A 427391-nucleotide genomic window follows, 5' to 3' on the forward strand; every position below is an offset into this window, starting at 1 on the left:
GTCAAGTGGGTCATACTTGGCCAAATAAGACGATTCTGATAAACGTAGTGTACTTGTCTTTGAATGTTTTACAGTGACAGATGACGTTCAAAGTTGTAGTTGTATCTCTTATCTTTGAGTGGCAAACCTTGCATGTTGCTATTCTCTTTTTTTCCCATTGTCTAAGTCAAGTCTAATGAATACCAGTCAATTTGAGTCTTTCAGGAGTTTTAGCAAGCACATCCCTAAAATTGGAAACTCAAGTCAAGTCACGGGACTGGAGTCCCCCACCTCGAGAGTTTTTCAGGGACGTCCTGACAACCAAAATCTCCTACTATGCTTCTGTAGTGTGATCCGGTTATTGATCTTACATTGATTCAGCAATAAGAGTACAAATGAATCAACAAAGGATTTTGGTTGAACTTTCCACACTCGCCCCGAGCCCGTTGGCAGGAAACCATATGATGCCATAAGATTGTGCGATTGTGTGTGAGTGCGTGTTTGTGTCTGAAAAAGAGGAGGGGGTTCAAGCGAAACTAATGAGAATGACAGCTGTTTTTCGAGTCAGCCCCGCCCACAAAGCCAAAGTAAGCCAATCCAGAGATCCGCCGGCGACAATCCTCTCGTGAAACATCAGTTGCGTTTCCTCTGGAAAGGCGCCGCATCTGAAACGACTCTTTGCAGCTCTGCAAAGACTGCCAGCAAAGTCATGTTCACTAAAGAGAGCGGAGAAATGCTGGAGACCGGGGAAGATGCTCAACCATTTGATGCAGCGCAAGTCCACATTGGTACCAAAACTAAAGTTGACAGTTTCTGCATCCGAATCGATAGATCCTCAGTTTCCCCTCTCTGCGGGTTAAGTGTCGGAGTGGCATCGTCAACAGCGCACTATTCTTCCATTCTCGTATCAATAACATAACCCGGTCAGCACACTTGCATCCACGCGACAGCAACTGACTGCGCCCCTCCCTCACCCTTCATCCGCCTCCATCCTCGTCCACACTCACGTCACCTCATGTCAAGACGACTGTAATTCGATCCTCTTCGGCCTCCCTTACAAGTCCTTCAATGAGCTTCAACTTGTCTGGAAGTGCGCTGCACACATCAACACCAGAGTGATAGACTACGACATGTTCTGACTTAGCGCAACGCCATAGGCTCAGAACTTTTACTGTCCTAAATCTCGGTCCCACTTTGCTTCTGTGTTTGCACTTACTAATTTCCTCACTTACCAGGTCTATACCAACTTGTGTTATTTGAACCGCATGACTATGCATGCAACAATGATGCCCCGTACGTAACAAAAAAAGGCATAAATGCCTTCATTAAACAACCATCACTTAATCTGAGGACACCTGCAGACCACACGAATGGAACAAATCAAAAATCGTACAGTTCAACTTCAACAAACCATTCCTCAATGATTTGTATCAAGTTCTACATAGTAAGATGTACAATGAATGTCTCTGCATATACTGACTACGAAACTATTAGATAGTTTTGAAAAGAATGTATTACGTATGTATGCCGGGGGCCAGACTGTCGTGTTTAGGCCACTTTTAAACAACTGCCTTTTCCAGCCATAGTTGAAGTCATATCAGATTAAACCATCAATTACCTGGACTGTGTTTCACTACAGGAACTATTCCATCTGCGTTCCATTTGGTCAACACCAAATGAGAGGCAGGCCAAGTAAAGGGCATACTTCGACGCACTTGGAATTACTGGAAGAGCCAAAAGAGCTTGAGAGAATGTAAGATGCGACTTCCTCATGGAAACTCTTTTCTGTTTTCTGTACATGTTACTCTGAGTTTCGACTGCCAAGGATGTGATTTCTGAACATGCAGTTTCTTTTTCTCAGCTGCTGAAGTCATCTTATTCCCACCCCCATCTTCCCCCAACGCAACAAGACATCAGAGGCCCATAAAATAGAGACAATAACAAAACACAACTTGGGGGAGAAAAAGACATGAATAGTCAGTTGGAATGTACAACGCAAATAAAATCTGGGTCATACCTTTGTCACTAATCCTGTGGCTAGCCAACGTGTACATACATTGTAATTGTAATTGGTGTAAAGTGTGTTCCCTTCCAACGAGGGAACGCGGTAATCCGGCAATCATGTTGCGCACCTCTGCTTTGCACTAATGAGATGAGATGATGATCAGCACAGTCTCTTTCCGTTGTGTGATTTGGGTGCCGAGTCCCTACAGATTAGTCGGTAGAATGCATGCCCTTTCGGGTTTAAGTCTGGAGATTGACTTGGCCCTTCCACTTCTTTCCCCTAGTGAACCCCTTTGTTGTTTTGGGCATTATCTTGCTGGGTGATAAATAATTTCCCAATCAGTTTGGTTGACATTTTCTTAGATTGAACGGAAACAAATGTTTCTGTTGACTTCTGAACTCATTTTTTTGCTGGCACCTTACGTTAAATCTTCAGTGCAGAATAAGCAGCCCTTCCCAGGGGAATCCATTCAAGCCCACAGCATGGCATGACCTTCACTGAGTTACACAGATGAGCTTGTATGTTGGGGCTCATGAGCAGATCCTTTTTCTGTCTCAAAGCGTTAAGGTTCAACTTTGTCTCATCGGTCCATAAAACGTTTGTGTTCGACTTGTCGAGTCTCGTGCCTGCGCTTCTCAGCAATTTCCAGCCTGACCTTCCTGTTCGTCTCTCTGCTACCAAGTGGTTTGCATCTTCTGGTGTTGCCTGTGTACTTTGTTGACGTCTCTGGGGGAAGATTGTCTTCATCCCATCGGAAGCAGCAAATTCATATGATTGTCGCTCAAGGCGATCCACTTCCTGTTGGTGTCTTTGGGTGAGAGTCCGATCTTCCTCGTCTCCTTTAAATACAACTCAGAGGAGTGACATCGCCTTCTCCTACTCACAAACACATTTTCGTCAACTCCCACAAAGCGACATTTTCATCCAGTTGGCCCCTGTTTTCTTGGCCCCTTTCCCATTCCTACTCAAAGCAACGCTACAAGCTTTATAATCATGACGGATGCTCGAACAGATAGTGTTGGGAAGTTAAGAGAACAAGTCCCAGCATACTTTCTATTCACAGCAACAAATAGGAATGCTGGGTGACAAATGGTAAAGCATACACAGAACACTGCAGTCATCATTCACAGACTTGGGAAGCTCCTGCAAGTCAGCAACAAACCACCAGTGGAATGGATTTCCTCAGCAATGGGGGAGGAAGAAATGGGAAATAAGCAATAGAGTCAATTGATCCATTTGGTGTCAAACTAATGGTGCAATGAGGTATTCCATTTTAATTACGATTGCAAAGCTTTAGCACTGCACTGCATCACATTGAGAGTTGTGTCCTGAATTTTGCCCCACCGAAAGTCAAAAATCCCTGAATAAGGTAACCGCAATTACTGGATTCCCGGCGCATGTATTCCTGTAGTTTGGGCTGGTGAGTGTATGAAAAGTAGATGCCCGCCTTGGTAACACATCCAGTCAATTTTTGTCTTCCAAATATTGCATATGGCACAACCCGACAATAACGGTATAATGCTTTTACTAATGCACATCCACATGTAGGTTTGGCTTGTCATGGTAGAGCGGAAATGATTTTCACCTTGTGGAAAATGTGAGGAGGACTGAGGCCACAGAGCATGAGTCATTGGCCAGCTATCTTTGAGGGGGGATGGGAGTCTTGCCTTGGCGAGCTGGACTTGTTTACTTTTCAGACAGAGGAGTTGGGAGGCACAAGAAGGGAAGAAAGCATGGGTAGAAACCAAAGTGAGAAAAGTTACACCGTGTCACCCTGGAGGGCTTCGGGACAGCAACACAATGACAGTGAAGGTTTAAGCACACGCACTGAAATCTTGACTTGCCTTCACTGCATGCGGAAGCCCTCAATGTCGAGACTGAGTTCTCAAGTTGAACACATTAACACCGTCCTCATGTTGGGATCAATTGTCACCGTACGAAAAGCATTTTATATATCAAGCTAGATGTTTGTGATACTTTGTGTCCTAAAACAATCACAGAATGACAGCTTCCAATATCCTGGTGAGGCATCGAGCTGGTCCAGGCCAGAAGCCAGAATGTTCCTACTCAATCTAAAGTTTGATTGATGATAGCCTGACTTTCCTCCCCATTTTTCTGAAACAGACTTTCCTCAGGAATCTAAGATGAATGATCCCCCACTTGTTGGAACATAACCTCAGTTCACTTGAAAAGAAGGAGCCGTTCCAACCTGCTTGCCTGCCTGTTATTTTTGCTATATTCGCTTGTTGCTCTAATACTAGAGTGGCTCACACCACCAGAGACAAATTCCCTGGATGATGCCCTTGGTTTATGATGCTGCTGACCTATGCCATTTCGAGGCTACAAAAGCACGCTGGGAAGTCATTTGTGCAACAGCGTAATAATACGTCGACATGCAGCACAAGTCGCCTACAATCAACTACTTAATGTTTTTGATTGTTTTCAATGTATGGCTTAGGAGTGTTTTTTTATACCAATTTCTATTGTAATTAAGTGTTGTTACAAAGTTAGCTTAGACTACAACGCATTACAAGTTACGTATAAATTCAGCTAGCATGACCACCGCGTGTACACAAGCCCATCATAAACTGAGGACCTCATGCACAATCCATCCCCAGACTTTGCTTAGCTTTTTAACACTTGCATTTGATAATCTTAGCAGCAATATCTTAAACCTAGGCCATAGCAAAACCTCTCATGCAGTGCACGCAAATTTCGGTTCTCACTAACTTGAATTCAACCCCTTTTCGTAATTACTACAACAGCTTCTGCAGCGAGAGACTCTTTCACAACACTGGTTCAATTAGTTGAAAATGGCGGCGTAGCAAATGCACAACTCATCCGAGCTCTTTTCACCACAAACTTGGAAGCAATTTTGCAAACGGAGGCAGAAAAAGTCCAGGCCTCATGGAGCTTTAGTAATAATGGTGTCTCATCTTACAATGTATTCTGGATGAGGTCAGCCCAAATCTGTAGTTTTTGCTAATGTAAATACCGTATGTGGATGTCATGTTAACGCTCGAGTTAACTTGAGGATAATATATTGCAAAAAAAACACATTGAATTTACTCAAGTGACTCAAAGTGTGTCTCGCAAGAAAATTGAGTACTCCAGTGATGTCGCATTTTTATTGGTTGCTTCTTGCGTTCTTGGTTTCCCCATCCAAGGATGGGCCGCAGGGGGCGTGGAGGTTGGGGGTGGGATCATGACCGTTATATTCCAGTCGACTCTGCAGATGGGCAGACTTCCCCGGTGTGTCTGATGAGGGCAGGGAAGCGGCTGGGGGGGGATGGGTGGACTTTTCCTGCAGCCCTAACTGGAATGTGTAATTCATCACTCGTTGAGGTCTATCTGCCAAAAAAGTAAATATGTATAATTCTCAAAGGGAAGGTTGTTAAAATCTGCAAGGCGCATTGCTCAATGCAAAAATACAAAGCAGCTTCTGTACAAAAAAATACTCAGCATAATTACGCTTCATCATTGGCAGAGACTCCAAAAGAAACTGGAAACGTCTGCTGAGCTTGTTGATGACAAAGGATATCGAGCAGTTTGACAATAATCTCCTCCACCCCCACCCTTAACAAGAGAAGACAAAAACGCTTGCAGACCACAGGCCTGTTCAGACAACCATTAAGGTCTGAAACCTACCCTGGTAAAAAAGCTGAGTGATGGGGAAGCAAACCTGACCTCAGGCAGGTAACGTTACAAATAGCTGATAGATGACTAATGACAGCTGCTCAGCGAGGTATTCATTTAATTCTGCTGGCTCGGAGTTGCTACAGGTAAGAAGTGTGAGCAGCGCCTGCAGTGACGTGTGTCTACGGCTTATCTTTTTCTTTCATTGGTGTGACACTGGCAACGTGTGAGGCTTCCTTGACATTAATTCATGGAGCTTCAGCTTTCGTGCGCGGACTTGTTAGCTGCTAAGGGAAAAAAGCTAAGTGAGTTGCCCCATAGAGTGAAGAATGACATTATCTTGTTAGGTTACAATGGATGGATTTCAACCATAGTTTTCTTGTGCATATAACCTGAAAAAGAAGGATCAGATAGTGCGCTGGGATGGCCGCTCAAGAGCGCCTCGTTGTTGGCTGTGAGTGTGCAAGTGACTGAGTGAAAGAAGTTTTGTTTTTTTTTTAGGTCAAGGGCTTCACACCGCAATGGCTGTTTGAGAGCGCCCCGTTGTTGTGCGGCGGAAAAACCCGCCTTCGGATATAATCCAAGCAGCAAATAATTTCATGTGGTCTCTTTATATTGATTTTCACATACGGGATCACGGTATAGATAGATACATACACAACAGTTGCACTAATACATATACTATTTTGTCTTTGTGCCTGTAGTTCATCAAAAGTAATTAAAAACAAATGCCGTAAAATTATATCCCTCGAAATCTGCTACAGTGGCTATTTACCTTCAAGTTGGCCTTGGTGCGCACCAAATGTACTCGGACGCTCAAGTCAAACAATGACCTCATTGCTTAGATGCGCTCACCACATCAGACTGGGAAGGCAGAGTCATTATGGTTGTTTCCTGTAGATGCAACTGGCCTGGAATCCCCCAGTCTGGTGAGATTGAATCGCTTTAACCCTTAAAACTGCTGAGTCACACCCTCCCTCAAGTGGTGGCCAGGGGGGCAAAAAAGGTTCCGAGGGCAAAACCTCACATCTGGGATTAGTGTAGGATGTGCGCCGAATGCAGCGGATCTCCACACGCCGGTAATTCAACACCTTGTTTGGATTTGTTCAGGCGGAGCAGATCAATGATTGTGTTCTGTGTTCTGCGCCTTGCACAAGCACAAACTCATCTGGACAGGGGAAGCTTTGACACTGTTTACATTGGTCCTCGCTTGCAGATGCTCAACTTTTCCCTTCGTACAATTGCGTCCAGTTTCGTTTCCTCACGTTTCTGGTGGAATGACACGCCCGTTCAGGATCACAACTTAGTCACGTTTACGTTGTGCAACTGTTCCTTTAAGAAGTTAACGTCAGTCGAGTTTGGATTTTCATCATTTGAACACTGTGGTCTCCAGCCTGCCAACGTCTCTTCAAAATGTCTGCTTTGGCTTCAGCCTGCACCCTTTTCCAGCACAGGCATGTTTACTTTCAACATATTATTCGGTTCGAATGGTTGCGCTCTGAAATCTGGAGGAACAAATGCAAAAGCTACACCTAAATCATTTCTAATGGAATGAGTTTAAATCAAATTTCACTGGTGAAATCCTCTTTCCTTTATTTGACTAATGATACTTCAACTTGGAGCAATCCATCATCTGAACAAAAGCATTCTGTTACAACGTATAGAGGCCCGTATAGCCTCTCCATACTTCCCCGTTTCGAACGCTGCGAGTTGCAACTGGCCCCGACCAATTGATGGACACGTTTGCCTGATAAAATTGCAGCAGATCAACAGAAAGGACATTCTGTGACATGCCAACCGGTCGTATATAAACACCAGGACTTTTTCTCTCCTGGGGCTCAAGGGGGGCTTGAGCGATACACATGCAGGCTGAGAAAATAATTCAAGAAATAAACATCATTTTGTCAATCAATTCAGATGCTGGAAGGGCTTAACTAGGGCTACTCAGATTTCTGATGAGGCTATAGCCCACCCTAGCCCTGGTTTAGCGCCATCCCTGATACATACTGTGTACATATAGAAGCTGCGGGATGCTCAGGTTATTGTGAGCAGTTGCGTTGTCCTGATGAAGTGGCCACGAATTGTCCTGTCCCAAAGCTTACCTCTTCTCGCGCACTGAACAAAGCTAACACCACAGAGTCTCTTTGTAGACGTTAGTTGATCATCTAGCCCAGGGGTGTCGGACTACGGTCCTCGAGGGCCGCTGTCCTGCCTGTTTTCCATCTGTCCCCGCTGCAACACACCTGTTTCAAATGATCAGTTCATCAGCAAGTTCTGCAGGAGCCTGATCCCGATCCCGATCGTTTGAATCAGGTATGCTGGACGAGGAAACCTCTAAGACATGCAGGAGGGCGGCCCCCGAGGACTAGAGTTTGACACCCCTGAATTCTAGCACATTTGTTTCCCCCTTTGGCTGTTCGAGTCACAATGGAACAGTTCCCCCCGCCACAGAGCCCTAATGGAAGAGTCCCATCGGTTGAATCTTTCTTTATTAACCAAAACGTAGCCGACGAACATACAAATAAACTCTGGCAGATTTGCATTTTCACTGGGGAAATGTTCCTTCCCAGCCCTGAATGAAAGCTGATTTAAGAGAATATCAAAGCAGACGACGCCTTCCTAGTTAAGCACATCGAAAAGCTCAGCAGCCAAACGTTTCCAGAGTATGTGAGAGTGTTTGGTGCGGGCCAGTGTTGAATGTTTGGCTCGGTTAGAACATTTTCACGAGAAACAGCTGCTGGCTGGGAACAAAGCACATAAAGTGTCTTCGGGGTGCCATCTTATCAAACCAACTCGCTGAGAACCACACGAAATTAAACAACTCCATAAAGTCAAAGCTGTAGGAAAGAAAGTCAGAACGGTGACATGCACGGTCTCCATTGTATAAGCTTGCTTGACGCAACATTGCTGTGCAATGCAACGCAACGTAATTGACCATTTTCCACAGAAAGCACACAGTGCATAAATGACATGTATCAATGAGGAGGGACAAAAAATACGACAAGTTTTTCTTTGTGAATGTCAAAAGTCATCAGAAAAAGAAATACTCAAGTAAAGTACAGATACCTGAAGAATGCACAAAAGTACAGTGATGATAAATGAAGTCACTGTACTCAAGTAACAACAGGAAGGAAGTCTATCGGAGGTTGTTTTAAGAGGAACAGCACATGCTCCAATTACTCAAATGTGCAGTCAGGGGCCTTTTTTGCCAGCTAAAGAAGAATTGTTCTTGTTCAAGAAAATTGGCAATGGAGGTGCACTCCTCTTGTTCACGTTTGAAGAAACAATAACGGGAAAACGTTCCTCCCATCTGGATGGCGATCCAGCTGTGGAGTGTTTGCTTGGCTTTTTTTGAACAATAACACTTGTTTTCCACATCGTTTGCTTGGCTTTTTTTTTTTAACAATAACACTTGTTTTCCACATCAGTGGACATGTCAGGCAGTTTGCTTGGATTTTTTTTTCTTTTTTTTTAATTAAAATGTGTCCTTTCCCCAGAATCTTTCCAGGAATTTTGTTGAGATTCTTTGCAAGATTGAGGAACAGAATTGCTGATTCGATGGACCAGTTTTAAATAAATAAATGTATAGTTGAAGTTAGGGTGGCCTCTAGTGGGCATTTCATTTGTCTGTGTAATGTGTATTTTTTTCTCTCTCTGTTTCCTGAAACCTCCAGTATGTTCTTTTCTCAGAAACAGCAATAATGTTCCTGGGTCAGTTTGACCCAGAGCCTGTGTAATCATCCAAAAGCGTCAGAAGTGACAACAATCTCCATTGTTAATACAATTGCTAACCCTTTCATTACTACTTTTTTTACATGACATTTGAAAAGGTGCCAATTTGGCTTAAATTTAAGTGTAATTGGTCTGCTTCTAGATTGCTCCAACAATTATCAACACTTTGGAGTGAAATGTGATTTCATTTCTCGCTATATATAATATACATATATCTCCCAAATAAAGCAATGTCCTTACTAAGGATTTCGTTGCAACTCTTTTCATTGTTTTTTTCTGTTTCAAAGTGGGTTAATTTGACCCACAATATACATGTAACTGGAGGGTAGAAATGTATAAATATTTTCTTGACAACAATCATTTGCGCTAAAATAATAATGCCATTCCTAATCATGTGTTATCTAAATCATTTATTGTAGCGCTTGCCTAACCCTCTCGATTGTCAGGAACAGCAATCATGTTCCTGGGTCAGTTTGACCCAAGACATGATTTTCGAAAAGTGTCAAAAATGGGAAAATTCCCCACAACATTGTTTCTTATTTTTTCCATTCATAACTTTCATTTTCATCACAAGATTCCTCTTCTGTTCCGGGTCAGATTGACACATCACATCTGAAGCTAACGGATTTGTATCGAAGCAATATTTTTGAATCACAAATGAACCAAAACATAAATTACAGAAAATATTCAACAAAGCAAGAGAAGCTTCACACCAACATTTTTTTAAGCTTAACATGGCTCAAACTGACCCACAAAACAGCAAGAGACTACAGTGAACAATTGGAACTTGGAAAGAAAATGATGAACTGATAGACATTAAGAAGCCCACGTTAGGCAATGACCAGCACAAATTTGCCAGCTAAATACACACCTGAGCAATCAGACAACGAGGCCCACCTGGAAAAGCTGTGTAGCAAAAAGCTGATTGGTGGAAACACCAGGAGGCGGCCCAATGTGGGAAGTCTGTGAAAACAAGACACGGCTGGAACTGCTATTGAGTCACATGAAGTCAGAGAATAAAACAGAGGAAGCGAAAAACAACGGAAAAGGTCTTGAACAACAGGAGAAAAAATGTAGAATTTAATAGAAAAGATGCCTTTCAATTTACTCATGTAAATTATGAATCAACATAGATTAACACTGGCGAGCGCCACAGTACACAGATCTGAACATGAATTGATGAGCTGCTTACTGATGAAGCGCCGCCTACATGAGTGAAAATAGCTTTGTTCTTTGTCAACACACTTCGCATTGACTTGTGAGAGTAACTCATTTGGGGCCCCCCCATGCCGCCAGCACTGATGCAAGCATCCGTGCCATCGGGGTTTGAAATTGAAGTTCAGAGTCCATACTTTGAATTCCAGAGGTCAAACTTCAATTTCTGACTTAGAATTGATATTTCTATGCTTGCCCAATAGACCGCAACTTATCTAAATTTGAATTTGATTTGAAATACCGATTTTTTTTATTTATTTGAAGGTACTGATTGTTTTACCCTGAATATTTGGATGGTAGGGGAAAAAAATCTACATTCAGAAATAAAAAACTCAAACTCAGATGGCACAAACATAGGCTACTTTGATAAACATCCAACACGGAGACAGTGAGCATGAAATAAGCACTCGGTGATGTTTATTACGGTGCCTTAGTCGTTATTATGAAATCTGGCAGGACAATTTGCTTTAAAAGTGAAAGAAGCTAAACTGACATGGCACACATAGGCTACTGTACTACATTACGCGGTGCTGTCGTGTACTTCCATGCATGTTGTCCATGCAGCACTTGAGCAGGTTGTCCTCCTCAGTCACGTGGTCACGAGGAGAATCTTTTTTTTTTTTGCAAAGCCATCCAAAAAAAAAAAAAGAAAAAAAGAAAAAAGCGTGTCCACGAGGGTGATTTTTCGGACCTGGACCGCTCCATCCTTAAATTTGCGTTTTCCTCTGGATTGCCCAGCAACCATTCCAGGTATGAAGGCAAATGCATGTTGTTGTTTTTGGGCTTGTGTGCACGCTGGAGTGTGAAGACAATGCTGAGTCGCGCTTTTTTTGCTTTTCTTTTTTTTTTCAAAGCATGCACAGGGGGCGAATGGTGAAAAATCCAAGCAATGTTTTTGCAGAGTGACAGATGCATGATTTCAATTAATAGCGAGATCGTCCTTTCGGGTCGATCTTTTATGTGTCTTGCTGACAATGAAGAAGCACGATCACGCGTCGCATTGTACGGCGGCGTCGGCGGCAGCCCGAAAGGCGGTGACGTTCTGGTTTTCATACATTGACCACATCGGGAAAAGCATCGGCTGGTGGGTGGAGGTGGTGGAGATCGAGTGAGTGTTTGCGATGCAAGTTGAAGCGCGAGCTGGGTTGCCTGGAAGGTCACATACTGTAGTCATGACTCGGCAGGAATGAGGATGCTGCGGGAGTGATGCTGCAAGGCAGGAAGGATGCTGGTGTGCAGAAACTTCCAGAAGGAATACACACGGTGACGACACTTGTCCTTGTGGGATGTTGATATGTTTTTACATCCAAATATATACACGGAAGGATGTTTAACATCAATCCGTCCCTCACATAACGAAGGGGGGAACAAAATTGCAATGCGTGTTCTGTTCTGTGGCCCATTCGTTAAATAGTGTCCGCGTTTTTATTGGATTACTTAAATTTATTCGAAAGCGTCATTTCTACACCGTAATACCAACATACAGTATATGCATATGAGATGCAGGTTGTTCAGCTAGGTGTCACCATCTTCACATTCTACGGCACCTTGTTTTCACTGTATTTTATTACCGTTTGTTCAATAAAGCGATTGAAAAAGCACCAGTGGCTGTTTCCATCCAAACCATTCCGGATTCAATTTCATTCTATCTAGCGGTGGTAGGCTATATTCAATTAGCTAACCATGTTTACTCTACCGTCGACGTGCAGTTGTGTAACTTAAGACGGTTGTGCTTTGCAATTGACACTTTGGCTTATATTGTTAAGTGTGAAATGCTCCAAACTTGGGATATTCTCTGTCTTTATGGTGAATAAGCCACGATGTAAGGACAGTAATGAAATCAGCGATACACCGTACACCGAAAAAAGTGAACTGCCATTTAGCAAGGCCCCGGTTGTCATGGTAACAAAAGATGTGCTCTTCATTTGCGTGAGAACTGTTTTAATTTGTGAAAACAAAAAATGACATCATGCAGTATCTCTCTGGTACATGCAGCCAGCAACGGCGCAATTATGTCGAAAGCTGAGAATCAAGCCATACCGGGTATGAAAATACCTCCAATAAACTTCAGCATTCATAAATGGGACAACTTATGGGACTAAATTGTCACGTGTACAAACATTGCCATCTGAAATGCTTTGTGTGTTGGCACTGTTGTGCAGTCAGGTGCCTGTAAATGTCTCACAGGGAGAAAAAAAAAAAAGGGACCGCTGCGTTTTCTGTGATAGTGGGGAAAACAGCAGCTCCAAATAAAAGTGGGTCACCAGGGATGCCTGCGCTTTCTCTGTCCCCCCATCTTTGAGATGCTTGGTTTCAACTCCTGTTTTGCTTGCCTTGGGCACGCTTTGAATTCTGTCATGTCCTATTTGCTGCTCCTTGCGTCCCGTGCTCAAGGTGGAGCGCTGTCTTCACACGCCACACACAGATCAAATAACTCCTCTTCAATTTATGCAACATCTCAGCACATCTTATAGCCCATCGAATATTCATCATATCATGTCACGCATTTTAAATGTCTTTTTGTCCTTGTGTGTAACTATGTGAAGCACATTGAGTTACCTTGTGTATGGAATAGGCTACATACTGTAAATAAAGTGGCCTTGCCTTGCTGTTGGCCTTTAAATATGGGACAATATTATTAGTATATTCCTATGTTCACTGCTTGAAGGTGTTCTCAAGTCCCAGCATGCAATAACTATTACGCCACGCCCACCCTATCCATTTACCTAAAAAAACGAGTTTCGTTTTTTACCCGCCTTTTATTTGTAAGATAGTATGTCACCCAATTTCAACATTTTCAAAATTAAATAATTTGAAATATTGTCATTGCCGCGACCCTTGTGAGGATAAAAGCGATATCGATAATGGATGGATATTGTCATTGTTATTTATTTGTAAACACTGTCTACAAATTGAAAGCCAACAGACACATGCGGGTTACTGTATTTACCATGCACGTACGTATTTCGTTCCAATACGCATCTTAGATGTTATTTTCATGTCTTGTAACAAATCTGCTAGCTTATTCGAATCTATCTACTACTAACTAACCTATCTACTTATATTGAAGGTGAGTTTTTCCCCCCTCCGATTTGGGATTTTGCCTTTCATCAGCCGTCCATTTTGGATGCAGTCACAAATAATCATACTTCCCACTTGGCGCTACTTGTCGAGCTATTAACTGGACTGAAACATGCCTTTGCATCTGTCTTGCGAGAATGAGGCAACTCGTCCCTTTGCCGTGCAGGTGATGCCAGCCCAAAGGCTTCCTGGGTGGCCGGCTGTGAAAGAGAAGGGCTGAACGCCGCTCTCCTCCCCGAGGTTCCCGTGGCTCTCCGGCCCGGCCCGGCCCCCTCTTCCCTGCCCTTCAACTGCAGCGCTTCCATCCTGCTCCCCTTGACCCCTGCAGCAGTAGCTGACTTCATCCAGAGCCCAGCGCCCTTGTCACAAACAATTCCAACCCCCTGGCTGAGGGCCAAATCCGATGGCAACAGGCGGTCATGCTCCTGAGATTGATGTTTTGATCAGCCTGCATCAGGTAAGATTCAAGTTGAAAGTTCTCATCAAATGTATTGGCTCACGTTCTTTGCCACTCGCAAATTGGAATTCGGTTTTATTTTGCACTTTATCATTGTGAGGCCCGACACGTCACCCAAATACCCAAACTACAACGTGTAATTTCTGTCGCGGTTGGGAGTGAATGTTGAGAAGCGGAAGCTGGACTAAAAAGATTGAATTGAACGTTTAATTGAAATGATAGAGGGACATTTGAAAGAATATTTACAAGTTTGACCGGGTTGAATCTTGAGATTTGTCGGAAGAAGGAAGCACGATGAGGCACTTGTTGTTGTCAGCTTTTTCTCCACACTTCCCTGAGTTCAATTAAAAAGTTTGACTTGTGAAACGCGAGCAGCTGAATGTGAATACAAGTTTGTAGCTGTTACTCGGTTGTGATCTCATCATTATGCACAGCGAAGCGCAAACGTTCAGCAGACGTGACAAGAGGCCATCGTGATTTGTGAACAGTGAATGGTCACAAATGAAGGAAATCGTGCACTACCTTGTGCAGAAACTCACATTCCCCTGTCGGACCACAAAAGCCGTGTGTAGCATCATGACACACACACACTGGCACGTGTACACACGCACGCTGATAATGTCAATTCGGGGACACGTGAATGGCTTTTCTTCTCCAGCTACAGCAACTGAGACTCGTGGGTGTTTTAGTTGCAAGAGTCGAGCCATCTGCCACGGAAACAAAGACACAATGGTTCCCGAAACCTGTGCCTTTGACCCTATTAAAAAAAGGGACAACTGTATATTATGAGTTGAGCAACTTGCAGAATCACTAAAAGCAGAATATTGAAATGTCGGCCCTTCATTTTCCATAAATCCGAGTGACTTGCTGTGGGACAAATCGGAGGTCACAACATGAAAAGAGGCACTGAATGAATGAACTTTTCAGTCAATATTGATTGCAACCACACAAATCACTCAATCGAGGCGTTATCGACACATTATTTCCGATTTCCCAAACAGCAAGCAGCCTCAAATGAATCAATCAATCAATCAACTAATCAGTCAGATTTTGTTTATATCGCACTTTTCATACATTACCATTGCAACGCAAAAGCACGTCAGCCATTATTATGGCCATGCGAAAATTCAAAAGCATGACATGGGTGAAGCAGGCTGGTGGCGGCGCCACGGCCAGGCGGGCATGCATGGCTACCGATCGTGTTTTTTGACGATGTGACTGCTGACGAAAGCGGCAGGTTGAATTCTCAAGTGGCAATCTGATTCTCTGCTCATGTTCAGCCAAAAGCTTCAGAAGAGCTCACCGGATTCTTCACAGTGCAGATGGACAGTGACCCAGAAGCCAACTGCGAAAGCAACCAGGCAAAGAAGCACAATGTTACACAACGGCCGAGCCAATCACCTGACTTGGAAGTTGATTGAGCATGCCTTTCACTTGCTGAAAACAAAACTGAAGGAAAAATGCCCAAACACCAATGAGCACGAAGTGAAGACAGCGGCGGTCGAGGCCCGGAGGGGCCTCTGCACCCAAAAATGTTGAGAACCCCTGGAGCCAAAACATTGGAAACTGGGCTTTCACAGCCCACCTTCCTTTTTTTTGTTGTTTTCGGCTCTTGATGCCTGGCTCGGCCTGGCTCACGTAGTTCACTGCATCCTGTCCCTTCATCCCACCGGTCATTAGGATCCAATGGAGCCCCAAGCCAAGAAATATGAGAGCACGCATCATTAGGCGGCCGACTCAGCACGCCGCCACCAATCACAAGGCCGGGACCCGCTGCCTCCGAGCCACTTGACCTATCGGACGCAGCAAAGCTTTCTGTCAAGACTCGCCGCTCCCACCAGCCGTCGCTGTCTCCGGGGGCTGGCGTGGCGTGGAGTGCATTAGTCATTTGCGGCTTGCCTCTTTCTTGTAGTGATGTCATGTTTTCATGCTCCCAAATTACTGCTTGTTCTGCTGTGTTGTGTTGGAAATATTCATTGATGTTTCCGCTGTTCAAAGCTGAGGGGGTGTGGTAGCGTTCTATGCTGCTAAGCCACTTGAAAGTCTAGAAATGGAGTAATGCCCACAACTCAAATAATCCACAAGTACACTGACTGCTGTTCACCCTAACAGCTTTTTTTGTGTTCTTGCTCAAGTGCCTTACAATGCCACCAGATGGCGCCAAAGTCCAGGCTAAATAACAAAGGGGCACGGTTGATACCGGGAATTAAAACAGTATGTACTGTATGTACAGTACAGTATGTTCGGGTGATGCATCTGTTGAAAGAAAAGATTTGTATGTCGGGAGAAGAGCTAAATTTAATCTGGGTTGTTCCGGAGAGTCTTAATCATACTAAGTATTTGCATATCTAGGGTGTTTTTTTTTTTAAAGAATATGATGAAAACGGCTTTGAAATCATAGTTTGTCACACATTTACAGTTTAAACTGTTAATGTATGAAATAATGTATCGATCATTACATAATCTAGCTCTAGATTTATTTGTGATGAAACTGTCAGAAGGAAGCGGATGGCTTCATCTTTCAAAAATGATTTCGCAGTAGGTGGCGCTATTGCACTAAATGTTGATTTGATTTTTCTTTTCCAGGTGAGGGAGGATGAAGACAATGAGGAAGGATCATTGGCTGTCAACCAGAAAGAAGGGGGGGAGGAGGAGGAGGACGAGGAGGACTGGGAGAAAGCGCTTTCTGTCAAGTACTTTGCTGACATCCTCAGTGAGTCTGCATCCACCAGTGCAGACTGGATGGGCCCAAACTACACAGAAAAAGATTTTGAGTGTAGGTACACATCGCTGTGTGCGAAATGCCTTGTGTTCCATTCCACCCTGTCTTCTGCATTTGACATTTGAGTTTGTGTTTTTCCGGGCACAGCCGGGATATTCTTCAGCACGCCCGCAACCTTACTTATGATATAGAAAATGGAGAAATGGATATATCTCTCTTTGGTCTGTTTGGATCACTGACAGGCTTGAGAATGACTTATCCAGATGAGCCTAATTCAAGGGAAAAGTACTTCGACACCCTGTTAAGTGAACTCACACACGCCTGCCTAAATACATGAGACAGCTTTGAAGATATTGGATGAAAATGTGATGGACGCGATAATGTGATCCAGTCCTCAGTGAAGGCAATCTAGGGCTCTATTTCCGCCGACGGCGCAGCGCACCGCTTAATTGCACGGAGGCAGGTTGGAGATTTTGCAGACAAGCACAGGCCAGCGCATCTGAAAGAGGGAGGAATGAGCCGCTGTGGGAGTGGACGCAGCTGACTTGAGTTGCGGCCAATCAAAGCAAACCTCATCCCTGGCAGGATGATTTATAAATAGGACCTGATAACCAACAACAAGACTCGATTCATTTCCTTTTGACTCTTCATTCAGAACACAAAGTATTTAAATATGGCTGCCAATAACCATACAATTGTCCTGTTTGTCATTTGTTTGAATCCAGATCACAGGCACACAATTCATCACATCCATCACCCCCTCTCCACCCGCTTGCCCGTAACGCAGTGCTTCCGCAAGAGGGTGCACGGAGCCGAGCGCAGGCGCAAAAAGAAACGCAAGAAAAGGAAGACGTCCCTGCCGCCCTCTGACGTGACGCCCACCATCCACGAGGTAGACGAGGAGGAGGCCGAGTGTGAAACGGAGAGGCAGGAGGCGGCTGCCGTGGCTGCCCTGTTGCCCAGCAGCGAAGCGCAGGTAATATAAGATTGAAAAGCCAGCGGGAGATTTGAAATGAAGATGGAAACAAATGCAAGGTTACAGACGGCTTTGGTCCGTAAGCTGACAGAAAAGCAGCAAACATGCAGTTCACACTTTTCCAAAGTAAAAGCAGGTGTTTGCAAAGCTCTTGTTTTGTTTCAACCCAAAAAATCAGTCTTACTTCCCGATGCTGAAGCCAGAAAACTTGAACATGAATCGACAGAAGCTTGTTTACTGTCCGTGATTGAATTTGGTGGTGGGTTTGATTTGCCCTCTGCAGCCCTCTCACCTCCATCTTCTCCTTGCTCTCAGTTTAGTTTGGAGAGTCAAGAGCACTTGGAGGAAGCTCTTCCAATCGCCACCGTCCACACAGAAAATGAAGAGCAGCGGCGGGCCCGGAAACGCACGCTCCCTCTCAACGGGGATCTGCGCTCGGGACAATGCGACGTCATCGAACGCCGTGAGGAGGAGGAAAAGGAATCTTGCAACAGGTCGGCTCTCGTGCTAGTTTGCTCGGCGCTAACTCATTCCCTGTCGGCCCGGTCCAAGTGGATCTTTGATGTGTATAGAATGCCAACAACGAGTCATTGCGATTTCTGGAGGGAATGACTGTGAATGCCGAAAACAGAATCAAAATTCTGCAAACAATACAGCTCTGAAAGAAAAAAGAAAAAATCAAGAGACCACAGCAAAGCAAAATTGTCCGTCTTCCTGATTTTGTCAGGTCTTGGAATTTGTTTGAGTAAAACAAATATTTTTGTTTTATTTTATGAGCTACTGACCACATAACTGCCCAATACGGCGTTACATTGCAAACTAGCAAAAAATAAGTGCTACCGTTGTGCTTTTAGCGTGCATATGACAAAGCTGACTGATCGGCTTTTCTCCCAAAGTGTCTTCTTCTCAATACAGCGTGTGTATTTTGTCAGCATCAGCCCAGGACGCGTGTCCGCCGCCGCCGCCGCGACTCCGAGCTGGTTCTGCCGGAGACCCGCCCACCATCGCGTGGCAGGCGCCCAGCGGTGCAACTATGACCTGAGGGAGCGGATTTGCATCGGCAGCATGACGGCAGTGGAGACTGCCGTCTATCAACAAGTGCCGACCGATGAAGCTGAAGCCCAGATGTTGGCCAGCGTCGACTTGGATGACATGAAAAGTGAGTGAGGTGCGGCGGAGGCCCGTTTGTTTTGGATCATCCAATGCAGTGTTGCCCAACCTTCATTTAGCGTGGCACATATTTGGCACAAATGGACTTAGCTACTCAGCGTGGGCCTTTTGAGTTGAACATAAAGCTGTTATTCTGTTGTATGAATGACGACAGATTAGCGCAGGTTAGTTGGACCTTCTGCCATATTGTGGAAGAGCGTTTCGTGGGTTTGCTCTGACTGTTATACATAACATAAGTTATAATAATTCAATGGTGAAATGAGCAACTTGTGGTTCGTGGCTAACTACTTGCAAATACTGACATTCACATAAACAAACACTCCCCTCCAAAACAGTGTGAGAGAAGGATTCCTTATTATCGCCGTAGAACGAAAACATTACAGCTACACCACAACCTTGAATATTGTCAGAATTTGATCGACAATAGCTTTTAGGCATACCTCTGTCACATACAAACAAACTACAACCACAATATGACAACAATAATGCTACACGTAGTAAAAACTTTGCTGTAGATGATTCAAACCTTCCAATTCAGAGCGCATTTTACTGGTTTCTACTCGGTCCGAGATAAAATGACATCTGCTGCTCGCATTCAAACAAAGTGAATTGTTGGGTAATATTTTCACTTCAGAAAAAATGAAATGTACTAAACAATAGTCCTCATAACGCTGTTGCAGTAAAATAAGGCAGTGATCTCTAGTGGCGTCCGCTGATAGTGTAGTGGTACACACGCCTGAGTTGTGTGCGGGCAGCGTGGGATCGATTCCCGCTCAGTGACAGTGTCTATGTGTGCCCTGCGACTGGCTGGCGACCAGTTCGGGGTGTAGTCTGCCTTCGCCCATTGACGGCTGGGATAGGCTCCAGCAACTCCCCGCGACCCTGTATAGGATAAGCGGTTTGGAAGATGACATGACATGACATCTCTAGTGGCCACATTGGGCATTGCATTTCTTTCTTTCTTTATTTATTTTTTACAGTATGTGTTTTGTTTTGCTCTATTATTACTTTAATTGCTTATTCCATTTTATTTTTTTTTACTTGACAATATTTAATACAGTTCAAAAAGAAAAATAATATATTCCTTAAATCTCTAGAATAAACACACACAAAACCAGTCAGTGACTTTGAGACACTCACTCATCTGATGATGTTTGAATACAAACAAAGAATTGCAGTTTGTATTAAAACATTGGTGAATAGCAAATTGAGAATGGGTGGGGGTTCGCTGCACAGTAAATCTAAAATAACGTATTAATAATTGGCGAAATTGATTGAAAAAAATCCCGTCGACACAATGTGGAATTAATCCAGCACTAAACCGCAAAACAAGTTCGATGAGAAAGCAAGAGAGCGTGAGAAAGTATAAAGACACATTGACGATGCACAGAAAAACACAGAAAACATATGATAGCAGAAGGGAAAGTGTTAGTGGTGTACGAAGTAAAGGGGCGGTCATTAACTCAGCCTGCAGTCGATTCCCCTTCACCGGCGACCCTGCCTCTGGCCTTTCCTGCTTTACCAGACTGGAGTAATCATTGACTGTGTAGTAACACAAAACAGGGCCACTAAAATCACAGCTGCCGGCTAGTGATGCTTCATGGTGACAGGCCGTGCACGCTGCTGCAACCCCTGCTTTGGTTTCTTTGGAGAATTAAAGGCCGTCGGCCCAAACAGTCAGATCGAAAGTTCACAACGTCCACAACGCAACGTCCACACGTGAAGCAATAAACGAACGACCTACAAGCAATAATAACCTTTGTGAATGCTTTAGTAGTGAAAAGAAATTGCTACAAATTGTTGGGACTCCCTTTGTGGACCTTTTTGTCTCATGGTTGGCAAAAGGCTGAAGGATGGATCGCTCCACAAAACATGAGCAATCAAGAAGGATTCATTGAAACAAACCTGCACACAAATGTGAAGTGCAAAGCAATTAAATCCAGAGAACAAAAAACGACGACTGTTGTTTCCGACCCTACCATTGGGACAAATCCTCTCTGAACACACTTCAGACTGAAGGATTATCTTATGGGACAATCTTATCAGACAAGCTAGTTTGACTTGTCCAAATCAGGGCTCATGAAGAGACGGGGACAGCATTGAAGTCAGGCAAATTCATGGTTACATCATCTGTGACGACAAAATCGTAGCGGGGGCGTCAATGTCCCATGTTTTCGCTATCCGTGACAGGGCTCGGTCTCTCTCCCCCTCGAATAGCGGGAGTTTACTGTACTCTAACAATGAAAACATCCCATCATCTACTCCGATTCCCTCGGGATCGATCGTTTTTGGCACAGCTTCAAAATCAATAGCCTGTGGACCAAACCCAAAACAAGAGTGGCACTGCAATTCAGTTCTCGCAAAGAAGACCACGCCTTTTCCGCCCTTTGCCGCGGTGGCCAAAGTAAACCTTGCCAGTGTTGCTTGCACTCTTCTGACCGTGGCGCCAGAGAGGTGCCTTCCGGCTCCTGGATTTGACTTTGCTTTGGTTTGACGGTGCAACCGATGTGGACTCGTGACTTGTGTAAAGGGTTCCAGGCAACGCACTGCAGTTGAGAAAAGTTGGCAGCCCCTGGATGAGCAGTGAGCCTACCTGGAGAGAGGAGGTCAGGAGGAGGTACCAGCCGTGGAGATGACGGATCTTGACGGGCAAGACAACCAGGCCGACGAGAAGCACCATGAGGCCGAGCGTCAGTGCAGCGTCCAGAAAGGCTCGGGCACCCCGAGTCAGCGCCAGAACGAGCACCACGGCTCGCTGTCCAACGTGGAAGGCTTTGAAGACTTTGAGGAGTTTGTTTTCGATTTTGACGACTATGACTTGCTCGAGTCGATCCACACTCAACTGGGCTCCCCAGTGGATTCCATCCGTAAGTAGTTTAGAGAACTTTTGACAACGGACAATGTTGGTTCACAACATAATATTTTTGGCAAGACTATATTTCTATCCGCATAATCAACGGATGCGAGTTTCCACTGATTCTACATAATGCTATGGGGCAGATGTGGTAGAGGCCCTCGTTTGTACATGATATCGAGTGCATTGACAAGCTGCTCCACTGCCGATGCCGTTTCCTGTGTTACCATTGATCTGATGGCATCCATTTGGCTTTGGGCTCAGCTACAACTGGAGCGGAAAGACATTTCATTGACAGTCACTGTGTCCACTTCTGCTATTTTCGTCCACATTTTTGTTTTAAATCAGGGGTGCCCAAATACGGTCCTCGACAGGCCCTACGCAGCCTGTTTTAGATGTCTCCCTCCTCCGTCACACCTGAGTCAAATGATCAGGATCGTTATCCGGCTTCTCAGAGCTTGCGTATGAGCTCATCATTTGAATCAGGTGTGTTGGAGGAGCTTCTTGGTTAAAATGGTTCTAAGGAGACCAGCACATATTTTCCTTGAGAACAGTCACAAGGACTTTTTCAGCTAATGTCAACAACAGCATATAACAGCAAAAACATGCCATGAGAATTGGATTTCATCGAGAGGGAGGGACAGAATTCATAACTCTCTTGTCATTCTTGCCATCCATTTTCTGAACTGCTTTCACTCACCGAAGTCGCGGGTGACCTTGTTAGCAGTGGACTTGTAGTGTTGTTTATCATGCTGCTGTCCAGCCCTTGAACACCCTCTCAGTACGCCAAGTAAGGGGGGATACTGGTCCAATGCACAAGTCCAATTCCAGTCGTTGCCGTTGCTATGGGGAATTTAGAGGGTGTCAGGCAGGGTGCCACTCAAGCTAGAACCGCTTTTTTTAAATGACATGTTTTAAGTTTTAAAAAATGATATTGATGAGCTATGGCAAATGCTTTGCTGAGCTGGGAGAAGCGTCACTGTCTAAGATAGTCTGGAATTGATTATTTGTCCAAATGATGGGCCACCTCGACCCATGAAAAAGACTGCCGCTGTTGGATTATTTATTGTTAATAATATGTGATTTGAATGAAAAAGACATTGTTGAGCACAAAAGACCAGGACGGCCAAGACCTGTTGGAACAATAATAAATAATGTGTTCCTGCTGATTTATTTTACAATTCTCCATGAAAACCCAAGTTTATCAGTTGCTGTGAACATTTCAAGAACGACTATAATTCAAGACGCTCTATCCATGGTAGCCAACTGTACCCTTATATTGGTTTAGATGGTATTAATCTCGTTTACTTTCAACTGAGACATGTCATGCAATCAGATGTTTTAGGTTTTAGAATTTGGCGGCAATGTGATCTGCTCTACATTTAATCATCCAAAAGTATAACAATATAAACACAATACAAATATGCAGTAATACATAGAAGAAACATATGCAGTACCATAATAACTACTATGATCAGTAACACAATGTATACTGGGGTCTTGGTTTAGCCACAACAGATATTGTATCAATACTGTCCGAGCAATGAGTTCAAGTCACGCTAATTACCAATCCATTATTTTTTAAATTCCATTTCAAATAAGCCTGTTAGCAAGATGGTATCTGCTGAAAAGCTCTCGGTTTCCTGCAGGTCACAGATTTGAAGACAACCCCGGCGTGAGACGCCATTTAGTGAAGAAGTCGTCCCGAATTCAGGTTGGCCGTAGCAGCAGCAGTTCCACGCCACTGTCCAGCCTGAAGAAGAAGAAACGAGCGTCGGACAAGAAGACTCATGAGGTGTGTGGAACACTCACTGTCAGTTTTTTGTGTGCAGGTAGTTAAGGCAAGTACAGAGACTGATACTGATATTACGGACAGTACGACTTGACTTAAGACTTGCTTCACCTAAGTCATAATTTGACTCAGCTTGCTTGCAAACTGGGGACTAGACTTGACATGTGTCAGACTTGCACTGTACATACTGTGTGTGATCAACACCCACGTCTGATGTCCAGCCATGTCATTTGTATTCATGACATGTCTGCTTTGCTTCACCTCCAGTTGTTTGTGGAGCTCAATGAGTTGATTGTGGAGAAGGACCATGAAATGCGTTGGAAGGAGCGCGCCCGCTGGATCAAGTTCGAGGAGGATGTCGAGGAGGAGACGGACCGCTGGGGAAAACCTCACGTGGCTTCGCTGTCTTTCCGCAGCCTACTGGAGCTTCGCCGGACTATCACGCATGGTAAAGAGACTCTCCCAGCATATGCCAAAACAACAGCTCACTGAAGAATGTGTAGAATCTATAAGGATTAGATGAAAAAAATACAAGTAAAGAAATTCACTGGCAGCATGGTTGACAAGTACAGTTGTTGGCACATCTGCCTCAGACTTCTGAGTTTGAAAGTTCCAGTGTGGGCTCCTTCATTTGTGGAGTTTGCATGTTTTCCCCATGCTTGTGTGGTCGCATGTTAGGTTCAATGAAGACTAACCTGTCTGTAGGTATGAATGTAGAGGTGTACCAGTAAATCGATTCATCGACATGTAATCGATGAAATAAATAAATCTGCAACAATATGTGTATATGACCTGGAAGTGACTAATGACTTAACTGCTGCGTTAGCGTAGGTTAGCGATAGACTGCGGTGCATTCCGCCTTCAACACTGCCTACACTGGACTGCAACTCGTAATCTGAGACGCCCGGTGTGTCATATCTGATGCTGATCTTTCCAAGGTGCAATCCTTCTGGACCTGGAGCAAAACTCTCTTCCGGGAATCGCCCATTTGGTAGTGGAGACGATGATCATCTCTGATCAGATTAGAGCTGAAGACAGATCCTGCGTTCTGAGGGCTCTGCTGCTCAAACACAGGTCGGTAACCAAGCTGATTCGTCCTTGGATTCTATTCGCACAGTATTTTGATTGTGTTTGGACACAATTGACAAAAGTATGAGGTATAGCCTCCAAGAGTGAAGACGGTTGTTGAAGCCCCCTAGGAACTGTTTGACACAGTTCTTAAACTGTAAAATAATCATAATAATACAAATTTTCAGACTATATTTTCTCTAAAATGGACAGTGCACCTTATAATCAGGTGCGCCTCCTGTAGTGATGTTGAATTGAAGTTGAATAAAGTTTGACGTATTTGCTGTACTGGTTTGTTTCCCTTAATGCGCAGTAATGCACCTTATAACTCTGTGTGTGCGCCTTATAGTCCAAACAATACGGTAAAATGTCAATCCCTATTTATCGACTCTGAATTAGGGTTAGCCTACCCTACCCTGACCACCAAGGGTCATTTATTAATTAATTAACTCCTCACCAACATCCTCTCACGTGGGATCCCGAGTTTTCAAAATAAAACACTGAATTGATTGCATGAGTGCTTTGTTGAAAAACGCACCCCCAGGTTAGACGGTCATATATCACGAACAATAACACATCATCTCAGTCACATTAAGTACAGTAGATGCTCATTTGTTCAAGTGATGTGAACAGACTTGAGATTGAAAAAGGCAGAATGGATTGTAAACTTGTTACGGAAGAGCTTCCAAGTACGAGGTGTCTGAAATAGCCCCTAAAATGGATGCTTATTGTCAAGTGTGTTGGTCTTGGCTATGTCAATGACACATTGAACAACTTTCCATGATAAAGAATCAGTGCGTAGTGAGAGGAAGACAACGGGCCATGTGAATCTCTGAACTTTAGGGATCATAATTCACAATCATAACTCCCACCCACAGTGTTCATGTGCGTTCTTACAGCCTTGGCCAGAAGCGATCTCAGACTTCTTAATCTCAAATTTAAATCTGGATGGTGGGGGAAACTTTTTTTTTTTAACTTTCAATGTACTTTCCTCAGTCCCTTCAATGGCAGGAATGTGGCTACATGTTAACATATGTAAGATGACATATGAGAAGATCCAAGCTCCCCTCTTCCTTATTCTTTTGGTTTTGGTGTTAGAAAAAGGCTGACACAGGGAACCCACAGTGGGAATTTCCAGAATGTTAGCTTTAACAACACTTGGCTCATCATCTGAACTTTCCTGTGGTTGACAAGACTGCAGATGTTGAAGCCGTACTGTGCTTATGCCCGGCTTGAAAGCCAACACCATTATCGATGATGCTTGGTGGAAGGCAGCCCTGGCCTTGCGATACTTTACACACAAAAACGTACCTTTCAAGCCGGTAGACATGCAAGCACATAATCAGCGCTTGATTCCTCATCTATTTTGTTTTAATTCAGGTGTTTAGTCATATGGCTACAAGACTAATAAGTCAAGTTAAAGGAAAATAACACTGTGTATATAAAATAGTGTAATGACATTAAAGAAAAAAACATTAGTCCTCTCCACCTTGTCTAGTCTACTCATTTCTAGTTAAATGGTGGAAGGTTTTATTTGGAATTGCAAGACAATGTCTTTCAATGTCAAATTTTAACTTGTCGACTGCCGCTGTTTTCTTTGTATTTGAAATGTCCCCATAAAAAACTAACATTTATTTCAAGGAATCCTTGTAATAATTCATCATTATTAATTAAAGCTACCTTGAATTTGTTGAAGATTGGTGGGTGGTGCTCTCATTGATGTTTTCACCCACTCGCGACCATTCTTCATAAGCATGTTTTGCATATACTCATTCTTCTACCTGAAAATGGAAAGCTGAGCGATTTTGAAATGTGTCATACCTTAAAACCGTTAACCGATGCCTACGAGCGAGTCCATTTTTTGGGGGGGGGGTCACCCGCTATACACATGTGATTTAGAGCCAAGCATTGGACACTCCCATCCAATGCTCACAATGACTTTAATGATTTCATGACTTGTGAGCTAAAATGACCCCCCTAAAAGACATTCATTGACAAATACAAATCAGTTCCCGGCAAAGATAATGACATCATTGCGACACCGTGCTTTTCTGTCTTCGGTGACAATATTTTCTCATTTGATTGAGTTCAAATGCGTTGCGTAATGGCATAACTGTCCATGCTTTGGTGTTGCATAAATTATGTTCCAGTGGCAGTCATTATGGGACAAGGGTGAGGGTTAAAAACAATAAAATAAAAAAATTTAAAAAAAACCTGCTCTTAAAACTAACTCAATTTAAAAAAACTAAAGTCAAAATGAAATAAAAAGTAACTATCATGAAAAAAATCCCAAACTATTAATATCCCTGATTCTGACTTAGACGGTCAGCCAGTGAGCTGGCTCGAATGGGCATAAAAAGGTAAATTCCCTTTGAAATTCTACATTCCTGTTCAAAGTGGTTGCTGGATGGTCTCATGTCGTTGTTTGGACATGACAGGTTGTCTAATCCATTTGTTATGCACTGTACATAAGAATGTGGCTCTAATGTAAGCTATGTGACAGTCCCTTGCTCTCCAAAAGGCTCTCCTGCCTATTGACTTCGACTTATAATGACATGCCGGTAAAGCTGCCCTAAAAAAAAAAAAAACCCGCGGTGGTAATTGATTAGACGTATAGATTTGAAGGATTACGTAATGAAAATACATTAGCCACATGGATGCTGTCAAAAGGAATTAGCGGGACAAAAACAACTCATGCCTGTCCAAATACAATAGCTGAGTCAATGGGAAAACAGAATATGTCACTTGTATCGTACAAAACGCATGGATTTCGCTTGCCAACTCAGCCGGCGTCTGTTTCCTTGATACGTACACTGAGAGGCTCATTAATAAACATGTTTTGGAGAATTGCCTTGCCCAAATTTGGCTGCGGGCAACGGACGACTGCACGCGCACACACAAAGCAACACAACTAATGCGACTCGAATGAGGCCACCCAGCCAAAATTCCAACTGGGCCATCGTGCGGTCATTGTCAGCCTTTCCACGTAAATTCCCGGCATATCACTGGCAGCTTCCACAGGGAAACCAAGCCTCCGTCATTACGGTCATTATGAGACTGACATCAGATTTACAACGTGGAAAGAAACACATCGCGATGCTGTTAGCGTTTGGCTCGTCGCGCGCTCGGGCCACTTGAAAGATTCATCAGGAACGGCTTGTGCGCAATTCTCTTTTACGGTTCCACCTCCTTTAGTCAAGAGCTTGTTTTGTCCAAGTCTGGTACCATCACACCGGACCATGTGGTCCTCATGAGTGGGGGGGTGATGTCAACATTGGACTTGGTGGACAGCAATGAATTTGAGATGACATTAGAAGGGAGTGAAACTTTGTTCTAACTTGCGGTTCACTATTCACAAATAATGCTATTTGTAATTTTAATTTTTTTCTTGCTGTGGAACTTATCGCCAAATTTTTTTCCACCTCAGCATTTCGTAGTTTCTGTGCTCTGAAATGCCCTGAGATACCATCAAAGGGCTGTCTGAAAAGGAATTGGTGTCAAGGAAATGCGCTGAGGTGATACATCTCACTGAGTTGTCAGTAGAAGTTTGAAAGCATCTTTGTACACTTCTAGTTCATTTGGGGGAAATCTAACAGTCTGTACATTTTTAACATAGGCACCAATAAATCCCACAGTTAACTCTAATCAAATTGACATACGCATTGTTTTTTTTTGACTACAGTCATCCAAGTGACATGAAACATCGTTTTCACCGACACCAATCATCGAGCAGTCTTCACGGCAGTTTCAATCACAACCATGTCCAGGACACCAGCCTGCCCCTTGTAGCCGAGGAAATGGAAGAGCACCAAGATGGCAAAGGACCCGTGTATGACCCCAAACAAGACGTCTTTGTCAGTCTCTTTGTAAGTTGCCTTCGCTTAGTGGATCTTTCCCAAATAGTCCCAATAGAAGCCTGTAGACCATCCCTCCCGTTATGTTTGTTGCCCAGCTCAGTTTTACAACAATGTCCACAGGTCAATTTGACCAGAGGCATGTTTAATCCTCTAAAACTGTCCGAAGCTAAACAAAAAAAAATCTAATAATAAATATTCACTGTAGATCTTTTTATTAAGTAAAATTGTGCTTTCACGTGGCTGTTTGTGAAAAATTCATGTTAAAACATTTTTTAATGTATTTGGAAAAAATGTAATGCAATAATTTTACCATATATATATATATATATATATATATATATATATATATATATATATATATATATATATATATACATATAGGTATAACTAGTTTATTGTGTTTGGAACTTCACATTATACTCATTGGCCTTTTCTTCTTCAGAAATCTATTTCAAATTTCCAAATTCAAATGTTCTTTTGGGGCCTGTTTTTTTTGTGGGGGGTCACCCTGTATATACACACTGTATAAATTGCTTCATGAATACATGTGCATACTGTAGTAGCAACATACAGTATAATTATACATTATGTAGGTATGCGCTATTTTGGATGTTCGTATATAATAGGCTCACAGACCCCTGTTTGAGAAAAGGGAGGTGTCGAAAGGCTATAAAAAAGTTTAAATATTGCAGCACATATCACATCATCCACATGCAGTTGTCTTTTTTTTGGTCTTACGGGAATCCCGCAACATATTTGACTCAGCTCCGATCAATGGTAATCTTTAATCGGAGCGTTCTAACTGCCTTCAAGCCCCTCTGAGAGGCATGAATGTCACATCGAAATGCTTGACGAGGTCACAAGTTGTGGAGGTGTTCCCTGAAGGAGTCAAACAGCCCGCTTGACCACATGCCATGAATTATTTTCTGAGTCAACACACTGGTACTTCGTTTGAAGACTTTGTGATGCATTGACTGCAAATTTGTCATGTTCGTGATGATGGAAAATGTTGGCATTTGTCATGATTTGTTTTAAATTCAATGGAAGGCAGGGTGGGGGATTCAATAAGCAATATCGCAGGGAGGCTGCATATGGCGCTGTTGGCTCGATAAAAAAAATATAATTGGTCCCAAGCCGCATGGTGTTGTCACAGAACGTTGCTCCGAACATCATGTGGCTAATCTGTGTTACTGTTCTTCCTCCAAGAAATCTCTCCACCCCGTATCTCCCGAGAGCCATCCGGCGGCCGCCAGGTCTTTGAAACTCCTCGCCAAGATACCAAGAGATGCTGAAGCTGTCATTGTTTTAGTTGGTGAGCGTTTGGACAAAATATCACTTCATTTGCTTTTGGCCTCTCATATACTGTAGCATCAAAATGATTCAAGTGCATCATTAAAGGAATGCTGTCATTTTACAGTCTGCGTCAATTTAGAATATTCAGGCCAGCTTTGCCGCATTCTGTCGAGCATTCATTTTGTGTCACGGCAGGCTGCGTTGAATTCCTGGAGCAGCCGGCCATGGCCTTCGTACGGCTGAATGAGGCCGTGCTTCTGGAGTCGGTGTTAGAGATCCCGGTTCCCGTTCGCTTTATTTTCGTCTTGCTTGGTCCCAGTCAGTCCAACGTGGACTACCACGAGATTGGACGCTCCTTCTCAACGCTCATGTCTGACAAGGTGCGAAACATTCCACGGTTCTCACCGTTTGAAAAGACATTCACGCAAACCACTATCAGGGATCTCATTTTCCCAAGGTTAAAGAAAGATGGTATTTTAGAGAGATGAAACACTGAAAATATAGAATATTTCATGTACTTTTGTCTCTGAACGTTCTTCTGTTGTGATATTGTGAATTGCAGAACTTCCACGAAGTGGCTTATTTCGCCGACAACAGACAGGATCTTCTCAACGGTATCAACGAATTCCTAGACTGCAGCATTGTCATTCCGCCCTCTGACGTGGAGGGCAAAGACTTGCTGAAGACGGTAGCCGACTTCCAGAAGCAGATGCTGCGCAAGCGGAAGGAAAGGGAGCTGAAGAAGCACCACTCGTCGTTCGGCATGGAGCAGAACAACAAAGGTAATCAATCCGTCATCTCATCACTAAGTAAGACAAAGTTACGGGAAAAACTGCCACATGCTCCATCCAGATATGATTCAAGAGGAGGAGGAGGACGGCGACCAAGAGATTGACCCATTGAAGCGCTCAGGCATTCCTTTCGGAGGACTGATCCATGATATTCGGCGCCGCTACCCCAACTACGTCAGCGACTTGAAAGATGCCGTGGACATGCAATGCGTCGCTGCTGTGATCTTCATTTACTTTGCTGCGCTGTCACCCACCATAACTTTTGGAGGGTTACTAGGTGAGGCACCTTTACAACACACTGAAAAGCGTCACTTGACACTCCTGTTACCGTGCTGGTCAAATTAAACCGTAGACGTGGTTGAAAGTATTTCTTTCGGATAAAACTTCCAATGTTGGGATGAAATTACGCAATGCAAGTGTTGAAGTCTTAACTTCCAAATCTCACGCTAGTAGTTTTTCACACAAGTGTTTGTTTTTCGTCGGGCAAGTCATGCCACTATCTCAAATCAAGGCACGAGTCTCCAAAACAATGAGTGGCCCTTAGTAGAGCTCAGACTGAAAATTCGCGTTCCCTATTCGATTGTCCAAAATCAACTCAAATAGGTTACAAATTGTACTTTTGCTGAAAAACTGGTCATAGTCCGAAAAAAAAAGAAAAATGCAATTTAATCATCACGGTAAAGGGAGTGAAGTGCAGCTATATATCGTTTTATATACACCACATGTTGTCCAGCGTTCTTTAACCATGCCTCATATTCACATTTTGAAAACATATCCGAATGTGCACTGACAGGCTAATACGCGGCTGTGTCAACCCACAGAAAGATTTCCCTTTTTAGTTTACAATAACTTCCTTTAACCTCCAACATCTCTTGTTGTACCCTGACCGACAGCAGAACCCAGGATGCTTTTACGCTTTTTGTAAAGTTTTAAATCCATCTGTGTTCTGTCATACCAACTAGCAAGCACTATGCTAACATAAGAGGGTTCGTCTCTCTGTTCTATCATCCAAGTTCGCAAAGTCACTTCATGCTTGCACAACCCCAGTGCTTAGTAAACTAGTTAACCACAAGATACAAACCATGTTTACCAGGTTGACTGGCGTTTCTGACACTTTTGGAAAATTCAACATGTCATAATTGCTGTTCTTGAGAAACAAACTTGGTGGGAGTTTAACAGGTGTTATGCCTCTTTTATGTCTTCACGTGCAGGGGAGAAAACAGAGGGCATGATGGGGGTGACTGAGCTGATTGTTTCCACTGCGACACTTGGAGTTATATTCTCACTACTGGCTGGTCAGCCTCTTCTCATCATCGGATTCTCGGGTCCCTTACTGGTTTTCGAGGAAGCGTTCTACAAGGTAGCAGACGATCACCATCAACACATCATACGCTAAGCTGTATGAACCTCGTCATGGAGGTGAAGAGATCTTTTCCAAAATAGGATGAAAGCCAAGTCAGCTGTGTTAGGAATTGCTAGACGAGGCCCCCAGGGGGACTGCCCTGCAGTTGCGGCAGTGGAAAATACCCACAGAGGAATTCCCACAACCTGGTTCATGTCATGGGGGTGTCCCTAATATATAACCCGTGGGGGTTGCCTGACTTCCTGATCCATTGGAGACGGAAGTACAACCCAGTTGCTCCTACTCGACTTAAGTTTTTGTACTTCCTATTTGTTGGATTACTCAAAGACAAGACGACTATCCATCCATCCATTATCTGTACCGTTTCTCCTCACAAGGGTCGCGGGGCGTGCTGGAGCCTATCCCAGCTGTCTTTGGGCAGTAGGCGGGGGACACCCTGAACTGGTTGCCAGCCAATCGCAGGGCACACAGAGACAAACATCCGCACTCACAATCACACCTAGGGGCAATTTAGAGTATCCAATCAACTTACCATGCATGTTTTTGGAATGTGGGAGGAAACCGTAGTGCCCGGAGAAAACCCACGCAGGCACGGGGAGAACATGCAAACTCCACACAGGGAGGCCGGAGCCGGGATCGAACCCACGACCTCTGAACTGTGAGGCGGACGTGCTAACCAGTCGACCACCGTGCCGCCACAAGACGACTAGTGCATTGGAATTCTATTTGTATATCTGCAGACATTACAAAAAACAGGTCGTGGGAAATCCTCTGTGGGTATATTTTCCCCTGACGAGGCTGCAGGGCACTCCCTTGGGAGCCTCGTTTATGACAATCGTGACAAGAAAGACTGGTTTGGTTCCAGTGAGCACATAATTGCCAACTGTGTTGTCGCTCAGTTCTGTCAGGTCTACGATTTTGAGTACCTGACGGGTCGAGTGTGGATCGGTTTCTGGCTCGTCTTCATTGTCCTGCTGATTGTGGCGGCGGAGGGCAGCTTCCTTGTTCGCTTCATCTCACCCTTTACTCAAGAGATCTTTGCTTTCCTGATCTCCCTCATCTTCATTTACGAGACCTTCTCGAAGCTTTTCAAGGTCAATATGGAGATGCTGTTTTCAGAAAGAGGTTTTTGGCTGTGTTTGTCACGTGAATGTTTTGGGGAAAGCATTTTTTGGTTGGTTTTACAGGTGTTTCAAGAACATCCGTTGATGGCATGGTACCCCGGGGACGCCACCCCTCCGTCGGAGCGTCATGACGTCCAGAACCAACCCAACACTGCTCTGCTGTCTCTCGTCCTCATGATGGGCACTTTCTTTGTGGCTTTCTTCCTCAGAAAGTTCAGAAACAGTCGATTTTTAGGTGGCAAGGTAACCGTTCAGATCCACCTCGGATGCTTAAACCACGTGTCGTGTTCGTTCTTCAGTAACAGCCATTTATGTAGATTTAGCCAAGCAGAGGAAGTTGAATCCATACAACCTTTTGAAAAATAGATATTTGATTGTTTTCTGCTATCTTTAAAATGGGTCGATTGGAGCCCCAACCTAACGGGAGAATTAATTAACCCCGCTCTGCTGAAGCTCTCGCGGTGATGTTTTGCTCACTCATTGGTAAGACCGTTGAGTGACATCGACTGTATACTCTCGCGAATAAAAGATGACTTTCTTCTTTTATCCCCCCCACAGGCAAGAAGAATCATCGGGGACTTTGGTATTCCCATTTCAATTTTAGTTTCTGTGTTGGTGGATTACTCCATCACCGACACTTACACACAGGTGAATGGATCTCGAATGCTGGATTTACACTCAAGTGCTCAATTAATTTGATTCTTTTTTTTCCAGCATGTACGCATATGTATGGATACATTTACAAGTTACACATATCCCAAGACCGTGTTTACAGTGATAAAACACTCACACAAAGAACCTGCATGCAAAGAGACCCAAATTGTACACTGCAATGGTCGCCAATCAATCACAGGGCACAAATAGAGACAGGCAACCATTCACACTTGCTATCATTCTTGCATTGTCAAATACGTATGAAGAAATCTGATTGTGATTCCGTGTGCGCTTCCATCACACATCTCTGAATTGTGCCCCTTGAGAACAAAAAAAAACAAAACGAACTGTGTCACTTTAGCCACGCAGTGTAAATGCATCCTAAGTTGCCTTTGTCGCTTGAACATTGGAGGCATTCCTTAATCCCTTTTGTTGTGTTTTGTTTCCGTTCAGAAACTCAATGTGCCATCCGGCTTTTCAGTCACGTCCCCCGACAAGAGAGGCTGGTTCATAAGTCCCTTTGGTGACAAGCAGCCCTTTCCCACCTGGATGATGGGAGCGTCCATTGTACCCGCCCTTCTTGTGTTTATTCTCATTTTTATGGAAACGCAGATCACCTCGTAAGTGCAGATTTTCCCTCTTTGTGTCTTTTCTCTGGGATCATTTTTCAGCTATTTGTTAAAAGCTTTGTGCGTTTTCACAATTTATGTCCCGATCCACTGCACATATATACACGTACATACGTATAGAGACATGAGGATGAGTTTGTCTTATTTCCGCTCCCTCTTCCTTGACTCTCACAGCCTGATAGTCAGCAAGAAGGAGCGCCGGCTGGTGAAAGGCTCGGGGTTCCACCTGGACTTGCTGCTCATCGTCATCCTGGGCGCCTTCTGCCCGCTCTTCGGCCTGCCGTGGCTGACGGCGGCCACGGTCCGCTCGGTCACTCACGTCAACGCCCTGACTGTCATGAGCAAAGCCACGGCGCCTGGAGAGAAGCCCATGATCCAGGAAGTGAAAGAGCAGAGGCTGACGGGGCTGCTTGTCGCCGTGCTTGTCGGTAAGACGCCGGTGGACATGCTAAATACAGTACACCCCAGAAAACATGGAGTAAATAGGACGTATGGAATGGAACGGACACGTACCGATAACAGCTATCCTATGGGTCTGATACTGTCCTTATTTCAATGTTGTGAAGGATACAGAAATCAGTTACTGGTACTTGTGGCCGTTAGCATGGCTAACAGAGCCTCTTGAGCCTCTCATATGCCCCACTAGGACGCAATGTCTCATGAAGGTTTATATGAATGCTGAGAGTGCATTATTAGTGCGCTGCTACCAAAATGCAGACTTGAGTCATGAATTGATGCCATATGTTGTCTGCGATTCAAATTGGATTCCGACCGGCCCGATCAGGTATGTCCATCGTGATGACCGATGTGCTGCGCCTCATCCCTCTGGCCGTGCTGTTTGGCATCTTCTTGTACATGGGGGTCACCTCTTTGACGGGGATCCAGTTGTACGAACGCATCACGCTCATGGTCACGCCGGCCAAGCACCACCCCGACCACATTTACGTCACCAAGGTACGTAAGGTACACCGGGAGGGAGGTCACGTAAGTGTTGAGTCAATGCTGAGTCACATCATGTATTAGCACGTTAGCCACTTAGCACTCAGAATCTCCACGTTGCTGTAGTAGCACATTCACAATCACGTTATTTTTTTAATGGTCCCAAACCAGTCTCTGTTTAGTCTGTTGCTTTAAATGCATAACTGACATGAAGCTTACTTTGTGTTTGGCCAGCTATCACTGAGCTAATCTGCGAAGCTGATCCAGTTTAGCTGTTTTTCTTATTAATAGCCAAGTAATTTGACAAATCGATTAATGGTTTTGAGACCTTGTCTAACTTAATATTGTCCAAATGGTCAGAATTTCAGCCTCTCAACAGTAAATATTCAGAACTGTTTGTAGTCCTCCATGAAATCAGATTGATGATCTTCGTGCTGAATCAAAATAAGGCGTTTGCAAACATGCGCTTTTGCTTTACAAAACAAATATCCACATTTTGGCCGACTGTCTGAAATGTGACCAGTCCATAAACCGAATCATAATGAATTTGTTTGAGCATTTACTGCACTGTTCATTTGGAATAATGTCCTGTTTTTGAGAAGAAATTATTTACAATGTTTTCTTTTTCAAATTAATCGAAATAATCATTGACAGATTAATCGATCTACATACAAAATAAACTTTCTTTTGAAAACAAAACAAACGGCTCACGGAAAAGCTGATTTTTAAATGTGTATTTAACTATATAATGTCTATTTTTAGACGATTCGAGTCAAGTGATGTGACCCGAGTCCTTCGCCTCTAACGAGCGCACACACACTTGTTATAGTCACACATGCGGACAAGAGCAAGAATATCTGCACTACATGCTCTCACTCTTGTCCTCTGTCATTAGCGGTCGACCGGCAGAACACAATCCAGCCGTGTGTGTCTGCAGCCAAAAGCCAACGCGGGTCCATCCTGCGAGGTCGTGTTGCTTGGCTAACTGCACAAATGACAGTCTTTAGTGTTTGGGATGTTACGGATTCCAGCACTGACGCGGATGCCCAGAAGCCTGAGTAATGACACAGTCACATGTACAAGCTCGGGGCTTCCCCTACTTCCCGTCCTGACATTGATTTGCACAAGCTGATCCAAGTTCATCGAAATGATTTATTTCATAAGATGGTTCTCAAACGGGGGTCCCTGGACTCACAGGGGTCTGTGAGCCGCGGCTCTGCGGTCTGAAGGGGAATGCAGGCATACTGGGATTGGAATATCTCAAAGGTTAATGATGTCACGTAAGGAAAAACATATTAGCGTTACAAAGTCACATTTCTGCTTGATTTGTTTGGTCTCACAAAAAATAGGTTTCTCCAGTTTCTGGGAGAAACGGTGGAAATTTTTTTTTCAAGACCTCCCTATGTCCTACTGCTGATTACTAAACAACAGAAAAGGAAAGAGTCAAACTTTTTTCCTGGTGTAGTAGTGTCTATTCTTTCGTTTGGTGAATATTTTTCAATTTCCACTGACTCACAATGCTTTGAAAGCGGCTGGCAGTGAAAGGGTTAAGGAAACTGTGGCAACGCTAGTAAGCGCTATAGAAAATGGACAGCCGGGGAGCAGTCCTTGTCCACAAGATGGAGCCAAAAAGATGAGCCATCCTGCTGAGCTTGTTTTCAAGTGGAGCTTCCAAGTGTTTAACGCGTTTCTACTGACGCGCTGTGTCGGCAGGTGAAGACATGGCGCATGAACATGTTCACCCTCATCCAGCTGGGCTGCATTGTGGCACTGTGGGTCGTCAAGTCCACCGCCGCCTCGCTGGCATTCCCCTTCGTGCTCATCATGACAGTGCCGTTGCGCCGCGTCATCCTCTCCAGGATTTTTGAGGAACGGGAGCTCCAGGCGGTAGGTGCTGCGGCGGGGGCTTTCCACTAACGCGCTAGGCTCTTCCCCCGCTGGAACCTTTGCCAACTGGAGTCAATCGGATGGACGTGACCCCGTTTGCCTTTGTGTCCAATACTCACACCTCGAAAGCAAATGCAAATATTGAGCTTCAAATTCCTTCATGACTAATGTAAATGTCTCATGTTTCTACCTGGAAAAGGTCCCATTTTGGGCTGTGTCATGTTTTTGTGGTTAGACACTCAAACCCACCAAGATGGTCTAACTTTTTTTTGGGGGGGGGGAGAATACATTTCTCTCTCAACTTGAGATTTTAAAGAATATTCAGCTCAACAAAGTAAATGCTGTATTGCATGCAAAAAAACACATATGGTTTTCTTCACTGCAGTACATGTTTCCGTGTTAACCCAAACCACTATTTAGTGCATGTACTAAATTTCACATCTATGTGGAACTGCCATAAACTCCAAGGCTAGTGTTACACTGCAGATTCAAGGGTTCAGTTTTTATTGACTTATTATCAAGCCCTGACTCAAATAGCTAAAAATGCAACTGATGCACGCCCTCAAAGGGATATTTGTACAGTAAGCTTATGAATTGTTCACATCCCCAAACCATTTAAAACTGAACTCACGATCAACGTTACTCTTAATGACTTAAAGATTATTTGAGTCGATTCAAAATACTTCCTTGGCACCAATTACTACTTTCCCATTAGACAAGGCTTTGGCGCCATCTTATGGCATATTTTGGCATTTTAGCAAGACCACAAAACATGTGAAAAGGTTAGGATAGATTGCACAAAAAGAAAAAAAAACGTGAAGCGGATTTTTCACTTTTCACGATTTTGTTCATCCACCAAACCGAAGTACACAATACCGAATCAATTGTATTGAAGCTTTATTTTTCCTGGGCTGACTTGTTCCCCCCATAGGCTTAAATGTGGGCAACTTCAGCATTATTGAGGTTTTTTTTTTTTACTGCTAGAATCATCACTAATTCACTGTAACATTTTTAGACAGATTTAATGAGCTATTTTTGTAAACATTTGGAAAAGCCCAGATTCTAATATGAAGACATCTGATTCACTTTTTTGTTTGTGTTGCTCTTTATTGTACAAAATAAGACTGAAAAAAACACAAATTGGTCACCTGAACCATCCAAGCTAAATTAGGCTGTCTCTATCTTCACAGCTGGATTGCGATGAAGACTCGCCCAACTTTGATGAAGATGGACGGGATGAGTACAACGAGATTCACATGCTCGTTTGAAGTTGAATGAGCCAAAAAGCTCCTGCTCCTTCTCCTTCTCCTGCTTTTTCTTCTTCATGCTCTTGACCTCTTGAGAGTTGACAGGACAAGAGTTATAAAGCAAAAAAAAAAAAAAAAAAAACATTAGCAAAGGTGTTACATCAAGAGATTGATAGCATATATATCTTTTTTTTTCCTCAAGTTTAAAAAAAAAAACCAAAAACTGAAAGTAACAAAAATGTGTACAGAAAATGTCTGGGCCTTGCATAGGCGGCACGGTTTTAACTTCCCCGACATTGTGTGCGAGTCCCTAACCTGAAGTCATGACAAGAAAATGACTCAGTCTATCCCTTTAATTACTTGGCAGGCTTTGGGCATTTGTGCAATGTTAATGGTCACCTCTTAGACAAACAGTAAGAGGTTGGTGGATGAATGTCAGGAAGTCTTTGAAAAATGTCGTCTGTATACTTTAATGAATAGGCGAACTTTTTGCCCCCCAAAGCAAAAAGGATGTTGCAGGAAATAAGCCAAATGATATTTAATGCACAGAGTAGCTTCCTTTGGACAGTTGCCATTTCCTCTAAAATGCAACAATGTGCAAAAAAGGCCTTTGATAAACTTGTGATCGGATGTTCACTTACACTCTGGGTTGGAATCCATTCAGCATTTTGTCTCAAAAGTTTGACATTTTCATGTCTTTCGGCTCATAGCTGCACTTGTCGTTTTTTTCTTTCTAATTTACACCGTTTTTCTATTGTCTCGTAGCCTATGCTGAGACAGCCATGTATGATGTCATATTCTCAAAAAGGTACTGGTGATTTAAAACATGAGCCCATAATGGTAAAGACAATCAAAAGATAAAGGCAGACATGTCCTGGAAGTCCAATGTAAATGTAGTCTGAACAACAAGATTTCTTCAACTCGTATGGAAAAACATTCAGAATGATGACTGTAGTTTTGTTGATACAACCCATTGGCTTGGACACCATCGCGAATGGTGGCGGCCCACTCAAAGGCACCTTTTTGTCTTAATGCATTCATAATAATGGTAAAGGCATGCATTTGTCCTGACAAATTGAGAAATTCATACAGACCTCTGAAATAATCTATTTTACTGACTGCTATTGTGTGAATGCAAATGGTTGCCACACCCTGGCAATTCAGAGCACAGATTGCTCTGGCGTATTGCAACAACATAATGAAGCTTCCTCAAGTGGCATTAACGTAAGGACTTGGGTGACGCAGGAGGACCATTTGTAAAAGAATTGCAAAAAAAGGAACTCAGAAGACAGTCGGTCCATTTGTGTTAGTCTTCACAAAACAGTCAAATTGCGTAATAGGAGAAAATCCCTATCCCAAATATGTAATTAACATCTTCAGAAGACATGTTGAAAATCATGACATTTTGGGGGGATACATAACGGTCAAGACATTCAGGCTTAAAAAAAAAAAAGAAAAAATATTCCAAAAGACTTTTTTTTCTTAGAAACAACGATTACCTTTTGGATGTTAACAACTGCCAATAATTCAGATACTTATATCAGTATAATTGATTAAATTTCAAAATTCCATGGCGCATGTCTTTCCCATGAGCATATGATATGAAAATGACCTGTACCGTACATTTTAGCTTTGCCATGCTAGTAGCTTGATAACGGTGGATTGTCACCGAGCTCCCAATTCATGGACGGAAAAATCTCTATGAGGGTGGCTATTTGTTAATTAGCTAGTATTATTATAATCACAAAGCACAATGATTTGATTGGATTTGCACTTCATCACCAAGCTGCCGCGTTCCACTTTTTTCATTTATGTATTGGATCATGTGGTGCATGCAGTGGGCACAACACAAACCCTCCCTTCCACCCGACTACTTGGACACGAGAAATTCAAAAGCCAAGTTTCCATGTAGTGTTCTCGGTGTAGGTTATACGATTGTTCCAGCCTAGAAAACGGGTTCAAATTCCCCGAATCAAAAAGACAGTTGTTGAGTGCAGGTAAACTTCCCTTTGTACAGACTTGAAGCACTTTGAGTGTCAACGTGTCGCTGCCAACCAAACACGCTCCATGGCTCAGATGTAAACACCCATTGAAGCCAAACGTTCCTTGGGTATAAGTGCCCCACACAAAAGGCCGCACACAAATAAGTCACTCCTATTTTTATCTCCTTTCTTTTGTCAACCTATTTATATTTTTTACATTTATGCAAAAGCTGTTGATTAGTCATGTTTAAACTTAGTCTGCAAATAAGGTGGTGTTGGCCCAGAGTTAAAGGACATTGTGTAATTTGCTTCACCCCGTAAAAGAAGAAGAAAAAAAAAAGACATTCTTCATTCTGGGTCTTTCATCTTCGCAACAAGATTTCCAGTACACATTTCACATATGTCATGAATAATATAAGAAAACACGTCAGCTGAAAAAGCCGAGAAACTAAGCAAACACACGTGTAGCCGACACGCCAGGGAGCAGTTGAGTGTTGGCAGGGTGCATGAATGATGTATTGTATAGTATGACTGGGAATTCGAATGTAGCATCTGTGTTCAGTCGTTCACTTTTCAGCCCCCGCCGGCTTTTTCGAGCTCGCTATAAAAATCCAGTTAGCCGAGCCACCAAACTTGAAAGCAACGACACTTTGCTTCAGATTCATATTTAAAGCCATTCAAGTTCTTCGTTAACAATGGCTCGACTTGAATGTCTGCTGAGAGTCCAAATCGCCAAAGTGAAGCGTTACGCCCTGTTCCAAATTATTATGCAAATCAAGTTGAATCAACATTTGTGTTTTTTTCTTGGCATATGTTTTTATTCACTCTGCAAAAGGGAGAAGTCCTGTCGGACAAATCCATGGTATTAAGAGTGCAGCTCTTGAAAATCCACTGATAAGCACTGAGCAGCGCTTGAAGCTGCTGCTGTCTCTGGAGTCCCGAAATCCTCGGAAGGCTTGCAGTCATGCAAAAAGATGTATTCCGGCCACCACCAACACATTTCTCCAGGAGAAAGACAAGGACATGAACATTCTTTCTAAACTCTGTTCTTGATGCTGCGAAACTTTAGTTGGCGCGGACGGACGGAGTTGGGGTTGCTTGGTGGATGGTCACCAAGTCCCAGCAAGGTTGCCACGTCAGCTGGCGGGTGGCCAGGTGATGTTTTGCCCTTGGATAATGGCCCATCAGATGGCAGACTGGCGGTGTCAATGTGGCCACCAGCATATACCAGGATATACTTAAGCATTTGGAACACGTGTTTGGATTTTGATTTATTCTTCCAAGTCCTTTTTTAAAGGCACTTGAGGACATTTGGAGAGCTGGGAAGGACAGATCAGGTTGCGATGGCTTTTGGTGTGATGTGCTTTTTTGACAAAGAAACGCATGCATTTGTAAGCGTTGACGTGTGGTTAAGAGATAACCAGTTCCTATTTTCTCGGACTAACCAGATAGTTTTGTAGCTGCAGGAATACAATCAGCTGAAGTGACCCAAAACCACGCCCCGCCCTCCCCCAAGTGCTTCAAAGTGAAGAGTCGATCTTTACAGTGGGTCTTTTTATGAAACAGCGTATTCAAATGTTTGCTGGCTTCAAGAATCGCTACGTGCGTTTACACGAGCCCGCCCGGCCTACATAACGAGCCATACAAGAATTCTCTCAGGGTAAAGTGACCTTTGAACTGTAAATTCCCAACCTTTAGTTAGCCGAGACATGTTTGTTCAAAAAGTAAGATATGGCTTACAGACTGGCGTTTTGTGTTGAACAACGCATGCGAGTTCAAGTGGAGATGATGAATTGTATGTTGAATGATTTTGATTTTTGATTTGACACCTCCCTTCACTTTCATCAGCCCAAAATGTGAAGCATTTAGCTGGCTTTTAGTTTTGCGGCTCCATGCTCAATCCCATTTTCACCGTTTTATTTTACACAGGCTTTGCTGTTAAGGTTTTGGACTCTTTTGCCCAAACTGGAATGGCACAACACATTCATCATCGTTGCTCCCTGTTGTTATTTGAATGCAAATGTTTGAGTGCGAGCACATGCTGGTCCACACATGATTGCCGTTTAGCAAAGTTCACCAACAACACAGACAACCCCAAATTGTACATTTGTACCAAAACATGACTCATGTTTGACATGTTGACACAGTGTCTTGCTTGGCCAATTTGTGTCGGGACAGGTTGCGCACAGTCGCATGGTGGCACATTTCTGGCCACAAAATGCCTGCCCGGAATGGCTGGAATCGGGTCTGATGTGGGCAGCGAGAGGGAAGCAAACACTACAATTTCAGACCAAAACACCCAACAATGAACTAAATGCACCACTACTGCTACTATGACGACTACTGCACGCTCCACAAGTGGTGCCTTGTAAAGTACAAGGCGACATGTGATGTCTTTTGTTCACAATTTTGAACCATTCCCAGGTGTCTTCGTAAAAGCTCTCTGACATTCTTCAGTCAAATTACAAAATGACGGAATAGCATTGTGCGAATTATAGCACGTTCTGTTTCCGGGCGACGGATTTGTCTCTCTTGTTTGCCTTTTATTCCCATGACAACAGGGCGGAGCTATGGTGTCATGACAAAGCCAGACAATTAGCAACTTTTTCTGACCACTCTAGCGCCTTTTTTTTTTAAGTGTCAGCAAACAAACCTATCAACACTTTGTAGCTTTCTAGCTATTTAACCCGCCATACAGTGAGCACCCACAAAGTTAGTATTCCATGTTCACTCGCAGAGGCAGCAGCGGCTGTTGACTTATGTTTATTTGTTCCCTCGACTATGACTGTGCGGTAGCCTATTGCATTTTTCCCATGCACATTTAGCAACTTTTTGAATGTGCATAGTTCCCCCCTTTAAAGCAAGAAATTCAGACCCATTTTTCTGCTTCTGATGGCCATCCAACAATGACATCATTTCCAAAATGGCTGACAGGAAGAGGACAGGCTTACATGATGAAATGGGTTTTTTTTCCACAATTCAGGACTGTCTTTTCATGTGTTTTCAGCACACATGAAGCAATGGATTTTGAATGAATTCACTTTTCAGGCTCTTCAAGACATTTTCATCGATGCTCACGTCCAGTTGAATTCCAATTTAGGGATCGGGTCTTCGCCCGAAAGTTGAAAAGAGTCTGTTCCACATGTCCACGTGCTCTTGTTATGACAATTAAGCGACTATAGCCACAGCCAACGTGTAAAGCACATGTTGCCCACTATTTACACAAGGACAGATGAGGAATTGCGGCTATTATTTAAGATAATAAAATGTGTGGTGGCGCTAATCTTCTCCTGTCTGCTTGTTAGCTGTTGAAACATGCAGGTTGAAAAGGGAAATAGTTGTGTTTGGTTTCTTTTAACCCTCGACAATTTCGGCCCTGTCAACAGTCTTTGTTCGGCACATTTTGTCACCTCCATTCGTGCGGACCACCCACACTCGCTTCTTTTATTTCAAAAGTCTTTAATTCAACATGACGGTTGGGAACAAAGATACCTTCTGAGTCCGAGTACTACAAGCACATCGATAGAGGTTAAACATTTTGTGTCTCAGTAATAATCTCACAAATGAACAGAACCATGGTGATTCTAGAGATACATTATATTTGTATTCTTGACTATATCTTTCCCTACTATGATCCCTTGTAAATAAACTCATATGCTGTACTTCTTTTATGATAGATCTGTATATTCTGAACTTTTGAAAGCGGATTTTATTGGTGTGTAACAACCCCCGGGATCATCACGGGATCTCCAATGATTTCACTTCATGTTTCTGTTCGTTTCGAGGGCTTGCTGAATGTTTGTTTAATCTCGACAGCGAGTTCAGATGTCTTGTCGTGCAGCAAAAACAACACGAGGGCAAAAACAACACGAGGGCAATGAGGCCATTCCGTTGGTGTATTGTTGTGTAAGTTTGGCTTTGTCTGTCCGCAAGATGAGAGAAATACTTGACTTTGGTCTATTCGGACCGCTCCCTTTCCCAACTTCTTATTTACTGCAACAGACGGATTCTAAGAATTTGGAGTGTACGCAGGACAATGGCATCATGTTCTCTTTATAGCGAGCCGTGTCGATATGGAGCAACGTGCTGGAAAAAAAAAATCATCTTTCAATGTTTCGATAGCTCAGTTGGCCCTGATATCTTCACCATGAAGTCATTGCCCGTCCACCGTGGGATGTACTTGCCACACTCACCGCCAGCAGGTGAAAATCCCGTCTAAAAATCTCAAATACTCCCCTCATGCGCGCTACTATGATGACAACTTCTATTTAAACACATTGTAAAGGTATTTCAACACGCCAAAAAATAGATGGTTAACAGAAAAATCAATTGGACGGGATTGCTGTACAAATATGACAATGTGAATTTATCCTCGTAGATATTGCCATTTTGAAAAGTATTCATGATATTATGGTTGTGCAGTGGTACTGCATAGGTTCAATTTCCAGCCGGTGCCCCGACGCACACAGTTCAGCACTTCGGCATTTGGATCCGGTTGAAACAGGTTCATAGTTTTGTTGCTATTGACAAAAAAAAAAAAAAAAGAAGACCTTCACCTGACTGTAAAGCATTATTTTTGTCGGGAATAAATGTATTTCAAACATACAAATCAAATTGTTTTTTTCATTGCGTTTCAGTCACTTCATTGCAGGAAGGTCAATCATTGTGCAGGTTTTCTTTTAATCAACTCAGCGTCAATAAATCAGACGTCCGAAGAGTTCAGACTTCACAGCAAAAGTATTGGGGCAAGAAACACAAACATCCACAAGTCAAACTAGAAAAGCAAAAAAACACTTCTAGGCATCTTCTAAGTCCTGGATGGTCTCAAGGCTTTGGCAGATTATCACGTTTGGCTTTTCATTACAGCGACTATAAAAAGTTCTGCCAAATTGAAAAGTATAGTTATTACGCCGATGTACAGAATGACACACCCAGCAATGAGGCAACGCTTGACATCCGTCTAAAAAAAGACAAACCTGGCCCAGGAATAAATAGCCTGGATGTTACCCTCGAAGAAATGTCAAAAGCGTCACGCGTGGCTGCTTGATGTATGGTACAGCTTGGAAAAACAAAACAAAACGCACACAAATTCACTATTGTGTTGCTTCTGAGACGCCTCCGTTCTCACAAGGTCTGATGCCACCTCTTGTCATTTGACTCAGTTGGCCAAAACAACAGACGCTGGAGATGCCGTGCTTTTGACAGTTGATTTACGTGTCCGGAATGTAAACAAATCCTTTCATGAGGACGCTATATGTTCAGCAATAACAATGTGGGTGGTACGCTATTCATGTGCAAATGAGGCGGCATTGTGTTGGTGTCAAGGCAGCATCTTGTCATCGTACGATCAACTATTCATGCCCATCCGCGGCGCATACATCCCAGACGACCTTTTCCACCGCACGGCTAGACGGGGCTCTCGATAAATAGAAGCGCCAGATGCCCTGGATCGTGCTTCTCCTCAGCCGTAATGTGGGGCTCAACAATTTGCAATATAAATGGGGCATCATTTCTTAAAAGTGCACACAGTGGAGCCCAGCTGGTCGCGGGCCGGACTGCAAATAGCAAAAATCTGTGAATAATTGAAGTTTATTCAAAATCAAAAGCACTTTTATATGACAAATGCATCAAGTGGACACACAGCAATTTGACTTGGCAATCAGTGCTTAAAAACATAAAACAAGTCAAAACTGGACCAAACAGACCATTTATGCACATTAGCTGCAACAAATATGTTTGTGCTTGTTATTGGAAAGGTCCTACAAAAGGAAATACATCAACAAGAAGTGATTTTTAAATAATTACAATTGAAAGGAGCAAGGGCTTTGAGTTAAAGGTATAATAGTATTGGGATTTTTTTAAACCCCCAAATTCTTGAATAAGCACGGATATGCCCCCAATGAGCTTTTTCTAATAGTAACTAAATATTAAGTTTTGCACCTGTTTTGCCAATTGGCTTTCCTGCATTTTACAACAAGAAGATACACAACAAGAAATAATAGTTTACAGAACTGTCACTTGTATTGCCTCCCCCCCAATATAAATTCAGAAGTTTAAACAGCTCAGCAGATTGTTTTAGAGCAAACAACTCGTTTGGTTCGTTGTGCTAACCACAATTGTTGCCATGGATGTCACTAATTTAGATTTTAAAGTCGATCCAAATTAAATTCACGTTTTACACCAGTTGTGTTTTTTACAGTTGAACATGATGGCAACATGCAGAACTTAAAACTGACACTTCAACATCAACGTGAACACACGACTAAATGACGAAGCATACACATTGTATGACTGTAAGATATCTTGGCATCACATCTACGTTTTCCATGTGGCCAAGTTGGCGCACAGAAACGGCATCAGGAACGTGGCAAAGATAACCGGTGCGATTAGAATGATGAGAGTGTCGAGCGGCGGGTCCTGGACACGTCCACAGGAAACAAAGTACTTCTGGTGGACTTCCCGGAAGAGGTCGTCCACGAGAGATCCCCGACTCCGACACAAAGACACATCGGCCCAGTGATCCACACAGCGCTTCAGATCGTAGTAGATGCTACAGAAGAAAAGAATGTTTCATGACTCAAATCCAAAGCTGTGAACTGCATTTGTTCCAAACAACAAACATCTTGAAAAGTCACCAATTAGAATGACATTATAGGAAATGCATTTGCAAAAAAAAAATATATATATATATATATATATGTTTTTTTTTTTTAACTATGACAGAAGCCAAAACATCCGAGCTCGGCCGAGGCAGTCTGTTTTTAACTGTATAGTTTTGATTTGTCAAATCCCCTGGGTGGAGACGCGTGCGTAAGATGACTTGAATGCCGTAAATTTCACCAGAGGTTACCACTACATGATATTTAGTGAGGTCAACATCCACAAGAGGAAAGTGAGCCACACTGCTGGAAGTCTGATCAACAAGATGGCTTTCTTTTGATGACCAACACTCTGCCCTAACATACAATTTGAGGCTGAGCCCCAAATGATATCATTTGAAAAATATAGATAATTACATTAGAAACTGAAAAAAACAAAGAGTTGCAGGGGATGGTGGGGGGTTCTATGATGGGCGTTCTGGTGATGGTTCTCCACACACCAATGCGATCGGGAAATACTGTAAGTACTCAGCATTTATTGATTGATTGATTGATGTAACACAATGACTATCCTGGAGCCACATTCCAAATGTGTGTAGCTTAACAAAGAATAAAACGTGCAGATCCTGAAGACACTTCTTCATCTCACCTTGACCCGATAACATTTTCCATCAAAGTTAAGGAACGGTAGTACAAAGCTTCGGAGATTTAATACTCCAAAGAGGCCCGTCAACCAGTTGGAGGGACGCGAGTCGACTAGCCGAGTACCGTTGCGGTGCCCTTGAAAGATCCGTATGAGGATTTCCAATGAACGATTTCCAATGAATGATTTCCAACGGCGTTACCGTTTTACAGCTGGCCATGTGCATCCTTGCTGGTAGCCGCTTGTCTCCATACTCTTGTTAAAAGCTGACCAGCAGATGTGGACCTTGCTGGCAAACATGTGCTTGTCACATGGGTGGATAATTGTCCCCGATGACCCTGGAGAATGCAGACACGCGCAACTTTGGCAAAACATCCAAATAACAGAAAAAAATGAGGAATTTGATTGGGAATGAAAAGCGATGTAACTTTTTAGTTCACGTTGCCTTGCCTGTCCAAAGGAAGACAAACGCCAGCGTGCAGGAAATCAATGTCCTCTGTTGGAAGAAGCAAACATACGCTGAAATATTTGATGCTTTGCATAGTTAAACATGAACAATATATACAAGAGTACATACACTGTGTTCTAGTATATTAGCCTTTCTTATTTTCTGAAACAATGTGATTTCCAGTGATCATCCACAGTGCTATCACTTTATAGAATTCTCGATTTTCTTGAACAAATCCACCACATTTCAAAGATTACCCCAAATACAGTGTTCCAAACTACTATTATTTCAAAATGTTATGTTTTTATTTTCAGAGGTGGGCATTCCATCAGACGGACCGCCCCATCATTCTGTCACTGACAGACGCCCGTTTTGCTAACACTTGACACTTGACGAGTGACGGGACACCTTATAAAAATCACAGACTGACAAATGACGGAAGTGGCTTTTCATTCGTCAGTGGAATCGTCACTAAACGGCTCAGTCAGCGATGGTCCTTCAAGTCCGTCACTGACAGGCTGAGTTTTTTTCTTTTTTTGGAGGGGGGGGGACTGACGGACGACCGACTTCTGAAGGACTCACAGACGGACTGACTGACAGACTGACAATTACAATTCTGTTCGTCACGAAAAATGACAGACTGACAAATGACGGACTGGCAAAATTTAGTCACATGCCCACCTCTGTTTGATTCTCCTTTTCTGTGGAGAGAATCCAGAGAGGTTTTGCAAAATAGCTTTGCTTCAAGGATCAGTTTGACACCATCAAACACCCTACAAGGGCACCATAATTCCAGTCTAAAAGAAATCAATTGGCCAGACATTTATTCACATATTTGGAAGCTCACTGCAAATGTTTCTCCTTGTGAGATTGGCTAAAGGTAACCGAAGTACAGGTTTTCGCAAGACTGCAAGAGACACCAGCAGCTTCAAATACTTTGCTCATCCGGAACTTTTGAACAGCTGCTTTCTTGTTGCGATGCATTTGCCTGAAAGAAAGGTTGCTTCATAAAATTTTATCTGGACAAACCCATTTGATATCAGAGTCGCGTGCACATATTTTTTAACGGTATGATTTTATTCCCGCTGCTTTTCCCAGACATTGGACTCTTCTGCGCTTGTTATCAGCATAAAGATCCTTCTTTTCCCCAAACTAAGTATAAAAACTATGACTTGCTTAATAATGTGGAACAACCTTCTTAAGTAATATTCCTTTAACTAGGCCCACCTGGGAAGCTAATTCATAACGTGCCTGCGATTGAAATCAGCAATCTAAACAGACACATTTACTGGGAAGCAGACAGTGAAACCATATGTTAGTGGTGAAAAGAGTTTTGTTTTGTTTTTTAAAAAAAAAGCTCTTTGGTCAGGAGCTTGTAGATTACGTTCTGACTACAGTAGTGAAAGTGCAGCCAGATACAAAAAAATACTAAAAAACGCTTCAAATTGGGTCAAAGACAAAGGACAAAAGGAGAAATAATAATTCAAGTCCTTTACCTAAAGTATCTGTTAAATGAAGACTTAAATAGATTTATTTCTAAATACATTATACAAGTTTGAGGAAATAGTGCAAAGATGGAGAACTCAATTTGTGAAGAGATGACATGAAAATGTTTTTCACCATTTTCGTTTTTCTTTTTGGATGTGCATAAAACGGTGCTCAGATACACGCTTGCCCATCGGTGGTTACCGGTGCAGTTGCAAGAAGAGGTACAACAATTCATTCATTTTTGATCATCAATAAATTATTTGGACTCTTCAAATTGTCCAACTTACCTGATTTCAGCCTTTGAGCAGTAAATATTCTCTGATTTCTGTGGCTCTCCATGAAAGCTTTGTGTTTAACATAAAACATTTGCAAACTTCTGCTTTTACTTTAGAAAATGAGCAACATTTGCTCTTATTGTCTGACATGTAACAGACCAAAACAGCAACTGAATCAATTCATAGGGGCCAAAATAGCCAGTCATTCTTAAAATAATGGTTATTTGCAGCCGTAGTATCAATAAGCTGTAAGTGAGGTCATTGAACCTGAAGCAGCCTCAGACGTGGATATCGAAGTAGTAGCCCTTCCCTTTGTTTGGATCCGAAACCAACAAGTAGCTCTCAGTTTCAAAATGTCTAGAGGGTGCGATGTCACTCTGTCGCATGTGATATTGCTTCATTGTTGCACGCAAAATGTTTTTTTTTTATTCATCAATGGAATAATTGGTTGTAAAAACATGGTAACGTTACATGTCAGTTGTGATTTGTCTAAACCAAGAGCTAGCTAGCCTTGGCTCAGGATTTAATGGTTTAAAACAACGTGTTCCGGAAGCTTTGCTAATGTTGTGAGCTGACTAACCGAAAATGCAAATGAAGCCACGGGTGGGGAATATGTGTCGTCTACGAATCGGTTGCGTCATCTTCATCAATGCCGCATGGTTCAGTTCATCTGTGTTGTTGCGCTCCCCAGTTTGTAAGTGGCCGAGATCTTGGTCAGTCAAGATGTCAAACGCGGTTGACTTGATATCCTGATCTTAATTTGACATTGGAAAAATACTCAGGTAGGCTAAAGCGGAAGAGAATGGAAGAGAAGTTGACCTACCATTTATGGTTGTTGTTTTAGCTGGTAGATGCAATGTACAGTGTTGATGCTCGATTCAGGAAGAGCAACAGATGGCCAAGGCGGTCACAGGCTCTGCACTCTTCTGCTCTTATCACTGCAACTCGGAGCTCATTTAATTACGCAACAGCAATGGACAGCCTGCTTCCTTTCCCAGACCAGGCCCGACTGTTCCCATGCTACCCAAAGTCATGTTCCATATGCAGCCCCTCTACATGACCCCGATCCCCACCCCCACCCAAGAGACACTTGAACCCAGAGGCCTCAGTGTCAACAAGCCAACACGATCCCAGCTCGTGAATTGAATTATTTTGAGGGTTCAGGCCTATTTACATTTTCTTTCCCATAGGGCACAAATTTAGCTGCTTAGGCCCAGCTCTTAGCACGCTGGCATCACCCTTCTGAGGTTTGGGCTTTGAATCTTGGCGTCTGGGTACTCCAACTTCCAAAATCAAGTCTTACTCTTGCTGTCCACGCCGTGGAAAAAGGGAGCACATTTGAGCGGCGTTTGATTTGCCGTGACTTTAACGGCTCATGTGAAAGGTTGTTCTTTCTGCAGGCCAGTTGAAACATCTCACTCATCGCGGCATCGGATGGTTCCGCCTCAGCAGAGTGTGTACGTTTCCAAGGTTGTTTGGCTATTGCCCGTTCTTTCGGGGGGTCGCCGAGCAACGCGGAGCCACAATATCACCATAATGCATTTATGAGTGGAGAATTTTTTGCAGAGTGGTCATAAGAAAACATTTCCATCGCCATCAAATGAAAGGCTAAGTCGAGGCAACAGTGCAAATAGAACAGCGTTAAGTGACGCATCGGTACAGTCTCATGGTCATGGAAAACACTTCCACGGACTGGGAACAAGACAACTCTGTGTAAGAATTTTAAAGCAGGCAAGAGTTGTGGGTTCAAATCCAAAGCCTTTTTTAGGGATCGTTGACTCCACCAATTACAACGCCACCACAGTTTGTGTATTTTTGACTTTTACTTTGTCATAACACAGCCAAAAGTAAAATTATGCAGGCTGAGCATAGGTGGGTCTGATAGACATGACTTCATTGTCCACACCAGCTCGACTGAAAATGTGAATTATGCAATAGTGCTGACACCACATTGAAGGTTGCACTTACACTACTTGGAAAGTGTTGGACATTGCTTAATGACAAGTGCCTGTACATATACATATACATATATACATATGTATATATACGTATACATACATATATATATATATATATATATATATACACGTACATATACATACATATATATAGCCGTACATACACATATATATATATATATGCATACGTATATATACATATATATATAGCCGTACATACACATATATATATATATATATGCATACGTACGTATACATATATATATATATATATACATATATATGTGTGTGGGGGGGGAGTGGTGTCATTTTCATACTTCCAATGTAGCAATTTCTTTTGTGATTTCACATGTGTAAATGTCTGTCATGCTGGGACAGCCACAGTAGAAGTCCTATTTTCAAAAAAGTTCTTGATGATAGTCATAAAGGTAATTCTTATTGACAGAGCAGCAAATGGTGGTGTGCCACAACAATACACTTCTGACATGAAAACAGGTACGTCCTAGCGTGTGGCTTAGCGTGAGGCAATTCCACATCTCGTCTCTTACCTGCGTGGCGGCGTTTGCGAACTGTGCTCTGGAGCGTCCAAAGTATCACGACATTCACCAGTGTATAAATCAAGTTGTAAATTAGCCTTAGTGTGTTTCTGAGCTCAAAGCCACCGCTTAAGAATCCCGTCCTCAAAGACATAACTCTCGCATGATCACACAAATCATCAACTACCAGATAGATGAGCCCGATAAAAGGACCGGAGGCGGGAGTGTTGTAGGATAGTGATGCCGTCAAAAAAGATTGCTTTGGAAAATACTTCTTACCATCAGGGGAGCTCACTTACTCTTATAAGACAGTCGGGCAATTGATCTCCTTAGTCGGGAAGACACAAAATCATAACAAAAACAGCTTGATTATCTTTCAGTGTGTGGATGGCCAAAATACTATTTCATGCATGACGATAAACCTTTGGAGGATCCTGTATTGGGTCTCGAAAGACCGCAAAAGCTGAAAATACCTGCTTGTGTCTCATAGGTGATTTTTAACAGCTGTTATCTTTGTTTGACACACTTGCCTGACAGAAATTAGACATTTTTCCAACTCGTAGCCTCTGCTAGGGGCTGCCAAAAACTGCACGCCAAAATTACCAGACATTCCCATAGCTTCTTTCCCCTCGCCTGGAGCATAATAAACAGTCGACTCGACGGTTCATTGTGACACTTTGGCATTTTTGCACTTGTTGTATTATGATTAATACATTCATCGTTGGAGCACTGACACTTTGCCATCATTTTCCACGGCTCTATTGTGCCAATAAATGATTCTGATTCTCAGAGAGAAGAAGAAACAAACTCCAAGAAGAAAGCCTCACGTCAGAACTTTTGTATCACTATCGGGAAGTCAGGAAGTCAACACTTTCTTGTCCCAACCCTAAGAAAAACCACAGCGTAATCACTTTGTTTTTCCACACTCTTCTGGTAGAGCACATCAATCTCTGGGAAAACAATATTTAATGTACTGCTGCTACAATGGTACAAAAGTAGTACTTGTTGTTGTTGTTGTTAAAATACCCTAGGAGGTTGGTGGTTTTCTCTTGTATAATTTGATGAAGAAATGCTAGGTTGGCTTTAGGTCATTATTACATTCTCAAATATCACTGAATATTGTCAAGGCAAGGCCAGTTTATGACAATGCACAGGGCAAAACCATCTGGAAAACTCAAACCTGACCCACTAAAACTGCTGCAGTTGTAATTGGGTGGAGGCTCTATGTCTTTCATAACAGGAGTATGAAGGACCTATGCACGATGTGCAACAGGAAGTTGGCCATTTTGTTTTGAAGCCGCCATTTTGGGTGAATTCTTTGACAAACTGCTACTTGGAAATCCACCCAAGTGATCCCCGATCGGAGGAGAGTATCCGACACAGGAAAGACTTAAGCGCAAAACTGTTTTCGCGTATAGAATCTAATGTCGGCATGGCATCAAAGTCTCTCACTTTTGTAGTGCACTTGTCTAGATGATGAAACATGGAACACAAAATAGGCAGGCCCATCATTCCAGCACACCAACTTCATTAGCTAATTGCTCTTACATTAGCTACTGCATCATTCTTCAACTTGCTTCTACTCTTTGTTCCTACTTCTTCTGCTTTCTGCACATTATTAATTAAACAGTTTCAATTACACTTTGCATGTCATCATACTATGTGCTGAATTGGACGTGTCTAGCCTGTTCTCCACCTATAAAGTTAATGTCCATTTAGCCAGGCATCTGGTTCTCATAGAAGCTTGGGTAAATCTTGAGTTCATTTATTGGCTTGTGAGAAAAAGAGAGCTTTGCGTCCTTAAACGCCCCTAGTATTACACGTTGACGAGCCCAGATGTGAGAAGTTACATTGTGTGTGGTGAAAGATACTCGTTGGCATAAGTCGACGGTATGATCGATATGGCACCATTTTATGTTGTTTATATGTTTTATTATCCGGTGTCAAACAGACACGGGCTTAACAGTCCACATTTTGTACTTGATTATTTACAGACCTTGTACAAATTGTCCTATACCATTTTTTAGATGGATGTCTTAATAACTTGTACCGGATTGCTGTACAGCCACAATCATAGGGAACTGAAGTGGAGTGGTGGGAAGTAACAAAATAGAAAATCTTCATTACTTTACTAGATTTTATCTGTACGTTATTTGAGTACTTACATTGTTGGACAGTGTTTTACTTTTACTTCCTACATGAGGAAACACCCATACTTTCAAATCTGTACTTTGGGTTGGGTTTAATTGTAACCCTAACCCCAACCTCAATATTTTGTCTTTGGATGACCGGTGAAGTACATTATGGTTAAATTCTTCATTGATTGAGATCTTAAGGATTTATAAGGCAAAAAAAAAAAAAAAAACAGGACAGCAGCAACATGGATGAACGGTAAACATGAAAGACAAACCGATTCAGAGAAGCAGGCTATTTCCCCTCCATGGCCTGATTTAAGAGAAGTGTTGGACATTGTTGGGTCCAGGAATGATTTGTGGAGGCGAATGCGTTGTCTCTTGTGCCAGCCTAAAAATCACCAGCTTCAGGCATTCAGAAACCATCTGTCTCATCTGGAAAAACACAGACAAGTGAGGTGTACCTTTTCCAAAGTTATCTTAAGATCATTTTGCATTTTTTGATACTCTGTTCACAACATTTGCAGAGCTTTGGGAACACGATTGTTTTGATAGCTTAAAAGTCAAGCGAATGCTAGCTAGCTAGCAACAACATGTGACATGTGACATGTTGTCTTCTTCTCAGTATGATCACTAAATGTAAGTTAATACAAGAGTGCAATTATATCTTTGTTTTACACAAATATCTGCGGCCAATTGTTGTACTGCTACGTTCAGAAGGAACTCATGTGCCACCTTTTATGAGTGTAACGGCCACAGAATGCATCTACACAAGCGTTGAGATGGCGCCACTCTAGGTTAAAATGACTGTTTATTCTGTGGACTTACTCGACCACATGATATTTGTTTGTCATATCCCACATCTATGCGTCCAATCTTATGCACCCACAATGCGCATGTCAATCGGAGAGGGAAAAACAACAGCAAAGTCGGGACCTCGGCTAACCCCCACAGCTGGCATCGGCCGTGGCGCTTACTGTAACTGTGGTGATTTACGCTCGCCAGTGCTGAAAACAATCCTGTGCAACTTGCGTGAAAAACGCTACGAAATGAGAGCTGAATATCAGTTGAGAGAAAGTGCGGTTTGTCCTCGGTTCACTTTATTTGATTTGGCTTGCCCAGTGAGTAACTGCTGATATAATGTACAATTTGAGGTTGCTGTCTGTTGTAAATGCCTACACGCTATTCACCTCAAAACTGTACTGGACTGTAAGCCGTGTATTCTCAGGTTTATGCCGTGGTTTTCCTTTTTAAAGCAGAATTGCGTGAGAAAACACGATTCTTCAGAACGGCGTGCTTTGAGTTTACGCTGTACAATTCTAAGTAAATTTCAGCGCACTGTGCTGCCAGTGTAATCACTGTGGTATCGTTCACCTCTACCCCGTTTGCTCCAAGCTATCAAGCCATCAAACCATTCCATTATTTTTTGCCGCAAGCTTTTTCCTATACTTAAGCGTGATTTATTAGGATCCTCGCATGAAGCGAAGGCCATCTTGGAATTGCTTTTTGGAAAGTCTTAACATGCTAGAAAACTCGTACGTGCATATTCCGCTGAAAAGCCTCTTTGACGCCAGTTCAATCGATCGACCTGAAATTCGGAGGACATAACAGGACACAGGTTTCCCCCATAAAGGTATGTAATGTGGGCGGAGCATGGTATCAAAGTCGCTCACTCAGTAGCAAACTTTGGAAGGTTGAAAATTATTTGCCAACCTGACACATTTCACCGATAGACACAGAATTTGGCATACATGTCTATTAGAACAGGACACACAAAAAAATTCCCAAGGACTCATGCCAGAATTTGAAGACGAATTTTAGGGCTCGTTCTTTGACAAACTCATACTCGAGCATCCACCCACGAAATAAGCCCAAGTCAGAAGTAGATATCCGCTAAAGTGTCGTTTATTTTGCAAACCGTATCTAATGTGGGCAGAGCAAGTCTCACACAGAAGCAAACTTTGGAAAATGAAAAGAAAAATGAGCCGCACTGACTCTAGATTCAGAATGTGGTCGGGATATTTCTCACAAAGAAAGAAATTCAACATCTACAAAATAATTAATATCTCAGCCCCTGTAGCAGACAGAAATATAATTCCAAAAGAATTTTAGAGCTTAGACACTTGGCTTTCACACAGACTCGAGTTTATTCATCTTTACTGTTTCAATCGAAGAGATTAAAATAAAGCGTCAGTGCAAGAGATGCACTACATCTAATTTAAAAAAATCCAGTGGTAATTACCATCCTCTTTTCTGTTACAAAGACGTCGATACTGTCATTATCTACAAACATATATCTTAACCATATATCACGTTCGACTGGTTGAAAGTCCGCAAGCGCGTTGTCTATATATAGACGACTGCCATTATCCATTTCAGAGCCTCCGCGATCAACGGCGTCCGCCATTACTGATCGAAAAAATTCCAGATATCCTCCGACAACTCGCGACACCGTCACATGTCTATTCTGATGCATTTCATTGGTTAGAGAACGAGAATTAAATAATAAATGGAAAATGACGTATACGCTCTCCCGGCTTCAAGGGTAGAAAGGCGCAACAGCGCTCCTGGCTCGAGTGGTAGGAACGCAGTTATGCGCTCCCGTCCTTAACGGATTAAGGAGCCATGCAGGAAATTGAAAAGGAAGTTGGCCATTTGGGTTTGAAGCTACCATTTTTTGGTAAATCAGTTGCATTTTCAGTCCCCAGTTAGAAGCAGTTGTGCTGGATGGATGGGCTTCACTCCCCCTTAAAGACATGTGATTTGCAGCTGGCTATCTATTCTGTTATTTTTCAGAATCCCATATTACCCCGAGTACTGTCGTGGGAAAGTATATTTTTCCTTTATTGCCAATCACTCAATCTTTCCGTGTCTATTGTTCCTTTTCTGCTGTCATATTGTCAGCATGAGACAGGCATTGCCCTTCAGGTCATCCCCTGCTCAGACTTGCTTCATTCACCATCTCTGTACTACAAATGTATGGGGATGTGTCGTCAATAGGCAACGTTGACTTTTCAGTCCGGATGGGTGCACGTTTGTGCTTGCAATTCTGGGAATACTCTCCCTGAGGAGTGGAGAGCAAAGTCCTCCTCCTTTTTCATTCAAACAGTAATTAAAAACAAAAGCAAAACAAGCTGTGCAATTTGTTCACAACATAAAGCCTGAGGGATTTATTGTACTTCAAATGGTGGCTTCTAATGACAAATGATTCCGCTCACTGAATGTTCAATTTCGTGGTTGTTGGTTTTGTTTTTGTTTCTTTTTCTTTTTTGGGGGGAGGTGGGGGTGATTCCTTCTTTATAACCCGGATATTAAAACAGGCCAAATTAAACCAGAGCAAGTGAGCATGAAAGAGAATGATAATGTCTTAAACCTTGCAAAGAGGCGATGGAAGAATTCAGGAAAAACTGGTAAATACTGTCGTAAATACCTTCAATTATTGGTCAGTGACGTATGACGCTATGTTGATGTAAGCACGCAATTACGAAACACGTCTAACATCCACGAGCATTATTTTGTAAATATTGTTGAACTGTTTGAGAATCGTCACTCCATACAGCTCAAGACTTGTTTCTAATCTCTAGCCCCGGAAGCATGTTAGCTAGCGAGCTAGCATCTCCCGTCACGGAGTGGAAAGCCCTGTGGTGACCCAGTGGGATATATTCTAGCCACCAGAGGCTTAAAGTGTTTATCTTTTTCCCGCTCAAAATGCAAGGATGTGTAAGCAGAAGCAAAACGCTAGCCACAGCAGCATCCATTTTTGTGCGAAGTCTTCCCAGAGAGCAGAGACGATGGCTTGATTTTTTTCACGATTCGAAAGCCTCATTTTATATACTTGTCATTTTCTAATCATTCAACCTTGGCCGGGTTGTTGACAACACTCTGTGGGGTATCAATTTTTCAAGGCATGTTTATTTTCACTACACAGGGACTTTTGGAAAGTCTGAAAACTGAGTACGGCCAGTTTGGAGAGTAAATGCTGTATTTGTATGGGGTCAAAACACAACAAAACATTTTGCCCAATTTGATTCTTGAGAAAAGAAACAGTGGCCATATTCTCTGCACTGTGTCACACTACCTCCTTTAAGTAACACGGTTTGAGATGAGATGGGGGTTTAGAATGTATGAGGACTAGATTCTTTCACTGTCGAGTGTTTGAGTCAAAGGGCTGAAACGCACGACAAAAGCCATTTAGTGTTGGTTAGCGGGCCGCGTGTGTCTTTTTCTCCTGTCCTAATTACCTCAACGCCAGGGACAAATTGGAATTTGACACCTCCTTGGCAAAAATAATTACATCTAATTAGGGGAGAATGAACTGCCTGTGATTTGTTGAGACAACAATTTGGTGCAAAGGCAACTTCCACTTCCTCAACACCTGCAAGCAGCCACTTGCACCCGAGTAGACACACGAGCGTGCTTCAGTTAACATTTGGGATGTCATAGCTCAGCGGTTGCTTGTCCCTCTTAGGCATGTTCAATTTACAACCTAAGAGGATTGCCTCTGTTTTTGCAGGCCTAATTACAGACATACACACACACTAACTCAGACATACACGCACATACCACATAGCCGGCGGCAAATAGCTTAGGTTGCATTGTCAGCATCAAATGTCTTCATCATTAGACCAATTTCAACTGATTTACAATGTTTGGTCTCAGATTTTATGTTAAATTTATGTTACAAAGACAAAACACCAATCGGAGTGACATAGCACCTGTCCTCCAGCGTGACACAGCCAAACGGCTGCCGTCGGGCAGACTTCCGGCTGTGTCAAGAGGACGGAGGCGATACCAAGGGACGGAGCTGCTGTCTGCTCTTTTTTAATTTCATTTTTTCCAAGGAGGAAGAGACTCCAATGGCAAGACATTGCTGGGAATAAAACAGAGTACAAATACATACGGCACTCGCATAGGGATAGACGATTATTGGCTGTTTCCGATAATCGGTATTTTGACGAATATCGGATTTTTTAAAAATCTGTTGACGGATGAGAGAGCCACTTAAAAATGTGATGACTTTAGATAACGCTTCATTTAACTTTTTAGTTAACGTTGTAAGACAGCGGTCTTCAATCCTATTCCTCGAGACCTGATTAAAATGATTAGCAACAACGATCCGACACTGAAGAAGCCAGGGAACTCACTACAAGCAAAGTGACGAGACAACGAGACACATCTGGACAAGAAATGAGGGGCTGGAGAGGGCTGATTGGTTGACACAAGGAACAGGACTGACATGAACAAGTGGAAATGAAAACCTAACAAATTTACAAGTCATGAAGACAAGAGATGCACAAAAACAAGACATAGGAGCAAACCAAACAAAAATCTAACCAAAACAATGCAAACATTAACAAAAAAACAAAAAAAAACACAAATCAGGACACTTTTGTACATTTGTGAATCTCGACTTGTTTACTTTCATTTCACGCTGAATTAAACCTCACATCAGTAGTTGTAATTCGATGCAATGCATTCACATCCAAATTAGCTTTCATATGAGAGTACAAGTACAAGTTACCCCTTCCTACTCCCCATGAACATATAAACTTTACTGAATTAAGATAAGTACTGACCCTTTATTTTGATTTTTTTGATTTTTGATTCCTTTGTGTTTTTCATGTCGTTTATATGTTCAATAAAATCAATAAAAAAATGAAATAAAATAAATCAACAACAAGTACAGCATTCCTACAGATACAGCTTTAGCACTTTAAATAGCAGCTTTGAGAGACTCTCACGACAGCCTTTTTACCTCAGCAATAGTTACTTGTGCCAGTCAGTCATCATCAGACGGTGTTTTTGCACGATGGCCTCGCCGCACTAAATAATGAAAGAGAAAGAGTACTGCTAATAAAATATATTGTTGTGGAGATGTTACATCGTTGCCAAGTTGTTTGGATTAATATTGCCGACCTCGCATTCTTGCTCTTGAAATAACACGCCTGTGCCAGTGTGATGTTTTTCCTCGAACTCATGATGATGATGATGATGATGATGATGAAGAGGAGGAGGAGGATGATGATGCGCCGGTGGTGCTGGCGCAACCCTGGGGCAGTAGCTTTGTCCGACCTGAGAAGTTCTTCATTAGTTTTTGTGTTGAGAAATCTGTGGCATGTTTTGACGTGTAAAATCCAGGCACACTTGAGATCCAACTGGTTTGCCATGAGCTAGACGTGTTTCAAACCGGTCTTGCAATTTTTAAATGTACTGGAGAGAGGTGCTCAGAAGAGCTCCCCGCTTCCATTTATACGTTACATAATTATCTATGGAGCATTTTAATGTGTCTGTTGCCTAGTTACTTTCTTCAAATGTCATGAAATTCCAGATCGATGGTTGATCTTCAATTTGGTCACATGTGGAAACTGTTTCACTCAAAGAAAATGATTTCAAAGCCGAAATAATCCATCGAAGGGCAAAAACTGCTGGAGACTAAAAAACCTTATGCCATGATCAATGGTAGTAACTGGCATGTGTGAAGTGTGCAATTGCACAGGTCGCTATGTCAACCCCCCACCATCCCCCCCAAATGCTCTATGTATAATGACACGACCGAAACATATGTAGATATTTGGAAAGTATTGTAAATACAGTCATCCCCATTCCATCCAAAGTAACTCACAAAGGTCTCACAATATAGATCACTAATCACCATGGCCAAAGATGTACATTATACAATGAACTGACAGCCGTCATGTTCTGCAAGCGTAAAAAGCAGGATTGAAGTGGATTTCACGTTAAATTTTCAAAAAAGTAGACTGAGCTCAAATATTTCCTGTTTTCCTTCTTTTTCTTTCAAAATTGACACCACATCAAACAAAATACAGTGCTACCATCTTGGGGTCCACTGTGAAATGACACCAAAAGAAGAACAAAATGAAGTTACAAACTGTACCAAAAAAATCTGCCAAATAGCAGGACCGTAAAGCCAAAACTGACGATGGAGGGGCGAGTACCGTAACTAGAGCTGCACACTCACAATACGGCAAGTAAGGAGGGACACGCTTGGAAAGACAATTCCAGCATACATGGCAATCTCAATCATTGCCATTAGTTTGGGCAAATTGCTCCCCCTGGTGGATTTGCCCCCTGGACTGCTCTTGGAATTGCTCTCAGATTACTGTCTCTGTGATCAACATTTCATTTTTACACCTCATTATACCGCTGCCATTTATTCCTTTGACTGAGAGAAGTTTGTGTTTGCAGACAGACATCCTATTCGTTATTTGCACATTTTTATGTACAAATAAAAGCAATCAAACTTGTTTTGTTTGTTTGTTGTTTGGCATCGTCACTGCGTCCCAGATTTTCCGTCCCGCAATATTTAATCGCACCACGTGGTCCCAGTCGGTCGGAGTCAGCCAACTGGCGTCGAGGGACGAAGCCCAGCTCTGTTTGTTTCATGAACTTCCAAGCACTTTTAATTTTGGTTGTTCTTAGGTTTATATTGTATGCGCTTTAAGTTTTATTGGCCTTAGTCTGATCCAGTTCACAGCATGTACATACAAAACCCTAGGAACAGACATCCATTTAGACATTGTGTCTTATGACAAAGTACGTAACTTACATTCTGTATATACTGTACTTATAAATAGATACTTCTAATTCATGGCAAAAAGGGGGAGGACCGTGGTTGAGTCCACACTGCAATTAGCAATAATGACAAGGAGGAAGTCGACGGGGGGTTCATTGAGGGGTTTCACAGAGATAGCTGGATACAGACAGCAGTCACTTTTTGCAACTTGTCATTCATTTCAAGTAATGGATCTTGATAATATCGTCCATTCTCATTCCCACATTATATTTGTTATAATTAATGAAGCAATTTCAAAATGAAACAAGTACAAATGTAGTTTTTGGAAAAAAATAGAAAATAAGTGGACTTATTTTCACATTGTGTTCCAAAATCCGCTGACAATCGCCGCAGGCACGTTGCCCACGTATGTTCCAAAAGCACTCATGCTGGCAACGTCTGACCCACTGTACAGTTTGTGCTTCCAGGCAACAAATATTTTGTCTTGCCTCACCTGTACAACGCAACGTGTCAAAAGAGAGTGAGGGAGCAATTAATGCAAGCGCACAGGCAGATTTATGTGATAGCAGGCAATCATATCACAACCTGTAAATGGCCTAAAGCTAAGGTAGGGAGGGCTAATTATTTTATTAAGTTTGTTTTATTGGTGCTCTGGTCCCCTTATTAAGGTGTGGACTTTAAAAAAAAAAAAAGACAATCTATTACAAATGATCTTATGAACCCTCAAGGCACACTGAAAAAAATGATGGTTGAATGTACTCAATTTCATTTCGTGCAACCACTTGATAAAATGAATTTGAGTAAATTCAGCAAAAAACAACTGGCTAATAGTATGCAGAAAATTGTCTCCACAACACATTTGGGTTGGGTTGTTCCCTCCAAACAGCAATCAGCAAGATTAGTGTCTGTGCAAAAAAAATGCATCAAAGATTGTAAACACCCTTGTGTTACGTTCGTATATAATTTAGCTTTGTTTGTTTTTGTTGAGCAGACGGGCTTGGAAGCGAGGATCCCATCACCAAGGCACCTCCTTTATATGCTTTCTTTTGGCAAGAGTCTGCGAAGAAACAACATCTACACCAGCGCAAAACCAAGATGAAGACAAGCTCAGCGTTTAAGGTCAGCATGAAATCGATTCATCGTGATCAAATGCGTCTCTGAGCATTCAAACTATGAGGACAGGCAAAGTGTTGACTTCATTGTGGTGATTTGTCTTTGGATGGAATGTTGTTTGCGATTAAAGCACATTTTAATGTGTCCGGGATCAGATGTTTAATACGTCCGGGATCAGACACTCACGCATGAAGAAAACGTTTTGTAGTGTAAACCCAAAACGTCTTCCAGAACTCTAAATCTTATTCGAGAAATACAAGACCAAAAGATAAATGAAATAGATCAAAAGGATGACACGAGTGAAATAATTACAACGCCCGATGCGATACAGCAAAAGAACCGTGATCCTCTATATGCTTTTGTGGCTTCGCACACACAGTCTCCTGTTGTTTGTTGCCAGGGTTACGTTGCAAACAACCCCCAAAATAGATGAAATCCACATCGTCCGGGAACCTCGTGTATGCAAATGTGGTCTAATTTAACTAAGTGGATTCTAATGGCCCGGTCCCCACTTCATCTGTTAGTTTTTTGGTTTTTTTTTTTACGCATATTAACCAAATGAAAGCAGTGAAAATAGCTTGAAAACAAAAACATTGCCGCTCAAGTGTTGCAAAACGACTTCCGTTTAATCGTTCGCAGAAGCTGCGTGGCGTGATTGTCGTCTTTATTCTTTTTTTACGTCGGGATGTTTTGTTTTTTTTCTCCATCAATTTCTCAAAAGACAACAACCACCGATGTGAAGACTTGTTGGAGGTTGGGGCAGCTTGGCTGGGCTGCTCGAGTGATAGCGGGTTTCGTGGCCAGCGTGACCGTTTCCAAGTATTCTTGAGCAAGATATTGACAGTTGTAACCACACACTGTCAAAGGGAATAGGCTCGCCATCTGGAATTGGGTCTGTCTGCTATATATTTACAACCTTGAAACCCAGTCCGACAACAGAGCCGCGCGACTACACTGTAAAACTGCGGTCGCGGACGTCATTCATTTTTTGGGCCCTGACAAAATGTGTCGGCGTGATGCGGCAAAACTGGAGCGGGACAGGAAATACCGTGGAGACAGTTGCAAGCCCAAGTGAGGGAGTTAGCCTGCTTAGTGGGGAAAACCGCATCCCGTCGACGCATCACTCTGTCTGTACCATTTTATTTATTTTTTATACGATGTGATTTGCCGGTCGGAGGGAAGTGAGTGTAAAGGCTTGCGGTGAGTTGAAACAAATATTAGTGAGCCCAGTTATTCATGGAAAAGATGGGAAATTCAGTAGTTGAACTATGGGGGTGGGGGTGGGGGAGTCTCTGTTTGGTTTTTGTTGCGTTTACTATGAAAACGTTCCTTACTTATCTAACATTTTGTGAAGTTCACGTCAAGTCCCTGTAGAATATTGTCACCTAGTATGTATTTTGCCTCAACATGATCAAGATCTTAGCAGTTTCGGTCAGCGCTTGTGTTCAGGTGAAAATTCGATGTATTTTAGGGGTCTTGAACATGACCTAGAAAATTGTTGGGGTTTTTTTTAACTCCCTTGGACACCACTCTCAAAATGCCACGTCTCTCTTCATGACAGGACGCATGAAAACGTCTCACGGCCCCATGCCCGAAGCTAAACAGGAAGTGGAGACTTTTGTGTTGAAACAGCCATTGGTGGCAAAATCCCAAATGATTTGATTCCAGCTTGATGAGCTGCAGTGCACACTATGTGCAAAGACTGCAAGCAAAGAGTAGTAAGATGAGCAAAAGCCATCTGCTCCCCTCCGCCTCCCTCTCATCCTGAGCCAAGTGATCTAAGACTCCATCTCTTTGAACCCGCCTGACACAAGTTGTATGCTGCAAGTATGTGTCTCTATACGCGCATGTGTAGGTCTGGCCTGTATAGGCGCATGTGTCATACGCATGTCTGCTCAGTTTTTGATGAATATGCAGGTGCCAAGTCGATCCGTCTCCACGCAAAAAACGCACACCTTTGATATTAGCGGCTTCTTACAAGTCTTAATCGGAGGGAATATGCTGACATTGGATAATATAATGCCCTCAGTTTTTCTTGGTGTTAAGTCATGAATGTGTCAGGAATAAATACGACATAATTGTTTTAATAACACGGCTGTTTCACTTTGTTTGTTGTTCTGTGCAAAAAGCTAAACAGCAATTATAGCCAAAGTAGAGAATGCGATTTTTGCACAATCTGACGCCGAACTGCAATGTTGCGCAATTCATTACATTTGAAAAAAAGTCAAATGTGAGAGCGAAAAGATCCTCACTTAAATGATAGAGGGGTTTTTTTCCCAATATATCCTTTCCAATATATCCTATCCAATATATCAACGGATCGGCAAAGTGATCTCAGAGGACAACGGAGGTGCCTTGCGGGTCCTTTATGAGCTCAAATTTCCAAACTGCGATCAGCACGGACTCTACAACCGTAAACAGGTGAGCTGTGGACAGAACGGCGCTCAACTGACAGCAAACACAATGACGTGACAAAAGCCGAAAGAAAGCAGGCATGTTATATACAAGCAAACTGGCGACACCACGGGGAACACCTGGACAAGCTACGAGTGGCCGAGGGAGCTGATTGGTCGACACAAGGGACGGGACTGCCCAGAACAGGTGAACACAAACGCCTAACGAGACAGGCAAGACATGAAAAAAGGGACACGGGGACTACACGAAATGACAACCAATCAAAACCGAATGAACAAAAACACACATCAAGACATGAAGAACTTTTAGCGCAGCGCTTCTGGTGGCGAGTTTGCCTGCACAAGTGAACAAAGATGATTTGGAGCCCCATCATGTCCGTGAATCAACAGCACCGTCATCGTGCCGCAACAGGTATTGGCTAATGCTCCCAAAGCACTGGCAGTCTACTCGCTTGCGTGTTGCCACTCACTTCCTCGTTGACGCACAAGCTGACGCCTTTTCCGCATGCTGTTTTCATCGTACAACTCTCAAATGTTTCCAATCCGGGCGCTTTAGCCAAGGCGGCAGGCGCCCCGTGCCGCGGCAGCGCACACACAATGGATGGCTTGCTCGATGGCGCACTGCGTTACGTAAGTGCAGTGCGAAAAAGCCCCGCGTCAGTTTGGGGGCCGCAAATAGATTCCGGCTCTCCCTCTCTTCCCCTGGCACGGAAACAACTCAGTAGAGGGAAACCGAGGCCATCCTACCACCGTCTTTCCCTTTCTCTTGTCAAGACAATGAGACGCGCACTGAAGCGGTGCGTCGGGAGACGTCACCGCGCATGCGGCAAGCGCTTCGAAGGTTACAAGGCACTGCGAACCGTTTGGCGAACTTCCTGGGAAGGCTTTTGTGCTGAGCGGGGGCTGGCGTTGGAATTTCGGCTCGTCCGCCCAAATGTGACAGAGAAGGACAAACGGGGTCACCTAACGAGTGTTTTCTCGCGAGGATCGCGGAGCAGAACCGAAGATTTGAAGAGATGCCAGCGTTTGCTAAAGCGGGGCTCTCAAGCACTCGGCCAATTTTCGTCAGCGGTCCAAACAACGGCATTGTTTGCGCCGTTCCCAGGGAAGAACACTGTACCTCCTCAACACTCACTCGGCTCCCCTTTGGACTCGTCCTTCCTGTTCGCGGGGTAATTACTGTAACTGTCACTTTTTTGTTCTTTCTCATCGAAGGAAGAAAATGGAAAGTCTTTTCTCCGCCCCTTCATTCTTTTTGTCGTCCTCTTCCCGACCACCCGCCGTGCGCGGCGTAAACTGTGTCCACTTCAATCACGACCTGCTTTCTGAGTAGATGTCAGCTCAGCTGGGGACGCACGGGGGGTGCGGGGGCTTGGGGCCTGGACGGTTAGTTGGGGTAAATAGCGAGTGCGGGCAAATGTCTTCTGTCATGCGCATGTGTGTCAGTCGAGGCACTCTAAAAAACGGTTGGGTTAAAAATGAGACAATTTGAGATCAAAAATGGACCGATCCACAAATTGGGTCAATTCGACGCAACTTTGTGGGTTGTCTTGCGCAGAAACAACCCCAAAAATGGAGCTGTGTTGTACAAAACAAAGCAAGAAGGTGGCTCAAATTGACCCAATGTGTAGATGGGTCCATTTTTGACCCAAAATGGTGTTATTTTTAACCCAAGTGTTTTCAGTGTGTGGCTTTAAGCCGGGGGCATGACCTACAGATGGCTTGTTATTGGGTGAGGCCGGCTCCACCCAATCCGATTGGCCGGCCGGCCGGCCCTCCGCCCGACACCAGAGCGATGCGCACTCAAAGGCGCACGCCCACTCCTCAAGCCGCCATACGCGCTGCTCAATTAACACACACCCCAATGTCCCACTGCGTGGCTTTACCCCTCCCTGTCTTTTGGGTCTTTTTTCTCCTGACTTGTCCAACGTGTCTGAAATATGTTTTCCTTTTCTCCATGCCCTAGTGTAATATCTCCACGAACGGCCAGCGGGGCGAGTGTTGGTGTGTTAACCCATTAACCGGGGTGGAAATTCCGGCCACGCCTAAAGTCAGGGGGGATCCCAACTGTAAGCAGCTTCAGCAAGAATTCCAAGCGACACCCATAGCAACAGCCCTCCGCTAATAAAGTGCACATTAAGCCTCTTTTCCACTGCACGGTACCTACTCAGGTCCACGCAGCTCTACTCGGTATTGATTCCTTTTCACTGGCAAAAAAAGATGGTACAGTGCTGCCTACGATTTTTACCTGTGGTGAGGATTCCAGTGATTGCATCTCGGACTGGAGTCCCCACTTTGATGGCTTGTTACTTGACCAAAGTAAAACTTGGGCGTTAAAGACTCGGGATTTGACTTGACATGAAGATTGAGGTGTATAACAGGTTGATCGATGAAATGCTGATTATTGAACTTGAGATGCGAAGTGTTGTTCGATGAAGTGAGACGTGGACGCAGCCTTCAGGTGAAACCTCATCAAATGCATCTTGATGTGTGGAAAACATCAGGGCAGACAGTGTGTTGCCTTAATTGACCAAGGTGGAGTTGCTGGCAGGAAATTCCAAACAATGAGCTGAAAGACATTCAAAGGTCCTGCACTGTGGGAAACTGCAAGGCCGGAAGGTTTTTTTTTTTTCTTCGATTTTATCCTCGGTGACCTACTTCACAAATTCTTTTATACACTCCTATGGTCAAATTGTTGATTTTCTTCAGAGGTATTTTTGGTCACAATCCACAGACATTCATGACAGCGGCAGAAGCAATTACACTGGAGAACCCCATTTTTCTTGAGTTAGGTCTGGTGGCTATTTTTAACAAATTTTGGGGTCCAAATGTGATCTCAGTTTTTGAGCTATAGCATCCCCATTTTTTATTTTTTTTTTACATGAAATAAATGTGTATGTATATAAATAAAACACTAAGACGGAATAGTTACAATCTTTGGAAACTCTAAAAACCAGCATAAAAGGAAATAAAACTTACAACAGTATAGGTTAAGAGCAGAGCCAGCACTAATCCTCTTAATTTCTACTAGGCTAGTTTTCTGTTTGCAAATGTTGATGGAACTGACCTATTGGGAGCTGCACACACCTCTCACCGCACTGTTTCCATTGTGAGTGCACAAACACGTTGACACGTAGCTGGAGATGAGCCCAATCGTACTAAACTGGCAAGTCTTACTACAGCTCATCAGTGGATTTTTGCTTATTTGGTAAGCTGTGGAGAAAAAATAATTGACGTGCTAGAAAAAAACTGACTGACTCTGACATTTGGATTCAGCATGCCAATTTTTGTTTCAATCCAAATAAAAATCTTACGCAACAGATTTTATTTTGAAATTGTTCCCCTGTGTTATTAGTGTTTTTTCAGCGGAGATGATTTGGAGCCTCATCATGTCCGTGATTTGTAATCATTTCTGCTGCTGTGTTATTTGAAACTGATCACACAAGAAAACAAAAGAACCGTTTCATTGACCCATTTTGCTTTTTTTTTTTTTCTGCTATTAAACATGAGAATTCACAACTGCGATTTCAGTGTTTGTATTAAATGTGCACCCGGGGCTTTGTTTACTTGCAGTAGTCATTAGTTTTCCTGACTGTGTGTGTGTGTGTATGGGGGGGGGGGGGGGGGGTGCGCGCGTGTGTGCCTGTGTGCGTATTCACTAACGAAGTGGTGACATGACGGGTAATTACTTGTCGAATGGGGAGACCGGAGGTTGACAAGTGAGATTACGAATTACAAAAGATGATTTGGAATAAACAATACCGTTGACTCCACGTTTCCAAGACAATACACACACACTCAAGCCAGGGTAAACATCTTATTTGATGATCGAAAACCACTTTTTTTATTGGGGATGGGGGACGACTGTATTCCCACACTCGGTAAATGTGAAAATACCTTAACGGTGAAAACATTTGGAGGACCTTTCGACCATCATTGCTTGAAAATGCTCAACGGGCTCATGTCGCCATTCTCACACGAGAAACGGACAAAAGACAGAGCTCGAATTTAGTCAATAATTAGGGCTGCTCTTACAGGCTCATATTATGACTTCTGCTCGTAGAAATCCAGACCTGTACTTGTGCATTTAGTTTCTTTAATCCACAGACGGGCTTCGCTGTCCAAAAGTCTAGAAGAACAAAAGGTAAGATGAGCATACTTGGTCGCTCAGCAAGGTTTCCCACGCGGTGGCGTGTGACTGGGTTTGCTGATGTGTCCGCTACATGCGCCTCATACACGGATCTGCACACTAACGTATATGGTGTAGCGTATGAAGTGTGGCTGTGGACGAGGCTGCCTGTCACGGAGGCGGTTTGGAGGCGGAGTCCTGTCTACCTGCCTCGCGCTTCATCTGCAGTCCAACGCAATCCAAAAATGCATTAGCTTGAATATGGAAAATCTGAACGCAAATAACAAGGGTCTGAAAACATCATAAATAGGAATAGATATTTACATGTGAAGACAGACAGCGCAGTACCAACATTTTACAAACAGATGGTGCTGTTTCTTTGCATTATTTCTGTTTTTTGTTGTTGTTGGGTTTTTTTAGGGATTGCGCAACCTGAGGTGAGGCTGCCGCAGGTCCCACCCTATGTAGAAAATATGAAAATTCTGCAATTTTGGTGATGAAATCATAGATATTATTTGAAAAAGAAAATCAATACGAAGCTCAGACCAGGGAACTAAAATGGATTTTTTTTTTTTCCTAATTATTTGCTTTTTATTATTACTCTTCACAAGCAGGTGAGTGTCTGCCTCCCTTGCTTGGTGCATTGTGTGTTGGTGCACTCATCTTTAACCCGTCATTCCTGAATCACTGAAATGTAACAGAAATGATGTGCGTGAACTTTGGCCATGCATGGATTGTGCTGTGAGCAGGAATGCTCGCTCAGATATTAACCAGGGAGGTCATATTAGAATCTGCTGCCAAGCTTTTCACGAAATTGCTTACTGAGACAATTTGGGAGCTTCTCAAAGCACAAGGTAAATGATTGTTTGAGCAAAACATAGCCACAGTCACTTTGCACCCAAGAGTGAAAAAATGTGAGTCGTCGACCGCCTCTAGGAGCGCTGCCTGGCAAGACGTTTTGCTGTCCTTCGCTGCATTTCAGCGGCACCGGTTTGAAAAGCCGACAACTCCCTTTCTTATCCACCACAATATCAGAATTGCCGCTGCTGACCAACAGTGGCGATGGCCTCCAGAGTGGATTGGTCCTGAAATGGGTCGGGGGGGGGAGGAACAAAGAATCGGCCGTAAACACAAACAAACATGTCCTACCCGACGTCCTGTTTTGTATACGAGTGGAGCGGCTTCCCCAGACAGCAAGAAGTGTTTTCCAAAGTCACAGCGCTCTCGCCTGGGACGCACTCGCTCAACATTGGCTCACCACCGGGACATTCTGGGGCTCTTTGCTTTTGCGACATCACATGCGATCAAGCGAGGGGGCTTCAGCGTACAAACGAAAATCTGCGAATGTAACGCCATTGTCGGGGTAATGGACACGTTGCATGCGCGGCGATTGAACGGAGGGATGGATCCCTTCGACATGCTTGCCCTCATTAATGTCATAAAAGGCCTTGTGTGCTTTGAAGTCAGCGACCAGTTGCTTTGGAGGGAAATAGTAATTGTTCACACAAATCAAATCTTCAACATGTTCCCTCCACCCTGAAGTCAAAGACGCTGCCCTCCCCTCCCTACCCCACAAACACACACACCCGCACACCACCAGGAGCCTTGATCTGCTCACTATACCAAAATGGGGGGGACGGCCATCCTTTAATGACCCCCACCCCAATCACTCACATCTGGGGTTGCTCAAAGTTCTTCACGTCCCCCTGAGGACTGCAATTTTTGTGGCCCTCAAATGTGTCGCATTCAGAAGTCCACGCGGTGGAAAAGGTGAGCAGACACCTGCATGGAAACATGAAAAATAAGCAGCCATGAACAGCCACGCTCTCCCCCTTGACAAAAATGTTTTCGCACATCTGCCCCCCCTTCCCGTCAACGAATATGTTTTTGGGGCATGTTTGCCGCCATCTAAACCGATCAACGAATATTCCCGGCCAAATTTAGGTCCCGGTACGTCCCTGCTCAGCAGTAATATTAGTTGCTCTTTGCAGAGTATTATAAGATCTGTCTACATATGTTGCTCCATTGTTAGCATTAGAATTAAGCTAGCGGACTAAGTAAGACGTGTCCATGTCCATTTATTGTTGTATGTTTCGCTTGACGGTAAACTTGAACTGGTGCTGCCAATAAGGAGCTTGGATTCTTCTTTTTTTAAATCAACCAAAAGAAAGCCTTTATCTCAAAAAGTGGAGTTGTGCGTATCTCAAGGCACCACTGTACTCTCATAAAAAATCTGTGCAGTATATATAAACCACAAGGTCTCCTGTCTACCGTTTGCATTTTAGGTGTGTCTGTGTGGTGCATGTTCGGGGGTCTTTGGAATCCTGTCGTGGCCCCCCCTTGAAGTTGAAGCGCGCGTTAAATGACTTCCTTGTTCCTGTGCAATCTTTTTTGACTACATGGTGTTGCAAAGCATGCAGGTGAGTTGGCCCCAGGCGAGGCTTCCCAAAGTCACATCCTGCATGCTGTATGATATCCTTGTGGGCAAGCCCTGAGGTCTCAGACTCAAGTCTAAGAGGTTTATCAGCTCTAGCCTGGGAGATTAGACACCGCTTACTGCAGGGATAAAACGCTGCATTTCAAGACAATCTCAGGCTGCTTATTAGCCTTCTTGGAACCGAGCTTTATCATTATTTTCCCAACAATATATTACAAGAATGAAGTGCATTTTCAAATGCACTTGTTACAATAGGACTCGCTTCCCTTGTTGAGCGCTGACGTTAATATCATATTACGGCTTTGCCTTGTAAAACTACGACTTAATTCTCGTAAGATTACTTTTTATCCAAACAAAACTCGTCTTTGTTCTTTGTAGGGATTGTGACTCTTTTTCTTCAACTCTTCTCTCATAACCTTTTTTCAGTACATGTGGGATTTCTTTTTTGTTCTTGGACTGCGCCATGTAACGAGGGTGCAGCTTTCTCATCATCCTTGCACGCCACTTTAATTTCCTCCATGAGTCAACACCAGAAAGAGAAAGAGAAAAAAAAATCTCACCCCAGTGCGTAAATGAATACATAACTTTATTTAAATAAATGCTTTGCCATAACAAAAAAAGACAAAGGTTACAAGAGTACATATAAATTACAAGTTGAATAAATATTACACAGTGATATTCGCTTGAATAATTTGAGTTTTATTCTTATTTGTCATTCCAAATACGTACTGATCATGTCGATCCCCCCCCCCCCCCCCCCCCTCCGTCCTCGGTCCCTTTCAGAACACCAAATTGATGATAACCAATTGTACTGTGTCATTACATCCAGAATGTGTTATGTATTCAGAAAAAAAAAACGGTCATTACTGTACTACCCAAGTATGAAATGTGAGTTAAAAACCAAATCAGGAGACGCATGGGAAAGGTGAGGAAGTCACCACTGACAACCAGTTGTGGATAAACAGCAAATCTCACGCAGCTCAACCTGCAACCTCAACTCGTTCAATCGGGCGACATCAGCGCATTGTACACGACGTCAACTCTTTAAAACAAATGTTGTAATCCAACACTGGCCGCAGTAGTTCATTCTCCAGATTTCTTTGCCTCCTGTCATGCTGTTTTACTAACTTGTATCTAATGAAATGCAGTCGGAGACCCCGCGCGGGGGCAAAGTGGCTAGGCCCTGAATATGTCCGCTGTACAAGGTGATCACTCTTCCTATGTCGCTGCCTCCGGAAAAATACAAATAAAACTCAGCCCCACAACCACTGGAGCTTCATTCTCATCTCTGTGAAAGACGCCAAGAGAACACCTGTTGCTGGGCATGATTTCTGTTCGAGTCTTTCTGCTGTGGCTGAGGTCCCGGGCGTGGGCTTGCACAGCCCCTGTCAACAAATGTTACCCAAAATAAAACTCGAAGAGGTGAGCACGACATTAAGTGTTTTTTTTTTTTTTTTTTCGTTTGTTTTGTTTTGTTTTTTTGCTTTTGTTTTTCTTCTGACTTCATGACACCTCCCCGTTGGATCTCGATCAATAGTGGCTACTTGAAATACCGGTAAGTGGAAGCTGCTTTCAGGATTATTTTTTTGGAGGTGGCAGTGGGGGATCGGGTGCTGGGAGAGGGGCAGTGCCTGGACATATCACATATTCACAACTGGAAGCCTTTTGCAATGTACCATTGTTTTTTTTGTTGCTGTTTTTTTCATTTTATCCCCCGTTTGAAGCCGAGGGGGAAGTATTGCTTGACTTCCAAACAAATATCCTCTGGAGACCCGTCTCTCGGGCAATAATATACATCGGCATTCACAACAACAACATCAACAACAACAAAGAAGCTTACATGAATCTTAGCTTATCACTTGTGAAACAATGAGGAAAAACGGCAGTTGAAGTGCCTGTATGTCGCACTTCCAATCGAACCGGACAAAGGGAATTGTTCCCCTCGTTTAACCAGCACCGACCCCTTGACCCCGTGTCAAGTGTCCGTCCTTGCGAGGGGCTGTCGGAAAATGTGAACGTCGCCTGTGTGATGTCCTTGTCGCTGTTGCGTCACTATTTAAATGTATTTGCATAAAGGAAGGCACTGAGGGGGACGCATTCACAGACGGAGAGCAACTCTAGGGACATGACCATTGCCGTCGCAGGCCGTGGTTTTTCCGAGCCTCGAAAAAAAAACCACATTCAATGACTAGATTTCAAAGCATTACACCGGAGGGGGAAAAGGGAACGTGGCTCGGAAAAAGAGTGGGTGATCTGTTCTTCACTGAAGGCAAATAAAAGAAAGCACAAACAAAACAACACCTCACACACACTAAAGAATCACGAGGAACCGCCGGTCCTGACTTTGTACATTTGATTTTGCACTCGACTCAAAAAGTCAAAAGTGAGTCACGTCAGGTGAAAAGCATTTTTTTTTCTCCCTTGCCTTTTATTTCACCGGGTAAGTCAGCACCCCCGCTTGGCAGCGTCTTTTCAAAATAGGCACAGTTGGCATATCAGGCTAGCTACATGGTCAAAGAGCCACTTGTCCACCTGTAACGATCGGCATCCTTTTTCCGTCGCCAAACGCTCCACGTCAAACATGAATTTGCAACAGAGAGCCGTCTCCGAGCAGTACTTGTGACAAAAGAAAAAAAAAACAAACAAAACAAGAGAAATCAAATGACATTCGTTTTTTTTTTTGTTTTTTTTTCGGTCATAGAATAGTCTCACTCCATTATACAGCAAAGTAGGCTAATACACTCTGTAAACATCCACGCGTTCAAGCACACTTGATTTTGTGAATTTCCGCGTCAAAGAAGTTTGCTCCGATTTGTTGAAGTGCTCTGACAGAAGCGAACTGCTGCGGCGCGCCTCCCTGTCTTGTGTTTCAATCACGCCGATTGACAGTCCTGATGGATCCGTCAATTGCCCTCACTTTATTTGTCTCATGTACGCAGCCTCTGACATGACACGGGATATACTCTGGTTGTTGTTGTTGTTTTTTTTTTTTTTTTCAATTGTGGCCACTATATACATCTAATTGTGTGCAAATAAATGCTCATTTGTACTCACAAAATACTAAATTGTGGCCACAAAATACAAATTGATGGGTTTTTATATCATCCCCATGAACAACTTTGGGTATTTGGCTTAGCAAATGCAGCACACCTGTTGCTAATGTTTATGTCGTGGCCACAAATGAGCACAGGTGTGCAAAAGTGTTGCCACAATTTAAAAAAAACAAATATTTCCCCCATGACATGTGTGTGGCTCTGTATTTTTGCATGCAATTTGTGAATACATCTGCTGCACTGTCCCGACCCCCTGAAAGCCAGCAACCCACCCCCTCCCAGTTATAAAAATATATCCATTATGTGCATGTATTTCCGTGAATGGTCAGCCAGTGAACGTGGCTTGTACAAGGGGTCCCGTGAGCTGCACTCAAGGGATATTTTGGGACTCGAGCCCCCCCCCCCCACCCCCCCCACCCCGCCTCATTTGGAGATGAGTGTTTGGTCAACAACAGACAAGAAAAAAAATATACAGGTGTTCTGTTCATTTTGAACATTGTGTCTTTCAAAACAAATCTCAACCCTCCTGTTATGTCACGGGTCAAATTGACCCATGTCAAATTCCGGTATGAAACATCTGCCGCTTGGCTTAATAAATGGAATCAATCTGATAACATTTCACATATATGCAATTCAATGATTGGAAACGGAGGTCTTGTTTTTATCATTTCACATGCACCGGGTCAAACTGACCCAGAAACATTGTTGCTGTTCCTGAGAATGGAACGTAACACGAGGGTTAATAACGCTTGAGGTGAGACGGGAGCATACGCGTGGCATTCAGAGAGGAAATGCGGGCCGTGCGTCTTTTGCCAAGTTGGGGTTTGGGATTTGGGGTTGGGGGCCGAGGCAGGGGGTGACGTTTGATTGCGGTCCATGTATTATTTTTGTCTTTTACTCATTGTTGTTATTGGTGCTCTCCAGGTCTTTACACTGAATGTCCCCACCGCTGTAATCTGTGCCGGGGAGTTGAACGCCGTACTTGTCCACACACCAGCAGATGCCTCGCTTGCGGCCACGGGACGGCTTGCACTGTGGGCCGAGAAGAAGCATTTTTTATTTGACAAACCGTCGCATGGGTTGCATGCAAAACAAGTTGCGCCCATACACCTGCATTGGACTGGTCTGCGCTTGCCAACAGCTAATATATTTTGTAATGCATGCATTACGGTGTCAGCAGGAAAGGTATATGAAGTTGAAACCAGAAAAGTATATGAATGTTTCGCAACCTATCGCCACGTGAAGCTGCAGTGAGCGCCTTTGGAGAGGAAGACCTTATGATGCCCATAAAAATCCAAAATGCACTGCCGATTGTATTGATATTTTCCAAAGTTCGCATACGAGCGCCAAGCTGACACCGGCATTCTAAAGACGTCATTTGCATTATCTATGCATATTACCTTGTTCAAATATGTGCAAATAACACCAGAGCATCCGGACACAGTGAAGCATTTCAGCATCTGTGTGTGATTTGTCAATTAAATGCTCTCTGGTTGCTCCATTTGTACCTGTTGGTGCCACACAAAAAGCACCAATCCATTCGGCCCTCAGTTCTTATATTGTCACAGATCTTCACCAATATTCTTTGAGTCTTGAAAGATGAGTCAAAACGTCTTAAAGTGGCTGGCAAGTCTTTGAGTTAAATGGAAATGGATAATTTCCTGTGGCACATGAATGTGTTTGGGAATCGCCGAAATAGCAAATAGCTAAAGAACAAGGTCGAGTAAGGGTGTCGGCCGTTATAAGTAACGATATAAAACTCGACGAAAGCTCACCTGTTTGCGCTTGAAGAATCCTTTTCTGTCACAGTTGGGAAGGTACAAAGAGAGAGCCATGACTCGAGACGTGTCTTTCATTCCCTGAATGATGCCGTCCAGTTTTCTCCGGCAGGGTCCCTTTCAAGATGACACGGCTAATATTTACAAACTCCCATGATTTCTTTGCTTTCGAGCAGACTTGTGTGGTACTCACAAATTCCGGTTCGTGTTTGTCCACGGGCAGCGGCGAGTAGTCCATGGCGGAGCCCATGGAGCGCTGCTTGCCCAGTTTCCTCTTCAGCTCTTTTCGCATGGCGTGGACTTTTTTACTGTTGACAATGTTTTTGGTCAGGAGCGGAACTTTAGCCGGCTGCAGCTCTTCTGTAATCTCTGTGGCCATGGTGTCCTCGTGCTCCCGAGACTCACGGTCTACAAGCAGACGGCCGACAAAAAAATATGCGTTACAAATATCAGATCTTTTGATCCAAGTCAAGCCTGTCATTCATACAGGAGGTAGATTGAGCCCTCCTGCAAAATACAGTGAAAACACGCGAGTAAATGATGCCCCCGTAAAATACGTACGGGTCATTATCATATACTTTGATCAGGACATCAATTGTGTTGATAATAGTATTTGAAATTGTGGCAGTTCTGATTCAAAGGGTAACAAATATTTCAGAGAAAAAAAAATGTTTTCAAGAAATATGTTTCACAATTTAGATGCCAACATGTCCGAAATGTATGTTTCTGTTGTTATTTGTTATTAGTATCAAAACGACTCTGTTGACTGGCAATTTGATTACTCAAAACATTGATTAGGGAAGTTGGGACACAAAGGCAACAGCAGGTGTTCTTTCTCTTGTGTTTGTGGAGACACACGAGCTCAATCAACAGCTGATGAACTACAGCTGACACAAGTGTTCCACAAGAAACATTTCTCCCAGAAATCTGCTGTCAAACACACCCGTTCTCATGCTACAAGATAAACATCCGTTCAAACAGCTCAGGAGGTAGACACCTCTTGTTCCCTCGAGTCACAAGTGAAAGTATGTTGTGCAAAGAAACGGCGTGATTGATGCTGTAGTAGGCACTCAGCATTTCAAAAAAGAGTTTTGGTAACCCTTATGTTATGTTGTGGGTGAAATTGACCCATCAGAAAGTAAAAGTTAGCATGAAATAAGTATGACACGGCACATGAAATCAGATAAACATTGAGTGAAGTAGTAATGGTCTTAATGATCTCTATGTATAACCAAGCACTGTTTGTTTTGGATTATTTTCCCTCCTGACACTTTTGCGTCAAGGGTCAATTTGAACCATGATTGCGAGTCCTGATAAACGAAAGCAATTGGAGGCTTGAGAGACTGTGTGGCTTTTCACCTTTGCCAATTTCAAAGAGGGTATTCACTTAAAAATGTTTATCATCATCGCGCATGCACTTTGCGGTGGTGTAGAGCTCCCCTGCATCCTCCAGCGCCATGTCAAATATTTTTACTAGCGTGCGGTTAAATGAGGGACCAAAATATTGGACTCAGCTCTCCGTGCGCAAATGACACCGGCGTTAATAAGCATTCATGTCTGACAGTCAGTCAAAAAGGGATTACCTTTGGTAAATTTGATTCAGCTCATACTGGATGGCCAATTTGCAGAGCATACTTGCATACTTGACAGTATATTGCAGAAAATGTCTCCATCGGATAGTCCTTTATCCTTAACCTAGCGCCCCCCCCCAACCCTCCCCGTCCCCGATCTTTAGGGCTCAGCTTCTATAAGCCAGGAGCAGGAGCAGAAGTGCTCTGAGACCACAAAAAGACGCCCTCAGCCCCCCTTGTCTTAGTTGCACCACAAGTTGGTTATTGTGGGGACTTTGCCAGAGCTCGACTTGCCGGAGCAACGATGCCAGTGGATGACCCTGGTTATATTTATCTGACAAGGAAACCCGCTGTGGTGCAAAAGGCCAGACGCACTGAACCGGACAGGAATGCTGGCTGCAGGCGGACGGCCAACTGCTGTCGAATTACAACTTCGCCAGATTTGTTTAGGGGGCGAGGGAGTGAGACAATAGGGTGGTCAAGTCTGACTAACCAAGTTGCCCACCGGTTACTACAGACTGTGGTTACGACGGAGAAAGGCAACAGGGACACGAGTCACGACGAAGTGATGTTCAAAGAGCCTGACGCAGCTTGAGTGTCTGGAGTCTCTGGCAGCGGAGGGGAGGGGTGCGGTGTGTGTGTGTGTGTGTGTTGGGGGTACAAGGTGATTACTGGAATTGGGTCTTTGGCTTCTGCACAGCCATCTCTTTGAAATTAATCTCGCAACTCATGACTTGGCAGGCCTCGGGTTTGTGTTTGGATGTGTCCTTGTGTCTCCCTCCCAGACGACGGAGCTATTACTTGCTAAATATAAATATGTCAAGCAAACATTCCCGTAAGCACCGCCCCCAGACTGCTCTTGAAAACCTTGATTTACTTTATTTCTCGTTGAATCCTTTCACACGCATTTGCTTGTGGCATATATCAAAAGTACCATCTGGCTAATTCAACACCCAGTTTGACAGTCTGTCTTGAACCAGTGTGGCAGAATCACAATGATTTACCATGCAGTGCCCGGTTGACGGGTTTCCCCGTAGCCGTCTTTGTAAAAAGGCTAGCTTCAAGGGTCCGTCTTCAAACGCGGCCAAGTGAGCTGAGTCATGTGCTTCCCTGACCGATTACTCGAGCTCAAAGCCATGCTGCCGTCTCCCCCTCCCATTTGAGTTCAAGATTTCATTAGGACACCAGTAGCTAAAGAAGGCCGCACCTGATACGTCTCTGTTTAAAAATTAACACCTGCACATAGTTATGCTTCATAAATAACCCACGTTTTCTGCCCGACAATCGTTTCTTTTTCCAGGTCAACCAGTATTATCCAAAAAACTAAACAAAAAAAGACTTTTAGATGGCCACAAAACAATAGATTGTCCCACCTTTTATTGGAATTCCCAGAATGACAAGGTGTCCGGCCTTTGATAGAGCCAGCCTCGGCTCGGCATCTGAAATTACATCTTTTTCAAGATGCAAGTGAGTAGGCTGCCGTTTAATCTCAACCTTGGGTAGGATACGATAATTATAGGGATAAATGAGCCGGAGGGCCCGTGTCATATAAGGCGTGACGTTAGTAAACCATCCATCAGCCTCAGACGGCCTGTTGAATATTTCAAGATAAAGCCTGATACAGCTGCAGTTTGAGGTGACGGTGTGAACGAACCCGTTTTCCGTGTCTCTGAGATGTGCAAGTACAACCCGATGCCGTGTTAGTGGAAATTCTCATTCGCACAGGATGTTACAGTCTCAGGGCATTAAATCGATGGGAGCTAAAACAACCTGGATAGTCTCCATGCGATCGATTCAGTGCCCTGAGATCCTGATGATTAAACCAACTTGGGCCAGTTAGGCTTTCCTCGGTCGCAGCGTTGGTACTGCAGCTGCACCATGTTGAACCTAGTTCAATTTGTGATCAAATAAAAGGGGGCGATAAAATTTTATACCTGCTCCAACATTTGTGACACAGGAATGGCAGTGTTTCAGGGTCATTTTGACCCGGGGCCTGTTTACTCATTCGCAAGTTTCTGACATGTCAAAAAGCATCTCAGCAAATATTTTGTGATTTCAATTTGCATTAGTGGGATCCAATAAAGAGTGTCAAAACCTCTTAATACATTTTAGCGACAGTGATGGAAATGGCTGCAATTCAAGTAAATCGGGGAATAATTACAACATAATATCTATCATTGGCTTTGAGCGAGGTCTAAATGGCTTGTGTTGAGTCAAATGACTGTTGTTTCAGTGCTTTGAATGGTCTCAAGTAAGCAGGAAAGAACTCTTCATCTGGTATTGTGCAGAGAAATGTTGACTGCAATCCAAAGGTTTCCTGCTTTGTTTTCTGAATGCAACAAGAACAATGAAATGCTCAGAAATTGCTGAACAGAAAATATACAGAGGATGTGAGTTATTCCACGAAGGACAAACTGCTTTGTGGAACAAAAGGCTTTTGACCTTTTTACAGCTGCAAGTTAATGCTCCATGTCCATGTTGCATTTAGTCATGTCAGAAGGACATTATCAGAGGAATGCGAATTGCCCTTCTGCTGCACGTTCCAAATTTTGGTCTGAGGTCTGATCCCACATCTAAGTTTGGCTTCCTAATGAGCTACATTGACGGACAAAACCTCTTCTTGGGTTAGCCGTCACCGCAAGACAATTACTGGGTGCAACCAGGCAATGCGATATCACATGTGATACCACAGCACACGTTAAGGACCTTTTCTTGGCCATATCGATATAGCATTTGAATATGGATAAAAGATGTCAATTTCAAATCTTAAAACAATCTTTCCGCACTTCCCTACTCAGACTTTTAAGATTTCCATAAGAAAAAGAACGACACGAAGACATTTGCTCCAAAACAGAACAGGCATATGAGCTTCATCTGCCTAAGATATCAATTTCCATATCAACCGGGGATTCATTTCACAAATTTCCTCGTTTGAGGTCATCAGGAGGTGCCGAAGACTTTGCCCAAAATGGCTGCTCAAACCATCAGGCCGGACTTCCTCAATTTTGTTCTTCCTCACCATTTGTTGATGCTCGGTGACTAACAATGTGTCGGACGAACAACAACACATCTCTTAGGACAGCTCCATCTTTGTTGGGTATTTGGCGGCACAATGGAGCTGCCCTATTTTGCAGGAAAAAACGTCAGTTGCAGGTTTTAATCACCCTTTCAACACTTTGAAAAAATAAGTCAAAACAGTAGAAGGAAATACTGTTTGGGTCTCACATTGAGATACCAAAATCCTGTTCCAAAGACATCCTGTACAACATGTTCCAAATAAGTTCTGAGCGGTGTTCTCCGTTGGAAGATGGAGCGACTTTGAACAGAGCAAATCCTGCCACTTATGTTTACCGACAACTTGTGCGTGTCGAGGAGACAATTTGTTAACCGGTGACAGCGCCGGCAGTGTAGTGTGTCATCGTGATGACAACGTAACTCAATATTCAATATCACCGTCAAACGCTTATGTACTGTATATGGCTTTGGCATGACATTTTCCATGACTTGTACTTTTTTTTTTTTTTTTTTTTTTTTTACACGGCAGGCCATGCGCTCCAACTTGAACCCGAGGACCTTTTGAAGTAACTCTAGTACCTGCGAGGGATCTGCAGCAGCACACTACGCGTGTGCTGCTCTGTCTTGGGTGCTCAAAGTGAGACGGACGGAAAGCCACTTTGAGTCTTTCCACTTGGACGAGTCCGTCATGTCGCTGTCAGGCAGAAGGCTCCGCACGATGCCGAAATTGGCTTTCTGCTCATCTATTGTGACTGTCCGGCAAGAAGAAAAGCGATTCAACTGTATATTGAATATTCGATTGAATATTCTCCGGCAAATATGTAAGGTCCTAACTTGCAAGTGACTTTAAATAATAGAAGACGGACGGTTTCCCCGGTTTGAGGCAGGGTAAAACGGTAAACTGGACCGGTCGCCACCGAGTCAACGGCGGGGAATCGGTTTCTAGTTTCGATGTATTTCTTTTTATCTGCGAGTCAAGTATGCCGCATTTGGAAGCACTCCCAAATCATCTTTTGTTTCTTGGCAAAGCGCGATGGGCTGGAGCTAAAGTTCCTTTCAGAGGCTTGAAGGATAAAGTCGCCTGCTGCCACTAAGTCATATTTGTTGGCAAGCTTTCCGCTGGGGGCCAAATCACTCCTAGGGGGGCTATTGGAGGGAATCAAGCAATTCTCACGACTCCCAAAACCAGAGAAGTCTTTGGGGCACAAGTCTGAGAGCAAAGCACTAATTAATGCTCTGCTGGGTCATGACTGACCCCGATCGCCGCGCTGGAGATTGCTTACACAAAGTAATACAAGAAGACTGAGTGGAAATTTCGGATTATTTTCGCCCATTGTTGGGCCCGTCCATTTGGAACCTGCTGCTGTCATGCCCTCCTGTCTGCTGGGATAGCGGAGCCACAGCTGCAACCCCACACAGCATGAAACTAGACGCACGTCTTGCCAGTTCCCACCCACCGCCCTCTTTAACGCTCCTGTTATCTTGTGGGTCAAATTGACCGCCCACTACCTACCCCCCACAAAAAATGCTAATGCTATAGAGTGTATTGCTGCCTATTTGTGGTTCGCTGATCACAAACTCAGCAAAATGCCACAAGATGGTACCGAGGCCCCGCCTAATAGGAAAGTAGTAACTGGTCTCAAGGAAGTATGTATTTTGACTGAGAGACTAACACCTTTGTGTATTGGGGAAAAGCTACGTTTATTTAGCCTGGGTCCCCATTTTGGTCAAAAGAGACAGACGAAGATTTTCTCCGCTTATGGATGACGGTTTTGTTTTTGTTTCGTTTTTGTTTGTGTAGGATGTGTATTTGCTTGTATTTTTGCTTTTGTTTTACTCTGATCCCTACAGCCAGCTCAACATTACAATGGAGAATATGCTTTCAAATAACTTAACTGGATAGAGAAAGGTTAGATAAGAAATAAAATCAACATTTTGCCCAAAGTCAGCTAGGATAGTCTCCAGCATCTCCAAAAACTCAACAAAATACGCAGTAGAGAAAATGGATGGACGGATGTGGACCGAATATGTCAATAAAGGCCTACATTAAAATGAAATGTAAGAGTAACGGCTAGTCAAAAAGTGAGTCATTGTTTTTTGGGGGGACACCCATGTACAGTTTGGAAAGCAGCCCAAGTGAATAAATGCATATTTTATGGGGACAGTTGTACTTGGCAACTCCTTGGTGGAAGTTTGAGGTTACGACATGACGTCGACATTGCGCTGTGGGAATTTGGAGACACCACGGAGGCGTATGAATTGCTTTGCAAATGGAACGGCAACAAGCAACGCACTCACAGACGCACAAAACCAAATCGCAAGGCCATGATCCTTCCAATCGATACTGCTAAGTGCGCTCGCTCGTGTTTACAGAAGGACAAAGATGCAAACAATAAAGAAATGACGGCAGCACGTCCTTGAAGACGAGTCCGGAATCAATAAAGCCCGCAAGGGGGCTGCTGGCCAAAAAGCTTTGTGGTTCCCAACTATTTATCTCCTCGCTGACAAGTGGCGAACCCGTTTGGAGTGCCCGAGCCGCTGCGACTCTGGAGAAATGCCTTCGCATGATTTAAAGCCGGCGGCTCAACTTGCCTCTCTGCCTTTGTCTGACACTCTGTCTGTCCCACTTCGTGGTAATCTGATGCCAAGGCTATATGGCGCTGACTTCTCAATGCACTTAGACACCACTCCAAGTGTGATGAAAAGCATTCCCAGCTGGATGGGTGGTTGGGGTTTTTTTCGGGTTTTTCTAACAGCTTTTATGTCACCAGGTGAGGGTGGGAAATCTGGCAAGTTTGATAATATATACGATCAATACTGTTGACTCATTCCCAACCGTGCACGTTTCTATTCATCAAGTGAAGCGCAAGCGTTTACTGCCACCATTGTAAATATTTATCAGGTACGATTTTCCGAAGCCTGTCGGTGGACTTCAGCTTGGCAAACCACTGCAATGACTGAAAGATACACGTAGATGGCAGCATTGAATCGCTTTGGATTGGACATCAGCAAAGCTTTTGAGTTGAAGATCAAGATTAGGGGCTCAGTCACGGCTTGTCATGTAAATTATGAGCAGGCGAAACGCCAACACGTTGGAAGCGGGACAAGTTGTGGCCCCTGACGCTCCAATAGAACACGTCTACAGGACTGCAGCTAATGAGTATTTCAAAATGGATTTATCTGTTGTTATTTATTCAATAAATTGAATCAGTTGGAAAAAAAAATGGACATCTCTTCCTTCAAAAAAGGACATTCTTTCAAACGGACGGTGCAGAAAATATAAGAATGGATGAATGATGATTTAGTTACTGGTTCGGTCCGCGTGTGTTGCCATACTTTCATAAGACAAATGGTTAAGATCCAACACGACTGAAAGTGCCATGAAAAGCGTCCCCACTGCATGGCCGGCGGTGCAACCATTAATGAAACGACAACTAATTGCAAATCAAATGAATCAACAACTATTTTGATACTTTGACTTGAAAACATCTTGGCGACGTCCGCTTTGAAAAAGGGCCGGCAGTCGGTGAGTTGCGCTCATAAGAACCCGACTCACCCTGACGTGCACGTTGAAGGCTTTTCGAACAGCCTTTCTCTTTCTGTCAGTCAAACAAGTGAAGCCGAGAGCTGTCAATCAAGCAGCCCCATTGCCGTTGAGATTTCGGCGAACAACCTGCAGAAAGCCGGTTTGAAATCAAATTAAGGCGCTAAATTAATCAGGTGGCACCTGCCATCTGTCAAAGGGCTACTTTTTTTTTTGTTTGTTTGTTTTTTTTCATCATTTTTCATCTCTTTCTCAGGAACAGCAATAATGTTCCCAGGTCAGTTTGCCCCTGGGTATGTAAAATGATGAAATTGTGTCATATATTGAGAAAAAATAAACAAAATCCAATTGCATCTCATTATTACCACTAAGAAGAGACTTTTTTTTTTAATGCATCCAGCTCCCTTTTTAGATCCTGATACCATGTGAGGTCTTAAGATAGGATCAAATAAGATAAAAATTAATGGGTCAATTTGACCCATTTAATTATCCAAGACTCTCAGAAACCCCCCCAAAAGTCACTTGAAGCCTCATGATTGCTAACCATTTTAACAGGCAACCTTCCAGTAGCTTTAAAATTGGTGACCTTCTGGTCTTGATAAAGGATCAAATGGAGGAAACGTTCCTGGGTCAGTCTGACCCGGGCATGTTTTTGGTATCCAAAAGTGTCAAATGTGAACAAAATGAAGACATCACATCATCACGAACAATTCCATTGACATGAACCATTTTCACAGTATATGATGATGACACATTCATTTCTTCTTCAACATGGGTCAGTTTGACCCGGGCAATGTTTAGTTAAAAGAAAAAAAGGGGAAAAAAATCCAATTTGACAAATGCTACACTGCTAACCACTGTGATATTCCACCCGACTATCTTTATTTGCACTTGAAACCAATTTGGGGTCTTGCCGGAGGATGTCACATTGGAAAAACGCCAATAAACATTGCTTATGATTCATTATCAAGTCCATTGCTAGCCACTTTTGCAAGGAAAAATGTGCCATTTTCTTCTTTTTGAATTCAGCAACATCTGGGTTCTTAATAGTGAAAATGCCAATAAACACAATTTGTATCTCATGATTCACTCCGTGACTAATCATTTTAGGATGCATCGGGCTACTTTGTTTTTCAATTTGACGACCATCTGGGGTCTTGTTAGTGGAGAAAATTGGATAAATACTGCCGAGTCAATTAAAAATGCCAATAAACACAGTTTGTATCTCATGGTTGACTCTGTTACGAATCATTTTAGAATGCGTCCAGCTATTTTGCTGTTCTACTTGACGACCATCTGGGGTCTTGAGAGACGATTGGATCAAGGTTCCGGCTCAATTTGACATGCGGCAGGTTGAATTGGAAAGATGCCAGTATGTCGCCATGAACGCATTTCAAATATGCAAATGTGGACCCATTTGTGTTGATGGCACACTGATGGTATTTGATTGACGTTCGAATGGGTCGTTTTGACCCAGGGCAGATTTAATTGGGAAAATGCCATTAAACATACTTCGCATGTCATTAATAACTCCATTACTAACAGCGTAATTGCACACAAGTGACCATTTCCATTGCAAGTTATTTGTATTTAACTTGGTCAATGTGAGCCTGCGGGGCAGGTGTACGAAAAAACCGCCAGTAAACATCATTACATTGCTTTGTATTTCTTGAACTTGGACTTGGGTCAGTTTGACCCGCGGCACCAGCACAGGAGTGTTCGACCGGCTTTACATCGCCCCCCGCGGCGCGCGCGCCATATGCATCGAGGTAAGAAGACATCATCGCGATGCCAAAAGCGCACCGACGCACGCGCCCTGCATGGCCTCGGCGGGTGCGTGCGCGCGCGTTTCTTACCTACGGGCGGGTGCGCGGGTTTGTATCCCTTCTCGTTGCTGCACGCTCCGCGGCCGTGGAGGAGGGCGTGCAGGGGCTTCTCCTCGCCGCTGCGGGGCAGGCAGCGCAGGCCCTGCGCGCACGTCCCCGTGTACACGCCGCACGGCTGGCCCTCGCTCAGCGCGCACGTGAGGCAGCAGCCGCAGCCGGGCTCCTTGACCAGCTGGCAGCCGCTCGGGATCGGCGGGCACATGGACCTCGCCTTGTCGTCGCACGGCTCGCACGGCACGTACGAGCCCCAGCAGCAGCCGCCGCGCAGTCCCCACAGGAGCGTCGCCAAGAGGAACAAAGTCCCAAACATTGTTGTCGTCTCGCCTGCAGTTATCGCGTCAAAAACGGCGCCGCGGAGGAGGAGGTGGAGGGAAGGAGGAGGAGGTGGAGGAGGAGGGGGGAAAAGTGGACCGCTCTAATGAAGCACAATGCCTCAATCAGATAATCCAGACTTAAAAGATAAAGCCAAGAGTCTTTATCCAAGGAGTGTTGCTATCTCATTCAAAACAAAAGCAAAAAGCACGTTAATTAGAAGATTGGACAAGTTGGCGCTCTCTCGCCCCGAACCCTCAAAATGAGAGTCCTCTGCAAGAAGACCAAAAAAAAAAAAAAAACCCAAAAAACTCTTTGCATTAGAGGGGGGCGAAAAAGGGCCAAGTCCAAACACTCCCCTGCAATTAGCACTACTTTCTCCAGCTGACGACCCAGAGCAGACTGATCAACTTGGGAGCTGCTTTGGCTTTTTAAAAACAGCCCGAGCCCAAACCCCGAACTATGAATACGCTCAACAGCAGCCGGGGAAGGGAGGCGCACTTGTTCCAACGCTTGGAGCCACGCCAAAACTTCGCTCGCTCTCTCTCTCTCTCTCTCTCTCTCTCTCTCTCTCTCTCTCTCTCTCTCTCTCTCTCTCTCTCTCTCTCTCTCTCTCTCTCTCTCTCTCTCTCTCTCTCTCTCTCTCTCTCTCTCTCTCTCTCTCTCTCTCTCTCTCTCTTCCTCCCCCACCGCTGAGCTCATGCTGAGGTGCAAGACAGGAAGAGTCAAAGTATAGCAAACTGAGCGTTGCAACATTCTGATGACATAAGTAAATGTCAGTGTGAACGGATTCCAACTTTTTACCCTCCCGTTTCCTTGACCAACAGCAAAAGTGCCAATGCCGCTGCATGTATCATCCCCAAAATCTAAAGTGGATCAATAAAAAACGTTTGTAATTCTTATGAAGCAACAAAGTTATGGAATGTTTTACATTTACATGTACATGTATTATTATGTCTTTCTGTAGTTAATTATGTTGAATTGATAGATCTAAATTGTTCTAAGATCTGGTCCACGTACGGAAGGCATTAAGTTCAGCCTGGGTTGTTAGAAGGGAGTCGTCATCACTTTTGTTTTTGCTCTGTCACGTGGCTACAGTGTCAAAGAAGTATGTTGAAGTGGTACTTTTAATGGGGCAATACTGAGGTCCAAATGGCCACTTCAAACCAAACATTTCCAATTTCCACTCCCACTCCAGGCAGGCGTCCAAGATTCTTTTTCGTATGTCCTTTTATAAGGGATATGTCCACCAAATCGCTGAAACTAGTAACGGGACTAATGTTCCAGGGGGCGCTACTGAGAGATTTTTATGGTTGGTTCCTGGCCGTAATTGCTGCCCACGGTCCCAGTATGTGCCCCAAGGGATACACAAAACCTGGATGTGGATTGCATTTGTTTTCGCAATGTCAAGTGTTGTGTCCATAAGTCACCCGCACCTGTTGCTTCCATCGGATCCCATTTGTGTTACAAAAGTGGCCTCATTTCTCCTCCTGTACAAACACATGCACGCGCGCGCGCGCACACATGCTTACAGAATCCCAGATACACGCACACACGTTTGGAGGAGAGAGGTTGCGTGTGTGTATGTGCGTGTTGGAGGGCAGCGATTTCATTTTTTATTTTTGTAATTTTTTTTTTGCAAGCAAGTTCGTGCGCAAGACTTGTGCTGACAACGCGGGCCGCATCCACAATACTGAAAGTCGGGGCTGATTGTTTCAGCGTGCGCACATGTCATCCAGCGGCCTGCCAAGCTCAAGGCTGTTCTTTCCATCTCCGCGCGCTTTCTGGGACGCAGCGAATGTATCACTTGTCCTTCGTAGATCACACACGCACGCCGTGATAAACGGCCGCCTTCACGTTGCAAAAACTTGCCATGAATACTGTTCAGTCTTCAAGACATGTCAGCTTGCATTGAGCGCGCGGATGTGTGCGTGTGCGTGCGCGTGCGCGCGCGTGTGTGTGTGTGTGCGCTGGGGGGCCGTTCCCGTCTCTTGGTTTACTTGGTGTGTCCACTAGAAGGCACTGTTCGCAATGCTAAACGATGGAGCCTCACGTGTTGGAGCTATAGTGTCCAGCTGTATGGCAGGCTGAGCGTCAAGTGTACACAGTGTGGGTATTGGATCGTACCCCCACGAATCCAAAAATAGACGCTGGAGTGTTTGTTTTTAGCAAGGGCCTTTTTTTCTCCAGAGAGGCTCAGTTGATTCCCCCCAAAAAGTCGTGCTGCTACTGAGCGTTTGTAAGAACTCGTATGTTGACTTTCAATTCATCAGGCCATTTTACTTTTTCATGCATTTTCTTTCATCCTGTCTTTTGCATCTACAAGAGGGGGGGGGGGGGCTAAAGTATATTGTATATTAATTGCATATTCAAAAATTAGATATGTAATTTTTCTGAACGCAAACTCTAATATAGATTCATTTCAAAGATTGCTGGTAAAAGCGTTTTTTGAGCCCCGTGGTTCTAGATTTTAATATAGTTTAATAGCGCTCATGATCTTTGTCATGAATACGTACGTAGAATTATAGTTTAACGCCACTCAAAGAAATACCAGGGCTCCTCAGTTTACAACGCTCTCGACGTGCGTCTTTTTTGAGGTTATAAATGGCGAGCAATGAAATAACGTGTGCAACACCGTAGGGGTACTCGTCACAAGGGAGGCCCTGCAGTTAGCGCTCCGTATAACGATCAGGTGATAGCGATTCTACATTTGAAGAAATAACTTGAACCTTTAAAATGTTATCACGGTTTATCGTTGAACTGTAACCTTGAGATGAAACGGTAAGAAAAATCCATATAAGTCCTTACGACATGCAATGTTTCCAATTTACGTACGATGCACGATGTACTAATCAGCGCAAACTCCCCATCATGCGTAAACATTTTCTTTTGATAGTTTTATATTCATGGCCAAAAGTGTTGGTCCTACACATTAATGTTAATGATGACTTTCCTATTTTGTGATACGAAGTAAACATTTGAGTTGTGTCGGCGTTTGGGAACATAATGTAACTCCGTCATAACCTGAAGACCCCGTGTGGAGAATTCGTGACACGCTGGGAGCGGTTGCTTTGGGGCACGCGCCGGACGTCAGTTGTCAGTCAGCAATAGAACGTAGTGTACGAAGCTAATTTGACGTCAAGCCGCTTCCTGCGTCACGTCGCCGTGGTTGCCCCCAAATGTTCTGTCGTAACCCTTCTGTTAGATTTGTTTCTCAGAAGCAAATGTTTCTCATGTTCTCATGTTCTTGGGTCATTTTGAGTCATTGTCCAAAAGTCTGCGGAACGGAAAAAAAGAATCCCAATGAACACTGATTAAACCTCCATCACTCAATTTTCTATCACTTGAAACGTACTGCTGTAAATTACAATGGGTCACTTTGACCTGCGGTGTATCAGGAGAGTTAGGTAGACTGTACACTAAATTCAGTCCTGCATACTCAGGGAAAGCGGAATGTGTTGTTTGAGACCAAATTTGCTCCGATGAGTAAAAAAGACCAATGACAAACGATACAAGGCAAGGTCCACATAAAGACAATACAAGCTAACAATCTCATGTCAGCCTCGCTCAAACTTTGCTGCGTCATTTCTTTCATTCGCTCATTGTTTGCACAGCACTTGGACAAATTCCAAAGATCTGGCACATGCATTATTTGACTTGAAGAAAGTCCAAACATTTCATGGTAGATTATGGTCCAGTCTCCGGAGAGAGATTGTATGCATTCTATTTGGCAAGTAAAACTCAAAAGCTGGTTCTGTGGACTCATTGACTGACCCTGCAATTTTCCAAATTCACTCAACTCCAAAACTGGACATCTCAAGCGCCAAAGTCTTGACAGAACACAGAAATGCCTGCCTGGCTCTCACTCGGAGCGAGACGGTGCCAGAAAGCAGTCGTTAAAACAATTGAGCTGGATCTCAGGTATTAGTTTGTGTTTCCAGTCATTTGATCGTTTGGGTTATTGTTCTTGCGGCTCCAACCCGACACAAGTCGAGGTCAGTCCTCCAAGATGACATGAAACCACAAGCTTGAGGGGGCAAAGTCCAACCTTTCGGACTTCAGGTGATGACAGTTGGGTCCCCGCGCCAGTTCAATTAGCTTCGATGTTGTGGCAGGATTCGTTTCCCCTCATGATTGCAATGCAGATGCAAACGATTCGAAATGAAATGATTTTGCTCTTGCTGGGTCTTCGGACCCCCACGTCCTCATGCAATCATTTTCACCACATGAAAAAAAAACATTCGGCATAGCTATACTGGGAAACGCATAGCTCAAGATGTGCCAACCTAAGAAGCCATCTACGAGAGTATTTCTCACTCGGAAATAGAACCTGATATGATGTCATGTAAGTCGCTCCTCTTAGCAGCACAATGAATACACGTTGACGTGCATCACGTCAGCTTTCTGCAACCAAACAAACACATCTGTGCATTGACCCCCAAAGACATCTTAAGAGAGAAACACAAGGTTCTGTTTTCATGTATGTCCATTTTTATGTACACGACAGCAACGTGTGATACACAGACACTCTTTGCCCACATAAACAATCTCGTTCACAGCAGCGTCCGGCAAGGTGTTGTTATTGTGTTGCGTTCATCCGCTGAGAAACACCGCCGTGCTCCAGAAAGCTTGTTTTGCGCTCAACATTGGGTGCGAAGCAACACGGACAACTTGAATACTTGACAAGAAGCATCTCAGGAAATGTGCTGAAAATCAGAGTTTGCGTTTACACTATTTTAACACGCTAGACCAAGAAGTACGCCGCATGTTGATTTATTTTTCACATCCGTAATAAATACGGATTAATGGCTGAAAGTGTTATGTTGGGAAGCCACGTTTCTTCTGCAAACCACTGCAAAGCCTACAATCATCTTAATTCCTTTGGCTTTCTGGGTTGCTTTAAGGTTGTACTATTGTACAAATCCAGCTTGACGTTTTTGCCAAGAATAAAAAAATATTGACTTTCGGACAATACGCTGAAATCTTAATCAAGTGTATCACATATCCGCAAAAGATATGAGTCATGGAAAGCTCCCATATAAAAACACTGATATCAGTGTCAGCCTTGGAACTTGCAAAGTCTGTTTCGACTGACAAGCTGTTATAAAATTCATTTTGAGGAGGATTTTGCGGGTAGTTCCAGCAGTATACGCAGTGACTCACAGGAAACCTTTCCAAAGTCACTTTTGATAATGACAACTACGCAATACAAATGCAATTGGATGTCTCTCTGGGATGAAAAGGAGTACATCATTCACCTGCTTTTTACGTTTATTGTATTGCGGTGTCCCCAAGTTGACAGTGTTGCTATAGTGGCACTGTCAACAACATGGCCCAACTCTCTGGAGATTGCGAGCTGCGGGTTTCAATTACCATCAAACTGCCTGGATGTGACCAAGAGAGGACCTGCACGATCTTGTAATACGAGACTTATCTGAGCGCTGGGATGGAAACGCTGCAGATTGAGATAAGATGGCTGTTAAACTCAAAACTGTACACACGTGGTAGTCTTTTTATAGTCTATTAATGTATGGTTGGCCTAAAGCGTTTCCAAAACAAAGCACATTTAAACACGTGCACGAAGCCATGCAGAGACGTTGGAGGGAGGAGAGCTTGCGAGAGCAGCGGAATGGTTTTGCTTTGTGGCCTGGTCCTTGGCCAAACATTTACACACTTACTTACAATAGCGAACCCTGGCTTTTGTTAAATAGTGATGTATTTGTGGTTTGTCCTGCCTGCAGACTTTTATTTTTTACAGCATCGAGGCCGCATATCTCTTGACCCCCAACTTTTACTTATGAACTGAGTCAGAAAAGATCATATCTTCTATCTTTTTTCCAAGGAAAAAAAAAGGATATGGGGTATCTACAATTAAACGGTGAGCAAAAATGATACGAGGAATAATGATAAATCCACAAAACAAACCCTTATAGATGGATGGATGGATGGATGGATGGATGGATGGATGGATGGATGGATGGATGGATGGATGGATGGATGGATGGATGGATGGATGGATGGATGGATAGATAGATAGATAGATAGATAGATAGATAGATAGATAGATAGATAGATAGATAGATAGATAGATAGATAGATAGGTACATTTATGTCCTGTTTTTTCATTTTTCGTATTTTTCCATGAATGGTGAAATTTGGTGGATATGTCCATTGCAGCAGCACACACAAAAATGACTCAAGATCCAATGTCCAAGACTGAGTAGAAAGTCAGCCATTTTAGTTTGAAGTCCCTCATTAGTGCACTCTGGGAAGTGAGAAAATCAGCCCCGCATAGCAGTTTTTTTGGGCATGGCTATTATGACGGGTCACACACAACAGTGTCAAGGGACACATGTATGAAATTGAAACGCAAGCCCTTCATTTTTGGGTTCAAGCAGCCATCTTGGGGTGATTTCCAGCACTCCTACTTGGGAATTTGTCCAAATGAGCCCCAATCTAAAGCGAGCAAAATTTCAAATTTGCCCCCACTATCTTAGGCACGCATGAAGATTTTGCCATTTCCCAACCAAGGCCAACAAACGCCAGACTATCTTATCCTTTAGCCTGTAAAATGAGGCCTTCAAAATAAAAGCGTACGATAAAAATAGCGCTGTTCACACAGCCAAAACACAGCTTATCGGAGCACACCACACCTGGTAAATGTAAGATTTGTCTCTTCATGCGTTGGGCTGTGACAGTTAAAAAAAAAATCCTGAAAAAAAAAATCCTTATGTGAGTAGTAGGCCTAACGTGGTTGGAGCATGTCATCAAAGTTTGCTGATCATTTCAAGGATTTGTCATGAAAAAGGGGTCGTGAGGTCATTGCTGCTAACAGCTTTTAATTTTGAACTTTTCTTGACTTGTGGTTGTAAATGGGGAGAGCAGCCTTAGCATTTGAGTCTGTTCTTCGTTTAGTCACGTACCGCAACGTTGGACTTTATACGAGTCTGATGTGATGTCAAAATGACCACGTCAACCGGAGGTCATCACCAATCACTCACTCCACTGCAAGTGTGGCTTATTTTGGGGTTTACTTGCATTCCCATCCTCTCCTGCTTTGTGTTTTTATTGGCACCAATGTACCCAGAGAGAGCAAGAGAAGCAAAGCTATAAACATGCACCATAAAACATTCATTTATACCAAATACATTTGAGCATATATTCTGTAATTTACCATATGGCAATGAGCAGGTCCTTCCTTTTTTTTTTTTCTTCCTAAATTACCGGTTGCATCCCATCAACCACAGTGGTGATTTTGCTGCAATATATTAAGGTTTTTCCTCTAAAAACCACTGCCAACTATAATGATGGGACATGTTTCGTAAAAACCTGCAGGCTTTCAGCTGAGTGCTATTTTATGGTAGCCCAAATGTAAAAGAAAAAAAACATTTGGCTAAGCTGTAAATCAGAAACGACTCCCCGTTTGTTGGTGCGTGCATGGGTATTTAGCAAACTGCAGACATAAAACTGCGCCTCTGAATGCGAGTCCCTCTCGCTCTTTGATTAGAGAGTGGGTTTGAATTTTGATTTGGTCAAGGCTCTGGTCGTGACTGTAATGTGACAGGGAATCCAGAACGGAGGACAGCGAAGCTTTTGCAGGCTATGTAATTATATAGTAAATTATTCAGTGGCTCCAAAGCATAACATGAAGGCATTCATTTTCAAAACCAGCTTACAAGGAAGCCGCAAGCAGTCAAGAGTCAGAGGAGACCTTTAACATTTGCTGGACTTGTGCACCTGAAAATGGTGCATTTGTTTTATGTCTTTATTAAGACGTCACATAAATATAAGCTATACGGACAATTCAAAGATCACATTGAACCAATTATTGGAGAGCGAAGGAAAGTGAGATACGCGAGTCTGATGTGTTTGGCTCTGACCTTGGATCTGCCTAGGCAGATCCAATGAATGTGTTTGTGTGGGGAGATCAGAGCCAATGAATCTTGAAAGCTTAATACAATGCACAACTGACCTTCGCCGAGTTCAGCATTCGTCTTGGTGAAAAAACATTTCTTTCCATACTCATAATAATTAACTCGCTATGAACCCGTATTGGGTTTGCGCAACCCATGGGTCGGAACTCCTTGCAGTCAAAAGCTGTCGGGTCATAAATTTTGCAAGCTCGGCATTCCGGGTCATCCAGTACAAAAGATTATTTTTTCATATTCAACTTATTGACTCAGCACAAGTACAAGTTTTGGAAATCTCTTTTCACATACACACATTTTACACCAACTAAACTAAACAGAGAGAAGTATATATGGTGTGTTTAAATCGAGCACATAACTTTGCCCAAAAGTCCGCAAACTTGAAGATAACATATAATGGAGGGACAGGTTAGCACATCCGCCTCACAGTTCAGAGGTCGTGGGTTCGATCCCGGTCTCCCTGTGTGGAGTTTGCATATTCTCCCCGTGCCTGCGTGGGTTTTCTCCGGGTACTCCGGTTTCCTCCCACATTCCAAAAACATGCATGGTAAGTTGATTGGACTCTCTAAATTGCCCATAGGTGTGATTGTGAGTGCGAATGTTTGTTTGTCTCTGTGTGCCCTGCGATTGGCTGGCAACCAATTCAGGGTGTCCCCCGCCTACTGCCGGACGACAGCCGGAATAGGCTCCCTCATGCCCCGCGACCCTTGTGAGGATAAGCGGTATCAATATTGGATGGCTATAATGGGGAAGGCCAGAGACAGTCAATGTCACTGTGCAACGCATCCTTACAAGTACAGATTCAAAACTTTTACTCAAGTAAAATTTTAAAAGTGCAGTCTCTGAAGGTCAAAAGTGAAAGCTAAAAATGCATTTTACATGTATTTATTTATAAACAATGTCCATTTTGATAAGTTGCTACAACAACAACAACAACAACAACCACAACAACAAATGACTCTAGTTTCCCTCTTCTAGTGACTTGCATCTTGCTCATACTGAGAAAATGCAGTGAGTAAAAGTAAAAAGTTGTCCGAAAAAGGAATACCCAGGTAAAGTACAGATGAAAGTAGTAAAAGTATTTGTGCCTGCCAACACTGATGACACGATGGACATGAAAATCCAAGATGAGCAGGAAGTCTCCATCTTATTTGCATTTGCAATGATGCCATCAGGCACGTTGTCGGCGTGCTGGGCCGAAGCCACACCAGCTTGTTATTCGTGGAGAATCGCAGTTGCCGCAGGGTGTGACAGGGGAGGGGTCGGCCTTGATTTGTAGCAGGGAGGCTAAGAAAGAGGGTCAAAACTGTCAACATGTGTGCCTGCTCCAAACATGTGCCTGCTGACCCTTGCATTGTATCACACTGCACTCAATTAAAAGGTTAAGCCTTATGCAACCTGGTGCCTTTAGCCTAATGTGACATTTGACCTCACGAGGACACTTGCTCCATCTTAATCTCTAACAAAGGGGCCCATTCTGAGCTGGGCAACCTGGAGAACATCTGGTTCTTCAGTGCACACCGACCATCATGAGTGTGCTGACCATCACATCCGTCGTATTTATTGATGTGTGATTTATTCACACTCGGGTCCATCAGATCAGGGCTTCTCAAAATTCGCTCACGGGAGAAATTTGTCCAAAGACCCCTTCATGATGCTCACGGAAATTACACATAAAGCCTAAACCATTTTCTCTGGCCAAAAATTAAGTCATCTAGACTTATGGCTAATTTAGTTGTGCTGTGATTAGCCAAACGTCATTCATAAGGAAGAGCGTGATGGACTATGGTTATGGGTATGGCATGTCTGCCTCACAGTTGTGAGGTTCTGGGTTGGAATATCAGCTCCGACTTTCCTTATGGAGGGTTTTCCTGGGTACTCCAACTTCCTCCCACAATCCTAAAAATTGTTAGACTCAGTGAAGACTGAACTGTCCATTGGTGTAAATGGGTGTTTGTCCTTATGTGCCCTGTGATTGAGTGAGGACCAGTCCAGTGAGACTTCGTCTTCTCTTGCCAAACGTCAGATCCAAGCACACCGTGACCAGAGGACAAGCAGTTGAAAAGGTTTGGATGGGCAGTCATTCAGAAACCTCAGTGTTTCTTTGCTTTGACACAAATGATCCTTGATTTACTGACCTCAAACACTGCCAATATTTCGGGGTACTACATCAAATTGATATGAGTCTTGCACTGACATACTGTAAAAGCAATGATGAAAAATGAAGAGCAGATGAGACAGAGGGCAGCAGGGAAAAGTACAGTAAAACTGAGGCTAATTGTAATTGTTCAACAACATGCCCAAAGATTCACTGATAAAATAGATACAATAAATTAGCGACAAACATGTCTCCCTAAACCTACTTAGTAGTGCTCCATGCAAAGTTACAAAAAAATGAACCCCCGACAGTTCCACCCATTAACACAAAATTGGGTGCGCATGTCTCTCATCAAAGGATGCATAAAAAAGTCTGACGGACCAATGCCCGAAAGTGAACAGGAAGTCTGCCATTTTTGGTGAATCCTTGTGGAGTGCCGTCTGGAAGTTTAGAAAAGAATCAGACCCAGCTACCAGTTTGACCCATCAACACAAAATCTGGCGGAGATGTCTATTATAAGAGGATACGCACCCCCCCGCCCAGTGCTACATTAGCCATGTAAAAATGTTTTGTGAGGACCTATTCATCACTGGTATATAGGCACTGTGCGGTGGAAAATGGACAGGCTGAAGTTAAAATAGATAGTGTGTTTTCATTCTTTACGGTGTGTTTACTCAAGTGTTTCTCCATCTTGTGATCTCTAACTAACCTTGAAACTGAACACGGTCGCCAGATTCACGTCCATATGATTCCGATGTTCTCGTTGCAAAAACACAAATCCTAGATTATATTTTAATATGTTTCCTGGAATTGGCATAGAGTAAGTGAGCTAAAGCAGCACAGCGAAATTAAAGAAGTCACATATCTGCCAAACCATTCTGCATTATTTAAAGCTCATGTATATTCAAGAAAACGAGAGCACCCAGAGAACATAGACCTCCATGAAGGCTACCTCATTCACAGAGGTACAGTACATCTCATAGATACAATATGGGATAGAGCACAGGATAAAATTCCTGCCAAATATGCAATCTGTAATTTGGGTTTGAAAGTACAGTTTCTTCTTCTCACTGAATTAATATTTAGTTGATCTGAGATATTCTTCACATCTGTGTTGTCAACCAGACCTGTGAACTGATATTCCACCACAGGATAATTGAACCACCTTCCAAAATTCTATCTTAGCTGTTCTTGGGACTGCGCTCTTCTAGCCAGAGATCTCGGATGTTGTTCCTGGAATCTGTTGGTGCCATTTACGCACTTTAGGGGGGTCATAGCCGAGAGCCCTCCAATGACCACCATCGTCATTCTGGAGGACCTACCCAAACTGAGCACCCATCACATCTTGAGCTAAGTCCACTGTACAGGAATGAGTCCACTAGGGAGAGAAGACTGTTTACTTTCATCCTATGAAAAAGTTTCAACTTTGATGTTACTTTCTTTATATAACGAATTAGACTTTTTTGTATGTCAGTAAAACTTCAATCAAAACTGACATGCGTAACAGCCAGTCAGAGTGGGTACATTTTGGGGGCACATCCCATTGGTATTTGCCCAGATCCTTCCTTGGTTTTTATTTCCTCATGTGGCTGTCCTGAACATCGAAATGATGCCTTCTGATACTTCAACCCCCCTTTTATGAACATCCTGCCGCCCTTATCGCTGAGTTGATGTCTCGTTCAGTGTCCAGCTGGCCAATAGATTGATGACGAATGCGCATCAACAGAAACATTATAGAAAGGCCATGGCATCTTTGCTGTGCCTCATAAGTCTCCTGTGACAGTGGATTCCACTTACAAGTAGCAGTTCAGAAGTTTTGAAACCTTCACAAACATCGTTTGCATGTAGCCCCGCTCACCAGGGTTGCTTATATTGCTACATTTCAACAGTTCTTTATGGATTTGACCATTACGGATTGAAAAGCCTTTTTGCTGCACCCAAGTCAATCCAGATATGGTTAAATATTTGAAAAATAGAAAGTAACTTGACATAATGGCACATGTTATTGTCCGGTGCTGCTGCAGCAGCAGTACCATGCACATTTTGTGCCATGCGCATCCCGTTGCGCATGCAGGTCAAAGCGCACGTTTCTCGTGGCAAGCTTTGACACCTCAGGCACTTCAAAGTTGGCTAGCCCAAGTAAGATGTGACGGGCCACTGACAAAGTGCTGACTTGATCATTTCTCTCTCCCTTCATCGTTCAAGACAATTGCCATTTTTTTCCCCTCTATGAATTCCATTGTTGTGCTTTTAGTGTGCCACAAAAGCCATTAGTGGTTTCTGGATTTCTTTGCAGAAGTTTTGTGGTTCATTCAGTGGTAGCTGATCAACTGTAACATCTGCCTACCCCAAAATAACTGAAACCACAACAAAACACACGCATTTTAAAATGCCTTCGATCTACTATGTCGCTGACTTTCGTTCAGTGTGGTGGTAACCTAATTTCACAAACAATTTGCAGCACAGAATGTCAGCAACATAATCCGGCTAATAAAGCAAAGCAAACTTTGTCCTGTCCAAAATCATTCCATCGTCATTGTTTTTTCGCATTGACAAATTCAGATTCTCTGTGGGAAACCAACTGCCCAAAAATTACGGCGTAGGACAAAGAAAGTACTGTACATACACTAAGCATGTCCAGAGTCCAATATTGCATGTTTATAAGCACTTCGATGAAAGCCAGGATGACATAATAGGCATGCTGGTATCCCAGATGAAAGCCAGGATGACATAATAGGCATGCTGGTATCCCATGCCTGCTAATAAGCACATTTTTGGGGCTATGGGCATCTCTCGGCTAAAACGTTCCATGTGTTGTGAGGTTCACAGGGCAATTCATCAAGCGTAATGATGCATGGGCACTCTGAGGTAATGTCACACTGATGCTAATCTTCTCTGCCATAATCAGCATGCATCAAAAGGGAATGACATGCTAAATTATTGCCTCATGAATAATCTGGTTGAGATCATCTTGATAAACAACAATTTCAGAATGCTTAGGCGAGTCCCTTCCTGGCACTCCCTTGCACGTTTCGTTGTAACAAAACCATTTGTTGGGAGTCTCTCAACATTTTTACTGGGTCATTTCTGGATGATGTGATGAAACCCATAAAAGAATTTTACGAGAAAGATCCGAATTTCATTTGTAAGAAACGCGAGTCACAGTGGGGCTCGCTGATCATGCCTGCTGTTTTTCAACAACATGCCACGTCGTTCACATTGATCCAATTACACGCATTCACACCTGGGAGTCACGCAGTAAAACTGCTGTGCACAGCAATTTCAGTGCAGCATCTGGAGGTTAATGACCCCTCAACAAAACTTCCCAGCAGGTTCTTATAAAATGGTTATTGTGCACTTACTTTGCTGTGCCTGCACTCTGAGCTCTAATTTCTTTCCAGGTAGTTGGAGTGCCAAGACACATCATCATACCCAACGTGAACAGAAATCAAGGACAAGAACTCATTGATAAGGTTTCTCAACGTCAACACGGCACGCGCAAGGTGAACGTATATAATGACGATCCAAGCAATTTCTCAAGCTTAAAAAGTCACAGGCTGAGCAAGGTAACTCAGATAGTCCTCAATAGCCTCCTTCTGAGCCCTATTCCCAGATTTACCTCAATTAAACGGATATTTAAGTTCTGGGCCTCTCTCAAGGTCTCTTTTCAATCCAACATACCAGTAATATCCCAACGGAGAGGAATCCCGAGGCTTAGCAACTCAAGTGGCACAGAAACCTCAAATGTCTTCATGTATGAGGTTCAACGTAATAAACTATTTTTGTTGGGGGGAAAAAAAAGATGGTTGCATTTCTTTTGTGTTATGCAGCCAACTGGTAAATCAAGTATTTTATTTCGATGTATTGTTCCAAAAATTGGAAAGGTTCATACCACACCGACAACAATCGCAGAAACTTTAGACACTTCAAACAACTGTTTTACTTTCCTACTAACTACTTAAGTAGACCAAGAAGGAAATTCTGTTAGTCCCTGAGACAGGAAATCATAACTCATTGAACAGTAAAATACCATGCACGCACATGCGCACACACACAACACACACAAGACATAGAACCATGTGCAACAGGATCCTTAAGGACATTCACTAATGGGGGGTAAACTTCTCCCGAATGAACCCCCTTCGCATTTGGGGATAACAACCCCCTTTTGAGGCTGTACAAGTGCTGCAAGCATATATAGCATGTCTGGCCTAATTGGTTGGTCGTGGAACTTGAGCTGACCAGATTTTGGTCCTCCAGCCAATTCCACTGCCCGGGGTCATAGGTAAAATACGATTAAAATTACAGCAACTGTGTCACTGATCAAAACTGAAATCCTGCAAAATATTTTCAAATAGAATAGAATAGAATAGAAAGCCTTTACTTTCACGATACGGTGCAGATACAATGGAATGGTACTTAAGCCATGCATAGAGATGTGAGCATGGGCTAAAAATAAATAAGGGCTACTGAACATGTTGTGATCCATTTCCTTTTTGACAGCTTTTGGAGATAACTAAATAAATTTCTATGATGAGTCATGCTTTGAAGCGGCTTTTCTAACGTGCTAAAACATGCTCTGATGCAATCTTTCCACCAGGTTATAAGATATAGGGACAAGATTGTGAGGGTAAAGCCACCAAGGCCAAAATATTCTGCCCTCTTGCTTTTCATTCGGGTAAAGGACGTGGGGAAGTTGAGAAGGGATGGGGACGACGGTTGAAAAGATGAGGTAATGGTCATGCAACTGAGCAGTGAGTGGAGACGGAGTCAGTAGTCTCAAGGGAACTATAAAAGTAGCCAGGAAGCACAAGCATCTCTCTATCCACTAGTTGGCATTTTTTGTCTGAAGCGGGCCTCAAACTGGCTCCAAAGTTGCCAGATGAGCTCCTCTTGCCCGTTCTCGCTCATGTTCGATATTCTAGGACTGTTTTGTCATAGCAAATTCATCAGACCACTGTCGTAAAGAGACCATCGAACATCATAAAGTGCTTTGAGTTGGACTCTTTTCAGTCCTTCACTCTGTTTTCCAGGTTCATAGACTTCCGTCCATCCTTTCTCTGGGATTCCTAGCCTTTTCCTTGTCCAAGACTATTAGGGGCCATCATATATGACAGTAGGATACAATCAAAGCAGTGGCACTTCTTGTGTTTATCTTACCAATGACAAACCTCAATATGTTTGGGTGAATACTTGAAGGTGTGATATAACGATGCCCTGTTTTGCAAGGCAATCAACAATGGGTGTTGCAGAGCCGGTTTCTGATGCCTCATACAGGTATGTGTGGTCACCAAGAGCTGTTTCAGTCTAATCATTGCTTCTTTGGTGGGACCAAACAACATTCAAGATGGAGGAGGAAGCACAGACGTTCCGAAGAACAAAGTAAATCGTTCTGTACATCTAAGTAATGCATGTTAGAAAAAAAACTTACATCTACTCAGGTTCGACAGTACTATTTGTCTTCATTAGGTTTGCAGGTCATTGGAACATCTCCCAGCTGACTTTTAGTGATGGAAGCGGAGTACGCACCCTTCATCCGACTCGTAATCAGCCCGATTATCGGATGCGTGTACCTGGCTTGATATGTGTCATTGTATTTGCCATGTTTCACGCTACTGCTCATGTATCAATTTCACAGCTGCATCTGACCTAGGATGGTTTTTATTTCTTCGATATGGTTACTCACAAGATGTATGCATTAAATTTGAAGGCTCAGTTGGAACCGATGTAGCAGAGATGGTGTCAAGAAGTCAGGGCGACCAAGATGTGAATATTGTAAACAGTATGACGTCCTTTAGCACTTGTGGCTGCACCTCCATTATAACGGACCCTGAGCTCAATGTCAGCTTTTGTTGAAATTAGCTGCCAAGGCCTGAATTCTTTGCACCCAAACAACACTTATAAGGGCAAGAGAAAGTCACAGTGATTTATCGGTTTACAGTGTGGAGATGTGCGTCAAAAAGGCCTGTTTGACATTTATATTCGCCTCACAACAAATGACATTCGGGTCATTAAGGCGTCTCTGCTATTTTTTTTCTCTCTTCCGAAGCTGCAACACAAAAGATTAATGTTCTCAAATAGAGAAGACCAGACCGAGGCATCTGACCACAACCCACACAAAGAATTTGAAATGCCAGAACAATGCAGGCAGGTTTTTGTGTCGGACTGACGGTGTGGCAATGCGGAACCAACTGGCAGGAATTAACATGCTTTCACCAAGGATGGAGTTGAAGGTCAAAAGGCTTTGGGACAGCAGGGGAGAAACGGAGTCCGTCATTGTGATTGTAAGTGACTGCTGTGAACTACAGACCCTGACAGTTCACAACGGTCCAAAGGCTGTCACGTATTTGACTTGAGGGTCATCTTTTTCGTACTAAGACAAGTAGAAGTCTGTTTTGTATGTAGCCGCGATGGCAATTTAGCGCTGCTGTTGTGTTTATTTTCCTTATCAGCTATGTTCATGGCCTTATGCTCGACATTCAATCAGCCCAAAATATAATAACACTATGTTAATTCTTTTTTTTTAATTATTCATTTAAAAAGAAGTTGAACCTGAAGTTCCGCCATGTCTTTCGCTCGCACTGGTTCTTTTTTTTGTTTCAAACCTTATTGACTCAAACAACAAACAATATAACACTCGCTCTGCTTCTGCTAGCTTCCGGGAATAACAGAAACGCGTATACTGACGTCATGTCACAGACATGCGTGGAAAAGACTGCTTGTTCCAAAATGTCAGAATAAGTGTTTACATGCGCACGATCGGATTAACAATCGACATAAACCACCTCGCTTGTTTGGAATAAAATCTTGAAAATGAAATGGATTTGATCGGGTCAGAATATTCCGAATGGGATGTGTACATGAAGCATTGTTGTTTTGATCAGGCGTTTAATCCGAATAAATGTGTCCATATAAACGTAGCCAGTGTCACCACAATGAGGTTTGTTTTACACCTCATGAATCAAGTGACACAATTCTGGCCTCTTCCAATTGTGGGTACATCTCCGAATTGTATCGGTAATCTGCCAATTCGAGTGCAATCAGCGTAAACACACAGTGCGGTTGTCCCAATCAATGAGAGCTTAAGTAGTGACTTGGCTCAACTCGATTTGGTGCTTTTTTTGCCACAGTAACCTGGAACTGACTTGAAACTTACTTGCGCCCGGCTCTGTCAATTGACCGGGAGGGTTCAAACCGACTTGGGCAACTGCATATTGTCGTGTTGATGCTATTTTTTTTTTCAATCTAATCTTTCCGTTTTGTTTTCCTGTGTCTCTTTAAGCAAAGCCTGCGTTTGTCCGCCTCGCCAGTTGCCAGGACCACACCTACTGTGGATCTTCAATCAACATCTGCCAGCAATCAAGCCATCACTCAGCCGTTTATGTACCTGGAACTCAGCACCAGCAGCGTGCCTTATTGTTGTAGCAACCGCGCTGGTAGCTAATGTCTCAAGCCACAGCTCAGCTGTTTGAGACTGTCTCTGTGTGTTTTTCCCTTACGCATCTAAGCTGTGTTTTCATCTGCTCAAGATCATCATCACCAGATGCCTGTCTGCCTTCCACCGCCTTGTAGATGTCATCACTGTAGCATACCTTCGCAATTCACTTGCTTCTCCTCGACCTTTTTTTCCATCACAAACCTCTTGTTTCAACAGTCTTTGTATGTATATATGCATGCCTTGCATTAGGGTGTCCCCTTCTACTTCAACATTCCACTTAGCCCCGCTGATATGTTGCATGTGAAAGTTAAAGAAATGCAATTTCAAAAACATTTCAATGTCACTTTTCGAGATGAAGCTGCTTGAAGTGAATTAGAATAATTGTACATAAGTTGTCCCATATTTACTCTTATAAGTATTGTAAGGCATTTGTTCAGCATGTTCAAGAAGTGTAATGGTTAACTAGAGCAGGTGGACCCAAATGAAAAATGTGCATATTTAATCTTTGGTGTTCATTTCTCAGGATCAGCAACAATCGTTTCTAGGTCAGTTTTGTCCCAGGCGCCCTGGAAGTTAAGCTAAGCAAAAGTGTCAGAAACGAAAACAAAAATCCCAACAGGCTTTTGTGCCTCATTATTAACTCCGTTAGTGACTGTTTGCAGTACGTCGATTGCAACAACATATAACTCACACTGGACATTTTGACACTTTTAGATAATGAGACATCCCCTGGGGCAAAGAGACTCAGGACCATTATTTTTCTCAGTTACAGTATCTCAAGCTCAATTATTTTTCACCCATTTTTCAAAAGTACAATAAAAATCCTTCCTAATCCTTCAGTCTAGTTTTTTTGATATGAAACTTGCCCTTGGCGTACTACACATAAGCATCAATAAACCACAAACTGTTAGTAATGGTGTTAATAATGAGTTAAGACAAAGTTCATTGGCATTTCTTTCATTCCATGCACTTTTGGATGACTTGACATAGCCCGGGTCAAATTGACGCAGGAACATTTTTGCTGTTGCTGAGAAAGTCACATCAGAGGAGGGTTAAGATCAAATATGCGCCTCTTCATTCGTCACTCGGGAGCTCCACGTCCACACTCCGCATCAGTTCTTGTGTGTTCTGAAAGTCCCGCTTCCATCGTGAATTGACTGCCCATATCTGAGCAAGGATAACGCCAGTGCTGCTTCTCAGAGCTTGATTTGTAGTCTCCTTGTCTACGAGTCTTTCTCTGACAGATGAAGGCCAAGAGTAAGTTGTACCGTGAGCTCCTATGGACGCTATTGTTTCACATAGATTGCTGAAATATTTTCCAAAGACGAGTCCAAATGCTTGAGCTTGTGCTACTTGAGTCGCACCTGCAACGTGCACTTTTTTTTTTTAATCCGACATACAAAGTATTTTCCAAGTTATAGATTCAAGTGTCCATCTTGGAGCAGCCAGATATGAAAAAAAGACCTTGGAAGTTTGAAGGCATCAATTCCTCACATGAACCTTTTATCGAATATGTCAGATGTTTGATGAAAAATTATACGGGGCAGGGGAGGTCATTAAATTTTAGTGCAAACATATGAGGGAACTCGTGCACTCATCATTTCTCCGCAAGGCTGCCGTTCTACCGAGAAATCGTTCATACTATGATTTGTTTAAAGTATCTGAATGTGTGTCATTTCTTGAGCCAAGCGCCAGATAGCAATGCAGTTTGTCCTATGAAACTAAACGGGAAAAAAACGAGACAATGTGACCAGCCCAAAAGAAAGCATCCAAAACACACTGGTAATGGGCTGTAGAGTTGCTGTTATTTCAGTAACTTACAACAAATGTTCTAATTTGAATAGGCCGTTGTCTTTGAAAGTGAATACTTTTACCGTTTGGCTTTGACATGATCGTTTTTCGGACCGTTGCTTGAAAACATCAGATCTTCCTGGTCTTACAAAGAATTCCTTGTAAAGTTTCACATGCTTGTTCAACAAACTGTTAAATCCACAGTGTCACAGCTGCTGCAGATTTATTTGCTCTTCCCCAAAGTTTGTCAACAATGTTCCTTTCACAGGCCTTGAGTTGTCGTTGTCACAAAGATGCGTCAGGCGAGCTAATATCACCCCTAACGACCACTTTTTTTTTGAATCCGCAGAGCTATTTGAGGTCCATGGAAACATGTTCCCTCCGATGTAATCCTTGAGCAAACATCCGAGGAGCATGGCCCACTTGATTCAAACAACCATGACGCTGCAGACGAATCAGATAAGACGGACCGATTAGGCACTTTGCTGCTGCGTTCCAGCACGTTTCAGAACCACCTGCAGCTCGTGAGCGTCCGATTAGCTCACCTCTCAACCCCCGGTGCTGATTATGCACTTTCTCTCGTCCCCATATACATGAAATGTGTTTGAGATAATCAGCCATTTCATTTTGGAAGAGGTGCAAGCAATATAAAGCAAACACAAGAGAACAATTTTGACATACACGGAAACTCGCAAATACTCATCATAAGGATTAAAATGATGTCGGGCCACGCTTTGCAGCGAGAACAGCTTTGACTCCTTTGGGAAGGCTTTCCACAAGGTTTCGGAGTATGTTTATGGGAAATTTGTTTTCTTCCAGAAACGCATTTGTGAGGTCACACACACATGATGTTGGATGAGAAGGCCTTGCTCTCAGTCACCGCTGAAATTCATCCCAAAGGTGTTGAGGTCTGGCCTCTGTTCATCTGCACCGCACTCTCCCCTCCACGTATAAATGGACCTGGCTGCGTCCTGCTGGAACAGGGAGAGGCCATCTCTATTATGTATGAGTGTCCACAATCTCGGCTTTAATTCTATCAGTGAGAGTATGGCAAAGTGTACGGTACTATTGTTTTAAGTAGGTGTGGTAACTGAACTGGATCCATCGGAAGATACGATATATTGCAGCCAGTGGTAGTGTCTGCTTGCATTAGGGGAGTAACCGGTTTCGAGTTTCATACATTCAGCACGAAGAGTTGAAAAGGGATACCTGAAGACAAATCTGAACACTACGTTAGTAAGTGATTTCACTTGGTAAACAGTGCCTGCATAAGCTAACGTGGATAATAATATTCAGGTTTTCCTGGTCTGCAAAGTCAAGCAGTCGTTTGCCTGATATAATATCACATTTCATACTGTATAATTATATACGTGACCAACCCTGTGCGCTTGGGTGTTTGCCGACTGCTCCCTCGATCTACGCACAAAGACAGATATATACTTTTCTCTTCAAACCTGACACTTGGTCTTCCCTTCCCCCCATTTTGACACTCTGCAGTTCCTGAAAGTGCTGCACATCAGTCCTGTGGCTTGGGTTTGAAATCCATTTGATGCATTTAGCAAATGTAAGTGAACTTGCTTTGGCCTGTAGTATTGAGCGCTCTGTATTTGGCTGCAATGGCAAACAATACGTCCAAATTCAGAAAACACATTGGCTTGATTTACACTGCATGAGTCAAGAGATTCCGATTGGCTCATCGTCATGGCTGTGTGAAGAAAAAAACAAAACAAAACATGGAATCGGATATCTTCAGGTCGGAATCGGGCCTCTCCCGAATGTGAATACAAAGCCGATGCATATTTGATATCTGCCGATGCAAGTGCAGCCTAAACCAACGGGTTGGATATACCCCGTTAAGTGATCGTTGACTTATACATACCGTCATCACTTCAAACAAGTCAAGTCAAATTCATTCCTTGGGTCCTTAATCACACATGAAAAGTGTAAAAAAAAAGAAAAAAAAAAAGCAATAGAACAGATAATTAAATATGGTCTACATATTGTCTTTAGAGGCACACTGACAGATTTAGGCGCGTATTCACCAATGGTGGCAAGAGATGATGTCGATTGTGCCAGCGTTATTTCTAAATTCCCTGTGTTCTTCATTAATATGCTGCTCCAATCTGCTCGCCAGTCCAGACGGGAATGCCCTTGCAAAGGAAAATGTGAGAAGTGGCACACTGTGTTCCAGACTGATAGTGTTTGGAGACTGTGTGTACTCCTGGCACAGCTCTGCCTTGTCCAGTGGTGGCACAATACCGCATACACCATCAACCGACCAACACCCCCCCCCCCCCCAACCCCAAGCGTGATGTCATCCTCAAAATAATCCGTGACTGGGGTGTTGAGCAGCCCCTTCGGCCCATCCTCCTTTTGTGCCCTACAATAAGACGAGAACAGAAGCCAAATGAAAAGAAATTGAAGGATCATTATCCAGACACGATGAGTTTAAACCTACGCTTGCTCTTGTTTGATGAGCAATGCGCCAAGCTGCATGCGTCACGCTTTCAAAAAGAAAAAAAAAAATCGATGTTATTTACTGGTCATTTTGCCGCAGAATATAACACGTTCAAGACTCGGTGATGGATTTTTTTTCCCCCAGAATACTTGTTTTAAACCGTGCATGCAATTAGAATGTGCAGACTGATCCAGTATTTAAGATTTCTCGCCTACCGTCATGTATGATGATGGAATCATCCCCAAAGTTTTGTGTGAGACAGAATTTGGATCGGATTACGATTTATTGCGCCTCAGTGGCGTTTGACATTCAAGGTTCCCTAATGCACTCCATTCTATACCCCACTTCAGGTGATTTGTTGGTGACCCGCACGTTTTCGCGCAGTCAGCAATATGAGAGGACCTGGCTTCTTGAAATGGAATAACAGAGGATTTAGTGCACAAGCGGTGTGGAATTTCAACATGACAGTGCTCCGAAGTACAAAAGAGCTTGTGAATATGTTTACGATCACCTCGGAGGCAAGTCCACTCACATTCTCAGAAGGAGAAATGTTTGCAGTGCACCCAGACATAAATGAAGACTTATTTTCAATCATTTTTCTTCACCAATGAATGTTGCGCTACTTTGGAAAGAGGTCCGGGTGGTTGGTGGATGGCCACCTGATAGATTGCGCTGTGATGATTTAGGCTGCAACGGAGGTAGCCCCCTTAGTGTGCGTGAAGGCATTCAAAGACCCTCTCACTGTTTCTCACTGTCCATTTCCTGCCATTTTCTAATTAAGAAGAGCCGTGCCTTTTGCACTCAAATAATTGGCATACTTTCCAACACACCATTTCATGTTGTCAAAATACAATTGATGGGGAGAAAAACTTACGGTGTGACCCCCATAATTCCCTGATCTCAACCCTATTGAGGTCCTGTGAAAAAGCAAAGCCAACAATGTCTTGCAAATTTGACACGTCACAAAGAAAAATGTTGTAAAGAACCATGACGAATCACATCATGTTTACATCCATCCGTGCAGGTCACGTGTAAAACACATTCAATGCAGTAACACGACGGCATCCTGAACCGCGGTAGACTTGAGATCAAAGAGGGTGTTAAGAGGCAGTGTAACTTGATTGGTTAATAGCTTTATTTGGTTGTCTTTCCATGGGGCCTGTGTATTGACAGATGCCAGCCCTTAACAACCTGTTATAGCGTAACAATTCTGGGAACTGTATTTTGCAAACAAATACAGCTCTCAATGTGGCGGTTTTGTATAATCAAATCCAAATGATTATAGAATTTCAGATTGTGACTTATATGTGCTCTGCGTAACTCACGCTTAACTACTCGGGTGAAGCAAATTGGCATCTGTCTCATAATCGGAACGCAGTCCAACAATCAATGAGAATAAATACATAAAAGCAACCCTTGAGATCAACTTTCTAATGTGAAGTACAAACATACCTGAGGTATTTACATTAACATTGGATTTCTGCCCATGCATTGGGTGTTTTTTTTTTTTTAGTCCTGGCATCTACTTATAGAATCTCTGCACTGATGCTTCAATCTGTGTGCGTGCGTAAAGCCATACATAAGGCACATAAATTAAAGATTATGCAAAAAGTCTTGTTCAACCAAAGCGGCTACGCTTTGGTTGAACTTGTGATTAATTGCACAGCTTCAGTGGACTGCGGTGAAGGCATGCCACTTTAATTTTGCAGCTGCTTGCTTTCAGCGTATGATACACACAGTCAAACTGGCCTTCTGACCGCATACCAGAGTGCCTAAAATAGGCTTGGGATTTTTTTTTTAGCACGCAAAGCAGTAAGATGACTTATTAATAATGTGTTCTCTGGCTCAGAGGTTGATTGTTTTTTTTTCTTTTTTAATTTTCCCTTAATAATTAGCCTGTATAAAAATAGTGGGGCCTTGGGAATGACTGACCCTAAACACCCCTCCAAAAAAAAAATCAAGAGGGAAATTACATAACCAATTCTGCTGCTATTTTGAGTTTTAGAGAATGATGACATAAGTATTTGGTTAATTTACATAATCCCACCCCCACACCAAGTTTACCTATCCATGACATGGAAGCTAGGCTTGGTGAAGATCGGCCGGACTACACCGTCTGAAACACCGTCACGACAAAGCTAAAAGGAAAGCAGAACTACACTGACATTTATTTTCTGGATGCACGGATGAACTCATTCGCTGCTCTTTCCTTTTGTGACATCTCAAACTATAAAACAACGTAAGACAGTAAAAGTGCTTTTCGGATATACAACTAAGAATCACTAAGCGAGTGTCGCTGGCTTTGTTGAATGCCGTTGAACGCTTTTTTTGCATGCCATTTGCCATTGCCTCATCTGAAATGAACCGAAATTCCCGATGCAGACCACGCTCCTGGATAGATTCGACTTTCTTCCGCATCCAGCAGAAAAGGCTCCACGGCCATGTCTCAATTATGTAACTGACTAGATATATTCTTCTGATAGTTCATGCTAGTACATAGTAAGCGAGCATGAAAGATCAACAGAACAGTGAAAGTTCCCCCAGGCCTTTTTGGCAGTAAACGGTTGCCTCCCACTTGACGAATGGAAACGCCCACGGTGCTCATTGAGTTCATTCCTTGTTGGCAAACGGTGTTTGCATTTGATAAACTGCACATATTTGGTTGTTGGGCAAAGTCGCCGATGCAGTGGAAATGCGGGCTGCACGGGTTTCATACACATATTCACACAGTCGCTGTCATTTGGCAGCTTGTTGATAAAGTGCTGACTTATACATCTCAAGCACTTTGTGAGTCCGTCCTCTTGAAAAAGTAACACGACAGTAAACGATTGCAATTGTTGTTGTTTTTTTCTCTCGTACATGTAAACGAAGTGATGGAAGGAAGCCGACCAAGCGCAAGACGGAGCACTTTTGCTGAGTCCGTATCTGCACTACGTCTTCCACATGTCGGATGTTCGGGCAACACACGTTTAATCCCCAACAGACTCGACCACGGCAGCTTGTGGAGAGCAGATGCACATGTCAGTTTGGATGCACTTTGAGAGCAGCCAGATACGGAGGAGCATCTCAAGCCATGACAGTAGCCCCGTGGTAATACGTTCACGTTATCTGACACGTCATCCATCAAAACTGGGACTTTCCTTCCTCCTAACTGTTCGTATATTTGACCAAAAACAAGATGCCAACTCTGATCAAAACATACAAATCTCACACAGACATCTTCATGTGACTCATTAAAGGTGAGCCGGACGGGGCGTTTGGGGATCAAACCTCCATACGGTTTTCATAGTCAGCTGCTGGACTTTCTCAGAGTTTGTTTGACTTGCTGGATAATTCAAAGTGATCTGGCAAGGCGGGGAGCCGCTGCAGGCCGTCAGGATGCTGGACGGCCGCCAAACATCTCCGGCCGCCACACGGCAGCGGCTCCGTGACGCGGACGGACGGCCGGCCTGCGCCGCACTCCAAAAGGTGCACAGTCATGGAAAGCCCGCTCGGCCCGCTTCCCCTTCCCGTCCTGGCTTTTTGGCGCAGTACAACCGGCTCCTTGCATGAAGTCACACAAACATCCCCACCTGGATTCAATCATTCCACGCTCATTTGTGCCACTTCAGGCTCTCACAGAGGAAACTTGAAGTAAGCCTCAACCCATGTGCATACGTATTACGGCAGCTGAATCGCCTTTTTGGGGTGGGGAGGTGATGGGGGGGGGGGTCACATGCACGAAAACCCAATTTTGTCAGCAGCTTGTATATTTCATCAAATATTTGATACACAGTATTACCAGTGCGCTGCGGCCAAATGATTTGAAATCCAGCAGGCAAGTACATCACAACAGCCTGCTTGAGAATCACTGAGATGCACATTTAGTCAACCATTTTGGTGCCATTTGGTGCCAAGTGCCATTTTTCTGGGATTTTGGCCCATTCCAAGCATCACACCTGGACTAATTCCTCCAAAGTAATTCACCGGATCGCGACTAGATATAAATTGTCCGTACTCGACAAATGGACTGAATTGCACAAGGTTAGATTTTTGATTTTTTTTTTTTTTTCATGCAAGTTTCATTCGAGTCTGATCATTTTCCATGAGCCACTTGACTTTGAAAACTCGGCTCAAGTAGGCTCAAGTTCAAGCCAACGGAAGTACAGTACATGGTCGATTCTATCAGAACTCATTAGCATAATAACATCATGCGAATTGCACGCGGGGCAACGTTTGTTGTGGCTTGAAGTCATGTCACATCAAATCACTTGATGAGTCAGGAGGAGCAGCAATGAGTCAGACATCCAGCCTTGCTTTTCAGATGCATTTGGAAAAAGAGGTTTACATTGTGGTTTTTCTTAAAGTCAAATATGTGGAGGTCCGTTTTGGGTCTTTTTCAGGGATGCCGCATACGAAAAAATGTCAACTGTTGAAAGCTCTTGTCTTGCCTTCATTTGGAATCAAAATGAAGTTGAATTTGTCATGAGCTGTGTTTGTTGCTTCGATTTGTATCTGCTTTTATATGATGTTCTATCATGTTTTCTTGTGGTTCATGTCTTGTCCTGTTCCTTTGTTGTCCAGCCGTGCTGGTCAAACTGGTCCCTTGCATCTTCCGATCAGCTCACTCGTCCACTTGTGTCCCGTCCGTTGGCTTGTATTTACTTTGCTGTGTTGTCAGTTTTGGTTTGCTACTTTGCGTCTTGCATTTTTGGACTTGTGTTGGTTTAGTGTTACTGATTCCGCATGTTTTGTTTTGTTTTTTTTGGGGGGTGGGGGTTTGTTTTTGAGTCCATCCTGCATTCCTACCTAGTCTCCCATTTGGATCGTCAAGCCTGCTATACGCTGACAGAATTACCAGAATGCCACACCCACACCCTTTTATTTAGTTGGAATATTTCGTCAGAAGAAATTTGTCCCAATTCTTTTTCCCTAAAAAGCAAATTGGAACATTAAAACGTGTTTTAGGTTGAATGTTACAAGAATTTTTTTTCATCAATTTTGCTTCGTCGGTGATCCCACAAAGCTGAGATTTGTGTCCGCTTTCTCAAACTATGTTTAACTTCTTAGAATATGTTGACCTCCCTCATATCAAATCAGTCTTGGCATGTTTCATAGACACAAGGTTAACCCCCCGCCCCCCTGCCCCCACCCTTGCTTCCACCTTTTCTAGTTGCCCTCAGCGCAAAACATTTGGCCATCCCTTATCTGTTCGTTTGCAGTGATGAAGTCTCTGGCTGACGGTTCCACGATGTTGTTGATTTTGCAAAAACGTCCACAAGGGTGGCGCTCTTTCCGTGACACTGACTGTATCCGCCCCGTTGCGTTGGGAGGCGAGAGGTGAAGGAATTGATTTCACGGTATCATCTCGTGTGACGCTGACGAGCATTCGGAGCTGAACACGTGTGAAGAGGGGGCCTTTCCGGCCGCAGCCGACATCAGAGAAGTGAACCACAAATTCATCGAGTAGGATGTGCAGGGGCCAGCGGTGTTCTTTGCAAGAGCAGCCTTCTTCTCCTCTCCTCTCCTCTCTTCTCTTCTCTTCTCTTCTCTTGTTGCCACTTTGCTCTTCCCCTGTGGAGCGCGCTGCCATTCAGAGTTGGACGCAGACGCGTAAATGAGGTTCCCACTGACATTTGCAAAGTATCAGGGTGTGCCGAATGCTCGTGGCATGCCAAGTGAGTCTGAAGCCGTGGCTGAACTTTTGAACCTGTCACCTTGCCTTTCTTCCCCACAACTGCATGTGAACTTTGCCTGCCTTTGTGTTATGAGCTGAAGATGGACTTTGTGTGAACTTTCTTGTCGTTCCCGTTCCCCATTTGGACGCAGGCACAAATACTTTCCTCAACACATGACGCGCGACAAACTCCAGCAGGAATTCATTATTTGTTTTAACCCTCCTGTTACCTTCGCATTTGCTCACATGTTTTGGCCCGGGGGCCACTTGGACTCTGGCAAATTAAGCCTCCTGAAAATGATTGCAAGTAGAAATTGGATCCAAAGTTTTAATGTCACGTTTTGTTTCTTTGCGGATGACCTCAACAGTCCTACATTCAGGTACTAATGTTTTATATGCCGTGGTGGGAAGTAGCAAATCCTTAGTTACTGAACTCAAGTAGATTTTTCAGCTATCTGTACTCGACTGTTTTTGTTTTCTGACAACTTTGCAATTTTACTCCCTCAATTTGAAAACGCATCTGTACTTTCTAGTCCTTGCTTCGTCCAAATGGGCTTGTTAGCTTTTTCGACCTCCGCGGTTTAAATAGCGAGAGTTGAGGTCAACCGCAGTTCAGGGTTTTGATTGATTGAGTGAGATGTTGGGGACTTATAATGTGCAAAAAGGGACAGCAGTGTTACGGACAAACATGAACCAGGGAACAAATCTTTTTTTTTTTTTTACCGAACCACAAAAACATGGTGTGATTGTCTCGGAAGAAGTGGATTGCCACAAAGAAAGGAGGCAGGCGAGAGTGTGGAGAGATAGATAGATATTCGATATCACTGTGGTCAACTGCAAACTGTAATCAGAAGCAGACTTATTTGTCCCTAAACATATTTTTGACACAAATTTCAAGAATCTCTTTACTTTTTCGCCTTGAAATGAAATGTGTTCCATTCCCGATGCATGCTTGGATGTTGTGTAAAATCTCGCCGAACACCTGGATTCTCATCTTGCGGGCTGGAAAAATCCTTGGGCGAGCGTCCGTAACGCGGCTCTCTGTCGCTTGGCCGTGCTTCCCAGCTTGCTTCCATCGGACTGGAAAGTCTTTTTCAGCTGCTGGAAAGTGAGACGGACGCTGCCCGCCGAGCCTAAATAAATACTCGCGTCTCAAATGTCTTTGCGTGCGGCGCTCTGCCCGAGGATGGTTCAATTAAGCGTCAGGCCCTATCCGATTCTACTCTCTTCTACACGGTGGTTGCAATTTTTCAACAGTGGATGTAAAAAGTCTAGCCGGCCATGTTTACATGTCCCGTTTTGGTGATATAAGACCAGATCAAGTTAAATTAGCTCAAAACTTTTTTTCAGCATTGGTGTGACATAGATCCTGTATAACTCGGTTTGGGGAAAAAAGGAAAAGCTTCTAGAGAAGGACATTAAGATTAAGCCACTGAGATCATGTGGATGTAAAAGTGTCCACACACCTCTTATAACTGGGGACGTGGCTGATCACTTTACACTTTTTTAAATGGGAGTCACAGCACACCTTCTAGTCGGCGTTTCCTGACATTTTTTGGGAGTCAAAACTTCAGAGAGCTTCCACAGCATCAGAGGGATCTCATTGTTCAAAGGTAGCAGTCAGAAAAAGCATATACTCAGCATATATGGTCAGTGACTGGCAAAAGTATTCCTACTCTGAACGCGTCCATATTTTGTCACCTAACAAGCACAAACGACAATGCCTTTGATTCGGATGTCACAAAGTGGAAGGACAATGACACATGCTTTTCAAATTGTTTTACAAATACGAATCTGAAATGCATGCTTTGCCCAAGCTCCCAGGCTGAGTGTGTGACTGTGATATTCCGGAATCAAATCCGGAGCAAGCAATTGAGAAGTCACCTAATTAGCATATGGAGTGCAGCTGTGTGTGCTCCAGCTGTTGGGAGAATTGTTTGGGAACAAACAGCCAGTGAAAATGGCTTCATGCTTTGTGCCTATAGGGTCACTCACATTTGCTAAGTCAATTGTAAACAATACAAAGAGTGAAATTTGATGACCGCGGACTTGGCGGGCGGGGGGATTGTATTGTACAAATGGCAGCCAATTGAAAAAGTAAATGAGGTTGACTGAAGTGATGATACGGGACTCCCCGTTGCCAGAGCTCAAACAAGATGTCCAACTTTTTGAGGGGATTTCCTGGCAAGCAATCTCTACTGCATTGCTTTGCCACTGCGTTCATGTCAATATGTTGAGATCGCGCTTGACGAGGCGTGACGAATCCCGTTTAGCTTTAAGCGCAACAGAAGACTACGCTCGTACTCATGGGGATGACTCGAAAAAGCTGCCAGCTCAAATGATCCTCTCTCTGCAGGAGAATATGGACACAGCGCCCGGTGACTGGCAAGCCAAAACCTCCATCCCACCAATCTATGGTTAACCATAAACCAATTATCTTATTTGCTGGCGACAGGAGTGGTCCCAGAAATGAGGATCGGGTTTTCCATCGCGCCACCTCACAAGTTGGTCTCCAGTGAGTGACTGGGATTAAGTTCCCAGTCCCCAAAAGTTGCAGCCACGAGTGACTGAGATGCTTGGATTTTGGACAGATGGGATTACTGGGTGGGGTCAGCGGAAGCAGGATCTGCTCAGTCTGGTACTGCTGTGGCCATCTGGAAAAGTGCAATCCAAGCCCTGATGATGAGGTGAAGAAAAGTGCTTTACCCTCTGGACCTTCAGCACCAAGCAGTGATTTGTGCCATGCAAAGAAAAAAAACAAAAAAACACTCACTTAGAGGAGCGTCTCTTTCCAGCCTTTCTTTAACAGCTGTCCTGTGATTCGTTCGCCATTTTTGTGGGCCTGCAGCCTGCTTCCTCTCAGAGGTGCCTCTGATTGGCTTGTTCACATTGCGCAAGAACGACAAATTCTACGCAGCCCCAGCATGTATTCGTACGTACAGAGTGTATTCAATGTCACTGTTATGTTGCATTTCAAACCGAGCTGTTTACAAGTGTAAGTCAAATATTTACATTTTTAACTTGAATGCCACTGGAACGTCACCAAAACCACGTAAACCCCGTCCGAAAAATCCTCCCGTCAAAATGAGCTCAAAACTGAAAATATCAAATCAAATATAACAACTCCTTGATATTGGTTTCTAGGATTTTCCAATAATCAAATCTGCTTTTCATGAGACAAAAATTTATATGAGTCATTGAATAAATGGAGCCGGTCAGACGAACTCTTTGGCATTTTGGGTGTGCTAAAGAACTGGAGGGGTTGAAGTGATTTTAGGACTACGGCATAGTGTCCTTCACATACGCTTGCAACAAACAAACAGCCTCCCTATAATTTTGGTTCAAACACAAACAGATGATGGGTCTTTAGGAAAATGGTGTAAGCTGATTTCATTATCATGGCGACTCGATCCGCTGAAAAAAGGCCCGCAGAAACATTCTAAAGCTTCAAAGTATCATTCTCTCTCATTATATGTAGTCATTTTTCTTTTTCCCACTGTCGTGAACTGCGCAGGAAGTTAACAGAAACCAAATTGCCAATCACGGCCAAGAGCGGAAGTACGTCACAGACCCGCTGCACGTAGTCCCTAAGACAGAGAGCCGGGGAACAACATGCCCGAGGCCAGTTCCGAACGCTGGACTATGAGACGGGCACACTAACCGCTACGCCGACGACTTACAGTCAGATTGGAACCGTAACCCTCCGACCCCAAAACCCCACAAGGCCCCAAAATGCCAAGCAATAAAAACACCTCGTATTCAGTCACTTAAAATATATGACCTCAGATACAAGAAACCTATAGCAGTCCAATCAGTTTATAGCTAATCACATGGGAAGTGTGTGTGTGTGTATGTGTGTGTGTGTGTGTGTTGTTCAGAACAAAACGAAGCGTACTTGTTTTGGCTTGATGCAAAGTACTTGAAGGCTTTTTCATGGTTGGAAACACGGGAGGAGTCCAATATCCTCCATTCAACTGCTGGAGTCCATCAGTGGCGCAACCCGTTGCGCTTGTCGTCAGCTGTTTGGAGGCCATAATGTGAGACTTGTGCGCCTTCCTTTGTGCGCTTGCACAGAGAGGCTCCTGTTGATGACTTATTTTGGAAAGGAGAAGAACAGGCCTCTCTGCTTTTGGGACAAGATGGCGAGTGACAGAGCCTGGCTGGCCGCCGCTGGAGTGTGTGCAAAAGGGAGCCCGATAACATGTATCACATACTTTACGACATACTGCTGGTGACTAAATGAGAACGGGTCATGTGTTGGCAAAGGCGCTAGAGAGGCTTCCTGTTCCGCGCTGCTACTGTGGAAGACGCATGTTGCTGCATTTGCTGCCACACCGCTACATTCGGGTTGTCTTTTGTTACTCCCGTCCTGTCCTGTCCTGTTCTCTTCTATTTGCTATTACTCACAGGGTGTAGCATTTGTGTAACATTCTCTACATTGTTCCTTTGCTGCTCCATTCTGTTTTTTCGCTGTCCTGTTCCCTTTCAAATCCAGCCAACCAGGTCAAAGTTTCGGTTTCTGACACGTTCCGTATAGCCCGTGTACATGCACGAGTGGACAGAGTTACTCCCGTATTCGTGGTAGCTGTGATCAATTGGAATATCAGGCGACCTACGGTACGGAAATTGTCATGACGTAAATAGCCGTCATTTCTGCTTCGATCATCAAATAAATCGATCACTCTTTGGACATTCAGGGACCTTGTAAATACTCTCAGATATCTGTAGTCTTCCATAAAAGCAGACTGATAATCTTTGTATTGCATCATTTGATGAAAACATCTACTTTTACTTTGGAAAACAACGTTTTTGTCCATTTGCTGACAATTTACAGACCAAATCAGGACCTGAATCATAATCAGTTTCGTTTTGTGCATTTTCTGCACTGTCAATTTGAGATAATGTCTCAAATTGTCTCAAAACTCATCGATTAATCAAATCAATCATCAACTGAATCATCGCTTATTAAGGTGAATATTAGTCGTAGCCCCAGTACTGGCACATATAACCTTTTGGTGAAAAAAACACATTGTGTTGATTTTCCACTTGAAGAAAACATTTGCGTACAGATAACCTCCTGCCGATCACTGAGGTGCAAGAAACCTGCAATGACAAAGTGTAGCATTTCAACCACTGCATGTACCAGAAAATCACTTGGAGTTTTGCTCCTGAATTCCAATAAGTTCATCTTCCAGGACTTGCTGGTGTGACTCGTATTCATTTGAATAGGAAGGAAGCAGATTGTTGTCTGGTTCTATCGGGCTCTGCTAAAGTCATTGACAGTAGACAGATGCAAGATCCATTTCGGCAAATCGCATTTGGAACGCGAGTCCAGAAGTTCACCAGTTATCAATGCAAACAGCCAACGAGGTCTTTGCATGTCTTAGCATTTCCTGCTCCGGGCGGCCTGGCTTGCCTCTACGGTCGTGACTAAGCAAATGTGTTTCTTTCAGAGCGTGCTAGGTGATCCGTGCAACATGTCTTTCCAAATGACATTTCCACTCGCGGGCATATTGTGAAGCCATCGACTTTCCTACTGTTGACAAAAGCGAAGTGACTCCCGTGCGAGGAGTTAAAATGCAAACGAGAGCCGATGGCCGTTAATATCGTCAGCGAAGGGGAAAAAGTTAGTGTGGAGTTTAATCATGGGTTACGCTTTTTACATCCATTTGATTTCCCCACTCTTCACGTCTGTTTATAAAATTGCCAAATAAGTCCGCTCCACCCAACGTTATTTTCCAGTGATTTAAACATCTCTGACTTGCCTCCTAATCATATCCCCTATATCCTTCTGCCCAAATGGTGCAAGAGGAGATGTGTTGCGCATATGTCTTCTCTGAGCTCACATCCATCCACCAGTGCACTTAGGCAGGCAAGTGTTTCCATAGGGAGAAAGTCATATGAATCAACAGCAACAATGGGGGAGCCACGTGCAAGAAATTGATCCTGCTGACTCAAGGTCCCCCATAAACAACAAATCAAGCACATTCTGATCATTTTACATACACAAGAAGGCATTGAATAAACAGCAATGTGTCTCCGTCATCCCTGCAAGACAACATTCGCATACACAAATGAATCAGGTTACCGACACGGTGTTGTTCAGTCGACCCACTTTTTACCACTTGAAGATCTTTTAAAGTCCAGATTTTCTAGTCAACTTTAAATCGCCGTCTCTCTGTGTGACGTCATTGACAACACTGGAGACTAATTTGCCGCTGTGGACAAAGGAAGGTAAAAATGATTCTTTTGTTCACTTCATTGCATGACTTTGTCACCATGATGACTTGAAAACTGGTATAGTTAACATGATCAGCAATAAACAAGCCGCGACCAGGGCATGCTGTTACTTCTGATTTTATTTTTCCCCACGCTCTTCTTTCTGCGACATGCGTGTATTGTATTGTATTGGCACATGACTAAGACGCCCCAAGAAACCATGGCAGAAGACTATCTGAAAGGAAGATGCATTTATGGGCGTAGCTAATAGCTAGTTAAATGCATGTCAACCTTTGCGCTAGATAACTGCTGATGCAAAATGAACTCTCTTAGAGTGGCGGAGGGGGGATTCATGCCGGATGCCCAATTGCATCACTGGGTGCTGTTTCAGCCACATAAAACATCTCTCTCTCTCTCTCTCTCTTTCTCTCTCTCTCTCTCTCTCTCTCTCTCTCTCTCTCTCTATATATATATATATATATATATATATATATATATATATATATATATATATATGGAAAATTGAAATGAAAGAAAAGTTTAATGCTAGGCTATATCTTCACAATTCAGTAATGTGTACCGGTAGTTGTCAGTCTCTTCGCGCGTTTTCAGCCATTATCTTCAAAGATGTCGAATGTATTTCGAAACAAATCTCCGAATTCACTTCACAGACCGTTTAAATTAAGCGCCAATGTTTGATCGCTAGAGGCGTATACGTGCCAGCGGAATTTGGATTCTAATCAAATGGTTTTAGTGTGGTCATCCATCTTTTAATTGGTTAAACATGATCATATTAAGGAGCCTACATGCGCTTTTAAACTTAGGTTTCACTCAATTTATTGCTATAGCTGGTTTTTTTTCTTTCGTGTAAAAGTTCTGACTGGTACATCCAATTGGTAAGTGTAAGTCAGCCATGAGACTTTGAAGGTCTGAAGGATTTATAAAGGATCAGAAATGTCCGGTTCCAAGTTGGCAAGTCAAGTATGGTGAAGCCTGTCAGGTAGTGAGAATGCTTCCCAAAAAACTTCAGCCCTAAAAGAAATGAAAAAAATGAGACCAATGAAGAGAAAGGATCAAATGGGATTACTGTGAAGTCTTCCATCAGAGCAACTGGGATCAGTCGGTGCAGAGAGTTTTTCACTTGGCTATCATGAAAGCATTGTGATGATTCTAAATGACAGAGGCGCATATTTTACAGAAATTGGCAGCTGAAAAGTGTATTCACTGAAATATGGTCCCAGGGAAAGACTCGCATTTGGTATCACTAGCCAACCGTGGCTCTTTAACTCGGTGGTCTGTCATCAATCAGAAGAAATATTCATACGCACGATGTCCTGTTACGATGAGAGTCAAACACCTGTTTTAAAGTATCGTATTTTTTAGACTATAAGGTGCACTTCAAATCCTTTCGTTTTCTCAAAAATCGACAGTGCACCTTAAGATCAGTTGTGCTTTATGTATGAAGGTCCATTTGAAGTTGAGTACAGTTTGACTCATTTGCTGTTCTGTACTTTGTTTTTTCCTTTAATGTGCAGTAATGCGCCTTATAACCCGATGCACTTTGAAACCCAGCCCCCTATACTGTATATGGACATTTCAAAAAATAGACCTGTTGATTGAGACTGCACCTTATAGTCCGGAAAAAAATACGGTACGTCCTTTTTGTTGGAAACGTCTGATGGTCCCGGCTGACTTTGGGTGGGGGCGGAGAATACCCTGGAACGGTTGCCGGCTAATCGCAGAACAACTAATTGATTGTGAAAATAGTTGTAGACTAATTTGACAATCGATCAATCATTTAGATACATTATTAAACGTGTTCAAATCCTTGGAATTTGAGCCTCGCAACAGTACCTATGCTCCAATTTCTGTAGTCCTCCATGAAAGCAGACTGATGATCAAAATAAGACATTTGCAAACATCTACTTTACTTTCAAAAACAGTGGTCAGCATGTTTGGCCATGTTCTGACATGTTATTTATCAAAGTAAGCACCAATCATCAGCATAACTGAAAATAAATAATCGACAGAAGAATTAATTATTAGAACAACACACCTGAGTCAAATTGAGATGTTTCTGTCATTATCTGTTTTTACCTGTGTGCCTCTTTGATTTTCCAGCACAGATGAAGGTGCACACATTTAGGTGGAGCAAATGTTGACAGGTGACAGAAAGTCGAGCCCATTTTTCAGCCTTTGAAGGCCGATAAGGCATTGCGACGCGTGGCCACACATAAAGATGTTTTGAACTTTGATTGACGACCGGCCTGAAGCGTTTTCTATTACATACGGCTACACACAGCATGCCTTCCACCTCACTTGGACTGTCAAGCTACAGTTTGGTTCTTTATTACTTTAGAAAGAGAACCCACCTCAAGCTTGCGACTACCCGGTCTGACATTTACAGTTGATGTGCCTTTTTCGTGTGAAATGTGATGCTATCTTTGCAGAAATGTTGTGTTTCCATAACAAATCATAAAGACAGAAATTACTCGCAGAGTCTCTGAGCCTGTGATGAAACCATTTCAAACGTCTTTTTTTTTTCTCTTTCGATTCACTGGATGTAACATTTTGGCCTTGAATTAAAGTTGCTGTATTGGCCAGGTAAACCTAATTACTGAAAAGTCAATGTCGTAAATTGTACAAACAACGGCAATTGTCAAACAAGGACAGATGTAGCCGGAATTAATCAGATACTTCACTTGGATTTCTTCGAGGTCAGCTGTCTTTTTCGTCGTCGGAACCAGGCGTTTGCAAACATTTTAGTGCTTATTTTCTGTAAATGTTGCCATGTTCATACCGACTGTTTTTTTTCACCTTCTGTCAAAATGAAAGGACTTCCTGGTAAGTGAAGACTTTGGAAGAAGCTTCCAGGAAAATGAAGTTTGCGTGATGCAGCACTTAGAAGTTGAGAGCTTGTTTGTTGTGATGCTTCTTGATCCCCGATTCGTACAAATATCATTCAGTAAACAAATAAACGAATGGAAAAGACAAACTCGTAGCACCTACGCTGATTTCTGTGATCTTGACAGGGACAGTTGAACTTGAGTTCACCTAATATTGTTGCCATGACCGTTTCAGCAGGTACTAACTACATTTATGGATGGCAGCGCTTTGTGATTACCAGGGGAGCAGAGAGCGACTAGGTAGGACAGTTATTTTCAGACCCATAAAGTCTGGAATAATCCAGCAGCCTGTGGGCCTCCCGGACTCCAGCGAAAAAACAAAAACAGACTCTAGTCTTAAAAAGAGTGGAAGGCTGGAACTCTCATTAGAGACAGCCATCCAAAGAGAAGAAAGCTTGTCCACAAATAAGGCACGTGTGCACCTTAAAAAGGGACACTTTGTGGAAAAGGGACTTTTTAGCTGCTCGTCTACAAATACCCGTCAAGTGTGAAAATGTACTGGACAACCAAGTGGGTTGTCTTCATATAAATTCATCAATATTGGTAAAGACATACCCCACAGAATTTCATTCAGAAAGTCAATGAATATTTCAATTATTGGCAGTTGTTATCCATCAAAATGTAATCATGTTCTAAAATAATATTTTTCACACTTTTAATGCCAAAATGTCTTTACGTGTCCCACATGATATTTCGTAGTTCGCAATGACATTTTGTGATTTTTTTGCTGAAAAATGAATGAAAAATCAAACTATTATAACCCTGCTTGAGAGTTCCTGTTTTAGTTCTTTTACAAATGGTCCTTTTTGTGTCACACAAGCAGTCTCTGTCACTGGAGGAAGCCTCATTATATAGGTGCAATACACCAGAGGGATCTGTGGTTTAAAGTGCCCGCATGGGGCAGCCATTTTGAATTCACATTGTCCCATTTATGCCCACCGGCTGCCTAATGGGTGTAAATGTGTCCCTACGGCATTACAATGACGGCCGAACGTCGACATGAGATCATATGAATTGGTGAAAAAAACGTATCAGTGCCTTCACCTTCTTTACCTTTGAGGAGCATTTCCACACCCTGATGGGACTTAAGAGCTGAAGCACCGATCACAAAAAATACAGTCATCGCAATAATGGGCCATAAGTTATCGATTTTTTGGGCGGAGTATTTGATGCACCATGCTTGGCAACCTGGTCAACTCTCAATGTGCGCCGTCTCCTAACAATTTCGTTATGAGCACGCTATTCTGATGAAGTTGCTTGCATTGGATTTAAAAGTGAATGCAAAAACACACGCTCCTTCAAAGTTGCCTGGAGATGAGCAGCACACACCCACTCAAAGACACGTTCATTTCACAATTCAAGTGTGACATTTTCAAAATAGATCTCAATAGAATTCAAATGTCTCGTGAAAATGCCATGATCCAGAAATGGGGGCCACCCTCAGTGTGACATTTTCAAAATAGATCTCTATGGAATTTAATGAAAACGCCACGGTCCAGAAATGGGGGCCACCCTCAGACTTCACGGAATCACGCCTCTTTGGTTACACATGGTGGGTGTGCCAGAAGTCTGGAAAGGAGAATCGCCGTGCCTTGAAAGTGCACAAAAAAGGCACGTCAGGAAGTGGCGAAAGGGCAAACGGGAGAATATGCCCCTAATTGACAACCATGTGAAGTGCTGCCTCCACGAGTGAAAATGTTCTCATGTTTAAAGAGTTCATCATTTTTTTTCCACACTCTGGGCTCCAGTTCTGCAAATAGAAGTCATGGACCTCATTCAACCCCTTAACGAAAGCCATTTGTTCCACTGTGGCCTTATTTTGAATGACACTGGACGGCCCCCTTAAAACAGCCTAAGTTCCTGGAGTTAATCATGGATTTGCAAGTGTGCAGTAGTGTCTGCATGCGTAGCCTTCTGGGTGGGATCACGAATATAATAATTAAACAGACCTGCTCGCATGTGTAATGGCTTTCACAAAATGCCAAGTACAAACAGCCATAAACCGATTGCTGTTTCCCAAACACGCTTTGAAGATTACACGGAATACATGTTCACACCCTTGCCACATACAACACAAGTGTAAACGCTTGGCTAGCCAAGACGTGTGTGCGCTCCATGAAGTTTACAAAAAAATGAAAGAGCAGAGGCAGTTTGCCGGGCTGGGAGAAGTCTGATGGGCGTCAAAGGAATTGCGCATGACGTTGATTCGGGTGTGCTCGGTGACTGGCCTTTTGCCGCCCACACTGGGAAACTGCTGAAATCACAAAGACAAATCTCCAGTTAATTCAGTCATCGGACGGGAGCAGGAAGTGACTGCGTGGACGGGATGTTGACATTACTAAACATTTGTTTCTCTAACCTTGTGAATTTACTTACACATGTTCCTCATCCCTCACTTATTTTGCGGCAATGACGTCTTGGGCCAGCGATCTAATGGTGTGTTCCACTGCTGGGCACCTCCAGCATAAATATACTCTGCTGTACTTCACATCCGGTGATGTCAGTAACGCGTTACTCTAACGAGCCCACTTTTTGGGGGGTAACCAGCATTCTAATGCCATCGCGTATTGTGATGATAGTGCGTAGCAAGGATGAGAAATAGGCACTCTAGCTTTGCTTGAGAAGTTTACTTCAAACTAGGCAATAGCAGACAATCACCACTAGATTAATTTTGATTAGACAATAAAGCAAGTGAATGAAACACACACTTTTCCTAACTAAATGCAGACAGTGAACAACTGTACATTATGGAACACATCATAAAATGCAACTATTTATAACGTAAGGCACGCTGAGATGCCGTCAACTTCGGCCTCCCGTCTCGGGGCAAGATGTCACGTATGTGCCAAGTCATGATTTCAGTACGTGGACAACTCGCATGTACTTTACATAACAAGCTGCCAGTGAAATAAACAACAATAGAGGAAGGAGAGAGATTTGCAAGCTAACAAAAAACAGCCACTCATTTGAGATGGCGTTGGCTAGAGTTACAAATATTAAGGTTGCTTGAACATTCTGTGCGGTCGACAAAGAGTTATCTAGCTTCAAAAACACAACATCAAATATGAAGAGACATTAGTCACGGCACGGTAGGTTGAAGCTTCCAGAAAAAGTCCCCACCGGGTTGTGCTAACAACCAGTTCACTCTTCGTAAAACACGTTTAAAGGAAGTTAATCAATTGGTTATATTTATAAACAATGCACATCATAAATGTTAAGTTGCCTCGTTACTTTATGAACGTTTAAATATGTCAGGTCAAAAGTGACTGTCTTGACTGTATGTTTTATAAAATAAAAAGAATTGATTCAAGGGAAGTTTTATTTGTTAAGTAATCAATTTATGTTAAGTGAAGTCAAAAAGTCTGTCTCTATCAAACAAAATCTGTATACTTAACAATGGCTGTAAGAAATGCTCTCCCAGTAAAATATTGGCAAACTCAATTTTGCCATTTTGGCAGTGTATGCTGAATGGAACTAATAAAAGAGCTTGTCATCTAACTTAGTTACTTTCAAAACCAAGTAAGCAGTCAAATAACTAACTTACATTTCACGGTAACTGTGACAACACAACGATGACGATCAGTGCAAATGCTTCTAGTTGTCGTTGGCCATGTCTTGCGTTTATCCGCCAGTCATGACCTTAAAGATATTTTGAGATGGATTGAGATTTTTTTCTTTTCTTTTTTTTTTTCAAACGAATTAATTAGGCATCCACTTGTCACAAAATAATGTTTTAAGAGGGTGGTTCTGTCTGAAGCGAATGGGCCATTACTCACCCCGCCCCCATATTATGGAGCCAATTCCGAGAATGACTTTCATTACCATGACAACCGGGGGAGACGACAGGATGTTGCAACAAGGCGAGCTAGCTACTTGTTCTGTAACAGCCCAGAGTCTGAAGAGAAATGCGAGTCCCCGTAAAGTCAAAGGAAATCATCTTAAGTGTTTTCTCTGGTGCAGGCAGCACTTCATCAGCAAGCAGCTGAATTACACACAGATTTATTGTGTGGTTGGCCAAGGATCAATACAGAGCAAAACATCCCCGTCTTTATATTGTCACGAGCCTTGCTCAAGGGAACGGCAGCTTCACTCTAAGGAACTGCTCAGTCAGCATCACAATATTATCCGTTTTAAAAGCCACTGTGGGAAATGTCTTTGGCATGGAGCCGTGGCTAACTGGTTCACACTTGGATCAAGAAAGCAGCCCAGGCTCTGGTCCAGAAGTTTGAAGTCCAGGCAGTCAAGACTTTTCTCAAAGAAAAAGCCACGACAGCTGACAATGTGAGATTTGTTTGCATCTGGAAATGCAATTTCCTCTCGCGCCTGGTGCACGACTTCAGGGTCATCTCTACTTCCTTGAATGCCGCCATTCTGTCCGTATTGGAATTGTGGCATTTGGTGCATTTGGAGTCCAGCGCTGCCCTCACTAGGCAAGATAATCCCATTCGAGGATAGCTTCTACCAAAGACAAAAACAACGTCAGTGCAGCATCCTGGTCAAGAGAAGATTGTGTTATTGTTCACAAATCTGTAGAAATGTATGTTAGTGAGCACTTTGGCTGCCCACAATAAAAAGCCACTCTAAAATAACACAGATTTGTTAACACTAATTAAGAGAAGTAGAATTTTGTGTACAATACAGTAGATAAAGCCTGATCTTTGGGTTAGACTACACCGCCGTGCATACATTAGGTTGTGGCAAAACAAAAAGTCCTTGCGGAACCTCGCACATTGCACGACATTCGTTCAGTTGTGTCGCTGAGTATGCGGCGGGCCAAACTGTCAGACAAGTGCAAGTCCTAAGCTTAATCGTAATGTTGAACGCAAGTCCCAAATTAGGGTAGCAACAAACAAGCAAGTCTAGTTGAGCCACCAGATTTCAAGCAAGTCGATTCAAGTCATTACTAGGATGAAGCAAGTCAAATCATAAAATCCGCTTGCCGCCTTGAGCTCAGTTTCAGGATGTGTGACAGTTGGCTGTACTAACACATTCTCAATCGCATAGTTTTGAGCGTGTTGCATCCTAATTGCAATGAGTATTGACAGTGCGTTGGTTTGCACGTTGACTGATTCAAGCAGGCAAGTCATCTCCACTTCCAGTAGGTGTGTTGCGTTTTGAAGGAGTTGATTGTACAATGAGGCAGCAGCAGCACGAAGACTGAGCACAAATGGCTATGCAAAATTTCCAGACTGTGATTACACTTTTAATCTTGAGCACGCTCGGTTTACAGGTTGTATTTTGATATAGAGCCTTCAATATTTATGTTTCAAATCCAATATTTTTTGCCACACAATCACAGCAATTTCCAAACAACAGCTGTGTTGTGATCTTACCTTTATTCCAAGGGTGGAGCAGTTTGATCAACTGTTTCAGGGTGATTCATGGGTTATGATACTGCTTTTCCATTGTTCGTGCTGTTTTTGATACTCTTATTTTTGTTTTCATAACAAGTAATAAGGTCATCCCTCCATAACGTGCTGGGTGGAGGAAACGTGTCCAGGCCAAAACGTCCATCCCATCATCTTGTGCCTCTAGTAAGAAGCCTATTTTATTTTTTATTTTTTTTTGTATGAATTACAGATCAGATATGAGAGCGTTTAACCCTTTAGAGAGCTACAATCAACCGGGGATTTCTTGCATTTCCATAATGTAATGTGTGCGTTGTAAAGTGACAGCTGCTTAATTTCTAACAAGTTATCATTTGAAAGTTGGCATGATCAGTACTGATGGTTTATGGTTTTGAGTTTCAGCAGCAAATTACATACAGTATTTTTAACGTTAACGTGTTTTGAAAAATGAAAGTTGCTAAAAGTCATTTTTTGATGGGACATTTCTTGTGTTTGGCTCAAGTACAATGCCCTTGTGCAACGAAAATGTTGGCAGATTAAAATAGTGAGGACCCGTGAGAGGTAATGACTGAATTTAAATTTTAAGAAAAAAAAATAACTTACTCAGATTTTTTTTTCACTTTCTGTGAAGGTTTTGCTAATCAAAGGCACCCTGGGTCGGACTGATCCCCAAACCATTTGTTGTTACCAGAATGTGAGGGGAGGATTAAGGTAGCTCAGGATGTAAGAAATTGCTTCAATGTTTGAAGCAAATCAGTTATCATTTTTCATTTCAGCTAAAAAATCCCACATCACATAAAAAAATGTCCACAGTCAACTTTGATCTGCCATGCTAATGTGAAGATGAAAAAAGAGCATGAACAGCATGAACTACGTCTACTCATTATGGCCCCAATCCAAAACAAACACTCTTCCTCTTGACGTGCAGATCACTACTTTCAACAAAATCTCATTGCCCTATATCGTAATGCTTGCAAGTTTGTAGCAGGGCTTGCTGAATTGTTGTTCCTTTAATAATTTGGCTCAATTGAAATAGAGAAGAAGAAGGTGGGTTGTTTGGGATCACAGAGACAATTGCTCAAGTTTTTTGGGTTCAGCCAAGTTCATGAAAACGACGTGCGCTGGCATTCCAGATTCCCAACTGACTGTCCTCTCTGTGCTTTGCCACACAGGAAATCTTCGGGCCTGTGTGTCACCTGTGCAGTCGCGCACGGCTTCAACTCACCTCCAGCGTTTCATTACCATGTTATGTGTCAATGACATGACAAATATGAAATGGTAAAATGAAGTCAAACGAAAGTGCGCGGCTAACATGCATTTGCTCTTAAACCAGGCAGGTAGGGGCATGCATTTTTCATCTGTTGCAGCCTCCAAGACTCCGTTGTCAGTTCCAAAATAATAATCCAGAACAAACACGGGCCGCATGACAAAAGCCTGCAGCTCGATAGACCAAGGTGTCAGTATGCAGACACTTCAGAGCCAGTTTAACTACAAACGAACGACCCTACCCCATCAAAAGATTTAGCTCAAGGTGAGTGTCTATTTCAGCTGAGCAATTTGCTCTCTCAACCCCACCTCTTCAGTCTCTCTTCAGCACAAACTTGGCTGTCGCGATAGTGGTTCATGAGCCCCAAGTGGAAACCAAAACAAAACTAGCAAGGCAAGCAGAGGATGATAGCCTGACGTCTAAGAACCACTGTGACTGTTGATCACTTCAAGTCAAGTTTATTTATATAGCTCTTAATCATAACAGAGTCTCAAAGGGCTTCACAGGCCCACAGTTGATAAAAATCAACGACATCCCTTGGTCTAGACCTCCCACATCCAGGCAATGAAAAGCGCAGAGAAAACCCATTTATGGGTGGAAAAAAAGAAGAGCTAACAGATGGAGGAATCCTTCTCCAGGTTGACCAAGCTGCAATGCAGTGGGTGACATTTATCACGTTGGCTTTTTTTGCCTAGGATACCTGCTTCCGATTGGGGGCTGAATCGAGCGAATTTCCAAATAGAAATCCATCAAAGTACAAGCCCTGGAATTGGCTCAGAATGGCCACTTCATTTCAAAATGGCTGCCTACCAGTCAATTTGGGGGATGGTTTCCTGTCCTGTTGATGGACTAATCGACCCAATGTCATGTGGTTCGATGAAACTAATGTGGTGGGGCTAATGTTTTCAACTTTCCACAGGCCGCCACCAACTGATGTTTCTAGCATTGAAGCGTTGTGGAGCCCTAAAGTACAAAATGCATTTGCACCAGGATATACACGCTCGTATAAAAATGTTAACTTTCCAGGCATGGTTTACCTATCCCGTTACCTAACCTTAACCCTAACCCACACCAATGGTTAACACTCATATTCCTATGCAGTAAACCTGACAGTGGCACATTCATTGACTTTAACATGTGGCTGTAACTCATTATTTCTACTTTGGCTCACACTAGGCATGTTCCACAGTGGGTGGCATTTTTTGTTTTGTTTTTTCATTCTTGGCCATATTTAGAGCATGCCTTGTGTATTTGAGCTTGTTGTCATTGAAATGCAATTTTTAGATTATCTTTGAAGAAATTAAAACAATTTTCTTTAATTTGGCAATTACATGCCCCCAAAATGGAATCCCACTTAATCATATACCTTAATTGAGTGCCCCGGGGTATGTTTTGGATTCCTTTGTCATGACACAGGAATAGTTTTCCAGAAGAATATCTACTTTAGCGCTCATTACATTTCCACTGTCATTATCATCATTATAATCTGCTAATGATCAGGTCGTACGAGTGTGTCTCCTCACACACATGCAGACACACCTATCAAGACGTACCGTATTCCCCTGAGGCAATCTGTGGAAACATGCCACAGACTATCTTGACCTCATCAGCAGAGGTTTTTCTCCCTTCTGTTGGGGCTTGTATCATACAAAGTCCCAAAGAAAGATGGTTCAAACATGACCTCATCAAACGGAACAAAAGCAAGAGTGGGGGTGGAGGAGCGCTAGATGGTGGGGAGGAGCGCAGTTGCCTTGAGAGAGAACCTGAGCTCGGGTGGGCTGAGCTGCAGCTAAGGTTTTAGGGATTACAATTGGGGAGGTGCACATAGTCGGTTTAATTTGGAGTGAAACTCAGGTAGAAAGAGAGGTCAGTCACAGGAAAACAATGCAAGTAACGGACTTACTGTAATAGTCACTACAGTAATAGAAAGACTAGCTTTGAAACCATTAACAATGCGGTTGCAAATGTGTTAGTACAGCTAACTAGCACAAGTAAAGATACTGAGAGCAGAGTAGCTAATGTGTGAATATACAGTATGTTGTGACTGAGCAATATTGTATGGACTTGACTGTGCTTGCTAGAAATTTAGTGGGGACTCGACTTGACTTGTTTGATTTTCGCCAGAGTAACCTGGGACTTGCGTGAAATTTGTAGGTTAACATTTGGGACTTACTTATCACTTGCACATATGCTCCCACCTCTGCACAGTAGCCTACTGTTGTTGTCATAGTAAAAACTACTTGTTGTACTTTTACATAAATCCATCAGTTGATATTTAATTTGTGGGGGTCAACTACTTTTAGGCCCTAGAACTGAAAAAGTATATGGTGTAATAATGGTCCTAATACTATTTCAGCGCCCTTGAGCTTGCTTACACCGATGCGCTTACTAAGACATCGGAAGGAATGAGAAAGTGACACCAAAGAAAACATTCCATGACAGGGACCTGCTCATGCTCAGCCCGATGTCCACGGCATTCCCAGTCAGATGGAGGTTATATGAGCGTATTAGCGTCCTACTGACACGGGAAGGGAACTTGATACAAGAAAATGTCTGTGGAAGTATCATGAGAGAGGGTGAACATTTATGGTAAGCACGCTGCTGCCCGAGATGAGTCAATGAGATGTTCATCCTGTAGATTATTAGCAAAAGAGATGGACAGCCACTGTCTCATCAGAGCGGAGTGATCATCAAAACATGTTCAACGTGTTTTAAGAACTTTGAGAAACACACTTAATGGTCCAACACAGATTTATTTCCGCTAATTTAACTCTGATTTGTTGTGATTTGAAAAGAATATGCCATTAGGGAATAATTTCACTCCTTTGCAAAGGTCTATCCACTGGATGACCAGAGACTCCGAGGTACCTTTTGAAAGACGCCCTTGAGACCTGAGACTAACTGTCCCTTCATCCTCTCCCTCTCATCTTGGGTGTTCACTTGAGGTATGAAGATGCTCTTTCACTCCTGCAAGCACAGGGCATAAAGAGTCTACCGTCTGCTAGCTGGCACCATCCCATCAACCTGGTCCCCTTCCCAAAGCAACACCTTCATTGGGTGGTACTGGACACCCACAGCATGAAGTCCAACTCATGCGTCTAATGTGTGTGACATCGACCACCACTTCCTTTTCTTTCAGTGACAGTAGTTCCGCTTCATCCAGCTTCTTGACATCCGCAAGATTAATCATTCCTTTAGGTTTGTTGTCTGCTCATCCCTATCAGAGGTGGCTCATCAGTTTCCACTTCCATGCCCATGGCTCGAGCACAATGTACCTTGCAAAGTGCTGACGTCAATGGTCAACGAGTAGGAGCCTTGCATTTTTTTCTCTCAATGTGCCGGTTCCATCTTGGGGTAATGGGAGACGATGTCACTTGAAGTGCACTATGGTGCTAAGTTCTTCTGTCTACTCTGTATTTTGTTACTGGTTGTCATTCCAGAAAATTCCACATCACAAGGATAGATTGTTGAAAATGGTAGCACGGTACTCAGTCCTTTTATGACAGTTTTGAAGGCTTCATTGCCACATTTGTGAGCCAGTCACCACATATTACGCAGAGCAGGCTTGGTGCATGTCAACTACCTTTAGTGATGAACCTGTATTTTAAGTAGCACTCTCATGATCTGTCTGTCTTGTTTGGTTTTTTTTAGTTTCATGTTTTTTTCTCAGTGTTCCCGTGTCTGTCTCGTTATGATTATTGTGTCCACCTGTGCTCCTTCCACTCCCTAGTGTTAATCAGCTCCCTCCTACCTTTCGTGTCTTGTCCAGGTGTTTCTTGTTGTCTCGTGAGTATGTCTGTATTTAGTTCACAGGTTTCCTTTCAGTTATAGTCGGGTCATTGACACTGTCATATTCTTTTGTTCCTCCTAGTGTTGTGTTTTGTTTCCTGGTGTTTCTTGGTTACTTTGAGTTTCGGATTTATTAAGACTGGTTTATGCAGTTTTTTTGTTGACAAATATTTTTAGATATTAAGTACGCACTGCTTCCCCTGCCTCCCTGCATTTAGATCCTCTAATACATACCCATGACAAGGACTGGGATATTGTCTCTTAAATGTAGCTCTTTTTTTCTTGGTAGTCATTGACTCTCATTCTGTCTTTGCCTTTTTGCTCAGTCTTTGCATGTAGCGCAGTACTGAATGGCCCATGGACCAGTACCAGTCGAGTGGCACCAACAAGCTTAGTAGGGAGTACATCCACCTGAGCACAGTATGAGAATGGCTGGCAGCAATTCTCAGTGCCATTTATCTCTCTCTGTATAGTTTAGCCATTTCAGTCCAAAGAGTATTCACACCAGGTGTGTGCGTTTTTGTTGTATTAACCTATTAAAGCCTAAAGCGCCTGGCTCAACAGCTATCCAAAACCTAAGGTCATCTTTGGAAGTTTTCCCAGAAATTCAACACCTACAAAATAATTCATATCTCAGTCCTTGTAGCGGAAACACAATTCCAAAAGAATTTGAGAGCTTAGACATGTGGCTTTCACACAGGCCAGAGTTTATTTGTCTTTACTGTTTGTGTCACTGTGTCTATTCTGTTACAAAGCAGTTGATATTGTCATTTTCTACAAACATATATCACGTTCTACTGGTTCAAAGTCAATAAGTGTGTCGTCTATATCACTGCCGTTACTCGTTTCAGAGCTCCGGCGGTTGACGGCGTCCACCATTATGACTCGAAAGAATTCCGGAACATTCTCTGCGGTCTCACGACACCGTCACGTGTATACTCGGATGCATTTCATTGGTTAAGAGACCGAGAATTTGGATTACCTGTACATAAAAGAAAATGACGTATACGCTCTCCCGGCTTTAAGGGTAGAAATGCGGTTATGTGCTCTCGGCCTTAATGGGTTAAGTGCTCCTGTGGTGATTGCAAGAGACATACAGGTACCTGTATACCAGCACAATGTCATGAAATCCAATATCCAGAAACACACCCAAATTTATAGATGTTAGCAAAATAGGGGAGATTTTTTGACCCAACATCAAGAACTCTGTGGGATACTTTTCCTTCACTGATGACCTAAGAGCACAGAGATGAATGGTGTTAATATGGGAGCACCCTAATTTTGACAGAAGAATCCCTACAGGCTTCTGATCAGGACATGCCAGGTTTCGATATGGACGTTCCATCCCCACCCAGGTCTCCATAGAGATTGAGATGACAAATAAAAATAACTTTGCTGCTGTGTTTGCACAGAGGCGGGTTCGCCTGAGTCTCATGTCAGTCTCTCCATCACATAAGAGGTGGATTTGTTGTATTGTTTTGATCTGGAATTTTGCTGTTTAATTCCCGTGTACCCGCATTTGATCACCTTTTATTTCAGCTTCTAATTGCAGAATCCCCCTCATGTTTATAGAGGACAAAAAAAAAAGCTTTGCTCATAAAGAATGCTGGTGAATTTTACAACTCTCATACTATTATCATTAACAGGAGCTGTGTGGTGAAAGCTCTGGGATCATCTATGAAAACCATTGGCAAAATTGTGAAATTAACCATGAGGGGAAAACAAAACATGTAAAACAAGTGCAGCCGATCACACTTGATTTAAAGGCTCAGTTCAACCTTTGATGTCAGTCTTAGGGAAAACCTAACCTTTTACCCTGCGCATTTTTTGTTTGTATGCTTAAATCAGACTTGCTAATTAAAACTCTCCCTATGTTGTCCATCAGATATCATTTTACACCTTAGTAATGCAAGATTCTTTATTCACAATTGCCCATCGTTTGTCTGCAACGCACCAAGTCATACAATGTAGAACGGGCTTCAAGAAACTATCCGAGCACAAATGTGGAATTTCCTAATCAGAAGTATGGCTCTGAGGATAATTTGTTGTTCCTCTAAGGCCACTGAAAACATTCACAAGAATCAACACACTTCAACTACTGATGTTTCATCCCCATCAACACATCCATGGCGATAGATTACTCTTCAGAGCGCTAACAGCTGCCAGTTATGTTCAAGTTGAGCACACTGGCTCAGATGTCACAAAAATGCGCTGGGAGTATGGCAAGTAGGGACATGATAATCTGAAGATTAGTCACAAATTTCTAGTACCACTTGTTAGGACTTTATGGCATAATACAATATGTGAAGATCATTACAGCGGCAATATGAAGAACGGTGCTACTCAGAAAATAAAAGGGCCGTCTACTTATTCAAACCTCACAGGCGATTGTTGTCATTAAGCATTGTAGTTGAGAAGCAGTTTAGGGTGGTTGGTAAATGGCCATCTCGCTAATGAACCCCTTGCTTTGGGAGGAGCGAAATTGAGTTTTGTCATGCTCCATATAGTTTAATTAAGATCCTCAATTAATAATGTGTGGAAGCTCAAAATGATGTGCCTGACCAGTTTGAGTGCAGAGAGGAAGAAAATGGCAGAAATTTAACCTTGAACTGGAATCTCCAATTGCCCATGACTATGTTCATTGTTTCCCTGGCAGTGAAAATATTCCATGGCCTTGTTGTTTTGTATACAAAATACATTCATATATTGTATCACATCCACTGCAAGACCAACCAAACCAATAATAAAGCAGCCCATGCTGTCGGCTGCCATAAACTCCAATATTCTGCAACCAGGACCATCCATCGATATGGAAATACTCTTGCTTGTATTTGCTTATGAAAATGCTTAGCAAAATTTGCATCAAAGCTGTGCCTCTTTGGCATAGCCAGGAGAATCAATGAATAACATGAAGTACCTTAAAATAACAAAGGTTCTTCTAACAGGAAAAGAATTTATGTATCGTGAAGACATATACAAGTTGATTTAAAGCCCGAGCCCCAGCCACCGTCATAGATTAAGAGGAGAGCTACAGAACAAGAAATTAGTTTCTAGATTGTGAAGAGGTTTTGCAGAATTTAAAGAGCTTTACTTCTCCTAGCATACAATACACTATTTGTGATTTCACACTCTGTTTTCTCATCAGATGATGGACGGCAAGCACTTCAGTGTTGTGCCTCAAATGTTCCACCTTCCCCCTCCCGGAGTCCAAATCATGGCCCCGGTGCAGAACCCCCTTGGGCGCAGAGGTTCCCATTTTGGGGTAGTAAGGGTGAGGACATTGCCACAACCTTTGGGAGCACCTGCAGTTCTCGGCCGAGTTGGTACCCTAACCCTCGCTGCCGGGGGCCATTTGAGGGCAGTTTGAAGGAGTTGGGCGTGGTGCCAACCACGTTTTACAAAAGGAACTGGCACAATATCAAGGCAAAAAAAAAGGAAGCATACAAGGGAACAGCCCTTGTGTAGAGAATAGGTCCCCCTTTTTGGGGTTTGGTAACCAATTATAACAGTTGAGGGTTGTCCCAGGTCAAGCAATGATAAAACGAACGACGAGCCTTTAACACTTGTGGCCAACAGACACAAACAGTCACCCCCAGGGGTTCAGTAACTGCTTTTAACTCAGCAGACCATGAAATCATATTCCAGACTGAGCAGGGGGGAAAAAAGAGCACAGACAGACATCTCTGGGCATGTTTGAGAGCCACTGAAGATGGTCCTATGCATTCTTAATCATTTGAATAATGCACAAATCCAAACACTATTTGTGATTATCAGAAATACTGCTGCCATTGATTTGATGAGGAAGAAATTCTGAGAAATGTTTCTCAGTTATTACTTTTTCGTATCATTCCTTACTTTCCTAACAAAACATACTGGAATGTACACTTGTGCCAGGATTTACCACCGTTTCGCTGCTTCTTCATCTTAACCATATATTATTTATCCTGCTGTGACGTTATGTCTATAAAAAGGTACAATAACGGTTGGAGAGACTTGGCACTTCATGAAGAGTTTCCATAACAGTATATTTCAGAACATTTGTACATAATACATGAGTGTTACATATTCACGAAATATGTCCTCTGCATTTAACCCATCACCATAGGGAAGCACATAGTGGAACACATGATCGTAGAGACAGGAAAAAAAGTAAACTCAGTTTAGGCTTGACACTCCTGTTGATTTTTGTTTCTCAAGAATAACACTTATGGTGTTTTCAATCATGCCAACATGTCACAAATTCCCAATTAAACATTGTTTGTGTCTCATTATCGACTCGACAACTGTATTTTTCGGACTATAAGGTGCATCGTGTTATAAGGCGCAGTCTCAAGGAACAGGTCTATTTTTTTTTTTTTTTTTTAAATTCCCATGTATAGGATGCACTGGGTTATGAGGCGCATTACAGCACAACAATTGAGTAAAGCAAATAAGGCAAACTTTATTCAACTTCCATACATTAGGCGCTGCTGAGAATAAAGCGCAATGTTGATTTTTGAGAAAATCTAAAGATTTTAAGTGCGCCTTATTGTCCGAGAAATACGTTATATCGAATAATTCATTTCCATTGTAAATGCTGATTGAACTTCAACTGCACGCCTCGCACCAAAAACCTACTCTTAACTTTTCAAATGGATCGATTTGACCTGCAACATGACAGAGGGGCTAAGAACTTGTCATAACTCCTAAATAGAAACTTACTAACAACACATGTAAGGAAATTCACAAACATTGGTGATTCAGGACTCATTGTTTGTTCACCTGCCATCATCTATGTACATAAATGAGGGTGGAAGAAGTGTTCCTGAATTGTTCGACAGAAAATAAATATTTTTATAGGTGACACGCATTATCTAGCCTTTCTTCTGCCAACTACATGAGTCAGTGTTCCTTGCAGCCATAAACACCAATCTGTTTTGCTGACACAAACTATGGACTACTTTTGGGTTTGCTCTGTTTGACAATGGACAGAGCAACATAGCGTGAGTGCATAAACATAGGCTGGGCTGCATTACATTTGGTATTGCATTTAAAAACAGGACAGGACTCATCCTCATATTTGGATTGGAACTTGATGATTGGTGCGGCAGTCAGGGCTGTAATTAATTTTAGTATGCTATAATATACATGCTGCATACATCTCAGATACAGCAAAATGACAGACCCTGCACTTGTGTTTAAAGAGGGTGCATAGAGAATTGATTTTTTTTTCATTGTTTGTATACAAATGCAATGTAATGCGGCTAAGTGTGACATTAAACAACCAAGTAAATCTTTTATTAGCTGCCTACTTCCAAAAAAAGTGTCTGTGAGCAAGCCATTCTTGGTTTCATCCCATCGTGATGTGGCAGCGGTGGGTAATTTACATAATGGCCGCCCCACTTTGGCTTTCTTGCTTTTACAGTATGACTTATCGGTCAGGGTGAAGTTCCACCACTTTCAAGCCACAGCCTGACTACGCCATTTGAAAAATGATCATGTCAAAGCCAATAGGCAAGCGGAGCTGCATTGACTTCTGTTGGATCCACAGATTAGTTTTAGCTAACAGCCCTGGCATCTGATGCCTGGCAGGGTGAAGTTGTTGACACGGTGTGTATTTGGTGTCTGCTGCTTGCTCTTAGTTTAATTATGCGGCTTGGTGAGGAAGTGCTGACGCCACAAAGGAAAATACAGTCCCAACAATTTAACTCTGATTCAGAGCATCTGAGACTGGTGTGCTTGTGCTTGACCACTGATTCAAGATTAGCTTCTATGTTAACATTACGGAATGAATCATGGGGGAACTTTGAGGTACCACTATCCATCCATCCATTTTCTATAATTCTTGTCCTCATTAGCGTGGCAGGTGAGATTTAACCTATCCCAACCGGCCTAAGGGAGGAGAGGATCTAGAGTCTTAGCATGTTTTTGGAATGTGGGAGGATGCCGGAGTTTCTGGATACAAGCACAGGGAGAACAGCAGAAGATTCTCATACAGTCATGTCAAGTTTTCATTTTAAACAAGCCAGGCAGTCGGGGCCATAATTTGACTTCTCATTTTCTGGATTCTGTTTCTGTGGCGTTTTCGGGCTGTGATTAAGACAATCCTTGAACCCAGGTCACAGGCGGCGTGAACATTTTCTCTCGGTCTCCTGACAAATGCAGAACAAGATGAAAGATTGTCACTTAGCGGCCGCAGGAAACAGAGCCAATGTCAGAAGAGTATGAGCGCCAAAAGTCACTTTGAGAGTGACCAATTATCCGCACACAATTTCCATTTAGCAACTTGGTCTGCAATGCTTCAGCTGTATAATCATTGGCTCCGCAGACAAGATCCCCCAATGGTCTCACCATCAGGTTGTTGAAGGATTAATATACATGGCATCCAAGTCAAACAGAATACAAACTGGGAATGCCTCGCTCTGAAGCTTTTTCCAGTACGTCACTGTGATTTCTGTCTGGGGACTTTCAAAGCAGAGTTAAAAAAAAAAAAAAAAAAAGGCTGGCAATTTCATTTTGAATTATTTCAACTCTGACTTGTACCAAATTTCCATGTCCTTACTCAGCATTTGTCATCAGCAGAGAACAGCATGTATGTGATGGAGTGACCAAGGATCGATGTGGCACATTACAACTTGCTGAATATAACACATCCCAGGTTATCGTCAGATCATCCACCGAACCCTAAGTAAGATATCGCTGTGAGGAGTTTTCATTGAAATGACATTGAGATGACAAATTATAGGATGACGATATTGCCATTATGTCACATGAGACGTTGTGGTCATATGTTATTCGTTTGAGAATTTCTTTATTTTGAAATTGAACGAGACATCTCTGTCTATTAGGTGTAATGGAAAAAGACATCATGTATTTGATCTCTGCTAATATTTAAACATGCATGGCAGAATTTGCTCTTTTGGATTCATGCATTATTTTTAGCTTCCAAGGACATAGCCGTTCCCAACTTTTAACATGCAATATTGTGTTCCATCTTGTCCAGCGTGCAATTTTATTGGATCATTTGTTCTTGTTAACGTGGGCGTGAAGGTGTGCCGCCAAAAGCTAAATATAGAACTCGGTGGTTATTGGCTGGCACAAGAGTCTGTTATGAGAAAAGTCCTACACAGCACTGCCAAAAAGAGAATGCCTCTGGCCTGTGGCAGTGAGCCAATGAGCTATCCCACCAGGCCAAAGAGGTTATGTGATTGTTACTGATCTTACTTAGATTTTCCGTCTCTGTCAAGCAGTGGTTTGCGTGCCATAAGTGTTGCACACAACGTTTAAGCGTGATGCGATGGAATTAGTAGTGCAATGCTCAATTTCCCACCCTCACCCTAATCCCTGATTATTATTCATTTTTAATTAAAATTAAAATTAAAAAATACATGAAAACTCTCAGGCGGCACGGTGGTCGACTGGTTAGCACGTCCGCCTCACAGTTCAGAGGTCGTGGGTTCGATCCCGGCTCTGGCCTCCCTGTGTGGAGTTTGCATGTTCTCCCCGTGCCTGCGTGGGTTTTCTCCGGGAACTCCGGTTTCCTCCCACATTCCAAAAACATGCATGGTAAGTTGATTGGACACTCTAAATTGCCCCTAGGTATGATTGTGAGTGCGGATGTTTGTTTCTGTGTGCCCTGCGATTGGCTGGCAACCAATTCGGGGTGTCCCCCGCCCACTGCCCGAAGACAGCTGGGATAGGCTCCAGCATGCCCCGCGACCCTTGTGAGGATAAGCGGTATAGATAATGGATGGATGGATGGATGAAAACTCTCAGAGTCCACATGACTCTTGCTATTTGTTACTGTCTCGGCTGATTGGATGGCGATGGAATGAAACATTACATTTTCAGATCAGCAACTCTGGGCCAGAACCTTTAACCTGATATATCCAAACTTTCAATGCATCCTTTCAGTCGTTGATATAAATTCAAATCAGTTGAAGAATTGTTTTGCCTTTGTCAACTGAAGTGCACTATGCACATTATGGATTGATTGCTCTTTGTTTCTTTGATCTGATTGGTTAGTCTTAAGGGTTTATGTTGGTCAAACAACATAGTGCAGCAATTTAAATGCTTTCTATCAAAATATTGCTCATATTTGTCTGACCCAAACCTCACAAACAAGCGTATGATGAGATGCATCAAAAGTAGAGCTTGATGGTTTATTTTCTTACTACTATAGAGCAAACACCATCTCTAAAATTGCATGGACAGTCAACCAAAATCATGGCCGTTAGCTCCCCTGAGGTATGGCTACGTGGTGCCAGTGTTACAGAAAGAAGACAGAAAACAGACAACTGTGAAGGATGCCATCGAACAGAAGAAAGAGACCTATTGGGATTGGCTGGAGCAAGACATTTTGAAAAGTATCAGTAGTTTCTAAAACAGAAACCTGGGTGTGGTACAAGTTCAATGAGGCCATAGAAAATACTGTAACTGCCGGGCAACTACAAACAGGTAAGGACAAACTGTCAGGTATCGCCGGAAAGGGAAGTAACATTTGCCTCTAGAGTGACAGTATATAGTAAAAATACTGTTGAACTTGAGATGACTCAGACTGCCAGGTCATTTTTTTATATGGTCCAACCCTTCTTGTCAGTTGAATCTATTACAGCTTTCACCCTTCTGGGAAGATTTGTAATGATTGTGTCCATTGGTCCAGAAGAACATTTGTGAGGGCAGACAATGATGTTGGGATAGATGGCCTGGTTTGCTGGGGTTGAGGTAAGGGCACTAGGGCAGTGAAGTTACGCAGCATACGGTGCCAACCTTTAGCTGACCTAAACCCCACTGACTGATGCGTGTGTGCTACTTGATGAGTGTGTGCCCCACTCCCTGGCATTATAATGATGTCCTTTTATGCAGCCAGCACGGAATGGATTCCCACTCAGTGACTGCAGGTTGTCTGTCTATGTGCTCTGTGATTGACTGGTCACCAATTCAGGGTGTAGTCTGCCTTTCCCCAACAGTTTACTGGGACAAGCTCCAGCTACCACCGGCCTAAATAGGAGAAGCGACGTAGAAAATGGATTGATGGAGGTGTGTCCCAAGTCAGAGTCTCAAAGAGCTTCACAAGCCCACTGTTCATGGAGATCAATGATGGTCTAAACCCTGACCTAGCAAAACCCACATGAAGCCCATTTGGGGAAAGGGAAGTAACCTTCAGAATGAGTCACTGATTGAGGGGTTCCCATTCAATGATGACCAGACTGCAATGGATGCTGAGTGGGGAAACATTAATCACATGCTATGATGAATAATTGCTATAACATAAACGGCAGAGTCCATTTGATGAAATGAAGCACCGCGGGTCGATCTAAGTGGTTCTCCGGAGGTCCTGTCCGAGTAAGTCGATGCAGAATCCTCCACAGCAACAGCAATTGCCTCACTAAGCTCATCGCCACCGGGGTAGCCAAACTGGAGTGGGGTGTAGAGAAGAGAAAATGCAGTTACACAGGCCAAAATCCAGATGTCAGTGGGTGAGGAAGGGCGAGAGACCAAACGTGAGAGGGTAGATATTAGTATTAAATTGAGATTTAAACCTATCAACAGCTCTAATTTCCGTGGGTAGGATGTTGCAGAGTACTGAAGCCCCAGTAGAGAATTCTCTCGAGCCTGCTGACCTCTTTAAAGCTCTCGGAGTCACCAAAAGACCAGCATGTTGCAAACATGAGCCTCGGGATGGAGCCATGAAAATGGAAGCCTTTTGAATGCTGACGAGCATGATAAGACACTCCAACAATGGGCCAAGAGCAAGACAAACTCAATATTTACTAATGTCTCCTTGGTGTCTCTCTCTTGTATCTATCTGGTATGTGCCCATAGCAGACAGATGAATGCATGCATGACATGGAATAATAAGCAGGGATGAAGTGAACATCATTCATCAACCACAAGTATTTCTATTAGTGTCCTCCAGTGGTGGTGCACCCAGCCGAAAGCAGTCGAAGCGTGGAGACATGCCACTTATTGTTTGGTCTGTCTTGCAGTGGGCTTCGAGGAATGCAACGTGCCTGGGGGCATGGCAGGGATTTGTCTGACACTTTTCAAGTGAAACGATCTCGGCTTTACCGTTCGGGTGCTGGCGTAGAGCCGCAACTGTCAAGACTGACTGCACCATCCCGCAAGATCACAGATCCTAACCCTCCTGTCATGTCATTGATCAGAAACAGCAATAATATCACTGGGTCACTTTGATTGAACTTTGTAATTGGTCAGGAAAGTAAAAATCTCAAACTTGGCTTGCACCTGATTTTCAACTCAACTTGCAGATATACAAAATTAGCAATCATACTGTATCTAGTCTGATATTCAAAGGTTTCATACCTAAAAACTACTTTTATTTTAATACAATAGGTCATAAAATAAAATGCATTTTCAATCTTCAAATATATACTGTATATATTTACCCATCCATCCATTATCTCCCGCTTATACAGGGTCTTTTTGCGGAGGCAGCAACTTCAGCAAGGAAGCCCAGGCTTCGCTTCATCTATTTATATATTTATATTTTGTGTATTTATGTTATATATATATATATTTATATTTTGTATATTTATGTTATATATATATATATATATATATATATTTATAGTTTGTATATTTATGTTATATATATATATATATATAGTTCAACTCCAAAATGCATATTATTGTTGGTGCACAGCAGATTGACAGTCACTTGAGCCGCATGCCTCAGTCAACATGTCACTTTTGAAAAAGAAATTAGAAATGTACAATCATTGAAATTCCTTCTGTAGACATACGGCTGCGTCAAATAAATGACAGCTAATGACAGACTGCACAACGGCGTGAAAAGCTTTTGCCTCAGGTCGTCCATTTTACAGGGCACAAAGTCGATATGGCGGGAAGGTTATTGTATCGATGATGGACGTGTCTCGTGCTAAGCCACCGGCAACCTTGGGGTTCATTTTCATTCTTTAGTTGTTACATTGTGGTTGCCACTCTAAAAAGTCTGCTGAGGTGAGGGTTAACAAAGCAGAATATGAGTTTTAGCAAGTTTGGGAAATGGAAATATTACATATTCAGAGGTGTCAAATCCAGGTCCAGAAAGTAAAAACCCTTCTACTCAACCGGCAGGTAAATGAGCTCTTGAGTGGAAGGACCTGTCGCTAAAGCCAAACTGTGGCAGGGTTTTTACTAGATTGGGCACCTCTGCACATGTTTTAATTGTATCATTGAATGTTTACTTTCATCTTAGTCCCTGTCAATCAGGGGTCGCCACAGCGAGCAATTCATTTTATTTCGCACGTTTTTTCATAATCAAAAGATCCAGGTTCAAACCTCTCTGTAGATCTTGCATGATTTCCTCGTGCTTAGGGGGATTTTTGCCAGCTCTTCCAACTTCCTTCCACGTCCCCCAAAACGTGCTTCTTGGTTGACTGTAGACCGTCATTAGCCTATAGTTGTAAATGGTTGTGTGTCGATATGTGCCCTGTGAATGACTTGCGACGCTTACCGAAGGTCAGCTGAGATACAGGATCCAGTTACCCGGAGGGATGCGTGGATGTACCGTACTTGACATAAGAGTACCTACGTAGGAACAAAGCTCACGGGACATAATAATCCTGAAAAGATATACTGCATACAGTTTAGTTGCATATCGGGACTTGCAATGTATGGTAGATCCATAAGTAGGAGATATTGAGGAAAAAAAAGCAGACCCAAATAACTACATGGCTCTAGTTCCAATGTGCCTTGGGCTGTTACTTGGCTCAGTCTGCATTGTTAAAGTTGTCAGTCAGCAGCTCAAAGCGACGTGCCAAGAGGCAGATGCGAGGCCTCCAGTAAAGATGGATGTGTTCTTGGCATGTGTCCCAAGAGCAGTTTCAACCTGTGCATTCCTACTCCAAAACGGTGCTGTGTTACCTCCACACGATGCGTTTGCAATATTCTCGACCATATCGAAAAACGGAGAATCGGCGCTTTGCTGAAATAAATGACAACGATTTTAACATTCGTTTTCCAAACTGAGCCTGTCTTTGAGATGTTTTCAGATGGGCGCATGACTTTATTGGCAGATTACATACAAACACAATTACAAATGAACACAGCATCAGTTCCAAGATCAAGACAAATTACAGTGAAGCAAGTACAAAAAATGGCTTCGTTCTGCTTGTCAGGGGCACTAAGATTTACGATTCTAGCTCATTTCAGATGTGAATAACAGGACAATGAACACAAATACAATTGCATTGATAAAAAAGAATTGGTCTGCAACATACATTGCCTTGAGATTCATGAGTTTAGTGCCCTTGCTTACGTTTACGTAAGCTCTTGCCTCCAAAGTTTCAGAGAGGCGCATCTAGGACCTCTTAGCTTGATTCTATGTGACATCATTTTAGGAGCAGCTTGGTTACTCAAGCTTTATGACTTGCGAGATGAGTCCTAAGCGTAAGAGGAGTCCACTCATACTTGTGTGACATCATGTGAAATATGTTTGCTATTAAAGCTTTATGACCTGGAGATGATGTCTGTAAATGTTATTTACATCGCTTCCTCGTCTACGAGTTGGCTCAGGTTACCTGTCAGATATTCGGGAGGAGCTTTGGAAGCTATTTTACATTCTTTTGATGATTTGGATGTTTGATTTCAGTAATAGCCCCGTGGTTAGCACATCTGCCTCACCTCCGAGGTTCAGGATTCGAATCTCGGCTCCAGCCTTGTTTTCTCTGGCTTTTGGAATGGCTGTTTTACATTTGATGATCATTCATGGCACAAAAGGGGTTTTCATATAAATCAACTCATAATTCTGATTTTACTGCGCATTTTCAACACCTTCCGACTTGGACAAATTTGGGTAACATCATTGCCGTAGGAATATTTGTGGTAAACCGGGCAACCCAGGACCCCTTGTGTACCGGAGGTGAGAGTAAGTCACAAACGCGCAAGTCATTGTCTGAAGTCTAAACCTTCAAGTTTAAAGCAAGTCCTGAGCTGATGTGGCAATTTGATGCAAAGCGCTGAAGTTGGAAATGACAAAATCACACAACAGTTCCCATGCTTGGGAAGTTTCATTGCAGTTGTATTAACGCTGCTAAAACGGTTCAGAAAAGGAAGTGAGACAAAATAAAAAAAGCTCTTTCAAAAAATCCAAAGTAAAAATGCACACAACTTTGGGAAAAACTTCTGAATCAGCATTTTCAAACAAATTCCAAGTCCTAAACTCTGTGACTTCAGTTGGACTTGAAGCAAGTCATGTGAAGTCCCCAAGCTCTCCTCTGCTGTATAGTCATTGAGAACATTGCTTTAAATACTTTTTAGTGTACTATGAATGCCATACTTTACAAAAATACACGGTCTATATTTGCGCAGTACGACAATCTCCCAATTGTTTTGACAGGCACCATCTCGACCCAAGAACTTTTCAATAGCCATCCCTGAGCTATGAAAGCAACCTGTCAATGCCTGTCTAATATTGACAGCACTTGGCTGCCTCTCTTTTTGTCTTGCTTGTGAAACGCAAAAGAATGCTGCAGGTGCTGTGTGACAAGTGCGACAAATTGTCAGTGTTTTCTTCCAAGCTACAAATCTCCCCGCTACTCACTCTTACTGAGTACAGGTATGCATGTGACTGTCTGCTGGTCTGTGGATGCGCGACACAGTGACACCTTCTCACTATGTTTACTATTGGGCAGGCTCACTGGCATAGTTGGGTCTCGCCAAGTTTGCATGAACAGGATGCCACAATGAGGAGTCGTCAGCTCATTTTTATTACATATATATATATATATATATATATCACTATTTTTCATTTAGGTAACAATTGTTACTTGTTTTAGTTTGTAAGTATGTGCAATTCCTTCAACTTCAAGGTTTGTGCACCGACACACGCAACTATGGAGTCTTATGTGGACAGATGTGTACCTTTCCAAGCCAATCAATTGAATTTATCACAGGAAGTAAGCTGTTGGAACATCTCGAGGCTGATGGCTGGAAACAGGATGTACCTTTACCTAAATTTGAGTTTGATTGCAAAGGCTGCAAACACTTCTTAGTTTATTTTTTGACTCATTCTCTGCCATGGACGTTCTTATTTGTCCAGTGGATTCCAACTGTTTACTGCCACCAACATAAATATTTGTCAAGTACTCTATGTCTTTCTTAATGGGTAAGCGTGGGAGAGGGTCTCGCGTAATGACTAACAGGTCCCTGTAGATGGAGGCGTTGCATCTCTTTGGATTTGAGATCAGACTGTGAACGTTGATTTGTCACGTTAATTTTGAAGGAGAGAAATGACAACAAGTTGAAAGTCAAACAAGTTTAGGTACCTCACACTGGAACAAGAGGCTGTGGCGTGCACGTATGGTATAAACAGACTATGTCATCCTAAGGTAGCAAAAAGTGCTTGTCGCAGTTGTGAAAAAAAGATGACAGTTGATGGAGTGAAGAGAAAACTCCATGTAAAAGAGCCACTGACGTTCAACTCAAGCCATACACTGAGGCGGCAATCTAAAAGCGAAGTCATTATGAGGTGTTTGGTAGAATTTCAAAGAAAACTGATATTTTATCCGTTTTGGAATAGGATTGCAATGCAACAAAATGTGAAAAAATGGTTCAATGCTTTTTGGATTGAGTGTATTCTTCAAGGGCCTGCCCTCAACCTAATCAATCCTGCTTTTCACACTTTCTCCGCCACTGCGTATTTCTTCGAAAGCTTTTCTCTTCCACTTCCTAAGTGAGCTAAGAATAATCTTGCACGACTGGCGGCAAATAATGTTTTTGTGGGATGGCCTATTTTTGACGAGTGTTCACTTGAGTCAGTAATATGAGACAAGACCTTGATGGGTTTGAAGGGAGGGATGAAGTTACATTGATCTTGATAATGACTGATGACCTCTTCATGCGCAATTTGGTATCGCGTTGCACTGTTGCAGCTCGCCTTAACTTGTCATGCGTTTAATTGTGTTAAATGGCAATGTCAGGCTTATGGCAACGCAAGTTTCACATGACACCGACTGCAGCACGTAAAACAATACTGGCGTTGACTTGAAGATTAGGAGGCGGTTTCGCAGTGTATTTGTGTATCACTTGAGTTGAAGAACACAATGTATTCCTTGTATGCAATGCCGCAAAAAGACATTCGGCACAGGGAGTAACGGGAATCGTTAGTCGGGCTCAGTCTTTACTTTAAGGAGACTAATACAACAGTTCATATTTCAGCGCACCTTTCTCCCTGGTTTTTTTTTTGGTGGGGGGGCATACGGCAACCCTTGGCTTTGGGTGCTAGAAGGGATTGTGGGGAGTCCTGTCTAATGCAAGTATATGACTGAGAACCCCGCCCCATATACAATTGGGCCAATGGCAAGTACAGATTTCGTTACCAAGTCAACTGATAGGAGGCAAGCAAGTGGCTTTTATTGCTTGAAAATGGCTCTGAATCTTCTGGCTTTGCTTCTTTTTCCAAAATGGAGAGATAACAAAAGATTAAACCATATATATATTTTTGCAGTTGTATGATTTGTTCAAAAAGTGTGTGAAGTGAGTGATCATGCATCCATTTTCAGGCCACCAGCCAGTCTCAGTCATTGAGAGCAAAGAAATCCGTCCATTTTCTGCACCGTTTATCCTCATTCGAGTCACGAGTGAGCTGGAGGCAATCCCAGCCGACCTTGGCCAAGAGGCGGGGTGTACCCAGGACTGGTCGCTGACCAATCGCAGGACAAATATTGTGACCGAAGGACTGCTGAAAGTATTCAGTGAACTTCCCGTGCACGGTTTTGGAATGTGGGAGGAAGTACCAGGACAAAACCGAATATGCAAACTGCTTACAGGAAGACTGGAGCCTGAATTGGAAGCCCCAAACTCAGAACTGTGAGGCAGATGAAACTAAAGTCAACTGTAATGAAAGCTGTCCTTCAAACATGGCGCAACTAATTAACAATATCTAAGGATAAAAGACACATGCGTCCATCCAGCCATTTTCTATTACGTTTTTCTTTTTTCTGTTCTGCTGTTACAATGCAGGTCAAATCAAGTTGTTTCACGGGTTAAAAAGTCTCCTTCTTTCTCGTGTGAGGCAGAGTACAACCTGGAGTGATCGCAAGCCAATCGCAGCGATGAATAACCGCAAAAATGAAACCAACACCAAGAAAAGTTTGTGGTGTCTCAAAAACAGACAGATGGCTCTGAGAAGAATTTGTAATATCAGAGTAAAACCAATTGAAAAGAGAGGGGAAAAAATGACTGCTCGGGAATCATAGATATGGTATTGAGCCTGGGCTGGACAGAGACTCCACTCTGTGTTGAATAGGACTATTGTTACCAGAAGGCCGACGCGACGCGACACAGGCCATTTCTTTAGAGAATGAGCAAGGGCATGGGGGAGTAGACGGTGGCTTCCCCCTTCTCTCTCCTGTCAAAGAGCTCCATTCTCTCTCCGCAGGCCTACCTGTACGGGGAGGACGACAGCGATATGGGTGCCGTGCTCTCCAAAACAAACAGGTAGTTCCACCGCAGTAGCAGGAAGACAGATGAGTGAAATGACGCTTGGAACTTTAGCGACTCTGGTGTCATTTGCCACATTTCTCCAGTTACTTGGAAATCATCAACAGTTCAATGTGTCCCACTATCGCCATATACGCCTTTCTTTGCAACATAAGCGCACAAGGTTGCAGCCCACATTTTTTCTACTTTGCTCCAGGCCCAGGTGGTGAACTACAAGGATGGATATGCACGACATGGTTTAAGCCAGCCAATTCTGATTTTGTTCTCCCAAATGGCTGAGTTTGGATATGTCTCAAGGCATTGAAAGCAGAATGAAACACACTGAATTCAATTAGCCTCGCATCCATTTCCGGCCTCGGTCGAATGGGAAATCTGCCAGTGTGATTGCAATGGGAACTGGGGAGACCGGACATCCGGATTCATCCTGACACGTCCACTTTTTTTTTACTTAAAATCAGAGTACAAGCAGGAATTTGAAAAATTTCTGCCATCTCAATCTGCATTTTTTTTAAATTAATACGTTAAGGTAAGACCATTGAAAAATAAGTAAACAACCACATGCACCATTTCAATCAATCATGGTAAAAGTTATTTTTCTGTTGGATTAACCCAATGATTTGGTTTTCTTTGCCACCCAGGAAACGGACATCCTGCCAGTGGATAAGGATGGGGACTGGAGCTCCCAGCTGCGTTTACTTTTCCTTGCCACCACATTAAAAGCAGTCAATTTAACTACTTCTAGTGAGCGCTTTGCTAGCACAAATCAATAGCTAAAGATTCCCCTTACTGAATCATGACTTTAGCAGTCTCATACAAAAGTGCAAAAAAAAAGAAAATGCTGAGATGAAATCAAAGACTAGGAAAGTATAAATCTGCCTCTGACTCCTCAAGTCTCCACATTCTCAATCTATTGGACCACCCAGTGTTGCTACTCCAGCCTTCCAATTTTCTAATGTAAAGAACATTGGTTTTGCGATGTTCTGATCCGGATTGGCAAAAGCAGCCCGAGATGAAGTGTTTTCTGTGTGATACTGCCAAAAATGAAATGAGGAAATGAAATGAGCAAAACCAGACTAGGTACTAGTCAAATGCAATACATTCAAAACTGTTATTCTATCAACAATTCTGATCTTTTTAGGACATGTGAGTCAATGAATTTCACTTGTACGGACCACCCCCAATCTTCAAGATACTCCATTTTTTTTTTTTTTTTTTACGATGTCACCTTGAGTACGTGTCTGTTGAAGTATTCGGAAAAGAAGGTGAATGGTTCATGGTCACTCGGACCATGCAACAACAGGAACGCGGTGTTCTGCACTTTGCTCAAGGGTTCTTCGAGTTGGCTGCGAGGGAGCAAAGTCAGAACATTCAGGTTAAGAGATGAGCACTCTCCCAGCTAAAACAAGCCGCTCCCAGGAATTCCGCTCCAAAGTTGATCTATAAAAAACATCTGTGTACGAACACAGGTAGAATGGAGGATTCATGTGGCCTCTTGTTCGGAGAATTGCAGTGTTCCTTTACATCTGTCAGCCTTCGCCAATGCGTCATAGTCAAGCCAATAGACTAAATACATTACTCCTTTGCATATGTGAAGTTTCTGTTGCCGTGATAGCAAGAACATTGCCAGATAAAGAGCGCACACTTGGAAATTATTACTTGTACTTGCACTCAGGATTTTGGAATTAGAAAGTCTCTTGCTATGCTCTGACTGTGATCCTACATCTTTGCTTACCTCAAGATGTCCCAACAGTTACGTTTCATATTCCTCCCGTCTCGTCGCCGAAAAAATGTGTCAATCAGGATTTCCCCTGAAATGAGGGTAGGAACAAAATTATGGCATTCTACATCCCAAGGCCCGAGTCCCCACGGAGCGCCTGGCGGGAGGACAGGCGGGGGGAGCGTTTTCGGATTCTCTCCAGGCGATTCCGCATGCACAATTTGTCTTTAGCAGGAGGGTTGGCACGGCCCTCGGCTTCAAGATGTCATGACCAGAGCAACTTAGCACGCAGCAGAAGTGCTTATTGCGTATTGTGTACTCATTCCTGACACAGGGGAGCCTGGCGTGACTCACATCCCGGTGATCGGGCCCAAGCTTTTTCTCACCCCGGCAGTTTGTAAGAGATCTGGTGAATTTCCATGAACCTCGGCGTGAACTCGACCACTTCACCATGAGAGACTCCTCATTTTGGGAGGCAGTTGGATAAACACCGGGGGAAAAAGACGGGAAAATGGAAAACAGGGTTGGCACCTCCAGCAGGTTTATTTGAGGCCGTGACAGTGAGCTCTTGAAAAAGGGATGGCGTCTGAGGCCCGGGTCCACAGATGGGCGGAGGGGAGACAAAAGGGGTCGTGACAAGTAGACATGGAATTTCTAAGCCCCTTCGCTCCTTCTTTGCAGTCTGAGAGAGAAAGGAAGGAAAAATCGGATTATTGTACTCCCCGGATCCTGAAAATTCACTGGGGCACGGTGACGACAGTGCCTGGGAACAATTTGGCCAGCCATTATCTCTATCTGTTGAGGATGAGAACTGCCTGCCACGCTCCGGGTCCGATGTTCCTTCATAAGGATGAAAAGAGTCTTTGGCGAGTGCTTAGCCGCTCGCCTGCAATTTGCATTTTCACGTTCGGATTGAACGGCGAAAGAGAAGAGAGAAGCTATTTTCAACTTGGATGGCATATATATTTGCCTTCTACACATCCTTGTCTTTAAAAGCAAAACATTCAAGAATGTGCTCACTAAAGTGCAGTGGAATGACTTGAACGATGACTTGGAACTTGCTTGAAACTTGAAGGTTGACGAGTTTTACTCATGCAATACACAAATGTGACGTACTGCCACCGCTGCAACGTGGCTTTTATCAGCTGATGTTCCCGGACAACTTCTGAAGGAGGCGGCAGTGAACGTCGAAACTAGTAAAGGTCAAAACATACCCGATCTGTCTTAAAAAAACAAAATCATTGCGTATCCAAGAAGACACGAAGAACGTCATGAACCAGATAGTTTGTTGTCTTTGATTTTCTTTTGCTTTGTTTTACTTTTCTCTTAGCAGCCAGGTCAGTATTTCAAAGGGGAATCGGTTCTCAATTGCTTTACCAGAACAAATAAGGATTAAATGAAAAAATTAGTCAACAGGTGCAAGTCTATCCTTGAATTTCTGTAAGCAAACTGTGGAGGTAAGTATCATTTTTGTACAAGCCAGTCCCTTTTCTTTGTCAATGTAATTATTTGGATGCCTGAAAATACGATGCCTCATTTTCGTGGGTCAATTTTCAGGATTTTAAAAAATTATTATTACTCATGTCAATTTCAAGGTAATTTACTCACCATTGCATGGTGCCAACAATATAGCAGACATGTACTTGTTGGATCAAGTCCATGCAGCGTAATTTGTGCTGCAGCATTTCTGCCAAAGTGGAGATGCTGAAGACACAGCGTGTGCTTGGTTTTGTGTGTGTGCCTGTATGTGTGCCTGTGTGTGTGTGTGTGTGGGGGGGGGTGCGTGTGCGTGTGTGTGCGTGTGTGTGTTATTTTGGTTTAGGTTTTGTTTCACTTTAGCTCAACTTGGTCCATTGTTCAAAACTTTAGCCTCATACTTCCTCAAATGTTTCCTCGAATTTGACAGCAGTTTATTGCTTCATTTTGTCGACGTGATGGCAAAATATTAATTAACGTTGTTATGCATTCAAATGCATTGACATTATCCAACATTTTCATTGTTTTTGTAAAGGGAAGAACAACTTTTAAGATGACCACATTATTTGTGCTTTTTTATTTTTATTTTTATTTAGTACTAGTTTGTGCACAATGTGACTTCAATATTCAAATCAGCCAATTGGGTGGCAATGTCGTGAGCTGCATGGCTTGATTTAAAGACAGAAAGAAAGGCAGAATGTCATAAAATGTTGATGGACTGATCCCAAGGCAGACACAGAAAACACTTTGGAAACAGCCATAACATGAAACATAGTATGAACACGCATAAAGATTTTACACCTTCGACCAACTAGTCTTGAACTAGAGCGGGCCTGGGAGGTCCCGAAAGTTCTATTTCGGTGAAAATGACGAATGGAATTTTCATCCCAAGCACACGTGATGCCAAACTATCCCATCGAGAGTCGCTACACGCAATGGCATTTATAGTCCAATTCAACTTCCTTTCTCAGGATGGGGCTAGGTGCCTCTGTTGCCCTTGGATGGCCCGTCTTCAAGTCCAACTTGGCAGAGAGAGGACGACGCTTTGATGGTCTGAAAGCCAGCTTGACTCGCTCCATAAATCCGGAATGGAAAGCTTTGAAAACAAGCAACACTTCCAATAGCCAGGTAGTGTGCAGACGTCCCGGCAGACAGCAGCGCATGTGTGAGATATCAAATGATAAGCGCTGTCAAACAAAAACACTGATTTGCACATAAAAAGAGCAAAGCTTTGAATGATTTCCTGATTTCGGCTTTTGTGGGTCCTGTGTTATCGACGCCAGTGCAGTTCAAGTTGCTGACAGGTTGTAATTAAGAGCTTACAAATGTCCATCAATCAATCCATGGACAACAGTGTCCAACTCCACCCATAGACAAGCATTTACACCAGACGTGGAGAAAGTATGGCCCGGCAACCACCGGGGGCGGAGCCACATGGCACTCCCCTGGCCACCCCCGCGCCTTGGGGGTGAAATAACATAGCTATGATTTTTTTCTGCCATTTTTACATGGATGCAGTATTCTCTTGATACGCTGCCACATGTTGCATATTTTAAGTGTACACAATTGTTTTGAATGCAAACGGAAAGAATCGGACTTAAGTAAAGAACGTTTGATTCTTACGTCAGTATCAATCAAAATCATTATTTACACAAGCACAGCAAGCAAACAACGAGGCCGACAAGTCCTTGTTAATCATAAAAAGGCATATATTGATCTTGCCCATACACTCCTAATGCAAGCAGGAACAAGCTTGAGTAAAAAGCAACATTTAGATTGGTGAAGAATTAAGAGATTTTTGTTTCATCGTGCTTTTTCGATATGATTGGAATGAATGAGCCACTAATCGCTGTACGAAAAATGGTGTCCGCCGACGGTGACAATTGATCACTCTGATTAGCTGTTAACTAGAGAATTCGTGCATCGAAAAAGATGGAATGCCGAAATGGGCGAAGATAACGGCATTATCTAGTAAATTAAGTTCAGCAAAACGTTGCTTTGAGACTTTTTCTTACATGATGGGCATTGTTAAGGATATGTGTTTTTTTTCTTTTTCATGAAACCCTCACTTTGGATAGTATGATAAAGAATAATGCACACACACACACACACACACATGCATGGCCACTCCTCCACTGAGGTGTTGTTTCACCCGGGACACCCGACAGAAAAAGTTCTGGCTACGCCTCTGGCAGCCACACGGGGCCCGCTCTGTTTTTTAATTTGTTTGCCGCATATACAGCATGGAAACATGTTGTTCCTTTCCAAACTGAACATGGTTAAACACAGCTGATATATATTTCCAATCCTGTATGTTGTTGACTTTGAAAACATACAATAAGAGCAACTTGCCGCCATGTGCTGTCTCAGTGTATGCGCAACATCAGGATAATTTACCACCGATGACGTGTCTGCTTGATGGAACCCATGTGGACAGTCAGAATTTTTTTTTTTCAATTTGCTTCAAGTGGGGCCCCTCATGGCAGCTTTGGACGGGGGCCCGTCGTCGACTTCGACGGCGGCACAGCAGCAAATCAACAAAAGCACCGCTTTCAAATCGTTATTGAACGGAGACGTCGGCGACATCTGCCTTTGTTCAAACCGTGCCGCAGACCTTGACTGGTGACGTTATGGATTTTCAGTGCCGACTATTTACTGCCATAGCTCATAAAATTGCAACATCATCAGTGAGGACGGCTCTCGGGCGCTGCAAATCGAAGTCACTCATTGTGTTGCCCACAGTCGCGGTGCAATTCAACAGTGTCCGATTAGGTTACGGGTCAAATCGACCCATTAACATGGCATCATGTTTAGTGTGAGAAATATATATTTCCAGCCGTCCATCAATTTTCTGTATGGCTTGTCCTCATCAGGCTCACGGGTAAGGTGGAGCCAATCCCCGCACACCTTGGGCGTTAGGTGGCGTACGCACTGGACAATGGCACAGCACCTGTAGACAAACATTCACAATCACACCCATGGACAATTTCAAGCAGTAATTCCCAACCAAGAGATCATCAGGCCGGCTGTGGAAAATTAGCCAATTACACTATTGGTCTAAAAATTATTTCATTTCCACAAGTAATGTAGCTTTGGTCATCATTCTGCGCCAGTGACGTATAGGACTGTATTTTGGTAGACGGGCGTAAAAACTGCTGCCTCTTCATTTTCGTTGGAAATTTGGCAAACCAAGCTGCGCCTCGCTGAGCGTTCCAGTGAACCAAGGGCATTTTATATCACATGTCGCACCAGACAATTTGCTGACAAAAAGTAGACTACACTTTAGACCAGCCAATAGCAGGTCTAAATTATGGCACAGGTGGTGTAACACGTTTTTGGTGGATTTAATCCAGATTCAGGCAGACAGACTTTTTCAGAATGGAGAATAATCGTAAACTGGCAAGCTGACGGTGAGTGAATGCCCACCTGCCTTGTTTGGATGCCCCCCGCATGCCACCGCCATGGAGCCTAGCTCTATGAAAGGTGATGCACTGAATATCGATTCAAATTCTTCGTAAAAAGGGTTAATCCTGAGATATGAATTTGGTTTCAGAAACCTTTGGATGATTCAACATTCACCAGGTCAATTTGACCCAGGAAAATCTTGCTGATTCTGAGAAATGAGCTTTGTGATGACCTGAGAGGATTCAGACCAAACTTGAGCTGTGTTTGTGTGTGTGTGTGTGTGTGTGTGTGTGTGTGTGTGTGTCTCACAGGAAAAAAATGAAAAAGAAACAAAAACTCCAATATCTTGGTTTGAATATTTTGCAGTTGAGAGGAAGTTGCTTCCCTGTAGTCCAGGCTGCCTGTCCAAGCCTCAAATGTCTGAGCTTCACCATGTTGAGTTTCACTCAACGCGTCTGACAGTTGTTTAGAAAACATTGAAAATGATATTGAGTGATGCCTCATGGCAGATTGTGTGAGTCTTGCCCCTTTCATTGGACTCCCATCCATCCTGCGGTCCTTTCGCTTTGCTTTCTGGAAGCGGCACCGTGGGAGCTCTGCGCTGGATGGACGACAGAGGCAATCCCACGGGGAACATTTGGCACAATCAATCTTGTTATTAATTCATCATAATATTTTCTCTGGTCAGCGCAGATGGAAGCGCCTGCTCGGGGCTGCAGCATCCATGATCAAATGACGGTTAGCGGATTAACCGGTATGGGAATGCAAACTGTGCACGTGTTCACATTTTGCTCGCAGGAAACTGACTGTTAGGCCAACATTTCTGAGGAGCTGACTCATGGAATCTGTTCCTTTTTTTTTCCATTGTGGCTAAAGTTGTCATGATGTTTATATTGTTTGATACTTAGTTTCTACAAGCTCACAACAAAAGTCCAAGACCCGAGAGAGAACTCGGGCAAAGACGTTGTTGAAGTATTTGGCCGGGATTTTGGGAGCTGTTACAGAGCTGTAATCAAATAATTTTATTGAGTTTATTTAATCGTTTTCAATTGGTGAAATTCATCAGTAAATGACTTAATGCTGACAAGTTGCTCTTGGCCAAAGACACTCCCCGGGGAATGGAGAATTCCAAACGATCTCTTCATTGTCCTCTAAGCGACATGACTGACCTCAATTTAACATCAACAAGCCATTCCCCCCCCCCCAAAAGTCTAAAATATCGTTCCCAATCTCTCAGCCTGGAAATGATAACAGTCCTTTCATGCCAGACCTCTGAAATTGTTTGAGTGCGCTTTGTTTTCCTGGTCTGTTCTCCTATTTGCACTCAAACACTTTTGAGATGCACTGGCTCATTGCTCTTGTGCTGTCCTGTCCTCTTTGCTACTTCTCGCATCGCTTACTCGCAGGATGTAATCCACATACAGATCAAATGCAGCATTGCAGTGTAATGTTATGTGTGTGATATTTTGTTGTTTTGCCTTACTGCTGAAAACGACAGGTTAAAAAGAAGAGGCGGTTCTCATGTCAACAGCTTTCGTGACCAGCTATCTGTTCAGCAAACCGCCTCGGGTGACTTTTTGATCGGCAGAAAGCTCCAGTGTGCGGCAAACAAATGTTCGCCTCTCCGTGTCCGTGACAAAGTTGACTCCCACGGGATTCCCGAAAAAAATATGTCAGCCTCGTGTCCAGACTGCAGATGATTCACCTTTGCACCAAGCTACCACTGTCTTATTATATCCCGTCCTAACGAGGCCAGCGCCCATAAAGGATTGATTGGATTTTCACTCACGCAGGCAGCACTTCATGACTAAGATGCCAAATGGCACTTTGTTGTGATATATTGGCGCATGTGGAGGATGCGGCAGTTATCCGACGCTTTGTGTTGTGGGCCGCTATGACATTGTGGTGCTTCCGTCAAGTCCAGTTTGGAAATGACAAATTTTGGCCAGCCTATCTGCCAAGTCAATAGCAGAGAAACTGTGTGGGGGCGATTGTAAATTATGTCCATTGAAGAATGACATCACATATCACTAAATTCAGAACAGCTCGCTCAGAGACACATTTGTGGAAAAAGATAAAACATTTGCTTGGTTGCTTCATTTCACACTTGATGGGTGGGCGGGCAAGCCGGATGCCCAATGATTTGTATACAGCACATTTAAAACGCGCTCGCCATAAAATGTCAAAATGCCCCCCTTGAGATTTAGTTGATATTTTTATTTTTTAACACAACCATTGCACACATTATGAGCGACCTCAGCTGGAAGAAAGACGGAGGTGACAACACTAACCACAGAGCAGTTACGCTTTCTTTACCAAGCAAAAATAAATACAGTGCACATTTACAACCCTGTGGATTCTTGTTGAGGTTGCAGTGAACTCTGATGCCTCTCTGGCAAAAGACATTGAAGGAATCATCGCAAAGTTTGCATGCAGAGCAGGTGTTCAGTTATATGGTATTTTATTACTTCGGGGAATAATGCGTTATTGCAAAAAAGACCCGCACAGAATGTCTTCATTTGCATTCCTGTCACTATTTCTCACTTCCTATGATCTCCACTCCCACCCTTAAAATAGCCTGTGAATCATTCTGTGGCAACCACATCATGTTTAAACTTTGCCTTCTTCCTGACTGGAATATTGTACCTTACTTCACACCAAGCGCTCAAAAATGTTCCGATAAATTCAACAAGAGAAACCAAAACGCTGGCTTTTAGCGGATTTGAGTGGAACGTGTTGAAGTGTGGCTCGTGTTCTGTTTTTTCAAGGCTAAAAATAAACCGATGCCGTTCATACCTACCGGAGAAAGGTGGAACAGCGTTGCTTGTGGTTTCCATTATGAGTGTGGGCGTTTCTGAAATAAGACAAGACATAGAGTAGGTCGTTGCGTAATAAGTATGCTATTTCTTCGACAGCGGTTTTTGATTAGAATTCGAAGAATAAGATGAGTGGACACGGGGGGATCGAAGATACCCATCCACCCTCTGATTGACGCAAAGCCATTACAGGCCAAATCGCCGGGTGTCCTGACACTTTTGTCCCTAATGTGTATTTCGTTTCATTGTCGATAATGTTGCACATTTTGTCCCATATCTACTATCTACTTATATGTGTGTTTGGCGTTTTCCACATCCTTATGGCAGAGCTGATTATTGCTATTAATTTTTATATATAATTTATCTGTGCTTGGATTTTTTTTCTTTCTTTTCAGAAAGGGTCAGCGACACATATCACATTTGGAATCTCAGCAAAATCACCCACCCACTGAACTAGGAAGTTTTTTGATTTTTTTTATGCTAACTGCTGTTCCTTCACCTCATTCACTGCCCTGGATGTTTATTTTCGTAAAGAATATGCCCTATTCGTTGAGGTTCTCACAGCTTGTCTGTTAAATTTTGGTTTGTAAACCACTGTGACGATGAACAGATCCCTGTAGATGGCGGTGTTGCATCGCTTTGGACGTGAGATTAGCACAGCATACGGCGAGGGTGTGTGAATATCAGTTGGTCACCTCGAATAGGATGACGGGAAATGCCAACAGGTTAGAAGAATTACAGGTATAGTTTAGTATATGTACGGTATGAACAGAGTATGTGGCGTGTGTGCAGTTCCAGCATGAGAAAAGATGACGCAGTTCATGGGGTGAATGGCCAAGGCCATGTAAAAAAAGCGATTCTGTTACCGCCTCTCCAAGCGTGGCCTCGTGGCCGAAAACTTGAGAGACATGGCCTTTAATTCAACCAGCCAAGCCGTGTACCGGGGTATTCTCGCGTGGTATCTTTTACCTTCATGCAGCGCTTTTACTGTATGTTGGCCAACACAATGTTTGTTTCACTTAAAGCAAACTCAGTGTGACAGTGTTGATTGGAAAGCAGCCTTGAAAAGAGAGGAATCTAATGCTTGCCTGTGCTTGAAAGGCTGTAAAAGTTGAATCATTTGCATGGTTTTTGCGGTGGCAGTCAACACTTTCGACAAGCCGACAACTGCAGGGAACGGAAAATACCCTTGCATTTTAAATTTTAAAACTGCAGCATGAATAACCTCGAGTTATGTGGCTAATTGTCATCTCACGCATGTACTGGCGAGGTTTTTGATTTGACAAATTGGACCGTTTAGCACATGAAACGATTGCCGAAGTAAAATGGTGTCGTTTGCAAGTTTGATCCTAAAATATATATCATTAGATGAATAGCTTGTAGCCTGGGGTCGTTTCGTCCTTATCCATGTAAATGACGAATATAATCATTCATTACCCCTAAAAAGAAGAAAACACTGTATTTACAGTAAATTGAAAATGAAATGATTGCTCTTCAACGGCTGAAAAACTAATGAAAGTACTTAGCAACATATATTTAATAGATAGCTAGGCCTTGCCTTCTTTTTTGTCTCGACTGCAGAAGCGATCCAAAGATACAAATAAGATGTGTGTGAGAGCTTGTAAGAATGCCTCAGTGACAGTTATACGGAAGGTAGTATGTGAAAGTTGTTTCAGACCTTGCTAAAGCCCTGACAACAAAAACTGAGGCTTTCCAAGACTTTCCTTAGATCTGGCATCTGTACATTTCTAAAGCTCATTCCGCAAAAATGTATGTTAAGTTTATTAAAGACCCTAAATTGTTCATAAGTGTGAATGTGAATGCTTGTCTGCGTGTTATTTCTCTAAAGAGCTCAACAAAGGCAGCAAACTTGCCCTCTTGCCATCCTCCAAGCCTGCCTCGGTCGGTGCCAGGCGGTGAGCTGCGCCATCCCCAGGAGTGCTCCAGATGATCTCTTGGGGGCCTGGCATCCTGCCCGCTTCCCCACAGTGGCTTTAAGGACTCTGCGCTGCCTGGTACTCTTGCCATCCTCCAGGCCATTCCCAATGACTCATTTGGGCCAGCGGATAGCCCAGACATGTACCCCAGCTGTCCCCCAGAGTTGTCTTGTCAAGCCATTTGGGTCTGGCATCGCAACCATGCCCTGGAGAGTTCTTTCCTGTCTGCCCAGCAGTCTGGGTGCCTACCAAGACCCTTTTTGTTGGACCTCTCTGTGTCTCAGCCAGTCGACTCTTTCCCAAGCCGCCTGTGATTGGTTCAGCTAAGGATTGCTTTGTTTTTAGTTTGAGCGTATTTAGTTACTTCTTGTCTTTTCAGCCTTTGACACATCTGTCTTGTATGTTGTCATTTCAGTGCCTGTTCTTACTACCGTACCGCGGGCCTGATTCGCACACCCTTTTGCTGACGCCCATTTTGCTGACGAATGACAGAACACCTTTATAAAATGACGGAATGACGTAAGGGGGTGTAATCGTCACTTGCCGCATCCGTCAGTGATGGACTGACGTATTTTGGAGGACCAACTGACGGACCAATGGACTTCTGACGGACTGACGATTACAATTAAGTTCATCACAAAAAATGACGGACAGACGAATGACGGATGGGTACCTTGGCCACTGACGGATGACGTTTGACGGAACAGCAAAATTTAGTCAAATGTCCTCCTCTGCCCTTTTGTATAAATGTATTGTTGAATCAGGCCCAGAGCTGCACAGAAAACTACATTCCGGTAATGGAACATTAACGCAGTTTGACACTGGCAGTGATGTTAAATGTGACTTTTTAGAAACTTATTTTTTAGTCACTACTATAAAGGTCAACCTTGGGCTGATTGCTCAGTTGTATGAGCCTTGAGCCACGCTTGTATCATTTGCGTATTGGAATTGAAACGGAGGGTTGCGAAATGAGAAAGAAACAGAAATTTAAAGGAGGAAGATGGTAAATGTTCTTTCTTCCTTCCTTTCTTGCCACAAAAATCAACCCAACAACTTGCAAAATGTCTTGCCGGTAGATCTAACTAAAAGTTGTACGATTACATGGTATGAAAGACAGATTTGCAGATTTGCAGTGATGTTGCATGTAGTCATGTTTGTATGTGTGCTCTCTTGTTCGCTAATATGCATACCCAAATTCCATTCAAACCATGAACTACATAGACGGACGGGGGTGTAACTCTGTACAACAGCTCTAAAGTTCAAAGACCGTTTCCTCTAAACGACAGTTTTTCCTCCACCCTTAATGCCTGCCTCTTCTTTTTTTTTCACATCCCCTTCCTTTTGAAATCACCCAGCCTCCACTCCAGTTCTCCAACTCAAACAAATCTGCACAGATAGTTGGCGCTTGCCCTGTAACCGGAGCACAGAACACTGGTTGACTTGCGAGAGAAAAACACTTGTATTGCCTTGTGGCTTTTGATGTCATGCTTTTGAGCATGCATGTTTTACAGGGGTCCCCAAAAAGGAGCATGCATTCAAGACAACGCATGAAGCAAGTACAGGGCTCACTTATGAAGTATCTGAATGTGGCGTCTCGTCTTTTAGACAATGAAATGATACTTATGGGTTGCTGCTAAGCCTAAAGCCATCGCAACAGGTGTCGGCTCCTTGTGACGCTGCGTCAAAACGTTTCTGGGCCTGAGGTGGGGCACCAGTTTGTATGCTATTTAGGGCAATAGGCTTTCGACTTCATCTTCAACTCAATATTATTTGATGTGTAGTCCACCTTTCCCCCAAGAGTTTTCGGATTAAGTGAAACAGGATAAGAAGTACAGAGTGAAGAGAGTATGCACGTGCCATTATTACCTTTGACTACAGATTTCAAAGCCAGTTAGTCATCCGTTTGTTGGCAGTTGTGACAAAAACAGCACCATGTTTATGAACTGCGCTCTTGTTAGAAATGCAGCCTCCATTGCTCTTGAAATTGTCGCTTTGCTGTGGAGTTTGAATACCAACACGCTTCTTGCCGGGGTGCCCACAACGCCTTCAGGCCAAACATTACGTTGAGTGAGTGCAGAACTATCTCGCGTGACACTGGGACAGGGTGGTGAACAAAGAAAAGGGGCACACCCATGTGGGGATTCCAGCCATGTCGGTGAAAAAAGTGGAGTGATATTTAACATTGGAAAAATCCAGAGTGTAATTTGTCAAAGCTGACACCATATATAGGCCTCATCTAATACGGTGAAACCATTAATCGCCTGAAAAAACAGAGCAACTCCCTTTAACAATCCAATTCTTTCCTGAATCTAGCGTTGCCCCAAATCGGGCTTGAGTGACGTGGGTGGGAAGAGAGTCATGTTCTCCTCTTCAGCGGGAAGCTTGCTCACCGCAAAAGGGATCAAACCGTTTGTTTCTCTTGATCCATCAATGGCGTTATCCACCGGGATTGGATATCAGTCGACCGACAGCTCGGACTCGGTTGACCTGGCCCGTGCTTGTGTTATTGCTCCATCTGATGAGTAAGGCTCAAAAAATGTCAAATGTAAGCTGACCTCTTGGGGGCTATTCTGACCTTGACTGTCTGTGCCAAAGTTGGGTTTCCGTGTTCGGGCGAGTATGACGTTTAATTCATTGGGACATACAAACAAACGAAACAAGTCGATCTCTATCTTCCCTTGTAATGCAGATGCCTCGTCCTTTGCCAGGACTATTACAGCAGAGACCATGTTCTCACAGAGCGAACGCGAACATGTGTTCATGACGCACCGCTGTAAGAAGCCTTTCAAAGCTATGCCAAAATCAATTTCCATTAAAGGTCCGTGTGGAATCGTATCCGACCATCCCATGGAGATGAGTTCAGTGTATTTTGGAGAGGAAACCACGAAACATCCATTTGTATATCCCACAACAGTACACATTGGGTCGAAGGTCAGGAGGCTGGCGGCGGGACGAAATGGCTCAAGAAACGCAGGAAACTAAGCTAAGAAGTGATCAACTGAGACAAAGGGCAATTCCCACCATAAAGGTGGAAATCAGTCGAAACATGAGTAACGACAAAATAAACAAAGACACAAAGCAGTCCACTGAAACTCAACAGCCAACCCTTCTTTTATGACATCAATTTCGATCCAGGCGCTAACAAGCTCACTATGAGATTTCAAGAGGTACGGAATGTGCTCAGAACTTGACCTTTGAACACTATAAAGTAAACAGCTAACACTTGTTCTGAAGTTCAATGGAAAAGTTGGACATTGGACAACAGCTCGGGGATCTCAGTGGAAGCCTGAGAGTGGGCGATGGCTCGCTTTCCTTTTTACTTTGCTCATCTACATTTTCTCCCCACAGTGAGCTTGGAAGCATGTCAGCTTGTCTCAACTCTTTCTGACGAGGTCACTTGGCAATTTGGCGGAACAAAACAGCAAAGGCCTTCGTATGCTCAGTGTATGAGCAACTTCCACTCATCAAGCAGCAATGAATGGGCCCTCGCACTCCATTTTTCTTGACCAATCCCTGAAATGATGACAAACTTTGCAGCTATGAGTAGATGACCGCAGCAAAAATAAATAAAGATAGAAATAAAAACAGCTAGACAATTCATCCGAGCCCATCAGTCTATTTTTTTTCTCAAACCTTACAGGTGAGAAATGTTTCCATGGACTCAGTCCCTCATTATTCCAATGCCATTTAAGCATAACTATCGTGTTAACCTCCAAATGCCATCGGAATTTCAAAGGTTGCCCACATCGTTAACTTATGATAACAAATTCATATTTTTTGTCTTTCTTGTCATGACAGCATTTCATGCCAATCACTGAAACCGGTGATGGGAGGGCAATTTTTTTTCAAACTTTCCCGGGTGTTACTGAGTGAAATTAACCCCCAAGGTTAATTTCCAAGAGCACACAGAGGTAACATTTATTTAGTTTTCGGGCATGCCATCATTCTAAAAAAAAAGAGGTTAATTTGTTAGAGTGATAATAATCAGTCAGTTGTGCTCCAACTATAAGGAGTCAAGTATACGGAGACTTAAAGTTACCTGCAGTCATGCACTGAGGCTGCTGCTTGGAGTCACAAGGTGGCACAGTGCCAGACAAGTGTTTGTGTCCACATGGGTGCCATCCTTCGAGGCACTACCACTTTTAGCTTGACGTATCGACTCGACAAGTCAGAGAACCACATAATAGAAGCTCTGGTTAGCACAATGAAAAGTTGTTATGGATTTACCTCTTCGACTAGATGCAGTAGTTTGCGTACATTTGAATACGAACGGTTTGGTATTAGCTTAGATTTTGTTTTCTCTTTATGTACTTGTTATTTCTTGTTAGGAATGGGCTTGTGTCTACAATAACGAATTACTGTATAATACACCCGATTCCAAGAGGGCCTTGGCACTGCCGGCTGCTCGAGTCCTAATAATGCCCAGATAGTACGGTTGCATTCTCTCTTTTTTTGTTCCGTTTGCTGTCCTGCTTTGTTTCTTATCGAGACGTTTAAAAACAAAAGGTCTTGTTGACAGTCAGTCAGAATTCAGTCAGTCCAATGGGTGGTGAATGTTGTCCTGGAGGTTAACGCAAAGAATTGTGGGAACAGCAAGCAGGAGCGCGACGCTCCATCATGCTTTGAATGTGACTAAACCACATGAGGCTGGGAAGTTGCCCGCGTTATCGGCTGCCATAAGCGTTGTCACGACCATGAAGGGAAAGAGTTTGTTTTCCAGTGTGGAAAAAGAACAGCACAAGCCATGTCTCAGATGTTACAAAGAAGGACGTACGGCATGGAAATCAATGCTGGAGGAAACGAGGAAGTTCACACTTTTAAATGGCACTATAGTATGTCTTCTGAAAAACTTTCCCCATATTAACTTTGTATTGTTTGAAAAAAATGCTCATAAGAACTAAATTTAGAGGAACACAAGTGCAATTTTTTTCTTACACAATTAGAGACTGGCAGATCGTAACATCGTAACACCATGGCGATAAACACGACAGGGAAAAAAAAAAGCGCCTGGCTGAATCTTGAGAAATCCGCAAAAATGGTGTGGATTACCTCAAGTTAGTGTTATGTTCCGGATAATTGAATTTCAAAGACTCTCTTTGCCTTCTCATTTGGCCTATACTCTGAGTTAAATTATCTTCCCCAACCTCACATACTGTATAATGCCAATGAATGCACAAGCAGAACCAAACCAGGCCAGCTTTCTGAGGCAGTCGACATGGAGTTCCCTTGTTACTGACTCTCCTTTCAAATGTCTTTCAAGAGAGTAGCACATTTTAGGACAAATAAATATGAAAAATGAAAAGGGGAGTGACTAGGGACACAATTAACACTGAACACCAACCCAAGATTCCTAAACTCTAAACACAAATCAGGCCTGCTCTCTGAGAAGATAGAAATGATTTTTTTTTTTCTTTTCATAATAACATCCTTTGAAACATCTATCTTTGCGGAGTAGATCAAACTTCAGAACAAAGAAATATGAACAGTAGCCAGAACCACAAAAGTTTAACCCTACCGCTAACCCTAACCCTCTAAGAAGGTAGACATGGACTTCCAATGTGCCTTTAATATCTGTTCAATCATCTGTTTTTCAAGAACAGACTTGAGTTTCACTAAAGAGAATATGGACACGGCACCACGTTCCAATTCTTTTTCATTTCATTTTAAACATCTGCCTTTCAGGGGTTTCAGAACAAAGAACTAAGCCTAAACCTCAAGCCAAATCCGGCCTGCTTTCTAAGTAGCTAGACATGGAATTGCACTGTTTATTGATTGCCTTTCAAACATCTGTCTTTCATGAAAAGATTGAGTTTCAGAATAAAGAAAATTGAGTAGGCGAGAAAGGAGTATTCAGAAATGTAATTGAGCCTAACCCATCCATCCATCCATCCATCCATCCATTTTCTCTACCGCTTATCCTCACTGCGTCGCCAATCGCACAATTGTAACTCAAATCAGCCAACGTTCGGAGAAGGTCAACATGGATCCTTGAAAAGAAATCTAATTAGATTGGAGACAAATATGAACAGGGTGGACGAGCATCAGCCATATACATGATTAACCCTTAGCCCTAACCGCTAACACTACACTAACCCTAACCCTTGAAACTGTGCCGTTTGAAAGTGCAGACAAACTCGTGGTTGCAGAAAATGGTTTTCACTCTTTTGTTCAGATAGTGCAGAAGGATTTTCCAGCAGATTTGTTTTGGCTGTTACGCTATCCTTGCTGTGTTTTGATACACCGGCTCAAGCTGTGCGCTGCCCCGATGGTTCTTGAACTTCACACAGTTGTCTTCATTGGGTTTTCCCACGATGCCTGTTTTCTATAAACCCGCTGCCCACGCTTTCCTACTGCTGCACTTTCATATGTTTTATTATGACATGTTTCAGAGACAAGCCCATCCTTCCTTTTTCAGCCCTGGTCGATACGTCATGTGTTTTCATTTTACTTTTGCTTCCTGCTCCATCTTTTTGGGAGTCTCTTTATCTCTCTTTCTAGGGCGTCTTTGTCAGTTGCCGCCTGGGGTGAGCACAAAATCACACAGGTTATGCCAGGCTTCTTCTGGGAGTGGGGGGACAAGAGGATGAGTCACTCTGTTTTCCATATGGGATGATGTCATCCTCCCATGTTGTTGAAAAGTTACCTGATTCGAGGCATTCATCCGTGGCCAACTACGGGGGAAAAAAACGCACACAGTGTGAGTGGTGGCGGGGAGGCATCTTAAAAATTGCATAGCTGTAGTCTAGCCTCATTGCCATCTTCTCTGCCATGTCTCGCTCATCCTTTTCTTCTCCTTGACATAAACGGCCTTGCTTTGTTCACTCAATGTCCGCAGTATATGCTCCGAGGCCAAATGATATGATTTAGGTGTTTGAAAGGCTGTGAATATTGCACGAGTATGTGAGGGAGGGAAAACACACACACACAAAAAAGATATTAAGCTGTAAATATACTGTCATGGACGGCTCCCGTGATGCATGCGAGTTTGCGTTTTGGTGGAAAAGGAAGAACAGCAGGCAGAAAAGAGCCTGTCCCATTGGGGTGTTACGTTATATCCAAGCGGGAGGATTTCAAGAGGTAGGCGGCGGATTTATCTCCACGAGTAGCCCCATTCCAGGGTCAACGGTCAGCTCGCATACCTGGCTTATATATGGGCCACGCATGAGTTCCTCGACGGCAGCTGTGTTTACGTTCAGATAGGGCCGATGCAGGAATAACAGGACAAAGTCTTGCCACCGTGCCCTCCTCGTCACTTTGGCTTTCATCTCACCCCCATGCTGACTGTTCCAGAGCAACGCTGGTTTCAAAGTTTGAACCCTGCATGCGCCTTCAAGGGTTAAACATGGAGGTGATGAAAGGGAGCATCACCCCTCCGGTCTCCAGACTCTTTGCCTCCTTTTCTTTGAAACACCTGCAGTGGGGAGGTGCATCACTCGCTCGGATCTTTTGATTCGAAATTTCACGGGATTGAAGTGGTGCAGAGATGAACCGATAGCTCGGCAGATAAATAAACAGCGAGGCCGGTCGGAGTAGCAAACACCGTCAGGCACGCGGGCGTGCGTGGGATATGTCATCGCTTATGCTGTCATACTTCCTGCACCTTCTGTAAACGAGCATTTTTGTGCAATGAGAAGATGCTGGTTTCTTTGGGGTTGGTCGTTGTGCACATTCTCCCCGTCGCCGCTTCAGTGGCTTCTCTTTGCATACGTTGACTGCCTCGACTAGCTCATGAATTGCTTTCCACGTTATTAGCGTGTGGCGTAAGAAAGCAGACTAGACACATAGTCATTTGAATTTTTGTCAAAGTGTCAATGTGCATTGAGCTGTGTATTTCCAAGAAATATTCAGCCAGATGGCAGATTAACTTGTGAAAAGCTCTTTTATATTTCGCTGAACAAAATACGTTTCACTCAGCATATGTGTCTGGTTTATGTAAGATGATTGACTGTGATAACGTACATGTGTCCTATAGCTGTGTTATGTCTTGCGCACACAAACGCCACTGTGAAAAACAGGCCGTTGAAGCAAAACTTTAATATGAATCACTTTCAGTTATTTCTTAGCAAAACAATCTTCACGGGAGAAAAAAGGAATCGCTGTTGTCGCTTCTAAGTGGCTACCGGCTTCATCAACGAATCCATTTGCAGGCATGAAAGAAAACGCTGCTCGCTGGATCAGCGTGTTGAAGTTCTTTGCATTGAGGAATCGTAAACTTTCTGACATGAAGAAATTCAAAGCTAGGCTACGATGTCCGGTACCAGTTTTGCGTTTGGAACACTTCAATATGTATTCATTGTGCTTGTGAGAGAAGCTACGACCGAGAAGGGGTTGTTGCCAACCCGTGCCGAGTCTCTCAAGTGGGACAACCGTACACCACTGCGCAGCAGCAAAAGAAACCTGTTGAGAAAGGCAACAGAAGAAAAGGCCGCTATGCCTGGATGGACAGATGTGTGTACAGATGGTAATGCTCTTTGATTTTGCTTTACAAGCAAGAGAACAATTTCCCCCTTGGAAAACGTTAAAGCGCAGCCATTGAGGGAAGAGTGATGAATATCCTCATAACCGCGCTGCATTTCAGAGCCCAGCAAAAGGAAGTGCAATCAAACCAAGATGGCTGAAAAAGCCGACCTGAGGTGAGAGCGCGGCCATTAGTCGGAGAGCCAAAAAAAGTATCATTAAAAACATTCACAATGTTACGTCAACAACTTGAAAGCACAGGTCTGTGGAGTTTATTACGCACTGCGAGCAAAAGGCTTAGTGAGAGGTCACCAGGAAAGCACGCAGCCTTAAAATCACTTTCAAACAAGATGAGTTGGGAAAGGGGAGAAAAACAGAAAATGGCAGAAGCAATTAGCCTCTTTGGGCCACTCCAGTTCAAGAGTTTTGTATTTCCAGTTCACCCAGGAACTAAGTTTTCTCTTGGCTTCACTGGCAGGATGTTCTGTGACGGCAGACGGCGGATTAGTGGTTAGCACGTCTGCCTTGCCATTCTGAGTTTCGGCCTTCGAATCTTGTCTCCGGTCTTCCTGTGTGGATTATGCATGTTCTCCGCGTTCTCCAGGTCCTCTTGCTTCCTTCCGCATTCTGAAAACATGCAAGTTGGATTCACTGACGACTAAATTGTCCATAGGTGACAATGTAAGTTTGTCTATTTGTGTGCTGCATTATGTGTCTGACCAGTCCAGCGCGTAGCCTTACCTTACTGGCCTCTTCCGATTCTAGTATTTGCTTAGGAACTTACTTTTCTTCTGAGCGAGATTATGTACTTGGAGAAAAGCTTGTTCAAATTCACAAAGTTCTGAGGAAAGGTGCTTCAATGCAACCTTTTGCCCACTTCTAGCGTAAGTTCTTCCTGACCAACTTTTGCAAAAGGATTTTTCCTTTATATGGCAGCAATAGATCAAGCAACAGGCCACTGGCGATGTTTGCGACTACGGGAACACGCTCGAGAGTGCAAAAGCATAAACAAAGGAAACGCTAATGGGAAAGAAAAGACAAATAAGTTAATGTTCGATTTCAATATTAGACTACAGTGCCATCTACATTATGATAGTTATTTTCATGATCCATAATTTACTCCCTAAGAAAATCAAATGCCGATTTCACATTTATGAAAGACTCCTGGGTTCAGGTAATTTACACATCAACAAAACTAAGCCTCGCAAGTGATTCTCACTTTTGACGCCAACCCGATTGAATAATTTATTTTTTTTTAACTTGCAATGATCAAAGGATTCTTTATTCTTTGAATTTTGACTCAGCATTGTTTTAGTATTTTATTGTGTTGACTGTTTTTATGTTGTTTATTCAGTGTTTCAACTCTGGTTTTGGTATGGCTGATTTTGACTTAAAGCACAGAATTTTGTATCCAGCTGTGTTTTTTTTCTAAAGATATCCATAAATAAAGTTCACTTCGGACAAGAGTCGTTTCATGCGAGGGACCCATGTCAGCGATACCTGGAGGCACGCAATGATGTCAATGAGGAAAAGTGGAGTTCAATTCATTTTAAACCGTGCTCTTCTTTTCTATGTTTGAAAGGGAGCACCTTTTCACCTCACTTTGACCTGTTAAGGGAAGGTTAACAGATACGAATTGGCGAAGAGGCCCCAGCTCATCCATTACCAAACACGCGAAAGAAAATGGATGGAGAGATGTGATGGGACAGCAAGCAAAAAAGGGACGACATCATGCTTCTTTCGTTATATATACACTTTTCATGACTTTGGGGTGGTGTCCCGTGAGATTTTTCAGATGTAAAATACAGTATGTGCATGGGCTCAATACAGGTGCTTGTAAAAGGTTATTCCACATGCTGCTTAAGGATTTGTCAGAGTGAAATTTAGACCGGTTGAAAAGTCCAAAAGTGACTGACTGAATTCTCTTGCCTATTTGATCTTGACGTCACAGCGGCCTACACTTTCCTTTCCTACCGTCCTGCTTGTGTTTCCTCCTCTCCCTTTCCCGAGGCCAAAGCAGCCCGTCCCCAGACCCCCTCCGCCAAAATGCATTTGACTTTTGCAGCTGTTGCTAATCATGCAGGTGTCATGTTGGGTTACAAGCACAGCTGTTGGGAAGGCCTTTGCGTGTCCTGCTGTGGAAAGGAAGATGGACTCGTCAAAGGGAAAATGTGATAATCACACCATTTTTTTTCCCCCCAGCCATTCTTAAACAAACATACAGCCAGAACTTCTCTCAACTGAGTTTTCATCCGCACCACCATCACTTCTACACTGATCATCACTTATATAATTGATCTACTGTAAATGACTGCAGCATATAAGACCTCCAATCTTTCTACTTGTGCCACATCGCTGGATCTTATTAGCTATGAGTGTAGCTGTAATAACCTAGCCAGTCCTCTGCCAGCCTTTCATTTGTCTAGGTGTGTACAACATTGTCACATCTTTTCGAAGGACACCTTGTAGCAGTAGTTCCCAGGAGTACATTGTTCTTAAAAGTCAGAAAAAACTTCTGACACTAGGCAGCAGGTTTTGCTTCAGAATGCCTTGCCGGTCTTAGCAGTTACAAGACACACCGTGCCGGATGTAAAAAAGTAGCCCCAGGACAGAACCGAGCCTCCGCAAGAAATAAAGCAGAAAAGATCCTTACACTAGCTTGTAAAACAACCTTTTGCAAAAGACGAATGAGAGTCTGTTTTATGTTCTGGGGCTGCTTCGTTACAACTGGCACAAGGTGTCTTCAACCATCACCAGCATCAGAAATCGGATTGAAAATCGTTCAGTCCGATGGCAGTAGATTTTGTAGGTGGTCCTTTTCAAACACAGAATGGTTTGGATATTTCTCTGTGGTATTTTGGCCACGATGCTTTGAACAAATAATGTGCACTTGTGTAACAAACACAATGTCTCTGACAGCAGGACACCACTGCTACCCAAGAGATTCGACATTTTCCTTCAAAACCAACGAAATGCCGTGGCCCCATCCTCACAGTGTTCAGCACTTATGACGCCCCAGAAATATTTACATTGTGAGTCTATTAAGCTCTTGAAATAAATACCACAGTCGCAAGTAATTTCTTCAAAGTGTGGGTGGACCTGGTTAGAATTACTGTCATGGGCATTGCTGAGCAAAATTCCAAGTACAGTATTTGATATTAAAAGTAAACCTTGAAATTGGTGGGAAAAGCCAAGATGCCATTAACGCGGCCTCATGTAACGACATCTGACATATTTCAAGTTTTTAATAGTATGAAGGAAAATCATTTCACATTTGATGCAGCTGACGGCGCAAGAGCAAGAAGGGGCAATACTGACTTGCCACCACACCCTTTTGGCTGATGTTGACAGAGTGTGTGGAGTGTCTGCACTTTGGGTGTGTCTTTCTTATTCTCGTCTATTGATCAGTTGTGTTTTCCCAGACCCATTCATAGTCGAATTAGAAGCAGCTGCTCGAGCTAACTGCTCTGTCGGATGTGCTTAGAGGATATATTCCGGGAGGTGTCCGTGTTTAGTTACCCAGCAAGTCCAAGAGCCCATCATCTTGTCCAATGGCAGTGAATTTTCTTGACTTGATGATTCATTTTATGGCCCAGGTCATCTTCAGGTTCATAAATCACCATTTTCCAGGAAAATAAGAACAAGTCGCTCCTTCAGCTGCTGGTTTGTTGCCCTCCTGGTGTACTGGCCTGTCTGCTGGTATCTCCTCTGCGCCCTTGACACCGTCTGACACTCCCACAGGGGGCGATGGAAATATCAGGATCTAGCTAGGAATCAACCGGTTTTTGGTCTGTGGCTCCCACCTGCAAGACCATTCCGTAGCAGGATTGGCCTGATGACACGAGCAGGTACTCATGTGTGCTCGTATGGCACAACACGATTTGCCCTTTTTGCCTGTTTCCTAGCTTGGCACCGAACCAGCTTCTGCTGGCACTTTGTTGCATTCTGAGCGGAAATCGTGTGTTGCCATCATGCCACAAACAGAAGGACGGCATTGACTTGTGGCGCTATTGTCCAAAATTTAGCAGGCTTAAGAAAACACACAGCTTCCCTCCCGCTGTCAGGGCAGCACAATATTGCAAAACTGGAGCCCAACATATGCAGTACAGCAATCTCCCCCAAGCGCCTGTAAACTGAATTATAAATGTCTTCTTAATTTGACACACCACAGAGAAAAGTATTGTTATCAACTCGTCCAAATTTGAAGGATGATAAGAAGTATTCGCCAAGTATATTAAAATGAGGCGTTAAAATCGTGGGGCAAAAAACGTCTCCGCTTTCAAACGCTCTGGCCTGTGGTCCACCATATGCGCTGAAGCCACGCCCGCTCAACTGTCACCCCTTCTTCTTCTAGCGTCTATCCCACTGTGGGATCAATAAAGGCATTCTTATTCTTATTCTTATTCTTATATAGTATATCTGTATATGTATCTACAAATCTCCCACCATTTTTTTCCAGATGCTCTGAAGCAGCCTCACCAGTGCAAAGAAACAACGAGGCGCTCTAAAGCCGCCACACCAGTGCGAAGCAACAAGACGCTCTAAAGCCGCCTCGCCAGTGCGTATTAGTGCATGTTGACTGTCACATTGAATTTTTTTTAAATTGTTTTTATTCCACTCTTCGGCCTTCTCTCCGTGACGTGCATGCATTCACGGCGGACAACAAGGAACTCTAAAACGGCTACGCCAACAAAGTATATGAAGACAAGGTGCATTTTGGAGGTGTAAGCATAGCTAGCTAGCTAAATGCATGTCACAATTGTGCTGGATAAATAATCGCTGATGGGAATGAAAGTGCTCAAGTTCTTATAAAGTGGGGGAGGGGCAAGTCATGCCGGTTGGAGGTGCCTCACTGGGCCTTGTTTTATCAACGCCCCAAAACCTTGCAAAACTCAAATGGTCAAACACAAGTTAACACTGCAATCTATCTTCATAATTCAGTGCTACATATTTCGCAGTCTTTGCACTTTTGCAGCAATTGTCTTTAACTCTTTTGTTTGTTGTCTCTAACGAGACCTAACAGGATATTTCAAGAAACAAAACTCCTTATCGTCTTTTCCTTGTTCAGGATGTTTTCATGACAATGGCATTCTCCAGATCACTCAGACACGCCGGGTTGTATTTTTCCCTCGTGGAGGGACAACTTCATCACCTAGCTGCCAAGCTACACCTGTTACTTGTCACACTTGATTTGCGGGCAGGCATTCAAAACTATTTGTATACAAACAATTTCAATAATCCATTTTCCCATTTCGTCACCTCCTTTGTGACTTCAACTTGAACCATTTTAGGAAGCCCTCGGACCTCAGCGGCCAGATCGTGAGCGTTCCCACACTCGGGATGTCCTGAACTTTGATTGTAGAGGAAATAGGGGATGATCATCAGCGGAGGTGTGGAGGAAGAGCATCACTCTATCATAATCGAAGACAGAATGATCATCTTTTTTGTGTTACACGTGTTGATGGTTCACTGGTTTTGATCACATGTCCGTCCATTCTTGTTGTGATTATTTCGTGATTGCCTTAAGTGGCCCGAACCCCGCTTACTCACTCCCCGAAATCCTGTTTCACATCTTTGTTAGCGAGGATTGCGTTCACAGGCTGATGTTCGTTTCTTGCCGTGGGACTGCGCGTGAGCAACACCGAGACAAAAACTGGCACGGCCGTCAACTTTGTCCAGATGTCAAGGCAAATTTACAGTTCAAGTTTGGAGCGAAAATGCTTTTCTGCCTAGGCGCAGTAAGAGGGTTGCATTTGTCTGTATGGGGAATAACATTTTGTTTGACTTTGCGGCGTGAGCTTGGACTCTTTTTTATTATTGACCTCGTGTCACGCTTTCTAGATTCTGTCGTGCTTGCGGGCCGCCTATCCGTGTTCCATAGCGATCCTTTTCATTAAACTGTGTGCTTTTGGAACTATCATTGGCTTCTGAGTCTTGCCTTTGGGCCACACGGCTTGGCTGCTAACATTTTTGAGCCAACCTGCCGGTAATTTGAGCACACAAAGCTGTAAGACCACATTTATTTCGTTCCAATTCATACATCTTCCATTTTGAAGATGTATTTCTGAAGAATGGATCACTCGTGGTTGATTTTGTGTTTGGTTTCAAATTTAGCTTCATGTTTTCCTTGTGTTCGTTTGGCTGTGTCTGTCTCGCTACTTTATCGGGCCCACCTGTGCTTGTCATCCCGCCCGGTCCCTTGTGTTCGCCAATCAGCTCCCTTTGACCCTTTGTGTCTTGTCCAGGTGCGCCTCGTTGTCCCGTCAATTTGTCTGTGTTTAGTTCCCTGCTTTCTTTCAGTCCTGGACGGCCTTTATAGCTTGACTATTCTTTGGCCGTGTCGCACTTGTCTCTATCTAAAGTGTTTGTTAGTTGTCTTGGTGTGTGTTTTTGTTTCCAGGTGTTTCTTTGTTACTTTGACTTTTGATTTTGAGGACTATGTTGGTTTTATTTTCAAGTCTTGAAACAGAACGCTTGGTTTTGTTTTCGGTACTAAATGGCTTTGTTCAGCACACCTCGCTTCTCCTGCCTCCCTGCTTTCGGGTCCTCAACCACGCAAAACGTGACAATAACTTCCAGAATCACTCCTTTCGAACATTCAACAACACCGACAAATGTCACTTGAAACCTTGTCGAAATGATCACATTTAATGGTCATTTATCTGATTTTGAATATTAATTTTGAAATTCTTGCAACTTGTTCTTCTTTTGTACTACTTGGGGAAATGGCCTTTTGCAGTAACTTCCAGATTTCTTATCACTAAGAATCTGCTGACTGGGGGGAAACCAAAGATTGTTTATCTTTCCTGGTTTCTTAGGGAGTGACCGATTTGAATATTTGAGCGTTAGGATGCTGTGTGGCTTTGCGAGAGGCGGACTGTGGCGTGACAGATGCCAAGCTTCAATCACACTGAGAGCAAAGTCATAAAGTATCGTTCATGCGGTGTCGAAGGGTTCTTTTGTCGAGTTCCATTGTGAAACATTGTGCTTTTATAGCTTGACTATTCTTTGCCTGTAGCGAACATTTTCCAAAGACATAATTTATATCATGTTTTTTTTTCCTAAATCCAGTTTGTGGATCTTGTGTTTGGATTAAGGGTGAGATGAACTCGAGGAAGGAGAGGTCACATCCCAGTACAGTAAACGCCCGACATTGTTTTTTTTAATTGCCGCTACCAACAGTGTCAACCATAAATATACCAAAAAGTGAGCTCATTTCAAATTCATCCTACAAAATGATCTTTGCAAATAAATGGCTTTCTGATTATTTTGAAAAATGCAACTTCTGCTAACAACCCAGGTTAAACTTAGTCTTACCCCTATTGAACTTGTTCATTTGTATCGAACAACAAACACTACTGCAGCTTTTTTTTTTTCCTTTGATAATCGATCTTGTGCTAGTTTTGTTTTTAGTATGTTCAATCAAGACAAAAAAAAAAAAACTTTACTGTCTGGTCCCTAGAGATCAGGACATGAACACAACTGTCATTTTTTGGGCTGTGAACACCAGCATTATGGATTTGAAATGAATGAATGGGCCTCCCACCTTTTTAAAGCGACTAAACATATAATAGCACAAATCACACTTTGACTTTTGAATCTTTGATTGTGCACCCTTTGCAGTCAGTGAGAGTCGGGAGAGTGGAACGTCTCAACAACATGATCCATCCCTGGTGAGGCTCTGCCAGGCCTCTGCTGCGGCTGTCTTCAGTTCCTGCTTGCCGTCCCTTGGGGCATCTTCCCTTCATTTTGTCTTCAGCAAATGAAATGCATGCTCAATGGGCTTCAGGTCAGGTGACTGACTTGGCCATTGGGTCACTGTCCATCTGCACTGTGAAGTGCCTTCCGCTCAATGAGATCTGAAGATTTGGCTGAAAATGAGCAGATAATCCCATTGCCTGAAAGCCTTCAAAATTCATCCTGCTGCCTTTGTCAGCAGTCACATCGTCACTAATTCCAAGCGGAGCCGAGCGGGGAACCATTTTGTCCAAGGTTGTCATTCGCACGAGAAAAAAAAAAAACTCACATTTTTACTGGATGACTCTCGTGTGAATGTGCCCTCGAGCTCGGTATCAGTCAAAGTAATGATCCCAGGTAGTCATTTTTGTTCTGCGCCTCGTGTGTCATTATCTAGCAAAAGTTCCTCAACAATTACATGTTAAAGTTATTCCGACGAATTATTTATACAAGCAATTTTCCTTTCGAGGGAGGACAGGTTGTTTGATGTCTCAATTAGGTACTGTGTTTTGATAAGGTGGGGCTCAACTAAAGTTCTTTCAAAATGAGAATATTCTTCCTGCATATGATGCTGAGTGCTCTCTAAATTGACAACCTGGCCACCAAGGGGTGTAACCGTTTGCCTTCTTTTTCTGCGCTATTGCTCGCACGCCCGTTGCTGCTTTCGAGACTCCCGTTACAATAGCAGGCGACGCCTTCACTAAATGCCGGAAAGCGTTGCGACTTGGCTTCATTAGCCAAGCCAAGTAAGCGTATGATATGGCTCAGTGTGTGAACATAGGAAGTCAATTCTTTCATGAAGGGCGCACGCTGCTGTCTTCACATCCTATAAAGGGGAGACCCGGATCAATGGAGCTGATTGTTGGATGGAGGTAACATGATCTGCAGGCTCTTTGAAAAGATTGGCCAAAGCCTGCCTGATTGACGGTGTTCAAACCTCAGGAGAAAATGTTTGGGATTTGGACGGTCAAAACATCCCTCTGTGATTATAGACAAAAGGAGAACGAGAGACGGGAAAAGAAGGGGGGCGCATATACTGTGCAGAATAGCATGAGTAAGTGATGGCTTGCCCTAGAAAGAAAACCACTTCAACACAATAGTGATGTCTTGAGGGATTGCTATTCCATTATAGACCTTTGCTTTTAGTTATTATCCGAGGCCGGGGTGGCCTGACCGCAGGCCGTAGCCCAAAGCTGGTTTATGCCATTTGTTGTGTGGGGCATTTTGGTTGCTTCAACGCAAAAAATTGAGCACTTGAAAGCTTCACCAATATTATGGAATCAAAACAAAGTGTGTGTGCGTGCGTGCGTGCGTGCGCGCGTGTGTGTGTGTACACTAATATATATATATATATATATATATATATATATATATATATATATATATATATATATGTGTGTGTGTATATATATATATATATATATATATATATATATATATATGTATATATATGTGTGTGTATATATATAAATATATATGTATATATATGTATATGTGTGTGTGTGTATATATATATATATATATATATATATATATATATATATATATATATATATATATATATATGTGATCTGAATTCAGAGTCACAGCCAAACAGTCGCTAAAGAATGAAAAATAGATGCGGAACCCCTGCGCACTGTTTAACATGACTGATTTTTTTTTTTTTTTTTTTTTTTCAGTGGCTGGGCGTGCGGCTGGCGTAAAGAGAAAGTCAACCCAAACATTTTTTTTTTTTTCAAGAATTTGTTCTATGCAGGCCCGCTACTTGAAACAAGGCAATATGATTAATATGAAAAATATGAGTTAAGCAGCAAAATCCAGCCATTTTTAGCCATCTCACGGGGCGGCCATTTTGTCACTTCTGTCGACTGAAAATGACATCACAACTGCTCAGGTAACGGCCAATCACAACTCACCTCTTTTCTGAAGCTGAGCTATGATTGGTCGTTATCTGAGCCCTGCGATGTCATTTTCAGTCGGCAGAAGTGACAAAATGGCCGCCCCCGGGGATGGCTAAAAACGGGTGGGTTTTGTTGCTTAACTCGTATTCCACAAACACAATATTCATCAGAATGCTGTGTTTCAACTAGTGGGCCTATATAGAAAATGTTCTTAAAAAAAAAAGGTTTGAGTTGACTTCCGCTTGAAATGAACTTGTTGCTAGCTGACGGTCACTCTGTAGCGCACAAAGTTCCGCCAAGGTCGAACACCTGCGCCATGTCAAAGGTGTCATTTCCACCACGTGCTTTCATCCTTGCTGTTGCGCGGAACCACCCGCCGACTCTTGCTCCTCTTCCTGCTCCTCCACTAAAACGAACCTTTTGTTCTCCATCTAGTCCGTGTGAGCAATGCAAAGGGCAGAGCAGGTGTCATTTTCCACCAGCTCTCATGTTGCGATAGGTTTCCGCTTGTGGGCGTGTTGCTCTTTCGAAGGTGAGCTTTGGTCAGCTGCATTTTCTTGCTTCATTGTTTAGCATTTGAGAGTGAGGGTGCCCAGTCATCCCGCAAGTGTGAAATAACACAACCCAGTTCATCTTTTGTGAGCTGGCCGTTTCACTATTTGCCTGAATCGCACACTGATTGTCAAGTGCAATTTGACTTCTTGGTGATGATGAAGTGCTGCGTGCGCCGATAGAAATTTGCTTCAACTTGGCTTTTTTTTTTTTTTTTTTTTTTTCAAACCTGGGCCACTTGAGAACGAGGTGCCCGCCCAGTCGTCACAATTGAGCTCTGCGCCCGTGGTAGTCGCCTGGTACTGCGTTTACAGTCCCTCTTACAGTTGCTGCGCTCCCAGCTAATCACATTCACTTGAAAAAAGTAAGTAAAATGAAAGTCAGTAAAGAAAAACGTAGGTGTTGTCATACAAAATAAAAGCTTTACCCCTAATAGATACTCGGCACTCTTCTTCCGTTGAGTAAAAATGTCACTGCATTTAAAAAACCTCTTCATTTGAGCCCTCCCTCAAATAGATGACATCCTTGACACCTTTAAATGTTGCTGTGCCTCAACAAAGCCGCTTCACTTCAATAAATCAGCACCACACCTCGAGTACGCGCCTCCGTGTAAACACCGAGGTTCGGTTGTCATTAGGTGGCTTACCACTAACAAATGCTTTACCCCAAACTAGCTATTTTGGGTGGGAAAGGCCATATTTCTCCAAAGAGAGCAATAGAAAAAAAAGATAGAAAAACTGCCTTTGCCTGCAAAACTAAATGCCACACAGCAAGTAAATACCGACATGACACTCCTTGGGTCAGCTTGTAAATACTATGAATAATAAATGCCTTACCCCAGCATACAGGGGGCGTGGCATTGAACAGTGGCTGAGTTGCATGAGGCAGGAAGCAGCCTGATTTCAGCGTGTCTTCACATCAACAACGGAAAGTCGTTCTTCGTCCTTGGCGTATTTTGACATCATGAAGGGATTTATCAGGAAAACTGTGATCTGGAATCAAATAAGGAGGGTGTTTGAAAGCATGCTATGTCTCCCATGCTGAAGCGCCAGCACATAAAAGGAAGGCAATGGAACGGTTGACCGTCGAACATACATCATTCACGCGTCTGTTTTAACAAGAAGAACGATTTTGGAAAACATTGTGAGCGCTGTAACATAAAGTTGGATCAACGTATGCATGTCTGTAGTATGTCTCCGCCGAGTACGAGACCTTGACAAGACAAAGCTTGCCAATGACATTCTTGCACGTCAGTTCCACCCACACACGCCGGCATACAAATCGGCAAGACAAATAATCCATGTCGGGCTATCGTAACAGCGCCGCTTCAATGGCTGTTTCAAATGTATTTTCAAGGTTCTCTTCTTCCGTCCTTTGAGTTCTATCACCGGCAAGACCATCTTTCATCCTTCATTTGTTTTCACTCCCACCCTCAGCATTCCCACCTCACTTTCCCATTCGCCGTTCCAATTCATTAAACATTGTTGGCATGGCCACAACTGGCTTTTCCATGACTGTCGCATTCATTACAGCAGTCCTTCTTTCCCTGGACCCAACGTCGGTAGACTTTCGGGCTTGACACTTGTTATCTGGGATGGATGGCCAGTCATGGCAAGTGCCACACAGACAGCAGTTGCGCATAAAAGGGGACGGAAGGGCGCGCTGAATTTGAACGCACACGCAGAGTTTTATGGAGCAGTCCCTCATCAAACGGGTGGACGCAAAGACTTCAGGCCTTTGTAAAAACACACGGAAGCACATAAGGGTGCCTGCCGCTCAATCGGAGTTTACTCCAATCTGGATTTACGGCCGGAAAGGACCAAATCCAGTCCACCGCTGGCTTTTCCGTACCGAAAATGAATCACTCTGTGAAACGATCATTTCAGTTATTAATCATTGCTAGCCTAGCGGCATTGTAATAAAACATGAAAAACGAGAGCGGGCTGTTATAAACTGCTGAAGCCGTCACTGGAGGCACAGTGATTCCTAATGCACATAACGATGGAAATTATCACCAGGTTTATTGACTGCCCTGGACGCTTCCATACATCAGATTGGAATCCAACCATCAAGACTCACACATTAAAATTGACGTGGGAAGTATAATGTCATCAAAAGTGAAGTATAACCATACGCCGATGACTATGATACACCCTGTACGTACGCTCTAAGAAACTGAAACTGATTTGCGTAAAGCCCCGTTTCCCTCCGCGTCCTTCCTGCAGCAGATATGAATGCTGCTAGCATTAGGACCATTGTTGTCATTGTTGCTTGCCTCTTTTTTGGAAAAACACACAGCGAGAAAAACATACAGCGAGAAAGCCCCTAAATTGGCAACACCGCATACAAGTCAGAGCTCTTGCTCGCTGCCTCGCTTGTACCAATGTCCACGTGTGCGAATGAAATACAAGCACAAGAAAATAAAAGAAGCGCACATTTGACTCTTTTTTGACTTCAAGGTCTCTTTGAGGGTCAGTTAAAGTCTGTGGGTGCCCCCCGAGCCCCACTTTGCCTAGATCTGCAGTATTGTTCGAGTCTTGAAAGATGAGTCAGAAGGTTTTCTAAAATGTCTGTCAAGATGAGCAACTGCGCTTTCAAAATCCAATCTCAATCACATTCACACCTAAGGACAATTTTGGAGTCTTCGACGAATCAAGTTCTTGGAATGCGGGAAGAAGAACCCTTCGCACGGACGAGATCCGAACCCCAACGTGCTGACTGCTCGCCCACCGTGATTTTTACTTCTGGTGTAGAAAGTCGGCGACAAGGAAAATAATTTAAAGTGAGATCAGATGTGCAGAAGCAAGTTGGTCTCTTTTACTATTTCCTGTCAGCACCTCGCCAGCCGAATTCTGGCCCAGCCGGAGAGTCCGGAGAGACTCGTTGTAACTGCGACAAAGGAAAGTTCCAATAATCGAGCCTAGAAATCACGATGGAAGGAACTCATTTGTCTTGTCAAGTTATGTCCGATGGAAAAGACATTTAACATGCGCGATTAAAACACAACTTAGACGTTTGTCGGGCTCTATTAATTAATTTTTAAAAGTTGGGTCACCTGCTCAGCAATATCAGTATGGAGCGAAATGCCGAACCCTTACAGTGATCCAACTAAAGCCCCTGTCCCACTGAGAAGCAAACAATTTGCGCTTTTGTGTTTTCGAAGGCAGCGAATGTTGTGTTCACGTCAGAGTTTCGTTCAATGTCGCTAATGTTCGCAAAACGTTGGCCAAGCAGCAGTTTTAGTGTTTTTTCTTGTCGCGGGGAAATTTTGAACATTGCGACGAGCGTTCGCCTCTCAGTGGCATAGGGGCCCAAGCTGGTCGCACCCTGCACTCTTGACTAAAGCGAATCCCCTAAATCAGCAGTATAGTCCAACCAGTCCATATTTGGCTGGTTGTTCTCTTCTCATTCCTTTCTTGCGCGGTGGCAAAACGAGGGGTGAGGCAGAGAAATCGGGATCCACCAAAATATGTTTTTGACTCCAGACTGAAAGTCTGGCATTGAAAGCAGTGCAGTTAAAACTGGAAGTTGACAAAGTTCTGCGGGCCGGCAGCTACTCCATATCGCTGCGAATTTCTTCATGCTGGCGAACAGCCAATTGGATGGCGTTACGCGGTCGACCACCTTCCCGTGAATGCCGCGCAGCGCGCTTGCCAGTTCCGTTTGCGTAAATGCGTACGTGAATCGGTGACTGCAAAAGATGTTGGAAATGCTCTGCAAACTGCTGTCGTTTCTGATCCGCGCTATTCTCAAGTGTTTACGTAGCCTATCTTACAGAAGCGGAATATTGCGCAGAGTTGCCGCACGCGTGGCCTTTTCCCAGCTGGCTTGGGCGTCCGTGTTTTGCTTTGTTTTATTTTGGGTGTGCTGCTCATGAGACAAGATTGCCAGTGGCTGTGGACAACTCCTGGCTTGTATTTAAGCGGCCCGTAAATAGATTTTCTCCAAACACAACTCCAGGATTGCCAATTGTGTTTGTGTGTGTTCGATTTCATCCGAGCGTATTTATTTGGTGCCCTGGCCTGGCCTGGCCTGGCCTGGCCTGGCCATGAAAGTTGTGCTTTTGTCGTGTCGTGTAATTGCGTGACTCGGTCGCAGGTGTTTTTGCAAAATGTCAAGAAAGCATGTTTGAAATCTTACCAAGAATAGCGCAAGCTCGAAATAGCCACTGGGTGTGACCAATTTCCTCTGCTGGCTCACAGGATGCAAGCACACATGAACTAATGAATTAAGAGTTGAGTGGAAATCATGAAGACTTCCAGAAAATGGCAGCAATTTTGCAATAATTGCCATCGGCCTGTGAGGTCTCCCGCTGCAAAGTTGTTTGGAAATGTTGCGAGAGCAGGTGCGGCGGCGGCGGCGGATGCTGATTTTCCTCTTCAATCAAACTTTCTCTTCCGACGGAATAACAGTAAAAGCACACACCAAGTTCTCTGATGTGCCTTCCCATTTAGTCATTTTTTTTTGGGGGGGGGGGGGGGGGGGGCAAGGTTGGTTGCACGGCCTGCCAAGGTTTTTTGTGCACAAAGGTTCAGTGAGCACAGCAGCTTTTTACAAGTACATGTTGGCAGTGAAATAGGTTTAGGAACGGACGTTCTTTTTCCATTTTTATTACGAAGCCTTAAGGTAGCAGACTTGGATGTTACGTTGGTTTTAATCCATTTTAGGGGTGTTTGAGCTCCCCCAAAAATAAGCTACAAACATATGCGCATGGATGTGACATACACTACAGTAGTTTGAGCATTGACACAGTAACCATCCATAGTTTTCCAAAACGTTCACTCCTTTTCTAGACAAGAGGCCAAACCATTACCGTGCCAATTCGCTAAGTTCTTTGGTAAGTTTTTTAAACTTGCGCTTCCCCTGTATTGAATTGTATCGTAAAAACAAACTGCCATCACTTAAAAGGTTTTTCTCCAATATTCACCAAAATATGCAGAAAATATTGAGGGAATAATAAGAAATAGGCTTGTGGGTATTTGGCTTCTTTATGTATTCACTTATTTTTATGCTTGCCTTGATTGATTTGATTTTTGTTGCGGATGGATTTGTGAATGAAATAGTATTTCTGTTACTTAATTTGTCAATGTTGTTTAACATGGCACATGGCAGTCTATCATTATGACTTTGGAGTGTACGATTTCACCTGGCTTCCTTTCAAGTTGTTTTGCAAACATCGTGGACGACGGCGTTTGCTGACGATTCTTGTCAGCAGCCAAAAGCCACAAAAGGCTTCAGCATGTTTTGGATGTTGAGTCACGCCGATATTGCCACCACGCGTTTGCCCTCCGGGCGTGAAGCGCTAGCCGTGCTGCTAGCGCTAGCAGCACAAGAAGGGCTATCCCCGCTAACCCTAGTTGGAAAACCTACTTTGTAACCCTAACTGTAGTTTTAAACCCTACTTTCAAAACCCGGCCACTTGATTGCGATGTCGAAAAATGCTGTCGTCGAAGCCCCTCCCGTCTCCGCTGTGCGCGAATGAACGAATGGCTAGAACGCCGACAATGAAGAAAAAATGAACGTTGACAGTGAGGGCCGACAATTTAAGTTAAGGTGGAAATTGGACTATACTTTAAAAGCTCAGTCAACATTTATTTTCAACAATTTTCCATGTTTCAAATTAACTGTATTGGTGAATATGCTATATATATTTTTACATATTTATTTCCCTGTTATTGAATTAAAAAGTTCAGAGAACATTTAATTGCCAGGTGTTATTCATGTTTGAAATGCAATTTGCACTGGTGAATACGATTACTTATATCCCAGTTTTAAAATCTAAACGTTGAGGGAACATTTAATTGCTTAACATATAATGATGTCATGTTTCAAATGGACCAAAAGACATGTTTAAGAATCTTGAAATTGAAATAAAAAAGTCAAAAACGAAAGGCAGACTGGTTTGCTAAAATGTGCTTGGATTTATTGGTGTTCCACGTGAAAAAGAATGTCAGGCTAAATGGCCGGCCCCCCACGTTTTCGCCCTCTTTGTAAAAAGTTAGGACACAGCTGCCCTAAATCGAAACCCTAACCCTAGTTTAAAACCCTAGTTTGAAACCCTACACTAACACCCTAACCCTAGTTAGAACCCTACCTTAATTTAGTAATCATAGTATAAAATCCTAATTTGGAATACTTCCCAAATGTAAAACTGTAATTTGAACCATTAACCCTAGTTTGAAACCCTACTTTAAAACATTAACCTTAGTATATGAACCTAATTGAACACCCTAATTTAAAACTCTCACTCTAGTTTGAAACCCAACTTCCAAAACCTAACCCTAGTTTTAAACCTTCATTTGAAACCCTAACTCGTGCTTGAACATTAGAAACCTAATTTAAAACCCTAATTTGAAACCCCAACCCTAGATTTAAAACCCTCATTTGGAAGGATGAAAGGAGACACTTTGATTGGCCATGATTAGTTGGCTGTGATCACTCCCGAGTTGCAGTCGTTGCGCCGGTTTTGTCGTAGTTTTCCCAGCCGCTTGTGCACTTGTTCGAGCGGGCCAAGAGCGAGCTGACTTGCGAGCACAAAGCAAAGAATGCGCCATTCCTAGAACGGCGCCAAGGGATCACAATTCACAGAGAAAGCTCGGCGGAGTGTTGCTTGTCATAAATCGCACAGTTGTTTGCTAGCCCACTAACCCCCCCCCCGCCCCCGCCTGAGCCCCCCCCCCCCCCCCCCCTCCCCCGGTCGTTAGGAGCGCGTTGGAACATGGCGTCATTATCAGCTTTCATCTAGCATGAGTTCATTCTTCATTGACACCGGCCAGCGGACCAAATATGGTGGTAAAAATGCAACCCAAAAAAAGGAAAAACTGCTCTTGGCAAGCCTGCACAATTCATTTAAAAGTGTTTTGAATGTGTTTATAAATGTGTCAGTGGTGGCAACCGTGCGTGCGAGAACAATCGTTAGCATTTAGCCTGAATACAAAACGACTTTTTGCTGACAGGGCTGGCCTCCATTTACAAACCCGCATCTGTTTTTTTGGGGTTTTTTCTTTGGGGGGGGGGGGGGGCGTGTTTAATACAGCCCACCAAGCACTGACATCTAATCGTGCAACCTTTGTGCATGAATGAGCCTTTTATTAGCCGGCCGGTCCAAGTCGGGTTCAGACTCATCGCAAGGTGTTCGGCGGACATTTGAAATGTTGTTCATTGATCTCAAATAATTGGTTCATTGATTTATTAGAAAGAATCAAACGAAAAGCATCCGCTCGCCCTAGCTTAGTCTCGTAAATGCGCTGGATTCGAAAATAGGATTCAAAATCAATTTCATATACACAATTGTCCAATATTTGTTAAATCATTCTAAGTAAAGTAAGTATAAATAACAAAAGTACAAGTTGGATGCAGCATTCTCATTTTATTATTTTAATGAACGGTTTTACCACAGAACATATACGGAAGTGTGAAATTGCTTTCAATTTTGACTGGCCAATCCTTATTTGCAAGTGCGTTCAAACGTATTTAAATACGTTCGACAGGTGTCCACACGCCCAAGTCAATAGAGTTATGGGAACATGTGCGCAAGGAAAATCATGTTTTGCAGACAAAAACTGAACCCTACAAAATATGAACGATTATGCAACTACTTTCGAACGTACTTGCAAATATGTTGAAAAGGTCAAAAAGCTTTACTCCACATTAGCAACTCCACGCTACCGTAATAATATAAGTCTCATGGTTTTATTTATTCATTTATTCAAACAAATGACTTGACACAAACACCAAGCGAATGGTTCTGCATGCGCGAGTCAATTATGGGGAAAAAAATGCATTTCGCCTTCAAGTACGTTCGAACATACTTGCCAGTCAAAAATGTGTAGTTTACTCCATATTGGCAGCTCCCTACTTCCATAATAATATGATGCCTCATATTTTAACGTTTGCTTTTCTTTTTTTTTTTGCTTTCCCATTTTCCAAACCAAATATGGCCCTTGCACACAAACACAAGGTGTGCTGGTACGAACGCTTCTGCTTGTCCATCTGTTTGTTCAAACACAAATCCACACACGTCTTAAATATTTACACGCGGACGTGTTTGTGTACAAAACAGCGCTAAAATCCCTGAGGGGGAGTCATCATCCCATATTTTTGGTACGTTCCCATGAAAGCGCTTCCAAAGTGATGCTCCCAAATTTGTTTTGTGGCTCCTGTCAAGCTAATGAGGTGAGCGAGCGAGCGAAGGCGCTTTTGGTGCAGGCGGAGGTCAGCCAAGAGCCAGCGCGCTCGCTCGGCGCTGGCCTGTTGCGCTCGGGAGGCGGCGACCCGCCGCATGACTGCAACTGTGGTCACGGCACAGGCCCCAGGAAGTGCTTGGCACACACTGTCTCCATCGGACACACACGCGCACACTCGCAGCCTGGCAAGAGTAACACTCGTGTCCTGTTCACGTCGAAAGCGTCGGAACAAATCGGAGGGCTTCGAAAGCGTCCGCACGTCCCGATTTCGAGAAGGTCCCCATCCCAAAAGGCGGCCGCGAGGGCGGACTGCCGCCGCCGCCGCCGCCGCCGCCGCCGCCGCCGCCGCCGCCGCCACCTGTCAAAAGTCGACTCACTTGGTGTTTTCCAGCGTGCATCAGTATGAGCAATTCTTTTCATAACGGGTGTGTCGATTCGGACACACACGCAGCGCCACGTGTTTGGGTCACACACACACGGATTGAAATCCAAAGCTTTGAGGGCTTCAATCCCAGCAGGCCTGATGGTTTGGACATGTGTTCATGTGCTTTGCTTTGTCATGTGAGTGAAAGCGGACGTGACAAATTGAGACGATTCAAAAGTGAATTTCAATGCGCAGTTAGTCAAATGTTAATCCTGTCCTCAATTTTGGCTGCCGCCATTAAATGAACCTGATTGTCGGCGATATTTACAATTAAAGGAGGGCTCGGCTGCATGTCTATCGCTTGCCTTTTCTCAAGCAATCGTCAGCCAACCACCAGGGGGCGCACGGATGGTCGAGGCTTCATTAAACTGCCTGACAAACAACGGAGCTACGAGCATATTCTCATTTGTTGTAAAACGACGAGGCACTCACCTGAAAGTATCATTTTCGACTGAAAGCTGTTGACACATTGTTTGCTGAAAATTGAGCAGTACAAGCGTGCGTTTTCCCAATCAGGATGATTCAGTGGGATTAATGATCGTGATTATAAAATGAATAACCGTGATACTCATTTGGTGGCGCAGCCCTCAATACAGCAATTCGCTACTCACAAATTCACTTTGTTCTATTTATTGTATTGTTTGTAAAGTGCTTTGTTACAGCTCTAGCTGTTATGAAATGCGCTATATAAAATGAAATACAATTGTGCTGTTTTCTCTCTTTTTCTCTCTTACACCACCAGATGGCAACAAAGCCCTGGCAGATAGGAAACTAGTAATTGGTGGCAAGGAAGTACAGTCCCTCTTCAAAATACACCAAAGATAAAGAATAAAGAACGGTGCACAGCCACTTGTCACGCTTGGTTTTTATTTTTGTTACCATGACGATGGGGGGGTGGCGAGGGCATTGCAATCATTTACAGCTGCTGTACTGACTATAAATGTTTTTAAAAAAGGCAGAGAGAGAGAAAGTTGAGCAAAAAATCTAGATTGTTTTTGGTGACGTTATTGAAGATTTCTGGAGGCTCAGAGTCTGTTGGGGGTGGTTTTGTCTTGTTACCGTGACGACCTGGGGTGGTGCTCGGGCATTGCAAACAAGCAACGGCGACTGCCGTTGCCAACATCTAGCAACTATTTCCAAAAACCGACAAGCGACAAATCTTTTTTTTTTTTTTTGTACTACATGATGAGACTGACTGAGACTCTTGGAAGTCAAGCAGTTGCGTCCCCCTGACCAGCTGGAAGCTAGCGGCTCCTCGGTGTTGCCACTGTTTTCCAGCCACCCCCTGGGAGATTCGGGTTGCCTCAATTTGTGATTAGCATCACTCCTTTGGCATTTTTGGGCAAGCGCAGCACCTGAAATTGACAGCACCTGCCCCGACCGACACTCAACACCTCGGCCCGGCCTGCAGATTTGCAGGCCCCAGCTGAAAACGAGTCGCCACACCTGCCGCTGGAGCTTGCAGCTGCGGCCCGTGACACACAAAGTCCACAGAAATGGCCAAAGGGTCAAAGGTCGTCACCTCTGCGCCACTTCTCAGCAGCGTAGCCTCTCCCCCCCCACCCGTCGGTTTTAAACCCCCTCAGGGTAGTGTGACAGCACCCGTGTCACAAGTGTGCACGTCAAGCCGCTCGTGTCCACACAGCTGGGGGTGATTTAACGCAGGGGGTCAAGGTCAGGCAGCAGATGGGCTTTTCCGTGACCCTTCCGCGCCCCCACCGGGAGGCTTGATTAGCTTTTTTTTTTTTTTTTTTGCTGGCTCAGACCTCGGGAACTCGAACCAGAGCTTAACCAGCTACAACTCAAGTCACACGTACGCAAGCTGTGATTTTCCAACGTTTGACGTTTTATTTCTGTGATGTTTCAGTCGCGCGAAGTTGGACGGACAGCTCAAACACATTGCGGCCCATTTCCGAGCCCAGCTCAAGTCTAGACGTGCGCATGAGTGGGGTTTTCTTTCTTTTGGCGTTTTCGGAGACGGACGCAGGTACAAAGGGGCGTCTGCGCCATTGTGGGAGTGAGCACAGAAGCGGCTTGTTTCGTAGCCAATGGAAGCGGCATACATTCCTCACATTGCCTTTCAATTCAGCGCAGTCGACATTGCAGAAGATCAGAGCGCACAAACTACGTTTAGAAGAAGCTGCAAGCAGACCTCCGCGGGTGGATGATCACAAATTTCCACTCTGAAGTGAAGTCAAGGCAGCACTAGGGGGGTGTCTTAGAAAAACACTAAAGACCATGATAATAATGCATTCAATGAATGGATCGTTCACAAAATGGGCGTCCGTCCGTCTGTCCGTCCTTGGGACACAATGCCCAGCTCTGAGTTTGGCGCGTCTTTTGTGACACGACCTTGGTCTCGGCCGTTGGTTGAACAGGTCTGACTTTCTCATTAGATTCTGTGAGCAACTGCTTTTGGGATTGGGTGTTGGGTGGAAAATTATGACGTCCTCGTTTTATTTTGCTAGCTTTCTGTTTTTGGTGTCATTAATCGACACTGACTGGACACTGATGACAAACTACTACCGGCACCAAAAGAAAGAGATGGACTACGGTCCTGCACTGGCAAAGGGTTATCAGTCCTTCACGATGCTCCCCAACCGGCCCCCCACCCTCCAATCCAATCCCCCCATGCCCCCTTTGCGACCGGCTTAACGCTGCACTTTTTCCAAAGCAGGTGTCTGGGGGTTGCTGAGTGAGCCAAACCTGATTTTTGGGGGCTTGCTCTAGAATGTCAACGGAATCCCTGCGACTCGGGCTTCTTGACCTGCAATCAAAGGCCCCTGGCTTTGAGAGAGTGTGGGGGGGGGGGATTGCGGGGGTCCGAGTGAGCACATGTAACTCATCCACCTGCACACTGACAGGCAGACGGGCCGTGTCACAACAATCCCAAACAGCCCTGCGCCCTTGCGTAACCTTTGCCAACCCCCCAACCCACTCCAGGTGACCCCCGAAGAGCCATCTGCAGCCATCTGTTACGGGGGCTTTGGGATGCGTTGATTGGCTGGGGGAGGGGGTGCCGGGGTCAAGAGTGGGGTAGGGGGCTCGGGGATTGCTAATAGGCACCGAGGAGCTTTTGATGGAATTTGCTTCAAAGGCAGCGACGGCTCATTTGTTAAGCCCGCCGCTTAGCTCGGTGCTGTACGTTTGGCGCGCGCGCTCTTCACGGACACGTCCCATTCGTTTCCTCACCGCGCTAGTGTCGCCTATTTGCACCTGCGACGCCCTTTTGCTTTCAAGCAAGGTTTTGGCCGAAATCCAGGCCTCGTATGTGTTGCCGACTGAGCGGATCAAAAAGAAAATCCGCCCTTGACACCAGTTGCGCCGATCAAAACAAACAAACAAAAAAAAGAAGTCTCAAGCTGGAATTCAGCAGGAAATCTGCCGTTGGGGTTTGAAGTAGTGATTTTGGGCAAATTCCAGGGCTGGTTCTCTGACATTCTCCTTGGACGGACCTAACGCCTTCATGATCTTTGCGTCCGTAGGTCGACGGGCCGCGGCCTCCATTTAGCCTGGCGAGCGCCACCGTGGCATAAACAATGAGTCACATGATACGCCATCGCTCATCAGAGCACAAAAACATCGCAATGGAAATAACGCGGGCACGGATGTATGTTATTAGGTTTTGTACGCACAAATGCTGACTGGGCCTTTTGCTCGGCTCTTGGGAAAAGACTTTGGCGGTTGCCAATGTATGAATGACATCTCTGTTAGAGCATTCAAAGCCACTTGAGTGTTGTTGATTTTAGCCAGGAGCAGAGGCAAGAAAACGTGCCTGACATTTACTGGCACAAATCCCACCACTGAACGTTTGTCTCCTTTTTAATTGGACATTCCTGCAAATGGACCTACGGGGCCGTGTACTTGATCCACTTTATCTTTTCATTTGCACTCTGTCTGAATAATGTCTTGGAGAAAGAATAGACGTCTTCTTCTGTGGTCCTACTGCATGCTCAGTAGGTCATTGTGAGTTTAATGATCACTCTTTGGTAAACGATGAAAACGATGCCATGTGTTGTTCCACTGTGTTCGAATATCAAATATCTGTTGGAAAATTGTGATCCCGTTAGCCTCGATGCTAACATGCTAGCAAGTCTCAATGCAGCGGTAGTAGCGTCAACCTAAATTGCGAGCAGCATCAAACTTATTTGGGAAGAATTGTTCAGTATTTGTTGAAGTTCTGCCTTTTTACAATGACTTGTGTGCTTTGGCTATTGGCAGGAGGTCTGGGTTCCTGCCCCCCATCAAGTCAGGGAAACTAGATTCTATGCTGCATATTGGCTTTTGTGTGTAATTTTATGATTTTTTTTCTTTTTTTTATTCACAATTTCCAAACCAGGTGTCTCAAAATTACTCCGTTTCTAGGAAACGAGTCTGCGTCAAGCAAATCTTAAAAGTATGGCTTTCGTCACCGTGACGGTCGGGGGCGGAGCTTGGGGCGTTGCAACAAAGCAAATGACTCGTTTGGCAAAAAATTAACTAGCAAGATTTTTTTTTTTTGTGTGTGTGTTGTTGGCTTCTGAAGACATGCATGGATTAGCTAACGGCATCATTTGGCTGCACGCCAGGTGTTTAGCCCAGCGACGTGAGTGACGCCAGCAAGTGATGGGAGACAAACGATGTCTCAATCATCTTTACTTTTTCTCGGCTCCGTGTTTATGTCAGTGACAGGTATTGGCTCTGAAGTCTTGCTTGAGTGTCACACTTAACGTGCGTCGCCTCTCAAATTCTGCACATGCAAGTGCATCAAAGTTTTCAACTACTCATTAAACCATTGACTCTCTGTCGCCGTCCGTTCATACCAGTAACGATACGCAATTGCATCAATTCATACATAGCTCAGAAATACCATCTGTTCTGCTGCCTGCCATGGTGTGACTGCAAAATGGCTGACACTTCAGATCACAGATCGCAACAATAGAAGGAGGTCCCCACCGGTGGCATTAGTGGAAAAGACACCTTCGGTGACACAGACAGACCTTTCATAAAAGCAGCAAAAAACAATCGACTCCTAAATCAGTAAATTGCACTTGTGTAAGTTTCCATGGGGAAGGCATATTACGCATTAGGAGAAAAATACTTCCCTGTATATCCAAAAATGAAATCCACATCTTCAGGAAACTTGTTGCAAACCATGTACTCAAAAAGTTGGGTTGAAATAACACAATTTGGGCTAAAGAAAAAATTGACCGATCCACTATTTGGGTCAATTTGACCCACTTCCTTGCATTGTTTTGTACAAAACAGTCCAATTTCAAGGTTGTTTTTTCTTTCTAAGCTACCCATTTGGGGCTTGTTTTCAATAACAACCCAGAAAGTTTGGTCAAATTGACCCAAGTAGTCGATAGATCCATTTTTGACCCAAAAATGTGTTATTTTCAACCCAACTGTTTTTAGTACCGTAAAGACACATTTGGCATTCAAAAGTGTGAAAAACATTGAGAACTTTTTTACTTCTGGACAAATTTACCTTGTGAATGATAACTGCCAATAATTCATATCGGTCAAATGAATTGGGTGTTCAGAAAGAAATGTTTTTTGCACTATCTTGTGGCATTTTAAGGCATTACAGAAAGGGCACCAAAAAGGCAAATAGGTGGGATTCCCTTTCAAAAATAAATAAATAAATACATTTTTTACAAAAAACCCATGCGTGTATGTTGTCTCTGCTATGCGCGTATATTGTCTCTGCGGAAGACAAGGTTTGCAAACACAGGAAACCAGCATAAAATAACGCCGTTGAGACAAAAACAGAATAGAGTTGAACTGGCCAGGTCGTCCACGGTCCAAGAGGACAAGGTCAGATGTTGAGCGCGTTCGGAGAAAAGTGTCGAAATGACAGCCACAAAGCAGGCCAAACACGAGGGGGGCACATCAGAAACCAGAAGCACACGCAGATTAAAGGGATTACCCCCTTGTCACGCACCCTTGGCGCCCCAAAATAGACCATCTAATCCCCCCACCGCCCTTCCCAGCACACATCGTCATCAGGACCCCTGTGGAGAACAAGGTTTCAAATTACAACTCGGTGAGGGGCTCGGAAACTGTGCGCGCTCGCACGCGCGTGGCATTTATCCCTGTCAACTTCTTTTTGTCCCGCGAGTGTCTCGGCAACCGCATTGTGAGGAAAATACAAACGATGACTCCATCTTGCAAGACTTGAGAATGAGAGGTCCAAATGTCTCCGGTCAAATCAAGGGTTTAGCCAATTTTGGCACGGAGGCTTTGTGTATCTGAAAGGGAAACACTGACACCATGTGGGGAAAATGTGGTATTGCATATAAAGGCATTTTTACCTTTCTGTTGGTCGAATTCCATTTTCAAAAGTTGCATCATGTGTTTCATCTCAAACGGCGGAAAATAATCACAGATATAGCATGTGAATGATGGCTAACTTTGGGGAAACATTTTCAGAAGTTACAGCTGGCACAGATGGTCAAAATGTTGGGCCTATTACGCCTCACTAAGCAATCCGCGGAGAAGTAATTTGTAATCTAACGTGGTAATTTTTTGCAGCCAGTTCATTTGTATGAAAGCAGTCAGTATTGTGTTAGACATTTTCAAAGGTCGTCATCTGGGGTCGGCTGCAGGAAAAGCACGAAAGGATCCCCCTGGGCTCCGGGGACCAAAGAAAATCGACACGGTGGGCTTGAAGCACTTTATTGAGCCAACGACACCAAATGACAGCCGATCGTATCGAATTAGCCGAATTGGACCGAATCAAGTGCAAGAGCTTGCACAAGCCTGACCAGACTTTGCAAACCCGCTTCTCAAGGGAGGTCTGGCCAAGGAAACAAAAAACAACAACAACAATACAGCAAAGATACCAAGAGGATTTTTTTAAAAACGCCATACTATACATTAGGGCTGCTCGATTAAGCGATTTTGAACCGTAACCGAATTTTCTGGATAAAACGATGTTAAAAACGTTCAAATCGGCACGTTCGATTTTGTTACTTTTGGTGTATCTAAGTGTAGCCCATTTGTACTTTCTGTATTGTGTTCTGAATGTGCGTTCTCTTCGTATTTGTACTTTCGGTTACTCTTCTCTTCGTACTAAGATCTCTGTTTTCCGGTGGTTACTTCCGTGTTTGTCATGTGGTCACGTGAGTACTAGCGCGTTCAATCCAATTGCTGAAATGCGGAAGCGATTGTCCGCCGGCCGAGGAGAAAGTGACGCATGTGCGGGATTGTTTGCTGCAAGAGACGACCGACTATCTGAGCCGACTACCGAGTGATTGAGGAAGTGAAGTGGAGCTTATGCTCAACTGACGAAATTGGCCAGGTCGATGGTGAGCTGGGAGCCCAGGATTGAAATTTAGAAATTGCCTGGAATAGAACTGAACCATTCTGAATCATCCCTGCTCTGGTCGTGCTGGTAGGAGGCTGCATTTTAGCCAGCCGATCCCCTTCATTGAACTTAAATTGACTGGCATTTTGAGTTCAAAAAAAGAAAAATTAAGTTTAAATAAAAGACATTCAAAATACTTCATTTTTCATTATGTTTTATTTTACAAAGAAATCGTAATCGTAAAATCGGGTTTGAGAGAAAATTATCGGGATTTTCTTATCAGGCAAAATCGAACGGCCCTACTATACATGCTCGTTTTTTTCCCCAAAACACCTTACTATACATGGTCGGGGTTTTTTTCACACAAAAGTTTTTATAAAAAAAAAACACCTTATACACGGTCGTTTTTACGACCATATGGCCATGTATAGTAAGAGATTTTTTGTTAAAAAAATGACCATGTATAGTAAGGCGTTTTTTGTGGGAAAAAAAAGAAAAAAACGACCAATTATACTAAGAAAAAAAACGACCATGGAGTTTTTTTTTGTTTTTTTTTTAAAGCGACCAAGGCGTATTTTGTAAAAAAAAAAAATTAAAAAAAAAAAAAAAAACGACCGTGTATAGTGAGACGTATTTTGGAAAAAAAACAACAACAGTTTTCTTTACCCTCTCTGAAGTTCATACAATACAATGATCAGATCTGGGCAGCTTTTCCATACTCGCGAATGCTCTCACCCAAGACGGGGGAGGGCAGAAAAGCGGCACGGTCTAACATGCAGCCCTCACATTTATGCCGTCTTCAAAATCTAAACATAATGTGGGTTGGTCTCGTCCCCGGCTGGCCCTGCCTATGGGGCTGATCTTCACCAGCAGGTCCCGTGCTCGGATCAGGGCACTCAGACTTTGAACTGATTATGCGATGTGTAATTCACAATTTGGTTTTTGGTTAACCTGTTGGCTAATATAAAGCCATTCTTATAGATTCAGATCCCTCAATACATTCAGTTTAATAGTATCTCAATTCATGTCTTGTGATAAAAGAGATCATAAGATATTACGAAATATGCAAGGTCTGAACACTTCATTGTTTTTTAAAATGTGATTTTCATTGTGGGACAGCAATTTCAACCAATTCGGTAGAATGGCTCATATATAATATATATAACATATCACTTCAGTATGTGATGAATATTATTTTACTTTTAGGGAAATCCCACATTCATAAGGCAAAATTTGAGAATTCTTCTCCGCTCCTGACTGTTTTTCTCTTCATGTACTGTCCCTCGTTATGAACAAGAAAAGTCTACATATGTTGACACATTTACTGAAACCTTTGCTTGTTGCCCCTGACCAAATTGAGAACGTGTTTTAGAGTTGATTCTTTGTGAAGTTAAAAAGAAAAAAACTCATTTATGTGTCTTTACGTCATGTATATTAGGTATTTGTATAATATGCCCATCCATCCATCCATCCATTATTTATATTGCTTGTCCTCACAAGGGTCGCGGGGCCTATCCCAGCTGTCATCGGGCAGTGGGCAGGGGACACCCCGAACTGGTCGCCAGCCAATCGCAGGGCGCACAGAGACGAACGAACACACACACACACACACACTCACAATCACACCGTGCATGTTTTTGGAATGTGGGAGGAAACCGTAGAAGAATCCCACGCAGGCACACTCCACACAGGAAGGCCGGTGCCGGGATCGAACCCACGACCTCCGAACTGTGAGGAGGACGTGCTAACCAGTCGATCACCGTGCCGCCCTGTATAATATGCAATTTAAAAAAAATAAAAAAGAATAAAAACCTTGCGCTCATGACGTCGCCAGGAGACTGCGGCTTTGCTCGTTTTCCAGCTAGCCTTTTATCACCCTCCCGTGGGTCGCAGGTGTGCCGGAGACTGTTCTTCTTTCCGTGACTTTGTACTACATACAGTGTATTCCACATGATCAACCCCACGTCTGACATTTCAGGGCTGCCAAAAAGCAGCAGCTGAGGTGGAAGGATGAGTTCAACCTTTGTAAAATTGTCTCTCTCTGCTTTTGGTGGCGTTTTGTTTTTCAGGGGGATTGCAAAACGATGCATGCATGGGAAAACTGGGAATTTTGAAAAGTTGAAAAATAGTCCCGTCATATTCATTTCATCAATGAGACAAAAACACTTCTCATTTGAGCTGCTTTTTTTAATTATTCCCCATGTGAAATAGTAAAAGCCATACATACAATACAATATGGACAACGTTCTCTTTACACAGTGACACGTTCTCGCAGTCCAACGATTGAACGGGGGGAACCGGGGGAGGGGGCGTCATACTTTACGTCCAATCCACTCCGCTTTGCTCAACATGCACTTGTTGTACATTTCTCCTTAAAGTCGTCGTAACGCCTCGCATGCAGCCACTTGTTCATACAGACCTTGTAGAAAAATGTATTTTCAAGTGCGAGATCTCTCTTTTCATGGTCTCGAGTGCTTAATTTGGCGCAGGCCTTAAAGCGAACGCACAACGAATCGGTATCTCACTGCCAGATACAAAGAAAACACACCAGTGTATTTTTTTTTTGTCCCGTTTTTTCTTTTTAGGTACAGCTCGTTATTCCAGCTCAAGATGGATTTGCGAGCACACAGGCCTTGTTGTTTTTGTAATGATGCCTGTCTGCCACAAGAGGGCAACCACCGACTGGACCACTGTTTGTTGCCCGCTCTTGATTGAGCCAAGGCACGATTTCGTGTCTGGAAAAAGATCATGGCACGCCTCCAAATGGACACAAGTGTTTAAAAAAAAAAATAATAAAAAAGTTTGATTGCTAGGAGAATTTGCTTACCCGTTTTGAATTGTGGGCCTGATTGATTGAACGCAATGTCGTTTGAAACGTCACTGACGGACGTTCTGCCATCGGGTTGATCAATTTCATTCTTCCGCCTGTCGTGACACGTCAGTGCCACAGATAGATGAAGAAAAAAAAAAGACATTACGGGTCGGAAATAAATGATTTTGGACCGACGAATCGACATGTCACACCAAGGTGTCGCTTGGGAGACGTCACGAGACCAACCAGACGGTTTGTGATGCTGATTTTGTCATACGCTGCATCAACTTCAAAAGTGGACGCATCATTTCCACTGCAGCTAATTAAGTGCTCGACTTGGACAATAAGGATCATGCTGGCATTTCTTTACAATAACTCAATGTTGGGCTCATACAATCATGTCAAACGGGATTATTTGATGCGGAAAATAAGAGTATTAAAAATAAATCACTGATACACTCACTTTATTGTTGTGTGTATATGTGTGTGTATATATATATGTATATGTATATATATAAGTGTATATATATATATATATATATATATATATGTATATATATATATGTATACATATATGTGTATATATATATATATATATATATATATATATATATATATATATATATATATATATATATATATATATATATATATATATATATAATCCTGTTCATTTCAGTCATCTTTTTACATATTCATGTAAGTGGGCGCCGAGCAACAAAGCAAAAAATAAATATTGTCACTCTTAAGTATTTTTATATATTCATCTGTATATATATATATATATATTTGTATAGCTTAGGGTGTGAATGTATAGTTTTTGCCAGCTGGTGCAGCGCTATAAAGAGATTTCAAGCAAAACAAAAGATATACGCAACAACAGTGTCATGGCACAGTGCTTTTCTCTAAAGCCCCTTACACACATACAACATACCGGTACTTTCTTTTTTTTTGCTTACCCTTGCGTATGATAAAAATAATCAAACATGAGCTGTACATTTTTGCTTGATTTTGAGCTTTCAGTGACAAGGGCAGCACTTCACACAAATGTGCCTTTTGGCTGTACGACTACACTAAACAAGTCTCAACACAAGTCATCGGAACTTTGCACATCCCTTTCTGATATTTAGGAAATCCTGAAATGCTTTGTTTTTCCTAGTTTTTGTTTTTGTTGTTGTTTTTTTTTAAACAAAAAAAAAATGTTTTATAAAAAGACCAGAAGTCTTCGAAAAACAGTCCTGCCCATGAAGACAAAATATTTACATACAGCACATAAAAAAAAAGAAAGGAAAAGAAAACCCAGTAACATTGTTTTTTTCACAAGCTGTCAATGGTGTCATTGACCGACAATATCAGTACATACAGAATGAAACAATCCAGCAGCCACATTCGTCTTTTGACTAAAGAATACTTCCAATCTTCCCACCTGTCGCGCAAGCCCTGACCACTTTAAAAAAACAAACAAAAAAAAAACAGTCTTTGGTTGAGCACTCAAAAGTTACGATTTTCAATCGGCCAAGGTCACACACAACACTTGACTTTTTTCTTCTGGCATCCAGACGTGACACGACAGGAGAACATTGTGGCAACGTCCAAAAGGCTCATTTGTGGCTTGACCATCATTCCAGTCAACCACTTGCACGTGTGAAGCTGAGCAAATGTGGCGCACCTTCCTGAGACATCGCAAAATGTGCCCTTTCTAATTTGGTTCTCGTCAGAATGAAATACTCAGCGGCCAACGGCAAAATGAAATCCTCCTCTGCCCGTCCATTGTCTTTCGTCCGGCCACAAAAGAGCATTTTGTGCACACGTCATACAGTCATATCCTGCACATTTGCTGTGCCCAAATCAAACATTCGCCTATTTGCGTTTTTTGTTTTTAAACTTTCTTCAGCTACTCATGTTCTTTTGAAATGCCCCAAGTTGCCACTAGATGTTCCCAAAGCCCAGGCCAATAGAAAAGAAGTAGCCAAGAAAATATTTGGAAGTGACGAATCACTTGAGAAAAAAGCTTTGCATGTTCGGGAGGAGTTAAGTTTAGCCTGGGTTGTTATGGAAAGTCTTTAGCGCATTTCTGGTGAATTTTTTTCCTCCAAAATGGCATTTTCTGTACATTTATGTTTGAGGTTGTAACAAGAATTTTGAATGGAATTAAAGATCATCGCTCGTGGTCTACTTCCAGGTTAAACATATAATTCAACTACTGATTACCAAATTAATTGACAACTATTCTGAAAATGGATTTATCATTAATTCACCTTGTTTCAGTTTGGATAAAATAATGTATATATTTCACAACACACTGCCATTTTTTTAATCCGATTATTTGATGGAATGACCTAAAAATATAGGATAGCTGCAGCTGTTTTACACTGAAAAACATTCTTTTTGAATCATCTGGATCATTCCAGGTTCATTTTTCGAAGTAGACTATACATCTACTTAAAAAACGACTGCGGTTCCTGATGATTTTAGCACTTGATGACATAAAATTGAGGAACAACCCACCCCGACATTTTTTTTTTCAGTGTATGCCACAATTCCTTCTTTTCCCGCCCACGTGACGTCTGGGTTGAAACAAAGTGTAAACATTTTGCATTCACGCCAACCAAACGTTTTTCCCTTCCAGGGAGAGAGCCAAGGCCCCTCCCGTCCCGTCGTCGCGTCCAGCTCCGCCCCCTTCCGCACATCCGCAGGTCCACTCGGGAGTCCGTCCGAAAAGAAAAGCGCAAGCGTGATGCAGGCGCGGCACAGCCACAAAAATGCGCTTTGACGCCAAGAAGCAACACAAAGTGTCCACCAGGAGAAGAAGTGTGTGCCCGTGTGTCGGTCAAAGGAGGCAAAGAAGTAAGCAAAGGCGTTTTGGGTGTTTGGGAAAAAAAAAACAAAAAGCAAAGAAGTGCCGAGGGTAGCTTGAAGACGCTCATGGCTTTTGCAAAGTCACCATCCTGGTGACAAAGTTGACGATGGCGCCGGCGGGCTGCTCGGGGTCCATCTCGGCGAAGAGGTGGCTCACGTTGTCCGTGGTGCTTCCCTGTTTGCGCGCCACAAAACCAAACAACCTGCAAACACACGGCGTTAATTGCCACTGACACGCTGTTTGGGCCACTGACAACAAATCTGCCACCACTTACTTGGCTGCGCCCCCCTCGGGCTTCTTCCACCTGCAAAGATTGCAATCAAACGTTAGCAACTTGTGGAGGACATTTGGCGAAAGAAAAACGGCACCACTCGCACGCACGCACGCACGCTCACTGACTATGAGGGAATGTGTGGCAAAAGCAAGATTTTCGGCAAAAGAAACATGCCAGGGTGCCTAAAGGGGTCCAAAGGCTAGGGGCTAGTTTCTAGGGGACGATTTTATGCCACTATATAAAAAGATGCAAAATCATTCTCATACAAGACAATGCAAAAAAAATAAAATATATATATATATAAGGGGAAGGGGTGCATGAAAAGTTTGAAGCATCAGAAAACATAAAGGGAAAAGGGATTTTAGATCATTTGTTTTTCAACATTGTGCCCCCACTCCCTGTGAAAAACACCCATTTTTTTTTTTATGTTCACGTTAACGTCTGTAACGCGGAAAGCCCATTCACGCAAAAATAAGAAACATGAAACAAAAAGACACACAGGAAGTGTTCTTCACAGGACGGCGACGTTATGATCCATTGGCCTTTGGGAAAGTATCCATCCCGCGACTGGAATTAGGATGTGGACTCACTTTCTGTCCTGAGGGTCAATATCGCAGAAGGTGACCGTGCTGCAGGGGTAGTGGCGTCGGAAGAAAAGCCTAAAAACAAACAAGTGCGGCGTCAGTTACGGGGGAAAAAAAACAGCCGACTTCCACTTTGGACGCTCCTGCGAGGTTGTTTTGTTCGTGGGTCAGTGTCACCAACTGAATGTTTCGTAATCCAAAAATGCAATGAAAAATACAAGAAGACCCCCCGCTGTGCCCCCCCCCCCGCAAAGTCTGAAAAAAGGACTGAAGGAAAAGTGCGGCGAGCGTACTTCCTCTGGTTGTCGGTCAGCGTGATGCCTTGCGAGGACACCTTGAAGTGCACGACGGTGGCCGGCGACGGACAATCGGCGGCGGCCAGAGTCTCGGAAATGGCCTTGGCGATGGCCTGGGGGCCCGTCAGCGACTCCATGTCCACCGAGTTGACGTAGAGCACGTTGCACGCTGCGAGTCAAAAGGACAGCGGCGAGTGAGTCAGCGAGCATGTGAGCGAGCGACTAAACAGCCGTTGCGGCCACTTTCGCTTTTCGGGTCATGCGTGTGCATGCGTCGTGTGACGGAGCCCAGGTCGCCAGGCTTTTTTTTTTTTCTCAAGATGCACATCCATTCAAATCATTCCACAAAAGAGTGAGACAACAGCGGCTCTCAAACCTATATATATATATATATATATATATATATATATATATATATATATATATGCCTGGTCAAAGCCTAATGACGGGTACTCAAAGAGTGAATACTCATACTGGTATCGGTCTGAAAACAAGTGGGGTCGAACATCCCTCGCCAAAAGTTTGAGAACCCCTGTTATGCAAGCCTTGTTAAGAGACAAGATGAAAAGTCAACTAGGAAGCACTTGATGTCATTTGCACACCCAAAATGTACAAAGCGCAGACATGTAGGATGCGCATTCCGGGTGGAGGTGCACGAAAGGTGCACCGGGTTTTACCGTGGGACTCGGCCGGGGCCCTCTGCACTGGGATAACAAAGACGTCGGCATGTCAGAGCCATTGCGAGAAGCAACGATTAGCACAGACTGTACGCGGCGGCGGCGGCGGCGGCCGGTGTCTGCCATGTACCTGCTCCTTGTTTCAGGCGCTCGGCCAGCGGATTGCTCCTCACAACTTGGGGCTCTTCCTCCACAAGATCTGCAGGGCAGAAGCCAATGATTAGGAGGTTATTCGACCTTGGTCATCAGTACAAACAAAAACACGAGGAATTGGAGGTGCGAGCAGTGACGAAGGGGCCAAATGTTGACGCCAAGCCCCCCTCGCGTGACGACAAGGGCCGCCTCGCCGACTCGCAGCCCAAATCCGGTTGCCTCATGGTGGGCGCGAACCATGGAAGGATTCCCGAACTGGGAGCGCTTCGCTCCGACCGTTCGCAAAGTCCCAGCGTTGTTCGCAAAGCAGTTTTGGTGGGACCAAGCTTCCTCCTCCGACGAGAGAAAAGTTTCCCTTTTGAGTTCAAAGTGGCTGACCTTAGGTCGGCAGAATCCTGATTGCACCTTCCACCTAAATGTGGTGGACGCCGGGAGCAGACATTAATTGCCATGACGACAGTCCTTCTTCTTCTGCTTCTGGCGGTTGGCATATACTTTTTGGTGAATGAGCGCCACCTTGGCAATCATGTATGACCACTACTTCTTCTTCTCGACTTGTTCCATTTCTTTTTCGACTGTCTTTTGGCAGTTGGCAAATGCTTGCGGTAGAAAGGAGGAAAGTCAACGCGATTAAGGAACGGGCATACGAGCTCTAATTTCTCTCGACGCAAGTTGCACCCGGGTCGGAACAAAAAAGTGTGTGAAAAATGCGCGACTGTATCGACGCTCGAGCGTCCCTCGCCAACCTGTGGTGGGGATGAGCAGCTTGCAGGGCAGGGCCAGCGGCGTGATGGCGTGCTGGTAGACCAACGCCGACAGACAGCCTGGAAGCAGACGCACCCAAAAAGTGTCTCGCTCGTCTTTACGCGGGGAAATCTGGAATCCCGCTCGCGACACTCTTGCGTGTCTTTGAGCAGCGGGCATGTTCTGGAGGCAAGTGTCCACTCACCAAAGTAGGGCTCATTGGGGCAACCCTTGAGTTTGACTCCTTTGGGGCTGCTCTCAATCAGGAAGTGGCGCACCAGCTCATTGGCCAGGTCGCCTGCAAGGACCAAGAGCGACGTGAGCAACAAACGGGATCGGCGTCAACAAATCGCGGCGTCGACAAATCGCGGCGCCGACAAACCGCGTCTCCGCTCGTTGCCCACCTTTCTTGTTTGGAGGCGCCGAGGGCGGGGGGGAGGCCACCTTCATGGCCAGGCCGTAAGCCCCCTTGAAGGAGTGGCTATCGCGGATAACGAAGGCCCCGGGTTGGCGTTCTCTCAGCACGCCGATCGCTGCAAGGCAGTTTGGCACGCTTCCGTTGATTGATTTCTGTTTTTTGTGCGGTTTTTTTTCTACTCCTCGCTTTGGACGTGGCGTAGCTGACCTTGCTCTCTGGATATGTCGGGCTTGTACCAGAACTTGGACGTATCTTGGACAAACTTGACATTCAGCCTGCTCTCGGGACCGCCGTCTGCAAATACACGTGACAGGCGACAATGCAAACATCGAAATTTAAGGGGGAGTCACACTGCAAAAATCAGCTATCATCGAACCTAGACTTCGAAAAAGTCTTTCTGATCTTGTTCTGGGAATAATCTGCTCTGCAAGAGCAGAATTTGTAACATTATTAATGTTGTTTTAAGATTATTTGTCCTTTACGTCTTCATTTTTAGATCACATAATTAGTTCATTTACATGCAAAATAACATAAATTAGTGTCTCCGTTTGATGCTATAGTTGATGTTTTCAGAGAAGTTTTAGCTGGAAAAACCTGTTTCAAGAACCTCCTAGTAACTACAAAGTGGTGTACCAATACCAACACACTTCATTCAATCCCACTTTTTGTTGCACTCCAGAGTGGCACGGTAGTTGACTGGTTAGCACAGCGCCAGGTTGTGCCTTCCAATCTGGCCCCGGCCTTCCTGTGTGGGCTTTGCATGTTCTCCGTGTACCCGCGTGGCTTTTCTCCGGGTACTCTCAAAGCAAGTATTTATTTCTTATATTTAGACAGTTAATTTTTGCAGCGCGTCCCTCGTATCGAGCCATCCCGACTGAGGAGAAGAACGCACAACGGCAACGAGCTTAACGGCTCTGACAATATCTGTCCGCTGCAAGGCAGAGAATGAGGCTCCTTACCGGGCATGTTGAAGCGCGAGAAGTCCGAGAGGGTGTGGAAGTAGCCGGGATTGCTTCCCGCGCTCACCGGTGACATGATCTTTCCGTTCAAGGAGCCGTACGAGGGCGCTCCGTTGGGTCTGTCGCCGCTGGACATGCGCCTCTTTTCCGGAAGCTGCGGTTGAAAAGCAGGCGCGGCGCTTCCCTGTCGGAAGCCCGCAGCCGTCGTTCCCGCATCCTGGTAGATGGCGGGGGAGACGGGGAAGGTGGGGGTGGCTGCTCCCTGGTAGCCCGAGGAACTGCTCTGCCTGGACAGGTTGCCGTGGCGCTCGTCCGGCGTGCTGTAGCCGCTGCGCGCGGGCTGTCGCTCCAAACTGGGGCTCCTTTGAGACACCTGCGACGGATGACGGCCCAACACGGGACTGCCGTGCGATCGGGAATCGGACGGATGTCCGTCGAGCGCGGGACCGCTCGGCGCGGCTCGTTGCCTGCTCAGGATCGGGCTTCGTTGAGACGTCGAGGCCTGCCGGAAGAGCGCTTGACCACTCGCGCTTCCCTGAGACTGACGGCGCCCAAGGACGGGACTGCCGCCGAACCCCGGTCCGCCGCTCTCAAAGCCATTAACTGCTGAGACTTTGTGAGTCGGGACGTAACTTTCCTGATAAGCGCCGGGGTTCTTGTCCGGCGAGGTCAGGACGCAAGCCCGCTGCTGCGAGCGGGGACTTCCGGGGCCCGCCGCAGCCCGGGGGGCTTCCGCGCAGGCGGCTCGGCCGGAATCGGAGGCGGCGTGGCTCCTCGCTTGGGTGTCGGGACCAAGACCGGACAGTGTTGGCGTCGCAATGCCGAGGTAGGTTGCGGAAACGGAATCGAGGTGGGAGGAATTGGGGGAGGCGGACGCTTGGGATGAGGGCGTCGGAGTGGAGTATGCGCCGGCTGCCGCCTGCGTGTGCAAACTGGAATCAGTAGTGGCTTGGGACGGAGTGCTCAAGTTGCTCTCTGCTAAGGCCCCGTCGCTGGAAGACAATCCAAAGAGGGCTGCTTAGTCATCAGACAGACACAAAGACGGCGGACATATCCTTGGACGGAAAAGGCCCGCGCACGTCCAGCACTCACCCCTGCGGGCTGCGGATGGGGCTGCTACTGGACAGTGGCCAGTCGAGGGCGTGCGAAAGGGGACTGGGACTCCTCTGCGCCTCTCCCGCCGCGTCCCCTTGAGGACTGAGGCTTCGGGGTGTGGCGGGCTGCTCTCCGCCCGTCACGGCTGACCTCGCGACCGACTCCACGTAACTTCGGGCTGCTGAATGTGACAGAAAGGGCTTCATGAGAAACGGCGGCTTTGCTCATTGACTTTTTGGGATTGTCGAAAAGGATGCAATGTCCAAATGTCATTGTGGCTACTGGTCAAAAGGCGTGAATGATATTTGGCGGGGGTACGGTGATCACTTTAGCGTCCCATCTCCCACGCTTACCTTCTTCGTCCTGAATGCGCGCATCATCTGAGAGGCATCGGTGGGAATAATTCAGAGAAAGAGAAAATTGTAAGGACGGAGCACACAAAGCCAAGCCAGGGAGTTGGAATTGGTCATGACTTGAAGTTTTGGTATGCGGCTTGGATGGTAACATACTCAAAGAACATTTGAGGAGCGTGTCGGGGCCAATTGCCTGACATAATCTTATTTCATAACGTACTTCATTACTGCAACATGCTTGACCTTTTCAATAGGGATAGATTGATGAGCGGTCGGGCCGATTATCGGCAGCGATATTTGGCTTTTTGATGGAATATCGGCATCGCCTTTTTAAAAAAATCTGATGGCCGATAATAAATCAATTTAAAACTGTTGAAATCAAAACAAATATATGAGGAAGTTCAACGTCGAGCTTGAGCGGGGTACTGATCAACTCAGAGACAGTGGACAGAGAAGAGTGAAGGTTTCGAGCACTTGAAGGATTGAAGCTTGCTCACCAGTGTCAATGTTGCTAGGAATGTTTGTACAATTGAGGTGTTTCTTTTTAAAACAAAGAAAAAACAAACTTGTTGCAACAACCTGAGCCGGTTTGATTGAGCTGGAGATCGGCCGGGTTGTGGGGTTTCAATCCCAACGCTGACAGCGGCGTCTTGGCCAGACCCGGAGGTGAGCGACCTGAAAACGAAGGAAAACAAATCAGGTGTAAGCGGCAGACGCCACCTTCAGGGGATGCGAGCACTCCGCACAAAGTCTCCACTGACAGGAGCAAATGTCTAAAATCGAGCAGTATGAAGTTGACACGGACTCTGTGTAATCTTGATTTCATAATCGGAGCAGGTAAAGAGCAGACACAGTGGCAACATGTGACTTGGACCGGAGACGTTTCCGCAGGCTTGTGCTCATGCTTCGTGCAAAACGTGCACCAGCTGAGCTCAAAGTCAACACAACAAGACATTCGGATAAATATTGCGTTTGTGGAACAAGAGTTAATCCGCCCGTTTTGAGCCATCTCAGGGTGCGGCCATTTTGTCACTTCTGTCGACTGAAAATGACATCACCGTCGCTCAGGGCCCAATCACAGCTCACCTGTTTTCTAAAGCTGCGTCATGATTGGTTGTTTGCTGAGCCCAGAGCAGTTGTGATGTCATTTTCAGTGCACAGAAGTGACAAAATGGCCGCCACCTGGGCAATATTAATCGGAATGCCGTGTTTCAACTCGTGGTCCTGCGTGGAACACATTCTTGAAAATAATATGTTTGGGTTGACTTGCTCTTTAGCTGTGTGCGCAGCAGCCAAATTGGATTTGTGGACTCTGCTTAAATGAATTGAGCAAAACATCTGCTGTCACATGCGCTACTTCCTTTTGCTGTGCTATTTCCAGCAAAACTGTTTACAGTGAACTCACGACACCAGTTAAGTCCATTTGGTGTTGCCGAAGCAAATGGAGGCGAGTGGTGCTAAACGGTGACACCACATCACATGAGACAATCCTTGTTTTGCCACAAACACATTTGCATTACACAACCACAAATCTTGACAATCTTAGGAGCATTTCAAGAAAAAAGGGTTCATTGAATGCTGCTGTTGACTGCTCCAAGTAAAGCTAGATAAAAAAAACCAAACAACAATCAAATCAACGATTAGCGCCGTCTAGTACTGTGGCTTTTTCTGACACTGGGTGAAGGACTTGCATGGCTGAGCTCCACAGTGGCAGCCAGGGGGCAGACTTACACAGGTTGAAGTACGGCGTCTGCGGCGAGGTGGGGAAGGCGGGGCTTAGGGGCAGCGCCTCACCACCAGCCGCGGCGCTCGGCCTGGCGGGCCCAGCCTCCATCTCCTCAAAGGCTTCCCGGTAGCTGTGCATGTGTCTCTGAGGAGCCAAACAATGAGGCAAAAAAGAATACAAGCCATCAAGCACTGAGACAGGTTTTTCATCGCTAATCCTCAAATGATCCTCAAACCTCCACATTCGATGATGGGCCAAAAGAAGCTTTGCGCTTTGCTGTCTTCCATCTGCCTAGTTAAGTATGTCAACTCACGAGAAGGGTTCACTTGGACAAATGTGCCCGATTCGGCTTTGAGACGCCCACTTGGTGGTTGGGAAACGCCGGTCCAGGATACCCGCTTCCATCGGAGCTCATTTGGACCAATTCCCATGCGGAGGTTTGCCCAAAAGTTGTCAAAAGTCGCACAATTGCGTAACTCAGAAAACACATCCCCTCTCACCGGGATATGTGTGCGTGCAAAAATTTGCCGGGCGTTTTGGAGCATGTTGAGGCCACCGCAAAAGCGATTCATTTGGCAGGCTAACATGATTAAGTCGAGGCACGGTGATTCCAAGAAGGCCTTGGACACGCTTGGTGCTCAGGCCTTGAACATCCGTAAAGCGCCAAAGTCATTGGTGCGAACAAATACCTCCTTAGGCCGTCCGCCGGGGTTCATGGCGATGGCGTTGACGAACTCGGGAGAAACGCAACGGACGGGGGAACGAAGCGGCACGTCGGGGGAGGACGCGTCTTCTGGGCCGTCGCTCGCCACCCGCCGGCGGGGAAGGACCGCCGGCTCCTCCGGAGACGTGGCACGGGAGCGGACGCCTGTGAGGGAAAGCGAGTTAAGTCAAATTCAGCAATGGCCTCATGAATGCGGCGAGGCTCGTTAGTTCTTGGGAATGCTCACTGCTTTCTAGCGCACAATTGTGGCAGGCGTTGCTTCAGTCAAGAGACCAACACACACGCTTGGAGTCAAGTAAATCCGTCACATTTTAGGTGAGCAGCAGATAGCTTTAGGGAAGACTTGGTTTGGTGGGAGGCGAATCGCAGGGCACCTACAGACCCCCCAAGCCCACTCACCTTGACAACTAAGGACAATTTAGAGTGGTCAATGAACCTACTACGCACTTCATATTGTAATAAGTAGCCAGAGTAAAAGCCACACATGCACGGGGTGAACATGCCAACTACTCATCGGAAGCGCAGAACTGCCGGGCAGACATACGAACCACTCGCACACCGTGCCGCTGTTAGAGAGTTAGCGTCATTGACAAACTGCGTCGCAGTAAAGTTTAACGTCACGTTTCTTTGGTTGGCACGCCAAAAATGTCGGTGGGTCAAAAGAAACCAATCAAGCGTTTTCTTTTTGCCAATGTGCGAAAGTCAATGAGTTACATTTTATAAGTTGTGTGTGCATGTCACAAATTCAATATAATGGAAATGAGTGTGCAACATTTTCAATAAATGTGTATGATATAATTTTGACACGCCCCTTTTGGCCCCTTGTGCCACGGGTGAGTAATTTTTTTTGTAGAACTTTAAAAATGTTTTGCAGGTATGAATATGAATGACTATGAAAAAAAATCCTCCTTGTAAATATTGTGGGTCACATTAACCCATTTTAAAGTTGAAAAAATGTTAGTCGTATTTATAAAGGACTGCTTGGCTTCAGTGTAATATATCCAGTGCTTGTTGTAAGAGGATTTTTGTCCTTTCTGGCACGTTTGGACGTTTCAACGTCGCCTGTGTCAAAGTGACCCTGGACCATTATTGCCGTTCCTGAGAAACCAACATAAGAGGAGGCTTAAACGAGGTGTTAGACTTGGGAGACAAAAACATTTCCACCCAAATAAAAGACACTTAAATGCAGATGGACGGACTAAAACTTGCAGGAAGACTCCAGAGAGTTGTCACAACGGGATAAGAGAACAAACCCGAAAGCGAGTGAGAAGAATACGAGGAAATTGCGGAGGCGACCCTTTGGGCGTGTGCTGAGTATTCTGGGTAAACACAGGGATGGAAGGTAACAGACAATGAAAAAGAAATGCTGATGAGGTCCTCAGATTGGCACACGAATGAGAAAATCTGCAAACTGAACCAGCTGCTGATTTCAGATTGCGCTGAACGGTCATCATTTGGCTTGGCTTATGACTGGAAGTCGGTTCTTGGTGAGTGACTTCAATGTGGCACTACAGTTCCCTGACGGCTAGTTGACTTTGAACAGATGTGCTCTGACGTTCAGGGTGCCCGATGTGCACTCGGCTCGTCCCCGCTTGATAGACATGTGTCGTTTTACGAAATGAGATTAAGAAATAGAGCTGGGCGCTCCGCCTATGTGACGGAGCGCTCCATTGATCTGTCATTGACGGACGCCCGTTTTGCCGACAATTGACGGGGAAACAATAGACGGACTAAGCGAGTTTAGTGAGGGACCAGGCTGGGAACAGGCTTCCAATGCCCTGTGAGTCACTATTTCTGTTTGAATATCGTCCAGCGGGGGCCCCGGAAAACAAGGCGAACGACAGGGTAGCCACTCTGCAGACGGATGACCAATAACGAAGGCTCAATTTGTAGTACGATGCCCGGTTAAGAGAGAGCCTCCAGGCGAACAATGTCAACATTTTGCTCTGTTTTGAGCTGGTATCGAGATCAGGCTACAAACGTAATTTGCATGGAAGTCAGCTACCGTATGTGAAATGCTACACTACACCGGAAGCACTGGTAAAAAAATACGTTTGTGTTCTTACCTGCAACTCTTTGAGCCACCAGTCCTTCCACGTTGAAGACTTCATCAAGGTCACAGTCCCTTGAAGTGGACAACGCGGGTCCAACACCGGGGCTTCTTTGGGGCTCAAAGACCTCAGTGGACCGAGACAAAGCGCTCGGTCGCAAGGCTTCGGCTGCCTTGAGCTGGAGCCCAGCCGTTGCAGAAGCTGACCAAGACGGGCTGCTTGTCAATCCAAACGCGGGGGCAGGCTCCGGTGTGCTGGGTTTGACGGGTGACTGCTGGCTGCACGTCGGAGGGGTATCCACCTCGTAGATGGCTGGGCTTTGGCTCTGAGAGAAGGAGGGCTGCGTGGTGACGACGGCCGTTTCCCTCGCAGGAGCACTTGATGACTTGGGTAAGAACGAACGGCTGGGCTCCAAGTCCAACATGAGCAGATTGAGTGTCTCGATGGATTTCTCAATCTCTTCCTGCGAAGCGCTGTGGCGATGAGGGAACTGCGGAAGGCTCCGGTGAAGCGGCGCGATGACCGCAGAAGGCGGCGTCCCGAAAGTGAGTCCTTCGGTTACGGGCTCCTCAGGCACACCGAAGTGTTGCCAAATATTGAGACCACGTTGGACGGCATCCCTGCTACTGGTGGTCCGGGTGGGAGCTGGCGGCATTGGCTGTGTATCGGAGCCAAGCGACTGCGAACGGTACAGATTCTGAGTTGCCATATAACTAGAGGCTGGCACGGAATCACTCCGAGTCAGCGTGATGGGTTTGTCCGCTAAGCAAATTTGCGGCGTTTCCACCGAGCTTTCTGCAACACTGCGCTCCAAGTAGGGCACGTGCTCCTGGTCCTGGCCATTAATGAGCGAGTGCGGCTGGCAGTAGAGATCCGCCGGCGTGGCTCGGCTATCGGTGGAGGAGAACGTCCCCAGACTGTCCACGCTGTTTGTCTTTTGACTGCTGGGTAGTTCATCATCTAAAATGTCCGTTTCCCGGTCGATGTTGCGATGACCGTTCACGTGGACCTGAGCGGGCACCCGCTGGTGCATCCCGCCGACAGCGGATGTCGGCGAGGCCCGGTAGCCCTGCCCATGCATAGGCCCCTCCAGTCCACCCAAGAGCTGTTCCAGCTCCTGTTTCTCCTGAGGGCTGATGGGTTGCTGGTCGCGCCGATGGACTTGGGGTACCTCCTCAACGGTGGGAACACTTGGCAGGTTGACGCTAGGATGGAGCGCCGCCACTTCGTCCGTTCTGTCTGTTTTAATTGAGGCCGTGGAATTTCCCGAGTCGCTGCTCACTGACAAGGCGTGGTCGGCGGCGGGCAGGGTGTGTTCAATAGCCGTGGGTGGGAGCCCGTTGACCGTGACCGTCCCATCGACGGACTCTTTTTTGCGCACTTTGGCATAGAGACTCCCATCCAACGGTCCTTGGGTGTGGATGACTTCTGCAACAACAAGAATAAGAGATGATCGTTCACAGTCAAGGACAGGGGCGAGTGTCTGAGTGTTGATTCACTGCTACATCTCTGCGCTTCTCAAACCTTTGAAGAATTCCTGTGCAACGGTGTACAGGCAAAGTGTGTGGGCATTGCCAGAACAGCTGAAGTGAAATCCCGGTTCCTGTCCACTTATGCTACTGACTACAGGAAATGAGCAAGCTCTGCGGCACGCAGTGTGGAAAACACATTTAATCACAGTAGCCTGCCTTGTGCTTCATCAAGCCAATTAGGAAAAATCGGTGCCACCTGAACAATGCCAGGGGGCGCCTTGCTTGCTGCTTTGCTTCAAAGTTAGAGCAAGTAAATGCAGAAAAAAGGCCTGGGATGCACAGCACCGAATGGAAGACTTGAACGATGCCGTTTGTGTTCAATCGCCCCAGCAAAGAAAAAGGCATTGGGCAAAGACAGCGTCAGCAGGGTGCCCTCATGAGCTCCCAACTTTTGCTGGCTTTACTTCTTCTTTTTCATATTGAGCAAATTATTTTTGAATAGCGTTTACTAATATATTACTGATGATCAAAAAGGCAGTTTTGATGCACCAAAGAAGCAAACCGATGATAAATGACAAAGTTCACCGAGTTACAGCCAGGACAATAATGAGCCATTTCAGCATTGCGCATGAAAATCCGCACGTCATCATGTGTGGACAGCGGCCAAAGCGTCGATGTATCTGCATTAGTTCCTCACAATCAAGTCTTCCAATTGAGCAGTTCTTGTTGTAAGCAATGTTGTAGGAAAATATTCCCTCCAAGACACTTCCATCTGCCTTCTGGAAACACAATACTCTGCAAGGGAACATTGCGGTGCCATATTAACTGGGAATTACATCAACATTGGAGGAAAGTACCAATGAGTTCTGTTATACACACACACACACACACACACACACCAAACAGAAGCCTGTGAATGAAGTTATCGGTGAACTTTCATCCATATCTGTAGTTAAGAATGAAGTGAGTAAATGGACTGCGTCAAGGCTGGAGGTTGTCACTAATACATTTCAAAACCATCACTCACTTCGATAACCATCGAATTACTGAAGCGAGATCTGGCTGGCCTGACCGTCTCTAATTCAGGAGCTCAATCTAAATGTGACTCATCCGGTTCAAATGATTCGACTACTTGTCTGATTTTCTATTGCAAATTCCTCGGAATGACACAAATGCCTCATCAGAAGCAGCTGCCCCTACCTGTGGAAGCAGCCCCAAACTCAAGAGGGGAAAAGTCTTACGGTGGAATCCACAGCGAGGAACATTTGCGATTACAGTCGTTGGCGGTTGACTCTTATCACTGTCCCGTCTCCCCGTCCCCCCGTGCCGCCGTGCCGCTCCCCCCTGTGCCCCGTCTCACTGTCTGTCTGTGTGGATGAAGAGCGCAAGCAGTCTCACTCATTGACTTGCGGCGCTGTGCTGCTCGTGTGGGAGGTCCCTGACAGCTTTTGCACTGTGGATGCGGAGGGGTGGTGCCAGGGTGTCGCATACAAAGCAAAGTGCCTCCACAGTTGGAGAGAAGGACACGAGCCCCTCCAGGTCTCGCAAAGCCACTGCCTTGAATTGAGTAAGAACCACTACGCACATACTGCATGTTAATGTCGCCGGTGACATTTCCGCAAGTAAGCCCTTTCCTTTCAATCACGCTCAGTGGAGCACGCTCAGTGGAGCCCACTCGTATCGTGGCAACCAAAGGAGGGAGAACGCCATCCGTCCTACTCAAGACAGGCGAGGAATACCCGACATGAAACCGGCCCTCCCTCCTGTTATGTTCATTCTTAGCAACAGAAATAATGTTCTTGGGTCAGTCCGACCCGGGACTTGTTTGCTTAGCCAAAACTGTCAGAAACAAAAATCGATTGATCTCATTATTGACTGACTTGAAAATATGAGCCATTACAAGATGTTGCATGTTGGTAACACTTCAGATGAGCAGAAACTTCAAGATGAAATACTACATTTGAACTTTGACCTTCCACTACGCCCTCGCTAGTCATCCCCCGCTATATCATGGTTCACCGCATTTTTATTTGTACTGTACTGTACAGTCCTTTACAGTACATTTACTCCATTGCACGTCTTGGGTCAAATAAACCAAAACGAGTTCAATGGGCTTATGAAACAAACGGAAACAAAACGCAGTGAACAGAAGTGCGTTCTTATGCCGAGTTCAGGCTACGCGATCGCAGACCGATTTGGAGCCGACAGACACGTCGCAGACAGATGGTTACAGGATTTGGTCTCTCGCAGGGCTGGTCCGGAACGTAACCAACGCGTCGCGTTGTGTTTTTAATGCAAATATTTACAATCATTCTGAGGTTAGCACTGCGTTGACGTAGGTCAAACAAGTTGTTCCAACTTAACGGACACACCATAGGAACGGAGCTCTGTCAAAGATCGAGGACCTCACTGTTTATTGTTTGAGTTGCTGGTGCGTTCACCTCGCCCACGTCCTGCACACATCACCATGCAGGAACTCTGCGAGTGTGTGCGTAGCAGCACGAGGCGGCACAATCGAGCCTTTGTCAAGGTCAAAGAGAATGTCGCCTCTGCAAGAGGTGGGCTAATTCAGTTTCATCATGACGGACGACAACAAAGAGAGACGATTGCCTTATTGGCTTATATGTATTGTGATAGCATCAGCGTGAATGTTTGCCTCGTTACGGTCACACAATGGACACTTTTGCTTAGCGAGTAAAAGACGCCAGTGTAGTCGTGCCTCATTATCAAGCGCATGTGTTTACTTTTCAGAAGGACGTGACTCAGGAGCGTCTTGAGAATCCACCCATTGGTACTTGAGGAAATCGACACTCGTAGCCAGGAACATTTACATCGCGGACTCTCTTTGTTAGCGTTTACGTGTCGGAGGCAGTGAACCCAAGACCCACAGAACACAGGCATGTGATTGTGTGATGTGTTAGTGTGCTTTTCAGACTCTCCAGGGGGTACATTTCGTTCCTCTGGGCAATCCAAGTTCCGCTACGGTAGTTAAGTGGAGAATGTCTGCCATTCTGACCCCGTAGCTTTAGTCAATTACGTAACAAGTGGAGAGGGTGGACCGTGACGGTTCTGGCCGCACTGACCGCTTGGTTATGGATGTTCTTTGTCAGACAGGCAGAAAAAAAACATAAATCGCAAAAAAAACAAAAAATGAAGTGAATATCTGCAGATGCGCGATGAGCCATCCCACCTGGAAGCTCCCATATCCTCTCGTCTAGACAGCTACAGATAAAGCTCGCCCAAAAGCACAACTAAGGATTAAAGTACTACACACACAAAGCGTCAAAGGTGTGGTGCGCGGCTGGATATTTTAAGTTTGTAGGCAGGGCAGATGGTGCAACTGTGTGACCTTTTAATCTCTGAACTATGAACTGTGACCCGTGTGGCAACGGAAGCGCTTTAGCAGCGGAAATAGCGCGTGTCTTACATTGGCAAACACGCTCTCAACTTCTTGAGGAGGGCTGTGTGTGTGCGAGGCCCGTATACCAACAGTTGGCGGCTTGCCTACAAAGCACAAGTGTTACAGTAATCGTGACAATCGGTCAGACCATTGTTGACAAGTAGAAGCTGAGAGATGGACAAGGATACATCTTGAGCATTCAAATTAGGGACTAAAAAATGGGAGGTTTCAAGGGAGATGTGACAGTTTAATTGCATGAATACACTTTAGGCAGTGGCCACTCATCGGGTGGGAAATGCTCATGAAATGAGGTCAATTTCATCTAAATCCAGCGTGCATTTGCTGACCAAAAAAGGAACAACAACCAAAAAAAAAAAAGATCCTTGACAAATGTAAGCAAAGTACAGAAAGCTAAATGGGCTGGTCCGGCTTTTTAAATATTTAAGATATCAGTCAATCAATGTGTCTGAGTGCACTTAGATTCCAACGGCACTGGAGTGAAGGTTACTTGAAAAGTGGGCAGGAGAAGAAAGGAAAAGAATGATTGACACTGAGCAAAAACAGGCCTTGTTGCTTGGCCATGAGCTGTAGTCGTCAAAATGAGCAATCTCTGTCTGAAAAGAATCAAATTTTAAACTAAATCCCAATGCCAAATTGAAACACACAGTCGAACATGAATGCAGGCAAAAATCTATGTTGGGCTCTGGAGAGTCTCTTAAAAAACCATCAGGAGGCATTAGTCGCGTATATGGGGTGGGGGGCAAGTGGTGGCCGGGGGGAACAAGTGAATAGTGAGTAATCCGTGGAGTTGGCGGCAAGCGTCTCACTCAAGAGGTGAGCTGAAGCTTAAATAGACTTCAGTCTGGTGGGTGACCAGAAATCGCAAGCATTGCATCGTCTCACCCCTTGCGCAGAGCTTGCACAGACACCCGTAAAGAAGCTCCTGAAGGCTTTTGTTCTAATCAATGTTGTGGTAAAAGCATTGGGAAATTGACGAGTGTCTTCTTTCAGATGAACACATGTACATCCCCAATCCATACAAGTCCAAAGAAACACAATTTTGCATTCCTTGCCATGGCTCATATTTTCCTTGTGCTTGTTTTGGGTGTCTGCGCACCTCCTCTCTCCACACAAACGCTGAAATAGAATCGAGCCCAACCGTGCCTCTGCACGGGGCAAGGATAATCCATAAATCATGGGCAGAAGGACAGAGTTTTACACAATGGTTTGCCTTCAACAAGTTAATGTCTTTGGATGGGAGACAACAATACGTCCGTCCATCCATTTCCAACAGAACTCGTCCTACTTAGGGTCTCTTAAGCTTGTCCTAGTTGGCGGTTGGCTTTGGGTTGGGCGCGAGGCGGGGTCCGCCCTGCGCTGGTCGCCAGCCAATCACAGGGTACATACGGACAAACAAGCATTCACGGACCGGTCACATTCTCACGTTTTGGATCATGTCAAGTTTTTAAGGATGGCTCAGAGCCCGGAGTCGAACCTTAAACCTCCGCAATGTGCAGCAGTAATGATAAGCAACAATGCCCACTGTCGAATAAATCTGAAGGACTAGAAATACAGAAATATGTGTGAGGTGTCCCGTGACAGCAATCGGTCCAGGGTGTACCCTGCCTCTCCCGGTGCGCAGCCCTCGTGACAAACATCCGTGTCTGTGATGCTGTCTGTGGTTCTTCCTCTGGGAGCGCAAAGATCTTCATGGTTTTCCTTTGGCAATTTCAGACAGACTGGCCGAGTCAAGACAAACAACAACACAAGGCAAAACCGACAGAGGTGGAGAGTGTCTGGCCCACAGCTGCGTTGACGGGGAAGTCACGGAACACTCATGCATTCCTAAGACAAACCCTCCTACAAGCCTCCGCATTATTGCTGCTGAAATGCAAGTGCTTATCTTGGTATATCAACTGTGAATTATATGTAGACCAACCAAATAGTTCATGTACATGTTCCTAAAAACGGCGCTACAACTGAACAGTGGTTTCCATTGCAAGCTAACTATAAATGCGACTGAGCAGACACGCCTGTGGCAGCACCAGTGCGAGCTGAGTGCAAAACATCACAACAGGAAGAACAAGTGCCTTGTGTGTTAAATCGGGCCTCGAAAGCCTTTCTTTTACAGTCTTGGCTGACGTGACCATGTACACCACGTTTGGAGTCAAAGCTGACTAAATCTCCTGAAAAATGTGATCGCGTCAAGGCTTATTGCCAACACAAAGGGCCAGACATTTCACCTCTGCATCTCATCGGGGCAATGCCGTGCTCGGAATATAGTGAGAGCTATATTTAACAGGCCAAAGAGCATTGTTGTGCCAAAGCAACGTAGTGGCCTCTACCCTGAACCGATGGCAAAGAGCCCGGCTCGTTGGCATGGCAACCCCATTGCCCTTAGGGCCACTCTGATGCCGTCAGTGTGACTGACGCCTGTGGCCAAAAAGCTCACCTTCATCAAGGCAAGACAGCGCACAAGGAACAAAGGGGTTTCCTTTCAAAATGAGTCGGAAAAATAGCGGCAGAGAGGGCTTCACACTTTGCCGATTTTCCCCGTGCAGGCGTCTTCTGCAATAGAAACTGAAAAGGGCTAAATTGCCAGGATCAATGACTGGACAAAAACCTCCAAGGTCCCATCTACTCTTAACTAATGTTCCCAAAAGGCCTCAATCATAATGGGCTGCAAGGTACTGTAAGCTTGTAGCAGCGCCAAAAAGGTAAAACGTCTTAGGCGGGGGGTGCAAAAAAGGCTTGGTCAGTTCTGGCCATATCACTGGATAAGATACAAGCGTGGGAAAGGGCATGTCCCTCTGACTAATGTGTAGTGGATCAAAAAGAAAACATTGACCCCCAAGAGATAGTGAGACACACACTAACAGGACTGAATGCTGCTTGACACAGCAAATTCTTCCTGCACTGCCGGGTAAACAATAACTTTGTGCTAACTTAATCTTCACCTTGCTAACATTGTAACTTTGTCTTGTTCCTCATGCCATCTACTTGTGTTTGTGTTTTATAAGACTGCTTCAAAGAATGCACTAGGTGGAATTTGGGACGGACAAAAGTTGGCATTGTGCTCATAAAAGTTCTTCCAACAAGGTCCCTCACGAAAAGCCCAGGAGCACACCCATGGTCTCTCGCTGATATTTTCACTCCCCATAAACTGCTCGTCTTGATTTAACTGTCTCCGCTCAATGCCTGATATCAGGTCCAGGCGTTTGTGGGGCATTTACGATCAGGGGGTCAAAGATCTGGAGTCATCTTACACAGGAAATACAAACACAAACAAGTCGGCCTAATATCAATCAAAGACCTCGATGCTTCGACTGACTTTGAATTACAGTAATCCCCCTTCCGGGTTTGCAGCCCTGCTATTTTGCGGCCTTTTTTTCTAACTCGATTTTGTTCCGTCTCCATTTTGGGCCTAATTTCACGGCTGACCACTACATGGTTACGCACTTCTTTGTTTGACACTGGGTGCATGTGAAAGAAGAAGAAAGAAAACAGGAGGTATTTCAGCCTAGTTTTTTACTGGAGATTAGGAAAATCTTCTTCAATCCTGCGTTTTAGGCCTACAGAAAGCAATGGCTGAAGGTTCATTTTATAATGTACGTCTTAAGAGTGTAGGCTGTGTCCGTCAAGTCAGAAAAAAACAAAAACAGTACAGTCCACGTGGTTAAAGTACGAAAAAATACAAGATACTGCATTTGGCCAGTATTTGGTTCTCAAACTGGGCAGCCTGGCTGTCTGCATAATCATTTGCGGCAAATGATGTTGGATCATTTCAAAAAGTGCAGCCCTGCCTGCATATGCGTCGTAATACAACAAACATAATGACTGTACTCTTCCCTTCATTAGCTTTGGGACAATTAAAAACTTTGACATGATTGTGACGGATCACAATATAAATCTGACATCTTTGCACAAATACTATTTTCAGAACAAAAGGAGTATTATTACATGAAGAAAGTCCTGCTTCAATTTTTTCAAGAATAAATTGGTGAGATGGACATTTTTCATTGTGTTTGTAGATTACATTTCACTTCACAAAACACCTCATACAGAAAAACGTAACTTTTAACTTTAACTTTTAAGATGTAAGTAACATTCCGGGAGGGTTCAGACGAGAATGTCACATTGTAAAATGTGTAAATGTTTTTGGATTACTCGTCGGGCTTTTATGTAGGAATGGTGTGGAAGAACGCCCAATGTTGGCATTGTCAGCAGCAGCAGCAGCAGCAGCTGTTGCTGTTTTAACAAAAATGCACGTTGAAGGTCAACATCAATCTTCTGAAACCAGAAAGCACACAGGCGGCACAGCTCGATGCGGGGATCAACAATAACAACAACAACAACAACAACGACAAAAAATCGTATTTTAAATGTCACATGTTGCCTTGATCAACCAAGCAGAAAAATGTGCTTTTTCTGATCCTTTAACAAGGGTACGTGTTCATCATCACTCTGAAGTGGATACCACTTTTTTTTTTTCTTCTTGCATACTTGTCAGTAAAACCTTTCAAAACGATTCAAGTGCTTCTTAAGTATGCATGATAACATCACGGACACATTTCTCAATACTACATAAAACCTTTTGGGTCCAGGGACCCCTTAAATGTGAGAATTTTTTTTTTTTTCCAGGGGCCCCCTTATATTCTTGATGCCAATTTAACTATTTGTATCTTTGCATCCTATAAAAGTTCTAAAGCTTCCATTTTTGTTTTATGTTGCAATGTTTCAATAGCAAATAAGTATTTTTAGAGGAAAAGAGTTGTAACGTTTCAGAATGAAGTTGGTATTTTTTTACAAGAAAAGTCGGAATCTTTCCAAGAATTTTCTTTTGCCTGTTTACAAAATTGTAATTGCATGAGAATGAAGTCTTCCTTTTCCAAGAAAGTCAATAACTCAAATAATGATATCACAGTCAAAATGTAACAAAATTAGAGTCCAATTTTAATAAGTGAATTTGTAAAAACAATACGATTTTATTCGTGTAAAATGCCTTTATTCTCTGAAAAAAGAGGAGTGTACAGTAATCTTGAAAAAAAAATGTTTGTTCCAAAAAAATAGGACTTAATGTCTGATATAATACGCCTTTTGTTCTAAAAAAATGTCATTCATGAAGGGATGTCAGACTTATGTGACTTGCTAGCCCGTAATTTGTTGCAAATTGACTCCAGTTTGAGGAGCAGTGCTAAATAGAGTCGAACCAGGAGTGTCATTTCCAGACAGTAACCCTCTCGGGAAGAGAATGAGAGGCCAGCAATTCTATTTTAGCAAAGACTATTTCCAACTGTCACTTAATGAGCGGTGATAGCCAAGCAACCTTTGACATTCGACTACCTGATAAAAATAACATGGGAGGGCTCATGGGCATTTCAAAGTAGAAAAATTGTATTTATTCTTATTTATTATTGTATTATTGCTACCCTTATTTTGCCTATTTTATTTTTGCGTCTATGTTTTGAGTTTTGTTTCGTATACAGTTTGTTGTACATGTCTTTATTTGTACTTGCTTTAATTTCGCATTGTTTTACTCTGCCGCCAGGTCGGCTGTGCGATGAGAACCTGCTCACGATTGTCTTACTTAACCCGGATTTTAAAAAAAAGGTGAAATCAATTGAAAAAAAGACATCGATTCCGAGAGGACCTACAAATGTACTGGATTCCTTTTCTGCAGACTGCCAGACAAGCAAAGCAGGCATACAAATGGAGGGGAAAAAACCCAAACAAAATCATGTTGACTCTGTGAAAATGTTTGGCACTCGCGACACTCGCCGCCATGGCGAAGGGCGTGGCACTGCTTCCGATGAAGAAAGTAGCATTTAGCTCGGGGAGTGACCAACATCCAATCGAGAGACTCGCTGCATTGCATGCCTGCGGCGAAGCGGGCATGCCGCGCGGACGAGCGCGGCCCCGCAAGAGCTTTTGGCTTGCGCCAGCTTACAACGTGGCCACAAATGAAGCAGCCGCAACGGTGCCGTCAAAAGGCAACCTCACGGTTCACATGGCCGACAATAAACATGAAGGCTTGTTGTAGTTTTGCGCTCTCCGAATGACACGTGCGCTTCTGAAGGACATCCGACGCACCGTGGCGAGCCTCGTGTTCAATTTTCAGCGCTCCACAAGACGCATTTTACGCATTTTCCACACTCTTCTTTGGTAGCTTGTAAAGCTGTGCTTTTCGGAGATGAGATTTTTTTTCAGGCACTTTGAGCAAACTAGACAAAGGTCCATTTTTAAACAAATTTTTGGTTCACGTCCCAAACGGATAGCCCCGTCCTTAAATGTCTATAACTGAATTTAAACCGTAAATTGAACTCCGACCATGATACCAAAACACCTTCTCGTGTCAAAAGCCTCTTACAAGATTTCTCATAGAAATAAATGGCTTACAGATGATCTGATTTCAAAACTCTCCATAACTTCAACCAACAACCCAGGCTAAACTTGCCGACATACAAAGACGTTCGTTGTTCGAGTTCCTTGAGAGCAATTACTACTCTCCTATTAGCCAGAACTTTGGCACCATCTTGTGGCACCTTAGGGCACGACAACCATAAATAGGTGTTCCACAGAACAAAAAAAGAACCACAAATGGGCACATTTATGAACAGAGAACTACAAACGCCATGATGGGGCGTGACTGCACCACCATGTGATCATTTTCAGAGTATTAGCAAAGTTGAGCTATGCAAAACCTTTGTACTACTTCTTTCTGTGACCAAAATGAAAGTACAAAAATTGTCAAGCACAGTGTAGTCGTACGCTCTTCACCTTCTGTAGTGTCCTCATTATTGTGATTGAAGTTCTCGTAAGAGTCCCAGCGAATCAGTGGATCTTGAGTGTTGTAGTCCACAGAGACGCTGGGCCCGTTCTCCAGGTGATCCACACCTTGACCAGAGGTACCAAGAGAGAGAGCACACATGTGAATCTCCCAAAACAAACCCAAGAAATGGAGTCGGATGGGTCAAAATGATACGTGGATTCTTACCATACATTTTTTCTGGGCCAAAAGAAAAAATAAACTCCACTTTGCCATATTCCGGGAACCTCTCATCTGCAAACAGGAAACGATCCAAAATAATCACATTTGATGGTAGATCCTCCAGACTTTGACGCCATGCCCCGCCCGCATTAGATTGTATAGGCATTTGTCTTTTATTTTTTTAATTTTACAGGAGGCGCTATTGAGTGGGTGACTTTAATGGCTTTTTTTTTTTTTTTGAAGGCCATCTTTCCAAGACACCTGCTTGTGACTGGGGCTCACTGGAGCGAATTGAGTTTCTTTATGCACGAGTCCGGGAATTCTCCAAAAATAGTTGCTTCAAACCAAAATTGTCGACTCAAATTTTGCTCATGGAGTTTTTGCGCTTTTTGTTATGAACAGACCGGACAGCGTCCAGTGCCGATATTGAGACCTGTATTTCATCTCCAATGTCTGCTTCGAACCAACATTGCCGACATCCTGTTCAATATTGATCACGTGCCCTTGATACTTTTTGGTGCTTATGATCGACACGCCCACCCAATTTGATGTCGATGAGTCAACCTGCTGTCAGGGGCTACTTTTTTCTGACTTTGCAGTGGGCCCACCTAAGTGAGATTGGCCTTGGAGGCCCTGGAAATGCAAAGCGTTTTCCTAGGATACTATGCCATGTACATGCTCTTTCAAAAATTGAATTTTGGAGCATTTTGAGGCCCCGCCTGCCCCCATGACGGCAAATGTTTGAACGCAAGTATAATAATCATGAGTTTTTGCGGTGCGTCTGGCCTACCTTTGAACGTCTCATCAAGCTGGTCTTTACCAAAGACGATTCCCAAGTCGTGAACTGCGCACGTGTGGAACTGCACCCGGAAAATCACGTCCCGGCACGGACCGCGATAACGCTTGTGGTAGCACTTGAGCTGCGGGAAGAAAGTCATCGGCTGAGATTTACAAAGTAACGGGCTGACGTTTGACAGCTTTTCCAAGACAATTTCCCTGAAGGGAGGAGTGAAACCAAGAAATAAAAACACAAATTGCTACTTTGGTGTCATCGTTTCCAACATATTTTGACACTGACTGCTAATGAAGGTCTTTAAATAAAGTGAGCCAGCTCCCCTACCGCATGTTTTATGGCTCCATGTTTTTCTGCGAATGTGAAATACAATAAACTCCCCACATGCTCTCTGTACATTCATCCAATGTCAAGTTGTAAAAAAACCCCAACAACAACAACAACAGCAGCAACAGCAGGATTTGCTCATTATTATTCAACGATAAAAATCATCTCCGCATGCTGCTCGTCTGGGACATGGGCCAGCAGTTCAGTAGCCTCTCTGGAACAGACGGCAAAATCCGTTTGCATTAAGATGAAGTCCATCGCTAACGATTTCAATCAATACTTAGTGCATTCCTCTCAAGATCGTGTTTACGTTGGGACCACCACGTGTTATTTAAAACCCAATGAAACTTTTCTGCTTCTTACCAGAATGTCTCCTTTCAGAAGTAGGCCGGGTTCAATGGTGATGCAGATGCTCGTCTGGCTGTCCCCTTGGACATTACTGCAAAAGAGAGAAGAAAAAATATCTCACAGCAGCATGTTCCAGCCTCGCCATGGCCATTACTCCAGACACTCAATTGGAATGGAGCGTACGCCGTACATGATGTTGCAACTCTGGGCTCCGTGAAGCGGCGCACACTCAATCGCCCATCATCTGCTTCCAATCGCCTCCCCTTTCAAAGCACTAATCACAGAGTCGGACTAATTTGGGGCATTAGTGTCTACATGGCTGTCTAACAACTCGAGCAGCGGATCAAAGGCTGGCGAGTGCTAACGGGGAGCATGTGAGCGAGCGAGCAAAAAGTGGGAAGGAATGCCATGTGGGGGATTGGGGAGGGTCTCAAAAGTAGAAGAGTGTGGCCTGCTCCTAAGTTCAAACGTTTACTGTAGGAAGAAAAGCCCGTCCGCTTTTGACTGTACCCCCCCCTGATGCCTCGGTGGCTCAGGAACAGCAAGGATGGTTCTGGGTCAATTTGTTTAATTATCCAAGACACACCCGAAAATATTCTTATATTTGTTACAATTGCATACTGAAAAATGACTTTGAACTACTCGACACTTGAATACATGTTGTACTCGTATCCAAGATAGGTTGTTTGAACAAGATGGAGCTGACTTGGTCTTGGTCCGAATGTTCTGTAAACAGAACTATTGCTCCACTGCCACCCAGTGGCCAAAGAAATCCACAGCCAGAAGGCAAGTCAACAGTGGCGCTTGATTCACAAGAGCAGCACACTTGTGCGCTGCCGATTCTCCCTGCAAAGTGCTCTCATGTCAATTGCAAACGGGGGGTCCTGTCTGGCCCTGACAACCGTTGGGGGGGTTCTTGTAGGAAAAATCCCTGCACACCCCACTGACCCCCCCACCCCCACGGTAACAAATGACAATAGCATGACTGCGGGATTTAATCAGTGGAAACAAGAGCCTGCAGCTAAGTTAAATGCATTAATTGGAGGGGAAATAATGATGTCTTAAAGGGAACATGGGAGTCAGGGGAGATGCTCCAACTGAAAATGAGCGGTTGTTTTTTTTTTTTTTTGTCATTCATATTATGGCTGAGCTATTACGTGATTAAGACTTACTAGATGCCAGATGTGTAGACGGGCTGCATGGCCTGGTATATTTTCAGGAAAGGACGGCATCCTGAGAAGAAAAAAAAACAACAACAAAACAATAAATAAGCGCCGGCGTCAGCCATTTGTCAGCATCTGCTGAATGTTTGACATGCGAGCGCACGGCAGTGTGGCGTACCTCCTTTGGACTCAAAGTTGGGGATGCCGTGCATGATGACATGGTGAAGAAAGAGCGGTTTGTTGTTGATCTTGATGTGTCCGCTGAGCAAGCCGCTGAAGTACTCCACATACCTGCGCGGGACACACGCAGTGAGCAGTGACAACTCAGCGCTGGAGATTGACACATAAATGCGGCTGACGGTAGTCAAGCATGCACATTTAGTTCATATGGAACACAACTATGCTCACAATTTGTCATAGATTATTTGACGTAACCCTCTTATCAAGTTGAAAATGGTTGATTTCACACATTTGCAAGTGAACATCTGACACTTGGAAAAGCAATCATGATCCTGGGTCAATCGGACCCGTTGCAAATTTAATGTAATGGTGATGATGACAATAATAATAATAATAATAATAATAATAATAATAATAATAATTTATGTTGAGATGATTCTTAAGTCCACAAATCTCAGCTGGAGCACCAATTTGCGTGACTTTGAAAGTGCCAGTAAGAGAAGCATATTTCACTTTGGCCCAGGAAGCACCTGCAGAGTCGACTCAAACTTTTACAAATGTTGTTCAATGTTTCGGACCCTTTTTAGACACGCCCTGGGTGGAAGTGATCGTGATTGCTGTCTTTGCGGGACAGTTGACTGTCCCCGTCTGCTAATAGACAAAATCAAGCTGACCTTCTCTGAGACGGCTGACCCACAGGAAGCACTTTGTCTTCATAGAAGCGCTTCATGGCAAACCTGTCCAGAGCCTGGTCCGCACTGCGTCACACGCACACGCACAATGAAACATCATCCAAAAGTGGCTTTGCGGGGCTGAAGAACTGCACAGCATCGCAAAAGTCTGAACACCCACCTGGCGGATATATTGCTGTAATGCATATAGGCGGCCACCACTACGCCCGTTCTGCCTCTGTTGCCCTGAAAAGCAAGCAGACAGATAAGAGATGGGGGGGGGGGGCCTTATGTTGCGGGTCAAATTGACCCATGTGGAAGTTCAAATCTTCTTTTCGGTATCGTCAACATCTCATTGTATATTGCTGACTAAATCTATCCATCCATCTATAAAATCACTTTTGAATGGCAAAACGCGCTTTTGGTCAATTCTCTGAGGAGCATTTTTGCTGTTCCTGAGAAACAAATGCAACAGGACAGTTAAACGACATCATTCCTGATCAAATGTGTGCGAGTCTAAATACTGAAAGTTTGTTCCCCGCCCTAACGACAAAAAAACAAGGACGTAATGCTGTGTCATTTATTTGCTGCATGTGGCATGACAACACGTGGACAGTGGACACCCAAACACAATCCTCCTGCTTAGTGACAAGTAGCAAAACTTGCAATCCCACAACAGAGCTGTTACTCAACTTCCTGCAAAAACAAGCCCCGTTGCCGTGACAACCGCCTTGTTTGCAACCGCCCCCGCGGCGAGCTTCTTGGAACAAGGGAGCAGTGGTGTGCGATGCCGGTGCCAGCCATTATATTACAAATGGCATATTACAATCAGAGACTAATTTGGGACATGGGGCCAGTTGTCTTTCCAAAACGGTTCTTCTGATTCCTGCTGGCGCCGTGATGAGCGTGGTTTGCCGCAGGAATACGATGTGACGCTTGCGCAGTAACGGGGAAAGCTCAGTTGTCTTAGTTGTTGTAGAAAATGTGAGTGGATTGTTTGGTGTGGCCTCCGCAAAACGGCATGCCACAAACGTACTCTTGATTTCAGTGACACTTTCACACGAGCAATAAACCTCTGCAGCCTCGGGAGGGGGCGGGGGCGGGGGCGGGGGCGGGGCTAGCCGGGCCCCAAGAAAAGTTTAAAGGAGACAGCTTGTTTAGCTATTTTAAACAGTGGCTTGATTTTTAATTGCTCGCATATAAATGCAGTAAACCCTCCTCCTTCGCCAGGGTTTACATTCCAGGGCACTCTTGCAATATGTCAAATCCGAATGTTTAAGTGGCACTTGGGGCTCTTGCTTTCTAAAGGTCTTCAACCCCACTTTTAAAATAAGACAAACGCATATATTGCGAGAGAGAGAGCGTGCAAGATCAATGGATAAGAGACAAATGGTCTGTTTAAAAACATCAAATGCCGGTTTTCCAAACTAACAATATACATCAATAACCATGCCCACACAGGTACATTCGAAAATGAATGTACAGCTTTCTGTAGGCGTAAAAAGCAGGATGCCACAGGATTTAACATTTGATCATCTTCGGCAAAAGCTTGGCAACATTTTTGCTGAATTAGCTAAACTGCTGCTTATTGTCAAGTGAGTTGGCTTGAGTTTGCTGCCACCACAAAGCGCTTGTATCTCAAAAAGCAAAACTTGTAAGTCCGGTCGCTTGTATCTCAAGGCCGCGCCATACTTGGTTCTTAAATTTGCCACTTTGTTGTGTGGTCAGGCACCGCAGACAGCCAAGTGTCTGTGTACGAGCCACGTGGCGTAAAACTTCATCCACGTGACAAGCCCGTGGAGTGGATTTACCTTGTTGTGGATGACCACCACGTTGTGGCTGTCTGCACTCAGCCACGTGTCCATGGCCTTGCAGATGCTGCAGATCTTATCCAGAGCTGGCGCGTGATGGTCAGGCCAGCCAAAGTCCAAGACCTGTCCAGACAGGAGCAGTCGGCGTCAGGCCGCACAGGAGACGCACAAGGGCAACACTCGCACTGCAATTTACCTTTGAATGAAGCTCGCCGATGTCGTAACGTTTCTCGCTGAGGTTGAACAGCTAAGGGGGGGAGAAGATAAGTGAGCCGTGACTGTACCGGTACTTTTTTTTTTTTTTTTGAAATCATCACGGCTGCCGTTGCGGCGGGGCCTTTCTCTGAAAGCCACGTGGTGAAAAAGGGAGCACACCAGGTAGTTGTGGCCATGTTTGGAGCGCAGCATGGAGGCGACCTCGCGCAGGTTGGCGGCGTAGCCGGGCTCCTCGGCGCCGCTGGGGAAGGAGACGGAGATGATCCTCTCGGTGATGTAGAGCAGGTCCAACTCGTAGCTCTCCTCCGGCGACTGCAGCAGACTCACGCTCCTGCTCGCGCGCACAAAAAACACAGCTCACGTCCGAGGCTATTCTTATGCTGCGCTTGTTTATTTTGTTACCGGCAATATTCCTGGGTCAATATGACCCGTCGTGTTTAATCATCAAAAATGACAAAGAACACCATTCAAATATTTATGAAATGTAATCACTTTGGATCAATGGTCAACTAGCTTCCGTTCTTCGATGAAAAACTCCGTCAAGATTTAACATATATAGAAGCAGTGCTTGGGCGCTATTTTGTGCCATCTTTGCGCCGATGAATTGTGCTGAAATGATGAGCAGCTTAAATTGTGTTCTTGTCTGATTTTCAAATGTATTTTTGGAATTTGCAAACGCTCATACATGGTTTATTTATCCCTTTGTTGTGATCCACCAAAATGTATGGGTCAAAATGACCTGCTCTGCGTTTAATCATCAAAAAGACATGTACTAAAATTCAAAATATTCAATCAATTCTAGTTTTTCAATCATTTTTAAAAAGAAAAGGAAAATAATAAATACATCAAATGTTTTTTCCACATTTTGAAATGGGTCCATTTGACCCGCGACATTTCCTCCTGTTTTCACTCAATATTGTCTGAATAGTTGACAGTGGTGTTTTCCTTTTTGGTGTTTTTTTTTTTTTTTTTTGCTGATTCCACCTGCAGCGGGGCCCAGTGACCAACGAGCCGCCGTACCCGTTCTAGTGGAGCAAAGAAACCAACACAACAGGAGGGTTACCTCATTACAAGTCGACCGGTAGACTGGAAAAGATGACTCTTAACTGCTGGAAATAATCCACCACATGTGATTTCAATACATGTGCTTGTGGGTATGAAGCCAAAAAAAGAAGCCATTGTTATAATGTATCGACTGCACAGCTCTGCGTAAATTCAAAAACCTATTCATACGCAACGCACGAGTTGGATATGATTCCGAAAAGTGTTTTGTTTTTGCTTTTTCGTCTTTGTTTTGTGCCAACCGAAAGGCGTGAAAGCAATGCAGCGAAACCAGAACATTTTTCAAGGCCAAAAAGGACAAAAAGTCACCGTGCCAGTAAGTAACTCTTTCCTCATATGGTTTCTCTGTACATTGCCATGTCTTGTATTTATTTATTTAAATCCCAGTTCGTCAGCTTATACGTGTGCGCGTGTGTTTGTGGATATCTATCTTTGTGCATAGTGCGTGGAGGAATGGAGGGAAGGAGGGAGCGGGTCTTCGAGCGGATCTTCTGTTTACGTTGTATTTTGATGGTTTCATCGTATAGCACCGAGTTGCATTTTTACGTGCGACATAAATAATGTACAATTTGATTGGATATGACATTTTAGCCCCCCAAAATGCATACCATGATAATTGTACTTTCTTTTAATTCTATCTCTTCTTATTATTTTGGGAAAAGTGAAGTAAAAACATAAGGGCAGCAGATTATACATTTTCCAAGATTATTGCAAGGTTCCAATCGGGTCACTTCAGAGGCTTGGCGTGCCCTCCCCAAATTCGTGTCAGCGTCCTGGCCAACACTGCGAACACGAGACTTTTATTGTCCACCGTGAAGGTTTACGAGTGGAGGGCGGTTGTAGCAAGACGAGACCCTTCACACTCACACAGCTTCATATTTCCCACATTGGTCATCTGCGAGCAGCCCACAGGAAATTACTCCGAACATGTGGGAGAGCCGGTCCTGGTTTTACTGTACAAGAAAACGTGCTTCACATCTGGGGCCCCTCCAATTGCTGCCTGGAACTTTTTCATCACCAAGCACGAGGCAAACACTCTCACCGTCAAATTCTGGTATGATTTGAGCACGTCTACCTGCCTCCTTTTCTAAACGTTCCTATCTGACTGATTTCATCTGCGCTTCTCACCAATTGGTGAATTTCTCTGAGATACCACACGATGGCGGCAAAGCCCTGGCTAATAACAAAGTAGTAATTGGTGTCAAGGAAGTATTATTGAAGTGATGTCGACTGAGAAACAAGCTTTGTATGTCAGGGAAGGGAGGAGCCACGTTTGGTCCGGGTTGTTAGTATTTAGCTGGGAAAGTTGAGTCCAGTTCAGCACAGAAGTTGAGTTACGATCGAGGGAAGTCGCGCGTGTCATTTTTTGTGGCCGTTTTGTGTCTGAAAAAGCCTTAAAAAAGAAATAAGGCAACGCATCATCTCTCTTTCAATAACCCTCCTGACTTTTCAGCACTTGATGTTTCAGGGTCAATTCGACTCGCAACGTGCCAGGAGGGTTTGTGTTATTCTGCCCAACGACCACAGCGAAAAACAAAACAGATCCTACCTGGAAGGTCTGCGCCGTGATTCGATGCTTTTGGAGGATTTCGTTGAGCCCTGTCAAACACAAAATCAAGAAAGATCAAGAAAGAGTCATTTTTCCAGCAACTCGAATGCAGTCAGTTGCCGGATGCAACGAGTGGACTTCACAACCACACTGCGGCCCTCTATTGCCACAGCCATAGCCCTGTCGAATGGAAAAGTAGTGCTTTGGCACCATCGTGTAACATCTTGATGCCAACTAACACATTGAGAGTGGGGGGAGGAGGAGCTATTACAAGACAGGCCAATGCCAACATAGTGATTTGGCACCCTCTCGTTTTATATCCAGGCCAGGGATGTCAGGAGATTCGTTGCCCGACTGTGGTGGCTTCAGCGAGCGGCAGATGAAACCAAGGAGACACGATGTGTCTGCAAACAATCGCGTTCAATTGTTTCACTTTACAATTTGAAGGTGTGCTTGACAATTTCACGCAAAATTGTTCCCACTCAAATGCAAAATACATTTTCAAATGCCTTTTCTGGATGGCCAGGTTTGCAACAACCGGCAAGTCCCAAAAAAAGCCAATAAAATTGTCGGAATTTATAAGAATGAAAACGATGATTGCGACCAACAGAAAGTGGTGCAAGGACAAAAAGTTTGAGCGCGAAGACATGAAGACGTTTGTCAAACACAAGCAGCTTTTCCAATGTGGTTTGTGTCGGACGGAAGCGGACTGAAGTGGCCGCAGGTGACGTCACCTTTCAAGTCCCGTCCAAAAAGTTGAGAGAACTCACCAATATTTGGCTCACAAGCACATCAACAACGTCTGCATCGTCCCTGAACACCACGCAATCCAAAAGTCAAAAGCTCTTTCTTTTTTCTCCATTCAGGAAAAATATAAGAAAAATGAAGGAGGCGTGGCACTGAAAAGACTTTGAGGTAGAAGCTGCTATTGGGGTGTGCGTGCGTGCGTGCGTGCATGCGTGCGTGCATGCGTGCGTGTGCGTGCGTTGTTGAAAGCCTGTTCCCAGATGCAAACCATCTGGGGACAAACAAACGAAGCGTCTGAGAAAGCAGCCCAGCAAAAGAAGAGCTTGCAGCATGCGAACAGCGACACCGGCGTAACACACGTTAGTTTACCAGGAGCAGCAATAATCTACCTGGGTCAATGTGACCCGCAACACATAACAGGATTTGTACTGTTGAGGGTCAAATTGTGCACAGATATGGTCAAAGCGTGTTGTAACCAAGATGACCAAAACAAGCATAAAGTGCTGGACAAAAAGGAATGTACAGCTTATGCTCATGTTCATTTCTCAGGAATAATTATACCGTTCCTGGGTCATTTTGACCCGGGGTCATGCTTAATGATTAGAAGCAGTGGGCGAGGGCAAACAATAAATATTGTTTTTACCTCATCAGCGAGCAGACTAACGTTTAAACTGGAAAGGTTACTTGTATAATTTAAGTACTTGGGTCAATTTGACCCACAACATAAGAATGCTCTTATAATGCATATGTCACATTATACAGTACTTGATGAGAAACAGCCAAACAGCATACCATAACAGCAAATACTGGACATAAGGAGATAAGGAGACTCTCCCTTTTTCGTGTCTGATGAACAACAGTGACAACCTGGGTCTGTTTGACCCGAAGCAATATTTAAGTTTACAAAAGTTTCCAAAACAACCAAAAAATCCCAATAAACATTTTTTTTGTTTGATTATTAATACCATTACTAGATGAACAAAAGCAAAAAAATACCACACAACTTTCATTTACTTGGGTCGATTTGACCCAGGCTTTTGTCAAATTATGCTATGCCAAGAAACAACAACAACAACAGCATCAAATACTGGACATCAAAAAGTTGACCTTCCTTATATATATATTTTTCTTGTGAATAGCAATAATATCCTGGGTCAATTTGACCCTGGACATACAAATGTTTCCAAATCTGGAAAAGAACCAAATGAAAACTCATCACGTATCCTTATTAATAAGCTAGCAGGGAAAAAATCATTTTAGCGCCTTGGGTCGATTTGACCCACAGCATAACAGGAGAGCTTTCAACAATCCTGCCTACCTTCCCGAAAACGTAGCCCGTACTCCACCGCCATGCCCCCCTGAGGGAGGAGAGCCGCCTTCTCAAAGAACCTTCTCTGTTCATCTCCAGCCACAAAACTTTGCCTTGCCGGCCACTCAAGGGCGGGAAACAAACAACAACAACAACAAATACATAAATAAAAAAAGAAAAGGCAAAGGGCTCCCTATTTTGTTGGCTTCCCTGCGCTGGCCCGACGCATCCTCCAGCCCCCGCCGCCGCCGCCGCCGCCGTCGCCGCGCTTCTTTCTTTGCCGTCCCCCCGGATGCTCGTCGTCAAGCCCGTCTGGGTTGGCCCCCTCCTCTCTCTCACTCGCTCTCTCTGTCTCTCTTCCCGGCCCCTCCCATCCGGACTGGCATCTTGTTCTCTCTCACCTCGAATTCAACTTTCCTCCGGCCCCTTCGCCCACGTGCGCGCTCCCACGCGGCCACACGGACGCTTTTGTATCTTGGGATCGACATGTGAGACTTGCTGAGTGACACTTTGCAGAAGCAACCACAAAAGGTAAAAGTTCACACAATAGAGAGAGCACGAACATCGTATTTTTCTCCCTCCCACGAGCTTTACAAACGTTCAACTGAACACACGCGCGCAAATTTGCAAGCGTAAAATGTGCAAAACAAGCACGTGCAACTCATGTGCCACATTCCCCCAAATGTGAGCCGAAGTGGACCGCTCCAGTACATTTGTGGCCGAAGAAGCTATCAAGAACAAATCGTCGTGTCGTCTCGTGTCCTGTGAAAAACACTTCAGTCCAATTTTGGGAGAAAAAATTACATTTTCACGTTAATGCGATGTCTGTAATGCGGAAACACCATTCACGTAAAAATAAGAAAATTGCAAAAAATGGACATACAATCAGTGTTTGTGTGTAGTGTGATTGTTACTAAAAGTAGTGGTTGTGCTTTGGCGTTAACTTTTTTTTGCTGCGAAAATTGCCAAATTGTGTGAATTTTTGCTCGACTTTCACATGAAACACGATTTGCGTAACGAAGGCTCTGTGTGATACCGATTGCCATCTTGGACGATATCTCATAAAAAATGACAGAAAATTGCATGGACATGCTTGAAAAGACACACGGCCTCATCAAAGTCGGAGCAGAAAGAAAACACCAATGTCAAAATGTGCATATTTTAAGCACTTTTTTAAAAATAAAATTATATCATTTTTATTATTATTATTATTATTACTCTAATTTCGCTCCCCAACAAATTTGTTGTGTCTCATTTTGTTGCTTTATTTGTTTTTGTTTTGCCCCTTGTCCCATTCTGTTGTGTGCTTGTCCAATTGTCCTGTAATGTGTGCAGGAATGTTCAATTTGACAACGGAACCTCAACTTAAGAAAAAAAAGTGGGCTGGGGGTTGCGGGCGAGGCGGATGTGCCGACGCTTTGTGTAGTCATGAGAAAAATGTGCGCGACGCCGCGAGGCGAGGAGGCGCGGTCAGACAGCGAGCCCCCAAACGTGACCGAGGCCGACCCGGCGATGCTCCCGGATCGACGGGAGCAGCTGCGCGCACGTCAAAAGACTTTGCACGCACTCAAACGTGCCAACTCTCAACACGCTCAATCGTGGGATTGCACAGTGCATGCGAACGCCACATCAATGTGATCGCAGAAATGTGACGGTAGAGGGACTGCGACCGCTTGAGCCACCCCGCAGCCATTGCGCTGACCACATTGCGATGGAATCGCTCCAAACGACATCTTGATCGCGCGCGCCTTGCACGTTTGGAAGGGACACGAGGAATCATTGAAGCAATGAGTAGTTGTGATGATTACTTGCAGGTACAAGTGCAGCACAATAGATTAGAATACCGTAATCCCTGGTTTAATTTATCGTCGAACATGTTGACATTTAAAATGGGGGCTCTAATCGGGCACAACCAGTAGTCAGCCAACCACTAGGGGGCAAAGTCATGCTCAAGGCTTGATTAAACGGCCTAAATGACAAGCAGCTTAAACTAAAGTCTGAAAACTAAAGTCTGGTGGACTGATGAGAGCGAGTCATGTCGAGAGGAGAAAGGACGGCAACAATTAGCGTTGAGGAGCTAGTGCCTCCAATGGGATCAAAATCCATCATCAGAACTTCCTGGTTGCACTTCACTTAGCCCTTTGTGAATTTTAAATTCTTGGGTGTTTTTTATTTGTTCAGAGTTTCAAAAGTTTCATTTTGCACTGAAAACTGTTGACATGTTTGTTGAAGAATAGTGCAATAAAAATGCAGGCATTCCCCATAGTAATGGTCGTAAAACGATTGATCAAAATAATGAGGAGGATCACCCTCCCTGGCCCTAATCACCAACAACCACGTCCATATCATTTGGGCAGTTCCAATGTGGAATTGCGGACCGTTCCGATCATCCCAAAGGGAATCGTTTGAACGAAGGCTTGTCACTTTGTTGAACACGCGCTTCCCACTGACGACGACGTAGAGCTTGCTCGTCTACTCAAGCGTCAGCTTTATCAATAGAATGCTTCAAATGAAAAATGAATATGGGCCACAGTTGAGGTTAGCATGTTGGCGTGGCCCTCAACAGCTGCTCCACTTTCTCATGTGGCCCCATTCCAAAAAAAAAAATCATCAGCCGCCCGCCTTTACGGCTCAACCAGGCATGTTTATCCTGGTTTAAGAAAAAGAAAAAAAATAGTATGCATATGCTAAAATTGAACATTTCCTTTATGTTCCCACAAACGTGCGGTTTTGACAAACCTTTGCAGGCGGGCGACACTCAGCTGAACTTGAAACGACTTGCGCGCGGAGGCCCAAATTTGAAGCAGACACATTTTGCTGGTGACAAATCAGCTGCTAATGGCAGCGTGTGATGTATTGCCTGTGTGTGTTGGGAAGCCAATCGGCTGTGGCCTCGAGCGCAGAAAGGATGTTTGCCGCCGCCACCGCCCGGCCCGTCGCTTTGCATCCACGTTGGCGTGACGACGTCCGGGAGCCCGACCGCACCCCTCCGCAATCTTACCGAGTCGAACCAAACTCGGACATTTTCACGACATTGGCAAGCAAATTCTTCTGGCATGCACGCGGGTCAATTTCAGGCAATTTGATCAATGACGGCAAGGCAGGGCTGCCCATTATGCCCATTATTTTGGAAATCCCAATTACTTTTGGGTACAAAACAAGAGGAGGTTTAAACCTAAAAAATACAAGTAAATTCCTTTGAAACACTTTTAATTACGTAAGGTCCTTTAGGATCAAACAAAATGTATCAAATGTGTTTTTATAAAATAAAAAAAGGTGCCAATGTATTAAAATTCAAGTATGATTTCCTTGTGTATACCAACGGTGCATTGGGTATAAATGCATATTAATAATCGTTTTTTACGATGATGCCATTGAATTTCGATTCATTGCACAGCAATACGGCAAAGGCCAAATGAGTTTCATCCTGAAGATAAATTAACTTTACAGGTGCGCGTGTATGAATTATTGGCAGTTGGTGTGATTCAAAAGGTAAACATCATTTCGGATAAAAATGAAAAATCAAAAAACATGTCATTGGGAAAAATGTCGTCAGCGTGAAGAAATGTGGCGATTTGCAACATGATTTCTGGAGATGCTCATGACCCCTTTGGATCGGCTTCATGTGCCTTCTCCATGAAAACAAACATAAAGGCCTCTGGGCCGGAAGCTTTTGGGCTTCGTTTGCAAATGAAGAGAAGAAAAGCCGAGTTTGCCACTCACCATGGTGTCGACGTGTTTGAGAGGCAGCTCGGTGGTGGGCGCCTGTTCGGGAGAAAAGAGAGCGAGAGAGACAACAAGTGAGGTCACCGTTTGCTTTGCAACGCTTGGCGCGACGTCACGCGCCATGGCGGAATCTGCCCTTCCCGCGCACCATTCTTTGCCCTAATGTGGCCTTCGAGCGAGACGGGACTCCACCTCGGACGTGCGGGCCCATCTATTACTCCGCTGCGCAAATATTTACTCAAAGAGACGAGGCTGCTTCCATTAGCCCGCAGCGAACGACTGGCTTTTCCTTATACAGCCATGAGCGGTGAGAGAGTGCTGCAAAGCAAAAGCGGCAAAGAGCAGCAGCCAGCAAGAAAGAAAGAGCCCCCCAGACGCGCCTTCTTCATTCACTGAAAAAAATGCAGCCTTGTGAATTTACTCCATTTTATTCCGCCAATCATCTGGATTTACATTCATGTTGAAGTGGATGGATAGTCTACTTCCACAAATATATCTGGACCCAGAGGATTTGATTTTGTGCAGCCACACAAAAAAATGGAGTAAATTCAACATGGCAACATTTTTTTTCAGTGCAGTAGCCGATCGGTACAGCAAGCTAACACTTGACCTTCCATCAAAGGACTCGGACACTTCATGAGCACAATCCAAAAGTGAAAATGAACACTAAATTATGTATGTGCAGATTAAAAAAAATAAAATAAAAATAAACATATCCTGGTGATAGACATTCCCATATGGTATTTTCAGCCCAAATTGTCTGTTTCAAACGACTTTGGAAAGTGCCCACCAAAGTTTGACTTTGCAATCGAGCGGTGCCAATCGGTGGAGGACACCCGCTTCTGATTGAGGCTTACTTGGCAAATTGAATCTCTGCAATTTGCAACCTTAAATGGCTGCTTCACAGCAAAATGGCCGACTTCCTGATCCATTGCGGGCATGGGACCTTGGCACCTTTTTGGCATGCTCTGTAATCACAGAGGCGCCCACCCAAATGTTGTGACAGTGGGTGACATTTTTGGTCTGAATTTCCGAGGGCACTACTGCAGGAATTTGCTCCAATAATGGCGGCTTCAAAGCAAAATGTCCGTGTCCACGGGGTCATTTTTTCCAACTTTTTATTTTTCAGGATGTGCGACTGAGTGAGTTTGATTCCGCAAAATGTTCAATTGGGTGAGTTTTCAGGGCATGGTGTAGCCAACATGATAACCGGCGAGCTGCCTATGGATTTACAAACAAGCAATTTTCTTAACTTTGCGGAGTGTGTTTGTGAGTTATCAAGTCAAAGAGGCAAAAGTGGGGGAGGGTCCGTCCGAGCAGCTGAATTGCAGCGTTTTGGACGGACGACAACTGGCAGCATCCTCACGAGCAGTGAAAAGTGGATGACGCTCAGCATTCCTGCGTGTGTAAAAAGCTTCCCTGGACTTTGGTGACTAAATTGGGGAGCGAAATTACAGTCTGGCTGACGAAGGCCAGGAATACACTGCAGACCGCTAAGCGGGAAGAAAAAGCTCTGCCTGAAGTGCGGCCTGCCTCCCTGTCGAGAAGAGTGACTGACTGCCAAACATGGTGGCACCAAAAACATCTTATAGGGGAGACACTTTTCATTTTTTACTACAAGGCGTACCCTTAAATGCCCAAAAGTTTCCTCTTCCCAAGTAAAAATGAGTCATGTGTCACCAAAATCTAAAAAAAAAAAAGCCTACTGTCTGTATTTTGCCGCAGTTAAAAGTGGTTATCAGTAGATGTAGGACAGTCAAGATAAAGTCAAAACATGATCATCAAATCAAAGTTGAACAAATGAAGAGTGTTTTATTGTGCAAAAGACGCTCTCGAAAAAAGAAGAGGACAATGCTCTTGAAAAAAAGACAACTTTAGTCCTGTTTGCTTCTTCTACCAAAAATATGCTTCTTCATCTTGGACCGAGGCCGCCAGATTCACCGGATGTTGCGTCACAATCCTTCCGAGCTTTTAATTGGCCACAAGCTAAGGTGGGGAGGAGTCATTGATTCATTGTCTTGCTTTTATTGCCTCACCCCATTTGTAGTTAGGCACATTTTGGAAATCTTTGAAATCCATTTTGCAGACCCACAAGCTATTTGACACTCCAGTAGCCAATTTAAAGTGGAAGTCAACCCAAACGTATTTTTGAAAAAATGTGTTTTATGCAGGTCCACTAGCTGAAGCAAGGCCATTGTACCACAAATACAATATTAATCGGCCGTGTTTTCAACTAGTGGGCCTGCAGAGAACATATTCTTGGAAAAAAAATAGGTTTGGGTTGACTTCCCCTTTAAGAAAAAAAAAATATGCCACCTTTAATAGATTTTATTTTGTCGAAGTGTCCAGATTTCTGCCATCAATTGCTCTGAGCTAAAACACTGGAGATGGATAACAGCGTGTGTGTGTGTGTGGGGGGGGGGGGGTGCGTGTTGTTGTTGTTGCTCCTCAAAATGAAGCAAAAAGGCAGCGTCAGACGGATGCGCTAAAAGCAGCGAGAGGAATGGCTGCGGCGGCCGCAAGTTTGCCGCCGCAGCCATTCCGACACAAATAGAGCCATTGTGCCTCCGGCGGGAAAAACACGACAGCCAGGCCGACGTGTGCATTTCCGCTTTTGCAATTGCTGCCAGATGCTCGCTGTCGGCGTGTCTTCACGCGTGTGCTCGTGTGTGCGTATTGGCTAATATCTAAGCATATGTGTTGGATATGCGGAGCGGGAAAGTGGCACTCCGCCCTATGAGGAGTGCCACTTTGCCTCGTGCTTGCTTTCGCACACACACACAAGCTGCTTTGAGCGGGCAAATGACAGCCCACTTGCGGAGAAGAAGCAGCAGCAAGAAGCAAGGGAGTTTCCTCCTCCCTGACTGGCAGGAATACATCAAGCCACAGCGCTGCCTTTCTTTTGGGGGGGGGGGGCACCCGGGGCTAAATATACAGCATTTCATCTTGAGCCGGGCCCGCCCGGGCCGCTGAGCGGGGACGGCGCCGCGCTTCAAATCACCACTTTGGGCCTAAGCGTGCGGCTGCGAGACAGGCAGACCCACCTGAAGTGTTAGAAGAAAAAATTGCCAGGCACAAAAGAGTAACTCTTTCTAAATGATTGATGTGGGCTGACGGCCGCTACCATGGCACATTTCTTTGGCGTAATTAGCACGCGTCGCCTTGCGCCCAGAGAGGAATGCAACTGTAACGACAACCGTAGAAAGGCACAATTTTGGCATCCGCAAAAGAGCATAGCCAAGGGTGTGTGCCGGCTCAAAGGCGCGCTTTCCTCCAGCCTCTGCGGCCATTACAAGGATGACATCATCGCACGTCCTCTGGGGAAATTGTTTGCAAACGCCCCAATAAAGTCCGATCGTGATGGAGTATTTTCTAGCGCAATTCTTGCCGCGCATGGCTCACCCCCGAGCAGCCAAAGTTGAGCGCTCAAGAGCGCCTCCTGGTGGATGGAAATAAAACTGCAGTACGTGCTCATTGGAAAGGTGAGCATTCAATGACATAAAACTCAATTGAAAATATCAGCCTTAAAAACAAATGGCTGACAGATTATTGGATTCAGCTAAATAAATAAAAAAAGGCAACCAAAGAGTCTTTATACCAACCCAGGCTAAACTTGCTGTACCTCTCTCACAACATGCAAAGCTAGTCTCTTAGTGGAGATCTCTCAGTACAACATGCTTTTTGAGGAGAAGTGTGCTACTTTCTGATCTGGAGAGGGCAGTGGCACCATCTTGTGGCATCTCAGCCTGTGTCCCAAAAACACACACACACACACACTCACACAATCTACGTGGAGTTTTTCAGTGAATAATAATAACTGAGTTGTCTTCATGTAGTGTTTAGAAAACATTTGTCCATAAAAAGTCAGAGGAAATGCAAAACACACACACCGGCATGCATCAAGTTTGGAATCCAAAGTTCCAAGCATCAGTGTCAACATTCTCAACATGATGACCATTTTGTGTCACTTCATCTTGTTGATAAAACATCCATTTTTAGATCCATCCGCACGCAGTTGTTTGAGTGTTTACGGTCCTTGGCAAGTTTGCACGGAGTGATAGCAACACACAGCTGCTCCTCTCTCATGCGTCTGCAACATTCACACAGCCCAGCGTGGCCCACAAATGTCAACACGGCAAGTACGGCGCGCGTGTGTGCGTGCGTGCGTGCGTGCGTGTGTGTCAGGTTCCCATCCCCTTAGGTTCAAGTGTGTGTGCGGTTGGGGTGGGAGAGATCCCTCAGGACCATCCCTTCAAGACAATTGGAAGAGAGGACCATCGTCTCTGTGGGAAAAGCTTTGCCGTGGCAATGTCAACATGTGACCCGAAAATATCGTTGCATTCTTGCTCCCTCCAATGGACTCGTCACGTCCGTCCTCTTATGTAAGCAAAAAGCCCAATGGGAGACGCCAAAGGAATTCACCTCCATTAGGATTATATTTTCACTCCTCAACTCACCAACGATCCAAACATCCAGCTGGAGCATATCCCATCTGACTTCCATTTGACTGACCTATCGATTATTCTAATAATTGATTCATTTGTCCTTTAGCTTTTCAATCGTTTTTTTTTTTTTAAATCATAAAAATCATTTTCATTCTTTTATTAAAAAAAAGGACACTATTTCAATTTCAGAAACTGTTTTGGTCTATAACATTCGTCGGAAAATCGTCCATTGATTGTTGTTTTCCAAATCAAAATCTGGGAAAATATTCAATGCTAAGAGGCTGAAAGTCTGATGAATTGGACAATTTGAAGTTCAACAAGGTCTCTAAACGATTAATCGATTATGCAAGTAGTTGTAATTATTATAACTTGATATTGATTAGCTGTCAATTAATCGGAGAGAAATGGGTGCCAAAAGCAACAAAGCGCTTGCTAATTTGTCAAAGTGAAAGTGTCTGACTTAACCAGGCCGAGAGGACGGTTTGAAAAGTCACGTTTGTTGTGGTCGACGCGATCATTTCCTCAAGAGAAAGCAGCTCCAATAGATGCAAACTTTGAATGTCTTCATGCGGAAGGCATGTCTCCCCTTGAATGTTTTTTTTAATACTATGCTCTTGCATCATTACATCAGCGTCTTTGCATGAAACGTGGGGAAGCATTTTCCCTGGGAGCAAAGGAAAGTGCATAAGGTGGGGGTGGGGGGGAATGGGAGGTCTATATTTGCTTGGGTTTGTCAAGCATCCAAAAGCAGTGAAAGAGAAAAACATGCTTTCAAGAAAGAGGGTGAGCGGCCGGGCCGCATGGCCGCCGCAGCGCCTGATGACCAAAAAAGGCAAAGAGGCAAGTGTGCGATTGCGCTTCTCTTCAAGTCCACTTCATACTCGGACTCCGTCCCACTTCCACAGTTAGAGCAAAATATGTCATCGGCATACAGCTCATTCCCGAAACGCGCTGCGCTCATCTCGCTGTTGCCCAGTTGAATGCAGAGCACAACTTTTGGATTTATAGCTCCCAAAAGCATGTCGACATTTGCCGTGGGTTTAGATTGGCGAAACGTCTCCTAGACATAGAAACAGAAAAGCGCTTCTCCAAGTCGCTTGTGTCGCTGCGCATGGAAATTTGAAAAGAATTCAAGCGGCAATATTTTGCCGTGACAGCACTACTTGCGGACCTAATTAAAGTCTTCCACCAACGATATTTTGGGGTCACAAACACTTTGCCGCTACACTCTTTCAAGTACACGCGTTCACATTTGTTAGCAACCAGACAAATTGAAAAAATCGGGAGCCTTTGTTGTGGCTCCACTGCGACAGGCCTGCCAAACGTCATGCGGCTCAAAGTGGCCCGGGAGGCAACGTTTACAAAGCACAAAGCTTGAAATGTTGCAGCAATAAGACAAAATGTCCGAACGGCGCTCATCGTTGGAAGAACCCTGCAAATGGCCACACTGACCTTGACATGGCTGCTTGAAACCAAAATGGCTGACTTCATGTGCATTTTAAAGCAGGGGTTTTTGAGATTTTTTGGGGGGGTGTCTCAGCACTCTGGACGGGCCTGCCAAATTTCATATTGCCAAGTCAAACTGGTCTCAGGGGCTGGAATTTTACATTTGAGAAAGGAGTCATAATAACGTGTTCATCTGATCAATCAATCATTTAGAAAGAGCTCAAATGTACGATTGTCATTGTATTGTAAAATACTGATCCGACCTGCTTGAGATGGAATTGGAATGATCGTGGCGAGGGAAGTAAAATGAGGCCTGGTTTACAACATGAAGGTGACAACAAAATTTCACTCACCAGCTCATAGTTGGCCGTCGGAACACAAGATGAAGACACCTAAAACAAAAGAGCAGTGTGTCAACAAATATATACACATATTTTGTGGGGGGTTTTTGGTCATGTTTGACGAGGACTTTCTCAGTCAACAAAGCAGCTCGAGGCCCCAATCTTTCCCATGGCGTAAGGACACGTCCAGCAGCAAGGGGAGCATGCATGACAATGTCCATCCGCTCAAAATAATGGAGGCCTAGCTTGAAAAAACAGCAACAACAAAAAAAGCCACTCAAGCCGTTTTTTCAAATAAAGTGCGTTGTCCCGGCCGCAGCGTGATTACAGGGCAAGGCAGCGTTGGGAACAACACGACGACAAGGGCTGAATTTGGATCTTTTCAAGCCAAAACGTCCCCGTTGAAGAGGAAGAGCAAGCCAGCAGCATGACGCCTGCGGGGAGGCTCCTTTGACGCGACGGCCACGCGGGCTCGCTCGGACGGACTCGACACGGATCTCAGCAGCCATCAACAGGAAGCGCGTCTCCGATAACGGCCTCCAACAGGAGACGGCAGCCATGACTATCAAGACAAATGGATGTTTGCGTCCTGAACATGTGTAATCGCTTTTTCCCAACAATCGTTTTTACAAATGTACATGGACGTCATTTCCATTTCCAGCCCAGCCTTCCAATTTGTATACGGCTCATTTGTAGACTTGGCAACCATTGCCATTTTGGGGGCCCATCGGCAATCCAATCACAAGATGGAGTTGAGACACTTGAGATGTATGACTTCACTGTACTACCTTGACAACAACTACTACTTACTTTCTTAACATCGCGGGCTTTGACGGCATCTTATGGCACGGGAAGAGGTGATCCAAAATAGAATCTTCCATCTAAAGCCAAAGACTAATGATTTCATTGCACGGGTGCAAGGTCCGGGCTCTCTGGAGATCTGGTTTGTGTTACTACTATCCGACACGATTTGCACATTCCGACGAGACGTCGAACTTGTTCCCAAATGCACCGATAAACGCTTTTTGTTTAGCTTCCCCAAATATCTTGCACCGATATTTACGTTTGTCAGTCGCCTGACACGTGGGCCCCGCTTCCAAGCTTTGATAAAGCGTGAGGGCATCTCCATGGAATGCCTTGGTGGGGTTTTTTTTCAGAATTTCAGCTGTCAGCTTGACGTGTGGCTACAGTGCCACGGTACAGTTTCAAGTTATTCTAGCCCGTCTTATCGCGGGCAGCGACAGGCTGTTCTCCTTTTGCCCAGCCTTGAAGTGGCCGTCCAGCTCCTTGACTCGTTGGGCCTGCTCAGTGTTTTCACCTGACAAGCCACCGGCCGAGAATCCCAGTCACATGTTAGCATTCGAAGAATCCAGTGTGAGCCGCCAGCAACCGCTTTAATGCATCTTATTTCTCTCGGAGTTGACTAATTTATTCGCATGGCTGTCACACAACCTGCGGGTTGGTGGTCTGCCCACGTCCGACTGGCTCACATTCGCTCGTCGTGTCAAATGTCTTCTTTGTCACTAGTCGCAGCAAGGAACTCCCACAAGACACGGACTGCAAGTGAGGCCCTCTAGTGGAGGACCCAAGGGCCAAACGGTGGCACACAAGTGCAGGAAAAGCTCACCAGAAGATTCACGATCAAGACAAGTAATACTCAAGGAGCATGTCAGTTGGAGTACGATGCTGCTTGAGAGGTTACTGGGTTGGTTACGTCGGTTTGTCATTGTGCTTCTTCTTATTCTTAAAAAGAAGGAATCACCTGATGCGCGGGCCTCAACATGCACAAAAACCTTTGGCAAATGTATTCCAGGGAGTCGACCCCCAAAATCTTTTTTCTTATGACATTGGGTGAAAAGGTCTCAACAACCCAACCCAAAATTGAGGAGGAAGTCGACCATTTTGGGTTCAAAGTAGCTCCAGTGTTTGGGGTGAAATGCAGGATTCTTACTTGGAAGAACTCCAATTTGGGAATTTGCCTAAATGAGCCCCAACGGGAAGCAGGTTGCCTAAATTGGCAAAGCTAAATTGTGAAACTTTTCTTTTTTTGCCTACGCCATCAAGTGTGTGAAGATTGTGGCATGGATGACAATTTCAAAGACACGGCATGAAAAATGAGGTGCAGGGCCATCGGTTCCAAAGCTGGTTTAGCGCTGAGCACCATTTCACCGAAAAACGCGAAATTAATTGGACATGTTTCTCATAAGTGGACGCACAAAAACGTCCCACAGCCCAAATGAAACTGGAAGTGGGCCATTCTGGTTTGAAGCAGCCATTTTGGGCGACCTTTCCAGGATGTACTTTGGCAAACTCCGACTTGCCTGAATTTGCCCGAACGAGCCCCGACTGGAAGCGTGTCTTCTGGACCGGTGGGGCTTCTCTTTGCCTACGCCGTCCAATGGGAGCGCAGCGTCAGTGTCAGAGTTTGATGACAATTTCGCGGACGTGCCATGAAAACGGGGATTGCGACGGGCACCTTTAATTGAATTTCTACGTTCCGCGGCAACAATGCAAAACGCGTGTGTGCAATGTCACCCGTGAAAATGGACACAGAGTCTTTGTCTGTGCTTTGCGGTGCGTGGGAAGGAGGCCCGGTCAGAGCGTGTGTTGATGCGATCGAGAGTATTCAAATGACTGTAATATAATCAAGGATAATTGTGTTGTTGCATTCCGCGCATGCTTGCGTTAACGACATTAAGCGAGGGCCCATTTCCTGCGGACAAAGCTCCAAGTCGGACGTCAGCGGCCGGTGTTCATTTACACACGGCTCCATCTCAGCTAATAACGCACTCGCTGCTCGGTCGCATTACGCAACCGCTGTCAAGTCACATTACGTAATGCTGACGACACGGCGACTTTCAGTCACTGGCTCCTGTGCGAACAAGACCTGTCAAACGCCTGCTTCAAAACACGCCAACAATTCCGTCCCGCGAGTCAGCTTTCCCAATGAAATGTGTGCAGCCGCCAACTTTCCTCAGTCGTCGTCTTTGCTGGCAAAAACACGCGCAGCCCTCAGAATGAGTGCTTTTATGCTCATCCAGGTCGACCGTAGATCCCGCGGAGCTATTCGGCGTGCAAATTCAATTTGCGAGGTGCAAGCGGTAAGAGGAGGCTGGCTGTATCGGTGATGCGCCCGGCTGCAGGCTCGTGTGGGACTGCCATCAAAGGGAAAAGGCATCGAGGCATCTTCACTCTCGATTTACGGCAGCGTCTTTGTGAGAGTTATGACATTTCTCTTGTCTTGCTGAAAGCTTGGTGGAAAAAGGTCAAATACAGTATATCAAGCGGGGCTGGACGGAGCAGCAGTGGCGTGGATACGAGTCGAAGCACCTGGCTCGGGCACCGACTCCTGTCTGAGCGCTGCTGATTTACGATTCACGTCAAGAAGCTTAAAGGAGGACTTCAGACATTGTGGCATGCGCGCTCCTGATTATTTTCTCCTGGTGTTTTCCTGTTTTCCACTAAGTCTTGCTCATCAACGGGCTCATCGTGTCCTGCTAAACAATATGACTTGGGAAATGCGAAGCTACGACAGATCACTTAACTCATTCATTGCCGTGGACATTTCGATATTCGCCAAGTGGAATCCAACCATGTACTGCCGCCACTCAATATAGTCGTCAAGAACATTTTTCAACAGGCGCAAGAGGCTTAGCAAAGAATTTCAAGTGTCTACAAACTCTAACGACAAACAGATGCCAGTAGATGGCAGCGTTGCATCACTCTGGATTGAGATCAGCACAGCTTGAGAGTTGAAGAAAACTTGAGGCAGTGAGTCGGCTTGTCACGTCAATCATGCGGGAGAGAAATGTCAACACCTTTAAGCGCCTCACGACCAGACACAATTTGGAGATGGATTCCAACGGGGAGTCAAGAGAGTGTGTCTGGCTATGGTGAGAAAAGATGCGATTCATGGAATAAATGTAAAAAAGCCACTGACATTCAACTCGAGCCGTGCGGAGAGCGAGCATCGCTCACGCCGCACGTCTTGGTTGTACATCTGTAAAATAAAGGTTCATTTTGCTATCAAAAGCTCTTTCTCAGTCTTGCTTTGGTTGTTTCATCTTTTGAGGAGTCACAAAAACTGAAATATCAGAGTCAAAATCCCTGTTTTGCTTGATGTGGATCTTTTCACTAAAAAACCTCATTTGTATTCTACTTTTGGGGTCCGCTGTTGTTGGTGCGCCCAACCAACATTCTACCGCTGAATGACGACGAATGGAAAAAGCTACAAACCAACTTTTTTTTCCTACTGGTGAAAGAAGTGAGAGAATCTACACTTTCTTTTGCTAGGTTTGCTGCTTACAGTATCATACCAACTTGAAGGATGCGGTTTTTTGGTAACTCAAGCCAGATGGCGTTTGATTTCCTGAAAAGTCGCACTTTTGGAGAAGCGAGGATGCTGCCCACCACAAATGAAATACAGTACATGATACTGCAGGCATGTGACAAGGTGTGTGCGTGTGTGTGTGTGTGCGTGTGTGCGTGTGCCTTGTGCCACTCGCAGACTGTTCATTGCCACCTTGCCTTCGTCGAGCAGGCCGCCAGTGTGAAGAGGGGAAAGGCTTACGCTTGTCTCTTTTTGTTGCCGAGTTAGCGGCGGTCACGTTGTCTTTTTTGCCCAGCTCTTTCAGCCGGCGGTGGGGAGCGGAGCGGGCGGCGTGCTGATTTACGCGACTTCGCCAGGCTCTCGCCGCCTGGCACCGAGCCAAGGGTCCAAGGACGGGGAGGGGCCGGGGCGGGCGGGGGGGTTGCAGAAGGCGAGCCGCCGTGAAGCAGACTTTGGCACTTAGTGAAAGAGACTATTTGGAGTTGGTTATCTACAGTAGGTTTGCCATTCTGGAAAAACATTCAATGTTTTCGTGGGAGCCAAAGTGAAGTGAAATTTCCCCATCCGAGCGAGCGCCTTTTTCAAGCCCGCTAAGCAATACAAAGAGAGCGCTCATGAGCGCCTTAGCTCAACCAGTGGAAATTTCACCCTTTCCAAGCCTCATCAGAAAGTGAAGAAGCCTTTTAAACATCTTCCGTTTTGCATCTTTGAGCCAGTAAAAACATTTTTCCATGTGATGTCATCAGGCAGCTGCTCATGAGCAGGGCGGGGAAGAAGGACATGGGAAATGAAGACTTGTAAGCAGGCCTTTCGTGGCGTGTCATCGACTGACTACGTTTACATCGGGGGGGGGGGGGGGGGGCGTTCAAAGCTATCGGGGGGAGACGTTTTTCCAAGGACGACCTCATAATGCCAATCAAAGCTAACCATCATGTAAACCACTCAGCGCCGAAGGGATTAAAAAGAAGAGAAAAAAGTCAAACTGTTATCATAATAAAGTCATGTTTTTTTCGTGACAAAACAAAAATGAATAAGATGTATTGCCGAGATAAAAATTTGTCGTCTTACGAGAATCAAGTCAAACGTTCCAAGTTTATATTCAAGGAAAATGTTAACGAGGGGAAAATGTTGTACTTAAGTGTAAAAAATAGAAGTTAATTCTCATAATATTTATTCCGGGAAAGATGACGTTCTCAAACAAAGATGCATCTCATTAAATAGGACTCTGTTCCTGCAATAATACGACTTTTGCTTATTTAATAATAATATATATTTCTAAAAGGTCACGCAGGAATGCCTGAGCATCTTTCAGCACGGTGATGCTGATACTGCTCGTCGGTGAAATCCAAGCTTGTCAACAAGTGCGTGGATCAACAGACGCCAGTAGATGGCGGCGATGCAGCACTTCACAGTTTGCATCGGATCAGATTTGAAGGACGCGGCCGAGATTACGAGGCCACAATGGCCGCAGGTCGGAGGTCAAACAAGTTTCGGCATTTAGCACTCGTTTCCTATTAGCAGATGGATGTCGCAATAGTTCGACAAACTACGACGCAGAACTTGGATGAAAGACGAGGATGACGGTCCCCGTGTAAGGAGCCACTAAAGAAAACGAGATGACTGATGTGACATCTGCTCAATCAGCATTGATGTCAAACTCACGAGTTTTCGGCCACATTAAAGAAGCTCTAAATGAGATTCAGTCTTTGGAAGGACAACAATCAACTTTTGATTTTGAAAACAAACATTTGTCCACTTCGACGACACCCCCAAATTGTCCTGAATCTCTGCGGCACCCTGCGGAGAGCCGAGCCGAGCCGAGCCCGGCATCTTTTATATAAGGTGTGTCTTGATTTTTGGACAAGCTGAGGCGAGCCTGCACTCCTGTCACAGCCCGTTTGAATTGTGTACTTTGTGTTTGCGTTTGTATTTGGCTCGGCGTTTCGGAATCCCTTTGTTATCGCCGGTTGTTGTTTTAGCCGCTTGTCTGTTTGAGGCCTTTCTTATCTGCCGTGGTGATTTTTGACAGTCAGCTCTCAGGTCAGTCGCTCCACATCACGTCCGTCGTTGCCCTGATGGTAAGACTGCAATGCCGCCAATTTGAGATGTCAGCGGCAGGGGAGGGGGCGTGTCGGCGGCCTGGGGGGGGGTTGCCAATTTCAATCTGAGGTCAAGAGGGAAAATCAATTGTAGCCGTTGCACAAGCATTGGCCTCGCTTACAACAACCATTTGGAATGTCCTCAAGAAGAAAGACCGAATGGAGAAAAACAACAGCAACTGACGACATGTTTCGAGATGGCACGGGCGAAGGGCCGCTCTCGCAATCTGTTGTTTGGAGACCACTTTGTGGACAAAAATCAAAGAGGCCACACTGCAAGCTGCAAAGCATGACACTGACAAAAATAGATCGGCCAGGCTGAAATTTGCCAAAAGGAACGGAGAGACAACAATTCCAGGAGAATGTTTTTTTATGGCCTGATGAGACGAAGAAGGAGCAAAGCGATGGAAAAGATCCGCTCCTGATCCCAAACACAGGAGCTGATCTGTGTCATGGCTGAGGTTTGCCTTCTGCTGCCACTGCCACTGCCGCAAAATCAAGCCACAACGACAACAATTTTCAAGGAAAGTGCAAGCAAGACTGACTGGGAGGCCGTTCCTCACGCAACAAGCGAGCGAAGGAACCAAAACCGAGCAACAAAGGAGGTCATTCAAGGTTTTGGACTGGCCAAGTCCATCTCCAGACTTAAACCCAAAGAGCACAAATTGCACATAACCTGTGGAGCAAAAAATGTTGCTAATTGCACCCAAATTCAGCTGCCTGACTCTCTGCTTGCTTTTGTTAGCCAGTGAGGGACGTGCATTTTTAATTCTATTCCCAAATTGGACATTCCAATATGGTTTCAGCAAAGCTCCTGAAGCCGAAGCTCACGGGTCAGCACAAGGCCGGGGTGTGGCGGTGTGCCCGTGAGCGCGCGCCAAATGACTGCCACCGTGTCGCTCGCGCCTTCTCACTGATTGCTTGTTTTTCCTCGGGCACTGTGGTGTCTTACAAATCTTAGTAGCAGTCCAAGTCGGAGCCAGAGAGGGATTATTTTCTTCCCAGATCATTTTACTAACGTACCACTGGCTGGTTTGTATCGACAGTTGAACAAATTTGAGTGGATTCTTTTCCTGTTTGCCCAACTGCAAATGTCCCCTTCCAGGAACACACACGGGCATGCGTTGACTCAGGAAGCACGCTCATGCGTGCGTCCCCAGCTCCAAACTGGCGGCCGCCGTCCCTCCCTCCTACGCCGGCCAAGCGTCAGAACGCCCGTGTCGGCCGGACGCGTACTTGCGCTTCGAAATGGATCCTGCCTGCTTACCCGGCAGCTAAAAACCAAGAAAAACGCCCCCCGGCCAAATGCAGCCAGCGACGGCGCGTAAAGTCCCACACGGCCGCACAAGACCCCGTTCGTTGGGTTACATTCGACTTTGCCTCCCCTCACAAGTTTGCCTTTTTTTCTTCTTCTACACACACATGAAAATGGAGAAGGGAAACAGATTGGCGCCAAAAATGCGTGTTCGGTAGTAATTTGGGGGAAAAAAAAAAGGTAGTAATTCAAATCTATGATTACTCCCATATTCCGAATATTTTAATATTTATCATCGCAGTAACAGTGCTACAAAAAAAAAACAAAGCTACAGAAGTAGCTGGAAACACTCATGCAAACATTACATGTATATGTAATATAAGCATAAATAAACGATCATTTCTTGTTCATTTAATTTCTAGTGGTGTAAATGAACTTTTGGTGTTTACATCAGTCAAATAACATTTTACTCTGATCATTCCAAAGCAGTTTAGGTTGCAGCAAGATTTTGGGATTTGACTTACAAGTTGCTGAAAGCAAGTAATGACTTGACGCCACTTGAATGAAGTTCGGTGGTGAATCCACTTGACTTCCTTGAGTTTTCTCCGCAGTAAATCTGGACTTGTTTAAAGCGGCCGTTCAACTTGGGACTTGCTTGCCACGTCTTCCAGTGAGTTGGCAATCTTGATCTTCTCCACAAAAGCTGTGCTGATCTCAAATCCAAAGCGACGCAGTGGCGCCATCTGCAGCGATCTGTTTGTCGTTATAGTGGTTTTCACCCTCTCCCACGCCTACACTTTGAAAACGGTAGTTGCCGAATATACTTTATACGTCGGTGGCAGTGAAGGATTGCATTCCAGTTGAGAGTTAAACATCCGTGGCAGTCATTTTAGCTGCAATTAGCCTCATTTTGCAGGTAGAAATGCAGACTGAATTCTGTGCTGACTGGTTTTCTCATCTTAGTTTAGAGTCGCCTCAGTGTTCATTTCCACAACATATATGAAATCAACAAGGCTATGCCATGTGCTGCCCTGGATTAAAAATGTAATGGAATATGGAGAAGAAAAAAAACAATTTGGGCAAAGAAACAAACAACGAGAGAAGAGGACACCATTTCACTGCAGATGGTTGTGCGGCGTTGCCCTTATTTGTCTCGACAACTCGAGGTGGTTGCGACCAACAGCGACTTTCTATCACCTGAGGGAGATGCCACTCATGCCACCCCAGCTGTCAGCCAACTGAGCAGACCACACACACACACACACTCGTGATTGTGCACAAAGTCAATGCATGGACACTAAACATAAACAAGTCCAAATTGCCCAATGAATTTGCCGCGCAAATCCACACACACCCACACACCCCTGCGCACACTCGTACGCACGTGACTGCGATTCCAAACAAAGTGATGCTTGATGTGCCAGCAGAACTTAACGGTAGACAAGCTGAGTATCAGAATGCTTGTCGTAAAACCAACGTCAAGCATTTTGGTTCTTTCCAGCGAGGCAATTTGGAGTTGACGCTTGGTCGAAATTCCACAGAGGCAGCGGCACTTGGAAGGCAACTTGGAAGGCAACTTGGCTCGACTTACCTGAAACAATGCGGTGGCCATCCTCTCTTGTCCTGCCTTTGACTTTCCGCCCGCCGCCTGCCTTTAGGTGCGATGCTTTTTTTTTTTTCCTCAATGCTGCATGGTCTTGCTCCGGTTCGGCTAAATCCGCGCCGTGTTACCTTGGTGCAGCGCAGAGATGGTTGAGTGAGGGGGAGTGTGTGTCAGAAAAGAGAGGGAGCGTTTGTGTGTGCGTTGAAGCTCCAGGCTAATAGGTCTGGCTCTCGTCTCGCTCGCACTCCTCCTCCTTCTTCCCATTCGAAAATAAGCCGAAAAATGTCCGAGCGATCTGGACGAGAGCGCAAGAAGTGCGGCCAGAGGCGAATCCTAACATCCCGCAACTGGAAACATCGCAGTGCAGCACACCGCAGCGCACCGGAGAAGAGAGGCAAAGTCTGGCGCACAGGGTTACTGCTTCTTTTTTTTCCCCCCCTCAGTGTGTGTTTGCTGCCCGGGCTTTTCTCCTCCCCTCTTGTTCGAGGCGTACAAGTCATGAGAAAGAGCGAGAGGGAGAGAGAGAGAGAGAGTGGGGGAAAAAATAGATTCAAACCGAATTTCCCATGGTGGGACTTGGACTTGGAAAGAGGGAGGGGGAAAAACAGCCATTCTTCATTCTGTCCGTCTTATCAACATCTCAAGTTACAGGTTAAATATAAGCCCTCCTTTTGCCCCCCTCAAACTCCCTTGAAAAAAAAACGTCCTTTCCTGACTTTCTCTTTCAACACACACGCACGCACGCACGCCGAAGAAGAAGATGTGGTGAATGAGTCCACTGACTTGATAGCCAAAGTCAAAGAGCATCTCCCGCAGTCACACGGCAACGCCGACTCTCACGCTCGCTCGGCAATCGACTCGCGGCATGGCGCGTTTCGCTTTGGCGCAACTTGACAACCGACGTTGTCGCAGTCGGCCCAAGGAACTTGCGTTGCACGTGAGCGCCGGTCTATCAAGATAAAACACAAATCGCAAGATTGACCGCTGCCAGACTTCAACCCTATAGAGCACGCATGACCCGTCGCCCTTCAATAATCAACAATGCTTTGTCGGCCCCTAACTGTGCCCGCCCGCTAACAATCGCGCCTGGACGCGAAATGGAAGGAGCACCACCTTTGGCCATTAACGGGACGGCGGCTCTGCGAGCGAGCAAGATGTTGTCTTGCAGCTCGTGTTCGCCAGATGTCAACGCGGCAAGTGTTGCTTAATTGGCTATTAACGACCGGGGCCAGGAAGGAAGCGAGGAGAGTTGCGCATACCTTTTATGGCCCAAAAACAACATGCTTGTCGATGCGAGATAAGCCTTTTATGTGGAGGCCAGCCTGAAGGGGGAGGCGGAGGGAAAGTCCCAATTCTTTTTTTCTTTTCTGTATCCTCATCTCATTTGCAGAAAAACTCAAGTCCGCACATTTCTTTGCTCCCTTATTATTTTGCCAAAGCCCCGGCAAATATGGTAGTCATTGGTGTCAAGGAAGTCATATGTCTTTTGTAGTGGCGTCATGCAGAGGCTACTAGAAGGGCGCCCGCACGCCGCCTGCTACCTTTAGCCTTAACATCGACGGGCTATCAAAAATGACGACATGTTGCCAGGTACAAACACACGAGACAACTTTGAGCACAACATGCGTTTCAAACGTCGCCTGCCTACGAAAGCGCTTGTGGAATCGGACTTCTGCCGTAAAAAAACAACAACAAAAAACAAAGCAAAAGTCCATCGTTACTGTCGGAAAGGGGCTTCCATATAAAGGAGCAAACGTAGAAGACGACGCTGAGAAAAGGAGGAACGGGGTGAGGTCGACTTTGGCAAGTCTGACTCAGGCTTTCCCAAGCAACAGCAGAAGCAGATGACGGTCGGTCCCCAAGAGTCACGTGGAACATTTCAGCAACACCCAGACGATGCGGACCATGAAAAAAATTGTAATAATCCTGAATGGAATAAAGAGATGGCATTTTTTTTTTTTTTTTTGCCAATGTTGAAATGGTTAATACAGTAAAGGAGGCCAACAAATAGTGAGCAGGAGCGCAATCCCGTCGCTGCTTCATGTCCTGCACTTGCCTCATCGCTGCCACTTGTCTGCTTCACACAGTTGGCCGGCGTTGACATTCTTTCCCGCAACTCCCAATTACTCCATCATGTCAGCGTGCGGGTGTTCCTGTTTGTTTTCTCGAGCGTATCCATGCAGCGCGTCACGGCGACATGACCGCAGGCTCCTCGCGCAGGCCGCCGGCTCCACCGCCGGCGTGCGCCAGGGCAAACTCTGGGTGGCATTGGCCTCCTGCAAAGTTGCAGGGCAAAATCTACAAGTCAAACCGTGCTCGACTCTACATCAAGATCGGTCTTCTTTTTGGGGCGGGGGGGCGACTTCAAGCTGTGTTGATGGGCTCAGCCTTAACAGAAAGGCTCCATGGCAAGCGAGAAAGCAAACCTCCAAGCGTTCTCTTAGTCGCCGTTGTCCCGACTTGCAGAGAAAGCGACGTGCAATAAGCAGCTCAAAGTGTTTTTAGAAAAGACTATCAGGGGGATACGCGATCGTCATGAAATGAAAAGAGCAGCCAGATGCAGGCACCGACAGTCATGGTTGAAATATGACAAGGACGACCGGAAACGTCCATCCATCCATCCATTATCTGTACCGCTTCTCCTCACAAGGGTCGCGGGGCGTGCTGGAGCCTATCCCAGCTGTCTTTGGGCAGTAGGCGGGGGACACCCTGAACTGGTTGCCAGCCAATCGCAGGGCACACAGAGACAAACATCCGCACTCACAATCACACCTAGGGGCAATTTAGAGTATCCAATCAACTTACCATGCATGTTTTTGGAATGTGGGAGGAAACCGGAGTGCCCGGAGAAAACCCACGCAGGCACGGGGAGAACATGCAAACTCCACACAGGGAGGCCGGAGCCGGGATCGAACCCACGACCTCTGAACTGTGAGGCGGACGTGTTAACCAGTTGACCACCGTGCCGCCCACCGGAAACGTCATTCCTGATATTCTGAGGCGGCGTTCTCAAACTTCAACACCCTCCGACAAACTCATTATCCTAACATCAATAAAACACAACTTCCATGTGTACCCCGAAATGCCAGAGGAATTAAAGAGCTGCCAATTTTCAAGGGGAAAAAAGGAAAAAAATCGGATATGTTTGGGTGGGATTGTAATTTGATGAGTTTCAAGTCACATTTTCTCAACAAAAAAAGTCAATCTTTACAAGAATCAACACGCATTTTTGTCACGATGAAAATTCATCATCTTACGAGAGTCAAGTCGTATATTTCCAAGTCGTGATATTACGACGTCAGAGCCAAAGTTTAATCGAAGGAAGTTCCATTTGAAAAAGTGAATTTGAAAAAATGAAAGTTGCGGGAAGATTTTGTCGTGAAAGCCTCATTCAAACAACGCGGCGTTGTGTTGCTTTAAAATTGTGACATGTTTTTGACTTTGGGAGGTCGAATTGTTCTCTCTGCCCTCAATTATGTCCATCCAGTTGTTGTCTTCATCTCCACGTGAAATGTTGCTGACATGCCAAGAGCCTTTTTCACACCCACTTGCAAATAAACACGTGGATGTTGCAAACATTTTCACACACGCTGCGGCACATCCAATCCAGCAAGAAAACAACAAGATGTGTTTTTGAAAAAGGAAAATAGCACTCAACGAGACAGTGGAGCCCCACCATTCATGGGGGATAGGGAATGGGTTGACCCCCGAATAGAGAAAATCCACGTATAATTAATGGCCATTAGAGGAGTGGTGGAAAAAAAAGAAATGTCGTTTTTGTAACTTCCCATCCAGTAAGCCGGGCTAGACTGCCACTAAGCATGCTTAGCATGTAAGGTCAGCAAATGACGGCAAAGAAAGCCCCCTCCCGTCTTGCGTGGCGATAGCGATCAGGAGGAACGCCATCAAAGTCCCTCCCTTGCCTGTCATCTCGGCCTTGTTAGCAAATTGTTTCCTGTCCAGGCCGTGACATGCTCCTCTGAAATGTTTGCAAAAGGAAATGCCGCTGTGATTTTTGGGGATGGAATGTTTCACTTTTGTATACACAGACGCTCAAAGTGTGCCCCCGGCCTCGGCGATCTGGAGGTTTGTATAAGTCCTCCTGCAAACGCCAACAACAGGCCCGGACAAACGTTTGGACAGATTCCAAAAGGAACCACGAACGGGCCCCGGCGCCAGCGTTTCACCGCCAAGCCTCGTAATTTAGCGGCGCCCGTCCGTGCGGGATACTTGCTTCCGATTGGTTCCCATCTGGGCAAATTCCTGAATAGGACGTCATCAAAGCACAAGAGCTGAAATTTGCTCAAAATGGCCGCCTCAAAGCCAAGTGGAAAACGTCCTGTACAATTTGCACACGTCTACCTCATTTCATGAGGATTTGGGAAAAGAGAGCAAATTTTCAAGAGGGGGGTCGTCCGTGTTCAGGACCCCTAAAATAGTATTTTAAATACATACAAGTATGAAATGTTCTTCAAAACAAAACACGCAGCGGTTCACACAGCCCCGACAACATTTGGACGTCTCAGAGAATCAAACGCATAGATGAGCTGGAAACAGGTTTGAATTTTTTTTGATAGCTGAAAGTCATTAAAACGAGGAAATGTCAGTCGTCACTGAAACGACTTCCTGCTGCTGACGGTGTGTTTGGGGGACAAAAACAAAGCAATAGAACATGGCCGCCCTACACGGAGATACGAGAGACCCCGCTTAGCGTTTTTTCGAGATACGAGTGACTGTCAATTGGACGATTTCTTTTTTCCTGATTTGCATTACGAGCTAGTAAACAATTCATCAAAAAAGATGCTTTTTGCCAAACCCACTTGAAGTTGACTCTAACACTAAAGACCAAACAAACAAACAAAGTATAAACATAAAAGAAAATATCATGTAAGATGGTATTGACATGCTAGCAATTAGCATGGATTGTCGCAATTTTACAAGCCGATGGATACCACACCAAATGTGGAGCAACACATGAGAGATTGTTACAGTAAGAGAATAAATCAATTCAGACTCTTTTAGGCTGTACTGCCTCCCGGTGGCCAAAGTGGGCACATCGCATTCAATTGGACTGCAGCATTACGTTTCATTATTTACATTCCATTCTATTTAAAGTGACACTTGGATGAGCTTAACATTGGCACTTATATCATAGGTTTGCATGTAAAAATGACATCAGTACTAAAACGCCCACCTCAAAAGACTCTGTAGTGATTTAAGGGCTTTTTTTGTGATTATGTTTACGGCAACTTGCCCCGCCCCTTTTTGGGTCGTGGCTTATGTTACGTTTTCGGTCTCAGCTGTCTATGTCACGGGAGGGAGCCAAGCGTGGTAATGTTGCTCGCTTTGTCAGTTCTGTTGTCCAAAACGGCGACCGATCGCCAACAAAATGCAAATGCTTTTTACTTTAAATTACTACTCTTGTCCACTTCAACCTGTGAAAGTATCAAAGTGTTCTGCGCAATAGTTTGGATTTATTGACATGAAACGTGATCTCATCATGATCACCTCCACAAAATCAAAACTACCGTGGCGATCGCTTCTCCACTTACACCGGCTGAAGCGGACAAGAGCACGAATGCGCACAGGAACCCCGACTGGTTTCTATTTCGCACATTTAGCGACGCTAAACTCGTGTCAACTCTCGGGAGGCAGACGGCGACTGGCGGTGGCCAAGCAACCAGGCAAGCATGGATCTTTAGAAGACTAATCTCTGCCTTGACTTTACAAGGCCTTTAAGAATTGAGACTTAACTCGCTGACTATATGTGACTCACTTCCACCTGGAGTTTGAAGTAAAATAATCATTTCAATGAAAACTTTAAACGGTTTGTTGTACCTTCCTGCATGGCCAAAGCGCCCCATTCCCCCGACCCCCCTCCCCCATCATATTTAGTACAGACTTGTCTGTAATGCACCCCTGGCATTTCCTGTAAGCAAAACAGAGGGCTCGGGTAGAGCAAGTATTTTAATGGCAACAAACGACGGCTACTGTACGTCTACTGTAAGCAAAGCAGGTGTTACGCAATAACTGGCCCGCTTCGACGTTCGGCTCTTCCCCAAACAGCATCAATCAAGCGAGCCATAAGCCCCCGAGGTGTTTTATTTCCTGACTTGAAGAGCTTGTATCCAAGGTAAACACACATTACAGCGCAAAACACTTGCTTGGAAATTCTTCAAATGCTTTTGCAGGACATCAACTCTCCAACAAGACACATGGCGAGGAACACACGACAGCAGTCGTTTTGCTCTCGAAACGTTTGTGAGTGCGCGATCCTTACCTTTGCTTCGCATTTCTTGTGGCAAGGAATTCGGCACACTAGGGGAGAGAGAGAGAGAGAGAGAGAGAGAGAGAGAGAGAGAGAGAGGATGGATTAAGTCCACGTTTTTCAATGCAAGCCACAAATGAAACAAACATTTGTCTGAATGTCCTGACACTTTGTGACAAAAACGACGTGTGAAAAAAAAACGTCTTCCCCCTGTTGCACCGTCTTGTCTTTCTAATGTAAATCTTCGAATAATTTGGTTTGAGGAACTTTGCTGAAACCATGCTGGAAAATCCAGCAGCGACAACCGGCGGATGGCTGCCAAAGGAGTCCTTTGGAATGAACGGTGTACAGTGGAGGCAGCATGAGGCGTGAGTTTGAGAAATCCAAACAAATCTAGCAAATCTGTCTCAAACATGACAGAAGCCGTTGCGCACTTCTCTTGGATGTCAGGCTAAATTTGCAGCCCCCCCTCACTGGCCCCCCAAGGGCTCTACAAATGAGGGTCAATAGAGGAGCACCTGGGCCGAGCGCCTCCTAAATTGTCCGTTTCCTTTGCGAAGGACGCCGAGAGTGAAAAGAGGGAAATGGAGGAGGAGCTTGGACGCTTGCACTGGAACGTGCCGGCCGGGCCTTACGTAATGACTTCTTCTTCTTCTTCCTGTCTCAAGGCGCATTTTTCGATGGCGGTGTAATCCGCTGCCATTAGTTGCCATGTTCTATTTGTACATTGGGCTTATGGCTGCTTGGCAGACGGCCGCGCTTCACTCAGGCTCACTAGAGACTCTTCCACAACTTAGCAGCTAGCACATCGCAACACATTACACAGAAAATCAAAACAAAAAGTTGAAAGGTATTTTCATGTCATTTGAGCGTAAAGATGCATTCAGCTCAATATCAATTTGAAAATCAATTCCTTTTACTGTCGGACGTATTTGAATTATTGGCACTTGTCATTCAAGGGGAAAATGACTTCTAAGGGGAAAAAGGCATCTAAATAGATCTTTTTCACACTTTTAATGGCAAAATGTCTCTACGTGGCTTTGCAGCATGTTTTTTGACGATGCTAATTCCATTTTTGCATACACCTCATTTCTGTTGTTGCTTCATATCGGCTTTTCCATGAAAACTAACGCGTGCGAAAACCTTTGGAGTGTCTTCAGTGTTCCTTTTTTGGGTTCTTTCACCCAAGTCCCTCAAGTTGCCTTTCTCGTCCGTTAATGCCAGTGGAGGGAGCCTCAACGAACTGTTGCAATACACCAGAGGGATCTGCGATTTGAGGTGCGAGGATGAGGCCGCCATTTTGCATCCACACAACAACAGGCCGCAACATACAAGTCGACGGCCTTATTTCTGAGGTATGCGCCAATTTGTGAACGTGTCAGAACAATGGCAGGTCTTTAGCGCGATTAGGAATGCATCAACACAAGCGTGTAATGGCTTTAATGAGGAGTTCCGATCATCGACGCACTTGTGTCGGCACAGTTTGCAACTCACACAATCTTGAAGAAGCTGTTTATGTCTTTGCCGTGATGCAACGAGTGTCCTTCAGTGGGCCAGCGCTTTTTGCTCTGTCGACAAGTTCCGTCAGTAAAGCTGGCACAATTGAAGACTGAACTTCCTACATTGGAAAGGATGAGGGTCCTTGTAAAACTGGATGTAGTTTTAGTTTGCGCGGCTAAGTTACGCAATTAATTTGTCAGTTGCTCAAAGGTTAATGCCATCAGATGTTAACACCGACGGGTAAAGTTGAGCCTTTACGGTTCGCGCTCACGTCATTTCAGGTTGTTGTGTTTTATTTTGGAATAAAGTTGTTCTTCACAAATGCTGTAATGGCCGGTGCCAGTATTTGTGTTTGGCGCGGCCCATGCGCCGCAGAAATGTCATCAAACGAGTCTCGGGCTATTTTGACCAAAGAATTTCACAGACATCTGGGAACTCTTGAATCGTGCCAAAAATGAATAATATGTCTCCTTTAAAGCAATCACACGTTTCGTAGCGCCAACTGCATGTTTGAAAATGGGTCAATGTGACCCCCAACATAACAGGAGGTTCAAGAAATCCAATGACATCATCCTACATTTGGTTGCGATTAAGGGCCTGGAGAGACTCGCGCGAACTGGAGGGGGCTTCAAGTCATTTTGACTTGTTAATTACAGGCCATCAAAAGTGAGCAGCGCCGTGAAACCCAAGCAAAAAACAGCCCAGTTCTCAAGGTCTTTACATCATGCCACTGGCTGCGCAACAGCCAAACAGCTCAACGTCACGTTCGTTGGGGAACTTTCGTTCCAATGTGCTACTTTTTTCTGATTCCCTTCACAACCACCGGTAATATTTATTTTAACAACTCGATTCATCTGTCCATTATTTTGTATTCCGCATCCCTTAGTTCAAAAACATGACATGATTTCAAATTGACAGTGCAGAAGATGGCAAGTGAGTTGAGTTGAGTTGAGTTGAGTAGAGTTTGCGGCCACCGTCTAGTTCAACTATCTTGATTTTTTTTCTCTTACAAATCAGAGCGGGGGAAAAAAAAAAAAACCTCAGCATAGCGGCAGCCAGTTCCTTGAAAAAGGTGAGCCAAGTGGCATCACTGCACAGAATCAAGGTTGATGAATGTCGACATGTTCCCACGGTGAAGCATTATCGGCCGCATGCTTTCCCGCGGCCTGCGTCGATGTTTTGCGACTTTCATCTCATCCCGAAACAGCGCAACAATGGGCCCCGCTGCAAAGTAAGTCAGGCAAGTGTCACGGCAAGCACGCATGCATGTTGCCCAGCGACTCAGCGAGTAGCCACTGAACAACAATCGACCGACGTGGCTCATTCAAGTCCCCACGGGACGCCCGGCTCTGAAATGCACCGCTGGCATATAAATGGCAAAGATGCCACCAGTGGACTATTCAAGTATTGCAGCTTGCAGAAGTATTGCACAGTGTAAACGCTGACGTGAGGAGGATTGCAAAGGAGCAATATTGCACAGTGTGGGTGACAGAGGCTATTCAAAACAACACAAGAGAAGACAAGACAAGTGTGTACAACACGAGCGCTCGTTCCACGACTTTAGTGTTCAGCACGGAGTGCGAGAGGAAGGAAAATATGATGGAGAGCTGGGCGATTTCCTTCCGCTGGTCCTCCAGCTACGAGCGCGTAGTCGCTCCCACAGGGCTGGGCCGAGGCCCTCCCCGTACGAACAACACTGGACACAATCGGAGGGCAGGGCTGGAGAATTTCCTCTCCCTTCACTCTCACTTTCCCCTCTCGCGTCTTTTTGCTCAGCTGCACAAACACGTGAGCACCAACACATGGACACAGGCCACGTGCACGCCCTTGCCAACACGCCACTTGTGGACACCGTTTCACAACATACATTGCTCACGGCACAAAAGGTATACGTAGCGGTAAATCAAGATACTTGAGCTCAATTGCCGTTTTTTTTTTTCTAAACTTGGGAGCAAATATTTGAGTAACAAGCACGAGAGGCAGTTTGCATATAAGGGTCAATTCTTCAAAGAAGAGGCTTTGAGCTGTTTATTGCCACCCCCGCTAAAATCAAACATAATAAGGAGAATGACATTGTGGATTTAAACCAGCCAAAGTCTGCTAGCATCATGCTAACACTCACTGCACATCATAAACAGGCTAACGAAACCAGCAACGACGTTGTGGTGTTATGACCAAAGAGCGAAAAATGAATTGCTGCAGCTTACTGAGCGGTTGTGACCGTCTTGTCTTGTATGCAGTTGTGTAAATATCATACTGCCCCCTGGCGGCCAAAGAGCGCACACCGGGGGCACGACGTATTAAAGCAGTGGTCTCAAACTTATTACGCCAAGTGCCAGCTAAAAAAAAAATGTACTTGGCTCTTCAACTACCACCATAAAGTCCAACATTAACAAATAATAGTTTCGCAAGTAGCGTTGCTCAAATGAAGCAGAGCATTTATTCCTAAAGAGTATTTACATTTTTTGTACGCCACTGTAACATTATGCACAGTTTCAATGATAACACCGCACTTAAACATCAGAAAATTAAACAACAACAACAAAAAAATTGCAAAAATTAGGCAGACTACCTGTGTCGAAATGCTTAAATCTTGACTTGTGACTTACTTTTGAGTAAGCGCAGCTCGCGGTTTTTGCAAAAAGTGCGCACATCACCGGATTCATTCACTTGAATGGAGAGAATGAGCGCAAGCTCCATCTTTCAATATCCTGTATCCACTTTCCTCTTTAGGGCCGCCGCCCACTGCACAAAGTCAGTATTGTTGTGCAAGACAATATTTGCGCACTGTATATGCCGTATTTGTACGCTTTGGCGTCGGCCTGCTGCGTCTCGCTTAATTGATTAAAGCCGCAAATGGATTTTTCGTCTGTGTGAAAGCTTCTGTGCATTTGACAGGCTACAAATCGCGGCGGCGCTACATTGTGCAACTGTGATTCACATTTACAGAGCAATTGAGTGGAAGTGTATCATTTTCTACTGCGTATCTGATGATCTCTGACAATATTCTTCTCAACATGCTCCTGGGTCAATTTGACCCGGGGTTGTGTTGGATTCCCAAATGTGTCCAAAACCAAAAAGAATCCGAATATTTATTGTGAGTTGAAACATGCCCCGGATCAAAGTGAATTGTTTCACTTCACCCTTGGCGGTTGGCCATGCACTCCAGCGATGCAACTGCTTGAACGCAAGCCATTCAAGGGTCCATTTTTCCTTTGAACTCCGTTGCATAGCGTACGTCTCGAGAGACGTTTCGAGGCACATGATTGATTGTTTTGAGTCATACGAGGGTTTCATCATTCTGCCGCCCATCCCATAGCTGTAAAAATCCCTGTGGGTAAAAAGCTCCACCTTGGTCCAGCTGATGCGCTCGTTCGTCATGGGATGTTCTTCAAAGTGTTTAACAGCTGCAGCAGCTTACACAAAAGCCGGAGGCGTCCCCGTGCTCACGTTGGGGCCTCATGCCCAAGCAAGTGACGCTAGCGCCATCTTGTGGATGGCATCACAACTACAGCACTCGATGATGACTCTTCATGGCTCGCTCAACTCAATGCAGGTGTTTCGACGCGTTATGATCCTCCATACACAGATACTATCACATGCTTTGCTAAAAATGTTGCTAAAGCAGTTACACATTCGGCGGGTCACACTGACCCATGAGCATTTCTGGCATTCCAAAGCGACAAACAGGACAGCAGTGTTGAATGAATCCCTCTCTGAAAGTGACAACACTGCCTTTCTATCTTTGTCAAGTCCAATAGTTTGTTAAAGCCATTGCATTGGCTCTCTTTTTGAACACGCAGGTGTACCTAATAAAGTGTCCCAGGAGTGGAAATTGCTGTAATGATGTCATTTGTCCAATAGATGGCGCGCTCACCCTCACATTACAGATGAGTGACTGATGAGCCACTGCACATATTGGGCATGAGAAAAATCTCACAGCGACAAAAATGTCCCTAGAATATACTGAAATTAATGTATTCATTTTTTTATTTTTTTTTTACGTGTTGTTGAACACGCTGCCATTATTGTGTTGTATGAATGGCAACAGGTTATTTCATATTTTTTGGCCATCGACTGGATGAGCAATATGTTCCTATTTCCTTCAAAACAAACGAGTGATATTTTGGAATTTTTGAACAGGGTGTGTGTGAGTGCGTGTGTGTTTTTGTGTCTCAGTGGCACCTATATACTGTACACAACAGCTGTATGAGCTCAACAGTTAGGACCTGCATTATGATAACCGCCTGACACGCACATGAATAACATTCACTACACATGCACTAGACTAAACGAGTGCATGTGTACCGAGTGTTTTTCATCCACCCCGTACAGAGATTGAAGCCCCCGCCGCCGCCGCCGCCGCCACCGCCCCTCTGTCAATGAAACTAAAAGTCACTTCCTGCCCCGGAGGCCCAGCTCTCCCAAAATACCCCATTACGGAGTTCCTTGTTTTATAAGAGCGCCGTTGACCTGCGTCAACATGCCTGTCCCACGCCTAACCCACACCTTGTATCCTGGCAACCCCAGGCTGGGAGCGAGTCCAAACACTTACGTCATGGCCACACCATGTGACTGCACAATGTTGGTAAACATTGGAGAGCAGCACAGGGAAAAGTACCAACTGGCCTACTACCAAGTGCTACAACAACATTTACATCCATTCTACATTCAGGATGTCCCACGATTTTTATTTTTTTTCCTCTTCACACACACACACACACACGTTAAAGGCTTTAAAACACACACTATAAATGAATTAAGCACAGTACGAACGTATTTGAACACAAACGTAAAATGACTAGAAAATACACTACACATGCATTAAGAGGCGGGGCCTGGTGTGGTGGCGTGCGTCACATTAACTAAATTACACTGCAAAATTTTTTTTTAAATATACGTACATGTATATACCTCCAAAAGTATACCGTAATATAGTGGGGGTTTGAACAATGAACCGCAATTTAGTGATGCGATAGTCTACTCATATTTTGGGTTTTGTTTCAGGAAGGCTAAATAACGACAAATGTACAAGGACACAACGAGGGCTGTCACTATCCATTATTTTTAGAATTGATTAATCTAACCATTATTCCATCGATTAATCGGATAACATTTTATTTTGTATTAAAGTGCATTACAAAACCATTTTTTTCCTGATTGCTGTATATGAACTAATTATCGTTGTTTATTTGGTGGTGTTTAGCGATGAATGTCCGGTTTGCGGTTTCTATCTGGACGGTCAAAATGCCGGGAGGAGTAGACGCTAATAGATTCTTTTAGCATCCTAATCGGACTCAGTGACTAGTATAACGTCTCTTTTCCATTTGTGCGGATATTTTTGAAATGCCAGAAACATAAACTACCAAGACAGAGTCACTCATTAGGCCACACCCCTTAAAGTCACACAACCATGATGTCAAGTAATTACACTTGTTAAAACCTGTTTGCAATCGTTCTTTTTTTTAATGTTTGTTTTATGTTGTTCAGAAGATACGAGTGCTTTTTCTCCTGCCGGGTAAAATAGTGTTTGGCACGTCCGTCTCACATTTCTGACTTTGGGCATATTTGTGAGTTTACGAAGAAAAATTGTGGCATGAAAGCAGCGAAACAATCGCAGTGAGCGGGAATTGCTCTCGATTGTCCGGCTCGTACCGTCGCGGGTCGCCAGCGCCAGCGCGTTCCCACTTGTGCAGCCAAAGCAAACAAGGCCACGTTTCCGCCAGGCCGCCTGCGCAGTTATCGGACTGAAAACAGACATTTCCACCGTTTCTGCCGTTTTGCCGAGCACCTCGGTCGGCTCTTTTGGAGTCTTTCAAATCTCCCGTCAGACACTGGTGAGCGTAAGCAAGCAGCTGGCTGACATGATTGTTTCTTCGGTTAAGTTCTTGCCAAACAACTTCCATCTAAGGCGATACTATCATTGACTCAGGAACCAGCTATGGTTGCGGACTCCTGCGTGGGTGTCGAGTGGATGCAAGTTGAACCCAAATCTTGTGTTGAAACGGTGAAAAACTGTTGAAGGCTTTATCTGCAACAATTGAATACGACACAGCTCTCAGTTTTCAGCAATTAGCGTCAATCGGCCCAAACCCAGGCCGGTTGCCAGATTTTCGGCCGATTGGTATCGACCGAAAAAGGTGCGATTTGTACATTTGTTTATTTTTAGCTCAAGAATAAAATATTGTTTATTTACCTGATTGAAAGTACTGCTGAAAGCAAGATAATGTTTTTTTGTTTTTCTTCAAGCATGGCAGAGGGACCGGACTGCCAGATACTCAAAATCAAGAGACTGAGACTAGGGTGCAAAAAAAAAAATAAACGTGATCGGGACTCTCCTAGTGTTTAATGGAGCATTCAAAATCCAAATACACAACATAAAAAGAAGGAAATGAAAAGAATTTGTTTCAAATATGAACACGAGCCAATTTGCGCTGCAACATAACAGGAAGTGCAATTGTTGAGAAAAGTGACTTGCTCATTTGCGCTTACGTTGTTTTGTGGTGTTTGCGCTCGGGTGACTGACCTCTGCAGACGAGCCCATCGTGGACGATGACGTGTTTGCAAACGCCGCAGCTCTTGGACTTCTTGAAAGTCTTCTCGCGGAAGGTGTGGGAATGCACAGAGTCCAATTGCTCGGGCTGCAAAGCGCAAAACAAAATCAACAGGAGCATTTCGTCGACAGAGACTCCGGATAGAAAGAAATGATGAATATCGTTCAGCACTATACACCCGATTTATTTCATAGTACGCTGTAGCGATAACACACACAAAGGGCAATGTTTTTGGTGGGGGCCTCAAGTGTCTGCTTTTTGCAGAAAGGCTCCGTGCGTTTGCCTTTTCCCGCTGAGGACTGACCAAAGGGAAAGCTGACCTCATTTCTGGGGTCTGTTTGCTCAGCTGGTCCCCACATTGCCTCGACGGTTTGGCTCATTAGCCCTCCTGCTATGCTGCGGGTCAAACTGACCCGGTCTAAATATTAAATATCCCAAATATTATTCTTACAATGAGAAATAGTCCCAGCTTTTGTCTCCTTTGAATGCTACATATTTTTCAGCTCGTTCTAGCCAAAGATGATGACGACGCTCGCATCAGGTTGTCCGGCTTTTCTTTCGAACTCAAGGACCGAGGCGTCGTTTTTGCGTCATAACAAAAGCGGGGCCTGCCTTGAGAAAGCAATTTGCAACATCCGCAGATGTATCCACGGATAACAGCGGGGAGGGCACACGTCCGTGCGGCTTTCATTGACTACCAAGATGGACAAGGCGACAAGCGTGATGTCACCGTGCCGGCATATTGGACAAGCTGAGACGGGACAACGGCAAAGCCGGCAACAGGGATCGGCACGGCCCAAAATGCTGAACTTGCGTTAGATCGGGGACGACATTGAAGCCTCCGCAAGCCAAACGCAATGCACAACTGATTGTGCCTCAAGCTTCTAGGCTAACGTAGGCGTGGATACGACTGACAAAAGCTTGAAGCAATGGAAGGACGCGACTGGCGCCGGCCTTGCTCCAGCCGCCGCGCGTGACAGCTCGCTTCTTTGCATTTGCCGGCCGCACGACTACCAAGCCTTCCTTCGTTCCTCCCCGCCGGCCATCACCGCTTAACGCGATTAGCTTTATCGAGTTTGGCAGCCGCGCATGCGCCGCAAGCGGCCGAATTGCTTTCCTGGCAGCGAGGATGGTTCTTGGGCCCAGCAAAAAGGATGAAATGACACAATGCAGCTTTAAGATACGAGTTCAATTGCTTCCGTCACCATGCTGGTGACTCAAAGCATTGCTCTTGCTTATCATCTCACCAAATGCCATTAGTCCGTTCCCAAATGTCTTTTTAATAACAAGAAACAGCACTCTGTCATGTTGTACTTGATAGAGGCCTGCAGGAAGGACATACAAAAAATAGAATGTAAAGAATGAAATCCTTTTTGCCACATTTTGTTGCTATACTTCAATGGACACTGTTCTGCTCCTTGTGATGGCTGTGCCTTGGCCACCAGGGGACACATACAAACAGGGATATAAGGAGACATTGCAGTACTACTGTCATCGTTGTTCTTCACAGAGGATTAAGGAAATGTGTGTCGAGGGTCGCCATTCACAGCACCCTTCTACATGTGTTGCTCCACCGTATGTGTTCAAGTATACAGTGTTTACAGGATTATCACACCGTGACACAGATGCTCTTTGTTAGCCTGTTTATGACCTTTTGAATTTTTGTTAGCAATAAGCTAAAGAGATGTTAGCAAGGCAAAGCTATGTGGTTGCTTTTAATTCACAAGGAAGAAATTCTCTGTGTTTTACTTTGAGCCAACTTTTTTTTAAACTGCTGCTCTTTGGCAAGTGAGATGAGTTGCGTTCACTTAAGTCGGGTCACTCGTATCGCAAGGCACGGCGGTATTTTTTTTTTTTTTGCATCCATCGATGCCAACGCCGTATCGTGAAGCCAGAAAACGTCCATCAAGCTGAAACTCTTTTGAGTCCGTCTATCCGCCTTCTTGACACCTCCGAAACCTTATTCAGTCACTCACACAGCGGCTATGCCCAAATGGAGCCTTTGTGTAGGGGTGTGTGTGTGTGTAGTCCACCAGCCAAGCACTTGTCCTATTTCCACATTTGTCATCATCCTAAATGTGGCGGTGCAAGTCCTCTTGCACTCCAGGCTCAGCAGACATGCAAGCTGAAAAGTGGCAGCAAGTGGCCAATATCGCAAGCACCACGTTTCCTTTTGTCAGCGCGGAATTGTTTCCGCCCATTAGCAATGCAGCTGGCACTCTAGCAGTTTGTTTATTGTTTTTTGGGGGGGAGGTGGCCAGCGAGTCGCTTGGGGGGTGACAGGGGAGGCGTGGGGGTGGCAAGCGGAGAATTAATTAGTTCTTTCAAAGCAACTCTTTGACTGTCTTCATAACCAAGGTGAGCGTTGCTGATTTCTTTTTCGTTTCAACATCGGCATTTTGGACCGGCGTCGGAAAAGAGCCACAAAGCAGAGAAGCGCTTTGAGCGGGCAGACGGGAGCCCGACGCTGGGGTCAGGGTGCACACGTATCCACCCCCCCCCCCCTCCCCGACACCCCCTCAGCTCTCAGCCACAGCAGCTCCTGGGAACAGACAGTCTTCCCCTAGCGACGCATGCATAATCGCCCGCTTGGCATTCATTAGCACACACGGCTCAAAACACACGATGAACATGTGCAAACATACACACGACGACATGGGAACAGTTGCGCATGCAGCCACGCAAACACTGCTTTCATACTGGCAAAAACAGGAAACGTGTGCCCGCACACCATCTTTGTTTTGTTTTTTCCACCATTTGTACCGTGCCGGTACTGCCTACTTAACTCAGTTATCTTAATAATGTATTTTGACTGTCTTGGCCACAAAGTGATATCGTTATGTATTTGGGGGACATGTTTGAGATTGTGACTGGAAAATGTCCCACATGAGTGCACTGATGTGTCCCAGTAAATTTGTTGAAACATCCTGTTTACTTTCGGGCACATGGCCCTGAGACTTTTCCGTGCGTGCTTTTATGATTGGCATGAAAAGCCAATTTGTGAAACGGGGCTCATTTTTCCTAACTTTCTAATCGACGGGGGTCGCCGCTCCGTCTAGAAAAACGACTCCGATTTGGCAAAGCCGAAGGCCTGGCAACAGCCAAAAATGTGCGCTTCAAAGCAACATGGCCGACTTCCTGCCCAATTTCAAGCAAGGGTGTCTCAGACTTTTTCATGATGTTTGAGGCCATTTTTTTTTCAAACTTTGCAAGCGATGACCAGGCCCTCGCAGAGCCTTTGTCATCCAACTTTTACATCTTCTTCATTATTCTTCTTCTTCCTCACAATTGACAATTTGTTGCCTGAAAAAATATCAAGCTGAGCAACACTCCAGTTTCTTCAGTTTCTCATAGACAACAGACTTTTTCATTTTTCTTTGTATAAAAATATCTTAATATTACGATCTAAAGATAAAGCATTCCACATTGGACTTTGAAAACACACATTCCAGCTGCCTGAGGTAACCTGCCTGAGGCTGTTTTTCTCCATTTACTGCACAAACTCTTCCTCGTCCCTCAAATGAGTCCAAAAGTGTGACTCATAGTGATGTACGCGCAACAACGCACACGCGCACACACACACACACACACACGCCCTGGCGACCGATTACACATGAATGTAATCGATGCATTCATGACATCAGCTAGCGTCTGCAGCCAGGACAGCATTGCAAATGGCAACCTGTTCTCAACTGCCTTACCTGGATAAATAAATGTTGAATTTCAAAAATAACTAATAACTAAGTAAATAATAATAATAAATAAGAACGGATCGCACGGAGAAAGATGAACGCGAGGAGGGTGTGTCTGGGATGTTTCCGACTGTCTGAGCAACTTAAGAAAGTCAATAATGAGCGGGGTGCAAATGCGACAGTGCCATTGTTCTCCAAGCCCCGCCTCTGCGGTCAACTGGCTTAATCAGCTAGCGGCTAGCGTGCCGCCCGCCGTCTCTCATATGGGACGCCATATGCATGGATGGACATTTGAAGCAGGCGCAGTGGGGGCCACCGTGACATGTCCCCATAGGTGTCCACCCTTCTGGGGTTGCTTCCCACTCAACACCAGTGACTTCTTGTACTTTTTCGCCGCTGCTCTCCTTCAAGCTACTCTCTTTCGTTCTTTTCCTTCGTCCCTCACTCTCGTCCTCAAGTTATGTTGGCAGGCCTGGAACAGGACAGAGATCCCCGGCGTTTACAAAGAAAAAAAACAAAGTCGTGAAAATCGATGAGTGGGAACTCACATTCACGTTTTGTTCATGGCAAAGTGCAAAAGTCATCAGAGAGAATGGCGCCAACATTTAACGTCATCCACCTGGGTGCCTACGCCCGACTGGGGCTCGTTTGGACCAGCTGCCACCAAGTAGGGCTTCTTCAAAGTACGAACCATGGCACGGGAAGTCGAGCGATTTGCTCAACTTTTCGGAGCGCAAAAAATTAAGGAGTTGTCGCGCATGGAGTGGCCTCCAACGGTAATTGAGAATAACAATACACACCTGGTTCTCGGGCAGTAATTGGATCCAGGCAGATGCCTGTGCCCACTAAACTTCAGCTTCCAGAACTTGTGGCGTCCTTACGTCAGAAGCACCCAAGTTTATCGGCCTTGCCGTTGAAATTGCAGTTGCCCGGAGCAAAGGGCGGCCGCGGCAAGAGCCAGCACCTGTGCAATCAACTCTCTGATGGAGTTGCTCCCGCAGTGTTCAGCAATTTCTACTCAGTGATGAAAGTGCAGTACATTTCGTTTCCAGGTTTTTCCACGACCTTACAAATGATGATCACGAGGATTATGTACTGCCTTTCCTTCTTATTTGCACTAAGACGGATGCAGAGCCACTCCCAGCAAAGCACTGTCTGCTCTGGCTCACTGCCCCTGTCCTGTCCTGTCCTGTCCTGTCCGGTTCCATTTTCGACTCATTGCATCTCTTCCTCAGAGATTACTCCGCAGGCAACTTTGCAAAGACTTTTGGGGGAAAGAAAGTTGTAAATGAGCTTTTTTCGCCCCCCAACAGCACTTGTAAAAACAAAGCCACTTCGAAGGTCCAATTTCATGAAAGCACTTGAGAGCCGAAGAAGGAAGTGTCCCCTAATGGTACGCAACGAGTGGAATGGGACAACAATTCAGCGCAGAGGCACTCCAAAGACCTTTCCCTTCCTCCTCTTTCTTGCACTCGCCAGTTCCCACTGTCCAAATGGCTTTACAATGAACAGTCACCTGCTATTCATTTGGGGGGAAAATGCACCCCAGGCATTCCAGCCTCGCTCGCCTCCTTCCCTTCTGCCCCCCACCCTCAACATCTCCGCTCTCAACATCCATTTCATCTCCGTTAGATGGATCACAGGGAGGAAATTACCCAGTCAGCCATAAGTAAAGAAGGAGGGGGCAAAAAAAAAATCCATCTTTTTCCACAGAGCATCAGAATCACAGAGATGAACATCAGATTTCAACATTAGACTACTTGTGTGGATTGAGTTCACATACGTCAACCAGTGTCCACCTCTGAATTGTTGAACGTGTAATGATTTCCTTAGAGCGGAGGTCAACCCAAACATATTTTTTTCAAGAATATGTTCTATGCAAGCCCACTGGTTGAAACAGGGCATCATGATAAATACTGCGTTTGTGGAAGATGAGAAATGCTCATCAAGTTTTTGGCCATGTCTGGGGGCGGCCATTTTGTCACTTCTGTCGACTGAAAATGACATCACGATTGCTCACAACGACCAATCACGGCTGATCTGTTTTCTGAATCTGAGCCGTGATTGGTCGTTGTGAGCAGTTGTGATGTCATTTTCAGTCGACAGAAATGACAAAATGGCCGCCCCCAGACATGGCTAAAAGCAGATGCATTTCTCATCTTCCACAAACGCAGTATTTATCATAATGCCCTGTTTCAACCAGTGGGCTTGCATAGAACATATTCTTGAAAAAAAATACGTTTGCGTTGACTTCCCCTCTAAGCATCCATGCAACACGTGTTTTGAAAGCTGGCACGGATTCAGCAGCACCCCCGTTTGACTTCCCAACTCTCCAAATACTCACGCTCAGTCAGGGGCCGTGACACTGTAACCCCCTCATGTGTTAGTTTTGGAGCCCGTCCAAGCTTGTTTGCAAAGGGGCAATGAAACAAAAACACCAGACGGAGGAGCAATGCGATTAGATCGTCCCACCAATGGCATTTGTGACTGTACTTGGCTCAATTTTTCATACTTTCCTTGAGTATTTCTTTTTCAGATCTTTAATGAGCAACAACTACTGGGCAAATTGCATCATGGCAAATTCATGTCAGACAAGACGTCATTTTCAACATCATATTTTCTTCTTTTCCGTTTCTATTACCGCGACGAGATTTGTTTGTCCAGGTAGCCCGCCGTGCCTAAAGAAATTGCTAACATAGATTGTAAATCCATAATAAACAATGTTTAGTATAAAAAATATATATTTTAGGTATATATACAGTACAGTATTTTTTCAATTCAACTTTTTGTCTGATGAATAAACATGCGGCTGCTGCATCAACATTTTTACGGGAGGATTATTACAAAAGTTGACTTGTCCCCTATGCTGCCCAAAAAAAACTGACATTTTGATCAGATTTGGCACGAGAGAAAGGAATGAAAAGAATTCAACTCCGTGTGCAGTTGAGTGGACATAACCGAACTCAAGCAGCCTTGGATCAGGCAGCGTAAAAATTGGGAAAACTGAATGCGGTCCAAATTGCGCAAATGCCAGAAGACCATGGGAGGTTAAGGCCAATGTGGCCAGTCAAGCGTGCCCAAAGCTGGGGGGGGGGGGGGGTTCTTGGCCACCGAAAGGGCTGGGAGGGGGCTTACACAAAGCTCAACACCTCTCATAAATCAACCAAGCGCTGGTTGAACTTCCCCTTTTTGTTGTTTGGGATTTTTCATGCAAGTCATCCAAAGCAAACATGTGAAAGGAGCAACAGTTGATTAAAAATGGCCTCTGGGCGGGGGCCATCGGGCTATGTGGGTGGTTTGACACCCGTGCTTTTCACTCTGTTGGCACATAAACTCCTTGCATTTTCCCTGATATTACAATATCAATGTTATTAATATCCAGTTGGCCTCAATTATTCAAAATGGCCGACTTCTTGTTCAACTGAGGAGATGGGTCCGTTGTTGCGCATCCTGTTATGATAAACACGTCCACCCAGTTTTGTGTTGACCAGTTCAGCTGGTGTCAGGGGCCTTTTTTTTCTACTTATGAGTTTGGAGGTCTTGCTTGGCGCCTTAAAATCCATCAGTTTTAAGATGGCTATACACACTTGCAAAACATTGAACGGGTTCGGGGAACTTGAAGCACCCACAAAAGCCGACTCATTTGTTGAAAGAAAAATAATGAACAATGATTCAAAGGAGGGCTGGATGATTTTTTGCTTTTTTCCCTCCCTGATCAGGGGATGTGGTCATAAATAAACCCGACTTGACTTCCTTGACACCAATTACTACTTTCATGCCTGGTCTTGTGCCATTCTAGGACGTTACAAAAAAAAAAAGCGCAAATATTGTAATTCACCAGCAAATAACTGAGAGGAGGTTTGACAGGGGGGGGAAAAAAAATACAAATATGTGAATTTGTGAATAGCGGAACCGATGTACAGCACACATAAGTTGAGGCTACGTCACCGAAATAGGAACTGAAATGTGTCGTAAGCCGAGAATCCCGAGGATTAGTTATCATAATGCAGTCATAAACCTTAGCACAAAGAGAATGCTCACACGTTAAAAAACAGCAATTCGGAAAAGGATTTGCTACGGAATGAGTGTCCTCTACTAACAATTCAATTAACGACATTCGAAGGGACTGCCAATTAATGGCGAGCCGCATATTGAGCCCATTAGGAATCCACCAGCTGGCTTTGTCCGACAGTGCTGCGATGCAGTCAATCAGTGACCCAAAGCTATGCCGCTGGGGAGGTTTGAGGGCTCGGAGGGTCTTTTACAACCCCCCTGCTTTCACCTCGCCTCGGAAAGAATGGTAATTAACTGATGAAGAGCCAGCTCTGTAAGATGATCCAGTGTGCCCGTGAGGAACTGGTGTGCAGTCACGTCCCAAAGGGCCAGCACAGAATGAGAAAAGATGGATCTCAATGGGCTATTCAGGGATTCCCCTCTTTCATCCTCGGTTCGCTTCCAGAGGAGAGCAAGGTTTACTTTGATTTTTTTTTTTTTTGTGCCAGGAATGTTTATTCATAATGGGAGAAAAGCGCACGCACAGTGTTTCCACCCCCTTATGTCACAGGTCAAACGGACCTGAGCTCTTTTTTTTTGGGGGGGGGGGAATTTTCTCTTGAGCTTGTTCTTTTCTTGATATCATGTTTCATATTTTTGAATTCACATGGGATATTAACCGTCCTGTTTTATTGCGGGTCAAATTGACTCGGGTCAATATTTCTTTCCAATCGTTTGGCCTTGCACCTCACTTTTTTCATTGTTTTTTCAAACTTTATTTGCAGGAGGAGCAACAATATCGCCGGGTCAACGTGATCCGGGTTTTTAAATCTGCGGGCCTGACACTCACATGATGAATCATGTTTGAAAAATGATGTTTTAATTGGTTTGGAATATAATCGTGGTTACGTTTGTTTCGCCAGAGCGGCAATAATGCGAATCGGTCAGCTTGACCAGGGGCATGTTGAATGACCCTAAACTGTCGAAGACAAAAGAAAACTCCCAATATGGGTCATTACTGTCTAAACCTCTGGTTGATATCATGTGTCATTGTACACTTATTTGGTGAAACAGAGACACAAGACATAACCGGAGTGTTACGTCAACTTTTGAAATAAGAGCCACGTGCTTTAAGACAAACAAACACTCAACTTTGGCTTGCACGTTATGACTTGGAGGACCCGTCAGTGCGCAAACAAGCCCTCGGTGAGCGCGGGAATGCGCGGCAGATTAAATTATACGAGAGCAAAAAATAGCTGCGCGTCCCAGGCACCTCGCGCCGGGCACAGCGAGGCAGCGGGGAAGTGTCGAGAGCCATTCGAGCCGACGCGGAAAACGCGTAGGTTGTCCCAACTGCAGCATCCTCCTCCAAGAGCTGCTTAATTCCAATGTGTCACAGTGCCAAGGCCCCCCGCAGCCTGGGAGCTAACCCTCCACCCAACCCCCGACAAGCAGACCACCCAATAGATCCTTCGGCTTGCCGGGTCTGGCTCTGGAATGAGACGAGTATCAAGCCGCAAAGAAGGCAGGCAGAAACACGGCTCACGGCAGAAACGTGAAACTCGGAATGCGCCATCCCTTCCTCCGGGAATGATTTGACCACAAGACAACAGAAATGTGTTCATTGTCAGAAAGTTGTCTTGTGGACACAACGCAAGAGAAAGTTGCTCCTTCCCAGAAGTCTTGTGGACTTGGACCACGAACACTCGAGCATGCGAGACACCCGGACGTTGCCCTGTCTCGTCTGCATGGTTCATGCGATCCAGACAAGAGAAATGTGTTCATTCCCAGAAAGTTGTCTTGGCCTGTTTTCACAAGTCAACGGAAAGTTGCCGCAGACACCGCGAGCCACCACACAAACGCGATTATCTCACCCAGAACATGCAGGACAGGCAGACCCAGGTACGGGCAGGACCGGCCAAAAGCGTGGGCACGCTGAGGGAGACGGAAGGCATGGCGACGGACGGCGACGGACGGCGCGGGACGCTCAGAGGGCTGCGGGACGTCCGATCCGGGCTGGCCGAGCCATGATGACGCACAGGGCGGCCGGCCGCACGGGGCGCATCGCCGCTTGGGAACCTCGGGATCCTTTGGCTTGTTCCCCCCTCAATGTCAGTGCGGCTCCGTCCTCTAATTGGATCCCGACTGCCTCTCCTCTCTCTCGCCACTCTGCCGCTCTTCCCTTCTGCCGGGGCAAAGTTTCACAAAGCTTTTTGGGAACAAGGGGGGCTGGATGGGGAGGGGGTCAGCCAGCTCCAACCTCTCCACATGGACCAAAGGGGGTGGGGGTACTCTTATTATCCATCTCTCTCTCTCTCTCTCCCTCCCTGCCCCTCCTCTTTCTATCTCATCCTAGCTCGCCCCCCCTTCTTAACCCCTCTCAGCCGCACTTATTTTAATTTCATTCATTCCTTGATCCCTTAGCCCCTCCTGTACCCCGCAGCATCCGTTGCCCTTCACCTCCCCCATCTTTTCCAGTACCATTTCTCTGTGTAACATTTACATCTTGAGTAAACCGCCGCGTTTACTTTGGGGTAAATCCATTGAGCGGACATGATCCGGCGAGGCACGTGGCTGTTTGTAAAGTACACGATCCCAGAGTTGACAGTGGATATCAAAGCAAGCCATCGAGTCAAACCAATGGTCTGTAGAGCGCAGGGATGAGATTGCATCGAGGCACAGATCCCGAGCAGGGCACAGAAAATGGTGGTCTCTCATCACATTGAAATGAAAGAAGCAATGTCAATTCTTCCCGCAATCCGGAGAGAATAGCTTTGGTCAGGTCAGGGTGTTGACCTAAACCCAGACTTAAACCCAATGGAAGATCTGTGGAGATATGTGCACATAAGGGAAAGCTGTCCACTAGGGGTTGACGTGACCAGTCGACGTGTCGAACTTACCAAGGCTTGATGACAGTATTATATACTTTGTATTCAACTGTAGCGAGTAGCAACACAGCAGTTGTGTTACGTTAATTGGTGTGAGAGTTTTACATGTTCTGGAGCTCGAGAAAATCTTTTAAAGGAGAAAAATAATTGAATCCATATTGCAATATGACTGGAACAAATGTTGTGATCATGATTTCTTGAGTGGATTCGCCCCCTGTTGGACATGAGTATGTACTGTAAGTATGAGTCATCACTGTGTAGCACAAACACCTTCAGCCCCCACCCCAAAAATTCCGGGTCAGTCTCTCACAGCGGAGAACATAAACGCTCATTGTTTACATGAGCAAATGTAGCAGATATATACACCAACACCTGTCACTAATCACATACTGTATCCGCACACTTCTTGACATCTTTCTCACACACACCGTATAAATAGACAAATCCACCGCCGTGTAGAAACACGCCCACACACACACACACACACACACACACACACACACACTCATGCAGCAAGCAGAGAGGATTAATCCCCTGGCATTACCCGCAGGCCAAGCCTTCGAGAAGCAAAGTCACACAAGGGAGACTCAAACCGTTGAACCCCAACTGCCAGAAAATGTGAATTACTAAGTGTGTTTCATGCCTGTTTCAAATTCACACTAAGAATCCGCCTAGACGTGTTCTATGTGCTTTTTCGTTGGTATTTACTTTCTACGTGATACTTCAGTAGGAACATGGTCAAAAACGCATTGCACCAAGACAAGCAATTTAGCTAAATCAGTTCCAGCTGTCTTCATCAGCCTGTTTTGAGATTCATGCAAATGGTCAGGCAGTCCCCCTTCTTTGTGGGCTCAACGTATTGTTACCCATAAGAGCCGCCCGCATCACTGTTTGCAACGTAAAATGTGTATTTTGCCCCTCAAATGAAACTACTGAAACGCAAAACTGAAAACTGGCCGGCGTTTATGTGGCAACACGCAGAGCTGCCAAATGTTACGGAATCAACGTCTCACGTGAGCCTCTTGCTTTTTTTTTATCCGAACATGTCATGTCATGTCATCTTCCAAACCGCTTATCCTATACAGGGTCGACTACACCCCGAACTGGTCGCCAGCCAGTCACAGGGCACACATAGACACTGTCACTGAGCGGGAATCGATCCCACGCTGCCCGCACACAACTCAGGCGTGTGTACCACTACACTATCAGTGGACTTATCCGAACATCAAATGTCCAAATGATTAAAGCAGAGCGGTTTCACAACTAAAAAAACATCATCTTGAAAAACACAAGCTCTGAAATGTATACAAAAAAGCCACTTCAAACCAAGATGATCGACTTGTGATTTAATTTCATGCATGTCTCCTTGAAATTTTGTTATGATAGACATGGCCAACAGAGTTCACATCAATGGGTTAAACTAGTGTTGGGGGTAACAGGGGTTGATTTTTTACTTTTTTTCATAGGGGCACAAGTAAGTGAATTCATCAACAAAAATGGCCGACTTCCTCTTCATTTCAGTTGATGTGTTCATGTCAATCGCTGCCAGGGGTGTCATTTTTTTCCCAAACTTTCCAAGGGATGCTACTGATTGACTTTTGGGGCTGTTGTGTTTGAACCCCCCCAAAATACATAAAGTTACATCATCATACATTATATGCACTTCCTTAATAATGGGGCATGTTGAGGCCCCCCAAAAGGCCAATCATTTGTTGGCAAAACGAGGGAGGGCCACTGCACCGCCTAGGTGCCTTAAATATGCTACATCGCAATGATGTCTCTGTAACGCTGACATTGCGCAAAAAGAAGGCCAAGAGCCGTGCACTCGCACCATTAAGTAGATTAGCAGTCAGTCAGAGGCAGGCTCACTGTCCTCGAAACAGGATTAGAAAGATGGCCGGACAATTACAGTGCGATTCAGAGAAATCAGAGAAGTCAAGGTGAGTGTCGTGAAGAATTTGCCCAATACGGAGCTTGTACGGTCATGAAGAATCTGAAAAGGTTATGGACATTTAAAATGCATTTTCCAGGTCCTGAGGAAAAAAGCAAACAAGTGCAGCGTTTACAGGCGCTCAAAGTGGATTTTCAATTGGGGGGGGGGAAATTCAATAGGTGATGGAGTCGGTGCACTTTTGGCTGCAGAGACAGACGGCAATTGCTGCGCCGGCTGCAATTTCTACGGCAAGGCAGACAAACGCGGAGACGTCGAATACAACGACAACACGGGTTCTCAGAGCTCAAGTATTGCGGGCATGAAAAGTGGCCAGCTCCCACTTACTCCTACAAATTGTCACAAGAAGAAACTCGTCTTTTCCACATGATGTTTCGCCGCAGCCACAGTGCTAGGAGATGTTCACGTGGTCGGAACCAAAACATTTCACATTTATTATGTTGATACAACATGAGTAGTTTGATTTGGGAAATCAGGAGATTGCTATACTAACCCTAAAGCAATTTTGGATCCCTTGCTCGCTGTGATGGAGGGATGGATCTGTGCATGTTATTGATAACGGCGTTAGCGTTGCTGCCGTTGCATTTCATACTTGACAAAGTGTAGCAAGATGTTGGCGTGCTTTGATGAGCGCAGCGACTACAATGCTTCGGATGACGACGACGATGCTTTGCTTACGTGGAAGCTCACGGAGAAGTCATGGGAAGCTATTGCTGAAAAAGTATAACAACTCTTCGGTTACAAAAAAAGAAAAATAATCAGCTACTTTGGGGTTTTGTTACTTGTTGTTGCTTTCCGCCTGCCAACTGTTGAACAGACAGAACGTGGTGGGCAGACAAATGCAGCAAACGGGGGCGTGTCTTGGCATCTTGGCCGCCAGATGAAAGGCAAGTCACCGTGTTGTTGAAAAAAACTTCAACAGCACCCCCAACACACCCTTTCCCACCCCCCACGACTTGCATCTGTTGAAAACAATCGAAGCCCGGCCCTCCCTTTGCCCAACACTCACATCACATGTAAGGGCACGTTTTAGCCTGTGTTGCCGTTTATCAGGAAAACAATAACACTCCGTTTGAAAGGGCTAACGCTAATGCTAACACAACAGGAGGCCATCTACAGTGGTGCCTCAAGATATGAGCAGAATTCATTCCTGCTTCTCCAAAAAAGGAAAATAGCACTCTCCAACGCCATATTTTATAAAAACACAGAGTGATGACACAATTAAAAATTGTTGTAAAATGAACCCTTTTTGGGCACACCGTATCAATAAGCGGCTTATTGTGCTTCTCTTGCTGGCCTGCCCTCCTTAGACCCCTGAGGGCAGTATTTGACAAGCAGACAGACGGGAAATTCATTGGGATGTCTCAGCTTCTCAGTACAGCACTAATTTGACCCATTTTTCACAGAAGATAAAGAATATACAGCATGACTAACTGTGTACTGTTACATTGCCCGTCCACGTGTTGCCGCTGCCCGGCCGATAATCGGTCCATCCCTTGTTCATACCACTCTTGCGTGTCAAGTCTGCTCTCCCAAACCACAGCAAAAAAAATGTTTTCAATCGGGCCACCGACGGCTCGCATCTTCACAAAGTAGGTGAAGGTAAAAGATGATGAGCAGCCAGATTTTGCGTATAGTGAATTGCAAGTTGTTTTGATGACATTGCTTCCCCCACTTCATTTAAGTGATTGCATTGTGACCGAGTGTTTCTATATGGGCTGCATTTACCAGATTAATTGCCCTACTCAGCAAATCTACCATCAGGCAAGGTGCCCAAGTCCAAGTGTGAATACACTACTCTGTCACAACCGTGTGTGTGTGTGTGTGGGTGTGTGTGGGTGTGTGTGGGTGGGTGTGAGTTCTGCAATATTTGTTTGCATTACTTGAGCATTTTCCTCCTTAAATTTGATTCAAATGTATCGATTGATTTTTTAAATTATTATTTATCACATTCATTAATTGGATATTTTATTACACATACTTTTAACATTTCATTTCAATAAACAGGTGGCTAGCATGGGTTAAAGATTATGAACACGTTAGAAGTGATCAACTTCCACAGCACCGAGAGTAAGGCAAATAGATGAAGCAGCGTTAATCCTGTGTCTCGTGCATCTAAATGGGTGCGTTCTACTTTTGATGACGCTTTTTGCCATTTGTTACTGATTTTGCTCTCCTCTTCGGCAGATATACATGCACGCATACTCGATAGGGTTTAAATCTAGCAGATTGACTTGGCCAAGCTTAAACCTTCCACTTCTTGCACCTGACGATCATCTTTGTTGCTCTAGCACAGGGCTTTAGGTCGTTCTGCTTCTGCGTGAGGACGGATCTCCTAATTGCTTCCTTCAACCGGCAGAGACAAAATGTTTTTGTAGACTTGTGAGTTCATTTTACTGCTGCCTTTTTGTGGTGCATCAGTAATGATTAGTGAGTGCCGTGCAGGCCAAGGCCCTGACAAAAGCTCCTCGGAGAGTCACAGATGAGCTTGCAATATGTTTGCGATATGGTGCGAAGCCTCCATTACTCTTGCGTCATCCCACATGACCTAAGAAAAAACATGTTATACTACCGCATGCCTACGGTAAAGTAAACATCGTTAGCTAATTTCATATAGCCTACGAGGGCTAGCTGACGCCGGTCAAGTCTAGTGTACATTCTCATTTGCTCGGCAGGTCAGGTTCACCGTTTTAAGGCACGCACACACATTCAATATCACAGATACTACAGTGTAGAACCTGAGGATGGTGACCCCAAATGGACAAAAATAATACCTGCACCTCACATACATATGTTGGAATTTATACACATTAAGTTTAAGTATATATAAATGATAGAAGAAATATTTTTGGTCCCTACAGTATGGATTTCGTATGTTGCGGAGGTAGTCTGGAAGGCAACCCCGGTGACAAAGGTGGGCTTGCTGTTCATCCATTCCATTTCATTTCATTAAAGGGCAAAATCTCGAGGCTACTACCTGACTTGGTTTTGATCTTGAAATGATCGTGTGCACCTTTACTGGCACAATGAATGAATCTCCAACCAGTCCAGAGGCCCCCATCACTTCAGAGTTTTGTTTTTGACTAAAAGCTTGTCAACAACGAGACCATCCGCAATTTCCACCTATTCTTATGAAAGTCAAACCTTGAGCCTTCGTGTGAAATTTGGCCACAATGACTTCTGATGATAGCTTCCAAGAGACGGATAATAGACGAACAATACCTCGCTCTGGCTTTTCCTGCGTTTCCAAAAAGGGAAGATGCTGCACAAGAACAATCTTGCCCAACTGAAGATTGTGGTGAGACACCAGTGGAGTCTGCCCATCCTTTCCGGAAAACCTCCCGGAATCCTGGAATCGGAATCGTGTGACGGCGGCGCTTCCTTAGCCTTCGTTCGTCTCTCTTGCCGCTTTCGCCCGTCGCCTCTTTGAAACCACTCAGCAGACAAGTCACAGAGACAAACCCAGAGCGGCGCTCGATCCAATCAAAGAAATGGCGGACGCATGTCCGGTTTGGTTTCAGTGCCTACGTAGACTCCTGACAAGTGGCGTTACGTCCTTTCCTCTTTCGCCTCGCATCGCATCCATCCGTCCTCATTGCAGGATGCTGCAGGTCTTCCATTTGCAGCAGAGGAAAAAGGGGAACAAGACAGATGACAAAAGTGGGAGGTGGCGGCGCCAGTTGTGTTATGGGGGAGGAACTTAAAGTGATGAAAAAGGGAGGGAGGCTTTTCAGGCTAATGACTCTTGTTGACACAAGACAGATGTGTCCTCCTCCTCCACACTCAAAGCAACTCTAACGACCAGATGACGTTATTGCAACGGGTGCAATTTCCCAGGTTCACTTCCCACTCAATGTGATTGAGCGGCAACCAGTGGTGGGCTGCAGTCTATTAGATTAGCCTCCAAGTCCCCGTGACCCCGATCAGGGTGGGCGCTACATACAAGTGTGGAATCTCCTCATAAATGCTGCCGAGCTTTCACTTTAGTCCTTGCGTTCTCTGTGTGCCAATTTGAGGTTGACACTTCCCAGCAAGGCCGCATGGCCCGCTGTTCGTTACTTGAAATATTTGGAATACAAAACATGTGCCACATTAGACGATTTTTTTCATCACATTACGGGCCGTCCTATTACATCCCAACCAAGTGGCTATGATTAATGTTTCAATTGTCTGCCGCCCCTACCACTATTGATCCATTGCACCCATTTTTTTTCTTTCTTTCAATGTGAGAGCTTGGCCAATGCGAGTGCGTGGCAGAAAGCCATAAGGGATTAAATCAAAGCTCATTTCATTAGCAGTGCGAAGATGCTTGGCTTCTATCTTGAGTCAGCAGATGGTCGCCTTTTTTGTAGTCCATCAGTATTGCAAGAGAAAATGACATCTAATTGGGGGAAAACACAGTGTCCCAGAAAACTATGATGCTAATTTTATGCAGATGGGTGAAATACAAAAAACTATAAAAGCACGCTTAGCAAAACCGTATCGCAAGATGTGCTAAATGAGAAATTTGCCAATTTCCGTTGTTTCGCTGGGTCATTTGTCTCGGTGGAAGTAGGCTATTGTATTAGGGGTGTCCCGATCCGATCCGATCACGTGATCGGAATTCGGGTCCGATCACGTGGTTTTCAGCTGATCGGGGCAAAAAGATCTTCATTCTTCATTTTCTGAAATTTTCTTAGTCACCAAGTAATCCGAATAATCAAAAAAAGATCTTGTCAAATGGGGCAGTAAGAACTTCACTTTATATTACACAATGGTATACAGTATTTTGTTTATTTTGGTGTCACCTGCAGCAGCTGTGAAATTCTTCTTCATTTGTGCCTGCATGACGGTATTATACTGCCCCCCTAATGGCCAAGTTGCGCACAGCAGAAAGAGCCGCAATCAATGAATTACAGTGTGATGCACAAAGCGGTTAGTTAATTCTCTATGTTCCATTTAATTATAATTATTACATGAGATACATGAGAAAGAAGAGTTTTACAGAGAACTATTTTGACAAAACATTTAGGTTTTTTTCAGGGGGACTGGAATGGAATAATGGCATTTCCATAAATTCCATTCACTTGGTCGTTGGAAAAGATGATTTGAGATTTTCATTTTTTGTTTAAATGTGCAAATCAATGAGGAGCAATATTATTAGGGTTTTTTTTCCAAGTAGAAAAAGGGCAAAACCACCTTCATTTTATGGTAGATTTTGAACATGTTTTTTTTTTTTTCCCTCATGGTATAAACGGGTCATTAAGACCCACCCACATCAAAACAACGGGGTTAAAGTGACTCCAACAAAGTGAACTGGACCCCTTGAGCCCAGCAACAGAGTGCAATCTGACCGGGTTGACCTTGCGATTGGAAGCAAAACGCTGGCCAGCCACAGGTCAAACCGACACGACGACGTGACCGCCGGGCACTCACCGACAAGAGGGACATTGCCGTCGTCTCGGAAGACACCTGAAGACGTATTTCCCCTTCTTCTTTGATGTATCCAAAGCGTTCTTTCACTGTCCGAGCTTTCCCACTTGGATGTTCTTCTCTCTGTGACAAAAGAGAGCCCTGTAGTCTGGCCCTTATCCTGACATACTTCCTGAGTAGCATTGTTAGCCAGAGGAGAGGAAACACGCACGCACACACGCACGTACACAGCATGGAAAGCTTGTGTCAGGAGAACAGAACATGGAAAGCAAAAAGATATATTTTTTTTTCCCCTTGATCTTTTGGCCTGCACCACAAGGTCGGTGTTGAAGCGGAGAGCAGGCTGCATGTTCCCTTGGTCAAACTTTGAATCTGCTTGTTGGAACGTGAAGTGAACACAACTGAACCACTCCAGATGCATGTGCGTGCATAGGGCTTATTTTATACGTTACATTACATTACAAGCATTTTTACACATTTCTTCAAACTATTCATCCATCCATTCTCCTCACAGCTCATTCCCAAGTCCCCGAATGTTCAAAATAAAAGAACTCAAAACATTCCAACTTTCATTCCAACTAAACAGTTCAGCTGATTCCACATCCTTTCATTTCAATCAATACGATTCCACAGCATTCCAAATGATTCCACACGATTTCCTTCAACATTTGCCCATTCACATGCAATTGCTCCACAAATGACAATGCCTTGGTTTTAGTATCAAACAACTGGTCTTTCATGTGCAAACGCCGTTTCAGAACTAGCCAAGGCATACAGAAACTGTGTGACTGTCCAATATGGCGAACGAGTAACCTGTGTGTGTGTTCTCAACATTGTGAAGCCGCAAGTGCAAGCCACGCACACTTCATTCTCCACAGAGCCCACCAAAGCCTCCCTCCACAACATCAAAGTGCTTGTTGTGTGCTTAGCTTTTAACATGGGGGGCGAACTTTCTGTGGGATTGTTATCACTCGCTTAAGTGCTAAGCCTTGAGGGAGGCCTGCCTGTGTGATGACTGTCGCCGCCGGCCGGGAGTGCTCTGGAGTGTGCGCGCTCTGAAGTGTGCGCGCTCTGCCAGCGGCGCTCCCCGCCGCCCGCTCTGATAAGGCTACAAAAATGCAAGGCCCGTCTCGCATTAGCTCACACTTGACATCGGCAAGGGAAGCTCATGAACACGTTGTTAGGAAGCCCAGGCGGGATTGACGAGAAGACAGCCTGCCCCCTGCTGGACTCTTTTCAGCATCGGCGTACTGTAAACAGCCTTTAAAAAGTTTTGCCACCACAAACCGAGATCCCTAAGTTACTTGAACGTCATTTCAAAGTCATCATACAAATTCGACCACCGGTAGGACACGTTCACAGACATGCGCTGAAGGCTCTCCATGAATTCCACTAACAACCCAGGCTACGCTCCTCCCCAACATACAAAGATGTGCGTCTCTCATTCGAGATGCATCACTTCAGCAAGCAAAAACTGGGCTACCAAAAACCGCAAAAGGAGAGAAATTAGGTCGAAGTGAGGTGCACAGTGAGTGGACAAGACAAGCAAGCATTGACACTCACATTCACACCTAGATGGCCGATTTGGGCCGGTTGGTTGAGTGGAGTGGAGATGGCTTTTGGGTGTTTTGTTGACAGCCGTGCTGAGACTCTGATTGATGGTTGAAGCTCGCAAGAGAAATAATCCACATTTTGGTCACCACAATACGCGTTCCTGAAACCTTTTCGCGAAACTCAGCTGTGAAATCCAGTTGGGAACTGGATTAAAAAATGCTGCCGTGTTTGGTTCTGTAAAATTGCCACTTTGGAATACAGCACTTCAGTATGATCAAATGTCTGGTTGGTCAGGCAACTCTTAAAAAAAAGAAAAAAAGAAGCTGGATTTGAAAATGTTTTACCAGCAGCTGGTGCAAAAGCATGCTGGAGATTTTGGCCAGCTGTCTGGAAGATGGATTGTGTTCCCCGCCGGTTGTTTGGCTTTTTCTTTTGTGCCGCTCTCCCGCAGGTCTAAATGCCGACGCCGCAACAACAGTGTGCAGTGGCACGACTCGTTGTCGTGGAGCTCATTTGGGGATATTTTTAGAATTCTGCAAAAAGACACTCAACGAGAGCACGGTGGTGGTTCTCAAACCGGAGTCCTAGAGGTCTCACAAAGCCGTAGCTTGGGGGTCCGCAAAATAATTTGTGATACATTTGTATGTCGTATCACTTCAAAAAAGTGGTTAATTGACGTGAGGATTTTAGGAGGCTTCCTTGAAAGAATCTGACTTCTGTAAGACCAAGTGTGAATATGTTCAACGGGAAAGGAGCCCTCAATTGAGGTCATCCGGTTTGTTATTTCTACAGCCTGGGAACGTCTCTCTGGAACCAACAAAAGTGCGTTTAAAGGATTTTGTGTCTGATGCACTAAGACCCCTGCAATTTAACAGAAACTGCACTTAATCTTTGGTAAAAAAAAAAAAAAAGTCATCACAACAGCGGAGTCATAATTATACAGCAGTTAAGACAGAATGCTACGACCTCAGGGCTACTCAACATTCAGATAGACTTTGCAAAAATCTTTTCATTTTTAGTCAAAGTCAGTTTAGTCAAACTGAGCTGACTTAATATTTTATGCAAAAATTAATACACTGGGCTTTATCTTTATTGGCTGCCTTTTTTTTGTTTGACATGGAAAATTCAATTCATTGACTCGATAGTATTTGTATCTACGCTTTTCCTTATTTTTGATGCGATCCAATCTCTTACATTTCTACAGCTCATTTATGAACAGCAAGGTTGCCCACATTTCATAGAAGAAAATCAGCGTAAAAGCCACAGAGGATCAGAACACAATAAAACACAAAACACATCCGATTGTAAGAAACTAAATCAGCTTCAAATACATACAGAACTTTACCTGTTCTGATAGACAACAAGTTCCTTTTTGCCGCTTAAACGTTGAAACAGTAAATGCTGTTGAGTGTTGGAGTCACTCAGAATGATGTCCTTGCCCTACTTGTCCACTAGAGGGATCTCTGACTCCATTCAATCCAAAAAGCATCTAGAAAGACAATGGGCAGCCGTCACTTACTGTAGGCGGAAAAAGCAGGATTGAAGAGGACTTGGAATGCAATAATATTCTGTAAAAACTCGGCTGAGTTTGAATAACGTCCCATTTTCAGTCTTGTATACTCTAATGTACACAGTATCAAATATAATTGTGTGCCGCCATCTAGTGGCTGACACTGGAATCACACCCAAAACAAAGGCAGTGCAAGAGTTATAAATTGCACCAAAATAAATACATCATCGTAATAGCGGGACTGTGAACCTGGAATCTGCGAAGGAGGGTGATTTCCTGTATCGGCATCTGAAGCAACCTCAACAAAGTTCCTATGGGTCGGGCCTACTCGGTCAAACTGACTGCAAGGACGATTGGGGCTGTTGCTGAAAAATGAACATAACAGGAGGGCTCAATTTTAAGTCGGAATAGGAGTGACGTTTACGTGCGTGTGTGCGTGCGTGCCGACGATGCAGCAAATGTCGGCCATCAAGACCGGCGAGTGTGATTTAATGAGACATTCCTCGGCGCACAGCGCCGAGGGCCGAACACGCCCGCCCGGCTGCCCGCTCGCCCGGGATCAGGACAGGAACGTGGAGCATGTGCCATTTTTTTTTTGTTTGGGATGGAAGGCTATTAAGTTTCCACTCATGTTCTGCTAGCTAATAATATCGGCATAGTAAGACCTCCAAAGAACAATGGTGTGCACGCGTACTTTCATGTTTTTCAAATAGTTGGAGCCGAGCAAGTGGCCGGAAATAAACATGTATTTGATTTACTGTGGGAACAGTAGGAGTTAGATCTGAAAAATATACATACAGCTTTTGAGGTCAAACAAAATATCAAATCATATCAAATTATCAAAAATGTGATTTTAGCTACTACTTTATTCTGATAATATGCCTTTGCCATCAAAACTTGAATCTTGGCAATATGCAACAATTTATGTGGGGAACATGCACCTTTATTTCTGTAAAATTAGAAATTCAATCTTGAAAAATACAATTTGCACATTTAAAAAAAAAAAAAAATCTTGCCTTTTTATCTTGAAAATATTCAACACTTTATCGACTTTTCATTTGGGAAATATATTACCGGTACCTTTTTTCTGCAATCTCAAAAAAAAAAAAAAACGTTTTTTTTTCAGCAAAACGTCTGCGATTACTCAGATGGAATTACTTGAATCTGTGACATGAAATAATGAATGGTGCCTACGAGAGCCTAATCTATTTTTGCAGAGTCCAACGTCAAAGCACATTCCGGTGGAAATACCTACTAAAGCATCCTTAAACAAAAAAAAACAAAAAAACAGTCAGAGCAAAGTGGCAACGATGTGCCTCAGCTTGTCACGAGCACTGGAGCAAAACAAGGAGGGGAAGCTTGGGTGGGGGCAAAGAAAAAAAAACTGGGGTCTTTCTTCCTGTGTGCATTGAGAGTAAATGCAGCATGTCAAAGGGGGCATTTATTACATCCCACAAGGAAAACATTCTGCCCACGCTGAAAACATGATTGGGCGACTTGGCTTGTGCGCCACTGTCACAGTCATGACCCCCCCCCCCCACCCGGAGACCCAAACATCCCGAAAAGAAGAAAAGAACGCCAAGTCGTTCTCAAGTGGCCAGGACGCCTCCGAAGACCCCCGAGTGAGACTTGTGCGGCATCTCCGTGTCGTGGAAAGCAGACTTCCGCTCCGTCTTGCCAAGTTTTGAGAGACTCGCCACACATTGGCCAGAATGTCAACAAAAATACGCAAAAGGCACATTGACGCGTTGCCATCATGTCAACACAGGGTCGGATGTGGACGGCCGCCCACGTTATGTTGCCACAATGTCCAAGCAAGCAAGGACGGCAATTCTTATATGGACACAGAAATACTGTACAAAGAAACTTAGATACTTTGAAAACAAAGATGACATATCAAAAATATGTCTTAAACGAAATTATTTAGAAGATTCATTGTAAAATATATATTTCAAAGAATGAACTCACAAAAATAAGTTCCGAGAGAAGATATCAACCACAAATGTGTTTGTTTGTTTTTGCGTTTTCAACGTAATACAGGTCAATTTGACGTGCAAGATGATAGGAGAGGCTGAACGAAATAAAGACAATGACATTTCTAAATAAATCAGTCTTGCGCAAAGCAAGCCACAATGTCCTGCCAAGGTTTCCAGGGTTGCGTTAGCTCGAGCATCTCGCGCCTCTCCCGAGTCGACAACACGGTCGGCCACAAGGAACAAGACTAGACAGAGAGGCTCTTGTTCTGCCCAAGGTTTGCGCCGGCCGACTGGCAGAGCTGCAGGTAGGAGTCAAATGATTGGCCGTCCTCACACACTCAGCACAGAGGACGCACTGTTCGGCCAAAGCGGCCACTGGAATGCGCGATGACACCGCAAGAAACTCCCATTTCACCACGTACCTTTCACACACACACACCAAAACAATATATATATATATATATAGGACATTCCCACAAAGGCATCCATCAAACGTTGTTTTTTTAGACTTTACTTTAGAAAAGCAACATCATTTAACAGAATGCAAAGAATTAGGCTATTTGTGCATCATGGTAATTCAATGGGCATTGCGCTGCTCCTCCTTGGCCACCGAGTGGCAGTATAATCCAAAGAGACATTTCCGCACTACGGTAATTCCCACTTAAAACCAAGACCACACCCATGACAGACAAACTCCACCAAGTAGCGAAAATATATTGATTTTATTATTCACAAGTATTATTTTTGTCCACCTGAGGTCACCATCCTCACAATCGACACTTAGACTTTATTAGCAGTGACGTTGTGTGCATTCATGGAATATCCCATTATGCGTTAGCATTAAACTATCGGATGAGTGAACACAAAAGTTAACGTGTCATTTTTCTTTTATGAAAATGGCTCAATTTTAGCAACTGTATGTTTGTGTGTTTAACCATCCAAAAAATGTTTGCGTGTTAAATTGGAATAAACAGTATTTTTAAAAAACATACCCTAAAAATAAGAAAAGAACAAGGTCCTCTTAGACATACACTTCAAACATATTGTTTCTAAAGTTTTAGACTTGAAGATGTGTCAAACCGACCTGCTGTATGCCCATCAAAATGTGTGTCAATTTTGTCATTTTGCTCCACTGTATGTTTAGCCATCCAAAAATGTGTTTTGTGTGTTCAATTTGGCACAAACAAGGAAAATTAAAAGGAAAAAAAGAAAAACAAAGTAAGGCTTGCGGAAAAGGGCTTTTTTGTTGTTGTTGTTTTTTTAACGTTAGTATTTTGCAACGTTAAAATGGGTCAATTCGACTCGCTGTACGTGTAACCATTCCTTCCGCCCAAAATATTGGCTAGATTAAATGTTTTTGAAAAGAACAGTATTTTTTAAAACGATGACATTTGTGACTTTGAGCGACAACAACGCAAGAGGGTTCCAAGATGAGCAGCTGAAGTGTACGAATGACTCACCTTGAGGAGAGTGCCATCTTTCCTCTTCTTCTTCGTGTCCTCCTCCTCCTCATTCTCGTCATGCTGCTCAATGGGCATGGGGAGGAAGTCTTCTTCACAGCACATCAAGCTCACCGTGCATCCCATCCGAGCAGAAAGGCCACCGATGCCACTGACGGACTCTCAGTGTTCTTCCGTGTGTTCCCACATGACTGCACAACACAAGTTGGACAATAAGTCTAAGAAGGAGCAACTGCAAACTTTGCTTGGCCAGCAGGTAGCGTGTCTGTCTCTCTGTGTCTGTCTGTGTCTCTCTGTCTCTCTCTCTCTCTCTCTCTCTTCTTTTTTCTCTCTCTCTCTCTCTCTTCTTTTTTCTCTCTCTCTCTCTCTTCTTTTTTCTCTCTCTCTCTCTCTCTCTCTCTCTCTCTCTCTCTCTCTCTCTCTCTCTCTCTCTCTCTCTCTCTCTCTCTCTCTCTCTCTCTCTCTCTCTCTCTCTCTCTCTTCCTCTCTGCTGCCCTCGCCAATTACGTAAATAAACTCCACAACTACTAACGGGACACATCTACTTGAGACTCGAGAGGAGGGATTTGCGATGTTTTGCCTTGCCTTGCTACGTTGACATCTGAACGCTGTATGGTGACAGTGAACCCAACACTTCACAAACAGCACTTTGGCCAATAACGAACAATTCTTCCCCAAAGAATCTTCATGGTGGAAACGCCACTTGCCAAACAAATACAATTACACGTGGTGTGTTTGAAACTTTCTGTCTCACGAGAGTTTATGGAGTAAGATAGCTGTCAAGTAGCTTAATGCTAAAATAATGGAAAAGGCCATTTATAGAGGTTAGCATCGATAGTAGAACGGTAGAAGTCTCTAGGTGACATATTTGAACACAAACAGTTGAGTAACACAATTTACTAATTTCATACAACAATACCGACAGGTACTGAGTTTTTGTCCTCAACAAAAAAGGGGGGGAAAAAGATGAATATTACAAATCTTAGTGAGTCACTCACAGAATTAGTAGATTCTTCTTTGTTTGTTACTGGATGACCGTCTTGTGCTGTACTGCCTCCTGGTGGCCAAGGTGAGCACAACACATTGAACTGGCTTGTGACAATCATGATGCCCGAATTCGTTGTAATTTACTTGATGCTTTTATAAAGCAAAACATTGTTTTGTTTTGTTTTTTCATTAAAAACACAAATACAAAATTGCTTGTTTTGCTTTTGTTTGGTTTTTGGGGAGGAGGTGGGGCTGAAACTGATTACTTGACATTTCTATTCCTTTCATTGGACATATTATGCGATATTCGTATATGTCTGTATTAATATGACTGTTAAAAAAAAGTTTGAAGCCATATTGTTGTCACTTTCAATTTATTCACACATTCCAAAACACAAACATGGACTTCATATAGGGCTCAGAACTGTTCCAAGCTTCTTCAGTCTCTTAAGTGTGTGAACAAATGTGATGCAACTCCACATGACAAATAAACCTCATAAACTAAAACTAAAAATAAAATAAAAAAAAAAAACATCACAATGCAAAACAACAGCTTGTAAACCAAACCGTACAAAAAAATACAGCAGGAAAAAAAAAAATTCTCAGATTTGTAACATGAACCCAGTTTGTGTTATTTAATACAAATTAAGATAAAGTAACAGCTTCAAAGGCCTCGTGGTTTATTTCGCAAAGGATCTTGATCTGGAAGCAGCAATCGTCAAGTTATCGGTCCCCATTCCTTTTGACTCTTCATGCCTTGTAACGAGAGCTTGTACCTTGGGAGAAAAAGAAAGACTCATTAATACAGAGAGTCCTTTACAAATAACGTATTGTTTGATTTCATGGTGAGGGTAAAAAATACATTCGACCAGCGCTCCCCAACCTTGTTTTTTTTTTTTTTTTTTTGCCCAAAAACGTCAATACTATTCCTAAGAAAAATAAGACAACTCCACTGACAGACAATTTGAAGAAAGTGTCCCGTACCAGTCTTTGACACCTTTAACAAGATCCAGCTGGCCAAGATTGATCAGCACCTGTGGACAGAAAACATGTGAAACACTTCCTTTATGCACCATTCTAACATTATCGACTCAAACCAAACAACTTTTGTGTCTCTGCTGCATGCGCCACATGCACGGATCAGGGCGCTAACTGAGGCCTCCACGAGTGAAAATGCTTTTGTCTTTCCGGAGACTCGCTTCCCCCCCACACACTTGCCTAGTCGCAAGCCTCCTAGCCCCAGCTCGGGTTGTCATGGCAATGAAAGAGGAACTCTCTCATTGGTTCCACATGAGAACACCCCCTGAAAACGGGCCAATTCCAGCTTCAAAACCTCCATTTTGGATTGACAATTATGAAAGGCTGCGTCCAAGGTCCGGACAGTCCGCCTACCATTCCAATGTCCTTCCTTTCGCGCATGTGGAACATCTTGTTGTTTTTCACCGCCACATCCAGCGTGCGCGTTAGGGCCTCCGCCAGGGACACGTCAAACTCAAACCTGACGTTGGTTCGGAAGACACACAAGGTCAGAAGCCACAATGGAGAAAGTGCAACCGGGCCGTATTACGCAAAGCGTGAGCACGTACTTCTCCTCAAAGACGGGATTGACGGTCCTCTTCTTGATGTGGGTTCGCTTGCGGTGTCTCCAGGTCTGGTCGGGAAGCAAATACAGCCGCACGTACGAGTCCGTTCCGTTTTCACTGCAGGGGAAGATGTCCCTGCGGACCGCATGTGAGATGGTCGTAGAGCACGTGAGCGGGCGCGGCAAGCGCCCCTCACGCATTCGCTCGTCTCGTTCCTTTCACTGACTCGTTTACGTGTTGGATTCATCAGAAGACAAAAGCCAAAAAGTGCGTTGTGCAATACCTGCAGCTGTTGACCGTAATGACCAGTTTGTTCCTCAGGGTGGCGTAGCGCACAGACAGGCAAATCTCCCCCAAGGAGCCTTGATGTTTACGAAGGACCCTGCGGAACATCACAAACTGTCAAGATGGACGGGAGGGGAGCAAAGAAAAAAAAAAAAAACTGGACATACGTGTGGTTATTAGTTTGGGAATTTTGTTGTTGAAAATGGAGAATGCATAATAAGAAATAAAACAGTGTGGTGAATATCTTAGTGCTTCAAAAATATTTGAAGGTTGGGAAAGGACATGTTTTGGAGAAAACGTGGGATGGTTTTTTTAGGTCTGTTATGGGTCAATGTGACCCCTTTTTGTTTCATTGGTATGGGTCAATGTGACCCCTGTTGAGTGTCTCTGCTTAGTCTGTGCCAACGTGACCCACTGTTAGTTTGGTTTCATTGGCACCGGCCAAAGTACCGTGCTCTTAGCATGTTTCTTTGGTATGGGTCAATGTGACCCATTTTGCATCGGTTTATTGGTACAGCTCAATGTGACCCACTGTCAGTTTCTTTCTTTGGTGTCCCAGAAATGTCCAAGGGTCAATGTGACCCGTTTTTATCTTGCTGCTTTGGCATGAGTCATTTTGACCCGCTGTTATCTTATTTCCTTGGTATGGGTCAGTGTGACCCATGTTTTTGTTAGGGGTCAATGTGACCTGCTGTTGGTCTGTTTTCGTGGCCAGAGTGCCCCACTGTTAGTACCTTTAGAATGGGTCGATATGACCCGCTGTTAGTCTGTTCTTGTGGCTCAGTGTAACCCACTGTTTGCTTTTTAGGCATGGGTCAATATGACCCGCAGTAAGTTTGCCACTTATTGGGTCACTGCGAGCCTCTGTTACGGTAGTTTCTTTGGTTTGGTTTAGTTTGGTTTGGCTCGATCGAAGTGAGCCTCTCTTACTTTATTTCCGGAAATGTTCACGAGTCAGTGTGACCCGCCGTTTGTTTCTGTCTTTGGTATGGGTCAATGTGACCCGCCCTTAGTTTGATTCTTTGCTGTGTTCATAGGTCAAGGTGAGCCGCCGTTAGTCCGTTTTGGTGGTCAGGTTGACCCGCCGTCAGTTTGTTTCAGCGGTGCGGCCGAAATGTCCGCCGCAGCGCAAACTCACTCGGGGTAGGAGGCCCCATCTACCAGATCGAAGCGCGACGCCGCCAGAGCGTTCTCCGACAAGAGGCTGTGCGAGTCGTAGCGCCGCATGCTCCCGCCGGCCGGCGACGGCCTCAAGGCCTCCGAAGCCAGATAGGAACCCCGCCGGTGGGTGGCGTAGTCCTCCGAGAGGGCGGGCCGGGGAGCCGCCGACGAGGCCTGACTGGCGGCGCTCGAGTTGGAAGCAAGCGCAGACAAGGGGGACGCGCTGGCGTTGCTCGGCGCCATTTGTTGGTTGACGATGACGGCTTTGGGCGCTGGCTGCTCCACAGTAAGAACCTGGCGGGCGAAGGAAAGAAAGGACTTGTCAAGGTCAACACACATTTGGTTGTCAATCAATTCAAGAAAGTGGACTTTTTCCACAGGGTCTCGGGAGCAACGCGGCCAACACGTGAGAAATTTAACAGGTCAATCTTTTTGTCCGCAAACATTTCCCCAAAAGTTGCTGTCAAGGCTAGGTTGTGAATTTTGATGCTTGCTGACTGGTTCCAAACGAAGCTTTCAAGCGGGGCTTCAAACTGGGCTCTGGATTTAAAACTAGGCTTTTGAGCTAGGATTAGGGTTCCAGATTTGTTTATTTGGGTAGACTAGAAATGTTCAAGAACCACAGTCAGTTTCTTCAGTACAGGTCAATGTGACCCACTGTCGCTTTGTTTCTTTGGTACAGATCAAGGTAGTTCATTCCTTTGGTAGACCAGGAAGGATGAAGGTCAATCTGAGTCTGTGTTCATTCATTTAATTTAATGTGGGTCATGTGAACCGGACTTTATTTGTTTAGTACAGGTCAATGTGACCCAATATTAGCGTAGTTTGTTTCTTGAGCACAAGCCAATGCGGCCCGCTGATAATCTGCTTCTCTGGTACGGGCCGATTTGACCCACTGCTAGTTTGTTTCTTTGGTGTGTCAGAAATGCTCACGGGTCAACGTGACCCGCTGTTAGTTTGTTTCTGCAGTACGAAGTGGCCGCTTTGTGCCGTCTGCCCACCCTTAGCGTGGCCTTAAGTTTGATCTGGCTGTTGGCTCCCGACTGCTCCAGCAGGAAGCGCTGGTCCAGCATCATGTTGGAGATGTTGACGAAGCGGCTCAGGGGCAGGCGGAGAATGCCCAGTTGCGTCTTCTTCTCGTTCTCTTTGACCTGCCGACGCAAGCAAATCACAAACGCACATGCTCCTCCGCCTCGGGTTGGAGCGGCTTCAGAACGTGTACTTTAGACGCCGCGGGGCCAACCTGAACAATGAGCTGCTGCGTTTTGACGTCATGCACAAAGAAAGTGAAGCCCTCCTCCCATACGGGGTCTTTTGTGGAAAACGCAATCTGAGGACACATTTAAAGAGAGACTCAGAGGCATATCGTTCAACGTTTGTCATAATAACACAAAGTTTGATTTGAACTTTTTGAGCTTAAATTTGAAGTGAAGTTTGAATGCCTAAGCTAAATTAAAACCATCCCTTCATTACCTGAAATCGGGGGCGCTAGGCAGGGTAGACCACCGCGTAAAATATATCGGAAAGGAAATCAAAATATTCGATGCCATACCTTGCTTTTTTGAACATCGTCATTGATGGACATTTGCACAAAGGAGCTCGGGCCTGCGGACTTCCTTGTGAGCTGAAAAAGAAGCCCATCCATCAACAAGCATGCACAAAAAAATAATCAACTTCATTAAATAATACGGCCTATAAAAATGCTACTTTTCAAAGTGTTTTTACAACCAATTTGTCAATCAAATGGCTGTGCATATTATTACACACTGGCTTTGGAGGCACACGATGATGGTCATCTTGTCTTCTTATTAGGTCAATTAGGTAAGAGAATTTCTCTTCACTGCAATAACAGGACCACTGTCTGGGGGGGGGGGAAAGAAACCTTAAACCCAATGGATTTTGAGTCTTCCAAAAATTCATTACAATGGCCATTACACATGACGCCAAAATAAGTGTGGAAGAAAATGTCATTGACTATTGATTACCCTCCCTCCATTCATGATCATTCGGATCACAGTGTAACCTTGGTCAGATTTGACCCCATATGTCGGGTGCAAGTCAAAATGTCCAATTATGTGTTATGTGTTTTTTTAACTGTACTTTCGGTGAATGTCCAGCAGGCGGCAGTGGCAACAAAGAGGCCACTGAGGCGCTGATATTCACCAGGGTTGAGGCAAATGACACTTGTGTCTTTTGTCCCCGGGGGATGGCAGGGTTACCAATCCGAACTCAAAAGCAACCCTTGTCTGAATAACCTTTTAAGAAAGATAATCCCCCAAACAAATAAGCACATAACATGAGCGTTTATCAACACATTTTTTTGCAAAAGTCAAAAGACCGAGGAGGAAGTGGAAGCGCGTGTAAACACGTTAGGCGCGCAGTTGAAGGACAGGAAATACCGGCTACTGCCACGCACCAGCAGGCACACCAAACGATATCAGATGCTCAACACTTACCCGACCTTCTCTCCCGTGCTTCTTTTTCTGGTGCTGCTCGATCTCACTCAGGTCTCTCTGCAAACACGCATTGACACCGTTGCGCGCCAAGTAGGAAATAAACAATCGCTTGGGGACCATTGAGATGAATTCTATATGAGGTCGCCATGCACTCTTCTCCTGAGGGTCACTTACCGGAAGGTTGGAAGCGCTATCCAGATACACGGCGAGCATGGCGCAAGCGTAGCCCTCGGAAGACTGCGAGAGCAAAACGGATTCGTTTCGACACATTGCCACCCGGCGGTTCGTGCCATTCAACATCAAGCAATATGAAAAGTATCATTAACATTACCACATCACAATTTGGCCCATTTAAATCACGGTGAGCTTCTGCACCCATGACTGGCTGCTAAACTAGGGGAAGATCTGCCATTTTCAAGCTACTCCCCAGAAAAGCTATCCAACAAAAAAAAAATGAAAATTGACTGTAGATTTTCTGCCAGAATCAATGAGAAATGAACAGCAAAATCCTCATTTTGGCAGGTCTGCGGTGAACGTCGATAGCGCCCAAGCGACTGAGCGGCGCGGCTTCAAAACGGCCGCACACGCATTTTCTTCTCCTTTTTGATGCCCGTCATCACAAGCGACAATGTGGCCGCTTCGTACCTCCTTCAGCAGAGTGACGTCACTTTGGAGTGAAAGCCAATGAAGCTTCAGATGAACTTCCCCACTCGCAACGCCCTCCAGAGGAAACCACTGTCACACACCATTCACAAATACATCACCAAGTTGGGGGGAGGGGGGGGGGGGCGTGAATTAGATCAAAAGACCACTCGTCTTCATTGAAATGACAAAAGCAGGAGAGAGCGCAGCCTCACCTGCTCCATTTCTTTCTCCTTCTTGACTTCTCCCAGGTCCAGGTGGTACCTGAAAGGACAACACACAACGATGAGCTCACGACGCAACGCATTTGCATCCGATTCTTCTTACCTTCCGAGGAAGTCGTCTTTGTCTGTGTCTTCATCAAAAATCTCCACCTCCAGCTCTTGTCCCGGCGCCTCGTGGACAACAAACTGCGCGCGCACACGCACACACATTCTGTATGCTACAGAAATCAAGTCACTCGCTGCCATTGGCGAGTATACTCGTCAATGACGTTTTTCAACGCTGCCCCACAGTGACTTTTTCATGCTTGGAAAGGACTTGAGCGCCGCGCAAGCGCCATCACGCTGCGCCGTTTGAGATCGGCCCCGTTTGGAAACGCTCTCCTACCTCATAGACCTCGACCCATCTGGGGTGCAGATTCTCTTTGATGGTCTTGCTCTTGACGTCGCGGTCGCCCACGCGGAGTTTGGCGTACGGGTCCGACTTGCCCTTCACCATGCCCAGCATGTATGTGTCCTTGGCCACCAGGTCTCTGGCCTCCACGAGGTGGACCCTCACCACTCCCTAAAGAGCAAAGGGGCTTTCAAAAGCGCAGCGCGCCCCGCGGTCCAAGCGGACGAGGCCGCCGGCGACGTACGCGAGGCAGCGGGAACCTCATCTGGTCCACTTTGACTTGGTCGATCAGCGGAAAGCACATGCGGTTGGGCAGCACCATGAGCGAGGCGATGATGTCCATGATGGTCCCCTCGGACAAGGAGCTAAAGGTTGGAGGGACGAGGAGACGGGCCAGCGATTAGGACGAAAGGGACCGGCGCGCAAGAGGCGGAGAGGAGAAGGCACCTGAAGGCGGGGCTGTCTAAAATGTTGGTCATGCCCGTCCAGTTGATTTCCAGGGTCTGAAAGATTACCAGGTCACGGCCATTAGCGCTTGGCCTTCAAATTTAATTGCACATTTTCTTAAACAATAAAAATAAGAAGTTGAACTAATCACTAAGTAGAGAGACCAGAAACACCTCGGCCTAATATATCCATTATTTACAGTAACGACAAATGGAACACATTACTTTCCGAAGTTAAAGAGGAAGTCGACCCAAACTTCTTTTTTCTTCAAGAAAATGTTCTATGCAGCTCCACTAGCGGAAACATGGCATTCCCATTAATACTGCGTTTGTGCACTATGAATGAAGCAGCAAAATCCACCTGTTTTTAGCCATCTCTGCGGGGGGGGCCATTTTGTCACTTTCTGTCGACTGAAAATGACATCAGAGTTGCTCAGGCAACGACCGATCACAGCGCACCTATTTGCTGAAGCTGAGCCGTGATTGGTCGTTACCTGAGCCCTGAGACGACATTGTGTTTTATTGTGAAAGGTCTAACGGGAAGTGCTTAGGTGGCTATGTGGTAGCTTGTGAGAAATGAAGAGACGCAAATAAAAATGTCCGAGTTGCTCGAAACTTGAATCCCTGCGACAATAATATGGAATGATAATTTAGTCTCCATCGTGTTATGTTTGGACGATCCAACCGCACATCAGTTCTACGCGTGATTTTCTGCTAGCTTTATATGCTACTCACCTGGCAAAAGCGGTACAATTTTCACCGACTAAAGCGTGTTGCATCGAGGGCATCACGAAAAATGCCCGGAATTATCCATAGGACACACGAGAATGGTTTACAGCTTGAAGTCAAGCATTCTGGGACTTGACGGTTTGCATGCCCGTCTGGGAGAGTGACGTCACGTTTGGATCACATGAGCAAGAACAATGTTGGAAGCCGAGCGAGTTTGCCTCATCGAGATGAAAAACGCAGTCAACCATTCCGAGTTTGTGCCGGCTCAAGAAAATACAAAAGTTGCACATTCTGTGCTGTTGACCAAGAGTTACCTAGCTTCGAAAAGTCCACCGGTGGACTCACCGACTCACCGGGCGGCGAATGAAAAAGAAGGTGACTCCTCCCACTAGTGGCACTTGTCCAATGAGAGGCTCCAGGATCACCCTGATCATCCCCCGCAGCTGAAGGATTCAAAGACACTCAGGTTATTATCTCGCATTTTGCCGTAGAAACAAAATTCAAGCAGAAAGTCGACGCGCCACAATCATATCAGAGCTGAGGGAGGATTACATAATTGGCTGTTGAGTGGTTGTTTTATTTTATTGGTGTGTCAGCGTCCACATGTAGGTAAGCCCTTTTTCCAAATGAGACAACAACAATTTGACGAGGACGCCGCGTTGACAAGCAACTCCAGTGGGCGGCGACGCGCCACTCGACTTTCAAGCAATGAAGGCGTGGCCAATCACATTGGCCGCACCCACGCACGGCGGCGCTCACTTTAAGTCCCTTGACGCCGGCCGTGATGGCCGACTTGAGCTCGGCGTCGATGTCCACGTCGCCTTCGTAACTGCGAAGCACAAGCGCAAAGTCAGGAAGATGGCCGAGCGCCAGGGGAGAAATGTGCCACACCAACTTGATGGTCATGTCCAGGACCACCTCGCGGTGATCCACCTCATGCGTGTACGCTTTGATTCCAACGATGCGCAGAGGCTGCAAGTCGGGAACAGGAACAAATTCAGCCCGTGAATCACGTGCACGCTTGCGCTGCGCTCTCAATTCCTTGGACAAACTATGCCTGCCCGCCCGCCTGCCTCCTAAACAGGCTTGTAATCGTTTTGGAATTTTCATCGTACTTACTTTTGACTTTATATTCGTTTTTTTCCTCAATAAGGCTTCATTTGAGATTAGTTTGACTTATTTTTATTTTGTATTAGAGAGAGAGAGAGAGAAAATAATTGTCGACTTTCCTTCTTTTCTACGGCCGGACAGTAATAGTGAAATAAATGCATTTAAAATGAACCTTAAAAGCTCGTGTATGGAAAAAATGGACACGACTCAAACGAGAGACGTTTTCGCTAGAATTATAGTTAGTTTGTAAAAATTTGATGTACCGCTAGTTTCACTTACAGTAGTAATTTTTTTGTTTTTTTTAAAAGCACTCTTGTTTTTTTTCTTATTTTATTTTATTAACGAACAATTTTTTTCTCAATTTTAATTTGAGATCTTTCGTTAACTATAACAACCTTGCTCCTAACAATAGGTGGCGACATTGCTCCTTTTATGCCCTCGTGCTGCGGCTCTTTTTCAAACAAGGGAGACGTCAAGCATTTCAACGAGAGGCGATATTAGTCCTTTTCCTAAGAAGCAGAATCAGCCGATGTCATGCACACACGCATTCAACTACCATAGTGCAGATACTACGCTACACAATGTGAGGATGGCAAAGCCAAGTGGAGAAAAATAACACCTGCACCTCACATGCATATTCTGCAGAAAGCTTTCAAATGATACAGGAAAACCAAAATAAATAAATAAACACTTGACAGTTTTCATCTGTGTCGGGGGTGCTGTGAAACGAAAGCCGCTTGCTGTTGTTTTCTTGTCAAGGTTGTGCCTGCTGAGGCCAAGGAAGAACTCACAACGTGTCCAAAGTGGATCTTGGTGAAGGTGAAAGTCTTGAGCTCGGAGCTGGACTGCCTGACGGCCGTCTGGATGTTTTCCCGCAGGAGCTTCTCCATGAACATCCCAAAGAAAGGCCAGGCCTGCTCCATCACCTTCCATGCCGGACCGGATCAGGAAACGCGTGCAAAAAAAAGACAAAAAAAAGCAGAAAGACCACAAGCAGTGCTTCAAACAATTCCCAAGTGGCACAAGGCCACACTTTGCACCGCTTCTCACGCGAGGAAGTGGGCTTTCCCTGCCGTACCTTGTTGACCCACCCCACTTTCTCCACGTCGGTGAATTGGACCTTAGGGGGAACAAAAACACACGCACAAAAACAAAACGGTTAATGTCCAAAGTCTTTTGCGTGAATCACTGAACTTGATTGAGGCAATCATGGGGTCACACGGTGCAAACGGATTTCATTTGGAATCCACCGTTCACGTTTGAAAATGGATGGAAAATATTACACCCCAAAAAATTGGACTGGATACAAATACAATAGTTGGGACTCCAGACGGTCGGCCCACCCATCCAGTGGGGCCAATTTACATGTTGCCATGTTGAGTTTTTCTGCCCAAGACTTGATGGCTAGGCTGAGTGAATATCTGCCCTTTTCAAGCAAATTACAAAGTCAAACAGAGGTTCAATAAGTTGCCGACGTTTTTTTTTTTTTTTTTGTCAATAAGCCTGTTAAGGGCTGCAACGAATCACTACCTCAATCGATTAATCTGTTTGTTTTTGATTAAGTAATGAATCACTTTTTTTTTTTAAATGTCAATCCCTTTATTCAAAATGAGGACACTATTTCAAATTTGCAGTGCAGAAAGTGCACAAGCTTAAAGTGATTGTGGTTCAAACATCTGTCAGGAAAAAAAGGGGGAAATGCTGCTCGTTGTTTTTCAAAGTAGAAGCAAATCTCTTATTTTGGTTCAACACAAAAATAATCTGCTTTCGTGGAGGGATGAAGAAATGGAAGAATATTAACAACTGAGAGGCTGAAATCAGACGATTTGGAGCATTTTGCGTTCAACACGACGACTCGATTAGCACACTTGTTGTCGATTCATTTGTTAAGTGATTAGCATGAAAGCAGTGAATGCTATCATACGCTTCCAGTGGACTCCACGGCACCTGCCAGACTTTCAGCCAACATCTTTTGCTGACTTTCCAACAGACATGCGAGCACATTCAAGCAGCGTCTACCGGTGAGTGGGTGCGGTGCAACTGCGCCGCACATGTTTGCAAGTTCAACCCAAGTCAGGTATGCCATGCAAATATATTGCTCAGCTGAAAACGACTGCACACTCTAGGTAGAATTTTTTTTTTTTTTTGTACTGAAGCGATTCCTAACTAGTGTGCTTACAAGTCTATGCATCTATCTAGAAATATGTCTTGCAAATGTCTTAAACTGATCTGTGTCCACTTTAGGAGACTTTTTTGTTTGATGACGCAGAGCACTGAATAATATTATATAGCTTCAGTGCCGAAACGGCCGCCCGTGTCCCTTTTGGCAGTTTAAAGGCTGGGGGAAGCAGCTTGCCCTTTTTTGTGTGTGTGTGTGTGTGTGTGTGTGTGTGTGTGTGTGTGTGTGTGTGTGTGTGTGTGTGTGTGTGTGTGTGTGTGTGTGTGTGGTGGTGGGGGGGGGGGGGATGCAGCTTTGGACGTACCCACGATGCCATCTGCAGGGAGTTCTTCAACTCCGTGCTCACCACTTCCGTCTCGTTGTCCACAAAGTCGATGGCGCTCCCGATGCGCGAGTCCTTCCACTGGCGGTTCTTCTTCCACCAGGTGAGCATGAGCATGCACAGCAGCAGCCAGCTGACGCTCAGGCCCAGATAGCCCGTCAGGTAGACCGGGTAGAAGAGCACCACGCCGCGGAGGAAGTACACGAAGAATTCGGTCAGGATGCGGTTGACGGAGGACGGGCTCAGCTTCTCCGAACCATCGCCGCCGAGTTCGAGTTCCTCGACCGGGCCGGGTGGGAGGTTCGGAAAAGCCATCGGGTGCTGGTCCGAAAGCCCGCCGGGTTCCAAGGTTCTGGGAGACGTCAAAGCTCCGCTGTCGGGCGTCACAATCGAAGAGGACGCCATTGGCGCAGCGGGGATGTGGCCCGAGACGCTTCCGCACTTGGGGAGACGCAAGGGGTGGGCGGAGACACACCTGAGCACTTTTGGGTGGGGCTGGACCACAAAAACAGAGTCTGGACAGGCCTTGAACTCAACGCACTTCTCCTCATTGGTTGAATTCACGTTACGTGAGTAATTGACGTCATCTTGCTTGTTTCTGTTCCCACAAGCGTTATACATGTATGTATGTATATATGTATATATGTATATATGTGTGTGTGTGTGTGTGTGTGTCTTTTTCTTTACCAGCGTTATTATAAAGACCGCTAAAATTCCTGCTGAAATGATTGGCTGCCGCGTCCGCCTCGCTGCACCATGATTGGCTGTTGCATCGAGTAGGACATGTCCTACTGCAACCGGAAGAGCGAGAGAAGAGCAGCACCTGTGTTGCCAGTGTGGCGGCGTTGGGAAGTCCACGAGAACCCATCCATCCATCCATTATCCTCACAAGGGTCGCGGGGCGTGCTGGAGCCTATCCCAGCTGTCTTCGGGCAGTAGGCGGGGGACACCCTGAATTGGTTGCCAGCCAATCGCAGGGCACATAAAGACAAACATCCGCACTCACAATCACACTTAGGGTCAATTTAGAGAGTCCAATCAACTTACCACGCATGTTTTTAGAATGTGGGAGGAAACCGGAGTACCCGGAGGAAACCCACGCAGGCACGGGGAGAACATGCAAACTCCACACAGGGAGGCCGGAGCCGGGATCGAACCCACGACCTCTGAACTGTGAGGCGGCCGTGCCAACCAGTCGGCCACCGTGCCGCCTCCCCGAGAACCGAATCTACTTTTTGTAAACATGTGATGCATATTTGGAAAGTATTTGTAAAACTTTGAATTAATTTGAATGTATGTGAAAACCCTGCTTGTCATTGTACACTAGTATACTGTGAAATGTCATGGTGCCAATATGTTCATTTCATGTATGGTATACTGTACATTGGTTTTGTTTTTGTTTTGAATCTGCGTGGACGTTCCGTGGTGCAGCCAGCCGATCATATCGCAGCAGGGCGCGTCCTGCCAAGAAGTCCAATGAGATTCTTCGAAGGACATTATGTCGGGGACATTTTATTCATTTCTTTTTGCTAAGAAAAGCACACGCCGTGAGATTTCTTGAAAACGATTGCTCCAAATAAAAGCGTGTCACTCCCTGTTCAATATCAGGCATGGGACCTTAAGACTTTTTCATGCACCGTGTAATGAGAGAGAAGTTTGTTTTTTCTCACGCCCTCCAGCTGCACACACTTAAAACACTTGCAGAGTTTTTGAGCATTTTGATGCAAAAGGCAATTTGGACACAGAATATGTCCTCCAATTGTAAAACAAACTCGAGAAGATGAGTAAAACCACTTTTTTTATTGTAAATATTTTATTTTTAAAAACCAACCACAAAAACTATCATTACAAAAAAAGGTATCATAACGTACAAAAAGCATCCTTCTAAAAAAATACATTGAGATGACTGATTTTGAGTTGGCACAAAATGGCACCGAGAGGGTATACTTCACATACCCAAAAATAAAAAAGGCCTTGGCTTCACATTGATATGATTGCGAGGTTTAAAACCAGTCATTCAGCAACATGGACACAATTATCCCTTTTTCCCCAAACAAATGAATGTGTGCTCTGTGTACCGATATTATAAAAAGGAAGAATCCAAAAAGAAAATTGTACCAAAAGAAATTGTCAAAATATGCCCCATCCCACAGATTCAATCAGGCATCGGGGGAGCTAAGACAGCAGTGATTTATATATACATATAAAAAAATGCGCCTTTTTTGACAAGACCATAGATAAAAATAAAGGAAGTGTTCCGTATTTTTCAAGCATTACCCAGGTTTGTTTTTGTCTTTGGACGGAGGCACCTCGCGAGCGTTTGCAAAGGCGGTGCAACATTGCCAAGAAAAAAGAAACAACAACAGTATAAAAACACACTTGAGAGCCTTGGTATGACGCAACCATTGGTCCAGTACCTTTCTTCTTGAGCGAGGTGCCTCATCCATTAAGCTTTCCTTACCATTCACACGATTCCTGGTTTTTCGCACCCTCACCCCCACCCCTAAAAAAAAAGTGGAATTCCAGTTCTAAAGCTGAGATGCATTTGACTGAACATCCCACCAGTTCCAACTCTCAAATTGTGACTAGCTCTAAGTCTCGTATTACAAAGATAGATAGATATGTAAAAAAATATGACCAAAAAAAGTAAGTAGTAGCTGCCCTGAGGGAGACGTTCGTGTTAACGGTTCATCGCAAAAAGCACTTTGTATCTTGGTTTTTGTCTCAAGTAATGTCAGGTTGAGACCACTGTTCTCCTCCTTTTTGGACCTTGGACCGGCCGCAACACTGATATTGCTCGGGGCTCACTTCATACGCCTCAAGCCGGAGAAAATCACCGCATCTCATTCGCACACACACACGCATTGTAATTCAGGTTGGTTTCCCCATCTGTCCAATCAGCGATCCGGATGTCAGCTCCAGTTCCCAGTGTCAGCTGGGCTGGTGTTGACCACTGCCTACGCACGCATACCTGCGAGGAGAGAGAGTGCAGCGCGTTTTAGGGGATGCTCTTCAGGTATGTGCACGCACGCTTTTGGGGGTAGGTGCTCAAGGCAAAAAAAAAAAAAACGGCATCTGTCAACATTTTTCATAAAATGAAGAAAAAAAAAAGTTTGTATTTAACTAGTCTATTTATTTCTGCTAACACGGTCACTCATAAAACAATTACCAAGAGAGGTGAAGTGCAGCAAATGTGTGCCACACATCAGTGAGGGGCAGAACTCTCACAAGGACTTCAATAAATGCCTGTCAAATATCAAAACACTTTGGAGGGGAATTAATGACAAAAGTTTTTTTGTTTTTTTTTTAATTGAGGAAAGGAAAACGGTTGCAGCAAAACGAGCACTTTTTTCATCCAGGGCTAAAGGGCTGGTGCTTGAGCACCACGTGGGCTCAATCTCAAGCTCGATCGTATTGAGCACTGTAAACGGCTCTTTCACAAAAAAAAAAAATGTTTGTGCAATGTCGCAATAAACCAGACACGATCCTTGATCATTTTGTACGTCATACGGGAATTCATAGCAAATTTGGAAACCCTATTTATTAGGGCTGGGACGATACACTTTTGGCCCGATCCGATTCCGGATCTTGATACTTGGCTTGCGATCCGATTCGTTATAGACCAAACCGGCAACTGAATTTTTGTTCCTGCACTTTGACGGCCGTTCTTTTGGGTATAAAGCTTAAAAAAAAAAAAAAGCTAATCGTCGAGATGGGGGGATAAAACGGCTTAATCGGCTGCTATAATAATTGTTGTTGGCAGCCCTAATCGCCGCTTTTGGCAGGCACTTCCTTCCTTTTGGGTTTGTTTTGTTTTTTTCCTACGCGCGGCCGGAGTGGCGGGAACGCACCTTTGTCAGACGCGGCGGTCTGCTTCTCCTGGGCAAAGTTGAGCCTGTTCTGCTCGGCCGCCGTCCCGTTGGACTCGGGGCTGCTGCTGCGCGAGGGGCTGAGCTCCTCGTTGTGGTAGGCCATGTCCAGATGCTGCTGGGCCAGCTTGAGGTGCCTGCGCAGCCTCTCCAGCTCGCGCGCCGAGGCCTCGTCGCCAAAGGACTCGCGGCCCGAGTCGGCCAGCTGGTCGCGGAAGGCGCCGGGCTTGCCCGACGGGTCCTTCTTGAGCGCGGCGTGGTAGCCCGGGGGCGCCGAGGGCTGCCGGGAGATGGAGGACCTCTGGCTGGCCAGCGCCAAGTGGCGAGGGGCGGGGGGCCGGGGGCGCGGCCCGCAGAAGCAGTCGCGGATGCCGCTGATGCCCAGGTGGAGGATTTCCAGGACGGTGAAGAGCAGGCACAAGGCGCTGACGGCGTACATGATGAGCAGGAAGATGGTTTTCTCGGTGGGGCGCGACACGTAGCAGTCCACCGTGTGCGGGCAGGGCGAGCGGGTGCAGACGTAGGAGGGCGCCACCTCCAGGCCGTAGAGCACGTACTGCCCCAGGAGGAAGGAGACCTCGAAGAGGGCGCGCGACAGCAGCTGGAAGACGTAGACCTTCATCAGGCCGTCGCGCTTGATGCGCCGGCGCCCGTCGTGCTTCTTGCTGGGCTTCTCCTCCGCTTCCTTGTCCTTCTCGGGCTCGATCTCCTCCAGGATCATGGGGTCCTCCTCGCCGTTGTCCTCGGCCTCCTCGTAGTCGCGGTTGGCGCCGCGGCTGACGATGGGCATGCGCTTGCGGGCGCGCGGCCGGTAGTCGGCGTCCTCCATGCGGGCGATCTTGTGCATGGCGAAGCCCAGGTACATGATGGTGGGCGCGGTGATCATGATCACCTGGAAGACCCAGAAGCGGATGTGCGAGAGCGGCGCAAAGGCGTCGTAGCACACGTTCTCGCAGCCGGGCTGCTGCGTGTTGCACACAAACTTGCTCTGCTCGTCGTAGTAGATGGACTCGCCGCCCACCGCCGTCAGCACGATGCGGAAGACGATCAGCAGCGTCAGCCAGATCTTGCCCACGAACGTGGAGTGATTGGAGATCTCGTCCAGGAGACGCGTGAGGAAACTCCAGCTCATCTTGCCCGTCCCGCCCCGGCCAACTTCTCGGATCTGAAAACAAACGAAACAGAGAGGCGGCGTCGGGCTGTGCCATTCATCCAAATTCGTTTTGGCACATTTCGCGTGATAAAATTGCCAGGATCGTTCAAAGCGATTCATGTGCGCTTTGATTCATTTTCTAAAAACTAACTTTGCTTGGTCCCCAAAGGAACTTACTGACTTGATATTTTCAACACTTTCTCTTGTTTCGCACCCAAAAATTAATGACCGCTTGAGTAACCCTGATTGCGATTATTGCCAAAAACGATCGCGTTTTTTCGAGCAGCCCTAGCTCAGCGCTGAGTTTTTCCTCTGCCCAAAAAAATGCTTTCCACTTTTTCCACAAGGCCAAATTAGGGAAATATAACCACAATAAAAAGAGTTTTAGATAAAAGCAGTGGTTCACTGACACCCGAGGCCCCGCAGAATAGATATTTGAGATGAACGATGTTGTATTGGCAGCATTACCAGCCAAAAAGCACCGAGAGAGAGCGAGAGCGCCAGCCAGCCAGCTCATCAGCCACATGGCCAGTGTTTTCAATCACAGCCACCAGGGGGCGCCATTGGACACGCCAAAAAGTAGTGGATTCCCGAAAGGCTGCTTCCATCCATTCTACCCAGTCTGCGGCTTGAAGAGCATTTCCGCGTGCACGTAACATTCACACCCATTACGTGTTCGGATTTGCCGTACATGTCTCGTGCGGATTGTTTCCAATCTTGCGCCGGCCATGGCATTCGACGCGCTTGGAATTCCACACAGTATTGCCTGGGGCTGACCGACCGCAGGAAGCAGATCGTTCAAATCATCAACGGACGAAGCAGCAAAGAGCAAAGAGGCCACCTTTAGCCAACTGTGACCAAGCTCCAAACTGGCCCTGAGGAATTGGCGTCGTCGGCGCAAAGCACGCGATGACCTCCGGTGCCACCGAGCCGGACTTTTTTTTTTTTTTTTTAACATGCTGAACTCTCTTCCACATGACGCAGATTCGGCAGAGCGGTTGTGTTGACACTGATGTTGATCGAGTTGATTTTTAATGACGTTGAGCTGGTCCAAGAGCAAAGCCATTCTGCCGAGGCATCCTGCTCAGAAAGGACAAGTTGGCATGAAAGGGGCTTCCAGAAAATTGGCCCTCAAGTTTGCAGCCAGGTGCAATAAAAGTTTCTCTGTCTTAATACGGTCAGAAGTGCTTGCAACAGTAGCTCATACTTGGCTCACATTCGTTCATCCCTTAACGTGGAAGTCAATCCAAATAGAATATGTTCAATGCGGGCCCACGAGTTGAAACGCGGCATTCCGGTGAATATTGCCTTTGTGGAATAAGAGTTAATCCACCTGTTTTTAGCCATCCCAGGGGGGGCGGCCATTTTGTCACTTCTGCCGACTGAACATGACATCACAACTGCTCAGGTAACGGCCAATCGCGGCTCACCTGTTTTCTGAAGATGAGCCACGATTGGTTGCTACCTGAGCAACTGTGATGTCATTTTCAGTGGCCAGCAAGTCACAAAATGAGATGGCTGAAAACGGCTGGATTCGAATGCTTCACTCATATTCCACAAACACAATATCAATCAGAATGCCTCGTTTTAACTCGTGGGCCTGCATAGAACATGTTATTGGAAAACAATGTTTGGGTTGACTTCCCCTTTAAGAAGGAATATGTTGGACTAGTCACTGCCCTACTCGACACGGGCGTCTTCAAATTGCGAGAGCGTCATTTCTGCAAGCGGTCCGACTCTCCGATACGCAAAGGGTTGGCTGAGGGAAATCATCGAAGGTTGAATCAAGAAACCGGACTCCTGTTTGGTTGTCTCCCTGAGCCCGTCTGGAGGGCGTGTCCCCAAAAGGAGCTGTTGTTGATGTTGTTGTTGTTGTGCGGCTGATGAAGGAGCATGGCAAAAACGCTCGCTTAGGTGGCCACCTTTCCCGTTGAGCGAGAAGAAGTTTGGGGCGGCAGTGCAAGTTTCTGCGCATTGTTATGCTAATCACATGAAAGGACTAACGCAATCCTCCGCGCCTTTCTACACTTTGACGAGTGGTCTTTTTCACACCTCTTTCAAAGCAGCCGTCTCGCCGATCCAGAATTTGGACGTTGTTGAATGTGCCCTCATTAAAGTTGCTCTGCATGCGTATGTTGCGCCGCGCGATTGCGTCGAGGCTGTTTGGGCTCTCCGACGCAGAGGTCGCCCTCCTGCACTCCCCGCTACGCCCGACTGCGTAAACGACATTGCCCGGCTAACGTGCACCCCGACCCGAGTTGACCAGCTACTCAAATGAAAAAAAGATGTAAACAAGAAATAAATGAACGTAGCCTCATTTCCTGAGATGCGACCGGATGTACTGAACAAGGATGAAATCGTCGCCAAGCTCACAATGTGGCGTCCAACCGGTTGTCAGGAAATAAAGACTCATCAACTTCTTGATGTGATCATTCATATTAGGGCTGCACGATATTGCAAAATGGATGTTGGACATTGCGATATCGACACTATTGCGACATTTACCATGTACCTCAAGAAATGACATTTTTATGATGCAATGAAAGAAGTACATTTGCTTTCATGCGGCAAAATAAGCAAGGTCAATGTCTTCGTGGCTAATTGATTGTGATTCCCCATGAAAATGTTCAACTATTGGATGGCGATGCGCAATTACGTTTGCATCCGACTTCAGACAAAAGCAGGCAGTAGCATTTCATCAGAAAATGATTGCGTGCCTTTGCCGTATGCATATTGCATAGGCCATTGTCGCAGAATCGATACTTTTTTTTGCGACATCGTGCAGCCTTATTAATGACGTGTTTAACGATTCAGACCGTTTCAATTATTCTAAATGCAAAATCAACTCTGAGAAGGAAATCAAATAGTGAGACATTGAAAAAAAAATAGAATAAAACATGACCACGAAACTGGTGAAGGTTTAGGACAGCCGCGAACTCCTACACAGCTGACACAAAATGCAGAATGGTAACACTTTTTGAATACCACCACGAACGTAACAACAATTGTACCTGGCGTGTGCCAAACAATCACACGGAGCCTTTTGAGAAACTTTGCGCAACATCGAAGCTTCTCAAACAACTAGCGCATCATGAATTCAAAACACGGCCGATACAAAGCGTCTGCATCGGCCCGATAAGGGCCTTATTTCAAGGAATCGGGTACTCGTGAAGGGTCCGAGAAAGTCTTCCTTGCTACTAGTTCGTGTGACCCTGCGACACATTGCTGAGTCATCATGTGCGTCACAAAGACAGAAAGGTCTTTGTTCACTATGATTTGTCATTGCGTTCATTTTATGGAAGTATCATAAGCACGAGTGCTATCAGCACTTGAGATCTCAAAGTACTTAAACGTCAAGGCTCATAAAGAAAGCATCGATGTCAAAATAAAAAAAATATTTAAAAAGACAGAAAACAAGCAGGTTTGGGCATCGACAATCGAGTGCAACCGGTTGTCCTGGAATCGTTCAATTTTTCATTGTCAGAGCTCATTTCGATGCCTTCTCGGCCGCGCAGAAGAAGCTGGCCAACACCAATGCCTGACCAAGCCATCGGAAACGTGTGTGAGCGGCGCGCAGCCCCTCTCGGCGGAATGCAACTGTTCAATGCCCCGCGGCGCGCCGGACACCAACGAAGAACAACAAGCAGGAAGTACAGTATGTGCTTGAGGCTGGCCAGTTGCGATAATGGTGGAAATAAAGCGTGGCTGAACTTTGTTAAAAGATCAGTCTTCTGCTTAGAGCAACACATTTCATGAAATATCAAAGGAGATTGCACTTCAAATATGATCAAATAGGTGCGCACGCCCGCCTTCAACATTCCTGTGCCGCCTCCAACTTGGCCTCCGATGCTCTGAGTAAAGTTCACTAACGGCAACATTTTCATGGTATTAAAAACCAGAAGTTCATACCGTTTCAGCTCCCTCGAAAATAACTGCTTAGCTCTCTCCTCCTTTCTTCATTTTTAAGAATCGGAATTGAGAATCGTTAGGAACCGCGGCGCGTGGCATCGAAGAGCCGGAGTTGGAACCGCTAACAGGGATTGCTGCTGCCCGAACCGATTGTACTTGTTCGGCATCGACGTGAAATGCCGACCATATATGGAGAAAGCCACTCAACGGCTCCGGCGCCACTGCATCATCTTGCGCCTGAAGAACAAGCGTCAGTACTGGCCCGCTCCCCAGCTACGAATGTGACATTTTCACATCGCTCGCGTGACAACGGATTTCCCGATAAATCAAGGCTCGGAAGGAACAAGTTTCCGCTGTGCTACATGAGCTGGCGCGGACAAGTGCTAAACAAGCATTTGCTGATTCGGAAATCTTCACGTTTGTGAGCTTTGAGCGACATCCAAGCTGGCAAAGACAAAAGGACAAACATACGCACGCCAGCAAACAGCATTTGGATTGCGCGAGCTTTCCAACCAGGTTTTGACGTGACTGCGTACTTTGACTGGCCAGCTTTTGGTTGGAGAAGAGACCGAATCTTAGCTCAGTACTCCTCTGCAAAGTCGGCAGATGTAAAACGACAAGCTAAAATGGCGGGGAAGCCAAAGATGAAGTCTTGCATGGGTTTCAAAGCAACCCCGCGACACAGATGTTGTGCTACTTGAGCGCTAACGTGCGACAAAGATCCAAGCTGATATACGACCACATAGCCATGCTTTCTTCCTACGCAGTAACGTGACTTGCTGCAGTCTCTGTTGCCGTCCATTAAAGAACCTCTTTTGGGGTTGCTATTCATGGGACGAATTTATATGTACACCAGGTCAACTTTTGACACCAAGCGCCACCTCAAAAAAGACTTAACTCGCCCAGTACCAAGCTGGGTCCAAGGACGCACACAGACCGTTCAGGGTTGCTGAACTTGTCTCGGACCTAACCACCTTAGAGAAGAAGGAGTTCAACAGGGTTCAATGTTAGGACCGCTTCTCTTTCTTTTATATGTAAATAAAATCTGTTACGAATCAAAATCACTCAGGTTATCATATGTATGCTGATGATACAGTTTTGTAGTCCCGTTCCCTTTCCGGAGGCTGCGGTTTCAAATTTGCTTCAATGTTATATCTGCTCCAAGTTCGTGATGATTCAAAATATGCTCCGCTACCGTTTTGGTGTGCTTGCATTTTGTACATTTAATCAGGCACTTGTCTCCACTCTGGTTGAACGGTAGTCTGCAGAGACAGCCTTCCAGTTTGTGGGGGGGGGTTTTTTGTAACTGTAGTCTGTTCTTTTTTGTTTACTTTGAGATATACACTATGTTCTAATGTAGTTGATGTGAGAAAGCGAATTGTGCTGTCCCTTGTTGGCCAGATCACCCTGGACAAAGAGATCTCAGTCTCAATAGATTTTATTTTCCGGTTAAATAAAGGATTTGATAGGTTGAGTGATAGTGACCAACGTCATTGTTAAAATTAAATCCAACTGAACTAAAACAAAACCACTAGAGGGAGCCACGTGTGGTACCATACCTTGAGAAGCACTGCCCGTAGGCAGAAATGATTTGACAATTTAGCATCAATCAAATGTTATTCACCCACCTGTCTGTGATAACTGATTTCAATTGGAGCACATTTGAAACATATTTATGAAAAATTAATGGATAAACTGATCAATTATTAAAATGATCATTAGCGACAGTTCTGGTTTTTATGAGGTAAAATACTGTGGAAATTGATGTTTCTTGACCGAAACATTGTTGAGGATTGTTTTTGGGAGGCTGGAACGATTACTGGCATTTGCGTCTATTTAAAGGGGGAAAGTGGATTTGAAATGCAACTATTGTGAGTTACAATCTGGCTCACGTGGTGGAACTTGTAAATCAAGGTGTTATTGCTATGTCCGCATCTTTTCTAGTAAAAAAAAACCTGACATTGTTCTTGCACGTCCACCGTCCAAAGGAGAAAAAATAGCCTTTGATGTGTGTTTATTAAAGATTGTGACATATTTGATGATGACTTGAGTCAATATGACGAAGGGCACAGTCACAGTCCTGACTAAGCCGCCTCGAAGCAAACGGGGGGGGGGGGGGGGGGGGGGTGGTTGCTGTGGCTTCCACATCTGGGATGTTAGTTAGGAATTCCTCCACAGGCTGAGAGGCTCAGCGGGGGCCTGCATTTTGGAAGCCAAACAAATGCTCCAAAATTGGCCACTTTATGTTCCTTACTGCGGGATGAAACCAAAACAGTCTTGGACGCGTCTTAGCAAACGCAATGTAGAGCTGTGATGTTCCCTGTCCACGAGAAGCCCCCACTGTTCCTCGTGGTCCGTGTGGATGCTCCACGTGTCTGACCCCACTCGAGAAATCTACAGATTGACTTTCATGACGAAAATGTTCGAAAACAAACTGAGATCATAACGATTAGCTGCATGGGGAGGACAAGCATGTCCCCCCTTTGCACCTTTACATCACATTTTACGCCATAAACTCCGAACGTCCAATTCAAACTTTTGATTTAATCAACTTTAAGTGGAATGGCTTTCATATTAGAACAATACACGGTGTATTCGTGTTTCAAAGCCGCACAGAATGCGTTTAAAGCTTCAGTTTGGGTGGGTTGCCAGACATTGCGCGTAGCCTCGCACACGTAATCAAAGGCTAGCGGGGGGAAAAAAGATTATTTTTAGTGCTCGCTAAAAAGTCGCTTTTGAAACAAATCGCTTCCAACCTGGCTGAAAAGTTTGCGTTGAATTTGCTGCTACCAACGCGGAGATTAAGCTTTTGTTCGCCAAGTATTCAAACAATTACCTTGGGATTGCGATGCTGCTGCTGCTGCTGCTGCCGCTGCCGCTGCTTCGCTGCTCGGACTTTTTTTCCTTCTTCTTTTTTTCTTTTTTTTTTTTGCACAAAAACGTCGCGCACAGAAGTCCCCGCTCAAGCCATTCGATGTGTTCTCCGGTCGGGGTGGACGAGCGGCTCGTATCCTTCGTGAGGTTTTGTGTGCGTTGGACGCGGCGGGCTTGAGACAAAGAGTGGAGCCCCTCCTTTTCTCCCCCTCCTCCCCCTCCTCCTCCTCCTCCTGCCGCCGCCGCTGCTGCTGCTGCTGCACCCCCACCCCCTCGTCTCGCCCTCGTTGCTCCTGATGCAACACTAACCTCCTTTTTCCATGCCCCCCCCCCCCCCCTTACTGGACACCAACCAGTTCAAGCCTCCATGAGGTCGAGCTTGAAGAGGCTCAGCGACTGTCTTCCTGACACTATGTTATCTACTGACCTTAAGACATGACATGAATCAAAATAAACGTATGGTTTTGCACACAAATTCGGATTTCTTGGTCACAAATGAGTTGGGCATTGGGGGGGGTGTCACGTTTGGAGCGGCACTGTTTTGATACCATACCTGCTACCGTGCAAAATCCGTAAAGATTATTTTGCGTTTGTTCTGAATTTAAAAGCATAGCCTGTTGTCTCTATGCAGCATTTCTGAAGGAAATCAACTTTTAATCAACAATTTTCAAACCAACGGCGAAACTTTGCGCTGTTCATTTCCTGACTCATGCTAATGAATCGGACGTCACTTTCAAAAGAGACGCGCGTTCCTAGGAAGAACGTTTTTGCGTTTGTTCTTCAGAAGACCGTACCGGCCCGTTCACGAGAACTATGTACCCCTATACCCTACCTCTGTCATATTCCTTGACGTTTTTAACTTTGCCGTTTGTTTGCTTTTCTTGCCTTGACCTCCGAGTTCCTAGCTAGGAGCCAAGCAGCATGCTCGCCGGCGACGCTCACCGGCTGCCCGCCGGTCGAACGTGGGCTGGGTGCGTCTCCGCCTTTCCGCCGAGTAGCAGGCAAGCCGGAACTAGAGCAGGAAGTGGGCCATTTAGACCGAGGCAGCCATTCGCCCGAACAAGCGCCAATCGGAAAGACGGGAGCGCGCCGTCAACATTTGATGATGGTTTCAAGGGTTCGCCGTGAAAAATGGGACGCGGGGGCTCGCTCATCGCTAGCTGCTTCGGTTCATTCGTTTTTGCAGGTGTGCCTGAGCGAGGCCTGTTTTTTGGACAGGTGTGACCAAAATCGAAAGGAAAGCCACAAGTTGGTTCCTGTTTTTTGTCCTCTAGCCTCCCCTTTCGCCTACGGGATGAAACCTTCCCGACTTTCGGTGCCACTGCCCATACTGCACATCCGTTACCCTTGCCCCCCAGCGTAATTGGCCATTCTGAATCAGGCATAAGACGTCGCCAACTCATTTGTAAAGCACGGCAGGGCGTTTGCAGCATTTCCACGGAGAGATTTATGCCCCACTACGACGTCGGGTGGCTCGAACCGTGAATCACAAGTTGGGCGGACGCCTGAGCTCAGCACTCTGAACAATATAAAAGTGGCACCCCACCCCTCCCCCGCTGCACAATAGCCTATAACGTCAAGCCTTAAAGCGTAGTCCATCAAAAAGTGAGCGCTGCACTTCTTCCCTGGGGGATGACTCGGCACTTTCTCCCGAGACTTGGAAGAAGACGAATGAGGTTAAAGGGAAGCGCGGTCAACGTCGGGGCGTCCGTCAACGTGACTCATCTGCAGGGGAGGACAAACAATGAGCGTTTTGCCGTGATTTTGATGAAGTTAAAATGTGACTAGAGATGAAGTGCTACAAACGACGTTAGCATAGCGCAGATACACCTAAAATGCGCTTTCTTATATTTGGACCACACAAAATATGAACTCAGCACAACCCTTTGCACGTTTTTGCACATTCCGACAAAAGTGGCGGCTGTTCCATTTCCCCCGTTGTGGCCAAAAACGACAGACGAAGGAGAATATGAGTTTGGAATAAAGAAATGAATAAGATGAGCAACCCTAGCTATCTATTTTCCGCCAAGAGGCTATTATTTGGGCGCATCAAAAGCTGCCGTTATTGTTTAATAGCCGCCGCAAAGCAGGGGTCATCGGAGGAATGCGATGCCCTTCCCCCTTGTTGGGGGAGCAGCGTGGCCCTATTGTCAACCGCAGGGCAGACTTTTATTCATCGGATGTAATCCAGAGTCCACAAGAAAAGGGTCCAGAGACAGATCCTCTGGAGGCTCAACAGGGCTGCCAGCCGCGCGGCTTCTTAGTTGAAAGCAAAGTGCTTTCTTGCTTGCGGGTTTGTTTGGGTTTTTTTTTGTTCTTTATTTTGAAGCAGAAATGTGAAATGGATGTCGATTGCATGTTTTGCCGGGTCAGCAGCTGAGTTGGCTTGTTCGCGTTCATGAATGACGCCACTGTACCGGCAACGCAGCCTCCGTTGGCCCCAAGGCTGTTTTTGGGCGACAAATAAAGTGATAAAATCAAAACCGCCATGTTGGTTGCGTTATTGAGCTGGAACTACTAAAGAAGTCGCCCCAAAAAAAGTGCCAATCGCAATCTTGTAAAAAAGTTGTTTTCACCGATCCACGGGATATTTGTTGGGCATTTCTATCATAACAGGACCCATGAAAAAGTGTGAAATGCCCATTTTGAAACAAACACTCATGCCCGGAGTTGAACAGGAAGCCGTCCCTTTCCATATAAAGCGCAGTCACGTCAGATGAATTCTAGGCTTTGTACTTTGTTGGAGTTTGAAAAAAAAAAAAATTCTGCCCCACGCTGTAGTTTCACAGTCGAACATGTCACTGGGTGGACGCGTCTTTCACAACAGCAAACATGGAAAAAGTCTCAAGGAGCCATGCCTGAAACTGAACAACAAGTTGGCGGTTTTGGTTTGAAGCAGTCATTTCAGGACAAATTCCAGGTCGCGAACTTTGTTTGAAAGTTGAGGTGGAAGATACCAGTTGTGCATATCAACACAAAATTGGGTGGGCATATCCATTCCAATGGGATGCATGAAAATGTCTCAAGGTCCCATTCCTGGAACTGAGAAATGCAAAATGTGATGCCCCGCCCCCATCATATTGTACGTTGAAAAACTCGAGATTTCCAACCTGGTTAATGTCCCAGGTGTTGAGATGGTACACACCAAGTCTGAAGTACAAGGGCGCAAAAGTATGACCCCTGTAAACGTGCAAAAATGGCTCAAAATTGGACATTCAAATACTCATAACTCACTTCCTGGACATTTGAAGAAATGACTACCAAAGACTTTATTTGGACGTTTCGAGGCGCTACACATGCCCCCCTCCCAATTTTTGTACCCTAAGGTCAAACGTACCGCGATATGGCTCCGTTAAACCTAGTAGGGGGCGCTATAGACCAATTTTTTTGTCAACTTTAAAATATCGTATTTTTCACCGGGCCCAATGGGTGTGCAAAGTTTGTTGAGTTTTTGTTCACGTTTAGGCCCTCACCAATGTGATTGATGACGGAGAATCATAAGATTGCTGAAAAGAAAGAAAGAAAAAGAAGCTCCGTACACCAGTTTCACGGATCAACATGAAAGTGGGTGGACCCATGCGCATCAGAACAGGACACACCCAAAAGTCTCCTCACCCAACAGAACAGGAAGTCGGCCATCTCGGTTCCAAACGCAGCCATTTTGGACAAATTGCAGGGCTTGATTTTTGATAAACCTCTACGCCTCTACGCCGAGTGACTTTGAAAAGAATGATCGATGCTGAAACTGTTGCAAATTGTACTGGTGATTTGATAGTTAAGACCGAGTCCTTGTGCTTTTTCCTCTGCATCAAACATCTTTGGCCCCTTTCTTGTTGCCCTGGCAGAGGGCAGTTCTCCAGATGTCCAAACATGTCTCAAGAGGTGAAAGGGCTTTGTTGAAGACTTCTTTGCCCCTCTGAATCATCCTCTTGTCGCCGTTGCCTTCTGACTAATGGACATTTTGGATGAGCGGGCGGAGCGCTCCGTCGAATGAATGCGTCTCGTCTCTAGTGGAAAAGGCGAAAACGTTCCTTCCACGGGGCAGCTGCGGTCAGGATGTAAACTCCTCAACGACATTCTTGTGAGTTATCCCTGCGTGCTCTCCATGTTTTAAATTGAATTCCTGCGACTGTTTCGCTGCCAACGCGCCGCAGGGGAAAAATGCACTCCGGCGTCATTCGGGTTTTCATGAAACGTTTTCATGAAACGGCATCGACGCAAGGTCAAAGCGGCGGCCAGGCAGGATGACTCTGCGCACGCGACTGAAGAGAATGAAGGAATTTTCGACTTTTTCTTCCGTCGACTACTGATACTGATGCATCCGTACGAACAGTAAATGTGTCCGTTTGGCTTCAAATGCTTGTAAATCCGCTTCCACTTGTCAGCTTTTGTTTTGGCGCAGCAAAATGCAATTGAATTAAGGACGCTAAGCGTTCCCGTTTAATTGCTATGCAACAGGGAAGTTGAGTTCCTTGCCAGCAAATTCTTGGCCTCATCCGACAAGCGAGAGGTGAGATCTCACGCTACACAAGTCTTTCATTCCACCTGTCACCCTTTGAAGATTTGTGCATACGGTTTTCACACTCTCCGACATTTGACAGTAGGCCCAGAAAAGAATTGACATTCTGTGCTAACAATTTGACTGCAGCTTAGCCATGAAGAAGACAAACTAATGATGTTAACACTTTTTGAAGTCTATGACAAGACATGCTATGTCATGAATAGTTTGCCTTTCCTTCAAAAAATGAAAAACAAAAATTCCGTTGACAATGTCCAAGTAGTCCAGGGTCCGGCCCCTCCGCAGACTGTTGTAGATGTTTCCCTGCTCCAACACACCTGAGGTGGGCATTCCGTCAGACTGCCCGCCAGACTGACGCGCACCCGTTTTGCTGACGATGGACGAACGACGGCACGCCTTGTAAAAATGACGGACGGACGAATGACGGAAGTGGCTTTTCATCCGTCTGCGTGATCATTGCTAACCGCCTCAGTCAGTCCATCACTGATGGACCGTTAGTCCGTCACTGGCGGACACCCGTTTTTCTGACGTTTTTTTGGGGGCCGGGGGCCGGAGCGGACCGACTGACGGACCGACGGACTAACTGACAAACTCATTAACGGACTGCCCATTTACAATCCAGTTGCTCACGACTGACGAATGATGGACGGGTACCCTGACCGCTGACGGATGACGGATGACGGAGTAGCAAAATGGCGTAAAGTGCCCACCTCTGATCATTTGAATCAGGTGTGTCAGGGGAGAAAAACATCCAAACCGCGGTACTAGCTTGTCAGAGTTGTCCCACAAGAAATGTCACACCGCTGTGGAAAAAACAGAAGTAATAAACACAGTCCATTCTACTAGTGCATTACCTTACGCCTTAAAAGCGATTTCAGTTTCGGATACGGAATAAATGTCCCAACAGCTTTCCGTGTTGTTGTGTGTGAGTTGCGTGACGCGCACGTGTTTGCCGTGTGTGTGCTCGTGCGGTTTGCTGCCTGCTTCCTGCCGACGGACTTTTTCGCACCCCACTTCTGCGCGTCGATCGGGGGATGGGACGCCCAACCTCAGGCTTCGTTTGCTCGTTCACCTTGTTGTAAAATGGGGGAGGGGGTGACATTGTCGGCGGGGGTTCTCTTCCTACTTGATGTCAATATGATTTGGCCCCCTTCTTTTCCCCGCTTCGCCTCTTTGCTCCGCCTGGTGGGAAAGGAATGTTGCGTAGTGCACGTCACCCGCACGGTTTACGGCACCGCTTGGCCGTGTGCTCGGGTTACAGTTGGAAGCGAGGCTGCACGCGGGACCCGCGGAAAGAAAAAAATAAATCCCCCGCTCCCGTGCTTCTTGGGAGGAGGGGTACAATGTTGCCATGGAAACAGACATCAGCCCTACCCCCGCCCCGCAGCAGATGGTGATGGTGCGGATATGGCGGGACCCCGCGGATTTACCCACAACAAACTGATAAGCTCCGCGCAAAAACATTCCAGTTAGCTTAGTTTACATCAACGCGGGGCTCCAAATAACAATTTTGGTTGTCGATTAATCTGTCAATTGTTTCAGTTAATCGATGGACCCGTTCAACAAACCTTTTTTCCCAACCCCTTTATTCAAAACAGGACATTGTTTCAAATTCCAACATAAATTCCGATTCAGTTACAGGATTGGTCCGTGACATTGTCAGAAAATCAGCCAAAATGTTGATCATTGCTTTCCAAAGTAAAAGCAGACGTCTTGTTTTGAAAAAACACATAGGCAATCGGTCCGCTTTCGTGGAGGACAACAGAAGTTGGAGAGGATTTACTCTTAAGAGACGAGAGAGAAATTTCAAGGATTTGGAAACATCTGAAGTTGAATAAGGTCACAAAATGATTAATCGACCAAATGTGGACAGGACTTCCAGGACAAGTGGAAATTGTCTTATTTTTTCAGAGGAATACAAAACAAGGGTGCCTGTCTAGTTTGCCAAGCTAAGACGGCTTTTTCAAGGAATTCAATAACAAGCTTCACTACCAGACAAAACATGCAAACTCCGACAAGGTGACCGGTAACAAACGCGGTGAAAACTTGAAGCTGAATGGTCGGCGCCCGCACATTTGCACCTCACCAAATCTGGCCCTCTGTGCAAAAAGTTTGGACACCACACAACCCTGCTCTAGAGCTTCTCAATTGGGTTGTGGTCAGGGGATGATGGTGGCCACGCCAGGATTTGTTTTCTTTTTCACCCATAGCTGTACTGCAGCTTTGTTTGACATTCACCCACCACCCGGAACTCTGTAAAAAATTGCAAAAAAACAAACACCCCCTAAAATGTTTCTTTAGCTCGTATGATTTGTATGACTTTCCTTCTCGCTCGGTTTGCTTCACGTACCATTCCTTTTCATTAACTTGCCTTCACGTGGTTCGATTCACTCCTGAAAAGTCATTTCATCGTCAAACGGCCACCGCTCCGACTGATGACCGTTTGTTTGAAAGGAAAATGGAGGACAAGTGACTTTTGAAGCTCTTTCCGTTGCTCAGTGTGACTTTTGCCGTCACGTGAGGAGCTCAAGAGCCAAAGCCGCCCTTTCAAAAGTGGACCAAGGGATGCAGGAAGTGCGTTGGTTGAACTCTGGAGCCCCCTGGGGCCTTCCGTAGCTTCGCAGCTTGCGACGTGTGCCGTTACTTCGAGACGCGTCCTTATCTCTGCACAAAAGCTCCGGCAGGAATGAAGAAGATCTTCCAAAAGAATATGTGACGCAAGAATGCCAAAGGGAAACTGGACGGCATTTCGGACGTCAGCCATCAGAAAGTCATTGTGGGCTTGGACTTTTCCACACATACACAGTTGGCTGTGTGGGCGTGTTACTCAACTCTGCAGCTGTCCACATCTGGTACGGAGTTGTTTGCAACATTGCACCACTCAAACTTGTTTTCTCTCTCGAGGCCATTTAAAAAAAGAAAAAAAAAACCTCTGGCTCTTTTTGTTCACCCAAGTGGATGCATTGTGAAGAAATTGTGAACTGCTTCAACAGTTTGTTTATCGCAGCGGTTGCGGTCCCGCAAAAGATCAAATCCATGAAGTTGCGACAAAGTATTTATGGTATTATTTATGGTATTATTTACAGGAAATTTCCAAAACAGACATTATCTCACATTGACGGTGCCGAAAATGCAAACAATGTTTGGTGTTTGAGTTTCCTACACACTGAGCTTCGCGGGAAGCCGCTCGCCTGGCGAAAGTGGGACTCGCCATTGGCCCACAAACATTTGGGGCGGGGTGAGCAGTGGCCCGCAGTCAAGTCTTGATCGCCCGGCTCTTTTTCCCCAAAGGATGTCACCGAAATGCTTGCAAGAATCGGTGTAAATTCCAAACCTGCTGGTTTTTGTGCAGTGAGTTGAGTCACCTTCCACCATACAGCGCTCCTATCGCAAGTCAAGGCAAAAACAACATCAGCCCATTGACGACCCCAAAGTCAGGTCGCTTGTTTCTCAAGGTACCAGCGCAATCGTGGCTCTTATTCAGATTTTGGCCTTTTTGCAATCCTCGGTGGAAGCGTGCCAAAGAGCACACAAAAAGTCAGAAGGAGGATCGATTCAGCTGGTAGCGCACTTCAACTCCCAATGATGGCATCGTCCTTTAAAGCGGCCGTCAGCCACGGCGGCGCCACTGGAACTGAAAGAGTTGCCGTACTAAGCTAGTGGATTGAAAAAATCACGTAGATTGTTGCCATTCGCGCCTGTTCACTTCGTCCGTGTTGGTCGCAAGGTTCGGGGTTGTCCCGCTGTCTCCTTTGACGCCTTTTGCACTTCAAACATAGACTTGCTTTCTGGGAGACTCCCACACAATGGACTCGCACTTTCCTTGTGGACGCAGCCGGATTTGAGACGGTGAGTCATATTTGTCAGGGCCAGAAAATATGAATGAACATATGACTAACTGCGGGATTTCAATCCATTGGCTTAGCAACCAGAGCAGGGAGGAAACAAAACACACAAACGGTCGGCCAGGAGAGCCCCGGTGTGAAAAAATAGCTCTCCACCTCACACGACGCCCCCAAAAAATAGTCCAGTGCAGTACAATGTCAACGGAATGAGCGGAAATAACGTCAGGGGAAAAAAAAGGACCACTGCACTCATCCGTACGTGTCGGATAATGAATGCTACTCTGTCAGTTAGCCGCGGCAACCGTCGGCTTGCACCGTAGTAATAAAGAGAAAGACTCAAAATAATGCAAAATCCCCACAATTCATGATTACAAATAATTCCACCCGCCACCCCCTCCCCCAGCTCTGCCTATTAAAAACAGCTGGGAAGCTCATAAAACGCCACTTGTCAACTGGTGACATACATTTCAAGCCTTTGGCCTGATTTCAATGATACATGTTTGGTTTGGGAGGGGGATTTTGCAACACAATCACTGTCGAAAGAATTCCCACACATGTTCGGAGACTTTATGTAAAGACGAGGGACAAAGAGACAAAATGTTTTGTCAGCACGTGACTCCGCTGCCCTCGGTTAGCGTATGTAGACAATGGGGATGTCGCAATATCCCGTTAGCGTGATATTAGAATTGCCGCGATATCGTCGTCGTCACGTCACCGTAATAATAGCAGCAAATCCTTTAAAAGCCCAAGTTGTTTTCCATCTGTGCAGTTCCAGCACCCTCTGGTGCTTAGTTTATTAGTGCAGGTTAAGTCCTACAGAAACCATACGCACACTCACACAACCAGAAATGAAACAGATTATTGCTCACATGAACAAAACTATCTTCTAAGCAATAAAAGGTCCCATAAATTAATCATAGCAGCAGATATTTTTCAACATCTCCGTCGGCCCGCTTCAGTCCAACACACCATATCGTGGATACGGTGACATCCCTAGTAGACAACCATAATATCGCACAGCAGTTGGATTGGACTCATATGTGGACTGGGTCGGCAGTGTGGTGAGTAGTAGAGAAGGTAGGACAGGACAGGACAGGACAGGACAGGACAGGACAGGACAGGACAGGACAGGACAGGTGGTCGCGCTATACCCGCAAACGACAGGATGCAATAAGCAGCAAACCGACTCTTCTGCTTCACCGATTGTGACGCTACCGAGCCGCCGTACTGCACGACTAAGCAGGTGATCAGCACAGGCTAGGGAGAAAAAAAACAAAAAAAGACTTTTTCTATTCAATGTTAAGCGTTTTGGTGTTTTTCAGTCAAATCATTGACAGTTCAAGAACATTTAAAAATGAACACAAAAACAAATTGTAAGAAAAGGTTTCAGTCCATGCCAAAGAAGGGGTCCAAAGTGGCGCTCACGCTGCATGCCGCTGCAGACCTTTGTTGATTTGGCAAGCGGCTGCTAAATATTGTTTGCTCACATTCCAGCGCACCAAGCCCGCCCGTCCAAGTGGAGCAACGGCCGTTTGGTTGGAGCTGGCACGCTCGCGCGCGCACGCACGCACGGCCAAAGAAGTCAGAGCCGGCCTCCGACGTGGGACCGAACAAGCAAAAGCAAAACACAAATTGTACACGTACTGTGCCGTGTTTTTCCATCACGTCATGCGTTGCAAGTCAATGCGCAGAGGCGGGGCTCAATATAAACACCTGGCAGGTGCAGCTTCCAAACTCTTTGAACTTGATGTACAGCGCTTTGCGTGCAGCTTTTTCAAGTGTTCCACATCATCAGTGGGTGAACCGGAGATCCTTTAGCTTTCCTTTGGGACTTGTCCCATTTGATTATTTCTGCTTATTTCTCCCCGGGCGGGAAAGATAACACTGACCTTTTTCCAAACAATTGGTGTTTCTACTCATGAAAACACCTTTGATGATCCATCTTTTTTCTTTTTCAAAAAAGTCTGCATTTTTACTCGGAAAAATACCTTTCATTGTTGCTTTTTGCAGAGGTTAGCATTTTTACTCGGAAAACTCATTTGTTGTTCTGTTTTACCTAAAAAAATGTTTTTACTAGGAAAACGTTTGCATTGTGACCCATCCAAACATTTCTGATAATCCGTTTAGCATCAGCAAGTTAGCCTCTGTACTCCCTAAACACCTTTGATGACAATGTTTTCCACAACGTTTGCATTTTAACTCAGAAAAAGATGTTTGAAAGTTTGGATCTGTTTTGATTTTAAAAAAATCGTCCCTCGGATGGCGTTTTCCATAACATCCCATACTTAGTCGCATTTGGACTCACCAAAAAAGCCTTTGATGTTTGAAAGCAAACCATTTGTATCTAAACAACATGAAATATATAAACAACAGTGGCCAATGTGTGTGCTTTCACGGGTCAAAGTGAAGGCAGCACAGAAGACCAGGGGGGGGGGGGGGGGGGGCGCTGACACATCCCATGACGGGATTGCTCAAGGCTAAGAACGCGTCGGCCGCAAAATAGTATTGGTGGTTGACCGCAGTTTTGACGGTCGTCACTCATGCGCCGACTGCAGGCATTCCGGCCAGTCAGCGTTTTTTCATGAATGGACTTTTGAGGCACTTGGGCAACGCTCACATGGAAGAGAACAACAACAACTTTTGGGTTCATCTCCGTGGCTACTGGCGCAACTTCTCCTTTTCATGACGTCCTGTCTTGGTGACTCCGTGAAAAAAAAGCTTCGTGTGCATGTTGGTTGCACATATTGGGGCATTTTAAAGTGGCGTATTTTGGCAAGAGGTGATGAAGTGCTGCCGCCATCGGTGAAAATGCTACAGAACTTGCTTGCCTCCCAAACCAAACTGAAAACAGAGCTGCATTGTTTTTCTTTTGTTTCGGCTTCTGATAAGCGGGACAGACCGCATTGCTGTCGTCGACGCGGTGAGGTTGGGGAAGCTTATTTGTGTATGATGATGTGCCCGTTTCGTGTGCCACATGTACGGAGATGTATTTAGTGCTGCCTCCACCAGTGAAAGTGCTTTCGTTGTCTTTACGGGAGCTTCTTGCCACGTCACAATGCCCAGACTACACTGTCATGTCATTAAGTCATCGGGTAAGCAGAGCTGCATTGCTTTTTGTCAGATGCGCACATTAGTGTCAGCTTCTGAGTAGCAGCACATACAGGATTGCTCTATGAACTTGGGGGGGGGTTTGTGTTGGGCAACACGTCTACTTCATGCGTCACATGCATGAATCTGCTCAATAATTGACCGGTGACGATTTTCTCAAGACACTGGGAAACTGTTGCATGTTTCCTTGAAGGTTCCGGTGATTTTCATAATGCGCCGACTTGATCACGAGGCAACATGCTTACTTGTCAAAGAATGCCAAACGTTGTGTGAAAAGACTTCGACTGTTCCTTCTTAAATCAACACGTTCTAATCAAAATGTGCTCCGGTTCTATTCTTGGGGAACTGAAAGGCTGACCGAGTATAAATCAGAAGCGATATCAGGAGAGCTTAGTGACAAGGAGGGACTTTGTTTGCCGTTTTGTCAATAGAAATTGTTCTTGTCACACCTACAGCATGTCAGTGATTAGTGACTCGCTATTTGTTTCCCCCTGGCTGGGATGACTGTGCAAAAAAATACCAGTTGGAGCAGGCTGTTGACGGCACACGCAGAAAACCTGCTGCCATTTCATTTGCTGCCATCTAGAAACGGGAGCTGGGCTCCCCCTAGTGGTATGCGGAACAATGCCCGCCTGCCTCCGGTTCCGATTTAGCTATCTTTTTAGTCCTTGAATAGATTTGCGTTTAATCTTAAAGCTCTTGGTTTTGGAGTGTTGATGTTGAAACGCGTGAAAAACGCCAGCGTGGCTTACGGTCACATTCGTTGAAGAATAAAAGCTTTGTCTTGTTTTCGATGGCCGACAACGTGAGCGACCGCGTTTGAATTCATTTGCCGGCACGGACGTTGCCATTATCGACTCGAACGCAAGTCTTGTGCGAGCGGCGCAGGCTTCACTCCACCCGTCTCTCGCCGCAAGTCAGCTGAGAAACGAGGATCTCCACATTTGCCATCCGCGATTTTTTTCAAATGTTTTCAAACGGTAGACTAAGAGAGGGTCCGAGGGCCTCCGAGGACACCGCACTAGAAATAGTCCGCCTTTACATGCTGCACATATTGATCATTTGTCCTTTGGTTTTGCATCATAAAATGACACAATCCGTGTGACGGCTCGATTAATGTCCGTCGCGTCCTTTAGCGGCATCTCATCTTCAGCTCATTACGGCGTGATTGTTTTTGGGCGCGCGTTTGTCTCGCAGCTCGCAAAGCTAACGAGCTACTACATTTAGCGGCTGTCAAATGGCAAAGTTGTCCTCCTGACCGAGAAAGTCAACGACGTTGCCGGGCAAGCGGGCAACTTTTACGGGGATAACACCCGTAGCATTTTTCCCCCCACATGCCAAAAATACTTGCTTATCCAATCTTGGTATGTGTGAGGTTACAAAAGCCGACTGTGTTGGCTTATTTGACAGGAACGCCAACAAGCGGTGGAGTCTAAAGAGCGCTTTTGTTCAAGTAAGGCCGTTACCTTTTGGCTTTTCTCCTCCACAAGCCGTCTTCTGTTTTGGACGGAGGAACACACCACTGCACATTTCCATGGCTGCTTTCTGCACGTGTTATTTTAGCCCAGACTGGAAGGCTGGGAAAAAAAAAAGGCAGTCAGCAAACGCGGTTGACCGTGATTGCAACTTACTCGGGAAGCAAAAATGCAACCGATCAGGTTTTGGGAGGAAATCAAAGCCGGTGTAACGCAAGCCGCCGGGCCCGCCTCCATTGCACCTTGGTCTGAATGAATGACTGGAAAATGAGCCGAGCGCTCGATGCCATCGCACGCATTGAAATAAAAGCGCTGTGGGTGAGCCGGAGGCTATTCCAGAAGAGAAACGGGAAACGCCCTGGACTAGTCACCAGTCGATTGCAGGGCAAATACTCTGGAGCCAAGCAAGCATTCACACCTGAACATTATACTGTGGAGGTTCCCATGATGGTTGCGGGCGATCCGGAGCCTAATCCCAGCGGGCCTTTGACGAGAAAAGTGGGGTAGACCCTGGGCTGGCCGCCAGTCCGTTGCAAATATGTCATCTGGGATTGGCGCCGTCTCAGCTGCCACCCCGATGAGGCCAGGCAAGGCAAGGCAGCTTTAGTTCTAGCCCACGTTTCATACACAAAATTGAAACAACAACAACATTTCAAAGCATTTACAAACAAAAGAACTTCAGTCAACCCAAACATATTTCTTTTTTCAAGAATATGTCCTATGCAGGCCCACGAGTTGGAACGCGGCATTCCGATGAATATTGCCTTTGTGGAATAAGAGTGAATCCACCCGTTTTTTGCCATCCCATGGGGCGGCCATTTTGTCACTTCTGCCCACTGAAAATGACATCACACTTGCTCAGGGCTCAGGTAACGACCAATCGCAGCTCACCTGTTTTCTGAAGCTGAGCCATGATTGGTCGTTATCTGAGCCCTGAGCAGCCGTGATGTCATTTTCAGTCAGCAGAAGCGGCAAAATGGCCGCCCCCCCAGAGATGGCTAAAAACGGGTGGATTTTGCTGCTTAATTCATATTCCACAAATACAATATTAATCCCAATGCCGTGTTTCAACTCATATGGGACAAATTCTTGAAAAAAATGTTTGGCTTGACTTGCTCTTTAAGGCATTGAAAAACAAAGTACAAAAATAGAAGCTAGCTTACAGAAATTACTGTACAGTGTAAGAAAATGATTTTGGAAAATTGATTTTAAAAAGGCATTAACAATTACCGGTATGGGGGTTGGAAAAAGCGTAGTTTTCAACACGGATTGAAAAGCATTCACACTTGGAGCTGACTTTGCAGCATAACAGCTAAATGCAGCCTCACCATGTTTGCTTTGAACTCTGGGCCCCTCGAACTGACCTGAGTCTGCAGACCTCAGAGCCCTGCGCAGTTTAGATTGCATTAGCATTTCTTTCATGCAGGACCTAAACCATTCCGCAATTTTTAGACCAGTAGCAGAGCTCTAACGTCGATTCTTTAAAGTCTAGGGCCTCGACATTTTCTTATTGTTAGGAGGTGTGAATGAATGTTTGTCTATGTGTGGCCTGTGAGCAGCTCAGAGCGTGGCCCATGTTTTGTCTCGCCAAAAGTCAGCTGGGATGGACTCCATCTCACTCTCGGCCCTACTGATGACAAGCACTTTTGGAAAACAAGCCAACATTTGCTGCGTCACTGAAGAGCAATCAGAGACGGACGGATGTGAACGCGCAAGATGTCGATCAAATTGGCAAAAGGCAGAAGACTTGGAATGGCCGGTGGGAGATTTCAGGAGGGAGGCGCCAGTACTGCCACAAACATGAAGATCTTCTCCAAACAAAACAGGAACTGTTTTCTCATGCCGCCGAGCACTCACAATGAATAGGCAGGACCTTTCTGTGCTGTGTCCACAAACTTAATCTCTGGCCATCAAGCGGACAAAAACGAAGGCAAACACTGTAACTTGGCCCCGTTTCCAAACAAAAGAGACCCTGAAGACAAATAGGCCAGCGTGTGTGCTGGATTTGCATCCTTTGTACAATGAAGACAGGAGACAGTTGGACACATCACAAGTGCGGTAATGAAATGAGCGAGGGCTAAAAAACATTCCAGTGACATTCACGTGGCTGCCTCGTTCAATTGACATGCCCTGGCTGATTCACATCAAAGCCACGCTTTGTGGAAAATGAACTTATTCATGCAAGGAAGTTAGGAAGGCAGGAAGGAAGACAGGAAGGAAGGAAGGACCGGAGGGAGGGAGATAGGGAGGAAAAATCCGGGTAATAAGGATGGGAGGGAGGACATGAACATGTATTTTAAGGAAGGAAGGGCGAATGATGGGAGGAAGGAATCAATAATGGTATGAAAGGCTTGAAGGAAGGATTGGATTGAAAGAATGATGAGGGAAGGATAGAAGAAAGAGGGATGAAGGATTGAAGAAAGAAAGCAGGGTGGAAAGAAGGCAGAATAAAAAGGGATATCGGAAGGAATGATGGAAGGAACAAAACAAGGATGATGTGAAAGATAGGAGGAAAGCAATAAGGAAAGGCAGAAGGAGTGAATGAAGGAAGCAGCTCAAGAAGGAAGGGAGGACAGAAGGATGGATGGAAGGATGGATACGATGCATGAAGGAAGGAATTGTCCTCATTGTAAATGAGAAACTGTTCTCAATTGCCTGACGTGGTTGTTCAAAGGAAATTATTATAATTATTATCATCATCAATATTATGGTTCTTATTATTATTATTATAAGGAAGGGAGAAAAGAAGGATGAATGGTGAAAAGAAGGAAACAATTATGGTTTGAAAGAAAGGGAGAATGGAAGAAAAGAAGGGAGGGAAGAATGAAAAAGGTGAGATGGCTGGAAGGAAAAAGAAGGAAAGAGGACGGTTAGAAGAGGGGGAAAGAAACATGGAAGGAAGGTAACAAGGATATATGAAAATATGAATTGAAAAATGATTTCAGCTCTTGAAAAAATACTGTGCTGCGCTGCTTGATCCTCGAGGCCATTTAATGAAACATGTCGTTGTTTATTGCTTTAATTGGGATTTTGCTTTTCATTCAGTTCACTTTCAATGATGTATGTAGCGTGTCCGTTCCAAATGCATTTTATGGCTAAGAATATGCTGATAAGAGCAAGACATTAGTCAAGTTGCCCAATTGCAATGCCGACAAGAGTGATCTACTACTGCCCTTTGCTGGCTAACGAGGGAAATGCAACAGTAAAATGCTCCAACCAACAGAGTTTGCATGTCCAATACTGAAGTGTCCAGTATACTGTACATAACCAAGTTCATTTGTTTTCCAACATTGTTAAAATACAACAATTACCTTGGTTAGGTGACTAAAACGACATTACATATATTTTAAGTGATTAACACGCGTAGCACTGAAAATGGGCGTGGCCAAGGGTACACGTAGGCGGATGTCATGTTGCTATGGTTACAGCATCGCATACAACTCGAGCTCACAACGGACTGTAAACCTATTGTCGAAAGTCGCCCAATACCTGCTAGAGCGCATCCTGCAAGAGATTTAAGGTAATTTGCGAAAGCTCAAAGGCCACGTTAAGTCAAATTTGATTTTGCAAAACCACCACCAAAAAAATGCCTTTTCTGGGCAGATACTGACGCTAGCTAGCGGGGTTAAGCTAATAGCGGAGATTACGATGTGAAGCCTGTGACTGCAGCGGTGTTTCCTGTTCTGTTTTCAAAATAAATTCAAATTATAGGCTGCCTGAAGAGAAAACCTATCAAAACGCATGTATTTAGTATTAAAAGTTAATATAATGTAACTACCTAATACATTTATTTGATATGAATTCAAGAAAAGTATGGATTGTTAACTGGCACCGAGGGTCGTCTGCTTTTATTTTCTTATATTTCTAAGGGAAGCAAGTCGACACTGGAAATTCAACTTGCATTGAAAACCAAGATCAATCGCAGGATTATTTTTATTTATTTGTTGTTGTTTTGTTTTTTTTATTCTTGTTGCACTTGAATCATGCACGACATAATGGTGTCAACGTTCTCCACCGGGGTTAACTTAGCTCTTAAGATCGTTCTGTGACGTCCAGGTTGAAGTGAAGCCCTCGCGAAGGTTGTGTTGTGGTCGTCTGCTTAGCAGCGAGCATGTCCGGCGACCTCGCTGCCGTGTGGGACGTCGCGTTGAGCGACGGAGTCCACAGGATCGCCTTCGAGCACGGCACCACCACCGGCAAGAGGGTCATCTACGTCGACGGAAAGGTACATTAGCTGCTTCTAAACATTTCAAAACGGTCCACAGGTGTCTATGGAACACCTTTCGTGAGCCAAGAGCACAAGAATTATAATCTGTTTTGAGGGGGCGGTCGGATCTCACTCCGCCCCATATCATCCTGGGCCAATGGCAAATCAGGCTTTTGTTATCTTGGCGATTGGAGACAGAGCTCAGGTGTTGCGACTTGGTGAGAAAATTCCCAGAGTTTGGCATACGTGTCAACTTGTTCGTTTTCCCCGTATCTTATACGTTTTTTGATCATTTCAAATTGTGTACGCCGTATAACAATTTTTTTTACAAGAAAAAAAAATCAAAAACTTTTTTGTTAGACTGATCTTGTCTTGCCCATTTCGACTGTTCTCCGGAGCGTCCGTAAGCGATTCCCACTGCAAACTTCGGCCGACTTCCACGAGCAAAGTGAAAACGCGACAGATGCATTTTAAGTTGTCAGCCGCTCACAAAAGTTGGACTTGGTTGTTTAATTCCACACTGTGGGAGGAAAAGCACTCTTGATACCAAACGATTTGTATCCCAGCCATGAAAATGTCAACCATCAAGAACATGTCCCCTTGAATTTTGCTTTCCTAGGAGGTGCTGAGGCGGGACTGGATGTTCAAGCTGGTGGGCAAGGAGACGTTCATCGTGGGCAAGCTGGACACCAAAGCCACCATCAACATCGACGCAGTCAGCGGCTTCGCCTACGAGTACACGCTGGACATCAACGGCAAGAGTCTCAAGAAGTACATGGAGAACAGGGCCAAGGTGACCAGCACCTGGGTGCTCAATCTGGACGGGACGGATTCCAGGGTGGTCTTGGGTGAGATCCTACTACAATTGCGACTACTGAGGAGGCACCTGCCGATTTTTTAACTTTGACCTGTGAGCTCAATCATTCACTAAATTCTGACACATATGGGCTGCAATGCTGATTCTTCTGGATAGTTTTTAAAAATCCAGCGTCCAAAATTAGCACCAGGGTGTGTCCCGCTGTGTCGGGCTACCAAGACACTGGCCGGTAAACAGTTCATAAATGAATGCGATGAAAATAATAGTACATCATTTAAAAAGATTAATAAATAAAAAAATCAACTGAAGCATGTGTCCATAACGCAGTCGCCCAACCGCCATGTTTGTTTCGGGGAATGCTAACTCCCTAGGAGCTACAGCTGGCTAACTGTTGTGGCTAAATATGACGTGTAGCCATAAATTTACTTCGCGTCTGGTGTTAACACAGCAGAAGTCACTAATCAGCGTTTCCATGGCAGCATATAAGCCACACCTGTGACTAGTATGTTATCACAAATCAAGGATGGGGAGGAAGACGTAGAAGCCATGCTAACTGCCAAACTATCATGACGGAAATTATACAAAATAATGCTACACCGCTATGTAGGACTGGAAACAAATTAGTACGTCATCAGAGAGGATGGGCCTACAAAGTACATTAATATAATCAATATTTTTGATTTGGTATACCTTTCACCTTTCTTAGTCGCACAAGGTGGAAATTGGCATCGTTTCATCAGCAATACGATATGCAAGTGAAGTTCTGTAGGTTGGCAGCCACTGCAATTGTAAAGTAACAGTGAGCCCAGTTCAACTCACTTCACAATAAGTAGTAGTTTGGTTAGTAATGAACAATTGGGCCAAAAATTAGCCTTAAAACCGTTAAATGTTACTCCCAGTTTAAGTTTACTGTCACGTTAAGTGTAAAAAGAGAAATAAATGTTATGTATTTTCAACCACTACATAGCCTAATGGGAGTCCCTTTAGCTTAATGCTAACACATGTAGAAAGCGCCATGTGCGTGATAGCGGTTAGCTTCGAAACACGCTACTTCAACGCAAACGGTGGGGTAACACATTCAGGCAGATCATAAAACAAAACTCACTGGCCTATTTCTTTTACCTCCACAAAAAAAGACTAATATTTGTACAGAGTCAATCACAGCAGTAAGCAGATAATTCTTCTTTATTTTTGTCTGCGTGACTGTATTATACTGTACTGCCTCCCGGTGGCCAAGTGGGACACAGCACATTGAATTGAATTGCAGCATTAAATCATGATGCGCAGTGTTGAATCATTCAACATTATGTTTCATGAGGTTAGCATTCTGTTGTGATCATGTGGAGTGATCTCTTGGGTGTACTGTGGTGAGGTTGAAGTGGCCATTTCAACTAGAGGTAGCATTGTGACAGACAAAATCTTGTCATGTGCAAATAATTATTTCGAGCTGCCTGCTGAGTCAGCATTGAGGTTAAGCTGCTTTCGAGCGCACACCACCTTGATCTCATGGTTAATCCATTTTAAAGACCTGACTGTGTTTTTCTTTTTTTCTTTTATCACCTGCCTTCCTTGACTTGCAGAGAAAGACACCATGGATGTTTGGTGTAATGGACAGAAGATTGAAACTGCAGTAAGTGCAATTGTGCATTTTTTTTCTTGATTTAAAAGAGATGTGATTTGCTTTGGGTGAGTTGCTTTCCAACTGATGTACTTTGCAGCTTTTGTTAACATGACATGGGGCAGAGCTAGCTTGTTGTGACAAAGGAAGCAGCAGCAATTTGCAGAAGTGCAGCCCAGAGATGGGGGGGGGGGGGGGCAGGCCGGGAGACATTAAAAGCATTTTCACTGGCGGAGGCAACACTTCATACGTTTGTCAAATATTTTGCTGAGCCATCAAACATCATGTATGTGCCACCCATCAGAAGCTAACACTGTTAGCCATTGCTAATTTGCGCTTCCAACAAGACTCAATGCAAGCTCTGCTTATATTTTGTACAATTTTGTATTAAGCAAATGAGTCACGCAGCAAATGATACAACGCTGAACGTTCATGTTCTCACTGTGGTCTCCAAGGGCGAGTTTGTGGATGACGGCACAGAAACGCACTTCAGCCTGGGCGAGCACAACTGCTGCGTCAAGGCGGTGAGCAGTGGAAAGCGACGAGACGGACTCATCCACACGCTTCTCGTGGACGGAGCCGAGATAGCTGAATGCACCGAGTGACTTTTTGTCCCAAACAGCTGTAAGAAGTCTCACGGACCTGCTGCTTGGAGAGATTCTACAAACACTGGAAAAACTCACCTGTACTGTATTGTGGAAGAAACATTAACATCATCGAGCCAACGCTTCAATTCTGTATTTTTAATATTCTTTTCTTTTTTGGACCTATTCCTTCCATATTTCCCAATCGATTCAAACCTTCTCAGTCTCACATTGTACACATTTCAACAATTCATTCATTGCATTCCAGTTTAGCATCCGCTCTTCAGCATTCATACTCGATTTCTACAGAAATTGCATTCTCTAGTTTGATGTAGTACTGTGCCATATCTATTCAATCGTGGAACATGGACAAAAGATGTCCCAGTGAATGTGTATAGTGTAAGGGTTAAAAAAAGAAATCAAACCCTCGAGTGGTTCATGAGTAGACCCACAATAAAGTTTCAAGAAGCCATTCCTGAAAAGTCATGGGAAGTCTGCCATGTTTGTTTTAAACTGCCGTTTTAAGGGTCATTCGGCCAATTTCCAGGGGTCTTTTCAAGGCAAACCAGAGAGGCCGCCCCGATTTTGGAGCAGCTCTAGTAGACACATAAGTTGTGTTGAAATTTAGTGTTTTGAATTTGAAAGTTTGTTGTCAAGCAGTTCTGTGGTGTTACTTGAATGATTCCGAATTGGTCTGAATTGATGATGGTCCGGCTCGACATGTTTTAGAGGGAATATAAGCTATACATTGAGGTACTGTCCAAGTATGTCATTTTGGAAGTCATTTGCTGTGAAGTAGCTGAGTAGCAATTGCTTTTGTTACGCCAACTGCAATAAATATTGAATGTTGTTTCTCAAGTATTTCTGGTAAAAAACATAATAAAAATGAAGTACTGTACCATCAATTTATTGCTTTCCTTTTTTGAAGACCAAATTGTCGAGGTGCCGTGAGTCATTTGTTGTTGTGTACGCCGCCTCTTGCCGAAAGTCAGCCGGGACAGGCTCCAGCTCTGAAATACTGAAATTGAATTTAGGAGATTATTTTCCACCATGCACTTTTGAAGCTTTGCTTTTGGTGTAAATACTGCGTGTGTGGCTCGACAAATGTGACAGTCCATCAAATACGGGAAGGACTTTGCATCCGAGCAATTCAGTTAAGTTGAACTTTGCACCAAACTTGAATTTGTGAAATTCTGAACTTTTTGGAACTTTCAATGTCACATGCCTCAGTGTAAAGGTAAAAGGGGAAATGATAGTCGCATGACGCAGTTGGAGGAAGCTCGCCCAAAAAAAAGATCTTCAAAAACTAGTCTTACCTTGTTTCGAATCAAGTTAAAACTGACCCTGAGAGCACATGTAGTTGTACCTGGCGTGAAAGGCACAACAATTAAATGAGACGGCAGAATTACACGTGTGGCCACTTTTTTGGGTGGTGTGCTGTGAGCTGTTTCTAATGCAAAATATTTGGGTTTGGGAAACCTACTATACGACGATGCTTGAAAGCTTTCAACTTGAAGTCAAAATGAACCAACGGTAATGACCACCTGTATACGAAAACCAGCCAGTCTAAAGTTGAAACCAGGCAGAAATATTAATTATTTGGTATCAATTGAATATTACAGCTCTCCTCCGAACGTCTCTTTGTCTTCAAGAAACACAACGATGAACAAACGATACCAAGCACGGCCACAACAAGAAGAGCAAACAGCGTGTAGAGTCCAATCTGGGCATCACGGACGGAGAGCGTGATCCCCAGGAAGTCGACGCTGTTGACGGCTGGAAGAGACGTGCTGGGCGCGCTTGTCCCTGCGGAGAAGACAGACAAAACTTAGGCATACAATACCTCGCCTTTGCCCGTGGGTGTGAACGCTTGTTTGTCTATGTAACGGTGGCCACCCACTCGCGTCCGGAAATTGCGGTGCCACGACATCGCTCACCGTTGAGCTGAAGGCTGCGAGGAACGTGGTTGTGCTAGCTAGCGTATAGTCGCACAGCGCAAGCTTGCATCCGTTGCACGTTACATGACTAGCATTTTGTAGACTGCAGAATTCATTCTGCGGCGAGCATCACGAGTGACATCATCAATAAAGACTAGTGAGCCCGTTCCCGAAGTCCGAACCATGACATGAGCTTCAGCATGAGTCACAGATGAGCTTGTGCGTTTTAGATCATAAGCAGACTCTTTCTTTCTCCATACGTTGGTACGTCTCCATACGAGGTTCAACTTGGTCTCGTCAGTCCATAAAACTTTGTTCCAAAACCTTTGCGGCTCATCTATGTACTTTGTTGCAAAATCCAAACTGGTCCAAAATGCACAAGCTCATCTGTGGCTCATGCTGGCGGTCATGTCATGGTTTGAACGTCTGGAACGGGCTCACTAGTCTTTATTGATAATGGAACTCATGGTGGTCACAGCAGAATGAATTCTGAAGTCTCCAAAACCATTTGGAAATTTACAGAAAAATACATCCAAACTCATCGGGAGAAGCTTTGTCATGCAACAAGGCAATGATCCAACACAACAAAGGACTTCAAAGTGAAAGGTCTTAGACTGTCCAAGTCAATCACCGGACCGGAACCCAATAGAGCATGAATTTTACCTCCTGAAGAGGAAGACTGAAGGACAAAACCGCCAAAAACAACATACAAGAACTGAAAAAGGCTGAAGTAAAGGCCTGGAAAAGCATTTCAACAAGAATGCAACAGTCTGGCGAAGTCAATGGGTCGCAGGCTTCAAGTGAGGGTTATGCCAACAAATATTAATCATTCACTTGAAGTGAGCTGGATTTCTGAACCTTTGTCTCATATTCATCTTAGAATCTGAAATCCACATGTCTTCAGTATGCAACAAAAACAAAAGAACTGACCTTGTCGTTTCATCAATACTTTTGGAGTATATGCTTGATTGTCAATTCGTGCCCAGCAAGTGACTGGCGATCAATCAAACCTACCTTCCACCTCGTGGTTGAGACACTCGTGGGGCCCAGCGGCGGGGTCTGGGAATCCGTTACAGGTGATGATGGTGGCGTAGTTGGCCGCGGAGGCCTTGGCCACTCGAGGAAGTTTGGGGTCCGAGTGATTGACGTAGAAGAGGCCGAACCTTTCTGAAAATCCCGTGGCCCACTCCAGGTTGTCCATCAACGACCAAGCCGTGTAGCCCCTAATATCCACGCCGTCCAGTACATAAGCTAGGAGAACATTACAGTTGAATGACTTCTTCCTATGTTAAAAGCAAACTTCATTGTTGCCATGATTATTCACCTTTCAAAAGCTGGTTGATGTATTTTTCGTAGTAGTAGCTCCTGTGGAAATCATTCATATCCACGGGCCCTCGCTCCGAGATACCGTTCTCAGTGATGATAATAGGAGGATTTCCATATTCCTCCTTAATGAAGTTTAATATCCTCCGGAATCCGAACGGTGAGACCTTGAGCCAGGATGAACCCGAATCCAGCCACGTGCGGTCCACGATTGTTCCTGCACCTCTGCAATAATCAGGCAAGGTTTACGGTTCTTAGGGTTTAGGGTTAGGTTTATATAAGCTTTAGGGTAGGTAACCGAAGACGGAGTTGTCTTACCGATCGGCATCGTAATGCTGAAGGGTCCCGTAGTCCACAGGGAAGGCCAAGACGGTAGTGTAATGGTTGAAGCCAAAGTAATCGTAGGTACCCTTGATTCTTTCTACCTCTTCTGCGGTGAATTCGGGCAACCTGGAGAGAGAAACCCGAGCCATCGACTTGCTTTATTTAAGGCCTTCGAAACAAAAACGTTGAGATTACCGAGATTTAGGCAGGCCAGCTTCGAGGCTTCTCTTTTGAATGATCGTCTTCATCATATCACTGTAGTCTCCGTTAAAGACGGGGTGCGCAAACCAGCCAATGTAGAACTGCAATAACATGAATCTCCGTGTCGTGAAGCAGTCGACGCCCCGGATTGGACTCCAGTCAATCGCAGGGCACATGCACCAACACGCATTACCACTTGCAGACATTTTCGAGTCGTTCAATGAGTAAAATTTGAATTCGGAAAAAACAAAAGATGGCACCTGCACCACACGCCTGGCAGCGTCGACGTCCTCCTGCTTGTACGGGTTCCTGGGCTCGGACCAATCGGAATTGATGGTGATGGAGATGAGCCCGCCCTGTTTGCTGCGGTACTCGTCGTTGTACAGGTGCCAGGCCTCGGCATGAGCTTTGAGCAAGTGGTGGCCCACGATGTACGGCAACGTCCCCGGCCGGAAACTAATCCCTGGATGGTCATTAAGGATGAGTTAACTCATTCAATGCCAAAGACATATTTATATGGGGTACAGTATGCATTTGTACCCGGTGCAGCAGCTCCGTAACCGTGACCCACATTGGCAATGTTGTAAGGCTCATTAATGGTGATCCAGAATTTGACTTTGTCACCGAGGCGGCTGAAAATGAGGTTGGCGTAATCCCGGAATTTGAGCACAATGGTTTCATTCTCCCAACCGCCAATGTCCTGCAACGCTTGAGGAAGGTCCCAGTGGTACAGGGTGACCTAACAGCACAGAAGATAAAAGACAACGGCTTGACGCAAAGCTAAAAACAACTCAGAGTACTAGAGTCGCACTGGAAAGGGGGACTAAAAGGACACTACGAGATTAAGTTATTTCACGAGAATAATATCTGTATATATACTTTCATTTGTACTTGTACTTCCACGTACATGAGGTTGGATGTTTGCATCAAGCAGGGCGTCCACCAAGCGACTGTAGTAACTCAGCCCAGCCTCGTTGACATAGTCGGTGGTGCCATCGGGAAGAACCCTCGGCCAGGATACGGAGAAGCGGTAATGCGTCACCTTGAGTTGCCGCAACATGGAAATGTCCTCGTCTATTTTGTTGTAACTGTCGCAGGCGACATCCCCGTTGTCGTCGTTGAACACTCGGAGAGGCGTGTGGGCGAACCTGTCCCAAATACTCAGACCTTTTCCATCAGCCCTCCATCCTCCTTCGATCTAGAAGGAGTCAGTGCAAAACTGACTGAAAACACTAATGATGGGAAAATGAAGCTACAAATTTGCTCCATGAACCAGTAGTCGTATTTTTTGACTCCTCTCGATGTCATTCTCTGCTCAAGTGGACTTGCCATTTCTTAAACCCCTTCTTTAAACCAAAAGTGCCACCTAGAGGAGTTCAAAAATAGAACAATTGCCTCATGAAGTAAATTTGAAGCACAAGAAAGCACCCAAAAGTTTGTTTTACTTGTTACTTTTTAAAATGACCTGATATGACGCTGTTGCAGTACTCCAGATGAAATTTTGGGCAAAATTTCCGTAAAGTATTTTTTCATCCTCAGGTGTGGGAAATCCGTTGTCCCTGATGACTCGATGGTAGAAATGAGCGGAGTACTTGGGTGTTCTCGGGCGGTTCAGGTCCTGGAAGTCGACATGGTGGAGCCCGAATCCCACTTTGAACCCGTCCAGCCACTCAAATGAGTCCATGAGAGAGGCGGCCGTGTAGCCTCTCACCTTCACGCCGTCCAGATCGTGGGCTGGCAACATGGAAGAAATTATGCGAGAAGCAACGTTTCAAGAAAACATATGCTGTTGTTACCATACTGAAATTTGCAATTGTTTACTTCGAAGTATACAACTTTTTCTTTGAAAAACATAACTTTTTTTCCTCAAAAATGTCAGCGTATCCTCTCACCTTTGCAGCCAATCAATCACCAATGAAACCAGTGCTGCCGTTACCTTTGAGAGCTTCGTCAATGTAGGTTTTGAAATAAAACACTCTTGCTGTGTCATCCCACTTTGTCTTTGAGTCTGTGGCAACACCATTGTCAGTGATGTAAATCTCCGGATCTCCATATTCAACTTTGAGCCAGTTGAGGAGTCTCCTTAAGCCCCAAGCCACAGCCCTCTGGTTTTTGATGGCCGTGGTTGGTGAATCGCCATCCTCCTCTTCTGCCAGATCCCGATCGTGTTCATAGGACGCCGGTGTGAGCCGTGCCGTGGTGTGGCTTACTGTCTTTGTGGTGAAGTGGTTTAAGCAGAACACGTCGGCGGTCCCCCTGATGGACCTCTTTTCCTCTTCGGTGAACTTAGGTAGTCTGGACTGCGCCAGACCTTGCAGTTCGCTCTTGTTTCCAACCTGCCATTTCATTGCGTCGGGATAGTCGCCGTTCTTAAAAATGGGGTGGGCGAACCAACCCAATTGAAACTGCATAGCACGGTCGGCAGCCGCCACTTCGCGAAGAACGTTGACGTCCTTTGGTTCTACCCAGTCAGAACCAAGGGCAAGCGAAACTAGACCACCCTGAGATTTGCGATATTTTTCATCGTAGATATGGTAAGCTTTGGCGTGGGCTTTTATGATGCTGTGAGCAACTCTATATGGTGCAATTCCTGGCTTCCTAACATTTGGCGGAATCTGCCCGAGTCCGTATCCTGACCATGCGATGGTGTGCGGCTGGTTGAAAGTCAACCAAAACTTCACCCTGTCGCCAAAGGTGGAGAAGCAGAAATCGGAAAAATCGGCGAAAATGTCAACCATGCTCGAATTCTCCCAGCCGCCAACGTTTTGCAACTCCTGAGGCAGATCCCAGTGGTACAACGTCACCATCGGCGTGATGCCATTTAACAGAAGATCATCAATGAGTCTGTTGTAAAAGTCAACACCCTTTAAATTCAGGGAATTTAGCAGACCAGTAGGGAATATCCTGGACCAAGACAAGGAGAATCTGTATGACTTCACCTGCAGAGCTCGCAACATGTAGAGATCCTCCCGAAGTCTGTGGTAACTGTCACAGGCCACGTCTCCATTGGCATTACCTGGTAGACTGCCTGGTTTGTGGGTAAACACGTCCCAAATACTTGGTCCTTTCCCATCGGCATTCCAGGCACCTTCAATCTGGTAAGCGGAAGATGATACTCCCCATGTGAATTTTAGTGGAAAAGTGCCATAATGGTAGACCTTGCGGTGGAATTTGGACTGGTGGGAGAATCTCTCCCACGTAACCTTGGACGTGGACGGCACCTCTGACGGAGGCAACGCTTTCAAGGGAGGCTTGAATTGTGTTGCCGTCACTTCCAAAGCATCTCCCGGACTTGTACCAAATCCATTTTGTTTTATAACCTGTGAGTAGAAGTATGCCGACTGTTTCGGAGTCCTCGGTCTGTCTGGGTCCTCAAAGTTGACATGGTGAAGCCCAAATCTTTGGCTGTAGCCTTGTCTCCCCTCAAATCCGTCCATTAGAGACTGTACGGTGAACCGCCGCACATCCACCCCATCAAGGAGTCTTGCTACAAAATGAGACAAAGAAAGCACACAACGTTTTAGCTCCAAAAAGTGTCTAATCTAAAAAATATACAACTTTTTATCTCAAAATATACAACCAAAAAACGACTGACTTAATCCTGTCAAAATATCATCTTTTAATGCGGTAAATATGCCTCAATTCTTGTAATTATTTTTTCCTTGAAAAAAAATATCTGACTTCATCACCATAACAATAATAATAATAATTCACCATCATAATACCGTTTTCTGAAAAAAAAACCCATTTTGTTTCAGCTATTGGTATAAGCAATTCTAAACACCTTTAGGGCAGGCCGTCAGTTGCTTGCATTTTTGTTGTTTGTATTCGCGGCACGGCTCGACCACTATCCGCCGCAAATAGGTCAAAAAATATATAAAGAAATTGCTGCAACCAACCTTTTAGAGCTTCATTGATGTACCCCTTTAAGTAGTCTACCCTACTGGTATCATTTAGGGGGTCCCCTCCATATTCTGTTGGCATGCCATTCCCTGTTACGTACACAGGTACCTTTTTAATCTTTAGGTACTCCACAGTGATATAGTTAAGAAGCCTCCTCAGCCCCCAGGGTGTAGAATAGATCCAGTCCGAAGCCGTTGGAGACCAAGACGGGTCTACATGGGACTGGAAGTCACCCACCCCTTGCGGACCTGCGTCGCAGCCACCATCACTGCTGTTTATCAGCCGCATTGTAAAATGGTTTAGTCCAAAAAAATCAGCTGTTCCATTGATCCGTTGACTTTCTTCAGGAGTGAAATCTGGCAGAGTGGCAGGTTTGGAATGAGGACACTGTTTGTTCTTTTTGTCAATCTGACTCTTCAGAGTTGCTGGGTAGTCTCCGTCCACAAATATAGGGTGTGCAAACCATCCTAACGTGAATTGCAAGGAACGGTACGCTGCCTCCACGTCCTCATATGTGGACGGATCCAAGGGCTCGGCCCAGTCAGAGTTGAGCGCGATTCCCACCCGGCCGCCTTGTCTGGTTCTGTATTTGTCATTGTAAACATGCCAGGCCTCAGCGTGGGACTTGATTATGTTGTGAGTCACCTGCAAGAGAAAAGAGTGAAAGTTGTTCTCAAATGTTTGTGAAAACACCTCGGGAGGGCCAGTCCAACAACCAAGTCAGTTTTTCACACCGCTTTCTGAAAATGTGTCTGTGAGCCAGCTGCCGGATCGTGATATCACACATGGATAAGTGACATCGTAATCACCCCCAGACCAAGCTTGCCTGGACAAAGATCCAGAGCCCCTTTCAAACAAAAACGTTTCTAAATGAGGAACACTGAAGAGTCCTGGCTTCCTCACAATGCCCCAGCTTCATCACTGGTTGTCCTAGCAACAAAAGCCGGACGTGGCATATGTGTGTGACAGAACGGTCCATGCTAATCCGAGTAATTTTGACCAGAGCCGGACAAGTGGATGAAATTGTGTGTTAATTCTTCGTCCGTTGCGCATCATTGACTTTTCGTCCGTCCGAAACCTTACGTTATGACACCTTGGAACTGTTTTAAATTGTGAGCGGTCTTACCTGGTAGGAGGCCACCACATAGTCCTGGACTTCAGGGGGATGCTTGCCCACACCATAGCCAGCGTGGCTAATTACCCAAGGACTACTGAATGTGTTCCACGTCTTGACCCTGTCTCCGAAAGTGGAGTAGCAGAAGTCCGCATAGTCCTTGAAGGCTTCGATGATGGAAGAGTTTGTCCACCCGCCCTGATTCTGGAGGTCCTGGGGCAGGTCCCAGTGGTGCAGGGTGACGACCGGTCCTATTCCTGACTCAATGAGAGTATCGATTAGTTTTTCGTAGTAGAGTACTCCTTTACGAGACTGGCTCCTTCGATAGCCCGAGGGGAAAATGCGCGCCCATGAGATGGAAAACTGGTAGGTGTCGACTTGAAGACCCCGTAGGAGGTAGACGTCGTAATCGACCTTGTGATAACTGTCGCAAGCTTGATCGGCTGTCTGATTATGGAAAACTTTATTTTCATGGCTGAAGCGATCCCAAATGGTTTCTCCTTTGCCACCTTCGGCCCAGCCTCCTTCCACTTTGAAGGACACACTGGAGGCGGCCCACTGGAAATCCGAGGGAAAGGATCCGTTGAGGAAAAAGTCACGTTCGGATTCCAGCTGCACACCAAACTTCTCCCAGACACTCTGGTAACTGTTTGTCTTTCCGCTGGAATAGCCCAGAAAAAAAACACAAAGAAACACAGTTATCCTGCAAGCGGGGCTTTTTTTTCCATGGCGAATCTTCTGAACAAGGAAACATTGACGCCATATATACTGCTCCAAGATGAAAAGGCTTGGTGTTTTTGCTTTGCCCATCTGTCCAGGAGTTGCTTCTGATTGGGCTCATTTGGGGAGAATTCCCTAATTGAAGTTTGTTAAAGTGTTAAAGAGGCCTGGAAACGTGCCAGAAATCGCTGCTTGAAACCAAAACTGCTGACTTCCTGTTTGAGTTGGTCCATAGGTCTGTGTGACGTTTTTGTGTGCCCTGTCACATTTCTACCAAATTCTGTGTCTATCAGTGAAACTAGTGTGGCGGGATACTACTTTTTGTTTGCACAAGGTCTGGAATTTAACCCAAAATGCACAACTTCCCGTTCAAATTACAGGCCTGTATTGTGCATGCTGTTATGATGGACATAACCATCCAATTTGGTGTTGGCTCGCTGAAACTGGTGTCTGCGGCTGATTATTTTTCTAACTTACCAGAGGGCGCCACTTGGTTTTAATTTCAAACAGGATGTGCACACTTGCAAAGGCTTGTGCCTTATCAGTCATATTTAGGCCCCCAAAAGGCAATTCATGAATCGCCCCCCCAAAAAAATACTGCCATTCCTAAATGCAGGGTGGGCCATAAGTTTTCATACATAGTGTGTGTTTGTATAGCGACACCTCGTGTTTCCGAAACATGAAACCGTACATGATACATATTCTTGTGTCTGGAATCTTATGGGCCAGCTGGACTGTACAAAGTGTTACCTGGTAGGCAGATCCTCCGTATCCATCGTGCCCAACACGTGCATCATGTCACAGCCTGCTATTTTCACATTGTTGCGGTTGAGCACTGTCAAGAGTCAAAGAGAGTCACGATCATTGGAGCCATCTGAAAAGGATTATACTTGATGGTCTGTCCTTGATGTTTTCAGACACACGTGGCGAAATGACACCAGAGAAATATTTGCAAGTTCTCTTGAGTTTCCTAAGTCTGCTCAGTGGTTATTTTGACATGTACTTCAAGGGGGCATGTCACAGAAAATGAGCTTTTTTTTTTTGGAACTTTCCAAATACGTCTGTTTATTTTACTCATTTGCTAGCTTGTGCATTTAATATTAGCATTACGCTGCTGAAGTCATTCAAAAAGCAAAGGTTTGTACACTTCCTATTAATTGTTGACTCTTGTATTGAATGAGCTCATTAAAGATCATTGCTATTGTGAAGTAGGTAGAAGGCAAATTATGTAGCCTTCAGCTACTTTTACCTTGTAAGAAATTCCCAAGAACCTGGAAGCGACTGTCGGCACAATCGCAGAGTGTCATCTTGTATATGAGGATGGGCACGTCCTGACTGGCCATCTACACAAAAGGACAAGACCATAATTTGAAGAGAAGAAAAGCTGTGGGGGGTACTGTTTTGTCGCACCTTCAACTTGGTGAGCTCCTCGGTCAAATTAAAGGTGGAGGCGCAGTTGGACTCAAAATGCAGCGACAGGAAGTCCATCTATCAAAACAAACATGGCGCCTCAGCTCACAAGCTCACTGGAATTGCACTGATGACGACTCACTTTGAGCGAAGTTTGGATCTGCCAAAGAAGTGCGATGTCGCTTGCTCTCAACCCCACGGAAACTTTCCCTGTGGATATGGAAGCGTCATTTGGCGTTTATCTTAAAAATGTTAGGTCCGACTGGAGTGCTCGAGGGCTGCTGTCTCGCCTGTTTTCCTGGTTCGCCGCCTGCCGCAACACAGCTGACTCCAATGATGAGCTCATCAGCAAGCTCCGAAGAAGCATAACGATGCTGATCATTTGATACAGGTGTGTTGCTGCACGGAGGGATCCGGGAAAACAGGCCGGACAGCGGCCCTTGAGGACTGCGTTTGGACACCCCCGTGTTTGAGGCTGCTGGGAGGGATCACGCTTTATGGTGATGGCTTGCGTTTAGGGCTAAGTTAAAGAAGAGAAAAACATCCATGATGTCCATTTGCACTGGCACAAGCAGCACCTTACTTTGTTCTGTACCTGTATTTCTTTTCTTTCGGTTATTCCTTTTTCATTTTTATCACTTTCAATTTTTATGTACATGGCGAATAATGAATGCAGGTTTCTATTTTTTTTCATCACTTGCTGTCCCAAGCGCTCAAAAAACGAGGGGAAAAAAATTGTAATAAATGAAGGAGGTAATTATATCCCCAATAAAGTAGTTATCAAAAATATCCATCCATCCATTATCGATACCGCTTCTCCTCACAAGGGTCGCGGGGCGTGCTGGAGCCTATCCCAGCTGTAATTTAGGGCAATTTAGAGAGTCCAATCAACTTAACTTACCATGCACGTTTTTAGAATGTGGGAGGAAACCGGAGTACCCGGAGAAAACCCACGCAGGCACGGGGAAAATATGCAAACTCCACACAGGGAGACCGGGATCGAACCCACGACCTCTGAACTGTGAGGCGGACGTGCTAACCAGTCGACCACCGTGCCGCTTTATCAAAAATAATTAGCCAAAAATAAAAAACACATAGAGGTCACAGGCCAGGGCCAAATATATATTTGTGAAGTCAACCATTTTGGTTACTCTGTCGTTTTCGTAACTCACCTTTGTCTCCAAAGCTATGATGGTAAAGTTGGTAAATATTCCGGATCAACTGGATGATATCTTCGGGTGGTGGTCCGTGGTGCCAAAGCTCCCCCAGGTGACTGAGGATCACCCAGGAGTGGGCCAACTCCCCAAACTCTTCAAAGGCAAACTCCGCGTAGAGCGTGAACATCCCCTGCAGCTCTCGGCTTTCCCATCCTCCAAAGTGTGACTTGAGATCTTCTGGCACCGTGGATGCATGAAGGATGACAAGGGGCTGCAGACCCGCAGTCAAGACTAGCTTCAAGAGAGTCCGGTAGCAGCTGACCACCGCTTGTTGGGGCCGCCCGGGGTGCCCTGAGGGGAGGATTTGGAATCCGATTCAGAAAACGTTACTCAACTCAACTCAAAAATGTACAGCATTCATAGATCGGCATGAAACCACAATTGCTGAATTCCAAATGCTGCACGGGGGTCAAAATTTGTCATACAATGACAAAGGGTTAAAACAAAAATCATAACATGAAAACAGTATACACCATAAAACATTTTGAAACAATGCCGAGTCGCATACTGAGTCGAAAGCCCCCGAGAGTAAAAAAGTCTTTTAAGACGAGTTTTGAAAATGGACAGCGAGGGGGCTTGCATAACGGTCAACAGGAGGTCATTCCAAAGACAGGAATCGGCAACGGAAAAGTCTCGATCCCCTCTGAGGCTCCGCCTAGCCCACGGTACCTATAGCGTCTGATCTGCTGACCTGAGGCACTGGGCAGGTGCGTGAGGAAGCTCAGCAGGACATAGATCTGACATAGCAGTGGAATGAATTAGCATGTTTTCTTAAGGCGAAACCCAGGGTCCGCAAATACAATGGAAACAGTGGGAGCCTCGAAATTGAACCCTGTGGAACACCGTGAGTCCAATAAAGACTGGCAATCATAAACGAGCAGAGACTCTGTCTTTATAGCGCTGAAAACAGAAAATAAAGCCAAAGCAACAGGAGGGGCACCACACACTGTCCGCCATCTTGCTTACAATCTCGCAGTGAAGTACAGACCCGCTAAAAGGTATTTGCGCAAGATGGCGGCAAAGCACATTCAAACGGAGAGGATCCTAAAAAATAGGGTTGTACCATTTCTCCAGGAGTTCAAATGTTCAACAACAACACAGACAAGTAGTCCGTTTGGATTGATGTGTTAACTCTGGTCCAAAGCATCAACGCAATGAAGCTCATCAACAGTATTAGCTAGCATACCGCTACTTGCCTAAATAACACACTAGTCACGAGCTTCACAAATGGGCAATTCCGAGCCGTGAATAAGCGGAGGTTCACTGTGTTTATCCCGTCCGGTTATCACACAAGATTACAACGTAAACAAGGGAATAGGATCGAGAATATACCTGAGGGTAGGAGTCGATTCCAGGACAGTGGCACTTGGAAATGGGTTATACCTCTTCCCTGGAGGTAGTCAAAGTACCGTCCGGATCCAGGAGGGATGGGACCACCGCAGGTAAAGACTTCCTTCTGGGACTGAAGTGGACCTGCGAGAAGCGCAAAGCCCTCCCCTCCATTCAGCTCACTGCTCAGGCCATCGCGCAAAGACAAAAAGCATAGCCACGCCAGCAACAAGCGCTTCATGGTGGCTGCAAACAGACGCACTGAGAGCTCGTGCAGCGCGCGTCTTTTCTTCCTATTTGCCACTTACGTAATACCATTGATAACATATTGCTTTGATTGCTTTATTGCAGCTGTGTGATAAACTTTGAAAGACTCTGGACCTGAAAATGGCAATCCCGCTGTCATCGTCTTTTGCCGATCGCGGTCCTTTTCATCCATGCCTCCATTTCCGGTCACTGTTGAGAGATGAGAGAGCTTTGCCCAGCTGACTTGGTGACAGAAGCGGGATGCCCCACGTGACTGGCCGCCAGGCACATGTAGACCAACAACCGGTGACATCTATGGACGCCCGAGAGCAGGGGTGTTCAAACTTTGTCGGGCTGCATTCAGAACAAAATACAAGGATGTACGCGCCCCTCTGGAATTCTTCACCTTGAATTGGTTGGTATAGAAAAGCTCCACATTAAGCCAAGTTTTGAGTAGTGCTTATAGTTTTAGATTTGTTGTCGTCTTGAATTAGGGAGTTGCAACTTGCCAACTTTTTCAACACTCGCACTTTCCACGCCCGCTTTTAAGCAAAAAAATGAAATGAAATATGATGTGTGCCATACCAAATTTTTGGGAGTCGTAGTTTGGACACCGATGCTTTCCAGTCGTCGGTGAAGCTAACGTGTGTTTTTAGAGGAAGCCGAAACCTGAGCCCAGATTCAAACTCAGAACCTCTTGACCGCGAGGCAGACATGCCAACCACTACATGCCCAAATTCTATGTTGTAATATTCAGTGCTTTTTGTTGTTTGGTGTGTATGGTGCACTTCATTTACATCAGTTTGTCATATTCAGTTCTTTTTGAAAACTCCCTTCTGGCGTGATTAGCACGTGTGCCTTACAGTTGAGGTTTTCTGGGTTTGAATTTGGCCCAACAACATGCAAGCTTCTTCGGTTCATTGTTAGTATGAGTGGTCATTTGTCTATGGTGACTAATTGGTGAGCAGTGCAGGGCTTATCACACTCGTCTTGTCCCCAGTTCAAGATCAATAAAATATACGATTGCTTGATTATCGCTTCTTTATCTGTCTAGCATATCTGAATGTCGTGATCTGACTTGAGTATGACCAATGTTTGGTTGTTAATGTGTTCTAAGATTGGATCCTCCCGATGCAATACTTCGATCATGACTGCATGTGAATGAATATCGTCAAGCGTCGTTCTTGTGACGATGATCTCTGTGTGATGAGCTTTGGTCGGACATTTTGGGAAACATTTTTGGTTTGAACAAAACCGGGACAAATATTATGAGCACGTGTTTTAAAATAATGTAGCCCTATATCTTAAGTATAGAAAATATTTGCTGAAAACTATTTTACGAATGTTTAACAAAAAACTAAACTGAATTGTTGCCGCACAAAGTCGGACTACTTTGAACTTTAAAATACATGAAAAAACAATAACGATAAATAAATCAATTAAAAGCGTAACATTAGAAAGTATTAAAAAATATTCATACTTATATGTGTATCCAGTATACGGAATTTTAAAACATACAGTATTAGAAAATACATTTTTAAAAATGTGACTTGTTGCACGTTGTCCAGTCGGCCAATAGAGGACGCGATTTTGCCATAATTTTGTCAGCCACAAGTACTAGATATAATCAGAAATATAATAGGAAAAATATGAGAATATTTTGTATTTTATATTTTAAACTAAAAAAAAACAACTTCAAATACACGACATGCTTGTAAAAAAAACCCCAAATACTACAAATATGGACTTGTTGCGCGTCGTCCAAGTTCCCTGCCAGGGGGCGCCATTGTGTAGCCAACCGTATCCCTCGCGCTCTGCGGCAAGCACCAGCCCCCCCCCCCCCTTTTTTTTTTAGTAGTGGTGCACAGGAACCCCTGAAGACGTCATGTGGCTACGAAAAAACCGCTGTCATGTTTCCGTGCATGCATGCTCATCATAGAACGACAGCAAACCTGCAGTAGGGAGGAACCTCTGCGTCATCCTGGGACTTCTTTCGTATGTTTTCGGTTTTGGGGGGAAGACTGCTTGTCCGGGACCACCATCCACCCATCCGTGCGTCCGTCCGTCCATCCATCCATCCGATCATCCAGTCATTCAGCCATCCCCACCCGCTATACGTGACTCCCCCCGGCCGCTGGTGGATGTGCGCGTGGGTGTGGGAGGGGCCCACGGCAACCGCGGCTGCACCCCGCCCGTCTCGCCTCATTTGGACTGCGGGGATAACGAGCTGCAAGCAGGGAAGACGAACCAGCGTGATCCGCTCCTCGCCCTCCCGCTCGTCTCGTCGCTGCTGCTTTTTGCTTTTGCCTCTGCGTCAAAGGTAAGCGTGATGCGTGATGGCTCCCGGTCGTGTCGTGCCGTGCCGTGTCATCGATGTTTGCATGCACGCGTCCCCTTGCAAGCTGCTAATCGAGCGTGGAAAATGACGTAGGGAATTCCCACAGTAATTCAATAGCCCTGCATGCATGCATGCCTGCGTGCATGTTGCATGCATGCAATGCATCCGAGGCACACATGGATGGAGAATGATTAAAGTTGAGGGGGTCGAGTTGTTGTGTAATAACCATTTGAATCCCCGATGCACACACCTTCTTGCTTCAGCGTCTTGCATAAGTACATCTGTATTCATGACAAGGAATGTCGTGCGTGCGTGAAGGTAAACAAAGATGGCAGGGTAGCCAACCTGTGGATGGGCTGTCAGGGAGTCAGGCGCCCCCCAACCGCCCCCAACCACAAATAGTATTGGAACAGTGAGGCCTTCCAGGGGTTTCAAACTCATTTCAGTTCAGGGGCCACCCCCAATTTGGTCTCGAGTGGGCCGCACCAGTACATTTGTGCAACTGGTCTGAATTGTTCGCGTTGTTTTATCGCAAGAGCCTTGTCAAATATTTAATTGTTTACTGTTGTTAGCCAATTGGCAACATGAAATTTACAGCCATTTGTAGAACGTCCTTCATCCTACCACGCGGAAACAAATTCTATTTCTATCTATCTATCTATCTATCTATCTATCTATCTATCTATCTATCTATCTATCTATCCATCTATTGATTTTCATTCTTTTTTCATTCACACGTGCAACATACAGATCACAGTGGAAAATTGACATGAATTTAGACATGCAAGTGGACATTTGGATTTGCCATTGAGTGAGGAAAACTTACAAAGGTTCCCTCAAATCAAAACTTTTTTCAACTGAAATTGACATCTTGCGATATTTCATGTCTTCAAATAGTACTACAGTCGCTACTCATTTTCACTGAAATAAAACGTAGCATCAGTGTGACCCCCAGCGGACAAATTAGCAACAACTGTTATTGTTATTGTAAAAAATTGAACTTCATGTGTTCTGCAAGTTTTACCCTTGGCCAAATTCCTCTCAACGGGCCGCATTGGAGCCTCTGATGTGCCGGTTCTGGCCCGCGGGCCATACGTTTGACACCTTGATGTAGACTGTAAATATATATGCAGGGCTGGCGTCAAGAGATGAATACTGCACCTTGATTTACGAGTGCCCCAAATGATGAGTTTTGGAGTTATGAGCTGTCACTTGATGGATTTTCCTTTTTATTTTTTTGCTTTGTAAGACAATACTACGCTCACAAACGGCACTTTGCCTCCAGGTGTCTCACCCATGAACCCGTATTCTCACTATTTTTAGACTCTCATAACAATCAGACCCTCCTGTCGTGTCCCCAGAATCAATCCGTAATCCGCAATGGAACGGAGATTAACTGCCGAAGCGGTCCAGATTGAGAATATTGAGTCTGATAGTTGTGAGTGAGAGTTCCTCTCTTTTATTTCTACGAAGAGCGACTAGTGCAACATTTTCTGGTTTGACTTTGTTGTTTTATTTCTTAGATGATGGACAGAAATAAGAAATGTTTGCATTTTTGTTTTGTTTTACTGCATCCAGGTGTTGACGCTCCCAAATCCTTCAAGGTCTGAAGGTCAAGGCTTTCATTTGTTGTGTGGAAACCTGCCTCACATCCAGTCAAAGTAGTCAGTCCGATTGCTCAGACTTCAGGAATTCTTCTGTCCTTCCTTGTCTCCAGGTACTAAGTGGCCAATATTTCAGAACACTGGCGAGACAGAGAGCTTCTGTTACAACGGGGGAACTCACTCAACCCTCACCAAAATCTGATGAGTCCTACAGAAAATTGTCGCATTTAGTCGGGAGTCACCGCTATGCGCCCCGACTTTAGAGACCGCCGTCTTCGTCGCTGAACGGGATACATTCAACAAAAGTCAAGACACAACATGCGTCCCTCCCTCGCCACCGCCGTCCTCCCAGCCAGGACCCGCGGCCACAACGCGCCCAATTTGGCCGTGGGGGGCCGCGAGCACCTCTCGGCCCCCCGGAGGCGCAGCCCCAACCTTCGGCACACCCTCAGCCCGGAGAACCTCCGCAGCCTGGCCGAGAGGGGCGGGGCCTCGCTGGATGCCGTCTCCATGGTGGGCGGGCCCGTCGGCCTTCCCCGCGCCAACAGCGACACCGACCTGGTGAGCTCGCAGACCAGGTCCTCGCTGACCGCGTCCACCCTGGACTTCACGCTGAACCGGGGCCAGACCCTCGTCATATCTTGGGACATCAAGGAGGAAGTGGACGCCACCGACTGGATTGGCCTGTACCATATCGGTAAGACGATGAATCAATGATTGTTTTGAAGGGGAACGTATTGTCACCGAATGAAGCGTTGGCTTGAGGACTCAATTGCAAGGAGGCAGGATGTACTCAGAAGCAAAAAGAACAAAACAAACAAGGTATTTGCATCATCAAAAACACAAAATTAACAAAAGTAAAAAATAACAAGTGTAGCTTAGTGAAGAAGAGTAGCCATTGTTGTTTTCAATGATGGTGTTTTTTTCCTTTTTTTTCTTTTTTTTACGATGGTGGTTCGCTCATGGTCACACAAGAAAGTGGGAAAATGAAGTGGAAGTGAAAAATCAAAGTTTAACAACAAGATATGGGGATATGTGTCATCAAGCTGCGACCATTACCCTCTTTATTTTTCCTCGGGTATTCCAGGGAAGTACACGTTTGTATCGTGCACACGGAAACGCAAGGGAAGGCGATTAGAGATCCAGCCGCTCTGGGAACCGGTAATGAAAGTTACTTAAACTCCGCCCACGAAAGGCCCAAACGCCAAGTAACTTGGGCGGCTACAGTGAAACGCGTCTCCGTATAAACGGTGGGGGGCGGGAGGGGGTCAAAGACGTCAAGTAAGCTAGCAACTGACAAGACAAAAGGAACACCTGGACAAAACACAAGCGGTGGAGGGAGCTGACTGGTAAACGGACGATAACGGGTTGACCGGCACAGGTGGACACAAAAAACGAAAAACGAAACAGACGTAAAAAGTTTAGTGAAAACATGATAAAACTCATATCTTGTCCAAATCAACCCAAACCTCGATCATGACACGTGTTACTGAAAAGGGCCTTTTTAATGGCTACTTGGGTCTCTCGATGGACAATCGCGAGGCCCTCATTGGGCCCATGGATGAGCAGAGATGATGCCAACTGACTTGTGGCCAATATCTACGTCAGTGGCAGTCAACAGTTGGATTCCAATGGACAAATACAAACACCAAGGTCAGTTCATTATTTCTCAAATATCTTGGTGAAAGCAATTAAAAACACAGACATGCAAAGAAGTAGGAGGATGCCAGTGGACAAGAAGGGATGCTAGCTGCGATGCTAACTGGGCTAGCTTATTTTTTCCCCAGTTGCTATGGAGATCTCTGCTTACAGGGAGGAACGAGTGAGTGCTGAACAAGGCTATCGGTCTCTCAATCTCTCTGACGGGGCTGAAAAGTAATACTCGAGTAATAGTGTCCAACAGGCACTTTTGTTATCCAGACTCCACACTCCACTCCAAAAGTATTGGAACAGTGAGGCTGAGTCCTTTACAGACAAAGCTCTGGGTTCACTTTCAGATTTTCAGCCTGTCAAGACGTTGACGCTTGCGCTCAAAGTGTAACCAACGTGAAAAACCTGCTAGCTGAAAGCAAAACGTTCTGTAGGCACTGGCTGAGAGAGATAGGAAAGAAGGAAAACATCAGGTGCCATCGGGTCACTTGATATCGATTGTATGGCTGCAGGACTTCATTACCTACGCCAAGGTCTTAACACCCGACTGCTTTTCTTGACTAAGCAGACATTCAATGATGCCTTTGCTTCGTCATTGATCTGAGCATTAACTATGTCAGCAGGTTCAACTGTTGCAACTGTTGCTCGGTTTGAGTATCCATCACTTAAGAATTAGACAGACAGACAGACAGATACTGGAGATAGATAGATTGGTTTGTGTGGGAAAAGCAGGCCCTAAGGAATAAAATGAATATGTTTCATATAAATCTGAGCAAAATTGATGGAGTTAGGATGGCTTAAAGTACCCTACCAAGAGAAGTTTTCAAATGTAGATTTTGGAGAAAATGGGTTTTCAAAATCTGGAACATTAAACAAATTAAAACTCCTTAGTTAGCATACCTTGGACTTGGCATATATTTGATTGAATTGTTTTACCTTTTTACGTCATACATTTTATGGACTTACATGCATGGCAGCTCATTTAGAGGCGTACGAGCTTGTGTGTATTCCAAGCTACTGGGAAAAATAGCTATTTTTTAAACTTGAGTGAACATGGACTGTTTTTTGTTTTTTACTGTCCCTGGAATGTCATCATGCCAGGGACCAAATGGTCTCAGCTTGTGTTCTGGTCTCCCGTTATTCTCCAGATGAGACCAGTCCATCAAACGTGTGGGACTGTAAAAACCGAGGCGTGAACGGCACCCAGAAGGGTCAGATCGTTTGGAGGCTGGAGACGGGGCCCTACTTCATGGAACGTGAGTAACTCAGACCAGGCCCAGTTGCACCAATCGAGACATCATTTCTGTGGACTTGTCTGTCATAACATCACATATAAAAAAGAAGTACGCCCTTTGAACACCAAGTCAGACATTTTGAGTTCAAGCTTTCATTGCGGGCGAATTCCACGGTTTGCTCTTTGGCGAGTGCCTAGTCGGGGACTCACCCAAATTCACCAAAAGCAGAAAAGGAATAAAGGGGGTACAAGCCTGTTCAACACTGCTCGCAGCTCAATTTTTTTTGCTACGTCTTGTGACAGCGGAGACCAGGATCTGTTTCAAGTACTACCACGGAGTGAGCGGAGCCCTGAGAGCAACGACCCCCTGCATCACTGTGAAGAATACAGCTGTCCTGGTGTGTGAACCCATAGCTCCCCACCCCCCCCCCCCGCCAACCTCATTTTCAGAAGTTCCCAATTACTCAGCCCAATTGCAAGTATAACCATTATTTTCATTCCTCGTGACATTTTAGGTTGAGGGTCTTGCTGAGCAGGTGGGGGTCGAACATCCTCGGAAACTGATAAGCTTCACGTTAACAGGTGGGTTGACATGTTTTCACAGGTTTCAGTACTGTGCACCCCCAAACAGATAACCATGTGGGGATACGATGACTGTACAGTACATGCCCCCAAACTGCACTCGAAGTGTTGAATTTTTCAGGTTAGGGACGGTCACCTCGACAGACAACTACTGAGCGTGCTACATACATTTTCTAAGATATGCTACTTGATGTGTGCTCACAGATCTGCGTGCCACTGGCCTGAAGAAAGGCATGTTCTTCCATCCGGATCCGTACCTGAAGATGTCCATCCACCCCGGGAAGAGGAGTGTCTTTCCTGTGTTCAGCCACCACGGACAGGAACGTCGCTCGGCCATCATTGCCAACACCGTCAACCCGGTTTGGCATGGAGAGGTCACTATGATATCCCCCGATCTCATCCCTAAACAAACCCTACACCACCACCACAACACTAACTCTAAAACCAAACCTTCCGTTCATTATAATAATCAAAGGATAATGTAACGATTGCCCTAAAGCCTAACGTCTAATTTAACCAATACCCCAACCCTATTCCTTGACTCCTAAACCCTAAATCGACACCCTAGCCCTAACACGCAAATCCTTTCCCCAATCCTTAAACGTAGCCCTGAACCTCAATGCCTTAACCCTAAATCCCCTATTCTTCCCTCAAGCATCATCCTAACCCCAAAACCCCAACCCTTCAGTTCAGTTACAATAAGGAAACTCTAACCCCAACCCCTTACTCCTAAACCCTAACTCTAACCTTAACCCCTCAACCCACTAATCCTAGCTCATACCTTTGACCCAAAACCCTTGGTTCAGGTCATCATAACTCCATAAGTGTACACTGACCCTGCCTTCAAACCCGACCAGTAAGCCGTCAGTTCAGTTCATCGCAATACCATAACCCCCTACGCAACCTTCTATTCCTAAACCTAATCCCACCCCCAACTCCACTCATAACCCAAGTCCCATGTGTTTCTCTTTCCAGAAATATACATTTGTAGCGCTGATGACAGACATTCTGTACATTGAGGTGAAGGACAAATTTGCTAAAAGTCGACCCATCATCAAGCGCTTCCTTGGCCAGTTGACCATCCCCGTGCAGCGGCTTATTGAGAAAATACCTGGGTAGGTAATCATCTACCAAATGTGGTAGTACTGCACTTCAAAGTAATAATGACATATAATATCGTATACAGATAAATGCTACGTTTTTCTGTGTCTCAGAGTCCAGCCGGTGACTTTTCCCCTGTGCCGACGCCTACCCACGGAACACGTCAGCGGACAGCTGCAGTTCAAAGTGGAACTCACCTCAACTGGACCTGATGGTAAGGCATTCGGGGCCAAAACACAATGTGAATAGCAACACAAAAAATATCCCCAAAGCCCCATTTGTGTGCAGCGTAACAGCTAAATGCAGCTTCACCATGTTTACCTTGAACTCTGAGCTCTGCTAATTGACCCAAGAGCCCTACAGGGCTTATATTCAATCAGCATTTCATTCATTTATTCAGGACCCAAACCATTCAGTGATTTATAGAGCAGTAGTAAAATTTGAAAATCAATCACAGCTAATTGGGAGCCAGTGTATAAAGCCTTTAGGACTGGAGTCATATGTTCCAATCTCTTTGTTCTGGTAAGAACCCGAGCTACAGCGTTCTGAATCAGCTGCAGCTGTTTGATGCTCTTTGGAGGGAGACTAGTACGAAGACCGTTACAGTAATCTACTGGCGTCTACAGTCTACTGGAGATGAAAGCATGGATGGATTCTCTTGGTCTCCTTGGAGCATGAAACCCTCCAGCCTGGATATGTTTTTCAGCTGGTAAAAGGCACGTTTTAGTGATTGATTTTATATTACTGCTGAAAGTCAGGTCTGAGTCTATCAGCACCCCAAGATTTCAGACTTGGTCTTTGGTTTCTAAAGACAGTGACTCCAGGTGTTTTCTAACAGCAATCCTCTTTCTTTATTGCTTAAAACAATTACATCTGTTTTGTTTTGGTTTAGCTGAAGGAAATTTTGGTTCATCCAGTTGTTTATTTGTTCTCGACAGTGACACAATAAACTGATTGAACTGGTGTCATTTGGGGATATTGATATATATACATATATAAAATATATAGCTGTGTGTCATCTGCATAACTGTGATAGCCGACATTGGTGTTCTGAAGCATTTGACCCAAAGGTAACATATACAGACTGAACATAAGGGGCACAAGTACTGACCCTTGAGGAACACCACATGTCATGGCCATCCGATCTGATGCCTAAAACTTCCAATGGTCACAAAGTAACTACTTTGTTACTCTAGGTAGGACCTAAACCATGTTAGGACTGTTCCCTTTAATCCCACCCAACAGTGTGTTATGATCAATCGGATCAAATGCTGCACTGAGATCCAATAAGACTAGCATTGACACCACCTTATATCATTTAGTACTTTGATAAGAGCTATATTAATAGTCTTAGTTGTAAATGTACCACAATTGCTGATCCCACACCCTTGAAAATAGATTGCTCACAGGTTGTGTTCCTCCTGCCCAGGTGCCTCTCCAGATTCCATCATTGGCCTTTCAACCTTCAACGGGGCTCCAGGGACGCCTTCAGATGACGAGGACCTTCCTCACCACCTCCCAGGAGTGGTTTCGGCAGGGCCCTCTCCCACTGGATCGCAAAATTCTCAAGGTATCTGGGAAGGTGGAGCAGCAGCGGCAGCCTACCCAGAAAAGGAGTTGATACTCGTCAGAGCCGGGGCGAGGTTTTTGGATCGGCACGAGTTGCTCCAAAGGTCTCTCAGCGAGGGCCTGGATGCTATCGAGGCCCCCAAGGGTCCCGGGGAAAGGCCGTTGGGTGCAGCCTCGCCAAAACTTCGCTCCAGCTTCCCCACGCACACGCGGCTCAGCGCCATGTTGCACATCGACTCTGACGAGGATGATGAGCGGTCGGCGTTCGGAGAAATGCCTCCCATGCTGCTTTCTCCACTGCTACTTAACGGAGACCCTCCGGATATTAGTGGTCCAGATGAAGATGTGCCGTCTCCTGAGCTGCAACTGGTTCCAGGGCAACCTGGGGACGAAGAACCAGAGGCGGGCACTCAAGACACAGCCCAAGTGTCCCCCAAGGTGGAGGCCAGTCAGGAAAAGGACGACATTCTGGAGGTAGAGGTCTTCTCCGAGGCGGAGGAAGCTCCGTTCACAGAGGCCGCGTCCCACAATGCTTTGCCAGAGGGCGGGGAGGCCCCCGAGGTGGGAAGAGGACCAACCGATGAGCCTTCTTCAGAGGTGGACACGTGCTCCATGGCCACAGCCCCGCAGACGGTCCTGTCTTCGTCAGATAGTTGTCCAATCACATTGACCGCAGCTGTGGTGAGTTTATTGTCATCTTTGAACCCAGTCATCACTTTTGCTTTCAATGTTCTTCACACAAATTTGGTAGCTCAGCTTAGTTGAAACTGCACGTTATGGACTCTTCAGTGATGCAAAGTGCTTTGTGCATTGTGCTTTAGTTGAAAGTTAGAAACATCAGCTCCTTGCACCAGTTTCACCAGTCAACATGAAATTGGATGGACATGCCCTTCCTAACAGGACGCAATAAAAAAGTCTTAAGGACCCATGCCCGATACTGAACTATTTGATTTTGAAGCCGCTATTTGGACTAATTTCAAGCTCAAATGAGACTCAATTGAACGCAGATATCCCCGGCAGGTTGACGCTAAATTGCCAAGCTACATTAATTAATTTTGATGGAGTATGGCTTCAAAGGCTCTCACCCAATCTGGAATTCGCCTCTTCAATTCCAGGCAAGGGTTAATGAGACTTTTTGTGCATCCTCTTATGATAGGCATATCCTCCCAATTTTGTGTTGATTCGTGAAACTGGTGTCTGGCGATGAATTTTTTTATAAAGTTCCTCACAAAGTATAAGTCCTGAAATTCTCCTAAAATATCTGGTTCAACCCAAAATGGCCAACTTCCAGTACAATATCGGACAGGGGTCATTGGGTACCCCTACTACGTCATTTTCTCCCCCCTTGTGATAACATTGTAGGAAGCAGAGGAAGGGGCTGATGCAGCCATCGATCCTGGGGGAGGTACGATTGATGGCAGCCCACCGTCCAGTCCGCCTGTAGAAGGCGGGCTAGTTTGTCCCGAGACCGAAGCAGAAGCAGCCTCGGCTCTGGAATCCGAGGAGATAGGCGTGAGGAAGCTGAGTCTGCAGCCTGCGGGCAGCATGGCCGAAGAACCGGACGGCGATGAGTCTAAGGCGCATGAGGAGACGGGCTCTGCAGAGTCTGAGCAAGTTACCACAGAAACAGATGGAGAGGAAGGTATGGCGAGGTCTGTTTACTTTTTCTTTGCATCTAAAACCACAGTCACGCTAAACACTAGCCCCGAACGTCACGTTAGCACTCAAATGAAGCTGACTATGTCGGGAACAAGAGCTGTACTGAAACAAAATCCTCACTTTATAGACTTGGTCTGTTGGTCTGTACCCAGGTGCGCCTGTCAACGGTCACCCTGTTCGTTCACTACCATCTGTACGGCATGATATTCACCGTTACCAACGAGTGGATGAGCCCCTGCCACCGAGTAAGTCTTTGTGTCTTTCTACCGGGGATGCCTGCTGCTGATTGAGAAAATTCTCCAGTCATATTTTATTAACTCAACCAGTCTAAAATGGTCCACTTTTTGCACCCAACAAACTCCTTTGCTGGCTAGGCAGTGTGTATTTGTATCATTTTGGGGGTTCCTCCCTTCAGTCTCTTCAGGTAAAATTCTGTAGGGTTCAAGTCTGGGTATTGACTTGGTCACTCTACAACCTTCCACAAAGATTGAACAAAGCAAGGTTTTAAGGGCAGTCTGTTTTGGGACATTACCTTGCTGTGTGGTGAAGGGTGTGGTGAAGGGTATCCTAATTGGTTTGGTTGCATCTTCTAGTGCACTTTTGTTCATGAAGTCTTCAGTGAACTGTAGCTTATAAGACCTCCTTTTGGAAGTCGTCGTCGCAAGTCGTGATGTTGATGTTGAACACAGTCTTGCTTGTGTGCTCTCAGACTGGGAGGCCCGTATCGACAGTCACGGCAGGATCTTTTTTGTGGACCATGTGAACAGGACCACGACGTGGCAGAGGCCTACTGGACCCCCTGCCCCACAGGGCTTGACCCGGTCCAACTCCATTCAGCAGATGGAGCAACTCAACCGCAGGTGAGAGTTGACAAGAATGTGTGAGTGTACAGCAAGTGGCGTCATGGTTTCAGGTCCCCGCACCAAAAAAGGCTCAAAATTAATCATATTTCCGTCATTATGTAGAGATCATTTTTTGAGAATTTATGACAAAAAAAGAAAACCCTAGGATTGGAGCCCCTCTTGGATGTGACTTGCTCATCCATTCAACTTGTAAGTTCTTTGATATGTTCTGCCTGTGTCTTACTAAGAATCCAAATGTTGTCTCCCAGTGCTCATAGACATTCCTTGTAAGGATGCTCCACAGATTCTCCATAGAAATAATAATTTAATGAGGAATTTCAATTTTTTTTCTCACAAATGCAAGTAAATAGCTCAGACTTGACATTGTGTGTGTGTGTTTGGTTACTGTATTTTTTCTCCAATCAGATACCAGAGCATCAGAAGGACCATAACCAACAGTGATAGAGCAGAGGAAGGCACTGCTGACCTGCTCCCTGAACCAGAAGCTGAACTAATTCCTCACTCCATTTCCGGTCCGTTTGACCACACCTATGACCGGTTGACATTCTGCGCACGACCATCACGTAACACGTCTTTGTTTTTTGTTTTCTCCTAGAATACAGACGAGACAGTGTCGTGGGTCACTCGAGCAGTCGATCCCGTCTGTCGCTGCTGCTCCAGTCGCCCAGCGCCAAGTTCCTGTGCAGTCCCGACTTCTTTACTGTGCTGCATTCTAACCCCGTCAGTGTCGCCTGCCGCTTGGCGATCATGTTTAGTTAACCAACATGCTAAATATCATCATGTCCTTGGTCATGACTTTGCAAGTCAGCTAAACGGGGGCCTATTTGAACAAATCCCCTTCTCGGACTTCTTTATAGTCTGAGCCCTAGAATTTTGGTGCATGTCGATGCCCAATAATAGGGATGAAATCAGCAGACTTAGATCCGTGGTACTGTACACTTCAGCTCCGCGGGGGTAAAAATAGCATCAAACGCATGCGAGTGAGGCTTAAAAGCTGAAACTTTCTAACCTTGCATCTCTCTCTCTTCTCCAGAGTGCCTACCGCATGTTTACGAGCAACACCTGCCTGAAGCATATGATCAGCAAGGTGCGGCGAGACGCTCACTACTTTGAGCGCTACCAGCACAACCGAGACCTGGTCACCTTCCTCAACATGTTCTCCAACAAGCAGCTGGAGCTTCCTCGGGGATGGGAAATGAAACACGACCAAACCGGGAAGGTGAGAGGCAGCCATTTTAAGCAATATAACAAGGACCCTGGACTGACCTTTCCTGCTTGTTTTCGCACACGTCCCCTCCTAAAGTATTGCAACTAAATGCTCTACAATAGGGCTAGGGAACTCCGGTTCCTCGAGAGCCATATCCTGCCTGATTTAGATCCCTCCCTACTACAACACACCTGACTCAAACGATCAGGATCGTTTCAGACTGTTACCGAGCATGCTGATGAGCTGATCATTTGAATCAAATGTGTTGTAGTAGGGAGAGGTCCAAAACAGGCAGGATCTGGCTCTGGAGGAACCGGCGTTCCCTTCCCCAGCTCAACAAGGTTTCAGTCTGGAATGTGTCATGGCTAACCTTCCTACTTCTTGCCCCTGGTTGAACTTCTTTGCCATTATGTTTTAGGTTATTACCTTGCTGCTAGTTTTGAGGGGGTAGTCCATTTGTGGGGTTTAGGCCTGGAGATTTGCTTAGCCATGTCTAAAACCTTCCAATTCTTGCGGGCGTCTTTATCATCTTGCTGTTTGTTTTGCAGTGTTCCTCTCTTCAATCTCCTCTTCAGCAGTTAAAATACATGCTCTATAGTGTGTAAGTCTGGCATGTGACTTGACCTGTGTAAAAGCTTTCACTTCTGTCCCCTTCAAGAACTCCTTTGTTGTTTTGGGTCATTATCTGTCTGCTTATTTTCGAGTGGTGACTCCCCTAGATCAGGTCAAATGCTGCTCTATAGTCTTTGGGCCTGGAGATTGACTTGGCCAGTCTACTACCTTCCACTTCTTGCCGCTGATGAAATCTTTTTTTATTTTGGCATCGTGACTCACTGCCTACTGGTCCTCTAGAGGGGAACACAACATTTTGTGACCAAAGGTTTACTCAAACAGTCATTGCAAAAATGAGCTCATACTGCAGTTGTTGTTGAAGTGTGGTGTCAGTTTTTCTCTGATGAGACATTTCTTAAACGCTTTTCCCCGGGTGCTCTGGCTTCCTCCCAGATTCCAAAAACCAATTAGTTCATCATGACAGGACTCATCATTCCGATGCTTTTGGAGGTTGGCAGTGTGGGAGGCGAGCACCGAACGGACGCATGGCGCCACTAAAAGTGTTTGCGTCTCACCCCCTCAGCCCTTCTTTGTGGATCACAACTGTCGCTCCACAACCTTCATCGACCCACGGCTGCCTCTCCAGAGCTCTCGCTCCACCGGGCTGCTGGCCCACCGCCAGCACCTGAGCCGCCAACGCAGCCACAGCGCCGGCGAGGTGAGACACCGCACGTTACCGCAGCGACGGCCTCGTGGCCCGGAGGCCGCTGCGTCGTGCCAGTCGGCCGCGCACTTCGGGACCGCAGCCAGATTGTCCTCGACTAACGAGTCGGCTCTCCTGCTGATGTTGTTTGTTAACAGTCGTGCGCCCGACGTATGAGTTTAATTCATTCCTTGACCACACTCATGTCTCAAGTCATCGTTTTGGATTGAAATGAACGGAAATGGCATTAATCCGTTCCAGTCTCCCAAAATCAAAACAAAACATTTTTGTCGTGTGTTTTTTTACTGAGGAAAAACAGCACTTTATAGTTGAGCCACCGGCAATCTCACGTTTCAAAGCAAAACAATTGTCGGATCGTCAGCTCGTATCTCGAAAAATCGTTAGTGGGGTCACTCGTGCCTCAAGACCAGTCGAGGGCGTAGCCCAGCGCTACGATGGAACAAAATGCGTGCGCATGGGTGTCAGAACTTGGATGCGACCCGAACCTCCGGCGGCTCCTTTTGCTGCAGGTTGCCGATGACTCTCGGCAAAGCAACCCGCCCGCTGTGCCGCGACCTTCCAGCACCTTCAGCGGGTCCACTCGCTCCAGCCAGTACCACGACGTGGTGCCCGTGGGTACGTGGGCAGAAAAACAGCACGCCGGGCCACGGCCGAGCGCGTTTGACCTAATCACCCGCTTGTCTTATTGTCATCGTGCAGCGTACAACGACAAGATTGTGGCCTTCCTGAGACAGCCCAACGTCTTTGAGGTACTGCAGGAAAGACAACCGGAGCTCGCCAGGAACAACTCACTCAAGTAAATCCAGCTGTCTCGTCATCATCATCGTCGTTGTCGTCATCATCATCATCATCCATCTTTGATTAAGTGGCGGAATCCTGAATGTGTTTGCAGGGAGAAGGTGCAGTTCATCCGCAGCGAGGGCGCCATCGGGCTGGCGCGTCTCTCCGGGGACGCCGACCTTGTCATGCTGCTCAGGTCAGTCCTGTGCACTTTTGACCCTTGCCTCATGTACATCTACCTGACAGGACCTCATATACTTTTTTCATGTACGAGTAGTTACAAAATCCTTTTTTATTTCAAATTTAATTTGGTTGAATTGAATTAAAACCCTTTCACCCTTTGCCTAAAAGAGTTAGGCAAACCAAACAAACAAACTGCCGTGTGGAGCTTTTGTGATCTGACAGTGTGCGACTAATCCATGTGATTGGTTTTGGCAGATTTTACTCGTGGATAATCTGTATTGGCAGCATACACACACACACCCACACACACGCACACAGTATATGTATATATCTGATTCTGTACACCTATTTGATTTTTTTTCCCTCCACAGCTTATTCGAAGAGGAGGTGATGTCGTACGTGCCACCTTTGCTCCACCCAAATTACAGCTTGTCCTCATCTCCTCAGAGTTCCCCGGGTGAGACAATACTTAGCATACTAGTAATACTATTAATACTGAACATTTTCTGAATCGACCACTCGTTTTCTTCCAAAATGTTTCCGCACTTCTGCCGAGGGCTGAACGATTATGATTATGGCAAATAATCTCATTGCAATTTTTTTCCCCATAAAATTGTTTTCAAGGTTCTTTTCTAATGATTTTTCAACAATTCATCTTTATTACAACAAACAACATCAGATCTGTTATGCATTATAGAATACTGAGGTAAAGGCAAATGAAGCATTAATTCATATGAAAGACAGTTTATCTACTACAATTAGAGGTAAAACTTAATTCTAATTCTGTAGATTATAATTCTGTTCATAAACAATAATGTAAACAAATCAGTAGCGTTAGGTCACAGTTATAAACCCAGGAAAATCTTGAAAATCGATCCATGAGATTGGGAATTGATATTGGATCAACCAATTTTAAATCGAATTAAATCAAAATATCCTTCTTTAAACCCTGCCCTAATTAATAGTATTAATACTTAGTAGCAGCGTGGCCCGGATGGCATTTCTGTGGACTTTTGACCGTATTGTTTTTCTCTATGTTTTTCTCTATGTTTTTCTCTGTTAGGCACCCAACGAGCCAACGCGCGTGCTCCAGCGCCCTACAAGCGAGATTTTGAGGCTAAACTGAGGAACTTCTATCGGAAACTGGAGACTAAAGGATATGGACAGGGACCCGGCAAAGTCAAGTATGTGGAAATTTACATTCAAAGAGAATTTGAATGAAGCGAAAAAGATATTTAAATCATATTGTTGGGAGGAATATTAATTGAATAGATTTTCCCCCCTTTATGACATAAGTATTAGTTATGGAGGACCAAAACTGTCAAAAAATAATAAAAATAAATAAATACAATTTCATATATATATATATATATATATATATATATATATATATATATATATATATATATATATGTATATATATATATATATATATATGGAAATAAACACAAGAAGAATATATATATATATATATATATATATATATATATATATATATATATATATATATATATATATATATATATATATATATGTACAATATATTTTGTAAATACATAAATACGGTTTGGCCCTTCATAGTAGCAAAGTAAGTAAAGTAAGGTAAACTACAATTGTCAAATGACTGTTTGACCTTACATTCAGCAATACCAAAATAAATTAAAATTTAAGATAAAAGTTCATATATGGTATTAAATTGACAAAGATGAAAAGGAAGGACATTTTGGCTATAACTTCAGTTAGTTTGGGCCATTTTCATATCGGTGTACTGTTGTAGTTTCAGTACGTTTTTGTTTTTTCTAAGCTTTTTCGTTTCTATTTGATTTGGCAAACGACAAAGGTTTTTCAATTGTCTTTTGAGCCGTGTCCGTTTTTTCCCCGTTAACTCTAACAACCTTCGTGCGTGTGCGCTCAGGCTCATCATACGGCGGGACCACCTCCTGGAGGACGCCTTCAACCAAATCATGTGCTACTCCCGCAAAGACCTGCAGAGGAGTAAACTTTACGTCAGCTTCGTCGGCGAGGACGGGTGAGAGGCATGAATGGCGGTTTCATCGCACGCGGTCCGGCGGAAATGAAAGTCGGTGACGTCATGATGCGATTCTTTGGCGGGGGCAGGCTGGACTACAGCGGTCCGTCCAGAGAGTTCTTCTTCCTGGTGTCCAGAGAGCTTTTCAACCCTTACTACGGCCTGTTTGAATATTCGGCCAACGACACGTACACCGTCCAAATCAGCCCCATGTCGGCCTTTGTGGATAATCACCACGAATGGTGAGTTGGGCGCTGAGGTTTACCAAGTGTTCATTGCGGCTGATGGAAACGCCTGTGTTTGCCGTCCCAAGGTTTCGTTTTAGCGGCCGCATTCTGGGACTGGCTCTGGTTCATCAATATCTGCTGGATGCCTTCTTTACTCGTCCTTTCTACAAGGGGCTGCTACGCATGTAAGGACGCCTATATCCCACGTCAGTATTTACACGTCAAGAAATGGCACCTGCACAACTTGTAAGGTTTACGGGAGTTTTTGTTTGAAATTACGCAAGATTGGGCGTAGTTGCTATTTGTTGTTATTTATTTGACTCTTGATTAACCTGTGCGGGATTCTCCCTCATCTTTGGAAACTAAGAGGGAATTTGCTGGAGTCTTATTTTTGACGCGCATGTCTTTTTGGGGCTTTACGGACAACAACAACGGTAGACTTCTTTCAGCTTGTACAACTTCAAGGCTTTTAATGGGAGCCTGATTTGAACTTTTGTGGCATTATCAGGAGTTTTATTTCAACACAAGTTTTTAAGAGTCGTCTTATTTTAACCTTTGCAACTTTTAAGGTTTTTACAGTCGTCTGCACAAGATTGTCTTATTTGAACCCGCACAACATTTGGTTAGTCTAAATTCAACCGGTACCTCTTTAGAGGAACTTGTTTAATTTCAATTTGAACAGCTTTTGGGGATTTACCATAATCTTTTTTTATTCAGATTAATCTCATTTTAAGATAGCCAACTTTTGCCAATTTTGTGGAAATCAAATTTTTAGGGGATTTACGCAAATTGTATTTTCAACTGCACAACATCTCTGGGATTTACGGTAGTCTAATTTCATTTTGCGCAACTCTGTGGAATTTACACTATTTAATTTTGACCAGTTCATGATGTACAGGATTTGGGGTAACTGCATTTTAACCTACCCAGTTTTTGGGTTGATGGTAGTCCAACAAAAAACACGGTGCGACTTTTAGACGATTTGCAATGGTGTCATTTTAACTTTTGAGGGCTTTACGCTTGTCTTCTTGTAGCCTTGCAACTTTTGATGGTATTTACAGTAGTCTTACTTGAACGTGCTCGACCTGTGGGATGTTTACGAAGGTTTGCTTACTTACTTCTGCAGACCATGTGATCTGAGTGACCTGGAGTTCCTGGATGAGGAGTTCCACCAGAGCCTGCAGTGGATGAAGGACAACGACATCGAGGATATGCTGGACCTCACTTTCACCGTCAACGAGGAGGTCTTTGGACAGGTACACACATCACATGAGGCTCAACGGCTGACTATTATGAATCTCCTGAAAGTTGCATAGCTTGAATTCAACCGACTGGAAAACCCCAAAATTGTGCAGGTTAAGACTTCTGTAAATCCAGCAAACGTTGTGCAGGTTCAAATAAAATGATCATAAACCCCACTAAAAGTTGCCACGGTGAAAATATAACTGCCCGTAAATGTCGTATTGGTTGTGCCGGATCAAATTTGAAAACGACTGTAAATTCACCAAAAGTTGCCCGAGTTCAGATATAACGACTACGGTACTCTAAATCCTCCCAAAGTGGGTACGTGAAGTCTGTTCAAGTGCTCGCGTGACGTTGCAGATCACCGAGCGAGAGCTGAAGCCGGGCGGGGCCGGCATCCCCGTGTCGGAGAAGAACAAGAAGGAGTACATCGAGCGCATGGTCAAGTGGCGAATCGAGAGGGGCGTGGCTCAGCAGACCGAGAGCCTGGTCCGAGGCTTCTACGAGGTACGACCCGCTTCAAATCGGGCACAAAATTCACCACGTCCAAATTGCAACTTTGGCCGCAAGTCCAACAGAACGCTGGAGTGAAGGAGGCTTTGAAAAAACTTGCCGCACACGTCCTTCGAGACACCACAATTTCTTTGTCTTGAAATCGGAGGAACACATCGAAGTAAGTGTGCGCTTCCTGCCGTGAGATGGCGCCAGCAAAGTTTACAAACTGTGGGCTTGTGAAGCCCTAAGAGATGTTTTTGGCACTTTCTTTTCTAACGCTAACCCTATGGAAATACATTTGACTTGACGTCCTGCATTTCAGCAATTCACTGAATTCTTCAGCGTTCACATTTGGTACTTGTCATGATTTGTGCTGCGCTTGGTGTCGTTCAGGTGGTGGACGTGCGACTGGTGTCGGTGTTCGACGCCAGAGAGCTGGAGCTGGTGATCGCCGGCACGGCCGAGATCGACCTGGCGGACTGGAGGAACAACACCGAGTACAGAGGAGGTCAGTCGATCAGGACGGAATGTGTTCACTTTCGTACGGGAATGAAGAAAGCTGAACTACGCACGTTCGTCTTGCTGCAGCTTTTTGATTTTCTAAATTTGATGGCAAAAAAGGTCCGGTTGGGCAAGGAATGGAACGTGCGCGCGCGCGCGCGCGTCTGGCCGAAGAACCGCCAGAAGCAAGCACGCGAGTCTGTTTCAGCGTGACGCTCTTTTAATGGAGACATCGACGGACGTATAGAAGACGAACGGCCATTAAACAATAAATGGCACGCAAAAAGCCAACCCTGACCAACAGATGAAGAGACTGGGACGAAAGCTTATTTGTTATTCCTCTGACTCATGCTCCGCCATCCTCCTCCCTCCTCCCTCCTCCCTCCTCCCTCCTCCCTCCCGCAGGTTACCATGACAACCACATAGTGATACGCTGGTTCTGGGCAGCTGTGGAGCGGTTCAACAATGAGCAGAGGCTGCGACTACTGCAGGTATGGCACGTGGACCTGCACATGCGCACGTGCTGCCACCGCCTGGCCGTGAGGCTGTACTGCCTTTGAAAAAAAGTCGGGTAATGATTGTAAAATCCGGGATGGCATGCTCGCTGGCGGCGGCAGCACGTCATCACCGAGCCATGAAAAGTCAGCCGTGTCCACCACGTGTTCCCTTTCAAATGTCCCGTGTGCAGTTTGTGACGGGCACGTCCAGCATCCCCTATGAGGGCTTCGCCTCGCTTCGTGGAAGTAACGGACCCCGCAGGTTCTGTGTGGAGAAATGGGGCAAAATCACCTCCTTACCCAGGTAGGATCACACACTCTCAACACGACATGATGTCATCACAAGGGGGTGTGGGAAAATGTCTCCAAGATGGACTAATGCACAAAGCTGAACAGGAAGTCGGCCATTTTGGTTTCAGGCAGAAGGCAATTTACTGAAAGCAGCCTCAAATGAGAGCAGGTCTGCTGGACAGATGGGCAGAAGGTTCCCCCAATCGTAACCTTTATCCCCGTCTCATGCCAGCGAAGCATAGCGTCAAACTTTCTCACTCACTGGCATCACCTACATTCATTTTTTTTTTTTTTTTTTTTTAAATTAGCCCGAGTCACAACTTCCACCAATGGCTACGATACCAATGGACACATTTATTCGCATGTATTGCCTGATCGGAATACACACACCGTTCGGAATGTTCTGAGCTGATCCAGCCCGTTCCGATCAAGATTTTATTCCAAACGAGAGAGGTCGTTTATGTCTGTTGTTCATCCGATTGCCGTGCATGAAAACACTTATTTCAGAGCAAACCGTCTTTACAGCGCATGCCTGTGAGGTCAGTATATGCGTTTCTGTTATTCCCGGAAGCTAGTAGAAGCGGAACGAGCCAAAGACACGGCAGGTGCAAGCGTGAACTTGTCGACGCGCAAATAAATACTAACGTGTAAAGTCGAAATGGACGCAGCCATGTTTTGTTGACGCAGAACTTGCTACAGCTTCTTCTTCTACTACTACTACTCCCGGTATATTTGCTTAATCTGCGCATGTCAAAACAATCGAAAGTGTGATGCATGAACAGGCAAGTCCTAATCGAATCAATATTTTTAGTGTCCATAAAGACCTGTGCATCCGATCATGATTTTAATCCAAACTCTGATTGGATTAAAGCAATTTTGTCCGTGTAAATGTAGCCCCCAATCGTCCCCGACACCACTTTCACCAATACATAATGTGAACACTTGGCAGTATCCTGGTTGAACTGTCTGCAGGGCCCAAACATGTACACCCCCCGCCCCCCAACAACTTGCGTCTACCTGTATGTTCTCCAGAGCGCACACTTGCTTCAATCGGCTGGACCTGCCGCCCTACCCGTCCTTCTCCATGCTCTACGAGAAACTGGTGACAGCCGTGGAGGAGACCAGCACCTTCGGTTTGGAGTGACCCCGCCCCCGAAGACATCCCTCCCACCCCAACGGAGAGGGCAAAACCCCGCAAAGTGATTTTCAAAAGCGGCAGGCTGATACTTGACTTGAGCGAGCCGCTCGCACGCGTGTGCTTTATCTGTTCGGTCGGTTGACTGGATTCCCCCTTTGTCCTCGTGCACCTTAAAGCCAGACAATGAAGAAGCCTCCCTGGACCTCAAAACTGTGTGTGCTGAATTCATGCTCGATTCCCCTTTCCAGCATGGCGCAAGCACCTTGTAGACATTTGTCGTCACTGAGAAACACACGTTTGCTTCGGGACTCAATGTGTGCGCTTTGTAACCCTCCTGTTATGTCTCGCCGCCTCTCTGCTTTTCAGACGGGTTCAAGTTAAACTCAGCAGTTTTTGCCGCCCGGTGACTAAGCAACGCCCACTCGGTTGTGCCCCCTCCAAAGTTACAATCCTCCCACCCCCAATCACCACCTCCACTGCTTGATATGAAGTTGGGTGGGTGTGTCTGTCATAGCAGGGCACACGCAAAAGTCTCAAAGGCCCATGAGCAAATTCCTCAAAGTCGGACGTTTTTTTACGATCTGACATAGCGTTGGACGTTATTGGAAAAGTTTAAGAAAAAAAAAAAGATCAGACCCAGGAAGCAGCTTTATAGATTGACACAAAATTGGGCAAAGACATCCATCATAACAAGACGCACAAAACAGTCGAAGGCCCCATGTCCAAAATTGAACAGGACATGAGTCAGCCATTTTGGTTTGAAGCAGCCAGGAGTTGGGGACGCATTCTAGGGCTTGTACTTTGTTGGAAAGTTTGAAGAAAATCATCCCTTGACTTGGCTTTCACCGACCGACACGGAATCGGGTGGATCTGTTGACCGTAATAGGAAAAGTCTCAAGGACCCATGGCAAGTCGGCCATTTTAGTCACATTTCACATTTCTCGTCAATTCCGGGCATCATCCTTTGTTAGAGACTTTAAACGACAACAAACGAATCGGCCCCGGACAAACTGTTTCACCGAAGGAAATAAAATTCAGCGCATGTGTCCATCATAGGAGGACGCATGAAAAGGTTCGGAGTATGCATGCCTGAAACGGGACGAGAAGTCTGCCATTGCGGTTTGAAGCGGCGATTTGAAGCAAATTCCAGGGCTCGTATGCTCCTAGGACAACGAGACAATTGCCCCAACCTTTATTTCTTTTCTTTTCGTTTGCAACGATAAGCGTTTAATCTCCACTTGACATAGCAGGAGGGTTACATCAGGCGTCGCGCAAAATCAGTATCGCAGTCCCGACTTTAGCCGTGACTGCTTTCACATGGGGCGCTCAAGATGGCCGCTTTGACTCCTGCGGACACGCCGTCCTCAAGGTTCCCAAAAAGTCACACGCGGACGCTCCGCTGCACGGATATGTTTACTGGCCCGACGCACCTCTCAGTCCCCGTGGAAATTTCGAATCAAAACTCTTGCATGAGTGGCTTTGCAAAGACAGGTGACGCCTGCTCAAAGGTATGCACAGGAAGACGTGAATGTATTCCAAATGGGCCTGAATGTACGTATGAATCTCAAGCCATGAGCGGACGCTCACGCACGTGCGAAGCCCCCTGCAGTTGGACGGGACTGCTGCCCATGGCCGACGGGATTTCACAACTTTTCACTAGTTCAAAGTTCTTCCGTTCAAAGCACCGTCTCGGTTTGTTAGCGGGTCGCCGTTTGGAGGATATGCAAGGAAAAGGAATGCAATCGAATGGGTGGAAAACTTTTGTACTTTATTAGGCTCGCTTGATCGTATTGAGGATTGCGTGCCTCCCTCGTCCGACACACCTGATCAAATGATCAGCGCGGTTCATCCGGCTTGTGAAAAGCTCGCTGCTGAGCTGACCGTTTCAATCGGGTGCGTTGGAGGAGGGAGACATCTGATAGCGGCTGGATAGGGGCTCTCGAGGGCCGGACTCGGGCCCCCCGATGTCGACATTGCGCTAGAAGCACCGTCCTGCTCAGAGCCGGCTGGTGTCACATGATCCAGCGCGGGGGAAAACAAAACCCGTCCAATCCAGCAACTTGCTGAGGTACGACTTGTGTGACTTCTAAATCCACGCCACTCACTACTTTTGCCTTGACAGCATGCGATAAAAGAGACTGTTGCGTACACCACTAAAAGCCCTTTCCCGCCATCTGACACTTCCTTCCCAACACAGATAATCTCGTTTTTTGGGGGGGATAAGGAGGTGCATGCAAAACGAAACCTTAGTGTACAAACAAGTGTTGTGGAGCTAGAGCGGCTGAGGCTAGCGTAGCGCTAGATAACTCGTGTGTACGCGTGCGTGCCGCGAGATGCCGAGGCAAGACTTTTATATCCCATCTTGCATGTGAGTGGTTCTTGGTCGGCTCTGTGAGCTGCGCTGGGGGCCGTAAAACCCGTGACGGCATTGTGCTCTAGCTTGTTATTGCATGCTCAACTGTTGCAAGACACTTGACCGTCCTTACTAGCTTTTTCTGCATGAGGATATTGTTACCAGACAAAAAAAAACAAAAAACGAGATGAAGGCGATGAATTGTTGTTATTTTTCATAGTGGAAATCATGGTCGTGAGCCCCTCGTGCTTTACCTGCTCATACCTGAGGGTTGAAACTACCGTAAGAAGGAGTGCTACATAGGTGGTCCACATAAGTCACTTTGAATGAGCTCTGGGAATGTGCAATGTAGTTTGAATGTGTCTAGTACGGCATGTTACCCCAAACCGCCACTTTCCACGCGCGTCCCACCTAGTCATAGGTCGATGGTTACGGTTCATCGCCGGTGAGCTGGCGATGAACCAATAGGGCTGTTTTGACAAAAAAATTACAAAAACACATGTATGTGGACAATGTGTGCGGTCATCAAGTTTGTCTCTTATTTGTATATAACTGTAATTGTACAGCATATCTGTCCCGTTGTGTGTATAAATATATATTTTGCACTGAATGTACCAAAAGAGCTCCAGACGTCGAGCGTTTGTCGGGTCTGCTTTCATTTCAAATCCTGCCCACACCGTACACCGCTTCACATTTGAAAGGAGGTGCGCATGCAGACGTCCTCAAGATTCCTGTAAGTAGCCATTAGCTACAAGCTAAAAAGTCAACACATTTGGATACATGGTACAGTCAAATTTACACTCAAAATAATTCAATTGAGAAATAAAATATACAGAGAAAAAATACTGGTACATTACGGATTTTGTTTGGCTATTATTTCAATGTCACTCTTTTTTTTTCTATTTCATCTTCCTGTTTTCAGATTCCATGCAGTATTATTCTTTTCAAATGAATGGCAGTGTTTTGGCATGCAATTGCTTAGTAGCCCCAGAAGCCACTTTGCTTTAGGAATGTAAAATTTGGTAGGCATGTCTACTATGACAAGACCTACCAAAAAGTCTCAGGAAGCTCTGCCCGAAAACTCACAGGATGTTTGTCATTTAGCTTGAAGTGATCATTTTAGAGTCAATTTGGTTATGTCCAGGGGTCCTTCAAAGACTTCATCTCCTAGATTTTGCCCAGTTGCTACCAAATTTGAACCTTTTGTACCAGACGGGTAAAGAAAAGCTAAATTGCGAAACATTTGACTTAGCGTCATTGCATGTGGGTGCAGCACTAGTGAAGCTTGATGACTTGACAAAAACAAACAAACAAACAGGAAACTAATAACTTAGATGGGCACAGGCGTGCCAGGGCCTGTTCATCGATGCTTGCAGCTAAAAATGTATTTTTTAATATTATTGCTGTTGCTTTTGCATTACGTGAAATGTTTTCATTTCCAAAAAAGCAAATCAATTGAATATTTGCATAAAAAGGTGCTTTTGACTGGTTGATTCTTAATCTATGTTGTTCCATTGTCAAATGACAATCAAAAATCAAAAACTGAAAAAGTGACTAATTATTTTTGGTGCTTTGTTACATGAAACGCGGCTGTTGGGCGGGGGATGCTGGATTTTTTTTAAAAATGCATAGACAGTATTTAATGTTAGGCTCATATCAAATATAGGAAACGTTAAAACGGGACTGAGTTTGATTTTAATTGGTCGGCTTTAGATGACCCAAGTTTGCGATGAACATTAGAATACATTAGGGACATGGCCGCTAAGACAATAATCAATAAATGCATTAAAGTTTCTTTAATCTTTCCATCTCCTTATTGAGCTAAACAAGAACACCACAGGCACAACTATAAAACGGTCACTTTATTCAGGCATCTTGCAGTCACATTCATTAGAGATGAAATTTAAGATTAAAATAATAAGACATAACAAATACTGTACCGACATCAAAATAATCTTGTTAGCTTGCCACTTGAAAACGTAAAAGACAATTAATACACATTATTAATTCATTGTAGATATATTACTGTCTAACTTACCTGTGTTTTTTAAAGATTTAAAACGCTCAAATATGATTTCATGCTTTTGTTTGTCCTCATTTTCGAGTTTATTTCCGCCTCGGTTTCAAATGAAAGCCGCAAAGCAGCAGTGCGCATGCGCGGGGCAGTGACGTTCGGAGAAAAGTGTCAAACAAGAAGGACGTAAAAAAAAGGGGGGGAAAGAATAAAGTGGCATATCACCGAAAAGTCTCCGAAGAGGTGAACTTGAAGTGGTTGACTTGAGCCGTCGGCGAGCGGTTGGATGCGCTAATCAATGGAGAGCTATGTGGTTGAGTGTCTTTTTCGAGCTCCTCCTCCTCCTCCGTTAAGTTGACCAAATCGAGCCTCGAGCTGACCGCGGAAGCTAACCGGGCTAGCATGGAAGCAGCAGCCGGCGGCCGGCGCTGTTAGCTTCGCTTCGTCAATTTGAGAGTCTCCTTTTTTTATTTCGTCGCGACTCGCCACCCTTTTCTTTGTGCCGGTGCCGGTTCCGTTGCTGGTGCTGGTGCTGGTGCTGGTGCTGGTGCTGGTGCTGGAGGTGAAGATGTCTCGGAGGCGGCTGGACAGCCGCGGCGGGCTGGCCGCCGCCTGCGGACTTCTGGCCGAAAGTCTCACACCGATCAGCGCGGAGCCTCTGGACGCAGTATTCGAAGTCACCGGCGAGCTGGGAAGGTGAGTCGGAACACTTTCCACCAGACTTCCAAAACTTTTCAGGCGACACATATAAGGACCCCCACAATAATCCTAATGCCAATCAAGCATAAGTCAAATGTATGCCCCTTAATTTAAAAAGTCGAGGCAAATGCAAATTTTTTCTTAACTATTTTGCTTTGCAAAATAACCCCAAACTTTCACTTGACAAAACATTGACTATTACAAGACACACACACCTTTTCTTGTAAAAGGTAATATTTAACCTCCTGCAGTAGTTCACATTTTGTTCTTTTGATGTGAGTTTTAAGGGTCATTCCATGTCAAAAGAATTTTCCCTTCACATCTCAGATGTTCTTGAAACACAAAACATTTGGGTTCTAACCCTAGAGAGAGCCTACCAGCTGCCTTTAAACGTCAACACTTTGTAAACTGCACCCTTTGGGAAGATGATCTTGATCATTTATAGCCCTTTCGTAGTCCCAACAAAACACTGATAAGATATGACAATGTTCTTCAATTTACTCAAGCCAAATTCACACGCACATATACAAAATTGTGCACCCCCCCCCCCATGCTATGACTCACAAAGGGTACCAAGACCATAATTTGAGCACCTCTTGCTTTATTAGGCCGTGTAACTTGAACTCTGTCGGCCGGAAATGATGAAAACGGATTTTGTTGAGTGTTATCAGTAGTATTTGCTCTCTCTATCCATAGTACAGTACGATGTGGTTTCATGTTACTGTAATGTTAATCTAGGTCACTTTTACACTCTGTTCTTGTCCATGAGTGGTAAACATGAACTTTGTCCAACCAGTTCTAGCGGTTCGCCTCCTCCTGGTTTAACTTCTGTTATTTCTGCAGTCAAAAGTCTGACATTATGACAACTTGATTGGAGCACCTTCTGATCCCGTTGACATACTTTGGGTGTCACATTTCTACCAGTTGTTAAAGAAAAAGAATACCTCTTGCCTGAAAAAAAATGTACCGGTTATGAATTAACCTTTGCTTTTAAGGTATCTCATAAATTGCTTAGTAGCACCACCGAGAAAGTAGAGAAAATCTGTTTTTCACTTTTACAGAGCGCTCTTCTTTTCATGTTGGTTACACCATCATGAACGTTGATTCAATTTAGTAAGATCTTCCTGATGTAATTATTCCTGATACTTATTCAGTAGCGCCCCCTGGAAAGTTAAGAAAATGTGTTTTTCCACCTATACACTCCTCTCCTGTGTTCATTTTGGTTAAACCAAAAAAATTCAACATTTGTAAGCAGATAAGCCCCAGCAAAAATGTTTGTAACATAGGGCTTCCAAAAACAACCCTCAGCCCCAAATAAAACTCGCTCAGCAGCGCCACTGGATCGTTAGAAAAATCAACAGATGGCAGTTTCTCATATTATCATGAAATTGGGTGCACGTGTCTCTTCGAACAGGACCCACGAAAAGGTCTCAAGGAGCCGTGCCCGATACTGAACATTAACTGTGCCGACAGAATTCAAATTCATGTTCCGCTCCGTGTCTCCTTTGTTGTCGTCCAAGGGGCAAGTTTGCTGTGGTGAAGCGCTGCGTGGAGAAAGCCACGGGCAAGGTGTTCGCCGCCAAGTTCCTGCGCAAAAGGAGGCGGGGTCGCGACTGCCGGGCCGAGGTGGTCCACGAGATGGCCGTCCTGGAGACGGCTCGCAACAACCCCAGAGTGGTCAACCTGCACGCCGCTTACGAGACGGACCACGACATCGTCCTCGTGCTGGAATAGTGAGTCACAACGGAGGTCACCTTGGGGACGATTCAGCTCACCGTGCGGAAATCGCCCCATGTTTCCCGGCTTGGTCGTGTGGCCGGCATTACCGAAACCGAGATTGCTTTGAAGGACTTGAATACGCACTGATTGTTCTCGAGGCGAAGTGTGTGTACGTTGAACTTTCAACAATACACACACCCTGTGCTTAAGCGAGGACATTCGATGGTCCCTCCTGCGCAGCCTCAACAAAACAAATATTTATTCATCCAAAGAAAAGTAACAAAACTGTAACCCGCCGATGTGTTTGGGAGCTTTTTTAGTGGTGAGTCACCTTGAGTCAAGGTGTCTTGCAACACAGGAACCGTCCTGCTTCATAAGACTTCACATCACAGCTATTGTTGGGGCAAAGAAGTCACTTTTTTTTATTTTGTAAGACCACATCACAGCTATTGCCGGGCAAAGCAGACGTCATCATTTAAAAAAAATGTTTTCAAATTTAATACAGTTCCTATGTGTCCCGGTTCCCATCATCAAAGTAGCCCACGCAAGAAGAATTGTCATTAAAAGTGACCCATAAAGACATTAAAAGCAATGGGTTGTATTTTGTTGGCTCACACTGTCCCCTTCTACTGCGGGGTGTGCCAACGTGACAATTGTTTACATTACTGCGATGACTAAGGGCTGGCTATTTGTTGGGCCTAAAAAAAAAAGGAGTATGAACTGCCTGGCCCCACAAAGACAGTAAAAGCAGTGGATTGCATGAGGCCTTGTCAAGATATGTTTTGTCCCCCTCTACTGTGGGGTGGGCAAACAATACGAGATTGCGTTCCCATGACAATGGGGGAGGTTGGGGGGTTGTAGTTTGTTGCAACTTGTTGATCCCAAATTATGAAAAAGCAAGTGCAAACGGCAAAGTGCTTTTAAAGACAGGAAATGCATGGATTGTATTTTCACTGCTGGAGGCAGCACTTCATCAACAAACTGCTGAAGTACTCCTGCTAAGTAGCATGTGGATCCATGTATGTTGTGCATGCAGCGGACATGTTGGCAAATTGTAATTCCCATTGCAAAACAAATAGTGTGTTCATGAGATGGCACATTTTTGGATACAGGCCGCGCACAAAATGGACGAGCGCCAACCATTTGTTTGAAAGATACGATTTTCTCCCACCCAGCGCGGCAGGTGGCGAGATATTCGACCACTGCGTGTCTGACGAGCTGCTGCCCGAGGCCCAAATCACCCGTCTGATCAGGCAAATGCTGGAGGGCGTTCACCACCTCCACCAGAGCAACCTGGTGCACTTGGACCTCAAGGTGGAGATGACATTTGGCGCCCGCTGTAAGACAAAAAAGGCGCCCTTTGCTATCCCAATCATGTTGGCGCGACTCTTTTGTTTTCTCTCCCAGCCGCAGAATATCCTGCTGACCAGCCTCTCCCCTCCCGGCGACATCAAAATTGTAGACTTTGGCCTGGCACGCAGGTTGGGTGCGGTTGGGGAGCTCCGAGAGATTCTTGGCACACCCGAGTATGTGGGTAAGATTAAAAAAACAAACAAAAAAAAAACCAAACACGCACACACTCGCACAGCAGCAGCTGCAAAAGTTAGTTGTCGTGGAGGGAAGCCCACTTTTGTAAAACCTCATTCTGACCGTCGTATGTCAAAATACACGAGAAATAAAGAATTTAGCATCCACTTATAACATTCAGGCTGCAATGGCCCGGTTTCGGGGCGGCACTTAAGTTTTGCAATTGAGTTTGGTTCATGTTACCATGGCAACTGGGGGCGGCACGAAGGCGTTGCAAAAGTGCATTGCAGTGTTGTCACTTTCCGGACCCGTCATGGCTTTTATTTTTCTTTTCCGAGCCACTTTTTGTGGCCTTATTGCAAACTTGTGAAGACTGGAAGACTCTCTCCAGAGCCGGAGATGTTCACGCCTCTGCTTCCAGATTGCAAATGAATCCCGCTTGCGTTACAGTCAGACTGGATAGTTTCACAATAACCGAGTTACTCAAAAGGAGTCCTCACTGCCACTTGCATCACTCCATCCAAAATGAGGCGGGCTTGTCTATCGAAAAAGAAATCTTAAACATCCATGCCTGATAATTGAACAGGAAGTCGGTTATTTTGGGTTGACACAGACAGTTTAGGCAAATTCCCGACCTCTAATTTGGTTGGAAACGAAAAAAAAAAAGGGCCCCAGTCAGTCGTGTCACCAATTGTGCCAAATTTGAGTTGACATGTATACCTCAGCAGGACATGAAAAAGTCCCAAGCCTGAAATTGAACAACATTTTGCTTTGAAGCAGACATTTTGGGAATCTTATTTGGTGAGAAACTTTGAGGAAAATCAAAAAATCAGTTCCAAACACCAGTTTCATCGATTGACATGAAATTGGTTACATGTAACATAACCGGACATATGAAACTGAACAGGAAGTCAGCCATTTTGGTTTGGGGCATCCATTTTGTGCAAATTCCAAATGTATCTTTTCTTCACTCAGCACCGGAAATCCTCAATTATGAGCCCATTACAACATCCACGGACCTCTGGTGAGTGGGGACTTTCAAGCCCAACACCTTCAATTGGATCTTTTTTTTCTTTTTTTCTTTTTGGGGTGCGGTGTGTGTAATATGCGTCTTGTCTTGCCCTCAGGAGCGTGGGCGTCATCGCCTACATGCTGGTGACGGGCGAGTCTCCGTTTGCCGGCGACGACAAGCAGGAGACGTACCTGAACGTGTCCCAGGTCAACGTGGACTACAGCCGGGAGGCCTTCTCCAGGGTATCGGAGCTGGCCGTGGACTTCATCCGCAAGCTGCTGGTCAAAGCGCCCGAGTGAGTAACAACAACAGCGGCGGCGCGTGCGTGCGTGCGTGTGCGCGTGTGTGAGCTCAGTCCCCAGAATAGAAGTCATTGTTTTGGAATCGAGTCCCAGTGGAGAGCAAAAGGACATCTGCCCCCAGGCCGCCGCAACATTTGATTTTAGAGACGTTTTTTTATTTATTTTTATTTATTTATATATATACAAGGAGGTCACCGGCCAACAGCTCTTTGCGCTCTCCATAACCACACAAAACGCTTTGCAGCAAGCCTTTTTTTCCACTGGTAGGAATGTGCTTGGAAGTAGCAATTATGCCGCATCCCCTCATCATCGCCACTTTCACATCAATCCCCTTTTTTCTTTTTCAATCTGCCATATAAACATTTTTGAATGAATTCACGCCAAGTGCTCCCCTTTGGAAGCTTTGCTTTGCTGTGACAATAATGTGCAGTTGCCATCTCTATTGAAGCTGGCAAAAATGCTCTTTTGGGCTGAAGTCTGGAGACTCGCTCGCTTGGCCAACCTGCCAAAGCTTCCTTATCCTGATTTCATCATTGTCATCACCAGGCCATGAAATGTTCTCCCAAGAATTGTAATACCCTGACATGTGAGCATCTTGACGTGCATGTTTTTTCAAGATGGGACCTGTCACTTGTCAAATTTTTATGATGTATTTTTTTGCTTACTATTTATTTAATATTGCGTTACGACCGCGTTCAATTCACGTTGCTCTCCTTTCCTTGCGGTGGAAGGACATGATCAGTTGGCGGCGCTAATGTTCCGTTAAGCTGGTTTGCCACTAAGCCTCACAGAAGAAGAACACGGAAAGACAATACATTAGGTACAGTTGTGTGGTTTGAGCTCCCATTTTCCTGCTAGCAGGAAAGTATTCTCGCCATGTACCAGTTGAAAACTGTTGAAAAAAACATTTGGGCACATGTATACGTAAAGAATTGAGTGTAGGTGTTATGTTGGTTTCCAAGTGTGTGTCGTAAATGACAACAAGAATCTTGGAAATATGACGAGCGGAGGCGGTCACGTGAACGGCCACTAAGGGCTGACGAAGCTGTCAGTGATGTCATCAAAATCAGTTTTTGGGTTTTCCTTTCCTTCTCTCTCAATGTTTGTCTTTTTCCTCGGTATGTCCGTGTGACATTCTATCTATCTACTTTGTTTCTTTCGTCTCCGGCGCATTCCGAAGGATTCTACGGGCCGGGTCCAATGTTGGCGCCACGGCTCGAATGGCATTTCCCTTCTGTGCCTGTTTTTCACCTGTCGCTAACTCTGCGGCTTTCACGCGGGCTACACCAGCACACTAACGGGCGACTGTTGCCGACAGGGACCGTCCCAGCGCCGCCGAGTGCATCGGCCACCCTTGGCTGTGGCAGCAGCAGCAGCTGTACGCCGGCCCCGAGCCGGCGTCCGCCCGCGGCCCCCGCGAGCGGAGCTGCGGCGCCAAGTGGGCGGCGCCTCCGCCCGAGGACCCCGAGGACAAGGAGAACTTCTTGGAGTCGCCGCCGCCGCCGCCGCCGCCGCTGCATTCCCACGCCAAACGCTTCCGCTTGGACGAGGAGGCGCTTCTCGGAGACGGCGACTTGTGAGCGCAAAAAGCTAATTGCTTTCAAATTGGTTTGAAGACCAACGGGCGACTTATTTGTGCTCCGATTCATTTGTTAATTAACACAAGCCAAAGATAATCATCTTACTGATCCGCTTTTGTGATCCTGTTTGTCTCCGTGGTGTTGAACTGGAATTCTCGTGCCAGGCGAGGGCTCGTGGGCACTTTTTTTGTGGCGATTCATGCAGTACATTAAGTTGGCTCTGTGCTTGAGCCCTGTTGAATGGCCGCTTTGCCAAAGCCGGTACACACATAGCAGTGTTTTAACATCTTAACCAATTGTTTTAGTAATTTTTAAGATTGGCATGTACACACACAGAACGATATTTGTCGTAGTCCTAAGACCGACCTATGCAAGGCACCGTGTTTTGAGCACACACTCACTAAGAATTTCAATCGGAAATATTGAACCCAGTTAACAGTTAGGATTGTCAATTTTTTTCCGATCGGATCGCGGAGGTTAAATCACTGGACCGCTGTCTTGTGGTGTGGTGCGTGATTGGTATTTATCACGAGGGAGGAGTGATGCTCAAATCCCTTTTTGATTTATGTGCGTACGTAAGATGTTGAAAATCGGTTGATCACAGACAGCGCTTTGCGGTCATGAGTATTGAACATGTTTAACATTTATAATTGTGACCGTTTTGCAAGCAGATCGGGGATCTTGCTTATTTTGATGACAAAGGAGTGAAAAGGACAAATACCAACACGTTTATACGCATGTTTAAACATTGTCACCATTTTCCGAGCAGATTGGGAAGGAAAAATTACGCACCACACAATAATGGGTCAGAGACATTCAATAACAGTGGTCAACAGCAAATTTTATTCAGAGATGGCTTTATGTGTCCATAAAAGTAGTTTTTATGTTGTTTTCAAAAAATGACTTTCCTTTTTTCCTAGCACAACAGGTTTGTGAGAGATTCAGATTTTTTTTTTTTAAGTTTGACCTATAAAAAAAAATGTGCGCAGTACAGATTTTAGCATGTGTTCAAATTTATAACTAGGATGTCTCAGAAAAAAATGCACCTGTTGCTGAACATAACCTTTAACTAATAATTAGTAAATCATATTTTATTATTATTATTATTCTCATGAAAACATGATGTGCGAGAGAAAACGAGGGGCGATTGGAGTGTCGCTATGTGTGTACTCTGCTTTGGATGCACGCGTGTAGATTTTTGCATTCGACAGTGCCATGTGGAAAAACGGCCTAAACCAGCACAAAAGCACATTCCTGATATTTGGCACATTTTGAGCATTGGAATTTAGCTCAGGGCTTTTAGAAGAAAAGAGTCGTTCAATCGTTGCGCTTTCAGGCCTTTCTCTATTCAGTGTTAATCGGATTCTCAGGTGATGACATGTTCCGAACTCCTAACGAAACGTTTGCCAGTCGTTTTGCCCCAACGCGCTGCTGTAAAATTGTCCTGCTCAGGTTGCTCCAACGATTTACGCTCTCGTCCGCCCGCAGAAAAGGGAACCACCCTCGAGCACTTAACTTCCTCATCAACACAGCGCTTTATGCATTCACGCTTGGTTTTATAATGAAGGTTCTTCTTTATCTATAGCGGGAAAAGGAACACAAAAAAAACAACAAAAAAAACACTGCTCACTTTGCTTATACCTAGCGTCATTCCTGTCGTTGTTATTTATGCGCTGGACTTATACTTTATATTATTTTTGATGTCATTTATAGTACAGATGAGGTGGAGAAATGTTTTGGGTATCTGGATTGCTGGAGAGTGGCGAGAAATTCAGGGAATTGAGAAGGTTGAAAGAAGGACTTTTTATGTGGTCACTGTGGACGTGATGTTGGAAGGTGGCGTTGACGCTATGTGGGTGCGGGAAGGCTTTTTGTGGAGTTGGAGGGATGCTGGCTGAGGCCGCCATTCCCCAAGTGTTTTCGTTTTTTTATTGTTATCTTTTTGTCGTTGTCGTCATCTCATGCTGTCAGCAGCCAACACGGTGGCCTTTGTGCGGAGCGGCCATGTTGTCATCCGGAATGACGGAAGAATTGCAAGGCTACTCTGGGAGCGCAAAATCACGCTGCTTTTCTCCACTAGGGTGACGCAACGGTGCCTTGAGATATGAGTAACCCGACTTAGTTGAATTTTTTTCCCCAGTTCTACGTTTTTTTATTTTTTTTGGGGGGGGGACTTGAAACTTGAGCGCTGTATAGTGGCAGTGAACTCAATTGAACTCATTTCACAAAAAGCAGCAGTTCAGCAAACATTGAACAAGCATTCCAAAAAGAGGCTTCAAGCGGTTCAATGTTGAAGTTTACAGTCAAATTACACATTTCAACGTTTTGTATTTCATCCAAGCACTTTTTTTCCTTTAAAAAAAAAAAAGGTCCGTTTAGCTTAATGCTAACAAACATCACAGGCGTAAATTCATCCACTCCAATCATGTCTAATGTTGCAGTTTTAATTCTGGAGAAGAAATCTATTCTTCTTCGATTGTGTCTGCTTGACTGTATAAGACTGCCTCCCGCTGGCCAAGGCGAGCACGCCAGAAGGAACAGTACAATGAAATAAATTGTAGCATTAAATCATTCTACAAAAATTGTTGAATGCTTCCTTTTCTGTTATCTTATTATTACTCTGTTTTTATAAAGTGCTAGTTTTCTTCATTTTCTTTTTTAATTAAAAAAAAAACATTTTTGGGAGGGGCTGGAACGGATTAATGGCATTTGGATTCATTTCAGTGGTGAAAGATGATTTGCAAGTATGAGCGTTTTGAGGCACAAGCCTGGTCATGGAATGGATGAAACTGATATCTCAAGGCACAAGTGTTGTCAAGTTGCATTGGAGGAGCAAGTAAAAAAAAAACTGCTTTTCTAGAAATAAGCTTCAGTGTCCTTACACCTCAGGACTTAAAGGAGACATATTATGCTAATGTTTTTCCTTACAAAACATTCTTGGTTAATTTTTAAATTACTGTTGCTATATCATTTTTTTTTTTTTTTTTTTTTTTTTTAAATAGCAATGTGCTTGCTAAAGCGTTTTTCTCTTGTGTAAATTGTCAGTCATCCAGGTCACAGTAATCCACAAACGTGGACTCGAGCCAACTGGATGTTGTTTGTTGAAATTTTTTTTTTTTTGTAACTAAAAACATTCCGAAAAAAATGACTGAGGCCATCATTATGCAGGTCAACGAAAATGTCATTTCAAACAGTTCGCAGGCACCTTCAAATGTCTGAGGCATGCTTTTCTAGAAATACCCCCCGAATCAGGAATCTTCACCCTATTTTTCCAGTTTCTTGGAACTGTTTTGAGGAGGCAAGCCTGTTTCACTTTTAGAGGCTCTCGTTACCATGACGACCGGGGGCGTGGCTAGAGCGTTGCCATTAGGCCAGTGACTACTTAACCGAGTGACGTAAAGAGAAACACGCTTGCCCTCATGAAGACAGCAAAAGCATGGATTGTGTTTTCGCTGGTGGAAGCAGCACTTCATCACCAAGCCGCTGAATGACACGCAGTGTTGCAGAAGCGTCACCCGGCAGTCACAAAGCAGTCTGCCCCGGCAGCTCAGCTTACCATCTGGCTTTGACACGTTTGCGTTTCAGACAGCATATATCCTGCCATCGCTTGAAAGTGGCAGCTCTTCCCTCAGCCTGTGGGGGCGGGATTATGCAAATTAAATGCTGTTATGTGTTACAATCCAGATGAACGCAAAAGTCCATTTCCATAATATGTCCTCTTTAAATCACACTTTGCTGCTGTTTGTCTGATCGATACCTCACACACACACACACACGCGCGTGTCTTGAAATGATGACGTGTGGGCTGGTTGGCTGACTTTGTGAGTAGTCTTTTGTTTTTCAAGACTTAACAAGCGGTGTGACGCGCAGAGAAGGCGGACGGACTTGTTTGACGCTCGCTCTGCTGGATGATGACACACTTGAATGTGTCGACGATGTCGCGCGTGCCATTCCCGTGCTCGTCGGGTGTCGGGAGACGTCAACCGGCCATAAGCACAAGCGCGTCCCCGGAGATGTTTGTTTATTTTGGACTGTTTCTAATTTAACGCAAGAGCAATATGATTGCCACCACTTAAGAAAACAAACTCATGTTTTGTGATCAAGCACACACAAGCTAATTCATATTTAGGCATCCAAGTGCTTAATAATGCTTATTAAAGATTGTAGAAACGATGAGACTCCTTTGTCCCATTTGATTGACGTTTGTCTTCAATGTCCATAAAAAGAAGAAAACATTAAAAGGCCATTTGTTTTTGCCGTACTCCAGAAATGTTTACATATGTATACATAAGTATTTGGTGCAACTATTCTAACTCTTTTGTTTTCAGCCCCATAAAATGTTTTTGTGGAAACTGGGAAATCTCAGGAATAAAAGTAAGCAATTTTATCGGTCAATTTGACCTGCAACAGAGCAGGAAAGTTCACCATAAAAAGACAAAAAAATAAAGACGGTCACTGGAATATAAGAAAGTCTTACAAAGTTGATTTGTTTGACACAACATTAGTAAGTAATTTAAATATGTTTTACATTCATATTTTCTTTAGGAATATTCTTTTTCCGAGGAATATTTTGGAAAATGCCAGAAATAAAATCAGCTCGCTTTACAAAACACTTAAAAGTGTCATCATGTTTAAAAGTATAATAGTGTAAAAATGAAAAAAATTGAATGAGTATTTTTGTTAGCCTCTATCACTGCCAGTTGTGTAACGTACCATGTAAATACATAGAGAAACAAAAAACAAGGCTAGATGAAGTTTATGCACATTTTTAATTTTTGAAATATTTTTTTGGTGGACGGGTCAAGTTGATCCGTACCATAATCGGACCGATTTAATTTTCACCTTGCTATGAGATCCTTGAATGGGCCGATAAAATGGAATGATTGGCTTTGTTACATTCAACGTTGATCATGGCCGACCCGACCGCGCTCAATAGTGCAGCGGGGAGTGGGAACCGTGACTCTGGGTTTCAATGAGTAGACATTCATCGCTGCTTTCCAAACAACACGCCAGCACAACTAGAACTAACAAGACAAGAATAGCATGCCTTCTGTCTATTCAGCCCACTGTTACGCTCATAATCAGCCGTACAATCTCAACTGAGGGAAGAAGACGACAAGGCGGCCAGTGTGCTTGGAAAGCCTGTAAACACAAGTCATCACGAGTGCGCCTTGAAATACACAACGTCTCTCACACACACACACACACACACAGCCTATAATTTAAATGACAACACAGGAAACATTGAAAAAAATGGGTCAAAATGCGTCATTCTAAGTAAGATGCCTGGAAAAACAAGTTTCCACAGAGACAAAGACAGGCAATTTCCAACAAAACCAAAAGGAATGAAAGCCCAGGTTTCTAGAGCATCTTGAAACCAACATTAAAACCAGAGTGCAATCTATGGGTGCAAAAACAAAACAAATTGTCGCTGTCCTGCAAAAAACACTTGTGTCCAATTTGGGGAAAATGTTACATTTTCACGTTAACGCGGACACGGGACGGCGACAAAATGCTACTGAGTGACTTTTGGAGACTGGCCGTGATTTACGTACATTTTTTCATCTTTTCGCCAGGAGACGCACAGTTGCAAAAAAAAAAAAAAAAACGCAGTTCAGGGACATGCTGAGTGCCCCCAAATCAGCCATGCATTAAAGAAAAAAAAAAAAAGAAACAGCGAGATTTCAATCATTAAGTGTAATGACATTACATGCGTTTTGGAGCAGAAAACTTGAACTGCAGTCCGGTCCTCGCGAGCCCCTACCCAGCCTGTTTGACATGTCTCCCTCCTAAAACACACCTGATTCAAATGATCAGATCAGCAAGCTTGTCAAGAAGCCTGACAACGGTCCTGATCATTTGAATCGGGTATGAAAAGATTCAGATGTACACGCAAGGTCTGGACGTGTACGCTCAGATGCTGGAGACAGCTGCCAAGGGCGGGGGGCTCAGAATTCCTGAATGACCCTAAAGTGGTTTTCAATGGATGGTGGTTCATCCTCAAAATGGAGTTTATCAAAGAGACGCGCCCCCAACTCCTCCAGGGTCTTCACGAAACACGCGTGCTCCCGGCCCACCCAGGCCCGCACGGGATCTCGGACCTCGTAAGGCGTCACGTGGGCGTGGAGGCCGATCCCGCTGGTGGCCAGCTGGCCCAGCAGCCTCCTGTCCGTCACCCAGGTCTCGCTCCCCCCCGGGTGGCCGCCGTCCAGCCAGAACATGTCCGAAAGGCTTCCGGCAAAGTCTGAGAGACGCGGGTCCGCCAGGGCACCGGCCAGCTCGTGGACCACTTGGTTGAGGACCACGCAGCCTTTACTGAAGCCCACCAGGGTCAGGGAGAACCTGGCGGCGGTGCCGGTGGCGTCGCCCGGAGCTCGGATGGCGTTCGGCAGGCCGGCTCGCTCCATCCCGTGGACCAGCAGAGACCTGCAACCACAGTCGAGGTTTGTCACCTTATCCAATGGTACTCTCGCTTTCCCATGCGCCACTTTCGGGGGATCCATTTGAACTGCACAACGTGAGGAGTGTTTTAGGTTGTCTCAATTACGCTGGCAAACTACACTGGCTCCCAGTCAGCTTTAGAGTAGATTTGACAATTCTGCAACTGGTCTATAAATGGCTGAATGATTTAGGTCCTGATTACACTAAAGAACTGCTCATAGAAGATCAACTGGGGCTCTGAGGTCGGCTGACTCGAGTCAATTAGTGGAGCCCAGGGTACAAGGCAAACATGGTGAAGCGGCATTCCCCTGTTAAGCCGCATGCAAATGCAATAAGTGATAGCAATCCAGCTGCCTTGCCTTGCCTTCATTTAACCTGAGCAACTTTTGATGTTTTCAAAGTGCAGGAATGATCACTTTTACCTATGTACGTTTTTGACAGCTTTTCTGGCAAGTCATTTCATACAAGGGCCCTGAAACTCCTCGTGGGCCAATGAAAATGCGAAGGCGAGGAGTTTCCCAACCTGAGGTGGCGCAGCGCTCCCACATCGGCTTCGGTCGAGTAGGGGGCGTGTTGCGGGGCGCCGAACATGTTGCTGTCCACAAAGTTGCGGTAGCTGCTGAACTTGTGCAGGTACATGCGGGAGGCGCGCACCACCCACACGTGGTGCCCGGGGAAGCGGCGGCCCAGCGTGACGCCCACCTGCTCCAGACTCCACGCCAGCCACGGGGCGCACTCTGACTGCGAGGACATCTCCTCCTGGAAGTTCTGCCGCAGCACCACACGAACTTTGAGGGGGACAGTACTTGCATTCGACTCGTTTGGATGACGGACATGCACTTGAAACAGTTCGGTTATAACATTTTCTCTCTCTTTTTTTTTTGCCCCATCTTTTAGTTTTACTTCGATCACTGTGATGGACCCTCTCGTTGTGCTTACTTATGCTGCCATATAATGCATGTTATTGTCTCCCCTTCCCTCAGACCATCGTCCAATGCAGCAGACAACACCGGCACTACATCGGCTGTAGTCGTCGATACCTATGCTCACCTGAATGTCCCCATGAAAAAACACCACATGCTTGCTACTGCTGCTGCTGTCTGCTTGTGACTCGTGTCCATCTCCAGGCCGGAGGAGGAGCAGGTCGTTGAGCATGTTTGCTTTGCACCCGGGCACGGCCAGTAGCTTGTGGAGCCTCGGCGCGCTCGCACCTTTGGAGAGTCCAACCGGGCAACGACTCGATGCCGGTGAGGAGGACGGCGCCACCGTAGTCGTCATCGTCGCGCGTTCGGTGTAGCTGTCACTGTAATAAGATCAATCCTTCAGCCCGGATGCAAGACAAGCATTGAGCTACGAGCGCACAGGAGCCGCCGTGGTGGAATTAGCAGCACGTTTAGCACCGAGATGGCTTGGATATAAGCTTCTTCTGGTTCACCACCTGACCTTAGACATGGCGTGACGTTTCCTCTCTTCGGGGAGGGTCCCAAAAAGTCGCCAATTTGCGTTCTTCTGCTTAACTTTATGTGATTTGCCCACAGAGAGGCGCTGTTGATTGAAAACACGCCACCCCGGTAAACGGCGTCACTTTACTGCGCGTGGCAGTTTTGTCAACACCACACTGAGCATGCGCGAACGTTCTTGATTGCCATCTTGCGATGACCACCTCGTTTTTACTTCAGTTTTCGCTTGCATGCGACAAAACGAGAGGCACGCTGTATGCATCTGCATTTGATGCGTTTTAATACAGTACAGTGCCTTGAATGCAGAGGAACCGAGCACGATACAATAAAACATATGTAAAACACTACTGTCACGAGTTAACAAGATAAATGGCTACGGTACATGGAGCAGACGCGAGCGTGCACGTAAACCAAGATAAATCCCTCATAGTTACTTCCGTGTTCGATTGTGTGACGAACTACACTCGCCTTGCTAAACACATTTAACAAATGAGAACGTTCGAATTAAATATCCACGTATATTGTAAGCATTTATTGAGGTATTTAAAATAAAATGATATATTCACGCCACTTAAACATTTCACAGTGTTTAGTGACAGCTTGGACTTTGCCCAATCTCTGTAATCTGCAGCCAGCGATGATAAGCAGCCAGTGATTCTCAAGCGCTCGGTGACTATAAAATCAAATCAATATTTATTTTAGTGTCAACTTTTCTCACCTTTGACATTTTAGGCTACTTAATTTTGATTCTCACACGTTGCTCAGACATTCGGTGCGAGTTTAAACACGGACCATAATACGTAATGGACAGGAAGTGTAACTGCCCAGCTCTAGCAGCATGGCTAGCTAAAGTAAATGTTTTCCTTTTGGCCTCTAATAGTCCCTAGCGGCGAATAAACTACTTTTATTACAATAGCAATTGCCTCTAAAAGAAGTCGAGGTGTAAACTAAACAACACATCGAGCATGGGCAGGGGGAGAGGAGTCAGAGGACAGAGAAGCCGTGCTTACTGCTAAAGCTAACAAGTGAAAAGCACGCATATTTGTTCGAATAAGTTGGCACAAATAACTAGATAACTTTAAAATGACATGTTGTTGTACTTTACTAAAAAGATGACGGACTATCAAAGTTGCACTTTCTTTTATAAAGAGGACACATTATTGATGGTGAACTTTATGAAATACAGTATAAGGAGAATTATTACTGCACTATTCTAAAAGACAAAAACAAACTATGATTGTTGTAATTACCTAAAATGACTTATATTACCTTTCTTTTATTGAATACTAAACGGTGAATGACTGGTTAGCACATCAGCCTCACAGTTTGGACGCTGTGGGTTCAAATCCGGGCTGCATGTTCTCCCTGTGTATATGTGTGTTTTTTCTGATTTCCTTCCAAAAACATGGTCGGTGAACTAAACACTCTAAATTTTCCGTACATGTGAATAGTGGTTCATGTGTCCTAAAATGAAGACAGTTGTACTATCCTGAAAATAAATTACTTAAACTGCAACAAATGGAATCTTTAATTGAGAATCCTTGGATCGTTTTTGTTTTACATTTGATTCCAAATGTCATTAAATCTCTTCTTTTTTTTTTTTTTTACAGCAGAGAGAATCATGTTTTACATTTCGCGTGTGAGTATACGTTTTTGACCCTAATTTCGTTGAAATTATTATTATTGCAGAAACATGTCGACCACTTCAATTGGAAGACGCCTGGTGACATGTCTGCTCAATGTGTCGGAGGCTCGCAGGAAGGACCTGGTGGAAACTGTGGCCATGGCCGCCTTATACGACTCTCAAGGTAAGTCCAGAACACGAGTGCTAGTACTGCCCCATACACAGGTTTCACCAATTCTTACAAATTTAGGTGGACATGTCTGTCATTACAGTACACACTAAAAAGTCTCATGGACATATGCTGAAAATCAAACTGGGAGACGGCCATTTTAGTTCGAAGCAGCCGTTTTGTGTGAATTCAACGGCTCGTGTTTTGTTCTCCCCCAGGCACCGTATCGTATCAGGACGCAGGCAAAAGTCTCAAGGGCCCATAGCCCGAACTGAATAGGAGGTCAGCCATTTTGGTTTAAAGAAGCCGCCTTGGGAGAATGCCAAGCCTTAATTGTGCCATTGATAGAAAGTTTGGAAAAAAAATGCTTGTTCATGTCTGCCATAACAGCACGCACAAAAAAGTCTCAAGGAAGCGTTCCTGAAATCGAGTCGGCCGTTTTGGTTTGAAGCGGCCAATTTGAGCAACTATTGTCTTGATTCCGATTGGGCAGGTGTTCGAAGAGATGAGACCACGGTGCTGAACATCTTCAATGACCGTGACTACAACCGCTCCGTCATCACAATCGTGGCCAGTATTGAAGCCATCAGTAAGTACCGACTCACGTTTGTGCAATGTAATTGACCCCACCAAAAATAAAAATCTGGTCTTTTGGGGTATTTCAGGAGAGGCCGTCTTGTCTGCCTGCGAGAAAGCCTGCGAGCTGTTTGACATGCGCAGCCACTCGGGCGTCCACCCGTGCTTGGGTGCCGTGGACCTGGTGCCCATCCACCCCTTGGGGGAGGACGTGGGAACTGCCGACTGCGCTCGAGAGTCTCGCGGTGAGATCCCCTTTGCGCAGCGTTCTTTTTGTCGGCTCTTGCTGACCTCGTCCTTTCTTGGGCTTCCTCAGCCGTGGCCGCGGGCCTGACCCGCCGAGTGCCGGGCACCGGCGTCTTCCTCTTCGGCTGGGCCGACGCGCCACTTGAGCGGGGGCTGGCGCAGAGGAGGAAAGAGATGGGCTGGTTCAAGAAAACGCCCGACTTGAACGGCGTCAGGCCCTGCGTCGGGCCCGTGCCACACAAACGCTTCGGCCTCACCGGTCAGTCCAGACGCATGAAGCCCAATCCAAAAAGAAAATCACTTTCGTTTTTGCTTTTGTGTTCCGGAACGGGACGGCACAAAGGTTTTCTTGAAATGTACACCGCTCTCATGTTTCATGACTATTCCGCTCTTAATGCCACGCGTTGACCTGACGGAAACGTTCCTAAATACGCCTTAATAGGAAGTCTTCTGCTCACCAAAACAGTGCAAGGATTTTACAGCATTGTCCATCCTTTTCATTTTTCATGACTATTCTCCTCGTTAAATGACAAATGTACCCGTCGGAAAGTGTCCTTGTTGCACCTTAATAAGCAGAGACACATTTGCTTTTCGGAACGGTTCAATGTTTTTTCCTTAAATGTGCAGTGTTTTCCTTTTCATGGCTACTATTTTGCCCTTAAGACGACACATTTGTCTGTCAGACGCTTTCCTTAATGTGCCTTAATCAGAACAAATGCGTCTGCTCTCCAAAAGCAGAGCAGCCATTTTCCTGAAATGCCCAGTGTTTTCATTTTTCACGACTGTTCTGCTCATAGTACGACATCAGAAGCTTTCCTTGGTGTGGCTTAATCAGAACAAATGCTTCTACTGTCCCACGCAGAACGACTGCTTTGCCGACTTGTCCACTGTTTTCAGTTTTCACGACAATTCCTCCCTTGGCGCCAACAAACGTGCCCGGCAGAAATGTTCCTTTCTGCATCCCGATCGGGATCAACCGGTCTCTGGAGTCGCACACAAATGATTTGAAAGTACAGCGCCGTGATTTTTTTTGAAAGCCCGCTATTTTTTGTACTTTCATCAGGCTGTGGATTAGGCCTTAGTTTTCCCCGTTATGTCTAAAAACCGCGACCCGAAGCCAGCTAATATGCCGTCGGGAGACTTACCCGAAAAAACGATCGGAAACCGATCACGGTGATGTAAGCGAGACAGGAGAAACAACCGCAATGTGCTCACAGACTTTGTTTGCGCTCATCGCAGGCGTTGGGGCCAGTCCTTACGTCATGAACTGCAACGTCACTATCGACACCCAAGACCTAACCGTAGGACGCCGCATCGCCGCCGCCATCAGGGAGTCCACGCCGGGGGGTCTTCGGGGGGTCCAAGTCCTGGCCCTGCCGCACGAGGGCGCCGTGGAGATCGCCTGCAACGTGCAGAGCGTGCCGGGGGGCCCGCCGAGCCAAACGAGCGCCGCGGCGCCCTGGCCGTCCTTCAGCATCGGCGGTCGGCCGTACTGTCACGTTCCGGCTTCTCTCGTCGCCGCCAGGGTCGCCGAGTTGGCGGCCGGGCACGGGGTCGGCACCAAGGGCGCCGCCTTGGTGGGCTTCACCCCCAACGAGTGTCGGAGATTGGCCGAGGCGGCCCTCTCTCGAGGCATCGCCGACTTTTGGAAAGAGCAACAAAGGGTGCGCATGTGAAAATAAATTGTGCTTCAAGGCCACCTGCCGCAAAGGACTCTGTTTTGAAATGATTCGGACTGTGGTCAGATTTGGAGGTGAAAGGAATTCACAAGTATTTGTTGCGTCAGGCTTCAATAGGCTGGATGCATCCCTGACTAAAGGCAAGGCGCATAATAGACAAACAACACGCTCACACTTTTGGGACACTTTCAAGTTTTCCATTCCAGTTTGTGGAGGATCCAATTTGGGGCAATTCCCTCATTGGAGTTGGCCAACCTGGCCGCTTCAAAGCAATATGGCCGACCTCCTGTTTGATTCCCAGCATGGGTGCTTGTGATGCATCCTGTCTTCATCCACCTGTCCACTCAGTGTAGTATTAAACATGCAAATCATGTGCAGGTTTATGATGTTCTGACTCAATCTTAAATATTCTCCCGACTTCGCCCGGATGCATCGGCATCACCATCGTCTTCATCACATCGCGACGGTTTTGTGTTGCAGCTAAATGCTATCTTGGGTCAACTCTTGTAAACAATTCCATCCACTCACGATACTCCCACGTGCATAGGAAATTAGCCAGCTAACCATCTTTAAGTAATGTTTGTGTGTGCACGGAGGGCTTACGGGGCTGGGCGATGATTTTTATTAATAAGGACGGAGGGACAAGAACGGAAGGGTTCTTGGGACGAGGACGGAGGACGCAAAAAAGTGCCCACCTCTGCTTGTTAGACCAGATAAAGGGTGAGTTCTTCCAACTAAGGTTTGCCCGTGAGTCAACTTGTGAGTAACCGTTGGTACTCCTTGTTCCGTTATGTTGAAGGGCACAAAGACGAAATAAAGTGGGTCGAGTTCGGGTGATAACAGGTGAGCCGATCCTTGAAAGTTTCAATAGCGTTTGCTCACGAGTCAACTCGTTTTGCTTTGATTTCACAGCAATGAAATCCTTTCCTTCTTTGTAGCTTTTCAGGTTACATAAAATGACGAAGCCCGCCGCATCCCGCCCCCCCCCCCCCCTTCGAGGCCCTTTTCATCCTGAGCGCCCGCCAGCTTCTCTCTCGGTAAGTCTTTGTACGGCATCCAGCTGAAGCTTTAGACGAGTCAGTCACACAAGCATGGCAGCAGCATCTCAGCTTGCTTTCGTGCGTCTTACATGCCATTTTGGTTGGCGAGTGAACCCCTCGCATGTGCAGCACACACAGTGGCTGTCAGGCTGCCGAGCATCATCACTTAATCTAGGTCAAAGCAGAAGCCCAGAGGTATTCACACACACGCACGCAACACACACACATTCATATAAATGCATCTTCCAAATCTTCATGTTAGGCAGCAATCCGCTCAATATTAATTTCCCCCTAATAGGTTAGCCGACTTGTGATTTGGCTGAAGACCAGCGTGACTAAGCGCGCTCACTCGGGAGTGATTATGATCCATCCTAAAAGAGACACATAAGTGCATTTTGGGTGCGTGCGCGCGCGCGCGTGTGTGTTTGTGTGATGCGCTAGCTTTGATCTAATTGAGCCTGGCAGCGTATCATCCGAGATGCGAGCACATGTGTGACGGCGTAGAGAAAATAGAGAAGCTTATTTCCTCACGTCGTCCTCCGCCAAGCCTTCTATAAATACACGCAGCTCTCTGTTGTAGCTCCGTAAAGCCGCCCCCCCCCACACCCTCACCCCCTCCCTTGCTATGTTTGTCCAATTTTTCCTCATAATTGCTCCCTTGCACTTCGTCTTCCCTTCTCCTCTGCTGCTGTCAGCTAATGTGCAGGAGCAATGTGCGGCATGTCTAGACTCAAGGCAACATTGGCCGAGGAAAACGGGCCAACAAAAAAAAAAAAGCTTGTACTATTTGAATCACAATCAAGCTCGTTTCTTGAACCTTCCTGTTTTCTAATAAATAACCAAAATAGTCTCTTTGATTTTGACTTGTATTGTTTATTATTTGTAACAATACACGTCATTATTGTTGCGTTTGTTTCGTAGGAACACCAAAAATGTTTACTTAGAAAAATGTACATATATTTTTAAACATGTAATTGAAAGAATAAAACAACATTATTTGTTACATTTTTCACACTTAATTTTCTTATTTTTTTGAAGCAACAATTATTAATTTAAAGGTTTATCTAAAATCGTTTTTTCGTGTGTGGCCCGCTGCATGTTTGTTCATAAAAAATGAATACAAGAAGAAATAAACATGACCAGAGGGTTAAAAACCCAAACTAAGAGTGCAAGCGATCGAGTTCAAAAAGGCAAAATTGACGAAAAAGATAGTTTGGCAACGCACGTTATTTCAACGATGTAACATCAAATCATCACATTAAAATAAGCAAAGGAACAAAATGTATTTTTTCTCAATTTCAATTTTTTTCTCCAGCCTGACAATATCTAGACGTTTCTTTCACATCCTCAACGCGTTTTCTCTTGAAGGACTGCAAAAAGGCCAAATTTGGGTTAGGAAAGGGGAGGGGGCAGGGAAGACACGCAGCAAACCACCAAAAAAATGCATTTTGATGCCCCCCACACATTGACACCTGGGAAGTATGCAGAGGCGCAACCCCCCCACACATGTTCAGCGTCCTCTGGGCAGCTGAGGGACCGAAAGAGCGCGCGCGCGCGCGCGAGAGAGAGAGAGAGGAGAGAAAGTGAGCGAGCGAGTGCCAGAGCGAGAGCAGCGAGCTGGAAACGCGGCCGAGCATCACAGGAAGACACAAATAGAGCCATAGAGCGGCAAATTAGGCAGCCAGGCCACCACGAGGGGGGCGGCGCGAGGGGGGGGTGGGACGAAGAAGGACGAAGACCAAGGGGAGCAAAACTGCCGAGTCCTTGGCAGAGCCGCGCTTGCTTCAAGATCCTCTCCTTCCTCCCCCTATTTTTTCTCCCCGTTCTTCTTTTTTGGTGCGTGAGGATGCGAGGACCTGCGGGCGGATCCCCCTGAGGGCGGATGCTGGCATCCACTCATCCGCGCATCCACGCAGGCAGGCCACGATGGATCGGCTGCCGCCGCCGCCGCCGCTGCCGCTGCCGCCGCTGCCGCCGCCGCTGCTGCTGCCGCCGCTGACCCAGATTCGCCGGTACGCGCCGCTCGCCGCCGCTCCAGGCATGTGACGTTGATCTCCAGCCAGGTGAGGATCTCCGGCATGCAGGTGCCGGCAAATCGGTTGCACTCAAGCTTTAGCTGCGAGCAAACGCAATCCAAACATGCAGCGCTTCTGCTTAGCTTAGCTTTAAGCAGCTAGAACTGAGACATCGTATGGCATCTTTCGGACATGTTCGCATCCTTTTGTCAAGGCCAAAAGGTGCATGCATATGGTCGGACTGAAGTCTTGTGACGTCACAGGCACTTCCGGGCGGCAAAACGCCAATTAAACACAACTACAACGCGGGCGCTGGAATGCCACGCAAATGAAAAAGTTGTCCATTTCAGAGGGCAAAGCCCCCCCAAGAAAAAAAAAAAAAGTCCTAATCTTTCCAAGAACAGAGACCTTTGTATTTTGGTGAAATGAAAAGTCATCATCTTACGGGAAATACCGGTGCTTGTTTTTTCCCCCCAAGAAAAGGTCGTACAAGAGAACAAGAAAAAAGTCGTAACGTTGTGATACAAATGGGTATTTTTCAAGGAGTTGTCATGATAAAGAAAGAAAAATTGTAATCGTGAGACACACAAAGACAAATACTCTTACAAGTCGTATTTTCACCAAAATAAACTTGTCAAAAGAATATTAGAAATTGATGGGTTTTTTTGAGAAGTTGTCGTGTCCTGAGAATCAAGTTGCATTTTTTTCCAAGAAAAAATGCGGCATCTCGACAAAAACCCAGACGTATTTTGTTGAATTGAAAAGTCGTCATTTTATGAAAAGAAAGTATTGTATTATTCCGAGATGAAAAGCCACAACATGATGATATGAAAGTTGGAAGTTTAACCAGGAAAGGAAGTCATTTGAACAAGTGAATTTCCAAATACAACTTTATTCTGGTAACGTTGTGCTTTTTCTTCTGGAAGCTATCATGTGGCAAAACTTTGGCTGCCACCACGAGCGACCAAAGTCTTGCATGTCATTTGACCAAAGCAGAGTAATTCGGAAAACAAGTACCATAAATACATGGCTGATGATTTGAGTCCTCTCTACCACCCCAGTTGGAAGTGTCAACAAAATACGCTATACTTTTTTTTTCTATAAAAAAAAATACGACTTTATTCTCCTAACATGTCAACTTCTTAAAAATATCAGTTTGTATCTTAACATTAGAACTTTTTCCTCATTCTGGTTTTTATGGTTGAGCAAATACATCTTTATTCTCATAAAATAACAAATTTTCATCCCGACAAATTGTGTCATGATGACGATTTGAAAAAAAAAGAAACTTTATTCTCATAACATGATGACTTTTTTCTTGAAATTTGAATTGTTAGTAATAACATATAAAATGTGACTTTCTTCTTATTACGACTTTTTCTTCGAAAATTACGATCTCGTTAACATAATGAATTTTCATCCCAGCCAAAAAATTCTTTTTTTTTTTTTTTTATTAAGATGACACCTTTTTTTAATTGGCACTCATTACATCTTTTTGGTTTTTCTATCATAACATTTAAGTGTTTTTCAACCTTTTAACACCTGCACCATTCAGGTGTACACATAATAGTTTGGTTCAATTAGCGTCAGCGAGGTCTTCTCTTGACACATTTTCAAAGCCTTGATTTCGACGGCACGCTTATGTTTCTTGTCTTCCCGTCGAAACATGGGACTGAAGCATTGGCCACGCTTTGCAGACTGGCTCCATGTATAATGCACGACTTGGGAGACGTACGTGTCACGCACGGCAACAAGTCAGCGTGCTTCCTTTGCCTAAAGTAGCAGAGAAAGTAGGCTAAGCTAAGACCCGCATCAATAATTGACTCACTTCTGCTGGCTCCGCCAATGCTTTGGCTTGTGTGAGGCATGAAACAATCGCCTTGCAAGTCATGCCCGACAGACAAATAAGGAACATTCTGCTAGTTTTCTCCAAAGAAACGGGCAAAAATAGCCGTTTCATGCAAAGGGGACGTACGAGTGCAAAGTGGACCGGTTGAGGGCTTGTGTACAAATAAGTGGGCCTGAGAAAACATGAGTCAAAAGGCAAAAAAAAATCGTATTAATTCCCTTGACTAAATTTTCCTACTCTATGTACCTTTTATGTCACATATTTATTTTCATGTAACAAAAACCGCTTTGAAAGTCAGTTTTGGATGTAAATGATGCGAGCGCATCAAATCAAAGCCAATTGACTCGTTCCACTTTGAAGTATATGGAGTGCGTCTCGAATCGTCTTTGTCTTAAAAGTTAAAAAGTCAGAGCGTCGTACCCTCTCGGACTGAGCCGTAGCATATCGAGTCAAATCGTAATCCACTAAATTGCATCGAATCGTTCCAATTTGGAACGGAACCGTCCTTGAATCTTTTCGCTCCCCCGTGTCGAAAACCGCATCAAATTGTCTTTTGTGGAGAATTGCACTGCATATATTTGGGTTGGACCGGAAGCAGCCGTTTTGGCCGGCTATCTTCATAAACATCTTTTGGAAAAACGTGCTCACATTTGCGCCACGTAAAAGCTCTTCTTCTTACAGCTCTCATTCCTTCCTTCCTTCCTGCTAAGGATGCCCCATTTTTTTCTGTCACTGTGCCCACTGTAGCATACTGAAATTGAGTTTGGGCACTAGGGGGGAAAATGCTGTTGCCTGGTGTCAGCGTAACGGCTTCAAGAGTCACGTATCAAGCAAGGATGTGATGTTTTCCGAAGAATGTAGAATGAAGAATGAACGGAGACCCACGTATTGACCTCTGCGTAGACCACGCACATGCGGATCAGCATTATCAAGCGGTTGAATGGATTCCATAGGACCGGTTGAGCGCCATTGTGTAGGCAGGTTTATATAAAAAAAAAATAAATAAAAAAAAAGGGGTCAGCATTAGCCCAGAGGTTGGAGGGTCCCACCAAGTGCTTCTTGGTGGACGCATGTAAAGAAGGTTGTGCTCTGTGGCAAAAGGCTCGACATGGCAAGGACAATGACACAAGCGACTGGATGCAATTAGGTCCAGGAGTGGCTTTATACGGCAGCACGGCGCATTTCAATGGAAACCGTCACCAAGGGAAGCGGGCGCCTTTCATTTCCGAGGCTTCGCATCAATACGCCATTCAGCATCTCAACAATTTGTCATTCACTTGCAATATAGCGGAGAGACAAAATGCCAGCTGTTATTCTTGTTTCTTTTCTCCTTGTCAACGTATTGAAGTTGACAAGGCGCGGTGGCATCGTGAAATGGGTCGTCAACAAACTTGCGAGTTCAAGGAAATTGGCAAGTTTCAAATGATGTGCTGGCGTTGTTCCATGAAACAATGCTTACGTGAAGTGGACTAGTTTGGGGATGACAAAAGGCGTGAGATGGAGCGACGTTGCTGAATGTATTTTGAAGCAAAACGGACAACTTTGGAATCATGCGGACTTTGTTAAATGCACTCGTTCAATGAAAACGCTGGTTCAAAGCCTCGTCGGCTAGGGATAAGGGCGGCACCTTTGGTGACGTTGAAAACTGATGAAACACGCTTCGATGAAGTTGTTCCGTCATGTTGTTGTTCTCCTGCAATGTCGAATGAAGTTGACGCGTTTGAAATGATGTGAAGATTGCACATGATGGCATTGACAGTTAATCAAAGCACTTGTAGTCCACGCTTAGCACAAGAGAACTACGAAACGTTTGCAACGATGCGGAAAGTGGATAGCGGACGTGGTGATGTTGTGTGATGATGACATTGTTCCAGTCGATGCATGAAAGGATCGGTAAAAGCATCGTTAGTTGAACTTGAACTTCTGTGGCGGGAAAGTGACGAGATGTATTCGTAGCGCTGACGGGTTGTTGAATAAGTTGACATGCTTAAAATGACGTGAAATTGATAAGACAGAGGGAAACTTGACATTGCTGGCATTGCTAAATGACATTATTGTTAAATGCTTTGTTCATTGAAATAGTCAAGTTTGAAATAATATCGAATTTGATCATATTACATTTTGGATAAACTTGTTAAGTCAAATATCCAATCTTTTTTATTATTTTTTTTATGTAACTGATTTAAAAGCTAACAATAAACACCAGAGGTCTTTAGTCCTTCAATTCTAATTGTTGTCACTCTGAAGAACAACAATCACATATATATATATATCTTTAAAAAAAAATTTTTTTTTAAAGCACATCGGCAATAAATAGCTCTCACTCAAAGACTGAACTCGTCTACTCCCAAAAAAAAGACGCCGCAGGACCAGATTAGACTGCGAGAGCGACAGAATGGTAACGTCGTCTCAGCGGGGTAACCACCTTTGCAACATCAACCGACTTCAAAACACGCTAAAAATATCACCGGGGTGGAAAAAATGACAAGTATTTATGCGAGTGAAGGAGAGAGCTTCAAAATGTCCAGCTGCACCAAAATCAATCATTGTAAATATGAAACGAATGACGTGGGAATCGACAAGACACGGTGGCATCGTTTTTTGGCCACTTGGCAATAACATTCCCAAAGACACTCTGTAGACAAAAAGGTTTGTTTTGAAATACTCTTGGATCAATCCAGGGTCTTTGAATTTCTTTTTTCCAGGTCAACCTGTATTGTGTCGCTCTACCTAGCTAGCGCTATAAGCTAAGCTCTCGTCGCCGCTCAAACGGTCAAACGCCCTTCGTACGCTGCCGGCCTCTACTGACTGACTGACTGACTGCTCGGTCGAATTGAATGCTCATGAGCTTGCCGTTTAGGACAAGATAACCACGACGAATGGACGAGATTGAAAGATGCTGAGATCGCGTCAACGCCGTGACATTGTCCACGACCACCATTTTGTCGTTTTAACATTGTTGAATGGGTGACAATTTGTTTTTTAATGGCAATTAGAAAGAGCAAACATGTGTGCGTTTTACGACAAGAGGATGCAGTTGATGAGATACATCGGTGGCATTGTTCGAGAAGAGCAAAAGTGTGAGCAATCGGATGTCAATTTGCAAGCGCTTGCGGTCCAGTCAAAAGTGCGTGTTGTCAGTGGCCCGGAGGCACGCCCGCCGGGCCTGATTCACGCCCGCGGCGGCCAGCGGCACGATCGCCGCTTTGACGAGGCCAGTTTGCTTCCCCGGCCAGCCCAAAGGAAGACGTGGAATTGCGCCATTTACACTGCGGCCCTTCCCTCCCTGGCTCTGGCACGCGCTGCTGCCTTTGTTGGTCTGCGGATTGTTTAAGCGGCAACAATGCGCCACTTTGTCCCAGTCCAGCCGCTGGGCCGGGCGCCAGCCGCTCTCCTCGGACTTGAACTTGGCCACCATGGGCCCAGGCTCCTTTGTGGCAGGCGCCACCAAAAAGGCGGGCAAGCCACGGGCGGCGCCGTCACCATCCGGCACCGTGGCTTGGCTCCTTTGCCGAAGACGCCTCCCGTCACTCCAATGCGCTGATGTTTTGACTCATCTTTACTCTTTGCCGCGTTCATCGCCACTCTTAACCCTTCGTTACCAGTTAAAGAAGTTGTGAATAGGTTTGACGTAGCGCCGAAGCATCTCGCTAGCCGTCACGTCCGCTAGCCAGAGGCTGAGCAGCGCCGCCGCGTTTGTTTCCGGAGCAGCGCATTAAAACATACGCCGCCTCGTCGTCAGCGTCGTGTGTGATTGTCTCATCATACAGTTGACTGCTTGAGGCTTCTGACAACATTTGAAATGAGGACACATGTGGAGCTCGTCGCCAATGACGCACCGCAACGACATTCCTGCATCAGATCGGTTTTAACTCATTCACTGCCAGCCATTTTCAGACCCCCTTTTACCCTAACGTTTGAGAAAAATATAAATAAGTGCCCGGGATCGAATGGCGGGACTGCGAAAAGACAAATAAATTGGTCAACGGCAGCGAATGAGTTCAAATGGTTTGAAATGAACTAGAATGTCTTCATTGCGGTTCTTGTCCCAGACAAGTCTGCAAAGGTCCCAGAAATCATTTGTAGGTCAGCAGAGGCAACGTTTCCTTGGCAACAGTCACTGCGAGTGACTCACATGTGGCGAATGTACACCTGAGGCCGTTCACGTTTTGAGGGTGCCAGGCAGCGCAAAGGCTCGCTCGGAATCACTCTTTTCATTTGTAATCGCCTTTTTGGGGCCTTCAAGATGGCCGGCAGCACGTCTTGGCGATGTCACCCATCGACGCGGAACTGCGAGGACACGGTCAAGTCCGAAATGGAACATTTGGTTTCAAGTGGCCATTTTGGGCAAATTCAAGTCCTCACACTTGGTTAGAAAGTAGAAGAAAAATCACCCTGACACCGGTTTCACTGATCAACACACGAATTTTGATGGACTTTACAGGACTCATGAAAAAGTCTCACAGAGCCTTGACCGAAAGTGAACCTGAAGCGGCTCAATTTGGTTTCAAGATTTCGGAGCTGCTACTCGCAGCAAAGTCTTGCTTAGGAATTCTCTCAAATGGGGGCACGTGTCCCCAACACCAAATTGTAATGTTGTTTTCATTTTTTATTTTGCTCTACGCCACTTGATGTCCAAATTTGCCCGGTGATTTTGAGGATTCGTCATGCAAAAGGAGCAGCCAGAGCTCAGATTTCATTTTGTTGAAGTCTTCCTTATCGCAGCCTGCGCGGGGCCACACAACTTGCCCTCCTTTGAGTGGGAGACGGACAGAGAAGAGAATACTTCCCATACTTGAGCAGTTGGGAAGACGCAAGACTAGCAGCTGAAAGTGAATGCACAGCTCCATCTACTGGACACATTTGGAGAACACCATTGACGTTGGCAAGCTCGCACAGGCTGCAGATCAAGTGACAAAATGATGCCGAAGGGGAACAAAATCAAGCACCGCAGGTGAAGTGCTAAAATGTACTTTCGATGCTCTTCCCTCTGACCAGAAAGTTTAGACCATAACCCACCGGTTATGTGTAAAAAATAAATAAATAAAAAAGGGGGGTGGGAGGTTGTTGTTGTAATTAAAAAAATAATAATAACGTTTTAACTCGTAAAACACCCATGGCTAAGTGTGACCCGACGCTTTATCTATTTATGTATGTTAAGATCATTTTTTCACCTCCTTTAGCTTCATGTCTCACTGCCGGGGAAATATTTCAAAAGTTTCATAATGGCGTGTAAATGAAAAATAATAATTTGGCAAATTACAATTGCAGATTTCTCTTTTCAAGGGTGACGTGAAACATAAGCGAGATTCTCACGATCCCATTTCCAATCGTCCCAAAGCTAATGCACGACGGGTTGAGCGAATAGTCGGTCATGGTTTCGCCGTGTGCTCATTTGTGGCTGATTTATTGAAGCGTAAACCTCATACCGAGCCACGTCCACTCCCGGTGCACCAAACAATTTGGCATACATAAGAGCGGGCTTCATTTGACGAGAATCCCTTTTGCCACCTGTTTCCGCTCATCGCCACAAGATGGCTGTGCTGTGCTGTGCTGTGCTGTGCTGTGCTGTGCTGTGCTGTGCTGTGCTGTGCTGTGCTGTGCTGTGCTGTGCTGTGCTGTGCTGTGCTGTGCTGTGCTGTGCTGTGCTGTGCTGTGCCGTGCCTTGCCTTGCTGATCAACGACATATTCGCTTTTTTCCTCCACTTGTCAGTCTTCGTCCTCATGAAGCCTCCTTGGTTCGACTTGTGTCCAAAAGTAGTGATTATTGACGTGTGGCAGTGGCGCATGTGTTGTGTCTCTTTAGTTGGGCAGCATCAGCGTGAGTCAGACGTGGCCGCAAGTGCGATCATCACACTTGACCTGGATTCATTTCTCAGGCGTGGATGATATCGGGTCACATTTTGTGCAAGATGTTTTGATAAACTTGCCCACAAAATTTGGGCTTGATGGGTGACACTGATGGCAGGGACTGATTCCAAAATGTTTGTAAGACAGTAGAAGGCTTGGACTTGACCCCAAATGGCTGCACTTTGAAGCAAAATGGCCGCCGACCGTCCTGTTCATTGTTGGCCATGGCTCCTTGTGGCGTTTTCCTGCGTCCTGCTCTAACAGTCATGTCCACCCATTTCAAGTTGATCACTGAAGCTGGTGACTGGTTTGATCTTTTTTATTTTTTTTATTTTAACTTTCTAGCAAAGTTTGAGGTCTTGAATTTCCACAAAGTTGTTGCTTCAAAGCCAAATGTCCAATGTTCTGCTCAATTTCATGCCTTTTTGTTTTCTTTTTAGACTTTAGGGTGTGTCCTGTTATGAGATGACATGACATGTCCACCCAATTCTCCACTGATTAGTGCAACTGCCGTCAGGGTCAGTTGTTTTCTTACGTTGCAAGGGGGTCCTTCTCACTTAATTGTTACTTTGGTTTCACGTCGTTTTCACCGAGATACAAAAGAGCTAAAAGGAGAATGCCGACAGTTTGTTCATCATTTCACTCATCAATAATTACGAGTGTATTAGTAGTTGCAACAAAATAAAGACATATGAATTGGATTTTGGAGGATGTACCGAAACTTGCACTAAAAGGCCACTTGTATGGAACAAAAAATTGCAATGATTCATTTCAAAAACAAAAATCAAGTCAAATTGGGTTTTGGAGGACAAGAGCTGTATTTGACTTTGTCTGCAATTGTCAGCGCAATTCCAATGTGAACAACAAGCAAGTGTTTATTTGTGTCCCCCGCAGCCAGCAATCGTGATCCCGCTCATCAGTCGTACGCGATACCTGGAGGACCAGCAACATTTGTGCGCGGACGGAAGGGAAGCAGGCCGACTCGCGGTGGAGTCTCCGGCAGATGGTGACACTGCACCAGCACTTCTCCGGGTAAAAACGCACATGTCAAACTGAGCCATTCTCAAGTGAAAACAAAAGGCCCAGCAATTCCCCCAACACAACCTCATCCAAAGTCACCTGGAAAGGTGGAGAAAATCTGCCCCAAACACCAGTTTGTGTGTGTGTGATGGACCCGAAATTGGGTAGACGTGTCAATCCTAACAGGACGCACCAAAAAGTCTCAGCGACTTGTGCTTGAAATTGAACGGGAAGTCGGTCATTTTTGTTTGAAGCGCAGCCAGTTTGTGTGAATTCCGGGAAGGCCGGCAATTTTGTTGGAATGTTTTTTTTTTGTTCATCAGCCCCCGGCGCCAGATTCGCCCCACAACGTGAAATTGACCGAACATGTCTGTCGTGGCAGGATGCACCAAAAAGTCTCAAGGGCCCGTGCCGAAAGGTGAACAGGAAGTCAGCCATTTTGTTTTGAATTACAGCTGCTATGGGTGAATTCCATTAAGCCTTGCTCTGTACTTAACTTAAAAAAATAAATAAATAAAAATAAAAAATCAATCCGACACATCCGTTCGACTGGTTGAGGTGGCCATGTCTTTCATAACCGGATGGACCAAAAAGTCTCAGGGCCCCTTGCCTGAAATTGAACAGGAAGTTTGAAGCACAGCCGTTTGGGTCAAATTCAGCTCAATTGATTCATTTCAGACATATTTTCACAACAAGCTTTTTGCTCATAAGTCGTAAGATGCGCAGTTCCAAGGACCCACCAACTTGGACACGGGAATTTGCCCAAATGAGTCCCAACCGGAGGCACTCGTCGTCGTCTTGGCCAGATTTCGAAGCTCTTTTGCGGACGCTGTGTGTAACGTGTCAAATTTTCATGATCGTTTTCGGGGGACTGGCCATGAAAAGGAGATTGTGAGGGCGCCTTGACGGCGGCTCGCAGCTTTCGTTCTGTTTTGGTCTCGTTCAAGTGCAAATGTGTTTCTAAAAATACTCACCGGCGGCTCATTCTGCCTTGTATTTGAAGCCGAACCGAAGACTTCACCGAAGCGATCGCACAACTCGGCCGACAGGTGATTTGAAAAAGAACATTGTCGTCATCACACCTTCATAAATCCCACACGTCATCACCTAAACATTTGACAGCGACATTAGGCGACAATTTTGAACGACAAATCAATGTCATTGAATGAAGCCGCGTTCAGGATGGCCGCCATCGAGTGATTTGTGGCTTCATGCGGTTCGTTATATGTGGACCGCGACGATCGCGCATCCGTTCGTGAGAAAGTCGTGCAGCGCAAATCCGAATGTCTTTGAAAGACACCGTAAGCAATGCTGCAGTGCAGTCTGAACTGCTTGAACTTGTGCATTGACTCGGAGTGTGCCATTGATTTCCCGCCTGTGTGATGAAGAGGAATAATAAGCAAGCGGGCCAACTCTCGAGTTGTGGACAAGCCGCTCTCTGCGAGCATCTCTGCGGATGCTCAGCCGGGTGTGAGATGAGGTGCGTGACCATCTGCGGACTGATGTATGAAGAATGTCTCTCAGTCACTACTGACCTTGCACGTGGCAAAGCCAGTTGGCAAATTGGAAGGGGTCCAAGAAGGAAAATGAACACCAAGAAAAAAAACCGGTGGCGTGGGTGGCAAGTAATGATTCCGTTCAGTGTTTGGGTTGTTTTTGATATCATTTGAATACATCCAGCGTCTCATTAGTGTTGTTGTGCCTAAAAGCGCGGCGGCCCCGCAGGACTACGCAAATCGTGCCGCCGAAGCTTTGGAGGAACCTTCGGGGCCACATATTGGATTATTAACGCTGCAACTGCAGTGCTGAAAATGTTGCAAAACAAAACATCAAAAGCTTGGAAGTGTTCCCAATGAGCATACTGTCGCCCCGTAATTTGTGCTTGTGCCAACGCCCAATTTGTGTGATCGGCAGTAAATATGCTGCGCAAAAATGGACTTTGTTGACAAAGAAACAAAAGGCGAAAACCAAACAAGCAAAGTGGCGAGGTGCGCTGGATCGGCCGCTGCCAAGTTGGAAGAAAACAAATTGGACCTTTATTTACAAGAATAAAGTTGTGTTTTTGATATTCACATGGTAAAATGCACCTCCCCCTTCAAGATTTACAATGGTTTTAACCCCACATAGCATTCTCACAGCATTACAACTTTTTCCCTTTCAAAAAATACTTTTTTCTCCAAAATGGGCAACTTTTTAATTCCTACGATAGATGTACACATGGTAGTTGTGTTCGGTTGACGTTAGGATTATGAGGTGGTCCTTGGCAAAACTGGACTCAAACGATTGAGAAGCCGTGACTTGGACCACCTCCTCGTAGTTTGCCCTCGATTAAGGGCGTTGGCAATTACCCAAAATCACAGGGCCGTATTTTTCAGCAGTTTTCTACTTTTTCTGTCAAAATGCAGGATGGAGGAGACTGTGCAAGCCCTACTACAGAACCAGGACTCTTTGGAGGGCCCCAAGGTGGACCCACTGGACCTGATGAAAGCATATAAGGTAGCAAAGACTTAAGATTTAATCACACCTCTCGTGATAATGGCCTCAAGTTGAAGAACTTGGCAGAATCCCAGCGCATTTGTGGTTTGTTCCAGGACAAACTTTTGGAGGAAATGTGGAAGCAGCAAGACAGTCTGGAGGGTCCGGCAGCCTCAGAAACCGAGACGTCGAAGACGCTTGAGGCCGGCGCTGGCCCGGAGGAAAACACCGACGGCAATTCCATGCTGGAACGACTCCGAGCTCTGGAGGTAGTAGACCGAGCGCTTTCCTTCTCGCTCTTTCCTGTGAATCCATCAAGACCGTGAAAACTGTGACGCCAAATTCAGTTGGTGCTTCCCAGACCGCCTTGCGAGCCCCAGTCCAAAGCCGTCTAGTATAATTAGCCAAAGATTTGACAATCATTTGTGTCACCAGACATGCTGCTCATTTGTTGACTTGGCCGAGCGTCCCGACGGCCCATTAAACTAAACATTGCCTCAAATGCCAGTCACGCATCGAACAAAAGAATTCCGGTGCACCTTTCGACAAGTGGCGCGTTTCAAGTAAACACATGACACTTGACTTCACTTTGTTCGCGTCTGACCTTTTCTGCACTCTTGATTGCGAGTCTTCCAGCTGACGTGTGACCTTTTTATGCTCTGCGCCCACATTCCCTCCAAAGAATTTTGCCCTGCAAAACATTTTTTGCTATTATGATCAACCAAAGTATTGAGCACAGCTATCCACGCTGGCCACTGCGATGTGAGTTCATCCACCGAAGACGTTGAATACAATGTTTTACATCAAGTGTCCATCTGGCTCCTGCAGGCTGAGAACTCTGCTCTGTCGTTGGAAAACGACAACCAAAGGAAGCAGTACGAACGCTGCCTGGATGAGGTAAGAAACGGTGAAAACTTTTTCATTTAGCTTTACTTTCGTTGCTTGACTAATCGTCAAAATGCTCATCATACTTTGACATCTTTTGCACAAATTCCCAGCTAGGAGCTTTGTCAAAGTACGCAACCTCATCCCAAATTGCAATGCTTCAAACTAAAATGGCCGACTTGAATTTTGGGCATGGTTCTTTGACAATTTGTCGTGCGTCCTGTTCTGATTGAAGTCCACCAAATTTTTGGGGCAACGGTCAAACGGGAAATTGCCCAACACAATCCCTTGAGTTCATCCAAAATGGCTGCTTTAAGCCAAAATGGCAGGCTTCCTGTTCAAACTTGGACATGAGCCCTCAAGACGCCCGGTTCAACTTTTGTGTCAATGGGTGAAACTGGTGTCCCAGGCTGTACCTGATGCAAATGTTGCCTCAAATGCACGAGAAGCTTTCTTGAAAGGCCCTCTTGGAATTTGTGGACACTCTGACTAATTCGCCTTTTTGAGGGCTCTCAACATAGTGGACAAGTCTGCAATTTTGGCATGTGGCCCAGTGAAAATGGATTTATTTGGGGCTCCAGAACATAACCCCGCAAAGGTCACTCAGTGGCACAACAAGTGACACGAAATTGGGTGGACATGCGTCTTGAAAAAGTCGCAGTCAGAAACGGAACAGGAGGCCGGCCATTTTGGGGTGAAGCAGACAAATTCCGGGCCTCAAACTTGTTTACAAATGTGAAGGCCCTGACTCTAGTTTGCACATCATTTGGTGGCCATGGCGACATATTCATCAGAACAGAAGAAGTCTCAAGCCCCCGTGCTGAAAACTAAACAGGAAGTTGGCCATGAGAGCGACACCAAAGGCTTGTACGAACTTTGACAAGCTCCACCTTCGACCTTTTTTTTTTTCAACATTAAATTGTGACGCATATTTGAGTGGCGCGTTGGTTTGTTTCTTCATCCAGGTGGCCAACCAGGTGGTCCAGGCTCTCCTCACTCAAAAGGTGCGTCTTTCTATTTGCAGCGTGTATACTTGAAGTGCTTGAAGTAAGATGACATTGTGCGCGCGTGCGTCGTAGGACTTGAAAGAAGAATGTGTGAAGCTGCGCACGCGCGTCTTTGACTTGGAGCAGCAGAACCGCATACTGAGCGTCTTGTTCCAACAACGCGTGCGAATGTCCCCAAGTCCCGCACCCCAGGTAAGAGCTCAAGTCTTGCCATACCAACCAAAGCGGCTCGGCGTTTTGCCGTAGTCTGACTTTAACTGGCGCAACTTCAAATGTTTTCCAGTGGACTTGTGTTAACCTGCGCAACCATTTTGTTTGGAACGGTAGTTTGATTTTGACCTGCACAACTTTTGAGATCTTTGCAGTGTTTTATTTGAAACTTTTGGAGATTTGTTCAAACTTGAGCAATTTTACTTTTTTTTTAAGCTAGTTTTTATTTGAACTTTGATCTTTTTAGCATGTGCAACTCTGAGGCTCTTCCGGTGGATTTATTTTTGCCTGCGCAATTTTGGGTGTTTTTGTGGTATTTTTCGTTTTAATCCGTGCAATTTTCGTTTGGCTGTTTTGCTGTGTTTTTATTTTAATCCGGACAACTTTTGAGGTCTTTAGAGTAACCTGATTTTAATCTGCGTAAATTTCAGGGTTTTACGGTAGTCATAAAAGTATAACTTTTAGGGTTGTATGGTAGTCATATGTTTAACATGTGCAACTTTGAGTTTTCTTTTTTGAGGTAATTTTATTTTAACGTGTGTAACGTTAAGGTGATTTCTGAAAACCTCATTTTAACCTTCCCAACTTTATTTTGATTTTTTTTTACCTGTCAAGCATTTTTTTTTTAATGATGGTTTTATTTGAAATTGATATTGTAAATACAGTAGATGCAAACAGCAAGTACAAATGTGATGTCATTTCTTGGGCAACACGTGTAGTAATTACGCCGCATCCAAAGACAATATTCGTCAAAGGCATGGCAGGTAATTTTGCATGCTGTGAGGTGAGCAGGCCAAGGAATGCTGTCTTTAACCTTTTCTGCAAAGGTCATTCTTTTTGACTTGACAGAGCTTTGGCCTTTGTCGACCATATCTGTATGCATTACCACAACGATGCCGAAAGCCATTGTGAACAAGGCCTCTTTTCTCGCTCTTCTACTTTTGTGTTATATGGCAAGTCGGGAAATGCTCTACCGTCCTCGATCCACATGCAGTGGCGAAAAGTCCATTGATTGGTAATTCATCATTGTCCGTCTGTCTGGTGACAGAGGTTCAACTTTGGTAGCAGGTTGCAAAAACCTCAAGGAGGAGTTTCAGGATGCCTGAAAATGGCCAAAATGAACCTGAAATGGCCGATTGAAACCAAAATGCTTGACTTCCTCTTCTTTTCAGGCATGGCTTCTAAAGACTTTTTTTCTAGATCTAGATCTACTCATGATAAACATGTCCACCAAATTTTATGATGCTGACTGAACTTGGCTCCCGGGGCTGAATTAAAAAAAAACAAAAAAAAAACCAACAACCTTGTGCAAAACATTAAATTCTTGATTTATTGCAACATCCCCAGCTATCGAGAAAGCCGTGTGTGATATTATCGCCTCACACCTGAGGCTTGAATTTTAAATGCACTCGTCTCCAGTGAAGTCACAAACAAAAATGATCGTCCTTTATTGGTCCCACAGAGATTCCACAACACAAAGTATACTAAACACAAGATTGTCAGAGGGATGCACTGATGCCGGGACAACTCGAGCACGTTTCCCCTTCACATCACCAGATGACATTGGATTGCTGCAACTTTCCTGACTTTGTGGCCTGTTGCAAGTCGAGACTAACGATTGCGGCTCATTTCGGCAAATTCCTATTATGAAATGCCTTGGAAAACGGCTGCTTCAAAAACCAAAATGGAAGAACTCTTACTGGCTAATTTGCCCAAATGAGGCCCAATCGGAAGCAGGAGTTAGAGCCCGAGACGGATTGGTGATGCTCAGCAATTACCTTGAAAGCAAAATGGTTTCTTATGTCCAGGCACTCCAAAGGAACGGAAAAGTGGGTATTGCTGCGGGACGGTGGCCCAGTCTCTTGAGTCTAACGTGCCCGCGTAGTAGCGGGAGTGGTAGTGATCTGTCTTTATCCAGTGCTGGTAGTGAATACTCCAGCGGCTCGCACACATGGGCTGAGGGGCGCGGTCTGTCCAAACAGGTGAATTACTCATCTCAAATGTTCTCTAACATTGTCAATGTCACGATTAATGCAGTAGATGTTGATATCCCTTGCGATGCAGTGCGCCACTGGCCGGGACAAAAGGATGAGCGTGGGTGCCGTATCCGGTCATCAGACAGAGCTCGGCTGGAAGGAAGGCCATATCCTGAAAGGCCTCAAGCATCTTCAGACCAGCGTCTCAAAGGAGAAACCCTACCCCGGGTCCGTAGCGCACTGCAAGGACTGCATGACCTCCAATGAGGGCATCTACTCTTTGGGTGTCAAGAGTAACCCGTTGGGGATGACGGCCAAGACAAACAAAAATGTAAACGGAGGCATTACCGTTGTGGACTCTGATGAGAGCAGCAACAACTCGCATATGTCGCAAAGTCAGGAATCCAGTGACAACATGTCAGGGGAAGTCCAATCAGATGATGGGTCAAAAGAGCCTTTAGGGAACACCGTTTCAGACAACTTCATATTCTTGGCAGACCCAGCGTGGAAGCTAGAAAAAGAGAGCCTAGAAGAGCACTCACAAGAAGAAACCGAGAACTCTGGTGTCATGTTGAGCGACAGCAACAACAACCAGGAACGGTCCAGCGACCGCAAATCCCGGCTGGACCGCATGGACTTGGAATCCCGAGCAAGGGATGCAAACCCGGCCGTGCGGCATTCTGCCACAAGAGCTTTGAGCTGTGTGAGCGAAGCCAGACAGCGCAGCTCTTCGGCAGAAGTTTCTCACCAACGGGACGGCGGCATTTCAAGGAACCTAAAGCCCAAGCCGCAGCTTTGTGACTCGGCCAGGAAGGCGTTCATCCTGCGCAGCAAGAGTGCCGACGCCGGACCGGAACACCACAAGCACATCCACTCGCCTCTCCATCAAAACCTCATCCGAGGCCACAAACCCGGGAGCCCCAACAAAAGGGCCGGTCACGGAAAACTGCACAGTTCGGCTCATGAGGCAGAAAAAGACGATGACTCTGCATCGACTTGCAAGTCTTTGGAGCGCGTACAACAGCGCTCGCCTCTCGCGTCACCTGTCAAAAGTGCGGCAGTGACCAAACCTATTGTCGTTGATGAAGATTCAAAGACTCCAGAGACACAGCAACAAGCAGTAAGAATTTTGTCCAAAAGTGAGGAGTGTGACAACAGACAGCACCAGGAGCAGCTCACGGAGCTGTCCTCTTCGGAAATCGGCTCTCCGCCTGCCCCGCCTCCGCCGGGTAGGACGACTTCACTCCTGCTCAGAACCATGTCAGACTCTGGACGTGTGACTCGTCCTCAGAGCGCCACTGTGGGAAAGACTTTGTCCGGTCAGCAGAGCAGCTTTCCAGCAGAAAATCAAGCTGCCAAAGTTGTCTTCAACGGTCATTCGTCCAGGGTGCCGGCCGTCCCCAGTCTAGAAACGCAGGATTTGGAATCTGCCGTTGAGAGAGCCGTCGCTTACCACAGTGGAATGGTCGCACCCTCTTTGTTGCCAAATCCGAATGTCTTACAAAGGTCTCAGCAGAGCATTAGCGAGCCAAAACTTTCCGAAGTCCTGCCTCAGACGTACTCCAATGTCTACTATCACAACTGTCAAAGCACTGGGTCCAGAGCTGCAAAAATGTCTCTTCCCGCAAACGCTAGATCCCACGAGGCAATCTCGGCACCGGAGGGCGGTACATTCCTCATGTTCAGTCGCCAGAACAAGGATGAAACAAGCCCATCCATTAAAGGTATCCAAACCTACCAAACATACATTTGCGACCCCCACATGATGAATGAATGCGGCAAAGCCCGGCGGAAGATCGAGACCCGTTGTAATTCTCTGGATTCCGAGCCCTGCGGTGCTCCAGTCGCGCCGGACGGTGGCGCGATGCTGGACTGGGGCTTCGACGAGGAAGGCTGGCTCTTCAAGCGTTCCGTCTCTGTGTCCACCAGACCCCCGCTGAAGCCAGTGATGGGCATGAACGGGGCCAAGGCTCGAAGCCAGAGCTTCGGGGCTCGCTACATGGACCGACCCAGCTTCAATCGGTCCGGCAAGGTGCGCACTCAGATCAAAACGCACTCCGGGAGCTCCTTAAACTCCCTGGGTGATATTCTCCCTGGAAGTATGAGCTGCTCCAGTAGCTACCACTGCCCCATGAACCGATCACTCCTGAACAACTTCCTCATTGAAGAAGGCCTGGCAGTTCCTCCGTGTTTGGGCTCATCTAGTGAAAGACTCCAGAGTCTTAAACTCCAACGAGAACAAGCCAGACGCCTTCAGATTGAGCAACAGTTCTGCAGCGCCTTTGGAGAACCTGTCTGCGAAGAACCAGAGAGGCACAGTACCATAACCACCATCGAGGAGAAGGTCATGCTCGGGATCGAGGAGAACTTGCACAAGTCTCAGGAGCAGGAGAGGAGTAGCGAAGTCAAGCAGAAATCCGGATCCACCTTGGCCAACTGGTTCGGCTTTCGCAAGGGTAAGATTCCTGTGCCCAAGAAGACGGACATGGCCAAGGCGAAAGAAGACAAGAGGGATCAGAAGATTACGTCGCTGCTCGGGGGGAAGCAGACCAAGGCGGACAAGAAGAGAGACCGGAGAAAAAGTGATGGGAAAGACTGGTAAGACCGATTCCATGTTTTTTTTTTCTTTGTACTTGCCTTGACGCATATCCCAGGTGTGGCGCGTGCGCAATAAGAATCAGAATGCTCTTGTGCCTCTCGAAGCGCGCAGCGTAAACGTGAAGCCAGCCTGTTTGCGTCATCCAATAACTGCTCGGAACTGTTGTCATTTGTTGATGAGTGGCTGTTTTGCTTCAGTTCAGTTGGAAGGAGAGAGTCGCACGACGCAGTGCGAGCATGCATCTCAATGCCCTGCCCGGGGATATCGCTTCATGAAACGCAAGGACGCAGTGACGTCGTCGGGGACGCACAGGTGAAGGGAAGCGCTTGCAACACGATTCCTGGATTCCTTCCCATATGAAAGCATGCCCAGGTCAAACAGTAGCCGGCGAGAAACACAGTCATTTTTTTGTCATCAAAACACAGCACCCGATTTCTCTTGCGCACCCATATTGCCAAATTCATCGTGACATTCGTGCTACATTCATTGCACGCATTTTTTTTCAATTTCTATTGTGCTCCAATTAAGCTTGTTTCTACAGTCTAGTGCTGGTATAATCGGTTGATGCCAACGATGCAGATTTAGCCTGTGATGCTAATTTGTCCTCTCCACCAACGATGCAATTTTGTACTCTGGCCACTGATGCTTATTTCGCGCCGATGGTGATCATTTGTATTGTGCACCCCAATGATGAAAATTCCTCCTGCGCACCGACGACGCTGATGTTGAGCCAGAGAGCCGACGGCGAGAACGGAGCCCTGATCAAGACCACCCTCCAGGATGCCGTCATCGGTAAGCCTCAGCTTTTGCGCGTGCCTCGACCGACTGTCAGTTCAAACGTTGCAGCTTTGAAGGCCTTATTGTATATTTGCCGTTTGACTGTTTGCAGAAACAAGTAAAGGCCACTCGTGAAATGTATGTGTAAGTCATAAAAGACCCAACTAAGTACTAACGCAACTAAAACCTGTATGCTTTATTCTAAATTGTAAAGTGGAAGATTTGAATACGGATGAAACCCCGCTCAAGTATTTTTGCCGGGAAGTGAACTTGATATTGTCACCTCATTAGCACTTCCACAACGGATGTGAATAAACGATTGTGCCGCAGTTTGACCGAGGGTATTTTAATTGAGTTGAGGCCCCCATGTGTCAACACCGACTAAGTTATCCCGCAGACAATGTGACCTTTTAAGATTTGCCGTAATCGTGACAGGAGCCACTTTGGACCAATACGGACAGTCTGCATTGTGAAGGTAAAGCTGAGCCAAGTGTGTAAGTGTGTGAGTGGAAGCCCAGCATGTTTTCATGCTGCATGGCACCGCTGCCGGCATTGCCGTCCTCGTATGTTGACAGGGTGACCCCATTTTGGATCTAATTGTCTCAATTAGATCTCCGCCGATTGCTTATATGCTCATTTTTTGGTGTATGTAATGTTCCTTAAGTGTAGTCTGGTGACACATTTAGTGCACAGGTCTGTTTCATCCAGCGTCGCCAAGTGCTCGAATGCGTATCCGTTGGCTCTGCGTAAGCTTTTACCGTTTTGAATAGGGATGGGGAATTTGGATGCACGGTTGAGGTGGGCGACATTTGATACAAATACACCACATTACACGAAGCACATAGTACATAATAGTATTTATTCCGTTGACCAATATGAAAACCAAATACACAGTAAACCATTGCGGGTTCTGGGATCGCAGTTACCACTATTTAGCAGATTTTTTTTGTGCTGTTTATAACTCCATTTTTTTTTCTGTCTACCATCTATTTTAGGTGTAATTTGGCATTTAAATGGCAGCATACTATTTCGTTGGACACTGTAAATTTCAAAGTATTTCAAGTTGTGCCTGGTTTTTGATCAAATGTCAAATCCTCTTCAATCCTGCTTTGTATGCCGACAGAAAGCCACGACTGTAGGCTCGTTTTCTAATGTACATCTTTGGCCCTGATGGTTCATGTATATTGTCAGATGATAAGTTTGATACTTTAGGGAAAAAAACGGGATTTGTTTGCCATAAGCACCTGGAGGGATTGGTTACACTGTACAATATTCTTGTCTTATCTTTGCTCTTGTGTTTGTATTATTTTAAAAGTCTGTAGTCATGAAAAATAAGTGCCACGCGTGCTAGAAAAACATGCCAAGGGAGTATTTAGAGAGGCTATTTCTATATGGCAGATTTAGCTCATTGTAGGGGTGGTCTGGAATGTAAGCCCTGCGATGGAGGGGGCGGGGCTTACTGTATAATAGGAGCCATTTTAACCATACTCTTCATTAATGGCAACATTTAAAAAACACACAACATAACCAAACACTACACACTTGTTCGATTATATTGCAAATAAAATATGCACACGCAGTGTGTCTTTTAACGCCATCCCATGATGCATTTCATCATCACTGTGGTGGACGCATGCTGGTTGTTGAATGTCAAACACATTGTGACATGACGGCGGTGGTTCAAGTGGACTCACTGGAATTGGCGCTCTTTCTCTTTTTGTTTGTTGTTCGTTTTATATGTATATATAAATATATATATATATGTATATATATATATATATATATATATATATATATATATATATATATATATATATATATATATATATATATATATATATGTATGTATATGTATATATATACATATACGTATATATACACATATACGTGTATATATATCGATATATGTATATATACATATATATGTATATATATGTATATATGTATATGTATATATATGTGTATATGTATATATATATATATATATATATATATACATATATATATATATATATAATATATATATACATATATATATATAATATATATTTTGCAATTTGGTTCATTATTATTGACAATAATAATTGATTACTCAATTGTTAAATAATGCAAGTTAAATTTATGTCTCTTTCTAAAATGGTTTATTTTGCTAATCTTTTTTTAGTGTTTACAATAAATTCATTGAGCAATTATTTTTTACACATAAATAAAATGGTGTATGTTGCCAATTCTATTATGTTATTTACTAAAATAATTGCTAACCAATTATTTAAAATGAATGTTAGTTATGTAAAAATGTTCATTTTATTATTTTTAAAAAAGTTAATATATTGACAAGGAATACATTAATTACTCAAATATTTTTAAAAAATCGTATAAGTAAGTTATTCTGTATCATTAAATCAATGGACAAATTATTTGATGAGATGCTGAAATGCATTCTTTAAAAAAGGCAAATTTTTTGTGGTTCAAATTGAATGCAATGCACTCTTGTCGATGCAAATGTCGGGTGGGCCCGATGAAAGAACGGAGCGGGCCGCAAACTTTGGCCCCTCCCCCCCGTTCTCCAAAATGTTTTTCAGTGCCACTTCAGCCACAGTGGTGTCACCCCCAACCTCCCCTCCCCTGTGGCGCCCCCCGCCAACTGTTGTGCTTGTGCCCCAGGGTCCGGCTGCAAGATGCGAACGTTGGACAGTGGAATCGGGACCATCCCCCTCCCTGAGTCCTGCTCCTTCTTCTCCTCCATCCTGCACCTCCTTCCCAAGTCCTCGTCATCAACCCCCGAGCCCGAACCCGAGCCGCCCGTGGCTCGGGTGCCGGACCCCTCCGGCGAGGAGGCGTCCCCGTTACCCCGGTGGAGGATCCCCTCGGGTTTTCGGGACGATCTCGCCGGGGTGCCCCGTTCTCTGTCCGACGCCGCCCACATCCGGTCGCTGCCTTTCCCTAGCGTGGCTTTCCTCCGGCCCGTCCGACCCCAACCTCACCCCATTGTGACGTCCGCCCGTGTGTGTGATCCCCTGGATGCGGCCCAGAGACCCCCGCAAGGTAAACTAAACTAAAGTAAAGCAGAGCGGCCGGAGCTCGGAGGGCGGGAAGTAGGACGCTTGCTGTTTATTTGGACTGCGTGGCCAACTTTTGCCCATCAGAAGCTGGCAAGCGATCTCGTGGTTCCCGTCGTGTCCCATTTCCACGGGGGGAGGGAGTCATATGGGACCGTTTTGGAGGACATTTTTCCTTCGACGGTGCGACATGGAAGATTTCACTTGGCTCGATAAAGGTTGGGTAGAAGCGCACGAGTGAAAAGAGTTTTTGAAAAGGGGACCGAAAACCCAAGATGGCCAACGTCGCGGTTATAGTCGTGTATCGCTAGATCGCGGTTCACTTCTTGCGGGTTTCGCGCGGCGCCCATTTTGGTATTGGACAGTCCAGTGCAGTTAGCGGAAGCTTACTGGCTTCAACAACATTGTGTTTCGGACTGAGTGAGCAAGCGTCCCTTCGGCCGAGCTGCCGAGTCACGGGTGGAGCGACTGACTGCGGGGGTGGCATTATGTCAATGGGAACATTTGATCGGGCAAAACTGCTTTTGGTGCCGTTTCTTTCTTGAATCACAACCGTGGCTTTCCTGAAGAAGTCCTCGATCAGGAATGTCTGAAAGTTGAACTGTTGACTGAGAAGAAGGCGGAGCAGGCCAGGCAGCTGCTTTGCCTAGCAGGCAAATGGTGTTGCATCATTCAGTAGAACTGGGAAACAACTAAACAAAGGGGAGGGACGCCAGTGAATTTAGGTCAGGTAAAAAAAAATGTTTACTTTAAATGATAGGAGGCCCTGCTCTGAGTCTGATGGAAAGAATGTTCATTGTCTTGAATACGATTTCTCCAATCAGCAGCAGCAGCAGCAGCAGCAGCTCCGATTTTGCCGTTTCCCCCCTTAAGGTCGTTGTTTGCGTATTTGTTGCGCATTTCGTGTTGTCGCTTGGCGCGTTTCCACAGCGTCCGGCAAATTTTCTCTGATTGTTTTAGAAACAGAGCACATCTCCTCTTTTGCGTGCTTGTTTGTTTTTCCCCAGGTGGAATGGAAGCAAAGAGGCTGACCTATATCAAAACAAAGACAAGAACCCCTCCGAGCCAGCAGAAGGAGCAGACCAGGCTGCAGCTGGCCAACTGTAAGACGTCAAACTGGCCGCGCTCACACTCGCACACTCGCCACAACTTGCAAGCCGCAAGAAAGAAAGCGCAAGCGCACCGTCACGTTCCAAACACTGAGCTGACCATCCCTGGGCGCCGTTTGAGAGAATCAGCAAAAATGTCATCTGGATGCCATCAAATACGGCAACATTTGCACTCGCTACAACGGCTTGTCATGACCTTTTCCCGTCCCTAAAACCTGCAAATTGACAACGTGTGCAAGTAGAAAGAGAAAAAGATGAAAACTTGGTGGCACGGGGAGCCGGGATGATGAGCAAAATGGCGTCCAAATGGCCGAGTCCAGATTCTCCGAGCCATTCGCCGGTCATCCGGGGGAGTTTTTGCTTTTCACTTCCTCTTTCCTTTCTTTCCCTTTCAGAGCTTTTGACTCCCTTTGGCGATTGGAAACCGGGACGAGAGGAGCCAGACGCTCCCGCTTTGGAACCACAAAGTGGACTGCATGTGACACCCGCCGCCGCCGCCGCCGCCGCCTGCTTGCGGTTGCGCAAGTCCACACGCGCACGTCGTCCGGTTGAAAGGCAACGCAAGACTGGTTCCAATGCCCGGACGACTGCTCCGGTCAGTCGGGAAACATTTTGAAGATCCTCCAGCATTCCGGGAGACCAAGCGCACCGCATTACTCGCCCTCTGGCAACACCTTTGTCCAACAAAAAAAACAACGACGACGACGACTCCTCTTGTTTTCCGTCTAGTGAAGTTGTTTTTTTCTTTTTTTCCCGAACGAGCTCACAATTGCTCACGTGTATGGCGAATGCCACAAATGTTCAAACAATGTGAAAATGAAAGCTGCAAGCGGTGATGAGCGGGCCCTCCAAAATGTGATTTTGCGGCAGGAAACGGCGTTGGCTCAAAGCGTCGGAAACGTTGCGTTTCTGACGATAGCGCCGTCCGTCATTTGGACGAGTTCCACAGTAGACGTCGATCAAAACAGAAGTGCTTGGACCCAAAATGGTTGTGAAATGTTTGGCATGGGTACAGGAGACTTTTTGGGAGACGCATTTCGTGGCGATGGAGGAAACTGGTCCCGAGGCCCGCCATTCACCTCGAGCGGCCGCTTCGGCGCGACACGGCTGACTTCCAATTTGGGATTTTCGGATGCGTCCACCCAATTTCTTGTCGTTAAGCGAAACTGGTGGCAAGGGATGATTTTTTTTCCGAACTTTCAAACAAAATACAAGCCCTGGAACTCGTCCAACATGCCAAACCAAAATGGCCGACTTCCTGTTCAGTTTTGGGGACTTTTTTATTCGTGCCATCATGTCCACCCGATTTTGTGCTGATTGCTCTTTTGTTTTTCTGGTGTGAGATCCGGAAGTCGCCTTAATGGCTGACTCGACCCAGAATGTCGGACTTCCGGTTCCCTTTCGGGCACGGCTCCCTGAGACTTTTTTGTGCGTTCCGCAATTTTTTTCCTAGCTTTCTGAAAGCTGTCTTCTGAGGGTGGTCTTTGGGACCCTATGATAGACAGACTTGCAAGAAGTGTTATTGGGCTGAGCGCCATGGATGTGTCTCGTAGCAGGAAACAGCCGCCTGAAAAGGAACGCTAAATCGGCCATTTTGGTTTAAGGCAGACACACTTGGATGAATGTCGGGGCTTGTACTTGGTGAAGTCACCCAAACGAGTCCTCGTGGGATGCGGCAATCCGAGACGGATGGGCCACACTTTTTGGGTTTTTTTTTGCCTAAGCCATCTAACGTAAGTGGGAAATGATCATTTCAAGGATCCAGCGTCAAAAAGTGGCCGCTGCTTGTAGCTTTCATTCTTATGATATTCATTGCGTTATATTGTTCCCTTTAGCAAAAATACCAATTCGATGCGAAGAAGATCGAAGACGAACCTTAGACGGGAGCCGCCGATCACGTCAAGCAAGTCAAGCTCATCAAACTGCGCAGCGAGCTAGCCACGTCGCCGCTTTTTCCTGCGCTAGCTAGCGCCCCGCATGCCCTCTGCTGTTGCGGCAGAAAGCGGTCACGTTGCTCGCGAGCGCTTTCTTTTCCTTCCCACACGTGCAAGAAGATAGCACGTGAAAAGCGCTGCACGGTTTTGGACTGTCTTGGCTTCACGTTGAGCGCCAAGCGGGCCGTGCAAATGTGTGCTTTTGTCTTCTTCTTCTTCTTCTTCTTCTTCTTCTTGCTCTTCCACAGCGATGACGTCAGGACAAGCCGCCGAGTCTGCGCATGGAACCTTATCGTACTCGCTCAGGGAAAACGTGGTCATTGTCTCTGATCGAGGTTGTGGCTTTGACAAGACCACTTGTCCATGTGGTCAAACGCACGATTGGGACTTGGTGTCACTATTTACCTCATGTTGCTTTGTCATCTGTGCGCTTTGATCCGAAAGGAGAGCGCCGGCTGGCAAGCTAGCTGGCTGGCTGCTTCCTTTCTCACTTGATTACGTACGTACATCTTGTGTCATTTTTCGTGCCGTTTGGGTGTTTCTATTTCCATTCCTGTTCCTTCCTCGTGTTGCCTTTAAGCTACGAACAGTGCTTAACAAATCAAATGTATTTCGCTGGCGGTCACTTGCCAGTCGGCTCGCCGTGTTAAGGAAATACTCTTGATATTTCACATTCAAGAAATAAATATGTGCGTTGCATTTCTTTTCATAAAACAGTTTTTTAATGTCTTTATTTTTTTCCAAATTCATGGGTAATAATGATAGCAACTGAAGCCGGGCCCTCGCAAGACGCGTCCACTCCCGAGTCTGACTTTGTTCAAGTAGGCGGCCTGGAATTGGCCTCGCGTGGCTTCTTTGGAGCAAATTGATCCCTGCCACGCGTCCGCCGCACTTTTTTTGTGTGTCCTCTTATAATGGACATTTCCACCCAATCTCATGTTTGATTTGAGGAACTGGTGTCCAGGGCACAATTTTGCTCCAATTTTCAAACAAAGCCTGGAGTTCGCCCCAAAACGGCTGATTGATTCCAAAATGGCCGACCTCCTGTTCAATTTCCGGTCTTTTGTTTCAGACTTTTAACGTTTGCGTCCATCCTGTGATGATAGCGCAACTTTCCAGGGGCGCTACATAGTGATCCTTTTTTTTAGGGGGGGGGGGGTTGACCCCCTCGTGTCATGAGCAGTGTTTCTGTTGACTTTGTTTTGATTGGATTGATGGTTTTGTTTGATGTTTTGTGGTCTTTCCTTTTGTCCCTTTTTCCATGTCTGGTCTCCTCGTTAGGTTTCTGTTTGCACCTGTCCTCGTCAGCGCCGTGCCTTGTGTGGGCCAATCGGCTCCCTCCAGCGACTGGTATCTTGTCCAGGTGTTGCTGGTTGTCTCGTCACTTTGCTTCTATTTAGTCGCCTGCTATGGTTCATTTCGCTGTTGCTGTCGTGCGTTGTTGTAGTCGCTCATGTAGTTTCCTGTGCTTTTGATGACTTTATTGCTGCTTTGTTTATCCTTTCCTTGTTGTTGCTTTTACGTTGTTCATGTCGTGTTTTGATAATGCCCCTTGCCTCGTTTGTTTTGGAGGATTTTCTTTTGTAGTACCCCTACTTCTCTCCATTTGTGTCCACCTTTTGCCTCCACGTGACAAAAACACATTTTTTTTTTCACCGGTCTACACATGCTTGTAAAATTGGGAAGTTTTGGGGGCGGGGGCAGTCAGCATGAAAACCAGAGAGTTGGCTAAGGTTAAAAACAGCCATTTTCACAACTTTGCATGGGATGCTGCTGAGTGAGCTTTTGGGGGGTGCTCTTGTTCGGGATTGCTAAAATATAAAAAAAAAATATATATATATATATATATACACACCTGCTCACCAGGATTTGCGTCCCCGCAAAAAAATTGTGTTGCATTTTCAACAGTCGAGACCCCCGAGAAGTCAATTCATTTGTCTCAAAGTTCCATTGAACATGAAAAAGTAGCAGAAGAAAATAAATGCATCACTTTGTTAAGCACTGTCTGTTTGCAGAAAGTCAAGGCGCTCTCATTTGCATATCAATCCCCTCACTTATGAGCCATATGGATATTTTGGGGGAAAGCGTAGCATTAGACCTCTTATTTACCTCTTTATTCAAACTATGCTCACTTGCTATGTGCATGTTGATGGAGAAAAAAAAATTGCCGTGGCATTTGTACCCGTAGCAACACAAAAGGTCTTCTAAATGTGTGAGATGCTTTTTGATTGATCAGGGAAGCGACTGGCAACACTGACATACGGGTAGATTGCGCACGGCCTTGTTGTTGGAAGAAGAGAAAAAAAAAAGGCTCATTTTAAGGAGCATGCATATTGTATTTTTCTAACATGTATCCTTGTATTTATTACACACTGCACTGATTGGTGGACTTTTTCTTCAGTTTATTGCACATTTATTGTAATTGTACCCAATGTTGATGTTTTTTAATATATTAATCCGCTCATCAAAGTGATGTTATTTTGTGATTGTTTCCTTTGCAGTTAGCGCTTATGAAATTGGATATTGCTTTGTTTTATGTTGGCGGGGGGGAAAAAAAAATAATGAATAAAGTATTTCAGTACTTTTGACTTGAATTTTTTTTGCACCTTTCATTGCAATGGCAGAAATCCATCCACTCCAAGACTAATAAAATCCTGAAAAATGAAAATATGGCAAGAACAGTGAATATAGGACGGGACATTTGTCAACAAAGTTTCAAAAATGGATTAAAAAAACCAAAGCGATGGCTGTGAAGTAATAATAGTAAATGATTATTAAAATTATTGATGCCATTTGTGTACTAAAGTTAATGAATCGATCACGTCATTTGAATAAATCCTCCCAAAAAACGCACGGTGAGCTGGTATAACTTCAAATAAGCGATTAGCAATTCCAGCAGACAGCAATTGAGAAAAGTTGAGCTTGACTGTACCTGAAGTTGACTTGCCAGCACGGAACGCGTTCGTGTCACGTGCGCTGAGCCACGACGATGGGATGTGATGTCGGCGGCTAGAATTTGGCGCCCCGCCTTGGTCCAATGCCTTCAAGTGCGGCTGCGGTGCAAGTCAAACAAAAATTTGAACGCTGCTGTGCCGACGGTTTTCACAGCGCAAGCGCGACAACGTTTGAAGAGATGCGAGCAGGCAGTGTTCCTGGAAGACATGCAAACATATATT

General features: G+C 44.9%; 14 protein-coding genes and 2 long non-coding RNA genes across 51 annotated transcripts; 8 read left to right on the plus strand and 8 right to left on the minus strand.

The window, feature by feature from the left end:
• Nucleotides 1-11150: 11150 nt before the first annotated feature.
• On the plus strand, nt 11151-44115 carry slc4a3 (solute carrier family 4 member 3). 4 transcript variants are annotated; one of them, XM_086050879.1, is made up of 23 exons: nt 11154-11317; nt 13815-14105; nt 16692-16881; nt 17553-17803; nt 18119-18297; nt 18736-18962; nt 23477-23622; nt 23887-24067; nt 24558-24693; nt 28370-28553; nt 29751-29856; nt 30033-30217; nt 30400-30619; nt 30690-30905; nt 31840-31988; nt 32891-33085; nt 33179-33358; nt 33674-33763; nt 34223-34389; nt 34573-34826; nt 35183-35352; nt 37051-37224; nt 38415-44115. In XM_086050879.1, the coding sequence occupies exons 2-23, from the start codon at nt 14052-14054 to the stop codon at nt 38490-38492; spliced, it is 3732 nt and encodes a 1243-aa protein (XP_085907005.1). In that variant the 5' UTR covers nt 11154-11317; nt 13815-14051; the 3' UTR covers nt 38493-44115. The 4 variants fall into 4 exon arrangements, with proteins under 4 accessions (XP_085907003.1, XP_085907005.1, XP_085907004.1 ...); XM_086050877.1 differs by having other exon boundaries at nt 11151-11317; nt 32891-33358; XM_086050878.1 differs by lacking the exon at nt 11154-11317 and adding an exon at nt 11544-11830 and having other exon boundaries at nt 32891-33358.
• Nucleotides 44116-46153: 2038 nt separating this feature from the next.
• LOC147136886 (receptor activity-modifying protein 2-like) lies at nt 46154-66141 on the minus strand. Of its 4 annotated transcripts, XM_086051772.1 has the most exons (5): nt 66064-66141; nt 54811-54967; nt 48146-48191; nt 47898-48033; nt 46154-47003 (listed from the first exon to the last, which is right to left on the minus strand). In XM_086051772.1, the coding sequence occupies exons 2-5, from the start codon at nt 54868-54870 to the stop codon at nt 46769-46771; spliced, it is 477 nt and encodes a 158-aa protein (XP_085907898.1). In that variant the 5' UTR covers nt 54871-54967; nt 66064-66141; the 3' UTR covers nt 46154-46768. The 4 variants fall into 4 exon arrangements, 3 of the variants coding, with proteins under 3 accessions (XP_085907898.1, XP_085907899.1, XP_085907900.1); XM_086051773.1 differs by lacking the exon at nt 66064-66141 and having other exon boundaries at nt 54811-55009; XM_086051774.1 differs by lacking the exons at nt 54811-54967; nt 66064-66141 and adding an exon at nt 50730-50896.
• Nucleotides 61227-69046, plus strand: LOC147136887 (insulin-like growth factor-binding protein 2-B). Its single transcript, XM_086052157.1, has 4 exons — nt 61227-61239; nt 63058-63207; nt 65509-65600; nt 67560-69046. Exons 1-4 carry the CDS (start codon nt 61227-61229, stop codon nt 67716-67718), a joined length of 414 nt encoding a protein of 137 aa, XP_085908283.1. The 3' UTR covers nt 67719-69046.
• Nucleotides 69047-75638: 6592 nt separating this feature from the next.
• Nucleotides 75639-87706, minus strand: igfbp5b (insulin-like growth factor binding protein 5b). Its single transcript, XM_086052035.1, has 4 exons — nt 86977-87706; nt 77184-77398; nt 76988-77107; nt 75639-76244 (listed from the first exon to the last, which is right to left on the minus strand). Exons 1-4 carry the CDS (start codon nt 87314-87316, stop codon nt 76107-76109), a joined length of 813 nt encoding a protein of 270 aa, XP_085908161.1. The 5' UTR covers nt 87317-87706; the 3' UTR covers nt 75639-76106.
• Nucleotides 87707-100857: 13151 nt separating this feature from the next.
• On the plus strand, nt 100858-106359 carry LOC147136889 (uncharacterized). The gene is made up of 2 exons (XR_015089725.1): nt 100858-102621; nt 104627-106359. It is a non-coding gene; the product is annotated as an uncharacterized LOC147136889 (long non-coding RNA).
• Nucleotides 106360-200109: 93750 nt separating this feature from the next.
• Nucleotides 200110-293356, minus strand: tns1b (tensin 1b). Of its 11 annotated transcripts, XM_086051194.1 has the most exons (36): nt 293325-293356; nt 292327-292517; nt 285830-285949; nt 267863-267977; nt 259849-259886; nt 244294-244332; nt 238047-238088; nt 232268-232317; nt 229816-229987; nt 229637-229687; nt 229441-229563; nt 227811-227875; nt 227633-227716; nt 226957-227069; nt 226788-226848; nt 225631-225706; nt 224938-225067; nt 224154-224219; nt 223937-224053; nt 212303-213715; nt 210202-210380; nt 209518-209656; nt 208366-208461; nt 207787-207813; nt 207431-207614; nt 206339-207330; nt 205587-205673; nt 205366-205494; nt 205167-205259; nt 204964-205041; nt 204195-204263; nt 204065-204091; nt 203385-203556; nt 203098-203166; nt 202508-202537; nt 200110-202435 (listed from the first exon to the last, which is right to left on the minus strand). In XM_086051194.1, exons 2-36 carry the CDS (start codon nt 292450-292452, stop codon nt 202297-202299), a joined length of 5511 nt encoding a protein of 1836 aa, XP_085907320.1. In that variant the 5' UTR covers nt 292453-292517; nt 293325-293356; the 3' UTR covers nt 200110-202296. The 11 variants fall into 11 exon arrangements, with proteins under 11 accessions (XP_085907320.1, XP_085907322.1, XP_085907321.1 ...); XM_086051196.1 differs by lacking the exon at nt 207787-207813 and having other exon boundaries at nt 207431-207611; nt 223937-224057; nt 224152-224219; XM_086051195.1 differs by lacking the exon at nt 207787-207813 and having other exon boundaries at nt 223937-224057; nt 224152-224219.
• A 314-nt stretch (nt 293357-293670) lies between these two features.
• Nucleotides 293671-305309, minus strand: esyt3 (extended synaptotagmin-like protein 3). The gene is made up of 23 exons (XM_086051310.1): nt 304824-305309; nt 303419-303460; nt 303132-303266; nt 302126-302202; nt 301990-302059; nt 301584-301673; nt 300503-300558; nt 300300-300420; nt 300050-300226; nt 299768-299850; nt 299656-299704; nt 299444-299533; nt 298973-299035; nt 298799-298855; nt 297895-297966; nt 297586-297672; nt 297344-297493; nt 296320-296636; nt 295180-295278; nt 294900-295031; nt 294706-294811; nt 294298-294347; nt 293671-294089 (listed from the first exon to the last, which is right to left on the minus strand). Exons 1-23 carry the CDS (start codon nt 305244-305246, stop codon nt 294032-294034), a joined length of 2604 nt encoding a protein of 867 aa, XP_085907436.1. The 5' UTR covers nt 305247-305309; the 3' UTR covers nt 293671-294031.
• Nucleotides 305310-306641: 1332 nt separating this feature from the next.
• On the minus strand, nt 306642-316849 carry gjc4b (gap junction protein gamma 4b). Its single transcript, XM_086051311.1, has 3 exons — nt 316609-316849; nt 308693-309875; nt 306642-307812 (listed from the first exon to the last, which is right to left on the minus strand). Exons 2-3 carry the CDS (start codon nt 309840-309842, stop codon nt 307799-307801), a joined length of 1164 nt encoding a protein of 387 aa, XP_085907437.1. The 5' UTR covers nt 309843-309875; nt 316609-316849; the 3' UTR covers nt 306642-307798.
• A 152-nt stretch (nt 316850-317001) lies between these two features.
• LOC147136893 (uncharacterized) lies at nt 317002-330394 on the minus strand. The gene is made up of 3 exons (XR_015089514.1): nt 330012-330394; nt 329585-329695; nt 317002-318371 (listed from the first exon to the last, which is right to left on the minus strand). It is a non-coding gene; the product is annotated as an uncharacterized LOC147136893 (long non-coding RNA).
• A 2608-nt stretch (nt 330395-333002) lies between these two features.
• faima (Fas apoptotic inhibitory molecule a) lies at nt 333003-337724 on the plus strand. Of its 3 annotated transcripts, none has more exons than XM_086050904.1 (5): nt 333003-333113; nt 333650-333818; nt 334420-334648; nt 336198-336247; nt 336691-337724. In XM_086050904.1, exons 2-5 carry the CDS (start codon nt 333705-333707, stop codon nt 336838-336840), a joined length of 543 nt encoding a protein of 180 aa, XP_085907030.1. In that variant the 5' UTR covers nt 333003-333113; nt 333650-333704; the 3' UTR covers nt 336841-337724. The 3 variants fall into 3 exon arrangements, with proteins under 3 accessions (XP_085907030.1, XP_085907032.1, XP_085907031.1); XM_086050906.1 differs by having other exon boundaries at nt 333006-333113; nt 333697-333818; XM_086050905.1 differs by lacking the exon at nt 333003-333113 and having other exon boundaries at nt 333461-333818.
• Nucleotides 335785-353043, minus strand: LOC147136895 (lactase/phlorizin hydrolase-like). Of its 6 annotated transcripts, none has more exons than XM_086050898.1 (20): nt 352496-353043; nt 350679-350753; nt 350301-350441; nt 348924-349259; nt 347894-347961; nt 347752-347829; nt 347591-347684; nt 347092-347176; nt 345634-346282; nt 344504-345152; nt 342541-344091; nt 342070-342338; nt 341512-341802; nt 341145-341343; nt 340865-341067; nt 340599-340705; nt 340398-340529; nt 340081-340304; nt 339771-340007; nt 335785-338625 (listed from the first exon to the last, which is right to left on the minus strand). In XM_086050898.1, the coding sequence occupies exons 1-20, from the start codon at nt 352611-352613 to the stop codon at nt 338411-338413; spliced, it is 5721 nt and encodes a 1906-aa protein (XP_085907024.1). In that variant the 5' UTR covers nt 352614-353043; the 3' UTR covers nt 335785-338410. The 6 variants fall into 6 exon arrangements, 5 of the variants coding, with proteins under 5 accessions (XP_085907024.1, XP_085907025.1, XP_085907026.1 ...); XM_086050899.1 differs by having other exon boundaries at nt 350679-350856; XM_086050900.1 differs by having other exon boundaries at nt 350679-350897.
• On the plus strand, nt 352412-376847 carry hecw2a (HECT, C2 and WW domain containing E3 ubiquitin protein ligase 2a). The gene is made up of 30 exons (XM_086050903.1): nt 352412-352863; nt 354599-355182; nt 357284-357391; nt 357673-357767; nt 357885-357951; nt 358156-358325; nt 358927-359066; nt 359166-359266; nt 360482-361302; nt 361984-362263; nt 362433-362525; nt 362990-363140; nt 363549-363655; nt 363739-363863; nt 364177-364362; nt 365486-365620; nt 366136-366241; nt 366326-366422; nt 366519-366602; nt 366961-367046; nt 367653-367773; nt 368505-368618; nt 368708-368860; nt 368932-369030; nt 369972-370101; nt 370448-370594; nt 370976-371090; nt 371489-371574; nt 371772-371884; nt 372904-376847. Exons 2-30 carry the CDS (start codon nt 354804-354806, stop codon nt 373013-373015), a joined length of 4521 nt encoding a protein of 1506 aa, XP_085907029.1. The 5' UTR covers nt 352412-352863; nt 354599-354803; the 3' UTR covers nt 373016-376847.
• A 660-nt stretch (nt 376848-377507) lies between these two features.
• stk17b (serine/threonine kinase 17b (apoptosis-inducing)) lies at nt 377508-388388 on the plus strand. The gene is made up of 7 exons (XM_086051998.1): nt 377508-378072; nt 379596-379808; nt 380970-381108; nt 381202-381328; nt 382297-382345; nt 382449-382628; nt 383954-388388. The coding sequence occupies exons 1-7, from the start codon at nt 377945-377947 to the stop codon at nt 384213-384215; spliced, it is 1098 nt and encodes a 365-aa protein (XP_085908124.1). The 5' UTR covers nt 377508-377944; the 3' UTR covers nt 384216-388388.
• Nucleotides 388389-388965: 577 nt separating this feature from the next.
• c14h2orf69 (chromosome 14 C2orf69 homolog) lies at nt 388966-392252 on the minus strand. The gene is made up of 4 exons (XM_086052430.1): nt 392100-392252; nt 391707-391959; nt 391180-391424; nt 388966-390641 (listed from the first exon to the last, which is right to left on the minus strand). Exons 2-4 carry the CDS (start codon nt 391932-391934, stop codon nt 390164-390166), a joined length of 951 nt encoding a protein of 316 aa, XP_085908556.1. The 5' UTR covers nt 391935-391959; nt 392100-392252; the 3' UTR covers nt 388966-390163.
• Nucleotides 390525-396783, plus strand: ftcdnl1 (formiminotransferase cyclodeaminase N-terminal like 1). Of its 6 annotated transcripts, XM_086052426.1 has the most exons (8): nt 390525-390658; nt 391290-391504; nt 391640-391903; nt 393806-393924; nt 394403-394498; nt 394575-394730; nt 394802-394990; nt 395971-396441. In XM_086052426.1, exons 4-8 carry the CDS (start codon nt 393810-393812, stop codon nt 396405-396407), a joined length of 993 nt encoding a protein of 330 aa, XP_085908552.1. In that variant the 5' UTR covers nt 390525-390658; nt 391290-391504; nt 391640-391903; nt 393806-393809; the 3' UTR covers nt 396408-396441. The 6 variants fall into 6 exon arrangements, with proteins under 6 accessions (XP_085908552.1, XP_085908553.1, XP_085908554.1 ...); XM_086052427.1 differs by lacking the exon at nt 390525-390658 and having other exon boundaries at nt 391275-391504; XM_086052423.1 differs by lacking the exons at nt 390525-390658; nt 391290-391504; nt 391640-391903 and adding an exon at nt 392310-392655.
• A 655-nt stretch (nt 396784-397438) lies between these two features.
• Nucleotides 397439-426803, plus strand: LOC147136900 (uncharacterized). 8 transcript variants are annotated; one of them, XM_086051580.1, is made up of 14 exons: nt 397441-399513; nt 408059-408196; nt 410590-410680; nt 410776-410928; nt 411488-411556; nt 412510-412548; nt 412624-412743; nt 414570-414743; nt 414826-417335; nt 417534-417648; nt 418071-418128; nt 420778-421158; nt 422180-422275; nt 422677-426803. In XM_086051580.1, coding segments are annotated over exons 2-14 (3837 nt in total). In that variant the 5' UTR covers nt 397441-399513; nt 408059-408167; the 3' UTR covers nt 422679-426803. The 8 variants fall into 8 exon arrangements, 7 of the variants coding, with proteins under 7 accessions (XP_085907713.1, XP_085907712.1, XP_085907710.1 ...); XM_086051582.1 differs by having other exon boundaries at nt 397441-399462; XR_015089555.1 differs by lacking the exons at nt 422180-422275; nt 422677-426803 and adding an exon at nt 418226-418588 and having other exon boundaries at nt 397439-399513; nt 420778-420895.
• The last annotated feature ends 588 nt before the right edge of the window (nt 426804-427391 follow it).

Source organism: Filicampus tigris, chromosome 14, assembly GCF_054856515.1.
Source record: "Filicampus tigris isolate MCC_2025a chromosome 14, RoL_Ftig_1.0, whole genome shotgun sequence".
Taxonomy (NCBI): domain Eukaryota; kingdom Metazoa; phylum Chordata; class Actinopteri; order Syngnathiformes; family Syngnathidae; genus Filicampus; species Filicampus tigris.

Bases quoted from the DNA above. Each gene is read 5' to 3' on its own strand.
- LOC147136900 (XM_086051580.1), top strand. From the start codon at position 408,168: ATGGTGACACTGCACCAGCACTTCTCCGG. The intron at 412,549-412,623 runs GTGCGTCTTTCT...CGTGCGTCGTAG, and splicing joins AGGCTCTCCTCACTCAAAAG to GACTTGAAAGAAGAATGTGT. The intron at 417,336-417,533 runs GTAAGACCGATT...GTTTTGCTTCAG, and splicing joins AAAAGTGATGGGAAAGACTG to TTCAGTTGGAAGGAGAGAGT.
- faima (XM_086050904.1), top strand. From the start codon at position 333,705: ATGTCCGGCGACCTCGCTGCCGTGTGGGACGTCGCGTTGAGCGACGGA. The intron at 334,649-336,197 runs GTGAGATCCTAC...CTTGACTTGCAG, and splicing joins GGATTCCAGGGTGGTCTTGG to AGAAAGACACCATGGATGTT. The intron at 336,248-336,690 runs GTAAGTGCAATT...GTGGTCTCCAAG, and splicing joins GACAGAAGATTGAAACTGCA to GGCGAGTTTGTGGATGACGG.
- tns1b (XM_086051194.1), bottom strand. From the start codon at position 292,452: ATGGGATGCACGGTGAGCTTGATGTGCTGTGAAGAAGACTTCCTCCCC. The intron at 225,707-226,787 runs GTAAGTCTTAAT...TCTCTTTTGCAG, and splicing joins GTCTACACATCTGGCATCTA to TAATGTCCAAGGGGACAGCC. The intron at 202,538-203,097 runs GTGAGTCCACAT...CAATCTTTGCAG, and splicing joins ATTGACCCTCAGGACAGAAA to GTGGAAGAAGCCCGAGGGGG.
- LOC147136886 (XM_086051772.1), bottom strand. From the start codon at position 54,870: ATGTCCAACACTTCTCTTAAATCAGGCCATGGAGGGGAAATAGCCTGC. The intron at 48,034-48,145 runs GCAAGGCAACGT...TGCATTCTCCAG, and splicing joins GTTTGTCTTCCTTTGGACAG to GGTCATCGGGGACAATTATC. The intron at 47,004-47,897 runs GTAACGCCGTTG...TTTCTTCTGTAG, and splicing joins ACATGGCCAGCTGTAAAACG to CATCTACTACGATCTGAAGC.
- c14h2orf69 (XM_086052430.1), bottom strand. From the start codon at position 391,934: ATGACGACTACGGTGGCGCCGTCCTCCTCACCGGCATCGAGTCGTTGC. The intron at 391,425-391,706 runs GTGAGCATAGGT...GTGCTGCGGCAG, and splicing joins TTTTTCATGGGGACATTCAG to AACTTCCAGGAGGAGATGTC. The intron at 390,642-391,179 runs GTTGGGAAACTC...CTGTGGTTGCAG, and splicing joins GGAGCGCTGCGCCACCTCAG to GTCTCTGCTGGTCCACGGGA.
- hecw2a (XM_086050903.1), top strand. From the start codon at position 354,804: ATGCGTCCCTCCCTCGCCACCGCCGTCCTCCCAGCCAGGACCCGCGGC. The intron at 357,392-357,672 runs GTGAGTAACTCA...GTCTTGTGACAG, and splicing joins GGGGCCCTACTTCATGGAAC to CGGAGACCAGGATCTGTTTC. The intron at 371,575-371,771 runs GTATGGCACGTG...TCCCGTGTGCAG, and splicing joins AGAGGCTGCGACTACTGCAG to TTTGTGACGGGCACGTCCAG.
- esyt3 (XM_086051310.1), bottom strand. From the start codon at position 305,246: ATGGCGTCCTCTTCGATTGTGACGCCCGACAGCGGAGCTTTGACGTCT. The intron at 298,856-298,972 runs GTAAGTGACCCT...GCGTGTTTGCAG, and splicing joins ATAGCGCTTCCAACCTTCCG to AGAGACCTGAGTGAGATCGA. The intron at 297,673-297,894 runs GTATGGCATCGA...ATGTGTCCTCAG, and splicing joins ACGATGTTCAAAAAAGCAAG to ATTGCGTTTTCCACAAAAGA.
- LOC147136895 (XM_086050898.1), bottom strand. From the start codon at position 352,613: ATGGACGGACGGACGCACGGATGGGTGGATGGTGGTCCCGGACAAGCA. The intron at 344,092-344,503 runs GTTGGTTGCAGC...CTCATTTTGTAG, and splicing joins CATCAATGAAGCTCTAAAAG to CAAGACTCCTTGATGGGGTG. The intron at 341,344-341,511 runs GTACGTGGAAGT...CTGTGCTGTTAG, and splicing joins ATGCAAACATCCAACCTCAT to GTCACCCTGTACCACTGGGA.
- igfbp5b (XM_086052035.1), bottom strand. From the start codon at position 87,316: ATGTTTGGGACTTTGTTCCTCTTGGCGACGCTCCTGTGGGGACTGCGC. The intron at 77,399-86,976 runs GTAAGAAACGCG...GTCTGCTTGTAG, and splicing joins ACCCGCGCACCCGCCCGTAG to ACCGTGAGTCTCGGGAGCAC. The intron at 76,245-76,987 runs GTGAGCTTTCGT...CTCGGCCCACAG, and splicing joins GATTCTTCAAGCGCAAACAG to TGCAAGCCGTCCCGTGGCCG.
- ftcdnl1 (XM_086052423.1), top strand. From the start codon at position 392,606: ATGAGAACGTTCGAATTAAATATCCACGTATATTGTAAGCATTTATTG. The intron at 392,656-393,805 runs GTATTTAAAATA...TTATTATTGCAG, and splicing joins TATTGTAAGCATTTATTGAG to AAACATGTCGACCACTTCAA. The intron at 393,925-394,402 runs GTAAGTCCAGAA...CCGATTGGGCAG, and splicing joins CGCCTTATACGACTCTCAAG to GTGTTCGAAGAGATGAGACC.
- stk17b (XM_086051998.1), top strand. From the start codon at position 377,945: ATGTCTCGGAGGCGGCTGGACAGCCGCGGCGGGCTGGCCGCCGCCTGC. The intron at 379,809-380,969 runs GTGAGTCACAAC...TCTCCCACCCAG, and splicing joins ATCGTCCTCGTGCTGGAATA to CGCGGCAGGTGGCGAGATAT. The intron at 381,109-381,201 runs GTGGAGATGACA...TTTCTCTCCCAG, and splicing joins TGGTGCACTTGGACCTCAAG to CCGCAGAATATCCTGCTGAC.
- slc4a3 (XM_086050877.1), top strand. From the start codon at position 14,052: ATGGCAACAGGCGGTCATGCTCCTGAGATTGATGTTTTGATCAGCCTG. The intron at 16,882-17,552 runs GTAGGTACACAT...GTTTGAATCCAG, and splicing joins CACAGAAAAAGATTTTGAGT to ATCACAGGCACACAATTCAT. The intron at 35,353-37,050 runs GTACGTAAGGTA...CTGTGTCGGCAG, and splicing joins ACCACATTTACGTCACCAAG to GTGAAGACATGGCGCATGAA.
- gjc4b (XM_086051311.1), bottom strand. From the start codon at position 309,842: ATGAGCTGGAGTTTCCTCACGCGTCTCCTGGACGAGATCTCCAATCAC.
- LOC147136887 (XM_086052157.1), top strand. The intron at 63,208-65,508 runs GTGATCAAATGC...GGATCGGCAAAG, and splicing joins CAGCATGAAATCGATTCATC to TGATCTCAGAGGACAACGGA. The intron at 65,601-67,559 runs GTGAGCTGTGGA...TCCATGCCCTAG, and splicing joins GACTCTACAACCGTAAACAG to TGTAATATCTCCACGAACGG.